This window comes from Lacerta agilis, chromosome 10 (assembly GCF_009819535.1).
Source record: "Lacerta agilis isolate rLacAgi1 chromosome 10, rLacAgi1.pri, whole genome shotgun sequence".
Classification (NCBI taxonomy): Eukaryota; Metazoa; Chordata; class Lepidosauria; order Squamata; family Lacertidae; genus Lacerta; species Lacerta agilis.
Window position 1 is genome coordinate 23,369,529 of NC_046321.1, and position 410,651 is coordinate 23,780,179.

Here is a 410,651-nt window from a genome sequence, read left to right on the forward strand (position 1 = left end):
TTATGCTGCCATAATAAAATGGTGCAAATAACTTCTGAGAGTTATGTTTTCCCATTGTGCAAAGGAGAAAAATGAATCTCTCTGTAGGTAGGGCATGGCCTGCAGGTCTGCAGGCGAAAGGGGGAAAGGCGCTACAGGCCAAATGCTTCCACACAGACAATCATTCTCTCAATTGCATGCTTTCTTATTATTTTATATTTGTTTTATGATGTTAGGAGATTTCAATTAGGGCTGGGGAACCTGTGGCCCTCCAGATGCTGTTGGACTACAGCTCCCATCATCCCTGATCCTTGGGGCTGATGGGATTTGTAGTCCAATAGCATCTTGAGGGCTACATGTTCCTCACCCCCTGGCTCTAAATTGTAAATGGATTCAACATTTGTACTGTGCAACCACTGATTAAATAGGGTTGAAAAGAAAAATGTAAAAGAAGGGGACTTTAAATGTTTTTTATACAAGCTCACATGAAATTGCCATGGGTCCAGAGATCTAGATCAGGGATTGTGGTGCTTGGTGATATCCATAACCACTTTGGATCAGCTCCTAAAACTAAAACAGCCACCTCCGTAAATGCAGTCGATTGCTGCAAGATGTTTACTTCTTTACGCATTTTGATACATCTTTCTTTCTTTCTTTCTTTCTTTCTTTCTTTCTTTCTTTCTTTCTTTCTTTCTTTCTTTCTTTCTTTCTCTCTCTTTCTCTCTCTCTCTCTCATTTAAAGGACAGTAGCAAGATACAGGAAGATCTCTCTGGGGCTGTATAGCTGGCTGGAGTGGATGATATTTTAGCAGAAGAACCAGATGTTACTTTGGAGCTTTGTGGCTTAGCATGGATATTTCATTTTATAAGAAGAAGCTATTTTTGTCATACCAAGAAAATGTAATGGCCCTAAACTTGGGAGATGGAGGGGGCGGCGGGAAGGCAGCTTCAATTTCTTTTTAATTCTGTATGTCTTGGCCTGTTGCATCAGGCTTGAAATACTGTAGGGTAGGATCCTCATATTGTTCCTCTCTATTGGCTGCCTTTTATTCTTCTGATGCTTTTCAAAGGGCGCATCTGTTAAAATAGGAGCCTTGTCCTAACGCAGCAACAATGAATGTAAGGATTATGTAGACGATAGCATATTAGTTCCTGTCACTGGATGATTCGAATATCCAGGTGTTTCCCTAACCTTTCCAAGGTTAGTTTTAAGTACTATAAAGCTACTTGGGACCACACAGCTAATATCTGGATAAGCTGCTCATTTCATGTCCAATTTATCAATGCATCCAGCGTATGCATTCTACATGTGGTAGGTTGCAGGAATAACTGAACAGATTTTCCCCCTTGCAGCTCACTCTTAATGATATTCCATGCAAACAAATGCCCATGTGCATTCATTTGCATTGGACCACCTACCCACAACCCACCCATCACATGTGAGCATGAGGTGGGAAAATGAGTCACTCAAGTTGGTTCCTGGCTTCTCTTGCTGCATTTGGACACCAAGGAAAACAAACGAGAAAGGAAGAACGAAGTACGAAGATAAAAGGAAGAGAGGAATAATAAGAGAGGAAAGGGGGAAAGGGGAAAGAGATAAAAGGACTTCTGATTTTCTGTCTGTCAGTTACATATTTTAAAAAATATTCAAAATAGGATGACACCCAGCTGTTCTACCTTCTGTTAACCAATACTTTCTTCATTCTTTGGACTCAGATATCTCAAATTCAATCATTTCCCTCAGATCATAGAATCATAGAGTTGGAAGAGACCACAAGGGCCATCCAGTCCAACCCCCTGCCAAGCAGGAAAGATTTCTCTCTTAAGGATAGAACTGCCCAGCTCCTTGGGCAAAATCATTCCCCGTTATTATTCGAATAAGCCTACAGACCCAGCCCTCCATCCAAATTAGTCCACTTAGAGGGTGTCACTCAGTGGCTATCAGGGACCACCATGTTGCGCCACAACATGCGCCATAATGAACAGGCTTCAATATTGGTGTTAGGTCACTTCACAGTGTGCTCCTTAGCCACCTCTAGGTATTAGCAAAAGAGAGAAGGGGACAAATGAGAACGGACGTGCACAGTCAAGCAGGGCAGGCTCTAGGTGTTGGGGGTCCCTTGTGAAGATCTCCTCATAGGGGTCACCTCCACTAGCAGGCTCATCTTCTCCTCTACCTCAAGTCTCTCTCGAAGGAAAAGGCAGGGCAGAAATAAATATAATGATAAAAGCTTGCCCTCTCTCTCATCTTGGACCTTATCTACACAAGCACTCAGAGAGGGAACAGGAACCATGCTGCTCCATCTCCTCGCTCCTGCCTCTGCTTACATGCTCAGAGAGGCCTGATGAGTAGCCAGCAGCAGCAGCAGCAGCAGCAGCAGCAGCAAGGAGCAGCAGAGCCAGGAAGTCCTATGGGTTGGCAGGAGGCCTCTTGGTATGACCTCAGCAGGCACCCAAGGATGCTGACAGCTGATACCAGCTCTGCAGCCAAGACTTGTGGATAGGGGCCAATGGCAGGGAGAAGCATGGCAGGCCAAATAAACGAGACGAGTATTACAATACACGCAGCCAGTCTACAGCTGGCTGGGCTTACTAAACCATTGTCTTGTATTTCCCTCATGCGCTCATGATGAGTGACCTTGATATGGCGTTCTTATAGAAGATAATTTTAACGGTTCTGTTTATTGCTGCTGATAAATGAAAGGATATGTCCCTTAGGCAACTCGTTTAATCTTCTGGGTTAATTGAAACATCTGGTTAAAAATGTGTTTCTGGACTCTTTATTGTAAGGATCCCCATTTCTAAAGAGTTTAAGGCTCCCTAAGGTTCAGATTATTGGGTTTATGGAATAAATCCCCAGTGCAAAGCAGACTTTTCCACTGACTCCTGACATGGCTCCTCATATTTATATCTGACATTTCATGCAAGCAGCCACCCCCTAATTATATTTGGACAGCATCTAGCTGAACAAGGCCCGGAGTTTGCAGTCTTATAGGCACTACCACAGTATAAATGCTGACCATCCTCGACACACAACTTTCCAGATTGTGCAACTTCCTACATAGGAAGGAGGATAATCCTTGATCCTGCACGCTATCATTTTCTTTTCAGGGGCTTTAGGAATAAGAACACCAGCAATTATCTTAGCAGCAAATACTATTAGTGGAAATGAAACTATGCAATACTTGGCTAAATCCAGCCACAGAGTTTGACTTGCTGACCTTCTGCTGCATCCAAATCTTGCGGGTGATTTAAGTTAAGCCGCTTACACTAGCAGCTTCTTCCTATGGTTACAATTTTCTCTATTTCCAGCGCATCATATGTGTCCGCTGTAGTCTTCCAGCCTGTTGGAAATATTAAGAGAAATGAATGGTTGCTCCTTCAGCCACCACGAGTAACTGAAGATTGGGGAGAAATTAGATTCAGTTTGCATTTAAAGGTGAACCTACCTAATTCATGCCGTCCTCCTTCTGGGGCAGTTTGTCCACCTTTGGTCCCCATCCTGCACTCAGCTCTCACCTTTGGCTCCTAGAAGCTGTCAGCATGCAACAGCAGCCACACCACAGGAAACAGCTACACCTGGCCAGCTAAACCAGGTGAAGGTACCCGATGGGTCTCAAACCCTCGGCAAGTTACATGGGTGTAACCAGGATTTACTGGGGGGCAGGCTTTATGTTAGGAGGAGCAGAACCAAGTTATCTGTGACACAATTGGTCAGTTAGTTAAGTATTTATATGTATTTACTTGATTTAGGGGAGGCAACCGCCAGAGCCGTCTTAAGGGGATCTGCCGCCCTGGCGCGGCTATCCCTCCGGCGCCCCCGCCATGCCGCCTCCCTCCCGCGCTTGCCGCCCCTTGGGAGGGGGTGGGCGAGCGGGGGGTGAGGGGCGTGGCGCTGGAGCGGCGCGGGGCTCTGCGCTGGAGCGGCGCGGGGCTCTGCGCGCCCTTCCAGCGCTTCCGGGATGGGAGGCGAGGGCGGCCGGCTTGCGCTCCCGCGCAGCTCGCGCTCCGCGCGCAGCTGGACGGCGCGGCGCTGCTGGGCAGCTCGCGCTGCATTGGGCGGGCGGCCGGCTGCGCGCGGGAGCGCGAGCCGGCCGCCCTCGCCTCCCAGAGCCCCAGCTGGAGTGCTGGAAGGTCGCGCAAAGCCCCGCGCCGCTCCAGCTGGGGCTCTGGGAGGCGAGGGCGGGCGGCTTACAGCCCGCCCGCCGGCGCGCGAGTGCCCGCCTGCCCGTGGGGGCGGGGGCGGGTTGGGGAGGAGGAGCCCGGTATGCCGGCGGGCTCGCGGGGGCGCCCCTGGGGCGCCCAGCGCCCTGGCGCACCGCGCCACCGGCTTCTATGGATGAGACGGCTCTGGCAACCGCACCCCCCTGCACCCCAGGGCTACCTGAATGGTAAGGACTCCCTCTGCATGTGAAGGCTCTGGCAAATGGAGTGGATGAGACCAATAGTGGGTCCAATGGTCAAGGAGGCAGTTTCTGCACATGCTGTACAGGGAAGTAAGGGGCAGATGGGGGTTCGTCAACCTGGGAAGGTAGCCCATCTAGGAGAAGGAAAACTCTGATCTGAAACCTCCACTGCCTTGCAAGATACCATCAGGCAAAGATAAGGCTAAGGAGTAAACCCTACACAAATCCAGATTGGAGTCCCTAGCATGGTTGGATGGCACCTTGTACATCTCCTTCTATCTGCTCCTGCAGCCAAGTTAGTGCCAAATGTATTGCTCTGCTTTCCTTTGGACCACATCAGTGAGGCCAAGAGGAGAGCCCAGGACCTCCATATAAGATGCCCAGTCACTTTGGTGCTGCTATTGTAGCAGTTTGACTTCATCCCTAGAGGTGCATTCCACTGTCTCCTGAGACAGATGGATGCCAACAAAGTAATTCACATCTAAGAGGCCACTGGTTCCCCACCCTGTGTGATAGACTGCTTTAGCTTGATTGTAAAGAGGCTACTGGTGCTGGTTATGGGCCACTTGGCCCGGGCCTCCGATTCCAAAGGGGGCCTCCTCGGTCAGCATATTCACAATCGCTCACCATTATTTAAATGTAAATACTTAAAATAATCCTTTTCCCTTTGTATTTTTAAAAAGCACTATTGTTTATCTATATTTTCCATTTTGTCTTTATATGCAGATACGGTTCAAACCTTGAAACCCCCAGGATAAAAAAGGGGGGGCCACATTATCTACCTGGCCTGGGCCTCTGCCTGGCTATGCAAGGGCCTGCCCATAGTTCCATACTATGGGCAGCGTTGGAGTGGTAGTGCATACTAGAATAAATCTAATCCTGATTGATATATCCCCAGATTAGCAGCTCAAATTCTACTATGTCCTGATAACTTTGCCATCACTTTAGAACCCAGTACAGTGGTACCTCAGGTTACAAACGCTTCAGGTTACAGACTCCGCTAACCCAGAAGTAGTACCTTGGGTTAAGAACTTTCCTTCAGGATGAGAACAGAAATTGTGCAGTAGCAGGAGGCCCCAGTAGCTAAAGTGGTACCTCAGGTTAAGAACAATTTCAGGTTAAAAACGGACCTCTGGAACGAATTAAGTTCTTAACCAGAGGTACCACTGTACGTGATAACTGGATGGAATCCATGTCATTCTGCAGCATTGTGGACTCATGATTACTGCAACTCAGATTAAGTTAGGTGCCAGTTTTGCTGCTTTCAATGGAAGTTGAATTAGGGTTGCCATATTGCAAAAAGTGAAAACCCAGTCACGAAAGTTGTTGAGCTACACTACAAAACCTACACACAGTTTACCGGCAGTATAAGGGCTATGTCTGGGAAATTCAGGACGTATGGCAACCCTAACTTGAATGCTTGTTTTACTTTTCCGGACCTGTTGAAATCAATGAGGCTCAGCACATCTAGCTTGGTCCCCAGGGCTACTATACAGTTTCAGATCTTTTCCTCATTGGGTAAAGATACTTAACTAATGGACTATCCGAGACCATTGACTCAGTGAAAGGAAAGCACAGCCTGGGTCTTGAAACTGCACTATATGAAAATGCAGGGATGTGGAAGAAAATCAAACAGAAAGAGGGGAAACCAGTAGGGTGGGGAGAACGGGCATTCCAAAGGTTTTGCAGGGAGTGCTTCCCCCTTTCATGAATGTGAAGCACAGCAGTGAACATGAAGGTACATTAAACACTTGAGGAGGAAACAGATGGATTTGCCTCGCCACAACCAGGCTGCCTTTATTTTTTTACAAAGTATGAATGTCAAAAGGAACTGCCAGGAACATTTGCATTGGGTTATACATTTACATGCACAACCTCACCTCCCCACACACCCACACCAGGATTCAAATAAAAATTTTAAAATCATGCTCAAGTAATGTTGGTAGTATAGCAACACACAAGAGTCTTTGGGGCTGATCTGCTTAGGGGTTGGTACACTCAATCTTTTAGAAGATGCTGATTTCTTTTTTTAATCCAATGTGGGCAGCACACCATGTGTTTTCCTGAGAAACACATTATGGTCCCTGTTCTTTTCATTTCTGCAGTGCCTACTTACTCTCAATTATCAGTACATTTTTCTCCTTCATTTTTCCTGTGATAAAACTTACTAGTCTACATGTGGGAGCATTAATTGGCTGGTGAGCTCTGAACAGTTTCCATAGTTACAAGACCCACTGTGTCTTGACTGACAGCCTAGGTGGATGAAATCACGGCTTATGTTTCCATATTTATCCGACGCCAGGAAGAAGCAATAGGAGATGGCCAACACCTCACCATCATGCCTTGTTTACATTTATTTATTGCCTTTAGAGTGCACGTTTCGTCAAAAGACCTCAGGGTAATAAATTAAAGTTGCTCCCCGCCCCCCCGTCCAATTTATCCTTGAAATAATTCTATGCAGTTGGTTAGACTGGGAGATAATGACTGGCCCAAGGCCACCCAATGAGGGGATTTGAACCTGCATTTCCACAGTCCTAGGCCAACACTCTGACCACTATACTATACTGGCATAGCTTCTAAAAGTATCAGATGACTGGGACTCACAACAACTGTGTTCCTGTCCAGTGTTCTGACCAGCAAGCCTGTTATGCCTTCTTTCGGGATATTCCATTCCATTTTCCCTCCTGCTTCTATCTTTCCATTTCTCTCCCCCCCTCCCCATCTTCACCCAACACCCAATGAACATACTTGGCTCTTACTGGGCTATTTGGGAGCTTATTGTCCTCCCTGGTGTTCCCTCCTCTCCCCCTCCCCCGTATTTTTCTATTTTGGCAAATCCTGCAGAAATGTTCTACTTTTGCAAAAGCACAGTGCAGCTTCTGTTTCTAACTTTCATGAATACTTCTCTTGAGAGTGCTTGACCTCCAGCAACCCACGCAGGCTTTTGGAGGGGCTATATCTGACGGTTGTTTTTCCTTATTGTTTATCTGGTTTCAATGCTTGTCACTTCTTTCCAATCACATAACAATCACTCATGAGAGATCTGTAAATGTTTGTCTCCTTTGCTGTATTCTTTACTGTACTTCAATTTGCATTTTTTTAAAAACCATCTGCAAATCTTGTGATTCTTTCAAAGCCCACCTGCATCTCAGTAGCCCTGTTTTAACTGCACCAGAGTTCATTATTAGTTTAGCATCATCACATAAGGTGCACACATTGTTTGCTCGCCTCCAGCAAAGGACATTCTTATGTTCTTGTTTTGTAAGAACAAGCACCTAGCTGTTGTCAATTTAGTATTCCAAGTATTTCAGATTTCTAAAAGTGATTCCCCCACAACTATATCATGACTTATGGAGGAGCTGGTGGCACATTAAAATTTGTGAAAATATCCATTAAACAAAACCATGCTAATCTTGACCCCCAAAACATTCTCTTGCACAAGCCTCTTTGAAATGAAGAGGAATTGTGCAAGATCATTTTTATTCTAGGACCAAGAAACGGCTCTGATGTGCAGAGGAAGAAATAGACCAGCTGGCTCCGCAGTTCAAACTCAAGCCAGATGCTAAGGATAAACAGAAAGGAAAGAGAAAAGCAGATACTGTGTCCTCAAATGAGCTACACCAATTTTTCCTTTGGTGTTTTTCAACTAGCTTCCATTTAATTTCAGTGGAGAAACTCCCTGATGCGTGATGCCCATTAGCTAGGAGGCGGAATGGGGGAGAAAACTGATTCAATTCAACTGAACAGCAAACTTACCTAATTTGCAACTTCTGAAACAATGTGGGAACCAAAACAAGGCATCCTCTGAAATCCACCTCTCTTTGAATTTTGCAGTGCAGTTCTGGGTGCATAATAAATCATACATTAGTGAAAACAACATGAAAATGTTTATATTAGGGGAAACTGAATGTAAACATGTGTATATTAAGGAGACATTTAAACTGAAATGCTGATGAATTTTAATCAGAACTTTTAAAAAATGGCAAGCTGATGTGGAAATGTAGAGAAGTTCAAGGAAAATGAGAAATTGGGAGAAACTGAAATTGGCAGATCTGCCCATCCTTAGCTGGAAGTTAGTGATATCGACAGGGTGTAGAGTTGATTTTTATGTTTTGTGTCATATTTGTATGCTGCTTTTTCCAACCACAAGGCTAAGCTCAGAGTGCCTTACTGCAATAACAAGGCAAGAAAAAAACAAATTTCCACCAATATAATCATATCATTAAAACACAGGCACTCCTGATTGGTTAGAATCAACCACATGACCAGCTGAGGGCACATAGACTCAGATAGACTTGCATAGTATTGCCACTCTCACTACTACCAGGTTCCTGGCAGGATAGGATTACCAGGGATGGGGCAAGACACTGCAGCAGCAGCAGCAGCAGCAACCCTGCAAAATAATGGCTATGACCCAAATGGTAAAAACCAAGGGTTTGTCCCCTTTGGAAGGCACATCATTCACCCCCAAAGTTTCTGCTGCTGAATATTTGGTGCAGCTGTAACTGGGCCCATGATTTTTTGTTGCTACAGCTTCTCACAGGATCTGCTTAATATGCGAAGAGTGGAGTTTATGACAAGCTACCCCTTTTTAAACCAGCAGGGGTATTGAAATGAAACATATGTGTGTTAGAAATTGACAGAATCCATATCTCTTTCTCGATTAATTAATCAGGAATGAAAGACTTCTGCCTTAAACCAACAACCTACAGACTCATAACCCCCACCCTGCCATTCCTCCTAAAAAACTGCAGCTGAGCTTTGCCTCATTTTAATTATTGGCACAAGGAAAGGTGAACTGTTGGATAATTAATTAATCACACCTGCGCTCATGAGTAGAAATAAATGTTTGGCATGAGTCACTCACAAACAGAGCTCAAAACAAGATGGTGAAGTGACTTGTTGGATCTAGTTGAGGACCCAGGAAGTTACTTCTGCTGTTCAGCTTTTGATCATACAGTCTATTGAAGTAAATAAACATGAGGTAATGTATTTGCCATCAGGCTGGCACAGCACTGGATCAAAATTGCATTGTAATCACATAGTCAAGGGCAGGCTCTTTCTTGGAATATCCATCATCCAAGAGAATCACATATTTCCAGTCACCCTTACTCTATGTTGATTACAAAGGTATGATCTGCAAGGGTCCTCCCCAATGTGCATAATTACTGGAGGTGATATGAGGCAGGATTAGCAATAAAACAAGAGGCGAGAGCTTAGAATAAAGGAATATGCAGTATATAACAAAACAGAAAGGGCAATGAATTACAAAGACAACATTCTGTATTAAGGAAGAAATTATTGGGTTAAATCTAAGGGTAGGAGAGAAAGGAGGACCCAGGTGCCAAACATGGAGAAGGCAAGTGTGGCGGAAAGTATATTCCTTTATTCTAATAAAAAATTCCTCCCGGTAGCACCTTAGAGGCCAACTAAGTTTGTTATTTCGTGTGCATGCACCCTGCTGCAGAATAACAGAACCTCAACCTCTGTAAATTGTGCTAAATTGTGTTTTACAGTCTAACCTTTTACAGTCTAACCTTTCTGGAGAGCCAATGCCATTGCTAATTTACTTTCAGGCATATTTGCTCATCCATGTTGCTGCTGTATAGTAAACTGATAAACTGGGTGGAGGCAATTGCTCAATGTTTGTACAGGGCAATCACCTGCACCCAGGTGTTACCCAAACATGATATTTCTGTATCTTGGCCAAAAGTATTTCGTGAGATAGCAGGGCACAAAATCAGCTCCAGGGTACCTTTGAATGGTGCTGAGTTGGCTGTATGATGGTACCTCCTTGGGATTTGCTTGTTAAAGAAAAATAATTCTGTGCCTTCGGGGAGACCGTAATGGTGAAAAACAGATGATACCATAGGAAATCAAATAGAAACAAGCAACTAAGCCATCTAATAACAGCTTTGGGGAAAACAAGGTTGTGCTCAAGGCCCCAATCCAAAAAGCTGCAAGTCAAAGCCCAAACTGTCAGTGATTCTGAGCATAGGTTATGTAACCCCTTTGTAGAACATTATGTAATTTCAGGTGTTTATCACTCTGTTGGATTCAGCCCAGGTGCCTTCAACAGAGGCTCAGACTTGCATTAAGAATGCTCTACGCATTGTGGGACTAAACATTTTGTCTTCATCTGCTCGGCATTTGTTCAGTGTTGACACTAAAGAGCAGTTCCTCCCTACAAAGGTTCTAAGCGAATTGGCAGTTGCATTTAATAAGTCATAACAAGGTGGGGGGGAAATGGAAGACCAGTTGTGGATTTGCTGTGCATTGGGGCTGCCAAAGACATCTTGCTGCCTGAAGCAATAACAGGAAATGACAGACACAGACAAGTCAAGGTGCACAGCACTGCAGTGAAGTATGTGAGACTTGTATGCGTACCCCTGCCACCATCCACCTTTCAGCATTTGTGTGTTTAAGCAAATGCTGAAGGCTATCAATGGCTACTAGCCACAAAGGCTGTGCTCTGCCCCAATGACCAGAGGCAGTAATGCTTCTGAATGCCAGTTGGTGGAAGTCACAAAAAGGAAAGGACAATTTGTGTTCACATCTTGCTTGAGGGTTTCCCGCAGTTGGCCATTGTGAGAACAGGATGCTGGACTAAGTACCCACTGGCCTGATCCATCAGAGCTCTTCCTATGTTCTTACATGTCTTTTCCCATAGTCAAATTCCTCTCACAGGGTTGCTATGAGAATAAAAAGGCTGTTGATGGCAAGTAAAAATATGTATATAAAGGAGAATTCCCTGGGTGCGAAAATCCAGGTTTGGGGCAAATGCACTTTGGTGAGAGAAACCCAGCAGAGATTTAAAATCACAAAACATGCAGCAAAGTACAGTGTTGAAATATAGGCTGTTAGGCCTTTAAAATATGCCCTTGTGAGTTCTAAAGTTCCCCTGTAGCATAGAAAAACACCACACGTTTGGTAAGTTTAAAAATGGTTTGCTCGTGTGCTTTTCCATACATCAGTCAGAAAACACAGGCTGTAAAACTTGGCTTAGTTACAGTTAGGTGACAGTTCCTAAATTGCTGGTATAGGAACTCAAGGGAGGCTTGTTAGAGCCATGTGGTCTGAGCTTGGAGCAACCAAGAACCTCTTCTCTCATTGAAGTCTACCACTCTCTGGTAGACTGAAAGTGAACAAAGGCCTTGATTACCTTCCTCCCAAGGTGAAGGAGAGCGACTTAGCTAAGCCTGGCAGGACAGCTGACTCTGTGGCATTCACCCCTTCATGCATTAATTAGACTTGGTATATGTGGAGAGGAAACAATGTACTTGAGCTCTGTGGAGGAAGGGTGAAATAAAGATGAAATTAGTGTTGTTCTGTTATTAAAGGTAAAGGTACCCCTGACCTAGGTCCAGTTGCGGATGACTCTGGGATTGCGGTGCTCATCTCACTCTATAGGCCGAGGGAGCTGGCATACAGCTTCCGGGTCATGTGGCGAGCATGACTAAGCTGCTTCTGGTGAACCAAAGCAGCACACAGAAATGCCATTTACCTTCCTGCCGGAGCGGTACCTATTTATCTACTTCCACTTGACGTGCTTTTGAACTGCTAGGTGGGCAGGAGCAGGGACAGAGCAACAGGAGCTCACCCTGTCGCGGGGATTCGAACCGCCGACCTTCTGATCAGCAAGCCCTAGGCTCTGTGGTTTAGCCCACAGCGCCACCCGCGTCCCTGTTCTATTATTATTACTACTACTAAATTATTACGGGTTGTTGTTGTTGTTGTTGTTGTAATATTCAGTGGAGGAGCTTATGTATTTCCCCTTTCCATCTTTACACAAGAGGTGGCAAATAGAGGCGGTATGATTCACTTGGGCTTTCCCTGTCACCACTTCTGTATAACATGTGAGGCCAGGCTGAGTCTGAGGTGAGGAGCAAACCCCTTCAAAAGTGGATGGAGCCAAACTGAGAAGAGCCAGCTGGGGAAATTGAAAAGGGTTGGAGTCCAAGGTTGGGATGAAAGAGAGACAGAAATAGAGAGGGAGGATGGGCAACAGCAACGGTGCTGAAAGCCAGCAAGAACATTTTGTGGCCACCTCCTCCTTGGGAAGTTTGCTAAAGCAGTGGAGAGTGGTGAAACTGCCAGGATAAGATTACTGTAAAAGCCAGTCCAGAAAGTTGACTGTTGATTGGTGGCGATGCTGAGGAACTGAATTGGAGCAGCAGAATCAATGGCTGATGCTATGCCAGAGTAGCGGCTGGGATGAAGTCTGACCAGTGGCGCCATACCGCCTGTTGCGGCAGAGATTGTGCCAACACAGAGTGACCCTTCATTCCTGGCTTTGTGTGTTTCTGAGGCAGTGTGTTGGTTCAGGTCATTAGGAAACCGGCAAGACTTCCTTAGTTACTGGTTTTGTAAGAGAACAATGAATCCTTCTAGGTCCAGTCCTGCCACCAGTGGTGGAGGAAGCCGCGCGGTCATCCGGGGCAGCAAACCCAGGGGCCCGGCAGCAGCGCTGCGTACAACGTACAGCGCACGCGCCATGCGTCATATGCAGTGGCACATGTGTTGTGCGTCGTACGCAGCAACGCATGTGTTGTGTGTACCATGCATGGGCATGCGCCACTGTGTACGGCGCACGGCACATATGTGTCGCACCACTCCATAGCGGCGCCGGCCAGCGGGCCCCGAGCAAGCTGCGGAGCGAGGCAGCCTCGCCCTGCAGTCTGCTCGCAAACCTGCTCGGTGGCCTGCAAGCAAGCTGCAGAGCGAGGCCACTCTGCCCCGCGGCCCGCCCGGGGTCCGCCCGCCAGCACCGCTATGCAGTGTGCAACGCGTGTGCCATGTGTGTGACATGCGTTGCAGCGTACGATGCACGGCGCATGCGTCAAACGTGGCAAATGCGTGCCGCACTGCTCCATAGCGGCGCTGGCGTGCGGGCAATGGCCGGGCCACGGGGCAGAGAGGCCTCGCTCCGTGGCTTGCTCGCAGGCCGCCGAGCAGGTTTGCAAGCAGGCTGTGGGCAAGGCTGCCTTGCTCCGCGGCTTGCTCGGGGCCTACCGGTGGGGCTCGGCTTGGGCGTGGCATGGCGTGGCAGGCAATCCAAGTGTCACCCCCTCCCCTGGAACCCGGGGCGCCCCACCCCCATCGCCCCCACTTCGCTACGCCACTGCCTGCCACTGAGGCAAATTTTCCACCACCAAGTGCTTTGATTGAGGACTATAGGATTAGAACGCTGGGCAAATAGAGCTTTCCTCGGGGGCTCAAATGTGGCAACAATTTCTAATAGTTTGTTTAGAGTACAGAGCTGAGCCAGACCAGTATAACCAGAGAATAGAGCTAGATCCACAGATTGCTGCTTTGTTTTTGTGCTGCAGCAAACCCCATTTGAAAAATATGTGTTATTTCCCACTACCATGTATCCTCTTGAGTAATGAAAAGTACAGGAAGTTATGCTTGGGTTTTACAGTGGATCTTTGTTAATTATGAATAAAGTAGAAATGCTGAGCTTGCAAAAGGAATGTGAATGATTTGCTCTCTGTCTCTTTCTGCCTAGTTTAGCCCTTGCTTACCGTAGGTTCGAGGAAGATGTTTCAATAAGGCCGCACAGAGTGAGCTATATCCAATGCCATAGCTCCACTAGTGCAACAGAGCTTCCTCTTCCTCTCTTGCCTCCTCCAGCCCTTTGCATGCCCTCGAAAGCTGCTCCAGAGGGTTAGGGGACCCTTCAGATTAGATTTTGGAGGTGTGTGAGGGGAGGGAAAGACCTGTTGCACCAACAGAACTTGTCTGGCACAGCATTGGATACAAACCAGTGTTTGCTCAGTTCAATCTAGGCAGAAATGGTTCGGGGGGGGGGGCTTTATGTGAAGGTTCAACTCTGTTTTGTTTCTCTTCGTGGCTCTTTTTGCCATCTTTTGCTGTCAGAGCACCATTGGTACCATTTTCTCCAAGATCCCGTTCCTTGAAATAGTAATATGATTTATCCTAGCCAATCAGAGAACACATGAATGTGCTCACAATGTGATTCTCTGTTGTGAATAAGATCTGGTTGCAAGGAAGATCAGCTTGTCTGAGAACACACAGCCAATTGAGAGAGAGGGCAATGCTTTCTGTATCAGCATTGCCCTCACTCTGAAGAGGCAGTCCCAGGGTGTGGTCTGATGGTAGACAAGGCCGCAGCCTTGCTGTAGCTAAGCAGATCTGGGTTGAGTCAATTACTGGATGGGTGGTCTCTTGGGAACCACATCTGTGCTACCTTGGGCTTCATGATGGAAGCAAGGCCAGAACAGAATAGTAAGTTTAAAAAACAAACCAGTTCCATATTATCTACATTGACTGGTAGCATCTTTCCCTAGACATACCTGGGATTGAAGTGGGCTCTTGGCACCAATGAACTCCGCACCCATAACCTTCCAAGGACCCTCAAGTTTTGTTTGTTTATTCACTCAATTTGCACTTCACTTTTTTGGTCTGGGCCAAACCCACAAGGTGGTTTACAATAAAAGCAACATGCAATTTTAAAAAAAATCACAATAGAAATACTAAAACAACTTTAAATTGCTGGGTTCCCCAGAAAGCCACTGCAGTAATCAGCTTGCAAACATTATAATCGTACTGCATGGAGGCCTTTCTGTTTTGTATTGACTCATGCAACACAACAGTTGGGTAAGCTGACTTCAGCCCTAGATACTTCAATGTTCAGGTAAAAATTTGTCATCCTTCTTTTTAAAGCATCTTAAATTGCACAGATCTGGCAGTTGAATGAATCATTCTTTTATCTCTTTTGATTTGGAGATTGGCAAGATAATGTATTTCACATGTTGCTGTTGGTGCTTTTAATCTAGTGTTGTAGAAAGTATTCCCAGCAATTTGAAACCCGGGTATTTTTCTGATGCTAGACCCATTGAAACAAATGGTATCTGTAACGTGCTTTATTACTATTTTATTCTTGGGTGAAGCTTTGCAGATGGAAAGCAAATAATTGAACACATTTGCCATCTGCAGAAGCTGATGAATTTTGCAAGCCAACTTGCTGTCAGTTTTCTTTGATGTGCAAAACAGCTCATTCACCACCCAGGGCAAACTAGGTAAGATAACTCACTAGCCATATGCTAATAATAAATAAATAAATAAATAAATAAATAATGCTATATTAATGCAGTGCAGTCTTGTATGTCTAATCACCAGTCAGCCACTCTGAGTTTAATTGAGCTTACTCCCAGGTAAGTGTGTATAGCGATGCAACTGTAATTTCTTATACCGGTACCTCAATGATTTAGAGGTGTTGTCTCATCTTGGGTACAAGTTAAATTTGGTTGTATTTAGTTTGGGTAGTTATCACAAGAAAACTCACTCTCTTGTCCAGCTTCCCAGCCTGGGGATGGATACATAAACATATGTCTTGCGAATGGAATAGGAGGTATAATACTTCTCAGCCTTTAAGTAAATCTTAGTGCTTACATTGCTGAATTCTTGGAAGTATTCTGTAAAGAGAGCAAATCCCTGTTTTGACTTGGTCTCGTTAAATGTTAAACCTTGATGAAAATGTTACAAGAGAATGTGATAACAAATACACTGTTGCATGCTGCTAACGACTGGATAGCTCCGTTGGTTAGAGCATGGTGCTGATAATACCAAGATTGCAGGTTCAATCCCCATATGGGACAGCTGCATATTCTTGCATTGCAAGGGGTTTGGACTAGATGGTTGCCAGGGGTCCCTTCCAACTCTGCAATTCTATGATTCTAAAGGGGCAGTCAACTTGGTGCCCTCCTGATGTCTTGGACCACAACTCCCGTTATCCTTGTCTTTCTTTTTCTTTTTTGAAAAGTTTTATTGAAAATTTTCACGATACAATAAAAAGAACCAACTAATCTACAAAGAATAATAACAAGAGAGAAACTAGAATAAAAGAAAAGAGCTCTGAAACTGCAAAATCCTCTCTGCCTGTCACATCTTATCTTTTATCCCTTGCGATTGACCGTACTGTTTGGAGCTGATGGGCACCACATTGGCTGCCACCCTGTTCTAAAGGATGTTATTGCAGCATTTAAACTTGCCACCTGTCAGGCGCCAGAGGATCCAACCCCCCATGGTCAATTGCCAGGAATGGATAAGACAAGGAAAGTTCTTACCAATGTTGTTTATTCAATATTCACAGAGAGAGGCTTAGAAATGCAGCCTCTTGGAGTAATGGTGTCGCTCTGAGTAAATCTCCCCTCCCCTTCTCTCCCACTTCCTCATTTGTCATCCCTTCTATGGGATGAGGGCCCTTTGATTCTGAGCCCTTTGCTCTCCTACTTTTAAGGCCCGTTGGGTTCTGGGAGAAGGGGGGTCTGGAATGCTTTCTGGTGAGAACGTGTCAGCCAGCTGTTCCAGCTTTGCCTCCTCCTCCTCCTCCTCCACCTCCTCTCCCATTATTTCCCAACCTTTCCCCTTATCTCCCTCAAACCCCTGTTGTAATTCTGAACTGCCTTCTTCTTCTCTGGAAGGGTCAGACTGGGGAGGCAGTCTCCACCATTCATCCTCTGCCCAGTCCCTGACACCACCAGAGCAATTGTCCCCTTCACCATTTCCTTGTGATCTTCAGTTCTGCAAGTACAGAAGTAGCCACTGTGATGCCCTCTAGAGCTGTTTGGAGTTGTAGTCCACAACACCTGGAGGACGCAAAGTTGACTACGCCTGTCCTAGCTTATGCCGCCCGCTCAAAAGTGCAAAGTTTCCAGTTAAGAGGAGGTTCTGGGTGTGCTGCACAGCTTTAGGATAGAATATCGTCTGTTCTTTATGGTGATGGTTGTTGTTGTTTAGTCATGTCCGACTCTTCGTGACCCCATGGACAAGAGCACGCCAGGCACGCCTGTATTCCACTGCCTCCCACAGTTTGGTCAAACTCATGTTAGTTGCTTCGAGAACACTGTCCAACCATCTCATCCTCACCAACATTTCAGTAATATAAATCCAATAAGATTACATTAACAACATCACACTTCCTGGCAACAGCAAAAAAAAATAGCAAGGGAGCTTGACAGTTTCAGCCGGGTCCTATGAGCCATGATGTTGCTCACAGTCCTGCAGCAGCTTCTTATAAGACTTCCATGGGTAAGGGATGGGGTAGCTGGAAACACCTCTGCCATGATAGAAGCAGGGGAGTTGGAAAGGACCCATTGTGTGTCACTTCTGGTTAGTGAGAGAGGGAGATGGGCAAGGCAGCAGGGAGCTTGAAGTGGTATGGGCACCGTGTCAGGAGTGTCAATTGGCACTGTCACCCTGCCTGCACAACAGCAGGCTCCCTGCTGCCTCACCCTTCTCCCTCTCAGTAACATGCAGCCTTGGAAATCCGGGTCTGTAATACAGCCCTGGCCATAACTGTGTCATTCTCATCATTTTCAAGCCAACAGATCTGGAGAATGAACTAGCTGATCCCTCTATCTCCTAGTTTTCGATGAGGAGGGGAAGGCAGGGAGATAGATATTTAGGGTATGGGATAACATTGTCATATGAAGGGCAGGGGGCCCTGCAGCATTCTGAAGTAGAATAGCACCACCTCCTCAGTGGGAAACAGGCAAGCGTGAGCCAGAGACACTCTCAAAGGCTGAAGGATGAAGGAGGCTATAAATGAGGGGAGGGGAGTGCAGATAAATGTGAAGGGCTAGATTAGTATTATTACATTTACTGGTAAGTAGTATTGGCTTGAAATAACCAGCCAAGTCTTTAGCTGTTGGGGGCCTGCCTGTATAATAAACTCCCTTAGCTGAGAGCATTTCTTATCGGGATGTCGTTAGGGCTTGCCGGTGCCTAATCTGAAAAGTGACAGCTCTCATGTGCTACACCCTTCAGAGATCCTTTCCCCCAGTCAATCATTCTGCCAGTTGGGGATGATGAATTACACAGGGTTTCTCTGATTAGTTCCCCTCCCCGATTAGCATTCAGTTGCACTTAGGGGATTAAGTTCTTTCTGCGATGGTTTTGCCACCTACACATATCATCCTAATGCAGCTCTTAGGATTTGTACTGATGCACGTGAACTACTTTGTACTGACATCTGCATTGCTGAATCAAGAAGAAACAAAGCCAGATTTACCCCTGATGTATTGATTCTGGTGACCTTCATCTCACAGGATTTCCGAAAGCCTCGGCTATTAAGAGAGCTACGGTACCTCAATCATCAGAAAAACATATATAGATCACTTCCAGGTGACCTGTTTCTTACGCGTTCCTCCTGATTTATTTGCACAAAGTTTTGGGGGTGGTATATGACACCAGTCATTTCTTGAGCATTCAGTTCTATTTGTTTTGTGGGAAGGTTATGCAATGTCACATTTTTGCAATTGTTATCCCGCACTTTCCAGTGTATTTTCCTTACCACAAAGAGTCTCCCTTTGGAGGTGGGAGGAAACATGTTTGGTGCCCCAGAGTGCCAAGTACACATCTCCAGGAAGCCAGAGAAAGATGCGTCAACACAATTTCTAGACCTAAATCTGCTTCCCCTTCAGCTTGGTCCTGGCCCCGTGTGCCTTCAGACCATCCTCTGAGACGGAGATCTCCTTAAATCATTGTGCCAAACTCTAATGCAAACAGAATACAGAAGGCTAAACAAAGTGACTCGTGGATCTTACTAGCTCAAGGCTTTTCTGCAGATTAGCCCGACAGACCCAAGGGACCAAATGTAATTTTCTTTGTTCTTCCTGCTCCCGCTAACCGTTTGCATTACATTCTGGCATTGGCTGCTTCAAGGCAATCTTGGCTCGGATGGTGGCAGGTGGCATTAAAAGGGTTCTGCACCAAGCAATATTGCCAAGATGGCTTGCTTTAAGTGGCTCGGATATCAAAGAGCTGCTTCTTCATTAGAGCACACATTTCGGTGATTAAATAATGGCCCAGTGCTTGATTAGCATGGTGCTGCTGCTCTATGTAACATCGTTCTAGCCTAAATGTAATTACTTTAAAAATAGCAGCAAGGAATCAGATCGTTATGGTGTTATAAATGAATAACACAGTGGTGGGAAGCCACCCAAACCACAGGCCCATGAAAAGAAAGAAGGGGGAGCAGTAAAGGCAAGAGATGCTACAAGATGCTTTTTATAGCTGTAGGCAGCAGCAAATTAGTCATGAACCATCAATAGGATATTGATGCAAAGACCAAAAGATACAGTCACAGGGAAAGGCAAATGAAAGGAAGAGGGATGCTTCTGCTAGGGAGAGAAACATGATTCCTGCTTTTAGATTCCAAATAATCTAAAGCTCTTTTAACAAATGGACCCAGTGCTTGTTTAGTGGGTATTCAATGGACGGAGCTGCCTCAAAGGTGTAAGGCAGAGGTTTGCAACCTTTTGGAGTCCACAACTCCCTTGATCAACTACATTCTTTCTGCAGCTCCCCTAGTGAGGAAATGTGCTCCAAGTCTCAGAAGCCCAGTTATGTCACCCCTTACCTGCACAGCCAGCAGCCCCTCACCCCTTTTTGAACACCCTCCCTTGTGGAGTGTTCCCTCAGCCTCCTCTCCTCCTTGGGAGTCCTCTGGGCAGCCGCCGCCCCTGGTCTCTGAGCCACCCCCTGCCCAAAGAGAAGTGCCTCCTCACACCACCACACCCAGGGGCCTGGGAAGAGGATGCCTCCAGCCTTAGCGGCCCAACGGAGACTGGACAAAGGTGAACGCAAGGCCAGCATCTTACTCACTTTGGGAGGCATCAGTGGCAGCAGCCATGCAAGCCTTTGGGAGGCAGAGACATGAGAGGGCATCAGAGGAGGGAGGGAAGGAAAGATGCCAGTGTTGCCTGAGGCACCCCTGACCATCATTCAAGGCACCCCAGGGAGCCACAGTGCTGAAAACCACTGGTGTATGGGGTCTTCAGCAAGGGACCATGCAATGGCAGCACCTCTCCACTAGGTGGACCAGGGACAGCCCTACCATTAGGTTGTTGTTGTTGTTCAGTCATTCAGTTGTGTCCCCATGGACCAGAACACACCAGGCACGCCTATCTTTCACTGCCTCCCGCAGTTTGGCAAAACTCATGCTAGTTGCTTCGAGAACACTGTCCAACCATCTCATCCTCTGTCGTCCCCTTCTCCTTGTGCCCTCCATCTTTCCCAGCATCAGGGGTTTTTCTAGGGAGTCTTCTCTTCTCATGAGGTGGCCAAAGTACTGGAGCCTCAACTTCAGGATCTGGTTAGAGAGACGCAATGCCCCTTCAAACTGGGTTGTTATTTTCATGGATTTATTCTGAGATACGCCATTGGTGCAATAACAGTATATTAGTGGTGAGTTCATACTGGACCATTCCAGGCTGCACATCCCCCCCCCCAGGAATGCCCCCCATGCCTGCTCACAATTTGCCTATTGAGTGAGTGGGCAGAATCTGCTTCCTCGACAGCAAGCTCAGCCCAGTGTTTGCGCCTACAAAGGTTTTATTTCCAACCCTGCCGAAACCCTCTAACTTTTCATACTACAAATGCATCTTGTCCCACGTTTCCTGTACTACAGTGTGGGAAGACCACTCACCCTTCTTGGTGGGTGCCATTGTGGGTCGGCATTCCCCTGCCCTCCATGCTTCAATGGGGGAAGTGCCCCTTGGGCTGCTTTCCGGGCAGCAAAGGAAGTCCTTCCGGGTGAAGGTAATGGTTGGCACAGACGATATCTCCCCATGGGCATATTTTCCATGCCACCCACTACCTCCACCTGGAGGGGCAGATTTAGGACTGTGTGAGCAGTGCGCCCGCACTGGGTGCTGAGTTGGGTGCTGAGTTGAGGGGTGCCTTCTTAAAGCCCAGTAAGCGAGTCACTGGGCTTTGGGAAGGCAGTGTGAGGCTCTGACAGGGTCTTAGGGTTCTTTCTCCCCCTGCCCTGCCCAAAGCCTAGTTGGTGCTTTCCCAGCTTTGGGAAGGAGGTGGGAGGGCTTTAGGACCCTGCCAGAGCCCTTACGCTTCCTTCCCAAAGCCAGACGCCTCCTTATCCACCTTTGGGAAGGCAGGCAGTGCAAGGGCTAGTGGGAGAGGCGCATAGTGGTTAAGAGCGGTAGAATCGTAATCTGGTGAACCGGGTTCGTGTCTCCACTCCTCCACATGCAGCTGCTGGGTGACCTTGGGCTAGGCACCAAGGGGCGGCAAGCGCGGGAGGGAGGCGGCGGAGAGGCGGCATGGCGGGGGCGCCGGAGGGATAGCCGCGCCAGGGCGGCAGATCCCCTTAAGACGGCTCTGATCTGACGCCACTACCTGCCATAGAGCCATGTCCAACAGCAGTTTTTCAACCCACACCAGAAGTCCAAGTTGTGTGTCACTCTGGCCTTTTTCTTAAATGCAGGCTTTCTTTGACCCCGGCATTCCCACCCAGCCAGCACCAGTACAAATGGCAGTTTCTTCCTGGCTACTGGCCAGGAATCAGGAGGTTTTTCAAGTGTATCATGCCCTTGTTCCACATAAAAGAGGATTGCCCTATAGCAGTGCATGTTTCAGTAAGTTCGCTCTTCCTGATCTACAGTTACAATAAAATTATGGGCCAGAATCCCAGTGGTTGTAAATCAGTGCAGCTGCCGAATCTGCAAGAGACCAAATAGTCCCAGCCTGGCTCACGGTCCTGTCCCCACCACGTCCAACACACAAGGCTGCTTCTTAGGTGCGGTATAGCTTTTGCTGTTAAGGCTGGAAGGTGCTCCACAAAAATGGCTGGTAGTAGTCAACAAGTGGTGATTTCAGCCCATCAAAAAAGGAACATGAGACTTGGGAGTGACCAATGGCACACTGGGATTTGGGCATGGACAAGCCTCATGAAGTTTCAACTTTTACACATGCTCAGTGTGAGCGCTTGAATTGCACTCATATTAAGGCTGTGTTGACCACTTTAAAAATCAATCAGCAGTCTTTCAACTGATGAATGATCTAATGTTTGTGCCCCCTTCTCTGCATTTTTTTACTTCAGAACATCCCCAATATGTTCCTGCATCAATTTAGTTCCCATGGCAGCACGTCACCAAGCTATCAACACTCTTTCATCAAGTGCAGGTATTGCCTCAAGGCAACCCACACAGATAGCCCTACTCTCAAGAACCTGATAGGAAATGGATAACATTTTCTCCTTTTTTGCAGTTTCTACCACCAACCATAACATGTAGGAATGTAAAAAAAAAACACCCATGGGCTTCAGGGTCCATGTTTCCTTTGCCCTTCTGCCAAGCAGGCTGCTGCAGTCTGCCAACTCTGCCCAAGGTTGCTGTGACTTAAAGGACAAAGTCAAACACTGTCATCTTGGGGTTACTCAAGACAACCTATTTAATCATAATTCACCCTGTTTTGTTGGCACAAAGCTTATGCAGAGGTTAGACTATGGACACTTCCAGATTACCTGTTTCTGTTTGCAGGGAGATTAAACCATGATGGTTGTTCAATGAGCATTCACTTTGATTTGTTCACCGGTTGCCTATGCAACTATATCCCCGTCACCTTCCTTATCTCAAAAAGTCCAATCTTTTGAGGAAGCTGGCTTGTTATGCAAGACCTCCCCAGTCAACTATAACTGTGCAACCTGCATTTTCTGGCATGCGACCGAATCCCACCAGAGAATAGCCACAGTCTGGGAGTGCCCTATATTTCGTCTCTGAAGATCATTCATCCTGCTTTGCTTGCACAAAGCTGATGTGAAGGTTAGACTATATCTGGCCTATATTGAGCATTATTCTAATTCATTTTTGGGGAGGTTATTCAGCAGTGAGTGTTCATCTTGATTTGCTGGTGTGGCGTTTACATATCTTCCTGTTAATCCTTCATCCACCCTACACTTTTCAGTGCTTCCCATCACATTTCTAACCATAAAAGGTCCATTCTGTTTTTTAAATACTGTAGATTTGATGCACCAGGGTAACCGAGTGCTTTGATACACTTTAACTGCACAAATCTAAAGTTTTGGAGCAAGCTTGAATCCCTGTTCTGTTACTTGCCACCTGCTACATAATTAGTCAAAGATCATCTGAATGGTGGCAAGTGCAGCAGAGAGCAGGCAAGTTTCTCCCTCACCCGGCAAGAGAGTAGTTCAGAATAATGTACCTGGGACCCTTTGCCAGAATCGGTGGTTTCAGATGTCCACTGTCTTAACACCTTCCAACAATTGCAAATGAAAAACAGGTATTCTTTCTTTCATTTAATGGATCTCTCCGGCACGGAGTAAACTGGGCTTCGTAATTTTCATCCTTTGCAAATAAGTAACGGCTAGCAGTTAATAATAACACAGTGGTGTGAAACATACCTTAGGAAACCCGAAACTGGCAAGAGCTTGACTCCAAAACTCAGCCCAGTTTTTTCCAAGAAGTTTATTATTATGGTCTGCAAAATGGAGCCAATTGTCGGCAAGGTCTCCAGCAAAATTGCTCTCAGAAAGGGCGGTGCCCTGCAGAGTCTGCTCATTTCTGGTGGAAAACATGGCAAGGAGAATGTTTTCAGTGGAGAGACTCCCATTTGAGCTTGAAACCCAATGTCAACTCAGGGAATCTGAACCCACAGAAAGCAAGCTCAGGAAACTGGCTCCACCATAATCCCTGCAAAAGAAAATTGCTGAGTGTCGCTCAGTTCCAGTTTGTCAAATGTCCTTGTTTTCCATCTACCTTCCTAAGTAGTTATGAAACATAAACTTTAATTACAACTGACCTATTTGAATAAATAATGCCATGAACATTTTACCATTTTCGAGGTGAAGTGCTGGACCCTCACATACATTTATCTATTTATTTCTTGTTTTCTTGTTTGCATTTATATCCCACCTCTCTCCTCAAGGAGCTTGAGGTACATGGTTATACTCCTCATCATTTAACTACCACAGAAACCCTGTGAGGTAGGTTAGGCTGAAAGTGAGTGGCCTGCAAGGTCACCAAGTGGGTTTCATGGCTGATTTGAACCCTAGTCTCCCAGGCCCAAGTCCAACACTCTAACTGCTGTACCACACAGGCTGTCTGCAGCCATCTCAGCATCTTTCCTACTGTCCTGGAACTGAACATAAAATTTCCGCCAACCGTAGGGCAGGTCCAAATTGGGGCCTTCTACTGGGTAAATGAGTCCCTCATTCTCGTGTCGGGCACCTGCTACAAAGTTCCTAATGGGTTAAGAGAGCAAGAGTCGTTTTTCTTTTCCTTTGTAAACCACCGTCTTTTCTCCGAAGACAATATCGGGCTATGGCTGATTATGTTTCTTGAGGTGAACCATATCTGTGCTTGTATGAAAGGAGCAGACAGGTCTGTGCATGCAGCGAAGCCATATGTCTGAGTGGCATCTTGGCCTTTCCGAGGAGACAAAGTTAGCACGTAGGCCCTCTGTTTGCCACACGTCAGACTTTGCATAGCATTGTGTGGCTTTTTTGTTGCTTTGACTAAGCTCTGACCTGCTGACGGCAGGCTTGCCAAACACGCTCTGGGGGAGCAAGGCAGTCTTGGCAGGGTGGGGTGTTTTGCTAATTCTGTACATGCGCACAGACGGTTCCCCAAAGCGTGCATTCTTGCATAACAACACATTGCAAGCAGACTTGGTGCCAGCTTGCCCAGTTGGTTCTTCTAATAAAAGACCCAAAGGCTATATAAGAGCATAAGAAGAGTCCTGCTGGATCAGGCCAATGGTCCATCTAGTCCAGGAACCTGTACTCAAAGTGGCCGTTCTCAAAGTGGCCAACCAGAGGCCCATGGGGAGCCCACAAGCAGGACCAGAATGCAACAGTACTTTCCTCACTTACGATTCCTGGCAACTGGTATCCAGAGGCATTAGGCCGTTGGCAGCAAAGGTAGAACAAATGAGATAAGAATCCCTGTTTTGGAATGACCAGGAAACAGCTTTAAACCCTCAGTCGGTCGTGAAACTCACTGGGTGCCCTCAGGGAAGTTGTCTGTCTCAGTCTGACTGACCTCAGATTCTAGTGAGGCAGAAGCTGTGCTCTGGGTTTCTTGGCGAAATGATAGAACAGATACATCTGTAAATAGTCTGAGTCCTGTCATGAGGCAAGACCATCCAGCAGGCAAAACTATGAAGGGCAGAACCAATTTCAGACACACACAAACCCAAACGCAAATTCCCTATGAAGAAAACTGTGTGATTTCTTTGCAGACATGCCCCAGTTTTTGGACTTTTGCTCTCCCAATATGCAGAGAAATTTCTTATTCAGGGGGAAAGGAATTGCTAGGCTGGAATGCTCCCACCCACCTCCATTCAGCATTTTTGCATGCAGTCCCATTCAGCATTTTTTGGAGTTAGTGGGTGGGCAGATGGGGATGAATTTCAAGCATAGGGGCAAAACTGATCAATGGTCCTCTTGGTGCCTTGTGGCCAACACACACACACACACACACACACACACACAGAGAGAGAGAGAGAGAGAGAGAGAGAGAGAGAGAGAGAGAGGCTGTTGCATTGTTCTGGGCATTCTGGGGAGAATTTTGTTCAAGGTAAATTATTTTGTTGCTTAACCACCATTTTAATGTCCTTGCTGCTATCTAACTATTTTGGAACTGTTTTTCAGTTTGGAAACTCATGGGGAAATGCATGGAAAAGTGTGGGACGAATGACTGATTAATGGGGAGGGCGTGTAAACACTCTGTGAGCAAATTGGGATGAATGCTCATTGTTATGTAACTGCCCCATAAACAAATAATAGCAAATGCTCGATATAGACAGGACATAGTCTAACTCCTGCATAAACATTTTACAAGCAGATCAGGATGAATGTGCAATGAACAGGTCATCTATAACTGCTCTGAGAAGTGAGCTAATATAGAGAGAGGTGTGTCTGTGTGTGTGTCAAATAAATATTCTAAACAAGCAAATATCATATGCATTTGAAGTAGCATCATGAACTAATATGATATTAATGAAATCCTATGTACAAATCTTTATTCTTTCTCCCAGCTACAAATGCTTATACTACAAGCTTATTATGGCTATGGTCTTTATTGAGCTTTAATTCTGATTTGTTTGTGGAGAGGTTATACGGCACTAAGCCTTCTTCCTGATTTTCTTGTGGGCTATTTGTTTGTCTTCCCATTCATTCCACACATTTTGTTGTGTTTCCTCATCACTTTCCTAACTGCAGAAATTCTGTTCTTTTTTTTCTTTTCTTTTCTTTTTTAAAGCGTTTGTTGTACTAGGGTGGCACAGCACTTTAACTGTGGAATCTTACATTCCCTGGTACATGCTTGAATCCCTCCTGGAAGACACTGAGAGTCTGGAGGAGTCCCTTCAGTGTGGAGATGAACATATCTGTGCAGGAGGGGGCATCCAAGACCCCAGAGCTGAAAGCTGAATCAGAACATTCCTGCTGTCAAATTGTGGGCAACGATAAAGGGAGCAAAAGTTCCACTGGTTGTGCACAGAGGTAGGGTATATTAGACAAACTGCAGACTGTAGATTCTTCGCAACAGTTTAAATGTGAAACAAGAAGAGTGGATGAAGGAACACTAGGAAGCTCAGGGGCAGTTGGAGACCCCTCACTTGGGACCAGCAAACCCTCAAATATATCAAGACCCCATGCCAGGCTTTTCTGACTTCTTTTGAGCAAGTTTGTGCTAGAGGCTCCAGGACAAATGGGCTCCACTCACTTTTGTTGATGATTATTTTTTGGGTTTTTTTCAAGGAGCTTGCATTTTATTGTCAACAGAACTCAAATCCATTAATTCCACAGCCATTAAGCATGCACTTTTACAATCCTTGCTGTACTTTTTCCGGCAAGACGATCAGGAGGCAGGGAAGCTTGTGTTAATTTTCTTTGCAAAGGCTGTCTGTCAAATCAGGCTATTCATGAGAATGAATATGTTGTGTATTGATTCAAGGGTTATCATATCTGTATTACTATTGTCTGTATTCACATTAGGGGAAAGTAACTGCCTTCCTGTTCCAGAAGGAACAGCTACTATTGGTTCATTCAAGTTGCTGCATTTGGATCCTCGGTCTTATTGGTTCCCACCAAAAGGCAGCTTTGTGATTGCTTGAGATTGTTCCCTCCAAAACATATCCTTTTTTAGCCAGTCTTTCTGTTCCTATAAATGTAGCATCTCTCTCCTCATTTCCCCAGTCTTGTTTGTCTGAATAATGGGTGTTACATGAAGAAGCTGTCTCCTGCCTGCTATGTCAAAGCTGAAATCACTTGCTGAATCACGATCCCCACGTTACAACAGAATATGAACCCGAAACTTTCAGGGCAAAATTAAAACATCGGGAGCATGTACTTCCTCTGTCAGTACAACCTTTGAAATGGTTTTGAAGAAATTTAGCTGCATTTCTGCGTAATTTTATCAGGGGCAGTCTTATTACAGTCTTTTTACATGTATTTTTTTTATAAGAGAACAACAGAACATCAAAAAACAAAAAACCAAGACATACAAACAAATGATGATGTTGTTGATTATTTTGATGTCAGTGGTTGTGATATGAGCTTGTTGTGGTGCAGCAGTGGTTAGGGTGCTGGACTAGGACCTGGGAACCAGGGTTGTAATCCCCACCGTGCCATGAAGCTCAGTGGGTAATCTAGGGACAATCAGAGTACCTTAACCTAACACACTTTTTATCTTGAGCATAAAAAGAGGAGAGGGTAAACCACATCCCCTATGCTGAGCTCCCTGGACAAAATGTAGGGCATTGCGGACCATTTTCATGCTCTGATTCTTGGGGGGCTCTTTGAGTTATAACAGTGGAATGAAAATACCTTGTGAAAGAAAGTGAAAGGCAAGGCAAATATAAGGATTTCTTTCTCGGGCTGAATTTATAATGAGAGAAGCCAATAGTTATGTTTAGACAAGAAATTAGACAGGGAAATTTTTTACCTCCCTGGGTTTCTTTTAGGCTCTTCTGTAAGTTCTGTAAATTAGCCATTCTCAATGCCGTCTTCTTTTGCCAGTATGAGCTGGGTCTTTGGCAACTTGCCTTTGGGTTTTGTTGGCGTTACATAATGGGCCTTTTAAAGTTCTCTGAGTACACCAGCAAATATCTGCCAGTGTTAACCAAGAAAAATAAATGAAATAGCTACTCAAACTGAAGTATGCACAACTTAGCTAATGCACAAAGTATTCTTCTTCTTTGGACAAATGTGCCATTTAGCATCCAAAAAGAGAAGATGGGGCCTGGTCAGTAACTATATAGTCCTGGTCCAACTGCATAGTAATTTTGTGTTCCTCCAGAGTTAAACAGCTTGGTAATTATATTTGATGGTTCCCAAAATATCATTTAACACGTGTCCTGGTTTGTAAGCCTAAAATAATTAGGAGTTTGCTTGGTGATTACATGGTACTTACCACATATATGTTCTGCCAATGCATGATAGTTATATACCCTGTTATTAAATGATCACCAATTTCGCAGGTCATAGAAAGGATTTCTAAACATATCCCTCCCTCTTATATCTATTGAGGCTTCATTGGAAAACCAGCGCACTCCTTCTCAGGATGATTTTTCTAAAGGGAAACTTCAGAGATTGCAAGTCCTTTAGGTGATCTCCAAGCAGGCTTGCTCTCCTGGAGACACCTTGGAGGGGAGAGACTCCATCAGGCAAGGCCTCCTTCCACCTGCCTTGCTCCACCCTCTAGTCTTTGCTTCTCAATTTGTATTGTATTATTTTATGTACTGTGGCTTGTGTTGTTTTATTGATTAGTTTAGAAATTGTTTATTGTAAACGTTGAGTGGATTTCTGTTTAACTTTTATATGTCGATATTATTTTATATTACTCTAATAATTGTTGAATGTTACTTTTTGGTGTAGGTTGCTTATTTTAAAGTTTTGTTTCATTATTACATTTTTGTATTGCATTAGATTGTTATAAGATGTACATTTTTTGTTTCTTCTGCTTGTAAACCGCCTTGAGTATCGTAAGATAGAAAGACGGTATACAAACAAAAAATTATTATTATCATCATTATTATTGGGCTTTGATTCGTAAAGAGAGAAAGGTTTCAATGGGCTACCCCAATTGCCGGCCTGTTTACTCCCAAGTATTCAAATTCTGTGGGGTTTATTTCCAAGAAAGAAGAGTTCACTTACTAGGCAGTAAATTCCATGCAATTTAGAGGGAATTTGACCATTTCATTTCTCATTTTTCCAGTTCAGTTCTCTACATTTCCTCAGCAGTCATATATACTGGTATATGACTGTGTGTGTGTGTGTGTGTGTGTGTACACACACACACCATATTTTTCCATGTATAAGATGATATTTCCTTCAAAAAAATTAAGTTTAAAATTGGGTGTCTTCTTATACATGGAATGTTGCAATTAAATATATACCGGTAAATAAATACATGCCACCATCCATATTCTTTCCCCCCAGCCTCCCCTCACTATTGGCCTCATGACAAACTCTGGTCTGGTACTCCTCCCCCAGCAGCTCCCACTCTGGAAAAATACAGTGTGTGTGTGTGTGTGTGTGTGTGTGTGTGTGTATAAAATGAAAATTTCTCAGCATTTGGGTGCAAATGTGTACTAATATACACTTTCTTTGTATGTCATTTTGACAAATATGCACATTTTGGTCAAATCCCCAGCGCAGTGCATTTTGCATGTTATTTTGCACAATATGTGCACACTTTCTACTAAATTGTGCATTTGCGTACATGTCACCTGTTTTAGCTTTTCCTAAAGCAGTGTACACCAGAGTAGTTTAGTTGACTAGGAAATTTAGGACATACTTCTAAATAGCCGTGTGCCATGATCCCAGTCATAGACATTTTGTCCACCTCACCTGCTGGCATCCCAAGGAGTGTACGTGTATGGAGGGCTTTAGCTCAGGGGTGGAGCACCTGTGGCACATGCAAAAGGTGCCAGGTTCAATCCCTGGTGTTGCCAAGTAGGCCTGTGTAGTGGACAATACTGAGTTAGATGGAACAATGGTCTGAATGAATGACCACAAAGCAGCTTCTGAGTAGAGAATGCTGGAGAGCCTGTAGCATTACTCATATGCAAGGAGCTTTCAAAATAAGGGGAGGGTTTTGTTTTGTTATTTTTACAGAGAAATGGATGGCAATGTGGAGTGAATCTGATGCCACAGATGCTGGTCCTTCCTTTGCCCATCAGCTTATTTCCTACTCAGCAGGTGCATTTTTTGAATGGCTAGCTGGGAGGGGGGAGGCAGGGGCTCAACCACAGAAGATATGCCAAGCCACAACAGACAGACCACATGTTGTGGCTTGCATTCTTTCTACAGTAATGATCATGATTGCCTTCTTTGAAACCCACATATTTTCATTAGTCCCGACTTTGAGGGAAACCACCTTTTTCCAGTTATTTCTCAGTTTGATAGATCGCTTTGGGCTCTTGTCTTTTTAGGGACATTAAGGAAGCCGATTAATCTTCCTTATTTATCCCATTAAGCCAGGCACAGGGGCTGCATTAGCCATTATGCTGAGTAAGCGGCAGCTCAGGACTCCAGCCAAATTAAAATGCCTTTTGTGGCATTTCGTTCTCCAGACATTTTTCCAAATGGGAGAGTAGTTTTCCTCCTTTTCACCATGATTCTAAGCAGGCTTATTGAGAAGTAAAGGTTGCAGCCCACTGGGTGTTACTCAGAGTAGATCAACCTACTTTGAGGAGGGCTACTGTTGGATGGAAGCCTAAGTTTGGCTGAGCACCAGTGAGACTTAGGGTAGAACCCTGTATGTGTCTTATTTCAATGGGTTCTTACTCCCAGTTAGGAATGGAAGGACTAGTCAATTTCAGTTTTATCAATCTCTCATTTTTCCAATCTTAAATCCTGCTCTCTACATTCCTGTAGGAAAAGTGGTGCAGCAATACAACAGCTGGCACATTTGCAAAGCTAAGCAGGGTCCTGCAAATACAGTTTGGTTGGAGAACTACAAAATCTGCAAAATTTAAATGAGAATGAATGGCTGTGTTTCAGTTGTCATAATTGTTCTGGAAAGTGCAGATTTGGGAGATTAGCACCGAAACTAATTTCTCCCCCATCGCTATTCCCAGGTACATGCAGGTAGAATTGTAGCCTTGACTGTCTAGTAAATGTGCTCAGGACTGTATCCCAAAATTCCCTAATGGAAAAAGTGTCTGAGCCTTTGACACTGACCAGTCAATGTACACTTGAACCTCTCTCAGTCCTGTATCTTCCTGTTGGGGTATTGCATACCAGTTGGATTTCTGCCTGGCATGCTGCTGCTATTCAGAGCAATATATTTTCTGTAACATTTGTGTATGAGTGACCCAGGAGAAATCACCACAGAAGTTGCAACCTGAAGTGATTATTCCAACACCCAGCCACTTTGAACCACATCTGCATAGCAGATCACAGCTACAACAACATTTTTCTGGCTCCGTTCTGTACAGTGCTGCAGAGAGAACTCCCACTTAGTCAATTCCATAACCTCACTGGAAACTGGAGGTGTGACCAGACATCCCTTATGGTCCTCTGAGGAGGAGAAATGAAGACAGTTCAACATCTGCTCCTCAGTGGAGGAACCATAATGGCTCAAGTGTGCAATTCAGCCCATCTAGCTGACCCAGAAACAAAATAGCATGTCAGCATTTGCAATACTGTAAATCACAGTTAACAGCTTGAAACAGTGTAAGAGATACTAAACATAAAGATCGGTCTATAGCTAAGTGATCCTCAGGATACCTATTGATACTCTGCTATTCATTTTTTTTGGCGGGGGCGGACGGCGGACAGCTTTCATCACCAAAAAGTAAAGTTTCTGGAATACTGTTATCTCAGCATTTTTTAAATAACATGCATACACGCAGACACATGCCCACAGATGGATTTTTTTAAATAAAAAAAAACCCACCATTGTGCGTAGTCAGCCAAGCCTTTAATAAATGTGGCAACTGTAGATTTCCACAGGTGCACAGCAGACAACAGTGGCTGATGATCCCTCTATTCTTATTTCGAATTGCTTGAGGTTATCCCCCTGCTCATTTAATCCTCAGTCATAGAACTGTAGAATTGCAAGGGACCTTGTGGGTCATCTAGTCCAACCCCCTACAATGCAGGAATCTCAACTAAAGTATCCATGACAGATGTGAGGTGGGTTTGGCTGAGAGGCAGTGACTGGCCCCGAGGTTACCCAGTGAGCTTCATGGTGGAGTTGGGATTTGAACCTGGTCTCCCAGGTCCCAATCCATCCCCCTGCCCTCACCCTGTCAACTGCCTGCTGCATAAAACTACGATGCAGAACCTGTGGCCCTCTATATGTAATTGGACACCAACTCCCATCAGCCCAACCCACATGGTGAATGGCCAGGGATGGTGGAAGTTGTAGTCCAACATGTGGAAGGCTATGAGCTCCCTGCTCAGTCTGTAGGATATAAATGCAATCAATTGTCTTCTGAACCAAAGAAGTGCAAAGTTTGGGGTTTTCATGTGAATCACATATGTTAGATACCAGTACTTAAGATGAGGCTATAACCCTTGCTCCACTGGAGGCGCCTTTGCTGAACCCAAACTGATTTTAGCACACCTTTTGAGGAGCAGGGGCATTGCAAAAACTGGAGTGAGCATGTTAGAGAACAGCTAAGGATCCCCCCCCCTTCTCCAGCATGCAGATTCTGGCATGTGTGAAAGCTGACAGCACAATAATCTAGCTGGGAGGTCTCATTTGCATTTCTAATCATGTGTGCTGCTAAGTAGGTCCCAGGGGTGTTCAGGAGTTTCCCACAAGGAAGTAGCCTTAGAATTACAGCCGCTGTTTCTCAAAGACTCACCTCTGAGTGGCTAGTGCTCTTTGTTCTGGTCTGTGCATGTGCTATTGCTAGTGAACTAAACCACCCACATACCAGATCGGCTGCAGTAGATAGCCCATTGGGGAGGGGACGACTTAATGACCCACCCACTCGCTCCCTGACTACACCTTTGGGGTCAGCAGAATCCTTTCTCTGGGTCTGAGGGCAGGTGCAAGAACACTGGGTGGTCTTTTTACCACCCTCTGACCACACAGAGTTAATATAGCTAGATTACATTCAGGAGATAGCATAGGGGCTGGAGTAATGGGCTTGGCAGGAAGAGATGCATATTGAAATCTCTGCTTGATCATAATGAAGCTCAGTGGGTGGCCTTAGGCAAATCCATAAGGCTCTGCTTAAACCTGCCTGAGAGCTCCTATAGATTGTGAAACTACCATAGAGATTGTATCATTAGCTTGCATTACCATTATATGGAATGCTCATCAGGAGATAAGATTCAGGATTAATAAAACCAACACATGCTATCCCATAGAGCTGTTATTAATATCCTATCCAATGAGGGAGGCAACACTATCTGTATCTATCAATCAATCAATCAATCAATCAACCGCCACATTTTTAAGTATACTACTATTGAACAGTTGCAGTTAATGTACTAGCTGTTTGACTAGGAAAAACTCAGAGAAAGGGGCAGATCTTAAACACACACACACCATTCCTGGATACTCTAATGGTTCAATCACATACCAGGAAAGTCAGGTTACTCTGCTGTAGTTGATGGCGAGGGTCTTGCGCAACAAACTTGCTTCCCCAAATGATCAGACTTTTTGTGATAATGACAGCAAAAGTGAAAGGCAGTGGAATCCATGGTGAAAGCACTTAGTGATGACACAGTCTAGTCTAACCTCCCAGCAAACAAATCAGAATAAATATGTTCATTATATAGCCAACATCACCCTACTTGCCCCGCAAACAAATAAAGATGAATGCTCAACAAACAGGCCATCTTGAAGTGACCATAGTCTAACCTCCTTGTCATCTTAGTGCAAGCAAATCAGGATGAATGCAAAATAAATCATGGAGTTGGAAGGGACCTCAACAGTCTGCTCAAAACGCCTGCTGATGCAGGGAATCCTCTCCTACAGTATCCCTGATTAAGTGATCAAAAATCTCTAATGAAGGAGAGTCTACCACCTTCTGGAGCAGTCTGTCTTGACTGCTGAACAGCTTATACCCACCATGTAATGCTAGGAATATACTGCATTGAGGTTTCTGAAGCTTTCCTGGGTCAGATCCCATTACATTCACTTAGACACACATGCATAGGAAGACGTGGAGTTAAATACATTCCTTTGTTTAATGTCAGCCTCCTTTGGCTGGAGCTGCTTCTATTTCTAATGGCTCTGGCTGTGCACGGCCACTGTTTGCTGTCCCAAGTAGAAGAAAACACCCAGATGTGTATTGTCCTGCTCTATTGCTTGACCTTCCTGGATTACAATGCCCCAGGGCTAGTTCACAGCCAAGTCTTCCTAAAAGTATCCAGCCAAGTTTCTTGTTAACTGGTCTTGACTCATGGAGCTAGTGAAAGCAGCACCTCTCTTGTAAGCAAGCAGAGTGGGTTGGGATTTCTAACCCAGAAACCACTGAGTCCTGCTATTGCTCTCCTGTAGCCTATAAACTGTTTGCTTCTTGGGTCACTCAGCAAGCGATCATATTAGATTACTTAATCCAGAAAAAATACATGTGGCTGTGGGATGTTACCACCAACGAGGGGCAGCCAATGCAGTGGTCTTCAGGTGTTGGATTACAGCTCCCATCATCCCTGACCATTGACCATGCTGATGTGTTCAACAACATCTGCAATCTGCTCCATTGGCTCTTCTTGCCAGAGGCATTCTACAGACTGTGTGCAGTCAGGCCTGCAGAGCACAGCATAGGCCATAGTTCTTACATGCACCTATAGATCATATCATTGCTGTACAATGTATAGCTTGCAGTTGAGTTTTGATCTACATCTGCATGTGGGTTACCACTGTGGGTTTTAACCTGTGATGGCTCATTCTTATGGGCAAGTCACCGCTTGAAGCTGTACTCCATGAGCAACAAATTTGCACATTTGACTCAGCCCCAAACATGAAATACACCTTGTGTGGAAGTCTCTTGCACAAGTCCCATTCATTTCAATAGTGCATGCACCAAAGAACCTCTCCATAGATTGTGGCCGGATTCATTTGTCCAAAGGGCAACACAAGGCCTCCCAAGACATTTTGTTGCCTGAGGCAAAAGAAAAGATGGTGTAGCACCCACCAATCCCAGATACAGAAGCTGCTTTGGCTGGCCATTGACTCTTACCTCAGTGCTGGTGATGGAACAGTATCCTCTGCTGCACCTGAGGAAGCAGGCTAGCTTAATAATAATAATAATAATAATAATAATAATAATAATAATAATAGTGCAGTAATACTGCTGTTGTTGATGATAATACTTTTTTATTCTTACAACTCTGTTAACCACTCTGGGAACATATATTTATGTTGAAGGTGTGCGATATAAATTTTGTAAGTAAGCAATAAAGAACACCTCAGCCGCGAGTCCATTCCACATTCAGTACAGTATGTGTCTCCTGGGGAAAAGTTACAAGGAGACGGGAGAGCATTGTGGCTCATTATGGTCCCTCATGAGAGCCAGTGTGGTGTAGTTGTTAAGAGCGGTAGACTTGTAATCTGGGGGACCGGGTTCGCGTCTCCGCTCCTCCACATGCAGCTGCTGGGTGACCTTGGGCTAGTCACACTTCTTTGAAGTCTCTCAGCCTCACTCACCTCACAGAGTGTTTGTTGTGGGGGAGGAAGGGAAAGGAGATTGTTAGATGCTTCAAGATTCCTTAAAGGGAGTGAAAGGTGGGATATCAAGTCCAAACTCTTCTTCTTCTTCTTCTTCTTCTTCTTCTTCTTCTTCTTCTTCTTCTTCTTGTCTTTTGAACCTCTCCAAGTCCTGGCAAGTGGCATCAGAGACTGACTCAGTGCTTTGTAGTTTGTTCCAGGACAGCATTTATTCTTTCAAAAAAGGCGGGGAGGGGCCCCTAAGCATCCCAGAACATGAAAGAACTGAAAGAGAGTAGTGGGGTGTTTCTGCCGAGCTTTGAAAGAATTGACGTATCAGGCCCCAATAGCCACCTGAAAACTGCAATGGGAGACTTGTTCGGCTTTGCTCAGGAAACAGGATTTATTTCTACAGAAACGTGGGCTGAAAGTAGAATGTGCAGTTTCCATATCACCTGTGCACATATTTCTTGCACACATGTCCAGCTGTGGGGAACTCTATGGGAAGATTCTTGAGGGGAAATCATTGTGAGACCACACAAGTAGAGTTACCACTGAGTTGGATTTTTGTTTTTTGTTTTTAATGCAGGATGCAACCATGAAGATGGCCATTCATCCAGCTGCACCGGAAGGAGAAATGAAACAGCAAGGCACCCTTCATGGACTGAGCTGGGAGAAGGGGTGGGGCAGAAATTCAGCTCAGTTCCCGTTTAAAGGTATACTTACTTAATTCACACTTTATGAAACAATATGAAGACCAAAACACAGCCATTGTTTGGATTCTCCAAATTTTGAACTCCAGTCAAGTAATGTGTACAAAAAAATGCATTTATAAGGGTAAAACATGCATGCAAACCTATCTATCGGTGAAAATAACACCAAAAATGCATTCTATCAGAGAAAAATGCTTGCATAAAAATTGCATATATTTTGAGAAGTCCCAACTAAAACGCTGGTGAATTTTCATGAGGACTTAAAAACAAATCATGAACTGATGTGGTTGGAAAAATGAGACCCTGAGGGAAACTGAAATGGACAGATTTGCCCATCGCTAGCTGAGACCAAACACACTTTGGCTTTTCATCTCTCTCAGAACTGTCTCCTCAGGCGTGATTCCACTTGGTAACAAATATGTAACATGATGTCAGGATGAATGGCATCCAAACTGGCTGGTCTTCCTCTCCCTGAACACTTCCTTTTATGCCATGTCTCTTCCATTGCAAGCCATTATTTTAACTTGTACACCACCTGCCCTAGACCCACATTCCTTTCAATAGGACACCAACCCATCTGGGAACTGCAGTTTTCTTGTCATGGCAAAGTGAGAGATACAGTATTCCCAGCTGTGGCTCAACTCAGGGCACCCAGAGCTCGTCTCCGGTTTTCATAATCCACTTCCTGCTTCCATAACACCGTGAACAGCTTTCTTCCTTTATGGGAGATGGGAACAGGGGACCTTACATAACCTTGATGAGGGAAGCAACTAGCCATGTTCCCTTGCCATAGCCATTGTTTTCAAGTTGATAATCCAGGAAATACATGTCTTCTCTATTTACTCAGAAAAGAATTAATGGCCCTCGGTTTTTTTGATGGCACCCTCCCACACCTCACTGTTGCAACGGAAAGCAGACACAGCCAGGCTGCTAGAGTACTTAGGCAGCACTCTATGACTTAAGCACTGTGTGCCATGTGCGGTGGTTGCTAATGAGACCTAATAATTCTCTCATTGTTATTCTAACACGGTGCAGCAGGACAAGTGAGCCTGTAAACAGAGATCCAGCAAAAATAAAAACCATTATAATCACAGCCTGGGTTGTAAATCACAGGCTAGGGTGTTCTGCTGTGGTTTGACTCCAAGCCAGGGAATAGTCAAATAATCAAACTGCAGATGGTAGGGCAGCAAATCGACTTACATTTAAACAGTGGCAAGGCTCCAAACGACAGGCGGGAAAATGCTTTGCACGATACAGGAATTCTCCCACCTCCCCACTTCTTGTTAACTAGGTCTATAAAATAACCAGACATGTTAACCAATAATAGTGTTATTCCCTGCAAGTGTGTGTGCCAACCCAGGTTCATGGGCTCGGCCGATCCTGTTACAAGCGCCGCTAAAGAGCTGCCATACTAATAATAATTAACATTTCATTTCCAGGCAACTGAAAGGGTTTCTTCCCTCCACCCTCTGGAAAGATGCATTCCTGGTGTGAGGAACATCCAGGTGGTTTGGCAGTTTTACAAAAGGTAAAGGCAGATTTCTAGCTTTGCCACATTGCTTGCTTGTTTGTTTGTTTGTATTATTTGAATGCATATCCCACCCATCCTCCCAAAGGAGCCCAGGGTGGCAAACGGATGCATGATTTTAAAACAAAGCAAAGCAAAAACATTATAAAACACTTAAAACATTCTAAAAACAATTACAGTGAAAAACATCCAAAAGCAGTTTCAGTTAAAAACATTCTAAAAGCAGTCAACAGTGATTTTGGGGTTGCCAGAAACAGTCACCAAATGTCTGGGTAAGCAGGAGTTTTTTCACATTTCTCTGGAAAGTTTATAATGATGGAGACAGGCACATTTCACTAGGGAAGGCATCACAACTGGAGAGCTATCACTGAAAAGGCCCTGTGACAGGTGAATGCCAACCTGGAAAAAGAATATTAGAATGCACAGTAGTTTTTTAAACCTCTAAAACCTCTAAAAGTTTAGAAAGAGAAGCATTATTTGGATTTCCATTATTTACCCTGTGGTTGCCAGGGCAACACAAGAATTGACTGCAGGCCCTCACAAAATGGGTGGTAGCTGAACTGGACCTAGGATTGTTTTAAAGACATTTTTCTTTAAAAGTTATCTACCTTTGTAATAACAGTTTAGCATAATTTAGTGCCCTTCTCTGATTTGGAACACTCGTCAGCCCTTTCTTAGAAGCTGGTAATTTGTGGACCTGTCCAAAGGTCACATAAGGCTGTTGGAGTAGACCAGGGGTCACAAACCTTTGGGGGCTTCTGGTCACCTTTTCAAACTGGAGGAGCAACAACCATACACACTCATTCTCCTCTCCCCCTGCCTCCCCCTAGCAATCGGGCTTGGAGGGAAACCCTTCTGTTGTGACAAGGGCAAAGCTGTTCAGATACACCAGCAAGAACTAACGTGGTAGTCCTACCAGTGCATCTGTACAGCACCAATTTCACTGCCGAAATTTCCAGGTACTCTGCAGCAATGCCAGCGTCAAGAGGGTGGCATCACCCAACCCTGCTATGCTGCTGTTGCTCTCCAGTCCGGTGTTCGAAATTAGCCAGGTGCCAGGTCATTTTGCACTTGGCTTTCAACCACTTGTGACCAAGTAAAGATGCCTGTGTGCCAGGATGGCGCCTGACATCTTCCCCATCTGGGGATCCTTGGATCTTGACTGTTTTCACACACTAGCCACACTCCCTGTAGAATTCTATTGGTTATATTTTATCTGCACAATCGGAATGAATTTCTGGAACCAAATGGCTTTTTCTGTGCAGCTGGAGCAGGAGCAAAAGCAGTCACCATGAAGAAAGAGGTCAGAACAGGCCAATATATATGTGGACTGTTCCTGGATCAAGTGACTTTTCTTCTTTAGGTTCTCAAAACTCTTAACCTAGCTCAAGGTTGTCATCTGAACTAGCTAGATGTCTAATGGAGAATCAATCACAGCCATCGTTTGAGAAAGAAGACTTTAGAGCCATCTTGCCCAAAAAGTTGTGTGAATAAAATCCTGTATAGGGAAGTTTGTTTAATGTTTTGTTGTGCTTTTTATATATGTTAGAAGCTGCTGGGAGTGACTGGGGCAACCCAGTAAGATGTGTGAGGTATAAATGGTAAAATTATCATTATGGAAGGGGACATCCCTATTTTCATCAGAGAAATATTGGAAGGTATGACATTGATGACATTAGTATGGATATTTCCTCCTTCAGGGAAAAGTACGTTTCTGTTTATTTCTCTGCCAATCAAAGGTAAATGAAATGGATGGATTGCCTTGGCTCTGTTGAGCATGCCTCTCCAAACTGTCATGTAAGGTGATAGGGGAGTTGTGAAACACAGGGATCAAACACATACATGCTTAGAACTGCCATAAAGGAATCTCTTTAAGCATTTTATACCTTCACTCCCTTCCCTTCCCTTCCCTTCCCCACCTCTCCCCAGCTCCCAGCAATATTTAGAGGCTTCCTGTCAGTCAATTTGTGGTTTAAAAGGAAGCAACCACCACCCCCCACTCCCAGTCATTCAACAAGCAAACATCATGTAAACACTTTCCCTTAAAGCTTTAACTAGTAAAAGCCTGAGGACCATACCAGCAATTTCTTCATTTTTGTTTAGAAGAGAGACAGAGAGAAACTTGTGTTTTTGATTTAGAGAAGCCAATGTAAAAAAAAAACCCACAAAAAATACTGACTCCCAGATTGAGCTGCAAATTATAATTCTTGAAACATGTTCTAAACAAAATATTCATTTTGCTAAAAAGCCAGGTTTTTGCTAAAATTCTGAAGAACTGATGTTAATTGTGTCACAACCTGTTTCTGGAAAGAGGTGCTGATAAACAGAAGTGAAAGAAAGAAAGAAAGAAAGAAAGAAAGAAAGAAAGAAAGAAAGAAAGAAAGAAAGAAAGAAAGAAAGAATCAGTCTATTTATTTACCCAGGCTTCGTCGACACAGACACTGAGGTATAAATAAAAAGAAAGGAATTACACCACATTCAATTTTAGCAAGTAGAGGGGTATGGTGTCTACTGGCTTGTCAATTACAATTTGATCCATATGCTCACACTTAGTTAACCTTATGGGGTTGTCCAGATTTGAAGTTGGGCAGGGGCAGAGTTTCTTGTGGAAGAAATTGGTAGAACATGGGATATATACATTAGATCGATGTTTACAGAAATGCATACGTTAGAAGAAACTGTGCATTAAAATGAATATATTAGTGAAAATAGCATGTAAAAAGTAAATTACATTGAGAAAATTTTGCTTGCAAAAATGTGTACATTAGTCAAAACTGCATATAAAAATGTGTTTATTTGGGAGAATGTCACACTAAAATGCATGAATGAATTTTATGAGCATTTTTTTTAAAAAAGCAAATGACTGCAGAATGCGGAAGAATGAATTTACGACTGGAAAAACTGGGAACAGAACTAAAATTGGCAGATGCTTCCATCCCTACATGTATGTGTGTGTGTAAATACATATGACTGGTTTCCAAGTTGCAACTTAACACATTCTGCCTATAATTACTTGGACTGAAGGCATTGTTGTTGTTGTTGTTCTGCAGGCCCAGGGCAACCAAGCAGAATGGTAGGGCAAATGATGCACACCACTCCAGGCCCTTTGGTGGCCAAAATGCATCTTTATTTCCCAAAGGTTCTAGTCCTGGTGTGATGTGAGCAAGGGAATCTTCTTTGGATTTCAGATCAGATGGAGAAGTAAGGTAAAAAAAATATTTAAAAAATCTTATCACTTGACAGTACCATACTGATACCTGAATTACCAAGTGGTAATCAGAATATTGTGGTAAATTACCACTTGGTAAATCCATTCTGCCAGAATCCACGGCCATCAGGGGTTTAGGGAAGCACTTATAGTTCATTCACTGGACAGCATTTCCCCCCCCCCATAAAGCACTGGGCTCTCCTGGCCCAAGTGTGGAAGCTGCTGTCTGGACAAGTCCTTATTCTTGCTTCTTTAAGAGGGACATTATGTTCCATACAAGATGGAAAACTCCCTGAGTTATTTTTTTTAAAAAAACAACAACCTCTCCAATATAACATTATACGGAAGCAAACTTTACACGGGAAAGCATCGCTTCTGAATTATTACACTGGCTTGTACACTTCCAGTATTTCCTCTCTGCTGGATTGAAACTGACACATGTTCTCCAGACTTTTTTTTTTTTTAAAGAACACCATTCTTTCAGCCTTAGATTTACGGTAAATCAGTGTTGCTTAGAGGAAACTAGCAGAAAAACCTCTGTTTCCTTTGATGCATTCCTAAGTCTCTTACTTGGAGAACAAAATTGGTCTGGTATGTGATTCAAGCCAGCTTCCTCTGGTTGCCAGCCAAAAGATAAAAGCAGCACAACCTTGCATCGTTGAGATGTTGTGCTTTATGTTACAATATGAAGGCCATTTTTCTTGCTATCCTGTGTACAGTCATTAGATCAAAATTAATTGGAATCTTTTATCAGGCACAAAAGTGAGGAAGAATCCCCGGCTTCCACGTTTCTGTTCTGTAGTGCCAAATCAAAGAGCATCAATGAGCTGTTGGACCTGGAAAGTCTTAGGGCCACTCATTGTCTCTCAGCCTATCCTACTGCCAGAAGGAATCTATGTGTAGGGCCCACATGTGGTGAGCCACTGAACTGCAGGTGGCAGCCTCAGTGGTTGCTGGTTTGAATTCCAATCCAGGTTTCATTTTATTTATATCCCACATTTTTAATGACTGCAATAGTAGCAAACAACAGTAGCAAACCATGCAATAAAGTGGTTTTTGATCTCCAAAGCCAGTTTTGAAATATTAGACTAAGCTGTCTGGTCTGGTCTGGTCTGGTCTGGTCTTGGAGCCCACTAGGCAAGGCTGGTCTTGTTCCAGCACCAAGGATAGCTCCTAGAAGAGAAGAAGAGTTTAGATTTGATATCCCGCTTTATCACTACCCTAAGGAGTCTTAAAGCGGCTAACATTCTCCTTTGCGGAGTCCCCCAAACCCCAGTCGACCCCTGGGTAATGACACAAGACAACGTGCTATGGGATTAAAATTGGCCACAACTTTATTAAGATTCAGATGTAGGGAGACCTTGGCTCAGGCATTGGGCGTTTATCCTTCCCAGCCCCCAGCCGGGGATCTGGGAAACTTCAGGGTTATCCAGAATGTCTGGGGATTGGGCTGGCTCTGGAGAACATATGTTCAAGCAGAGAGCCCGCGCCCCATTCGCCGTCACTGGAGGGGGAGGGCAATGACAACCTCTTGGCGTATGGTCAATGCGTCCCCCCTAGACCCCTTTAATGGGAACCCTGGTATCGCAGCCGCACTGGGGGCATGGGGTCACTGCCCCATGCCCCGCCCCATTTAGGAATATGACTAAAGGATTCCTCCCAAGGCCTGAAACTGCCAAAGTTGTGATGCTTTGCTACAGGAAAGGCGAAACCTGCCAATGCAGGGAAATTCCTTTCCGGCCCTTCAACAGTGGCCTTGACATAGCAGCACCTGCGTACCTGTGGAGAAGAGGTTAACCTGCAAAATTAAGAGTTAATTGAGGGAGTGGAGGGTGGGAGAAGCTTGGGAGCCCGACTGCCATTTCCCCAGGTAAGTTACGCCTTCTATTGTGTGGGCTGGATGGTCCCTCCCCTTACCTGGCCAACCCCCCTGGCAACACCTCCCCCAGGTGGGAATGGACACTGGCTGAGGTAGGTGGGGACCACAGGTATCCAGCCCGGGGAAGGCGACGCCAGCCTGAACTGGCAGGAGCCACTCTGGGGCCCAAGGGGGCTGTGCGCAACCACACAAAAGTCGCTCCCCATTTAATGTGGAGAACGGTCATTCCCTTCCTCCACCACAACAAACACTCTGTGAGGTGAGTGAGGCTGAAAGACTTCAAAGAAGTGTGACTAGCCCAAGGTCACCCGGCAGCTGCATGTGGAGGAGGGGAGACACGAACCTGGTTCACCAGATTACGAGACTACCACTCTTAACCACTACACCACACTGGCTCCTAGTGAGCCGCTTGCTCTGACAAAGGTTGGAAGTAGCCTACATTTTGCCCCTTTGGGGGAACTAGTCTCTTAAAGTGTTGGCCTGAAGACAAGCATCATCAAGGATCCAAGACAGGGAAACCTAGACATAATTGCTGAGGATCCACCTTATTATTGCCATTTCCCTCAAATTGTTAAAATTGCATGGTTGACCATGTGGAATAATTTCAAACAAATGACTTCAGGGATGCACCTAAGCAACTAGAAATTATGCCTTGGCCACAGAACAAATGTCAGTAACCCAAACCTACAAGAGAATAGAAGTTGGCTGGTTTTGTGTATTGACAACTTCCATATATAATGATGTGGGTTTGGATTCTAAAACAAGTTAACCGCTGCAACACGGTCTTCTGACAATACAAGAGATAGTTCAGAAAAAGTATATTTTAGGCACGTTCTTTAAGTAGATAGCAAAAAGAGAGAGGGGGGAGTCCTGTTGCATCAGACTTAACAGATTTATTGTGGCAAATGTTTCTGTGGCTTTCATCCAGGAAGGTTGATGCTGCAATAAATCTGATAAATCTTTACAGTAATACAATTTTCTTTCTGTGTTTGTTGTAATAGACTAACTCGGCTACATTTCTGGAATTTGTTGATTAAGTACATACTTACTCAGCAAGTGCAAGAAGCAAAGAATCCCAGTTATGGTGCCATGTCTTCTGTTTATCTCCCATGCGGAAGGCCTTCAATCTTCTGCTGTCATTGCAATTACAGATGAGTATGTTCTCTGAATATGATTTAGCTCCGTAACTTAGGCTGAAATGCCAACCCACATACCTGTGAGTAGACCTTGTTGAATTCAGTGGGATTTGCTTCTAAGCAGACATGGTTAGGATTGCAATCATATGCACATCCAAACATTCTCAGTAATTAGTGTGCTTCTCCTTAAGCCAGCAGACTTAAGGGAGGAACAACATTGCAGAGGCAGAGAAGGTGAAGTCATGTTGCATCTGCTGACATGGCATTGCATCTTACCCATTATGTCTTATGATGAATGCATACAGCATTATTTGAGTTTTCTCTTTTAAAAAAAAGAATTATTGATTTTAATATAAGCAAGAATAAACATAAGTAGTTATCCCTTTCTGCTACATCCTTGTTAAGAAAAATAAACATTTCTCCAAAGGTGGGCATGCATCGCTAGTGGGTGCCAGTTCTCTGTGTCATCAAAAGAAAAGGATGTGAATGGATCCTAAATTTGAATAACATCGTCCGAGTCCTGGGTGTTATTTAACACCTTTATGTGTTTAGTCAATTTCTCCATCAGGGCTGTCATCCAGACCTTTTGCCTCCTCTGTGTGAGATGAAGATGGTCCAAACCTTTCCAGTTCTGTGGAGCTGTCTGGCCACTACCAGTAGGAATGTTATGAGTCCTTTATGCTGTAAGTCAGGGGTAGGCAACCTAAGGCCCGGGGGCCAGATGCAGCCCAATCACCATCTAAATCTGGCCTGCAGACGGCCTGGGAATCAGCGTGTTTTTACATGAGTAGAATGTTTCCTTTTATTTAAAATGCATCTCTGGGTTATTTGTGGGGCATAGGAATTCGTTCATTTTTATTTGTTTTTTTTCCGGCCCACCACATGGTCTGAGGGACAGTGGACCATCCCATGGCTGAAAAAGGTTGCTGACCCCTGCTGTAAGTCATAGAATCATAGAATCTTAGAATTGGAAGGGACCCAAGGGTCATCTAGTTCAACCCCCTGCAATGCAGATATCTCAGCTAAAGCATCCATGACAGACAGCCATCTAACCTCTGCTTAAAAACCTCCAAGAAAGGAGAGTCCACAACCTCCCGAGGGAGACCGTTCCACTGTCAAACAGCTCTTACTGTCTGAAAGTTTTTCCATACGTTTAGTCAAAATCTCCTTCTGGTCCTCATGGGAAATGTTCAACATAGCTAACTGTGGTGAGCTTTGAATTGTTAGTTGTATTATTAGACTTACTGTATTTCTCTAAATATTATATTCCAAAATCCCTCTATTCTATCCCAAGTCCACTACATACGATACATAGTACCCCCTCCAACAGAGAGGAGGATGGATTGATCCGGTTACATCCCAGAGATGTAAGGTGCCATTTTAGGCAACAAGTTAAAGATACTTCCTTGATTTTTAATTGATGAATCAATTTTTCTCGATCGAGTTAATGGCAGTAACCAGCAATTCTGAATTTGATATATATTTAATACTAAACTTCTAAAACTTAAAAGAAGAAAATGGCGTGTGGCCATTTTACTTCAAGAGTAGCTGGAAATAGGCTCCTCCCCATCCTTTTCTGGGTGCTGCTTTCATTTATGTATTTCAGATGCCCCACAGGCACAGGAAATACCTGATGAGGAAGAGAAAACTCATCAGCACCAGCAGAGGAGCACCAGCAGCAAAGCAAACTACAAGAGGCCAGCCATGGGTAACTGAATGAGAGCAGCACCTCAGCTGCATTCACTGACAAGCATTGAAGAGAAGGAAGAGGTCACAAAGCTCAGCAGGGGGCAGATGGCGTGGCTGAGGGAATAGGAAATTTAGAAAAGCTTGCCAGAATCTAAAGGGTGAGGGGGCTAAGCAGTGAGATTTGGGAGCCCCAGGTTCGAGGCAGGTGGAAGGGCACACATGCATATAAATACATTTTTTTGTTCGAGATACCAAAATACTAATGAGTGCCTCTACTCTAGGAAGCCACTTTTGAAAATGTTGTTTGATAACTGGTTAAAAATCCCCACAAAAAAACTAAATTCTGCCTGTCTTTGAAAGCACTGTCTGCAATAACATCTAAAAAAAAAATATGTGGGGCAGGGGGTGTTGGGTGGGTTTCTCTTCTTCCAATTCACCCTGCTGCAACTACCAAAGCAAACTGAGATGACCTTTAAACAATCGTTTGCTTTTGCTCCACTGGATTCAAACAAAAGCTTTCTATTTCATATGCAAGTCTACGCAGCTGTAGATACTTCTATGGGGAAAGGTTAAGACATTTAGTGACCTTTGCAATGGATGACCTAATTGAAGAATCACCACAGCCTCTTTCCTCTCTCCCTCTCTTTCTCTCTTTTGGTTATTCCAGAGAAGGAACCAAAAGGCAGCCCAACTCGCAAAATGCTAGCTTTGTGGAAATTAACTGGGATGCACTGAGCAGCTCTGAACTATTTAACTAACAAAATCTAATCATTAATTAAAGTAATTGCACAATGTAAGCCTTGGGTGTGTTTATCGCAAAGCTGATCAACTTAAGGTAAGCACAATCTTGGTCAATCCATCTTTCTTTTTAGAGGATATTTGCCTTGGAAGAAACCAACAAAGTAATTTACAGGCACCCATCCTACCATTCTGCCTTCTGGGAATTGCATCTCTGTGGGCGATGGCCTAGGAATCTCAGTGGCCTCCCACACAAAAACTACCCAGCTTCTTTGGGGTGTGGGGTGAGAAAGGACATCATATTTCAAAAGGACTGTAGGTCTGTGGTAAAAGTGTAATGCCCAAATGCACACATACCCATTGGAAGCATAAACTGTTCAGTTGCATGGATTTGTCACCAGGTTCACAATTCAGTTCTGTGTTCCTGATAATAATCTGGTTGATCTACATCTAGGCTCAGTGTCAGGGACTGGCATTGTTGGGTAGCTACCAAGGGTCTCCAGAAGAGCCTATAGCTGACCCCAAATGGTGGTCACATCTGTTTAGGCCTGGAGTTGCTCTCATTGCCACCGTTTGTCTTCTCCAGGCAATGGCAGCCATTTTAATTTCCCCATAATGCAATTTAAGCCGCAACGGAGCATCATATTGGAGCAATGCTACATTGAAACCGCGAGGCATTGTGGCAAGATTAGCTGATGGGTACCTCTAATTGAAAGCCAATGCTACTCAGAATGGACAATATCGGGTGAGATGGACCCATAGTCTGACCCGATACAGCAGCTTCCTAAGTCCCTCCCATCACACAGCTATCCTACCTTGGGTATGTTTATTGCATTATAGAAAACCATTCCAAGAGTTAAATCAACCAACTGTGGTCCCCGTTTTGGATCAAAGTTCTGCTCTTTTACTGTATAAAATGTGAATTGTGAAGAGTGAAATCTTCTATGTATCCAGTATTTGTTGGCAGAAAGGACAGAAGTAGTGTAGTTATAGGTAAAAACTATTGCATGGGGAAGGACAGTAGTTCAGTGGTAGAGCAACTGCTTTCCATGCAAAAGGTATCCGTGGTATCTCTAGATAGGGCTAGAGATGTCAAGGCCTAGTGGGGGGAAAGAGATTGGAAAAATTGGTGGGAACAGGAGGGTTTCCCCCCAATTTTTCCTGACCTTTACAACTCTCGGTAGGATTGGGAAAGAATTCTTTCGGAAACTCTGGACAGACACTGCTAAGTCAGTGTAGCCAATACTGAGCTGTATGGACCAACAGTCTGACACAGTTTCCTGTGTTGACACAAAATTCTTAGATTTGCTGCTGTTTTCTTGTTTCTCAGGAAAATAAATATGTAAAAGCTAGTCTGGATTGAATGCAAATTCGATTTAAAAATGGCTCACTTCTCATGTCTGTACCCCATTAACAAATAATGCAAGCCAAACAAAGGGACATTCTAAATTGCACCAAGTCTTTCCGCAGTTTAGCAGGCGGTGTGACCGTAGCTCCCTTCCTCCATTTTGTCCCAAGGGTGGATCCCTCCAGAGCCCAAGTTCGTGGTATTTTCAATAATTTGACATTAACTCACTCTTTCTTTGTACCGAGTTTTCTGCAATTGCTATGTGCAGAGTTTCATTACTTTTTGTCTCCTGCCATTTGGAAAAAAGAATGTATGTGTGTGGCAAAGAGATTCTATTTTTGCACGCAGGAGAACGAGGCTTCCGGATGCTCGTCCGCCTCTCTTGTCAGCATTTAGGCAGGCAGCAGAGCGAAGTCTTGTCTTCCTGCTGTGTTAATAAGCACTGTCCCCTCCCAGACATAGCTATTGGTTTGTAGAGGCTCAGAGTCCCTGCTGCGTTAATAAGCAGTATCCCATTCTGCACAAAATACACTGAGTGCATTTTTGAATTTACATTCTGTAATTTTCTGTCGTCACCACAGCCAGAGACTCACACGGATCTCGCATGCTTGGCTTTAAGATGAGAGTGGTACGTGCTGCTAGAACACACAATGGGCTGCCTTTAAAAAAAAAAAAAATGAAGTGTGTCAGGCCAAATGTGATTAAAAGTTGCCAAGCCTAAATTAAAAATAAGGAATGTGGCCAAAAGAGACACAGGGGCTGTAAGGGAAAGGCTCGTTGGTTTTACAAGGCCCCATGCAACTTAAAATGAATGTAATAGATGTCAGATGCAGCTTTCAGATGTCAGAGCTGTCTGAAGGCAGTGAAACCCACCTTAAGTGAAGAGGCGTCCATTTTGGATACTTTTTGCAAGTCACTTTTATGACATAAAATCTGCAATCCTAAGCATTGTTAGTGGCAAGTAATTTCACCAAAATTAAGAGAACACATTTAAGACCAGGGTGCAAATGAGAGTCAGTATAGCACAGCAGCTTGGGTGTTTAGGGAGCCACGTAGCATAAACTATAGTCCTTGGCTATGTTATAGTTACTTTGGCTCTGTCCAACTTACATGACCTGGTTGTTCCAAGGATCAAGTAAGATAAGCTTTGAGTTCAGTGGAGGAAATTATGGGATGCAACTGAAGAGTTATTGCAGGCATAGGCAAACTCAGCCCTCCAGATGTTTTAGGACTACAACTCCCATCATCCCTGACCACTGGTCCTGTTAGCTAGGGATGATGAGAGTTGTAGTCCCAAAACATCTGGAAGGCCGAGTTTGCCTATGCCTGAGTTATTGGCTCTAGATTGCTCATTCACCCTTATCACTTTATGCAGTCATAGCTGTGAAACTGCCTCCTTCATTATGCCCTATCACAAACTTCAAAACTAAGGGCTCATCCAGACTTCTGCTTCTCCCACCACATTCCCCTGGGAAACCCGCTTTACTGCTGTATTGGAACAAACAGCAATCAAGTTTTCTGCGGCTTGTCATTTGCTCCAATTCAGCACTAAAGAGTGGGTTTCCCCAGGGGAAGAAGTGGGGCAAACAGAAGACAACTGGGACCCATGCTTTCTAGGCAAAGGACAAGCAGATGTGGGAACGGGTCATTTAAAGCCATTTTATAATCGCTTATGGAACTTCTGTTGAATTATGTGTTATTTATTTCTGAGCAAACATCCATAGGATTGGACCAGAAACTCTCTGGAAATACTTTTGTGCAAACCCGGAGCATGGTATTAAAAATGTGTGGTCCATCTTACCTGAAGCCCAAGCTAGAAGCTTTTCCAGAAGCTCAGCCCATTCTGTTTGAACTAAAATTGTAGGGCAAGTTACTACATATTATTTCTGTAGTTCCAGTCCTTTTTAAAAAAAATGTTACTGGCAAATCATTCTTTATAATATAGGGAAGAACCTAAACAAAGTACATTTTTGATGAAATTCTTCTATTTGGATTGTATATGAACAAGCACAAAAAAATGGCTTCTAGGATTCAGAGACCTGATAATGCTTGGCCTATCAAAGCAGACTGTGATGAATTTAATAAACTGGAGGTCCGTGTATATTTTTGTCTTCTCCCAGGCAACCTATCTGCAAGCTAAAAGCAGTATTTCTTAAATCAGGACACATCTGATCACAGCAGATGGTAAACAGTCATTTGCCTAATTAGCATTTGGAATACATAAGCATTCACATCCAGTATAAAAAGGGAAATACAAAGTATCATTCCTTCTTTGCCCATTCAGAGGATATTAGGATGTTCCTTGACTACAAAAGGGATAGATAAGGCTGCTCCTAAAATAATCAGTTTGGCTCTTGTTACTAGCACTGCTTGCCTTCAAATGAGGAACTGAAGGTCTCTTAAGTTTTTTTTATTTATTTATTTATTTTTTTAGTACTCTAATTCTTATTTTACTCTGCTGGTGGTGGTTTAGAATTTCATTCTGCTAAGCTGCTTTGAACTGCTCACTAGAAAGATGGGATATATAGCCCTTAAATAAAGATGAAAATATTGAATCTTTTAATATGCCAAATTGCTCATAGCTTTCAAGTTCCAACAATTACCCACATCATCTCCCAGTATAGCTAGAAGACAAAAGCTCTGACTCAACGCCACAGCTCCTTTTGTAAGGAAGTGTTGCAATCCTGTTTAAAATAGTCATTAAATAGATGCCCCAAAGCTGATTCTTTAAAAGGATGAGGAAATCAACACCATTCACATTTTATTGACTTTTTATTTAATAAAAAAGACAGTATCAGATTAAAAATACAAACACTTTGGGTGATTATCCAGCTTTTTCCCCTGCCTCGTAGAGTTAAAACCAAACAATGAGCAAAAGAAAAAACAACAAATTATTATTTTTAAAGGTAACATTTTGGCCAGAGCTGTAGAATAATGCTGCACCAATTAAATTACACCAAAATATATTATTATACCTTTGAAATGGCTTTCAGACCAATAAATTAAAAGAGACAAATTCAAATAAAAAGTCAACTTTGAAATACAAAAGAAGTCCCAAATTAAATAAGAAAAAAAAATACACAACGCTAATAATAATAATAACAATGTGCAGTCAAGTGTTCTGCTTCTTCTAGGAATGGTAACATGCCAGTAAGTCCCTACAGAACATTTTCCAGTTTGGCAGCAATCAGTCAATCATTCACATTTGTACACAAGACGGCAGGCCTGGGCAACAGCCTCGGGCAGACGTGAGGAACCCGTGGCCCTCTGAATGTTGGTGGACTCCAACTCCCACCAGCCCCAGACAGCATGGCCAATGGAAAGGGATGATTTGAGTTGTAATCCAGCAACATATGGAGGGCCACAGTTCTCCCTGTGGGCTAAGTAGAGCTCAGATGTACGGGTGATTCTTAGTTCTCTCCGGGGCAGTTGAGTTCCCTTTTCTTCACTACATACATCAATTAAACATTTAATTCAGCCAGATGGGCAGGCATTGTAAGTCAGTATTGTTCCACTGAAATCAAACTCCATTAGGTCAACTGAGATCAGTCACAGCTGCCAAGGGAGCAAGGCTTACACGCCTGGATTAAAACATGATCTTCATGCTAATACAAAGTTTTATCCAAATTACTGCGGTACTCTGTTTAAAAAAAAAAGGCACAGCAAATCTTTTAGACTTCTGCATCCTTCCAAGGCTGCAATTCTATGCTTAATTACTTGACTTGTTTACTTCTTAGTAAACATGATTTAGGAGTGGGCTGCACATCACACGTGGCTTGAATATTAAGAGTTGCAATTCCAAAGAAGGTATATTCCTTTGCTTCATACTGTGATATATATCAAATAGTAAACAGAGAATCCTAACTCAACCGCAGGGGATGGGTGGGTGAGGGGGAGAGATTCCATTCTTATGCCTAGAAGTCTGGGTATATGGATTTTATAAGGAATCAATGTCATTTTGACCAAGACTGGTTAATTAATTTGGTTCATTGCCTTGTAGAGAGATACAGCTGTTCTGAAGAATTAGGAAACCTTTTCAGGAAACTGGAACTAAATAATTCACCCATCTGAATGTGAAGTGAAAGTGTTCTTACACAACATATAGGCAGTTCAGGCATACTTATGAGAAATATAAAACAACATTTCCCACCAGCTCAGGTATTTTCTTGTCTTTTACTCTGGAATCTCTTCAGTTTGGCACTAGTTCCCTGAAACATTTGGAGCCCCAAGTTAAGAGTATGATAGTTTCTGCTTTCAGCTAAAGTCATGAAGTTGGCACTGGTTAAACACAGGAAAAGAATCTTGGACTATTTCCTGTAGTTATGCGTGCATGTTGACTTTGTTTTAAAGCTGCAAACAATTTGGTGTTGTAAGCTAATACAGTAATGCAACTCTGTTTGAACTAAGAGCTGCTTACTGGAATAACCGTGACCAGAATTGCCCAGGCCTGTCAAACACATAGTGCCTATTTAAAAAGAGGCTTACATTCACGTAATCCAGTAGACCCAAGTGGTACCTTTATGGGAGTTGAAGCCTTTAACTCAAGGGTGGCTAATCTGTGTCCCTCCATGATAACCCCCATCACCCTTGATTACTGACCATGCTGGCTGGGGCAGAGGGGAACTAGAGTCCAACAAAACTTGGAGAACCACAGGTTAGCTACCCCTGCTTTAGCTGCAATATTTAAATTAAACCCATTGGAAATAAATCTTTTGTCTTCTCTGATCTGACCCCACTGTCTATGAAACGTCAACCCAAATACATACAAATTCTTAAACTGAATCCCTCAAGTCTACTTTCCTATTACCTTCTTCCTACTCATAAACCATTCCCCCATTGCATTACATACGGACAAGGGCTCTGGAATTCTGTAAAACTCCTTGAAGTTTATAACTACAAAACTCAATGCATCCAACTAAAATTCTACCAGTTTATGGTATCATAAGTTTTGTTGATCTTTATAGTTCACCTAAGTTTGCACAGATGCACACGTGTCCCCCGCTCTTAGAATTCCTTATTCCTTTAGTGATGGGAGACTGTATTGTCTCATTTCCAGACTGCTGCTGAAAAATCTTCAATGAATTAAAGCTTGCCTGCATACTGTTTTATTCATTCTAGTTTCTCAGTAGCCATACATACATACACACAGGTATGTAGAGAGGCTACTGGCAAGAAGCTACTTCTCAGTGTGCTTGTCTGGTCTTTCCTTGGCATTTTATGTAGCCTTACAGTGATTATGCAGATTTCCAGAGCCCCTGATGGAATTTATTTCATATTATTCTTTTGCTTGGAAGAAATCTTCCTCACTCCCAACATTTCATCCTTTTACTACATTGCTATCTTTTCCTAGACTAACTTTTCTATAAATTCAAATAACTCCCACTCAAATTACTAATCACATTTCAGCAGGCGACACTATCAAATGATAACTGGCAGTGTCAATCATTGGTTGGGCAACTATGCATGCAGCTGGCAGCCCTCTTCTGCATGTGCATATTCCTTAGGGAATATAGATATTGACAAATCTACCAGCAAATGATTTCTTATACTTAACAATTGACTTTCTTTTTGGAAAAAAAAAGTTTTGTTTTACTTTTAGCGTTATAGCTTTTCCAGTGGTTAGTTACCTTCTCTAATATAAATATATGTACCCTTTTTCCAGTTTACATTTTGTCTAGCTTCAACTTACAGCCACTGCAATATGATCCTTTTCTGTCTGCCAGATTCCAGAGTTTCTGCTTCATACTTTATTGTAACTTCTTTGGATACTAGGTAGTATTTTGACTGAATGAGCTATAAGGTTGCATAATGAGCATGAGATGAATTTTTCCTCAACATAACTTTAAGTATTTCTGCTCAGTCTGTCTGCTCAACATCACTTCAATAACGCTACCACTGTCAGCAAATTGATACTGGGCCAACTCCATCATAAAGGTACCCAAAACCCTTTCCTTCCAGCCCTGCTATCTTCCCTCTGCTAGTTAAGCTTGTTACAGATCTCCAGAGCTTTCTTGTAGACCTGAGTGACATCATCCATGTCTGTAAGCAGAGAAAAACTGCTATCGCCTGTCCGATTCCGATAGCGCTTCAGATACTGTGGTCGTGAGCGATTTTGAAGTCCTTGGAAATCTTGGATCTGGAGGAAGTTTTCAGCAGACACACAGCTCCTTATCCTAAGCCTGTTCTCCTGCAAATCCACCAAGTCAAAAGAGTCACTGGATAGGATGCTGTCATCACTAATCACGCTGGAAGGGCGGCTATAACTTCGAGATAATCCATCTCCAGGCAGGACTGCTTCCTCCATGGCTTCCAGCATCGGTGTGTCGGGGCTGATCAAAGCAGAATCCGTGCTACTGGTGGAATACTTGCTACTATGTTTTAAAATACCTTTGCGCCTGTAGGAATGACTGTGAGACTCTATCCTTAACGTTTCAATAATGCCTGGGGACGTATCACTATTCCCTGCCTCCTCATTACAGTCCAAGAGTTCTGAAGATTCGCTCCGTTCTGGAGATGAGTAGTAGCCAGATTCTCTTTGCTGAGTCTTCTTAAGGATTCCTTTTTTTGGCATTAAGGAAGACTGCTTAGTGCTGTATTTACCCGTTACCTCCCCCTCCACAACGTTCTTACTGGACATCCCTGTCCTGCATAACTCCTGCTCCATTTTAAAAGTGGAGGGTAATACTGGATTGACTACTCCTTCTATATATCCTGCACTATGAGAGCGATGTTCACTGTTGCTCCTTTTCTTTAAGATGCCTTTTGGCCTCTTGGAGTTTGGCTTGCATGCATTTTCAACTCCTCCTTCCTGGATAGACTGTGCAATGTCGTTTTCCTTCTTTGATTTTTTCAGGGATCTCTGTCTCTCTAGTGTGACTTCAGATCCTTTTGGTTTGGAAAGGCACTTCATTTTGGTGTCAGTCTCTGGCTGCAAGCCACTGGAACGATGATGCCAATCTATGAACCGAGACAGCAGCGGGGACTCAGAGTCTTGCAGGGCATCACAGTCACAAACACTGCTCTTGTAGCCCCAGTTAACCCACCAGTGGTTGGCTATGTCTTCAATAGTTGCTCTGCGCTCAGGATTCACCATCAGCATCCACCTGATCAGGCCTCGAGCATCTACAGAAAAAGAAAACCAATTTCAACCATTCTACCACGACTTTTAAACTTTAATTCTAAATTGGTAGCATAGAAACAAGCATGACAAAGCACTGCAACAGGTTAGTGCTATAGCTATTCTGACAGCTATCTGCCTTCAGATATTCCCTAGCTGAAGACTCATGATACAAGATGCCACTGTGTTTTAGTAATCTGAGTAGCTTTCCATATTAGGGTTAGTCTCGTGAAATACACGGGCTATTGAATCACTATGGCCTAGTTCTCAGTGAGGTGATAAACTTGTGTCTGGGCTGCACCACTTCAGCCTGCTGGCGGGAGCTCACATGAATGAATCCAGACAGCCAAACAAACAAACAAGCAACACACAGAGAGAAAACTAAATGTCACAGAGAATGGTAAGCTATAATCCTTCTCCTTGACGTTTAGCTTTCTATAGGGGGGGGGGGTTCTTTTGTATGGAGAAACCCCAAACTGAAATCTGAAGTGGTATAACCCAAAGACAGATTTATCAACTGAGCGACAACCAGGTTAATGTGCATGGCAGATTCTCAGCACACCCATGTTCACACATGAGACAGGAATTTTTTCGTGTAATAGAAATGTTTGTTTACTATTATCCAAATGTTCTGGACAGGCAGAGCCTTCCTTATCTTCCTATTGCCATCTTCAGGCAAATTGAAAACTTCATCCTGTGCGAGCTGTGGTCTGCCCATTTCTTCGAGCTACTACCAACGCAGAAACCATGCGAGTAGATGTGTTGTGCACCACTATGCCCATAATAAAGGTGTAAATGGTAAAAGTATGTCGTGCAAACTGTCTAACGTTTATTTGTATAGGGTTTACACAAAACAAGATTTCCCTCCACATGGGGGGGGGAGTTTTCTCATGCTGCAATATTTGTGTGCTTTCAAACTCCCAAAACACACGAAATATTAAAGTGCTCAAACTGTCTTTTGCTAGAGGACATTAATATTATAGGAATTTTATTTCATGAGATAGTTTATAATGCGGCCTCAACATTCTTCCTACAAACTTGCTTGAGGATTCAAGCCCAGGGTTCTCCTCCAATTATTCTAAAGTTCAAATTATTCTAAAAGTTTATTGCAACAGAATCTAATTGTAACATAATAAATAATAAATAACAGAAAATGAACACCACATACAAAGATTTCTCATCCCTCCTCTATCTACCTCCCCTTTGTCTTTTATAATTCCCCCCTCTTCTAGATTGGGGTACCCCTTTCTGATTGCCTCTCCAACCTGCTATTGATAACCTTTTGCCCAGCATTTTGCTATTCCTGTCAGGCCTATAACCAGGCTTGCCCCCCTCCACACCACAAAATTTTCTATGCCCCCACCTAAATTTCCTACAAACAAAAAATGAAACCAACAGGAAAGCCTTTGTTCCCCCCTTCCTTTCTTAAAGGTCCTTCTGTCATGTTTTTTTTCTCTGAGAGGCAAAGCAAGCCAAGCCCCAAGGCACAAAAAAACAAGCTGGTGGGTGAGGGGCTACACCAATCAGAACCATGCGTTCTTCGAGTGGCTGTTCGCTCTTTCAAGTCTGAATACATCAGTATGTATGTATGGAGGGAGGAGAGGAGAGGAGGAGGAGAGAGAGAGAGAGTCAATTTTATTTCATTTTTTCAGCAAAGGACAGGACCCACAGGCTTCCCTTGAGCAAGGCATCTTGAGAACCTATTTTCCCCCATTTGGGATGGAGACTTGCAAGGAGAGGAAGAGGGAAATCTTTTGCTGCTGGAATGACTAGCAAAGCAATACATTCTGGGTTGTGTTCAATCCTACTTAAAAGAAGATCCACTGAAAATAATTGGTTCTGAACTAACAGCCATGTCTATTAAGTCCAATGGGTCTGTTTTGAGTAGGACTAGCACTGAATACCACCCACTTATGCAGGAATACATGGGTACTGATAATGATAATGAAATGGGTGGGGAGGGAAGGGAGAATTCTGGAAGCTTTTGTTGAAATGCAATGACCTCTGGGGGGGGGGTATTTATTAAGCCCTTTTCTGTTGCTGGCCTCTCTAACTTCAACTTATTCAGAGGCAGACTGAATAAGTTTCTATATAGAAATATATCTCAGATATATTTACTTTTCCAGGTTCAAATGCCATCTTTCTTCTGAATATGCAGGAGACAAATAACAGAAAATAATTATTGTCCTCAAACCTTATTTTGCTTGCACCCAATTACCACTGTGGGAAGCAGGAAGCTGGACCTGATGGACTTTTGACATGATCCAGAATAGTTGATCTTATAATCAAAACAATCCCTGCTCTCCCTTAAATAAAATATTTTTCTGTCTGGTTTCTTGAGTCCAGTTTATTCTTATTGTTGCTAACTTATGAACACAACTCATTGCTTCAAGAACCTCAGCAAACTCCACTGTTCTCAAGCTTGAAGATTTTTATTCTACAACCAGCAGAAAAATGAAGCAATTTACTCTTCTCTTCAGCCCAACTCTCAATTCAACCCATGATAAACACTGCAGATTATCGAGTCAAAGGATACCACTGTGATCAAATTGTCAGTCTAAAATTATTTAATTTGCCGCCGTGTCATCAGCCACCTCCTGTATACTACAAAGCTGGAGAACCTGTGGTCCTCCAGATGTTTGACTAAAACTCCCATAAATCCTTGGCTGCACTAGCTGGGGCTGTTGGGAGTGGGAAGTCCAACATCTGGAGGAGCACAGGTTCCCCTTCTCTAGAAGCCATGCAATTATTGTTATTGATGGTAGACATGGGACCAAATTCTTGGGAGAATGATTTGCTCCTCCAGGGCTATTCATGGTTTCCTTGGTATTTTTTTATGTATACTGCTGTGCAAAGTTACCAGGACTGATATGAATCACTACTGTGTATCATTTTACAGCTTGTCCGACCAATTCCATTTGCAAAAACAAAAAAGACTTTCTGCTGTCTTGGATGTAGCTGAAGAGAGGCGGGCAAAGTTTCCTGAAAGCAATAAAATCTACTAACATAGAATCCTCTATGTTTCCCACAACAGTCTTTTTAAAAAAATTATGCTGAAATTAAGAAGTAATTTGAGAACCACCTGCCCTTTGTCATTTATCTTACCGTTATCCTAAGAATTCCATAAACCAAGGACTAGAAAATAGGTAAAACAAATCATTATTATATCATTTTAATTCACTGTGCCAGATCTTTTTGATACCTGAGGGCTGTGTTGGCTCACGATATTCTCCGCTGCTGATCTGCCTGATTAGATTTTTGTGATCAAAGCCATCAAAGGGCATGGTTCCATAAACCAGGGTGTAAAGCAGTACACCGAGAGCCCAGCTGTCAACCTAAAGCAAAGAGACAAGAAACACAACAGACAATAAAGTGGTCACCTGAAGTCTATGACATTCAAAGAAGCATTGAACATCCAGCAATGCTTAATATCCTACAGATATGACAGGATAGCTACAAGAAAATCTGGCAGTCTGTACGCAAAACTAATGACAGCAGTATTTTAACAGTTCCTCACGCTAAAGATGAAGAACCTATTTGATTTATCAAGGCCAAGGCTGTGATCATTTAATCAAATTCCAAGCAGTCAAATGCCCCAGACATGTACCACATTGCAACGTTTTGTTGCAGGGAATCATGTGTGATAATATTTTCATTTCACTTCCTTTCTTCCTCATTCTGCTTACCTCTGGGCCTCGGTAGGGTCTTCCATTGACAATTTCTGGAGATGCGTACAGTGGGCTTCCACAGAAAGTCTGAAGGAATTTGTCTTTCTGATAAAGATTTGAAAGTCCAAAGTCTGCAATCTGTGAAGACAAATGCAACCAAGTCCTGTAGTGTAACTTGCCAAAATGTAAGATAGGGAGTGTGATTTATTGATCACACCAACCTGGGCATTGAGTACCAATCTGGGGGCCTGGCTAATTAATCACTTTTCACTTTGATAAAAGCTTTCTCCTCCATGTTCAATGTGTTTGCTCTGCCCTGTATTCCACTTATTCTAAATTCAGTTTTAACTAAGAGATTTTCTAAAATAAATTCCAAGTTTCCCACAGTTTTCAGTTCCTTCTGTTCATCTGCATCTTTTCCCAACTCTACATTACCAATCTGCACATACATTGGAAAAAACAACGCTGATGTGACTGTGTATCCAATTGCATGAATATTATTCTAATTCTTTTTTTTCCTTTTTCTTTTTACTGATGTGCACATGTGGTCCTGTGCATTGGTAAAACACAAAAAATACTGGCATGCCCATATGAACAGTCACATCAAGTTTGCTTTTCTGTGCTATTTATGAATGACTAAAATGAACATGAGTGTTGGTAAAAACCCCACCCCCAAAAAGCGTAATGCAAACTTCGATACCACTTTAAATACAGTATCTCAACAATACATATGTGAACTTTGGTAATGGTGGAAGAGAGACATGCAGCAAACTATGGATTCATGATGTGCTGTACAAAATTCAGGAATAAAAAACTGGAATGATGATGGCTATCTAATGCATCAGTTCTACTTCAAAAACACAACCAAGTAATATGGAACTCCGTATCTGGGGAGAAAAATCAGGAAAGCAAAAACAGAATTTCAGAAGCATCCCTAGTAAAAGCATATGAGAATTCACATGAGTTTATTTGCAAGATGTAAAGTTCTAGGCCTTAATCATTTAGAAAAGATTTGTCTTTCCTTTTGGGTGTGGTCTTTTTTCCTTCTCTAGGGCAGCAGAGGTTGGTACAGCCCAAGATTGGTTCCTGAATGAGGTGGACTTGTACTAAAGGACAGTTTTATTTTGTTTTGTCTTGGGTAAGATTAGCACATGGCTTTTGTTCCATACCCAGGTGTCAGGATCCAAGTGATCCCTACATTTCAAATAGCCAATGACCCCAAGGAATGTTGCCTTTCTTCTGCAGCATGTGGACTGACTCATTTGTTTGAGTGGCTTGCATTTTTTATGAAATGATTCCCTGAACCTAGAAGGAATTTCTGGATAATCATTACCTGCTGTTGACATGCTATTATCAGGATATTACCTAATCTGGAGAGGGTGGCTACATGGGTCAAGGTACTACTTTAAAGCAGAGAATTGCACTTGGTGGCCAGTGAGACCCTTTTCACTGCTGTGGTTCATTGCCCTGTGTTCCATTATATGCAGTGTCCATTACTGCCATTTTGACTTACATCACCTTTAAATACTATCTACAGTGTGTAATCCAGTTATACATCTATGTACCAGTTTGTTGGCTGTCACATCTATATTCATGGTATATCTGTGGTGTATCATCTCAAGTTCATTTGCAACAGGACTTTAAAAACAAACCTGGTATCTCAACCCATATTGTAGTAATCCTTTAGAGGCAAATGTAAGAGGAAAACTGTTCTGTAAAACCTTAACTGGACTAGAATCTCAGTAGAAGCAGCTGGTGTACAACTGCAGTCTGCAAATGCATTCTTGGGGCTCAGGTTAATTGTCTTAAATAAATTCCACTTTCTTATCAAATCACTCTGGTTGGCCGGCAGGAATTCAGTCCTGAGCTAAAGAACAGTGGTTTGGTCAATCTAAATTTAATCGTTTCAGCATTAGAGATTGTGGAGCAGTCAGTGGAACTGACTTTACTTGGAGGGCATGCCACAGCTCATGCTAATTCTGAGACTGCATGGCACACTCTGCTTAGGACAATCTGCCCCCTATCATAGTCTACGAAATGCATGAATATCTACATGCATATATAAATATGTATCATTTAGAACCCCCCCCCCCCAGCTCCTAACAGGTATCCATGTTTTCAATTCAGTCATTCAGGAAATAGTGTTTCTATCACGGCCAACTCCCATAATCACAGACTGATGTTTATCAGCTTTTCCCATTAGAGCTGTCATTTTCCCTCCCCCCAATATGGGGGAAAAAATCATAGTAGCCAAGATTCCTTCATGTTCCTGGCACTTAAATGGAGCCAAAGTATTAATTCAAAAAAGGTTTCCAAACAGGGAGGGGTCGCTGCAAAGCCAGACTTTGAATTCCCTTACCTTCGAGGAAATGACTGTTTCCACTACTTACAAAAAACATGATGAAATTTATTCATTCAATATGAATCCTGCACTCCCTTCAAGTATTTGGACTCAGTGAAAACTGACATTGCTCCTCTACTTCAGTTTGCACCAGCTAAGAAACTGGATCTTTTTCTATTGACTCACAGACTAGCAAACATAGTTGAATTATTGACAAACGTGTACCATGTTCACGAAACCCAAGATTTGTCTATGGAGTGCACAGTTCTAATCAAATAAAACAATACTGATAAACACACGGTCGGAGCCCTATTGATTTCATTACCAGGTTGATACATTTATCTTGCTTCCCCTTTTTCATTTTCCAACATCCCATTGTTTTTATTAAATCTGCATTTTTGTCTTCTGTGGTTATTTAGGAGAGAGAGGCGGTAACTTGGTCAGTTGTTTAATTTAGGAAAAGATTATCATCCTTTGCTCGCTAGCTTCCTAAGTGCCCATTGTATGTTATAGTAAATAACACTTTCAAGGTGCTGTGAGAACTTGTGGGAAACTGTTTAGAGCAAAAAAAAAAAGTGCAGCCTGCTTTGGTAAATTCTTGCTGACTTCAAGTTAATAAGAAGTGTAGAAGCGCATCATAACATAGGCAGCAGTCATTTTCCACGGCTGAAATTGAGATTAGGAAGAGATTCATACCACAGGATTTTGCAAAGTTTAGGAATTTGTATTCCGGTTCCTGGTAATGTGGGGACTTCCCTTGCATGTAAGCTGGCACTTCCTACAATTATAGAAGAACAATGACATACCCTGATGTCATTGTGCAGTGTAGGAGTGTGTCTACTAGTGAAAGCTCAACAGCAGCTGCAGCAAAGGGCTACAAAACTTTATTTCCAGAGAAGGTGATAAGATTTATGCTCTTTCCACCACTTCACAAAAGATAAACTGAAAACTAAATCCTTTGCAGGGACCACTTGCAAGTTTGATATTAAATATTTTCATTTGATACTAAATATTTTCATTTACATATCTGCTTCAGCGGGTAGGTTCATTCTATCCTAAACATTTCTAATATGCTTTGAAAATCACTGGATAAACTATCACTTAAAACAAGTGATCATGGTTAAATCTTTTACAAAGACAAAAGCAGCTCTACTAACTTGCAAAACAGTGCATTTCTAGTCTCCTAGAAATGTACACTTGCAAATGTTTTCGGAAATGAGGTCTTCCAGATTTTCTCAACTGCACATCAATAATTTACAATCCCAGATGAGTTTCCTTGCCAACAAATATTGTTTAGTGAAACAGCAGGGAGGGGTAAGTCCCTGCGATTAATGCAGAAACCACAAAAGCAAGATCTAAGCCTACAGTATCAAGGCTGATAGTGGAAGCTTGTTTGATGTCAAACATAGCAGACATGGCTCAGCGGTATGAGAAGATGGAAAGAAGAAGAAGAAAATGAAGCGTCATTTGAGAAAATCCAAATTCTGTCACTGTTATGGGCTCAGTATGACTTTTCAGAAGTAGTTCAAGTTCAGTGGTATGAACTTTCTTCTCCACCATCAGTTCTTCTATGTATGTTTCACTGGCATTGCCGTGAGCCACTGATCTCACAGATGATAAATGAACACATGCTTAGGACTGTGCTGTTAACTATAAATGCCCCAATTATGTTCTATGTTAGAAACAAATAATACACCAGGTGTTCTAAACATGCATCAAGGCTAAAGCGTGCATGACATGTAAAGAGCAGAACTTTCAATTGTTGTTATTTATTTATTTATTTATTTATTTCTCAACTTCTCTTCCACAAAAGTCAAGTTGGTTTATGTGGGGTTTCCTGGTGCTCCCCCTATCTAGGCACCAACCAAACCCAGATCTGCTTTGTGTCACCAAAGGTCACTGCTTTTCAAACCATGCCATGGAAAATTTGGTACCAATATAAGAAATGCTTGTATCATATGATTAAATACCATTTGAGTTTTAAATAGCTGAAGGTGAAACTTGGGAACAGCACTAATTTCCCAGAACAGCATCACACATCTTGTATAATAGCCATTTTTTTCCTGGCAGAAAGAATGAAAAGGTCATTCCCATGCTTTCGCTAAGGATTTTTGACATAGTCATGACATCACCGAAAGCAAATTTGAAAGCTATCATTGTGCCTGGAGTTCCAAGGCCATTTCCTAATGAAGGACATGTGCTTTGCTTGAGTTTATTTTGTTACAGGGTTTGCTTATTTGTTAGATGTGTTCAAAAGGATGTTCAGAGTGCTCTAGAGCAGGGGTAGCCAACTCCCAAGAGACTGTGATCTACTCACAGAGTTAAAAACTGGCGGTGATCTACCCCCTTTTGGGGGGTTCAGGTCAAAGTTTTTGAGCTTTTTTTAGGAAGGAGGAAGGCCCGTTTTTTAGGGGTTCAGGTCAAAGTTGTTGAGCTTTTTTAGGGGGGAGGAAAGCCCCTTTTCTTTGGGGTGCAGGGGAGCCAAAGTTGTTGAGCTTCTTTGATCTACCTATTGGATGTGCCTGCTCTAGAAGATGCACTTGATGCATTTTTATATTCCCAGCAGCCAGCAAGAATACCACCTGTAAAGTCAATTGTATTCTATGGCGATTCTCCTGTTTCTCCTGTTGATTGCTGTTACTCATCTTAAAGTGAAAGAGACCGTTCCCTTACTCCCAGTAATATAAAAAAAATTAATGCTGAAGTAGTCAGGAAAAAAATAGTCTCTGCATCTCGCTTTTGCAGACACTGAAAGGGTTTAGAAGTGGCTCCTGTGATTTTTTAAAAAAAGTTTTCAGACAATACACAGAGAACAGAAATGACCTTTACCTTAATATTACAGTTGTCATCAAGAAGAATATTTTCCAGTTTTAGATCCCTATGGACAACACCATTCTGAAACAAGAAAGTAAGGGGGGAAAGGTGAGGAGGGACAGAAAGGAGAATACTGGGTGGATTAAAAAAGCAAGCCATCGGGGTGGTCTTTGCATTTACACTTCAGTCATAACACTTGCAGTCTAGTAACTAGTGACAGGAGATGTATTAGTCACTTGCTGTGTGGTTAAGGGAAGAATGACTGGAATCTATCCTCCCACAAAGCCTGTAAAGCAGCAGGGGAACTCTTTTCGGAACTCAGTTCCAACCCCAGTTCTTCCCTCCTGCATTCTTCTCAGGCACCAGAAAACAATATATCTCAATACTGTAAGTTAGTCCATACAGAAAGTCTAGTTCTTTCAGCTTCTGGCTTTTAGGCAGGACGAGTTATATCCCTAAAAGTGTGCTCTGGCTTTCAGATATTAATGTCTCAATCTATTCCCACATCACAGTTTTTAAAGATTTGTTAAAGCACTCAGAAATCTGCTGTGGATTTCAAGATGTCATGCGGGATTGCTAGAACCTCCCCACTTTAAAAACAAACTCAAGGTATTTAAAAGGGAATAAATGGACATTTACAAAATAAGTTAATCCTTTGCTCACCTTGTGGCAGTAATGCACAGCAGAAACAATTTGCCGGAAGAAGTGTCTTGTCTCCCGTTCATTCAGCCTTCGTCTCTCACTGATATAATCATACAATTCCCCTTTGCTTGCATACTCCATGATGATCACAATTTTATCTTTGTTCTCAAACACTACAGATAAAAAACAACAACTGCATTTTTAATTTTTTTAGATTTAAGCATTGAACACACAAAACACACATAATCAGCCTTGAAAAGGGAGGGAGCATTGCTCTTCTCTGCTCCAGACCAGTTTATCCCATGCTGCTACCCTGGGGTGCCTTTCACTGCCCTTTGAACCTGGGTTTGGAAATAAGGGTTGCTTTACACTGATTTTGCTAGATTTTGCTAGAAAAATAGTGCAGTATTGTGGCAGCTTGAACTTCTGTGCTTGCACTCTCCCTTGCACAAAGCACACACACTTTCTTCAATCAATTATCCTTTTAGCTAGGAGAGAGGGAAGCAACAAAGCAATGTAGACCCAGTTACCAGGAAGACTGAAGAAACTGATTGTTATTCATCCAAGGCAACAATGCATTGATTCCAGAAGGTTTAGAGGAATATAGTGAACTATCTGTATAATATTTAATGTACTTCCAGTGTTTGAATGTGGTCTGGTACAGTCAAGTGCAGGGATTTCCAACTGAGAGCAGCAAACGAGTTATTTAACATAGGTCAACTACAAATTTAAACTACCTCATCTTTACTGGGTCATGCTGTTGCAACAGGGGAAAACCTAAGTACTGTATTACAAGCACAGGCATGTAGTCCATACATGCAAGACATTGATTGATTGCTGATGCATTCCTAGAGCGGAAAAAGGCAAATTTCAAAATAATGGGTTTTGTGGATAATACATAACACTTGAAAGGTACATTGTGGAAGATCACATAATTAACGGAGAATAATTAAAGACATTTCTTGAAAAGAACTTTTCATTTCTGAGCTTTTACATAATGTTTTAATCTAGCTTTCACTGTTTTCTGCAGCTCCCATTTTATTTATATGTGACTGATTATAGTGTTTCTCTGTTGGTTTACTAGCTTAAATTTATGTTAGCCACTCCAGCAGACTTTTGTCTGAAGGGGGGGGTATAAATTTCCCAATTCATCGGGTACATGGGAAACATTGCTCCGTGGCATAAAGAAAAGACTGTTTACTTCTTCAAAGATTTCTTATTGATTCATTCAATATACAGAGACATCTCCTTGAACCAAGGTTGCATTGGGCAGTTCTTCCATGCTAGAGTAATAATCCTAAAGTGATAGAATTAGTGATACAACCAGTACACAGCTTTATGACAACTGCAGAAAGGCTCAGCCATTGAACATTTAAAGGATGTGAAACAAAAAGTTCTCAACAATGAGCCTGTAGCTTCATGGGCTTTGGCGTATGTCTCTTCACACTTGTAGAAGACAAAGTATTGCATTTTTTTCTGCCCCATTACAATGTTCAGTAAAATTTTGCATGTGTGTGTGTGTGTTAGGAAGCAGACAGATAAACACTGGCTGCTGACTACAGGATTGTCTAACAGCTTGTGAAGCACTGATTCATTCCAGTGATTACATCCTCATTAACAATGAACTTTGGAAGCTATATGAGGTGACTGTGGACGGATTAGACTGCAGCATCAAAATTGATAGGCTAAAGTAATTTTATCACCCTACTCCAGTCCTTACTGACAAAAATGACTAAGGCACAGTTTTTAACAAAATTGCAAAAGCACAGAAAAAGTATATCACCTTCTAGAAGAGCGTATTAGCCACAATCTAGTCACTATACAGTACAGTAGTTCAGCTGACATTAACAGAACAGACTGAATGGATCGGATCGGGGCCACACGCTGAAATCTTTGTTGCCACTGAAGTTTACATTCTTTTTATTTTACTGGAGTGAATTAATTACTCCAAGATTCAAATGTTCCAATACTATATAAGAATATACTAGGCACTGCACATATATGCAAGTACAGTCATACCTCGGGCTGCGTTCGCTGCGGGTTGCGTTCGGCATGGGTTACGAATGCGCCGAACCTGGAAGTACCAGAATGGGTTACTTCCGGGTTCGGCACTTCACACTTGCACAGAAACACCAAATCGCGCCACGTGCGTGCACAGTTTCGGCACTTCAGGTTGCGAACGGGGCTCCGGAATGCATCCCGTTCACAACCAGAGGTACCACTGTACTATCTATGTTGACTGACAACAGCATTCCAAGATTTCTGGCAGAGCTGGCCCTGCTACCTGAAATACTTTAATTAGTGCTACCCCTGATTTAACTTTTTTTTTCAACATGCAAAGCGAGTGTTGTGTCACACAGCTATCGTCTCTCCTCAACAGACCTATGTAGGTACCTGGAGAAGGGCTTTCATCATGTTAAACATTTGTTCCATCAAATTTGAAATATCACTGCAGTGCTCATATAATGCCATACTGTAATTTATAACACTACACTGAGTGATGTTCTGGTATTCACCTAACACTTACATGCATTTGTTTAGATACAGTATTATTTATTACAAATAATTATGAGATAAATAAATGCTATGCCCTTTTGAGACCTAATATTTAAGCTGATGATAGACTAATTGCTTCAGTATAACTATTTGGAATGCTTATTTCCCTCTGTATTTTTACTACATTTGATTTATGACCTGCCATTCTAATGCAGGTAATTCTAAACCTGGGACAGCTTCTAAAGTAGTTCTGCACAGTTGCTGCCACCACCTTGCTCACAGAAACAAATTTAATGAGGAACGGCTGCTTGGCTTTCTCCCCCTTTTTCATTTGCTAAAATGGAAATGCCAGACAAAGTAAAACTGCCCTGGACCATTCCACAACTGGGAGTCAGCAACTATGATGCACAGCATGTTATTCAGAAAATGTGCTATGAACCTGCTCACCTGAAAGAGTCTGATCACACTTTTCCCCATAGGATCCTGCAAGTTCTGTCTAAAATCTCTATGAGACCCCTAGAGCAGCAGTAGGCAACCTAAGGCCCGGGGGCTGGATGTGGCCCAATCGCCTTCTCAATCCGGCCAGCGGATGGTCCAGGAATCAGCGTGTTTTTACATGAGTAGAAAGTGTCCTTTTCATCTCTGGATTATTTGTGGGGCCTGCCTGGTGTTTTTACATAATAATAATAATAAATTATTTATTATTTGTACCCCGCCCATCTGGCTGAGTTTCCTCAGCCACTCTGGGCGGCTCCCAAACAAGTGTTAAAACAATACAGCATTAAATATTAAAAACTTCCCTAAACAGGGCTGCCTTCAGATGTCTTTTAAAAATAGCATAACTGTTTATTTCCTTGATGTCTGATGGAAGGGTGTTCCACAGGGTGGGCGCCACTACCGAGAAGGCCCTCTGTCTGGTTCCCTGTAATCTCGCTTCTCGCAATGAGGGAACCGCCAGAAGACCCTCGGCGCTGGATCTCAGTGTCCGGGCTGAGCGATGGAGGTGGAGATGCTCCTTCAGATATACAGGACCGAGGCCGTTTAGGACTTTAAAGGTAAGCACCAACACTTTGAATTGTGCTCGGAAACATACTGGGAACCAATGTAGGTCTCTCAGGACCGGTGTTATGTGGTCCCAGCAGCCACTCCCAGTCACCAGTCTAGCTGCCGCATTCTGGATTAATTGCAGTTTCCAGGTCACTTTCAAAGGTAGCCTCACATAGAGTGCATTGCAGTAGTCCAAGCGGGAGATAACTAGAGCATGCAACACTTTGACGAGACAGTCTGTGGGCTCAGCCTGCGTACCAGATGGACCTGGACACAGAATTAACCTGCGCCTCCATGGACAGCTGTGAGTCCAAAATGACTCCCAGGCTGTGCATCAACCTCAATCTGTTTGCCACCACCATCCATCCTCCAACAGTCTCCAGGGACTTCACCACCTTCATTGGTTCTGATTTAAAAGAGAGGTAGAGCTGGGTGCCATCTGCATACTGATGAACACCCAGCCCAAACCCCCTGATGATCTCTCCCAGCAGCTTCATATAGATATTAAAAAGCATGGGGGAGAAGACGGAACCCTGAGGCACCCCACATGAGTAGAATGTGTGCTTTTATTTAAAATGCATCTCTGGGTTATTTGTGGGGCATAGGGATTTGTTCATTTTATTTATTTATTTCCAAAATATAGTCCGGCATACCACATGGTCTGAGAGATGGTGGACCAGCCCACGGCTGAAAAAGGTTGCTGACCCCTGATCCCAAGAGACTACTTCTCCTCTAGGGGGTTCACTACTGGACAAGATTGCATAGGAGGGTGTGCTATTAGGTCATGTCTGGAACATCTTCTCCCTAGAAATGTGGTTTTTTCCACTGGGGCTTAAGGCAGGAACCTTCAGCTCTGTATGCAGTTTCCCTGTGGAGTGTGTGTATGTACCTTTCAGTGGTTTCCAGTAGAAAGTTAGGTCTTTATACAACTAGAAGAAAGTGTTTATGTTCAAACAATCACTATATTAACTTCCTCCCCTTAATTCTAATAACAAATGTGTTTGTTTATTCTGATATTGGTATTTTTTTATTTTTAAAAAAGATCGTGTTTGTGGCCAGGTGGTTTTGACTTGGGATTGGAATGTAAAACTGGGGAAGAATTTCCATGCTCGTTAGCAAAGATGTGTCTGAACTGAAGTACATTTTGTAACATCTCAATCCATTATTCTCCATCACATCTCCTTGTACTATCATAACTCCTGGATGTATTTTGTCAGCTATATTTAGAAGGCTTGAAATGATGAGTTCAGCTTCTATTCAGAGCTCTAAACTTCGAAAGAAACCTTGCTAGTACACAGACTTCTCTTCTTGTTCAGAACTTTGGAATTTCACTGCATCCAATGAGGCATAATTTTCCTCTTAAAAACATACTTGCTCATGAAAAAGTAGAAACACTTGTGAGGCAAGCTGAAAATAGATTATCAAAGTTTATATGTGAAAAGGTAGAAACAGTATGTGTATACTGATGGGACAAGCACAGCCTAAGAAAAACAAATAAAAAAGCTATACATTATTTTGGCTACATCTTTTACGCACTGGCTAGGTTTTTTACAACTGTTTGTTTGTATACATTTAAAATGGGAGTAAAACTATTCCCACGTCCCACTTTATTTCTGTTTCTGGAATCCTAAATTGAGAATAAAAGCTGTAGTTGTACGGTATTTTTCTAAACCGACATCCACCTTGAGGACTGAATGCTTTCCGTTTACATGTAACCCCAGGATAAGAATTTTAGTTTGTTGTTTTAAGAGAGGCAGCCAATCTCTTCACATTGGAACCATCTGAATTCTCCTCGTGCCTTTGCTCTATATCAGAGCAATCTCCTAAATTAGTTCCAGTATGTTGACATTCCTTCCATCTGGTGTCTTTCCATAAAGTGGTATTTTTATTACCCTCCTTACAGCAGCAGACAGAAGTACCTTTGCAATGATACAAAGTGGTCTTTTATTAAAGGTCAGCCAATTCAGAGCAGCAAGTGAGTTGGTCTTTAATTTTAGGGACAGATGATAGAATAACCTTCTCATTCAATAAAATCATCTGAAAACTATTCAGTTTAAAGTTTTGTTGTTGTTGTTGTTTTAAAAATAATACATCTGAATAATGGGAAACCATTCACAAGATCTAAAATCGGTTGTATGCCATCTACTCAGATCTAAGTGAAAAGCATTTCTAGGCCTTTGCTTTAAATTACACACCACCGGAGTGATACCTATTTATCTACTTGCACTGGCATGCTTTCGAACTGCTAGGTTGGCAGGAGCAGGGACCGAGCAAAGGAAGTTCACCCTGTTGTGGGGATTCGAACAGCCAACCTTCTGACCGGCAAGCCCTAGGCTCTGTGGTTTAGACCACAGTGCCACCCGCATCTCTTTGCTTTAAATTACACTGACCAAAAAAAAACAACACCAAAAAAATTGTTAAGTAAGTGATTAAATTGCAGGAGTCTTAAATTAATGACACACAGACAAATATTTTCCCTGTTAACACATAGTATCCAAATCCAATAAAACATATTAAGTTTAAGCATAATTTTAAAGGGGAAATGATAATGGTGCTATTTAGCCAACCAAATCAGGCACAACACACAAACACACCTTTTTGTCCTATCATGGTCGTTGCCAGTTTACCCAATCATATAATCCAGTTTACTGGATATAAACTGGAAGCTATTAAAATTGCATTGCATGTAAAGTCCACCCCACTGAATCTGAGGATACTTGAGCTACAGTGTGGCTATTCTAATCCTTAATTGTGGCCAGAAAGGATATTCTCCTTACTTTGTGAGAATCAGAGACTGCCTCAACTAAATGAAGAATACTGGGTAATAAAAAGAATACCTTCTGAATTTTGTTATACTGCTTGTTTCAGAGATTCCTGAAGCAAGAGAAATATGTGAATGGGGCCTAGCTCTAGGAGGCCCATGCTGGGTCACAGTGTATAACATAAAAAGAGTATTTAGAAAAGAACACAAATTCTTTTGTGTTAGCTGTGTGTTGTGCTAGCTTTCCCCCCACTTTCATAGCCTGGCCTCCTTACAACAAGTGAGTATTATTTAGGTGTTAAAGTATATTGAATGCAAGGAAGTCAAGGACTATGGAGCGTGAGACTCTAGAGGTTAGTTTAGTTTATATTACTTCAATTCCTAATCACTAGCCTCTAGGAAAATCTATATTATAATCTTGGGTGTTATCAAATGTAAACAATGGAAATAATATAGTTAAAGCCAAAGGCTGAAATAAAAAGGATGTGGGTTAGATAACTGTAGTTAGATGGTGTTGCTAATGATAAAGTAACAAAATCAAACAATCGGCATTCTGCATTGAATACATTGAGGACAAATGTCAAAAGTTTCCGCATCTTTGTTGTTTTTATATGCACATTTTAGTCAGAGAAAAGACACTTCTGCATCAGACCATGGGCATTCAGAGTGGAATGGTATGTGTTTTTTTTTCATTTTTAAAATCTAGAATGGCAATAGAAAGAATTACGTTCAACATGTCATCCCCATGTAAATTAACAAGCCTGGTACTTTATATGTACCTTCCATTTATGCGAAGTAGTCTTCAGTCTGTTAAATGATCTACACCTCAGCCCCACGGAGTACCTGGACAACTGTTTCCACAGAGCAGCATTGTGTGACTTCTGCTCAGTTCCCTGGCAGTAATGCTGCTGGGTCCTGCCATGTTTCTCCTATTGCTATTTGACATCTATCTGAAGCCACTGGGTATGGTAATCATAGAATTTGGGGATCAGTGACATCAGTGCACTGCACTCAATGGAGGGCTACTCTTAAAGATGGTAAAGAAACTGCAGCTAGTCCAGAGTACCACCTCAGGATATGAATGAGTCCTCCAGTGCGGAGCCATCTTACACTGGTTTTACATTATCTGCACTGGCTGCCTATGTTACCATGCCCAATTTAAGGTGTTAATATTAGCATACCAAGCCCTGAAGGACTTAGGACCTAGGCATTTGATGGAGTGCCTCTCCCCATATCAACCTGCTCTGGTGGGGCAGGGTGTGTGCATGCTTCTTGCAGTACCACTGTTGCATGTTGCATGTTGTATTGGGACCAAAGACTGGGCATTTTATTATCATGCCCAGACTCTAGAATTTGCTCCCTGAGAATGAGTGGCAACACCATTGAGGGGCTTCCATTGCCTAATCAACAAGTTTCTTTTCATTCAGCACTTTGGAGATTCTGGTTGGCATGCTCCGGTGGTTCTAATTCCTTGCATTACGATATTGTTATCTTATGGCTTTTAGTTGTATTTTGTTTTAATGGTTGGTGTTGTTAGTATTATCATATTATAAACTGCTTTGGGACCATCTTAGCAAAAAGTTTTCAATAAGCTTTAGAAATGAAATAAATTAAATCGCAACAATTTCAATGGGTTAATTAGTATCCCAGCTTTCTTCCAGTGAGGATCCCAAGACAATGTACACAGAGCTCCTAGGCAGACATTGCTTATTCATATCCAGGCATTGATCTGATCCAGACTAGCTTAACTTTAGCAAGGTTGCTGCACAAAATGGTTTCACACCATGCTTTGAGACTTACAAATAACCGGTACTTCCAGATTTGGTCTTTGCCAAATCTGGCTTACACTCTTGCATTTACTCTTTTGCTCAAAGCATAAAAATTCAGATACAAAATTATGGGGGTATGCATTTCTGGCAATTTGGTTTTACGTCTTCCTGTACCAATAGAATACAGTGACACCTCTAGTTACGAATTCAATTCGTTCCAGAGGTCTGTCCTTAACCTGAAACTGTTCTTAAATAGAGGCATTCTTTCGCTAAAGGGGCCTCTTGCTGCCGGCACACGATTTCCGTTCTCATCCTGGGGCAAAGTACTCAACTCGAGGTAACTCTTCCAGAGTAGTGGAGTTTGTAACCTGAAGCGTTTGTAACCCTGAGGTGTTTGTAACTCAAGGTACCACTGTATCTCGTATGGCTGATTACAGTGGTACCAAATCCAGCAAAGTGTGGTTTATTTATCATGTGAACGTAGGAGCAGGCTCACAATACCGGGAATATTTATCAATCCACTACAAGGCCAGGACTTTAGATTTGAATTCATTTCTGCTGTACTATTTAGCACATATTAGCTTCTTTAAACATTTATTTTTCACACAGCCATCATACAATGGAACTAAGAAGGAAATTTCCAGGGTTGAAAGTATTCTAACTGCTAAGATGGCTGTGTAGGAATAAGGAACTTCAGGCTACATTTGTTTTCAGGTTTTAAACTTATATAAAGTGCTGCCAGATGGGACAGTTTTCTGAGGTTAGCATGTCCACAGAATAATGTTTCCGCTCAAAAAAATTCAACTCTTGAACATAGGGATTTCAGGGGGTAAAAGGTAAAAAGAGCTTTGCTTTTTAAGTTAAAATTTATGTTCTGAAAATCAGAACACTTCTGGAAAAGTAAGTTTAATCTACTTAGTCCTTAAAAATTACTTGAAAGCACTTCCCTTCCAGCTGCAGTCAAAAGGCTGCCAATTAGAGTCCTGTGGAGAGGATGGAATTTCTCCTGATTCCAAACTGCGGATCTGCCTCCTGCAGATAATCCAGGAGATAAATTCATTTTGATCAAGTTACAAAAAGAATTCTGAAACAAGAAAGCCTGTTTACATACATGTGGATTTTTGGCCACCATTGAAAACGATTGGTTTGTATTGACATTGAGTTGACAAATGCAGAGGTTAATCACCTTTAGCCAAACAAGGTCAAAAGGGTACCCAAACATGGATCCTGTTTAAGGAAAGCACATGTTTGAAATTTTGATACAAAAACCTTACAGCAAAAAATAGCGCTCACACCAGGAAATCTCGATACATCCATTAACCAGTAGTCTTCAATGTTACCAGACGCAGCACCAACCTTCAACCTATCCCATGCTGGGAGTTGAAGTCCAGTAGTACCTGAAAGGCCATAGATTCTTCAACTCCACCCAATGCCTTCTAAAACAAGGATGGGGAACCTTTGGCGTTCCAGGTGTTAATGAGTCCTGTCTGCCATCATCCCTGGCCATTGGTCATACTGCTTAGGACTGATGGGAGTGGGAGTCAAACAGCTGGAGTGTCAGTTTCTCCATTCCTGATGCAAAGGTTACATAAAACCTCTCTGCAGGATAAACTACTGGCTGATGAATCAATGCAAAAAGATTATAGTATTGTTTAAAATGTTTAAAGGAAATAATGCTGCTTAAGAATTCAAGAGGAGCTGAGGCTGCTATATTTTGAAAGTAATGAAATATACGACAAAACTCATTCACTGTGTAAGAAGAAAGCTGTACCTCTGCACTAAAGACAGCCATCTTTTTCTGCTCCTGGGATAATAATTAAAGTGGTGAGGAAAGGGTTTCTTCAACATGTGTTGTTTTATTTTTGCTTATCTTTAAATGTAAGCCATTTCCTATGTTGTTATGCACACCGCTGAAATCAATAAGATTGGCCATGCCCAACTCTGCATAGGTTCAGACTGTTCAGTAGTTTAACTGCATTGGAGAGACAAACAGTTGCAGTGCTGTGTGTGTGTATGTGTGTGTGTCTCTGTGTCTGTGTGTTTGGGTAGTTCCAGTCTACATTCAGAAAAATGTGCTCCATTTGCAACCCTTGTGCTAGCGCAGAAGTCCTCCCTTTCCCTGTTTAGAAATCCTATTAAGATTTTAATAAAAAAAAGTCAGATATTCATCTCCTTTCAACTAACAGAACATTTATTTGAACAACTCAATATGTGATACTGCAACATGATTCCAAGCAATTCCTTGTTTAAATCATTGGTATCAGCTGTCAGAATAGGGTTTCCATTAAAGCTGTATGAGTTTTAACTGATTTACTGAATAAGTAAAGCTTTAATTGCAGATTAAAATATGCCCCTTTCCCATTATTCATCAGTGTGGCTGAGACACAAAAGTATACCTCCACAGAGGCCCAAAGACATACCAATGTGCACCACATTTGATTAAAGAGAAACTTAATGATGAACTTTCTTCTCAATCTGCATCTAAAGCTAGCATATTATTTCACACTTAATGGTATTTCTAGTTAACAATGAATGACAGTTTTTGTTTATTAAATACTAGCAACCGCAACTCATTGCTCAAGTCTAAGACATCAAAAAAGCAATGCAGTTCTGAAAAGTTCAGTCTGCTATCCTGATTCAAAAGGATGCTCAGTTGTACCCAGACTTAGATGAAAACTTGTTCTGTGATCTCAGGAACCAATAGGAAAATTTTGGTTACAATATCATCATCACCATCATTTATTCATCATCATTTATGAAATTTATACACCACCCTTCATCTGAAGTTCACAAGGCAGTTTACAACATAAACACAAAATAAAAACTCAAAATCCATAACAATGATCTAGAGTGAGATCACCTCATTTACTTATGGGACAGTGAATACGTAATTAATGCCAGGTTTTGCATCACAGTTCCTCTGCCAACTATATAGTGACAAGATGCTTCCATGACAACTACCTATTACACTTTTGCCAGACTAACCTGACAAAATAGAAGTGCAGCAGTAATGGAATGGAATGCTTTTGAATGGAACGTCCTGGTGGCGGAGCTGGCAAAAAGATCCTATTAACCACCTCCTAAGGTAGAAAAGCAATATGAGCACTTGATTTTCTTCCTACAGGTTCCCAAACACCATAATGACTGGTATATATCGACAATATCAACATAGTGGGATGGAAAATATTTTTTACTACATTATTATTCGTGTACAATGAACTTTTATGATATTAAATAAATAAGCACATTTTCTTACAAGTAGGTAGGAAAAAAAGGTTTTAGAGGACCCCTGATGTAAAAGGATATAAGAAATATAGAACTGAATGAGTAAATGGTACAGATGATGAAAAGAATACCAGTCACTAACCTTCATATATAGTGATGATATGAGGATGGCTGAGAGATGACATGATCTCAATCTCCCGTCTGATGTGAACCATATCTTGTTCATCCTTAATTTTGTCCTTACGGATGGATTTTATTGCAACCTATAAATTCAGGAAATTGAGTATTACTCTTGGAACAAAGCAGATGAAAGTAATCCATTAGGGGACCCCAGAAAATGAATACAGATGTTAGATGCTGGCAAAATATGGAATGAGCAAAATAAAGTTTACAATACATGCCCTCAACCCTTTCCTTTTGTATCATGACAAATACAACCCACGTTTTAAGAGCTGGTAGCACTGGGTATGAGATCTTTATTTGCATAGCCATTCATTTCTACAGACTGCATTTTCAAAACACACACAGAGTAAGTGTAAGTTAGTGTTAGAATATAATGGGGACAAATTTAGGCCAAGCTAACTCTTGATGTAAACTTATCAACCTAAGTGTGTTAGAAGTACTAAGAGCACATTATGATTTGCAGTGCATTAACTCTAAATGATGATAAATGCAGAATAAAAAGTTAAAAAGACACGCTTTAAAATTAATTGTGCATTTTAACCAATGTGAAACTTTATTCTGTCTACAAGAGTGGGGAATTGCAATGCCATTTGTGAAAATGCCCTAAGTTGTCAGAAATAATGTTTTATAGAGCAGTTACAGCATTTGATGAAATTGTTTTATCACCTGTTTTGCTCCTAGGTTATTCAAAGCCATTTTCAAAACTGGCAATTAGTTTGCATAATACAGCTGAGTGGTAAGTGTTGGTCTGGAAAACTAACAAGATCTATTAAGGAAGATGAGCATGTATATCTATTGTTGGCTATCTTTAGAAGCTACAACTGGTGCAGGATATTGTGATCAGGGTGCCGACAACCACCCATATTTAGAGCAAATCACTACGTTATAACCCTTGGCTCTTGGTTTATCTTGGGCCCAATTCAAAGTGCTGGTTAACATATTTAAAATCTCCAATTCCCACATTCTCCAAAATGCTCTTCACCTTAATTTCTCTTTGGATTTCTGAATTTGATTCATCCAGTCATATTACCGAAGTAGAACTGGTATATCAGGAATTATTCATAGTTTCGTTTATCACAAGAAAAATCTCAGTGAGCATAACATTCAAATTGCTTTAAGTACAGTATGTTACAAGTACAAGAGCTGTTGTGTACATTGATTAAACACCACAAACATTAATGTGATTGTACAGATATTTATTAACACATGTTCCTGCAATGAGCAGGGTGTTGGAACACTCCTCCAGACATATGGGTGCATCAGTAAAATGCTGCATGAAATGTATATTAATGTAGTCTTGCATACGATCACATAAAAAATGTTTTGTTTGTTTGTTTGTTTTTATCAATGCTTTATCCAAGTGTACAAGCACATCAATAACACAGAATGGAGAAAAATGCAAGTGAACTAGAAGCTGGGGTAGACTCTGCATGCTCCAATTCCAAAATTAAGCTTGGACATTTTTCAAATTAAACCAGAATCAAGGAGCAGTGCCCCAGAGGGAGGAGTGAACTACAGGAACAACAAAGGATAGGGAAAATCCTATATTCCTAATTACTGTACAATCAAGCCTGGGTGCCTTGCAAATGCATGTGTATCCCTGGTTCTTACCCTGTCTCTATCATCACTCCCTCCCTCACTGTGAAAATTCAGACCGAAAGCTCCTTGTGGCAGGACCCTTATTTGCATAACATCTTGTACACTGATTATGCAGCGTAAGTAAAAATAAAATAGCAATATGACCTACCAACTCAAGATCGATTTCCATCATAATCTTTTGCCCTTAACAAGCAACTCTCCTCCAAGCTAAAATACCGGTAATTCTTTGCACTTATGATTCCAGAATGAACTGAAAAAAATTCTAGATGCCATCATTGCTCTCTGAACCCTACATTTCATGTTCTCTGCAGCACTAATGCAATCATTCAGTAACCATATCCTTCCTGCATCCTTCCTAAATCATGGGAGTAGATGTCTTTCCAAAAGGAACTGTGGGAACAGAGGAAACAATAGCCAAACTTGAATCACAAATTCACAGTCTAAAAGCCACATGGGAGTGTGTGTTCCCAGTGAAAGACAAGCATATAAATGGCTGCAGAGATCAAATCAGGCAACATGACGGAACATGAACCATCCAGATAGAGTATGAATGGTAGCAAATCATCATTAGATGTTGAGTACTGGCCTGCTACATCAATGAAGCTCAGAAATTCACTAATGTACTCCCTCCATGTTGTTTTAAAAGTGGCAGATATTAACAAAGCTTGCTACAATCCCCATCATTTGGCAAGCCTTACTTTTTAAAAGACACTTTAAGGCTGTATCTTTCCCCACTTTAACACTAAAGTTGATCATCACATTTTTGAAAAGAAAGTGGCAAAGATTGAGTACTTTTATTTATTCCCAGCATAAATACAGTTATCCATCTTTAGCAAGGTTTCCCCCCTTGCTTCATGAGGAACTAATAGAAAACTGCTAGCATTGCATTAGTACTAGAAGTGCTAAGAGGAAAGTTGAGAGAGGAGTTTTCATATGGAAAGGTCTCAAAGTTAAGCTATTTCTTTCTTTCTTAAAGCAAAGCTTTAAGGCTGAGCAGCCTTCTTTTTAGCAAGGCTGGATGCAATTTTAATCATCGTAAGAACGAGGAACAAATGCTTAAGAAATTCCAAAGGGTTGGAAGGCAGTTTCAGCTGGCAAACAAAGCTTGGCTTTTCTTTCTCTCATTTTGTTCCTCGGGAGAGGCTGCAAGTGCATATATGCTCTGCATGAAAGGAGGATGTGGGTGGCTTTTGGACCAGCACATGCATTCCTGGGAAAAATAAATATAGACATTGATAAAAAAGATGCTTAGTATTAAACAGCCCTGCATTTGGCTCTCGAAAAGAATTTTAAATGGACCTTGTTGTCAAACACATAAGGGAGCAAATTCTTCACCATCTAGGGTCAGTGGGGGAATCATACTATCCAGTGAATGCAAAACAGTGCATTTGGATCCAGGCCAAATAGGACCAGCTTATAGGAGAAAGCTGCATAAACTGGATACTCTACCAAACACACACACACAAAACCATCCCTCATTCTGAAAAGACATAATCAAAATGATAAGTCACATAACTGTTATATTTACAAATCCTTCCTTTTTTAATGCAGTTGTGTTGTCTATGGTCCTGATTGTCATTAAGAGTAAGACTCATCCTTCAATAGAACTAAGGCAATATAGTACTTATGTTTTATTTATTTATTGAAAATATAAACTAATCCGACTGCTGAGGATTTGATTCAACTATTTAAAATCACTTTTATTGAGATATGTAAGCATATTCACCTATAACTGTAAGGTTTGTAATGGCTTCAGCTACGCAAATAAAAATAATATTCGTAAGTGTCAGATTATTAAGGTGCTTTTAATAGTAATAGAGCACTACAAGATCCAAATGTGTTTTATTACAATATCAAAACATTAAGTAACTTTCTTGTAAGCACCATAAATACCACTAACAGAATTCTGTTTATGAATGAATTTTAACACAAATACTTTCAGAATAAAGAATCCTTTCAAAAGTATGTTTATACTTTAATACCAGAGATTTTGCAACCTTCCTTTGTTGACATCTCAGTGATGGGATTGATGCCAGGAGCTATGCATAATGGACGTGAATCGTGTAAACCTAAGTAGCTATTATTGTCTTTAAGGAAGACATCTTATGAAAGTGTTTGTTCATCAAGCAGATTCTTTCTTGGAGAAAAATTAATTTAGACTATTCATCACAACTTTTTACAAAGATTGAAGTGGCAAGAAATTGCTTTTGTTAGACCGCCCATACGATCTACTCAAGTCTGTATAAGAAAAGGTGCTGTTCTGCCCCTTTAGGAAGCACAGAATATTGCTTATGTTTTTATTTACCACTGCCACAAGAAATTCTGCCCTCTAGAAACTCAAACATTAATCAGAACAGAATCACCAATGTGAATACTTTTTGACTCAGTGAAGGACAAAAGCTTACAAGGTTCTATATCCCCCTGTGCACTGAATAGCAAAAAAAAACCAATCATAAAGTGGGAACTAATAAAGTTATTTTTTTTTTTACTTCGATTTGTTTTCATTTGAAATTGCAATTTAGAGATAACTGGATGGCCCTTGTGGTCTCTTCCAACTCTATGATTCTATGATCAGCACATTCTTAGAGCCTTTCTTGCATACTGTAGGACAGGGGTCCCCAAACTAAGGCCCGGGGACCGGATGTGGCCCAATCACCTTCGAAATGTGGCCCGCGGACAGTCCAGGAATCAGCGTGTTTTTACATGAGTAGAATGTGTCCTTTTATTTAAAATGCATCTCTGAGTTATTTGTGGGGCATAGGAATTCGTTCTTTTTTTTTTAAATTCCAAATTATAATCCGGCCCCCCACAAGGTCTGAGGGACAGTGGACCAGCCCCCTGCTGAAAAAGTTTGCTGACCCCTGCTGTAGGATAACCCGCTCACTCACACATACAACCGATCTCTAATGAAATCATGCAGTGAAGCTTTTTTAAGAAGTTTGGGCTGTGACAGTAATGACCAAGGAAAATCGGGAACCATTTAATTACGGTCTCAAATTTATTTGTCTAGTCAAATAACAAAATTTCCATTTAGCTTCATCTGGGCATGGAATTTACTATTTTTGTCATTTCACTAATGGTGGGAGGATCTATTTATTTCGAGAACAAACAGCTAATGCTAAACCACATGGTGGCGTCGCTACGAACATCTTATGAGCACAGGACAGGGAGGAGCCTGCTGCCGCAGTGCCATTGTCCCCTCCGTGCATGTTCATTTTACTGTGGCTCAAAGTCTGAAAGGGGATTTATGTCCCAACCTAACCTTGTTGTTGTTCAGTCGTGTCCGACTCTTCGTCGGACCTAACCTACATCACAGTATTAGATGCTTTCAAGCAGTTATCTGAACATGCTGTTACCTGTGAACAAGAGCCAGGGGTGTGAATGCAAGCCCCATCCCCAATATACCTATGCAAGCCACTCCTCTTGCTCAGTCCCAAACTTTCTCCAGGTTGGGTGGGGTAGATTTGCACTCACAGTTCCTTGAATGTGAATAGAACTCTACACAATCAGGGACCCTGGCCTGATAAAGGAGGGTCCCTAACTGTGCAAAGCTGTTCTGCTCATGTTCAAGCAAGCACAAGTGCAAGCCGCCACTCGACATGGGGGAGACTGGAGACAGTGCGCACACAGAGATGTTGGGAGGAGGGAAGAAGTTTAGGGTCTTGCCTGCGGGTCTTTGGGGCCCCCACAACTATGGTGTAGAAAGGAAGGCGAGAAGCGGGGTTGCCAAATTTTGGCACCACACAGGGTGCCATTGAAATCTGAGACACCAAGGTCTGCCACTGAATAGGGCTTACAAACATGCACCCTGCCTCCTGAACACAGATACAGCATATTTGCGTGTATGACAACCACAGGTCTTTTGATAACCTTATGTATATTGCCATGGAGAAAAATGGAATATAAACTGAAGCAACAATAATGACAGTGGTTACCTATCTGGGATGCTGTAATAGTGGGTCTTCTGCCTCAGCAGTGATTTGACTAGATTACATCTAAATCCCCCATCACTCCGCGATTCTGACAGGTGAAGGCATACTGATGCAATGCCTCCACATCATTTTGAATTTTTGGACTGAATGATTTCAATAAATTAACTGAGGTAGTTATACTGTTTTTTGTTTTGTCTGCTTGTTTTAAGTTTACAAAAGAAATGTTGGAAAATATGAATACATTTCACACGGCTACATTTTTGTTTATGGCTACAAATGTTTTGCAGAGTTATAAATATTTCATGGATTGCTCAAGGCGGTTCCAAAAGTTTATGCTCATTTAGTGCTATTGCAGTAAGAAACATTCCTCTCCTTTTAGACTTTCCATCTTACGGGCCAGGAGTAAACAGAATTTAACTTTGAAGACACTATAGTGAAAAAGAAAATGGTTTAACACCCTAACACCCTACACAATTTCCCCTATAGAAAGTTGTGGGTTTTAAGGCAATTTGTCTTGTTAATGAAAAAAAATAGTGGTGGGATCTAAAGGGAATTTCAACCTGTTTGTGCTGCAGTAAATTAGCCTAGAAGGGAGTGGGATGGGGAAATGTAAGAGGAAGAACATAATCCCTTGACGGAGGAAAGTATGCAACTGTCAGTGTGAAACATGTTAAAAATGCACCATACAAAGAACCTTAAAAAAACAAAACCAATTTGTCTCATAGCATAGCAGCTCCTTCACCATATATAGATATTACTACTTATATATGTATGTTTATTTATAATCCTCGATTCTCTCATTAATTTACACTGCAGAAGTATGGCCATCCTAGCACTGAATGCCAAGTTGTGTTGAACCACAAGTCACACAGGGCTGCCATACACCCAGAATTTCCCGAATATATGTCCAGATGGAATTTCCAAAAATAGGTAAAAGTGTCGGGGGGAACCCAGGTGTATGTCCAACCCATGTCCTTAAAAAAAATAGCTCAAAAACTTCTTTTTCCTTTTTGGAGTTTTTTTGCGAAAAAAAGCTCAACAACTTTGGCCAAAGTTCACTTTTTGAAATATGGCAACCCTACTTTAAGGACAAAAAGGTTTAAGGAGCTCTCCTTCAATAGGGAGGAGTAAAGATTTCAAGAGTTAAGGCCAGGATAGTTCTATCATCTGAAAATATTTACTGTTCAGACCATCTAAGTCAGATCATCTCCATGGCAATGCAACCTCAGCAAGAATCATGCCGCTAAAGTCAAATTAGTTATTTATAAGTGGCCCAATCCCATTGTTTAGAGTAATAATCAAGGAAGTTACTGTACAGTGCTTCACACCAAGCTATCAGTGAGGCAATTTGTAACCAAGATGATCCTGCTGATTTAAACCATGGGATCCTGTCTTTTAAAGACTTGATGTTCCTTTCTTTTTCAAGTTACATACTGCATATTTGCTTTTTTCATTACATTTTATATCTTCTATTTGATGAGGCCTACAACACTGAAGGGAAAGCACAGGTGAAACTGTAGAGGAAATTGTACAATTACTATGTTTTCATAAGTTTTAAAGTGTCTTTTTGTTGTTGAATAACTACAGATACATTTTGAGTGTTGGAGCTAAACTTGCAGTGCAATGATAACCATGTCTACTCAGAAGAAAGCTCTACTGAATTCAGTGGTTCTTACTCCCAGGTAAGCAGGGGTATGTTTGCAGCTTCCTAGCTAATTACACAAGTACAACTGGAAAAAGCTAGTCTGGGTTATTTTAAACCCCACAATTTCAAGGGGAACTAAATACAACTAACTTAGTCTTGTATCTGACCTAATAAAAATAAATAAAATAGATGTTTCCAAAGATTGTTTGTAGCCCATGGCATCAACAAGCAATGAAAAACTAATACAGTACAGTATAACGTACATGTGCCTGAGGAAAGTGATTCAGCCACCTTAGATTTCACTTGTATACCAGGTGACTAGATACAGTACTGTATATTATATTTTTCTTTTCCTTTCTTTTTTTTAAAAAAAGTAAAATCACTGCAGACAATACAGACACAACTACAAGAATCTGCTCCACTGTTTAGATTCCCAATACAGTACATGATTTTAAAAAGATCATTTCCTAAAACGAAAGCTGATTTACTGCTACCGTGACACTGCTTGCAAAGGAAAGAAAGCAAGCTGCCTTCTCAGACACCAAAAGGCCTGAATGCAGATGATAAATGTCAAATCAAAGTTTTATTTGCATTAACTGATACACTCTGAGCTTGTGCCGAGAACTAGGATGCTTCTGAGTGTATGCATTTCACTTTTGCACTGCCAATTTCTCTGGCTGTAAGTAACATTATCCTATCAACAGTGGTGACTCAGCAACAGAAGAGGAATTAGTGACTGAATAAGAGGGAGATTTGCCTCCCTGTTATACACAGACTCAAAAGCTATTCTGTGTAACTAACCAGGCACTCAGAACAGAGGATTTATGCTGCACTTACATAAGCCAAAGGATGGGAGGTACATTTGTAAACTCCCTTCCTACCCTCTGCCCTCACCCTTAGGTGGTAACAGGATTTGAGTACGTACTTCCTAAGCATTGCCCTGCTGCCAGAATTACATCCCCTCATTGTTTGGTACTTGCCATATTTTGCAGACAGGCCTCCCCCCCCCCCCCAGAACACACCCTCTAGGGAAAGGTTTAACTAACAAAAAATATTTAATTGCAAGCAATCCCAGAAAGCCAAGCTCTGCCTAAACGACTCCTAAGAAACAACTGTCTTTATTGTTTATTTTCGTAAAGTATCCAGCCCTTGAAAGATGGGAGTGGCTAAAGTGTTTTCTGTGTATTGCCAGCCTTATGGCTTGAAAGAGAAGGTATGATTGATTAGTTCTGAGTTGACATTATTAGTGCTGCTGCTCCAGGTGAGCTCAATCTGGAGTCATATTTATTGTGCTGTATAAGAAACACTGCCACTTCTTCCTGTATTACACCTGTGCTTTAGATAAATCAGAGGCACAAGTCAGTACAGCTCTCAAACCAGCATACTTCAAATAAATACTGTAATCTCAGGTTTTTTGGGGGGAAAGGAAGTGGTAGCAACTGAACACTTGCCTGAACAGGAGGGTGCAGGCATGTCACCTAGAACCAGGTGACCCCTTTGCAGATGGAAGCAGACCCATCTGCACTGATGGAGTGTGCATGTTTGCAATCTCAACATTCCCAGAAGGCGAACGAGTACACACGTCACCTTTAAAGTCTTGGTGGGAGGGACAGGGTAACATGTTGGAACATCTTTGTCACTTCTGTCCTGTTCCGAACATGCCCTGATCCTGAACACTGATTCCTGAACACTTTGCTGCTGAGTCTGTACTGTTGCTTGCCTGAATAAGGATCTCTTTTTTAGTTACAAATAAGAGGATCTGCTTGTGCGTTTTGGGGTGGGAACCTGGACAGTGGCCATCATTACATCTTGTGGGAATGAATTCTACTAATGCTTCCGTTCTGACAGGAGGTCAGTAGATGAGTGGGAGAGGTGCTTAATTCATCAACAGAGAAAGGAAAAAATTCAGGGGACAATTAAGAGTAAGGAATAAGCAGCCTCTCATACCAGTCAATTCTCCCAGCCTCCACCTTAGCACTGGGAGGGTTAACACAGGTTTAGGAACCCCACGTTTCCCTTGTAATATCCAGCTCTGCAACAATAATGTTCCTAATAAATGCTCTGTTCGGAACATAAACAGGTGTACTTCAGTCTTGCATGACCTGTGTCGCTCATTTTTTATGGAAGGCCCCATGGTCTACCAACATATTTTAAATTTGCAAAGTAAGCATGCATACTCAATATTTTTAACAGCTGATAGGGAATAGAGTTTGGGTCCTCTCAGGGATGGGATCCTGCTTTATGGAATTCCCCACCACCAGCACCCTCCCCCCTCCAAAAAAATACCCTGTTATGTGGCTGGCTGCATTGGTTCATGTTTTGAAGAAATGTTTGAATAATCACCTCTTTTCTCTAGCTTTTAATTGAATGTTTTATTGTATATGGTGCTGAAGTTTTTATAGTCTTTTCAAGTGTATTGTGCACAGCCTTGTTTCATTTTGTTTTATTTATTGGCTTATTTTTCTATATTAAGTTTTACATCTGCTGTACGCTGCCCCTCCTGATGTGGCAAAAGGGAGAAGGAGGTGGAGGTGTGGTGTGATTTGAGCAGCATGCACTAGCACATTTGCTTGATCCTAGTAAGCTATAGGCCGCTTAATGGTGGCCTAGCATTATGTGTGATCCAGGCCAATTATGTGTGATCCAGGTCCAGGATTTGGACCTTCCAGTTGCATCTCCATCTCCATCCCCATTGAACAAATGTAGGCTTCCCAGAATGTATACACACACCATACTTGTTCATGCTTTGCATCAGGCTGTCACCTTCCCCAGGTTTCATTAGCTATTGGCCATAGTTTGCTTTTAATCTGCACTATGTGACGGTTTTATTTCCTTGCTTGAGTAAACTGTTATACAAGCGTGACACTATAATGCAACTATCTGTTTCACAGTGTGGACTGATATACAGGAAGGGTAATCTTGTTTTAAGGGGTTGTACATGATTTTATTGGTCCCTGCCAACCTTATTATTTATATGAATGGTAGAAGGTCACATTGACAGAATCCAGAGCTCCTTCTCTAGTAGCTATTGGTGATAAGGGTGTAGGGGGGCGTGCGTGCAGGGCTGCTGAAATTCTATGTACTTTGCTTAGTGCCAAGCTGGTAGGAGCACAAATTCAATATAAGTATGCTGGAAACTGCTGGTATATTTCCTAAGCCTGTAGCCAACAGGAAAGGGTTAGAAGACATTGTAATAATTTGAAAATATCTAATAGTTTATGCAGAGTCTTCTCTTTTGCTGTTACAACACATCTCTGTCAGAGCATCCAAAAATTTAACTACCATGTGTGATCCTGGGAAGAAGGGAAGAAGTCACCTGAAGCAGACCAAGTAGAGGTTTGGAGGAACTATGAATAGATTAAAAAGAAAGAGAACAACTTCTCCTCAACCCTTTCCAACAAATTACATCTTTCAAAACAAATTCGCATTTGAATGAATACAATTCCTTTCAAAAAGGAGGTGGAGTTCAAAACTGGAATGGAATTGAAAACTGTTTCACAACTTTTATGAAGATGTAATTCTGACTTCAGCAAATGTTGACCAATACTGAGTGCAAGATCTGCTGAAAGGACAAAAGCTATAGTTATATTTAACTTCCTGCAAAATTGCCAAACAGATGTTTATGTTTGGCTTCCACACTCACTGGGGCCAAATGCAACATCAAACTAGGATTCCACAAAGTGTAGGTTCTTTCCATCCAAATAAGTTCTTAAGAAAGTAAAAGAAATGGCTGACATGTTTTATAACCTGGAAAGGGCTGGGAGATTGATCATGCCCACCCTGTTCTTTATGCCTTTTTCATTATTTAAATACATTTCTGGTTACACAATGATTGTTAATGATCAGCTTCCTAATACATCAGACATTTTTATTCTTTTTTTAAAAAAAGAAATGCTTTCTAAGTTTCACATGAGAGCCAAAAAATTAAAATTAAAATCTTTTGCAGTACACCTTCCTGCAAAAGTCAAAACATAATTTCCTGGGCAATTATATACTCTGACTTTTCACCCACTATATAACAATGAGCGTAATGAAGAAAGAAAGAACAAGTAAAGAAGCACTAGGAAGTACCGATAACTTTGTAGGATATATTGATAACTCAGACTGGCCTATATATTCTGAAAAATGAGGTAGAAATGTGGATTTTTTTTTTAGTAATAGCATTATGGAATGTCCTTTCAAGGGAGGAATGCTTAACACCAACTTTTCTGTCTTTTACATGCCAGGAAATAACCTTTCTAACTTACCCAAACTTTTAAAAACAGAAACACTTTTTAAAATTTCTGACTATCAATTGGCTTTTATCTGCTGCTCTTTTGTGTGCATTATTTACTCTTATTTTGCATGTTTTAATTCTCATTAACTGTCTGGAAATGATGGATTAAAATGTTTCGCATAGGAAAATAAATGAATAAAATGGTATCTTCCCCCTTCCTCTGACCTGCAGTCTGAAGTGCTAAACTGTACCACAGGGGTAGGGAACCCTGTGGTTCTCCAGAAGTTGTTATAGATTCCTACTCCCATTAGCCCCAGCCAATGACCAAAGATCAAGGACGATGAGTTGTAGTCAAGGGAGTTATAGCCAGTGACATCCTGGGGGGCCACAGGTTCCCCACCCCAGATCTACCATGTCAGTATTGTACCATCTTGTTCTACTGTGTAGACCAGGCCACATCAGGGAACCTATATCTGTACACTGTGAATGTCTACTGTTTTTAGTTTTAAAAGATTACTTTCTAAGAAGCATCCATATGTCTGAATCATCTATCATTTTGTTAAAGAAGAAATCGAAAGAACATTACGAGGGTCACCTTGAAAATACCAGAAGGCGTGAATGGCAGGAAGGGTACAGGGACAATCCACACCTACCTTTTGCAATAAATACCAAGGCCAAGCACTACTGGAGAAGGAGACTCAATATTCTGAGTCTTAAAATCTCTTTGCCAACCCCCCCCACACACACACACAAAAAAAGTTAGGCAGAACAACAGCAGCAACTCAGGCTTCCCACTTCACCCTGCCAATGACCTTAACACAGACTTGGATGTACCACCTTCCCCTGAGTGCAGAACAATTCCCTGCTCCGGCTACTCCAGCCAGAATTTCATTTCAGCAAATACCACAAATCATGTCATACTGTGTAGAACTATTTAAAAGTAGGTTGTGCAATGTGAACTGTTCACTGCATGGGAATGAACCGGAGTCTGCCTAAGCTAGCCTCTTTCATTCTTTGTTTTTGATTTAAATTATCCTGAAAATGTGGCTGCACTGTTGTTCGGAACTTTAAACAATTTCCCCTCTAATTGGAGATTCAGTCCAAATTGCAAAAGCAATCTAATGCTAAAATCAGCATCCTAACAAGAGAATAGTTTGGACATTTTTTCCACGTGTATTATCAGCTGTTTCCTAGAAATAGCAAGCCCCTGGCTCAGCTAAAACGAAACCAAATCCGCTATGTGTAATGGAATTATAACACACAATACTAAGGAACTAATAGAACCTGATAAAAACATATATTTTCATGCATCAACTTTTACATCCCTCTAACAAGCACATGGGATTAAGGCAAAAAAAAATTAATATAGACCATTTCCAATATAGTCTTATCACCTTAGGGTTTTGGATAGGAGGGATTAATAACTGATTTATTTCTACAGTGTCTTCTCTAATGTACACACCCGTTTAAAAGCATGTCATCTTCTGAATTAGCTTATATAACAGGATATAAAATGTCATAGCAGGTTTTGCTGGAATGATAATGAGAAGAATTTGTGTGCTCAATGAAACAAAGATGCTCATTTCTGTGCCAAATATTCATTTGATGGCAATACTTCAAATAAATTATTCCTTATAACAACTAGACTGTCATATCCTACAACCACATCCCGAGCAACCACCCAGCTGGGCTCAATAAAGCTATTTTCCAATGTGCTGTATACACACACACACACACACACACACACACCCATACTTCCCAGATGTTTTCTGTGTAAAACATTTGGTTTCAAATGCATAGCAATTCTTTCCAAAAAGCCATTACATTTGTTTAATGGACTCATACAGTTCAGCTAAAATATCCTGGAGCAGACATCTGACTGCATTTCTGCTCTATGAGCCCCATCTGCAAAAAGCACAAAGAGCAAATGAGAATGTTTTACATGATTTATGCTGCCTTTATGATCAGCCAGTTCATAAAGCACAAGCTTTGTTCAACAGACAATAACACAGACTGCTTTCAAGCGTGTCATTAAGTGGGTTTTTTTCTGTTTTAAGAAATACTTTCCATTCAAACAACGGGCCCAATTCTAAAGCAGTGGGATCATTGCAACTAGAATCAGAATTTTTACTTACTGCACCACCGAAAAAGTAATTTCCTGTTTTCTCTCCTGAGGATATCCAAGACAGATAAATTCATAATATCTATGGTGGCACATTTTTATTTTCACCAGAGGAAAGCTGGAGGAAGGAAACTTATAAACTACATAAGGAATTATTAGTGTTAATCTCATTACTCCTCACAATAACTCTGTGAGGTAAACTACTACTCTTATTTTACAGCTGAGTTACTGAAATGGGGTGAGCTCCTATTGCTCAGTCCCAGCTCCTGCCCACCTAGCAGTTCGAAAGCACGTCAAAAGTGCAAGTAGATAAATAGGTACCGCTCCGGCGGGAAGGTAAACAGTGTCTCCATGCGCTGCTCTGGTTTGCCAGAAGCGGCTTTGTCATGCTGGCCACATGACCCGGAAGCTGTACGCCGGCTCCCTCGGCTAGTAACGCAAGATGAGCGCTGCAACCCCAGAGTTGGACACGACTGGACCTAATGGTCAGGGGTCCCTTTACCTTTACCTTACTGAAATTTAAGGTTTATTCATTCCAGTGAACTTATTTGTTGTTGTTCAGTCGTTCAGTCGTGTCCGACTCTTCGTGACCCCATGGACCAGAGCACGCCAGGCATGCCTATCCTTCACTGCCTCTCGCAGTTTGGCCAAACTCATGTTAGTAGCTTCGAGAACACTGTCCAACCATCTCATCCTCTGTCGTCCCCTTCTCCTTGTGCCCTCCATCTTTCCCAACATCAGGGTCTTTTCTAGGGAGTCTTCTCTTCTCATGAGGTGGCCAAAGTACTGGAGCCTCAACTTCAGGATCTGTCCTTCTAGTGAGCATTCAGGGCTGATTTCTTTGAGAATGGATAGGTTTGATCTTCTTGCAGTCCATGGGACTCTCAAGAGTCTCCTCCAGCACCATAATTCAAAAGCATCAATTCTTCGGCGATCAGCCTTCTTGATGGTCCAGCTCTCACTTCCGTACATTACTACTGGGAAGACCATAGCTTTAACTATACGGACCTTTGTCAGCAAGGTGATGTCTTTGCTTTTTAAGATGCTGTCTAGGTTTTTCATTGCTTTTCTCCCAAGAAGCAGGCGTCTTCTAATTTCGTGACTGCTGTCACCATCTGCAGTGATCATGGAACCCAAGAAAGTGAAATCTCTCACTGCCTCCATTTCTTCCCCTTCTATTTGCCAGGAGGTGATGGGACCAGTGGCCATGATCTTAGTGAACTTATAGATGAGTTTTATTTTAACTCTGCTTCCTGAACCATGTCTGACACCAGTCCCATGTTTATTTTAATTATATATATATAGAAGATCTATGTGAAGAAATTCAAGTCCTTAATTATAACATCTTCCCCTCGAAAGCTTGAAAGAAATTACTAAACTAGTTCCACTATCATGGCTAAACCATGGTTTACTGCAAAAGGAACCATAGTCAAATATTGAGCTTGTGTATTCCAGCACTTCTTTTCCAGTGCTGCCCCAAAGGAAGAGTTTGGAAATGTTCACTTCCATTTTTTAAATTAATACTTAATTATTTTATGAGACTTGTTGTGTATTGATTCAAGGGTTATCATATATGATTACTATTGTCTGTATTCACATTAGGAGAAAGTAACTGCCTTCCTGTTCCAGAAGGAACAGTTACTATTGGTTCATTCAAGTTGCTGCATTTGGATCCTCAGTCTTATTGGTTCCCACCAAAAGGCAGCTTTGTGATTGCTTGAGATTCTTCCCTCCAAAATGTATTCTCTACGGTCCCTATAAATGTATCTCCCTCTCCTCAGTTCCCCAGTCTTGTTTGTCTGAATAAAGAGTGTTACGTGAAGAAGCTGTCTCCTGCCTGCTATGTCTGAGCTGATATCACTTGCTGAATCACGATCCCCACGCTACAACAAGACTTAGATACCATCCTTCTTCACAAGACTAAGGGATGGCTATGAAAAACAACTAACTTAAAACAGTCATCATCAAAATACAAAATCAATAAAATATAAAATAGCAACTTTTGCCAAGTTTCAGGAAAAAAGCCACACCAAAGTTTCCTAGCTAGCTTTTGTTATCATAAAAGAGCTAGCAAATATTTTCAGCATATTGTTATAGGTCCCTTACAAGTATCTTAAAACATTTTTGTGGTCAGGCAGCAATATTGTATTTTAGATGTATTTTATGACTGAACTATGAAGTAGCATTCAACTGTACACAAATTTCTACAACGTTCTTCCCCTGGTCACTTTTTCTTTTGACAAATATTTTCTGCTCTGAATTGTTAAAGTGATTATGAGATATTTCTGCTTTCCAAGAATTATGGAAATGCAAGCAGTGCCTGTTCTAAGAGAAATTCAAATGTCATTTGCATACAATTGCCAAGCTATAGACATTAAGCTTTGAAATGCAGAAACTGCACAGCACTCTCTGATTCTAGATCTCCAGTGCTGGATTTTGAGCTACAGTGGTACCCCGCTAGACGAATGCCTCGCAAGACGAAAAACTCGCTAGACGAAGGCATTCGTCTAGCGGAAGGCTGCCCCGCAAGACAAAAAAGTCTATGGGGCTGCCTCGCAAGACGAAAAATTTTCGTCTTTTTTTTTTTCGTTTTGCGGAGCGCGGCTGTCATTGCCGCTCCGCAAGACGAAAAACCCGCTAGACGAAAATTTTCGCAGAACGAATTATTTTCGTCTAGCGGGGCACCACTGTATTCAGATTTGCCCTCCAAATATGGGTCCCCTATTTCCTAAGCAGCACTCACATGTAAGGAATGTGTGTATGAGGTTGCAATATCCTATGAACTCGAGTGGGACTAAGTCTCATTGAACTCAATGGAGCTTTTTGGGTAGACATGTATAGAATTGCTCCATGAGTTACCTAAAGCTAGAGGAGGGATATATACCTTTGGAAAATATAAAATTGTGTTGAAAATTTAATCCAGCTAGTGACAGTAAATTAGCTCTGCACAAAAATATTTTGATCATATCTACAGCTGTGAAATTATGGAAGAAATTGCCTATTTTCTGCAAACTGATTCTATCTTCAGATGGCTTTCTAGTCCAATCTTGTGACATTCCAACCCCACCAAGAACCTATCCCATAGCTCCTTTTTTCAAATAAAAAGTAACCAATAAAAACCATATTTTATTCTTATCCTCCAAAAGCATTAGAACAAGATCTGAATTGTATCATATTTAGGGCTTGTACTCAATCCTGGACTAGTGAAAAATTTAAAAGCCAGACATCAAAGCCCATGTATGTGCTCATCCGCAGACAGCTGAGATATCACCAATATTAAATAACATTAACAAATGTAGAAGAGGTTCGTTGGTACACATGCTGGTTTCTTTATGTACTTTACTACAATTTGAACATCAAATAGCTTCATACTTAACTAGCCACATGGAGGTATTTTCTCCCACTTTAGACTGTAACTAAAGGTTACTGCAGGGTCTTTATATGTATTACACATCTGGAAGTTTTGGTATGGATCCAAGATTATCTGATCAGCATGGGCAGCCTCTATACTCGCATGGCATATCTCACCCAGCCCCCTAGTGTTCAGTGTCTAGGCTCTCCTAATTTATACAATGTACAGTGTTGTCTGTGCAGACATGGTGATAAATATGTGCTGCTTAAAAGCAGATATTTCACAAACTATAACTTACAGATGCTCTGGGCTTTCATGTGGGCAAGACAAATGAGAATCCTATGCCTGACTGAAAAAGCTGAGTTCAGAAAACAACAGCAAGAGAACACAAATGAAAACCTGGGTACATTTGAGGCTGAAATAAATTGGTCACCCAGTACTGCACAGATGCATTTATCTCACTTTGTAGTTCTTTCCACAGTAACTCAAGTATACAGCAATAGGACAGGGCTGTTTTGTTTTGTTTTGTTTTAAAAAAAATGTCCTGCCAAATGGACACACAAAATGTCGACATCTGTTAAAAAAAAAAAAGATGGTTAAAGGCAGCATTTGGTATCTATAATGGATAATTACAAGGAATCTGTGAGAAGAATTCTATGAACACTAAACAATCTTTAGCAGGAACTGTTTGTTCCAATCAGCTTTATCCAACATGTATGATACCAAAACATAATTTTATATATGCTTTCAGATATAATTTCCTCCATATGTCATACATAATATCCTAATCTTGAATTTAATGATACAAAAAACCCACACACATGGCTCAACACAAAATGCTTTTATGTTACATACTCCCTCTATTATGATTTTTCTCAAATGATGTTTTGAAGCTGTTAGTAATAACACATTACAATGCAATTATGCTTTTGGTTGAGAGCAACTTGGCAAACAATGAACTAAATTCCACTGCGAATTGTACTTCAGGCAGCCAAATATTAGCCAGAGTTCCTCACCCTAAAAGCCACAATTCAAAGACCAAAACCTATGTATCTGACCGCATCTGGCACCCACTATCCACAAACCCACCAGGCTCACCTTTCCTGTACACATACCACACTCAGCCACAAAGATTTCAGATATCTATATTCTTAGATCCACTACCCACCCACAGATAATCAGACACATACATCCCTCATCCTCAACCAAGCCTTCCAAAGCTATGGGTTTCAGTTCCCTTGAAACCTGCTACTGCCCATCCCATATTCCAACCTGTGCAAAGTATTGTTTTAATTAGGTGGCCAAAAAGGCCAACAGCCCACCAAGAGCCACCAGTCTCCCCCTTAACTCCAGAGCTTGCACTCTCTCTCCTTCTCTTATGTTATAATCACACACTCTCTGCCCATCATGGTGTCTGCACTGCTGTGACCTTATTTCAAGCAATTTCCCTTAAAAATTAGTGTTCAGGCAGGACGACAAGACCCACCAATACTCTAAGTAACCTTCTTTCCTTGAGAACAGAAACACCTAACCAATCAGGACAGAGTTATTTCCTGCAATTTGCATAAACGTAAACCCACAATCAATCTGTTGTAAACACTTCAAAATGTTCCTTCTAATGCTACTCTTGATTGGTATCCATTGGCCAATCAAAATTTGTTCAGGATGCTTTCATATTATTGTTGCTGCAGTTCTGGTCCAACAGAGAAGATCAGCCACCACACCACTTTGGAGACTGGGCGAAAGCAGGTGCAGAGAACCATGACAAGACTGCTGGCTTCTGTCAGTAGGGGATAGTGGAGTGGGGTAGCAGCATTCACCTGACCTCCCAACAGCTGAATCATTCCACATACAAGGAAGGAAAGAGGAAGGTCATGGGAAGGTTGACTCAGTGCAAACATACCAGCAGGAATGCCAGATTAGCCCCATCTTTACACCTGCACTATGCCAACCACCCTGCTATCTTCCTCGTACCCCTCTCCTTCCCAATAAACAGCGGCAACCCACCATGCCGTCCGCTACTTCCTTTCTTGCAAAACAGTCTGTCAGGGACTGGGTAGAGGAATAATGGTGGAGACTGCCTTCCCAGCCTGACCCTTCCAGAGGAGGAGGAGGAGGAGGAGGAGGAGGAGGAGGAGGAGGAGGAGAAGAAGAAGAAGAAGAAGAAGAAGAAGAAGAAGACAGTTCAGAATTACAACAGGGGGCGGAGGGAGGTCACAGCTCAGAGGCAGTCAAGGGGGAAAGCTGGGAAATAATGGGAGAGGAGGCGAAGGAAGAGGAAGCACCAGGAAGGTAACAGCTGACAGACACAGTGTCTTTAGAAAGCATTCCAGACTCCCCCCTCCCAGAACCCAGTGAGCCTTGAAAGTAGTAGAGCAAAGGGCTCAGAAGCAAAGGGCCCTCAGCGCCACCCGTAGAGGAGATGGTGACGAATGAGGAAGTGGGAGGAAAAAGGGGGTGGAGAGTCACACGGGACAATGCCATTATTCCAAGAGGCTGCATTCCAAGCTTCTCTCTGTAAATATTGAATAAAAAGCAGATGCTAAGAACTTTCCTTGTCTTATCCGTTCCTGGCAACCTGACACTGCTTCCTCTGCTGCTTGACACCACCTGCTGCTAGCTGCCCTGGCCCTCACCCTACAGCCCCAGTGGGCGGCCATCACTGGTTTTAATAGAATTTAACATTAGGGACACACTTTTTATGGTGACCTTGGAATCCTCCAATTCTGTCTCACCATGTATGATATATTATATATATATATATATATATATATATATATATATATATATATATATATTTGCAGCGGTGGCTGTCAGCATAGAGCAGACAAGTAAGAAAATCTCCCACTAACCTGGTAAAAAAACACAACACATTGATTAGGCTGTAATCCTTTATACGCTTACCTAGGAATAAGTCTCATTTATGCTTACCTCTGAGTAAACTTGCATAGCATTGCATTGTAAGTTGATGAAGACCTGAGATACATGAGAGACTGTGAACATGACTATGTGAGAAAAGGAGTTAGATCATGGAGTAACTCAGGACAGACATGAAACACTACATATGATCAATGTGCTGTTCCTTTGTAACTGGAATGCTGCATGTATTTCCAAAACCAATATATAGACTATGCTTTGTTCCTACTATGTAACTTCGTTGTTATTACAGCACCACCTTCATCAGCCCACACCCCTTTTTGATTGTGGTGACCAAGCATGTACCTCTGTCTGTTTCCACAGGCAGTAAGTTGCAACAGCATCACAGAGGTTCTCCACAAGCACCATTCCAGCTCTTCCTTTCTTTATGTATCTCATGTGCTTCACATTGAATATGTTTGCTTAACTTTGGTTATATCTTATTCAAGTCAGACTGCAGTATTAAAAAAGGTTTGTTTGACTGCATCTGAGCAACAAGATGGAACTCACACAAAACTTTCAGAATACACTCTACTTTGCAGACTTCTTCTGTCACCTCTTTATCCTAGTACTTACAGCCATTTGCATGTAACATCTCCCAACAAATGTTTGGAAAGTTGGCTGCCCTAGTACAGGGTCGTTGTGCTCTTTTATTTCTCTAGCTGTTGTATTATTGAGTAAACATGTTTAAATAACAAGTTGTTGCCAACAACAAACTAAATATAACTAATCTAAATTCCATCTAATAAGCTAAGGCTGGAAAAGTACTTCAGATTTCCAAAATAAAAAATCATTTTTTGGCAATAGCCCATTTCAGAGTTGAAAAAATATTTCAAACTCCTATATACTACTAATACTTATTTTTTTAAGAACTAGTACAATGTGGCATCTGGGGTTTTCCCAGGCCTGTTAAGTGTATATGTTGAGGGGGGGGAATAGAAGCTTCTAGTGCATTCAAGTTATAACACTAGATTTAAAAACACTTATTTGTAAGACAATGCAATTTAAAGCCCAGCACTATGAAAACATAATGGAGAATATGTCATTATGTAGGCTTCATATTAGCATAGCTTCATTGACACTGATGGAAATCCTTCAGATTCACACCAACTTCAGATCACAATCCATCTGTTAACCCTGCAGATCTCACAGTATCTGCCCCAGAAGCCAAAGAAAATTCAATGTCTCACATTTTATATGTCAATATCTGACTAATCAGTCAAGAAAACCTAACAGTATGCTCTATACCTAAATTGCATTTGGTTAAAATATATACTCAAGGAAGGTGTGTGTGTGTGTGTGTGTGTGTGTATGTATACACACACCGGTATATAACTTTGAGAGAGCAGAATATTAGAGTTGTTTCTAGGCTGCAAGGCTGTTGCCATATGGTTCCAAATATTTACATGCTGCTGTGTAGGAAAAGGTTACCTAACCCAGTAATTTGACAGCAAGCAAATGACATAGGTGGGAGTGTGACCTTGGGATTTCTAATACTTAGCTCCTCTTTATTTGACAATTTGCTGTGAAGTCATGATAGGAAATATGCCAGTCACTTTGCTTCAAGAACCCCCTCTGCTGGTCACAGTGCAGAGTCTATTCAGAGCTTTTTAATGATGCCATAAATGCTGATGACTAAGGAGAACAAAAACAGAGCAAAGGAAGCAAAGGAAAAGCTAAATGAACTCCTGTGCCTCTGCTGGCCCAGACCTTTTCCACAACATTCTCCCCTAACGTATAAAGTGAAAAACTGAAGTTCTACATTTTAAGAGCTTGGAGAAAAGGAAAAACTGTTCAAGAAGTCAATGTACATCTGGCATAGAGTCATAGCAACCAGTTATAATTCCTTGTAGTAGTAGACCCTACAGAAATATGTATGTGCTTTTAGAGGTGAGAAAAGAAAAGCACTTTGCCATATTTAATACAAGTAAACACTATCCTGAACTAGTCAGTATGTTGGAACAATGTAAACTTAAGCCTAGCATTTTAATCTTAAAATAAATAGAGTTTATAAATAACAATGCTGGTTTCCAAAGTTACATCTCTGTTTCAAAGCAAATTTAAAAAGAATCAAAAGCATTCTTTTAAAAATAAAAATTTAGACGGATGATGTTATTTTAAAGGCAAAACAACACACTATCTGGAAATGATACACTTGGCACTGTAAAAAAATCTATAACTTAACCTAGATGCATGTAATATGACTCAGTGCTTTAAAATATCATGCATTCAAAGTCAGCATTTGCATACATCTCTGCTTTGTTTAGCTGTCCTCTTAACAATTTAACAAAACGAAAGAATAATACATAACACAAGCTTATCTGCGTATAAAACCATTTAAATATGAATTTCATACTGTATTAGAACTTCTTTTTTCACTGACAAATCACACTGCTGAAAAGCTGCAGAGTCTGCCTGAAAGACTTCATAAAAGTATCAGTACTGTATAAGCATAGCTGACTCAAATACTGAACCAACCCACATGAGCTGGAACACAAGTCCACTAATAGATATTAAATGGCAATGTAGAAAATAGCAATCCTTCTAGCTTATTGCACAAGCAGTTCACATCTGCCCATGAGATCTCCTGTGACAGAAGAAAAAAAAAGTTGGGCTGGAGTTACAGTACAATGCCACACCGGCATGAGCCAAGTAGACTCTAAAGATCACTGAGGTAGAGTAGCAGCATCAATGTGTTTGTTTAAAGAGGTCAGTAAAGTTCAGGTCATAAAAACCAGCAATGAAGTGTTTTGGTTTAAAGGAACTCTAAGCTGAATAGCATTTTGTGTTTAGCTTACTGTACTAGAAAACACAATACATTCCAGTGAACTTTGTATGCCTACACTTTGAAAGAACAGTAAAAGGACTGATCAATTTGGGAGGGGGAGTGCCCATTTACAAACAATACTAAAAAAAAATCCTAACTGATCTGCACCTGACAGTTATGATTTAAGAGAGTTAGGATAAAGTTCTAGGTGCAAATACTTTGGGAGAAATCAGACTTCACAAACACACCTCGAATAACTCCTGAATCGCATAACGGCGTGGCGGGGAGATCTACATCAAGATCACACATTCACAAAGTTAGAAAAAGTTGAAGGGCGGGCGGGGGGGGGGAGAGAATTCAGATCCCAAGTTGTGAGGCCGGACACGCCATTAAGGGAAAAGCTCAGGAATGAGTGCAATGCACAGCAGCAGCCCCCCCCCCCCGCCCATGACATCTCTCCATCCGGAGCATCTCCCAACAGCCGCCGCCTTCCGCGAACCGCCGCCTTCCGCAGCCCTTACCACTCTGCCGGAAAACCTCTCGATGGCCCTCTTGACTTTGCCGTAGGTGCCTTTGCCCAGCGTCTCCTGCAGCTCGTAGCGATGCTTCAGGTTGTGCTTGTGGTGGTGCCGCTTGACCCCTTGCTGCTGCTGCTTCTTCAGCTCCGGAGGGGCTGCTGCTGCTGCTGCGCGGGGGGCGAGGGCGCTGCCGGCCGAGGCGGCGGCGGCAGCAGCGGCGGAGCCCTCCGAGGGGGGAGCCTCCCCGGCGGGCTCTTCCACCATGGCTGCTGGTGGTGGTGGTGGTGGTGGCGACGGCGGCTGTGCACTTGCTGCTGCGGCTGCTTGGTCGCCGGCCGGCTCCCCGGGAGCCCCAGCATCCGCCTGGCAGCCTTGCGGAAGAGGCACTTCTGCGCTGCCGCCATCCAGCTCAGCCCCATCCATCTCCTGCTGGCGCGGCGTGTGCGCCGGGGAGGCACTTCTAGCCGCGCGGGAGGAGCCTCGGCGACCCTCCCTTCAGGCGGAGACCGCCAGGGCCAGCCCCACAACCATGGCCCTTTTCTTCTTTCCCCCACCCCACCCCACCCCCACGAGGGGCGGGGAAGGGGAGAAGGCGGCGCCCCTCGGCTTTCCTCCTCACCCGCTGCGGCGGCGGCGACTAGAACGCATGGAGGCGGGAATTTGGAGAGGGAGGAGGCGCTCCGCTTCGCTATAGCGGGCAAAGGAAAGGACCCGTTCCTAGGTCTTCTTCCCTTCCGTCGAGGCCGGAGAGAGGGGCCCAAGCCTCCCGCCGGTGCTCTGCCCTTGAAGCATGAGGCTCCCGAGGCCTCTCCCCCACCCGCCGCCTTTAGGTGTCCTCCTCCTCCTCCTCGGGGCTACATTTGGCGGCCGGCGCTGGTATGGTGGGAGCGGCCGAGCGGAGCCCCCTGTCCGTGCTCCGCCTGCCAGCGAGGACGCCGCGGTTGGCTCGTCTCCACCTGGCTCGCCCCATGCCCTCCTCAGCCAGCCCCTCGGAGCTGGGGGTGTCTTCTCGCTGTGTCTGGGCTGGCAAGGGGCCGGGCTTGGCCCGGAGGAGGAGCCGTTCCCCGAGACTAGCGGATCTTCCGCCCGCTTTTCGCCTCAGAATTGGGCGGGATCTCAGGGCAGCCAACGCCGCCGCCAGAAAGTGGGGGGGGGGGGCGTCGGCTCGGGTGTTAGAGGTGCCAGATGGCCTTTATTGCGGTGCATTCCGCTTTATTCCACAGCGAGGCGGCTAATGGGCCTCCTTTCCTCCAGAGTAGGGAGCAGGCTGGACTCCCTTCGCGATGTGGAGCAACAGAAGTTGTGCATGCTTAGGAGCTCTCTTCGTGTGTGTGTGTGTGCGCGCGCGTGTGTCCCCATCGGTGTATTGCAATGCTCACGACCCGTTATTTTTTAGGATGGATACAAAATGCAAGGAGCAATTTGATGGTAGATTTAGGGGCAGCTATGTGTAAAAATAAGTAAAATCACGAGGATCTCGCCTTCTACATTTTCTTGTTTCCCTTGCCAGAAGAAAACATCAGGTCCGCTGTCTCTGGAATGGAGAGGCCATAAAGAGAGAATGTGCTACAAGTCCAAAAGGATCGTGCCACACTAGTGTACACAATTTTCGTGCCACACTAGTGTACACAATGTTCTAAAGCATCAGATGGATACAGTAAGCCCTCAACTTAGGGGCTACATCCCAGGGTTGGCATCTAAAGCCAAAATTGCATATAGTCAAAACATTGGGTGCAGTGGCAGGTGGGAGTGCCAAAATCATTTTCCCCAGAAAGATCAGCCTTCTCCAAGCTGGTACTTTCCAGATGTTTTGAACTACAACTCCCATCAGCCTCAGCTAGCAGCTGAGTCCCACTTTGTGTGTGGGTACCATTTTGGCTACATAAGCAATGTTACTCACAACCTGAGCACTGGAAACAGAGAAATGATATAACATGATAAAAACAATGGAAACATTCTGTGCTGGGAGATTCATGCAGATAAGATACAGAAATAGGAGCAGCTAACGTGCACACAAATCTTGGAAGTGGTGGCACTCTGGCAACAAGGTTGAAAATAGCTGAGTGGTAAATTAATCTTGTGCATTTTTACATGTGAACTTGAGATGTAAACTTTTGTTCAGATCTTTCTAAACACTCATTTTCCATGTTGCTTATGTAGCAAATCTACTATTTTAACTAATGGCTAACCTCTTGGCATTGGTGCTGGTCCAGAAAAAAAGCACAAGTGGATTCTTTTTTTCTTTTTTCTTTTTTGCAATGTCCCAGGGGATTGGTTGCCTAAATAATGCATGGAGCAGAATCAATGCACGGGAGCAGAGAGGGTGCTTGGCCCCTAGCTGCTTAGGGCCTAGCATCACCATATCTGCTGATTCTGCCCTGCAAATGTTTTCCCCCACCCCTCCTGATGGGCTTACTTCAAATCTTGTTTCAGGATATAACCACAAGCATGCTTTTATAAAGAAACTCTAATGTGTAGTTCCGCTCTCAGACAACAATAATGTCTTCTCAACCCCTCCTCCACCCCACTGTGCCAGCAAATAAGTACTTAAGTGGAAACATACTGCCCAGAATCCAAAGAACTGGCCGGCTAGTTTTGCATCCCCAAGGAAGCCTTGATTTTCAGTTTTGTGATCAAGCAGACACCTTCTTCCACATGGAAAACTGCTCTTCAAACTGGAGAGGAGAAAAGGGACTTCTCAAAGTAGCTTGTGATACAGCATGTGGGATATACTCTCCTTTTTTTAAAGCCTGAAATCTCGCTGCATCACGTACTTTAGGCCAAGCTGTTTGCATCCCAGAAAGCTTCCAGACTTTTGTTTTTTGGAGGTGGGTTTCAATCACACATGGGGAAATTCAGGCTGCACAGTTAAAGTTGATTTGTGGTCTTGCACAACAAATCTGCTTTCCCTACTCCAAAACAGAACTTATTCCGATAAGGAAGGCAATGGGGAAATGAAGTGGGAAGTGTGACATAACGATTGCTAGATGCAACTCCATATAACCTCCCTGTAAACAAATCGGAATGAATCCTTTGAAAAGAGCTGGTGTTGTCTAAGCTCCCTGCAAACTTTGTGCAAACAAATCAGGTTGAATGCTCAATGAATACTTCTGAAAGCAATTCCTGAAACTGGCTGTTGTTGCACTAGTGCAAAATCACAAACATATTGTAATGGTTTATATTGTCTCAAGTAGATGCACAGGTGCAAGTGTTTTGCATCCTGCTGCTATGGAAAGGCAGGCAGGTGAAGGAAGAATTATTTGTTGCTCATCAAACCGTAGTGGGGAAGGAAATGAACTCAACGTGTTTCTTTCTCTAGCTCCACCAGGTGGTGAGGAACATTTTGTGCCAAGCAAAAATCACACCATTACAAATATTCTAATATTTTGGTGGGCCATGTCCTTTCTCTTTATAATCTGGAAATTGTTTCATTCAACTCAGAAAAATTAGAATGTTTTTAAGGGAGACGTGTGTCCATTATAATGGAATAAGTAAGTAACACCAGTTGCAATGCTCAAAAAAGTGAACAGAGGAAATTTGTAATAAATAGTCTTGCAGGAGAGATTTGAAGTCCAGTTTAAGAATCGTAAGATGGGAGAGCAGCAGGGGCCTTGAAGTTGCCCATCCCCAGTTAGAACATGGACAGCAGAAAAATGCTATATAAAAACAGTATAGCTGATAATGGACAAAGAGTTCATAGATCCATCTTTGGATTGTCATTTATTATAATAAGCAATATCCTCTACACATTTGTATCATTTCTCATAGCTAGATATTGTAATTAAAAAAAAACCAAAACTGATTAAAAAAACTGATTGAGATACAAACCAGGAACAGAGAAAGTGTTTGGAAGATAGTTGATCCCCCCAAGAATAATAGAAGTGGGAAATTCAGTTTATTAAAGGAACTGGTACATAATTCCCTTGAGCACACAGCTATGACCTCATAGCTCTTAGCACATGTATGGAATCTGTGTGCTTGGTAAGGAAAAAGTAAGGCCAGGCCAATTAGGTCATGTTAAACCAAACAAATGAAGCTCAGTAATGCCTCGAAATGGGGCAATATTTAACTAGAAGAATAGTTGCTCACCTGTGGGCATTACAAAACTCTGCCTAAGGCAGGCGTGAGGGAACTTTTCTAGTATGAGGGCCTCACTGCTTCACAGGAACCTTCCAGGGGCCACAATCCCTACTGGTGGGGAGTGTGGGAGTAACACATGCTGCATTGCAGCCATGCAAAAATCAGATTCTACACACATCTCTCCATCCAACAGGCAAGAGGCAATATCTTCAATGGCACATTCAAAGTGCTGGTTTTGACCTATAAAGCTTTTTTTTATTTCAGGACCACAAGAACCTCTGGAAAACCTTTCCCGCATCCTACTGAGACCCATCTGCAGGTCCCCATGAAGCTCACTGAATGACCAGCCACAATCTCCTAGCCTAACCTAACTCACAGGGTTGTTGTGATGATAAAATTTGGGAGGGGGGAAGAAGAAGAAGAAGAAGAAGAGAAGAAGAGTTTGGATTTGATATCCCGCTTTTTACTACCCGAAGGAGTCTCAAAGCGGCTAACATTCTCCTTTCCCTTCCTCCCCCACAACAAACACTCTGTGAGGTGAGTGGGGCTGAGAGACTTCAGAGAAGTGTGACTAGCCCAAGGTCACCCAGCAGCTGCATGTGGAGGAGTGCAGACACGAACCCGGTTCCCCAGATTACGAGTCTGCCGCTCTTAACCACTACACCAAACTGGCTCCCAAACTGGGAATCACGCATGTGCCACCTTCAGCTAGGAAGAAAGGCCCGATAAAAAGGTAACAAATAAATAAAAATTGTGGCGGGTGTGTTACTATTTCTCGTTGTATTCCAAGATGAGAATGTAGAAACCCAGCAGCTTACTGTATGTTTTGGGTGGCCCCATTTTCCTTTTCAAAGGATAAGCACTCAACCATCTGCTTTTGTTTTTTGAAGGAATGATAGCTGTATTAAGTTGGGGAAGAGGCTGCCTGCAAGGTAGCTGTGGCCAGTGAGGCATTTGAATCGGATAGCCCTACCAAATTTGAATTAGACACGGTAGTAATTTTGCCCACAGGTTTTCTCAAACGTCTGTAGAGGCTAAGGACATGTTGTAGGAGGAGGTGGCTTCAGACATCAGGCCCGCTGGCAGACCATCTCAAAGTTAAAAAAAAAAGTCTGCAAGCAAGACATGAAGGCTGGCAGTACCAACCCCACCATGTGGGAATCCCTTGCAGACGACCACAATGCCTGGAGACAGACAGGTCATGAAGGAATGACCACTGGGAGGAGTACTGAGAAAATAAATGTTGTGGTGTTGCCTTCATCTGCCCCAGCAGCAACAAAACATGCCTCTCCCAAATCAGTTTCTACAGCCACAGCAGACGCTGCAACTCTCCAACGGTTAAACTTCACCCTCAAAGGTGCACTCCTTCATTATCTCCCAAGACAGATGGATGCCAACAACTTTCTCAAATGGAAAGTAAATTTGTGCCCTGGGGAGGTCATTTTGTGCTGTTAGTGCAATGGTTTGACTTCACCCCGGGGGCACACTCCATTGTCTCTCAAGGCAGACAGATGTCAACAAAAATTTGCTCGTTGTTGTAGCTCCACAACAAACCCAAAGAATATGTTCTCCCTTATGTGGGGTAAACCAATGCAGAAATGACGTTGTTTTTATGACGTTATGGCCATTACCATGTCAATGCAGCTATTAATGTCCATTCAACAGCTCTGAGAGCCAGTGTGGTGTAGTGGTTAAGAGTGGTAGACTCGTAATCTGGGGAACCGGGTTCGCGTCTCCACTCCTCCACATGCAGCTGCTGGGTGACCTTGGGCTAGTCACACTTCTCTGAAGTCTCTCAGCCCCACTCACCTCACAGAGTGTTTGTTGTGGGGGAGGAAGGGAAAGGAGAATGTTAGCCGCTTTGAGACTCCTTCGGGTAGTGAAAAGCGGGATATCAAATCCAAACTTCTTCTTCTACTGTTAGCAGGTTTGTGATAAGGAAAAATTCAACAGGTACAGCTTTCTCCTGCCACTACTTAAAGAAAAACAATGACAGTTTAATGTCTCCCTTGCTCCTACCACTATTAAAAGTACACAGCCTCCTTTGAGGGAAATGTTTTTTTAAAAAAAAAAAAACTGTCAACCTTACTAATAATAATATAAATTCTTTAAGCCACAGTGTGTATACATGATTCTTTAACAAAAATAATGAAGGGATGTAGAGCCGGGACAGAATGTTTACAGCAAAATGGCATCAAAAGTTCACTTTGAATTCACAAACGAATTCCAAGGAAATTGTTAATCACAGCATGCTTATGCTTTCTGCCCTGTCTCATAACTTTTAGGGTTTCATTCCACCGCAGACCATCATGGCCTGGGTAAGAAAGAGTTCTCCACTGGAATTTTGTATATTTATGTCTAGGTTGCAGGAGAAAACCTTTCTAATGCTGACCTAGTTACAATAACCCACCCATTGTCATTATGGAGGAATGGAAGAGTGGGTGGGGATGATGACTAACACTTCAATCAGGCAACTCCCCTCCCCTGCCAAACAGTTCAGTCTGCTAAAATTTAAAGCTCTCCCTTTCATCTCCTCTGCAGCAAAGTCATAGAGGAACAGTCTTCCGAAACCAAACCTTCCCCTTCAACTTTGCCCACTTGAAAAGCCGGACACAAAATCTTGCATTCAGTGTTAGTAATACTCAGAGTAGACCCACTGAAATCATGGACGTCACATGACTAAGTTTGGCCTATTAACTTCAGTTGGTGTCTTCCATGTAGGACTTACTTGCATTAAAAAAAACCCTTGTATCAAAAATGAGCATTGCTAAATCTAGGGGTGTCCACCTGGTGCTGACCTTTTCACTGATGGTTCCCTAGTTGCAGATTGCCCTCCCTAGTGAGGTGCGCCTGCTGTCTTCATCATTATTAACTTTTAGGAGGAATTTCAACACATTCCTGTTTACCCAGGCATTTAGTGCCTAAAGAATACTGTCCCTGTCAATCTCAAGATCATTGGATGGAAGTATGTTTTTAATTGCAATCACTTTTAGAATGTTTTTAACTGGAACTGCTTTTAGATCTTTTAGTTGTAATTGTTGTCAGATTGTTTTGATCCATTTTCGAATGTTTTTACTTTTTTAAAAAAATATCCCCCTAGACTCCCCTTTGGGAGAAAGGCGGGACATGAATGCAATTCAATAAATAAATATACATTATCTTGGACAAGTAGGTCAGCAGGAAGTGGGGTCAGGGCTCCGGCAAGCCAGTGAGCCACTTGAAGGTCTCTATAACCACTATGTAACCACATCGGCTGTGAAAATGAAAGTGGTGAAAGGAGACTAACTTCCTGTTTGGGTTACTGCCTCTTTTACTCTGTGCCTTTAACAAGGGCACTGTAAGCAGGAAGTTGTACGGCTGTAAGAGAAGCCTCGCTTCACCAGACCAAAAGCCTATCTAGTCCAGCATCTTATTCAAACACAGGGGTAGGCAACCTAAGGCCCGTGTGCAGCCCAATCATCTTCTCAATCCGGCCCACGGATGGATGGTCTGGGAATCAGCGTGTTTTTACATGAGTAGAATGTGTCCTTTTATTTAAAATGCATCTCTGGGTTATTTGTGGGGCATAGGAATTCGTTCATTTCCCCCCCCCAAAAAAAAATATAGTCCAGCCCACCACATGGTCTGAGGGATGGTGGACTGGCCCACGGCTGAAAAAGGTTGCTGACCCCTGTCTAACAGATGCCAACCAGATGCAGGAAGGAAAACCTGAGCACAATAGCACAGTCCTCACCTGTGGTTCCCAACAACTGGTATGCAGAGGCATACTGTCTCTGATGCTGCAGGTAGCACATACACCTGTATGCTAGTAGTCACAGATAGCCTCATCCTCTATGAATATAATGTATCTAATCTTCTTTTTAAAGCCAACCAGACTTGATGGCCACCACTACATCTTGTGTCAAAGGCAGGAGTTCAGCAAGGGGTAGCTTCAGCCATTGATGGAAAGGGTCACATAAAGTTAGCATAACTTTAAAATATAACCATTAGGAGAAGAAAAAGCAAGTGGCACTTAAAAGGCGTATGGCACAAACTTTCATGGAATACAGTTCACTTCATCAGATGCATTTTTTCCCTCAGGGATGCAGATGCTGTGGTCCTCCAGATGTTGTTGGTCTCAAACCTCCATCAGCCCCAGCCAGTATGACCAATGGCTAGGGGTGATGGGAGTTGTGGTCCAGCAACATCTAGAGGACCACAAATTCCCCACCTCTGAATTATCTTGTGGACCACTAAAGCGCATGCCATAAGTGAATTTGTTAGTCTTTAGGGTGCCACAAAACACTTTTGCTTTTCTTCAACAGACTAGCACAGCTTCCCAATGGAAGTCACCTTCAGAAAATTATGATGTTTTTCAGTTAGCTTACTATACTATAGAGTCAACAAGTGCTTATGAAAACTCTGGTTGTGTATGGAGAACTCTACATTCTCTAAGTCTGTATGTGTTTTCACATGTTTTTATATGGTTTTCTATTTTCCATGTTTTCCTGCAATCTTTGGATGAAAGGTATTTTAGAAATATAATGAATACCCTTAGGAAAACCCAAGAATTCTATTTTAAAATGCTGTTATAAATATTGCCACTGGATGGCAGACTTCAACTGTTTAATTCTCAAGTTATTTCTAAGGACAGCCAGCACAAAGTTTGGCAGACTTCAGACTTGTTGGATTCTTCCTGTTGTTGTTGTCTTCATCTTTTGAAGCTCACCAACTGGTGCCAAACAGTAGCTCAGGGAACAGACATAGCATTAAGGAGCAGTGAGAACATGCTCCATCCAGGGATTTGTTATAGAATAGGTCCATCTAGTTCAGTATTGCCTACACTGACTGGCAGCAGCTCTTCAGGGTTTCAGAAGTGTCCGCCAGCCCTAACTGGAGATGCCAGGAATTGAACCTGGGACCTTCTGCATGCAAAGCAGATGCTCTACCACTTTGCTACAGCCCTTCCCCAAGTTTAGGCCTAGAACTGTTTAGTACTAGAACTGAGCTCACAATCCTTTTCCACAAATATCCACCCCTGGTTTTATTCCAGACATTATTTGTTTCAAGAGCCTGTTTTAGTAGGGAGAGGAAGGAATATTTTATTACTGCTGCTGTTAAACAAAGGACATTGGAAAGCTTTGGCTGTTACTGCCACGATAACAAATGCCACGCCTGGGGAAAGGGCAGATGTGGCCCTCCAGGACTCTGTATCTGGCCCTCAGGACTCTTTGTAGACCACGTACCCTCCTGAGCCACACCCCTCACAACCGGTTATGCTTTGCACCGTCTTTTAAGTGCTTTTTCTGGGTGGCCGGGGGGGGGGGACATCTTAAACTCTTGGTTGCTTCAATGAAGAACTGAGGTGTGTGAATGTGAAGAAACAAGCTTATCGTACAAAGGTAAAATTCACATCTAGTTCTCCACGCTCTTTTACCACTGACATGTGGCCCACATAAAGGAACATGGCCATCAATTTCCCACCCACAATCTCCTGCACATCACCCAGAGATCTGACTTCTCCTCATCCCTGGCCTAACAGATTGAATTAACTGCAGTAACAAGAGAAATCCTATACAGGCTTGTCAGGTCCAGATTAGAAATGCAAACCGTTTTGCAAATAACTCTTGTCATTTAAACTGCTAGCATTGAGAAGGAACCCCATTGAAGAAGAGAAAAGAAGTACCCAAACTCTTGATTTTTTTCCCTTGTGACTTCCTTGTAGAAATAGCTGGGCATATGTCGGAAGGGATGAATTTCCTTCATAAGCATAAATCACCTAACGGTTGAGGTAATCACAAATGCAAGGTCAAATGAGCCAGTTGCTGTGGTAATGGCTAGTAGCTCTAGCTAGATCTATGTAATTAACGTATGTCAGCTAGTGTAGGTATCAGCGTTGCGGTTGAAGCCTTGAAAGAGATTGTATCTGTATCTGAAAAGCCTGCAAGCTGGGACTTGCTTTTCCTCATATGATTTCATCCAGAGCTGTTCGCTGTGTGTCTATTCCTTCTTGCAGCATTAAAATTTGGACCTTGATGACTTTACTCCCGTGTGGCGACTTTTACTGCGAGCACAACCTAGATCCGCACTTCCTCTGCATGTGTGTCTTCTCTCAGATTCCCAACATTCCTTTATGGTAATCTGCCACAAACAACAGTAAACTTTGTAAAAACTTCATTATCACTTATGCATATCTGGGAGCAAGTCTTCAATGCCTTCTATGTACAGCTTCCTTTTCCCTCCTCATCACTTTGCAGAACACACTCCCTTTTTGGACGCAATGCTGCTTCATGTTTACAGTGTATACGGGCTACCTTACTTCAAGGCTGTTGTTTTCTAAAATGTACTCCTGCTGTTTATCTTGACCAAGGCCAGCCCAAGACATTTTGCTGCCCGAGGCAAAGGATGATCCTTCTTCCTCCTGCATTCCATCTGCAGAAGCTGATCAGCCTGGCAGCTGAATCAGATTTCAGTACAGTACTCGGGACGGGACAGTGTCTTCTCCAATGTCAGAGGGCAACGGACTAGCTTAGTGTGGGGCAGGTGGTGGGGCACACACAGAACTTTGTCCACCACAAAGAGGAATAGCCAGGGGTATGTCACCCACAGCCCCTAACATTTCCTGCCTTAGCAGCTGCCTAATGGTCAGGCCGGCCCTGATCTTGACAGCTTAAGATAGGTAAGATTGCAGGCTGAACAAGATATATTCTCCCATTGCTTCCGTAGCATCCTTTCCATCATCAAAGTCTTGCTGTCAGTCTAGTCTTACAACAGCATATGTATTGCACTTTGACAGCCCAGGCTGAGATTCCCGCATAGCAGGGAAGCTTGCTGGGTGACCCCACCCTCAACCAAGTCGTTTTCAGTTTATCCAACTTCTCAGAACTTGTGGGTTCATGTACACCTGACTCAGCTCTTTGCACAGAGGTTGGGCTGAAAGTAGCAAATTGTGGAGCTTACTCGAGAAAATATGTGCATAAAATTGTGTCCTCAGTCAAGAAGTTATGCTTTTGAGCTTACCAAGATCAGCATCTAATGGAAGGAAAACGTAAAACACAACTGTGATTCATTTGTTTGCACACTTGCTGGCAGAGAAGAACCAGCAAAGTTATAAAGATCTGGACTCTGAAACTGTGCAGTCTCACAGGCTGAGCTTCCAATTCGGAATCCACCTTCCCTTTTCAGATGTGTGCACAAATTTGCCGAAAAGCCTTGAACAGCAGCCCAAAAAATGTTTTGAAAATTCCATTTCAGCTCTGGAATTCTTTCATGAGGGACATGGAGGGCATTGAACATCCCGTCTTCCCCTTCAGGGCTAAATAATGACAGGAAAGAGATGAATTGATGTGATGAGAAGGAGCAAAATGGGCTAGTGGAGGGAACTGAAAAACAAAGCACAGGCAAAATAGAAACATTTTCTATTGTGGTTATATAAACCACTTAGCTATTTCTGTTGACTATTGGAAACACTGGTAAGCAAAAGCTAGGCTGGAAGAATCTGAGCTGTGCCGATTCAGATGGAACTGGCCTGATCCACGGCTCTGGACTAATGGACAGACCGGAACGTACAATGTTCAGAAAGCACAAAAACCAGTGAACTGCAGTTCGCAGTCCAAAGAAAGCATTATCAAAATACATTTAGAAGTGCGCATTTGGAGAGGAAAATGCATTTAGGAATGTGTATTTAAATGTGAATTTTCATGCAGCTTTGAAAAGTTAGCAAAAATACTTAGGTCATACAAGGGATATGATTTATTGCTCGTTTTGGGTGTTCATCCCTCCCCCTTCCCGTGTCAGTCTCCAGCCCCCCCTTCTCCCAGTGCACACTCGTCAGCGTCCTGCCAGTCCCTGACCAATTGCTATGCCCGCCTTCCACAAATTTGCAGAAGCACTTTCGTATTGCATCCCAAAAAATGTTTGCGATACACATTAACAGAAATTCCAACTGTTTATTAGGCATTACAGATGCTGGGAAAAGTTAATTTCACAGTCAACTATACCATTGTTCAAGACTCATAAAAGGAAAAATCGGTGAAGAGCAGCTTAGGAAAGTAACAGCTGACCTCAATACTGTGGATCTTCCTTGGCTTTTAAGGCTTAGGGTCCCTTGGAGGCAGTTTCTGAATACACACATTGCTGGCAACATCAGATATGGCCAGACATCTTCTCTGTCTCCATCAACCCTGGTGCTGTACTGTTTCCAAAAGTAAGTGCTAACCTCTTTGTACGCGAAGAGGTCTTTATGTGCAGATCTTAAGAACGCTGCCAAAAACCCCAAAAGCCTGTTCCTAAAATTAGGTACCTTTCTAAACATACAATTTTTTTAAAAAAGTGAAAAACAAAAATGCAAACATTTTCTAACGGAAGTAAAACAAGGATCCAGTCCATGTTCAGTGGTTCTTAAAAATGAACAACAGTTTTTAATACTTCTCATTCTTTCAACATTTGCCCACACCCAAAGTTAATTTTTTTAATATATAAAAAATCAGGCTGAGGTTCAATTCTATTTCACCGAAGTCAACAATAAGATCAGGCACTTCGTGTGGATCTTAGCAATACATATTATACTTTGCTGCAGCACAGAGGACATGTTAAAAACAAATTGGGGTGTGTGTGTGTGTGGAAACAATTCTGCGTTCTCTACCCGCTCTTTTTGGCATGACAATCAAAATGGCACATTTTTATTTAGCTGGTTGGTTTCATCTCCCTGACTTAGCTCCCTGCAGAATGAATTAGGGTATCACAACTGAAAATAAATCCAGCCTTCAATCCAGAAATGGTCCCAACAAGACTGGTTGATGGCTAAATTCTATCCATTATTGCCATTTTTTATCCACCTTGGCACCAGAAGATGTGTGCTCTTTGGAATAGCAATACTGATTGTAAGACCTGCAAAGTAGCCTCAACCCAATTTCGGGGAGACCACATCCTGAATTGGATTGATTACACAATAACTTTTTTCTTCTTAACAGTGAGCAGAGCCCTGCACACTCTCAGCTGTATGCACAAGGCTCCTGCATGCACCAGCTGCTTTATTTGATTGGATGAAGCCGATCTGAATGTGCAACGCCAAGCACACTAGAGTCTACTTCCTTCATTCAAATACAGAGCCCCCATGTTTGTCAATGGATCAAGGCAACAGTTGTCATAATTTGGCTTCCTCCTCTTGTACTGTGGATTAAACAGCAGAAGCAAAACGATTTGTCCTAGCAACTGAAAGAAACAAAAAAAAAAATCATGGGGGCCTAACTAGAACGTGTTACGATTCTTATAACGGCACCAATAGATTTTAGTTTCAAACCCACCAACATTCCACTTCCCCCAACAACAGCAACAAAACTCTTTGGCCTATGAAAACTATTTTTGGTTTTGCAGTTCAATACTTACACATGCTCTACACTAGGTAGCTAAACCTTTTCATGTATCTTTTCTACTTTCACAAACAACCTGTCCAGGTCAATCTTTACATCCTCAAAGGAGCTCTTCAGCGACTGAACGTCATTCTCGTTGGTTTCTATTTTCACAGAGTAAGCAACCAGACTGTCAACTGCAGTCCTGAGCATTTTTAAGTCGGATTCAGCCTGGCTGAGAGAAGATCGCAGCTCATCAACATAACCTATCACAGAAGAGAGTTCCTCTAGATTATCTCTGGATTGCCCTGCGTCCATTTGAGGCTTTTCTTTATCCAGCAGAGCACGGACTTGTTTCTGGATGTTATCAAGTGCATCAGCATTGTTTGGGAAGTCGCTCACGCTCCTCCTTAGCTCCTCAACATCACTGTACATGGAGAGCTGAGATTCACTAAGGCTCCTTACGGTATCTGTCACTGAACGCACCTCTTCCTCTAAATTACCCTGGATGGAGCCTAGCTCTTCCTCTAAAGCAGCTAGCTTGCTGTCATACTTGGAGAGAAGAGATTCCATCCCTTCAGTGTGCTGTGCAGATGGTGACCTCAAAGCCTCAAGGTTCTCTTCTATAGACCTGAACCTGGATTCAAATCCTTCACTCTTCATTTGCAGAGTCGCTACGATGTCTCTGGGAAGAGCATCACCTTCTTGCGCATTGGCAGAAGTCTTGATGTGCACGAGATCTTCCCGGAGTCTCTCAAGCTCACCAGGGAGATGTCCAATAGCCTCTTCTGCTTTAAGAACTTTATCCTGTAGAGCTTGCAGTGAAATGTGCTCTGCATCGGCCACCTCTTTGAACTTTTCGTGCTCCTGCTTGAGATTGACAAGTTCTTTGACTTCGGACAACACATCCGATTCCATCCAATCTATCATACTTTTCAAGGACTCTATAGTCTTCTCTTTTGCTTTCATGGACGTTTGCATCTCGTCAACAACGCCTTTCAAAGCATGAAGTTCATGTTTGTACACCTCTGCTTCACCTAGGGAAGCCACCTTCTTTTTCACTTCATTGATTTCCTCTTGGCTCCGTTTCTGAACGTCTGTGAATTCAGCAATATTGTCGTTTATCGACCTAGTTAACTCAGTTAGCCTGTCTTCCACAGTGTTCTCCAGCGACGTGAAATCTCGCTCTCTGGCGTCTTTTACAACATGGATGCCGTCAGACAGGTCTTTCAGAATTTCATTTTGCAGTTTCTGAAGAACCTCACCAATGCGAGCGATCTCTCCCTCCCCTTGCCTAACAGCCTTTTCCGTGACTTCTTGCTTCTGCTGAGCATTTTTCAGCGTCAATTCGAAACCTCCAAATGCAGACTGAAGAGACTGCACCTAAAAGAGAAAAGCACATATAGATAACTCTAGACATGGCGCACGCATTGCAGGAAGTTCTACAAGGCTCACAGGAAGCCAGATAGGGGGAAATGAGCAGTGGAATGGAACAGAGTGAGCAGAGCAAGTGGACGAAAATTAATGTGAATTCAAGTGCACTTATCTGCTCAAACCTGTGTTGATGCACCCATGATTCAATAATTTAGACTGAGTAAGTTTCCAATTCAAATAATCATAGAATTGTAGAGTTGGAAGAGGCCTGAGGACCATCTGCAGTGCAGGAATAAGCAGCTGTCCCATAAGGTGATCGAGCCTGCGACCTTGGCATTATCAGCACCATGCTCCAACCAACTGAGCTACCCAAATGTGTCTTGTCTGGGGTGCTAATCCTTTCTAATCTTATACTCTGCAGTGCTTAGGTGCGGAACCAGAATCTAGCCTCAGAAATCGGATGTGGAGCCATATGTCCACGTTAGAGCACATGATTTACGTGCATAAAAGGCTTTAACTTCCTCCACTGACAGCAATTCTGAACAATAGCAGAAAAGGGACAGGAATCTTCTGCATTTAATGGCAAATCAGATCTATGCGGATGACTCTCCCCATGCATCTGTCTCTGCACATAAATTGGGTGCTAACGTATCGATCGGTGGTTCTCAAAGGGTGTGGTGCCCCACACTAGTGTGGCAAGAAAGGAGGTGTTCTGTGTTATAAATCAAGCACTTCTGGGGGCTATTTCTTTTCGTTTTCCAATATATTTCTTATCGATAAAAAAATTGGTGTGGCACGAGCAAATTTTTATTCTGAAAGTGTGGCGCAGAGAAAAAAGTTGGAGAAACCGCTGGTCTAGATTCTATGCTGGGAAGCACATTAAATACACACAGCAACTGGTTCACAATGCTTCTAAAATAATAATGATGCATCAACGACAGTCAGTAATACTCCTAGGCACCTCTCTCTTACTAGAGGCCGAAATGGCCTATGTGCCTGGAAGTGCCTTTCACCAGATCTGTCTGGTTCACCAGCTATGGCTGTTCCTTGACAGGGACAGCCTGACTGCTGTAGTCCATGCATTGGTACCCAGCGGCGTAGCGGGGGGGGGGCGTGCCGCCCCGGGCAGCGCCCTGGGGTGGGGGGCACCGCCCCCCCGCGATCGGCAGTGCCGAAAGCATCGCTCAGCGTGCGGTGGCTGGCTTGCTTGCTGGCTTAGCCAGCCGCCGGCGCCTGCTTTCCTTTTTTTAAAATTATTGAAGGGCTTTTCTCCCCGCTGCCGGGGAGGCCAGCGAGGAGGAGAGGTGTCACGCTTGTCACAAGGGTGACACCCCATCCTCACTGGCCTGCCCTGCCCCTCACGTCTGTGGGCACCGCCCAGCAGCCGGGAGAAAAGCCCTTTTTAAAATAAGAAAGCCAAGTCAAGCAGGCTGCTTGCCTTCACTTTGCTTTTTTTAAAAGGGCTTTTCTCCCCGCTGCTGGGGTGGCCAGCGAGGAGGAGGAGTGTCACCCCCCCCCATCCTCGTTGGCCCCCCTCGCCCCTGTGGGCGGCTCCACCTGGCAGTGGGGAGAAAAGCCCTTTAAAAAAAAGAAAAGCCAAGGCAAGTAGGCTGCTTGCCTTTGCTTTGCTTTCTTTAAAAGGGCTTTTTCCCCACTGCCAGGGCGGAGCCGCAGTGACGTTGTGTCTGACGTCACGATGCCCCGTCCCCAGGGGTGCCTCCGGTCGCCGCCCCAGGTACCGAGGAGGCTTCCTCCGCCCCTGTTGGTACCCTCAAGTCTGGATTACTGCAATGAGCTCTGGATGGGGCTGCCGTTGGGCTTGGTTCAGAAGCTCCAACTAGTGCAGAATGCAGCAGCCAGACTGCTGATGGGGGCACATGGCCGACATGTGAAACCACTGTTAAAACATCTCCACCGGCCTGCCCATCTACCACCAGTAAAACAGTAAAAAAGTGAATAGTAAAAAATAAAATAAAAAGCTGAGATCCAAACAATCCGACAATCCATGTTGGATTAATCTGCTGGGTTTCATACTTTCTCTGCAATTACGAGCACTTCTCACAAGAATCTGTGTGCGTAGCAAGGAATCGTGGTCCTTCCCTTAACAAGCAGCAATACAATAGAATAATGGCCCCACTAGGTGTCACTCCAGCAGAATGCAGACTTCCCTATCTAAATATTTGGAATGCCATGCTGGCACAAAACAAGGCATTAATTTAGGAGCATTATGGATGTTATCAGCCTTAGAAATGCAAATTTCTTCAGCCGCCCTTACTTTGTAGGAAGTAGATGTGGAGGACATTTTTTAATAAAACAAAAAACTAAACTATCCACTTTCACAGCCAGCATTTACTCCATGAGTTGGCAAAGTAAACTCTCTGACAAGGGCATGTCTAAATTCGTTCTTGGTAATAGTTAACTATAATACAGAGTTAAATGGTTTCTATTGAATGCTTTTAACTTTGCAGCAAAACACTTTTAGGAGCCCGACCCCAAGGACAACTGGAGCTACACCAACATAGGTATTCACACCATAAATTTAAAGCAATATGCTGCTACTTTTTTTCAGCCAGAACTCACCAGAACTGTTCCAGCACCTCTTAGTGGATCTCCTTTGTTGGATACCACCCCTTAGGTTTCTTTTAACCAGCCTTTGCCCACTTGGTGCCTTCCAGATGTTTGGACTACAATTCCCAACAGCCAGTGCAGCCATAGCCCAAAACATCTGGTGGACACCAGATTGGCAAAGGCTTCCCTTACCAAAAATATCATCTCACCCATTGCAGATGCATTCCTATCAGAAGGTCCAGTCTGTACAATGTATGAATCAACCCTTTAACGGGCCGACCCTTTGGAATTCCCTCCCGTGACGTCTCAGACAAGCGCTGCCCCTGTCATGTACATGATCAGCACTTACAAAATACCTTTCCTTTTAAGTCAGGACTGGAGAACCATTAGCCATCCAGAGGTTACCAAACTACAACTGCCATTGGTCCCAGCAAGCTTGGCCCATGGACAGAGATGACGGAAGTTGTAGTTCAGCAACCTCTGGAAGTCCAAATGTTCCCCACACCCTGATTCTTATCCTGGCCTGCCTCTATAAGGATTCCAATTGTTTTTATTATTGATGTTTTATTGTTAAGTGCTTAGGGATGGTTCATGGAAAACAATTCGTAAGTTAATGAAATAAAAATAAAAAATAAAACGGGTGCAAGGCAAAACTGAAGGAGGGGGCCTAGAAGTGGTCTAAGTCATACCAAGGATCTTGCACGAGGGGCCATCCTTAGTGCAAATGAGTAAGTGCAACAGTTATGCAAAATGGTGGAAAGGCGAAACTGCACTGCCTTGAGACTCCGTGCATGATACAAGTTTTGGAAGATGCTAAACTGGATGACTGGATGCACCCATTATCAGATTTAGGATGGGGATTTCACAGGCCCGAAAGTATACACGGTGCAAACAAAATCCACAGGACGATAGGAACTGGCTGCTGAGGCCTCAGTGCTTTCCCTCCCAGAATTCTCCTCACAAGGAATAAAAACACTCCCTGGCAAAAGCTGTTCCCAATCCAAGCTTTCCCCATGATCCCATTCAAAGGAACTTTTGGCACCTCCAACTGGGGCACCACAAGTGCCAGGCATTCTACTGAACCAAGTCGCCTTGCAAAGTTTGGAGGTCCACGGCCAACTTTCTCCTCCTCCTCCTCGCTTACATCTCCACCCCATCGCATTCACCAGAGGCCTCGGAGGGGGCGGAGAGACCATTGCAAGGCCTGCACTCAGCCCAGGGGTGCAGAGACACATAATTTGTGAGACTCTGTCTTGAATGATCTTTGGGGGGAAGAGACCTCCAGAGGATGACGTCGATCACTCCACTTATTCCAAAATACAGAGCTGGGCCCTGGACTTCTGACCCAAAGTCCAACCCCGACGGCACCCCGCACCCCCTTGCAACTTCGCAAATTTTTTTAAGAAAATGCAGAGCCGGAGAATTGCTATGGTGACCCTGCTCCCCCAATACCTTTTGCACAGCCCCTTCCAAGGCGCGGGCCAACTCCTCCCGCTGGCTCCCGAAGCCTTCTTGTCGGACGCTGATCAGGTTCACTTCCTCGGAGAGGCGATGGACAAAGTAGCCCGAGAAAGCAGCCGCGGCTATGAGAGCGAGGGACAAGAGGAAGTTGAAGACTTTGGCCAGGCTGCAGAAGGACGACGACGACGAGGAGGCTTTGCCCCCTCCAGCAGCCGACCCTCCTCCTTTGCTCCCCTTGGCGTGAGCCTGGTTTTGCTGCTGCTGCTGCTGCTGCTTCTTTGCCACGTCATCGGGGAGGTTTGAATGGGCTCCCTTGTCGCCGGGCGCGGAGCTGCCGCCCTTGCCGCTCCTTTGTTTAGCCGAAGACATGCTGCGCTCGATGCTGCTGGGCGCCGCGAGCCGCCGGACTTCGCCGATGATGATGGCGGTGGAACGTCGGTGCCTCTGGACGGCGCGGGCGAGAAAAGCAGGAGCGAGCGCGGCCTCGACACTGCCTCCCCCATTCAATCCGAGGCACGAAGGAAGGAGGGAAGGGAGGGAAGGAAGGAGGCAGGGCAGGGGCTTCGAGCGCGCTTCTTCCTGCCCGCCCCTCTCCCAGCACCGCCCCCCGAATTCCCTAAGGCGCCCGAGAAGGTGGGAGGCGTGGAGGCTGCCACGCTGCACACCAGGAGGGGAAAGAATCAGCAGGACCGCGGAGGAGGGCTGGGCTCGAAGGAGAAGCTTGGCTAGGGTCTCTAACCATCGCAGGAACGCGTTTCCAGGCGTGCTTGGTGCTGCTGCTGCTCCCCACCCCCGTTCAGTTCCGCGAGCCTTGGCAAAATGATAGAGTTGGAAGGGATCATGTCGAGGGTCATCTAGTCCAACCCCCTACAACCAGTGCCGGGTTTACATACGGGCTGCAGCCCAGGGCCTAGCGGGGCCTAGGCCTTTTGCCGAAGGTTTTTTTTGTTTTTGTTTTTAAGAAACAGGTGTTGTTGTTGTTCAGTCGTTCAGTCGTGTCCGACTCTTCGTGACTCCATGGACCAGAGCACGCCAGGCACGCCTATCCTTCACTGCCTCTTGCAGTTTGGCCAAACTCATGTTAGTAGCTTCGAGAACACTGTCCAACCATCTCATCCTCTGTCGTCCCCTTCTCCTTGTGCCCTCCATCTTTCCCAACATCAGGGTCTTTTCTAGGGAGTCTTCTCTTCTCATGAGGTGGCCAAAGTACTGGAGCCTCAACTTCAGGATCTGTCCTTCCAGTGAGCACTCAGGGCTGATTTCTTCGAGAATGGATAGGTTTGATCTTCTTGCAGTCCATGGGACTCTCAAGAGTCTCCTCCAGCACCATAATTCAAAAGCATCAATTCTTTGGCGATCAGCCTTCTTTATGGTCCAGCTCTCACTTCCGTACATTACTGCTGGGAAAACCATAGCTTTAACTATACGGACCTTTGTCAGCAAGGTGATGTCTTTGCTTTTTAAGATGCTGTCTAGGTTTGTCATTGCTTTTCTCCCAAGAAGCAGGCATCTTCTAATTTCGTGACTGCTGTCACCATCTGCAGTGATCATGGAACCCAAGAAAGTGAAATCTCTCTCTGCCTCCATTTCTTCCCCTTCTATTTGCCAGGAGGTGATGGGACCAGTGGCCATGATCTTAGTTTTTTTGATGTTGAGCTTCAGACCATATTTTGCGCTCTCCTCTTTCACCCTCATTAAAAGGTTCTTTAATTCCTCCTCACTTTCTGCCATCAAGGTAGTATCATCAGCATATCTGTGGTTGTTGATATTTTTTCCGGCAATCTTAATTCCGGTTTGGGATTCATCCAGTCCAGCCTTTCGCATGATGAATTCTGCATATAAGTTAAATAAGCAGGGAGACAATATATAGCCTTGTCGTACTCCTTTCCCAATTTTCAGGCCTTGTCGTACTCCTTTCCCAATTTCTCCTTTCCCAAAGAAACAGGTAGATTTTACTATATAGGTCCAGTTGGTTAGTAACATTAAGCACATGACAAATGAGTTAATGGCTGTTCTGACTTTGTATATGATGGGATGCTGCGGTTCACAAATTTTTTTTATCTGGGCCACACTGAAAATTTTATTGATGAAAAATAGATTGGAATACACCCCCAAAAAAAGATCCGAGCAGTACTTTATTTATAACATAGAACATGCTCTTATTTTGGAAAGATACCTATTCTCAAGAGTAGTGCACTTAAAGAAGAAGACAGTATTGGAAAATAGGAGAAGAAACATGGTGCTTCTGTGATACTGGAGTGTATTTGAAGTCTTGGGTAACTCTGATAACTTAGTTTGGCATCCTGTCTTCCAAGGAGGTGGAGTCATAAGCTCATGACAGAGTTGATTCTAACAAGCAGTAGGTTGGTCATAACAGTAAACATGTTGTTGATTGCATAATATAGTCTCTGTGCACATTTTTTACTAAACTAGTTTTTTTTAATAGTGGCAGAAACTATGCATTGAGAAATTTCCGTATGAAATGTATTTCCCTGCAACATAGTGCTAAGTTTAAATTTAACTCTGCATTCCAGAAGCAGGGCCTTTTCAAACTACATTTTGTTACCAAACAAGTATTTCATCCTTGGATCACACAAAAACATGTGACAGTTCTGTAATACTGAAATGCTTAGAGTGAAGAAACACATGAAGAAGTATTGTTGATAATAAAAAACCCAGTTCATTTAGTTTAGCATCCTGTTTCCATCAAAAATCGATCAGATTCCTCCAGCAAATCCACTCCTTTTTTAAAAAAAGAATTTATTAGATTTTCCAATTAAAAACCAATTACAGCCAATACATTATAATACATGGTTAAACACTCCTGGCTCCCCCCTCTCCCACCGAGGGGAGCAATACGCACCAAACCCCCCTCTCACAGAGGTAGCAAAAGTCATTTTACATTTAATCACATACTTTCCAAAGCACAGCACGCTGACCCTCCTCCCGGGTCAGTCAATTAAATTCCAATCTTTATTCCTTTACGATGACTTCCTCAGTCCCCCTCTTACTGATTTCTAAATTATTACATAGTTCCAGCTTTATTTACCTTTAAACTCTAATTTAAAATCCATCTCATCATTTTACCTGTTGAACATTTCTCTACCTCCGCCTCAAAATACTTCTGTAATTTCTCATTATGTTAACCAAAATTTTTCATATTGCTCATGCACCTCCCTCCCTTATGGTCCCAGAGTTTATCTTTCAAAACATTGTCCGTTATCGCAGTGTCCATATCCAATTGTCATAACCATAATAAAATACCATTTCGTTTTTAAGTTCTGATATTTTACCCTATACCCTCCCTTTCAAAGAACCCGGCCCACTCCAAATCCACTCCTAATGCTGCCAACAGCTGGTATTCAGTGATATGCCATCTCAACATTTAGCTATTGGGGCTAACTGGTGTGAAGGCACATGAAACCCCAAGCTTCAACTAAGTAGGTCAGATGGGAGACTGCTTTGGAAGCCCACACACACTGCCTTGTCCTGCATGATCAAATAAAGGCAGAATGCAAAAATAAGGGGGCGGGGTTAGATCTTCTATGTCAAATTCTTATTTTCCCATCCGGCTGATGTCCATCCCCAATAGGGCCGGCCCAAATGGGCCCCACCAAGGAAGAAGGTGTGAGAAGAGCTACATCAGAGTCTGCTGTATCGGGATCTGCTGCCCCAATGGATCCTGCCGCCTCAGGCAGTCACCTCAACCTTGTCTCATGGGTGGACTGGCCCTGATCCCCGGTCGAAAAACATGTTTTTATTTAGATAATTCCAAACCAGCTCACGATTATTTTATGTAGAGAATCCGAAAGCCTTTGCCAAACTGGCGCCCTCCGCCGCTCCTACGTCACTATGCTGCCCTGGCTGGGGCTGACGGGAGTTATGGTCCAAAACGTTTGGCGGGCACCAGATTGGCGAAGTCTGAGCGGTGATAAAAGCAATATTAAGAGAGTATCCACATAGGCAGCGGCTCCTTCTTGCTTGGCGCCGGCTTGGAAGCAGCAATGGCTCGCGATGCCCGGACGGAGCGCGGGATGGCGAAGAAGAGAGAGGTCTGCGTTGGCCACAATGCTGGCAGCAGCCCAAGACCCGCGGCTGGAAGCGGGCAGGGAAACCCACCAGCAGCCAAGGGAGAACTGAGGACACGGCTCTCCTTCCGTAAACACCGCTCAGTCCCCTCCCCTCTGCCGGGAAAGCAGCATTTCACCTTACGGGGGTGGGGGGAAAGAGTCCTGCTTTATGGACCCACTTTCCTCGTTCCCCACGATTTGAGTTATGGACCTTGCTTGATAATAGCCTGAAATCCATTGTTTCCCCACTTCTCTCTCTCATGTCATGCTTCCGTACCGACAGAGCTTTGCCATATACGGGATTAAATCTCTTTCCTCCCCCCCCTCTCCCCTGGGAAGTGGAAGCGTCCAGGCAGCTTGCTAATAGACACCCGAGGACTATGTATAACTAAGTGAAGCGGGAGGAGGGAGTTAAAGCCCCGGTGAGAACGGCTGAGTAGCAGCGGCAGGAGAAAAGGGGGTTTAAGGCTGACCCTGCCTGAAGCTCTCTTGGGGTGAGTGGCGGTTTTTTTTTGGGGGGGGGGAGACGGGAAGAAAGCAGGTCCCTTCCATCTCTTTCGCCTCTTTTCTCGCCTCCCCGGGGGAATTTATCTATAATTCGGTTCAACTACGCATTCTCTCCAACACTCCCCCCCCCCGCCGCCGCACTTCAGTTCCCAGTGTGATGGAATCTTGGCTTGCAAAGGGATATTCCAAAGCTGGTTTCAGCGCGGCTGGGAGGGGGAGTTCAAGGTGACTTATTTTCTGTTTCAAGATTAAAAGTAGCCATGCAGCTCGACACTATGACCGTCCTTTTGCAAGTGAGCCGCCCTGTTATTCAGTGCGCTTACACCTGAGTAATGGCGGTTAGAGCAGTAGGCTTTGCTTCGAGCGGTGGTGGTAAACAACCCCGCTGTCCTCTTGCAGAACCGGCGGCGGCGAGCGCTCGTGGCGTACGAGCCTTATTGTGGTTGCGTGTCTTAAATAAAATAAAAATAGGCCCCTAAAGTTTCTCCTCTCGTCTCTCCCTTCCCCCGCTTTTCTTGGGATGTATAATTAAGGAACCGGCAGGTTTTTGGTTTTTTTTTTTTTTAAAAAAAGAAAGGATTGCGTGTTTAACAAAGAAAACAAAACAGATGTTAGCAGAAGAGGCAACGGCGAAGGGGTTAGATTGGAGGTGTGTGTGTGTGTGTGTGTTTTAAATGCTTTCCTTGGAAACGCTGCTTTTGTTTTGGTCGGTCAGTGCCAAAGCACTCGTACCTCCGAGTAACTGCCAAAAATACATCTGTGGGGAGGGAATAACTGAAACAGATGGAGGAAGAGGAGGAGCTTCGGGCAGCTCGCCTAAATGGGGGCCAGCGAGAGCTGCTGTTGCTCGCGCAAATCTTGCTCAGCAAGGCAGGAGAAGGCTTTCAAATTGTGCAGTCTGATCCTATGCGTATTTATTCTGAACTAAACCTCCGCTCGGATGGCCGAGTTCAGCGATGGCCTTTTTTTCTTTTTACGTCCTGCATTTGCAGGCGTCTACAAACTTTCCTGCACCTCAGCATTCATGAGCCTGTCAAAAGATTAAGAATCGGGTTGATATCGGCTGGACTGATAGGAGGAGTGAAGATCCTGAATTGGGCGTACGGGTAACTACCCCAGATGAGTGGTTAGACCCAGGGTACACCACCACCACCCAGCCCCAGAAATGTGGTGGTGGTGGTGGTGGTGGTGGTGGTATTAACATTTGTATACTGCCCTTTACCTGTAGACCTCAGGGCAGTTCACAACATAAAATTACAATATAAAATACATAATTTCCGGATCAGAATCACTGTGTTCTGTTTAATAACACGAGAATGAACAACTGCTAGTTTGTGACTGCTGTGATGATAGAATAAAAATGTCTAAGCAGTTTACATAAAAGTAATAAAAGCACAATAACATTCAGTATGAAAAAGAAGTTAAAAACAATATATGCCTGTATGTCACAAATAAAGCTGAATACTGTACAAAAAAGAAAGAAAGAATTTATTGTCAGAGTCTAGGAAGCTTGGGTTAAGTTTTTTAAAGGCATTTAAAAGTCATTACTGGCTCCAATCTTAGTGTTGGAGAAATAAAAATGTTCTTTATTTCTCTGTACTGTGTATGGGTAAAATAAAGTGATATTGGGGGGGGGGGAGCCCTTTGCAATATGTCTTCCACAGCAGAACACTCAAAGGTCTCTTAAGCAGATTTGTGATTAGCTCAGCAAAGAGCAATGGGATGACGGGATGTGCTATTAGTGGATCTAAGCTGAATTAGCCAATGTGACAAACCCAAACTATGCTTACTGGATCACAAGGCTAGTAGGAATGGCAGGAGATGGGATGAGGCAGGCCTGGTTAACTGAGGAAACATATATGGCTAAACTCAAGTGGTAACTGGTAACAGCAATGAAGCAAAACCACAGAGGAGAATGAAAGTAATAAACTTCCTCATACCAAGTCAAACCACCTAGATCAGGGGTAGGCAACCTAAGGCCCGTGGGCCAGATGCGGCCCAATCACCTTCTCAATCCGGCCCACGGGTGGTTTGGGAATCAAGAGTGTTTTTACATGAGTAGAATGTGTCCTTTTATTTAAAATGCATCTCTGGGTTATTTGTGGGGCCTGCCTGGTGTTTTTACATGAGTAGAATGTGTGCTTTTATTTAAAATGCATCTCTGGGATATTTGTGGGGCATAGGAATTCGTTCATTTTTTCCCCTTCAAAATATAGTCCAGCCCACCACATGGTCTGAGGGACGGTGGACCGGCCCACGGCTGAAAAAGGTTGCTGACCCTGACCTAGATGGTCCATCTAGGTCAGTACAGTCGTACCTTGTGTTGCGTTCACTGCGGGTTGTGAATGGCGCGGGTTGCGAACACGGCAAACCTGGAAGTGTTTACTTCTGGATTTTGCCACACACGCAGAAGCCCTCCGCGCGGTCTGTGCATGCACAGAAGTGTTCTGCGCAGGTCGTGCATGCACAGAAGCGCAGTATCACGCTTCCACGCATGCGTGATATTGCTGCTTGGGTTACAGACTTTTGTAATGGCACCCCGGAACGGATCAGGTACGTAACGCGAGGTACCACTGTATTGTCTACGTCAGCTGACAGAATCTCTCCCACAGTTTTGGCAGGGGTCTTTCCCAACCTTACCTGGAGATGCCGGGGATTGAACCTGGGATATTTTGTGCAAGGGAAGCATGTGCTCTATTATGGCACTACAACTCTTCAGGAGACCCCTGAAGAAGTACAAAACAACTTTATACTGGGGTGGGGGTGGGGAGAGAAACTGCCAAAAAAAACGCCCAATGAAGATGGAGCATACTCAGTAACGTGACAATGGTGAATGTAATTTGGAAACATAAAATAGAAGATCATGGACAGCAGGGAGAGTGGAATGCATAGGGAAAGGCTGGCTGGTTGGAATCCTGAGGGTTCTTCTTAGAAGGGGAGACCACCAAGAACATTTTGCTGCTGGTCCCTTACTGATGACAGCCAGCAAAATCTTCTGCATTTTTATTTTTATTTTTGCTCGGTAGCGAATCCGACTGGGTTCAATGGGCTTTACTCCCATGTAAGCATGTTTTGCAAGTTGCTAACACCAGGAGAGAGAAATTCCAAACTGAAAATCTGCAACAAATGTTGCAACATTGCATTTACAGATTTTTCTTGCATAAGGTTTTCCTACTCTTACATTTGCAGAGAATTACTGTACAGCTACGGTATTTTATTTAAAATACATGTTTGTATTTTTTTTCTACTGGGCCCCCCAAGGCAGTGTTGGATAAATAATTTAGATGTGGAAAACAGTACCATGGGACAGGGAAGGAAGGGTTAAGCCTCCACTCCTCATGTACTACTCAGTTCAAAATAGACACTGCTTTCTTGGGGGGGGGGGGTCCAGGCGATCCAGTTTCTTATTACCCACACCTTGTCTCTTGCAGCCCTAAGAAAAAGTATGGGAAACCCCAGTAAGAACCTAAGCTTAGTAAACTGCATTAACTGGACAGAAGAACAAAGAATATAGGTTAAAAAATATACCAGGATCACCTATCTAAAAAACCTTGTAATATTATTCAGTGTAGAATAATCCTTTTCCCTGTACAGTCTTTTGCAAGGAGGCTACCAGTAATTTGTTTGTCAAATGAAGTCTCCCGAGTGCCACCAACCATTAGTGTGTCCCATTTTTAGAAAGACCCTTTCTGATGTTTACACGAATGTAGATCACCGATTTGAGTAGTAGACGTTTGAAGTGAAAATTGCACTTAATTATCAGTAGCTGTGGAATTATTGCAATATGGGATTAATGAGCCAAGGGCTGCTGCCCAATTTCCATTCACTGGAGGGCCAGATTAGGTGTGATGGTGGCAGGGCAATCACTTTAAATATGGGTCAGTTTAAAGTATGTATCACAAGTGTGTGTTGTGATGGTGGGGTATGATATAAAAAGTAAAAACTGGGTACAGTGGTACCTCTAGTTATGAACTTAATTTGTTCTGGAGGTCCGTCCTTAACCTAAAACTGTTCTTAACTAGACGCATGCTTTCGCTAATGGGGCCTCTTGCTGCCGCTGCACCGCTGGCACACAATTTCCATTCTCATCCTGGGGCAAAGTTCTCAACTTGAAGTAACTCTTCCAGGTTAGTTAGTTTGTAACCAGAAGCATTTGTAACCTGAGGTGTTTGTAACTTGAGGTACCACTGTACAGGTGAGCAACTGCAGAACCCTTCCACACCTACTGCTTACTTCCCGCTAGTCTGTGTCCCCTCGAGATGATCTATCCCGCTTTCCAGACCAGGCCCACTTGTATTTAACACTCTGGTTTATATGTACTTGGAGCAGACCTTTCTGTCGGGTCCTTCAAAGCCTTTGCACAGAGGCCCAGTGGAATTGAATGGATGCCACGCTGCAGTAGCTCTTGGGTGGGTTTTGCTTGAAATTGATTGGTTTTTGTCTGCACCAAACATGAAAGCATGGAGCACTGATTGTTAACGAAGTCATTGATTGAAGAGAGGGAAGAGTCGATTTGACTGGCAGTCCATTTACCCTAATGCCCATGATGAGCTGTTAATAACCAGGTCACACTAATAACAAGGCACAGATGCCAAAAATCAGCAAAGGAGTAAGACATCTGATATGGTCATCAAGTACCATGGACAATTGGCAGGTCATGGGAAGAACCATAGCTTGAAAGTACAACACCTGCTTTGATTGCAGAAGGTCCCAGATTTTAGCCCCAGAATCTCTAGACAGGCTCCTGACTAAGACCTGGGAGAGCCACTGTAAGTCTGTGTACTGAACTATATGGACCAGTGAGAGTTTTGCAAAGCATTATCTACCAACCTTCTGCTCCTTGAAGTGCACCTAAAGGAACTGCTTGGTACTCGCTAGAGCCACAGAGAGCTCTAAAGGTCTGCATTGCCATAACAAAGGCTCATAGACAGAGAACTTGTCTCCTGCCTGCCTGCCTGCCTGCCTGCCTGCTTCCCTTCCTTCCTCTCTGAGGAAAAGGGTTTCCACACCAACCTTATCCAGGTGGATCAGGGCATGCATAGCTTTATTATATGAAGCCCAGAAAATGCCCATTCCCAGGTATATCATGGCTCACTGTACTAGGTCTGCAGCCACTTAGATGGTGCCTAGCATCTTCACTGCAAAAGGCCTTCCCTCATAGCTCTAAGGAAGTTAGCTGTTGCTGTTTCTTTTACTGAAAGTACTTTCACATACCGGTAGTATGTGCTGCTGCTGAGGACCCAGGCTGCTATAGGAATAGATGGATGAATAGCATACAGAGGTACCCCAAACTGAATTTGTTCATGGAAATCTCAATGTTCGGGCTTAATGATCACAGAATCTGTCTCCTTATCTTCCCACGAAAACAAGGCAGCTCCTTCTCAGAAGGTGCACCACACAATTCAATTGCAGGCACTGATCATAAATCTCTTCTTTGTCTCCGTCTGCAGACCTGCTGGGCATCAGATTAATGCTCTCAAATGCGCCAAGTATCGAAAACATTGCCTCCAATGAATTGCATCGGATTCTGTTTGTGGAACAACTCTTGAGCAGGTAAAGGCTGAACTGCCAAGAATGGGCAACCTAGCCCAAATACATCTTCTAATGCAGACACACACCGTGGAGAAACACTATAACCTTACAGCTGTACCTCGGAAGTCGAACAGAATCCGTTCTGGGTGTCTGTTTGACTTCCAAAACGTTCGACTTTCAAAGTGCAGCTTCTGCTTGGCTGCAGGAAACTCCTGCAGCCAATCGGAAGCTGTGGAAGCCCCATCAGATGTTCCGCTTCCAAAAGAACGTTCGAAAACTGGAACAATCACTTCCGGTTTTCGATCGTTCGGGAGCCGGAACGTTCAACTCCCAAGGTGTTCGGGAGCCAAGGTACAACTGTACTATGGTTTGTTATGTTTCTCTTTCTACATTAAAAGTGGCTTATTTTTTAAAGTGTCCATGCACTAATGACAACCAGGCTTGTTTAGCATGGCCCAGATATTTCAACTGGTGTAAAACATCTGCCTCCAAACAGATTTTGCTGATGGCAAAGCGGTTGGAGCACATAACACCAATATTGTACAAGTTGCTCTGGTTGCCGGTACATTTCTGGGCACAGTTTAAGGTGCCCTTGCCTGAAGATCAGCTTTGGAGGCCCTTCACATACAACAGCCATTGAAGTGAGCATAAATGCCTTTTTAGCAGTGGAACCACAGCCGGGGGACACGTGGCCCCTTCACCGCAGGCCTGTGAGCCTGTAATGACATATTTCAGATTGCTTCCCCATCAAACTCTAAGCCAGGGGCGCAGGAAGTGAGGGGTGGAGGGGGCAGTTCACCCCAGGTTCCACTCTGGGAGGGGTGACAAGATGGCCCCTGCCTCCCCCCAGCTGTAGAGCAGTTGAGGGCACATGCTCGTGCAGCGCCCGTACAGGCTGCTGCTCTCATGTGGCGTCCGTACAGGATGCCGCTCGCGGTGCAAGAGGCAGCCCATACAGCCGCCATGTGCGAGCGGCATCACGTATGGACTGCGCATGTGCGGCATCCCGTACGGTCGCCGTGCAAGCTCCTCCCCCACTGCTCCAAGCTGGTTCTCTTGGTGTGAACTGATGTTGAAATGACACTAGATGTTTTAACTGGTTTTATTCTTCCAGCAGTTGTTTAATATTTTTGATACCTCTATGTTCGATTTAAGTATATTGTTGCTTTTCATGGAAGTTGTCATATGAGGACTTTGCTCCTAAAAGATGGCCTGAAACGATATGAAATAAATATATTGGAGAAATGTGAGTGGTGATTGCCATTTCGCTGTCCATTCGAAAGGAAGAACGTGATGATGGGCTAGTGAGGCTGTATTTAGGTTAAGAGCTTGTCCAGTATATCTGATTTTTTCTTCTTCAGCGGAAGCTAAACCATATCCAGTATGTGTCTATTAGCATGAATGAAAGAAACTCTTGGAGCTCTTGATCTTATGCCTCTCCTTTCTTTTATTTTGGCCATGAGTCTTGAGTCTATTTTTAGTCCATCTCTAGGTCCCTGATATATCCTTGTGTCAAATATGCACAGATTGCAAGTTTGCCCACTACAGTTTTCTGCCCAGTGCTAGCCTTAGCAGTCAGCTAGTATCTGGTGTCCAAGATGCTGTACAGATTGTTCTGATAGATCTCTTTTTAAAATCTTACTCAAATCTAAAGTGATACCTATGGGAATCCAAAGAGTGCTTTGCCAATAAGAAATTGTTTTTATATATGAAATTGCTTCATATATATGTTTTTAATCGTAGATGTTAAATTGCTTTGAGATGTCTCACAGGAAGTGATTTATTTATTTAAAAATCATTAGTTTATTTATAAAATTGGAGTTGGAAGGGACCACAAGGGTCATCTAGTCAACCCGCTGCAGTGCAGGGATCTTTTGCCCAATGTGGTGCTCAAACCCATGACCCTGAGACTAAGATGTGTTCTTTTTGTTTCTCTGTACAGTGATTTGTAGTTTTTTTTGGGGGGTGGGTTGTGTGCTCTAGGGTAGATGTGTGAAAACACAGGACACCTGACTTGCGGCTTTCTGCTCAGCATATTGCCACAGATCTTTGAAAGGAAAGCTACATTCTGTGTGTTCTGTGATGGTTTTTGTTTCAGAATATGGGATGTTCCTTAAAAGTAAGGGACACCTGGCAGATTTATTGACTGTAAACAAGACACCTAACTCTGGCACTTCATGCAAGTATATGTCTGCTGGCTGATTAGCTATAAAATAGCTTGAGTCATTTGCGCCATGTGAAAATCTAAATTCCATTTGGTTGCTTTTAATGGGATGATGACATATTTGCTTCCTGTCTTACACATGTTGACTCAGATGCATGCCTGGAAATCTTTTTCGTTGTTGAGCTACCTGAGCCACATTGAAAATGATTGCTGTTTCTTGGCACAGGAAGTGATTTCACCACATTAAATCCTGAGATGCAGAAGCTTCTCCCTACTATCTGTGTGAAGCTCTTTCCATCACTGGCTCCCCAAAAATGAGAGCAGGGGCCAAGTGAGCAGCTATGCTGGATAGTGGCTTGTTCAAATCTGTCCTTCTTTTGAACTTTGGCCACATTCACAACATACATTTAAAGCACTGTGATACCACGTTATACAGTCATGCCCCCCCCAAAAGAATTATGGGAGTTGCAGTATGTTGCAGAATTGTTAGGAGACCCCTATTCCCCTCCCAGAGCTATGGTTCCCTGGGAAGAGGGTTTGACTGGGAATTGTAGCTGTGAGGAGAACAGGGATCTCCTAGCAATCCTCAGCACCCTCCACAAACTACAGTTCCCAGTATTCTTTAGGGAAGCCATGGCTGCTTAAATGTATAGTGCTTTAAATGTATAGTGCGAATGAGCCTTTAGTTAGGTGGTCTTCCAAGTGGCCTATCAATTAATTGACTGGTCTTTTGACTGCTTATTATTTGATTGTGGTTAAACATTGTCAAATATTTCATGAAGCTGATAACATTGCTGTGTAGGTGGCAGCTTAAAAAAATGCGTTGTGGTGCCATTTGATAGCCAGAGTAGGAGTGAGAGCTACTTGCTTTCAGCACAGCAGCAGTGGGGGTGGGGAGAGACAAAGCCTCTCCTACTGGCCACCTGCTCTGAGTGCCAACATCTGCAAAGAGAAAAAGGAACAGAAACATCTCTCAGTCATTTTAAACAATAGAAAGCCTCAAGGTAACTTGACAGGATAAAATGCAAGACATAAGAGCAATGTCGGTAAACAAGGCAAAAGGCTCATTCAGTAACATGTTTTATAACGACAATTCCTACCCACCAGCGTTTGAAATTCTCCAGGCACATTTTGCACCTGGCTACTGGCTACCTGCGATCAAGTGAAGATGCCCGGGTGCCAGAATGGCGCCTGACATCTCCGTCATCTGGAGGGGCATTCCTGGAGATCCCTGGATCTTGACTATTTTCACACACTAGCAACACATCCTGTAGGATTTTATTAATGATATTTTATCTGCACAATCAGAATGAATTTCAGGAACCAAAAGGTTGTGTTGAAAAATAGGACTTTTTGGGCCGTCTGGCCCAAAAATGGCAACTAGGCATACCGTTTTGGCGACTGTAACCCTGGTTTAAGGAGCCATTTGGCACCTAGTTTATGTATCTGAGTTTCTAACCCACAACATAGGAAAACCAAAGTAGGAGGCCACATTAATTAGCCAAAAGGCCTGAGTAAACAAAAAGGACTTGGCCTGGTGCCTAAAGACTGGCAGGGATGGTGTCAGACATGTCTCCCTGAGAAGAACATTCCACATATGGAGCCAACCCTGAATAGGCCACCATCCACACCTCCTTTGGGTGAGGAACACAGAGAAGGGCTTCTGTTGAAGATTGCAGGGTTTGGGCTGGTTCATATGGAGAGAAGCAGTCCCTGAAGAATTGTGGTCCTCGGCCCTATAGGGCAGGGCTTCCCAAATGTGAGTCCCCAGCTGTTGTTGGACTACAATTGCCATCATCCCTGGTTAGCAGGATCAGTCATGATGAGAATTGTAGTCCAAAAGCAGCTGGAGACCAACATTTGGGAAACCCTGCTATAGCGATTTAACGGTCAAAGCCAACACTTTGAATTGAGCCCAGAAACGAATTAGTAACCAGTGCACTCAGGCTGGAGTCGATGTAATCTATTCAGGCCTTCTGGTCCCAGTCAGTAACCTATGACCAGCTAGCCATGGTTGCTGGGGGAGCCATGGACACATAACCTGTGGCCTTCCATATTTCATTGGACTAGAACTCCCATGATTCCTCACCATTGGCTATGCCGACTGGGACAACGCCTGGAGGGCCAGTTTCCCCATCCCCAGACTACCCTCTGCAGCATATGATCTGAGCATAGGACTGCAGCATTAATGGGTTCCTGAACCTAGGAAGCTGACTTATACAGAGTCAGGCCATTGGCCCATGCAGCACTTATTCTGCATCATTGGTCCTCCAGTGGTGGGTTAGGACTTGCTGTTAGGTCGTAGCCTGATCTAAGGTGGGTTGCAGTAGCAGCATTACTTTCCATATAAATATATGGTGGCAAATTAAGAAATGGGACCCCCAAAGAATTTTTTGGCTAAAGGTGCATCCTGGGTTTGAAAAAGTTGAAGACTGCTGGTCTAGACACTGGCGAGCAGCACCTCTCCATGATTTCAGGCAGGAGTCTTTCGCAGTCCTACCTGGAGGTGCCAAGGGATGAAACTGGGACCCTCTGCATGCCAAGGAGGTGCTTTGCCCCTTTGCCACAGTCCTTCCCTGATGACACTTTGATCTGTTAAATTCCTGTGAAGGGTTGAATTTAAGTTAACTCTCTTTCAAGTGTGACTATTATTTCACCATACACAAGCAGTCCAATGCCCAACCCTAACTTTGGCAAGCCATTGTGTTTGCCTTAGCCCTGCCTCTCCCCAGTCTGCAAAATAGATGGAATATTGGCGCACTTAATCGTTTCATTACAAAAATTGCAACAATAATGTACCGACCTTTGAATCCTTGTGTTACATATATGTTTAGTATTTAATCTGGTAATTTCCAGGGGGGTTCTGTTTTTTTTGTTTTTGCAGGAGAACTGCATCTATCTCCGCACAATTGTGAAAGTCACATTCTGTGGGCTGCTGGCCTAAGTAGGTTAGTCTGATGTTTTACTCAATGACAAAGAATTCCCTTCACACACACACACACCTTCAAAGTCCTCATTTAAAGCCCCCCTCCCCCACTCCAAAGGACTAATTGCTTCTTATCAAACAAAATATATTGGTGGGGAGAAAAAGCTTTGATTGCATAGTGAGCTATGACCTTGCCACATGGAGACAGCCGTTTTGTGCGCCTTTGTTTAAGAGCTTTTTCTAAAAACATCCAAGTGCTATACTGTATATATATGCTTGTGATGAAAACCAAAGGCCAAACAGGCTTAGTATGGCTTGATTCAGCTTCATACCAAAACTAAACCAATTAAATTCTATTTCAACAGTCAAGCATTGCTTGTTTTGTGCAATGACATCTGTGCGTAGTGACTTAGGGCACCATCCACTTGCGGCCCTGGTGTTTGTGGAAGGACTTTAGATCCAGTGAATGCCCTCTGCTAACGGAAAAAAGGGGAAAGGGGTTTTATTTGTCGCAGATTCCTCCTTCCTCTTCAGCTGCAATACTTTTTTCAAAAGAAGATTGATTTCAGAGGTTTGGGGGACCCCCTACAAACAGGGTGAAAGATGGCATGGGTGGCCTTGGAATGGGAAGCACATATTGACAAAATCCTCATACCTCTCCTTTGGGTAATGGCTCTGTCCATTGGATCAAAAGCACTTCTGTGAGTGCTGCAAGCAGGGGAGGAGGAAGGGGGGTGGCCCGCCCTGGGTGTCACCACTGAGGGGGGTGACAAAATGCCGGGCGGCACTCACTACAAGGCCTGCAGCACGCCCAAGCCACACATCTCTCCTGGGCGCACGCAGGCTCCATGCTGCCTAATTGGTCTGCCCATTGCCTCCCCTCAGCTCTAGGGCAGCTGAGTTGGAGGAGGCAGGCACACTCCGGAGGCCCCGTGGTGCACTCCACCCCTACGGGCAGCTCACCCTGCCCCTATGGGTGGCTCGCGCCACTCCAGGTTCCCGAGCAGGTTCCTCCGCCACTGGGTGCAAGAGCACCAACCTGGATTCTATCTTCTTATAATAATAATTTTTAAAAAACGGGTGCATTTTGTGTAAAAAAAAAAAAAAATCCACCTGAACAGGTCTAGATGACTTCAATATGCTCCCCCACCCCAGGTTCTGTGTACTGTATTGACAAGTGATCCCAAAATGCCTCTCAACGATGAGCAGAACGGTGACTGCGATTCTTCCCGATTCTCCGAAAGCACAGCTTCTTCTTCCAGCGACTCCGAATACTCAAGGCAGAGTTTCACCAGCGACTCTTCAAGCAAGCCCGGCTCTCCAGCTTGTAAGCTAGCATGAGCTACTGGTGCATATGGCAGGAAATTTGAGAACCACTACCTTGTGTGCAAAATTGGTGTTCACATTTGGTCTCTTCCCCCCCCCCCCACACACAAACACACAGTTTCAAGGGTTTCATCTGCTGCTGGCTTCGATGTACAAGAAATATCCAAGCTGTAGGCCGGTGTGGGGGAAGCAGTGGATCTCTGGATGTTGCTAGCCTTTATCTTCCATGAAAAGTCCATATTCTCCCATCTTTGTTGGAGTCAGTTGGAAATCACAAATGGGGAGAATGCCATTCCTCTTGGGAGCGGCTTGCAGGTTTCCCATAGGCAGTTGATTGGCTGCAATAACAGGATGCTGGACCAAATGGGCCACTGGCCTGATCCAGCAGGACTTTCCTTAGGTTCTTAACTCCCATCAGGTCCAGCTAGTGTGGCTAATGGTCAACAGTGATGGATGTTGTAGTCCTGCAACATCTAGAGAGCCCAAAATCTATATGTATTAGCTGAAATTCCGGCATTGCAGCAGAGGGTTGGACTAAATGACCCTCAGGGTCCCTCCCTGCTCTCCAGTTCTATGACTCCATGAAATTATCCACCTTTGCTCCAAGCAGTTAACTACCATTGTGGAAAGAGGCTGAAAGTTTCTATAAATTGTGTTTATGCATATTATTGGGTTCACCCTTTATCATCTCCACTTACAAAGGACCCATTCAAAAATATTAAAACCCTGAAGTGTTTTCATGTTAAGGGTTCATGTTAAACATGTTTTTCTTTCCTTTGTCCCAGCTACAAGCCCTCCCAAAGTGGTTACATTTGATGAAATGATGGCAGCAGCAAGGAACTTGTCAAACTTGACTCTGGCTCACGAAATTGCTGTAAATGAAAACTTTCATTTGGAGCGCACTGAACATCCACCAAACAGGCAAGCAAGAGGGGTTTAGTAATTTCACAGAAGGGGCTTTAGAAACCCAACCAAGGTTTTTTTTTACCATTTAGGGTTGGACAGGTATACTGAGATGTTTCAGTCTGGCCATGACAACAGGTAGATTAAAAAAAAAAATCCTTCCAGTAGCACCTTAGAGACCAACTAAGTTTGTTCTTGGTATGAGCTTTCGTGTGCATGCACACTTCTTCAGATACACTGAAACAGAAGTCACCAGACCCTTATATATAGTGAGAGAGTGGGGAGGGGTATTACTCAGAAGGAAATCAGTCCTTTCACGTCTATTTCTCTCACTATATATAAGGGTCTGGTGACTTCTGTTTCAGTGTATCTGAAGAAGTGTGCATGCACACGAAAGCTCATACCAAGAAAAAACTTAGTTGGTCTCTAAGGTGCTACTGGAAGGTTTTTTTTAATTTTTAATTTTGTTTTGACTATGGCAGACCAACATGGCTACCTACCTGTAGGTAGATTTTAATAAGGGCAAAATGCAGTAAAACAATAAATTCAGTTTTAAAGCAAGAAAAGACACTAGGGGCTTGTATGAATCACTGCTGCTTGGCAGCTAAAAAAAATTAAATCCACCAAGTGAAATTGAGGGAGATGTTTATATCCCCGTTTAATTAAGAAGAAAACCTAAATATGCATAGAAACTTTCCAGTATTGCATATCCGATTTTTTCTCTTTGGTAGACACAGGAACAGACTTTTCCTAGTTTTCAGTTCTAGCTGCAGTTGTTCTGGTGGGACAAATTATATAATCTGGCACACACTCCTTAGCATCAACCCAAATGCCTCTCCCTTAGGGATGTGAGGAGGCATCAATTTTCATTCAGGCCTGTGTTTATCACCTGCAGCGCTGTTTCCATTCTGCTGCAGCTCAGTTGCTAACAAAAAAACACTTATTTGTCTCTGTGTCTACTGTGGTGGAATTTTATGTAATTACATTATAAAAAAATTGATTGCTTATTGCTGTCATTTTGACTCTCATGGTTGTATCAACCACAGAAAAATGTGCATATATAGACTGATACAACGTATGCTTTATTCAGCACCATTCATTTCAGTGCAAATGTTAACTATTTACATTATTTTTTTGTTGCCTGCCACAGCTTGACTAGAAGGGTGAAACACATTGTGCACCAAGCATTCTGGGATTGTTTGGAGGAAGACTTGAATGAAGATCCTCCCAAATATGAACATGCCATCAAGCTATTTGAAGAAATTAAAGAGGTGAGTTAAGTCTTTCTTTCTTTCTTTCTTTCTTTCTTTCTTTCTTTCTTTCTTTCTTTCGTCAGCTTAGGTCCAGCTATATAATTTAATCAGCTCACACAAGACCTGCATTACCAAGGTGAGCCAGTTTAACTACAGCTGCTGCACCTTACTTGATTTGTGTGGGTTTTTTTTTAATATTTCAGATTCTTCTTTCTTTCCTGAACCCTGGGGCTAACAGGATGCGAAGCCAAATCTGTGAAGTTCTCGATGCCGACCTCATAAGGCAGCAGGCCAAGCACAATGCGGTTGACATCCAGGGTCTCGCAAACTATGTCATTAGCACCATGGGGAAGCTGTGTGCTCCAATAAGGGATCATGACGTCAACCAGTTAAAAGCTACTGGGAATATTGTCATATTGTTCAGGTTGGTGTAAGGTTTTCCTTTTTAACATGGTTCTTTAGCACCCGAAATCTCAAAGAACTGGCGAAAACTTGGATTTTTCAAATATGCTGTAAGGTTTCTGTGGTGGCTTCTCACGAGTAAAGAGTAAAGAGTCCGGATCCACTTATTTACAGGATTTATTGTACAACTATATACATTGCAGAGCTCAAAAGTCCGTGACCATGTACCAAGTAGTATGGGAAACAGCCCTATTAGAAAAACTAACCAGTAAGCTGAAACTGACACGGGGACAAACGGAAGAAGACACCTTCACCCCACTATGGTCCCCCTTCATCACACACACAGCCCAACAAGATAATGACAAAAATCTACCAACAGCATACAAATCAATATGGCTAACCTGACCAAAAACACACACACACCCCACTCACCCAGGAGGCCAAAGAACACCACAGCCAACCACAAAAGGAACAATCACGCCCCACGCCAACCCTGACCTCTCTCACCACCAAAGGAGCACAAGCGAACAGAGAACCTACACAGACAATGCTGACACCAAACTCTACACATATTAAGTGAAACAGAAACATCGTCACCCTACCCCACCCATCTCCCCATCCCACCCACCTCTCTCCCCCCTCTCTCCCTAATGTCTCAACAACAACAACCGATTTGGAAAAATGTTATATGGAAAAATACGAGAGAGACATTGCATTACCTCTGTAAACCAAGAAAATCTTTAAAAAATATATTAAAAAGAAGAGGTCCGTGACAGTCTTAGTCACTCTCAGATCCCAGAAGTGGCGCTTTTCAACAGCGCCCCCAACAAAAGAACTTGGGCACCCCAAGTCTCCTCCTCTCATCCCTGCGTTTCACCTCTCTATGCAATTGGGGCGACGGAACTGCCGTTGCCCCCTCCTCCACTGAGCCGCTTGGTCGGTGTTGGGAACCTGGAGCATCCCACAGCCGCTTCCCCACGGAGCTCTCTTCCTCCCTGTCGCTCCCGCAGGATGTCTCCCTGCTGCTCCGGTGATGTTGGAAACCAGCAGCCTTGCAGAGCCCTTCCACCACCCCGCTGGGCTCTGACGGTTCCCTGATATATATTGTTAGTGATCTGGACTGGGATCCAGGGTTTCCCAAACTTGGGTCTCCAGCTGTTTTTGGACTACATTTCCCATCATCACTGACCACCGGTCCTGCTAGCTATGGATGCTGGAAGTTGTAGTCAAAAAACAGCTGGAAACCCATGTTAAGGGCTGCCAGGAGGGTGCACCTAGGCCAGCAACCTTCTTGCATTTTGTTTTCCTTCATGCTGCTTGTTTGTTTTGATTCTAACATTTGCAGTTTTACTAGTCCCACATGCTGCTCCACCTAGAAGTGCTTTCCATGAAGCAATCGTTTAACAGAGGGCTTGCCAATGTGGCACCCATGGACGTCTTCCTCTGATGCTCTCAGATCCTCTGAGTGCCCCACTTGCCACCACCTTGGTCTTGAGAGTGGTTGCCTTTTTCTCCTTTGAAAAGTAGAGCTGAAGGAGGATGTTGCAGGAGTGATGCTTGTTCCTCCTTTCAGCTCTCCGTGCTCTTCAAGATCCAAATTACTGGCTCCAGCTTCTACACAGATTCCTTGTGTGGGGCACACAAAAATACATCTGGGCCAAAGGGGTTTTGCAGGCACCTGCAAAGCCCTGCCCATAGCGCTTTGCAAGCACTGATCACCCGCTGTTCCTCAAAGTGGGTCTGGTTTTGTATTAAGATGTTTGCTATCTTCCTGTGTCTATTGAAGCCATTGTAACATGGGAATTCAAGCAGTGATGTGAAGGGGAGTCCTTGGAACATTTTAGTGGGATTTTGCTGGCTTAACTGCAAATACACTATTTTAAGTAGGTTGTAGACCAGAATATTTTAATTGCATTGCTTGTGAGCATTTAGTAGAAGCTGTGTGTTATATTAACACAGAGATACTACAAATGCACAGAGTAAGTTCATGAATTGCCATAATAATAGTTTGGCTGTGCTGCAATTTATCTTTGATGCTCAAGCAGTGGGGCGGTTGCCCTTTGCAAACTAGACTACTGGGGAACTGAGATAAGCCTGTGTCTCTGCATATGCTGCGTTGTGGACAACGCAATCAAGTTTCCTATGGTCACATGGCTGCAAACTATTTTTGTTTGTTGTATTCTTACAGGCAAATATTCCATGTTCTGGATCTCATGACAATGGATATGGCTAATTTTACTATTCGGAGCCTTCGGCCTCATCTTCAGCGTAACTTGGTGGATTATGAAAGAGCGAAATTCCAAGATATACTTGAAGAAACGCCAAGTATGTCCTTTGTTTACATAGGCGGGTGTACAGCCAATGGTCTGGCAATGCACGCAATTGCCTGGGGCCTCTAGTTAAGAAGAGGCCCAAGGGGAGATTTACATTTTCCTTCCTCCTCAATGAACTGAAAGCTCCAACAGGAAGAAATCTGATCTTTTTAAGCCACCTTCTAAAACCTGTTCATGGTGCTATACCAGAGAAGCAACCTTTAAAAAATGCTTTGGGTCAGGAGTGTTATCCAAGTCTCCTTATTCAGTATATGAGAGACCTGCAAGCTATACAGTATTTGTGCAATCCTTGGACCCCAACCTACTGACACAACCGAAGACGGGAATTAACATGTTATATTCAGACAGTGTTTTTATCAGGGGACGCTGTGAGTGCTGCACCACTTTGTTGGAGCTGGGGGGAGCATTCAAGGAACATGTCGTGTGGAGACTCAAATATAATGCGGAACTTAATAGTTAGTAGGAAGTCATGAGAAAAGAATAAACTGTCATGTGAATGCAGTTGCTCTTCCAGAAGGCCCTGCCTTCCTCCTGCACAGTCTGTTGTGATGCTATATGTCTTGTTGCGCAGTCAGAATTTGTGCTGACAGTGGCTATGGCACAAGACGGGCAGCTTCCTTCTTGCAGTGAGTGCTACCTCCATTGCAATACACGCAGTGGCATTATAATACAATGCAGGCAGAATTGCAACTGGTCTGCTACGATGTGATTGATCTCCATCAAATAGCACTGTAGCTGTTCTGTGCCTTTCTGCAGTTCTCTACTTCCACCTCCTTTTTTTGCAAGCAGGGCCTTGGGGTTTGCCTTCCTCCACAGAGTGTGCCTCCCCCAGCTGTGCAATAATAAAACGTGTGCTAGTTTCTCTTTCTGTCTTGCAATGTTTAGGTGCCCTGGACTTGACCACAGAATGGATAAGGGAATCTATACAAGATGAATTGTCTTCTCTTTCCTGTGAAATATCATCGTGTACTGGTGCTAATGGGATGTCCAAAACAAATCTGAGCCCTACTTCGGTGCTAACAAACAGCTACTTGAAACTCTTGCAGTGGGATTACCAGAAAAAGCCTGTTCCTGAGGTAAAGTGTGACACTTGCTCTCTAAGACAGGGGCAGGAAACCTATGGGACCTGCAGGTGTTGGGGGACTACAACTCCCATCATCCCTGACCATTGGCCTTGTTAGCTGGGGCTGATGGGAATCCAACAATATCTGAAAGGCGCAGGATCCCCAGCCCTGACTTAAAAGCTTCCTCCTCACCCACCATGACCAATCCCAGAGCATAGTTTCCTATCTCCGTGTGAAGAAAGTAGCCTTGCAGCAAGTTTGTGGGAAGGAAGGAAGGCTTGTGGAAGGGAGGAAGGCTAAGTAGCCAAAGGAACTTTTATGTGCTGGAATGTGCAGTCCTACATTTAAAAATGAAGATGCAAAATAAAACTATTTAAAAGGCCAGAATGCACACCAGAAAAGTGGGAAGTTGTCACATGGATGGTTAGAGCTACAATTCAGAGTGCTTTCACCAATCAATCCATCTGACAAAGGGCACATTCATGCAATGAATGCCACTTCACCATGATGCCACTTCAAACAGTTACGCATCCCTCAAAGAATTCTGAGAGCTGCAGGTTGTTAAGGTTGCTGAGAGTTGTTAGAAGGCCTTTGTTCCCCTTACAGAGCTACAATTCCCAGAGGGGGAATAGGGGTCTCCTAACAATTCTCAGAACCTGTAAAAATTTCAGATCCCAGGTTTATTTAGAGAATGTCATGACTGTTTATAAAGTGGCATAACTTAAATGTATGGTGTGAATGTGGTCTAAATGAACTCCTTTGACAATAAATTGAACTCCTGGTAAAATACATATTTTTATATTCAGTCTCATTCGAAATTTGTGTTTTGTTGACGCTCTTTTCTAAACATCTTATTCCAGACATTAATGACAGATGAAGGTCGTCTTCGGGAGTTAACAGACAAACTGAATCAGTTGAAGGTTATAGCGTGTGTGTGTCTCATAACAAGCAACATGTTGGCTGCAGTTATTGAGTGCATTCCCGATTTTGTAGAGAAACAAAAGCGGATTTCATTTGTGCTACTTGAAGGAATGAATAAGAAGTAAGTATTTAGACTTGAGTGTTGGAACTTACTGAAAACCTATGTGAAAAGTAAATATAGGGGCAGGAATAAAAGGCAGTATCTGACAGAATTAACATGGTTTTCTCCTCACCCCCCCCCCTTTTGCAGGAGTTTTGATTTGAAAGAAGCTCTTAATGCAATAGGTATTCGTACGTGTAGTGAAATAAATGAGTCAGTGACTGAGAGAGGCTTCCCACCACTAAATAAGGAAATGCAAACAAATTTAGTAGGGCAGCTCTGCAACATCACTGAGGAAGACAATCCTATCAACTCCTTAATTGGTTAGTAACTTAACTCACTGGCTACAGGCATCTTAATGTTTTACGTGTATATGTCATTGTCGTGATTTGAAATAAAATTGTGATTTCCAGTCACTATTATCAAATACTGTAGCATGAAAAAGGCTGCCCTCATTGACCTGCTTCTCATGTAATGCTAAGCCATGGCTTAGTGTGAATGCTCAGGTTCCTAGAGAGACAGTGGCTGCTTTATTTCTCTTCTGGTCTTGCTGCTACTGCAGGGCTGTGAGCTAAACCATGGTTAGACTTATTGTCTCATCCGAATCAGGACTCATGGTTTGTCTTGACAAGCCAGGAGCTGTAGCTAAAAAGTTTGTTCTATGGCTTATGCCTTGTGGGTTTATCTGGCTTCGGATGACATGCTAAGCCAAACCAGGGCTTAGCTTGCAGTGGCAGGACTGGAGCAGAAACACACTGGCTATGATATCCCATCTAGGCTTAGGGCATTACATGTGAACTTAGCCACTGTGTGCAGTTTAAATGGTCCCGAATCAGTGTATGTAAGCCCCCATCTCTGCAATTGGGGAGGACAAGACTTCATACCTCTCTCTACACACCTTCATTTATGCCTGAACAGAACTTCCACACACTGAGCTGTGTGTGCAGAGGGATCTGTCCATGTGTTTGGTTGAAGGGTTTCTGACTGTAGATCAGGGGTAAATCTGTGTGGTGGGGTTTGCTACTATTACTCTTCAGCCTTGCCTGGTCACCTTACCAGTTCTACAGAGGAAAAAGGCAGTGGTTATATAATCTCCCTAACTACTCATTGGCTGATCTAGGCAACTGCACCCTGAACTTTCTTGTTCTCCCTGCCCTCTAAACCCCCCACCACCACCAAACCTAAATGCCACCCCTCCTGACTGGGGCAGAAGTGCAAGGGGTATGTTGAAAAGAGCAGAGGAAACAGCTTGCTGTAATAAAGACTGGCCTCCTGATTTCTGTCTCTGCCCCTTCAAGTCCTTGTAGGAAACATGTGAAACCACACTTCAGTGCAGGAATTGAACGCAGATTTAAATTTATCTTCACAGGAAATGCAGAAACCTTCCAAAGCCTACTGTACAGTAGCAAAACAAGTTGTAATCCCAACCTTAAAATGGTTGGTGAGATGTCCATAGCACTATATGTGGGTGTCTTGAGATAGTGACATCTATATGTATGTAGACCTCCTCAGCAACTTGATCACATGGAGTTTCCTGGGAAGTCTGTTCACATAGATGGACATAGGCTTCACTTGCTCAGTTTGTTGTCCACTCTTAGCACATGGGTTTGGGGGTGGAGCCTGTGCTGAGGCTGTGCTGCTTCTTTCTATGTATGCATGGATGGTTTTCGTGCAGTTAAATCATGAAGGGGCCTACTTCATTTATATTTAGAACATTATGCTGTCTGTCTTGAATGATACAAGCCAAAGTTCAGTTGCACTCAGGCTCAGTTTGTGGATGTCCCATGAGCCTTTTGTTGACCACTCTCAGAACAGGATGCTGGGCTAGATTCACTATTGGCCGATTCTTACTTTCTTAAATTCTAATTTTGTGATGTGTTTCCCCCCCCCCTAGATAAACGGATTCATTTGTACATGAGAAGCTTGCTTGCTTCTCCAGGCTTTCAAAAGTCTATGCCCACAATTCCAGGAGGCCTTGCCGTGATTCAGACTGAGATAGAGACCATTGGATCACAGTATGCCAACATTGTTAACCTGAATAAACAGGTGTATGGACCATTCTATGCGAGTATTTTCCGAAAACTGCTCTTCAGTGAATCAAGCAAAGCAGAGGCTGAACCTTCTACCAACTGAAATATTTGGGTCTCTTTTGTTCCTTCCTGGTCACAGTATTTATATTGTGATTTGTATTCTTCTCAATGTGCATGGCTTGCAACGATGACTGTTACAGAGAGATAAATCTGTGTGTCTAAGCGGGCTAGACCAGAGATACTATATATAAATAAAATGTCCCTTGAATCTGCAAAGTTACTAAAAAAAATTGTTAAAGAAATAATTCTGTTTATAATGGCAGATTGTAACATTTATTGCACTTGCTTACTGTAACTGTATTCTCTTGCAAACAGTTGTGACATGTTGGAGAAATGCTTGCTGATGTTTTAGTAACATGCTTATTCCAATGCCTTCAGAGCAATAAAACTGAAGTTAGTAGTTCAGATTTGATCTGAATTAAAATATTAAGCTCTTAACCCCAACCCCACCACTCTTTTTCCAAATTGGCTTGTTAACAAAATCCTATTTTCATTCCTCCATATCCCTCCTTTGGTTCTGTACTGGCAACTGTGGGGTGGAGTGGAAGGGGATGGTTCTCATCAGATTGCTCCTGAACTGCTGCCTGCTTCATGAGCAGTCTTCATAGCAGCCCAGTTCCAAATTGCTTAGAGGTATTAAAAACAAACAACCCCCCACATAGTCTAGCTGGCACGTGGAAGGGTAATAAGTGCACATTTTTCAAGCAAGCCACATGAATGTTTTGATGTAGTAGATTGCTTGAGAGCCTGCATTATTATATGCAAACTATATGTATATATTTGCATATCTCAAACTATTCAATATAGATAAGCGTCATTACTTTGGTTATCTAATCCTCCCTTTTATACCACAAATGAATCATGACTTGAACAAAATTACTTCTAGGAAGTACAATTTATAATACAGTACTAATTCACTGTGATCCTTTTCAATAACAAACTTATTAAGTATATAAACATTATATTGGGAGTCTCTAAATACTCCCAATTGATATTTTATATCCCTAAAGTGTGTTTTTTGGTAAGAATGAATCTTTATTCACTTTGGGAGTAAGGTTTAAAACCATTTGCCATACAATGTTTTTGATGTGTCTATCGCAGAGGACCTTGATATAAAAAAGCATTGTAGTTTTATTGACAATTATGATTTTTTTAAAATCAAAAAATGGAAACTTACGACTTTCTTTTTAAAATCTCTACCAAGTATATCTCAGTTATCTCAGACTAAGGCTGACTTCCTGCCTGAGGGTGGGGAGAGGCAGAATTATTTCTTTCCTTCCACAGGTTTTGATTTCCCTGTGGGATTAAGCAAAATGACAAAATGGCGAATGCGTATTCAGTTATCGTTCAGTTCAATGAATCCAGTGGCGCTAGTGATAGCCATATGTGACTCTACAGACTACTCTCTCAAACCACAATCCTGTTCAAGATGCCTTCGGAAGAGAGTGTTTCTTGCCCTGCACTTGCCTTGCACTAAGATAGCCTTCCCCAACCTGGTGCTCTCTTGATGTTGCAGGACTCCAGTTCCCTTAACCGCTGACCACTGGCTATGCTGCTGGGGCTGCTGTCAGTTGGAGCACAACTACATCTGGGAGGGCGCCAGGCTGAGGAATGCTGCTCTAAGATTTTATGTCCAATTACAAGGAATATGAATTTAATATATATTTTTCACTTTTTAAAATTGTTAGGCTGACTTGGAGAAACTCTGCTTTGTGGGAGCTATTGCAATATAACTATTTGTATCAAGAAGCCAATAGCACCCCAGATTATGATAAGGGAACTCTATACTTTCTTAAATTTGAAAGGAAAATATATTAAATAGTCTAAACTAATATGTGTGACTTAGATATGGCTATGTTATGTTATAAACATCCACAATAAACCTTATTGTAATCATTTTGTTGTGGTATATATCTTTTTCTGTTTTCTTAAGCACTCTGCAGGAGTCAAGTGGAGCCACAGTCCTTCCACAAGATTCTAATTTACTTGGGAAACAATAATATTTATTAGAAAAGAGAAAGCAAGCTTTTTGTGATTTTATAAATGACTTTAAAGGGGCATTTTATATAGCATGGTATGTCCATTCAGCAATATTTGAATGTTTCCTAGCTAATGTTCACAGCCTTTTGGATGTTGAAATTAATCAGTTAACTTGTTCCTCCTGCATGTTGTTTGCTGAAATAATCCAAATATGTTTACTTTTGTTAGCTTAACAAAAGCAAGATAGTGTATGTAACTGGTTTGTGAGATGGTTTTTTTGTGTGTTAATATTTCGTATTCATTAAAATTTGTTTGTGATTTAAATTGTTGTGGAGATTCCCTCTCATTTAAAGTAGTAAAACAAAAAAGATGCAACTGCAGAGAGCATTTATTCTTGGCTATTTTGCAGCCCAAGTTGGGAACAGGTCAACTGATGGCTAAATTAGTTCAGCTCTGCACAGACCCATGAGAAGCCACCATTGCTAACAAATTGAAAATCCAGGGAGATTTAGAACCAGGGAGGGCCATAGCTCTGCAACAGAGCATCTGATTTGCATGCAGATGGTAGCAGGTTCAATCCCTGGCATCTCCAGGTAGGGTTGTGAATGTCCCGTCTGAAATCCTAGGGATCTGCTCCAGTGTAAACAATGTAATAGAAGAAGTGTGCATGCACACGAAAGCTCATACCAAGAACAAACTCAGTTGGTCTCTAAGGTGCTACTGGAAAGATTTTTTTTTATTTTGTTTCAATGTAATAGATGGACCAATGGCAGCTTCTGATGTTCTTAATATGGATCGCCCACTGTGCTCCACTTTTGCCACTGTTCACAATGGTGTGAACAGCTGTGGGCAGGGCATATCAAATGAAGGAAATAGGCTGCCAATACAGTTCACAATCTCTCCTTTTGCCACTATTCATTATGGTGTGGGCAGGGCATATCAAGTTAAATAGCTGCATTTGTATCCCTATGAGCTGCCTATTGGGCACACTTAGAATCTTCATGTAAAAGCAATACATGTAAAATCTTCATGTAAAAGCAATAGCAATGGCAGTGTGAGCATATGTTTTTAATTAAAAATTACTCTTAACAATTAGCAAAAAGGGGCCACTACAAGCCATTAGTATGTACCTGTTGCCTTCATTGTTGTTGGGACTCAGGAATACTTAGCAGCAGCATGAAAACAAACTGCTGCCACCTAGACAGATGCAACAGGTTGTAGTAGGTCCAAGCTGCCAGTTGGATTGCCATCATATTGTTAGAAGCAGCATTATACTGCTAACCCAACCATTGGTAGTGAACCAACATTTAAGGAAGGAGGAGACACCCAGAATCGGTCCAAGTGACTTTGTGGACCTGCTAGCTGCATATGATCACAGTGGCAGTGCCTAGTTGAATCAGGTTACCTTAAAAAAATGCCTGGGTTAGTAGTTTATTTCTAAAGTCAGGTAGGTTCTGTTCTATGGATACCAATCCTTTCTTTTCTTGCTTTCTACACAGTGCGGTCTGTGACATCTGTATGTTAGAAATCCAACAGGCAAAACTCAGAAATGGGCAACTATACATACACCTATTGTACTTCTGCCTATCATATAATTCTCAGAACACATATAATCAATTAGGAAAGAAGTGACATGAACTTTAAGTATCCAATACTGTAGTGCAACCACAAAAGGAAGTTATATTTGTTGCATTTTACTCTATTGTGATGAACTGGGAAGATTAGCAGATTCCTTGATGGGGAATTTATACCAGCGGTTTGTGTTTCTATTGCTCCCATTCGAGCAATTCCACCAAAAAGCTTTTAGGTTGTATTCATCCATTTCGATGCTGATTTACCTTTACCTTTACTGTACACCTTTACCTTACACCTTTACCTTATACGCATTTACCTTTACCTTACACCGGAACGTATTCGAGAGACATAAGACGTGCCACAATTTCGTGTGTGTTAGGAAAAGGGGGACAGGAAGAAGCTTCCTCAGTTAAGGGATCGGTTTTGAGGAAAGCTGAGCTGTAAAGAGAAATTCTGGCGTTCATCATTAGGCGTTTCCACACTCGCTCCTGGCCAAGCAGCGCTTTAGGCAAAGACGGATCACTTCTGCGGCGGAACCTCTGCGCTGCGGGCCCAGTTGCATCTGGGGACATGTTTCACAGCCGTACTCGGTGCGCTCTGCATAGTGCAGGCCGGGCTTTCGTCGTCCTCCCCGTCCGTCCCCCTCGGACTGGCTGTTTCTTTCTGGCATGGAGACGCTAGCGGCGGAGCTGGGAGCTTCTACTCCGGAGCAAGCGGCGGCTCCCGTAAACACGGTGGAGGTGAGAAGAGAACGAAGCAGGGGAGAGAGGGGGGCGGCGCCTTGGCTGCCGAGGCTCCTCCTCGCTGTGGAAAAATAAGTACGACGCCTCTGTGCGGCTTCAGGGGGACGCGCGCCCTGGCTTCCGGCTACGGCTCTTTCGGGTCTTTGTTTGGCCTCCGAGGCAGAGGAAGGGAGCACATGCGCAGAGCTCCCCTTTCACTCGCCTGACACTCTCTTCCCCGTTTCTGGGATACAGCAAGAACAAATCGGTTGGCGGGTCCCAGGGTAGTGTTGGGATGGGGAACCTGTGGACGCCCAGATGCTGCTTTTTTTTTTTTTTTTAAGACTCCAGCTCCCATCTTCCCTGCCCGTTTGCCATGCTGGGTGGGGCTGATGGGAGTTGGAGTCCAATAGCCTCTGGGTGGTCACATGGTCCATATCCCTATTGTATCTGCGCATCAGATGAACTGGTGTTTCCCCCTTTCAATATACTGTAGTAGTGATTAGTAAGACTTGGTTACAGGTGGGTAGCCGTGCTGGTCTGCCATAGTCGAAACAAAATAGAAAATTCTTTCCAGTAGCACCTTAGAGACCAACTGAGTTTGTTCTTGGTATGAGCTTTCGTGTGCATGGACACTTCTTCAGATACCTTAATCAGATACCTTGGACTTCCTTAATCTTCTTTAAGCTATTTTGGCGAACTTGTTGGTGGGAGATGGGGCATTGTCCTTGCTGCTACTTACCTGTTAATCCGAGTGGCACAAGGCACTTCCATCTGCTCTTGTCACATGGACGCTGTCCGGATAATGTTTGCTATGCTAGCAAATAAAAATACACATTAAAAAAGGAAGAAACGTTACTGTAGCACACATAGACAAAAGCCTGAAAGCATTGCCATCTCTCTTTGTGATTCTGCTGTTCTGGATCTCCTATGGCCGATAGCTTCCTAGGTATTGAAGTTTGATGAGAAGTTTCAGGGGCTCTAGAAGAGAGGGGCTAAAGTGCAAGGACTGAACTGGTTTCTCTTTGGCTTAATGGGTTATTATGCAATTTAGCAGGAGGGCCATAGCTCAGTGGTAGAGCATCTGCTTTGCATGCAGAATGTCCCAGGTTTGATCCCCAGCATCTTTAAGTACAGCTGGGAGAGACCCTTGCCTGAAACCCTGGAGATGTGCTGCCAGTAATGTAAGCTATGTACATTGCCTTGAATTCCATGATGGAAGAGAAGACGACACAAATGGACATACTAAATAATTAAACCTCAGTCATCCACATCTGTGACTTAGAGTTATTGACTTTAAGAGCTTGCTTGATGATCTAAAAAGTGTTATTACAGTGGTACCTCTGGTTACGTACTTAATTTGTTCCGGAGGTCCGTTCTTAACCTGAAACTGTTCTTAACCTGAAGCACCACTTTAGCTAATGGGGACTCCCGCTGTGTCTGCGCCGCCAGAGCACGATTTCTGTTCTTATCCTGAAGCAAAATTCTTAACCTGAAGCATTATTTCTGGGTTAGCGGAGTATGTAACCTGAAGTGTATGTAACCCGAGGTACCACTGTACTGCTAATAAGATCAATATCACCCTACAAGTGAACTAAGCATTTTACATAGAAGAGTATATACCTGTTTAGCTTCTTGAAAATCGATTCCCCATCTTTTAAAAGTTGTTTTATGCTATACCTTTGTTTTCAGGAAAAATGGAGATTACTTCCAGCATTTCTGAAGGTTAGTATATTTGTGTAGCTGCCATTGGTGGCATTTACAGGTTTTAGTAAATTGAAAATGAAAATCTGAGATATTCTCATTGTTTTCATTAATGATAAGTACTGCAAGCACTGAATATAGCCGGTGTACATTTTCAGTCATGTAAGTGCCCTTCTTTTAGGAAGCATAAATTCATTCTTTGAGTTGGTTGGAAAATTGGTTTTCATGAGTGATGTTTAAAATTTGGATGGTAAATTTTATTTTGAGTGCTAATTAAATGATGTCTCTCTTTATGCATTTGGATGTTTTTGTTCTGGGCTTTTTTTTCTTTTTCTTTCTTTTTAATACCCCAGGTAATCTTCCTTTGTGATTATTTTAGGTGAAAGGTCTTGTAAAGCAGCACATAGATTCATTCAATTATTTCATCAATGTAGAGGTAAGCTTTTTTTTAAGCAACGTCAGAAAGAACAACACGTGTTATAAATTGCATGCCCTTCAGCAATGTGTAGACTTAGACTTCTTTTATTTCCAGATTAAGAAAATAATGAAAGCCAATGAGAAAATTACAAGTGATGCTGACCCAATGTGGTACTTAAAGTAAGTCTGACTTTGATTTTGGTGGTGGTGACAGAGAATGTGGGTGGACAACTGACATAGGAGCTTTGTGCTTGAATATCCTGATGTACTTTCTGAGTAGCCCTTAGTCCTTGGGTTAATCCATTTTAATTTAATAAAGCCCTTGAGGTAGTGGAAATCCTGTGTGGAGCAGCATAAATGTACAAAATGATCTGTGGTGTCAGGGATCCAACTGAATAGGATTCAATTGCAATATGGTCCATTATGTCCTTTTCTGAAGTTTGGTTTAGGTTACATTTATCTTTAGGCTTCATTCCTACTTACAAGTAGGCTGCCCTTTCTGCTTCATGGACATGCACACAACCCATCTTAAATGATACTCTTGCCTTACTGTTAACAGATGTGGGGAACCTTTGGCTCTCCAGATGTTGCTGAACTGTAGCTCCCATCATCCCAGGCCATTGGCCCTGCTTGCTGAGACGGATGAGAGTTGCAGTTCAGGGATATCTGGAGGGCCATTAATTCCTCAAATCTGCTGTTAAGAGGGTCCCCCCCCCCATCTTTTGGTTCTGTACTAAGAAAGATGTCAGCCCAGGAATCTTCCCATTTTTCCAGCAGAATCTGGTGAGCACTTGTATAGCTAAGGGGAAACTATCCCTTTATTTGCTCCCATTAAGATTATGGTTCTTATATATTTCTCATTGGTTTTTAGCAAACCAAAGGTTTAACAAAATGGAATGTGAGTTGCATGTTTGGGCAACTGGGTTGTATCCCATTTTTATGTTGGGTCTTACATTGCAGATACCTCAATATATATGTGGGTACTCCAGATGTTGAAGAAAGCTTTAATGTAACAAGACCTGTTTCTCCTCATGAGGTATTTGCATGTACTCATCCTTTTTGTACCTTTGTGTGAACCAGCTAATTGAGCTTCTTGTTGTAATTGATGACTATGAAAGAACTGTGACTGATTTTTGGTCATATTATGTCGCATATTATGTCATACTATTGTTGCATGGTGCATTTTTGTTACTCATATTTTGTATTCAGTTGTTAATTGTATATTGATGTCTGATGCACCTGCAAGATTAGGTTAGATTTTTCACTGCTGAAAATAGTCAGATCCTTGGAGAGAGAAGCTACCATGTCTCATCTGAGGGAGGACTTGCATGTGCTGTGTGTGTTACAATATATAGACTTGCTTCTTTGCAGTAACTTAAGAAAAAAATCTAGCAAATAAATTTTAGTCTCTGGGATTTTTAATGATCGAGGATTGGAAAAAGAACAAATATGGGGACTGCAAAGGAGTGTTGTGTTCCACCTGGAAAATATTTAACCGTGTGGCTCTTCTTTTTAAGTGTCGCTTGAGAGATATGACCTATTCTGCCCCAATTACAGTAGACATTGAGTACACTCGAGGTAGCCAGAGGATTATTCGCAATGCATTACCTGTTGGCAGGTAAGATACCAATATAAAGATAAATACTACTTTTGTGTGTTGGTTAGATTCTGTGTTAATTGCTGTGATAAAATGTGAGAGACTTGTTTTGCTTTTAATCAAAGAGGACAATCCAGCCTGTACTCTGAGCCTGCAAGGTAATTTTTACTTTGGTGTTCTTGCAGGATGCCAATAATGTTGCGCAGTTCCAATTGCGTTCTTACTGGAAAAACTCCAGCAGAATTTGCCAAGCTTAATGAATGCCCTTTAGATCCAGGTAACAACATTTTCTAATAGTGTTTGTTCCTTTTGAATGAGTTGTGATCCCTTTTACTATGTTACTCAATGGAGCCTTCTAAAACATGAGCCACTACAGATTATGGAATGAGAGATTTTCAGACTGTAGAGGGGTCTTCATGAAGTTTCTGCTTTGATTAGAGCAGTTTACTAAGGTTCCCACCCAGGGACAGGGAAGTACCGTTGGTAGCTGCAAGCCTTGTGACCTAGTTGCTGTACAGATTTCCCAAGTATTCCTGGAATCTTCCAAGACTTTATCTATGCCGCTTCTGGTTTCAGGAGGTCATGATAGCACAATGGAGAATTTCACTAGATAGCCATCTTAAGTTCATACTGAGGGAAGTAGGTCCATGCATTAAGGTGCCTTCTTCGGTTTACTGAAGCCATTGTATAGCATTGTATAGCAGTCTCTGCAATTACAAGTGGATTCAGAGATTTCCTCACTAAAAACTGCAGGCCAGTGTAGTTGACAAAGCAAAAATGTACATTTCAGAGGTTTGCAAAGTCCATTGTGTCGATTAATGTTTAAAACTAATGTCAATCGAGATTTTCCATTCTCCATTGGACAGGTGGCTACTTCATTGTCAAAGGTGTAGAGAAGGTAATTCTTATTCAAGAGCAGTTATCGAAAAACAGAATAATTGTGGAAGCTGACAGAAAAGGGACGGTTGGCGCATCAGTTACCAGGTAAAATAACTCCTTAGTAATGGCAGGCTGGTTTCCTGTGATACCATGGCTGGGATCAAAATAATTACTTTAGGCACAGCCAGGAGTCTGGACATGGCCTAGTATGATGCTATTTATGCCCTACTTTTCCTCAAAGGTGGCATACACAGCTTTCTCCCTTCTCCATTTATCCTCACAGTCCTCACAGCAACTACGCGAGGAAAGTTAGGCTGAGAGAACATGATTGGCCCAAGGTCACTCAGTGAAGTTTCATGGCTGAGCGGGGATTTGAACCTACACTTCCCTGGTCTTAGTCCAACACATTAACCACTGCACCACACAGATTCCCCACTTTTTTTCTTTGAAAAAAGTGGCACCCTGCTCAGTGCCATATAACAAACTGCTTTTGAACATTTCTTAACTGAAAAAGCGGCTTTCTATGTTTCATTGTGGTGGCGGGGTGAGTTTGAGAAACATGAGTTCAAAGTTCCACTGAGTGTACAGAACTAGTTGTACGCTCGTACAAAGATAATAGAAAGAGCCTTGTGTTTGAATATGTATTTTATGCACATTTGGTAACCATTTGTTAAACGTAATTCCAAATGTTTGCAACTTGGTCCTTAAAAATAACAGAGCAGAAGTTCAACCAAAGCTTTGTGGGTGGGGGGAACCATTCTAGTTAGTCTAAAATAAGTGGATCAGTAGAAAATGCAAAGTTTGCTGTATTTTAAGTGCTCCGAAAAATGCAACATGCCTGTGTTCTGAAAACACCGGCAGTTAGTCAGACAAAATTATTTATTTAATCCCTACAAACCAAGAATGAAATATGGTACAAAAGACAGAATAGATAACCGCTTACAGTAGGGGTGGAGAACAGATGGCCCTCCAGATGTTATTGGACTCCAGCTCCATTCAGCCCCAACCAGTATGGCCAGCAGCATCTGGAGGATGATAGGTTCCCCTTCCCTGGTTTACAGGTTTGCAATCAAAGAAGACATGAATTGGAAAGAGGTTGGCACAGTGATAAGATCCCAAGTTTTATGCACAAAAAAACTTTAGCAATCCTGTGTTCTGATGTACAAGATACTGTTTTTTTAAAAGCCATAATAAGTTTTCCCCCACGCTGTCAGGGTTTGTAGAATTAATGAGGTCATTCCTTTTCTTTTTACAAATGTGTAGTTCTACTCATGAAAAGAAGAGCAGAACTAATATAACTGTGAAGCAAGGAAGATTTTACCTTAAGCATAACACCCTGTCGGAAGATATTCCCATTGCAATAATCTTCAAGGTAATTTTTTTAAAAGAACAATCTCCATTATCAGTGCTTGGAGTACAATCCTGTACATGTCAGTGAGTTCAGTGGGGCTTTCTCACAGGTAAGTCTGTATAAGATTGCAACCTTAGAACAGTTTATAGAAGAACTCCAATACTTAGTATAAAGGGGGAAATAATAGAATCATAGAATTTTAGAGCTGAAAGCAGCCACAAGGGTCATTTAGTTTAGCCCCTGCAATGCAGAATTATTTTTGCCCAACATGGACCTCAAACCTACAACCCTGAGGTTAAGAGTCACATTTTTTTGTTCTTTGTCTATGTGCAAGTTTCTTTTAGATGTTTGCTCTACACCAGGGGTAGGCAACCTAAGGCCCGTGGGCCAGATGCGGCCCAATCGCCTTCTCAATCCAGCCCGCGGACGGTCCGGGAATCAGCGTGTTTTTACATGAGTAGAATGTGTCCTTTTATTTAAAATGCATCTCTGGGTTATTTGTGGGGCATAGGAATTAGTTCATTCCCCCCCCCCCCCAAATATAGTCTGGCCCACCACATGGTCTGAGGGATGGTAGGCTGGCCCACAGCTGGAAAAGGTTGCTGACCCCTGCTCTACACCGTAGGAAACTTTTATTTGCTAGTCTTGAAGTGTTGGGTTATACCTTGACATAATGTGATGCTCATCTTTGGCACAATTGGCATTACTTTTGTCTGGGTTTAATTAAGCCAAGAAAAATGGAAAAGGAGGAAAAGGCAGGGGTAGGGGAGATGGGGGGCGGAATAAAAGTGATTTGCAGGCAGGGATGTTTGAGGATTTCAATTTGCAGATTGGAACTTAATTGTGTGCAGATTGGAACTTAATTTTTCAGAGCTTTTACAATTCCTGAAATTTCCTATACAGTTCTTGGTTCAAAAATAGTATCAGAATGCCTTGAGAGAATGCGTACCTTGAGAGAATGCAGTTTTTCATGTGGATTTTTTTCTTTAAGATTTGATTGGAATCGTTCCCAGTGAGAGCACCAGCGATTGGCCAGAATGTTGGCTTGGTCATATTGGTTCTATATTTAGTTCATTTCCTATTTTATATAATGTATTCAGCTGCTGGAACAGGATTTTAGGGATTGTGCCAAATAATACCCTAAAAAGATCACAAAGCATTTGCCAGAAGAGGGCAGCACTTGCTCGTAACTTAACTGTGTTAATAATGCTGCGTGGATGTAACAGGGTGGAGTTTGTGAACAGGGTTGCTACCTTATCTATTTTAAGGTAGAACATCTACAATGGTTAAGGGTCTACTGCACGGGATGCTAATTTGTGTTGCTCCCAATCACATTATACTTTAAAATAATTCCTCCCATTTATAACATTTTTTAAAATTAGGAATGTACGGCATAGGGAAGTAATTTCTAACCCTTCTTCCTATTGCAACTGTAACCACACATCTGGTGGTACAAGTAGAATTATAAAAATGTTTCCATTGGCACCAAGTTGTGACTGCAAAAAAATTCTGCCAAAAGCAGGGCTGGCATTTGGTGCTGGATTTAAATCCAGCGCTGACAGCAAGCCCCACTCTTGACAGGGATTGGCTCCGATCAGGTACTCTTCACAGGAGCCAATCCTGTGGAGCTCTTCTTGGAGGCATTGGCAGAATTTAAAGGACACAAAATGTTCCCCATGCCTGTTTTAGAATGTCTGTAAACCACGAGGCTTGTAGAAGCAACACACACACACACCAACGTGATTTTATTTCTGCAGCACACTATAGTTGACTAGTGCGGGAGGAGTTTGGAATAAACATTTTTATTATTTTCCTGTACTTTTTTTTGTTTGATATGGTGAGGATCAGCTGGAGCCCTGAGTAAAAATCTAGGGCCAGTTTTGCCACCATTTTACATAGACTTCATGTGCACTTCTCCAAGACTTAACTAATGGAATAATCTCCAAAGCCTACCTGAGGCCGTTTCTCCCCTTACTTTAGAAAAAAGCATGAGTGCCTTCTTGAGGATTCTATAAGCAGGAATATATTATACCGGTGGCAATTAAAGCTTAATTTTAATTCTTTGGGGGATTAGTTCAATTGAGTTCACTTGGAAATGAATAAGTTTGTATCTAGTACAATCTGACTGAATAGTTGGGCTGCTGATTGGGTATACTGGGGAAATAAATGAATTAATGTTTATTTATAAATAAATTATCTTGTACAGCTTTTGAATGAATTAATTGATCAGTGGGCATACCAGGGAAACAAACAAACAAATAAACAAATTTATGTTTGTGAATAAATACATTTATATTTAATCTCTTTTGGAGATAATTACTTGGGTTGTTGATTGGTGGGTACATTGGGGTAATAAGCCAGCACTCATGAGCAGCAAATGCTACTCAGAACAACAGACAGCCCCAAAAATTACTTCCCTCAAACGACCTAAGCCGTTCTTTATATATGATGGAAGCCATCCAGAGTGGCTGTGGCAATCCAGTCAGATGGGTGGGGTATAAATAATAAAATCATCACCATCATCATTATTAGAAAAAAGCTGGCACCCCCCCCCAAAAGAACAGGGCAACTCCCATCCACATAATTCATCTGAGTAAACCCCAGAAGCAACCCCCAATAATGCCAGAACTAAGGAACCTGAATGCAATCAGTAATAAGGAGGCAGCGGTTCTGGAAATGCTGTTGTGAAGAGAGCAGCAGAGGAAATCAGTCAAGCACTGGCCGGAGGAGAATTACTCACAAACCCCTTGGGATAACTCCACAGTCTTCCAGGGGTCTGCAGCACACCGGTTGGGAACCGCTGATCTATATCTAGTACTGTTAGAAAGCTGTTATACTGGTGCACGTCTTCCAGTGTGGTGCTCAGCACATGCACTCCCACCCCAGGGTTCTTTTTTTATGGCCGCAAATCATTTTGAGTGGTACATAATGGAAATATAAATAATATAAATAGAGTTGCTTCGTAAGTTGCACGCCCTTGGAATGGCAAGCCACGTCTAAGCTATCACATTCACGTGCTGGAGGGAGCTGCAGTCTGCTGCCATTCCTTGTATATGCAACTGGTTCAAATGCAACTGAATACTCAGCATGTGCATGTGTGTACATACAGTGTAATATGCGGAATGGCCTTTAAAATGTGACATTCTGAAGCAAGGACTATAGTTTTGTAGCTAGGGGGTCTGTGGAGTCTGGGACCAAGGGACTGGAAGCTTTCATCTAAAGCAGGGATGGAAAACCTGCTTGGGAAGCCAGATGATATTGGACTCTCAGTTGCATGATCATTGACCATTGGCCATGCTGGTTATGGGGAGTCCAGAAACTTCAGGAGGACAAATAGGTTCCCCAGCTGTTCTCTAAAGCAGCTATAGCTGCCTGATGCCTCCTGCTCGTGTCTGTGTCTGTTATCTGGGGAAGGAGTTGCAAGGGAGAGGGCAAAGCTGTAGGCAGTACTATTTAAAGTCCTTCGTTGACATGCTCGGCTGGAGCATTAGGGACAACTTCTACTACCCTCAACTACTTGCTGCATGGCCAGGGGTGTTGTAGGTGGAGTTGTTAGCAGCAGTAAAATCAGCTAAAGCAAGGGGCTTACTTTGAACATCAGCTGTTTGGCGCACCACCACTGTCACTTAGCTGTGTGGGGTCTGGAACATCTTCAAGGCTCTGGGAGTATGCATTTCACAGCACTGCCATTTGCTGCCTTCTGAAATGCCCTACCTGTGTAATTTCCTATACAACATTTTGTAGGGGCCAATGGCAGCAGCGAATGCTTTCTAAAAGGAATAGGCCCAGTGATGACATTTAATTAGGTAGGAATTTAATGCAATTTAAAGAGAATGTGATTTGGAGGTGCATTGTCTGTTTACAGTGAGCCCAAGAGTACACTGCGTATTCGCTGGTGTATCTTTGTTATGCCTAGTTTAAACAGAAATATTAATTCACCCTTACAACTTCTGAGAAGCATATTGTAGCTCAGCCAAAAAAAGGTGTTATTGACTTTATTCCCTGTTTCTTGATATGGCAGAACTCCAGACAAATACGTGAAAGGAGAGGCTTTAGCATTATCTAGAACGTACAAAGGCCCGCACTGCTGGCTGCTGCCTTGGAACACTTTATTCACAGAGAGATTGGGGAGATTTTCCTTTCTAAACCTGTTAAACATTTTCTTAACGTATTAAGCCTCTTTTACAATATCAGCTATAACCTGGTGCTTAAGGATCTGTGGGGGGGAAAAAGATAAAATGGCTTTCAAGATGGCTTTCTGTGTGAAATCCTTTTCTTTGCCTTCCCTTTCCCTCTCCCCAACCCATGAGAGGCAACTTGTGAGGCAATTTACCAGTGCCTGCGATTGAGTGCACCTGCCTGGTGCTGAGGGGCCCTGGACAAAGTGCCCTCTAGTGGGTCCCCTCCTGTGCCAGTTATTGACAGGATTTTGTGACCTTCGCAAAAATTCTTTGGGCAGGCAGACATGTAGCCACTATTATGCCTTGCCGCCATTATAATGCAATGCAGGGGGTTTGGCCCTTGGGGCCCCTTCCAACTCCATGATTCTATAATTTCCGACAATATACCGGACTGACACTGTGTCATTGACACTGTGGGAAATTAAAACAATGGTTCCAAGTACCCTTATATGGGGCCCGATGGAACAGCATTGACTCTCAGCTTGAGGGAGCAGACCTCAGCACAGTGATGGTGGGACCTGCCATGGTGTTGAGACCCCAGCAGCTGCCTGAAGATGCCTTGTGCTGACATTGAGCTTGGTTGGGGAAATCTTACCAGAATGCATTTTGAGGCAATGGAAGAAATTGGGGGGGGGGTTTTAATTCAGCACGGTACAGGTGCAAGGCTGCCGATTGGCTGGCAGCATCCACATGATGTTCACGAGTTCCATGCACCTGCACAGCGCATGCTAACCCCCTGCACCTTCTCTACTTCAATAGCACCAAGTCACCCCTCCTTCAGGCAACAGTGCTCAGTAGCAAATGTTGGTAGCCTGTGAACCACCTAATTGAGCAGCTACTGCTGAAAAAGGGAGCTAATCATCACCAGCTATGCACAAAGTCGTTAGCAAGTTTGCATAACTTGAGAGAGAGGGTGTGTGTATAAAAAGATACCATTCATTCCTTTCCTGTAGCTCTTCAACAGGCTTCCCCTGTTGCATTTGTCCCATACAAATAGCAGAGCATTGCTTCATATTAAACTATATGAGGTTTCTTCTGCAAATGAGCTGCCAATAGCGTTACTCTGCTGCTTTCGTTTGTGTTTCCTGCTGCTGCGGTGGCTTTGGCTTATCAAGATTTCCATTCCATACTTTGAGTATGTGCTGCTGCCAGTGCCAGATGGCCCTGTTTCTGAGAGAAGTCTTAGAAGTAATACTGACTACAATGACAAAATTAGCATAAGCAAATGCCAGCAAGTTAGCACCAAGCCAACATTCTTTCTCTCCTTTTCTACCTTTTATTTTTCTTCCCTCTTCTAGGCTATGGGCGTCGAGAGTGACCAGGAGATTGTGCAGATGATTGGTACAGAGGAGCACGTGATGGCAGCATTTGGTCCCAGCTTGGAGGAGTGCCAAAAAGCTCAGATTTTCACACAGATGCAGGTGTGTGACATTTCGAGCATCCATCTAAGAAGAGAATAGCTTCTTAGTTTTGCCTGTTGTGAGCTGATGAAACGGCTCAGAGAATGCACTGGCCACAGTCCTCTGTCTGTCAAGCCCCTTTGCTTTCTGTAGATTGGAAAAAAATTATTTTCTAAGTAGGAAAGTCCATCTCTGAGAGCTGATCTGTGCATTACTCAGACTGAGGTGGAAGAGTTTTGAGCATGGCTAAAAGTGGACATAGGATGAACATTACGGTGCAAAAGACGGGGAAATGGTTTGGGAGTAAGCAGCATAATTGGCATGACCTCAAGAGATCATTTTATACATTTTGACTGTAGCTCTTCTTTCCTGTTTCATTCCTTCTCAGAGTCCAGTTCTTTATTAATAAAATGCTACTTTGGCTTGCATGATTAGCATAAGTGTTAAGCCTTTTCACTGGAGGACCACCGAGCAGAACATGGGGGTTTTGTTCATGGAAGGTTAAACCATACTAGGAAATAAAATTATTGTTAGTATTGTTAGTTGTGTACTTTTGGGCAGTATCCAAAGAGTAATTCCATTTGTGCAGGGACTTCTGGCTGTGCAACGGAACTTCCTCCTCTCCACATGCCCCCTAAACCAGTTTGAGGGGTTACCCCAGCCTTCTGGAGCAGATTTGGGGGAGGTGCTGGGGAATTACTAGGAGCGGAGAGGGAGAGGAATTTCTATGGTGCAAACAGAAATCCTTGTGCTAACAGGTCTACTTCGTTAGATACCAGCCCTAGATTGGCCTAGTCCATTTTCACTGTTCATCTTATTAAAGAAGCATCTTACTCTGCTGTCTTGTTTTACATTTTCAAAACTTAGGTTTTGGCATGCTGATTATCTTGTTAATACACAATCATCAGTTGTTAAAATGTAATATGTAATATGTAATTCCCTGAAAGCAGAGACTTCCAAGAAGAGTGTTTATGCTAACTTGGATTTGGATTTCACTTTACAGGCATTGAAGTATCTGGGAAATAAGGTCAGAAGGCAAAGAATGTGGGGAGGACCCAAAAAAACCAAGATGGAAGAAGCAAGAGAACTGCTGGCAACTACCATTCTTGCTCATGTTCCTGTACGACCGTGAATCTTAGATTTTGGGGCAAGGCCCAGGGGTGTGGGGGCTGAAATAGGATTCTTACCATACGAGACCTGAGTGGGTTGAACGTCCTCTGGCAGAGCACCTTCACTAATCCATGGTGAACTTGTGAGGGTGACTGTATCTTCACCTGTTGTTCATCATCAGGAAGAGCTGCTGCTTAGTTCTGTCGTTAGTTCTTTGTGTGTATTAGAGAAGGAGTCAGATATTTCCTGCTCCTCATCTAATGCTTGTGTTGATTAGTATTATTATTTTTGCATGCAGCAGTAGGGTATGGCAGCTCTGTATGTGATTCTCTGCACACTAACCTGTGATTACTGGTGTTGGGTTGAGGGAACACTATGTAAAATTCAGAAGTGGGTGCATATCTGTGTGTGCGCGTGTGTGCGTGCATGTGTGATCTAGCCATAAACTGACCTAGTGATCTTCTTAAGCGAGGTGCTATTGCTTGATCTCTGCTTTCTCTTCATGAAATGAGAACTATTGTGAAAGCCTAATAGGGCTTTTGGAAGGATGAATGCAATGAGAAAATGTTACCACACTGTTCTGAGTCTGGGGAATATTACAGAACTGCAAAATGAGTTTAACCTAAGCTGCATTTTTACGTAGTAGATTTTGGACAAATGACTAGCTGTTCCTTACTAGGAACTGTTTACAGTACTCCCCTTTTCTGTGTTCCAGGTAAAAGAGTTCAATTTCCGCTCAAAGTGCATTTATACAGCTGTGATGGTCCGCAGAGTGATTTTAGCTCAGGGGGACAACAAAGTGGATGACAGAGACTACTATGGAAACAAACGATTGGAGTTGGCAGGACAGGTAAGTCCATCCTGTTTTTTTATACAACATGCAAACATTGATATGGAGTTACCATTTTATTTATTTATTTATTTAGTTATTTATTTATTTAGTTATTTAGTTATTTATTTTTGTTGGTTGCTTTATCTTGCCCAAGTCAACCCAAATGATGCCACAGGTTCAGTGTGCAGCAAAAAATAATAATCATGTGTGTTGTGTTCCCCAGATGCTTTTGGTTCAGACACGCTTTAAGCTTGTCGTGGTGGGTTCTGTTGATTGTTGTTGTTGTTCAGTCGTGTCCGACTCTTCGTGACCCCATGGACCAGAGCACACCAGGCATGCCTATCCCCCACCGCCTCCCATGCCAGCCGCCTCAAGAACACTGTCCAACCATCTCATCCTCTGTCGTCCCCTTCTCCTTGTGCCCTCCATCTTTCCCAACATCAGTGTCTTTTCTAGGGAGTCTTCTCTTCTCATGAGGTGGCCAAAGTACTGGAGCCTCAACTTCAGGATCTGTCCTTCTAGTGAGCACTCAGGGCGGATTTCTTTGAGAATGGATAGGTTTGATCTTCTTGCAGTCCATGGGACTCTCAAGAGTCTCCTCCAGCACCATAATTCAAAAGCATCAATTCTTCGGCGATCAGCCTTCTTGATGGTCCAGCTCTCACTTCCGTACATTACTACTGTTGATTAGTGATTCTGAAATGATAAAGGTTCATAAATGCTGGCATATGCCAAATATGTTGAGAGTTGTGTAACGGTTTAAACTGTTTAGTCTAGCTTCCTAAAAATACATCTGAAAGCAGACTTCTATCCCTTATGTGTGTGTTTTTCTATTATTGACATTTGCTTGGCTGTATTTTGCAAATCGATAGAACACCTCACATTAAGCCTATTGCTCAGTGTTTTCAGCTAGAGTTTATTTCCAAATAGCCTATCTCACACACACACACACACACACACACTTACCTCTGGTAGTGTTTCTGAGCTAAAAATCCTGTTGCTTAAAAATTTGAATGAAAAAGACTGTTCCTGTATGAGGAGGAAAAGCATAGCAGTCCACACAATGTGAAGACATAAAAGGCATTGTGTCTATAAAAATGTGTGAAAACAATAGCAGCTAATTTCACACCCCATGGGACAAGGGAGTACGAAATGTGCTTTAGCTTTAGATAACAGTTGTTTCCGCTAGCCAAGCTGGTTTACAGAGCTTTCTCTTAGTCTTTCTGCCCACTAGAGGCTTGGCAGGCCAGGTGCCAGCAGAGGTGTTAGCGAAACCTACCGATTCCAAGCTTAATCTTTTCACCTACCTTTTCTCTTTCCTTAATGTGTTCATTATTTGCCGAGCATTTCCCTCGTCTTTGTCCTCAGGGTTTGTTTGGCATTTTTTCCCCTTTCTTTCTTTCTAATTCAGCTTGCTTTGTATGGGTGAGATATGGAACAGCACCAAAATCCGGCACCCTGGAAAGGAAGGGATTTTTACCCTGTGACAAAAGAAAACCGCCTTGACTTCAGAGATTGACTAATCCCAGCTGTTCTGATAATATAATTAAGGCTGCCTAATGTCTTTAATTTTGCAACCAGTTTGTGTGAAAAGGAGAATTTGGCACTCTAAAGCCTTAAACACTAAATGGCAATCTCAAGGCGCCTAATTAGAATTCTCTGACATTAAGCTAATTGGTGAAACTGTATTTCAGCAGCTTAACTACTTTATTAATTTTTTTCCTCAGGATTTTCAATGGAAATCAATTGATGAGCTGTCAGTTCCTCTCCCTTATGTTTCGCCGCCGCCACCCCTCAAATTTAATTTGCTCTTCAATGCTCCTGTCTGAAAGACCCTGGGTTCACTACAAAAATTAAATGAATATTATCACTTGCATTCCATCCCGTTCTCTCCTTAATCACTTACTCTTGACCTAAAAACGGGCTATTGTGAAACTTTGCTGTGCTCTTAGAGAAAGCCTGTGGGTGTACTGGAATTAGCCAAGGAATGCTTTAGGATAAAAAATGTCAAGAAGTTAGCGTATCCCCCTAACCTAACTTTATTACTTTGAACAGGAGGAGCCAGGAAATGGTGTTCAGTCATGACTTCTTCTGAAGTCAGTGTTGAAATTTTAAGTTACATATATGCTAATTATTTAATAATCTTTTATGCCATCCATGATACAGTCCTTTTCCTAGTACTTGTTTAAAATATAGAGAAAGATATGGGAAGGGCCATAACTCAGTAGTACTTTAAGCCGAAAGACCCCTATCTTGGTCAGTGTTGACGGTAGTGAGTTAGATGGATCATAAGGCAACTTCCGGTGGCTTACCTAGGCTCATCCAGGGAAGATTCATTCTGATAGCATTCACATACCACATTTTCCAGTGTATAAGACGACCCCCAACTTTTCCAGTTAAAATATAGAGTTCGAGATATACTCGACCGCAGATTCTCCACCCGGCGTATAAGACGACCCCCGACTTTTGAGAAGATTTTTCCTGGATTAAAAAGTAGTCTTATACGCCAGAATATACAGGAGGTACCCAAGCCTCAAAGTAACCAGAGCTCTGCAAGTAATGTGTGAACGTCCAGGGCATGCCATATTGGCCTCTCCCCAAAGTGCACTTCAGAATCTGACCATAAGAAGATCCCTTCTGTATCAGACCAAAGGCTGATCTAACTTCAGGATCCTGTTCTCACAGTGACTAAAGAATATTGGAAGCCTACAGGCAGGAAATGACAAGTGTGTTAGCACTCTCTCCATTTGTATTCCTGAGGCATGCTGCCTCTGAGACTGGAGATAATTCAGAGCCATCACGGCTAGCAGCCATTAAGAACCTTAACCTTGATGGATTTGCCTGAACCCCCTTTAAAGTCATCCAGTTTGTGGGCTATTAGTGCATCCTGGGGTAGCTAATTCTGTACTTTTTAACTGTGGGCTATATGAAGAATCGGGTATTTTTCTCTGTCCTGAATCTTCCAATGTTCAACTTCATTGGATGACCTCATGTTCTAGTATTAGGGGAAGTGCTGTAAAGCATCTGCATTGCACAGAGGTTCTGCAGATGAAATTGCATTAGTAGATGACCATTTACTTGCCACTGTGTGATCCTTTAGGAACTATCTCATGGGAAACTCAGTTTTGCGTGATGTCAAGGAAGATTGACTATCAAAGGGGGAAAGCTCTCAGCGCCCAGCGTTGGTCTTGAGTAGTTGTTGATATGTGCAATTGACACACAGACCCATCTACCATTGACCCATGATTGACCTCTGTGACAGTTCCCAACTAGATCATTATAGCTCACCTAAATTCAAGTTACTATTCCACATAATGTCAACTTTAGTCATCAGATGAATTCTCACAATTATGTTATGCAATGGAAGGCAAAGAAAGGTCTGTGCTTTTTGCAAATCAGCAGGGACATGATAATGATGAAAAGATGGCAAATACAGAGAGTGGAAATGTTCATTGGGAGAGTAGATTGAGTTACTGGCCCACGGCCAATGGGGGTGGGCACGGTAGTGCTAATGTGTCTTCGAAAATAGAGACAGTTTTAAATTGGTTTAATTCCATGCAGGAATTAAATAATGCAATAGACTCCAGAATGTCTTAACAGGGCCTGCTTGAATACCCAGTTTGTTTAGCAGTTAACAATGCTTTGTATACTGGGAACTTGTATTTTTGGCATTCGGTAGCTGCTGTATTTTTAGTCTTCCTGCCAGAGCTGCTGTAAAAACCAAGAGTTAGAATAGAATTGCCAAGTTCTAGAGCTTATACTTCTTTAGGGAATGCAGGAAAGGCTTTTCTTTGGAGCAGGGGTGGGTGGGGAGTGGGCCTTCAATCCATGTGCAGCTTGCAGTGCAAAATTATAGATGGATTAAGTTCCCACTAGAGTTCATTAGAAGAAGTTGGGTGAAATGTGAATGGGTTAATTGGAGAGAAAACCAAAAGATGAGTGTGATGTTAAAAATGATAGTAAAGTGAAAGAAATAGCTGGAAGGAAATAATTCAATAAAGAACAAATACAGATTTAAGAAACTAGAGAGGACCATCCTTTCCCCATACTGATAGTTCTTCAAGGAGTTACTCCAGGTTCAATTTTCATAACACATTTTTGCTACTGAGACATTTACAGCTTATCTATATGTTAGCAATTCTGAAAATGAAAAATGTGTTAGGGTAGTTCTTCTATAGTAATGTGACATATCTATTTAAAAAGCTCTACATTTAAAATTTAAAAGATGTCATTTGGTGAGCCAGCAGATGAGCAGTTAGGTTTATAGGGTCCAGGGTTTAAACAGGCTTATTCTGCTGTTTTTTATATCTGTTTGCTATAGTTACTTTTATAGTACTTTTCAATAGAACTTCTGTGTCGTTTACATAACAGTTTAGCCGTTTTATTTCAAGTGTTCTTAAGAACAGGCTGAAAGAGTTCTGACTTTGTCTTGTTGAAAATCAGATTACTACTTTACCCATGAACTAGAATCATTTGTTTATGTTGCAGTCATTTGGTCAGATCGTGAAAAGTGCCATTCTTATTTCAGGATGAGCAACGTAAAGGAATGGCCCTCCAATTAATGCATCTCCAGCGTGGCTTCCATCGCTAAATGCATTGCTTGCTTCCCGCTGTAAATCTCCTTTTTTCTGTTGCAGCTTCTTTCCCTTCTGTTTGAAGACTTGTTCAAAAAATTTAACTCTGAGTTGAAAAAGATCGCTGATCAAGTAATTCCCAAGCAGAGGGCTGCCCAGTTTGATGTAGTTAAGCACATGCGGCAAGATCAGATCACCAATGGCATGGTGAATGCCATCTCCACTGTAAGTGTTTAATTTGCTGTGGAAGGGGTAGGAGAACAGTGGGTAATCTCTGGCCCATGGGCCTGATTAGGCTGGACAGGGGGTCCTCATTTGGCCCATGAGAACATTTTCCCCAAACCAGGGGGACAGGCGGAAAGCTGAAGCTATTTTACCACTACAGTTAAGATTCATCCATGTTTTCAAATATGGATTGATCTGTTTTCATATACTATTTTACCACTTTTAAAAGTAGTTACAATCTCTACTGCATTTTGACAGATTTGTGTCATTCTTGACTTTTAGGGGAATTGGTCACTGAAGAGATTCAAGATGGATCGTCAGGGTGTGACTCAAGTATTGTCTCGCCTGTCCTATATTTCTGCTCTGGGGATGATGACAAGGATCTCTTCTCAGTTTGAAAAGACTAGGAAAGTGAGTGGTCCCCGATCTCTGCAGCCATCTCAGTGGGGCATGCTGTGCCCATCGGACACTCCTGAAGGAGAGGTAAGAACCATGAGCTTGATTTATTTTCCCCTATCACAGTTTGATACGCTGAAGCATTAGTTGAACTTGAACAATTGCACTAGTGGCCAAAATAGTTGAAACCTTTTGGAAAATGGGTATTTCTGAGGTTTGATGGCTCATAACACCAGTCTTCTTTAGAATAATTCCATTATGTAATACTGAAATATTGCATATCATTAGAAAGATTATGTAATGCAGAATATAATGCAACAAGCTGGGTTGGATTATCTTCATCCTATCAAAAGTTATAGCCAAATAAAATCAGCCATACACAGAAAACCACAATAAATGATATTTCGTAACTTCTCACCATTTCTGTCAGGACTTAGTATGAAAACCTTTTGCTGCAATTACAGCCCTAAAAATGGCATCCCATGGAGTGAACCAAGGATTTTAGTTTGTCAGGTGCTATCATGTGAAACTAAGATTGTATGATTGCTTCTATCAATTGTGCTTTATTCCTTGGTTGCTTCTGACTAACAAGTTTCTTTAATCGGTTCCAGATTTTCTGTTGGATTAAGGTCAAGGCTATTACGTCGCTTTCTAGATGACCAGTCAACTCCTTAAACTCTTGTTTGTCATTGGTCAGTTTTGAGTTGAGGAAATCCACTTCTCATTACATAAGGCAGTTGTGCTGTCTTTTTCTGGTTATTTGGCTATAAATAACATAATTTTATATGAATTAACTGTGTGTGTATTTTTTTCATTATTATTATTTTTCCTTTCAGGCCTGTGGCTTGGTTAAAAACCTAGCACTCATGACTCACATTACGACTGATATGGAAGATGGTCCTATAATTAAATTAGCTGGTAACCTGGGAGTAGAAGATGTAAACCTTTTGTGCGGAGAAGAACTTTCCTATCCAAATGTGTTCCTTGTTTTCCTTAACGGTATGGCACTTCTGAAATTTTCTGGGTTGTTTAGCCTAGAAGTATAGGTGGAAGATTAAAATTTTATTTTATTTTTTTGTCAAAATTTGTATACCACTTCATTGCAAATAAAACTTCTGTGTGGTTTACAAATGTTAGCACTGCAGCCTTCTGAGTCTTGAAGTCCTAGGAAAGAGTGAGATTGAACAGGACTGGCAGCAACATAGGCTGTTCACAACCACTGAGAGCCACAGTTGGCTCCTTCTGTCTGAAAGGTGGCAAAGTTGTGCAATAGCGGGTTAATGGAGAAGGAGGTGCTTAACATAATTGCTTTATTGAACAGGCAACATCCTCGGGGTCATCCGAGACCATCAGAAACTTGTCTACACATTTCGGCTAATGCGCAGAGCTGGTTATATCAACGAGTTTGTTTCAATCTCTACAAATCTTACTGACAGATGTGTGTATATTTCCTCCGATGGAGGACGATTGTGCAGGTAAGGAACTTGAAATACACCTTCCCTGAATGACTGCAACTGCAGTATCATATTCGTTCAGCTCATTCCCCAGGAACAGGTTTCGTACATACTCGACAAGGTGACTGCTAAACAACACTTTTTTGTCCAGAAGGTCCAGCATGAAGGATGCATGTTTAAGCAATAAAAGGCAGCACCAGTGTATTTGATATTCGACCAGTTTGGATGATGGTTCAAGGCTTTAAGCCAGAAACGAGCTCGCCTCCTCCGATCACATGCCAGCTTCATTTTGAAGATCTGGGCTTGGAATTATAGCAGAGTTCCTCATTTGGCCCAAACAGGGAAAATCTAGTTTAACAGCAGAGTTAACAAAGTTAACCAGTTGACTGCTACTAAGTCTAGTTCAGATGTAACAGGGAACTCTGGCTTAAGTCAAGATTTACAACCCTAAGCCATCAAGTACTGGAAGGAGGAGAGAAGTCCTAGTGCTCATTCCCAGCTTTGCAAACCATGGTTTATGAAGCCTTGAACAACTGTTTGAACTGGGCCACTGGGTGACTAAGAAGCTTTGCCGGTTTTTCTGTGGCTTTCCCCAACCCCCTTGTAATCCTTTTGCAGTGGTTCCGATATCCACTTCAACATTTAAAAGTGCTAATTAGCCTCTGAACTATTAGCGTGGACTCTTAGAGTAGAATTCCCAAGTATATTGCAGTTATTTACTGCACACTGCGAGAGCATCTTGTCCAAACAGAAACAGCCCTTGACGTTTCAATTGTGCATGCCATTCTTTGTATCGGTGTTTCTGTGTGGTGGTTGTGGTAGAAGCCTTTTAGAAAAATCACTCCTGCTTGAAAGCCATGCTGCCAAATAGCAAATAATTTTTTATACTTTTGTTCTCCAGCGTGGAGTTGGACTTAGGTAGGTGATATCAACGGAATGTTATACTGTATTCACTGATCAATATGTTATACCCCTCCTATTCCCTTGCTAATGTTTCTTAGTTATTGCATTAGCAGCTGCATTACATACAGCAGCATTTGTTTTGGTGTTCAGGTCTACTGTGTGGTATACTGTAATAAACTTGACTCGGCTTGTCCTTTTATATACAAGCTTAATAAATGTTGTTATACTGATTGACAAGCTTACATAATACTGTTCCTCTAGAAGGAACACTGTACAAGGACTTGGTATGATGAACTGAAACCTTCATCTGGAATTAAAATATGGTCCCTGATTAAGGAGCAGATTGAGAAAAGTAGGAGAGAGAAAAAACTGTTTGGTTGCACAGCTCCTGAGGCTCCTGAAGGATTTATCAACGCAACGTGTTGCTTAACTCTGTTCCTTTCTCCTAATGCAGGCCTTACATCATTGTAAAGAAGCAAAAACCTGCAGTTACAGCCAAGCATATGGAAGAACTTGCACAAGGTTATAGGTAAGCAATTGGGCAAGATGCAGTATGCTTGTTTCATTGTCTAGGTTTAGCTATGCAGAAATTAGGATAAATCACATTAGGTGATCCTGTAGCAATTGAAAAAGAAGATGCTTCTATCAGTTTGGACCAGGGATGGGGAATCTGTTCCTCCAAATATTTTTTGACTACTGCATCATCTCTGACCATTGGTCATGCTGGCTGAGGTTGATGGGACTTGGAGTCCAATGACATGCGGAGGGCCACAGGCTTCCCCTCCCTGGTGTAGAAAATGCTGAGCTAGTGAGACCAACGATTTGACCCTGCATCAGGCAGCCTCAAACCCCACTTTCATTTCATGCTAGTATACAAGCTAGTTTTCAGAAGAATTTAGTTCACAGTAGTAGTAACAGTTCAGTTTCTACACAAATTGGTCATTCACTTTTTTTAAATAGATGCGATAACACAGGTTTAATGTGGAATTTGTAAGTTATTTTTACACATTCATGCTCTGCCTTCAGGAATTTTGAAGACTTTTTACACGAAAGTTTGGTTGAATATTTGGATGTGAACGAGGAAAATGACTGCAACATTGCACTGTATGAACATACAATCACAAAGTAAGTGTTCTGCATTAAGAAATCTGTGTGGTAAAGCTGGTATTGGCTAGGAAGGAGTTCCTCATGTTGTGTTGAGTGGCTTACAGGAGTGAGAAAGCAGGGAATGATGAATATATATGCAGATATCTGAGATAAAGGATGTTTGATATTTATGAAAAATGCTCCTCAGGGATATTTATGTTGTCTTTCATTTGTATATCTGATGGAACTATGAATGCTATGAACAAGTGTGCTTCCCCATATAGATCAGTCATATTATTGTTATTATTTATTTAATTTGTATGCAGCCCTTCGTCCAAAGGTCCCAGGGCAGCATATCCCTTTACATTTTCCCACCATGGGAACCCTTGGAGTGGGTGAGGGATTTCTTGTACACCCTGGAGCTTCCAGCCTGTAAGGCATCACTAGATTACTGACTTGTAAAATGCAATAGAATGTTTTGTGTGATTTAGAATGCATGGTCAGATTCACACCATGAGGATACTGTTTTGTCACAGAGCTACAATTCCCAGGACACTTGACAAGCTGCTGTTCCCAGGATTCCCATGACCGCTAAAGTGGTATACTAGTGCTTCAGGTGTATGGAGTGGGTGCAGCCCTTATATTTGTCATTCTCTTCTTCGCTGTCTAACTGTGTGACTTTTCCATTATTTTCCTGGTTCATGAAAGCCCTGAAATACATATTTGAGCCTTCTTGTTTGTCAATACAGTCAAACCTTGGTTGAACGTAATCCGTTCCGGAAGACCATTTGACTTCCGAAACGTTTGACAACCAAGGCGCGGCTTCCGGTTGGTTGCAAGTGCTTTTTGAACTCAAGCAGAAGGCATGTCAGAAATTTGGGTTCCAAAAAACGTTCAAAAACCAGAGCATTTAATTCCAAGTTTTCAGCATTCGGTAGCCGAAACATACGATAACGGAGGCGTCTGGGAACCGAGGTTTGACTGTATGTGGGCTGCAAGCTTTAAGAAATCTAACTACTCATGATCTTTTTGTTTCTCTCCCCTTCCTCCCACTTCCGCTTAAAAGAGAGACAACACACCTGGAGATTGAACCTTTTACTCTTCTTGGCGTGTGTGCCGGCCTCATTCCTTACCCTCACCATAACCAGTCTCCAAGAAACACTTACCAGTGTGCTATGGGGAAGCAAGCTATGGGTAAGACCTGTGCTTCACATCTGAGTAGTTGCTTTTTTATGCAAGTTGTATAGTATTAAATTATTTTAAAACCATTGATGATAAGCCGATTTTTCCATAGTAGAATGTGAGATTCAAATTTATTTTTAAAGATGCTTAAAACAGCATTGCTAATATGAAAATTACTGTGCTTGCCTTTTCGGTGCTACTGGAGAGCTAGCAGTGAGTGTCTTTATGTCACCTTGCACTGCAGTGTTCTGTGCTCTATATATTTTTCTAAAATAAAAATAAAAACTGCACACAAAAACTGACAGAGAACATGGAGATTTTCTGTCAATCACTAATGTGTGTAACTTTTCAGTATTAATTGCTAGTTCTTTAACAACAAGATCTAGATATGGAAATGTAGTTACAATGAATTTTCCCTTTCTAGGAAAAGCTGGAATGCACTCATTATCAGTGGCTTCTTAGTGTGGTAACAAATAATATGAGCGTTACAATCTTAAGCACATTTACAGATTTGAGTTCAGTGGATGATACCTTTGAGTAAACACACATAATACCAAGCTATGGCTGTGGGAAAGCAGCAGATTCTCATATATGCTACAATGTTACATGTCAAATAGTAATGCATTGCTATCCTATCTCACAAATGTTTCGCCATCTTTTTTTGGCTGGCTAAACCTTTCCCCATTAGTTATTTATTACAGATACACATAAAGTAGTGTATAAGGTTCACAAAAACAAACAAACCCACCTGCCAGTAGTTCATATTAGAGTATGCTAGTTATGCAGTTCATAAGTCAATGCAGGAATACAATATGGCAATATTCCAAAAAAGATATTTTGTCTCAATCTAGCAATCACTATTATTTCGTTAAATGTGCATGGTAATTCCAGGGGTGCAAATCCACCTCCCCAGTCTGCAGAACCTGTGGACACAGAACTTGCTCTTTCCATTGAAATGAATGGGGCAATGCATGGGTGCGTTGTGTGCATGCTTACCCCTGTATCATATGTTTGTTCCTTTATGATAACGTCATTTTAGAACACACACACAAACTTTCAAGTCTTCAGTAAAATAAACTTAGCACTACATGGGCTTACCAAATTGCTTTGTATCATATAGCTTTAAACTGGGTCATTTACCCCCCCCCCAAAAAAAATCTTTGTGAATAAATCTCTCCCATCCCCACTCTTGGACACTGTCCTTGGAAAAATTATCTGGAGCAGTTTCGGTTGCAAGCAGTGCTAGAGAGTTGTGTTCCTGCCATCTCCTGTTCATTTATTGAGACTTACTCTTGAAAAGTTAACACTGAGTTTTGTTTAAAATATTTACTATTAATATTTTAATATTATGTATGTGTAATTTCTGAAAATCACATTTCCCTGAATAAATTCTAAAAGTGAATCGTGTTCCTTCTCTGTCACTTTTTCTGGCAGAAATAAAAAGTTGGAGGGAAAAACTTACATATATGCATACTTTTTATTTTATTTTTGCCTCTTTTTTTACTGTGATCCACCCCCACCGCCGCCCTGCCCCAGGGACTCTATTTTAGGACTATTAGCCTCAGAAGGTTTGGTTAGTTACCACACACAGTTAAGCAGGATCAGTGTGTACAGAAAGCCAATTCAGTATCTGTAGAGTTCTTTTGTAGTTTTCTGTGTGAAGGTCTTTTTTTCTCGTTTTGTTTTCAGTGTCATTTGCAATTCATTGTCTGTGTTTTCTGAGGTTGGTGTATTCAGCTGCTTTGACCCTGGGTCTTGCACATTTAGCTCCTTGGATACAATCCTCTGACGTTGCTGCTGACGCTGGGAAACACAAAAGCTGCTGAATATCTTTAGTAATTTTTTAAAGGCTTTGTTTCTGTATGCTATTGCAAAGCATCTGACTCTGAAGAAAGAGCAGGGAGACAAAACTGCATTTCTAAAGTTGGCATATTACAGATTTGTTTAGATTGTGTTTTTACATTGTGTGCGGAACGTTTGTGAAAAACCTATGGAATCTCCCTCCCACCAGGGAAAAAAACCCTATGTGATCATAGTTGCAATTCTCTCCTAGTCCTCCTAGATTTGCTGATGATGAACTTGTAAGTAATATCAGCATTGAGGAAATTTTGTGCTGAGTCTCATAAACTGATTGTTTTGAGTCTGTCTGGTGATTCATCACATCAGATACGTTTGCCCTTTAAAAAAACAAAAACCCAGCCCTCTCTATAGTCGTCTTTGCCCACCCCCTGCTGCCACTAACTGTCTTTGTATTGTCCTGGAGGAGATCCATGTTCAAGTCCATTTAGTCACTTCCTGGGCTGTCAAGAGCTTGGGATTATTGAGATAGCATTTTAGCTTCCTGCTGAGAAGAAAGGACCCATTGCTCAGCCTTGCCCCATTCTGATCACTGAAATGCTTTCATTGCTTTCAAAAAAGGCAAAAATTGCATCCTTGGGCTTAGCAGTCATTCAAGTGAGGGAAATGGGTGTGTCCCATAATATGCAGGTGTGCCTGGTGAACTAAGATGCTGTAGATGTACATATTTTGGAAAGTATAGTGTGCATATTCAATAGCGGAAAATATGGTTTTAGGTTATAGGCTTGGGTCAGCTGTTGCAAGACTATTTAAGCATTTTACTCATAATGCTTATATCCTGGTTTTCCTTCAAGAAGCTGATCTGAGGCTCCCAAGTGGTGTTGCGTCCAGGCACTGAGCAGGGTGACACCTTGCTAGGCTTCAACAATGTAATAGTACCATATTCCTCCAAGCAGTGTCTGGATGCATGATGACAGGGACTCTTGAATAGCTTCTATATGTGCAGCAGAACTTTAGAGGTGGTGGAGAAACTGCTCCAAATTCTGGAGGACCTCCAAGCCTGTTGTCTCACGTGGTATGCGTTGTTTCAGTAAAACAGAATTGGAGGAAGCATTAGTGCACATGTGGAAATGCTTGGATGTGCAAGGCTATTGGATCCCAGCTATAATATTAAAAGGAACTCGAAGAGATAAATTCATATAAATAATACATTCAGCAGCAGCAGCAGCAGCAGCAGGAATATATAGTTATTTATATCCCACCTTTTCCCCAGTCCAGGACTAAAGGTAGCTTACACAGATAAAACAGAACAAGCTAGAAACATAAGATGTCACAGCAAACTATGGTTTGTTGTTACAAGAACATGCTGCAGCCAGTGTTTGGAATTCACACACCGCCCTGCCCTTCCTCTCTGCTTTCTCACACAAAGAGAGGAAATGTTAACCTGCCATTTATGGTTTGTAATAAACTGCTGTTTCCTATTTTGTTTTACTACAGAAAACTAATTTGTGCAAACCATAGTTTAGCAAAGCAGGATATCAGATGTGGATTGTTAACTAACTATGGTTTACACAAATCAGTGTTTCTTGAATTGTGTTAAAAACACAAAACTGATACTTTACCATTCTTTTCCCTGTTTATGGAGGAGTGGGAAGAATGCATACTTCCAAAAGCTAAAATGGAATAGGTACCTAGACTTGTTAACTAGCATACTAGCTTCCCATGCAGCTGTCAAATGTGTTCATATTCAAGAAAGATACATGTTGCTATTTAAAATATTGGTGATAAATTGTTCTGCTTATTAAAAATATTTGAGGGTTAGATCCAAACTTTGTCATGCTTAGAATAAACCTATTGAAATCAATGGGAATGTGTCTGGATCCAGCTCTCTGTGCCTTGTTCATTAGTAAAGTTCCAAACATACAGGACAGGAAAGATTGGCCTTTTCAGGGAATGATGTTCATACACTGATTGCTGTCTAAAGGTTTTATGGAGCCTCAGGAATGCACTCACCATTCATGTCTCTGAAAAGGGAATCTTTTACAGGCACAGCTTTGGATTGCAGCCATTATGCCTTGCCCCATGGCTGTTCCACTGAAGTAGCTGTTGTATTTTGAACTAGGTTGCTGCAAGCCCAGTTCTTGTAAGAGAAATAGACTTTGTATTGGCTTTTGCAGCCTAGCTCTAGAGTAGGTAACACAAGGGCTGACAGGTGATAACTTGAGGTAAATGTTGCCAAAAGTGGACTGGTGCGCTCAGGCTTTCAGAGATACAGCCATGTTGTCCAAGCATTTCTTGATTTAGGTTTAGGTTTTATGATGTTACTGTTTTAAAAAGAGAGAAGAGGGAGAAAGAAAAGTCATGTATGGTAAAGTTTCATTTGGTTGGTGAGGTTGAAAGAAATACTGAGGCAATGGTGAAACCAAGGTTGTTTAAAAAAAAATAAAGTTGTTTAGATGGGTGGTAGTCTTATTATACATTTGCTGATTGGCACTATGACTATGAGTTTTATTCAACTAAGTTCTACTCGGCATAGATCCATTAGGGTCTGAATTAGACCCACTGTCTCCAATACTAGTCATACCTGAAGTGGGCCCAAACTGATATTAATGAACATGACTAATTTAAGTCCATTAATGTCCATGGGTCTACAAACATGAACTACAGTCCTTTTTAAACCGTGTATATATATTGCTGTTCATTTGATATGTGTGCCACTTTGGTACATTCTTCTATAAATGCTGCATACATAGACAGAGGAGGACAGATGAAATTTAGCTGAAGGTAGATTGAAGAAGTGCTATATGGAGCACCCTTTAGAGTCTCTTGTTTGAAAGCACTATCAGACAAATTATAGAGCCTGGGTACTTGCAGCCTTTTCTGATGACTTTTCCATACCGCTTACTACTAGTTGGTATTGTAAAAAAAAAAAAAAAAAAAAAGCGCGTTTTCAAGAATCATCCAAGCTATTTTGCTGATGATAATTGCCCAGCACGACTTAGGTCCAAGCTGTCTGAAAGACTGTATGTATTCCCTCATACAAGCCCATCTGGGTTTTGAGATCTTCAGGAGAGGCCCACATCTTGGTCCCACCACCCTCACAAGAATGCTTGGTGGGGATGAAGGACAGAGCCTTCTTAGTGGCTACTCCCAGACTCTGGAACATCCTCCCTGGAGAAGCTAGATTGGCTCCCTCCTTGCCCTTCTGTTGGCAGTCGAAGACCTTGTTCCAACAGGCTTTGGGAAACTGCATTTAATGAAAGGGCTGGTGCTGTGCTGTTCTTATTGCATTTATTTGTATGTTTGAAACATATGTTCTGTATGTTTATAGTTTTAATTCTATCAGTGTTTGCTTTTACAATTGTTTGCCTTTATTCATGTTTTTAGTAATTCTTGTTTTTATCTGTAGGCTACCTTGAGTCCTTACAGCAAAAAAGTCAGTGAATAAATGAAATAATAATAATAATAATAATAATAATAATAATAATAATAATAAATAATTTCTTTTTTAAAATTGCAGGTACCATTGGATACAATCAGAGAAACAGAATAGATACTCTTATGTATCTGTTGGCGTATCCCCAAAGACCGATGGTTAAAACGAAAACCATAGAACTCATAGATTTTGAGAAACTGCCGGCTGGACAGAATGCCACGGTTGCTGTGATGAGTTACAGTGGTTATGACATTGAAGATGCTCTTGTGTTAAACAAAGCTTCTTTAGACAGAGGTAAGAAGAACCTCATAATGCTCTGCCATTATCAGTGGATTGAGAGCTGTGTTTCTTTCTTCAGCTCAATTCATTCAACCATGGTAAATAAATTGAACTGCAGTTCAGTGGAGAGGGTAGCCATTGTGGTATCCTTCAGACATTTTGCTGAACTACAAATCCCATCATCTCTATTGGCCAAGCTGTCTGAGGCCGATGGGGGCTGGAGTCCAAAAAGTACTGGAGGGCAGAACATTGGCCACCCCATATTTAGGGTAATATTGCACTTGACAAGCCATGGTTTGTGACCTATCATGTGTTTTTAAACCCGTGGTTTGTAAAAGCTATGGTTTGGTGTGATTCCTGAACCAGAAAATCATAGTTATGGCCATTGCTCTGATTTCAGAAGCCCCTGCAAGATAAAACGGGGAATGCTAAGCTGATTGAAAACAAAAGCAAGCAGGCATCTCTGTACCCAATTGGCCTGTACCAAATTATGGTTTAGGGCTAGGCTATTGCCATAGTTTGACTTTTCCCATAACAATAAACCATCGTTTAGCATTACATTTAATTGCAGCCACTGTGTTACAGCAAACAAAATGGGGAAAGGCAGTATAAAATTGCCTAGCAAATCTCTATACTTAATCCTGAACCAGAGTACAGTACTTTTTGAAAAGGAAGCAAGCTCTCTAAACCAGTACTTTTTAATGCATACAATTGCAATGTCATATATCCTTTAGCAGAGTTGGCATCTGACCAAAAAGGAACATACTAAATTTTGCTGGAGGTTGGTGTGTGTGTGAATGTATCCTACTGTCTTCACTTTGATGAAGCTTGTCTGGATGATCTGGTTTTAGTGTTGTGCTAACAGTCATTTTCAAAGTGCCATCTCCCTTGAGACATGCCTAACATTTATTTTGCGTGGCCGCAAAACTTTCCTGCCAGCTTGTGCTGATACATCCTAGCACACTTTCCCCAGCCTTTGCACCCCTCCTTGCCAGTTGCCAGGCAGCCACACTAGTATTCCTAGACATGTATCTTTGGCATTAATGTCTGCACACTTAATTTATTCTTTTTTTCTAAAACAATGGCAGACATGATTTAAAGCAGAATGTTTTCCTTCTTGTAGACTGCTAACATTGGGGAGAAATCAAAGACTGCTCAGAATTACTTCGTATCACTGAATAATGTTGATACGTCAAGCATAACTTATAGCTATTTTTGGGTTTTCAATCCAAAGTTTATTCAAAGGCATTCTATTTCTGTTTAGAAATATGTATGCGTTTTAGTCAGTTAGGGCTAAGGAAGGAAACTCAGTGCATTTGTATGTTTAGCTCTAACTTCGATTTCTTACAAGCAAAAGTTATCAGTGTCATTGTCTGATATTTTTAGAAGGGGAAACTAGAGTGGATACTTCTTTTTTAAAAAAATAATAATACTTCGAGACCTTTATTAAAACTATGGAAAGTTTCTGGCCACCTTGAACTCACAGTTTTAACAAGAGTAGCCATATTAGCAATCTCTGGCACTTTAAAACTAACAATTTTATTGCATCGTAAGGTTTCGTTCACCAGGGCCCATCACATTTTCATAGTACTTGTTAGAGACGTTTTTAATTGTTTTACAATGTTTTAAATGTGTTATTTTGTTTCATTTTTAATTGTGTTGTTTTATGTTTGCTGCCCTCGGCTCTTCACGGAGAAAGAGCAGGGTATAAATTTAATAAATAAATAAATGCTGGCTTTTATAGCCTGCAGAGGTCCATGCCAAAATTGGTGCATTCTGATCCTATACCTGCAATTACACATAGGACCTAGATATACGAAAGCTGGGGGGGGGGGGTTGGAACCAGGAAAATGGGGCAGGAGACCTACTTCCCACGCCAATTTTTCCCATATATATTTTTCCAGGCCCTCTGTAGTAAGATCACAGCCCTACACTTTTAAAGGTGTTCAGGAAATTTATATTTTTAGTTGTATTATCTTATAAATCAGTGCTACACAAAGTGGTGGTCCACAAGCCATCAGCTGCCAAATCCCAGTGACTCCACCACAGCCCAGGTTGGGTGGGATGCTTCAGGGATAGGGTACCAGGCCCTGGCACCTGTTATAAGTAACTTTTCAGAGGGGCCATTTCTGTAGGTTTAGATTGTGAACTTGCAACGTAATATTCACTTATCTAACTCTCATGGTAGGAATTTTGATTAATTTGTTTGCTTTCTCTGAGGTTTCGGAAGGTGTCTCGTGTACAAGAATGCCAAGTGTACTCTGAAGCGTTACACAAATCAGACATTTGACAAGGTGATGGGACCCATGCTGGATGCAGCTACACACAAGCCAATCTGGCGCCATGAAATTCTAGATGCTGATGGTATTTGCTCTCCAGGTATACAGTGATGTTTTGTGTATTTTAAGAAACGCTACTTCCATCAAAGTAACAGAGTAAATATGAAGGGCTGAGGGATTAATAATAGTGGGGAAGCATTCAGTGTAACAGAGAATAGATGAAGTTATAATGCAGGGATTGTTGATGAAGTTGAGTTTTAAGATGGAGTATAGCTAAGCAAAGTGAAAACTTTGTGCCAGGCAAATATGTTCTTGTTTGCCCTGGCATTTGGTTCTTAATTGGTGGGGTCGGCCCACCTGTTCCTGATGTAGATCTTCCCATACCCCTTCTTCCCTGATGGGGAGGGGGCACCATTTTGGGGTCTGCCTCAGGTGCCAAAATGTCTTGGGCCAGTCCTATTAATTGGGATCAGATGATATGATGAAACCTTAGCCTGTATTGGTATTGATATTAGTATTAGTATTAGTATGGTGGTGTAGGCATTGTCATTAAAATGATCACTTTTAGTAAATAATACTATGTGTTCATCTTTTTGTGGGGTGGAACATCATTGTCCTTTTGTAATATTGTAGGATGAGCACTTTTAGTCATTGATGGGTTTTTTATGTTATTTAAAATTTTGTATTCTATGTTCTTTTACAACTCTGTCTTTTTGAAATATTTTATGTAATATTCAACAGATAAATGCAATACATAATAATGAAAAGCTTATTAGTGGCTTTTTAAAACTGTCCACTCTTAGATGATAAGACTCAATAGCCTGTTCACTGCCAAATTTCTTCTTTACTTGAAAACTTTTAAAAATACTTCATAATTTTGATCAACTTGATGCATTAGAAAAGCACAACCTGTTTTCTTCTTCCTACGCCCGTACAGGTGAAAAGGTAGAAAACAAGCAGGTGCTTGTGAACAAATCAATGCCAACGGTGACCCAGACGCCTCTGGAAGGCAGCAGCATCCCACAGCAACCACAATATAAAGATGTGCCCGTAACGTATGTCACACCATCATACTTTATTTCTAAAAGCCAAAGGGGGAAATGAAGAGTGGATAGTTTGTGTTTAGTTCTGGAAAAGTTGGAAATAAGGCTGAGCAACAGAAGGCAGGGAGACCAGGTCAGGAACTTCATTGGATAACGGCCAGTGAACTTAGTTTTCCAGGTTGTGCAGTGCAGAATAACTGTAGGCTAAAGTACGCATTGCATTAATCATGCTGTTAAAGTGCTTAAGCTGTCCACTTTTATTTTGAAAGAAAACTAGCTCCGTTCTGGAACGTGCTGTATACCTCAAATATATAGAATCACAGAATTGTAGAGTTGCATATTATTTGAAGAGAACATCCAAAACTCATGTAACAATAAATGCATAAGTTGTTCAGGTAAATGTCATTTCTATTATAATTTTCACTTATCATGGAAGGGCTGGGCTGCAACTTATTCTTTATTTATCTGATCTTCTTTTTTAATACTGTATTCAAGCGCAGTGGTATCATTTTTAAATCAGGGACAGAAAGGTGTAAACTTGCAACCTGGTGTCCCACAAACAACGTGGCTTTATTTCTGAGAAATGAAATATGTGTTTTTGTCTCCTAATCATTAGTTACAAAGGTGCAACTGATTCATACATTGAAAAAGTCATGATATCTTCAAATGCAGAGGATGCATTTTTGATCAAAATATTGCTAAGGCAAACGAGGCGCCCAGAAATTGGAGACAAATTTAGCAGTCGCCATGGGCAAAAAGGTATATACATTGTTATGTGTTGTTGTTTTTTAGTTTGCTGTCCTTGAAATAATGCAAGATGCATTGCTTATTTTATAGCATATGGAGGTATCTGCATAAAATTGGTATATAGCTATTCATAGGTACATATGCTCATGTTACTAAAAATGACTGGGAGCCTAATACTGTAAAACATAGAATATAACAATGTAACAGTGCTAACAAAGAATGGAAATTGCTCTGTTTTGAAATAACAATTCTGCACACAATTGGCCAAAATATTTCAGTCTCTCTCTCTCTCTCTGTGTGTGTGTGTGTGTGTGTGAATGCATATATCCAAGTGGAGATGGAATTGCAATCTTACTTATCACTGACCTGTTGAAACTTTAAAAGGGTTACTGGACTTTAAAGAACAACAGAGCTGAGTGCAACCACCATTGTGCTACCTTTTGGTTTACTTTATGGGTGCATGGCAAGCAGCAGTGGCAGGAGATTGAAGTAAAGCAATTGACTATCCCTTCATGATGTTCATGAGGCCTAGCCAGCTCTGCCTATGAGGATTAGGAGTGTTTCAGCACTTCCAATCTGCTGTCCGGATTGGGATGAAGCTGTACTTCATCCCACTCTGGTCACTGCAGGGCTACTTGGCTAAAAGATGGTACAACATGCAGAGTTCATTTGCAATGATGGACTGATGCAAACTGAATTTGGACTCCTTACTTATAATTCTCAATTTTGTAAAACTCACTATATATTTCAACTTTTTTAAAAGAATATTTAGCATACGAAAAAAACCTGCCTTTCAACAGCTTGGGCAATTGAATAAATTCTAATATTGGCAAGACCTTGATGGGGTTGCCTTTTTGACCATGCCTGGAATTCTATAAGCAGAAGCTACCAGCTATCCTTTTTGAAAGATAATGCATCTTTAATGCTGCGAAGCTCAGTGGGTTTCCTTCGACCAGTCACCATCTTTCTGCCTAACCTACCTCACAGAGCGATTGTGACAATAACATCTTGGAAGGCAGTGACCAGTATCAATGTGTGTCAACTTTAGCTTCGTGAAGGAATGGCAGGTTGTAAATGAAACAAACAAACAAATGATAAATAAATAACAAGTTAGGGATATTGTCACATAATTGCCTCATCTGCTTTCTGTTATCAGGCATCAAAACAAACCAAGGCCTCAGTGTCTACCTCTTCCCTTAGCAATTCTGCAGCAAAATAAGGTAGCAGACCTGCTTTTCAGAGAATCTAGGGGGAAACCAATAGGAACCCCCCAGGTGAAGTTTCTTGATAAGGACATCTCCTGCGTAAGGCATTCAGACTTATTAATTTCCCCAAGTGCCCTACAAAATATATGCATTGTTTTCAGTGCACTTGGAATTGTATGCTTGACTGCTTTGCATACCGTGCCTAATTATGTTAATCATAGAAAAACGTGGAGTTGGAGCTTGCTAGATTTCAGTCCACTTTCCAAGCCGCAGTTCTGCTGTTGGAAACAACTCCAACAAATGCCTGTCAAGGCTTTCTTCTTCAAATGTTTCAGTGCAGGAGATGCCATAGCATCCCTTGGAACTTTATTCCATTGCTTCATGACTGTTCCCCTTAACCCACCTCATAATGTCTAATCTATCTATCTATCTATCTATCTATCTATATTCTAACAATAGAAAGATACAGGTGTCCTTAGTATTGGTTCCTCTTTGTTTTATGAGACCCTTTTGAAAACATACCATTCACAATCTTCTCTTGCTGTGTGTAGCATGAGACAGTATTGAGTACATTCAGAGCCTCAGTCAGTGCCCCCTGGGAGCTGAGTGTATGCTGCGGGGTGCCCCAGTATCTTCTGCAGCACCCACATTTCTGCAGTTGACAAAACAGAGTGGAAATTGTATTTACTGAAAGGAGGAAGTTGGGGGAAATACAGCCCCAAAATCATTACTGTATTAAAAAAAAAATTAAAGAAAGCTGCTTCAATAATATTTCAGAATTCTGTATCTTCTGAAAGTTGGGGATAAGCAGATGTAAAACCACACTCTATTCAGTAATGATGCACTTTGTTGGTGCATCTCATTTTTACCCTTCTGTATTCTGGGCACAGTTGGGGATACTTGAAATTTTGCAAGGAACATCCTTGCATTCTTCTGGAGTGTCAAACAGAAAAACCTAAACCCATTTGAGATAATATTCATGTTGTTATTATCAGTAGCTTGACTTCCACCAGATATCTTTTGATTGAGTTCAAACAAGCAAAAGGAGTGATTTAGCAGCCATGCTTATTTTTTTTTTCAAATTCATGAAAACTGAAATCACTTATTGATTCCACAGAGGCCTGGGAGAACACAGAAGTTCTGACTTCTATATTCACCAGATCATTATATTTCCAGATTTCCTCTTGCTTCTGTAAAAGTCCCAGTGAAGGGGGAAAGTTAGGCTCCTTTGATGTGAAAAAAGCAATATATCACTTCTCTGAAAGAAGGTTTTGCAGTCTCTCATGTGAAAAAGGATTAACACCTCCAACAATGGTCCTGCAGATCACAGAACTAAGCAGCAATGCTGAGCAGTATTCCTGAAGTGGAAGAACTGTATTTAAGCAAGGCGGATTGAAATGGCAAACAGAAGCTGTTTTAATAGCTAAAGATCCCAGATAAAAGCTTAAACATTTCTTGAAGTATTTGCACTAAAATACCTCTAAAGACAAGGAAATGACTTCAAATTCATAAATGCTAACTTTAGGAAAACAAAGTTCTGTGGCCCTTAGTATTGAGATAGTGCGTGTTCACTGTAGTGCAGAATAACATTATTCACAATATCCAGTACCTCCTATAGCCTTTTTCTTCTCTGGTATTATTTAATTAGTGTACACTATTAAAAGCACAGTTCTGACAAACTCAGACACAGGACAGTAGACAAATTCCTTTAAAAATATATGGTGGCCTGAGGACCACATGAAGTATCTTTCTTAGTCTATTTTTGTTCTGCTTTTCAGCCAGCAGGCTTCCAAGGCAGCTTACATAAGCCAATCCAATTAACTGAGGAATCCTATGTATGTCTGCTCAGAAGTAAACCCCAGTGAATTCAATGGGACTTATTTCTAGGGAAGTATGTATAGGATTGCAGCCTAAAAGTGCAATGAACCTGCAATTAAAATGCTATTAAAGACAGAACTCAAGTTAATCCATTGGAAGAGAAATACATAATTCTGGTAGAACGAATTAAAATCGTACATGAAGCTCGAGTGAAGAGGCCTTGGACTGCTTTGTAAAAAAACAACAACCCAGCAATGAGTTAATTCAGCAAATATACAGAAGGAAATTTCGAGGGCCAGGGGTGGGGGGTGGGCAGGAAGCATTGCTAATAGTTTCTAAGCATAAGTGAATTCATTGTGTGTGTTTTTCTATTCTTGTCACTTTTGCCACACACAAGCGTCTTGTTTAACTCCATGCAGTTTTGGAGCTTTAGGATTCCTTGTGAAAATGGGAGTCAATCCATTAAGTACTAAATAATTTGGAGTAGTAGCCCACATGGTGCCTTTTAGACCTGGGTAGCCCACATGGTGCCTTCCAGATGTTGGGCTTCCACTCTCATTAGCCCTGCCCAGGAGTCGGAGTGATGGGAGTTGCAGTGCGACAACTGGGGAGCACCATGTGGATTAGCTCTGCTTGAAGAGAAACGGCCATTGATGCCTTGGTGGAACTCAAAAGTTAGGGGACAGGTTGTTTTAACCATAACATCTGGTTCCATTTTGTTGGATCTCTTAACACATCTCATCCCTTGGATCACAGCACTGAAAGCATTGCAAAATTGTATTGAATTAAAACGAAGCACAGAATTACCCCCTTCCCCCCTCCCTTCCACTTGAAGCATGTCCATACAAGACTCCCAACTTTCTAACTTTTTTTTTAACCACTGCTTAACTTGCTATTCTGAGTGTCAAGTAAGCATTTTAACTCAAATAACAAACAGGTAACCTTCTGACCCTTTTCAGTAAATCTCCCCCCCCCCATTTCCCCTCTCTCCGCCCTTCTCCCAAATTACGGTAGTTTAGCATTTTATGGCACAGAATAAAAATCTCCCAATTCTGTTTCCAAATAGTATATATCCTAAACACATTTTTCTGAAGCTCTCGAGTCATTCAGCTATGTGTATTTTGTAAAGTTCCTATGGTTATTGTTTTACAATAGCTGCTTCCAAGAGCATTGTAGGGGTTTCAGTTAATCAGCTCTTTGTGTGCTTCAGACTATGCAAATTTATCACACCAGACCATTCAGCAGCTCATGGGAAACCAGTGTACAAGCTGCATTGTCTTCTAGCTCCTCCTCTAATTTAAAATGGTTTTAATAAAGAAGCTGATCAAGTTTGCTTATGTATTATTTATCTGTTAATTTTAATTCTGGCCATCTCTGTGTCATATGAGAAGAACTAAGTGATACGATAGACCCACAAATGATTCTGCAATGGAACAAAACTAAAATTAATTGGTGCTGCTTTGCCCTTGCACACATCTAGGCAAATAGTGTCTGCTAACTAGAAGACCATGTAGCTTTGGCATTTGCAATAATTTATTTTGCTGTAGTGATAAACTGGATCCCCCAAATGCTTCCATTCAATTCTGAATTAACAGAGGATTTTTTGGGGGGTGGTGGGTGGGTTTAAATCACATTATCTGGGTCTCTTAATGCCAGGAATAGCATTGAATCAGTTCATTTATTTAAATCACCTCTATCCCACATGTTGAACATGTGGCTCATAGGTGAACTTTGAAAGTATACAGTTAAAAGCATTTTTGCACATTCTGAGATCTCCGCTTGAGCAGTATAGAACAGCAGAAACACAAGCATAATGTTACCTAGAACTGTGGTGGAAGATATAAAGCATAATAAAATTATTATTATTCTCGTTAGTGGCCCTCCACCTTCCCATTAGATGTCAAACAGATAAACAACTATATGCCTTTAGAAGACATCTGAAGGCAGCCCTGTATAGGGAAGTTTTTAATGTTTGATTTTTATTTTTTTTAGTGTGTTTTTATATTTTGCTGGAAGCCGCCCAGAGTGGCTAGGGTAACCAAGTTAGATGGATGGCATATAAATAATAAAATTGTTAATATTGTTATGTGTAATGGAAAATCCTAACTGTACTGGTATCTGAAACAAGTAAGGTTTTAATCTTGTGCTCAATATAGACCCAAGGCACTGTTTCTTATATGGCTGGTTCCATTTTTAATCTCTCCCAACAGTGGGGTTGCCACATGTCCTCTTTTTCCAGGACATGCCCTCTTTTTCAGAGGTAGAATTTGAGACAAATTGCATTTGTTTGCTTTGAATGGCCATCATAACGTCCTCTTTTTTGCTCTTTAAAATATGGCAATCCTACCCAACAGAAAGTAGCAGCACTGCAGCTGTTGCTTCTGATCCAACTGTGTCATAGTTTGCACTCTGTATACTATGGGGCTTTAAGCATGTTAGGATTATTTGCCTTATTTAGAACCTTAAGAGCTTTGTCATTATGAAAAGTATCTTATGCTTATGATTTTACTCCTGCTGACAGATTTTTTTCATAGCTGAGCACTATGGGTGTTTTTTTTAATTATGAAAGCAGCATATTCTGCTATAAATGACATGAATCATTGGATTTTGTACATGGAGGGAAAATACAAAACTTGTGCAGTGTATAGGCCTAACTGAAAGCTTCAGGATATCTGCCTAAGACTTTGGGCTTGAAAACTGGAACCTAATAGATACACAGCCCCATTCAATCTGCTCTGATATTTACGGGGCCCTTCACATGGACCCTGGACACATGGAAAGTGCTTCTTCATGAGCTGCAGGATGCCATATTAGTGGATCAGGGCCAATGTGCCCAGCACCCCCCGTGTGATCAGATCTCTCAAGCTCTGTGGGAGCATGAACAAAAGCAGCCAGGGTAAAAATTTAAGGTCTTTATGTCTTTTAGAGCAAAATCTGAGGCCACTAACTCTGTGACCAGTAAAGCCCAAACAAAAGGCCCAGATACTTTTGCAGAGTACTGTATTTTAAAATATATGTGGTGCTTTTGATTCTGTGCTACTCCCTGCTAAAATATTTTGAATGGGGCAAAATTATCAACAGTTGTCTGATTATGTGATGCCTAATATATATATATATATATATATATATATATATATATATATATATATATATATATATATATTTGTGCAAAACATCTACGCTATCTTGCATGCTTCTTACAAAAATTTACTTGATGTGTATTCCGCAGAAAATGGGGCATTCTTTATTTTACTTTTTACTATGCAGATGCTATAGAGAATACACAGATAAATGGTATCTGATCTATAACGAACATAGGTTGAAACATAAATTGACAATACCTTGCTATTATCCATTTCTAATAACCTTGAGGTATGAGCAAAAATAATACCAAAATATATTCTTAATTGCAGAATCCAATAATATAGCTATCATGGTGCTAAGTGTGAGAGTTCACAGCATTCAGGATCATTGTAAACTCTAGGAAGCTGCAATATACCTATTCAGCTCCGTAACTACACTGACTGGGAGCAGCTCTCTATAATTTCAAAAGAGTCATTCTCAATCCTATCTGAAACTGCCAGGGTTTGATCTAGAGACCTTCTGCATGCAAAGCAGATTCTCTACCACTGGGCTACAGCTCTTCCCTTTTGCACATACTCAACAACTCAAGCAAACCCACACAACTCCCATGTGATTGTATTTGAAACAGTACGGAATGGTTGAATCTCTTAGCATAGGAAGAAAACATCTATCTAGCTTGTCTGTCAAATGTTCATTCATTTGAGGATCTGTGTTTGGGGATGGATCTAAGCACGTCCAAATCACACAGATGAACTCCCATATGCCTGACTCAGCTTCTGGTCACCCTGCTGGGATAATATGTGAATTGTCCACATTAACCTGATTTGGAACTGTAATTTCTCTTCTAGAGGGGCTACGTTAGGGGCTGCCTTGTACACAATCCACTAGGATTGCCTCTTGGAAAGGAATTAAAATTTCGATTTGTGCTCTTGCTCCTCTTATCATGCAGGGCTGGGGATCCACAGGCCTGGGAGACAAACGCAGCCCTCCAGGCCTCTCTTGCGGCTGTCCCCACCCACCACTGACAAGTGACCCCTGGAGTTTGCCCAGATGGCAGGGTGCGCCACCCCCAAGTCCCCAAATAAGTTCCTACCCCTGTCGTAATGGTTTCGGTAGGGTGTGTGCAGGCGAACCACCTTTTGAGTTACGTCCTGTGCTAATCTTTACACAATGAGATCACTCATCTGTTAAGATGGTCAGGAAAGGTTCTTCTTTGGGGTGGGGGGCTCTCTTCTCCCCCACCTCTCGTGGGTACTTGTTGTTGCATGGGATCCACTTCCTTCTGGCGCAATCCTGTACAGGAGGGAGCATGCCCTCCGTGTGGGGGAAGATCCAAGAAACTGTCCCAGCCAATATATGTGCATCATGTGGCTTGCCAGCCACATGGGACTGCACCCAGGCAACTGTCTCTTTGGAGCGGAAATCTCCGATTGAGAGGCTGTGTGTGTGTGTGTGTGTGTGTGTGTGTAGGGGTTTTCTCAGCTGTGGTTCCTTGTCTTGCAGATCTGCTTTGTTTGTTTGCTAAATTCATACCCTGCTTTTCCTTGTAAAATGCCCAAGCTGACAAAGGACAAAATGCAGTTAAAATACGTGGTCTAGAAAAGGGACCAATGATTATAACAATAAACATAATAAAGAATAACACAGTAAAAACAATGTGAAAAGTAAGGACCATTTAAATAATAATAATAATAATCAGAAAATGTCAGCTAGCTAAAAACGTGTTAAACTTAAAAGACAGTGCAGCATGTATTAGAAGAAGTGAATATACACTGTATATGTTTATGAAATACTCTCTCCAAGAAGGCACACCTGGCTCCATCACTGTTTGTTTATAGGCACCAGGCAAAAACATTCTTCCTCACGCAGCCCTTTGGAGCTTCATTTTTTGCTTATCTTCTAGTTAGGTGGGTTTGAGATGGGTTGGGTGTATGTGTGCGTATTGTATTTTAGGTTCTTTTACCCATGTTTTTAATGTAGTTAATTTTTTTGGAGGGGGGTTACAAGTTGCTTTGAGTTTCACTTTTTAGGGGAGTGGGAAGTGGCTAATAAATACAATTAATAGTAATAACATTATCCATTATTACTATTATGAACAGCTCCACAGGTGGTAAATAGTTATAATCCTCTAAACCACCTACATTAGAGGATTGGTTATCTTAAGCGTGGTGAGTGGTGCATATTATAAAGGGAAAATAGGCAACTCACTGGTCATTTTATGGACAAGGGTAGCTTCTTTATAATATAGTTTGGCACCACGAAATGTAAGATAATGTTGAACTGCACACATTGCTCGGGACTGTACTTTTTTGTATGTTTTATATATACTGAGTTGTATCCAATGCTAGTTCTTGGACCAGACCCATTGAAATTAATAGTAACGTCAAACGGTGGTCCATTCATTGCCATAGTAAAACTTCATTTGAATATAATTCATTTCACTTATGGTTTAACTGTATCCTTTGCATTATATCTTTCTCACGTGGTTTTTTCTTATGTCTTCAGTTCTGTTTAGTATTTTCACCTCCTAAATAAATAAATATTTATTTTTAAACTCGGTGCAGCAGAGCAAGACAAATTAGCTCAATAGGTCAAACACCTGTTTAAATACTAATTAAAAAAAGGTTTCTACTTGTCACTAGAAAAGAACCCGAAGGCTAAGCAGACCTTGCTCAATAAGGAATTCTGAAGTCTGTGCATACCTAGTAGAAGGTCTTCTCTCAGGTTCCTGCCAAATGCACATCAGATGGTGCCAGGTGGGACAGAAAAAAAAGGGTGAAGTCCTTTCTGAAGGACCACATCACCCAAGCAGGTCGTTGATCTGTGGAAAGTCCAGTTCCACTCCAAACTTTAAAACGCTTAGTAAAAACAAGGCATTTTTATCAAGTGTATATCTGGTGATCTTCCATAAGCAAGTTCTATATTTTAGCGAGGTCAGGCTATTTGATGAAAAAGTGGTATTTTGAAATTATTGTTAGTTTTGGATTCAGTCATTGTGCTGGATTGTTAAGGTTTAAGCATGTTTTTACCGCTGGAGAGTTTTGTAAGCACTGTATGTAACTAAATGAAATGTATCTTCAAATAAGGAGGGCAACGTAATCCTATGCACGTATATGCAAAAGGAAGTACTGTTGATTTCAGTAGGGTTTACTCCCAAGTAATGTGTGCACAGGACAGCAGCCCCCCCTCACACAAAAAAAGTTTCTTGGAGATGTTGCCCTGCAGTCATCGTAGCCCCTTTAGAAGACTGCTTTGCGTTATTCTATTTTACTGGAAGAAATACTTATTGTGTGCCTCATAGAATGAAACTTAAAGCAAAGCAGCATGGCAGATGTGTCAACCGTTTCTGTTTCTTTCTAGAACTTAAGAAGGACAGAAAGCTTGATTTAAAATAGCTATGAACATTAAATTTAAGGTAATATGTAGACTGGCATTATTTTTTAAATAAATAAATAAATAAATAACTCTGATTAAAGACTATATATATATATATATATATGGGCTGAAAATAATTTTAAATAACTCCTAGCACTCGCAGAAGGAAAATGTTTTTGCAGATGTACAGTTGTACTTTGTCAGGTCTGTACAGAACGATGCTGCTTTAGTTAGTTAGCTAGCTAGCTAATTAGTTATATTTACAAACGAGAGTGTTAAAAGATTTTTCTCGGAATTAAGAACTTTTAACTTATTTTGGAAAGAAGAACTTTCAGAGTTGCCCGATGAGTTGTACGGGGTTCACTCCCACTCGCCCCATCTTCCAAATCTGTCTAAATATTTTGTTTTAACGTCTAATCTCATTATGCTCTCTTTGTGTTTAACTTGTATTAAAATCTGTCAGCTATGACTGGTCTCATAAGCACAGTCAGCGGACCAGAATAAGTTAATTATTTACTTGTGTCACTAGTACTCTTCATCTAATGAAATGCACAGCTGTGTTAGATCTGCAGTTGGACGTCTCGATTCCATTGTTATACAAGTCAGCAAAGGGTAGAAGCTGCTATGATGGAGAGGCCTCGGTTCTTTCTGCTGTTCTGCCTTTCTGTGTCGATTTCATGGATCTTTTATCATTCACTTTCACACAAAACAAACAACACAGCGCCTGTCTGCTATGGGAACCGTCTTGGCATATAAAAGGGTTTCCAGCGCCTGAAGTAATTTTAAGTTAGTGCAGATTTAATTTTTGGCTTACAGGTGCCCTTTCCTCCTCATGTAACCAAACACAATTTCCTAGTTTGGAGGAGGGGGAGGGATGTAAGTCTGGCCAAACCCACAATTTAAGTGGGTGTAAATTTTACGTTGTAATTCTTTTACATATTTTTCACACGTGAGAAAATTACTCAAATGATTTTTGTGGGTATGGTATTACCACCAAAAGATTGGTTTGGCGAGGATTTTTTTATGGGGTAGGAACCAGTAATAATGGTAAAAATCATGTTTTTTAAAAAAAATTGAAAAACACAAAATAAACTATAGAAATGCTTGATCTGCTTCTTTCATTGCACCGATCCTTCCACATACTGTTAACAGCTATCCCATGCACCTAGGCCCTGTTCTTATTTTGTTTCGTGTGTGTGTGTGTGTGTGTGTTTTTAATTGGGCAGTGGATGTTGTTGTTTTCTGACCAAGCCCTAATATCACAATCTCTTCTTGCCCTTCCCTGCAAGTGCCTGCTTGAGTAAGCCCTTGTTTAGAGAGTGTGTAAACATTGCTTAACCATCTCTAGTCCAAAACACTTTTCTCCAGTTATAAAATGTATTGCCCACTTTACTATACAAATCTACAAACTCTAAAGTATTTTAAAACATTTTACTGTGCCGCTCAGCTAGTTTTTTTGCCCACCTGTAATAAAGCCACCATACACAGTGAGAAAATTGGGTTTGCATAGATGTGGGAAAGAATAGATGATGCTTTGTTCTAAGTGTTTGTGGTTCGATTGTATGCATCCTTGTTTTTTTTTTATAAACACATACAGTTTTCAAGTTATTTAGACGCATGTATTCCAATATTGCTAATGTTTTCCCAACCTTCTGCAGGGCAGGGAGGGAAGTTCCTTGCACAAGCAGAAGTCCTTCCTTCCCTCGTGACAGGTCGACCAAAGTTGTACCCCACTCAATAAATAAAGACAAGGAACATTAAAGGATTCCCCCACTCAAAATTTAGTCAAAGCTTCTGCATTGGGCCTGAGTTTAGAAGGAACACATATTCTCGGGTCAGTATCTCAGATAAAAGCCTCTGCAAAATAGCTTGACTCTCAAAAAGTACAGAGTAGTCTGAATTGTTGGATGCCAAGTGGTGGTGTTAATCACTGCAAAATGATTTTTTTTAAAAAAATTACATCTTTCATTTATCCTAGTCAGTATTGTTAGCTACATTTCCATGAACACCTTTAGTAAGGAAGTCTGTTTTTGAGTGAACTAGTTTTAATTGGATAGGCTTTTTTTTAACTGGATAGGCTAAGATAGCATTTAACTCTTGCCCAGAAGCATCATTTTGGCTCTGCAAAATGAATTGCTTGCTTTTGTCATTTGAAAAACCTGTATATATTCTGTGTTTCAGGGGTTTGCGGCCTGATTATGCCTCAGGAGGACATGCCGTTTTGTGATTCAGGAATCTGTCCTGATATTATCATGAATCCCCACGGCTTCCCATCTCGTATGACGGTATGCATTATTAAAAAGCGCTACTTACCCTTTTGGGGTAAATATCTATTTACTGTTAATAAAAGAAAAATGCAAGCTTTCACACTGTGCATTATTCTTAATAGGGCAGAAGGTGGAATGGGAAAGTTGTGTATCTTGACAGGTAGCGCTCTCCAGTGCTGACAGACATTGGTCTGTGTGGGAATGACATGAGGTGGTTCAGGAGAACTGCTCGGCCGGGTGCCAGCTCAAGGCATTTTGCAGCCTGAGGTGGAGCAACAAATGCCCCCCCCCCCAGTCCCACAACTCAGGGTGCATAGTACCCAACACCAACCTAGTAATTTTGGTACCTGATGCTGAAAATTTCACAACCTCTTCTCCCCTTCCTTGACACAAATATGTGTGTGTGTGTGTGTGTGTGTGTGATTAAATAGCATAACAACATGCTGCCTTTTTAAAATATCCAAATTCAATCTACCTGAAACAGCTCACTTGTTCTGCCTAACATTGGCCATGATTACAGAATATAGGATCAACTTCAGGTTTCTGTCTGGGGTCTGAAAAGCTGCTTTAAGTATGTTCATGGGTTTGGGCCCACCCAGTGGGACATAATAATTGACTGATTATTTGAACGGCAGCCTCCCCTTCCACCTCACAGGCTGCTGCTGAAAGTCCCTTCAGTTTGCCATGCAACAAGAGACACAAGCCCAATATCCCCTTGGATGTGCGGGCCTAGTTGCCTGTTTTGTTTGGACTAGTATTTGCCCACAGGATTTTGTTTGTCCCCGTCAGTTCCTTCTCTTTGCACCTTAGACAGGTGTAGGGAGAAATCTCTAGAAGACTGCAATATTTGGAGAGGTCTTGCCAAACTTAAAATACAGTACTTACTTTTCTCTGCTTTCTGCTGCATAGGTGGGAAAACTAATTGAACTTCTGGCCGGTAAAGCTGGTGTCCTGGATGGCAGATTTCACTACGGAACTGCATTTGGCGGGAGTAAAGTGAAGGACGTGTGTGAAGATCTTGTGCGTCACGGGTATAACTACCTGGGGAAGGACTATGTAACATCTGGCATTACTGGGTAAGAATCTCCTGCAGCCGACTGCTATGCTGTGTACATGTTCCTGTTTCTAATATCTAATAGTGCCATGTGTGCATAACTTTAATGTGAATAGCTGCACATGGTTTTTTATTATTAAAAAAGAACCCTGCCACTAGAGCATCAAACAAAATTAAGAAACCAGCTTCTTCTTGCAGTGAGGTTTCCATTTTTTGTCACTTAAAATACAAAAAGGTCTAAGCAGTTTTGGCAGAGGTGCCGTGTGCTCTTGGAATATGATTAGCAGCCTTAAACCGAATGCAATAGCAAAATACGGCATTGAAGGCAGGTGCTTGTCCGTTGGGAGTTTTTGTGAGCAGCCTTTGCCGATTGTGGAGTCGGTCTGGCATAGTTGGCTGGTCTGTTAACTTCCTGCTGTGTTGATCAGACTGTCTTCAGAGATGTGGAGTTCAAAGGAATATGAGAAGGTTTAGGAAGCAAGACAAGGCCATATGGCCCAACGCGTCTGTGTTTTTAAAATGTATCTTAATCCTACCTTTCTATTTTCTACCACATCCTTCCCCCCCCCCCCCCACTCTAACACCAACATAATCTGGGCCACTAACCTGTTCCATCTGTCAATTCTTCCTCTGTCCTAAATCTGGTTTGCTACTCCAGTTAAGGATAGGGGGAAATACATTTATTTATCTTAATGAACTGCGGGTGTTTTGTATGAATCTCTTAATGGTATAATGCATTTACATTTTAAAATGTGCTGTAAGTCTCTTGGAGACGTTTCAGTTACAAGGCTAATAGATGAGGATGATCCTAGCTGAAAAACATTGGCAGTATGACTCCTTTAGGGAAATTATGCAGGGTGGAAAATGTTTTCTTTTGCCCCACAATGTGTTTTTTGAAATCCTCTAATTTGTCTACATTTGCTTTGGGTGCTTAAAACTGCTTCCCTTCTCCCACACTTTCGTTTTCGGTTCCAATAATTTTCTTGAAGGTCATGTAACAGCAACGGATTGCAATTGTACCTACCAAGAATTCAAGAGCAGCTCCACATGCCAGCTTATAGACTGACTTAAGAGGATGACTTACGGAAACTCTCCCAAGACCTGGAATCTTAATAGCTGGAGGAGCTCTCTTGAAGATATTTAACATTTTAGTTCTTCTTGGAGGTATCCACAGAGGTATCATCTTTCCCTGCCCCCATGAACTGCAGATCATTCCACTTCTTCCATACAAATCAATGAAACACATGCTGCTCCAGTGAGCTGTATGTAAAGCATTCTTTGATCACAGAGCAGTGAGTGAGAGAAAAAGAGGAGGCACTCGCCATACCCAAAATACCCCTTTTGTCAACAGAATCTAGGGCAGAGGAGGAAGCAGGTGTACCAACCCCTGTCGGGGCCTTTCCTGCTTCTGATGGTACCATGTTCCATTGTTCCTGCTTCCTTTCCTCCCATCTTCTGGCTCTCTCCCTCAAGTACCTGCATCAAAAGTCTTTGCCAGGAATTTCTACTGAAAGCTGGATTGGGTGGGGGGAAGAAGAGGGAGATTGGTTTGGCTGACTTGCTGTGTGTAGTGTGATGCCTGCTTGAAGTCCAGAGCTCCATGGCATTGAGACCCTGAAATAACAAGCTGTTTATATTTGCAGTGCACCAGCTCTAGGGTTCTTATGCACCATGATCTGTGTTGAATCCTTTAATGTTTTGCAAGATCAAGTGTCTGGCTGAAGCTTCTCAGGTCTTCAAGGGTTGGCTCTTGCAGTTCTCCATGGGTTATTTTTGAAGGGGGTGCAGAGAATGTGATTAATCGGAAGCCTGGAGGTTGGCGAAAATGCAGGACTTGGGGGAACTGGGGTTTATCCTGCTCACTCTCACAGTCCCGAATACCTGTTTCCCCTTTTGTAATCTTATTTATATAAACAATACTTTCTTAGCTTCTCTAAAAGAAACTTTCTTCTTCCTTCTCAGGGAGCCATTAGAAGCCTACATCTATTTTGGGCCAGTGTATTACCAGAAACTGAAGCACATGGTTTTGGATAAGATGCATGCAAGAGCTCGGGGGCCCAGAGCTGTCCTTACCAGGTATGGCAGAGACAGGATCACAAGCACAAATGCACAACACCACAAGGCAGCCTTCAGGTCTGCTCCATTTCTCAACAGCTATACCTGTGTAGAATCTTGCACAGAATGCAAAGGCTCTCCGCTTCAGCTATAGCTTGAAAAGATGTAAATGGGTCATTTTGAAGATCAGGTTGCTACTTAAAAAGAAAAATACACAATTAACATAGCAAGTGGAAAGACATTATTATATATCTTTTGGTTAGAAGTGGTAAGTGGTCTTGCAGCTAAATTGAAGCCTCTTTCCATTCTTCTACTTCTTCACACCCAGTCGCCCTTTATAAGCCGAATGAATGAGGACCAGGGAGCAATGCATGCCCCTTTTCTGCTGCATGTGCCTCCTCTTAGGCCAGCCTCATTCCTTTTGGATCATTGGGCCTTAAATTAGATCATGCGTATGAGCATTACATAGACCGGGGATAGCCAGTGTCATGACCTCCAGATGTTGCCGAACTACAACACCCATCATCTGTGACTATTGACTGTGCTGGTTGGGGTTCATGGGAATCCATCGACATCTGGAGGGTCCCATGTTGGCTAATCCTGCTCTAGACTCCTGTAGTAGAGATAGACATTCTTTTGATGCTGAACATTTAGCAGGATTCTGATGTGGTTTATTTTGGGGGTGGGGTGGGATTACCTGTTTCAGTGGGACAACATTCCCAAAAGTCTCTACCTGTTTGATTGAAAGGCAACCGACGGAAGGCCGCTCCCGTGATGGAGGCTTACGGCTGGGAGAAATGGAACGGGATTGCCTGATAGGCTATGGAGCTAGCATGCTGCTGCTGGAAAGACTTATGATTTCGAGCGACGCATTTGAAGTGGATGTGTGTGGCCAATGTGGATTGTTAGGCTACTCTGGCTGGTAAGCAGACAACTGAATTTTTAATGTTTCAATGTGGTTTACCCAGAAGCTTGCATATGTGTGTGGTCCCTGCTTTTACATTAAGTGAAAGCTTTCCCTCGACAAATGAATGTAATACAGTGCTTTGCACAAGTTGCATTTTGACCTGTGACACAGAGGATACTTGTAATGCCAAACTCGAAGGAAAGTAGCTCTTTACAAGACTTAAAAAATATATATACTAATAATTTATTCTTGGTATTAATGTGATGCCTGTGTTCTTCTTACAAAGCAAACCTCAAAGATTATTTATGTCCTTTTAGTCAGGGGTTTAGTGAAGTTTTTGTAGTGCCCACAGAGCTTCTGGATTATGTCTTTACAGGACAAAAATCATTTAAAAGGGAATTGGGCTCTCCCTTGCGTTTTTGGCAGAAGATTATCTTCTTTTCTGGAGATATTCCAACCATATATATATAAAGAGAAGCTACCCTCTAAACTTAGGCAAACAAAAAAGGTCCCTCGGCTGAGTGTAGGAATTGAGACAAAGATGTGATTGCATGTATCACCCATGTTACAAATAGCTGACTTATCACAGTGCTTTCAGAAGAGAGGAGACCAGCTGTGTCAATGTCCTTTTCTCATCTAAGATCCAAATTAGACCACACTGAAAAGGCTGGCAAAAGAACTTAGTGGGACTATACCTTTTGTTCATTGGCTTGGACTCGTGCAGAGCAAAAGCAGAGGGAAGGGATGTAACAGAGATTGTGAGGGAGACTTTTTTTTTCTCCCTGCAAATTTTGTTTGCAAAATCAAGTTGCCCACCCTGGCCTTACCTGTGTGCATGGCTTTTCCTGCTTAACCTAGAAAATTCTTGAAGCTTTTCTTCTTTCCCATGGCACAGATGGAAAAGGAATTATAGACTGTTATTTGCACAGGGCAAGACTCCTATTGGCTTGCACAGTCCTAAAAGCTTTATTCAGTTACTGTCCTTTTAATCTTTAAAAACAACAACAACAACCAACTGTCAATTGCAAACCACTTGCTAACCACTGGATGAATTGCTGTAGTGTAATAGAACGTCATGAGAATTTTATCTATTGCGGGGGAAGGCACCTGCAATAGAACATTGGTAAACACTGCTGCTTCTGTTAAGGATGTGAAAAGTCACTTCCTCTGGGAAGAAACCACTATATAAGGCCCAGAGAAAAGGACCACAGAGGTAGTGGTACTAAGCTGAAAGATCAAAAGGGAGGTAGAGAGATTAGAAGCTCAGAAGTGACTGAATGGGGAACAGATTGCTACACAGTGTACTCAAAACACTTAAGACCTGATAAACGGAGGCAGACACCTGAAGTATTACTAAGGTAATTGAAAGGGGAAAGGCTATGGGTTGTATCCAGTGCTGTGCAAGCAGACTTCTATTTGACCAACGGAACTTCTACTTCCCCAGAAATCTGCTCCAAAGCGCCTCCTGACTCCCTGAAGCAGAGTTTCGAGGGTGCATGGTGGGGGGTGGCTACAGGTGAAGTCCCATTACATGAGCAAAAGTCTTCCCCCATTTGCACAATGGCAACATTGGCCAGAACCCAAACTACCTTTTCCTTTAGGCAAAAAACACGTCAAACGATTGGTGGGCTTCCTTAAGGGACTGTATGCCACCACGCCCAGTTCCAACTCTGACAACCAGCTTTTCATGCCAAGACAAATTACACATATAAACCATCATCATGTGGCTTTTCAAGCACTGGGCATTTTGAATGTCATTTAGCTCTTTTCATAAAGCTTAAACCCTTAATTTAGACTCTCATATATATATTTTTCCTTTGGTATTTGGTGGATGTAGAAAACATAAAAGCTAGCATTATACATGGCATGTATTTATCTGTAAGCACAGAAAGGGGTGGGTTTTTTTTTTTCTTGCAGCAGAGCAGAGAAGATTCTGCATCCTCAATATGCATGCAGATACTTTGCCAGGAGTAGTATAGCAGCAAAAGGAAGAAATGAGAACTAGAGGTTTTTAGAGGTCAGAGGAAAGTAATTGAAGACTATAAAAAGATGCATGTAGCCATGGAAGGGTGTAGGAGTTTTGCTTCTTGAACATTTGAGTTTGCAATCTTAAGACTACTTTTCATACTTTCATAAGGATTAAAAACTAGATTTATTTTTTTAAAGCTGAGATTCACATGATGGTGTCCGTTGTTGGGTTCCATAAAAAATAAATGAATTCCTAAATGCTAAATATGCAGAAAATTACAATCCATAACTATGGCCACTTTCTACAGGAAAAGATTACATTTTTAAGGGAAATCTGAAGAATGACATTTGCAATTTCACAAAACTTGTTCAAATGCTGTGATTTGCCCTATATAAACACTGGAAAGGGATGCAGTTATGGTTTTCGAATGTATTTACTGGGTGGGGGGGCATAACCTGTAATTGGGTTTCTTATCCAGTTATTAGGTTCTTATTAGGTGATGATGTGTTCTGTCTGTCAATAGTGGGAGCCAAGCAGCCCTGTAATGAGCAACACAATAGAAACTAGGCAATTACAGCAGCTCCAGACCTCTGAAATGGTCTTGGCCAGCTTTAGTGAGGAATTGGTATATAAACAAGCTTATTGCACGACATGACTCTAAAAACTACATGGAAGACTGAAAAGGAAGGTGGCTATTTGAGTTAGACATATCGCCAAGAACCGTCAACCAGATAGCATTTCTAGTGCAACTTAACAATGGACAATTTTGTTGGCGCTAGGACTGGGCTCCTTCAAGGAGCGGGACAGCAGAGTAAAAACAATGCTATCCAGAATGTTTTTACTTTGTGCAATCATCAGCTATGCATTGCCTTAGTCCAGAATTTCAGGCACTCAGCAAGGACGTTAACACCAGCCTTCCCCAACCTGGTGCCCCCAGGTTGGACTGCAATTCCCGTAATCTCTGACCACTGGTCATGGTGGCAGGGGCTGATGGGAGTTGCAGTCTCAAACATCCAGAGGCCCCCAGGTTGTGGGAGGCTGCCTTGCCTTAAGCTGGAGTTTCTGAATGCTTATTTTGGAAAGCCATGCTGAGAGGGTTGGAATTGTTGACTATATGAATGCAGCTGCCAAGGCAGAAATTCCAGTAGAATGATGACGTGTTGAGCTAAGCAGTTTTTTTTATTTCACAGATCTGGAAGTATTTGGCTTTCTGGAAAGCCTTCAGCACAGCCTCTTGCTCCACATACCCTTTTGTAGCCAGACCTAAGGGAAATAAGCCTTCATTCTTCACCTGTTGTCTTCCCTGTGTGGAATTATAGATTACAAGCCCCTTGGGGCAAAGACCTGTCTCATCATTTGTAAAGCATCATGCACATAGATGGTGCTATATAATTCACAGTGAAGTAGGAAAGGGAATTGGATAAACAGTGTGGGCCCAAAAGAGTGCACACGACCTCTTGGCCTTTCTTTCCAGACGGTCGTAAGTGTATTCTTCTTGACTCTGCCATCTTTGCATGAAGAAGCCCTGCAGTCGGAGGCAGGGCACATAGAAAGGCAATCTTGGAGCCTGCTGTACCACTAGCAAACTTCTAGGAACACAGGAAGTTGCCTGATACCAGGTCAGACCATTGGTCCATCTAGCTCAGCATTATCCACTCACTGGCAGCAGCTCTTCAGAGTCTGTCCCAGCCCTGCTTCGTCTTGCTGGGGATTGAATCTGGGACCATCTGCTTGCAAGTCAAATGCTCTACTGCCGACCTGCGGCCCTTGCTCAAAGCAGTTAGGTCTGTGCATTACCCAGAAATGCAACCAAACTGTAGGATTTAAGTATACAAGAGATGGTTGCGGTTGATAATTTTTTATTATTTATATTTGTCTTAGAATCATAGAATTGTAGAGTTGGAAGGACCATGAGGGTAATCTAGTCCAACCCCATGCAATGCAGGAATCTTTTGCTCAACATGGGTCTCGAACCCATGACCTTAAGATTAAGAGTCTCATGCTCCCGACTGAGCTACTACCCATTGAGCAAACAAGATCTGTGGTCTCATATCTCCAAGCAACACTTTCTAGGATTAGTCTTCATGTTGCCATTTTCTCTTCCAACGTGCTATGTAACCTGTTTTGGATAGGCTCTAGGATGATGCCTCTGGGCATTTCAAAGGCAAGATAATGCCCAACTTAATGGTGTCCTTAGCTGCATCCGTGGCTATATATGATCAGCCCAGAGATCCAGGAAAACTCACATCCTGGGAGCTCTTTGGAAATTTACTAGCTCCCTTGCTTTTCTACCTGTGGTGGGGGAAACAGGACTCAGGGACACATGCCCTCTATTGCCTCTGCTTCAATGTGATGTCAAATGACTTGTGGGAGGAAGGTTTTAATCTCACAACACAGGTTGGGGAGTAAGATCCAAACGGCCCAAACCTTCTACTTTTTTATAATCATCCCTAAAAATGTATGTGCTTGGTTGTAATGAAACCATGAGCAACTGAATTAGTAGGCTCCCTTTTGCTTTTGGACAGGCATACTCGGGAAAACCTGTTAATTGTGGTGTGTGGGTAAACGTATTGTTGTCTTTCCTCTCAGCTCCAGCAAGCACAGGTCTGGCCATTCATTCAGCACACAAATTAGATTGAGGGGGCACCTCATTCTTCACCCCTAAATTGGAATACCACAATTAACATTTCTGTGCCTCTGACTGAGGGTTTCCTTGGTAATACAAGGCTGCAACAGAGGCTCGTACTGCAGTTAGGGGAGCACACCAGTTTACATTAAATATTTGCAGCAGGTGGGCCAGTAGTGGAAGTAGGGTGGGAGTGGAAGGGAACTCTTACAGAACGACCCTTCTTTGTAGACTGGAATTAGCTCATTATAAGACAACGCTGACCTATTTCATACTTAAAATGTAATTTGGAAAGAAGTATAAAATAATTACTCGAAAGCGGTACTTTCAAAGCCACCAGTTGCCAAAGTGATATTATAATCCAGTTCCAAAATTGCAACGCACATGTTCAGCATCAGCACCAGGTGTCATTGGGCAGCTGCTCAGGGTCCAGCACCCTGACAGGGATGGACTGTCGTGCCCGCCCCCCTTTTTCTGGTGCTCAAATGAGAGAAGGAGAAGAACAGAGTCACTGTTTAAATTTCCTACTATGTCCCTGAATGCTTCTATCATAGCAGTTCTCCCTGGGATTGTGGGAAAATTAAATAGAACTGCTGTTGAAGTGGGGGAAGAGTTGGGATCTTGGTTAGGTAAGATGCTATTCTGTTCCTTGGCTGCAAAGGCAGCCAGTCTGCCCTCTGTAGGGAAAGTAATGTAGTTTCCTTCTTCAGCAGTTCCATCTACCATAGGAACAATTTGCCTGGCTTTATTTTACATTAGGTTCAGCTCTGCAGTGCCAGTACACAGAGTTTAGCTCAGGGGTAGCCAGCATGTTGCCCTCCATAGTTTTGCTGGAATACAACTCCCATCATCCCTGACTATTGGCCTTGGAAGCAGGAGTTGATGGGAGCTGTCGTCCAGCCGCATCAGAAGGCACTACATTGGCTAACCCTGCCTTAGGTGACCACAAATGTATGACTTTGGACAGAGTAGTAATTCTTCATAAATAGCAGTGATTAAGAGAGCATGAGTCTTATGATTTGCCACCTTCATTGGGGCAGCTACCCCATTTAAATAGCAGTTTCTACTTCATTTCTGAGCACAATTTGAAGTGTTGCTGTTGTCTTTTTAAAAGCCCTGTGTAGCTTGGGACCCTCTGTACCTGGAGGAACACCTGTTCCCATATAAACCTGCCTGTGTTTTGAGGTCATCAGCAGACTCTCTCCTCCAAGTGCTTCACCATCATAGGTAAAGCAGGTAGCAACCAGGGACAAAGCCATTTTGGCAGTGATGCAAATACTCTCCCCTCTCTCCTAATTTAACATTTTGTAAATTAACCAATATAAAGGCTGGTTGGATTTTATTTTTCCCCCTGTATTTATTTTATTGCAAATAATTCTTAACCAACTTGGCAGAAATTTAGCCAAAAGGTGGTGAGAAAATACAATAAAGAAATTGATATATCTCTTTGTCTCTTTTACGTAAAAATATACAATGACCTTGGTGTTTCTCTCTTATCTTTCAGGTGCCATTACTGCAAGTCTTCCTGCCATGTGTCTTCCCTGCGCATACCATATGCCTGTAAACTGTTATTCCAAGAACTCCAGTCTATGAACATTATACCCAGATTAAAATTGGCCAAGTATAATGAATGAAAGTGTTGAGGAATAAAGGGACAAAACAGCAAGCGGAAATATAATCGGAAAGAGCTTAAGTGGCTTCAGAAGTGCTAAAACCGAATTGACCCCTAATTCTTTATTGTTTTCTCTCTTTGACTGCGGGACAATGCTGAGGAAGAACAGTTGGAAGCTGTTAGCGCAAAGACTCAGGCAGTGTTTATCTGTGGCACTAAGCTAGGTGCCCCCTTCCACCAAGGGACTGGGACTATGCAAACTCAGTTTCCACATCAAATGCTTAGTGGATTGCTTCCTTTGTCAACACGGTATTTAAATATGTGCATAAACTTAGAGTGGGAACACAGTATTGAAATCAATAGGATTTCAAGGAACAGTTTTGTAGAGTCTTAACTGGTACACAATTTGGGGTTAGTGTAACTGTTTTTGCACAGTGTTTGGGTTTTTTTTTAATGAATAAAAATATTTCAATTACATTTTTCAGGTGTTTTTTATGGCCTAACACGGTCTTGAGCTTTTGTGGTATAGCAATACTGACACCCTATTAAGAGTGTCAGGCGTAGGTTCAAATCAGAAGGGGAATAGTTTTACAGGGCTCTCCCAATCTAGTGCTTTAAAGAGGATATGTTGAAATAACTTATCACCTTGTTCTTGTCTGTTTTGTGATCTTATCATAGCTACTTGCTTGGAAATGCTGGACATTCAAGTCCTTCTGTGGCACATTCCAACACATTCATACCTATCAGTGGGTGTCTGTGACAGCCGCCTCCCATCACCCTGGGTCCTGTGCTTCCAGGGGAAAGAAGATCTGGCCACAGCAGAGTACGCACCCATATCTTGTACCCTCCCTTTCCCCTTTTAATAACTTGCTGGGGGAAATTCTCTCTGCTAGGCTGCCCTTTCTCCACCAGCCTGAACTCTTGCCTTGGGTCTCCCTTGAAGTCTCTCAAAGTAGCACAGTTTATGGTTTCCAGACATGAGGTTGTTTACAATAAGCTGAGGCCACACAGGTTTATGAAACAAGTCAATAGTATACAAAGATGGGGGGAAATACAGAGTTTCAAGGGAAAATGCAAATTCAGCAAATCCCCCAGTGGAGCAAAATAAAGTAGATTAAAGCACCAGCCACTTTCCCTGAACATAAACCATCCCTCACTTTACCAGACTCCTTTCTTCCAAACTTACAGAGCATTTTCTTCTTATGCTAGACCCACCTCCAGCCTGTCTACCTTTTCACTACCTGCTGCCTGCCAATCACATGCTCTGCCCCTTGAGCTGCAGGCTGCAGGAAATTAGTGGCTTTTAATTTTCCCCACTCTCGGACAAGAAATCTCTCATTTCTCACATACACAATGAAGTTCTACTGAGCCCCAAAGCAGATAAGGCTTCACACGTTAACTCTAAACTCCTCAAATCAAGGAAGAGATGTAGCAGACAACAAAGGTGCAAATTCCCATATGATTTGCATCAGTCCATAATACAAGGCCCATTCAAATAGTCCAGTAAGCTCTCATTCCTTCACAGTGCCAATTGAGCAGAACACCAGCATGAGGTTCCCCACACATTTATCATTACTCCCTTGTTATTGGCCCTATGCTTCTGAAAATGCTACTTTTCCAGAGACATCTGCATGATGTATGCCGTATTTGTAATTAACCACGGAGAGCGAAGCAAATTTCTTAGTTTTCCTGACCACACAAATTTAACTTTGAAGGTACTTGGACCCATTTGCCTATAATTTGGCAGGCTTTATCCAGTTTGTAGGGGCTACTATGCCTGCAGATTGCACATACTTCTGTCAAAGGGGGGGCAGGCAGGGAGAGCTGCGGCTATTTTTGATTCCCCATAATAGTGGGGGTGGCGGCAATGCAGCAGATTCAGGCCCTGAGCCTCCAAAGTGTTTCGTACCAGAGCAAGCTGCTTTCCAAAGTGCTGAACTGTGATCTGAATCTAGTCAAGTAGCTACTGCGTACCCTATCTGTGCTAGTGACATTAGGAAATATCTCTGTAAGGTCCTGGAAAACAAGTGTGGGTAAAAAGCTGAAGCTGAGGACATTCTAAGATATAATTTTCAGAAATGGTATCTGTTCTATCCATTTCGTTGTTGTTTAGTCATGTCCGACTCTTCGTGACCCCATGGAGCATGCCAGGCACTCCTGTCTTCCACTGCCTCCCACAGTTTGGTCAGACTCATGTTGGTAGCTTCGAGAACACTGTCCAACCATCTCATCCTCTGTCGTCCCCTTCTCCTTGTGCCCTCAATCTTTCCCAACATCAGGGTCTTTTCCAGAGAGTCTTCTCATGAGGTGGCCAAAGTATTGGAGCCTCAGCTTCAGGATCTGTCCTTCCAGTGAGCACTCAGGGCTGATTTCCTTAAGAATGGATAGGTTTGATCTTCTTGCAGAGCCTGCTAAAACAGGTAGAGCGATGTATATTAACTAGATAGGTGGTATCAGGATGAAGAGTTCAGATCCGTAAGGCACTGGGGAGCATTTTGAGACCAACAGGGTCCCTACAAAAGAGATCCGCTTCGGTGGAACTAGACTGTTGGCACTTAACTTCACAAAAGTCATTTGAAATGTTTTATATTTTTGTAAACCACTTTGAGGAGTGGTTTTTTTATTTTATTTTAACAATGAAGCATTATGTACATTTTGGTAAATAAATAAACAAACAAACAAACGTGAAAGAAGAATAGAACCAGAGCCAGAAAAGATCTTAAAGGCCATCCAGTCTAACTGTTTATTGATGCAAGAAAACCTGTACTATGGTATTGCTAATATGGCTGTCCAGGCTCTGCATTAAAACCTCTACCCAAGGAGAACCTATCACTTTCTGCAGCAATTTGTTCCGTTGTTGAGCAGCTTATACCATCAATAAGTTCCCCCCCCCCTAATGTTTAGTCTAAATCCTTTTTCTTTGTAATTTGAACCCACTGAGTAAGGGGCTACCCACTCTGGAGCAAAAGAAAACAAACTTGCTCCATTATCTATGTGGCAGCCCTTCCAAGTATTTGAAGATAGCTATGCTATCACCTCTTAATCATCTCTACTCCAAGCTAAATACACCCAACTCCTTCAACCTATTCTCATAAGAGCTGGACTTCAGAACCCTCCTCATTTGTTGACGTCACACTCCAGGCACAGAGATAAACCAGAGGAAGAGGTCCCTTAATAACACAAACATAATAACCAAGTTATGGACCAATAAATAAAATGAATGGTGAATTAATAAAATGTATATACAATAAAGGAATCAACTGTATAAAAGAATGTAATGCAAATACATATAAATCCAAAACACACAACTAATTCTCAACAAGCTACAACAGCCAGTATAAATTAGTAAAGTTAATATCCGTATATGAAACAAATTCCATGCATCAGTAGAGTTGAAATACAAATTTCATGCAGTAGTACAGTTAATATTGATGAAAACTCCAGAATGTATTTTTGTTTCAGTACTTCCTCAGAAACTACTGTAATAAATGGCAGCCAAGCTTGACTCTTCCCAAGATATCATTGAATACATAGCAATGTTAAATAAATAAAAAAAGATTAATTAACAAAAACCAGGAAGCTAACCTCCAGACACCTTCCAGTTTGTTGATATCCTCCTTAGAGCATCCAGATCTGAACTCCGGCTGAGGTCCGGCCAAAGCAGAACAGAGAAGTGCTATTACAACTGGCAAGCTGGACACTATTGATGATACAATCCAAAACTGCATTAGCCTTTTTAGCTGCCATATCACACTGCTGGCTCACGTTTCATTTGTGGTCAGTCTACTAAGAAAGTGTTTTGAAACTGTCAGGAGCTGGAGAGCATCTGATGCAGCAACAATAATAAACAGTTTAAAGTTATACCCAAATTAAAATAACTGCCAACCCCAACTAAACATTTAACTAGCCCCAGCCCGACAAAAACAAAAACAGAGGAACCAAAATTAGAACCGTTTTAAACATTGTAAAACATTTTAGCCAGTTGCCCCGACCCAAGAGTTGTTCCAGCAACGTCCCAGTGGTCTCCCAGGAGCCTCTTCTGGTTGTTCAGGATGAGTCTGGGACCCACCCCCTAGGCCAGGTGCAAATGGGCCTTGCAGCGGGGAACAGTCTTCCTTCCAGCACTCACGGCAGCAGCAATGTGTAAATGTTTTAAATAATCAGGTGCAAGCTCGGAAAAAATCATACAAAACAAATGACAACTCTTTAAAGAGACAGAAAGTTCAGAAACATGGTAAAACGCTGATAATTATTGAATGAGGATTAGAAGGCTAACATGAACCAACTGTCAGGCTAAACCAGCCTTTTACAGTGCAACTTTATTGAATTGAATAAGGTTTACCGGTACTGTACTTCTGAATAGGCATGTATAAGATTGCACTGGGCGAATTTGTCAGTTTCAGTTTCTCATTTTTCCAATCTTAAATACAGTACAGTTCTGCACTTTTCCAGCCTGGGGACTTTTTAAAGTCCTCATGAAAATTTTATCAGCATTTTAGGGCGAATCAGGGAGGTTCACCTATGACTCTGAACGGAATCGCCTTTCTCCCCCATCCCACCCTAACTGTTAATTATTTCCATGGTGTGGTTGGATTTCTGTCCAGTGACTTTTCTCAGATAGTTGATGAAGATGTGATGGCCTGAAGAATGCTTCAGGATCTTGCGGTATCAACACAATGAGCTGTGGTAGGCAAAATGTTGGCCACCAGAGTTTTTGTCCCCAGTCCAGCTTCTTTATCACTTTGTATTCCAGTGTCCAGGCAAAGCTGTTTACCAGAAATGTTATTCAATGTGAAGGTCACTAGGATGTTAGTCCAGCTGAGATGCTGAATGCAGTTTGTGTCCTGTCCTAGCCAAATCCTCATTTTGCTGTTGGAAGGAATGCCTACCTGTATAAATTATTTTCCAAAGTGGTGCCCTTAGTCTGCAAACAGACTTCTTTTACTAGCTTGAATTACTGCACTAGAATAAAGAGGCTGTTGGCATTCCTGAATTTAATGTACTATAAACATTGAGGAATTAAATGAGTTTATATATTTAAAAAAGAATAAGGGAGGGGCAGGGTTCAGACAGTAAAAGTCTGAACAGTCCTAACTCACTGCATGCAGGAACAGCAGGTATTATTTCATAGGTGGGTTATTTTTATTAAATGCAGTACTTCACAAGACTACGTCACAAATGAAACGTTGGTAAGGGGGGAAGCCATTAATGCAATGCTAATAATATATGCAAAAAATAGACCGAAGTTAAATATCATAAAAGCTATATTAAAAACACCACACAAAAGGTTGTTATTGGGGGGGGATATACAGTATAAAGCAAAAAAATAATAATAACAGAATATGGAAAAAGCATTTAAATAACTTGGTCCAATAATGAAATCTAAACTGATTTAATCTTAGGAGCATAGAGGGCTGCCTTTTAAGAAGTCAGACTGTTGGTTTATCTAGCTCAGTATTGCCTACACAGGATAGTTTCAGACAGGTGTCTTTCACAGCCTTACCTAGAGAGATGCTGGAGACTGAATATAGTACCTTCTGCATGCAGATTAGGTGCGCTGCCACTGAGCTATGGGTCTTCCCCTGTTGATAAAGGAAAGCAGTAACTGGAAAATGACTACCCCCAATTACCTTATGTTAACTGCTCATCAAATTATCCATTGATATTATTAGGAGCATCTGATCTTCTTGGTGATTATGAAGATTACCTGCTTTCCCCCCCAGTGTTACACAGTCTGCAAAAGTATTTTCGCTGAGCTTGGTGTGTAAGCCTTCCTCTACAGCAGCATTGTTGAGATGAGGTGTACTGGCTTTGTCAAGAATGCAAGGTATTTGATGTGTGGGTGAGGTTGAGATGAAAATAACTTGTGGGCTCTCTTTGCTTCCCTGCAGCACTGCAAGGCTGCCTGAACATATAGCAGATGGCACAAGACCTGACAACTGACTTAGAGGCATTTCCCCACACTTGAGGATGCAGAGTGGGTTCAGCTATGTTCTCATTTGGACACGGCGACCTGCCCATAGACACTGGGGACCCCGCTGGGAAATATCCCCCCCCCCAGTTGCCACTTCCATGTAACTTTAGCAGCAATTCCTCACCCCACCAATTAGTCATAACGGATGCTCTCAGTGATACTACTTCACTGCTGTATCATAGCGCAAAATGTATTGGCAGAAGCTGCCAAGCTCAGTATTATAGTGGCCATTGTTGTTGTTGTTGTTAAGTCGTTTAGTCGTGTCCGACTCTTCGTGACCCCATGGACCAGAGCACGCCAGGCACTCCTGTCTTCCACTGCCTCCCGCAGTTTGGTCAGTTGCCATAGATTGGGCAAATACCCTTAGAAAAGCAGAACAAAATTTAGAATATCAAAAAACGCATTTGTGGGCTGTGTGTGCTACCAGGTTGATTGAGAACTGAGACACATACACACCCCTTCCAGAAGTTATTTCCCTGTGCATTTGCATGGAGAGAGGAATGTGACCCTGTGAGCCTTGTCCCAACCAGAGGTGGGATTAGGAGGGCGCAACCTAAATCCACATTGCACTAGGCATGGATCCACGGGGCGCCGCAGGGGGCTCTGTAACTATTATGTAGAATGGAAGGTGAGAGGCAGAACATTGGTGTTGCACAGGGCGCTGCTGAAATTTGAGACCCCAAGTCCTCCACCGCACCCATATCCTTATTTACATTGCTTCTACCCTCCAACCCACCCACTGGATGGAAGGTCTGAAGGGGATGTGTTCATGCAAGTTCATCTGAATATGCACAGGCTCCTTCCTGTGGTCCTGCCAGGTCAGGATGCCCAACCTTGTAAAAGAGCCTACATGCATTCAGCCAAATGCATGTAGCCTGAGGTCCCTCTTTCAGTAGTCGGGGTGAGACCCCACCACCCAGTGTGCAAAGGCTGAAGCCACAGGGATGCCACATTGGGAGCACCATGCTTTCAGTTCCAGTTCCAGTCAGTAACTATCCCTCCAAAGAGCCAGTCAGTGCTTTGAAGCAGAGGAGGTTTGTCCATTAGGGTGAATGGGGTGCTGCACAACCTTCAGTCTGCCCTCAGCCAGTCCTCACCTGCCAGCTGCCTCATGTACAACCAGTCAGAAGATTGCTCTGCCTCCTTTTGGTTCTGGCTTCCCCTATTGGCTGATCTCCTTGGCTTTTACCCCACCAATCCAAATGGGCACCAGCCACTGCTGTTCTGAAGGACTGTGGAATGACTTCCAGAACTGCACTGAGAGCTTCAGCGGAGATCATGGCTAGCTACCAGCCAAGGATGTTGATTGGCAGGTCTGTTCTGTGCCACTCTGGTTCTGGTATCTGGTGCATGCATGAACACCCTGCTCTTCCTGGTCATCACCCAACACTCACTCTATCACATCACACTGGTTCTCCTAAAGCAGGAAGGTGGTGGTCTGCTTAGCTTGGTATGACTTCCTGTGCCTACAGCAGAAGTAGGCAACCTTTTTCCTGTTTGACCCATCTTGGCACTGGGTGGACCCTGAGCTGGTGCTGAGCAGGGCCAGAGAAAACACACCCTCTTAAGTATCTCAGGAAAGAAAGAGAGGGGAAAGAGTATGGGATGGTGGTAATTCAAACGCCTTCCATCCTCCTCTTCATCTGCATGAAATCTGCTTGAGGGCTGCATGAGTCCCCAGGGGGCATGGGCTGCCAACTCTTGGCGCACAAGGTCCATTGTAAAAGATGACCAATGTAAGGTTACATGAGATGTTTTGGGAACTTAGGAAAACTCCTCTCTAAAGCTATTTGGATATATTATCATTCATTAATGGCTCACTATTAAGCCCTGGCTCCAGGTCATTTTCTGCCTGTCCTGCTGGGGCATTGCCCAGCAATGCAGACATGTGCCCACCTAGCCAGGGTTCGACAACAGAGGGCACCTTGGGTGCCTTCTCCACCTGCCAAAGCTGCTCCCTTTGCCTCTATCAGCAGCTTCTGATACTTTCAAAGCATTAATCCAATAGGAGACTCCTGGAACAGTCTGACATTTATTTTTCTCCTTGATCGCAAGTGTTTTCTATCTTCTCCCTGTGATATCAGAGAGTTTGCTGCTGCTTTTTCTGTTTTAAACCACCTCATTGGAATTTATGATCCAGACATCCCCTCTGGCTTTTTCTTCCCTTCTCACTCCAGCTTCTCTATTTAACTTTGCCCCCCAGGACTTTGATCTGCAAATTTCCACCGGCCTTTCTTTCCTACTTTAAAAATATTGTAAAAGCATGTAGTGAATTTGCTCCAAACCGTTTTGAATCCCTCCAAAGGTTTCCATATGCTGCATTTGGGGCATGGGGTGTGATGGGGGAATGTGGGCAGTGTGTGTGTGTGTGTGTGTGTGTGTGTGTGTGTGTGTGTTTTCCTGCCTTAAAGAGAATATAGGGAGAGGAGAGGGAGGGAGGGGGGAGGAGAGTTTGGCTTCCTCCCTCCCTTTTTTAAACCATGTTGGCTCTGTCCATGGTCAAAGTAATTCAGCCGTAATCCCCTTTTCTCTTCCTCTCCTAGCCTTCCATTCATATTCTAATCACAGCTTTCCCTTCTCTCCAAACCAGCCACTTTATCAGAGCTCCAGTTTTGCTACTCGCTTGAGCCCTTCCCAGCACACAGAGAGCCGCCTTCAGAAGAAACGGGCAACTTTTCTCCCATCTTCCTTCCCCCACCAGTCTGCACGCATCTCTGCCTCCAAACAGGCCTGCAAGGAGGGGAAAAGTCTCTGGGAAATCTTCAGACCTCCGGAGGGATGGGATCAGGCATATTTCAATCCACAGCATCTATCTCTTCCCCTCCCGGGAACACACGCACTAACTTCTTCCTTACTCTAATAACCGAGAGAGAAGAAAAGAAGCGCGGCTTAGATTTATCCCAGTGATGATGGGATGACGGGTTTGTGCATTTTAGGGCCTCTTCACACGTTACACCATAGCAATACTCTAGTCTGGAAGCCTATTTCTGTGATGTTTGAGAAAACAAATCTGTAGCGTTCACATTTCGATGGGTATCTTTAAAAAGATTGTAAATGTGTGAACAGTTTACACCTAGCATGGACTCCTTAGTCCAGAAACAAACTGCGCTTCCAAGATGCTCTGAGCGATTTCCTAAGAAGAGGAGGTCTAACATACCCTTTACATGCCCCAAAATAGTGCCCTAGAGAGAGAGAGATCTAAGCCAATTTTGATCTCAGCCTGCAAGGAGCCAAAAGCTGGGTGGAGGATGTGGGAGCAGTGGAAGAAGAGGGGGCGTCTCTCTCTCTCTCTCTGGAACTTCAACCAAGACAAACGTTCCCTAATGGCAAGTGAGGAGGAGGGAGAGGCAGCCAGGGAAGGGGGGGGGGAGTGTCGGGCTTGCGTAGATCTGAAGCCCCCCTCGCTGGGGGAGCGCTTTTCTTATTCAAAACAGTGGCACAATGGGGTTCACATTGAGCCTTGCCACATCCCCATCTGACTAGCAGCCATTCATCAGGCTGGCCGGCCTATCAATGACATTTCTCCCATCAGGGCTCCTATAAAATGACGCTTTTTCCCATGAAACATCCGCAAACATTTTGACGGCTCTGGCGTTGCCCTGTTGGATTTACTAAGGATCTCTCCCTCTCCCCCTCTCTCTCTTCTCCTCCCTTCCTTCACTCACTCTTTCTCTTCCCCCTCTCCCTCCCCTTTCTAACCACCACCCCCCCACCCGAACCCCCACCACCCCACACACCAGCACACCTCCTTCTCCCTCTTTTCTTTCGCCGGCATCTCTGAGCAAAAACAGGGGAACTCCACAAAACTTCAAGACTTTGGGGGCTCCTGCACTGTCCATGGGAACAGCATGCATTGTGGGTTGCTGGAGGAACCTGACATGGATTCCACAGGTCAGTCCGAAGCCGTCGGGGCGGCAGGGAACAGACTCCGTCCGTCTTTTTTTGCGCCCAAAGTTTGGCAGGGATCAAGGGGAGAGAGGGATCCACAGGCAGGCGTGCGGCGCTGGCCTGGGGGCCATGGGATCCTCCTAGGTTAGCCGCTTCCGCTCGAGGGGATGCGCCTGGGTGTCGACCCTGAGGGCTGGGGAAGGTTCACTGGTTGTCACTGGAAGGGAGAGGGGGGCCCCGATCCGAGGCACGTGGACTCGAAAGACTTGCTCTCGAGGGAGGGTGCCTCGGCTTGCAGAAACCCCCCACCTCCCAAATCCAGGTGGGCAGGGTCGAGCTGGGGAGCCTCTCATTTGAAGGAATGCGAGCAGAATTGAATGAGCGGAATTGATGATTTATTTATTTTTGAGGGATTGGCGAAGTTAAACTTTGGGGTGCTGGAATGCAGCTTGCGAAGTAGGGGGGGGTTAGTTTGGGGGTGTTCGTCGCAATTCAAACGTCTTGGGGCGCAGAGCTTTGAGATCAGCTGGGGGGCGGGGAGGAGAGAGAGCTACTCCTGGCTAGGAGCTAGGCTGGGCCTGGGGACTAGGAGGCTGTTTCACAACGGGGGACGATGAGGCCCTTTTTGGTACTGAGCCCCTTCCCAAAGGCCTGGAATTCCGAGATTATAGTCCTCGCCTCCTGCCAAGTTCGGGGGCTATCGGCCTGGGACTGCTTTTTGGGATGGAAATTGCCTTAACTTTAATAATGATAATGATGACACCACCACCATCATCATCATTATTCTTACTTGTCGTTACTATTTCTGGTTTGGATTTCAAGTTTATAGGCCCTCTAAACTCCCACCATCATCTGCACATCCCAAACTCCTCTCTGTTTTCCCTTGCTGTGCATCTTCCTCCCAGGGGAATGTGCTTAGAATTTCACCCTTAACCTCTCCCCCGGCCCCTTTAATATCGACTGATGGTTCCTATCCAGTTTGAATTCTGTTTACACGGTAGGTGGGAGGGGGGGAATCCTCGTCCCCATCTGTTTTGGGTTCCCCCTGGGCTGCTCACGATCCGAGCAGTAGAGCTGGGGATCCCGCGCTTCACATGTGGGTCCTCTCGCTGGGGAGACACCTGTGACACGGCCGGGGCCTGTGAGGAGGGCGACGGGGGCTCCTTCGGGGCAGAGAGAGGGAAAGAGAAAGAGAGAGGTCCGAGGCTGCCCTGCGACTTACAGGCTGCAATCCTATGCAGTACACACTGACCTGGAAGCAGGCTCCATGGTCCTCGATAGGGCTTACTTCCGAGTAGACCTCACTAGGATCATGCGGCGCCCAAGAAGCCCTAGGAGCTCTGGAAACTGCAGGTGCCGCCTCGCCCGAGAGATGGAGCGGCCATCGCCCTCCTTCCTCTCTTGAACTTTAAAAAAAGTTGCATCGAGGGTGGCACTTTTCTACTGTGGTGTTAATTTTTGTAGTATTTTTATAGCATTTATTAGTCATTAATAAATTACTTATTCATTACTACAGCCGCTCTCCTTGGATTGCTAACTTTGGAGCGACTCCCTAGAAGTCACCACGGGACTGTCCTTCCACGAGGCCCTCGCAGTTTAGTTTTTAGGATTTGTTTTTTTATTATTTCTTTCCCTTTAAGCACTGAAGTTTAAAGTTGGGTCCAGCTGTGAACTTCTTTTGGGGAGGAAAAAAGAGGTCAATCAAAACAAAACAAAAAGGCGCTCGAGCGACGGATTCTCTTAGAAAACGCGCCTGCTTGGAAGAAGCCGAGTAGGCCGGAGGGACTCGTGGAAAATTCGCGGGTCAGGCCGATATCTCTTCCCGCCTCCAAGCACTACGGAGGCTAAGCCAGCAGCCAACATGCTCCCCAGAGACATGGGAGAAACAGTTTTAGGCCCCCCAGAACCCAGCCGGGATAGTGCGCGTGAGGAGGGGAGAAGCGAGGGACCCGGAGGGGCTGCTTGGCGAGCCCGGCCTCGGCCCTCTTGTTTTAGGGTTGGTGTCCCTAACAGCTCGGCTCTCTAACTTTAAAGAAAAAAAGGGGGGGGGGGAAGAAGGGTATAAGGTACAGCAGGGGTGCAGTTTTGTTTTAAAGCCTTTCCTATATTACTTCCGAGTAGACCTTTGAACGGACTGAGTGGGAGCGACGAAAGAAAAGTGTCCCCACTTAAGGGTTCCACTTTAACGTCGGAACAGGGAAGCTAGACCCTGGTGTTCTTAGGACCCTTTCGCGCGCGTTAAACAATGAACGCGACACTTGGAACCAGCGAGACTTTCGGGGAAACGGTTGCATTTTGCGGAAAACCCTGTTCCACGACGGGGCGCGCAGTGGTGCTCTTCGGAGCCATTACGGTAACTGAGCGGCGCCGAACTGCGCCTTTCTTGTAAGTCTCTCCAAAACCGACTGCTGGCCCGACTGCTCTAGTGTAAGGTAGCCTCAGGGCCGGGGGACTTGGCCGCGCTCCGGGCCTCGAGGTGGCGGCGGTGGCGGCATCGGCTCGTTCGGTGGCGGGGGACAGCCGACCGGCAAGCGAAGGCCCAGCCGTCCGCTGGCCTTGAAAGGCGCACCGGGCTGCGCCAACCCTCCCGGGCTGCGCGCCTGATGGAGGGCAGCGGGTTTGATTAAGATAATATTAATCAGAAACCACTTTCGCCTTGCTCAGCAGATGGCAGGGAAAGTGGAGCCTTTGGCGTTGCCTCATTCAGACACCTTCACCTCCTTTTCAGGGGACTTAATCCAATTAGGCTTTCCTCGGACTTTTCAGTTGTTATGTAAAGAATCCCCTTTTTGCGTTTGGGGAGAAATATGGCTTCATTGGAAGCGAAGGGGTGGCGGCGGCTGTGTGTGTTGGGAGGGGGGGGTGTAGTCTCGTTTTAATTTTTCCTCGCCATTCACCTCTTCTCCTTAATCGCTTAATGAGGAAATCAGCTGGAACGACGAACTGCCCAGCATTTCCTGGGTTGTGTAAAACTCTAGGAACCCGTTGCAAAAAAAACAACCCGTATGTGTGTGTGTGCTTGAAATAATAGAAAAGAATAATCTGTGTCTAGAAACGAAACCAGTTCTTCTGAAGCAACCCCTGCTCTAAACAAACCCATTCTCTTTTCAAGAGCATCTTCGGCAAGGTGCTAAGAGAGAGACCTTGAAACAGATTTAACCAAAATTTAGGTACAAAGTTGAAATCCATTGGGGAGAACATGCAACAGGTTGGTACTTGAAAGGAAGTTTGCCCAACTCGAATGGATTTGTGGAAACACAATGAAAAGCCTATGACACTAAATAAAATGGGCATATCTTGATTTTCATTTTTTTAAAAAAAAAATAGGAATGTAGAATCATAGAAATGTACAGTTGGAAGGAATCACGATAGATAGATGTACAAATTTAAAATATGGAAGTCGGGGGATGGGGAGAGTCGATCCACATGCCCAAGTAAATCCCTAAATTAAATCTCTACCAAAGAAATTGTTAGGGGAAGGGAGGGAGGGTCGTTTTCTGTTGAGCAGCAGGGAGCAGGGAGCTGAAGACTAATTGAAATAGGCCAGTGGCGGGACTGAGCCCGGCAGTCCAACTGGTGGTCGTCCTCTACGGTGCTTCTGAAGCCTGTTCCCAGGATCCAGAAGCAAAAAAAGGGAAAGTGTCATCAAGTTAATTCCAGTTATATCTCCTTCTGAGACACTGATTAGCCCAGGAACCTATTTTTAACACTTAAGCTCCGCTCTGGAAATATTTGCAAATTTGCAAACAAAGGCAAATTCCTCTGTGCATGCGTAGAGTGCTCCCTAGTACCTGCCATGTAACAAAATATTGACCTCAAACACCAGTGATTAAAAGTTAGGGCCTTTAGGAGGGGGTTCACCTTATGTGTCAGCAGCACCCATCTTTTTAGAGCAGAATTGCTAAATAAAATAAATCTTTTTTCCCCCCCAGTAGAAGGTCACATTGACTCTTGGCTAGCACTTGATAAGGGTGACATGCCTGTGGTGGGTGCAGCCACCCACAACTCTTGTGTGTGTGCGTGCACACACTCCCTCCCTGATCCATGCAGATCAGCTGAGGAAGGGGGTGCGATTCGCACCCCATCAGAGCGCTAGGTGCTATCCAACCCATCACTGTGCCTACTTCCTCCCCTCGTATCTTTTTGCAGTTGCTAAAAATGGGGCAAAAGGAATAAATTGCTTGGAGGCTGGATCAGGCCTCAGAACTGGGGAAGGATAGCCACCTCTATTTTGAAAGCATTAGCCACTCCTGCCCATGCAATGTCCAATGGGTATGATTCTGATAAACTTGGGGATAGCAGTTTAGCCCTTTTTAGCTGGTCCCTTTTTCTTTACCCTGTTTTCACCCAAGCACAATTTACAACACCTCCCCCTTTCCTCTCTTACTAAGGAACAGAGAAAGTCTGTGCAACAGGACAAACAGCCAGGTTGGTGGTGGTGATCATTCATTTATTGACTTTCTAACTGGGGGTGAGATGAAGGCATTATACGCCATTCAAAGGGATGCAGCGCTCCGATCCTCTTTGTTTTAATTTGACAATGGAACCAATGGAAAACGAAGGTTGCCTGTGTGTTTGTAGGGCAGGGGGTTGTTTATAGCCCTAATTAGTGAGCTGGTCGCCCTCCCCAAAGAGGGAGACGTGCTCATTAAACAAAGATCTTTGTCAGTCAGTCCACCAGATGTAGAAGGGGAGGACACCTTTTTCTCGATCCAGTCCTCTTATCAACCCTTCAACCTGTCAGGTAAGGGCCTAGTCCAGTTTCCAAATAGGTTACTCCGTGTCCAAATAAGGAGGAGATACAGCCCTAGCATTCTCCATCTTGGAAGATGCTGAAGTTGGCGACTAGTTCCCAGTTACTTGTTTCAATTTATTGCACAAATAAGTTGGTGGGAACCAAGTAGCCAACTTCAGCAGCATGTATAAAGGATGTTTTACAATGTCTGCAAGGAAAGAGAGGGCAGCTGTGGCTACAGGGGGTCGTGTATCCCAAAATCCTTGGCTATTGTGACAGTCCCAGGAATGGCAAAGAAGGCCATGGGCTTGGGGAGGCCTGTCCTTTTTTTACAGCACAGGGATGTGTCACTTGGGACTGAAGGGGCATACTATCTTATAACCCCCCCCCCCGACTGGTTTTGTTTGCAGTTGTTTTACGCAACATGTGCTTGAAACAATCATGGTGAATTAGCGGTGGGTTCATAATAGCCTGTCTGCATGTCATTCCGCATTGCTACCCTCAGCTGCTAACATGAAATACCAATCGAGTTTCATCCAGCATTTAATGGGTGACCTGTTTACTGAGCATTCTGACCGATTCGTTTGCAGGGAGGTTAGAAGTTGGCTAAAGCAAGTGTCCCCTTGCACTTTCGCAGCCCGATCCTGCAGGTGTGTTGCGCAAGACATCCCAATCAGCTAGAATTGCACAACCTGGATTTACCCTTCTGTGGTTGAAAAATACCAAGACTTTTGGAAGCGCCCAGTGAGCCAAAACCAAAATTGATCAAAAGGGAATTTTCTGAAACTATTGGGCAAAATGCTCCCAATTACCTTTGCCACCTACAGAATTTTGAGAGGTGATGAAGCCTACCAAGCTACCTTTCTGCAACCTGTTACATTTTAATGCAATCCCTGAGGAAGTAGGTGGGAGAGTTTTCTCTTTCATTGTGAAAGTACATCTCTTTCAGACCAGTTAATCTGCAAAATTATATTTAAAATCAATATTCCTCCTCTCCCTCTCCCTCATCTTAGCCTGGAAAATTTGTCAGCAATTCATGTGGGAGAACGAGGGCCATTTCAAAAGTGTGAAATACTTGAATAATGAGATTTTTAAAAATTATATTTGAACATTTCAATGGTGTTTCCCCACTATTTTCCACCTGACAGGCTATTAGATGTAAGTGAAAAGTGTATGCTCAGCCTTAGCAATTCTGAATTCCTGTTTACAGAAAGTGCTATATTTTAAAGCTGTAAATAAAAAGGGAGTTTGTGGTTGATGTTGTGGCCTTCTGATCTCAGATCAGTTATGAGTAGACTCGGGTCCATTTCCCCATTCCTTTCATTGCAAAGTTTAATAATTTAAGCTTCACAATGAGGGAAATGCCTGTCATTAAAGGAGTTGTAACTTCGCATTTTCTGATCAGTCCTCAAGAGTCGGTCATTATTTCTGCACCCCCAGTGTCCCTGATTCCATCTTGGCTCATTTAGGATTTTCTGTCACATGGTTTCACGTTAGTATTGTAGGGGTCATGTATGCGTGCAGAATGGCTAAATGGAGAAGAGTGTTTCTGTCAAGCCAGATGATGTTTTGTGTGTCCTTGAGGCCCGTATTCTGCTTTTTCACCAGTTTGACTGAGTAGGGGGTCAGCACCTGTTCTGTGGACCCTCCTGATTTGGTCTGAATGTTTGCCATTCATTCTGCCATCCACCGTGGCGCCAGCAAGACTCCACTACTGTGTGTGTCCTTGGAGGAGACAGTGGAGTGTGAATGTTTGTCTATGTTCTAAAAGGGGGTTGTGGGTGTATGAAGGAAAAGCACCATCTCTTTTTTTCTTTTCTTTTTTACCTTTTTCCACCTGCCAGAGCCTTAGGAGGGAGAAGTGAAAAATCTGTGTTGCATAGATTTAGCAACAAGTGTCTTGGAAAAAAAAAGTAGTGGAAGAAGCAAACAGGATATAATTGAGAGGAAAGACTTGGCTCTTAAATCATGGGCGATCCCTGACGCCTTTCAGAATATGCAGTGTGGATTGGCTTCCCAAAGAGATCTGGAAACAGAGATCGGTCCGATAGTCAGTTCCTGTTACTGCACGTGCTTTATGCCAAATTGCCAGTGCTGGGATTTGAAACCAGCCTATACGTTCTGCAGAATGAGGGACCCTCCAGAGTCCAAATGGGTGTTTTATTGCCGGTGTAATGATTCAACAAGTTTTTGGCACAATCTTAGCGCATTTGTGGTGGGTTCATTTTGCTTTATTGGTTGTTCTGTGACGCTGCCCCAATGTTATTACTGTCTGGAGGGGCCGTTGTCGAAGGCGGTAATGCCTCTGAATACCAGTTGCTGGAAACTGCAGGAGGAAGAGAGTCCTCTTGTGCTTGGGTCCTGCTTGAAGGTTTCACATTGGCATCTGTTTGGCCACTTTGAGAACCAGTTGCAGGACTAGACGGGCCATTTGCCTGATCCAGCAGGCTCTTCTTAGCACAACAAAAGCAAGGACGGGGTGTGTGTGTGTTGTTTAGGACATTTGTGATATGGAAACTTATAGGATTTCAGCAGGAAGATGCAGGATATGCATTGATTGGAAATGAAGCAGTCTGACCACCCCAAAACTATTGCAGGCACAAGTCACATTGAAAGCAAGATTATGTATTATTTTTATTTTTATTATTATTCATATTAATAAATGATTGCCCTCCCTGCTAGTATCATGAGTGCAAATCATCTGGAGGAGCTCTCAGTACCCTGAGCTGGTAGAATTCTGAGTTTTACTGATTCAAACTTCAGGGTATGTGTTTGTGGTGTAGATGTGATTTATTTTGAATACTCACTCACAGGAAGAAGCTTTCTGTAAATTAAAACAGGGCTGGGCATATGTCAGGCTTGTCAGATCTACTTTGTTTCTTGCTAGAAAACCTCCTCTCCCCAAGACCTACCAGTGTGAGCCAGGTGTAAAAGGCATGCACTTACAAATAAAGAACCTAGTTCTGAACCCTTATACTAGCTTTCACTACCAGAACTGAACGGAATTGAACACATAGTCCTTTCATGCAAAAGTCCACTCCTGGTTAGCTTTCTTTATCTCATCATCAGTCAAAACCTTTTGTGGAAGTCACCCAGAGATGTACCTGTAGATTCCAATCTACCTTAAAACACTATGAGAAAAGGTTTACCAAAAACCCCTTACTGATGTGACCCGCAGGGAGGTTCTTTTTAACATGGCAGAGCATTTTAAAAAATGACACCCATACCCACACACCTGTAGCTTGAATTGGTGCAATTCAGAATTCTACCCCCGCCTCCTGCATAATGTGTAGAAAGAATGCCAGAACTCATGCAACCTTTGACCTGGAAGCAATTCCCACTAATGGCAAATGTGTGGAAATTGTTACCATCACCAAGGACCACTTTTCACCTTATTGACAGGCAACAATGGTGTTTGCACCATGGTTTGAGCATCTATTTCTCTCTTTTGCACTTTCTGTGTAATGGGCACAATGGTGAAAGGAGTGGATTTCAGTTAGGTGGAGCTTACTCAATTCACCATTAGGATGATGTGCACATTCTTGCTTCAGTAATTAAATAAGAAGTGGAAAAGGAGGAAGTCGTTTGTCTTCTGTCATTTCTGGCTAGTGATGTATGAAACTGCAAAGGAAAATTGTTCTTGGTGGTAAACTCTTCATCAAAATAGGCTCCAAGTCTGAGGGCCCATCCAGACTTCAGCTTAATGTGAATCGTGAACCCCTTGTGTCTCCTTTAATTCCCCTTTGTACATGTGGCGTTCTCCTCCAACTCCTCCTATGCTTTCTCCTCCCTAAGACCAGAGATTCCCTATGCTCTGAAAAATCCAAATCTGAGAGCTACATCAATTGCATAGGGAATATCGGATTTTAGGGAGGACAAAGTGTGGGAACAACAGTAGATGAAGGAGATCGCCATATGGATGAGGGAAAATTAAAGGAAACACAAGGGCGAGCCCTGAGACTTAGTTCAGATTAAGCCCTGCTGTTTAGTTTCAGTGATGCCCAGTCCACAAAACTGATCTCTTTCCTACCAAGTGGTATGGTTAATTCACATACCCATTAACATTTTGGCAGGTTGGTATCTGCAGTGGCGTTGCAAGGGGGCGGTGTGCCTCGGGTGCCATGTCTGGAAGGCCGCATGTGGAGGACCCCACTACGTCCGTATGGCACTCAGGCGGCGCTGGCGGCAAACCGCTATGTACAACGCATGCACAGTGTTGCACGCATGTGCTGTACGTAGTGACGCCGCACATGCGCCGCACATAGTGGCGCCATGCCTGCGTCGTACATAACGGCGCAATGCGTGTGAAGCCAGCAGTTTGCCCTGCCCCGGGTGTCGGTTAGCCTTCGTTTGCCCCTGGGTATCCAAACTTACCTGGGGTGTCAGTATGTTCCTGATGACACAGTTCTCTGAGTTGTTCATCATTAAAATTTATTGAGCTCCACGTGGGCTCATTGACACTTCAGATTGTATTGGGCTTCCCCTTCCATCAGCCTCAGCCAGCACGATGTTGCGAGTTGTAGACCAAAAACATCTGGAGGGCAACAGGTTATCAATTCCTGATCTAGCAAAATATTGGCACAACTAACCAGCCTAGATTTGATTGAAACAATGATCCAGTTCATGCAACCACTTTGGGCCATCATCCATCTGTTCTGGCAGATCGTACAATTCCCAAAGTTCCCTGGGAAGAGGGATTGATTGTTAAACCGCTCTGGAAGCTGTAGCCCTGGAAGAGGAACAGGGGTCTCTTAACAACTCTCAACAAACTACAGTTCCCAAGATTCTCTGGGGGAAGCCATGACTGATTAAAGCGGTATTTTACTGCTTTAAATGTATAGTGCAGATGGGGCCCAATCTGCCCAATCTTCCCCAAGACCTCTGTACAGCTAGATCTCAGAGGGCTTAACAAATATTGACATGATAGGGGAGATGGAGAAGCATTATTCAAGTCTGATGTCCGTCCATAGTCAGAGTTCTACCTATACCCTGACCAAGTGAGAAAAGTTTGCAAGGAAGAGTAACTACTAGCAGGTTTTCATAGCCACAGACTTGCTCCTAGTAGTGACATCTCCATGGTGATTGCAGGGAGCCGTGTTTTTGGAGTGAGGTAGAGGGGTGCCCAGGGAAATAGCTGCTTGTAATTGTGGGAGGGAAGAAAGCAAAATATTATGAGTTTGCAGTTGTGCTTTAAGCAGCAATTGGAAGCAGGGGGCACCCGAAGAGAGGCCATGAGCCCACAACAAAGGGGGAAGGAGGGAGGTGGAGAGCAGGGATCCAATGGAGCATGCGTTGCCCTCCTTCCTCAGACAATGAGGGAGCCCCTGCAGCTTGCTGTGAAATAAAAACCATCCAGAAGAGAAGGGAAAGGAAACCCCGCAGAACAGCTCCCAACAAATCATTCTTAATCACTCATTAACAGTCCTGTCCAAACAAACTTGGGAGGGGACCAGCAGCATCCCTCCGGCCACCTCAGAGAGAGAGAGAGAGAGAGAGAGAGAGAGAGAGAGAGAGAGAGAGAGCAATATTCACCCAGGCCAAATTATTACTGGTGTAGCTCATTTCTTTTCATTCATTCTCATGGCCCTGGTTTGATGTTCCAAAGCTCCTTTCATGGGAGCACATTGGTTGCTCTGAAATGCTTAATGGGGTTCCCTTTGATCAGGGTAGCACTGAAAGAAGCCAGAAAAGAAAGAGCAGTGTAAGGCGGGGGACAACACACACACACACACACACACACACACACACACACAGAGGCCCTCAGGCAGCAATCCTGTACACACGGACCTGAGAGCAAACCCTTTCTAGGTAGACACACATAGGATGGGACTGCTACTTCTGCATTTAAAACAAGCCACGCTCATGACATTACTGGGACAAAGTTGGCCTTAATGGCGCCAGAGCTAAGCACTTCCTTTCAATACGATGTTTTGAAGTCAGTCAGGAACTCGGGAGGCAAAGAGAGCAGTAATCTTTTGCCCGTTTTTTGAGCTGCGTCCAGGCAGCGCCAAGGCCGGCCCATGTGCCTCTGTAGTGACAATTGTTTGCCTCTCTGAATCAAAGGGACTTAGAACCTGGCTAGTGGAAAGTGAATCCTTGACCTCCTTAAAACTCTTTATGGTACCCTGGATCCCGTTCAAATGTCACATGCTTCTTTCGGAGATGGTGCAAAGCAGCTATTGGGTGGCAAAGTGCTGAACAGGGTCACATCCATACTGTGTGTTTAAAGTGCTCTTGTACCACTTTAACAGGCATGGCTTTCACCCCCAGGAATTCTGGCAAGTTCACGAAGGGAGTTGAGAGACTCCTCACAGAGCTGCAATTCTCATTGTTGAAAATAAATGATGCTTCTGCTGAAAATGCTGGAGTTGGAAAGCAAGCATTTTGGGGAGGAAGCATCATCAGGTACTTCAGTAGCCATTCTGATACCGGTGTTTACAAAGTTGAGAAATGAACAGGTGAATGATGTGTTGTTGTTTTCATTTATAGTTTAGCAAAGGGGACCATAACTTAGTGATGGAGCATGTTTTGCATGTGAAACGTTCCATTCTCTAGCATCTCTTGTAGCAGGTGATATGTAACCTGTGGTCAGTCAGAGTAGACAATTCTGGGCTAGATGGATAATTAAAGCGTCCGATGGGGCATAAGGCAGCTTTCCTACATCGTCCTGCCTATATAGTAAGCAAAACTTCTATTCCCATGTCAAGTGGAACAAATCCTCTGTTTTTTTAGAACACATGCTTGCACCATCCGCACATGTACATTGAAAGAGGACCATACCACTTTGAAAAGTCATGGCTTCCCATGAAGAATCCTGGGAACTGTAGATTGTTAGGGGTTGTGAGCTGCCCATTCCTCTCACAGAGCCCCACAGTTCCCAGAGTTCTCTGGGAAGATTATTAAACCACTCTGAGAATTGCAGGTCTGGGAGGCGAATAAGGGCCTCCTAGCAACTCCCAGCACCAAAGAACAAAGTACAATTCCCAGGATTCTCTGGGGGAAGCTGTGACTGCTCAAAGTGGTTTGATGCTGCTTTAAATCTATAGTGCAGATAGGTCTGAGGCCTACACATTTGCATAGCCAACCAGTTGTATCATAACCTCCCATGTGCTTAGCAAACAAAACAAAACAAAATAAAACCCTCCTGACTCTTTGCAGGCATTAAAAATGGGGAAGGAGGTTATAGAGTCTCTGATGGAGAAGCAGTATACTTGTTTGAGACATTATATCACAGTATGCCAGTTGCTGGGAATTGCTAATGGGAAGATGCTGAGGTCCTGCTTGCGAGTTTCCCACAGGCACCTGGCTGGCCACTGTGAGAACAGGATACTGGACTAGATGGGCCATTGGCCTGATCCAGCAGGGCTTTTCTTATGGTTTGATGTCCATATTCCATACCTGTTTAGTGACTGACTGTGCTCAGCACTGTGGGTCATAAGTTGTGCAAGACTCCTTTAGAACGATTTAAACACAATATTCTTTTGACATATAAAGTAGAATATAATTGAGACAGCAGCATCATCACAGCTTACCTGAACAGGACTAGGCTGGGACAGGACCACAACAAGGCTAGGGCTGCATAGGTGCACCAGCAGAGTCATACTGGAGCCCCCACCAGTGCATCTGCACAACCTCACCCATGCTGCCATCCTACCCAGCACCAACCTTATTCAGGAAAGCTGCAGCTCAGTCAGTACTGGGAGGACAACTCTGCCCAAACTTGAAGTTTACAAGCTGGCTTTCAGTGTTTTGAAGGAACATAAGAAGCTGCCTTATACTAAGTCCAGACTATTTGTCCATCTAGTCCAGCAACTGCTGACCCAGCCAGCAGGAGATCTCTAGCGTCTTGGGCGGAGAGGGATCTTTCTCATTAACCTCTACCTAATCCTGTCCAATGGAAAGGCCTGGGACTGAACCAAGGCTCTTCATCATGCACAGCATATGCTCTGCTACTGAGCTATGGCCTCTCCCATTCACTCAACCACATATTTTAAACCTGAGTTGATTTTGTACCATGTCAGCCTTCCATGTCTTCACTGTGGGTCTTCTCTGTGGTGGCACCTCAGTTGTGGAATGCCCTTCCCTCTGAGGCCCACCTGGCCCTGATAATATCATTGTTTCCAGTGTCAGGTTGAAACCAAGCTGTTGATTCAGGCTTTGGGGTAATGTTGAGAATGTTGAACCTGAACTGTGATTTGCCTGATGTTTTAAGACTGCTGCTTTTTATTTGGGGGGGGGGTGTGTGCGTGCACCTGCAGACCATTGATTGAAGATAGTGGGTTAGAAATAGATAGATAGACAGACAGTCCAAATATGAATAGTTCAAGGTATGTTCAGATCACAGGCCAACCTACCCTCAGAGCTTTTGCTTTAGGCCATGAATATGTTCAACTATTCAAAAGGTTAGGAGGAATGTTCAATTTTATTTTATTTTGTGGACTGAATGTAAAAATAAGAGACAATCCAGTCCATCTGAACCAATAAAAGGAAAAGAAGATTGGTAGGGGAGGCTATTTACTAATGAAATGATGTGCCTTATTCACTATTCACAAGGTAAACGTGCATGCAGTGAGTACACTTGGAGGAATGTTTCCAACCACATGTAATTATGTACAGTTCAGTTTGGTCGTGTGTAGTGACTAGACAGAAAGTTAAGTGAATGCACAGAGGTTGGGGACAGGACTTGCTAACATGCACCCTCACATGCCCACATATGTACAGACACATACTTGACTTACAGGGCTTGTATGATTGCAATGATTACCTGCCTTTTTTGTCTGTGTTTTATTTGTTTTCTGGTTCTGTGTGTGTGATAGGTGCATTGCTTGTTGTTGAGTATGGGGTTCTAAGCATTGTCAGCTTTTCTTCTGTGAAATAGGCTTTTTTGGGGTGCCAACAGTTGCTTAGATTTCCACATGCACCCCCTGGAGAACTTCTTTATGTACCTGTTTGACACATTTAACACCATATGGCCTCAACCTAGAGGATAGTACAGTACCAGCACAGTTTTAGTGACTGAAAGCCTTCTGAGCATTCTATCCTCAGAGCTCAATACCTTCCACCTTGGAAACAACACGATTTTTTTACTGCTGCTGAAGGCAGAAGGCAAAATGTTTGCCATAAGAACTTAAAATTTCTGTTTTGTTAATCACTGCAATACATTTATTTCTACAATGTGTATAACGTTTTTCTACCAAAGTTCTCTGGGTGACTTACAGGGGTTAAAGCAACCAAACTTGCAGTGGGACGAACTAACCCACACAGCACCACAAATTAAGGAACAGAGGGAACCCGGCAGCAACAAACTTGAATGCAGAAGACTAAAAGCCACAGAGTTATAACTGTATGTAGCCATAATGTAATTTAAAAGGCCTGGGGAGATAACAAGGTTATATTGGGACTGGCCCAAGAAAAGATATTCAGTGCAGGTGCTAGAAGGGTCTTGCTGCACGAGGCATTTCACAGCTGAAGGGATGCCGACAAAAGGTCCATTCAATATGGAGCTAAAACAGGCCATCCACACAAAAGGGGGGCATCCTCAATTTTGGGGAAAGCCCCAAAGTTTGCAGAAGTTTTTTGGGGGGGATTTAGAGAGGGGAAAGCCCCATGGATGAATTAATCCTTAGAGAAGGTCACCAGTGAGGACTGAGCATGCTCAGTAAGCACGGAATACTTGTGGATTGTTGAGAAGAAGGAAAATGGAAAACTGGGTATGATGGAGAATGGGCCATCCTGAATAGGAAGATGCTTCCAAGTTCTTTAAAATTCCTTTTCCCCCTCTGCATCCCATATTACATAATCGCACCAGAACCAAAATAGCTTCTAAAAATAAGCAAGCATAGCCTGAACTTGTTCTTTCTGACCCAGGTTGACCCCGGCCAGCTAACAAATCCATCAGTTCAAGCTGCATATCTTTAACTTGTGCTAAATTCAGCTAATTTCATATCCAGCGATGAAGGTCTTGATCCTCTGGATCACAATCTGCTTCCAGTATGCACAAGCTGGCTCATCATTTCAAAGCTGTTGCAATGCACCCTCGGGAGGAGCCCTATTGATGAATAGCACTTCATGCAATATAGTACATTAAATTAAAAATATTTCCCCCATCCGTACAAACAGTGAAGTATTGTTAATTCTCTGACTGCTTCCCACTTGTCTTTCCATTCGTCTGTACCGAATTGTAACTGGAATGGAAGACATCAGCTTTGACACTGAAATCCGGAGCAGCTGAGTAAACTGCCTTTTAAAACGGTAGCTGGGATGAAAGCTGATATAATGGATGTTTTGTTATTTGATAGATAATAAGGGGTGGAGGCAGTGTAATTGGTGGTAATTACAGCAATTGAGGTTTATGGACTGCTTTCCAATATATGTGTATGCAAGGATAGCCAATGTTGCGCTACAACTTCCATCATCCTGGACCATCGGTCATGCAGGCTGGAGCTGATGGGAGTTGTAGTCTGGAGGGCTCCATATCAGCTACCCCTTCTCTAATGTTTTGTGTGTGGATACATAAGGGAGCATGAGCTTTCTGTTGTGGGAGATCTCACTAGTGTGAATCTGCCTGAATACCAATTGTTTCCCCCTTGGTAGAGAGGGAGAAAGGATTATGTAACATGTTTCCAGAATGCTTTGCCAGCAAGGCAGTTAAAAACAAAGTTGTTTAATACATTGTGCAACTCAGCAGGCGGGCACCTTGTTGGTGGTGCCTGGTTGTCGCTGACCCACGACAGGGCCTTTTCAGTGGTGGTTCCCAGTTGTGGAATACTTTTTAACTGTAACTGGTTTTAGCCGTATTTAAGTGTAATTGTTCTTAGAATGGTTTGTGAGTGTTTTAGTATGATACTGCTTTAGTTTTTGTTTTTAAATTGTGTATCTGTTTGCCTCCCTGGGGTACTTGGGTTGGATTGGTGCTGCCACACTAAAAGACTATTAGTTGTTCAGATGCAGGTCAGCACACAAGATGCAAAGTTCAGCAGTGTAGTTAATTCTTTATTCAAGAAAACGGCATACAGCTCAGCAATACCTCCTGACCGGACTTGCCCCTATTAAACAGCTGCCAGGACTGACGGTCCCCACCTTCCACTACACCTCCATCCCTGCTGGATGTTTCCCAACCAGCCTCAAACTATGTCAGGGCACCTGTAATCTCTGTGTGTCCTTGAGTCAAGGCGGAAGAGGAGCTTGTCACCACAGGAGAGGCAGACTCCTGGGATTCTCCCTCAGCCTCTTGCCCCTGCTCCTCTTCTTCAGCCTCTGTGTCTCAGCTGTTCCCTGTCACAGGCTCACCTTGCTCACTAGAGCCTGTTGCTTCTTCAGCATCCAGCCATTTCTCCCACCCTTCTCCCGCTGACCTCTCCTCATTGTCCCACCACCAATCACCGGGCTCTGAGCCTTCCTCCTCTGGGGCTTCCCTTGGGGGTTCCCCAGCTGGTACCTTCCACCAGTCCTCATCATCTAGCCTGTCCCTGACAAGGACCAGCTCCCTTACAGATGCCAAATGGGCAGTGTGTGGCACTCGGAGAAATGTAAGTTCTGCAAATCGAAATGATCAAGTCGTAACCTGCCTGAGGCAAAGGACAAACCCACTCCCATCCTACCTACAGAAGGCTGATCAGACTGGCAGCTGACTCTTGCTTCAACACTTGCGACAGGAGGACTGTGATGTCCAGAGCTGGCCTAAGGCATTTTGCCACCTGAGGTGAAGGACAATGTGGAGGCCCTCCTTCCAGAAGTTCACCAGACTGGCTGTCAAATTTTATTCCAGCACTAGACAGTATCCTCCACCCCACCTGAGAGAAACAAGCTAGCTGTGTTGTACCCTCGGCTCTGGCCTACAACACCTTGCTGCCACACCCCACACATCTTGGCCCCTGCTGCCTGGGGTGGTTGCCTCACTCTTCCCAAAGGTAGGGCCACTGCACTCAAGGGCTGCAGTCTATCTTAGGGGATATGGGGATGCTGCGTGGCACCCACAGACCTGTCCTCCAACAGAGATGAGGGGCTGAAGAGTATTAACTGAAAGAGCTTGCATGGTTGCTCGCCTCCACTGCCACATACACAGTAGCACCTGCCACCTGAGGCAGCCAGTTCACCTTGCCCAATGATAGCGTCGGTTCTGAACTCTGTTGGTGTCATCTCTAGGATTCATCTCTGCATGCTTGGAATTAATATTTATTTTGCAATATGAATGAGAACCTTGCTCAAGCACTTTCTAATTTAAGAACTCATCCATTGTTGTTGGGGGCTTTTTTGGAGGGGGGTTGCTGTCGTTTACCAGCACCACCTCTTACAATATCCCCCCCCCCCACTTAATTTTCTGGGATGGCACATAGCTGTGCAAAACTGTTAGCTGTTACATCCAGGTTTAAACTGGTAAACAATAGTTAGAGCAACAAGGATTCCCCCCCCCTTTTATGATTTGCTTGATTACCTTCTTCCTTAATTGCTTCCACCTATTGCTCATGCATGATGGACAGCTTGCTTAGGGATGGTCTGTTAGAAACAATCTTTTGGATTAACTTAGAATAAAAGCTTTGCACGTTTTAAAAAGGAACAGGAGTCCTGTCAATGGAAAGTTTTGGCTGACAGTTGAATGTCCGGGCTTTGCAAGCTCTGTCTCAGCACTACTGTCCTCACACTGACAGAGACAATAAGCAGGCATCTCATAATCTAAACCATATATATATATATATGATGGTAAGGACAACAAAATGCTTTCAGTGCTGGGTGGCAATGTGGGGAACTGAATTTCAATCACATGGGTGGCCCAGTCTGCTCACCTCTCGCTTCTCTTTGTTGGATCATTTCCACTATGAGCCTTGGTACACAGACCATCTATTGAGCAACTTTGTATTCAGCGGCAAGTATTATTCAAGACTAGATTCTTGTTTTGTTGCATCTAAAGGAAAAGAGTAAGAAGACTCCCCCTCCCCCCTTTTTATGTCCTCTAGGCTGTCTTCCACTTCCATCAGAGGAGAACTGAGCTCCACAGTTTTGAGACACGACAGTGCGGAGCCTTTTCGGAGGGTGGGCCAAAGGACCGGGGGTGGGGGCGGAGAAAATGAGAGAGAAAGAGACACCCATCATTACTTTTGCATGAATCCTTTTGTATCTATTAGCAGGAAAACATTGGGGGTCCAAGTTTTTCTTTACAATAAAATAACCAGATTAAAAACTCTGCAAGTGTAGCAGAAGCAGAACGCTCCCTGGAATCATTTTTATAGCCCACCCTAAGTCATATAGCTGGAACGCTCTCGCTAGAACTCAGGGACGTGTGGTGAAGCTGAATTTTGGAAGAGTCGGACAAAAGAAAGCACTTCTTCCCATAGCACATAGTTAAACGGTGCCAGCATTAGCTCCCACAAGAGGCAGTGATAGCCACCAACTGAGATGGCTTTTAAAAGAGGATAAGGCATATTCATGGAGGAGAAGGTTATCAGTGACTACTAACCCTGATGGCTGTGTTCAGCCTCCCAAGGTCAGAGGCAGCAGGTTTCTCAATACCAGTTGCTGGAAACCGCAGGAGGAAATAGTGCTCTTATGAGAAGCTCCTGCTTGTGAGTTTCCCATAGGCATCAGGTTGGCCACTGTGAGAATGGTGGGTGAGGTGAGCTTGATTAGATGGGCCATTGGCCTAATCCTGCAGGCTCTTCTTACCTTCTTATAAATAGCATCTATGTGGTTGGTGCTTTGTATCATGACCCTTTTGTGTGCAACGGCTCATTGTGCACATTGACCACTAGAGTAAAGAACTTCTTGCTATCTCCAAGCCATGTTTTGTGGTGTTGCATGATGAGAAGGTACATCAAAGTGCTGAATGCAGCCAGTTGCCTCAGGCAGCCTAAGCTGTACTGATTTATGTAGAACAGGGATGGGTTTTTTTCAGTCTGAGGGCCACGTTCCTTCATGGGAAGCCGCTTGGGGGCTGCCTACCAGTGATGGACAGGCCAGAGACAAAAACTGGGCGGTGAAATTTATGTGGCTCTTACCTTTGAATGGTAAGCAACATTGCAGCTACGCAAAAGTCAAAGACTTCTGCAGGCGTCCACACGTCTTTCCATCTTCCACCCAGGCAAGAAGTGCCAGGAGGCTTTGGTGTAGTTTGGGGAAAGGGAGCATGGACTGGAACAGGGTGTGACATGGAGATTCAGCTCTTGGGCCTGAGGTTCCCCACTGCTGCTGTAGAATTTACAGGGACCTGCTAACTTCCTGTAGGACTCCTGGGAACGGTGGCTTGTTAAGGATGCTGAGAGTTGTTAGGAGACCCCTATTTCCCTCAGAGAATTACAGTTCCCAGAGTGGTACAGTGCAACCTCGGTTGTCAAACACTTCGGATGTCGAATGTTTTGGCTTTCGAACGCCAATAACCCGGAAGTGAATGCTTCCATTTTCAAATGCACCTCGGAAGTCGAATGGCTTCCAAGGCGCGTTTTTTCATTTTTTCCAGTGGATTTTGCTGACCAGCAATTGCACCTCGGTTGTCGAACGTTTTGGAAGTCAAACAGTCTTCCAGAGTGGATTACGTTCAACAGCCAAGGTTCCACTATATAGCAATTAATCCTTTTTCACAGGGAACTCTGGGAATTGTACCTCTCTGAGGAGAATATGTGTCTCCTAACAATTCTCAGCATCCTAAACAAACCACAGCTCCCAGGATTCTTTGAAGGAAGACATCACTGTTTAAAGAGATATGATACTTCTTTAAATGGATGGTTTGAATGTGGCCTTTGTCTGAATTATGTCCCCATGCAACCACGGTGCCAGTTGGCTTTGTAACCAGGAACTGCGTAATGCGCACATCAGAGAAAAGAAAGACCACATGAACCTCTAGCGAACCCCTTGGCCTTGTTTACTGACAGTGATGGATAGTGTGTGCACCCAGCCCATTCACAATAACATTCTGGGATTGTTCCTGCTTCCTTAAAAGAGTTGATCTATTTTGCCTGTGGAGGAATCCTGTGCCTTTAACCAGATTTGGAGTGCTGCTCCATAATGTAATGTAATGTAATGTAACATGGCAATGTACAGAAGAAGGCAACAGGTGGCAGTTAACCCTGTAGCCTTGGCAACCATTACAATAATTAGCAGGGGATGGAAGAGTGAATAATGTGCTGGCTGGGGGGAAAGAAAGAAGAGGCAACAGAGCTAGAACCTAAGGAAGTTGGTTTCATATATGAGGCTGAGACTTCCTATGTGACGTCACCATGCCCTTAACAGAGAGAAATTCGTCAGGTGCAGTGCTTAAGCTCTGCAGCTGTCCATTCTGCCTTTACTGGGGCCCTTGTCCCAGTACCATATTGGATATGGTACTGCTGCTCATCAATATTATAAAAAGGGAGTTTTTGTAGTAGAGGGAGGGAACCTAAGCTATGAATTCTAGGGGAAATTGAACTTTTTGTAACTTCAATCCATGGCCTTTGGATGGAACCAGCTGATGAAGCCTTCCATCTTTTGGAGGATAGTATAGTTAGACTAGACATGGCAAAAATTTAGAGGTGGTCAAAAGCAAATGGGCAGCCATGACCTTCTAGGCTGTATACCTGGAAAGGGGGGAGATCTTCCATTTGATTGCCTAGTTGGTAGACAAAGTAGTATACAATCCAAAAAAATACAGACTTGCTCTGCTGATTCTCAGATTGAGTTTTGCCCTTTAAAAATGGCTGTATTTTCAAAAATGATAGTCAAAGCATCTTGTTCACGTCACTTCATCGGCAATTTGCTATGGCTTGTAATAAAGCCAAAAAAAGCAGTCTTCAGTTAGAATGGAGTGTTGTTCATATCTTTCCACCACCCAGGCTAGATTACTGCACCTTAATGTTGAATGACATGTGCATACTTCTCTCCGGCTAAATCCCACTGACATCACTAAGTATGCATAGGAATGGGGTACATCCCATTCCTGGCTGGAGCCTGCAGAAGTGTACTAGTCAAGGACAGCAGAAGGTCACAGATGGTCAGGACCATAGACAGCTCACTGTGGAGCTGCTTATGGTTACAAGTCAGGCTAGATACAAACCAAAAGAAGCTAAGAACTTACTACTCCAGCAGCTGTTCAAAGTGGACCAGATTTGAGGGAGCCCTGGGCAAGGGGGCCTCCATCCCCATCAGTTCCCACCTTGCCCCTGTCCAATATCAGCTGCATCAGAGCCCAGAGGCATACTGGTGAAATGGTGGCAGCTTCAGATGCAGTTACTTTGCCCAATGCTTCTCTTCACAGTGCTGGCCACCCAAAAACATATTTTAAAAATTTAAAGGGATGTTGGCAACTGGCACCAGCCACCATCAGGCCCAATGTCAGCATGCAGCACATTGAGACAAATGCTGGGCTCCACTGTGGCCCTGGCCATGGGAGTGCATGCCAGCTTTATTAGTAATAATCTGCTTTGTTTGTATCAAAGTGTTTTTGGTGTTGCTCAGGGTTGCTCCAGAATGGATCCATTAATTAGTCACACTGTATGTCCGTTTAGCCCAGTACCCTCTGCTGGAAGAGGATCTCCCATCACCTGCTTCTACAGTACCTTTTAACTGGGGAGACTAGTGGTTGCAACCTTCCACAGTCAAAGCTTGTGCTACCCTACTGAGTGACAATCCCTTCCTTAAAAAGAAACTCCCTTATACTATTGTTGTACTAGGAACTATGGTTTCTCCAAATCCCTGGTATGGGCAGTTTGAACGAGGATCAAACAAATTCATGAAGGGAATAGGCCTAGAGTGGCTGTTAGTCATGGTAGCTAAATAGGATTGCAGCCCCATAGCAGCAGTCCAGGATTGGAAGCAGTGTACTCCTAAATGCCAGGTGCTGGGAGTAAATAACTGGGAATAACCATTACTATCATGCCCTGCCCACAAACTGCCCAGAGGTGTCTGACTGGCTGGAATGGTGGACTCTCTAAACCAGGCTTCCTCAACCTCGGCCCTCCAGATGTTTTTGGCCTGCAACTCCCATGATCCCTAGCTAGCAGGACCAGTGGTCAGGGATGATGGGAATTGTAGTCTCAAAACATCTGAAGGGCCAAGGTTGAGGAAGCCTGCTCTAAACCTTGGGCTGATCTAGCAAAGCAGTGTTTATGTTCTAATGATGCAAGGTTAACTGGCCCATGGTTTTGCCTAGTCATGTAACTCTGTGTGTGCATGTGTATACATGCATGTACACAATCTTGTGAGAGAGTGTGTGTGTACATGTGTGAGTGAGATATCTCCCCCGCCTTTTTTTAACTGGATGGTTTTAATGAGAACACAACCCTCCTGCAATGAGGTGAGCGGAAGTAAACCGGATGGCATGCCTCTGTATGAAGATAGTAATTTTTTCATTTACTAGTGTCTGCATTTCTTGCTTCCTCCTGTCTGTTTTGGGAAGTTGCCAACCACTTTGCTATCTCCTGTCAGTGATGGATTGAGGCTGAAAATGGGTAAACAAAGCTTGCATTTTGCAAGCATAGGCACGTGTTGGGAACCGCCTTAGGCTGAGTTAGACAACTGGGTCCATCAAGCTCAGTATTGCCCACACTGACTATGGCAGCAGTTTTCTGGGACATTAAGCAGAGGACATTCCCAGTCCTGCCTGGGCATAGCTGTCAACTTTTCCCTTTTCTTGCGAGGAATCCTATTCATTTTTAAGGGAATTTCCCTTAAAATATGAAAAAGTTGACAGCTATGTGCCTGGGGCTGCCAAGGATTGAACGTGGAACTGTCTGCATACAAAACATGTGCTCTGCCACTGACCTTCCTGGCTGACTGTTTGTGAGACATGCCACCCCCAATTTACCCATATAAGCCTAATTAAAGATGGACATGAGGGATGGAGTTTCCCACTTCCCAACATTTTATCCCATGCATGTGGCTTGTTCCTTTTTCTGAGGTGGAATACAGGCTTCTGTTATGAGGTAAACTTGTAAGTGTCGTGTCTGGAGAGTTAGATCCCATTTTTCTAATAATACGGTGTCTTGATTCGAACCATGTACCTGTCAGAATTCTAACTTGCAGGCTAATATTGAAGCACCATAACAATTTCCAGAGAGAAATGTAGAAATTTTCTATTTTTAGACCCTTCTAGTAATGTTGTTTCATATATTACCAAATGGAAACAGTTCTGACAACTCCTTGAGAAGGGTTAGTTGCAAGTGGCTTTATACCAGTAATGGCATGTGCTGGAGTCTCTGTGTTTTATAATATATACACCAAATGAAATATACACCAGAGATTTTCCTTAAGAGAATTTGCATGGCACCCTTGCACCCCTCTTGATCATTGGTATAATAGCATTTAGTATATCTCAAATAAGTAGAAAAGGTGACCCAGTAATATCAGGTTCTGAGAGGGCAAAAAAGGACTAATATTCTGCTGAGTGACAAGTATTTATTATCTGCACAAATAAACAGTGTCATCTCAAACTGTAAAAATAGGGAATTTGTGACTCAAGATAGTTACATAGGCTACAAACATCTGAACCTAGTCCTGCAGTTTTTGTTCAGTTCCTCATTGTAATCTGGGGAAGCACTTTTGGACTCCTCAGTTCACCATTTGTGGCCCATATTGGAAAAGAGAGAAAGAGCCAGGGCTTTTTTTCCCCAGCCAGAACTCACTGGAACTCAGTTCCGGCACCTCTCAGGTTGGCACCGTTGCCATTATAAGAGAACAAGGGAGGTGTTCATGGTGAGTTCTGGTGCCATGAGTTTCTAGAAAAATGGCACTGGGAAGAGCAAACTATTGATACACATACACTTGTTTGGTTTGTAACTGATAACATTATTTATTGTATAATAATGAAAGAAAGGGTTTGTTGTTCATGGGAAACATCCTGCCTTTTTAAAAAAACAAAAATCCTTTGTTGTTTTGCAGAGAGTTGGATTGAAAGATGTCTCAGTGAAAGTGAAAACAAACGTTATTCCAGTCATACATCTCTGGGGAATGTTTCTAATGATGAAAGTAAGTATATGTCATTTTCAGTAGACTTGTATCCCCAGAAAGGACCCAAAAGCTGTAGTGTCCAGTTGCATCCATACATCTGATTGGGGCCATAGTTAGGATAAAATGACAGGTGTTGCTACCTAGAACACAGCATTATTCTATTTATACAGTTTATAGGCCAGAGCTCTTTTACACCATTAATCTAAGGCACCATAATGCCACGTTAAACAGTCATGGCTTCCACTCCAAAAAATTCGGGAGCTGTAGTTTATTAAGGGTACTGAGAATTGTTAGGAAACTCTTGTTCCCTACTCAGAACTACAGTGCCCAGAGTTCTCTGTGAAGAGGGATTGATTGTAAAACCACTCTGGCAATTGTTGCCCTGGGAGGGGAATAGGGATCACCTAACAATTCTTGGCATTCTTAACAAACAACAGCTTCCAGAATGCTTTGGGGGGAAACCCACGATTGTTTATAGTGGTATCATAGTGCTTTTCAGTGTGAAGTGTGAATGTGGCCAATGATATATACAACATGATGTGTATGTCTTTTGTCCTTTAGCTTAGTGTTGTGATGGTTTTCTTTCCTGATACCACAGTTCAGTACTTATTTACTCCTAAGTAATTCCAACTGAATTCTGTGGTGCTTACTCCCAAGTCATTGTACATAGCATAATAGCTTTAGTGGTGTGTGCACGAAGCTGAGATGAGGCAATATATTAAGAGAAAATGGACAAACTGTAATTTATTTAATTTTAAAAGGGCAAGGTCTTGAATCTGCTTTTTTGCAACTATCTCAAGAGCCAGTTCACATCTGCATGTGCAACATTTGATGACTTAATGCAGAATGTGAACACTCCAGTAAGAAGGATGGACTTTAAGGCAATTTGAAGGAGAATATGAGCATTTTGTCTGTGGCACTGTCTCTGCGATGGCTCTTATTCACCATCTGTGATGGCTCATAGAAGACACATGTTTCTTACAGTCATTATGGGTGGGGGCAGGTGAGACTTCCAGAATGGTCTTGGTAAAGTCTCAATGCAATCCTATGCATGTCTACTCAGAAGTAGACTGATTTCAGGGTGGCTTACTCCCTGGTATATGGCTATGTTACGTCTCCTAAGAGGGTGATAAGGTTATCAGTGATTACTAGCTACAATGACTATGTACTAGGAGGTAGTATGCTACTTGCTGGGAATCATGGTGGAAAGAATGCTGTTATACTCAAGCCTTCCTTCCCATAGGCATCTGATCAGTGAGAATAGGATGTTGGACTAGATGGGCCTTTGGCCTGATCCAGCAGAGCTCTTCTTGTGTTCTTCTGAAACGATATGACAGCTGAGGATTTTAAGGGTTTTTTTTTGGGGGGTGACAATGTTGCATTGGGCAACAATACTGCATCAAGCTTTGCTAATTCATAGAACTCACTGCCTCAGGATGTGGTAGGGGCCACTGGCTTAGATGGCTTTGAATGTGGAGGATAGTTAATGGAGAATAAGGCTCTCAGTTGCTACTAGCCGTTGTTGTTGTTGTTGTTGTTGTTGTTGTTGTTGTTAGTCAACCTCCATGCCCACAGACAGTGTACAAATGAATAGCAGCTGGGGAGCAACAATGGAAAGAGGGCAATGGTCTCCCCATCCTGCTTGTGTTTTAATACTTCTAGGTTTAATACTAGGTTTGTAGGTTTAGTACTTCTAGCATGTTGAAGTGGCCAGATCTGACTTGCTGGGCTTGTAAAGCAGATCATCCAAACCCTGTTGAGAAGCTCCTTGAACCCATTCTTCTGCTTTGTTTGGCTGGTGTCTAGCCATAGGCTGTTATGTGGCCACTGGATGCAGCCTACTGGCCAGCTTGGATGATGTCAAGACCTCTGTGAGGTAGTTTGATACACTCCACCTCATGTTTGTTAAGCTGATGTCAACCCACTGTCCTTTGTGATATCATTGGCTCAGCAGTCTTAGCTCACTGAGCCCGATTTTAAGGTGTCGGCCTCTGTGAAGATTTTCTGCTGGGTAATTCCAGTTTGATACGTGTTAATGACAAAGCCCCAGGCAAGTGAAACAGCCTTTCGGCCCTCGATGGCTGTAAATGGAAAAGGAAAGTTAGCCATGAGGGAAGGGGATCAGATGCACCAATCAGAACCAGGTAACACCACTGTTCTACCTCTGTAGCTCCTTCTCTCTTGCCACAGTACTTCTGTGAGGAAGGAAGGGCCAGTGTTTGTTCATCAAACCCATCCTTAGGGTTCATAGGCCTCAGGAGGAGGGGGACCGTTGCATCACAACCATCCTCTCAGCATATGAACCACACACTCTTTGGGTGGGCTCACCTCACCCATATATTAAATGGGAGAGGAATGGAACCCTCAGGTTACCTGTGAATGAAATAAAATACTATCTGAAGAATAATAATAAAAAAATAACCTGATATTTTCTCAGTGGTCCCATAGCCTTCTGACAAGGGGCTGAATCCATTACAATGGCTGCCTAATACCAAATCAGACTGATTGCCCTGTTAGCCCATTTTTGTCCACTCTGACTGGCAGCTCCATCAGGATTTTTCTGGGGATCCCCATCTTTGAAATAAATTCCATAGTGCCTGTCACACCTTTACAAGCTCAGTTCTGAGAGAGAAGGTGATGGTATCTTTCACTTACAGCTGTTGTTACCATCATATTAATTGATTAATTTCTAAATATAGGCCACCTGTCTCTCTACATTGTTCATTTCAAAGAACAGGCATGACAAGGCCCCTAGCTGAAGTGACTTACCTTCCAAAATAAGGGGAAACAATGGAGGAAGGGGGAAATGGAGGAAGGGGAAGCAGGAGATGAGTACGGTATGTGATTATCTTGAATACTTGTACTTTGGTTCAGTTACAATAAGGTGTAGGGAGTGACACTAAGCTCCAGGTCAGCCTTTGCTGGTACCCTCCAGGTGTTTTAGACTGCAATTCCTTTGGTTAGCAAAGCCACACAAATAACACAAATAGAATCCAGAGAGAAAAGTCTTGAAAACACTGTAATCTCCTAAAACAGTATAATTTTAGGAGAAGCAAACGGAGATGTTTTGTCTTTCTTACTTCAGGCCTTGTACATTGCAGGATGACATTTAAACCAAATGCACAGAGGAGAATCCCTCAGAACTATACAGCCAATCAGGGTACATGCTGCCTCAGTGCATCAAGGCAGAAACACTCAAGGAGGATGGAAAGTAGGGATGGTGAAGGGATGTGGCCAGGGAGAGTTCTGAGGGTGAGAAAAGAGAGCCCCAGGGGTGGCATTTGACTCCAGATCTGAGGCTCTGCAGCCCTGTGTTAAACAAATGACATGCTGATTCACACTGACTCCAGCTATACTATGCAACTTTGAGAGTTTATCCTGGGAAGCATGAGATTTTATGTACAGTGGTCAATCCTGCATTCCTCTTGTTGGTGCTTTAGTGATTTGACTGAAAGTCTCTTCTCTCGTATTGTTTTCTTGCAACAGATGAGGAGAAAGAGAATAACAGAGCATCCAAACCACATTCCACTCCAGCTACTCTGCAATGGTAAGATTTGTATTATTGTTTTTAAAGGATAAGATGTGAGCCTTTTTTATTTTCAGGCTACCTACATCGGTACTCAGAAAAAGCAAGTGCAACTGAAAGAATGATAAGAAAAGAAAAGAAAGGATAAATGAGGATGAATGTAATTGAAATCTTAGAGGAGGTATGGGAAACCTTTGGTCCTCCAAATGTTGCTGAACTAGAACTCCCATCATCCCTGACAATTGGCCATGCTTGCCGGCACTGATGGGAGTTGTAGTTCAGCAACACCTGGAAGGCTAAAGAGTCCCCACACCTGGCTTATGGTAAACACTAGTCCAAAAGCCAGACAATAACTTTTTCTCTCTCTCTCCATCAAGAACAGAACAGGAAATTCCTTACTCCACTCAGATACAACTAAAGCCATCTAAACCACATAAAAGCACTATCCACACCATGTTCATGGCAGCCTTCCCCAACCTGGTGCCCTCCAGATGTTTCAATTTTCAGCATTCACCAGCCCCAGCCAGCATAGCCATATTGGTTTGGGCTGATAGGAATTATAGTCAAAAACAACTGGCGATTGAGGAAGACTGGTCTGTGGTGAGCACAGCTCCTGCCTCTCTCTAATAGCCAGCAAAACCAACATAAGCCAGGAAACTCCTCATTTCTGAAGGCCAGGGCACCCAGAAAAGGCCCTCCAAAAATTTTTTTAATAAGTGAGCAGGGTAATATGGGCAAAAGTAGTCCTCTGAGACCCCACCCTCAAGCTGCACTAGCAGAGTGCTAGCATTTTCTACGCATTCAAACAGCACTTGCCTTTTTTGGGGGGGGGGGAGTTAAATTTGATTTCCCCCACTGACTAGTGCTTCCAGTTATCCCACACCCATACAGGAAAAACAGGCCTTCTGCATCAGTTTCTCCTGTAATTTGATGGAGTCTGGAGATAGCTTGTTAGCCAGGACATCACCCCTAATTAGATCATAGAGCTCTGCTCGCAAAAGAAAACAAGCAAATACTGACAGCAGTATTATTTGAAGCATTTTGTTAGCATCCACAGTCTTGGAAGTTAGTGGCCAGTCCCTAAACCCCTGGGATCCTTGGCTCTGTCAAAATGTGCCCATTGTTCACTATTGCATCCCAAATGTCTGAGAGGGGCAAAGCCTATATTATATAATCCAGTCGACTCTCCTCACCAATGCAACAGCCTCTTGCTATTTCCTCTTTCCTGTGGTCCCTGTTTGGTATGTTGCCACCAAACTCTACAACCTTCATTTAGGACCCATTTTGGTATAGTTTGTCCCTAGGTGCTCCATCCACAATCCTAGTTGCTCAATCCTGACAAGTCTGTTGTGTAGGGTTGATCACAAGTAGGGTTCTTGGGTTTGGCCCAGAACCTTTAGGCCTGAGGCGCCACCTTTGGGTCTTTGAGCCAGAGGTACAAAATATCTGGGCTGTAGGACCTACTATGGAGGAAGGAGGGAGGGAAGGAGGGAAGGAAGGAAAGAAAGAAGGTGAAAGGGTACTACTACATACCACACCAACTCCTTTTCCCTTCCTAATTTGCCACCATAGCTCCATGAATTCCCTTTCATTCTTCCAGGCAAATTGAATGCTACAATCTGCCTGGGAGCAGAGGATGTGTGGAACAGTGTGGAGGCAGAAGTTGCAAGGGGAAGATGAAAGGCAGAGTAGTGTCATGGTGGCAGCAGTAGTGTGGCTGCCTGCACTGGCGGAGAAAGAGGGGGGCGGGGGGAGCACACCACCCCCGGCCGTGCGATCCTGGTGGGGTGCCATCATGGCTGCCCCCCCTGCCCGTGCTGGGCACCATGTCCCCAGGACGCGCACCACACCCCCAGGACACACGCCAGCCACGCCCCTGCCTGCTCTCTGCCCCCCCCCCGGTGCCGGAGCATGAAGCTCCGCCGCTGGCTGCCTGTGCTCATGCTGCTTTTGTGACCAGCTGACATATGCCAGCAGCAGCTTGGGTGCTCTACCTGCTACATATTTCAGGAAGGTCGGTGAGCAGTGGCAACAGCAGCACGCTGGCATGCCCTGCTGTGCTGCATTTCAGGTTGTTTGGCCAATGCGGATGGGGCCCAGCTAACTGGGTCAGTGGAAGTGGGAGCAGGGGACTGTGGGGGTGGTGGTGGAGGTGTTAAGGAGAGGAGAAGGAAAGGAAATTGAAATTGTACATGTTTGCATGAATAGAAGCACGAGAGAGGGATGTGATATCTATACATATTGTTGATTTGCTTATGGTTTGGCTTTGAATTATCTTCATGGGTTGAGTGGATCTGAAGCATATGGTTCGGTCCGCTTCCTTGAGTGATGTTCTGGGCACGGTATTTTGAACTGGCTGCCATGGATTAAGTGGATCTGGAACTTTGTTCATTTTAAAAAAAAAATGTTTTGCATGGGTTTTTGTTTTCTGCAAGCATTCATTGGTTGTTTTGCAGCAGGACTTGCTTGTCTGAGTCACCCATTTTTATATTTGGCTTTATGGTGTTTGACACAGTTGGAATCCAGGATGTATTAAACTGGTCTGGATTGGCCTGAATACAATAAATGTATATTGTGATGACAAAAGAAATAGCTGCATATGTTGGACTAACAGAGTGTTTATCCTAGACACAAAGACCATTTGTGATTAAATTGTGAACACTTAAAATGATTGTGCAATATTTCTGCATCTTGATGTATTCTTATATTCTCCTAAAGTCAATGGCTTTTTTTCTTTAGCACTTCAAACTAAAGAGAAGGTGCAATAGAAATGTAAAGCAGTGAAGTAAGCCCCATTCTTCACCTTCATAATATGAGATGTCCGCTCACCTTTTATGGTGGGTGGCGTTGCAGCCAGGCATCCAGGCCCCTGCGGTGATCTGGCAGGGGGCGGAGATTGACACACTCCTCGTGCCGTCCCGGCTGCATCACCAGCGCTGGGCGGGATGATACCCAGAGGTGGTCCCGCTGTCCAGTAGGGGGCATGGCCACTGGAAATTTAAACCATGGTGCAGCCAGGGGACCTCCTCTCTCACCCTTCACCGGGCAAAGTAAAACCACTGTAAAACCAGTGAAGTAAGCCCCATTCTTCACCTTCATAATATGAGATATGCTGCAATGCTATAAGTAGCCTCAAAATCTTATTGCGAGAGCTCATATTGCTTTGTAAGGACATTCCTCTACTTCTTATAGGGATAATAGTCAAAGTTCATTATCTTTGCACAATACTGTAGGCTAGAGCTGAATCCAACTTATGATGATGCCCCCCCTTTTTAAAAAAAAGAAGAGGGGGCAAAAAATTGAAAGACATTGTGAAAGGTTGGATTTTTGATCATTAAAAAAGAGTTCAGGTATAATGGAACATTGTCCAGTGTCAAACTAATGACTCTCTGTGAAAGACAGAGAGGGGAAAAGGAAGAAAAGAGAGGGGAAATTCATCAAATATATGATGAAGAGAAATAATTAACACGGCCTTTCTATCCTGTCTTGGTCAGAGAAACTGACATGCCAATTAGCAGTTATAGCATACAAGCAAAGTCTCTGCGCTTTGAAAAGAGGTTTTGTTGAGGTCCATGAATTTGGGGAAAGATGCAGAGATGATATTCCCATTGAAAGAAAGGAAGCATGGCTGCGGCGCCCTTATTGAGTCTATTCATACCACCAAATATCTTATTGAAATAGTTTGCAGAGAGGAATTACCACCATAACTTGAAGATAAGGGAGAAAATTCCTAAAACAAGCTAGCAGGACATAAATTAGTGTCTTCAAGATAGGTTGCTGCTTAGTAGGTTTATGCTTAAACAGCTAACTTAGTGTTTAAAGAGAGGTGTTTATTTTTAAATCCAGGTCTGTTGAACTAATATCATAGTGTTAAGAGTATGGGGAGCGGTTACAGTGCATGCCTGGATCCCTTTCTACGGTAATTCCTGGAAGAGCCAGGCTAGCTTCCTGTTGAGGTAGTGGGCCTTTAAGGAAGCAAAGGAAGTGGCTCTATGCTAGATGGCAAATGGGTGGGCTCCCCACCCTTCAATTGGCTGGTAGTTAGAAAGACAAAGGCCAGAGTTGAAAGTTGTGTGTGTTTGTAAGCTAGAAGTTGGAGCAAGAAGCAGACTGGAACCTGTGAGGGGAGGGAAAGATATGCTTGATTTCTGCTCGCATCCAAGGCTGTGGCTGTGGGTGAAGCGAGACCCTTTATTTGGGGTGCTAATGCTGGGAACCAGCAGACCAGATCCAGATGTGTCCAATCCTCCACAAGCCTCGTTGAGGGGTCGGCAGGGCTGTGATTCTTTTCCAGGCATCTGACACCCGTACATGTTATCAGATGTGGGCATGGCTCACCAAAAAAACAGCTTTGCGGGCCACCTTTCAAGGCCAGGCAGAGGACTGTTTTATGATTAGTGATGAACTAACACCAGTGCTCCGCTGACTAGTGCAAGAATACGAGGGGCTGAATCCAGCTCCCCACTTCTTCCTTAAACAGATAATTGGTGCTGTCAGAACAGACAGCACCAACCTGCTTGAGTTGCAGGTTGAAGAGCTTCCTGCGTGCACAACTGGGTGCTGCTTTTAAATTATAAGAGATCAACATGTTTTGTTATTACCATGCAAACTGAAATATAACAAGGGCATTCTTGAGAGGCGACTGTGTTTCTTGTTTTCGCTGCAACAGACTTGCAGTGCAGTCCAGTGCATGCCTACTCAATGCTACCGAGTTCAGTGGCAATTTCCCACAGGGAGGTATGTACAGGATAGCAGCCTAAATCTTTTGCCACCTTAAAATACTAACAGGTTTGTTGTGGCATAAGCTTTTGTGCGAAGGTCTCATACAGAGTATGGCAGAACAATATTTTATTGCTTGGTTTGGTCTCTGCTTGCATTCCTTTCACTCAAGATACGGCATATCAGAAAATAGATATAAAGTGCTGAATGGCATTTTAACGTTCGACTGCCTTTAAATGTGTGCAAATGTTTTATTACAGCCTTTGGATCCTTAATTACTTAGTATTCTAGTGATGTAAGACATTTTGAAGTGTTACAGGAGTCTGACTGCAAGAATTTGTGGCACATTGCAGCATCACCGTTGATTTTCATCTATATTAGTATTAATTATATATTAATAGAATTGATGATGGTGTTGGTGTGCAAAGTATGTTGCATTTCAGTACAGAATAAATAGAACACATTTGGCGAAATTTTATGAATGAAAAAACAATGTCCCAGCATAGGGGTGGCCCTTCAGTCTGCAGATTTGGAAGTTGAAATACAGAGCAGCCAGCCTATTTGTAGTTTTGCATTGTTCGATCATTGTTTTTAAGGCTGGAGGAGAACTACGAAATCGCAGAAGGTGTCTGCATTCCCCGAAGCGCCCTTTATATGCACTATTTGGACTTCTGTGAGAAGAACGACACACAGCCAGTCAATGCTGCCAGCTTTGGAAAGGTGAGTGTCAACCAAACCAAACCTCAAGTGGGGTTTTGGGAATCTGAAATAATAATAGCCGGTGAAATATACAATCTCCTACATGTGGACTGCAATCCAAAGAGGATAACTGTCAGGAGAAAAACAGTAGAGGGAGGAGATTCCTTTTGAAGTTTTCGATGGGAGGAAGTGCCATGATTGGATTATTAGTAGCATCAGTTTTAAGAAACATTTTGGTGAGTGTGAGACTTAAAAGTAAAAAAGTAGCCGAGTGAATTTGACTAGTGTTAATGAATTGTGTCACCAGAAAGAGAGTGCATGTGATAGTCTTCTGTTCCAGATACAGTCACCTTGAATGACAGTGTTGGGCTCCATCTGCTCTATACACTTAAAGCAGTACCATACCAGTCATGGCTTCCCCCAGAGAATCATGGGAACTGTACTTTGTTAAGGGTGCTGCAAGTTGTGAGGAGACCCCTGTTCCTCTCACAGAGTTACAATTCTCAGAGTAGCTTAACAGTCAAACCCTCTTCCCAGGGAACTTTGGGAACTGTAACTCTGAGGGATGACTGTTTTTGTATTGTTTCAGAAAGTAAAAAAAATAAAAATGCCCAATTCGCCTTTAAATGCAAACTAAATTGAATTTCTTCCCAATCCTTGCTCACAAAGCACAACACTCATTCCACTTAACGCGTGCACATCACACCCGGATTCTACCTTATATTTATACAAACCATACCATACCTGCTGCCCATACAGGCAGCCCTGTTTAGGGAAGTTTTTAATGACTGATGTTTTAATGTATTTTAAATCTTTTGTTGGAAGCCGCCCATAGTGGCTGGGGAAACCCAGCCAGATGAGCGGGGTATAAATAATATTATTATTTATTATTCAATGTCACTCCTCCCTATTCCCACACAATCCTCCCCCCCCCCCCATCCACCAGTACAGCCAATCACCGAACAGTATCGGCACCTACTTCTTCCACCCCACAAAATATACTGCAAAAACATCTTCATAGCAGTGCCGCCGTTGCGTGAATCTTTTTCCTTTTTCCTTCCCCGTTCTTAATGTGAGAAAAACAGCCTATATCTATTGGTGCTGGGCTGTGACTAGCGCAAGTGTAGCTTTAAGAGAGACCCAGGATTATTATTTTTTTTAAAAAAAATCATCTGGAAGGTCACCAAAAGTGCATTTTGGTACACAGATAATTTTTTGCTAAAAACCCTCTTGATTTGCTGGGGCTCAAACACTGGAAGTTTAAAGGAACTTGTTGGGTTTTGTTTGTTTCTCGTACTTCCGAAAGCGAGTTAAAGTGAGCTGGGATGTTTCATTTTGCTTTAGGTCTGTTGAGGTAATATTCTGCTTTGGGAGTACGTCCTGAATCACAACATGTACCCCTCCCCGCCCACAAAAAAGCCCAGAAAATGCTTTTTTCCCCACAGCCCCTAGGAACCCCCATCCCCGTCTGCACAAACTGAAAGAGAGAGGGGTGGGATTAATGTGTAATTAAAGAGAATTTGGAAGGCTGAGATGTTGCGGAATGTTAGATCAGTAGCTGGAACAGCATGTGGTGTTCTTTAGGTAGGCTTCATTGAACCCGCACAAAAAAGAGAGGGAGAAAGAGAGGCAGCTTGCCTGTCTGCTCATTTATCAAATAGCTCGCCTGAACTTTCACAGCTCAACAAAAGTGTTTTTCTGTTTGCTGATTTTTTTTTCTTCGCTCCTGAAAATAAACCAGAAAGGCTAGTGAAATCCACGCTTCTGTAACATGTGTGGACTATTCTGGATAAGATTCATGAACCAATGCCAGGGTGGTTTCCTGTTATGAGAAAAAAAAATAAGTAGTAAAATCAGAGGGAGGGTGGAAATTGTATGTAAATGGTGTTGTGTGATTCCCCCCCCCCCATTTTTGCACAGCAGCTGTGATCCAAATGTACATCACAGAATTTGGGCTGTGGGCACTTTGCCGCCTTGATGGCATTTGCAACAGGAAGGGCAAAAAGTCAATGGAGGCAACAGATTATTTTAATCAGTTGCACGGATCTATAATTTAAAAATGAACTTAGTTTATGAAGCATCTATATTTATTTTTGTAATTTTAATTCTCTGTTTGAAACATGGGATGGATTCTTTTTCATGCTTAACACATCTTGGCAAAATAATACTTTCCACTATTGCTTGTGTGGCCCTTGTTTCAACTGCAGTCTTGCCATCAATGCTAGAACTTAATAGGGATAGATCTTCCTCCAGGTTGATGTTCTCAGTAAATTGACAAGTATGTCCTATTTAAAATTCTGCTCCATTATTTTCAGTAAATATGGATGGGTTGTTGAGCACGGGGGAATTTCAAAATGTGGGAAATAGAATCATTGCAGGCAAAATAACACAACAAGTATCTCCTCTGTAAGAAGTATCTGCAATCAAGCTAATTTGAATAATAATTACAGGCAATCTACTTGATTTGCATAGTATGAGAATGAAACTGGGATATATCAGAGGATGTATATGGGTGTTTTGCCCAAGTTGAAAAGATTGGTACCAGCCCTTGAATTTTTTTGCTATATGTACTTAATGTTTTTGCTCAGTGGTATCCATTTATCAAAACTATTGAAAAAGAATTAAGTCACATGAAATATTTAGCCCCCAACTAAATATTCCTCAAATGGGATTCTTTAAGTGCACCTTCCAAAGGTCTCATGCACTGTAACTAAACTTTTCCTTGTACGTCGCTGTCATGCCTGCTGCAAAAGAAATGAAAATTGACATTAAACGTGTTGGGTTCATTTGCCACACAGTTGTGTGAAATAATGTGTCAGATATTTTGAGGTTTGTAGCTTTAAATGATTCCACCCCCCAGTAAAATTAGTATCTAAAACCAAAATCATGCAGGCTTCAGCCTTACAAATCTTTAGCAGTTATTTATCCATCACATTTTCAAACCTATTTTTGCAACCACCTGGGACCACAAAAAGCAAATAAACAAAAGGGATACTCAGGATTCTAAGGATGCTTTTTAGCCAGAAGTGCTACTAAGGGCTGCCCAGCAACCCATAAGATAAAGGGGCACAGTACGAATCTGCCTGCAGATAATGACTGGTTCCTAGGTGGAACGGTGACTGCATGAAGCACCCTTCATACGCCCCATGCAAGAAAATTCATATTTGAAGTATTTTCTGTTCAGCCCACCTATATTGGCACTACAACGACAGGAGAAGCAACTGTCTGGATAGGCTCACCTTAACATGCTTCTGCATTTGCCTTAGATTTGAGATTTTCCTTGCAGCCCATTCACACAATATGCATTCTGGAGGTACACTGCTGGTATCCCGTGTATGTTTGTAGGGATGTATGAGGAAACTAATAATTGTCTTCCAAGATCAGACCAAAGGTCCATCACTCTGTCTTCCATACAACTAGCCACTGAGGTGCTCCCAAGTAGGCAGGGCTGGCATCAGCAGTTGGCATCCCTGGTTACCTGTTCAGGCCTGCGCTCCAGTGTGTGGCATTGGAGCCTGCTGGCCCTGTTTCTGCTCCTCCTCCTCCTTGCTATTGCTGTTCAGCTGCCTGTTTTTTCAGCAAAGGAACCTGCAGCAACTCTTAATAAACGGTGCATTCACTGCCCTACCTTTGAGGCATGTGCTCTTACATACACTGCCCCACACTGGAAGCAAGGGACAGGTGAAACTATACAGCTACCAGGTGTTAAAGACCCCACCTGCTAACCATGTTGGAGTGGTTAGTTGCTGATGCCGTTGTTTTATCTGTTTTAATTATTGATGCATTGTTTTATTGAACCTTGTTTGTTCTTTTAACTTTCTTGGTTATCCACCCTGGTTTTCTTTGGATGAAGCAGGGATGATATAAATGTATTTGCATAAATAAATAAACAAAATCAAAATATTTGTATACTCTTGTTGCGGGTCTGAGCCGAAGACTGTGTTTTTTTTAAGTTTCCAGCCTGTTTTACCTTTGCCCCCGAATAATCCATTGCTAAATTATGAGCAGAGGGCTTTATTTTTTAACTTGTTAACTCATGAATATTATTTGCAGATAATAAGGCAGCAGTTTCCACAGTTAACAACAAGAAGACTTGGAACCAGAGGCCAGTCAAAGTAAGCAATAATGTGTGTTTCATAATCACGGAAAGGCTAAGTATGGTCGTAGGTTATTCACTGGGAGCCTTTTTTGTAATATGGCTTTTGGTGTGTGTTGGAGGGAGAAACACCAAACAAAATTGACCTTTCTTAGGTCCAGTTAATGGCACTGGCTCTTTTGCCCGATATGCTTTGTTCTGTGGGATCAGCAGTGCTACTGAGAGTCTGATATACAACAGAGCAACGGAGCTCCTAAACTTCTATTAGTTAGTTGCATAGAACAGGTTGTTTTAGCAGCAACCAAAACTCTTTTCCTCTCCGAGGCTATTCAAGGTGTAGAAACACTGCCTTCTGCTGCAGTGGGTCACCTTGGACTCAGATTTGGGCAGAAAGAATGCCAGGGCTTTACAATTCGCAAAAGATAACAAGATGCTTGCTTTCTCTTCATCAGAACAAGAGTTCAGTGGCCATGTTGCCAGTTTGCGCATGGGTGTGTCTGGATGCTTCCAGATTGGGAGGGGCCTTAATACAGTACATGGGTTGTCCATATATGACAAACAGGTCATTGGCAGCAGGCTCATTAATTGGATTTTCCTGGTTTATCAGATTAAATTGGAGGGGGATAAAGACTGGGATTTTTATGCCAACAACATTGTGTGGGTGGGAGAGGAATGCAATTCAGTTTGCATTTAAAGGTAAACCTAACTTACTCACACTTTCTGAAACACTGTGCAAACCAAAACACAGCCAAGTCTTTGGAATTTGCATTTCTCCAAATTAGCAATGCACTTCTCCAGCTGAGTGATGTGTATAAAATGCATATACAGGGTTAAAGGGTCACATAAATATCCATATATTTGTGAAAATAGCATACAGAAATGCATAATATTAGGCAAAAGTTCTATACAAAAATGTGTATAGTAGGAAAAAATTACGCTAAAATGCTGGTGGCTTTTTATGAGGATTAAAAAACAAACCCACAAACTTTTGTGGAAATGTGGACTAAATTTAAGATAGGGGGGGGGGGGAACTGGGAGAAATCAAAATGGACATGATGCCCCTCCCTTGTACGGATGCTGTGAAAAATGTTAGCACATGAGAAGCACCCATCTCGCAACCTGGACAACTTATATGGATTTTTAAATTCCCCCAAGGCAGGAAGAAGGACAGCTGCATTTTCTCCCTCTCCTGTGATCCACCCTCTCCCTTGCCTGCTGGTTGGTACAACTGGAGTCCTCCCAGCAGACAAGGGAGTGGGCAGCATATGACAGGTGAGAGGAGTAGCAGGTAAGAGAAGCTGTGGCTCTCCCTGTATTGGATATTTAAAGCTATATTTCATATTTCATATTCTCAAGATTGTTATTAAACTGCCTTCCTTCCATCCAACCTCAGACATGGAGGGAAAGCTATGGCTTTGCAGTTTTCACTTTTCCATTCTCACTTGATGCTTGTTCTGGACTGGAGGTACGCTGAAATCAATACCAGCTCCGCCCTTGTGCTTTAGCAGCTGCCTGACATCCAGAGATAGAGGAGATCAAGTTTTTTCTAACGCTTCTCTCTCCAGGCCAGCCTGATGCATTGAGGCTGTTCCATACATTATGTCAAGGGAAATCTGGCTTTGCTGCCACAAGTAAGCTGAACATGCAGCTGCTGCCACTCACAGGTCCCTGATTTCTGCCCCCACTTGTTTGCCACAACCACACATTTCACCAGTAGGGTTTGCGCAAATGTTTGCTGGCAGCCCGAAAAGGAGTGGGGACCCAGGGCCTTTCCTGGAGGGCATCAGGAGGAAGCTCCAGGTGCACCGGGGCACAGTATTTAAGGACGATGCAAATTGCAGGGGTTTGAACTAGATGGCCCTTCCAACTCTGCGGTTAATGGGATGCGGGTGGTGCTGTGGTCTAAACCACTGAGCCTCTTGGGCTTGCAGATCAGAAGGTGGGCGGTTTGAATCCCTGCAACAGGGTGAGCTCCCGTTGCTCTGTCCCAGCTCCTGCCAACCTAGCAGTTCAAAAGCACACCAGTGCAAGTAGATAAATAGGTACCACTGTGGTGGGAAGATAAAAAGCGTTTCCATGCGCTCTGGTTTCCATCATGGTGTTCCGTTGCATCAGAAACAGTTTAGTTATGCTGGCCACATTACCCGGAAAGCTGTCTGTGGACAAACACTGGCTTCCTCAGCCTGAAAAGTGAGATGAGTGCCACAACCCCAGAGTCGCCTTTGACTGGACTTAACCGTCCAGGGGTCCTTTACCTTTTTCTTTGATTCTGTGATGTGGTGTGGACAAGGAGCACAAAAAGAAAAGAAACACTGTCCCTCTTGTTTAATGCGGTGCCCTGCTGCCATAGGGAAGGGATAGCCAATGTGTTGCTCTGCAGATGTTTCTGGACTTACCTTCCATAATCCATGATTATTGGTCACGTTGTCTGGAGCTGATGGGGAGGTTGAGTCTAACAACATCTGGAGGCCCCACTTTGGCTACCCCTGCCATAAGTGACTCTGTGAGACACTGCTAGAAGCCAGTCTCTCATGGATGTTCTTTATAACTGTCCTTTTGTAACTTAGGCTGTCCTAAGTAACTGTATAGACCATTTACCAGGAACTAAAGGGAGGTCTGTACATCTGTGGCTTGGTTTGCACTCAGCATCTGTACAGGAGGCTTCCTCAGGCAGAAGGCAAAAGCACTGGGCTCTTCCACATTTGGCAGCCCTTAGGATACTTTTTCTCCAGCTGGACTGGGCTGTGAGCTGCTTTGAACATTGCAATTACATTCCATTGCTGGATTTGCACTCGTGCATCAACTTGTAAATTGGCGTAAAATCTGCTTCGTTAGCAGTTTCTTTTTTAAAAACCATACTGAGTGAATAACTCCTTTCTGAGGGTCCCCACCCCTCCCCGCTAACAAATCTGTATTTCAACATTTCAGGTACCATTACTATGGGATTGCAGTAAAAGAAAGCTCCCAGTATTATGACGTGATGTATTCTAAGAAAGGAGCAGCCTGGGTCAATGAAACAGGGAAAAAAGAAGTCACCAAACAGACAGTGGCGTATTCACCACGATCCAAACTGGGGACGTTGCTGCCAGAGTTTCCAAATGTCAAAGATCTAAATCTGCCAGCCAGCTTGCCAGAGGAGAAGGTGACTCTAGTGAAATAGTCTCTGGCTTGCCTTCCCCCCCCCCACCCCCTTTTGCTCTTCTGTTGAGGAATGGTTGGTCTATTATATGGTGGGGACCACCCTTTGAAAAGAGTGGATTTAAGGTTGCTCTGACTTTATTTATGGGGGGGGGGGCTTAACTGCTCGCTGCACCAGAAACAAATACCCCCCCCCCATCTTAAAGTGTTTGTTTTCCAATGTGTATGTGGCAGGATGCTTGCCAATCTGTACATGATGTGGGAGATCTGTGGCTATGTCTCCCAACGTGGTTATTTGGTTACGAACCAACCATGGGGAGCGGAGGAGGTATGTAGCTCAAGGCCAAAGGGCAGGATATTAATCCCTTCTGCCTATGCCCTGACTTAAATTGCAACCCCATCATTTATCTCTCACATCATGTCTAGTTGGGCATGTCAGGGATTGTGTATATATATATATATATATATATATATATATATATATATATCATGTCTAGTTGGGCATGTCAGGGATTGTATATATATATATATATATATATATATATAATCCTTTTGATCATAAGGCTAGATAGATAGACAGACAGATAGATATAGCAGATAGACCATGATTCGTTTCTATTTGGAGGAGAAAGAGTCCCTTATTAATACATTTCCAGTGCTCATCCTGTCTGCAAACGGAAGCCCATTTTGCCAGGGCCAAAGTGGCAGAACCTCAGGCAGCTCCAAAGAGACAGTTTGCTCTGATGAGGTCCAGAGCCCAACCAGACCCTCTCAGGCTCTGCTCATGTGCTGGGGAACACAGAGTTTTGAATGGGCCACTCTTGTGACCTGGACCCTAGCCTAGTTTTCTGTCACTTCTCCATTAGTTTCTCACTGGCTATGTTCCATGTATTGGTCAGTATAATTGGGGGGAATCTAATGCAAGAGTCTTAGGCTTAGAGTTGTCTAGCTAAAGATCTCTAGCTCAAGGCGTTTCTCTGTGTGTGACTTGGGCCTTCTGTGTCCTCGGCCCTCCTGACTCAGCCAGACCCTCACTCTCTGTGTTACGGGGAAGGATCTTAGCTCAGTGGGAGAGCATCTGCTTAGCATGCACAAGGGCCCAGAATCCATCCCTGGACTTTCCAGGTAGGGTTGGAAATGTCTCGTTTCTGAAAAAGAGATAGCAGCTGCCAGTCAGTGTGGACAATACTGAGCTAGATGGAGCATCTCAGTATAAGGCAGCCACTTCCTGTGTTCCTAATGGCTGTCGTTGCCTGGAGTCATGGCCATGATGATCTTAGATTATTGCTATAAAAAGAATATCTTGTTAAAATATTGTTTCCCTCCCTTGCCAGGTGTCCACTTTTATTATGATGTACAGAACACACTGTCAGAGGATACTCGACACTGTAATAAGAGCCAACTTTGACGAGGTTTGTAGGAAAAAAAATAATTAAAAGTTTCATGGGCAACAGAGTAGCCATCTGTATTGTACTTGTAGATAGTGGGGAAGCCTCTGGTATTTATTGATTGGTTGAGCTGCTGTGATGGTTTAGAATGCTGAATTTCAAACACGGACCTGGTTACACATCATGGTAAGCCACAGTTTGTTTTGAGCCATGGTTTAATCATGAACATGCCTCCCACTGCTGCAAGGGCCTCCACACAGCTTCTCCCCCTCCCCATGTGGCTCCTACGTGGTTCAAATAAGCCATGATATGGCTTTATCATGTTGTCTGAAGCCATGCCATCACTTGTTTGCTTCAAACAAAAGCACAAGTGGTAAGCCAGAAATAAACCAAGGGACATTCACAATTAAACAATGGTTTAAGATAAACAGTGGCTTACTGTGATGTGAGGATGAGGCCATTCTCAACTACAGAATCTTCTCCTTTCCAGTCAACCCACCTAACCAATATCTGTGCACCAGTACCAACATATTTTCCTAGAGTAGGCTCTGCTTTTTAAAGGTGTGAGAGACTTGTAATCTGGGGAACCGGGTTCGCGTCCCCGCTCCTCCACATGCAGCTGCTGGGTAACCTTGGGCTATTCACGCTTCTCTGAAGTCTCTCAGCCCCACAAACCTCACAGAGTGTTTGTTGTGGGGGAGGAAGGGAAAGGAGAATGTTAGCCGCTTTGAGACTCCTTCGGGTAGTGATAAAGCGGGATATCAAATCCAAACTCTTCTTCTTCTTCATCATCATCATCACTGATGTCATTGAGGAAGAAGGAGAGGTGCAAGGGGACCACAAGGTTGATGCTGTGCAAACGCATTGAGGGGGGTCTAATCAGCTCCACTGGTGCATTTGCACTGCACTGACCTCTCTTGTCACCTTGCCCCTCTCCAAGTAAGGGCCACCACCCCGCCCTGCCGACCACTAGTGGATGTTGCTTGGTTATCTAGGCAATAAAAAAAATATTACCAGTTCCATTTCTTCCTTATGTCTTGGCACACCTCTAGGTTCAAAGTTTTCTTCTGCACTTTTGGCAAGGGATGCCACCTCACATGCTTCCTGTATTGGGTTCTTCCACAGTAGTAAACATTGTTGGAGTTTGTGATTCAATATTGTACAAAGCTATTTCCGGAGTCTTGATGCCAACGGTGCTGCAGGCGTTACCTGATAGGTGAGTATGTTCTGATAGGCCGGTCTGTATGTTCACCTGTGTTCATACACATGTCTTTGAGTCAAAGAATGTTGCACTTACACAAAGTTTAATAAAGAGGCTCGTCCCAGCCGCAGGGTCATTGCTGCTTGACGTTTTCCAGGAGGGGAAGGGGTGAGGTGGTAGGGTGCTGGATTGGTGGTGGGATACTGGATTGGCCCGCACCATGCTGACCCCCCGGCTGCATAGCTGCTCCCCTTTTTGGTAAGTGATCCTGCTACTGGGAAGCTGGCATTGCAGCTCCAGCCCACTGTGTGAGCAGCTTCTGGGGAAGGGAAACATACATTTATGAATAACATTGGCATTATTATAAAGAGCCACCCAAATGTATCTGATATGTTGCTTCAGACTGAGTTCAGAGGGGAAAGGTGAAAGTTGCATATAGAGGAACATAGGACAGAATAGCCTGGAAGAAACAACAAGCTTTATATTCTGTGCAGATTTCACAAGCAAGATAGTTACCGTATATCGCGGCGTATAAGACGACTTTTTAAGCCCGAAAAATCTTCTCTAAAGTCGGGGGTCGTCTTGTACGCCGGCAACATCATGCGACGTGACCCGGAGTTCCGCCCCGCCACTGGCTGCGTGCGCACGCCGACTCAGCGTGCCGTGCGTGCGCCGTCTAAGCCACCATGGAGCCTCTCCCCGGCGCTCCAGCCGCAACCGCTGCCTCAGCCGCCATGGAGCCCGGGCTGGGCGTGGGCGGCAAGCGCGGAGGCCTCCTGTGCGGTGACGGGGAGGTTCTCCCCGCTGCCCCAGGCGTCGCTGCCGCCGCCTCAGCAGCCGTGGAGGCCGTCCTGCGCTTCAGCGGCAAGCGCGGAGGCCTCCTTTGCGGCGACGGGGAGGTTCTCCCCGCTGCCCCAGGCGTCGCTGCCGCTGCCTCAGCAGCCATGGAGGCCGCTGTGCGCTTGGGCGGCAAGCGCGGAGATCTCCTGTGTGGCGCGGGGGACGCTCTCCCTGCCGCTCCAGCCGCCGCCGCTGCCGCCGCCTCAGCAGCCATGGAGGCCGCTGTGCGCTTGGGCGGCAAGCGCGGAGATCTCCTGTGTGGCGCGGGGGACGCTCTCCCTGCCGCTCCAGCCGCCGCCGCTGCCGCCGCCTCAGCAGCCATGGAGCCCGGGCTGGGTGAGTATACCCCAAACTCTGTTTTTTCACATTAAAAGTTGGGGGGTTGTCTTATACGCCGAGTCGCCTTATACGCCGCGATATACGATATATGTTTTAAATATTAAACACTTGCATGTTTGAACTACCCCGTTTCCTGTCTTTGACTATTCTGACAAACTACCGGTACTTGCCTTCCTTCCTTCAAGAATGAGTAGAGTTGATCGATGTTTTGTGTGCTTTTGTGTACACTTCAGATTGTTCTTGTTTTGCAACACATTCTGGGTACAAACCTATAAGTGCATATTCAGAAGGAGCAAGTCTCATTGAGTTCAGTGGGGCTCCCCCCACCCCATTAATTGTGTATGGGGCTGCAGCATCAATAACTTAAAAGGTCATTGGGGCAAAGGGTAGATTAGGTGAGCCATTAGTTTTTCATGGCTGCAGGCATGAATGCAGAGAAAGAGGTTCAGCATAGGTTTCTGAAGTGGTACTTTCCTTTTCAGCTTGACACAGGTGATACGCAAGTTTGCCAAACAACTGGACGAGTGGCTAAAAGTAGCTCTTCATGACTTGCCGGAAAACCTACGAAATATCAAGTTTGAGCGTATGTATTGTATAATTTCTTACTTTGGTCAGGAAAACAACATGGTGTTACGCGTTATTGGTAACAAACATAGAAAATACCCCCCCTTGAAGGGATTTAACAATTTAAAAAACCAACAATAAAAAAGCAAAAAGTTCATATATACTGGTAAAACAATTTTAAACATTTCATTTGGAAAACCATTTCAAATTTGACATAGGCTGGGGTAAAAAAAAAAAATCCACATAAAAGGCTTGTTGAAAAAGTAAAGTTTTCTGAAAGCGCCAAAAATGCAATAGAGATTGTGGCTATCTGATATGCAACAGGAGGAGGTTCCAAAGGGAAGGTTCTGCCATGCTAAGGGCTAAATTCCAGCATTGTATAGGATAGATCTGAAGGAGTCCCTTTCTTACAGAGTACAGTGATCACAATCCCTCCAACATTTCTCCGATGAAAATAGGGACGTCCCATTCTATACTTTACTGTTTATACCCCACACATTTTACTGAGTTGCCCCAGCCACTCTGGGCAGCTTCCAACATATATAAAAACATAATAAAACCTTAAACAAACTTCCCTATATAGGATTGCCTTCGGACAGCTCAGGGGTTGGATAACTCCATACCCTCCAACATTTCTCCATTGAAAATAGGGACGAAAGCACATCAAAGTGCAAGTAGATAAATAGGTACCGCTCCAGCGGGAAGGTAAACGGCGTTTCCGTGCGCTGCTCTGGTTCACCAGAAGCGGCTTTGTCATGCTGGCCACATGACCCGGAAGCTGTACGCCGGCTCCCTCGGCCAGTAACGCGAGATGAGCGCCGCAACCACAGAGTCGGACACGACTGGACCTAATGGTCAGGGGTCCCTTTACCTTTAAGGAAAAGTGGGACATTCCAGGATCAAATCAGAAACCAGGACGGCTTCTCTAAATCAGGGAAGTCCCAGGAAAATAGGGGCACTTGGAGGGTCTGTGATCAGTTGGGTATGTAAGGGGTTTGATAATCTTTTAGATATAACACTTGGCACAGCACTGAGTCAAAATTAACTGGTAATTCCTTTTGGCTATGTGAGCCAAGCTGAACTTTCTCTTCCGTGATGGCCTGGATGTAGTTTTAGCAAATGCGAACCATTAAGCAACTCTCCAGATTTTCAGCTGTTTGAATACTGCTCGAGGCCTTTGCTCAGAAAAGGTGGCAGAGTTAAAAATGGAGGCGATCAAATTACCCTATCTCCACGGGAAAGGGCACCACTCTCTTTTCAGGCATGCTTTGTAGATGCCTGCAGTGCACATCACCTATTGATAAAGTCTGCTTTATTTCATGGCTCTCAATTCTTCTCCTTTTATAAGTGCCAAATTCCACATCACAAAGTTAAAAAAGAGGGGGGAAGAATGAGAAGGAGATGAAAGGGGAAGGAAAACTAATTTGGGAAAAGGATTAGGCATTGATTAGCATGAAAAATTAAAATAACCTTTTGTCAAGGAGACTTGGGATATAAACTTTTCAATCATAATTTTTGTAATTTCATAATTTATTCAAATGTTATAGGGTTCAGTCCTTCTCTCAAAATTAATTGTGGTTTGCTATTAGCTTTACTAAAGCAGAACTGCATCAAGAGAGAATTATTTGGAACGTTTTCCCCCTGGTTAAGTCAGTACTAAGAATATGATGCATTCTACATTTGTTTTACAGATGTTATTTTTATTGTTGATTTTTTGTTGTGCGCTACCATGATATATATATATTTAATGTTGGTGGCATAGAAAATTTTGCAAGTAATAAATAAATAAACAAACAAATAAAATAACTTACTACAGAAAAAAAGTTTTTTTGTAACTCTAGGTCTGTGCAATTTATAAGTTTTGTTGTTGACCTAATTAAGCATTTAATTTTTTTATACAACAATATTGAGTTGTAGATTACTGCAGTGATTCGGTATAAAAATACTCTTAACATGTTTAGTTTATTCTGCAGAGCTTTGGATGCATCAACAAGTTCATAAACATCAAATATTTGTTTTCATTTTTTCTTAAAGGAAAACGAAAGACTAATATATGTAAATTACATTATTTGGATTTATTCCAGAAAATAAAGATGTAAATTAATATACCAGTAATAAGCAAACACACACCAGCAAATGATGTGGATTTTGCTTGCATAAATGGACCCAGATTTCAGGTGATACTGTAGATGTCCTACAGTTACTAGCCCCAAATCAGTCCCACTTATGTCCATTGAAATTAACAGGACAGGATGGTCACAGTTAATCCCGCAATCCTATACCTTGTTAACCTGAGGGTATGCCTCATTGTACTCAGCAGAACCAACTTCTGAGTAGATAGGATTGTGCTGTACCATGGATTTCGGTGGCAGGTTGGCCTTGATCCATAGAAAATTAATTCTGCTGATTTAGGATTCCAAAAACAGGACTTTTAGTAAAAAGTAAAAAAGTGCCACCCCAACTAAGATGCAAAAAAATATTATACATTTTGTTTGTTTGGTAACAAAAATAACCAGTCTGGCTTATTATAATAAATATCTTCTTCATTGGCAGTATCCAGAAGGTTTTCTCAAATTCTTCGGAGACAGACTTCCTTAAATCATCTTTGTCAGGTATTTTGTCTTTCTTTGTTACAAGTTCACTTTATCTGTGGTTTATTGATCCTTTGCTTTGGCAGCTGTATAAATACCAGGGCTGAGCCAAATTTTCTCAGAAAACATTTTTCTGACATAATTTTCTTTTATGAGCTGCTCTCCTCTCCTCTACTGGAGAAAATCAGACATCTCCAGGAGAATATTTGGTACAATGGCCTCTCCAATGTTGCCCTCCATGAACTCTGGACACAACTGTTCTAATATTGTTTAATGTATATCTCTAGCTTCATAGTAGAGTAGCCACTTAAAATTTTGGTAAAAATGCTGCCATCTTCTTAAACTGTTCATCAGTCTGGATAGCTCAGTTAGTTAGAGTGTGGTGCTGATAACACTAAGGTTGCAGGTTCGATCCCTGCGTGGACCAGCTGCATATATCTCGCATGCCGAGGGGTGGGACTAGATGATTCTCCGGGTCCCTTCCAACTCTACAATTCTATGATCAACCCAGAAAGACCTCTGATTATTAAGTGATTTAGGAATACAGCAAAGAATACCCTTATTGATATACTGCATCTGCCCACTGTGTGAAATCTTTAGTATTAACTGTAGGAGGAGGAGTAATAATAACAGCAGTAGCAGTAGTATCATCATACTAGCAGCATTGGTAGCAATGTTATTTCGATATACGCACATCCTTCTGTTTTCCTCAGCCACCTCTTGCACCTGCTATACCAACGGGGTATCAGTGTGGAGTTCAAGGCAGTGCCACTGAGTTGACCCCATACAGCCAGTCCATTTATTGAAGGCCTCATATCCAGCGGCGGAGCAAGCCGATCGGGCGCCTGGGGCGACGCACGTGCCCTGCGCCCAGGGGCGCGGGGCCAGCCGGGGCAGGACACTCCACGGGGCCTCCGAGGAGTCTGCCTTCCTCCTCCCACTCAGCCACCCTACAGCTGAGGGGGAGGCGGTGGGTGGACCATTTGGGGCAGCGCAGAGCCTATGGGCGCCCAAGCCACCACGTCACTCCCAGGAGAGACGTGTGGCTGAGGCACGCTGCAGGCCCCATGGTGAGTGCTGCCTGGCATTTTGTCATCCCTCTCAGTGGTGAGACCCGGGGTGTACCGCCCCCACCACACACACCCTTCCTCCACCCCTGCTGATATGATGATGGGCCATCCCAGTTCATTGCTAAAAAGAGAAGTGCCAGGAGACAAGCACTCTGTGTTTTCCCATCCCCTTCCCTAAAAGCTGCCCCCCTCCCTAGAGCATGAGAGCTACCGTATTTTCCGGCGTATAAGACGACTGGGCGTATAAGACAACCCCCAACTTTTCCAGTTAAAATATAGAGTTTGAGATAAACTCGACCGCAGATTCTCCACCCTGCGTATAAGATGACCCCCGACTTTTGAGAAGATTTTCCTGGATTAAAAAGTAGTCTTATACGCCAGAATATACAGTAGTTATGGTCATACAGTCATACCTCGTGTTACAGGCACTTCAGGTTGTGTGTTTTCGGGTTGCGTGCCGCGCCGAATCCGGAAGTACCAGAACGGGTTACTTCCAGGTTTCAGCGCATGCACAGAAGCGCTAAATCACGCTTTGTGCATGCGCACAACCGTTGAATTGCGACCCACGTGTGCGCAGACGCGGCACTGCGGGTTGCGAACATGCCTCCTGCATGGATCACGTTCACAACCCGAGCGAACTAGTCACTATTATTATTTCACATTGGGGGGGCTGCAAATGTGTTTGTGCAGCCTCAGTTTCATGTGGAAGGTGTATGGTAGGAGTAAGCCTACCAATAGGGCACTTGCAAGAACAGATCAAGGGTGGTGATTCTGACCCCAGTGTGTGTTCTTCAACTGATGTGGAAAAAGAAAGAGCATTTATTTGCTGTAGAGCAAACAACAATGTAGCGCAAACAAATGGAGGTAATCTGTTTAGGTGAGTGGGGATGGAGGGGAAATTCAATTCAGTTTGTATTTAAAGCCAAACCTATCAAATTCTCACTTTTCAAAACAATTTGCAAGTCAAAACACAGCTATCCTTCAAAAGACATACCCAAATTTTGTGATGCAATTCTTCAGCCAACCATTTTTTAGAAATATGCATAGATTAGGGGGAAGTGTGCATAAAAATGAAGATAATTCATGAAAGTAACATACAAAAATGCATTAAATTGGGGGAAATTGCTTGCAAAAATGTGTACATTGGTCCAAACTGCATATAAACACTTGTTTATTGGGAGAAATTCAGACTTAAATGCTGTTGAATTTTCATGCAGATTAAAAAAAAAATGCAAACTGTTGCAATGTGGAGAACTCAATTTAGGATTGTAAAAATGAGAAACGGATGGAACAGAAATGGACCGATCCTTCCATCCCTAGCAGTGAGTAGGTAGATGCCTGTTGTGACCCACAATGCTTCTAGATTAGAATCCATGAGAAAATCAATTTAGTGAGACTAGCCAAGGAAGCGTGTAAAGGGATAAAAGTCTATTTTTCAAGCTAATAAACCATGAGCTAATGAGTTGCTTGGACTGGATTATAGGCATCAAGAACCGTGATCCACAGTGCGGACATCACATTCCAAATGCTGGAAGACTGGAGGAATGTGGACCTTAACAGCATCACCAAACAAACTCTATACACCATGGAAGACTCGCGGGAGGAGCACAGGAAACTTATAATACAATGTAAGAATATAAAAACCCTCAACTCGGATGGGAGAGGGCAGCTCTGGACCTCATGGCAAATACAGAGCGTGCCAAAGTAGTTGCTCTTTGACATCAGCAAGACTCCTCTGTGCATCCTAATCTGTTGATTAAAAGCGCAAAAGACAACAAGTGGCTGGTAGTAGGAAAATCCTTGGGGAAAGAGCACCTGCTTAACCCTTTCCCTCCCTGCCATTTGTCCACACTCAAATTTCCTCCCTACTCTCAGCAGCTCTCCCACCTGCAGGGCAGAAAGAGAAGAGGAAGTGAGTCAATTACATAGGAGAGTCTAAAATGCTTTTATTCCTTCTGCCTCTTCTAATGCACTTGTTCAAATTTACGTAAACTAAGTACAGGAACCAGATGCGAGATAGTGTATTGGAAATGGAGCCAGGTGCAAAGTGGTGACTCAGGAGGTGGAGCCTTAAGTTTTCTGGAAAACCAAATTAAGCAAATTCAGAGTGAGAATACGATGCAGTAACTCCCACTCTGTGCAATAGGGCCTACTCCCAGGCTGGTGTATTTAGAATTGCAGCTTTAATCACATTTTATTTTCCTGCTGTGTTTTAAATGGATTTTTGCTCTTGTTGGTTTTGAGCCACTTCGATCCTCGATCCATTGCGAAAAGCAGCCTGAAACTTTTCATAAGCAAAGCCATCACAAATACATATGTTTAAAGTTTACCTCCCTGTGGCAAATCTGAAAGAGGGCATTCATCTTGTAGATAATATCCAGTAATCTCTTTGAAGTCATTAAGTATGACAGTTTTGTAGGTTTTGATAGGAAATAGCTTGCCTTTTATTTATGGCAAATAAATAAATGTCGCTAGCAGCAGTTACGTATTTGTGGAGCATTTACTGATGGGAAGGCTGTCAGCCGCTCTTGGGTTCCAATAGCATCTTGATGCATTTCTAAATCAATTTCATGCATGACCTTCTTTATCAAAAGGGTCAGAGCCTAGCTTTCGCTCTTGGAAGAAGGATGATCATTGCTGTGTCTCTGATTTACTTATAGGCAGGCACCGCTGGAAAAATGGGGGGGGGGGAGAGAGAGAGAGAAAGAGCGAGGGAGATCAAACGCAGCAAATGTTTTTTGCTTTTCCATGTTTTTAAAGAAAGAACAGCACATGTTTTTATAAAGTGAAGAAACTGTCAAAAAATGGTGCGGAAAGCAAGGAGAGTGTTAGAGATTTCCCCCTCCCCATTTTCCTTCAGTAAGAGGGCAACGGTAATTTATTATTTGGATTTGGGTTTTCTTTCTGCTAGTATATCAAGAGTTCGATCACCTTCTGGAAGAGCAGTCGCCCATTGAATCCTACGTGGAATGGCTGGATTCCATGGTGGACAGATGCGTCGTAAAGGTCAGTAGGAAAAAAGAATGGAGAAGGTAACACTCAGAGTGTGGAGCTCTGTGTCCAGCCATTTCCTTTCTGAAAACAAAGCTACAGCACATGGTTAGCTAGGAGAACGCTTAACCATGTATCCTTGTTCAGACGACATGCTAAGCCAGACCTTGGCTTAGGTTGGTACAGCAGTAAAGAAGGACCAGGGAGATGCAAAGCAGCTGTGAGCTCCTCTGTGAGAGCTTGCATATTCACACATTCTCACTAAGCCATAGTTTGGCTTATCGTCTTGTTCATATCAGCCTCTTATTATATTGCATTGTACTGGTGGGCCAAAAATGTTGCTCATGTGGGTGGGCTTGACTCTGAATAAGCTAATGATAAAAAGTGATTACTACCAGTAGTTGGCAGCTGTCAGGTGTTAATTTTTAGTTATTCTGCTAGAATAAAGCCCACCAAACAGCTGGAATGTAGCTACAGCTGTTGCATATCTCTCTGCGCACATGCTAATATTTGACCCTTTGCTTCCAGGACTGGTAAATATGGCAGCTTTCCCTTTCCTTGATGCAAGGTGTCCTGGTTGTTTGGCATGCAAATAGGTCTGAGATGAGTGTGGCAATTGGTGTAATGATTGTTGGTGTCATGGTGGCACTTCGGATATCCCCAACGCAGGGGAAAGCAGGGGTGTTCCTCCGTGTAGTTCCTAGAGGGAAGGGGCACTTGTGATGCTCTCTCCTGGATGAAAGATTGGAGGTCCCCCAAAGACAGGTTCTCTATTCCCTCTCTGCTTTATGCTAGCATCTCTCCCACCCACACCAGTGATTTATAACTATCCATATGCAATTACAATTGGACGTAGCTACCTAAGAAAGAAGATAGAAGAACACATGCAGTGCTGTCCTTGGCTGGCCGTAAGTAAGTACAGTGAAGATGCATCTGATCTGAATCACATCCATTTCTTTTTATTGGCAGGTAGCTGCTAAGAGACAAGGCTCTTTGAAGAAAGTCGCTCAGCAGTTCCTCTTGATGTGGTCTTGTTTTGGCACCAGGGTTATTCGGGACATGACGTTGCACAGTGCTCCCAGCTTTGGTACTTTCTCTTTATATCAACAGTAAAAAATATATATATTAAAGGAACAATTTAAAAATATTAATAAAAACAGGAAGTGGAATTAAGATTTTCAACATATGCAATCTAGCTGTTTTGAGCTTTCCAGAGCAAAAAGCTATTTTCCCCCACCTTCATAAGGATCACCACTTACCAAAATTTGGTCTGCTATCAAAACTGCTGCCACTCAAGTGGTTACCTGGTGATACATGTACCATGTTGCTCATGGAACCCTGAGATTTAGGCTACCATTGAATCATGCACCATACCCAATTTCTTTCTGCATTGCCACTCACAGTTCTACTCGAAAGAAGAGACAGAGGATGAAAATGGCAATACAGTGGTACCTCAGGTTTCATACGCTTCAGGTTACATACGCTTCAGGTTACAGACTCTGCTAACCCAGAAATAACGCTTCAGGTTAAGAACTTTGCTTCAGGATAAGAACAGAAATTGTGCTCTGGCAGCGCAGCGGCAGTGGGAGGCCCCATTAGCTAAAGTAGTGCTTCAGGTTAAGAACAGTTTCAGGTTAAGAATGGACCTCCAGAGTAAATGTCAAGGTACCAGTTCCCAGAGTTTTCATCTGTTTCATCACCCTTTCTTTTTCTGGTAGTTGGTTGGAAAAAAAGGCTTAGTGAGGCTAAAAGTAGATGTTTAACTGCTGTCAAAAGAACACAAGATGAGCCCTGCTGGATCAAGCCAGTGTCCTCTTCTCACATAAGGAACATAACACTCTACAAATCTGGAGAGATAGCTCTCTAATAGCAACTACTAGTTACCCTTGCAGTTCAACTGAGTGGGGAAGGAAGCAGATGGGAGAAAGCAAAGCAAAGCAAAACAAAATTCCACTTCCTCTAGTCTGATCCCAATTGTGTTTGGGCTTCCCTTTCATAAAGTGACCAATAGAAGGACTACATAGGACCAATGAGTTTCTAAATGCAACCATTAACTGTTTTATGCTCATGCTGTTTTGTCATCAGGATCTTTTCACCTTATTCACCTGATGTTTGATGACTACGTATTGTACCTGTTAGAATCACTCCATTGCCAGGAAAGAGCCAATGAGCTCATGAGGGCAATGAAAGGAGAAGGAGGAACAGGTAAGCTGCTTCATTTGTCCTTAAGAACATAAGAGGAACCTGCTGAATGCTGCTGCCATTGGACCCTCTAGTTCTGTATCCTGTTCTCCCAGTGGCCAACCAGATTCCTGTGGGAAGCCTGCAAGCTGGGCTCTTTGCACACCTGCAGTTACCCGCAACTGTTATTCAGAGGCATACTGCCTCTGATGGAGGAGGTAAAGAAAAGTCATCAAGGCTAGTAGCCATTGAAAGCCTTAGAATCATAGAGTTGGAAGAGACCACAAGGGCCATCCAGTCCAACCCCCTGCCAAGCAGGAAACACCATCAAAGCATTCCTGACAGATGGCTGTCAAGCCTCCGCTTGTCCTCCATGAATTTGTCCAGTCATTTTTTAAGCCACCCAAGTTGGTGGCCATCCCTGCCTCCTGTGGGAGTGAGTTCCATAGTTTATGTGCTGCATGAAGAAGTACTTCCTGTTATCTGTCCTGGATCCTCCATCATTCAACTTCGTTGGTTATCTACGAGTTCTAGAGTTAAGAGAGAGGGAGAGAAACTTTCCCCTTTCCACTATCTCCATGCCAGGCATAATTTTTTAAACTTCTATCATGTCACCTCTTACTTGCCTTTTCTTTGACCTAAGGTAAAGGGTAAAGGGACCCCTGACCATCAGGTCCAGTCGTGTCCGACTCTGGGGTTACGGCACTCATCTCACTCTATAGGCCGAGGGAGCTGGCGTTTGTCCACAGACAGCTTCTGGGTCATGTGGCCAGCATGACAAAGCCACTTCTGGCAAACCAGAGCAGCGCACGGAAATGCCGTTTACCTTCCCGCTGGAGCGGTCCCTATTTATCTGCTTGCACTTTGACGTGCTTTCGAACTGCTAGGTGGGCAGGACTCTGTGGTTTAACCCACAGTGCCACCTTTGACCTAAAAAGTCCCAAATGCTAAACCTTTACTCACAGGGGAGTCGCTCCATCCCCTTTAACCTTTTAGGCTGCCCTATTCTGAACCTTCTCCAAATCTACTATACCCTTTTTGAGGTGGGGCAACTTGCATCACTATTAAGCACAAAGATAAACTAAGTGGTCCATTGGGGAAGGGCTGTAAGTCATTGGCAGAGCATGTGTTTTGAATGTAGAAGGTCTCAGGTCCATCTCATGTTAGGGCTGGGAATGTCTCCAGCCTGAAACTCAGGAGGCGGAGGCTGTTACCAGTCAGTGTCCACAATCCTGAGCGGGACAAATGATCTGACTGAGTAAAAGGAAAGGTTTCTGTGTTCCTAAATGCATCTCCTCACCACTATTCCAGTGGGATGAGGGAAGCCACAACTAGGAAACCTACTTTCATTTGGGATGCACATGCCCCAAAGTTATTCTTCATTCATTCATAAGAATACCACCTACTTATTTTTAAAAATTGCATTGTTGTAGTAAAAAAAACTACAATAGTAGTCATTGGTGTCAGATCTTACAATATACAGTAGTCAGTGCTTGGCAAGGTGGGCCGTACCTTTGAACCCAACAGTAGTGGATCCTGAGTAAATCCCTATTATTAGTAGTACAAGTAGTAGTAGTAGTAGTAGTAGTAGTAGTAGTAGTACAATGTAGTACTAGTAGTAGTACAATTGAATTTTGAAGTCCATTGTCAAGGTACTCAGAGCTTAAGATTTTCCCTCTGTAAAGAGAAGTGGTGAGCCAGGCAGCTGTTCGGGAAGGCCATAATCCTAAATGTATGTGGACAGGCCATGCTTGGTCCGTGATCAGACACTCCACACAGGCTTTGAGGAAATTTTCTTTTATTATGACTTCACAGGTTCTTGGGCTGATCTCTGGGGCAAACTAAGGGTCTGCTTTAGAATCCGCTGGAAGAAGAATAGTAATCTAGACATTGTTATTGAAGTTTAACATCTTTTTTACAGAAAGGAAATAAAAAAGGAAAGGCAGCGTGGTATTTCAGCGTCTGTTTCTCTCCCCCCCCCTTCTTTGCAGTGGAAGTACGAGAAGAGATAATACTGGCAGAGCCAGTTCCTCCAAGTCCTTCCCCAGTGCCTTTCTCTCCAGCTAAATCTGCCACCTCAGTGGACGTCCCATCTGCACCCTCGCCTGTAAGCAACCAGTCTCCGGAGTATGTTGGCATAGCAACGACAACAGGTTGGTAAGGCTGGAAAGGTGTCTGATTGGTAGTTCACTTTTCAGGGAAAAAGTAACCTTCAAAACCTGAAAAGGCGTGGTTGTGTGTTTGCTGCTCATTTACAGCGAATGAAGAAGATGGATCTTTCTTATGATGTCCAATCAGGACAGGGCAGTGCTCAAATTACAGGAAGGACAGGGGGAACTACATTATTTTTTGGGGGGTGCCCTTAGCTACTGTCTTTGAAGGCCATGCGATGGGGACACGATTTTGACTCAAGTCTCCCCCGTAATCATTTGAGTACTGGAACAGTACTCAGGGCTGTTGTACCTCTTGTAGGGAAGGCCCACACCTCAGTAGTGGAGCACGTGCTTTATGTTTCATAAAGTCCCATATGCAATCACTCCTGGCATCACCACTTAATGGGTTTTTAGGTAGCAGCACTGAGAAAGCCTTCTGCCCAGAGCAGGCTTCCTCAACCTCGGCCCTCCAGATGTTTTGAGACTACAATTCCCATCAACTTTGACCACTGGTCCTGCTGGCTAGGGATCATGGGAGTTGTAGGCCAAAAACATCTGGAGGGCCGAGGTTGAGGAAGCCTGGCCCAGAGATTAGCCAATGCCGATCAGTTGGACCATTGATCTGACGGAGTCTGAGAGAGCATCAACATGGAAAAGAAATGGGCTGCATAGACACCATACATTTCAAGCACATGGCTTCTTCAAAGAATCTTGTAATTAGCCCCCTCATAGAGCTGCAATTTTCAGTACCTGTAACAAACTTAAAATCCCCAGGATTCTTTAGGGGAAGACATGTGATTTAATTGTTTGACATATACACAGTCTTGCTGAAAGAACATATATATGAATCACTCTGAATGCATGCGAGTATTATATAATTGTCAGCATTATTAAGATTGGTTCCGGTAAATTTAAAACCGAATACCTTTGTATAACTTGGAAGCTAACCAGATTTTATTCCTAACAGATTGCTATTCCCTTCTTTCAGCTTCCATTAAGACATTGCTGCTTATTGGTAGCATTATCATTATACATGTTAACTCTAAAGCCCGGCAAAGTACAATTTCTGTAGACAATCAGTGACACACACAAAAAGGCAATTAAATCCTTGAGTTTTACATGACAGCACACTCCCTAAAGGCAAGCCGTCACCAAATTGCTCCGTTGTAAAACATCTGGCAAGACCCAGCAACCTTTTCCCCTAAATCTTTTTGTTGAACTTCTACATTTTGAAAAGGGATAATTAGGCCTTAATTCTTTTTTAAATTACAAAGCCTCGATTAATGATTGCTTAGACAACATCAATTTTGGAACAAAAGCAATGGCTATATGGTGTTCTCTCGCCCTGCTTTCTAAAGTCCCGGGATTACTCATTTGCCAGGTTCATTGTCCTTTGATGGGCCTGAACCCCTTTATAGAAATCATAAAACTTCGTCAATGGATAAGTAATAATTTTGCTGCCTACTTATCAGTGTGTCTTCTTGTAATAGGCAGAATTGGGCTCAATATACATTACAGGTTGTGATCCTAGAAGCACACCTGGAAGTAAGTTCTACTAAAATCATTTCCAGATAAAGGTCATTTCTTGTAAAGGTGCTTAAGATTTGTATGTCAGTCACGAAGTGAAATCACTCCTCAAAAGGCATTGGGGGAGATGTTCAATTCAGTCCGTATTTTAAAGGCGAATCTACCTATTCTGCGCTTTCTGAAACAATGCATGAACCGAAACCTTCCACCTTTTCGAAATTTGCACCTTTCTGAATTTTGAAGTGCAGTTATCCAGCCAAGTAATGTGTACAAAAATGCATATACTAGCACAAACTGTGCGTATTAGTGAAAATTATATACACAAGTGCATTCCATTAGGGAAAATTGCTTCACACAAATGTCTACACTATGGGAAATGGCAAACAAAAAAGTGTGAATAAGAAAAATTCATACTAAAATGCTGATGAATTTTTAAAATTAGAAAAATGTGCAACTGGGAGAAACAGGAATTTGTATATTCATCCATCCCTACTCATGAGGGGCAACAGGTAATTGGCTCCACCTCCTAAGGCACTGTTTTGTGTCTGGTTGCATATCCCAAGATACTAGCTTGCACCTAGATCCCAGTTGGTTGACCCCACACACCTGGCATCTGCCATATCAGTAGTGCTTGCATATTTTAATGGAGGTTCACAAAATACATGAATGCTAACTGGATCTTTCTATTTTACGCAGGGGCCATGCAGTCTTATACATGGTCTCTCACATACACTGTAACAACAGCTGCTGGGTCACCTGCTGAAAACTCGCAACAACTGCCTTGTATGAGAAACCCTCATGTGCCTCCTTCATCTGTTACACACAGAATACCTGTTTATCCGCACAGAGAAGAACACGGGTAGGTCGCTTAGCATCATGTTCATCCACTGCATTTTTCAGCACAGCCAGTGCATAGAGTAAAATTGAGCAGCCATGCTTGAATTCCCAGGTTTGTTTCCTGGTGCAGCAGATACAAATATGTATGGAGGGGGAAAGAAAGCTATCTCTTTTGAAACAGTAATATCTGTATTATCAGATCTAACAAATGTTCACCTTAAATTAGACTGTATGTTTATAGGGACAGATTTGTTGCATGTCTGTGTGTATTGTGGAGGGCCTAATCAATATTATAATAATAATTATTATCACCATCAATAATCACTTTCTGATATATCATTGCTCTTGTCAAAGTTCCATTTATTCCAGTATCTTGCTTTCTACAGTAGTCAAATACCTACAGGAACCCTGTAAGCAGGGGATGAAGGCAATAGCCCACTCCTGCTGTTGATACCCTGCAAATAGTATGCAAGCGCAGAAGAACTTGATGGTGGGTTATGCCCCTTTTCCATTAGTGGATGAGGTAGTGATTTGGAGACTGGGGCCTCCAGTTGTGGTTGGACTACAATGACCATTATCCCTGACCTTTGGCTGTGCTGGTGGTGGAGGCTGATGAGAGTTTGAATCCAACAACATTTTGAGGGCCAAAGGTTCCTCAGCCTTAACCTAAGTAATAAAAAATGTCCAAAGGGCATTTGCTTCCAGGTTTCAGCCATGTTGTAAGGAGTACCATGAGTATTTGCAGGGCCAGGCCCTGAGCGCAGTGAGGAGTTGCAGAACCAGGCCCTTGCTGTGTTTGTCTTGGGGGAGTTGGGTATGGCCTGGCAGTTGTGGCCAGATCAGGAGATGTGCAGCATCTGGAGGAGCATTTTCCCCTGGTTCTTTTCCACAGCAATGCGGCTTATACCCTGCTGTTGCCAGTTCCCGCTTTCGCTCCTGATCCGATCCAGTTCCTGATCCTGCTTCAGCACTCATGTCCTCGCTCCAGTTCCTTCTCCTTTTCCAGTTCCTTCTCCTGCATTCCAGCCTCATCGAGTTTCCATCCTCCATTGAACTGCTGCCATTGTTACCATCCATACCTTGGTCCTGGCGTGTCGGGTCTGAACTGCTGCCGCCCGCAACCCAGACCGTGACACATGTGGTGCTGAAGCTGGCAAAGCCCTAGTCCTAGTGGAGTAAAAGTGATAGCAATGGATATGTTTTGAACTTGGAGAAGAAAATATAAAAGATGGTTAAGAGAAAGGGAAGGGAGGAAATAGCTTAAACACAAAACAACCACAAAGCTACACTATGCTCTGGTGTAAAAATGCAGTGCAGGTATCTTGCAGCCAACCCTAACCATGTCTATTCATGGCAGCAAGAACTACTGAATCCAATAAGACTTACTTCCAGGTCAATGTGGATAGGATTACAGCCTTAGTAGCACATGAGGCTTTTTAAAATATATAATGCTAAGGATCTTCTGTTTCTTTTTAGGTACACAGGGAGCTATAACTACGGCAGCTATGGAAACCAGCACCCCCACCCAATGCAGAGCCAGTATCCATCCCTTCCCCACGACACCACTATTTCCGCACCCCTCCATTACTCTGCTTATCACAGAAGCTCTACGCAGGTCAGTTCCTTGGTCCGAGTGCTGATCCTTTCATTATTGCTTAGGATTTCACAAACAAATAGACCGAGATTCAATATGATGGCTTTTATTTTTTACAGGGGAGACAGTACAGAATTCCCCATTTTTGTTTATTTGAGATTTTTATCCCGCTTTCAAAAACAGGAATTCCCAAGGCAGCTTACGACTGTAGCGTTTCTACATTTCCAAATCAGTTAACTCTCCTTTTGTTGAGATAAAACATCACATTCAGTTCAATAGGGCATGCGCAAGAGATTGTGTACCCTTTATCCTCTTACTCCCATCTGTAGGTAGGGACGGAGGATAATTTTCTACATTTTGTCTGCATTTTTAGGAACGTAAGTAAACCCCTGCTAAATCCCCTGCCAAAGGTCCATCTAGTCCTGCATCCTGTTCTCAAAGTGCCAATTGGAAGCATTCGGGCAAAACCTGAGCACAGCAGTGCTCTTTCCACTTGCGATTCCCAGCAGTTGGTATTCAGAAGCATCAGTGGAGGGAGAATTTTTAAGTGAACCAATCTAATTCACACCACCTGGACTCATAAGCAAGCGATCAAAGGAGGTTGGGCCATGACAACATCAGGTCCTGCTCCACACAGATTGTGTCTTCCCCACTGAAGAGCCAACTTCAAATTTTATATTGTTTGTTTTATTTTAGTACTTTAACATTGTTAAATGCCTTGGGTGAAAGGCAGTATATAGATGCAACAAATACGTCTTGTTAAGGCTGCTGTTAAATGCACCCAGGAGGAGATCCAGGTAGCGGTCCTGACACCCAGGACAAAAAGATCCAGTGAAGCTGAAAAGGCTGTACTATATGTAACCCATGTACACATCAATCCATAAGGATAGAAGAGAGGAAGGAGGCTAAACTTTGAGATCCTAGGCAAGGAGAGAGACCCATCTTACCTGTGAATCCTAAAAGACCCACTGCTCAGGATGCAGAGAAACTATTGTGAAGGAACAAAATAAAATAAAAATCCTTCCAGTAGCACCTTAGAGACCAACCAAGTTTGTTATTGGTATGATCTTTCGTGTGCATGCACACTTCTTCAGATAGTGAAGGAGTTTTGTTGGGGCTCAAGATTTAATTTTGCAGGTGTTTAATTTTTGCTCTTATTGATATTATGTTTTTAATCTTTATTGCTAGGACTAATTATGAATTATGTGGGGTTGTTTAATCTCATTGCATATTGATATGTTTCATGTATTGTTTATGGCTACTTAAATTTTGTATTATTTTTGTAAGTCTTCTGATGTTGCGAGATGCCTTAAACATGGCTTAACTATCGAAAGATAGCAAACATCATCATGATCCAACATCATCCTGAGGTCACCAGCAGAATTTTCATTCATTTTGATGGGTGTGGGTTAGAGCCTATACTATTTTAAAAGCAGTTTGAATGCTTTTCAGTGGTTCCAACAAGGGATGGAGAAGCAATAGACAGAAATATGTTTATATGCACCTATCCATTTAAGATTTATCCTGTCTGTCCTGATTTTGCAGTGCAATTTTAAATGTAGTTAATAGACCTTTATTCTGAAGGTGGCTGGATGCACGTTATAACACCACAACAAGACCGAGATGTTGAGAGTACATGTTGATGTACATTACAAGGGTAATAGCACGCTTTCCAAAGTATGAGTAAAATCAGCATAAAGTTAGAGCTGCATTCAGAAGGAAAATATTTTGCTGTTTGAACAGAGACACCTTTCACCTCTTTGCATAATCAGCCGGCAAGCTGAAGGACAAGAATAAAGGGATTATTATTCAGTCTGACACTGAAGGGAACTCAGGCTTCATTGGGTGGAGGAGACACTTAAAATAGTATTTTCTGAAATAATAACGGAAAGAAACAGAGCTAATTTTAATTTGGGGCGTAGGGGGAAAAAGAGCCTTAACAATAATCAGCTTAAAGTCACCCCAACTTAAAGGGGTTAGTGTTTCTTGTCAGGTCTCAACAGCGTAGTGGTGGCAAGAGAGTTGACCCAGAAAATGGTAATTTCCTGTGAAGGGCTCTCCAACAAATGTCGCCTTTATATCTGGCAAAGATCACTAGGCCCCAGTGTTTTGAGATCAGCATGCTTAAGCACTCTTCATTAAACCGGATGCAAAGTGTGAAAGGTGATTCAGGCAGCATGGGCCGGCATCCGCGCAGATGGCGAAGCTTTGGACACTCCAACAAGGCTGAATAGATGCTTCATTGGTTGAGCTAATAGTCAGGCAGGGGCCAAGGCGGACTTTAAAAATATTGTCTCTCAATGGTCTCTTCACTGGAAGGAAAAAGAAGTCACTGACTCATTTGCAATTAGTTGACCCACCATTACAAATCTTTCCATGTTGGGGATTCAGCCATCACAGATTTTATTGTAAAAATAGTCGATATTTGGGAGTCCGTATTATTTTTGAGCAATTATTCTTTTTTATATTCATGACACATTCATAAACACAGCTGCATCTGGGGGTATTTGGCCACACAGAGAAGCAACACACTGTATTCCTGTCGTTGCCCCCCCCCTTGTTTTTGCAGTCATTTATTAGCCCTTCCTTTCTGGTCAGGCATGCTCACATTGGAATGTTAATGAAAAGTGGAAAGGCAGATCGTCACGCCACACCAACAACGCATTAGGAAGTCTGTTCTTCTCTGTGCCAATTGGCACTGCCAACGAGACGAATGAAAGGTGGCCCATGACTGGCCTAGGGCTTCATAGACTTAGGCTGCAGTCCTAACCATATCTACTCAGGAGTAAGTCCTATGGAACTCAGCGGGACTACTCCCAGGTAATTGAGGTTAGGATTGCAATGAACTTGATGGGTCTTACGGGTAAATGGGGTTAGAATTGCATCTTAGACTGGAGTCACGTCTGAAACTGTGGTGCCAGGTGTCCTGCCTGCCAGAGGGCTGAGTGCACTCCATCTGGTGAGCTCAGGAGTAAATTTGTGGTGCCTGCCTGTGAGCATCTATAGAGTGTCTTGCCTTTGATGCTTAACAACCAGACCCAGACTCTTCCCCATTCAGTGGTTCCCCCTCATTCAGTTCCAATTGTGTGATCACAGAGAGCATGGGCATGCCCCTTGCCTTTATTCCTGTAGCCTTTCACACATGTTCAAACTGAATTCCTTCAGAGGGGAGCCTGACCTACTCGTTCTGGCTTCCTGTGCAATATGAAACCCTGTACAATTGGGGGTTCTAAATCGCATGGGGAGCCGGCACAGGTTAAGTAGAGATTTATTGTATATTAATATATTATTATTCTAGTATATTAGTCTAAAATGCCTTAGGCTAGCTTTGTTGTACCTGATTTTTGTTAAACAAATACCCAGTGCAAGGGCTGTTGGTTGACAAGAATCAGCTACACTACTGTTGAACATCAGGAAGAACTTTCTGGCAGTAAAAGCTGCTTGACAGTGGAATGGTCTCCCTCAGGGGCATTTCTAGCCCCTTGGCTGCCCGGGGCAGGAAACTAAGAGGCACCCCTGGGGGCGGGGCACAGCGTGACACCCCCACCCTCACTGGCAGCCCCTGCCGCTCTGCCCCGACAGTGCCGAAGATAGCCTTAAAAAAATAAAGCCCGGGGGGCGGGGCCACCACCCAAAGTGTCAACCCCAGCAGGGCACTGCCCGGGACGGGACGCCCCCGCCCCCTTGCTACGCCCCTGGTCTCCCTCGGAAGGTGGTGAACTCTCCTTTCTTGGAGGTTTTGAAGCAGAGGCTGGATGGCCATGCGTTGTGGATGCTTTAGCTAAGATTCTTGCATTGCAGGGGGTTTGACTAGATGACCCTTGGTGTACCTTCCAACTCTACAATTCTATGATCCTACCATGAACTATATGAAAATGGACACCGTGCTGACAAAATCTGTGAAATCCCTCTTTGAGGCTTGTCATTAAAAGGGCTTGCATTTTCTTTCCCCCCGAAACGTGTGTGTGCCTAACATTTTTACAATGTCATTTCATCTAGTACCCCTTCAACAGCCCGTCGTCCCGCATGGAGCCGTGCTTGATGGGCAGCACCCCAAGACTGCATCCAACCCCAGTAACTGCTCGCTGGCCGGAAGTGCCCTCCGCAAATGCTTGCTACACAAGCCCACCCATGCACTCCACAAGATACGGAAATTCCAGTGACATCTATACGCCGTTGACCACACGGAGGAATTCCGAATATGAGCACATGCAACACTTTCCTGGCTTTGCCTATATCAATGGGGAAGCCACTACAGGATGGGCAAAATGAAAATGACTTGGTAAATAGTATCAGCCTTACATATTTAATAAAGACAGACACACAAAAACTTTTCAATGCCTGGCTTGTAGGTTAACAGAACTCCTACATGGGCCTTTTTAATGGCTATGAAGATTGAAAAGATCCTGGACACAAAAGTATAAGTAAAGTAGAAAGGTAAAGGACACCCTGGATTGTTGAGTCAAGTCATATTCAACTATGAGGTGTGGCGCTCATCTCTTTCTGGCTGAGGAAGCCAATGTTTGTCCACAGAGAGCTTTCCAGGTCATGTGGCCAGCATGACTAAACCGCTTCTGTTGCACGAAACGCCGTTTACCATCCCACCACTGTGGTACCTTTATATCTACTTGCGCTAGTATGCTCTCGAACTGCTAAGTTGTCAGGAGCTGGGACAAAGTAATGGGCACTCACGCTGTCACACAGATTCGAACTGCCGATCTTACAATCAGCAAGCCCGAGAGGCTCAGCGGTTTAGATCACAGTGCCACCCGCATCCCTCTGTGGGAGTATAAATGTGGTAGTGTGGTGGGTTTTACTGCTGCTATAAAGCATGGTTATTTTGGTGTTTTCTACAGGTGTCATGCAATTGGCCTACATTAGTTACAGCCTCCCTAACCATCGAAAGTTGCCGTATCTGAACTGAGTTCCTGCTCCGTAAACATAGCTGTTGCAATTTGCTTGCTTCACAAGGGCCAAAGCTCCTCAGAGAATGCCAGAGGTGCAACGGACTTGAAAACGATCCAATCTAACTCTCAGAAATAAATATACAAAGTCCTCCGCTCATTAACCCACATCTGCCCCAAATTACGATAAATCTTCCTCCCATTTTCCTGCTTGTGAGTCCCAATTTATAGTCGCAGCTGTATGGAGCCTGCATTTCTATAATCGCACCACAGGAGTGTAGAAATGGATATTGAGTGGAGAAATAGGTATCCTGGGGAAAAATTCATTGATTTTAAAAATACGTTTCTAGCCCTTGAGAAATGGGCAGGCCTTGGGGTGTTGGGGAAATGACAGTGAGATCTCAGAGGTAGGAGAAGTGGATTTCCCAGGGCCAGAAATGAACACTTTGGTGCCTTGTACATCACACTTAGGAGTGTCAGCTGGGAAGCTCCTAGTTGCAACCTTTAGTACTGAGTCATTGCCAATTTACCCTAAAGCAGGCATGTCCAAAGTCCATTTCGGGGGCCCAATCCGGCATGCCAGTTGATTTAATCTGGCCCCTGTGGCAGTTTATTTCCTGTTGAGTTTAAGAAAGCTCAACAACTTCAATCCTAGAAAAAGGTCAACAACTTTGGTCGGCCCTTTGGTCAGCCCTCACGCATGTTCACTTCATCAAATCTGGCCCTCTTTGAAAAAAAGTTTGGACACCCCTGCGAGAGAGGTAGTTGAGGAATTAAATGCAACATAGGCGTGTGGGAGAGGGGTGTTTATATTCTGCTCCCACCCATCATTCCCCACCTACCCTGCAAAACACTTCCCTGTTGTTTTCCTTCCAGGGAGCGCTAAGGCTAGGAATAGCCTGCCTTTCCAAGCCTTGTAAGGACTATTGATAATATATGGCAAGTGTCTGAGTGCTTGATGTACAATATATACAGTACTTGCTAAATATTAGTAGCCTCAGAATAAATTATGCAAATTGAGAAACTATGCGAATACAATTAATTTGCATAAGGGACTCAGATTGAACAGTATTATTTTCTTTGCACAGGTTTTGGTATTATTGTTGTTGTTATTATTATTAGTGCAGCATACACACAGCCCTAATTATTGTTGTTGTTATTATTAGTGCAGCATACACACAGCCCTAATTATTGTGGCCTCAAGCAGAGTGCAAATACGAAAAGCAAGATGTGTGCTACACAAGGGTCCTGGTATGTTCATAGAATGAAGCAAACCAAATAGAGCCAAGCTGTGACGTGAAGGGGAATGCAAAGCCATGCCCTGCACCACTAGCCAATGCGACCTGGTTCGTTCAAACACCCCAAAGCAGCTTTCTGAGCAGCAAGGAGATATCCTACTTAAGCACTCTTTGGCAGTCTCTTGATTTAGTCACATCCTAAGTGTGCCATGTTTTAGTCCGCCATTCTAATCTTATTCACAAAATTTACATGGTCTTTAAGGAAAAGTGCTGGGGTGAGAAATCTAGTCCATATTTTTAACTAATGGCAGACGGATCCAAATTATTGCCTCCATTCTTTAACTTACCGGTATAGCTGTGGGTTAAACCACAGAGCCTAGGGCTTGCTGATCAGAAGGTCGGCGTTTCGAAACCCCGCAAAGGGGTGAGCTCCCGTTGTTCGGTCCCAGCTCCTGCCCACCTAGCAATTCGAAAGCACGTCAAAGTGCAAGTAGATAAATAGGTACCACTCCAGCAGGAAGGTAAACGGCGTTTCCGTGCGCTGCTCTGGTTTGCCAGAAGCGTCTTAGTCACGCTGGCTACATGACCCAGAAGCTGTACGCTGGCTCCCTCGGCCAATAAAGTGAGATGAGCGCCGCAACCCCAGAGTCGGACACGACTGGACCTAATGGTCAGGGGTCCCTTTACCTTTATAGCTCCTTAAAGATGCTTTTTTGGGGCTTCTTATGTTGTCCTCGGTTTCCTCTTTGACGCTTCTTAAAACGGCATGTAGCAGTGCTCCAGTTTACATGTAACTTTGTATCCATGACACATCTTTCTATTGATCAAATAAATGTTTGTTTGCAAAGAGGAAGGCAATAGAGTACTGGGTGAATTGCTGACTTGTTGGCCGTGTTTCCTTGCTGTGTTATCACCATAAAGGTAATGGGCCCATAATGACAAGCAACACCTTGCTACCTTCCATGTGTCAAGAGCTCATTGGTACCAACATACCTTCCCCCCAGTTGGCAGTTCCACAATTCTGGTGGGCAAGTAGAATTGGCCAAGTGGCTCATTCCCAGGTGAGGTCCTTCCACACATTCACATCCTTGGGAATATCCCAAAGATTGAGCTTCTCTTAAGTTCCCACACACATCTCTATTCCTGCCTTCCCTAGGAGTTGTCTGTGAACCGGTCCAGAGGTTTAGGAGAGAGTAAGATGTTGGAACTTTGGAAGGGTCTCGTGGACTGAACATCTTGGTCTAGATGCACCCAGCAGGGTAGCAGCTGGGAAGAGGGAAAGCCTATACAAGCTCCTTTGGGGCACACCTCTCTGTGGGAGGGACAAGTATTTTTGCAGCCAGCCTAATAATGACACACAGGAAACCTCATGATCAGTATTGTCAAACTGCACAAATGCGTGAGAGTTGTAATGCAACACATACACACCTAAACAAATCCTCTACTTACCTACAGCTTGGAATGAACTTAATTCCCAGCTCTTTTGCCAGGACAGTTAGATACACTTGTACAGAACAAGTTGTGCCTTTGAACCTATGCTGTGTTATGTATGTGTGTGCGGGAAATTATTGTATTTTGGGGGGGTTTCCCGTTGGTATTTTTTGTCAGATTCATAGCTCTTTGTCAAAAAAAATTTGTTCGCTTGTAGAAAATTATTAACATAGGGGGTTTTTTTTGCTTCTGTATTATATATATAAAAAAGAAAAAGCAGCAAGCAATTATGGTGGACTTATTACCCTATGGGTAAGATATAATTACATGGAAATATGACATCAGGCATTTTAATAATTGTTTTGTAAATAAAATATTTGATAGCACTCAACAGTGGTGATAACTGTGTTTATGGTTAAAATGGAAATGTGTTATTTGTTACCCAAGGTATATGAAGGATTTTCACACTTAAATAATAAAAACAGTCCTCAAAAAATGAAATCAAGGTTCTTAGCTTGATTAATAGGAAAAAGTTTGAGTTGCCAGCTGGTGATGTGCAACTTACATCACAATGTAGTTTTCACAATATAGATCAATTCCCAAATTGTGTTGCAGGGGAGAGCAGGTAAACTGATGGGCAGAAATTACCCTAAATTAGGCTTGGATCTTAGATATGGTAATTTAAGGACTTAAGATTTACAGAAAGAGGGTGGCATCCAACTAAGATGTATCATTAGTGCAAAGATTAATGCCCAAAGGAACTTCCCCCCTGCACTTTCGCTAATTATGAAGAGTTGAGGCGACCCCCAGGAACAGATTTAGGGGATACATGGACAGGGGAAAGAGAGAGGGAAGTTTCACTGCACAAGTGTAAATCCTTTATATGACAGGATGAGTTACTCATGCTATGTTAGATACAACCCATTGTTTCCCATTCGCCTTTCCTCTCAAGCTCTCTGAGTGCCTCATCCCACCCTGATCAGGGAAGGACCCGGCTGATGGACAAATCTGCTAATTTTGGTTTCCCTCAGTTTCTCATTTTTCCAATCCTAGTACAGTTGTACCTTGGTTTTTGAACAGCTTAGTTCTCGAACATTTTGGCTCCTGAACGCCGCAAACCTGGAAGTGACTGTTCAGGTTTCCGAACTATTTTTGGAAGCTGAAAGTCTTCCGATTGGCTGCAGGAGCTTCCTAAAGCCAATCAGAAGCCGTGCTTTGGTTTCCAAATGTTTTGGAAGTCGAACGGATTCAGGAACATATTCCATTTGACCTCCAAGGTACAACTGTACCAGTTCTCCACATTTTCCCAGCAATTTGCAACTTTTAATATTTATGTAAACCCACCAACATTTTAGTGAAGTGCAAATTTTGGAGGACAATTGGGCCATATCCAACTTGTGTCTTTCTCAGCGTTGAAATTAATCATTCAAGAAATGCAAATTAGATCGTTCCTTAATACTTCTTTTACATTACTGGACTAACAGCACATTGTACCTTTAGGTAAATATATACAGGTTAGCTAACCCCCTCCTTCACCAGCTCACTGTAAGAAATTCTTTTGTCAAAGATGACCGCGCCCTAATCGGTAGCTAGGCAAGAAGCCCCACCATGCACAGCGCTCCGCCGGAGGGCCCTCCTAGGAGGGTTTGCAAAGATCCTCGGGAAATGTAGTCTTCTCTGAAGAGCCGCCTCGGCGTAGCGCTCCCAGAGGTAAACAGAATCCAGCCAATAGCGAGTGGGCCGTCCGCCCACTCGGCCTCCTGCCAGCCAATCGGGGGGCCAACACTGCTCCGTGGGGCGGGGCTTTCTGCTGCTGCTTTTCCTCCCACCGCGCGTGGCGTAATCTGAGGTGAAAGGTAGAAGGGTCAGGGGAGGCGGCCACGGAGGCTGTTGCCGTTGAAGCTGCCGCGCGCCGGCAGAGGAGGAGGAGGAGGAGGCGGCGGCGGCAGCGGCAGCGGAGCAGAAGAGTCGGGAGGGGCTGCCTGGCTGCGCCCTGCTTCAGGGATGGCGTTGGAAGCGGCGCTGGCGGCGGTCGGTGGGCGCGGCGGCGGGGCCGAGCGGGACCTGAGCCGCTTCAATGAGCAGGTAACGACGAGGCAGCCGGCTGGGCTCGCCCCGCCTCGGAGCGCCTTTCCTTGCTCATGGCCCCTCAGGAGAACGCCCACCCTTCTCTCGCCGGGAGGCCCTCCGGGGGACCCTCGAAGCGGCGTCGCGCCGGGCGGTCCGTTGGAATGCGGAGGGAGGGGCGGGACCCTCGTCCTCGCGCTGCGCCCGAAGCCGCCTCCCGCTGCTGCTCCTTCCCCGTGGACTGCTACTGGCAGAGCACCGGCGGGAGGCCCAGTTCTTGGGTTTCCGAAGCTATTCGGAGCCTTCCCCGTAACAGCTCTTCTGGCCATGGGGCGCTGTGAAGCGCATTTAGGCTGCATTTGGCACATGCTTCCTACCAGAATCGGGTCCTCGGTGCCCTCTTCGTGGTTCTGAGCAGATATTTGCCAAATCTATCCAGTCTGATCAACCCAGATTAAATCTTGTAGCATTTACCCCAGTATTTTAATATTTTGCTGGAAGCCGCCCAGAGTGGCTGGGGAAACCCAGCCAGATGGGCGGGGTATAAATAATATACTGTATTATTATATAGGAGAAGGGGACGACAGAGGATGAGATGGTTGGACAGTGTTCTCGAAGCTACTAACATGAGTTTGGCCAAACTGCGAGAGGCAGTGAAGGATAGGCGTGCCTGGCGTGCTCTGGTCCATGGGGTCACGAAGAGTCGGATACGACTGAACGACTGAACAACAACAAAAAATTATTATTATTATTATTATTATTATTATTATTATTATTATCTGCAGTTCTGTGCAGACTTAGCATTTCTTTCCCTGTGGAAAGCATTATTTGTCTAATCTACTGCGTTTAGTATTGTAGGTAATCCTAATTATATTTGCCCCCCATCCCCTGTCACCACCATCAGCAGCCTGCATTTTCTCTTATATTTATTTAAATAGGTTCTTTTTATGTTTTCCAATCATCTTCAGATCTGAACTTGGCCCCAACAGAATGCACACCTTCCTAATAGATGCTGTTGTTATTATTTCTTTTTCCTTTTTTTTTTAGTATAATGGTCTCTTCCCTTTCTTAAATAGCTGTATAATAATGCAAAGATCTGTAACAAGTTCAAAGAGTGTGTTGTAGGGTATGTATTATAGCATGAGGAGGTTTGGAAACAAGGAATGCTTTAAAAAAAACCAAGGTATATTAAAATAATGTCTATCATCCTACAGTGTTGTGGCTACTAAAAGCTCCCTCCCCCCAATTTGTAGTATTTCCTGTTAGATTATTATTATGTAGTATTTCCTGTTAGCTAGATTAGGCAGCTGCCCCCCCCCCTCCCCTTGTGCTGTGGATTGATCCATTAAGCATCCATGCTGCTTTGAGTTGAATGCTCTAAGGAAGGTTACCTTTGAAGCTTCAGTTGGCCTACCAAGCTGGTTGCTTAGTTACTGGAGTGCCAGCTATAGCACACTGTTCCACTGATCTACATTGCTTTCTAGTGTACAGTATTGCAAAGGTAATTAAAATGTCTGATCTAAAGCAGACTGATTGAAATATTTATTTCTTGATAGGTGTGTATTATATTCAAAGTGTATTATATCTGGGTTCAGATTTCAGGCTGCAGCCCATACCAGGAGATTTAGATACATGTTTAGTAGTTTTACATGTTTATATGGAGGTCAAATTGTCAGGTTCCTTATGCACTAACGTTTAAAAGCTATTGATGAACCAACACTTTTACTGTGGAATATTTTAGTAGGCATATCTAGTTTTAGTTTTGATTTAACTACTGTGGCTTATTGCCAATTATCAACCATTTCTCACTGAGCTTGTTGCTCTTTTTATTTGTGGATTAAAATATTTATGTCCTGCCCTAACTGTCAAAAACATGTGAGGTGGATTGGGACCAACTGTGCTTCTCACTCAGGGCGAGGTGTTCCATGATTTTGGTGCAGCTGCCAAGAAGGCCCTCTCTCTTGTTGTAGTCCAGCTGTGCATTCATCCTGAGCAGGGCACTAAAGGGCCTCTCCCTCTGATCTTGGGGAGCAAGCAGGATAGGAGGAAGTGATTCTTAAAATATCCTTCTAAGTCAGAGGCCTCCAGTCTTTTTAGACCAGGGGGCACATTTGGAATTTTGGGAGGGGGGTATATGTCACAAAAAAATGGCTGCCGAAGGGGTGTGGCATAATGGTTTCAACGTAAGAGAAGCTGAGCCAGTGCAAACAGGAACTGAGCAGGACACGCAAACAGTCTCCCATAAATTTCCCAGGGACTTGTTCTTTTTCTTTTCTTTCTTTAATAAATTTCAGTAGCACCCTTCATCCAAGGATCACAGAGGAGGTGGAGGTTTACAATATAAAAACATAAAAAATAATTCCTCCCACACACTTTAAAAAGTCATACATAGATTGTTTAATTAGCCAAAAGCCTGGGAGAAGAGGAATTAACTGGTGCCCCCTGTCCTAAGCCATTTAGGGCTTTAAAGATAATAGCTGGATCGGTTTAATGTGATTAAAGGCCATCTTAGCAAGTGCTGTAGTCTTGGCAAGCATCACTTGGCAAGCTAATAAATTGAGTATCTGATAATAATACTATTAGAGTGCAAACCTAAACACATATACAGTGGTACCTCAGGTTACAGACACTTCAGGTTACAGACTCCGCTAACCCAGAAATAGTACCTTGGGTTAAGAACTTTGCTTCAGGATGAGAACAGAAATTGCGCGGCGCGGCAGTGGCGGCAGGAGGCCCCATTAGCTAAAGTGGTATCTCAGATTAAGAACAGTTTCAGGTTAAGAATGGACCTCCAGAATGAATTAAATTCTAAGCCCGAGGTACCACTGTACTAGGAAGTAAGTCCCACTGAGCTCAGTGGAACTAATTTCTGAGTAAATGTGCTTAGGGTTTCACTGTTGACACCCTAAGGTTAGCCTCTGAGGGGATGATAAAACATTTTCTGGCAAAATAAGAAAGCTTGTATGAGGACTATTAAAATATTTTGAAGAATGGATTTTTTTTTCCAGAATAGGTCCACCTTCAAATTTGAAGCATCAGATGAAGAGAAAAGAAAGGTAAGAAACACAGAAACAGGCATGCAGGGGTGTTTCTTCATGGTACACTGAGTTATAGCATTCTTATGAACTACAGGTAGTCTGCTTTTTCTTTCCCTGCTTTGCGTCTGTTAACAGATTAGAGAACTTAGTTCAAAACTAAAAAAAATGAATTTCAAATAGGTGCAAATGTAGGCAGGAAAAACCAGCTGCACAAATATAAGGTGGGGAACACCTGTATTGCCAGTAATACATGTGAAAAGGATCTAAGGATCTTAGTAGACCACAAGCTTAACCTGAGCCAAAAGTGTGATACAGAAGCGGAAGCAGCTAGTGCTACAGTGGCATTGTTCCATTGGCAGGCGTTATGTTCCCTTAGATTAGAAGATGTCAGTGTGGAAACAGCCTCCCCCCCTTTTTGTTTGTGTATATATAGGTTTTTGGTATCATAATTTGTAAACACAAAGTTGCTGAAATTCATAACAATATTCATTGTTGGGCATTAGTAATTTTGGGCTTTTTAAAAGTCACACCTTCCAAATTGCAATGAATCCAGAAAATAAGCATTAATATGTATAGAAGGACTTATTTTTGCATGTGAAATTATACAGATAACTATATTATCACGTTTTATGTACTCTGATTGCAGCAGTAGTAAATTTGTTCCTTCCGATCAACAATATAACAGTTGAAAGCTGTGGGGAAATGGGCAAGAAGGTAAAATATTTTCCCTCTTAAAATAGGAAGAGACATAGTTGCCACATCTTTAAAGAATTAACATTTCATATCAGTTGTCCCAATGCATACATCTGTAGTTAATGTGAATTGATCATTTTATTTTACTTTAGAAGATGTATTCACACAACTATTTGGATTTAAGAGATGATGAGTTATGTTTGTGACAGTACACTTTGTTTGGGAAAAGGCTTCATGGGTCATGATAGTGACTCCGCCTTTTCACCTTATTTGTGGTGAAGTTTAACATAATGTTACAGACAAGTAGCTTTCTAATTTGTTACAATGGTAATTTGCTAGTTCATAAATAGAGATGTCCGTATCCACTCTGTGACCGCCAAGGATTTTTTAAATTGTGCCTTGGGTTGCCTGTTCACCATAGTCTCTCTTTAGGGCAGGGATGTGAAAATCTGTGGTCCTCCAGATTATCATCATCATCATCATTATTTTATACCCCGCCCATTTGGTTGGGTTTCCCCAGATGTTGGCTGGTCTAGAACGCCCAACATGGCCACTTGTCAGGGATGATGGGTGCATCTGGAGGGCAACTGGTTTTTCATCTTTACTTCAGCACATCTAGATTATGGGTCACATGGAGACACACCATAGTATACCTAAAGTCAGTGGAAGATGCAGGTGAATTAGTGAATAATATTCATCTGCAAATTTCACATAAGCACTAGTACTGTTGGTTGATAGGAGGAGCCTTTTGGCACTGCTAGTGTATGTATAATTACTGCCTAATGCATTAGAGACCTTTTTGTTGTTCCTCGGAGTCTGCTGTTCTTCCTTCTCTCTCCCCACTCCTCGCCCCAGTAGATGAGTCATCAGTTGCAATGCAATCAGGGGTTTCACTGGAGAACATGCTTTAAAAAACCCCCACATATTACAAGCTGTCTTCTAACTGTAATAAGTACATATTAGATTCTTAAAAGATAGGTGAACTCTGATTGTCTAGGCCTGATTGCTTTTGCCTTAAGGTGGGGAAATGAAAGTAATTGGGAAAATAAACACTAAAAACAGGAACTGAGTGTAAAGAGATGACTTGTGGCTCCTTGAGAATGCTGGCAGTCTGGAACAATATGGATGCAAGGCGTATAATTCACTGACTCACTAAATGAACTTAATCTGCAACTTAATAGGGGTGGCTCAAATTCTGTTCTTTTAAATCCTTAATTGCTGGCTGCTCTAGTCACTAAGTTATTCAGCATAATTCATTTTCTCCATGACTCAAACTTTTGTCCTTGTTGTCTTCACCATTATCATACTATGTTGACAAAAGAACCCCTAAACAATGCAGATAAGAAAAAAAGTGCAAATATTTTTTCCCAACCCCAAATTGTGTTTTGCTAACCATAGGTAGCACGGTACCGTGGGTGGTGCTGTGGTCTAAACCACTGAGCCTAGGCCTTGCTGATCAGAAGGCCGGAGGTTCAAATCCCCGCAACGGGGTGAGCTCCCGTTGTTTGGTCCCAGCTCCTACCCACCTAGCAGCTTGAAAGCACGTCAAATTGCAAATAGATAAATAGGTACCGCTCCAGCGGGAAGGTAAATGGCGTTTCCGTGCGCTGCTCTAGTTCGCCAGAAGCGGCTTAGTCATGCTGGCTACATGACCCAGAAGCTGTCTGCGGACAAACGCTGGCTCCCTCGGCCTATAGAGCGAGATGAGCGCCGCAACCCGAGTCATCTGCGACTGGACCTAATGATCAGGGGTACCTTTTTCCTTTAACCATACATAGCAGAAACAAATTATCTGTGCAGGGCTCCACACGATGTGACTTGCCCTCTTACCGTGTCTTGTTCCATTCTCATGCTCTCAATACTCCCCCCCCCTCCAATTTATCCACCCCAGGAGCACAGCATGCAAAAATATTTGACAGTGGACACTAATATTAGCTTCTAAATCACTAGCATGCAGCTTAAATCCACCTTTCTTGCTTGTCATAGTAGATTAATGAATTTCTCTCTCTCTCTTCAACATACCTTAGGCCAGTCTTAGCTGGGTGTTGGCTGTTATTTTAGATCACAATTTCCCACCATCCCTGGTCATTCACCACGTTGTCTGTGGTTGATGGGAATTGGAGGTCACCATGTTGGGTACCCTCTGCACACCTGCTTTGGCAGCAGCTGCTATCCATATTGTGTGTAGCTGGGCAATTCCAGAAATATCTAGAATCCTCCTGCACCATAGAGGCTTACGTGTTTCGTGGTATAAACTTTCACTCTGTCAGATATATTAGGTGATATTTGTGTAGGTGTGGCTTGTTAAGGACAATTGCTAGCTACAGTTTGCATGGCACAACAACTTGCTGGTCTGTGTTTGGCACAATAGGATGTTTTGCCTCCATTCCCCACCCTCCCAGGCCAACTTGGGTTCAACTTAAATAGTGCTTGCTATTCTCAGGGGCTACTTTTAGGTCAGATTTTAACAAGCCTCTTTATCCTGCATAGGCAACAGTAGGAATGCTATTAGCCCATACAAGAGTGGTGTGAGAATTATAGAGTAACTAGAGAGAGATTGCAGCTTATTTATGGACTACTTTATTCCCAGAGTTCTCATTGACTTGATTATAGTCATTCTGACCAATGAAAGGCTGCAGAACTCAATTGAATTCAATAAATTAAGAACATGCCTATCTCATGGGCCCCCTAGGGAGGGCTTAATTAAAATCAACTGAGAATTTAAAATTGAGAAGACCCTGGGTCAAAAGACATAATGAACTACAAAATCTTAAGGCCAGGCCAGGAGAAGGAAGCATGACATGATGCCAATTATTATTTGTTTGGGAGGCTAGGAACATCGTGTACTTTAGTAAATAATCCCCAAGGAGACTAAAATACTAGGGGCTGCCAGTGGCCCTGTGTAGTGTGGTATGTGACACTCTTTTCTGGCTGGGCAATTTGGTAGGGTGTTTTTTGTTTTGCTTCCCTGCTCTTTGTGCTTCCTAAGTGTTTCTAAAGCAAAAACAAAAACAAAAAACCCCACCGTGTAGAATTGTCAGTGGAAGCTTCCACAAAACAGTCTTTTTTGTATTGTTTGGTCTCTACATCGATAAAAACAAAATGGCTGCAAGGTTCAGTAAGATCTTTGCAATTCCAGAATGGCTAGATGAAGTATTTTACTTTGGTATATGTGGGAAACTGCATTTGGACAACCCCATGGGGGTTCTGCATTCCTGCATGCCTTTATCTGATCTGTTTACGGTAATGGATTTGGAGTTGATAGCAGAATGCTCTCTGGCCGACACAGTACTCGCTGGTTTTAGAGTGATACTTGTTGCTTTATTTCTAATGTCTTGTTAAGCATTTACGAACCTAACACAAATCAGTGTCTGAGTTAGTGCACCAAGCAAATAATATAAAGTTCAGCTGCATAGGTTGAAGAGAGAATTTTCTCATGTCTCAGAAATTGTATTTGTTGTACAGAGTACACACTATGCTTACATTTGTTAGCAACCTGGCACTGTTACTTGAAAATGACACAAGCCACTATACAGCTTTGTATGGTCATCAGCCCTTGAACTTGGCCATGATTTGTACATAAATGCTGTTGGTTTGTGCCGTATAGTTTGTGAGAGCTGTACCCTAAGAGGCAGTCTAAAAATGGTAATTTTAAAATAAACTACTTGATTTGATAACCACTTTATAATCTGGTGGTATATAAATTTTGTTAAATAAATAAAATATTTTGTTTGTTTTTTTAACCTAAGTTAAAGGTTGCATCAGTAGTAGTAGTAGAGTAGTTACTGTAATCCAAAGTGCCTACAGCTATATGCATGGGTGCAACTTGCTTTTTACTTTAAAAAAACTGAGTTCCTGTGATTACATCCTCCTATCCAGAAGCATCCTATTCTTTCTGTGGCACAACTGAAGATGTTCCTGTATTTTGATGGTTTAGATCAGAGCCAGCAATTAATATGCTAGTGAAAAGCCAAGTTGTACCACTCTTATTTGAATCCATTTGTTGACCAAATCAAACATAATCTAGTTCTGAATTGTGCAGCCTTCCTTTGAAATAATTTCACAAACTATGAGTCACACAGCACACGATAAGCTGAAGCTAAAATATTTTTAATAGCATTGATACTGTATGATAAATCAGAGGTGGGGATGGGTTATGGGTGTGTTACATTGCAGGGCAGAATGGTAAAATCTCATTCCTTTTTTCCTGTATGTTCAGCAACTATGTGAAGGAATATTGCTTTTACTGGACAAAGATATAAAAACATCCTGTAAAGTCATTTGCCTGGAGGCTCTCCGCATACTCTCAAGAGACAAAAAAGTATTGGTTCCTGTAACAACAAAGAAAAATATGCAGATCTTGATGAAGCTGGCAAAGCTGGACACTATGGAGGATTCTTTGGAAGATGTGACAGATTTCCCTGTCATAGTGGAAGCTTTAAAATGCCTTTGCAACATTGTTTTTAATAGTCCGGCCGCACAGAAACTCAGTCTGGAACTGAACCTGGCAGCTATGCTTTGCAATCTCCTGAAAAAATGCAAGGATCAACAATTTGTCGAAGACATTAAGTGCTTTGATTTGCGTCTTCTCTTCCTCCTCTCCCTTCTGCACACAGATATCAGGTCACAGTTGCGTTATGATCTCCAGGGATTGCCACTGTTGACTCAGGCCTTGGAAAGTGCATTTAGCATAAGATGGACAGATAAATACATCACAGCTGAAGACCAAGAAATGTCACCTTTGTCACTGCAAGAGACAGATTGTGCTGTTGAAGCACTGAAAGCTCTCTTTAATGTAACTCTTGACAGCTGGAATGTACACAGTGAGGTAAGATTTGAGTTTGACATATCTTGCCCAGGGTTATTTCTCTGCCAGAGGATTGCAGCTGAGACTACAATTTTACATCCTTGTCATTGCAACAGTTGATTGGGAATAGCATCCCATACGCAATGCAGGATGCAGCATAAATTTCAAAAGCAGACTAATTTGTTTATCTGAAATTGAATTTTCCAGTTTCTGGAGTCCAAGCTCAAGTGTCCAGGACAATAGGACCTATGATTTAGCTAAGTGTTGCATAATGGTGCCCTCATTATATGGCACAGACTATTCTGTCCATATTACTTGATCTATTGTTTGGATGCAGTTTGGCTGACTAGAAAGGCCCCACCACCACCAAGCAGAAAAGTACTTCTTATTGGGAGGTGTGGACACACCAGAAGAAACACGAGTATCTTAATCTCCAGTGTGTTGGCCTGCAGACAGTGCCAAAGAGAAGTACTACTCCTGTTTGAGAGTGTGAAAGAAAACACACCTTTTACTGTCAAGTTGTAATTGTAAGTGGACATTTCCATAAGGTATTCAGCATGGCTCATTATGAAAGAAACCTTGTCTTACATTTCTAATAATCTAGAAGTAAATGATACACTAACTACAAATGGTAAAGAATTGCAAGGTGGTGTAGATATAATTCAGGATGGAAAGATGAAATCTATAAGGGAGAAAATTCAAATTGGCCTTGATTTTCTCTCCCCCCTCCCCTTTTTTGTAGTAATTTTCAAAATTAGAATTTGGGCAAGAGTTTCAAAGGAGAGTTTTGTTGTACTGTACTGATGGGAGAAAAGAATAATGAAGCTAGTAGTTCTGTGCCTATTCTTCACATTTCCACTACGCACAGTACCGGTAATTCTAGTGAAACCTTAAGTGATTAAGTACAGTGGAGTTGTTATGGCAATACTATGACCTAATGAACTTTGCTCTTTGTAGGGTAAAACGAATGAAAGTAACGTACTACTGTATTTCTTCCTGTGGGCACAGTATTGCTTCTTGCATGTTCTGCCCCATCTTGTTTTGGCCCTTAGTAAGGAGAAGAGCATGGAAGCTATGGGGAAGGGCAAGACTGAACGGTGGATGATCCTACTATGTATGTAAGAAGGCAGTGTTGCTGTGGTGGGGAAATTGTTGGTTTTAACACCAGATTTGAAGAACTGTAAAGAAGAGCCAATTCAGTTGTGGAGAAATAATACCTGGCAAGAATGGCATGATTTTGCATGAATAATAATAAAAGCCTTACTTCTATTACTTATTTCAAAGACTGAGAAAACACGTGAACATAAGAAGCAAAGTTCACACACCCATAAGGGTTTTGTACCGTGCCAGCCCTTTTATTTTAATTTAATTCCTGTTCTAATTAGGACTCTTAGAAGTCCCCATTTGCAGCCTTGATAATTAAATATGTTTCTCTTCATAATTTGTATGTCCACAGAACGATTCTCATGAATTTCGTTACATGACTGCCATTCTGCGCCACTGCTTATTAACTCTGGGTCCTACTGAAGACAAAACTGAAGAGTTGCACAGGTTAGTGAAATTGCAGGTCCATTTATTTTAGGGATAAATGCTTCTTGTTTGGCTAGGTCAGGGTTAGGGAACCGGTGGCCCTACTGGCCATTGGTCATTGTGGCACAGGCATCTAGCAAAACCTGGAAGGCCGCATGTTCCCCATCCTTGGGGTAAGTGCTTGTCTGCTTGATCTAATACATCTTTGCCTGCAGCACTCTGTTAACCTTTGGGTTGTTTTTTTAAAAGTGAAATCAAATACTTGTAAAATATTTTTCTTTTTCTTTGAATAAGTGAAACATTAGGGTTGGTGCGGAATTGTTGGAATAAGACTTTTGCCAGTTGCCTCAAATGCAATACTGTTCAATGGCAGTAGTTTGCTTAGCACTTGGAGATGTTGCAAATCAAGCGACTTACCTAACAAGTGTGTACATGTGTGCAGAGAAGTGAAGTGGATTACCTCTGCTGGAGCAAGGATGTATGCTGAAAGCCCAGAAAGGTTGATGATTTGTTTTTTTTCTTGGCACTGGATACTTATTGTCTAAGCCAGGATTAATTTCCATCCTTCCTGAAGCACTGATAGTGGTGAATCTAAGTAAAAGTGTGCATCTTAAGATACAGTGTTGTGTTGGAGGATATTTGAAAGATTTTTCCTCTGTTGTACATATTAAATGGAAGATTAAATTTTGATTCAAAAACTCTGGAAATATAAGACTGTGTTGTGTGGCCCTGTACCTGCCATTGCAGATTTCCTTTGTACACCGGACCAGCACATGGCTTCCAATGGTGGACTCTCCTTCATTAGAGGTTTTTAAGCAGAGGCTGGATAGCCATCTGTCATGGGTGCTTTAGTTAAGATTCCTGCATTGCAGGGCGTTAGACTAGATGACCCTCTGTGTCCTTTCCAATTCTATGATTCTGCAGCCTTGACAAAATGTTGGAAGGGCTCACCTGAGTGGATTGGCCTTAAGGATAGATAGGTTTGCGGGGGGGGGGGGGGGTGTCAGGCTGCTGCTTAAGGCACAGTCTGGTAAGAATCCTGGTTCTGGGGTCAACACCCATAGCCAGCACAGTCAAGTAATTTGTGTATGGGCACACAAGCATGCCCCTTAATACTTTGGTCCTCAAGCTCTGAGCCTGTATATGTATGTATGGTACTTCAAGTAAAAGTCAGAATCTGCTGTAAATAAGAACATAAGAGCCTGCTGGGCCGGTCCAGTGGCCCACCTAGTCCAACATCCTGTTCTCTAAGTGACCAACTAGATGACTGTAGGAAACCCACAAGCAGGATTCCAGCAGAAGAGCACTCCCCCACCCCGCTTCCCACCCCAACCCCATGGTTTCCAGCAGCTGATATAAATAAACAGTGGCCTTCTGTACCAGGTACCATTGAGATACCTAGAACCTAATTAATTGCTCACTTGTTTCCCTTCTTCCCTGCCAATATCTCAAAACATTTGTGGGTTGGCCTTGGCATTAAGAGCATAACCTGAAGCAAAGCCTGCCAGAGGTGAGTTTCTTTATCTTGCTAACGCCTAGCTCTGCCTGATCCCTTATGTTAGGCATTTAACAGTTGCAGCCACACTACCATGTTAGTAGCGTTCTGTGATCAACCCTGCTCCATTATTTCTGACTCCAGGCCCAGTTCTGCAGTCTTCCCTGGCTCATCATAACCTAGCCTTTCTACCCTGCACTCTGTAGTTAACAATTCCGTTCCTCGTTCTCAATAGCCCTATTCAGGCATTCTTAATGTCGCTTAAATGAACACATGAGGAGCATAGAGCATGCATGAATGTGCTTAACTGTTCTCCCTCTGCATGCTCAAGGGCAACTTCAGCAGTAGGGGGGCTTCCCTTCTGCAAAAAGTTGCCATTCAACACATGGAGATAGGAATGATGGACCAGAGCTAACAAACTTGTGCACTCTTTCCTTCTCACGTATTCATTTAAGCCCCATTTATGTACACCTGAATAGGGCTAATATATTGTTGTTTTGTGCTGTTCCCTTACCTGCTCATATCTACCTTAAGACCTGTTCAGGCATTACTTTGCTCTTCCCCTACATGGTGAGTTCAGGGACAGTCCTTAAACTCATGCACTGCATCTCTGCTCCTTGTTCCTGTGCATATAGAGGGTGATGCCCATACCATCACTTGAACACTTGGTCTCTTCTTGACCTGGACATCTCACACACACACACGCACACACACCGGCTGACAGTGAATGGGGAACAGAGAATGAACACAACCTCAAGGTTCACCTTGCTTGAAGGTGAGGATGGGGAGTAACATCTGAACAGGCCGTGGGATAACAAACCCTTTAGGTTTCTCTCCTGTTTGGTACCTTCGAGTGGTTGGTGCTGTAGTAGTAGTGTGTAGCCGTTTTAAGATTTATATTTGGCTCTCACATGACTTGACATTTCTGCATTTGGACCTACCTTGGCTAAAAAGGCCAGGTGTTTCTCTGCTTGTTCTGTTATGTCCCTGTTCTATATCATCCTAAAACATGTAGACCTGTTAATATATCCTGGAGGAGGCAGTGTTCTTTCTTTTTGCCAGTGCTCTTTCTTTTTGATCAAAATCACTGTGCTTCGTGCTTGCTAAGCTCAAGCTGTCAGGAAGGCTCATGACTATAGAAGAACTAGACCACTACATGCCCTTGCCAGGTGTTTCCATGAGATTTGGTGAGGGGATTCTCTTTGCTCTTTGAAAATTTCATGGCAGAAATAACATTAAGCCTAGTTCTGATGTGATGACACACCTGCCTTTTTTATTTAGGAAGTGTAAGTAGTACTTATTCCACACTTTTGTTCAAGAGCAAAAGTTTTATCAACTGAAGTTTTATGCTTGTTTCTGATGTATTTTTGAATGATCTGTTAATTGTTAGTATTGGAGTAAATGTAAAGGGACCCCAGACCATTGGGTCCGGTCACAGACGACTCTGGGGTTGCAGTGCTCATCTCGCTTTACTGGCCGAGGGAGACAGCGTACAGCTTACGGGTCATATGGCCAGCATGACTAAGCTGCTTCTGGCGAACCAGAGCAGCGCATGGAAACGCCGTTTACCTTCCTGCCCGAGCAGTACCTATTTATCTTCTTGCACTTTGACGTGCTTTAGAACTGCTAGGTTGGCAGTAGCAGGGACCGAGCAACGGGTATTGGAATACATAACCATAAAAAGTTACTATGACTCTATTACTGATAGTTTATTTTAGTAAAGTGCTTTGAGCACAAAAATTGTTTGTACTTTAGTATTTTTATTTTGCTTTCTATGTATTCCTTTGAAGGCCTATAAGGCAGAAAAGCAATCTAAAAACCTAAAAATATTTTGCGGTGGGTATCTTTGCAATCATGGAGAATTGCAAACTTTATAATGAACACACAGATATTTGACTCATTGTGGTTAGCATGCAAGTGATCAGCCTTGTCAACCCAATGAATTATATAAGGTGGATGGAGGCTTATTTGTGGTATAGTCCTGTGCTTGAACAAAAATGTTAATGTGGGCAGAGGGGTGAGAGAGCACAGAACTGCTTCACTCTCTTTGCATGGAAGATTTAGGTCTCTTAACAGAAGGTGTATCAAAGTCACCAAAGAGAACGGTTGGTTTTATCATAGAAATTTATTAGTGGTTATAACAATTTGATTTTTTGTTTACAAATGTTTCCCCCTATTCATCCACCCCAAATAGCTCCAGAGGATTGGGGATCACATGTGAGGAGAGCAGGGAAGTTCTATTGCACTCACAGACTGTGTTCCACATATACACAATGATTTACTCAGATACAACCCAGAACATTTTCACTGTCCAGTAACCCAATCCAAACCCTTGATTATGCAGTCCTCAACTACTTATGAGTGCAATTGTGAAATTAAAAATTTATACCCATGTAAGAAACTAAAGAACCGCTTGAAGTAGAAAACTGATATTTATTTCAGAACAGTGTGTGTGCATGACATAGAAAACAAATAGCCATTCTATTTTATTGGCCTAGCCTGAAAATTCAACATTTGCAAAAAGGAGGACAATTCATTCCATTTTATCATAAGTTGAATGCTTGACCTTTAAAAGTAGCAGGGGATGGAGAAGTCTACCTGAGACCCTGGAGAGCTTCTTAGGCATATACTTTTTGCTGTATTCATTCCTCTACATTGAAAAGCGAGTTCTAATTCTTTGTGCTTGTTAGATGGACATGGATTTAGTTTTAAGAGACCTTGAATGCAAACCCGAATATGTATTTTTGGAAACTTGGATATATATGTTTAAATTACATTTACATTTAGAAATCATTTTAAGGGGGGGAAATGAGGGACAAACGACTTTTAAAAACACTTCTATAAATTGGTTGCCTTTAAATTATAGAATACTTATTCCTCCCTGTTTCTAACAGGATGCATATGAAAAGCTTATATATGTTATAGTGGTGCTATCCATCTTGTCACTTAAAATATTTGAAGGCGCTCTTTAAATTATTGTACGCATTAAAGTAAATGCCATGTTTGCCAGCTAACAAGATTTTAATCAAGGCTTTCAGTGGTGCTAAACAGTTGTTTGCTTTCACATTTGCATATCAGGAGGGGGCTGAGAGCGTGAGTAGGTGGATGTCATGTCCCAGTGATTAATGATCTCTAAGAAGCTGAGAGAGGGGATAATATACGCAGCATTTCTACCCCCTGGAGGAAGAATGCAAACACCATTGTGGAGATCTGTGCACAGTCACTGACTTCCCGGTAGCTGGAGAATTTCATACACTTCTTGGCCACAAATAAAACTGTCAGGCGGAGTGACAAAGATCAGAAAGCCAAGCTTTGGTGATTGAAAAGAATAGCTCGAGCACAGTGATCCAGAAAATTAATTTCGTAGGTGTTTGGGAACACCGTTCTTATTAAGAAACCAGTAAAAAGGGGCCTTCTGTGGAGACTATCCAAGCTGCCAGTCCCTGTCCCCACCCCATTCGATTTTGCTGTTTCTTGCCAATTCAGTTTTACTGAAAGAAGTTACCTTGCAAAATGTGAGGTAGCTGCAGCAAAACCCAGCCTTCCATCTTGTGTTCTGCATCTCACTTTCTCTTTGTGCTGCTTCCAGAAAGTAAAAAAGGAGACTGAGCTATACAGTACTGTGGTCATAGGGATGGTGAAGGATGTTGTGCAAAAAAGAACTTCTGATAACTACTAAGTAAAATGTTTGCACAAAGTGAGATAAGAGAGAAGAATTATTGACTGAAGCTATTTGCTGACTTAGATACACTAGAAATGAGTAGAACTTGCCTGTATGGTCTGTATGAGTCAGAATAAAAGTGAATGTATGTTTGCTCTTTGCCTGTGCTAATGTTGTGGCTTAAATGCTTTCTAGGTACATGATGCAAATGTATATATATTATATCCCCAAAGCAGTTTGTGAACTTCTAAATTCAATGCCAAGAAGAGATGTCTAGCCTACAGTGTTTTATCTTTCAGCCATCAAAATTGTAACATACTGTACTAATCTTTGGAAGTATGATTTTAAGATTAGCTAGCTACACAGGTAGTTTGGGTGGGGTGTGTGTGGAGAATGTAGGTTTTGAAAAACAAAGCTTATCAAAATTGCTTAAGAAAGCCTTTTGCAGTGCTTTTCAAGCTAACAACTTCCTGGAATGGAAATAAACCACAAAATGAGGAATACAAATGAGCTAGCCTAAATTGCAGTTCCACTACATGATATCTAGTGGTGTGTATTAGAATTTGTTGTTGTTTAGTCGTTTAGTCATGTCCGACTCTTCGTGACCCCATGGACCAGAGCACGCCAGGCACTCCTGTCTTCCACTGCCTCCTGCAGTTTGGTCAGGCTCATGTTGGTAGCTTCGAGAATACTGTCCAACCATCTCATCCTCTGTCGTCCCCTTCTCCTTGTGCCCTCCATCTTTCCCAACATCAGGGTCTTTTCCAGGGAGTCCTCTCTTCTCATGAGGTAGCCAAAGTATTGGAGCCTCAGCTTCAGGATCTGTCCTTCCAGTGAGCACTTGGAGCTGATTTCCTTAAGAATGGATAGGTTTGAGCTTCTTGCAGTCCATGGGACTCAAGAGTCTCCAAAAGCACCATAATTCAAAAGCATCAATTCTTCAGCGCTCACCCTTTTTTATGGTCCAGCTCTCACTTCCATACATTACTACTGGGAAAACCTTAGCTTTAACAATACAGACCTTTGTCAGCAAGGTGATGTCTCTGCTTTTTAAGATGCTATCTAGGTTTGTCATTGCTTTTCGGAACTTTTAATTGGCTTAATACGTAGAAACCCTAAAGTGCTGGGTCATAAAATTTATATACAAGAGGAAAAGGAATGCAAATTATACACCAACAAGACAAAACCACTTATCAAAATGCAATATAAATCCTAACACAACTGCCAGTGCTGTGTAAGCATTGTAAAGGTTTTTCTTCTTTTTTGCAAAAAACAAACCCAGAACAAATTGGTATAAATTGCTATTCCCAGTGCATTTCAAGAAGCATCTCTTATCTAGGGAACTGAAGCCTGCTAACAACCTCCATGCTGCTGTTTACCAAAGCAGCTACTTCCTTTGCCTCCAAGCTATTGCTGTCATAATAACGTAGGGTGACTTCTGCTGAAGCAACTCAAAGGCCTATCTAATCCAACATCCTGTTCTCACAGTGGCCAACCAGAAGCCTGAATGGGTGGTAGGGTTATATGTATGACATCACTGGTGCACAAATTCTAATGCAAACTGCTCGCTTGTGTTCTTTTCCCCAGACTTCTCACTACTTTCCCATAAGACTTCTCTCTCTACTGCCAGTTGCATGTAGGATTGCTAGTTCTTGAAGTAAAAAAAATCTGGCACCTAGGCAGGGCCCACCTAGGGGAGTGTGATCCTTTTGTGGCTTCACAACAGTCCTTGCTGCCCTAGGGCTTGGCAAGATCTGGATTTAATTTTTTTTTAATCACTTCATCTCAGGAAAGCCTCTATTTCATTTGAGTCCCTGACCACCAAGTAGTACTATCTGTGCATGCTGTTGGGCCCCTGCACAGACCACAACGCAATCCAGGCTATATATGTGGCACAATGAGAAGGCAAAACATACTCACAGAACATATGCTTCAAATGGGCCAAACCCCAGACTACATGTGACATCACATGTGTTCATTACATGGCCAAAGACTTCAGTGTGTGTGAAAGAAACACAACAGATGTTTTTTGTGTGTGCCCATTCATGGGAAGCTCTCACACCAGGAAGTAGCTTTTGGTCTCTTCAAACAAGCCTTTAAAGTAGAGATCTTTCCCAGTCTGCATCTGTATTGGAATTATTTGTAGACGTTTTATTGTTTGGGCGTTTGCCACTCTGGGGCTCCTTTGAGAGGAAGTGTGGCATATAAATCTAATAAGCAAATTTTAAAAAGGCTAAGAACTTGCTGCTGCTTAAAAATGCTAAGAATCTTATGAAGATGAATTCTGTACCTCCTTCTGCACTTTGTGCTTCCATTCCATCGAAGTATACCTGCAATCTTGTTCTTATTTAAACTTTGGAATTTACCTTTTCCTTTATTTGATAATCTCCCCAAAGTCTACCAAATCCCTGAAAATTCTTTGGAATCTAAGATGAAATCTTAGAATGGGATGTACTATGTGTTATACCAGTACAGCATTATAATCTGCTGTTATGCTAGTATTACATACAGGTTCTTCAACACAAATGCTTGGCATTCAGATGTGATATTTGCTGGCACAGTGTGAAGAAAATAGTGTCATGATTGAGAATGTTTTAAAAATCTGTTTCAGCAACGCAATCAACCTTTTAAGCAACGTTCCAGTTTCTTGTCTGGATGTCCTTATCAGTCCATCGACACAAGAGGATCCCGAGGACACAGATATCAAATACAATGGCATGAATATGGATGCAATTCAGGTGCTATTGAAGTTTATGGAGAAGAGAATTGACAAGGTTAGATTGTTTTATATAAGAGCTAAAATCATTGTTTTTATACATTAATTAGATGTGACAAATGCCATCTTTTAAAGCAGCTGTGCATGGAAAAGCCACCTCTGGAAAGTGAGTTTGATTTGGAAAAAAGCATTAAGCATTCCCCTCACTTCCTGGTCACTTCACCAGTCACATTCATGGCCTTTTGTCACTTGAATAAAAGCACACATTGTTACGAACCTGTTATATTGTTTGCAGTATAATGTCTTGTTGGGCCTTAAAAGCTGACGCAAGCTATCTCTTAATAAAAAAAAATGGGCCTGAATCAGAAATCCCCAAGTTTTTACTTATTCTTAACCATCTAATATTTTCAAGGTTGGAAGATGGCCTCGGGGAAATGCAACGTCAGGTAGTTGGGTCTACCTAGGTTTTTTATTTTAAAAAATTGTATTACATATTCAGTGTTTGCCTACAAACCAAATCACATACAAGTGTGTAGAAAGATGAGTGTGATTGATATCAATATTTTGATTAGATACTAGGGGGGCATAAAAACAAATATTTATGCCATATATATTTGGGGGATCCTCTGTGCAGAGCAAACAAAACAGCACGTGCGCACACAAACATACAGCTATTTCTCACTGAGGCACTGCTTTTAATATCAAACCCACAAATGAAACATAGACTGATTAATTTTATTAAAGTAAAAGCTATTTGTTGCTTCCCACAATCAGCGGAGGTCCTCGTGTGTGTGCAAACAACTATTGAAAGGCAGACTGCTAGTGCTGTCTAATGCATGGAAGGCAGTGTTGGGAACAAATGAGCTTCTTTGTGCATGGTGTTCCATAATTGGGGGGCTACCACAGAAGAGGCCTGTTACCTTGTTGCAACCGTACAAGCATCTCTTGGTGGAGACACACAGGATGTCTTCAGAGGATGATCTCAGGGTCTAGGTAGGCTTATACAGGAGAAAGGAACCCTTAAGGTATTGGTGTCTTCAACCATGCAGGTCAAAGCCAGCACTTCAGATTGGCAGCTAATGTAGTTTAGACTGCCTAGTCCCAGTCCATGTTTTGGCTGCTACATTCTGCAGTAGCTTTGATTTCTGAACCTTCTTCAGAGACAGCCCAATGTACAATGTATACATCATGATCAGGAATATTTGAAAAGCATCTGCATGTCTGAAAACATGTCATAAACACGCCTGGGAACATTAGCCAATCACAGCTCTGGAGGCATTCATTTGTGAATTTTCAGGTATGGAAATGCTCTTTAAATGGTATGGAAAAGACACAAGGGACCTGCTGTGGAAACTTGGTGACCTGTTTTGAGAAACACTAGAGCAGGAATATGGAGTATGGTAGAAAATCCCAGTGTTCTTGGAAGAAAAATGATGTGTCTTGTGATTTCTTATTCTAGGGGAGCAGCTATCGGGAAGGTCTCACTCCAGTTCTCAGTTTGCTAACAAGATGCTGCCGATCTCACCGGAACATAAGAAAGTTTATTAAAGCTCAGGTGAGATACCACAGAGATGAGGGTAACAAAGGAATACAAACACTTGGCAGGAAGGCTATTTTAAATATTAAGGGATCTTGTTTATATTTTCACAAGGTATATAATACCTTTATCTTGCTTTATAGCCCTGGAAAGCCCTTATGAGTTGCTTGCAAAATTATTGCTTGCAAAAAAAACTAGCACTCAAATGGGGGAACCGTTGGCCCTTGAGATGGAGTTGGAATCTAGCAACCATCATCCCTGCCCATTGGCCAGGCTGACTGAGACTGACAGGAGTTGAACACCAGCAGCTTCCTGGGGGGGGGGGGAGGTTTCCCATCCCTGGAGTACAGGAACAAAAGCAGCATGGTGCCCATATGGAACCAAGATTATTATGGCAGCATTTCTTGCTCTTATCCTTTTCCCTTGGTCTCCTACCTGGCAATGTCTGCCACTGGTGACCTCTGAGGCAAGGGAGTGGGTCTGAGCAGCTGGGTCTCTTCCCTGTATTCTCTTACTAGTAGCTGCTCAGCAGCAACAAAGGAATGGGGCTAAGACCTCATTGTAGAGCTAGGCAGAGTGTTAAAGCAGAATTGATACAAATACTTTTGAATAAGAAAGTGTGGTGAACACTTTCCTTTGGAAATTAATTGCTCTTATTACTTGTTTTTGTCTTTAGGTGTTGCCTCCCTTGAGAGATGTATCTAATCGCCCCGAAGTTGGCACAACACTGAGAAACAAACTAGTGCGACTCATGACTCACGTTGACCTAGGAGTGAAGCAAATCGCTGCAGAATTCCTTTTTGTTCTTTGTAAGGAGAGAGGTACAGGCTGGTTCTTATAATGAATGTGGGTGGTTATTACAGACTTCTGAACAATTGCTTGCCTGGTTATCTCTTGACAAATAAAATTTGCTTCTGAACAATCACAAATGAAAGTTTTTTAAACTGCCTACTTGGAATATGGGCAGGTGGGACAATAAACCCAGTGGGTTTATTTTGCATGTCTGAATTAGAGGCAACTATTTGACTCCCCCCCCCCCCAATTAACAGTGTTGTCACTTCACCAGTATGGACAGTTGTACTATATAGTTATACATAAACATCTTGCATTTTACCTAAGAAATTGGAAATACAAGTATTTAGTTACCACAAGAAGTGTAAAATTCTAAAATCAAGGTTTAAATTAGGTTATTTTAGGTGACAATCTTTTCCTTAAGCCCTGCATGCTGCTTTTCTTAGTTGAATAACTTTTTTGTTGTTGTTGCTTTTTCTCAACTCTTAATTTCTGTAGGAAAAGCAGAAGACATGCCAACTTCACTGGCATCTTAAAAAGAGAACTGTTCCATGCCACATCAGACAGGGATCATTCAGACAATCTGAAGACTTTGTTTATGTTTGAATGTGACTTAAATTTAACAAACTTAAATCCATAGCTTAAAGATGTCCCCAAGTTAGCTCTTGTCTCTCTGTCACTTTTCAGTTGACAGCTTACTGAAATACACTGGCTATGGCAATGCAGCTGGGCTACTGGCAGCAAGGGGCCTGTTAGCAGGAGGAAGAGGGGAAACCTGGTACTCGGATGACGAAGATACAGACACTGAAGAATACAAATCTGCAAAGCCAAAGTATGGTACTGCTTGGATCTCTCACCTTAACCCCCCTCCCCTCCAGTGTATTAAGCTTAGACCAGTGGTGGCAAGCTTTGTATCCTCCAGATGTTTGGACTACAACTTGTATGACCTTTGCTGATGAGAGTTGTAGTCTACAGCCTCTGCAGGAGTACCATGTTGGCCACCCCTGGTCTAGTCTCTAACGTCGAAGATTTGATCTTTAATTTTTTGGACCTCTGTTTTATCACAAAAGGCTGAATTGTGGACTAAAACTTTGATTAGCTTCAAGTGACCTTGATTGCAATGGGTGCCCAAGGCACTCATAGAATTGCCTGCCTAGTGAGCTTATTACTAAGGGTTCTTTGGTAGATAAGCCAAACTAGATAAGCCAATGTAGATGTGAAAGTTGGAACTACTCACAGGTTTTCGTGCCATTAAGCATTTAGGTATGTTCATGTGTCTTAGATGTCAGCTATCAAGTCAATAAAGAATATAAGCTTTATGAAGGAGTATTGGTTATATTTGGTTTTTTTAAAGCTGCCTCATGGGAAAAAAATCTTATTTTTTCTTATATTCTCTTTCCCCCTCCCTCCCTGCCCCCCAACCACAAAGCATTAATCTTATTACAGGTCATTTAGAAGAACCAATGCCCAACCCAATGGATGAAATGACTGAAGAACAAAAAGAATATGAAGCAATGAAACTTGTCAATATGTTTGATAAGCTTTCTAGGTAATGTAACTAACTTGCTTTTCATTTCTGAGGGAGAAATTATTTGGCTCTATAGATTGGGCTTGAGACTAAAATGGCCTGGGTAGCCCTGACAGCTTATTTCTGAGATAGATGGAGTCTTTTATTAATTTTCCTGGATCTGTCAGTGGTTTTTAACACCATGAGCCATAGTATCTTATTGGACACACTCGGTGAGTTGGAAGCGGAAGACACAGTTTTGCAGTGGTTCTTCAAGCCAGGCCAGTTCTAGAGGATAGCATTGAGAGGCTTCTGTTTGACCCTGTGGAAGTTAATCCATGGGTTTCCTCATGGTTCCATTCCATCTCCAGTGCTGTTTGACATCTGTATGAAGCTGTTTAATGAGGTTACCTGGAGATTTGGAGGCTAGTTGGCATCCTTATGTTTCGAGACACAACGGAGGAGTGTGCCTTTGGGGGTGAGATTCAGCTGTTGGAAGGTTGCAGCACCTAGTGTGGCTGTAGAGACTGATATGGGAAAGACATGGTTTTTTTGCAGCTGGGGCAGATGAAGACATCCATCTGTGCTGCTGCAAATGCACAAACCCAAATATTCCTCAATAGTCATATATGAGCATGAAGTTTTCCAAATAATTGGATAAATGTTTTATATTCTTTTGGGCGTAGACACATTTTCTTCATAATTTAGATGTTATGAAGAACATCAAGGTTGTTTGACTTGGAGAGTTTTAGTAGGATTCCTTTTAAATGATGGAAAGTGTAAATACTCAAATAGTAGCAGTAGAAAGCTTTGCACAGTATTCCAGAAGAGTGCTAGATATCTAATGTTTAAGAATCAGGCATGTTTAAATCATGTTTCTGATTATGACTATCACTAACTAAATCTGTTTTTCCTAATCTGTCAAACACTGGCATTCCCAAAATGGCCCCAGTTTTATAAAATGTAAAATATAGCTAAATTAAACAACTAGTCTGCAATTCTTTGTGTTTGCACATCATGCATGCCTGGATGTTTTTAGTATTAATTAAAATGCTTATTAAATACTTTTTCCTGCAGTTATAAATTGGTGGCACAGTCATGAATTAATAGTCTGAATTAAAATGACAGAGTGCTTTTTCCAAGCCAGTGTTGTATTAATAGCAGGAATGCTTTTGCTGATGAAACAGTCCCAATTACCATAGTTTGGGTTTTGTTGTACATTGAGACGAAGTCAACAAAACAAGTACGCAACAGAACTGGCCTAAGTAGCAGCCTTACTCATTAAAAATACAGAATTAATCAAGGCAGTGACTGAAGAAAGCAGAGCTTCCATAGGTTTTTCCTCGCCTTTTCTAATTGTGGAACAAAATATTGTACATAAAAGGATCGGCACTATTATGTAGCACTCAATTATAGGGAGGTGAATAGGTCCCCAATACACTATTTTATCAAAGGAACAGGCCGGTGTTTGCAATGCGGTTGTTTCATTACAGAGAACCGCCATTAGTTCCATGTGTTAACACTGACCTGTTGTGCACAGGGCGGGCAAGAAAGAAAGACCCTTGAGTCGTTATCAAGCTAAATGGCAAGCAGGAGGCAGAAGCAAAGATTGTGTAGTTGAATCTGAAGGGATTAATGGGATATCTGCTAACAGAGAAGGAGAATGCATCATTTTAAGGTTTTCATTATATCATGTTTTCTAAGAATAGTCGAATATAATCCTTTTTTATTTGTAAAAAAAAAATCCCCCAAACTTACTTGGTAGTTCTCAGTCAAGGGTCAGTCAAACATGTTTATAAAATATATTAATACATTTGTCTCTCTTTGGAAAAAAATTATGAAAAGTGCTTCAGAAGTCATAATTCTGCCTTGCAAAATGTTTGGTTGTGGTGGTTTCCCCTTCGCTTCATTTTGAAAATTAAAATATTCTCTGTGTGAAATTGAAATAGTTTTCTTAGAGGGATGGACTATGGGCCGTACTTCATATTTTAGAGGACAGAGCTAAAATTTCAACCCCGTGGTGGTCAGGTTTTTGGAATGTGGCAAGTATTTCTGTATTACGGAAGTATTGCAAAGGAATGAAGTGCACTATTCTCTTAATTTGCCTGTAATCTTCCTGCACCTGCATTACTCAGAACATGTGTTGCTGTGCTATTGGGTTTGTGGCTATATTTTATAATAAGTTGCTACTCTTCCTGTTTCCCTGACATCACTCACTTACTGTGCACTCAGTTATATATGTTTAATTGGAAATGAGCTCCGTTAAGCTCAATGGAACTTACAGCCAGGTAAGTATAGGGGTTGCAGCCTTACTTGGTGGAAGTTGTTTGGCTCAAAGTACCCTATTTCATATCTCTCTCATATCTTGGTGATTTCATTCTTTGTATAACCAATTTTGACACTGTGATGGGCCTCTCCTAAATAAACCAGTTTTGAAACACCTGAGAGATATCTGTGAAGAGCGATACATACTTTTAAAAAAAATCATCTCTGAAAATTTGATGGGGGTGGGGTTTTTTTTAGGATCAAAATGTTGCCCTCCTTGGCCTTACAGCTTTTTCCATAATCTACATATAATAAACAAGATTATAATCAGATGTGAGGCAATGAAAGGCTTAAATAAATCTTTGCTAATACTGTTTGATTGGCTTAATCAATAATTAATCATCTTTACATGAGGCTGTAGCTTGTGGAGTAGATATAATTGGATTAGCTGTGAGAGGCCTTCAGAGCTTTGAAGAGATTAAAATGGCTGTCAATCCTGTAATTAAACAGCTGCAAACAAAAGCAACAGTTTAAAAAAGAAAAAGGAGGGGCGGCAGAGAGAGAGAGAAAGCTGACTGAATCTAAATGAATCCACAAGTCCTTAAGCACCACTAGAGGCTGACTGTGTAGCCCAGATCTCTCTTCCTGACTGACTACTTTCACTCAGTGAAATGAATATGTATGCAGTTGTGGTTTTGAAGCAGAAGGGGTAGCTGCTCCCCACATGACAGGTGGGACATCGACAGCCATGTTAGCAGGATTTAAGAATTAACAAAGGCAGTTTCTTTATTTTCCTATTTTTACTTAAACAGAGAACCTGTTCTTTGTCCTTAGCCCATTAGTGGTTGACTTCTCTTTTTTTCATATTGGTCTTAATTGGCTCCATGAATGTGGCTTGCCTGAATTAGGTCTTTATTAGTGTTGTGCTCCTGTTTCCCCCTGCCCACCAATCAATTTTGTGTGAAGCTCTGTTCACTCTTTCATTGTAAGGATTTGAGCTCCCTCAAAAATGAGAATGACTTAATATCTGGATTTTTTTTCCAATTAGTGTTGGCTTTTTCATTTAGATAATTATTCCTTATCTAATGAAAACATGCAGTTCAGTATATACATAACTGGTCTATTTGCTAATGCTTTTATATACTTCTAAATATACATAGTAAAATTATGACAAATTGTTAATAAATATAAAACATTGTGTTATTACCTAATTATACTTCAGAGCAAGAGAGGGTACTTCTTTTCATTCCTTTCCTTCTTTTAAATAAACAAATGATCTACCCCTTGAGATTTTTAATCCTTTTTTGTACGTTGTGTTACTAAATTCAAACTCCTTAAAATTTCCAAACATTTTCTTTTCTTTCGCCATTTCAGTTAATTTTACTAATGTCATTTGTTCCCAGAGTTTCCTTACTAAATCCATTCTATTAGGTTTCTGGCTATTTTTCCTGGGTTTTAGCATTGTTATGATATACAGTGCTTGGATCTGATGGTTTGGTTTTATTTAGTTTTATTTTACTTACATAATTCAACAAAAACAAGAGAGGGTTCAATGAGATTTCACAGCAAAAAAATTTTTAAGAGTTTTGGTGACCATGGACCAGAAAAATATGCATCAGAAGACATTTTGAATTCTCTTTTTAATAAGGTCTGCTTTTTCAATAGCTACCTAGGGGGGAAATGAGGAGAAGAGATGGCAAATGTTGGCACTGTGGTAGAGATAAAAGTGATTTCATCCACCTATGGTGGAAGTTTGGAAAACCTATAGTTTTGTTGTAGACCTACAGTTAATCTGACCCACAGAGTTACTGAATTAATCTTGAACTATGAAAACAGAAAAATCACACTTGAGTAGCTGAGCATTACACTTAAAAGTATGTTGTGGAGGCACGTTGCCCGTGAGGTGAATAGGCTAGTTCTCTCTGCTCTTTTTTTGTAATAAAAAAAAACTTTTCTTGTTTGCAGGGACAAGGTTATAACACCAATGGGAGTGCGACCAGATGGCTCAATGACGCCTTTGGAAGAAGTAGTCTGTCAGTATCAGACCAATGAGCAAGAGAGTTCAGACTCTGACTAGAATATCAGCTGCTTTTCTTTCTCACCCACCTTCCCTTCACCCACAGCATCTTTTATTATCTAAATATTAGACCCTTCAGTGTTGCAGCAAATGTTTTATCCATCAAAATGGATTGAATTATAAATTTTGTGGTGTAACTATACTAGTATTTCTAAGGCCTCGATTTATATAGCAACAAAACACCCCATTTATTAACTTAAAAGCTAATTGTATTTCAGTGGGATGAAAAGTGTAGTGTGAAATTTAAAAATAAATAAATGTTAATATTTATCTGATACCCCCCTTTTTTAGATGCTTTACACCAGCCCTCTGTCAAAAGGCAGGAAATAGATTGCCTAATTACATGAATAAATGTTAAATAAATGTTAGGAAAAATGTTAAATAAAAGTTTACACAGTAAAATTGTCACTGGCTTAGGAGCAAGCTACCCAAACGGTGCAGCTTTTTTAATCTCCAGTCTGTGTGTGCGCGCGCGCCTGGCTGTCATAATTAAACAGTCTCTGAAGGATGGCCGAGTCTTATTAAAGCATTCAGATTTAGATCAACTGAATATCTATTTTGTTAGAACACTTTCATTTGCCCCCAGATCCAGATTAGATAATGGGCTTGAATCCTGACTGCAGAGGGGCTCTCTACATGGCCTAGCTCAGGCATGGCCAAATTTGGCCCTCCAGCTATTTTGGGACTACAATTCCCATCATCCCTGACCACTGGTCCTGTTAGCTAGTGATGATGGGAGTTGTAGTCCCAAAACAGCTGGAGGGCCAAGTTTGGCCATGCCTGGCCTAGGTGAATAATTCTGTAAAAAAACAACAACACCCCCTGGTCTTGGGATAGTGGCTGGACTGAAAACATGGGTTGACAAGGCTTGATAAGAGGCTTAAACTAAAGAGTTGGGAAAATGCCGTGTTAAACATTCCTTTTTTGCTGCTCGGATATCTTTATAAAGAATTATGTATGAAAATAGTCTCTAATGTATGAAGCAATGGAAATGGAGGGCAGATTGTGTTGAATTATGTTGCTTATGTGGAAAGAACCTAACTATAATAAATGCTCAGTGGAGGATGTGTTGCATTCTATCAATAAAACTTTATATAAATTAAATATGTACCATTGTGAATTTTTAGAACTGAAATTCCCATGTCATTTTGCCACTCCTCCTTTCCTCCTTAATCTACCAAGAAGTGTTTGCTAACTTCAATGGGGTTTCCACTGTAGAACTTCCTAGTGGATTGTGTCCTTGCTCAATTCATTTCCCTGTCTGTAATAAGTTTCGGTTCAATACATTGAGGCAAGACTTAACACAGTTAATTTCATGAATTTGCAGCCACTAGTTTCATGCTGAAGCCTCTTCAGCCAAACAGGCTTCATTCACCCCATCATACCATTCTCCAGAGATCATCTTGACACTCCCATCCCAATGTTTCTTTTAAAGAAATGTCTTTAAATTACTACAATCACAACTGTCTAAATCGCTTGATGGGATAATTCATGGTTCCAGTCACTGGGCTGTACCCAAAACTAGTTCTACAGACCCATGACTGACTTTGGTCTATTAAGTTCAGTGGATCTGCTGAGAATTGAACTTTGATGGATACAGCTCATTGTGTTTGTTCTTCACCCAACCACATATAGTATTGTTTGTATCTTTATTTAGGAATAAGTTGGTAAAATTTTAAAGTTGATAAAGTGATTGCTGTCCAATAGCTGTTGCTTTGCATGGTTTGAGCACAAATAAGTCATTATCTATTCTATGGGCTGGTTATATACCAAGTAGCCACTATGCAGTCATCACTGGGAGTATGCAGCCTGCTATGGTGGTCATGTGCCGTTGTCATTTGTGTGGAACAGTGCCATGTTGTGGAGAATGTACATGGTGTTTAAGGACCTGGGATAGTTCAGTCGGTACAGCATGGGAAGTTTAATCTCGGGTTTGAACCCCTCACTGGGCAAAAGATTCCAGCGTTACTAGGGGTTGGACTAGATTACCTTCATGGGTTGTTTTTTTTTTGCAACTCTATGCTTAGCCATGATTTCCAGGGCAGACTGGAAAGAGGCCCCTGTACCAATTTTACCAATCCATGGTGAATCCATCACGTTCCTTCATCAGACCTATTCACAGTAGTCAACTACTAGTACAGTCACTGCCTTTATTGGCTCACATATTTCCCTTTGCACTTCTTACCCTAGCTCTATCAGATTTAATATTGTAGATGATGACTGTCTCAGGGGCGAAGGGCATGGAGTGAGTTAAGTTGTTGGTAGTTCTGCATTAAGATTCTCCAACATACTTGAGGTTTTCCTGTTCTAAATCTCTCTTTAAACAGTCTACAGGTGGGGTAACATGAATAAAAGCTTTCCTCTTGTAAAGAGAGCTATAGTGATTGCTCTAAAATGTCACAGTGTGTTTTTTGGGGGGGTGGGGACAGCGATCTTGCAGAAGAAGTCTGTTGAAAAGAGAGTAGAAATGAAGCAAGGGAAATGAAATCAGCCTTTGCTTCTTGATACTGGTCTGGTCTCCTTGGTATTCTTTGCAAAACAACTGTGAACTCAAGGGATCCTATTATAATAAGTGTATAAATTTTGTCTCTGATGTAAAAGCACATGTGTATGTATTATTTTACGCAACTACATATGTTGCACGATTCTGTGATTTGCATGGTGCAGATGCTGAGTGCAGAATTCAGAAGCTTGACAGCCTTTAAAAAAACTTTTTAGCATTTGATGCTAGAATGAAAGTTAAGGACCCAAAAGTGGGCTAAATACTGAAGCTGGAGGTCAGTGGTTTCCAGTGGTCCAGGCATATGCCTTCACTGTCTCCTGCAGCTCTATGCTGCTCCCCTTGACAGTCAGATAAGGGGTGTGTGTGTGTGTGTGTGTGTGTGTGTGGTAACAATGCTCCTTTTTCTCCAGCAGGAACAGAAACTACTGAGGCTTTGCTTGAATGTTAAGAGAAAAAAAGAGATAGCAAAACTATTCTAGAAGGTGATGAACCTGCCTCAATTCCCCAATACTGCATGGACATCATTATTACGATGTTATGCAGTCACACCAACACAGGCAAATCTGAGCTTTGGTGGAGCATCACAAACAGGATGGCACTTTCTAATATGTGGACCTGATGGAAATCATTGTTTTTTCCTCAGTTTTTCAACAACTGTGGATATTGAGTTTTTAAAATTAAAAAAACTCTTTAAAACTTTAAAAACATTTTTTTAAAAAAACAACTGGGTAGGATTCACCTATCAAATCCTGTCAGCTAGAGGCCTGCACAATGGCTTCTGCTTGTACAATGAGGATTTCCCCCAAAACTGGCTCTGGGTGAGCCAGGAGAACACCAGAACAATCTTGCTTGAAAGAAATGTTTGTAATGGAGTAATGTTGAATTCTATCCATTATATTAATAATGCAAAGAATCTGCCATTTTAAAAACCACATTTTAATGTGAGACCATTTTCCTTTTTACTTAAAATGGATTTTGTATATGTAGACCTGCCAAAAGTTTTTTATGAGTTCTATTTAATCACTACCCAATTATCATTTTTTAAATTGATGGCCATGAGCTACCTCGCTAAAATAGTAAATATCCACAATGGTTTTAAGGTACAACATTCCTCCCCTTCCAGTAGAGCAAACATTACCATATTAATCCACCTCTTGCATCTTATTCAGAAAGAGCAAAGTAAACTGTAGTGTATGCAGAATTCTAAATGAGAATTCCATCGGATTCTCTTAGCACAAAACAGCTAATGAAATCCTGGACTTTAATAAGGCAGGCTGTAAAAAGACTTCTGCTCAAACTGTGGAAAAACAGACTTTACAAATCTTCAATGAATAACAAGTTAAACAAGCCAATGTGTAAGACGTGAGTCTTTTCTAATGCACCTGTGAAAGATACACATTTTATTTTATTACATTACATTACATCTGTATACCACCCTTCATCCAAATATCACAGGGCAGTTCATAACATAAAAATACAAAATGAGAACACATTAAAACAAAAACAAATCAATAACCCCCCTTCCACAAACACATTTAAAAATGCATAGAATGTTAATCAGCCAAAGGCCTGGTTATAGAGAAACAATTTCACCTGGTGCCTAAAGATGTATAATGACGGCGCCAGGTGGGCCTCTCTGGAGAGAGCATTCCACAAATGAGCAGGTATGTCAGCATCTCCCTAGAATCGTGTTAATGGAAAATATTTGCTAATATTTGCTTTGGGATTCTTAGAAAAATAAACTGATTTGTGCCAGCCAGGTATGCAGCCTTTAGATCAGCAAGTTCTTAAATTCTTCTGAAATTAATTTGACTTTTACACCGCTGTCACATCACACTGAAATTACCGTGATAGGAAGGCATGTCTAGCAAAATTCACAAATGCTGAAAAGCAGACCCTCCAAGTGCCCCTAATTTCTAGGGACATCCATGATTTAGAGAAGCCGTCCCAGTTTCTGATTTGATCCCAGGATGTGCCGCTTTTCATTAGGACGTCCCTATTTTCATTGGAGAAATGTTGGAGGGTATGGAGTTATCCAACCCCTGAGCTGTCCGAAGACAATCCTGTATGGGGAAGTTTGTTTAACATTTAATTTTTTATGTTTTTATATGTTGCAAGCTGCCCAGAGTGGCTGGGGCAACTCAGTAAGATGTGTGGGGTATAAATAGTAAAATTATCATTATGGAATGAGACGTCTCTATTTTCAGTGGAGAAACATTGGAGGGTATGTAAAAAAAGTAAAGGAGCAGAACAGACCAACTGATCTCAAGCTTAGGTTCTCCTTATAACATATAAAAATCATTGAAGCGCCATTCTATGGAAGAAGCATTGACCTAATTAAAAGTATACAGATTAAAATGTATTCCTCTACTAATTTAAAAGGCAAAAGTATTATTGTTTGTCTTAATTTAAAATCCGCTAGAAAAGCATGGTTGTCGAATAATGATTTCAACGGTTCCATATGATAACTGCAACAGGTTGTAAAATCAACAGGCTATGCCCTACGTAGTACTTCAGCATTCATGCCCATGAATTTGTAGGTGTGTCCTCTAAGATGTATCCAGTCCCATCACAGATGGATGTGCCAACCATCTAATACTTACCTGAAAGTAAACTGCACTAAATAAAGTTTCTGAATAAATATGTGTGGGATCATACTGTTATCTTCTAATGCTGGAGTCCCCCTAACACACCCAGGCAAACACCCTTCCCTGCACCTGTGAAAGTCCCCTGCACCACCACCACCACCAACAACAACAACAGCAACAACAATGTTAGGGTTCTTGACATTTTGCTGTTGTTTGGGAGGAGTTTGTGTGATTTGGAGGTGTTCCCTGCTTTTTGCCTGTTTTAATTTTAATTTTTTTTTTTTAGGGCTTGCCTGTTTTGAGGGAGATTCTGAGCATTATCCTTTTTTTTGTCTATGACATTATTATTATTTGAAAAATTCATCCTTCCTTCTTCCCAGAGAAGCCCAGTTTGTTAGATTTTGAAAATATTACCCCCAAAACAGGGGTCAGCAAGCTTTTTCAGCAGGGGGCCAGTCCACTGTCCCTCACACCTTGTGGGGGGCTGGACTATACTTTGGAAAAAAAATATGAACGAATTCCTGTGCTCCACAAATAACCCTGAGATGCATTTTAAATAAAAGGACACATTCTACTCATGTAAAAACACGCCGATTCCCGGACTGTCCGCAGGCCGGATTTAGAAGGCGATTGGGCCGCATCCAGACCCTGGTCCTTAGTTTGGGGACCCCTGTCCAAAAAGATTGGGGATTGTTTGAGAGAAGCTGGGGCGAGAGAGTGCTGAAAATGGAAGAATAGCAGCAGTGCAGCATCAGAAACTTGCACTTACAAACATTTTAACAAACCATCCCTAAAAGGCAAAACCAGGGACAATTTACCAGCAACAACTTCTAGAAATGTCAACCGTAAATAGGGACAGTTGGGATGAATGCTTTCCTTCCAGATTTGTAGACATCTTTAAGGGCAATTAGTACTTTCTTTTACAAAACACAAATGCTGTTCTTTTATTTATTGTTACTGAGCCATCTTTAACTCCCAACTGGAGAAGAAAGGTTTGCTCATTCCAAATTGCTATATGCATGCATTATACAAGATGGAATTGGTGAGAACAGCGCCAAACAAACCCACATCTTCCTGGGCACACATCACACTGTTGTGTGTTTTGTACAAATTAGCATATTATGAAGCCTGATTGTTGCTTTCTTTCTTATTCTTCAGAGAACTAATATCTGACAAGCTTTTCTCAAGCTCTGAACTCTTCCACACTTTTGCTTGATTACGGCCAAGTGACCCATATTTTAAAAAGCATTTACAAAAAAATTAATAGCTCTTGCTTTTGTTCTCCTGGCTTTCCCAGTGAAAAGCTAAAATGTTTTTAAATTGTCACTTTTTGACGGAGGTAATGGCTGTAATATATTTAGTCTCTTTCTCCTTGTTGTGCTTAGAATGACTATGCTAATAAAGGGCACAGCTGTAGATTCTTTATGGCTTGCTTTTGGGGGGGGGTGATGGAGGACATTGGGGGGGGAGAGAAACCTCAAGCCCAGAATGACTGTGTGTGTGTCAACAAATGCAGCTGGGAAAGAAAAAAAGAAGCCCCTTGGAGGCCTCTGCAACTTAAAGTCCAAGATAAATGATGTTCTCATTTAAAAAAAGAAAAGGAAAATGGAGGTTGGAATTCAATAAAAGGGAGGCTGAAAAAGAAGAAGAGAATTGCCTAAAACTAAAGCCTTTCTCCCTGTCCAGACAGCTTACAAGAGAAATGAGCAAAAATGAGCACAAAAAGAGGGGAGAGGCTCGAAAAAAGGGAAAACAAAGACTTATCTTGCAAAATATATTGCACTACCAAATTATCTGCAGTTCATTGTCCCTTGTGGCTAGTGAGAATACAGTTAGATGGGGACGCAGTAGCCAACTTTTAGAACCTTATCTGTTGGCTAGGCGAGAAATAGACTTTATTTTTTGGTATCAAGGTCAACAGAAGCCAGTATTTCTGTGCACTATGAAATAAGGTTTATTGTAACTGTAAAAGTGAGCTATGGTGTCAATTCAAACATGTATTGAAGAAACAAAATAAAAAAATCCTTCCAGTAGCACCTTAGAGACCAACTAAGTTTGTTCTTGGTATGATTTTTTTATTTTGTTTTGACTATGGCAGACCAACATGGCTACCTACCTGTAACATGTATTGAAGAGTTTCTGAAAATATGCAGCTCAAACATGGTTTTGCTTGATGCCAATTGGGGACTAATCCAGATTATACATTTAAAGCACACCCAACACACATTTATTTCCCCCTAAGAATCCCGAGAACTGTAGCTTAAGGAGGATGAGAATTGTAGCTCTCTAGGGAGAAAACTGATGTTGATCTGCCCATAGTGTGCATGAGGGAACTTAAATTGAATTTGAGTTTTAAAATGAATTATTTGAAATGCCTATTTTGGGGAAACACTTTCCACTACGAGTCACCTTTTGGGAATCACTATTTATATCTACCATGTTCTAGCACTTTGAATTGGGCCCAGAACCTAATCAGCAGCCAGTACAGTTGGGACAGAATTGGTGTTACCGGCTTGCCCCAGTGAGTGACCTGGCTGCTGAATTCTGCACCAATTTAAATTTCCAAACCGTATTCAGAGTCTTGCCAGGGGAAAAGGTGAGGTATAAAATTATTATGATGATTAGGCAGTCCCATGTATAATGAATTGTAATAATCTAATCTAGAGGTTACCAGAGCATACCTGTAGACAACAGAAGTTGGGCTATCTCTGCCCAGTTAGGGGTGCAGCTGGACCACCAATTGAAGCTGATGGAAGGCATTCCCTGCCACTGAGGCCACCTGAGCCTCATGGGACAGCAATGGATCCATGAGTACCCCCAAGCTACATACCTGCTCCTTCAGAGGGAGTGTAACCTTATCAAGAGCAGATCACCTCCCATCCATTCATTTTAGGGAACCACCAACTAACAGTTTCTCACTCTTATAGGGATTGAGCCCCCCCCCCCCGAGATTCATATTTCTTTTGTGAAATGGTTAATTTATCCATAAGCAGGATATCTCATACTTGCGAAATCCAGTCTTCAAAAGTATTTGCATTTGAAAATTTCCAATTTGTTGCAATCGCGGAGGATGAGGTCGCTATTGGTTATGTTCTTAATCTGAAGAGTAAAATAATACGGTAGAGCTAATTCTGCCAGTAGTGATTATCCCATCATTTGATTGTACAGTATGTATATTGATAAATATTGATGTCAATATGGACCCTGTGTGGGTCTGTAATATATACATTTGTATTCCAAGCAAGCAATTTACATAGTTTCATTTCAACTGGTTAGGCCAACAACTGCTCACAAGAAGAAGTGTATCTGATATCAGTGCCTTGTTCTTATTCATGCTTCCGCCTTCTTTGCAAAATCTCCTTGGTTTTGTTTTGTTTAAACCCCCAGGGAGACTGTTTTTTAAGAAGCTACTCAGGCTGACACTCCCCCATTTTCATTTTGAAAGGTCAGGCTGAGAGTTGGCAGTTGTATAGGAGCCTGTCCTCTGTAAAGAAAGTCTTAACTAGCCAGGCAGGGACTTAACCCAGCCATCTAAAAACTAACATTGTCACTAGGATATGGAGAAACCATGGTGAAGAACTAGCAACAGCCCGACCACGGCAGAGTGAGCAGTCGGCATCTGCTTGGCGGGCCTTTATCATGTCGTGTTGTTTGTACGATTCAAAACGCGCAAGACGATTGTTGAGATGATGTAGACAAATTGACTCAAATTAGTTTAGCATGGGCCAAGCAAAGTTTAAACGAGCTGAGTCCAGACACATAGCAACAAGTCCGCTGCACTTTTGGAAGGGAGCATATTGGAATTGCTAATTTAAGAGCAAGAGAGAAGATCATTGGGAATGCAATGAGGGCTGCCGCTTTTTTGCTTTTAAATATAATAATAATTACAATGGAGTCTTCGTTTAAAATATTATCCATCTTACAGCTTTATCTCTAGCAGTAAATTAATTTGTAGGAGTACTTATGTGCTTGAACAGTTTTATCTCGGGAGTGTTATTTGATGGCAAACAAATTCACAAAGAACTACTCACACCAAAAAAAAAAAAAAAAGATTAAAAGGATTTTGAGGGGATTTTTTGTTCCTTGCTTTCAATCAAACTTTCCCAAATCCTGCAGCATAATACTTTAGTGCCCTATGCCATCCATGGACCACCAGGGGTGAGCATCTTATAGTATTTACAGTAATCTAATTACACCAGGTCTTCAATTCACAGCCTGCTTTGGTATACAGGCTTTCAACTTCCAGTCAGGGTTTCAATTTTTTTAATCTTTTAAAATAACAGGGTAACAGACAGAAGGGGAGTGAACTGGAAAAAGAATGGACACAGTCCTGCAGAAGTTAGTTGTGACTAATCCAATTCCATTGATTTCATGACTGATGTTTATTGAATTTTGCCTAATGTGTGAAATGCCATATTACCACTTTTCTGTTCAAAAAAATGACACTTTTTATTAATGTTGCTTGGCCCTTAGACATTTATTAACTTCTAAGAAGATATTCCACAGGTGAGAAAAAGTGAGAAATGTGTCCTCCTGAAATCAATGGGACTTAGATAAGCTTTGGCTGGATCTTTCCCAAACTGTCAAATGGAAAAATCCATGTTGGCACTGTACTTCTAATTATGTGTCTGCATGGCTACGGCAGGAGAACATGATGTTGAAATATTCTAACTGAATTAAAGAGTACAATTTTATTTTCTTTATTCTTTATTGTTACTGATACCCACTTATCCCCCCCCCCATTATATATAGGCTGGGAGAGATGAATGGAAGCCATGAATGGAAAATTGGCTCCTTCAGTTTTCACCAATTCCTCCTTCCTGCTGCAGCCCCCCACGCCACATTCTACACCTTTCCAGAGGTTCCCTCAATCCAATTGAATAGTTTTTTCACGGTGCAATGAAGGCAGGAAAACCCTACCATGCAAGTGGAGTTTAATTTGCACATGTTTGGGTCCAGTCCTTAGAGCTCGACCCAAACAAAGCTGTATGTGTTGCAGTCCAAGCCTATTCACATTTACCCAGAAGTAAATTTAACAAGACTAATTCCCAAGGAATATGACTGTAGCATTAGATCCATATAAAACCATTGAAGTAAAATATGCAGATACACCATTTAAGTCTCTTGAATAGGACAGTTATCTTCCTCTAGATTGCACGCAGTGTTCCAAACTACAAATTCCACACCCAGCAACAGCATCAAAAACCTAATGGGGGCACCTGGCATGCAATAAACACGCCAGATTTATGGGTTTATATGTTTTTTGCACATGTGGTCCTCTATGCATCCAGAGCCATGTCTGCATGTATATTTCTAGTGAATGCACACACAGATGTACTTTGGATATATATGTATATATACAGTAGGGAACATACAAGGAAGATTTCCCCATCCTATCTACCTGAAATACTTAACTAGATATGCCTGTGATTGAATTTGTGACCTTCTGTATTCAAAACATGTGTTTTATGTGTTTATTTTAGCAAGATTTATATATCGCTTTGTATCCAAAAAAAGTCGTAAGTGGTTTACATAACAGTATTTTAAAGCAGAAATAAAAACAGACTTCTTCAAAATAGCTTCAAGTAGTGGCACCAATGTGTGCTTCTCTTTCCCTCTCTCTTCTGGATACCTTAATCTCAGCAAATTCACTTTGAACCACTGTAAATGGGCATGTAGTTTTGCATATTGGAGGGAAGAACTGTAGAGACCTTTTACAGGTGCTACTGGAAGGATTTTTTAATTTTTTTTATTTTGTAGACACCTTGTCAGCTCCACAAGAGAGCCCTGCCCCTTATGAAATGGTTTGCTGGCATTGTTGCTGTCCCCTCTGCTGACAAGTGACCTTCTGCGCCAACTATGCTGGAAGAGGCCTGTGTGGACATTGGAGGAGTGTCTTTCTGTTTAGGTATTGAGATTTAACACCTGCCAAGGGGGTCCAGCAGAGGAAGGGCAAGGAGCCCAAAGGAAAAACAGACAAGATCCGGAACAAACATGAAGGCATTGTTCCAGCTCCATCTATACAAACTTTGATCAAAGAGATACCCTTACTTTTATTGTAGATTGTAAAAAACAAAAGCCAATCCTTCAAGAAGCTACAAAAACTACCTACAAATTGGATGTGCCATTACTGCCATCTAGCTGTACAAGGAAATGCTTCTTCCTTGAGGATAGTGTATTTATTTGCTTTTTAGCTATTCTAACCTGTCTCTCCAAATGAGCCCAAGGAGGCTTACAATAAATGAAACTAGTGTCATCTGAGACCACAAACCAGCAAACTAATGCAGCACAGAGTGAAAAACCAAAACAGCAACAACAGCAAAATCCAAAAACAAGAGAACTCCCAAAGATGGATTCCTCATTCCTCATAAGCCCACGACGGGGGAGTTTAGTATGCCCTTCTAAAACCAAAAAGGAAGTGCACTGATGCAACTCCTGTCAAAATTTTGTGAGATGGCACCATTGCTAAGCTATATCAGGTCAAACTATCCATTTAGCCTAGTTTCATCTACTCTGTCTGAGAGTCCAAATACAGCATCCGTGAGCCACATTGTTTAATTATTCTTTCCCCCTTACTAATCCCACCTGTCTTCCAAGGAACATAAGGTGGCATACATCATTCTGTCTCTCCACACCCATTTAAATCTCACAAATGCCCCATTTTGAAGGTTAGGCTGAGAGATGGTCACTCGATGGTCAAATAGGGATTTGAGCCTAGGTCTCCTGGACTGACGCTCTAACTGCTACACCACATTGGCACCCAGGTGCATCTTAGACGCTCACTGGCAAGGAATAAGAGAGGCTGCCATGCCATACTGCTCAGGCTCTGGTAATATAACGATGTGGTTCCCTTGGGATCCATTTTTACATTCTCCTCGGTCAATTAAGGATAATCACATCCACTGGAATTGTGCAAAAAGAGGAAGAAGCTAAATCTGGTCAACCTCCATTGAAAGCTATGCAGGTAATTTTGTCTTGCTGTGTGCTAAAGGAATTCCACTGAGCCCAGGACAATGTGGGGCTCAACGAACCCTTCACCCAGCCACAAACTATGAGGGCTCATTTCTATCATTTAATCACTATGTTATTAATCCAAAGCAACTATATGATTTAAATTCAAGTACATTGGTTTAAATATTTTGTGGATTGGCCTTATTGGATCTGCTTTTGTATTATTAATATTGTTAACTCATTTGACTTATTATTATTTTTTATTAAAGATTTTCTTGGTTTACAAAATGTCGCTCGCATTTTTCCATGTAACATTTTACAGATCAATATTGGTTATTGAGACATTAGGCAGAGAAGGGGGAAGGAGGTGGGTGGGGTGGGGAGGCGATGTTTCTATTTTCCTTAGTGTATGTAGGATTTGGTGTCAGCATCGGTTGTGTTGAACTTATTTAAAAAGCAGTTGCTTAGCTGGACAGAACACACTGTTCCATAGAATGCTGTTGCAAGAGCTCCACCTGCTGTCATTTTTAAAACCATTGCTTCTCAGCAAACATGTTAACAAAAGTGATGCTGGCAGATTCTTTCTAATTTGAGCTGGAGACAGAACAATAACATGTTTTCAGGGAGCTGAAGGGTGGTATGATAAAGGCATTATGGTTTATACACTCACTTTTCATTCTTCAAACAGGTGTTGTATTATAGTTTTTGTAGTGTTCTGATAACTCAGGTTCTTGTCAATAGCAAGAAAACACAGATGAGCCAAAATGAACAAGAAAGCAAAACAGCCCAGGCCAAGGCACCAATTTACTTATTTCCCCCTGGCTGGCTGTTGAACAACAAATAAGGCATGTGGACGGGTGCATAGGCACTGGCAATGCTCTCCTTGCTGGGATAGCAGGGCAAAATGAGACATACTCTATCTTCTATGAGGCTAACTACAGTATGAGGCTCGAAGGAGGGTCTCCAGAGTGGAGCAACTGTTCTGATTGTCAGAACCAATGGTTGCTAAAGTGCAGAGAGGCTTTTGGGAATGTGATGCTTCAATCTGAAGGAATCTGAAAGGTGTCATGGGTTTTGAAGATGCTCAAACTCAGGACGGCATGGAGAAAACTGCTAAGAGGAAGGCACGCTTCGCAAACCCTCACCATGATCAATTCCCACCCAGAAACCTATGTCCCCACTGTGGAAGGACGTGTGGATCCAGAATTGGCCTCCACTGTCACTTACGGACTCATGGAAGACAATCTTACTCGGCTACAAGTGATAGAAGAAGAAGAAGAAGAAGAAGTCTGTCTGAAATACAGGTATCTTGCATCTGCATAAGTAAACAGCTTTCCTTTCTATGTGCTTGCCTTTCTAATCGGACAATTGGAGGTTGGGATCATTTTGCCCTTCTAAAATAAAATCCATTGCATACTTATAATTTTTGCAGTACAGAGAGGGGATTGTGGTTCTGGCCTGTCATTCAAGGGACCAAAAATAGAATCACTGTATCCTTTAATTTTACTAGAATAGATGTGTTGATTCTGCTAGCATCTAAACTTGCTGCACTAAGAGCAGCAACATGCCGAGAACCCATCTAAAATTTGGCACTGAAAGATCTGTTAGCCAAGATTTGGCTTTTAGTTAACTGATGATGAACCAATTAAATGCACATATGAATAAAACTCTATGATGATGCGTCCAGAATCCTCTTTCCCACAATGGCCAACCAGATGCCTCCATGAAGTCCACAAGCAGGTCATGAATGAAGGCAAGGCCTCCATTGTTTGCCTTCCCCCCACCGTATGCTTCACCAGCGATTGCCTAAGAGAGATTTACTGCCTTTCACTCAGAGCAATGTATGCTGTTTTGCTGCATTTTTTTACTTTTACTTTTTTTTTCCTGCTCAGATTTTTTTAAAAATAGTAATCTGCCAATCTTTAGGGCTGTTTTTGTTTTGTTCCTTACTTTGGGCTGTGTCCAACACTATACGCCACTTTATCTACACTGCTTAGAAACACTCATGATGAAGCAGAATATAAATGCCTTAAAATATAAACAAACACTAAAGGAGCAAAGTTCCATTTCTGTAATGGGATTTCCCCTTCCTCCCCATCCCCAAGCATTCCTAAAATCAGCACCAGATGATCCTCCAGCCCTCTGTGGCAGATTTTGAGGGTGCACAGGAGGCTGTAGGGGGCGAGGGAAGTTCAAACAGAAGTGCGGAATACAATCATTTTTTCTGCTGCATCAATTTTTTTAATGCAAAAGTGACTAGCAACAATTTGGAAAGAAACAAATGGATTATTATAAAAATAATGCACTGAGTCAAAGAAGAAATAATGAAATAAAAAAATGGAACAGCATAAAAAGTTATGAATATTAAGAGACAGGGTCTAAAGTGTTCAGTTACTCAGACCAAAGGCCCAAAGGAAAAATATGTTTAATTATGCGTCAAAATGCCCAACAAGGGGCCATCTGAGCTTCTCAAAGAAAAGTACTAAAATCTGGGTGTCACAACGAAAATATATCTGTCCCGCACTTTCACTTTAGTGGAGTGTTGTTGTTGTTGGCATCCACCTGTCTCACTTCCAGGGGTGAAGTCAAACCTCTGTGTTAGCAGAACCAAAGTACAAGCCCTTGGGTACAAGCCTCGACAGTGTGTATAGGAGGTCCTGGGCTGCCCAGACAACAAGGAAAGCAGAGCAATGTGTTTGACACCAGCTTGGCTGCAGGAGTTGCCAGAAGGTGTACAAGGCACCATCCAATAGTCTTAGGGACTCCACTCCAGATTTGTGTAGGGTTTACTCCTTAGCCTTTTCTTCTCCCAAAGATATCTCAAAAAACAGCAGGGGTTTAGGATCACAGTTTTCCTTCTCTTAGATGGGCTACCTTCTCAGGTTGACAAGCCTCATTTGCCCCTCACTTTCCAGTACAGCACATGCAGAAACCACCTTCTTGACAATATTTGGTCGTGTCCACTCCATCTACCAGAGCCTGTCTTCACATGCAGTGGAAATCCGTAACTCACTGAGGGTTTGAGACCCATCAACCATGGGCATAGCCAGCATTTTTGTTGGGGGGGGGCAGGACCGACATGATTGGTCAGTTAAGTATTTCTATTGTTTTACTTGATCTATGGGGGCAGCTGCCCCCTGCCCCTCCCCCACCTATGCCCATGCCAACGGCTAACCTCACCTGGTTTAGCCAGCCAGTAAAAGCTGTTTCCAAGGTTTGGCTGCTGTTACATGCTGACAACTGGTGGACAAACTACCCCAGAAGGCGCATGACATGTCCCACACCAGAGATACTAACACCCCATACACATACTCTGACTAGCAGTGGCTTTTCAGGATCACAGGCAGACAACAGGCTTTCCCATCACCTGCCCTCTGATCCTTTTAACAGGAGATGCCAGGGATTGAACTTGGGACCTTCTGTATGCAAAGTATGCCACTGAGCCATGGTTCCCTGCAACCATGTAACTGGACAACCTTCAAACATAGCTTTCCCGTTACCTAGCTCACATATGTTATTCTGATATCTGAGGACACATTATCAATTGACATGTCTCTGGCTTTCTAGAGAGGCTTGTGAATGAAAATTATGGTTGAGATTATGGATTTTTTTTTCTCCAGGGCCAGCAACGTTTTACTTTTGTGGTATCTGAATATGGCAAAGTGTACACCTGTCTATGCTGCTGTGTACATGATGCAAGATATACAATTGCCATTTCATCAGTCTCTGAAATGAGTAATTGCTCATGCATCCTGGGAGAAAGAAATCAGCAGCCGCTGAGCACAAACAAGGCACCACAATAATTAGCCATTTGAAGCCTGGGACAGGCTGCCAACTCCACTTCCATTCTTGGGACCTTGCACACATATTGTTGTGGATTTTGGCATGGCTGCTGGAATTCCTGCGCTCATGACTCAGATAGGTTGCATCTGCATAGAAACCGTTGGGTCGAGCCAACCTTTCGGGATCTGATCTCTGACTATGCCTAGGGCATAGTCTCCTTATTTCCAAACCCAACTGACAGCTGCTGGCAAGAACCCCATGCATGTGAGCGGGTAGCAGCAATGCCACCTCTTTCTCTTGTTTGTTTTTTTCAGTGACAGGTGTTGCTTCCCCTGTGGTAACCCCTTCCGGCAGAAAAGGCTTTGCCTCTCTTGCACTTCTGCCTGAAAGGCACAGGGTCACTATCTTGAGGAAAGAAATTTTGATAACTGTAATAATTAGGCAGGCAAATGCCGACTTTTGGACACATAAACCCGTTCTTAGCGACGGGAAAATTGGGAGCGGGGGAAAGTGTGTGTGTGAACATAAAACGTATACAGTATACCTATATCTATATTATATGGCTGCTGTCCCTTTCATCCCTCCTCTTACTCGGTTCCACAGTATCAGCGGTCGCTGAGGAGGCGCTGGCCGGGCCGGTGGGGGAGCGAAGCGCCCGTGTAGACGGGCCTGGGCCTAGGCTGAAGCGCCTGCGCGCCCCTCCGAGCGGCGGGGGGCGCTGGGGGCCGGCCCGGGGCGGGTTCTCCGGGCGGAGACAGGGCGAGGTGCGTAGGTCGCCACGTCGGCAGGCGCCGAAGGAGCAGCTTCCACAGCAACGCGAGGGGAGCCCGAGTTCGGTCCGCGGTGGGGGAAGAAGCTGCTGCTGCCGCCGCCGGCGCCGGAGAGGAGAGGGGCGAGCGGAAGATCCCTCTGCCAGGCGGAGCCGCGAGCGGGCAGGACGGAGCGGCGGAGGTGAGCCCAAGACGCGGCCTAGTCAGCCGCGGAGAGAGGGAGGCGAGGAGGACTGGGCAAAAGCATCTCTCCCCCCCCCTCTATGGGAGAAAAGAGGGGTGCGGAGACTGTCTCCCGTGCGACCCCCCCTCCACCTCGCCCTACCCTTAAGGGGTCTCCTGTCGCCCTCCACCCGTGGACTCGGGAAGGGGGGGGACAAGGCAGGAGGGAAATGGGGGACATTGAATGACACCCCCGAAGGGTGCCATTCGTAACTGAATGGCAGGGTGTAGACAGATGGCCAGAGGGAACCAGTTTTGAATAAGGACGCCCGCAGACGCCGCCTCTTTTCCTCTGCTCCCAAAACTACAGCTTTTTGGGGTACGCGAGGAAAACGGGGGGCGGGGGCGGGGCAGTCTGGAAAATAAAAGAATGGCCGTTTCGTTCCAAAATAAACAAATGCAGTTGAGCTTTTGCCTTGGAACGGTTGTTCTTCTTTCCTGCTCTGGAAAATGGTTTACAGGGCAGCCCCCGGCCCTCCAAAACCGTGTTTTCTCCTAATTAAGTCCCGCTGTGTTCGGTGGAGCTGACTCCCAGGTAAGCGTGCACGGAATAGCAGCAGCCTTAAAAGCTGACCTCCTAAAATGGCCAGATGTAGGTCGTCGTGGAGCAGGAGAACTTGTGATGCGTTTGTGTGAGAGGGGAATCTGTGCAAGTATCAGAAGCTCCCAATCTTGTCTTTGCATATAGACGTTTGCCATATATGATATCCACCAGCCTTCCCTAGAGAGCCTGTTTGTGCAGTTCTGTTTACAGCTTGAATGGAGCGCTGGGGGGAGGGGGATTTGAGGAAAGACATTAATTCACAGTAGAATTTGCTTCTGAGTGCAGATGGCATGAGAATCTGTAAATGGAGGAGGGGGTGGTGGTGTGTTGGTTGTGGCAGGGGGAGAGAAGGTGGGGGTTTCCTGCCAGTGCTGTTCTGGCAGGAGACTTTGAGCACCTTCTCTATTAGAAAGGAGCACCGTGTTCAACGTGGAAGAGCCCTTTAGAGGGCGGGCAAAAGAATCCAGGCAGCAGCACGTCAACAGCTGCATGGTTCCAGGTTACATCTCTCTCTCTCCTGCCACGTCACAACTGTGATATAGATCCATGATTTTTTCCTTGCGTCTTCAGGGTTCCCATTTACAGCTCTCTGCAGTAGAAAGTAGTAATGCTCCCAATCTGCCATTTGCAAGCCTGTTCTCAGCTTGTTTTTCTGCTTCTTTCTCTCCCAAGACTCCTTTGACTTGGTGTACATAATGCTATTCCTGAAAGTTTCTGCTCCATAAACCTTTAGTGCTAGATGCCTGGCCAGGCTTATTAAACTGTCTGACCATTCATGCAAGGCTCTATTTGTGTGAGTCCCAGACCTAGAGAAGATTGATAGGGGATATGATCTTCAAATATCTGAAGAGCTCTCCCATAGACTGGAAAGCAAAGATTTGACCTGCCTTCAGGTACAGCATAGCACAAGCTCTAATTGGCTTAAGTTACTGGAAGGTAGATTTTGGTGGAACATTAGAGGAAACTTAATGATGTTAAGAGTAGTTTCACAATGAAACCAATTACTCAGAAATGTGATGGACTCCCTTTCTTTGGAACTCTTCAAGCCGTCTAGACAGTCATTTGCTGAGGATTCTCTGATGGTGGATTTCCCTGCATGAAGCAGGTATTTGGACTAGATAGCCTACAATACCACATCTTACTCTATGATTATCTCACCATCTGGATAATGCCCTTAGAATCATAGAACTGTAGAGTCGGATTGTACCCTGAGGGTCAGCTAACCCAACCCCTGCAATGCAATAATCTCAACACACAATCCCTCATCCAATTTGAAACCATACTGGACACTGCTTAGTTAGCAAGTGTGCTAGCAGTTATATGTCTGCACCACTAGGAGATGCTTACTTCAGCTTTTGCTGTTCTAAACCCAGAATAGACAAGCTTTATTCTCCAGAAGGGGGTGGGATATAGAGCGGCTGGAAGTACATTCTGTTGCTCAACACCCCACACAGTGCTTTATTATAAAGTCTTGAGTAACTATTAGCCAAAGGGTTTCTTTGGGGGAAAGTGAGTAGAACTATGGAAATTTTTAATAATACATGTAATTTGTTTGGGTGGAACTCAGTGGAGAATTGAGGTGGTGGTGATTTGGCCAGCAGATTCCCCAGTTAGCAATAATAGCTAAACCACATTCTTCTAGACTGTTGCTATTTTCAGGTGGGATTCAGTCACATAACTGCACATTCAGGTTGCACAATTATAGTTGATTTGACTTTCTTGCCCAACAATCCCACTTATTCGACTTCTTGTGATAAGGAAAATGATGGGAAAAGCACAATTATTTTTTCCCCTCATTTGCTTTTCTTCCATTCCTTCTTTTCTGGGACAGTATAAAGTACATCATACACTTCAGTAGTTATACAACCTTCCTTTTCTCTTGATTTTCCTGGCATGTGGGGAGGCTGATTACTATTAACTGAACTGCCTGTGCTTCCCCATAGTTAAGCAGCTTGATAGATGCCCACAGAGATAGAGTGTAGGAACTTGTTTATTAAAGCAGTACATTTTAAATTATGGCTAAATGGAAAACTTGCTCTGGGGCATCCTGAATTGCCTTTCTTAGATGTTCAAAGCTTTGCATTAATTATAGTTCTTTAAGAACCACATAAATAACTTGCGTTTCTCCAGGCCATTGTGTGTTGCAGCTGAGATTTAATTGACATTCTGAGAAGTCTATTGTACAGTATATAAATGTTAATAAGCATGCTACTTTCCTAGGTTTTCATATAGGAAACCACAGTAGGACTTTTGAATACAGGAACAGTTGGTAAGTCTTGGTTTTTATATATATTTAGATTTAAGTAATTGTAGGTGTACCATAAGTAGACACTGAGAAATCTAAATGGGGGCAGAGGGGATCAAGAAAGTATTTGCCAATGACAGAAAAGCATTGGAGACAGGGGTGATTCTGACCTTGCTTCTCCATTTGCTAACACCAGCCCCCAAAACATGGCCTGCTGCAAGGGTTGCAAATGTGCACTTCTCTCAACTGTTGGATAATATCCCATCAGTATAGGAAACTGCAAAGGCAGAAGAGTAAAGCTGTGTGGGAAGTCCAGGGAGGAAAGCAATGGCAAGGAATGTTCATAAAGGTGCAAATCCATTCCAATCTTTGACATAGAATTAATGTTATGTATTTTCATGTAGAATGTGGTTTGTATTCAACTGAATATTTGCAGGGAGGCAGTTTGCAGTGCAGTGGTAGTAAATCAATCCTGATTTCTTAATTTATTTCAGAATACTCTACTAATTAACCTGGTCAAAATAGTTTGTTATGCATGTTGTTGTGTTCACCTTACCTGTAAATATGAAGAAAAGTACCCTACTGCAGACATTTAAGATACTGAAAAATCTCTCATAAAACAATAATCTGGCCAGCTTGCTCACTTGTTTTACATGGTTGTTGTATAAACCATATACTGTGGATGGGGAAAGGAACTGAGGATGGCTTGCCTCAAGTTGCCTCTGGTGTAGGGATGAGGCTCTTCAGATGTTGCTGGACTACAACTCCCAACTCCCATCATTGGCTAAACTGGCTAGGCTCACAGGAGAGTGGATTCTAACATCTGGACGGCTACAGATTCCCTATCCCAGACCTCTTGTCATGGCAGAGGCAAGATTTGAACCAGGAACTCTCTGGCTCACAGCTTGGACTCTTAGCCTATACACTATACAAACTGAGGACCTATTTATGCTTTTTTACAATATTGATGAAGGACGCGGTGGTGCTGTGGGTTAAACCACAGAGCCTATGGCTTGCCGATCAGAAGGTCGGCGGTTCGAATCCCCGCAACGGGGCGAGCTCCCGTTGATCGGTCCCTGCTCCTGCCAACCTAGCAGTTCAAAGCATGTCAAAGTGCAAGTAGATAAATAGGTACCACTCCAGCGGGAAGGCAAACAGCGTTTCCGTGTGCTGCTCTGGTTCACCAGAAGCGGCTTAGTCATGCTGGCCACATGACCTGGAAGCTGTACGCCGGCTCCCTCGGCAAGTAAAGCAAGATGAGTGCCGCAACCCCAGAGTCATCTGCGACTGGACCTAATGGTCAGGGGTCCCTTTACCTTTACCTTTACTATATTGATATTGGGGAAATTGTTTTCAGTAAAATAACTGAGAGACAGATTTTGTATGGGATACCACTTCATATCAGTAATGCCTTTAAATCTGCTTTTATACTATCACACATGATGGATGGACACACATCTACATACGGTGAAAGTCCCAGTAGATGGCAGACTTCCCTGGCAAAATGGGCATATGCCCATTTGTTGCATACGGTGATGTGTAGATAGGCAACATGCAGCTTTCCACGCAGGAAGGGCCATGAAGGACACATTTGCAGCAGCTCCAAAATGCTTATATTTTAAGCTTTTGGTGCAACCTTCCACCTTGTGCCTATACACTGATAGAAACTTGGATGATTGCAGGAGCCTTGACTCTTTTAGTATATGGTTCATTTGGCACCCCCAGAATAAGTATGAATCTACAAAATTTGTGTGTGTTTACAATTTAGTGTCTGTCATTTCCGTTGAAATCTGAAGTTGCATAATAACAGAAAGGGCACACATATTTATGTGTATCATCCATTAAAATGCTTGTCTTCCTCCTTTGGGTGGTTCTCAAAGATGTGGATACTTGTTTGTTAAATGTACAGTATATGATTTAAAGATTAGCCAGTGAAGTGTTTCCTCACTAGAAAAAGCACTGTCCAGCCTCCAGAATGTGTTGGACTTTTTTTATAAGGACACACCAACCTTTCTTTTACTTCTGGGAATTTCTCACTGGATACATGCTGTTTTTGTTTTTGTTGATTTGACCAGTGTTTATAAGACTGCTGTTTAACAATAAAGGAGGAAAGGAGAGAACTTGTGCTTGTCACCTTGAAGCTACACAGCAAGGCGTTAAACAGGTATGTACGTTATATGTGGTGTAATATATTTATATTTAATACTGCTTGTTTAATTCTAGTGCTGCATAATGCTTCTTAAACAAGTGTAGTATACTTGACACTTATCTACGTGTTAGCTGCTTAATTTTGGTAATTTAATTATTTTTGTCCTGCATTTCTTTTAAAAGCCTAAAACGGAATGTTCAGTTCTGCTTAAATGATAACAATTTGTCATTGACTTTGGGAAGTGAATTACAGATACGATGATAATACTGCTACTAATAATAATAAACCCTGTTATTCATCACTGAATATGTACACTTCTAAAATGTGTGCTACTTCCAAAATAGCAACTTTCAAAGAAGCTTTTTAATAGTACTGTATTCTAAAGACAAGAAGTAGAGATTAATGCTATATCCAATTAAAACTGTAGGAGATATGTGGCTGGAATCTGGCCAGTACAGTAGTGTTAATACAACATCACTTGGCAAAACTGTATCTGATATCATTGACCCTAATTAAGGACTGGGAAATTAATAAGGCAACATGTCCTGCATGACATTATTGAACTGTTAGATGGTATTTTCTTGGCTGCCTTCCTTTTAAATGTTTCCAACTGGTGACCTTGTATGGTATGAGGGGGAGGCGTCTGAAACCTTTATTTTAAACTTACTTAACTGGAATTAAGACCTACTGACTTCCGCAGAACTTGTCTTAGCAGATATATTTAGCATCATGGTATAGTTCTGATCTCTCTCTCCGAGATTTAACTATGTTTCACATTAAAATAACAAGCAGCCATTTAAAAACTAGATAACTTAAAATGTGTCCCTTTCAATTAATTAAACCAACAAAATTTATATACCACTTAATTGCAAATAAAACCTGCAATAATATTTATTTGTTAAAATTGTCAATAAAAATCAAAGTTAAAATCAAGTTGTTGTTTTTAAAAAAATCAAAATATGACTAAAACCCTCAATTAAAAATGTACATTATAAGTTAAAATTACAGATTAAAATACATGCCTGGGTAGGCTCACCTAACAAAAAGGTTTTTAGCAGGTTCTGAAAGGAATACAGCACCTGCCTAATGTCAGTGGGAAGGAGATTTTAGAGTGTGGGAGTTGACATGCCAAAATATTTTTTCCTTACAAGTGCAGAATGTATATTATTCCACAGATCAGAGTGGTTGAATGGGCATGTATGGGGTAAGGTCATCCTTTGAGTAAACTGCTACTAAGCTGTTAACCCCTTGAACTTGGTCCAGTAACAAATCTGCATCTGGCACAGAGATCTGAGCAGGAATGTTATATATTCACAGGATCTCACTTACATCAGCAGTTGATAAATATTTGCACTTGAGGATGAGCTTGTCCTCGTGATTTTAATATTACTGTAATAGCCCATCAAAGTCCAAAAGTCAGTTCATTCATTAGTTCAGCATTTTTTAAAGGGTTGCAATGTAATCTACTACAATGGCACACCACTAAATCAACTTCTTTTGTTTTTGCATTTTCTAATTGTTCAATATCCATGCAACCTCAACTCTTCACTATTTATTGAAAAACTATATAAATGGTTGAAATTAAGAACTGTGAGGTTCTGCTAGCGTCCAGGAGTCCATAACTTTTGCTGGGCTTGGTAACATTCATTTGTATTTGGTTGCCAGCAAGACTGCCTCCTGTGTCCCTTTTGCACCCGCTGCCTTCGGAGTGGGCTTTACAGGGGAAGAGTGGCAGGAGCTGTGTGTATAGGAAACCCTTTCCCTCAAACCCATGACCCTGAATATATGTTCAAGCACAGGGCAGCCTATTACCTATTTGGAAAACATGCACTTTGCCTCCAGTGGCTGCCAATGTGTTTTGTTCTGGGGTGTTTTTTGTTTTGTTTTGAAAGCTTGCCATTGCCAGGGTGGAGTTTACCAGATGTTTTCAATTGCTGACTGTTCAAATCAAAGAACATTCAAATCTGAAGAAGTGTGCATGCACACGACAGCTCATACCAAGAACAAACTTAGTTGGTCTCTAAGGTGCTACTGGAAGGATTTTTTTTATTTTATTTTGTTTTGTTCAAATCAAATTTTTTGTTGCCCCAATAACCATATTTGAGGGTGCCTGCCAATGTGGCTACCCATTGGATTTTCTTGCTGAAGAGAATCCTGTTTTCAGCATAATTCTTACATCATTTTTGTTAAGTCGTAGGGAAACATTTATTTATTTATTTATTTAAAAGCAATTCTAAACAGTTTAAAATTTCAAATCTCCAAGTGAACAAAAATACACAAAAAAGTAAAATAGTATCATAAATGCAAAACTCTAGTTAGGGCCCAATATTATTGGTCAGGGAAAGACTAAGCAAGATTTTTTATCATTACAAGATGCCTGAAGCAACTGGTGGAAGATGTTTCATGTATGGTAGAAACTTTCTCCGTGAACTAAAAAAATCAGCTTCCTGAACAGGAGATCTTGAATAGGGTGCCAATATCTGGGTTTGAGATAGACTTGTCTGAATGAATATTGCCTAATCTGTAGTAAGGCCAATTTGTGAAGTATAATTCGTGACAGAAAAGTACTGTCGCTAGAAAGTGAGACAAAGTTGCCTGTTCCTCAAGTATGGAACTATTCTTGCAGTTTTGTGCTCTTTGAATTGCTGCCTGTGTTAGCTTTTTTTAAAATATTGTTTCAGTATACAGGTATCATGTATTATTCTTTATTCCATTCAGTGATGTTTTTGTTTGTTTTTTAAACCAATGCAAGCTGGGTTGGCAGGTTTGTGCTTAACTTAGCACAATGTGAAAACTGCCATTGCTGGCTCTTGCACATCAGATGGCAGCACTCATGTAATGTCATTATATTGGACTGGCATGTAACAAGTATTAGGATTAGGCTGTACATGTTATTTCCTATTTTAATGGGAAGTGAGTGAAAGATTGACTTTTTAAAAAACTTGTGCCAATATTGTAAACGAGAACTCTGTTGTTGTTTTTCTCCCACAGGCAATAATGAACCAAACAGACAAAAATGAACAAGATGTTCCTGCATATCTTAATGAGGAGCCACCAGAAGGTAAATTTCAATAACAAGTTTACCATGGTTCTGTCAGCTTCAAGGTTTCGGCTACAACCCTGTTTGTCCTTGTGTTTCCTGGGTGTAAGTGCCATTGAATCCAGTGAGACTTACTTCTGAGTAAACTTGTAAAAAAGAAGAAATATTCGTATGTTACAGTACTGAAGGATTTCATCAAGCCTACCGGTACTTCAGAAAATGATTGCTCTTAGTGCTGAGGAGCTGAGCAATGCAATGTGGGGGCTGAAATGTAGTCCCATCTATTCATTCACTATCAATCAGTTATTTACTAAATTGTGAATAAGTTTCCCTCTTATGAACTTATTTCAATTTCAAGACTACAGCTGACTGCAAAGAAAATCGCTTTAAAAATATTTTTTTATCAGTTTAAAATTGTGTTTGCCCATGCCCACACAATGTGCTTCATAGCTGAGGAGGCATTGGGTTTTTAACAACCAGGTCCAACTCTTAGCATCTTACCTTCCCTGGCATATGCTTTTTGGTAAATTCTGCAAACCTTTGTTTCCCAAAACACTGCTGATTCCTCCCTATGTATGGATGGTGTTGTTTTGGCTGCTTAAGGATCCACATTCAGAGAATGAGTTGCTGTTAGCATATAGGACAGCACAGAAGCTGCACATGCTTATATGCCAATAAATCCTGTTTTATTTCTTGCATACCTTGGCCTATTGGTTTTGCTTATGTTCCTGAATTTCTATTTTAGACTGCATATGTCTTGCTATTACCAGCTTATTGGTTTAAATGAAATTCAGGAACTTATTTATTGCATAGTTTGTCTTATCCAATAGGCATGAGTTTCACAGTGGTCAATTCCATTTTATTTCATGGACTTGTGTGCTTCATAGCATGTGGTTCAGAAATTCAGATAACTTAAGACACTTTTCACATAGAGAAGTAATCTTATAAAAACTGAAATTCACAGGCTTCTGAAATGAGAGATCACCTCACTGATCTGTCAACCACTGTTAGGCTTTCTCATGTCTCCTCTGCAGTATTTAGATACACAATCAGGTTTAAGTGGTTGTTAATACTGGAATGTGCAGTTCTTGAACATACTTTGACTTTAGTCACTCTCAGTAGCTACAGTTGAGTAATGCCTAACATCATCATCATCATCATTATCATCATCATATAACAAGGGTGTGGAAAGAAGTATCTCTCATTTCTGAGTCATTATTTTAGAGCTTACCATCATAGTGTTGGCATGATGGCAGCTGTGTTCTCTGTACTACATGGACAAGCAGCCATCAGCATGGGAGCTGACAGTAAAAGTGAGACTTGTGGGTGCTCTGGAGAGCCATTAATCTACAAAACCTTATGTCTGGAAGCACCCTATTCTTCTTCTGCTCTGAACCTGTTTAAGTCTGGTAAAACAAGAAAAAAATTGTTTTAATTCAGAGCTATTCAGAAGCAAGTCCCATTGAGTTCAGTGGAATTTACTCCCAAGTAAGTGTGTACAGGATTCTAGCCTATTCTTTTCTAACATGGCATGCGGAGTTTGGCGCTTAGGGGGTGTATCCAACATTAACCATACACAGGGTAGATCTTTTAAGGCAGGCATGGTCAAACGTGGCCCTCCAGCTGTTTTGGGACTACAATTCCCATCATCCCTGACCACTGGTCCTGTTAGCTAGGGATGATGGGAGTTGTAGTCCCAAAACAGCTAGAGGGCCAAGTTTGGCCATCCCTGTTTTAAGGGTTGGATATATGAGCTACTTCCCAGTGGGGAACTGGCATGCACATCTGGAAGAAGCCTGGAAATGACATTGAAGCATTAAAAATAAGGAAACATCCTGGCTCCAATATCTGAGGGAATGTTCCTTCCTTACTATATTTTGAAAGGCAGGTCAAAACCTTTCTTTTCTAAAGAGAATTATGAAAATGGTCAAACCCTAGTTCGTCTCAGAGCATACACAATATGCAAGCAAATCATAACCAAAGGTTGCAGGATTCCTTAGAGAGGAAATCAAGGATGAGGTCATTTGTAAAAGTAGGTTTGGGTTAGACAGAATCTTCCATGTGCTCCTGAAAGGTTCTGAGACTCTGGAAATTGGTGTTATTTTTTGCCCAAAATAAGCACTGCTCCAATTTCTTTATTTGTGATGAGACTGAAATCAAGAGACAACAGCTTGATAAAGGAAAAAGTGGTGTAAGTTTTACAATTACACAAAAAAGGTAAAAAAAAAAAAAATGAAAATGTTATCCTCTTTTTTAAAAAAAAAAAACTTGCATTGGCAATGGCTTCTTCCAAACAGCCATCCCATAGAATGCTTATATTCCATGTGGTATATGTCATGTTAGAAGGATCTGCAATTGTTTTTCTTAAAAACATTAAAATATGATTTGAACATTTTACTATCTCTCTCCTTCTCAGATTCATTAAAAGATCATCCACAGCAGCAGCCTGGCATGCTTTCTCGTGTGACTGGTGGCCTCTTCAGCATAACGAAGGGAGCTGTTGGTGCCACAATTGGTGGTGTAGCATGGATAGGAGGGAAAAGCCTAGAAATGACCAAAACAGCAGTAACAGCCGTGCCTTCTATGGGAGTAGGATTGGTAAAAGGAAGTGTTTCTGCTGTGACAGGTGGTGTTACAGCTGTAGGATCTGCTATCTCAAGCAAAGTGCCTTTAACAGGGAAGAAGAAGGATAAGTCTGACTAAAAGAAAGAGAAACTGAGGCCAAGTAAGTTGCTTCTGTGGTTGTGGAATCTGCAGAAATGGACTGCTACAAAGCCACAGGTCTTAAGACTCCTCTAAAGAGCTGTGTGAATGACTTTCACCTGAAAGGGACAAGAGCAGCGTGATACCCCAGTGTCTGGAATTTCATTTAAAACGATAGATTTCTTCAAGCACTCATCTGTGAAATGTTAACACTTGATGAACATGGAATCAAGTACATGGATCTGAAGGGGTGGCTCACATATGAATATTAATTCACTGTAGATCTTTTTTGCAGTCTTGAACTAAAAATGTGAAAATAAAAATGGAGGGAATGACCTAGCAAAAGGTAAAGCACTTTGAAGTCCTGTTGGTCCCAGTGGGAGGGGCTAAAGCCTGTGCTTACCTGCCCCTTTAGCATCAGTGCTTTAAATGTTGGCTAGATCATGCCCTTAGTTGGTAACTTCTACAGTACCATAAATATATTGATGTTCTAGCTGCAAGCCTATGGTGTCTGTATTTTTTTTTATAAAGAATCATTGAACTGCTTAAAGGGTCTTCATATATCTTTGCTTTTTGAAACTATTTTTATACACTCTATAAACTCTGAATGGTGACTGCATTCACTCTGTGTGTGCATGTGTGTGTGTGTGCGCCTCTATATATATGTAGTCGTGTGGTATATCAATCTAATCATTCATGCCTTACAGTGAAAAACAATCTATTTTTCCTTAGTGACTGGAAGGATTTTGTAATGTCACTCATTTCAATGCAGTCTGTAAAAGAAGCTTTACTTTTTTAACACTGTTGATACTGACTGAAGAGAAGACTGCTAAATCTCAGGTGTAACTTGCCGGTTTCCAAACCCCCACCTCAAAATGAAAACTCCTTTGTGCTGTTAGTTTGTTTAAACTGAAGTGTATGTCCAAGTTTACAGTCCATACATTACTGGATAACTTCTAGCTTAGAATAAAAACACTTTTTTGTGGCTTCTAGTCCAACAATACAAATGATTCTAAAACCTGCTTCTTTAACACTGCCATGAATTCAACAACAGCTGCTGCTGTGCACCATTTGTTTCAGTGTTGCAGATGAAAAAGAGTAGTCTGTGCAGCAACCATGGTTGATGGGTTAGACAATACCATTTTCACTATGAAAACATAGACCTTCCTAGAATTTGCACCTCAGTAGGTAGTTTTGCTGAAAAGGGGGGCGGGACAAAATAGCACCAAAGACTGGCAATGATAAAATCCAAGTGATTAAAAATAACTAGGTGACTTGCATAGAAATTAATTTAACACATACATTTTCAAGGTTTCCTGAGCAACATGTAGATTTATCATTTGCTCTCTTGCTCCTAATTCATAATCCATTAACTCCAAAGTAGCCCTCAAATTAGTGGACTGTAATGTGGGTTAATGGGGTTCATGCCTTGCAAATTTCATTTGGAAACTCCTCAGCATGTTCTTGTTGACTTTGTAGTGTTTTTGGTAGTATAAAGATGGCAGAAGTATGCATGAATATTCTGTATGCTGCATTTCCTAAAATGTATGTGTTAAAATGGAGGAAAAGCTAAGCACCTGAGCTTGATTGATTCTAATTCTAAACAGTGGGTTAATGTTTTTCATTTTTGCTTTGTTTTGCTGACAGCCAAAAGCCATTGTTTGTCAAAAATCACTTATTCTAGTTTCTAGAATTTTGTGCATTAAACAGTCTGATATAAATGATCCGGCTGTTGCCATCTGTACTGTATGCCAAGGGAAAGGAAATTAGCTTACGTGGTAGAACATGCTCTGCCTGCAGATTTAACCCTGATTTCTCTAGCTAAAAAAAGAAATTATGTAGCAAAGCTGGGAAACATCTGTACTCAAGACCATGGGGGGAGCTGTTGCCAGTCAGAGAAGACAATGCTGGATCAATGGTAAGGCAGCTTCATACAGTATTTTACTTAAAATATTTCTATACATCAAACTTTTGTAAAGGGTGAGAGAGCATAATTTTTCAAACCCAGAATGTGATACATCAAACCATCCCAACATTTAAGGATTTTATCACTGCTACTCTCTGAATAAGTGTTTTTCGGGGAGCTGAATTAAGACAGCAAAAGAGTGTAAGAAGGCCATGGCTATATGAGAGCTTGAAAGGAGCTCTTCATCAGGGATACCTTGACTAGCATGATTGCAGATATTGACAAATATCAGTTTACTGCTCCATGCTGTTCAACCACTAACAAAGATTCCTAAAAGCATTTATTAAAGCAGAAACATCCAATTCCTTTTTGTTAAGGATCTTTGTAAAAAAAAATCTGACTTGTCTTCCAGGTGTTTGACTTTTAAATGGTTTGTATGTGGATATTATTTTTAGAATGATTAGCCAAGACTGAAACAAAGGGATAGAATATAGAAATATTTAGACTTATAAAGCTGTAGAAATTAATTGCCGTTCAAGGTGGCAACCCTCCACTGAGGGTCTTAAACTGTAAATGAGGTATTGTGATCACAGTGTTGTCTAGTTACATATGCTTAGTCCTACTGGGGATAAAAGAAATGTAACGTGCAGGATGATGTGGCTGATTTTAAAAGCATCCTTGCTGATCCAAGCTTACTTAGTTCTCTCTGGTACTGAGCACCTGCCACAACAACTAGTGCCCCTGCTTATTTTGTGTGCTTAATTATAAAAGCTTTCCAAAAAAAGTGAAAACCCAGGCTGGTTGATGGATAAAACTCCCAGCACTCTTAAGGAGTGTGGAATCTTAATAATAGGATGTGAAAATTATGCAACTGTGACACTACAGGGCTATTTCCTCAAGGCATTGTTTTGAAAGGTTTTATTTGTCAACTTAGTGAAAACTGATACAGAATGACCTTGTGGGTTTATCTTTCTTTGTGTTCACAGCAGCATCATTCAAGTTAAGTTTCTGATAAGATGGTGTCCAATTTGGTGGAGAAACTTGCAATCCCATTACTCACTGAGTTCCATGTTTAAAAAAATTCATTAAAACTGAAAGAAATAGGGTATGAATAAAAATCCATTTTGAGTATCAATCACACTCAGTGTTCTCCAAGTATAAAAAGTCACCCAACCTCTTTCATCCCAAACTCCCATGTGGCATTCTTAAATACATTCCAGAAATTAATCTTCAATGTTTAAAGGAGCAACTGGATTAAATATTGGCCTCTCCTTTTTTTCTTGTATCTTTCCGTAAGTAACTTCAAAATCCTTTTTTGTCCCATTCAGGTATTCTAGAGTTCTGCCTTTTAGACTGTATCCTATAGCATCTAATTTTTTAATCCTATATTGCACTATTTCCGCTGACAGTTCTAACACTGCAGGTGTTTGTTTAATTTGTTCCACAGAAATTCCCACCTTCAATAGCCCCTCCATTCTTTCTTCCAGAACTGGAACTGAGTAGTAGAGAAGGGCAGGGCATTTTATTATTAGCTCTTTTAATTCTTGATCACTGCATTTGAAGATGTTCTTGGAGAACAGCAGGCTGTTCTGCATGCTACTAGGGTTAAGTTGAAAAACAAAGCCCTTCAGCTTGGACAGCAGACTCAAAACTTCAAAGTCAGTGAATTTGTTCTTCTGGAAAAAACCCAAATTTTCTTCAACAGTGGCTGAAGAATTTAACAAAATAAATGGGTTTTGACTCAGTAATTTCAGCATCCAGTTCTTCATATTCTCCTGTGAACCTCCTAGCCTTATATAGTTACTTTGTAGGGTTTCTATCATATGCTTGTTCTTTGCAACAGGGTTATAAAAAATATTGGATGCGCTTGTTAGGAGCCGGCTGATAACCGTATTTTTCAGTCCCAGATCTTTGAAGAACCTAATGTTGGCTTTCTGGTTTTCATAGTTTTTAACTATAAAAAAAGAGTCTGGGAACCGTTTTATTAATTCAACTAACTGTTTTTCATTTTGGCAGACTGATAACCACAATTCTCTCTGATAATGGATATCTGTAGGGCTACAAAGAATTGCCTCAGGACAGCGCTCAAAAATATATGCCACAGAACTCTTGTCAGCTCCCATTTCTTGCAAAATCTTAGTTGTTTCCTTGACGTGCGTCACCTCTTTTGAGAGCACCCATGGCTTTAGCCTACGGATCTTCTTGATATCCACAGATAACTCATAGAGGCTTTGTACAGTGGCCCTGTTCTCTCCAGCAGCAATGTCAGATGTATATCTAAAATGCAGTAAAAAGTTTCTGTTTTGTCTTTGATTCCATAAGGCTGAAAGAGCTGGCAACAGCAGGCGAGGCTGAGATCGCATAAATAGATTTTGAGCAACGTGGGTCATTTCAGTTTGTGATTTAGCACTACGTCTGAGAAGGCCTAAAAGAATGAAAGCATTTGAGATAATATTAATGCTGTGCCTGTTCAACTTTTTTGCGGGGGTGGGGGGGTGGAGAACAAGAAAACAATATTTTCCCCACTTAGGGGATTTCTGCTCCTGTTTAACAACAATCTTTCCAGGCTGTAATTATGCTCTACTCTGTGGCAGTTGCATTCAAATACTCATATTTAAATAATGGGCATGCTGGTGAAGTATTTTGCACCTTCTGTCTCAGCCAGATATAAACGATAAAGACTGTTAATCAGTAACAGAATTTATGTTAGTAGGTCAACAGAAACTTGCAACGCAAGAGGCTGGGTGCCTGTTGCTACACCTCCTGAAACCTAATAGGGGGTAAAATAAAACCGCATGCTTTAACTGCCGGAGGAATTGATCAAGAGGACCAAGGAATGGATGGGAAAGCCCAACAACCTGCTACACCTGTATTGTTAAGGTACGTGCACCAGTCACCTTCACACAACCATGACAGTTAAATCTATTTGTTTTCATTTTTAAAAGGTTCCGTTTCACAACCTTACTCTCTCCTATTTTGCGAGGCCTCTATCTTTTCACCATCACAGAAGCAGGTAGAACTTCAGGAGACCTACACTATGCTTGTGGCAAAACTTTAAGAGCTTCGGTCCCTTGAAGTACTGAAAAACCCTCCCCACAGAGGCTCCCCTATTGTACAACTTTCGTTATATGCTGAAGACGCACCTCTTTTTTTATACTGATAGGAGCTTTGGGGGGGGGTCAGTCTGGATGATGCCCCGAGTCCCTTCTAATCCTTGAGATCCTGGATCTCTGCAAGCTTGCCAAACCAGTTCCTTTAAGGTAAAGATTTTGGCTAGCCATTTAAGCACCGCAATCAGGACAACCAAATAAGTTACCCTGCTTGGAAATTGGGGTGGCGTGTATCAATATATTTAGGACACATTCTAGTTGTGACTGGTATTTCTTTTAAACTGATTTTTAAATAAAAGATGGGAGGAATGCTAGAATCGGGTAGTAAAGACCACTTCTTGTTTATTTTATTATTTTAAGGCTGGTATAAGTAGGGCCGGATTTAGGTTTGATGAGGCCCTAAGTTAATGGGGCCCTTTATATGTCCAGCTGTCCTTTGTCAACAACAAATTGTCGCTGTTTTTTTGTGTTGAATATATGCTATATGGTAATTTATGGACCTAATATATAAAGCCATTTGCACATAACAAAATATGTATTTTATCAAAGTAACTGTTGAACTGAAATGCAATTAAGAAGAAGCATATTAATAGTGAAATAATTATTAATCTCAAACTTAACATGATTGGGGGCCCATTACTTACATCATAGGAGCCTACACAACACAAAACACTGTTGCTGTATGTACGTTATATTTTTTTGTTGTTTTTTTTTTGTCTTATATTTTGGAAATGTACATCCAGTTTTGTTTTGTTTTGTTTTGCAATTTTTTTGGGGGGGGCAATAGAGTGGGGCCCTAAGCTATAGCTTGTTTAGCTGACACGTAAATCTGGCACTGCAGTGGTGGCCAAGTGCGTGTCAGTTACCGGACTGTCCCATCCAGTGAGAGATACTTACAGTACTAGGTCGGAGCTCAACCCACACACCGCCCTTGCTGGATGACCGTCTGTTTCCCTTCCGTAAAGCTGCTGCGGCCGGGCTTTGCTGCTGCCTCCGCCATTCCCTCGAGACCAGGCCTCGGCGATCCCTTGGGCGCTTGACCTTGCACTGCCCCGTCCCGGATCCCCATCATCAGTGCAGACTGCAGACCCCGCGCGCGCGGCAGCTCCTCCGGGCCCGAAGCGCGACGCGAGGTCCGGAAGCGCAGCAAAGCGCCGTCTACGTTTCTTCCACCAAGGAAGAGGCGGCAGTAACAGCCACCCGGGCAAGCTTCTTGGCCATACCATTCATTGTGCGAGGCAGAGGGAGGGGTGTAATGCTGGCGGAACGAACCATTTCCATTTTTGCAACTCGGGTTGGTGGCTGTGACAAGCCAGAGGAGTGATTTTAAACGGATTTGTTGATGTGGGGGTTTTTGTTTTTTTAAAAAAAAGGAAAAATAAGCACAAGAAGAACACACTGTTCCCTGCAACCACCCCTTTTCCATAATAACCACACAGGACAGAAACTTTTATTTGCAAAAGAGTGGGAGAAACTGAGATAGTTATTCACAGCATACATTTTTAAAGCACGTTTCTACCACTTTTAATACTCATGGCTTTCCCCCAAAGAGTCCTGGGAACTGTAGTGTGTACATAATGCCCAGCACCCTCAAAAAGCTACTGTTCCCAGGACTCTTCCGGGAGAGCTTTTTCAAGTGAGCATTGGCATGGGCTAACAATTATTCAGCTGCAAGTTTTGAAATTTGAAATGGTGTAAAGCGGACAATGGCTTCACTTGGACTGGTTAAGATGAAACTCCCTTCATCTGATTGTCAAAGTGTGCATGCACACGAAAGCTCATACCAATGACAAATGTAGTTGGTTTCTAAGGTGCCACTGGAAGGATTTTTTTTACTGTATTTTGTTTCAACCAGCACAAACAGAAGACATTCCTTCCTGAAACCATGAAGCATGCAGTTTAGTATGCAAACTAAACATAAAGGTAAATGTTAATATAATTGCCTAATTTTTTAAGAAGTAGGAAAGGTTCTTTTTACATAATTTTAGGCCAAATCAGTAATGTAGTAGTCAAAATATTACAGGTATAGGTTCTAATTATTACAAAAGCAACTTGCAGGAAACTGCATCACGTGGAAATCTTAAAAAGAAACAAAACTTTTCAGGTGTGGAAATATGTCATTAAAAGCACACTCAGGCAACACTAACACCACCTTGCACTTAATGTCATAACAAGTACCATATGATTAGCAAATTACAGGGTTTGTTGTACTCCTAGCTTTCAAAGACATTAGATGCTTTGGATTTCTTTCTTGCTTCGTGGTACACAGTGTTCTGCCAAGCCTTAGTACAGTACTTAGTGCAAAGAGAACTAGTGTGGGCAGGGCCGGATTTAGGTTTGACGAGGCCCTAAGCTACTGAAGGTAATGGGGTCCTTTATATGTCCAGCTGTCCTTTGTCAACAACAAATTGTCACTGTTTTATGTGTTGAATATCTGCTATATGGTAATTTATGGACCTAATGGGTATCTAAAGCCATTTGCACGTAACAAAATATGTATTTTATCAAAGTAATTGTTGAAGTGAAATACAATTAAGAAGGAGGATATTAATAGTGAAATACAATTAAGAAGATGGATATTAATTGTGAAATAATTATTAAACTCTAACTCTATGTAGGTTTTATTTTATTGGTTTTTTATCTTATATGTTGGAAATGTACATCCAGGGTTCTTTTCTTTTAATTTTTTTTTGAGGCGCCCAAGAGAGTGGGGCCCTAAACTGTAGCTTGTTTAGCTTATATACATAAATCTGGCACTGTGGTACAACTATGCTTCTTCAGGAGTTCTTTATCCACCCAACCTTATATAAAGTGGGGAAAATTCAGCTCTTTAAATTGATGGCCATTTGCAAAGGCAAAAAAGGTGCCTATTACATAATATTTAAAGCTTTTACTTTGTGGTCACTTTTGCAAAGTTGCAAGCAATCATTGACTGGCAAGACGCTGCTCGTTTGATTTTTTCATGGAAAACTGAGAATCATTACCTTCACACACCCAACTCATTACTATTGTAGTGATTACTGCACCCCTCTCAACGAAATACATGATTCCGACATGAGAAAATTATTCTTGCAGTGATAAGCTTCATTTCTGAGGAAAGTTGCTTATTAATAGCCGAAATTTACTAGGTACTTCCTCAATGAGAGCTAGTGAAATAGTGAGGACTGGTGAAGCGGAGGAGGAATGAAGGAAGGGTGCAATTCCAGGATCTTTTTTCAGAGCAGGGGTAATGATATCGTCCGCTGGGCACCATGATAATCTACACATCCTCTGCTTCAGCAAGTGAATGAGACTTTCACATTTTCCTATTATTTCCAATAGATTAGCATACAGGAAGTCAGGGAAATAATCAAGGAAAGGTTGGATATATTTTCTCCCTTTTCTTTGATGGGATTCCTACTAAGGGTTGCATTTCAGCTGCCTGAAGATCTTTTGTTAAATTTCAGTGGAGTTTTGTGAGTTGAATTTATCCTATTAGTGCCTGTTCAATGACTGTCAGCAGACCTTAATGAATTGGGTGTTTTTCTATGTACTGCTGCTTTTCTTCCAGGGGTGGGAAGGTGCATGTATGTGCGTATATATGGCTCAACACAGCTGCCTACATTTTTAGATTCTCTGTTATGTATTAAGTTTGGCTGCAGTTCTCATTCAGGGCCACCAGTATGCAAATGAAGGATTGAGAGCTGTGTTCACTGATTGGTTAGTTAGTTGGAATTTGTTACTGTTACAATTTACTTAGTATTATATAAGGCAGCCGGCTACACTGTTGTGTCAGACACAAGGAACAGTTCTAATTGCTGTTCTAAGAGCTGAAGAGCTGTGTCCTTCGTCCATCTTTCCCACAATTTAACATTCTCCTTAGGGGTGTGGCTATGACAGGCATCAAAAGGGGTAGAACTGCCAAGAGCTAGTGGTCGTGGATAGTAGCAGAAATATGGAACTCACATTGTTGTTTTAACAAATACATTTCATTATCAAAAGTTTTTTTAAAGGCTTCTGTGTGGTAAGAAATGACAGGGTATGGGCATATTTTGGTGCAAAGTGGATGAAAATGCAGGATAGCCTTGACTAATCTAATGTTGTCTGTCTAATCTAATCTAATGTTGTTAGCATAGGAGATACTTCCTGTTTCTGTCTAGCTTGTTTAGAGCAAGATTTATCAAATATATACTTTTTCATTTATGAGGTTAGGCTTTGGAGAGGGAATGAGCAATTTATCCCATCAAACTGGCTTTCTCCTGTCCTATTATGGAAGCTGTGAGGGGAGAAAGTAGGACAATGGTTCCACTCTTGCAACCACATTACTGTTATTTTATTGTAATTGTTTTTGTTGTACTATTGTCTCCCTTTCTCTGTGGTGTGTGAGAGTGAGGGAAAGCCATTAGATGCTCGGGAAACCAAGGCAGTGTAAACCGTACAGCTTCCAAACAGGGGCCATCAATCATATTCCCACATGATAGTAATCTGCATGGTAGAAATAAGTACCAAAACCCGCCTTCCCATCTGTCTCTCCTCATTTGCCTCAGCATCTGTCAGTGCTGCAGGTCCTTGGCAGCCAGGGACTGGCCTAGAGGGGCTCTCAGAGATGACATAATCTGGGTTATCGAGTAATGTGAGAGTGTATGCTTTTTGTAAAAAAATATGCCATCGAAGGTCTTGAAACTATCTTTTGAGAAAGGTCTGCAAAAGTCCATTTCCAATCCACAATTACCAACACTCAGCTGCATCCTCATATTGGTGGGTGAACCTTTAAGTGAACTGGCACTGGTAAATAACGTACAAGCAGAGGTGGTGGCGGGGGTTGCCCTATGGAAGAGGTTCTGGGTTTTTATTTGGCTGAAGAGCGTGGCGAACTATTATTTGAATTAAAATGCAGCGCATGACGCGGACCTAACAGTACCAGGGCGGAAGCACAGCTGCGAGGTGACAGGAAGGCCGCTGCCGCCTCACACACTTCATTTACATAACGACTTCTTAAAGGTTTTCACTGCCTCTTGCCGCCCGCTCGCTCCAGGGCGGCCCCGTCGCCATCTGCGCGAGCGGAAGGACCCGAACAGCGCGCGCGCCCACGCCTCACCCATGTGTTGCAAACACGAGCCGCGCACGGGCCGGCCCAGGCCGCTGCAAAAAAAAAGCAGGGAGGGAGGGAGTAGTCTCACCAGTGCGCGCACCCCGTGCGTACGTGCACGCGCGTATATATAACCCAGCGGCTACGGCGCCCGCGCGCATTTACACGGCTCGCCACGCGCTTAGCAAAACCTCCACCGAAGCCCCGTGCTCATCCGGGACATTCGAGTCCGCCCTGAGGGCGTGGCCAGGAGGCCTGTTAGCCACGCCCCCTGGCCTCATTTTATTTGTTTGTTAGATTCTTCGCCCGTCGACTGAAGGCAGCTCGCGGCTGGAGCTTCCCCGTTTCAGACGAGCTCGTCCCTCTGTGTGTGTGTTGACAGTGCTTTAAAGCAAGCCGTTAAGTTTTGTTACTTTGGTTCTCTCAGCCCTGCTCCCTCCCTCCGCCCTTCAGAAACCCGTAAACACATTTTAGAAACGTGAGGCGGCCGGAGATCACGTGCCGCGCGGGCAGCCAATGGGGAGGAGGGGGCGGCGCTTGCCGGCTCCTGTAGTGCAGGGTTGCTGCGTAGAGTCACAGGGCGGGCGGCGAGGAGAGAGGCGGCCGGTTCGTGGCTGTGTGTGTGAGAGAGAGGAAAAGAACAACAACCCAGGAGGGAGTCGTCTCGCGGCACTAACCGCCGTCCGTTCAGCTCGAGCCGGGTCTGCGTCGAACTCCGTGGAGCTCCTCGAAACCACCTAACTACTAACTGCGTGGAGCGGGCGCGGGGCTGAGGAAAGAAGGGGTAATGCGTTTCCCGCTGGAGGCCATCGCCACTGCCGCCGGAGCTGCTGCCGCCTCCACAGCCGCAGCTGCCGCCTCCACCGGGTCCTAGAGCCGCTGCTGCCTACGGCCCCCCGCTCCCCTGCTCCTTCTTCTGTATAACCCCCCCTGAGGGTGTTTCCCCTCAGTGGCGGGACCCCGGTTCGGTATGAGCCGCGACGCCGATTTCATTTATTCCTGAACAGCCGGCAGCTCTTTCCTCCGACTTCTCTCCCCCACCCCCCGCCCCGCCTCAACACCCACCGGCCTCCGCCACCAGGAGAATCTGTGAGGGGAGTAACCGGGCGCCCCTCGGAAGATGGGGGTGAACGCGGTGCACTGGTTCCGCAAGGGGCTCCGGCTCCACGACAATCCGGCGCTGAGGGAAGTCATCCAAGGCGCCGACACGGTGCGCTGCGTCTACATCCTGGACCCATGGTTCGCGGGCTCCTCCAACGTGGGGATCAACCGGTGGAGGTCAGTGAACTGAATGAGTGGGTGCGAGGATGCGGTTTTTTTTTTATTTAGCCAGTCGGTTTTTTATAAATCCCCATTCAGAAGGTTCCCGGTTGCGGGTAGGAAAAAAGGAGGGGGGAGGAAATGGGAGAGGTTTGGGCGTCGTCTGCGCACGCGCGTTGGCTGCTGGTTATACAACGCCGATTCAGGTACTATGTAACGCCAATGAAATCAATCTTGACGTCCTGGCACTGGGAGCTAATGAAAGGACGGCACACTTCGGCCACCCGCTTATGTTCTCACGCATAACTTGATTTTTAAAGCTTGCCATTTCCCCTGGGAACGGATTGCTTCGTTAACTACTTAAGCAACTGCGCTTATCTCACTGCATGTAAAAGAGTGCTGATTTAAAGCGATGAATAAATTCTAGCCCATGTTGGTGGTGTCAAAAGGATTTTTGGGTACTCAGACACGTTGTATAGTTCAATACTTATAAAAACAGAGCTGGACCAATTAAAAAACAAAGCAAAACCCACTTCATCTTCCAGACGAACAGGGTAACAAATATTTTGAAAGGCTCCAAAAGTTATGCCCATTACATGTTTGTCACTGTCCCCTTTAAATATGTGATCTTGAGTCTTAGCTTTCACTTTACTGCCCTTGCTGTGCAACAGAGGCTATGCCATCCTGGGTTATATATGTGTGGTCATGATGCTCACCTTCCTCTTGCTAGCCATGACCTACTCCTAATTATGCCCTTTCCAGCCTCTTCCTGATGCTGCTGGCAGCACTGAGGCAGTTGCACTTGCAGTTCCTTCTGTTGCTGTGCAAAGCAAGACATAACCTCACTTGGATATTTCGCAAGCAGTATTATGCTCATTTTCCAACCACAGACATTGTGGGGCTAAGAGGCCTACTAAAAGTTTCTTCGAATCAATAAAACATTGGAGAAAATTGTGTACTGTATATTTGTATGTAACTGTTCCAAATGGTACTGAAAAATTAGGCAATGAGAGCTGTATCTGACTTTTTTTTGGTGAGTTCAAACTTAATAGGATAGTTCTTGTCACACAAACACTGTTCAAAGCTGGTGCCTGGTCAGTAGCAAAGGTAGACAAATGATATGGACCACTTTGACATTTGTGGAACACAATAAAGATGAAGAGGATTATCAGTTGCTGTAAGGAGTGTACATGTCTTTCAAATGAAGCTTCTTAGTCAGTTGCATTCTGAACTAATTAAACCAGTTTATTGTGAACTGCTAGATACTCGCATGTGTTCCATGGCTAATTCACAGATAACTAGAAAACTTGGTACATAATGCTGGGCAACTTTTACTTTAGAACTGGAGTGGGGGCAGGAGGCTATTCTAGTCTTCTAGTTTATATTATGCTACTTACTATGCAGTATGGTTGGTACCAATTTCTTGGTCATGGTAGATAGTAAATATTTCTGCTATGGCCTCTTTTGGGTCTGGATTTAAGCTCCTAAAGGTACATTGTCATCTGTTCACCATTTTAAAAATTGTGATTTTAGAAGTCAAAAATAGGGTATTGAATGAATACGAGGTAAAATATATCAACAATGTATAGTAGGCACAAGGAAATACTAGTGGAGATGCCTAAAACTATACATATGCTGAGCATTCTATGAGTTGTAAGGAAAATGCATAGTACTGTACACTTGTGAATGAATTTTATCTATTGCTGTCATACTGATGCCAGATGCCTCACGTGGTGTTACTGACCTCATTTCTCTTCCCCATTCCTGGTGCATTTGTTATAGTTCTCATAATGTAAAAGCTTTAAAGCTGAGTCTGAGTTTCTTTGTGTAATGTTTTAAATGCACCATATTTCTTAGCTAACAAGTTGTTCAAGACAAAAGTGGCTCAGAATATTTGTGACAGATCCTGTGTACTTCATTCTGTAATGTGTTGTAGTAGTAAGACTTCTGTGAATCTTGCTTTGAATTAAGTGGCTAGCTTTCATTTGATGCTATTGTGGGAGCCAAAGGTTTTAGAATTTCTCAAGTTTTGCATTAAATTAACATTGAGATAATATATTAATTTAAAACGCTACTTTGAGACATATATGAAGTGAGTCATACATGGCAATAAGTATTTCAAAAAAGAAACCAATATTAATTGTTTTAAAACTTTTTTTTGGTCTTGGGAGTTGGTTTGGTTTAAAATGGCGTGTTGAATATGTGTCAGTTTTTATTATTTCTTGTCACTCCTTGAGTTGTTCTTAGATTTTCTTGGTTAACGTATGGTAAACTTCCTTTTGTAAATTTATTACATGTTCAGCAATACTTCCTATGCATTATCTTTTCTTACATTGTAAATTAATTTTCAATTTCGTTGTTCTGTATGGGACAATGACAATAAAGATTATCGTATCGTAATTGCCAGGGGTAGTAGATGAAGGCAACATGAAGCATTCTCTTTTTTGTTCTTGAACTCTGGTAAAATGCAATACCAATTATTGGTTAAACAATTAGCCACAACAAAAGGACTTCATAGGTCAGGGATTATCAGTTATTTTTTAAAAGATTAGATCTAGGCCAGAAGTGTACTTAATTCTTAAAAGAAAATATTATTGTATTGACTTGTTAAAATGCTTAGGGGGCAGGATAGACATATATCATGGGTCCTGTCAGGAAACCCTCCTCACCAAGGCAGGTAGCGTCCCGGGATCGTTTGGAGTACAGGGACCCTCCTCCGCTGTTCACTAGTTCGTCCTCCCCCTCCTCCGCCAGAAGTGACCATTCCTCCAGTGGGGAGGGGGAGTTAGAGGCAGGAAGGCAGTGCAGGGGCTCTGAAAGGATCGCAGAGCCTGAACGCCGAGGGGATAGCGGGGAACGGGGTCAGGTTCCCACGCTCCGAGGTCGCAGGCAGGAAGGACGTGGAAGGGGGAGGCAGGGGTTCGGAATCCCGCACCTTTTTTGCTGGACAAAGAACCGGAAGGGTTCGTTCCTGGAATCTTTGGAGGGATGAGATGGACGTTTGAACTTTTCCTCCACTGTATATAGTTTGCACAAGAAAGAACTTAGTTTAGAAGTTCTGCGTTTGGCATTTTTACTCATGAGCAACCACTGAATGACCTTACAGGTCCATTTCTGTCATTAGTCCCAGGGGCCTTCAATGTCTTATTCTTTAGTTAGCTAGCTTACAAGACTTAATATTTTTTCAGGTTCTAATAAAGGTATTGCCTGAAAGTGGATATTTGATTTTTTTTCTTTAACCAACAAAGCTTCACATGCTTTTATTGTCTCTTTGATTTGTCACTGTATACCCGAGGTAAGCATTACCATCATCAAAACTGAGTGCCTTGTGAATGTTGCCTTGGGTCCTGCAATTGAGGAAAGTTGGAGTATAAATAAATAAAAGTTAACTGGTAGTGGCATTCATAATTTGAGTTAAGGAAATTCATTGTGACAGAGTAACTGGAGCAAGTAGATGGAACAGCCTTTCTTCAACATGCTGCCCTCCAAATGTTTTGGATTCAGGTTTCATCATCCCAGACAATGTGTCATGATGATCGAGGCTGATGGGAGTTGGAATTTGAAACATTTGGAGGGCACCAGGTTGGGAAAGCTTCAATAGAACACTGTACTTCTGTCTCAGCTAGCCACATATTCAGTGACTTGCCCATTTGTAAAATGAAAGGGGGGGAGCATTTGCAGTGGGTGCTGTAAATACAGTGGTACCTCGGGTTACGTACTTAATTGGTTCCAGGTCACTGTACGTAACCCGAAAAATTCGGTTTGCGCATGTGCAAACAAAAACCCCCGCTTCTGCACATGCACAGACCGCGAAAACACGTCTGCACATGCGCAAATCACACGTGCTTCGGGTTGCGCTTCCAGGTTAGCGGAGTTCGTAACACGAAAAGTACGTAACCCGAGGTACGACTGTATGAGTTAAGAATGAGAACTGAAAGGTTTCACTATATAAATACAATATATTGCAACTTTGTGTAGTAGCAAACAAACATACCGTAACTGCTACTGCTGTATTACTTAAATTAGTCTTCTTGGAAGTGTGTGTATGCCTTGTTCTGGGCAGTATAATCATTTGTAGACATTTTAAAATTACAGTGGAAACTTGGGTTACGTACCGTCCTCACAAACACATCAGGTAACGAGCTCTGCTAACCCGGAAGTACCGGTAGATGCTTCTGGTAGCGAACTTTGCCCTGGGATGCGAGTGGAAGTCACAGCGTGGCTGCAGCAGGAAGGCCCCATTAGCGAAAGCGCACCTCAGGTTAACGGTTTCGGCTTAAGAACTGATTACTGTAAATAAATAAATGTTAACATTGATGTGTAATTTTATTTTTTGCATTTGGAACAAGAATCTTTCAAACATGTTTTAATTGATTTACCTCTGCAAGAGTCATGTTGTGTTTTAACCCATGTTTTCTGAAATGGGTGCATAATTCTGGTGTAGAGCAGGGAGTATATTCACTATGTTTTGATGACAATAGGTTAAATGAGTGGCTTCCCTGCTCCCCCTGAAATTCCCCTTGTAAGGCAAATAGGATCCAGTTCCTGGAATCCTCAGAGGAAAGAGTGCTGTTGTGCTCAGGTCCTACTTGCAGGCTTCCATATGCATCAGGATGGCCACTGTGAGAACAGGATGCTGGACTAGGTGGATCACTGGCCTGATCCAGCAGGGCTGTTCTTACGTTCTTGTGTAAATATAGTGGGTATAAGAGGAATCTGGTGGAATGGGGATAATCAGTGTCCTTACGGGGCTCTCCTGATTACATAGAGCAAAGAAATGTGTCTTAAGGGTGGTGTAGCAGTATGTGTCAAGGAGGGCATAGAAACCAATCTAGAAAAGGTGCAGACTCCTCCACAGAAGCAGGGTTTGAAAAATAATGTCATTACTGGAGACATATTATCATGCTCCTCCCCCCAATCAAGTTAAACTTGAAATAGAGAAATAAATCAGAGGGATCCAAAGTGTTAATAGTGGGTGACATTGCTGTTTCTTAAAACAGTTGGCTAGGGAATGAATGGGGCGTGGAGCTGGAATTATGTTGACCAGGACCTAGAGCAAGATGTAAGTGTTGCTAAACTAAGGGGAACAGTGACCACAGTGATAAGAAGTTCAAGATACATGTAACTGGGAAATTGCCAAGAGAAATCCAAGGTTCTGCATACGCTGTATCTTTAAAGCACATTCTTTCCCTCAAAGAATTCTGGGCACTGTAATGAGGAGTTGATGGGAGTTGTAACTCTGTGAGGGCTGAGCTACAGCGCCCAGAATTTTTTGAGAGAAAGAATGTGTTTTGAACATTTTTTAAAACTATAGTGTGTACACAGTCCAAAACAGTCACATTTGACTTTGAGAAGTAAACTTATTTTAAAAATGAGTATGACAGGGAGAGTTAAGAGAATCACATCTCTCTTAAAAGCTTGGAGGATATTTAAAGCCATGGCAATAGAAGGTCAACTAGAACGTACGCTACAGATTCAGGGGCAAGAAGGCATTCCCCCAGAAAATTGAATAGGAGAACAAGAAAGCAAAAAGAAGCAAAAAATTATGCAAAAGAGGGAAGCAGAGGGAAGGAATTGAGTATATTGTTAGATACATTAACAGCACAATCCTACATGTGTCTGCTCAAAAGTAAGTCCCATTGAAACTAGCCATAGGGTTGAAGCCTAAAACAATCAATAAAAACTGATATGCTTGAATATGTTGGAAACAGAAACTATCTAAGACATGTTTGGATCCTGATAAGAGATGGAAAGGTGTGCTAGGGAAAGATGGAGAGCTTGGAGAGAGAGTTCTAGTAGTAACTGACAGATCACTGGGACAAGAAATCCACTTGAGTTTTTAAGGAACCCAAATGTAAAATTGCTGATCTTCTTACAATAATATATAACTTGTCCCTAACATTAGCTTCTATACCAGAGGGCAGGAAAGTAGCTAATTGTATATCCAGGAAGTTACCAGCTAATTATAACAACCTTTCTGTATAAATTTGTAGAAAGCACTATCAAATTATCAAGCAAGCTTCTGCCCTTCTAATATTTGTTGAGAGAATCAACTGAAAGGATAGGGAAGATCAAAATGATCAGGAGGCTGGAGTATAGTCCCCAAGAGAAAATGTCACACTGGCCTGGTTTCCATGACATGGTAAACCAGACAGACTTCCTGGAGTTGTATGGGCTCCTGGAGAGAAGCTGTAAACTGCATTGCTCCTCCCCAGTCTTGAATAGTCCCATGGTGAGCTAAGCAAAAGTTTGACTTAGCTAGTCATTTGAATCCAGTGCTGTGGTTAAGCACTCTCCTCACTAGCCATGAATTGTAGCCTGTATTGCATGTGGACAAGGCTGTTTTGGGAGGGAAGAATTATTCAGTGTGGCTCTATATTTGCGTACTGGCCCAGTGTAACAACACACTATAGTTTGAATATGAATGAGCTGACATGAACTGCAGGCCCACTTACCAACCTCTTTCCCTTTTTACTCCACGAGAAATGATATAAAGCTCATATTACTGGTTAGCAACATATTGTTTGTTGCTGTACCCAAACTGGCAAGTTGTTGTTTGTTCACACTGCAAATTGCTAAGAAGCCAGAATACCAAACTAGGATTGAAGTCTTGTCTGTGTGATTTGCTTCCTACATTTTTATCTCTAGTGTTTTAACCCTTATCTTAAATGGTATTACTTTCAGCACTCTTAAAATTGTCTACAAGTAAAACACATAACTGTTTAAATATGGAACAGTATTCATTAACCACAGATTTAATAGGTATAAGCTTTTTACTTAGAAGTATGTATGTTCACCTGTGGAATTGCCTGTTGTTTTGCCTTCTCTGCATTTATTTATTTATTTATTTATTTATTTATTCCTTCATATATTCATATTTACACCACTTGATTGAAAAAAAACATTGAAGTGGTTTAGAAAAATATAAAACAAATTTGAGAAAAAATCATAACCATATTGAGTTACCCTGTTTCTGTCTGGTGGCACTGGTTTACTTTACTTCCATATTGATTGGGCATCAGCAAAGAAGCCATTATGTGCTTCAGATTATAGTAACTGAAGAAATCCCTAAAATTCTAAGAAATTCTCATTGTGAGTCACTCTCAAGGCTTGGGCAAATTTTCATTTCTCCCCCATTTATTAGACTTATTAGTCACTTGCCACCCAAAGGTCTCTAAGCGACTTACAGCAAAAAAAGATATACAATACACAATACCATAAGAAGGAAATCATATAATACATCAATATTTTGTATAACATAACATATGGGGGGTCGGGTGGGTAGCAAACTGCATTAACAATACTCAAATAACAAACAAAGCAATACTCTGACCCATTAATTAGCAAATAAACAAAACCTCAAGTTTCCGCAGTCCAAAAATCATTCACATAAAAATAACACCTCCCTCCCCATTTTAACCTCTCCACTCAATGCCATCTGTTAGAAATCAGTGGTGGGTGGGTCCAGTGTCTTCCAGGGATGGTCTGGCATCTGTCCTCTCCCTTCATGTGGAGAACAGTAGAAAGCAAAGCAGGAAGATGGTAATGAGAATTTAACCTGCTTTGCAGTTGACCCGGCTACTGCTCCTCTCCTGTTGTTGATGAGGGAGTAGTGGGTGATTGTAATCATAACCACTATATAACTACAGGATATGGAGGTCAGAAGAACAGTGCATACAAGCACTACTTCCAGCTTGGGCAAGAGGGGACAGACAGTCATGGTGCTGTTGCACTTGTAAACTATTCTCCTGGTACTCAAGCTCCTGGTACCCTTCAAGAAACAGATTGTGGCAGGTAGAATGTAGGTAGGTGGTTTTCTCTCTCTCTTGGTAATAAACTAAGGTGCTGCCTTTTAGAAACTATTTTGTCTCTTAAGTTGGGATTTAATTTTAAATAAATTGGAGTTCTTGTTATTATGTACACCAATAAGAAACAGACCAAGAACTCAGGCCAATATAGCATTCAATAGCCAAATATAAATGACAAAAACAGAAATACATGTCATACATTTGTTATAATAAACTTTAAGTTATAATACAGTTGTTATAATAAACTAAGTTTATTCTCACTATTGAATGCTATATTGGCCTGAGTTCTTGGTCTGTTTCTTATTGGGATTTAATTTTCTATTTGACTTTATTTCTGGACCAAAAATGCAAATAAATGTTTAGTAGTTGATCAACAAAAGAGTGAAAGAAGCCTGTTAAAATCAAAAGGAATTATTTTAGAGCATCATACTTTATCAACCTTAAACATGGTGAATGCTGATGAGGTTTTGAAACTACAAGACTGACATTCTGAAGCATATTAAAGCACTTCATAGGACAGCTTGATACTGCTGTCTGGGATATCACTTTTAAAAGAAAAAAATAGCTTCTGTGTAAGATGATAAAATGAACAAAAACAGTAGCATCGTTAGTCCTTTATGTGTCTGAATACTTCAGCTAAGACACCATAGACCAGTATAGTTGTATAACTAACTGAATGAGTCATCTGTTAAAGAAGCAAGTGTTTTGAGAACTAAATAATGTCAAGCAGTATATAAAGATTTGGTTATGCCAGAGAAGACCAGTTTGTTCAGTTATGTATAAATACAGCACAGTTTGTACACTGATAGTGACACAATAGGCTTTCCTTGCAATGAGCACGTGTGTACCTGCTATATTCAATGTGATATATAGATGATGGAAGAGACTGTCCTAGAAACCTTTACCTCTTTATCTGGCATAAATTCTGTTTCTGATTGTGGCGGTTCGCTCAACCTGCACAGGTCCCCCAGACGTTTAACGGTCCGTTGATACCTGCACTCACCACTTTATTACTTAACCGCTGCCACCAACCAGTTTGTCTGGTATTTACTTCACTCAGTTCAGTCAAGGAGAATATTGGAACAAAACTGTTTTATTTGAAGTTTAGTACATACGCATGTTGTTTCTGAATAAACAGTACTTTCTTGGTTGTGTTCTTGTTAACAACAGTGCCCAACGATTTCTCCCACCCCTGTTCCTACTCCTTCCCTTGCAACCCTTCTACCAGGCACTCAATACCCACAACAAGCCCCCTAGCTAAAGACCAACAACAAGCCTAAAGACTAAAGAACCAAAGACCCAACGACCAAAGAACTAAGAACCCCAGCCCCAAAGAACCCAAGACCTAAAGATCCCCTTTCCTTCCCCGGGAGGGGTTTATATAGCCCACATAACTCCGCCCCCTCAAGGTTCTTACTGGTTTTCCCCTTTTAACACCTTCTATGCCAATCCGAAGTTTGGTGAACGCCACACTGATAAGCACATGTAAATGTTTCTGCACAACACTTTTTCTTCCATGAGTTCTTTTTACTGTTAGTTCTCATTGCAATGGACATTCTTAAATAGCTTTTTAATTTTCATTAATGGGAATCCAAACATGGAAGATTTTAACTTTAGTTTTTGTGTTTGCTTTTAATTGCATGACTAGAGTAAATGTTCTCACTAGTTTAATTCTCTTGTTAATTGAAGCAATATCAGTACTGCTTTTCAGGATCATGGATTCTTCCAAGGCAATTTATACTTAAAATAAAAAGTGACGACAATAATGCAACATTGTTAACTACAGAATTGAAATCAATACAATGTTGATATTACTAAATAAAAACAAACCAACACCAGATGATATAACCATATTTATTACAGCTACCCCCCTCACTCTTAGCATAGGATACCAGCTTAACCAATTGGAAATGTAAAGTTTGTAGGATCTGTCTAAAAGAAATCTGAACAGCTGTCAGAGAAGGAAGTTCTATAAATGGGACTGCCACCAAAAATCCTATCTTACATGTCTGCCAGGCTAATTGTACCTACAGCCTCCAAGGCTGATCTTAAGACCTAGGCAGCTTCCTACAGTATGTGTAGGTGATCCTTCAAGTATCCCAGTCCCAAACCATTAAGGGTTTCAAAGGTCATAATGAGCACTTTGAATTGGACCTAAAGATGAACTGGCAGCCCTTGCAACTGTTAAACTATTGTAGTTATATGCTCTGAGCACCTCATCTGACCAACATATGGGCAACGGCATTTTCCCCTAGATGAAGTTTCTGAAGTATCTCCAGAGGCAGCCCCACATGGAGTGCTTTGCAGTAGTCAGTCTGGATTTAACCAGGATATCACTTAACTGAGTCAAGATCTGTTTCATCTAAGTAGGGCTGCAGCTGGTACACCAGCTGAACTTGGTAAAGGCACTCCTTGTCACTGCCACCATCTGTGCTATAAATGCCCATTATGCTTACTCACCTAAATTCTATGTTATAATTACATTCTATCTAGTGATGTTTCATATTTTCCCAGGTTCAAAAAATAGTGTTTTGTCAGAACTGAAATATGTAATATTATTGAAACCAGATGCTAACTACAGAAATTTATGTAGATAGTGTACAAAAATGAGTGTTTCTTACACACACACAAGTGATTTTGTGACACTGCCTTAGAGAAGTTGAGAAAATTTTGGTGGAAGCGGATTTGCTACCTCATCTGTTGAGTAGAAAATTGTATCAGATCCAAAAGAAGTAATTAATAGGTAATAAAATTAACATTTTAAGACTTTGTTGAAAAATTCTAATGAGAAGCATTAAAAACATCTTAATTAGCAAGGTGAGCCTCCCCCCCATTTTTTCCAAAATCGAAAAAAGATGTGAAATTCCATGTTAGTCATACATTTCAATAGGTCAGCATTAGTATGGCTTAAGTGGGTATTGCCTGCTCTCTTTATATCAGGAATGTTCAGAGTCCATTTCAGGGGCCTAATCTGGCCTGCTGTTCGGTTTAATCTGACCCCTGTGGCAGTTTATTTCCTGGGGTAAAATCCTAAAAAAACCCAACAACTTCAATCCTAAAAAAAGGTCAACAACATTGGTCGGCCCTCACGGCCCTTCACTTCATCAAATCTGGCCCTCTTTGAAAAAAGTTTGGACACCACTGCTTTATATATGTTGACTTTCAATATTCAGGTTTAACTTCTGAGCATCCATACTTCTGAGCAAAGTTTCTGAGTCCTAGAACTTTCATGATAGAAAATCTGAACTATAGTTTTATTGGGCACTTTGATCCATTATGCCATAAGAATGGAAGAACTGTTTTAGTCTGTACTGTAGCACTTTGGTCACTAGCCCTACATACAGGTAGATATTATTCTGACTGCTGCCTATAAATGGTAAAAATTACTATTTGTGATACTAGTTTTGATCACATGCATTTGGAAGAATGGAGGAAAACTAGATTGGTAGACTTCCTTACACTGTACTATATCCTTTCATATTATGGAAATATTTCTTACACCTTTCATAGCACAGTTGTAATTTTAAAATAAGTGTTTTTGAAATTTGAATATTGTGCGTTCAAAGATGTAATTTTTCTGCAAATTGTGGCAGATAGTTCAGCTATGGTACCCTTTTTCTGTTTCAGCGAATGTCTGATTTATTTCTGGCTGGTAATGCAGTGTGATCTCTTCAAAACATTGCAGTGATTAACTTGAAATTCTAGTTATGAAACTGTGTTGTAGCATGATCCTTAAAGTAGGTCATTGTGACGGGAGTAGTCCAAACAGGCTGCTGGTTGCTAGAGCAACGACCTATTTAAGAAGCCCTTTCTGTTGATTCATATTGAAACAATCCTTTAGAAATCATATAAGGAAATGAATTAAGAGCTAACACAGATGGAGAGAAATATTAAGAGTTTGTTATACTGGGTTGTCTTTCTCTTCCCCACTCCCTTTCCCCAATCTGTTGGGGACTTTGAAGATTAAATTGTATATGTTCTCTTCTCAAGAGGTTCTCTTTCCATTTAGGCCTCCTTTGCACACTTAGATTGATTATCATTTTTCTTAAAGCATGCATAGTATTGTTTCATTTAATTCTAACTTGATAAACTGGTATTATAAATCATTCAATGTGTCTATATATTGAGTTTTCATGCAAAGTACTTAGGCATTTTAAATAGAACAATGTAATTCTGATTATGTGCAAGGAAATAGTTGAATATGTTACGTTAATAGCTTGCATTTTCCTCTGGGAAAGTGAAAATGGCATTTTAACTTTAAAACAATTCTGAAAGAAGTAGCTGAGGCTGAGAGATTATTTGTTTGTATTTGTACGTAGTTAGTGAGGAGATTTGATTCTGAATTTCACACATCCAAACTCTAGTCACTGCACTACACTGTAAGTGTATGCATGGATGTACACACAGAGTAACAAAAACTGATACATACGTACAGTATTTGAAAATCCTTGGTTGATCAGCAGAGGAATGTTTTGATCAGCTTTCAATGTAACATTTGTCTACTCTGTGAAAGTTGAAAAGGTAGGTGCGAGAGAAGGGTAGGAAATACTTCTAGAATCCCAGAAGGGATTGTCAGTGGTGGCAGCGTCTTTCATCTGCATTAGGTGAACAGGAAAGCTAATAAGGTAGTTGTGCATTTGTTCTTTGCTTATTTTGCCCTCTAGATTCACGAACAAAGAATCAGTGTGATCTGAAATTGAGAATCACATCAAGATGGAGTGGGGGATCAAATCCTTACAGCCAATAAGTTCACTTGTGGACCTTGGGCCAATCACTGTCTCACAGCCTAACCTGTCTCACATGATTGTAGTGAGGATAATATGGAGGGAGGAACCAGTACCCTGCACATCTTCAAAATCTGCTCCTGTGTATTGGGGACCTTCTGGAGCAGATTTTTTTGGGGGGTGTGGGGAGGAGGAGAGAGTCCTGTTGCATGAACAGAACTTTACTGCCACAGCATTAGATACAGCTGTCTGTGTGCTGCATCTTGAAGCATGTGCTTCTTGGAAGAAGAGGCAGGATATAAAAATTGCAATTGAATAACAAGTGCATAAAGAATATCAGTTGAGCTTGTGCAAATAATATTTTTTCATAGCACAAGATGTCTAAGAACTATAGGATATGGATAGTAGCTTTCACCATTCAAAAATCAGAGCTTATAATGGAAGTTTTGGGGGGGGCAAATGGGGCTGGGAATGAGAGTCTAGGATCCAGCAGCTATGGGCATCTCTGCCCCTGCTCTACAAAAGAACCACTTTTTGAGGTTGGCACTGTTTATTTGAAATGAGGTAATTTTGATCAGACTTGGGTGACAATTTTAGAACTGTTCTTTAAAATTGTTAATTTACATTTTAATAAATTCATAAAGTTGTATGGTTGCTATACAGATTATAGGTCACTTTTGATATTTACAGACCATCACTACTGTTGAATAAGAACAACTTCCACTTGACTGAAGTACAGTACTATGTTTGCAGATAAGATAGGTGTTACATAAATATCCCCTATAGCTTCATCTCTGATTATAAGGCTAAGAGCACTAAGGTCATAATGTCAGACGTGTAGTGTACATACTTGAAGTCCTCTAAAAATGAATTGTTGTTGAATTGTGGCTGTTCAACTGGTTGCCAGTCTGCTACTGGGCCAAGTTCAAGGTGTTGCTATTATTATACAGAACCCTTAATAACTTGGGACCAGTTTACCTACGAGATTGATTGCCTTACCCCACATGAGCCCACTTAACTGCTTCGATCAGCGGAATTGGCACTAGTATAGGTGCCACAAAATACCCATTCCACATTTGTAAGAACTCAGTTGTTTAGTGTGGCAGCACCTGCACTTTGGAACTCCCTGCTTATTGATACCTACCAGGCATTTTCTTTGTATTCTTTTTGGCACCTCCTAAAAACATTCTTGTTTAGGCAAGGCTACTGAGATGCTTAGAAATGCTGGTGTGAATCTGTTTTTAGTATTTTAGTGTTTTGTTTGTTTTAAAGAATTTATTTTATCTTTTATTTATCTTTTTGTAAACCATGGTGAGTTTTTTTGTTTTGTTTTTTACAATCAAGCTGTTTATCACTTTTATGAAACAAAAAAATACTCATTGCAAACGGGAATGTTTTCTAGCAGTTTTTTCTCTCTTTGCCACTCAGCTGAGTGCAATCCTTTAAAACAATCGTTGAAGTATAAGTCTGTCTTAAATATCAGTGCGCATCTGTGTTTCTGAAATATGAGAAACATACCCATCAAACTATAGGAATATTGCAGAAGACCTGTAGTATTAAGCAATACAGGCAATTGACTTAATGTTGCTATTCTATAATTACAATTGTTCTAAGTGATAATTCATTTTAATAAAGGAATTTAATTATACAACAATGAACTATGAAACATTTCTAGGAATGCTACCATAAATATGAGATGAATTAGAAAAAAGCTTAAAGGTGAAGACTTCTACATTTCGTAACAAAACTGCTGATCTCAGCCCCCTTCCCCTGGGCTTTGGCTATCTCATGCTTAATTGAAAGTGAAAAATAGGTTAGCAACTTTTTAATGCTTAAATTAAAATTGTTTCAGGAGAAAAATGCATTTTTAGAGAGAGCTTTTATATCAGTGTATATCTAAATTAATTCCAGTTGATCTTGCTATTATATCTCTACTGAAGCATTATGTGTTGATCTGGTCCATAAAAATTAATGCTGTGATAAATCTGTTATCATTAAGGTGCCACAGGGCTCTTTGTTTTTGCTACAAAAGACTAACCTGGCTACCATTCTGGAATTTCTTAAAATGTAGGATTACTCTCGCGCCATTCAAGAAAATGAAGCTAACTGTATTAGGCACATTTAGCAGCACATAAAATCCAGTAGTTTCCCATGAATTGTTGTACCTGAAGATGTGAAATTATAATTAATGTAACAAAGTACCTGAATTTGCTTTGATGAAGAAAGTAAAGGTGTTTGACAGCTAATAGATTCTGTGGAAAACATTCTGAGCAAAACATTTAAATCCTGTCTGAGCTTAATCGTCTTAAGAGTTCCAAAAGTGCATATTGGTCCTGCTATTATTCCATTACAGATATCACCAGAGTAATACATCTTCTGTGAATTTGCTGACATCTTTGGCAACACTATAAACTGCTCTGTGATCCTCAGATGGACAATATTTAAATTTAATTAATAATAGTAATAATCTTGACTATTGATTTGTTTGGCAAATCATCTGCACAGTGAGACTATGCACTGAGAAGATGTGAGCAATTGAGTGTTCCCCATCCTATTGCCCATCTACATGCTGTTGGTCTGGAAATAATAATCCCTGACCATAAGCTATACTAGCCAAGACTGATGCAGTGCAGCAGTATCTAGGGGGTACAAAGTTGGGGAAGGCTGCTAAAATGTGAGTTTTTCTTTTAACATCAGTTTTTAAACTATTAGAACATTTACATGAACCCTTCAATGTGTGCATAATTGTGACAGTTTAGTCACAACTGTTCCTTCATGCAGAATATCTTGTTAACTTCAGGGAGGCTTTTAAGAAAATAAATGGTTTTTTCCTTATATCTTCCTTACAGGTTTTTGCTTCAGTGTCTTGAAGATTTGGATGCCAACTTACGAAAGTTAAATTCTCGTTTATTTGTGATTCGAGGGCAGCCTGCAGATGTGTTTCCCAGGCTCTTTAAGGTAAAAGCCGATGCTTTTCTGCAGTGCTGCTTCTGTGCAAATTCTATACATTTATCAAGTTGTTTCAACATAACGCAACGTATTCACATTGATTTGGAGAGCTCTTGAAGCTCACAGGAACATGAACAGATCCAGTTACTCTGGATCAGTTTTCTTTTATTTGAGTGCTATTGCAAAATTTGAAAAGCAGTATACACACACAACAAGTTCAGGTGTGTAACTTTTCTAAGATATAAATAAAAATGTTGAAAATTAAACATTTTCATTGTGATGCAATCAACCAATCATTTTATTTATTGCATTAGCCATATGGCCATAGCACATAGTAAAAGACCAGGCAGTGGCCTGGTGTGATTATACAAAGAATACTACAGATACAGTTAAAACATTGGATGTAAAATCATGCTGGATATTACAGATAAAATAGAGATCAATAGCAGGGCATGACGTCAGTGTCCATGTCAGGAAGATACATAGGACTAAGGCTAAGGCAAGTTAGCCGAAAAGGTGGTCCTGAGTTTCAGGGCCTGTAATATATAGATGGCCACTCCACGTGAAATCAAGGGGTTGGCATCCGCCAGCAAGTCAACATCCCTGGTGATAGTCGGCGGGATTAGAGGGAAAAGCCTAGGTCTTATTGAGACATGTATTGGGCAGTAGAGGAAAAAGTAAATAAAGTCCTCTATCTTTCCTTTGTTGCATGGGCAGAGTCGAAGATCCAGAGGAGTATTGGAAAATACACCCTGTAAGAATGCTGTGGGGATGGCATGAAATCGAGCTAGTGTAAAGCCCCTTCTTAGCGTAGGATTTATCAGATCACTCAAATAGTGGGCCAGAGATCTAACTACCTTCACGCGGGGGAACCATTGTGATGCAATACTGTCACAATACACTATACACAAACATTAAGATGTTTGTAGCTACAAACAAAAAGCTGCTTAGGGTATGTTTTGGTAACAGTTGTATCTGCTCATTCCTTTCTCTTTTGTTCTTCCTTCCTACAAAGCTGTCAAAAATTGGTAGATATTTTTCAAGTGAAACAAAGGTAGAGTGTGTGCAAACAGACTTAAGAAAGAGGAAAAACCTGCTTTCATATATTAATGATCATGTTAATCTGGATTATGCATCTGATCAGTTAATCCAGGGGTCCCCAAACTAAGGCCTGGGGGGGGGGGTGGATGCTGCCCAATTACCTTCTAAATGCGGCCTGGGACGGTCTGGGAATCAGCGTGTTTTTACATGAGTAGAATGTGTCCTTTTATTAAAAATGCATCTCTGGGTTATTTGTGGGGCCTGGCTGGTGTTTTTACATGAGTAGAATGTGTGCTTTTATTAAAAATGCATTTGCTTAAATCTTTCATGGCAGAACTCTTGGCTCACATATTTTGTGCAGCCAACTACAGTTGCAGAAATTCGGAATATTTTGGGCTGTCCATATGCTACTATATACAGTTGGCCCCTTGTGTTTTTGGTTTGACTGTATTAATGTTCATATATGGTTTGACTGTATTAATGTTCATCCCTATTTCTCCATGATATGAAACAGCTATCCTTTTAACCCTTTTTCAAAACTGCAGGAATGGAACATTACAAAACTTTCTATTGAGTATGACTCTGAGCCATTTGGGAAGGAGAGAGATGCAGCAATTAAGAAGTTGGCTAGTGAAGCAGGAGTGGAAGTCATTGTACGAATTTCACATACTTTATATGACCTAGATAAGTAAGTTAATGGTTTTGTGAATTTAAAATGAGAAAGATAAGCTTACTGTTAACATAATATGTAATATATATAAGTTTTAGCAATGATGTGAAAAAAATTCATTACCATATTTTCCATGAATATTTTCCTATTTATGGATGTATTGCTTCATAAATATTGTAACATAATGATTTGGTTCCATACCAGTCAAATTTTGCATTATACTTACCAGTGTTTTCCAAGTGTGGAAAGTGTGTTCTATTTATTTATCGCATCTTGGAATACTCAATATTCACAAAAAATAATAATTTCCAGCTGAGGAGGAAAAAAAGCTGCCCAAAAAGCTGCCCTTTGAAAGCAGTTCATGGACACCAAACTTCTCTCTTTTGAGAAGCACTCCTAGGCAGCTCTCCTCCCTCCTGTTTGAGCCCGAAGTTTTGTGATGCTACCAAAAGACAGATTTTCCTTCCCTCTCAATCACCTGATAGGGAGAGGAGCAAAGAAGGTACTTCTTTATGGGAAACTTCAGCTGCTGGGCGGGGGGGGGGGGGAGAAGACCCTTGGACTCTGTACTTTCACCAGTCAGCTGACCTCATGAGAGGCATCAGCCGATGAATAGGTGGGCATGGTCTGGGGGAAATGGCATTGCAGGCCAAAATTGGCTCTTCATTCCAGATGAAAGCTGCAGTGTATAGCTTTCACTAGTTTTCTTGTCACCTTTTTATAAATATTTCTTGTCTAAATTATTTCTATCATTAATTCATAGGTTAGTTATTTGCCTGGGTGGTAATGCTTACACTTGCAGTCTAATATAACTACAGTGGTTGTCTTTTTAGGCTTTTCTGTGGACATTTGATAAGGAATGTAAGCTCTGTAATTGCAATATAACGTGACTGTTATTTGTAGATATAAGAGAATTCATGTCACAGGTAAGAAAAATATGCAGTTTCCTACAGTGTTTTGTAACAACATTACCTTAAATTAAGTTTTTCTTCCATGTTTTTAGGATTATAGAATTAAATGGAGGACAGCCACCCCTTACCTATAAGAGATTCCAGACTCTAATAAGTAGAATGGAGCCATTGGAGATGCCTGTAGAAACTATTACTGCAGAAGTAATGTCAAAGTGTACCACTCCAGTTTCTGATGACCATGATGAAAAATATGGTGTTCCATCTTTGGAAGAACTAGGTAATCCAAGAAACTTCATTAATATTTTTCCCACACTACAAAAATAAATGTCAATATTTTTAATGGCCCTTCTGTTCTGCTGTCTGTGTTTATTCATAGAAAATTGACAATCAGGGCTGCACACAAAAAAGTCTGTCCCTGGATTTCCCTCAACCTGTGACCAAAGGGATGATAAATCCCTGACACTAGGATACAATAGCTAACTTGAAGAATAATTATGAGCAAATTCTGTTGGTTAGTTAGTATCACATGTTGATAGAAATATCCTTAAATTAATTCACAGTTTGAATGTCAAGAGAAGCATTTTTCCTAATATACTTAATTTATTCTGCCAGTACCATATTCAAGGTGGAGTGTCTAAAGCTAATAACTTTTACAAAAAGAATGAATAATCACTCTTCAGAGGACAGTAACACTTTATTGACATACAACCATTGACTTAAGAAAACTTTGATTATAACAGAAAATAGACCTGGTTTGTTTGACAAGAAATCTCTAGTATCCTATAAGACTTTGTAGGGGATCACAAACCTTTTATTTCCGTTAAATGCAAACATTTGGTCAAAGGATATAAATCTAGATGCATGGGCATTAGCGACCAATTATAAATTCTGTATTCAGCAATCATAGAATTGAGGTGGAAGGGATCCTGAGGGTCATCTAGGCCAACCCACTGCTATGCAGTGCATCCATAACAGATGGCCACCCAACCTCTGCTTAAAAACCTCCAGTGAAAGAGAGTCCACCACCTTCCAAGGGAGTCTGTTCCACTGTCAAACAGCTCTTAGTACTACTACTACTTTTATTAATGCTATATCCACATGGATCTAAGCATTTTCCCCCATAGCAGGGTTACTTCTGAGATGATGAATTTAAAAATAATGTTATTAATCACCTTCCACATCCCTCTTAAGGAGATGTGCAAAATATAATAAACAGCAGAAACAATTAAAAATAACAAGAAAATGTGTTTTAACAGAAACCTAGTCAAAATACTTGAAGTTGATTGCTATCGTTTATCCTTAAAAATTTTAAGGGAAGCTGTTTTATTACTAAATGAAAACAACTCTGTTATTCACTTGCTAGACATTATTGCATTACAGCAAACATTTCAGAAACAGCAATAACATTTTGGGCTGTGTTCAGTGGTGCCCTTCTATTTTCAGAAGCCCATTTCATCCAACAGAGACCTCTAATAGTGGTGGTGGGGGGGTGATTTTTGTATATTTCTGCACCCTGTAAACCAGCTTTGGAGAGCTAAGAGACCCTTGGGCAGTGTGTTGAAAAACAGCTGAAGGGAGATGGGGAATCACCTTCATTCCCCACATCAGCAGAGACTTGTATTCAGAGAGTCCTACCTTGGTTGACAAACGCCTTGGGCCTCAAACATTTTGGCTTCCAAAGGCCACAAACACTGAAGTGAGTGTTCTGGTTTGTGAATGTTCTTTGGAACCCAAACATCCGACATGGCTTCTGATTGGCTGCAGGAGCTTCCTGCAGCCAATCAGAAGCCATGCCTTGGTTTCCGAACATGTTGGAAGTCAAATGGACTTCCGGAACAGATTCCATTTGACATCCGTGCTACCACTATATCTGCAAATGGAAGGAATCATTCCATATGTTAAAGGGTACTTATGGATATAGCCACTTGTCTGTTAATTAAGAAAGGAAATAGAAGATCTTTATGAATTTGGTGGGTATATATATAGCACTTTTGAAACTATGCGCATCTTTGGAATCTTTTTGGAACCTAGAAGCTTGTAGTATTTGGATATTTCCCCCTCTGTTATCCTTGATTATTAGCATTGACATTGTCAGGGTACTGCCCTTGCCTCAGAGCAGAGTGGTGTCAGGGCTTTCTGGGTACCGAGAGCCCCCGCCCCACCTTTTCAGCCACTCTTCCTCTTCTAGTGGGGAAGGCAGCGGTCCCTCTAGTGGGGAGGGAGAGCCTGACCAGGGAAGTGTGGACCAGGGCTCTGCCAGGGTAGGAGAGCCATCACACTGAGCAGGCACAGGGGGAGATGCACCTCTTCTGTCTCCCCACTTGCGCAGAGGGGGGAGGTGCAGGGATGGTAGGAGGGGGTTCCGCATCCCGCGGCTTTTATGCTGGGCAAAGAACCGGAAGGAGTCATTCCCGGACTCTGGCGAAGGATGAGACAGACGTGAACTTTTATGCTCTGCACTGTAAATATCTGCACAATAAAGAACTGAGAAAAGAAGTGACGGAGTCCGCTTGAGCAACAACTGAGAACCTTACAGACATGCTAGCAAACAATTTCTCACTTGGGAAAATGACATTCTTGACATAATTGTTTGGCTGCTATATTTATAATTATTTTATCTTGCAGGTTTTGATACGGATGGATTGCCTTCTGCTGTTTGGCCAGGTGGAGAAACAGAAGCTCTTACAAGATTGGAAAGACATTTGGAAAGAAAGGTACATTCACTAGCCTTAACAGACATCAGTTAATTGTGGTTAGTCTTGTACAGAGCTAAAAAGGTACTGACTGTAGCATCTGAGGATTTCTATGCTACCTTTCAAAACACAATATCGTCCCATGAAGGCTTAAAGTTTGGTACAAAAACTTACTAAAATAACATCAAAATTTTAAATATTAAAACACAAAGAGCAGCATAGAACAAAGTAGGCCAACAGACAAACAATTTAAATTGTACCCAGAAAGATGAACTGAAATAAAAAGCTCTTTCATACCTACCTAAAAAGCAGATGGGGAGGAATGAAATGTATCTCCTTTGTAAAGGTGATCTTCCAAATATTCTTGTTAACTCTCCTAAAGAAACATAATTCAGCTACTTGTTTATGCCTTTATTAACTGGCTCAAGCATATGGCCCTTGAGGGAGGAGTCAGTATTGTATTGTCGCTGTATTTTCACATAGAGCTCACCTTTTCTCAGTACCTATTGATTGGAGAGCAGTTGTTGCATTAGAATTCACAGGTAAACAAATTGAAGCTGGTAAACGTCAGTGGTTCCAGATTCTGAAATCTAGGCATGCCATGTTGCCAAGTTTCCTTTTTTAAAAAAGTGATTTTAAGGGGGGGGAACCCGAATGAAAAATGTACATAATCTTTTCATTTCCCTTAAGGCTTGGGTAGCGAACTTTGAACGACCACGAATGAATGCAAATTCTCTTCTTGCAAGTCCCACGGGACTTAGTCCTTACCTACGATTTGGCTGTTTGTCCTGCCGCCTGTTTTACTTCAAGTTAACAGACTTATACAAAAAGGTATGGACCAGCAGACTTGAACTGTCAAATACTCATTTAATAATAAAATGAAACTTGTTTTTAAAAAATGAATAATTAATTGTGCTATCATTTCAGGTAAAAAAGAACAGCTCCCCTCCTCTTTCTCTCTATGGCCAGTTGTTGTGGCGTGAATTCTTCTATACAGCAGCCACTAATAATCCACGCTTTGATAAAATGGAAGGCAATCCCATATGTGTGCAGATTCCATGGGACAGGAATCCTGAGGCTTTGGCAAAATGGGCAGAGGGCAGGACAGGATTCCCTTGGATTGATGCTATTATGACCCAGCTACGTCAGGAAGGTTGGATCCACCACTTGGCCAGGCATGCTGTAGCATGCTTCTTGAGTCGAGGCGATCTGTGGATTAGTTGGGAAGAAGGAATGAAGGTACACTTCTTTGTTCCTTAATTGATGGTGATTTTTCTTTTGTATTGGCATTTTAAGATTTCAGTTTGATATTTTAGTTATGCAGATATTTTTAAATTTCAGGCAGCTTTTGCTACACAACCTATTTATACAGAATATGTTGTATCTAGTGCTGTATCATTGGTTTTTCTGTTCATCAAGTTATATATAATGGTATTGGGCCATGGTATTTGTCTCATCCTTTGAATAAATACTCTGAGAAGGCAGTCCTAAACACACGTACTAGGAAGTAAATCCCACTGATGATGGAATTTACTTCTGAGTAAACATGCTTAGGATTATACTGTAACGGTAGATATTACTAGGCCGTTAGAGTGGAATTTATAGCCCCTTAAAAAACAGTGAACACTATGTGCTACTTGTTATATAACTTAAGAAAGGCTAGCTAAATAGCATCATCTAGTGGAGAACAGGCATTATTACATGCCACGCTCAAAGCTTCCTATGTGAATTTTCCTTTTCTTTTACACTGCTCCCTCCCTCAAACACAAATGCACAGCTCTAAAGCTGTTGAGAATAATACCATGAACTGTCTGATCCTGTGGACTGTCTTCACAGGTGCAACAGTATGAGCAGTTACTTGTCCCAGTGCTTCTAAATCAAGTTAAGATTCTAGCGAAGGGGCAGCATCTCCCACTACTGCCTTGCTTTCAAGGAACTGAACAAACCTATTATGTTCACATTTGTTCAGCACAGTATGTATATTATATCTAAGCCAGGTGAGCAGGCAACAGTGTCCAGGCCAGCAGAACAGCCTAGGATCCCTTAGATCTCCTTTTGCAGTGGTGCCCATCTTAAGATCTCCTTAGTTTTGTTTCTCATTTTTAGTCTAAGTTTATGTATATGAGCCACTTTGTGTTTCTGGTGCAGATGAACTCACCTAGATAAAATTATGATTGCTGATTAAGCACAGTTTGGAATTCTGTTGGGCTCTGCTGTGTGTATCCTCATATGCCTTGCCTCAATAGGGATTTGGAACAAGAATTTACAATATACCTTCCTCTGCATTATGTCAAGAGTAGGAGTTTTATGTAACTCGTCATAGTCATTTTAACAGCCTTGACTCTGATGGCTTTGTTCTAATGCTTCAAAACTGTACAGCATTGAAAAAGTATTTCTGAAAAACTGTTTGGGCTAATAGAGTGTTTGTTTTGAAGGTATTTGAAGAATTGCTCCTGGATGCTGACTGGAGTGTGAATGCAGGCAGTTGGATGTGGCTGTCCTGTAGCTCCTTCTTCCAGCAATTTTTCCATTGCTATTGCCCTGTGGGCTTTGGCAGAAGAACAGACCCTAATGGGGACTATATCAGGTTAAGTACCATTGCCAATTATTAGTAAAATTAAAGGGTTAAACAAGCTGTTCCATAAAGGACTCTGACTTAAACTTTTTCTTCTTTTCTTTATAAGACGCTATCTGCCTGTACTCAGAGGCTTTCCTGCAAAGTACATCTATGATCCTTGGAATGCCCCCGAGGGTGTCCAGAAGGTTGCAAAATGTGTAATAGGAGTGAATTACCCTAAACCAATGGTAAATCATGCTGAGGCAAGTCGCTTGAATATTGAAAGGATGAAACAAATCTACCAGCAACTATCACGATACAGAGGATTAGGTATGGTAAAACGTTTTGATTTAGAGAAGTTCATTTCTTTCTGTACTTGACTGCTTCTCATTTTGCCTGGGCAAAATGAGTGTAACTAGGTGATTGAAATGATTGGCAAATGAAAGACTGTTTCTCTTGTGCAGTTCATTCGTGTCAACTGTTTTATGTTGAACTGTTGTGTTAAAATTTGTGAACCACTCTATATAGGGTTGTATCCAGCTAAGGTATACTCTGAGTAGACCCATTGAAAGCAATGGAATTACATAAATCAATTGATTTGGTGAGCGTATTCTTAGGATGACTTGATCGGATGCAAATCGGAATTTTTCAATGATCCATTGGATTAGCTTTTTTGAAAACAAGGAGTTGGATCCATTTGTTAGTCATAGTAAGTGTCTAACTTAGTTGGATACAGCCCATTGCATTCTTCTGTCTAGAAAGAGAGAATGAACATCCATATGAAAGGAGAATTTGCTGCTTTTACATACTGTCCAGATACTGATCTTGGTGCTGCCTTTGTGCCCCCCCCCCCCCGTTCCTGCATTTTTAAAATCTTTGTATTCAAATTCAGACTTTGTTCTCATACCTGGATTCATATGTTTAACAATACTGCCAATCCATGTAATTTCCTTCTATGATCTGTTTCCTAATTTTCGTTTTGGATGAAATACAGGAAGCCCACCAGCAGAATTGGAAAAGATAGTGACTAAACAAAAATGCATGTTCTTCATTCTGATGCTAATGTATTTTGTTTTGATTAGGTCTGCTTGCATCAGTGCCTTCTAATGGGAATGGGAATGGAAATAGTGGCCTAATGGGATATTCACCAGGGGAAACCCTTCCTAGTTGTACCAATGCCAGTGGTAAGTTCTACCTACTCTTAATAAAAGTAGGCTGGGAAATAGAAAGCTGTAAAATCTACTTAAGACTCCAATGACATTGTATTGTTTAGCAAACCTATCTTACCAGCTTTCTGAAACTAGAACTTCAACAGCATATGGCCATTGTTATTCATTCAGTTAATAGGTAAAGTGGACATCTACATACAGACTACAGATGGGAAAGGGTTTAATTCACTCCACAGCTTTTGAGGGAGCATCATGCCTCTGATTTCAGCACCTGGACTGGAACACAATTAGCCAGTAGTCAAATTACTGCATTTTCCACAAATACATGTGTACTGAAAGCAGTTTAAATAAGTAACTTCCAATAAAGTACATAACCATAAAAGGTTAAAAGTACTCCAACACAACACTAACAGTCTAAAAAACAAACAAACAGAAAGGCGAAATGCAATGCTTTCATTTTATTGGTACAGCATCCATTATACAGATACCCAGTTGCAGGTAGGGGTCCTTTCCACTACAAAAGGGGAACTCTTCAACTTTCTTAGTGTTTACATTGGAGTATGTAATATGTATATGTTAATATTGATAGGATATATATTAATATTATAAAATGCAGTTGTGATGACTAAATATTTAAAATTCTTTTCAAAATAATATGCAGATGTAGTTCTACAATACAGTATTTAGAAATTGGGATTAAGGCCTTTTCTATCTTGGTTACTTTGAACCAAGAGGAAAGTACTTGCAAGTCGTTGTTTGCATGTACTTAGATTCCTGTCCAAGTTCAGTTAACATGCGAAAGTAGAGATTGCACGTGGATTTGGTTAAGAAAATGGGCTATGTAACTAGCACACAAATACACATAAGCAGCTCAGGCAGTTTAGTATTTCACATGTTGAAGAGGTTCTCCTAGCTTTCAGATTATAATCTTTAAAACCATACAAAAATAGTTTGGGGGACTGACCAGAAAGTCTAATTTCTTGAATGGCAAAAGAATAAATCCTTTTTCAGGCATGATCATAAATGAATTGACAGTCTAGCCAGAAATTAATTTTATTGTGACTGTGCAAGTGTCTGCATTGCACTGGGACAGAGATACCATCAAAACAAATTAACTATTGATAGGAAGCTTGTACCTTCGCAGAAATGAGTAGAGCTAACCATGCAGATTTGTGTACTTCTAGGATCTCAAATGGGAACAAATGAAGTCCATACAGGAAATGTTCAAACATGTACATTAGGAGAATCTCATACAGGAACGAGTGGAATTCAGCAGCAAGGTAAGACACCATTGCTTCAGTTTTGCATTAAATTCCTCAGAAGTCTTACTTATTCCAATACTTTGGATTATAGCAATTGAACAGGTGGAATGAGGGGTTTCCTGCCATGCCGCCTGTAATTATGTATACCTGTCTCTATAGGACAGGTTCCTTTTAAACCTTAAGTGAATGTATCTGAGCAAAAGTTTCTGGCCCTCTCCAAGAAGAACCAAAATAAAGTCAAGAGAACTTCATGCTGAAGCATCAGAGTTTGTAAATCAAAGAAAAGTTTATCTCCCATCCACCCCTACAAAGCTTCAGATGCTTTTAGTACCAATTCCCTGGCTACCTTCTGTGTAAGTGTGTTGTTGAGGATCAAGGTGCAAGAGGAAAAAATCTAGAAAATAAATGGGACTTCCTCAAGTGGGATTTCCATTGCATTGGCAGCAATCATACAGGTTGTCATTTAGAGAGAGCTAAGTATGCTTGAATAATTGAGCACTGAATTCTCACTGGCTTCAGAGAAAGTGAGATCTGTCAGTATTTATCCATCCATATGCTGGAATTCTGCCATTTTCAGCTATGCAAGTTAACCACAGATCCCAGCTGGCACACATGGCACACTTGGGACTTCAAAAGGCACACATGGGACTTCAAAATTTTAGCCTCTTAGGTATGCACACAGCCAAAAGCTATTCCTTGGGGCCAAGGGCATGGGCTGCAACATGACCTGCAACAAGACTAATCTTTAGATTTCCCTATGTATTCCCCAAGCCTAGACAACTACCTTTTAAGATCTACGTAGCTTACACATTTGACAGCCCAGTTGGTGACACTTATATTAAAATGTATTATAATTGTATAAAGAATTTCTAGAACTTTGATCAGAAATATTTATTGCAGATCTTTTACACATTTCAAAAATATTTTAATGTGTTTTTAGCAGGTTACCTTCAAGGGAGTGGTATTTTGCATTACGCTCATGGGGAAGGCCAGAAAACACACTTAATTCAGCAAGGTAAGTTCTCTAAACATGTGTGATGACATTATCTGAAACTCAAATAGATTCTTAAAGTAGGTCTTTGGTTTCAATCTGCAGGAAGAGCATCTCTTGTTGCTGGAGTGTGCACTGGGAAACGTCCAAATCCAGAAGAGGAAACTCAGAGCATTGGTCCCAAAGTCCAGCGACAAAGCAGTGATTAATTGGGTAAAAATAAGAACTCTGAAGGAAGTTATTAATGATAGAAAACCACATGCTGATGTCAGAAGGAAAAACTAAACATGCCTCCTGAATGGTTAAGAACATAGCTTCCATTAGAGGAGTGGACCAAATATCATTGAACCTAACATCCTGCGTGGCAGTGGCCAAGAGTCCTGACATTCAGTTTATGCTTTTAGCAGTTGCATGGGAATACCATATGACTTGTATTGCCAGTTCTGCTCCATTTAGCTTAACTTGCCCCCACCCCTTAAAATTGTGCATTAGCTTTACCTATTTTTTGAGCTTGCTGAGTGATGATAACCATCCACTTCAGTCATCAGGTATTTGTGTAACTTTCTTTGAGCGTGGAAGAGGGAAGGATTTTGTTTTATTTGACTCCACTCATTCTTATGCAGGGGTCAGCAAACTTTTTCAGCAGGGGGCCGGTCCACTGTCCCTCAGACCTTGTGGGGGGGCTGGACTATATTTTGGAAAAAGAAAGAAAGAATGAATTCCTGTGCCCCACAAATAACCCAGAGATGCATTTTAAATAAAATGACACATTCTACTCATGTAAAAACACACTGCCAGATCTGGCCCCTGGGCCTTAGTTTGCCTACCCATGCTCTTATGCATAGTTTTTATACTGAGAAAGTGGAAGTTTCCTTTCATTTACTACCGTTACATTATACAGTTGTCCTTCCTGCAACTTGTTTTTTTCTTTCCCAAGCTGCAGCAGGTCTAAGATACTGTCCTGTTGGTAGCTTTGAATCTGCACCCCCACAAATTTTCATGTTCTGCTCTCCCCCTTTAGAGATAATATCCAAATGCATACCCAGTGTAAACACTGCACATAGATTTATCTAGGTTGGTTGCAGTTTTTTCCTGTAGTTCTTGCACGTCTTTATGTTGCTGCAAATGTGCATCAGTAGGCCTATGAAGTGTGCATTTAGAATAAGTAGCCATGCCTGCTCTGAAGCATATTTTGTACTGAAGCAGTTACTCTGTTCTAGCCTGTTTAGAATAGCCGGGGCCATATATTTTCTTCTGCAACTGTGGAGCAGGTTTTGGAGCAGTTAACAGAAAATTATTCTGCACAACAAATTACTTAAACGTCCACATAGTTGGGAAATCTCACCTATCTTGCTATGACGACCATATCAAGAACCCTAAATATTCATATAACTGCTGAGTATTATCAGCTGACATAGAAGGGTTGAACAGTTTATTTTGCTGTATTTATCTCTGTATGCCTGAAATATTTATTGTAAGTATGAAGAATAGTTCCAGCAATTATGTTTTGATGTGTCACCTCAGTTCTGAGTTCTGTTCAAAATATTGTGGCATTGTGATCTGAAATATGCCATATCGGTATTATGGATAAACATATTGTCAGACTTAACGTAACATTGTGCTTCCATCAAATTCAATCCTTTTTGCCACTCTACACATGCCTTTGCCTCAATCGGCAGCTTCTTGACTAATTTACAAGATATAAAAACAGTCATCTATTTGCTTAGCACTATTTATATTCTGTTCAAGTTTTATTGACTCCCTCCTTCATTTTACACTTTGAGGCACACCAAAGGTGGTAGGGCTATAGCTCAGTGGGAGAGCGTCTACTTTGTATACAGCAGGTCCCTAGCTCAATCTGGCATTTCCAGGTAGAGCTAGGAGAGAAACCGTGAAAAGCGACTGCCAGTCTGTAAGCAATACTGAGCAAGATGACCAAGTGCTCCAAGTATAATGCAGCTTTCTGTGTTCCTAAGATCTAGACTTACAGGCCAAGATCTTATGGCTAACTTTTTCATATTATTTCTCTAATAGGCCTCTAGAAAAACTTTACTTTTGTGAGTTACTGAAAGTTTAACATGGCATTTTGTGGATCATGTAAAATTTGGTAGCTTACACAAGTACTGAAGATTTGAAAAAAGACCAGTCTGCTCTTCTTAAAAACACGAAAAATGCATTCTGTAGCTGCCCATTACATTTGGAAATATTTTTCACCTACTCAGCTTTCACAGCAAATATTTGGCTGCGGTCCATCACACACTTACCTGGGAGTACATCCAGTTCAACTCAGGGGGGCTTATTTCTGAGCAGACATGCATGCAGTTTCATTGTTAGTTTGCAATGCATGCATGTCTATGGACAGTTGTCTTTTGCCTCTTTTTCTTAACTGTTATTTTTTTGACAGGGCTGTTTACAATATAAAACACAAAAATACGTAGCATAATAATAATAAACATAAACAAATAATAATAATAATAATAATAATAATAATAATAATAATAATAATAATACTACACATAATTATCCCCCCCCCCCCAATTTAAAAGGCCACAGATCATTTAATTAGCCAAAGGCCTGGGAGAAGAGGAATGTTTTTGCTTGGAGCCTAAAGATATGTAACAAAAAAGTGCCGGGGAAGCCTCCCTAGGGAGAGCGTTCGATAAGTGGGGAGCCACCTCATAAAGGGCTCATTCTTGTGTTGCCACCTCCAGACCTCTTGTGTAGGAGGCAGATGTAGAAGGGCCTCAGGTGTAGGCTCTGTGTCAGGTCATATGGGGAGAGGCAGTCCTTGAGGTATTCTGGTCTTGAGCTGTTTATGACTTTATAGGTCAAAACCAGTGCTTTGAATTGGGCCCAGAAACTAATTGGCAGCCACTGCCTCCTTCAAGCCATCAGTGACCACTCTCTCTCACAAGGAGGCATTGATCACGTCTCTGGCCCAGCAAGCTGTCCCATCCCTGCTAGTTTTTATCAGCCAAGAGGGGCAAGGGTCCAGAACACAGGTGCTCACCATGACTGATCCAAGCACCTTGCCCACAATTCATTGAACATAACAGGATTAGACAGTGTTCTGGACATCACTTGTGTTCTGAAATTCCCATATTACCATTCTTTTTTGTTTGGACTTCCACTGCTAGCAAGAAGCTACACATTGTAGTGTTATGGCACCTTACATGCAGCACAACTTACGCAAGTGATGAACCAGTCATTAAATTAAACTATGAACAGACAATGTATGCAAAAAATGCGATTCATTACATATAAAAACATATATTAACAAATATTAAAATGTATGCAAGGTATGGTAACAAACTTCAGAAAGAGAAAACATATAATATTTATTGAGAATTAATTCCTAATGGACTGATTCATTTTTGTCTTGCAGCTTTGCTGAAAGAGAAGGATCCACACCCTAAAATTTCAGGGCAAAATTATTTCACTTCCTATTGGAATTAAAAGTTTTTGTGAGAGTACTTATATTAAAATGTGCATTTTCATACATTTATTTTCACACAGTCTGAATGGTTGTAAACAAGTATGTTTTTTAATGCATTGTTTCTAACTGGTATTTCTATGGTTTTTAAACTTTTAATGACTCGCAAAGGGGGAAAAAAGATTTGTAAATAGAGCATTTGGTGATGAATTTGGAAACTTACTGTAAATATAAGCATTCATGATTAGTGATAGACTCATCAATATATTTTTGATATTTCATGTATGGCTTTCAGAAAAGGCTTTAATTGGATGGATATAAAACGGAAAGTGTCCAGACAATGATGACCTTGATCATTTTTAGATTTAATATTTTTAGATTTGGGGCAGGACTTTTGACCCCTTTATGAACCAAACTGTCTTTTCAAAATGGTCAGCTCTTATATGTCTGTGTATAAAATACAATAGAGATGTTACTCTATGAAAATACAGCTGTATATATGTCTAATATGCCAATATTTTGTTAAACTATGATGTCATGCCTGATGTTCTGTCCTTGTATTTCCCACTGCCTTGTTCAGTCACAGTGAGGATGCCCTTGTTAATAAAAATGTATATACAGGTTGTTTCATTTAAGTCTTGTTTTTGAGCAGATTTTGTATTGGTCTAGTCAATAGAGTTTTTAAGAAGTGCTAGCATACAAGTTTTGAATTTCTTATACCTTGTGTTTATAGAATTTTATAGCTTCAAATAGCATTTGGAGAGTTTAATCACCCTCACTAGCTATTGTCCTAGGCACCCACAGCCAAGGAAGGTACATATCTGATAGCTAATTCTTTATTGACAAAAGTGTGTACTTAAAGCAACTCTCACAGTGCTCCAGAAGTCCAGTTACTGAACTTAAGTATGGAACATGTTTACTTCTGATATTTTGCCTCTTATCAGGGTTGTAGTTCCTGTTATTTCTTTCACAATGAGTCCCTCTGCGTCGCTTTTCTGCATTCAGCTGGAAGCAAATTTATCCCTGGTTCCATATGGCATTTGTGGCAATGCTATCTTCTACATTACTATCCTGCAGTGCCAGTACTTGCTCTGGTTTTTAGTAGTATATATGTGCTTTAGCACACAAAGAATTTAAACAAGATATAAAAATAAAAAGGACAAACATTGCCTGTTTAATTCCTGGGAACAGGTAACATATTAAAGGAAATAAAATAGTAGCAATGCAGGCAGGGACATCTTAATCATTATCTGTAGTGGCGCACAGCACCACAGTGCTGGGCTCCCAGGGGCGCCGAGCGGGCTCTTTTGCTGCGGTCTCTGCGTGAGTTCTGGGCCAAGCGAGGCGCTGAGGCGGCTGCCCAGCTCTTCCCTGCGCACCTGGGATTGGCATAGGGCTGTCAAGGGGCCCACCCAGCGGCTTCATTGGGCTGAGAGGCGTTCTTCGGCTTCCAGTGAGGCTCCGAATCCCTGCCCTGCCATGAAAGGTGGAGACGGAGGTGGCTGCGGGTGGGGGGGGGGAGGCAAGGACTGCGTCCCTCCCAGCCCCACATTTCCTTTTGCTGCCTCCTGGGCAGCGATCGCACCCCTTGCTGCACTGTGCATGCTATGCCTATGGGCTCCATGTGCGTGCCCCGCTCTATGGGTGCCGCCAAGAGGCTTCCTCCGCCGCTGCACCTGCCCCCCCCCCCGCGCTTGGCAAGATGGAGTTTTAATAGTTGGGTATGTGGTGTGGTGGGATTTCTGTTGAGTGCGGCTGATAAGGGTCCCCTGCTCCCCCCACCATGAAATTAAAAGGGGTGGGGGAGCCATTTCTATGATGTGGGCTGGATGGAGCATCGGTAGTTTGTGCGTCGCCAGCCATCTGTCTTCACCCTTCACCCCTTGCCTACCACTTTTATATTCGGTATTTCTGATCTTGTAATGCAGCCTTGCAATTTCATTTTGCAAAGATCACCTTCCTGGGGCAGGTGATAATTAAAAGCAATATAAAGGTATAATTTCTGCAGCAATGATAATCCTATGTAAATACACCTGAGAGTAAGTCCCGTTGTATACAGAGTCAGATTTACCATGAATAGTGCTGCAGGAAGGCATAGGATATGGGAGGGGATGTCTGTCTCTCTTCTCTCACTGCTACCTCTCTCCCCACACCTCCAGTTTTATCTATTGATGCTAGTTGAAAGCTGGTGCAAAACATGCCAGTGTAAAGGGACAAAAAGGCATGTGGATGGTGGGAAGTGGAATTATTATTATTATTATTATTATTATTATTATTATTATTATTATTATTATTATTATTATTTGAATTTATATACCGCCATATACCCCAAGGTCTTGGGGCGCTTCACTGAATAAAATCAAAATATAAAACCACAAAATACATAATCAAAATAAAAACAACCCTAATAACCCTCCACTCTCCAAAACCACATTTTAAAAGGGCATAGGATCATCACAATATTTAAAGTAAAAAAATTAAAGCCACTAGTTGGAAAGACCATGATCTCAGAAATGTCTGCAGCAATATTTATTGGCAACCAAATTGGCTGGGTGCCTTTCTGATACAGTTAATGTGTAAGCTCCCTAAAAACAACTTTCGGTTCCCCTCCCATATCCTATGCTTAAGACGGCCCTGAATGCAGGTTGAAATGCTGCTGGTTAGTTCTATAGTAGGGAACAGGGAACTAGGCCTAAATCTTGTATGCCATTCCCAAGTAGCTGATTTTTTAAATTTAAATGCGACAGCAGTGCAGCGAAGTGCAACCATAAAATAATAGAGCAAACATCATAGAAAGGTGGAGCTTTTCTATGCCAACTGCTTCACAGTTCCACTCCTGCATGCAAGGTGAGTTAATACCACTTTCCCAGTTCCCACATGAGAGGTTGGCACTGCAATTGCAATTAAAGTTAGAAAAAACACTGCAGCCCAGGTCTTGAAACATGGAGGACTCCCAGGAAAACACTTGAATGCAGTAGTTTTGCAACCATTTGGTCTGGATTCTCTAGAAAACCAGAATAAACTACTTAACACCAGTTCTAGAGAAATGGTTCATATGAAAGCATTCTTTATGGTTTATTACTATCCATATAAATCTCTGGAAATAATAAAAATCCAATGAATTTATTTGTTAATCTGAATGGTGAAAGAGTAACCAAGCTTTTGTGGAGTTCTTTTTTTTTTTTTTTTTAATCAAACCTCTATTCTTGTCAATTTGACCTATAGAGGGTGCTCCAAGAGCTCAAGTATGTTTTTTTTCTTCTTCACCTCATACATCTCTGGGATAGCCAGCACTTTTGTAAACAGTATACAAACAATATGCCCAGCCAGTGCTCCATAATCTAGATTCAGAGAGTAACTTCAGTTCATCTCTTGTGAAGAGGGAAAGAGTGCATTTGATGGTCAGTAGCTACCGGTACCTTTTGGAAAGGAATGTAAAAGCCTGCTTTCATCTTTAATATAAATAAGGATGAGTGCCACAGAAGTAAACACTTTATTTCTGAGAACCGCAAGTCCCCCCATCTGTCTTGCAGTGTGGGGAAGTGTTTTTTAAACCATTCTTAAATTATAAGCCAGAAAGTGTTTTCTGTTCTGCACAGTAGTAGTTTATTCTACTGAAAGGGCCCTTGTGCATCCCTATAAGTAATTGCACACCGTACATGCAATTGGATCAACACTTACATCCTGGACCTGCTAACTGGATAGAGAGTTGACATTTTTTCTTACCACCTGGAGAGAAATCCCTTATTGTAATGAGAACAGTTCTTTATAATTTGTTTTAATACATTTTTGCTCCACTCTTCAGCCAGAAAGGGATCTCAAGTGACTTACAAAGAAAAAAGCAAGCTGCCTTTGGCCCTCCTTGCCCTCAGCCTTACAGTTAAATTAGCAGACACAACACAAAAGGGGAAAAGATGGGGAGGGAGGAGGAAAAAAGCAATCTTTGGCACCAGGTCTTAAAAGTTACCGTTCTTAGAATGTTCAGTTGGGATGGGGACAGTAAATAAAACAGATCCATTGTTAATTGTGTGGAAAGTGTCAGTTAACTGTTGCTCTTCAAATAGCAGCTTTTGACAGCTTCCCCCCACCGACTTTTGTTCTTTCTAATGTCTAGACACTTTTTCTCTCCTCCCTCAGGTCTCATTTGTTCCCAGCATTCTATGCCCCTCCCTGCTATCTACACACTTGAATGAACAGTCAAGATGCATCTCTTTGAAAGTCTGTAGCATCCTGCTAAATGCTAATCCTGAAGCGGAAATCAAAGGAAGTGGTGAAGTTCTCCCCTTTTGACAAGACCTTACAAGTGACCAATTTAGCAAGCAGTTTCATAACACGCATGCTGTAGTCCCATTTTGTAGGTAACAATTTCAGGTTACGGACTTGAAAGTGGAATAGAAGCTGGACCCTGGTGTTCATGCATGCAGGTTTTGTACAACATCCACCCACTGTTCCCTTGAAAATACAGTCCCATATTTCCTATTTAATTGAGATTTACAATTGACACAGAATATCTGAAGTCAAACCAAAACAGCAAATACTGATTAAATGTTGGAGGGAAAATATGGAATGGCCTTTTGATGAAGGCAACACATGGTCACTTAAAACCCCCCACTGCATGCATGAATCTGAATACTCACACACTCTTAAAGCAATAGCAGCTCCCAACCTAAAACAAAAACCAGTGTCCTGCCTTTTTATGCCCCTCCAGGTGTGCTAGCAGTATGCTGATCTGGTTCCTATTGTGCTACCAGGTCCTGTATTCCCCAATTGCATTATTCGTTGCTCACTGTGCACAAGGAGAAGAAAATCAAAGGGCTGGATCAAGAGTACACAGATGCTTTTCTTTGGTGCTGGGAGAAGGTGCTTCATCATATTGATTATGGAAGGTAAGAAGAGATGAGCAATGTTTTGCAATGGCCGCTTAAAACAGGTGAAGCCTGGGATGATGGCAGCACACAGTGGGGAGTTTGTGAAATTTCCAAGTGTTCCCAATTACACTAGCAGAGTCTTAAAATAGTACAGTGATTGGTTCAGCATTTAGCTTTGATACTGATTTGCTACAGCATGCCTGCAGATTCCTTATTGAAGTCATGCTTAGAAGGTGAACCATGGTCAATGCCATAATCACATAATTTTTGTGGAAGCCGCCCAGAGTGGCTGGGGAAATCCAGCCAGATGGGCGGGGTACAAATAATAATAATAATAATAATAATAATAATAATAATAATAATAATAATAAATACAAAATAATTTAGGTTTGGGAAGTACAAAACGATGAAAGCCTTAGTCTGGTCTTCCTTCTGTGCATCTGGTGCAGTAAGTAGTGGTGGTGGTGGTTAAAGATAGTAATTGAAATATTCAGCTAACTTCTGTTGGATTTAGTTTAATGTACCAAAAAGCAGAAGACTGTAATATTTGCCTTTGCAAAATTAAAGGCTGGAATAATTGACTTACCTGGAAGTGTGAGCCCTATCGAACTCAGTGGGACTTACTTTTGATCAGACATGTCTTGGGTTGCACTGTCCGGCAGCTGTTGGCAACCCAATTCATTTATGCAGGACAGAGAATGCAAGACTCTCAGCAGCTACACGCAGTAAGCATCCCTCCTTCCATCATTATCTCTAATATGTGCTAATGACTCTATAGCTAGATAGAGGAGACTGAGTAATTCTGATAGGCCCCTCTGGCCAAGTAAGACTCTTAAGATTTTCATAATTAAAATCTGTACAGATTTCATTAATTGAAGAAAATGAATAGACTTCCCCTGTAATTAACTCCTTCACTCAAAAGGCTAAAAAAGAAAAAACAAACAACAACAAAAGCAGTTGCGGTCATGTGGTATCAAAGTTGAGCATAAGATAACGGTGTGCTTATTCACTCTCATCAGTCCCCTCTAATTAGGACCACAATCTCACTTATTGTTCAAAGTCTTAGCTGCGAATGGTATTCGAAAGATGTTTTACATTAACTCACATCAGCCCAGGTCCAGCTCATATGGACTTCAGGTTGACACAGGGGCCATGGCAGTAGATTTTATTTTTATTTAAATTATCTATTTCCAATATTTGCTTTGAATACAGAATCCAGCACCCTTGATCATTGGCTATACCAGCTGAGGATAATGGAGGTTGTAGTCCAACAAATTTGAGTTGCCCAAGACCAAGGAAGGCCGTTCTATGACATACTTATTTGGCAATGCCCATGCCAATGAAAGTGAACAGTAGATAACAGAGAGACTCAGAGAGGTTGCTGCAGAGAAGGGGAGTGAATGAAAATGGCCAGCAGGGTTGTTGGAGGGTCACAGGTTTCCCATCCATGTTTGCAGCAAGCAAAGGGGGCAGGAATCAAAATTACCCCAACAATTTGGGGGAGAGCAGCAGTGGCACATCCTAGTCCTTTCTCTGCTGTTGTCTACTCTCCACTTCCTCACTTCCAAGAGGGAACCCTCCAAGTTGGCACTGCTGTCCCAGTGTAGGCAATATGGTTTCTCTAGAGGAGGCCGTAGTTCAGTGGTGCAACATTTTCCTTGCATGCAGGAGGTCCCTGATTCAGTCCCTAGCATCTCCACGTGGAGTGGGGAATGTCCCTTTTCCTGAAACCCTGGGCAGCTGCTGCCAATCAATGTTGATCATACTGAGCTAGATGGACCAATAGTCAATAACTTGATTTAAGGCAGCACCCTATGGGTTCTTCTTTTAAGAGCAATGCTCAGACTTGCAGCCATATCATTTGTTTCATTTACTTGAGGCTCTCAGATCAGCGAGGAAGTTCTCTTTTTATGATCAATTATTAATCAAAGCAGTCTGTATTTCACTGAAGACACACAACTTTCTGCAGCAAGATACCGTCGCCCTGATCCAGGGAAATTAGGCTTTCGCACACATATTGGAGAACTGCATGCAGTGATCAGATACTTACCTGAATATGGAAGTCGTGGAGGAGAATTTCCTCCCTCCTCCCTCTAGCAGCCACCCCACTCCACCCTTTACTGCTCAGGAGGTCCCTCTGACTCCTTGGGGTAGGGGTATGAATTCTAATGCATGTCCAGCCATGTAGATCAGTGAAAGGTGCATAGGTGACCTCCATATTTGGGTTGGCACTCCATTTACTCTTTATTACTTACTTGATAATAGGCGGCAAACAGAAGCACAATGGCTAATTACTGCTTAATTTCTACCTCCTCCCACCCAGAGGTCCTGTGCCTTTAAGAAGTCTAACAGGCAGAAATAGAACAGGTGAAGCTTTTCCAATCACTGCTTTTTCATGTCAGGAAACTTAATGTGCTTCCTGTCTCATAGTGCTAGAATGATGCTGTGGTGGGAGAATGGAAAGGAGGTGAAATTTCAGTGATCTGCAATTGCCAGTCAGGAAAATGGGTGACTCCATCCCTTTTCATTTAGTAAAGATGGGATCTAGCTGTTTGCGGGACTTGATAAACACTAGCAGCTCTTATAGCACTAACCGCAGGCAGCACTTTGGAAAGGCAAGAGATACTGTATAGTGATGCTGGCAAAAAAAGAAAAAAGAAGAAGAGAAATTGGGGTCACGAATGAAAAATACAAAAGATGAAAGTGAAAAGGAAGCACTGCTCACAGAAATGACTAACGCAAATGAAAGTGGTATATTATAAAGAACATCTATTTTAAAAATATTAAAAAGGAAACTGATGCAAAGTCATACAATGTTCCAGAAACACAAGGGAAAGAAAAATTGTAACACTAACAGGAGACAAAAAGCGAAAGAGATGTTTTCAGAGTTAGTAGATGCAGCAAACCTTTCCTTTCCTTTTTTACTCCTCTTATTCCTTAGAAAAATACCAATTTAGGTCACAGAGTCTGTAATGCACTTTCTCCTATGGGTTAAGAGGAGAGGATCATCACTGAGGTCCACCTGGCCTTTGTCCTTTGTGTTATTTCAGATGAGACAACATAGCTCAATATGAGCACATGCACAAACCTATAAGTGATCTGTTCGCCTCCTTCTCAGTCCACCTCAGGCATGTATCGTGTGTAGAGCCGGCCCTACCGTGAGGCAGAATGAGGCCTTGGGCAGGAAATACTATGGGGCAGAAAGTAGACAAGAGTTAATGCAACCATAAATGCAGCCTCAGCTGCAGTGGAGACCATCGTCTCATTGCCACCATCAAAGTAAGATTAAACTGACAGTCTGGCCAGCATTTGTAACTACATGGGATAGGAAGGGGTGTTGGAAGCACAATAGCAAGGACCATTAAGAAAGTAACTTAAGGAGTTAATTCTGTTATTGTTCTGTATGGCAGCCGATTCTAATTGGCTGGAGATTTCAGTCACCTGGGAGTTCGCTGTGAGGAAGACTGTTATTTGATAGTTGGAACTGGAGGGAAAGAGAGTTCTGAAGCAGTTTTCCTCCTTTATGTAGGCTTGACCTCTAGTTTACTTTTCCTCAAGTTTCTGTTCAGTTTATGAACATAAAGTATTAGTAATATTTGTTTCTTTTTTGTCTCTGGACTGCCAGTTTTATTCCAGTCACCCTACTAAGTGGGAGAACCAACTTGTCCTTCACCTCAGACAGCAAAAGGCCTTTGCCGGGCCTACAACTGGGAGGGCTGCTTTGTGAGTGGGGTTGTTTCCTGTGTGGGAGAACATGGCTCTGAGCAAACTGAACTGCTGGTTGGCTAACAAAGCAACTTCCGCCAATGTTTGTGGGCTGACTTGCCCTCCAAGGCCAATAGTCGCCACGGCAGGCCCTGACTGGACTCGGAGTCCTCAGAGGATGAAGCACACCACAGACCACCGGCCAAGGCCCTTGAGGAGCAGGCAGGACTCCTTTAAGGGAGATCCCTGCTGAAGAAGGCTTGGGGTTGTCTGGGGAAGAGGTGGGCTCATCCCCCAGCCCTCCAGAACAGGAGCGGCAAAAGGACCAGGCTGCAGAACGATGGCCTAGCATGTGCGGCTCGTGAGTAAGCAATCTCTGAAACACCTTTGCTACCAGTAGCTAGGTTTGGGGTTTGCTATAGGAGGCCAGAGGTTTCCCTCTTGAGTTTTCCTGCTGTTGAAAATGACACAGTCTTCTGGAACCTCGCTGCTTATTTCAGCTCACCTCTCTTTGCTGAGCTGTACCTTGCTTGAACTCCTCGTTACATGGATTTTGGCCTGACCTTGCATCTGGATCAAGTTTTTGACCAAGACAGTATTTCTGTGCTTAACCTTGGTTTGTTTGGCCTGGACTGTACCTGCTGCCCTACCTATCTCTGGGAGCATTTTGGTAAGAGGCTTCCCTCCACCTCCTGAGATTGGGACCCTAGCACTTGAAGTCACCCACAAAAGTTTGATTTTGTGACACAAATTGGTGAGTACAATAAATAAATAAATCTACAGCTATATGTGTGTGTATTTGGTCCTATACTTCAGGGATGGGGAACCAGTGGCCTTCCTGGGAGATGGAGTCCAGCAACGTATGGAGGGCCACAGGCTCCCCATTCCTCCCTATAAATGTTCTGGGAAGATTTAAAGCTGTATAAATAATTGCTTGACTCCTTCTTGGTCTACACAAATGTCCTATTTGTCCAGTCTAATTAGTGTCAGCTTCTACAGGTGTATAGCATCTGGAACATATCCAATTAAACGAGGGGACTTTTTACAAAAGAAAACAAACCAGGGCAGTAAATTCTGAGAAGAGTGACTGAGAGCAGAGGCTGAGAAAAGGTTAGCTGAGTTTCCTGTTAAAAAGCTCCTAATTGGCACGAACCCTGTTTGCTCTGAGGCAAATCCTTGAACAGGAGTGTGGTGGTCCTGTAACTGGGTTGTATGCTTGGGGAAAAGCACTTGGGTTGTTGTTTTTTGTTTGTTTGTTTTGACACCGGATGGGCTCTTAAACAAATTGATGAACTGTAATCCTTTACTTCGCTAGTTTGTAAAAGCAGTTTACTAAACTACTAGCTTTTGTCTCTCTCTCCTGAAATACACCTTTTGTGTCAGCTTTTGCCATATGTTTTCTGCACAGTTTGTCTGTGAAAAGTGGTGGACCAATAACTTCAACCTATGCAGTTTTGAATTATTAGGGTGGCATGATTGTAGTACTTGTTATATTTGTGTTATATGCCAAGGCATTTCTTCTAATAAATATAATATTATTGCTTAATAATAAGTTACATACTTAATTAAATACTTTTATATACTGCTTAGTTATTTGCATTTCTAAGTGGTGTGTCCATAAAGCCAATCCACAGAAAATGGGGCAATAAAATGATAAAAAATATCATTAAAAACTATTCCTTCAGTGATAGTTTTGATTTTCTGCACCTGAGTGGCTCATTCTGGCTGCATTAACCTATTTCCCCCCTTGCTGCTTCCCTGGCCTATGAGTACATTCCTACATACAGCACTATCTCTGCTATACAGGAGCACTTCATCAAAAGTAGAAGCTCTGGTGAATAAGCAGTAGTTAGAGGGACCTGTCCAAATACTTAAGACTTGTACTTAGGTATGGGTGAACCTGTCAATTTTGGTTTCATCCAGTTTCTATTTTTTCAGTTTTAAGTTCAGTTCTGCACATTTCTGCAACAGTGTACATTAAAAAAAAAAGTTCTCGTGAAAATTCACCAGCATTTTAGTGCAGATTTCTCCCAATGTACACGTTTTTGTGTGTAGTTTCCCCTAATATAATGCATTTTTATATTATTTTCACTAATGTATTTTTATGCGTTAAAACATTTTATACATTATTTGCTTGAAGAACTGAATTGCAAAATTTGCAGAAGTGCGAGTTTCAAAGGATACCTGTGTTTTAGTTTGCAGATTGTTTCGGAAAGCATGAATTGGGTAGATTCACATTAGAATTCAAGCGGAACTGAATTTCTCCCCTACTTGTACTATATCCATCTGCCTGCTTCTAGTGGCCCACACACTGCAACCACCTGCAAAAACCTAAGCTGGACGAGTACAGCTCAGTTGGTGAGCTGATAATGCCAAGGTTGCAGGTTCGATCCCTGTGTATTCTTGCATTGCAGGGGGTTTCATTAATTGTATCCTTTCGCATCTTCATATACTTCAAACTCTTCTAAAGCAGATTTTCATGGCACAAAATTGCCTGATTATTTTGCACACTGCTCTGTCCCTTCCCAATCAGGTTATAGTGAAAATACAGAGAAAAGATAATGCCTTTGCAATACCAACTTCCTAAACATAATAAGTTCCATAAAGGGCTTAGGTATTAATATAAAACCTTATTTTAAAACTCTTAAATTCTAAGCCATTTAAAAGTGGTGGCAACTTAATTCCTTTTAATCTTAATGCTCTTCTGAATGTAATGTTTAACCGGTGTCTGTGTGTGTGTGTGTGTGTGGTATGTATGCATATGCAAAGCAAATACTCCAAGATAAAAAAACCCCACCAGGAATCAGCCAAATAGATCCATTTTCTGTTTTATAGTGTTAAAATAGGCCCCTGCAGATACTGTTGTACTCCACTTCCCATCAGACCCAGTCAGCAAGGCTGGGGATGATGGGAGCTGAAATTTAACCACGTCTGGAGGGCTGCTGTTTTCCATCCCTGCATTAAGTGTTTGCGTCACTGGAGTAATCCACTCTTCTTAGTGAGAATGCATGTTTTCAAGCTATTATTTTATAGAGGACTCATGAGCTTGTGGCTCTCTGGGGCTGGTAGGAGTTGCAGTTCAACTGCACCAGGAGGACCACAGGTTCCCCATCCATGCCAATGCCAATAGAGGCTGCTCCATTGGAGTAAATGGGGTGCCCCTTCCACCTCAGTCTTGATTCTTTCAAACCCACCTGCCTTCTTGCTTACAACTGGTGCAGGGAGTGGCATTGGCTCCCAGCTTCCTCCTACTTAGGCTTAGTATTACTCTTTTAGAACTCAGCAGAAAGGAGGATGGCTGCAAAATGAGAACTAGTTGTGTCTGCCTGTCATGGGCTCTAGCTCCATCTGCTGTTAGTCACCACTGGCTAACTACCCCTCTCTGTGAATACCATGCAAATGTGGATTGAAATGCAGCCAGGGAAATGTTTTAAGTTGCTAATGTGAACATACTCTTGGAGTGACGTTTGTAGGAGGTGGCAGATTAAATGAGTCAAGGTTTGTTGAAATTTATGTTTTCACTGTTCCTCCTTTGGCATGTTCCTTTAAAGTGCCTGGAAAAGTTCTTACTATCAGGCGAGCTTATCTGATGTAGCTTTTGCTTGTCGCCCATGGTTAAGCTTCAGTGGAAGCTAATCAAGATCAGAAAGGTTAAGTGCTGTGCTCTGTTCCTACGGAATTCTGTTTATGAGATGAGGCAACTCTGTGGTTTTTTACAAGACCCAACAGGTCACATATATCACCACCCCAATCGGCAAGAACCCAGCCAGCCCCAATGAAGACAGAATTCCAATGAGCTTCCTCTCTGAACCAATGCTGAGTGTGACATGTCAAGAAAAGCTTCTTATTCTGTGCCTCCCAATGGATGCTTTAGTTTAGTTGATATTCCTGCACTGCAGGGAGTTGGACTAGATGACCCTCAGGATCCTTTCCAACTCTACAAGTCTATGATGAACAGCTGGTGTCAAGGGTCAGCATGGCTGGGCAACTGCCTGCAACCCAGCAGGGGCCACCAGCAAGTCCTCTGGACTGGCTGCAGTGAGGCTGTAGGCTCCCTGAGGGTGGTTGGGTGGGGTCCATAGAGGATGACTTGGCAAGGGCCCTAAAAAACCTGAGTTCAACTTACACTGCCAGCTGAGACTATGCACCTTAAGCCTCCTGAATAAGAATGATGGGGGATCAAGAGGAAGAAGCCAAGCTATTGCATGCAGTTGCCCCGTTGTGCAAAAAAATAAAAAATAAAAGCCAAAAACAAAACCAACAACACCAAAAACTCATTCATTCCATTTTGACTGCCTTTAGGGTATGTCTAGCTGAAAGCTTCCTGTGCTCCTTTTTGGAGCCTTAACACAGGAAGGGCAGAAGGTGTATTCTCGGGGTTATTTGCAGAATATCAACAAGACATGCTGATTCCCAACTGTACAGCAGTTGTAGCAACAGCAAAGACTAAATCTCCCCCACTAAATTAAACTGCTGAAATGAAAGCTTAGCTGGGCGGAGGGGAAACCAGGACTGGATTTTTTTGTGTAAGGAGTGTGAGCTGGTTTCTAGTACTAAAACATATCTATGTGGTGAGCATAGGGGGGAATGCCTTTTAAACTTAGGCTACCTCTTACGAGAAGCCTAGAGGTCTGCCTATCCTTAGCATGGGAGGGGGATGAAACAGATCAGCAAAACCAGGTGCTCTGCAAGTACTGGATTAATGACAAAGACAATCTAGTCTATGTAAATTATGTTGCCCCACAGGTACAATATACATTAATTGCTCTCCCCCTTTAGCCTCTGGACCAGCCCTTTTCCTTGGAAGGTTTTCTCAAAGGGAATGTGGCTCTTGAGCTGGAAAAGATGGACTACCACTGCAGGAACAGAGGACAGGAAGGACCTCTAGCTGTCTGAGACCCTGGGAAGCTGCTGCCATTCATGGTAGGCACCCATGGGCTAGATAGACCAATGCCCTGACCTGGAATAAGACGGCTTCCCTTGTTCCTAAGTTCTTCCAATCCAGTCACACAGAAATTAATGGGATATGTGCAAGACTGCCCAATAGATAAATGGAGCCTCTTCACCTTGGCCTTTGATACCTGATATATAGGATCCATTCTACACATTTACTGTAAAAAAACAACAACAGATATTTATATTGAATCTTTATATTGGTGTAAGTTGTCCCTTGGACCTTATGGTAAAGGGCGGGTAAGAAATCCAATAAATGATATTAGTGATAATCAATAAAGTTCATTAGACTAGATTGACAGATGGACTGTTCTTAAATTCCAACTACATTTTCACTATTGCAATAAAATCTATGTAATTAATGTGAATATTCACAATGTGTTAGGCCCCTTCACATGTCTACAGGAAGATACATACATAGAAAAAACAACAATCCCAGCACCATCAGACAAACATTAAAATTCTGTATTTTTTCCAACATGGGGTAATGTCAATGTTGATGGAAGGGATGGTGGAATGGGAAATGATCCTCACTGTAAATGCAACTGTTTTTCCTAGAGGCTCATTAATGAGAATGGGAAATAGCTCAAGTCCATGAGGCCCCAGTCCACTCCCAGTTACATAAAACAACAACAAATAGCCCTTGAGCTGGTCGTCCGTCCCCCCCCCATTCAGCTATAGCTTCCAACATTTCTGGCTGGCACGTTCCCCAATCTCTAGACTTGCCCAGTTCTGGAAATTCTCTGAAGCGATGCCATATGCAACTGAGTTCCACTCTGTGGTTGCTTGAAGCAGGACCTTTAGTGTGGTGGCACCCCTCTAGGTGAAATATTTGACATGCACCAATGATTTTTAGTCTTTGGCATATGTTGAAAGCTTATTTGTTTACACAGCCTTCCCAGAACCATCTCTCTCTCTCTCTCTCTCTCTCTCTCTCTCGCTCTCTCTCTCTGTGTGTGTGTGGGGGGGGGGGCTAAGCAGATTTTTGATATCGTGCTTTATGTTGCCTTACTAATATTTATATTGTGTGCTTTGCAAATTTTGTACGTTGCTTGGTGTTTCCCTAAATATAAATGTTTGGAAATAATTCAAATATAAATACCCTTTAGTATTGGCAGGATGGGAAAGCACATGTGGGGTTTTCTACCTCGAGACTGGTTCATTGCACAAGGGATGAGCAATTTTGTCCTTGTCCATTTCTAATTTTTCCAGTCTTAAATTCAGTTCATGTTTCCACATCAGTTTGCAAAGTTTGAAAAATTAACTTCCTGTGAAAATTCACCAGTATTTTCACCTGAATTTCTCCCAACATACACCTTTGCATGCAATTTTGCCTAATATACACATTTTTGCAGAGCAGTTTCCTTTAATATTTACTTCATATGCATTTCTGCACTCATCATTAGGCTGGAGAACTGCATTGCAAAATTCTGAGATGTGTGAATTTGAAAGCGTAACTCGGTTTCGGTTCTTGTATTGTTTGGAAAAGTGTGAATTAGGTAAGTTTGTACTTAAATGCAAACTGAAGCGAATTTCTCTTCCATCTTGGAAGAGAATTGGTATGTGTTGGATGTGTGCACTTGGTATGTGTGCGTCATTTCCTACTCCACCTCAGACAGCCAAATGTATTGGGCTGGCCCTCTATTGAGCTCATCATGTCAATTGGGCTCAGCTGAAAGCTAAGTGATCCACCCTTACACATAGGTCATAATCTTTGTCACAGGATGTTCATAAGCCAAATGAGGACCAGGGCCATAGAAGGAGTTAATATGTGCATGTAAAATGTACCTGGTCTACAGACAATAAAAGTCAGATACAACCTTTTTGGATCAGTGGGCACACTTTAAAGTTTTAGAGGGTGCTGTGGGCACCAGTTACAAAAGAAAAAGAAGCTGCTATGCTGTGGTGGGGGTGGGGGAGCATATCATAACACAAAATTAGAGAACCTTCCCCCAGAGCCTCATCTTTACCATAGGAAGTCAGCTATGTCCTGCTGGTTCTGATTTTGGACATCATACAATATTGATTTTGTACAAATTGATGCTGTTGCTCTTTAATAGCAACAAGGAGTATTACTCAGTACCAAGAAAAATATTCAAGGTGACAGCCCCACACTCACTCTCATGCTGCAGAAATTGCTTAGAGATTACAATGTGCCCCATAACTTTCTTTCCACAAGGCCTAGAAACTTACTTAGTTTAAAATGAAGCTTAGAGTTTGGGGCACCTGCCCAGAGGCACCAGTGAAAGCTTTTGCTGGCATCAGGTTTGCAACCCCTGAGATACAATATAGGGTTATGACAATCACAGCGGAGAAAAACATGCGCACAGATGGTGGAATTTGTTATACTCTTTATTTTGAAAAGCACAATCAAAAATAGTTTTTAAAAGGCTCAGAACTTATCTCCCCTTTAACATGAGTGGCCTAGTTTTGATGGTTACAGTGAGGAACTTGGCTATAAGTTCTGTAGTTTTAGGGTTGGATTTTTCCATTAAAATTGAAATGTCTGTAACAAATTATGCTTGTAAAACACCCTTCTGCAAGAGAAACCACAAAGCATGGTTTGCCTAAAACCCTAGAACAATATCTGTAATTAGTAACAATTGAAACCATAATCATCTATTTCTTTAGAACATTTTTGATGTCTCAACACAAGGCCACGATTGCAAATGGTGGCTGAGCAATGGCTGAGGGCATAATTATGGCTCTTCCTCTGCCAGTTTTAATTAGGACAGATTAAAATATCTAGCCGATGCAGATCTTAATAAATCATTTATAAGCACACATGTGAGATAATTGCATGAAACTGGTCACAGGCATCTTTTAGGGAAAGATAGGCATACTAAAGATGGAAAATTGAGTCCAGTAAAATTCTCATTTTAGGGTTATTCCAAATAGTGCCTGCATTCAGATGTAATGCTTTATTTTTTATGTAACTAAGATTAGCCTATCCCTGGGTTCATTAGCTCCACCTTCCCCTCTTTCCCTTCAGCATAGCCACAAAGAGGAGTCTGTCTGCATAATCATAGAACTGTAGAGTTGGAAGGGAACCCAAGGGTCATCTAGGCCAACCCACTGCAATGCAGGAATCCCAGCTAAAGAATCCCTGACATATGGCCATCCAACCTCTGCTTGAAAACATCCAATAAAAGAGAGTCCACCACTTTCCAAGGTAGTCTGATCCACTGTTATGGTCAGAAAGTTCTCCCCAATTTTTGATGCTTTCACTTCAATTTTTGATGCATTATACATTGACATTTTGTCTGCATCTGACAAACTGGGATTAACTATGGCTTAATCTGCCTAGACTAGAGGTATCTATGCATACAAACTAGCATATGCAAAAAAATTTCCATGGGCCTGTTCCCAACTAGTTTAGTTGTCTACTTAAGCAATGCACCTGGCTGTACTCACATTTTCATATGTACAAAAATCATAACGTGATGCAGCACTGGGACAGGACTCTACCCACACAACCTGTTATTCTCTCCCTGTTACTATGAGAAAACTAGCCAGGAAATGAGCAACAGGGGACTCAGCTAGATTGGCAAAATAAAAGTGCTTTTTATGCATTGCTTATGCATTTTCTAACACTATGGCGCCAGTTGGCGCTGTGGAGTTCCGTTTTTGCCAACCTGATTTCTCATACAGAATTTAAAACACATTTAACTGAAATGCTTCTTTGATGTGTCTAGATCCAGCCTGGGACTTTGCTGCAGTGAACTACTGAAAAAAAGCTACAGTTTCAGGCTTTGTCATTCTGGTGCTGTTGGAGGGCAAGCAAAATGAAAGAACTCTTGTCTCTGTAGTTCTGGAATTCACTGGTTATTTAGTGTAGTGTAATCAGTCTGTAGTGTAAATTAAAGGATTTTCCTGTCTTCACCTGCTTGTGTTGGTTGTCCATGGCCCCCAGGAACACCTTAGCCAGCTGTGAATATAAATAGTCTGACTTTGCCTCCCAGCTCCCCTCAGAGTAGTTCTTACCCTTAGGAAGGGCACGCCTCCATTTTGTAATCTTAACAAAATGGAGCTGTGTCTTTCCTAAGGGCAGGAAGCCTTTGTTAATAGAATCCTTGGTATGTCAGGGAAATGCATGGGGAGGCAGTAAAGCCAGCTCTCCTTCTACTTCATTGGTTTCCAAACTCTGTTTTTTGAGCCCAGGCATTCCTGAATCATGGCAGACATCCTTTCTGGAGGGACAGCTTGCTTGCCACTGCCTGTCTCCCCCTGCAGTGCATAGCTCAAGGGGCTTATCATCTCTGGGTGTGATCCTAGCTCATGCAAGGCAACAGGGGAGTCTAATAAGCCTGGCCAGAGCGCCATGTTAATTGCACGCACCCTAGAATATGCCTGCCCCCCAGTACTCTGACACATGCAAGTGTTCCTTGGAACACAAACCAAGAGAATCCCTGAAAGAATAAAGTTTGGACACTATGGATCTATTGCAGGTTAAACTGCACAGAAGAATGAGAATGTGAAGTGAACCCTGATATCCCCACCTGTGCCCACAGCTAAGGTCTGATATCCTGGTTGTTTCCGAATAGCAAGGCAGCTTCCCCATTTCAGATTTTGGGGACCTGCATATCTGTTTTGGGGCTAATCTATGCTGAGTTCTAACATCTGTATGGAGGATGGCTTGAAGGGCAGTAAAGCCCACACTTGTCCTCCTTACCTGCATTAACGTGTGAGTCCAGTGCAATTTGGGGTATATGCTGCAGTTCTGCAAAAAGTTGAATTGGGCTATCTAGTCCCCTAGTTTAAAACTGCCTGGATGGACCTGAGCATGCAGAATGTCCCAGGTTCAATCCCTGGCATTTCCAGTTGAAAAGATCAGGTAGCAGATAAGGTGGAAGACCCAGTGTTTGAGACCCTGGAGAGCAGCTGCTAGTCAGAGCAGAGAATACAGGGAGAGACACTGGCAAGGATCTGTTACAACACTGCTTTTTATGTTGCCTTCCCCCAAAAGGAGTAAAACAACAACAACAACAACAACAATGCATGGCCTTTCTTGATTGCCAGCCAATGCAATCGACCTCCGCTGGCTTTCAGGGAGTTGCTGTAGCATGAGCAAAGACAGGCTTAGCAGCTGCTCTTCACGAACCTGATTTGGTTTGAAGTTTGCTGGTTGCTAACCGTTATCTTATTTGACAGTTTCAGTATCTAGAACATGATTTACTTACTGTTCCTTTGTCACATGAAGGTGGATTATTTCAAACTAAGGGATGGGAAGAAATTTATTTGAGTTCACATTTAAAGGTGACTTTATCAAATCCACACTTTCCGAAGCAACATGAGAATTGAAACAGCCATCCTTCAGAATCCACACTTTTCTAAATGTTGCAATGCAGTTCTTCAACCAAATAATGTTTACCAAAAATTCGTGTATTAGGGAAAAGTGCACATACAAATGAATATATTAGAGAAAATAAACACAAAAAATCAATTGCTCGCAAAAATTAGTTTGATTTATAGATTTAAAATTTAGTTAAAACTGCATGCAAAAATCTGTTTGTTAGGAGAAATTTGCACTAAATGCCAACTTTCATGAGGATTTTGTTCAAAAAAATCTGCAGACTTCTTCAGAAACATGGAGAAGTGAATTTAAGACTGGAAAATGAGAAAATGGGAGAACCAAAATTGACAGAGCCTTCTAGTCTTCCTGGTGTAAACCCTCCTTCCTCTCTACCCCAAAATGTCATCCTGGAGATTGGCATTAAAGAAGATTTTGCAAAGTGCTCAACACAGAATAGGATCATGGACTACCTGCATTCCACAAGACTGATAATTTGGCCCTGAGCTAAAGTCTACTAGCCAATTGGAAGAGAGCCTAAGACTAACCAACACTTGACTAAGCTATATGAACTAAAGCAGCTGAAGGGACAGCTCAGAATTAAAATAATAATAATTATTATTCTTATGAAAGCTTCCAGGAGCAGTAAAGCCCTTTAGCTAAAAAGCTCGATGCTAAGCATTGAGACACCTTTAGGAAAATATAGATGAGCACACTGGAAATTTATGGTGACTTTGTAACACTATATTTTCTTAATAAGGGAACAGGTGGAGCAGGAATGGCAAGGTTGCAGGAGCAAGCACACAGGCAGTCTGTGTTACTCCCAAAGCAGCAGCAGTCAAGCGTTCTGCCAAGCAAACTAGCTCACTGCTAGCCAAACCCAAGCTGCTGCTGTCCAGCTTTTCCAAACAAGCATCAGTAAGCTTAAGATTGGGTTTACAGAGCCAAGTCTGAATGCAGACACAAGACCACAGAAGGCAACACAAAGGAAAGCATAAAAACAAATGGGGGAAGACAGTACACCTGGGGACATCAAAAGTCTCTGGGAGCCCCTCCAAACGTCCTTTTTATTGTGTGTCCATATTGATGGTGCTTGTTATGCTATTGGAGTGGTCATTTGCAACCCCACTTTCAGCACTATTTATACCTGCAAGATTTTTGGTGTTGGTCATGCTGATTCATTTCAGGATATGAACCAAACTCTCCTATCCCTAGCTATGAGGTCCTCCATCCAGCACCATTTGGTCTTAGGTTGTAATTTTATGAAAAGTATTATTCAAACATGGTGCAAATGAGTCCCGTGCAGTTATGCACAAAGACTGATCCCTACTGATTGTCTTTTCATCATTCAGTATAATCGGTACCTTACATATTCAGAGATAATCTTGTCCTATCTAATATTGCACAAGTATTTTACACATGAAAACAGTATTACTGCTCTAACACTAATAATGAATCCAATTTACATTTTGCATTATTATTTTTTTAAAAACCTCCAGTTATAATTTCCAAAGCAGTTCAGTTAAAATGCTTATTGACTAAAATAGAAATCAGAATTAAAATATTTGTGCAGTAGATGTAGCAGTAACAGAGGACAGAAGAATCTTCTGCTATATATATATATATTTGGGGGGGAATGTGTTCTCCACACATTGGAAGTTTCCCATAGGCATCTAAGACACTGTAAGACACCTCTAAGTAACCAAATTTTGCATGATGGTTGACTTATTGGTCTTTGTAGAATTGACATTGAACCACTATCTCTCAGTTTCAGCCCTCTTCATTGGAATGATAGCATGGGCCTACCCTAAAGAGCTTGTTGTGAGGGCTATTTACAATGTATGAGAAGCGTTTCAAGCACGTTGGAAAAAGTGTTCTAAGGAAACTTGCCAGAACATTTCCCAGACAATGTAGCCTCCTTCTGCTTGTTGTTGTTGTTTTTATGGTTCTTATTTGGGAATGCTATGAAAACTCTGGGATGTTAGAGAGAATCAAGCAACAAAACTGTTAAGCGGAAACTTCACTCTGCTCCCTACATTAAAATTGATGCTTTGGTTAACTTTCACAAGCTGGTGTGGCAGCTGATTAATGAATAAGAGAGAGTGGCTGCTGGTGTCACAGTGGCTGGCTCCATTACTGCTTCTGCTCAAGCTGTGTCCTTGGGTTCTAAACATAAGCTGTATTGAGTGTTAACTTTGCTAAATGATTTTATTTCTTTGCACATGTTGAAAGCTTATTGCCCATTATCTTCTTAGATGGAGATCCTGCAGTAACTTGATTTGGGGCTTTATAATACCGCAAGAAGTGCAGGAAACTAATAATAACCACCAACAGGGATCAGTCAGAGAGTAGCCTAATAGGATGGATGAGAGAGCTCATTGTTAGCAGTAACTGCCTCCCTTCCTCCCAACTGAAATGTTGCATTGGTATATCTGATTAGGAATGGCAAAGAGACTGTGGATTTGTGGTTTTCCACAGGTATGTCTCCAGACTGGATGGTTCTAGTAAAGATCAGTTATGTTTAAGGAAGGTGATTACTATTGTGAAATGTGCAGCATTTACAGGGCCAGCCCAATATATTTTACTGCTTGAAGCAAATGGCAAAATGGTGTCAATTCCTCCCCCCAATTCCTTATACTGGAGTGACAGTTGAATCTGACTTCAGCAGTGGTGATAGGGTAACATCTCCCACCACACCTAGAGCAGCTAGCTATCTTAGGAGGCTTGGAGCGGGTCATGCCTTTGTCCTCTGTCTAAAACCATCAATTGCTGCCTGACTCTGCCTAATGGTAGAGCTGGCCCTAAGCATTTAGATGAAAGCTTTATCTTGTTCTGCTGTGGCTTGAGGCCCTCAGGGTGTGAGTGGGTGTCATAATGAATACCAGAGCTGCTTCAAAGCCAGGCCATTCAGGACCTTGAGCAGTTCCTGGGCAGTCCTGCAAGCTGAATTTGGGAAGAAATTGTCTCAGCTTAGAGTCATCTGAAGCCTTTGAAAGGCTGATGGGATTTGAACTTCCAGGGCTCTCCCCTTCAGACCTCTCCTTCTGGCCCTTGGGACTCTCCCCAGGCCACACCCATCACTGCCTTTGCTTTACACCATCCTAGAGTGTTTGTGCTAGGCTGGAATGTGTCCTCTGATGTCTCCTGCTTGCCTGAATGGAGGATGAAGAGGGGTGTACATGATGGTGTGTAGAAATGAGTGTACTGTGCAATGGTAACATTGGTTCTTACTGCTCTGCCCACTTTTGCCTCTTGGCCCTGGAAGGTTGCCCAGAAAGGAATGGAATCCACAGAATGAGAAGGGTTCTCTCCCCTGATGTAGAATTGGGGACATATTGTAACCATAACTGCCCCTCATCTTACACCTCATCTGCAATGCTTTTCTGCCCTGTTTCAGTTTGTTCTAGGCAATCCCCCCCAAGGTCCTGGTACAGAGGACATCCTCTTACCTCTCTTCTCCTCCCCAATTACCCTTGAGGATTAGAGTTGGGTGGGGAGGAAAAGGAAGGAGGGTTGTGGTAGCAGAAGGTGGAAGTAGGCCAACCATAACTAAAGGCAGATCAGGCCAAATGTAGAGAAGAGGGGAATGTAGGTATATTATGGTCATCTTACACCTGCCCCAATTTCCTTCTTCTATGAAACTGTTACACAGGGATCCTGTCTTCCCTTAGGTTAGACTGGATGTTTCCCCTAATCCAGTCCAATACATAATTGCTCACTGTTGTAAGACTGTAAAAAACATCTTTACCTAACTATTATAGTGGATATTTTCAGTGCTTAAACATATGTGAGTACAGCTACTTTTCTCTTGATCTTGTCTCCTGAGTAATTCTGAACCCCCCCCCCCGGAATTATCAGTGAAAAAGGGCCAGATTAGACAATACAAATTAGTGTACCCAGCTCCTCTAAGCCCACCCAAAATGTTCCCCCTAGCTCTGCCATTCATGCATGTATAAATGGGGGTGGAACATCTGAATGTTGTATACATGTGTACAGTTCAACACCTATAGGTGAAAAGCAGGTGTTTTATTTAGTACATTAAAGCAACCAGACATATGAATGGTGGAAATATGTTATGCTGCAGGGTGAGAACTCAATACAAGGCAGTGCCCTGATTTTTATCCCCCAAGCTTTGTGGCTGTGTGATACATGGGTGTGTGCAACAAATGCCATGGAAACCTAACATGGCGAGTTGTCATACCTGTACAGTGGGCCACAGCACTCCAACTGTGTGATCGTCACTTAAGCAATTTGCTCAATATAGTATACTGTACTGAAAAAAGAAGTTGCACATGCTAATGAAGAAACATCTATGAGGAAAGCTTGTGGGAAAGATTAGTATTGTGATTCTCTCTGATCTCCATTCCTTTGAAGTGAAGGTCTAGTTTGTTCAATAGATTCAAGTACTCCCCACTGGGGAACTGGATGTATGCTATGGGAGACTCTTCCTGTTGCAATATGTATGTTCCTAATTGCTTGCAGCATTGTGCAAGATGGAACCAGATTTTTTTTCTTCTTGTGAGCAAAAATGGTTCATTTCAGTTGTGAAGGTGCCATGCGTATGTCATCTGCTCTCAGCTGCTGTGAATATTCTGAATAGGACTGTGGAGCAAAAGTAGTTTCAGGCTCTATCGCTTTAAAAGCAGGTCTTGCTCTTGCTAGTGGGCATCAATCATAGTTGAACTGCATGAATACCTTTGTTCCCCCCCCCCCCCAGCTCCTTCAGAATAGTGGTGCGGAATTTCCAGCACATAGGTCTAATTAGGCCCACCAGGCTGTTTTGGTCAAGCCACGCCCACCTGCCCTACGCATGATGACATATATTTGCAAGCTCTGGTTATCAGTTGATCACTGGAGCTTATGTCTGCAGTGCCATGCAAGCCCTGACAATCAGCTTGCAGGGCACAGGGCAAGGTGCTTTGTAAACCTCCTTAGCTGCCTGAGACAAAGGACAAGGTGGCACCCCCCTCTCTTTCAGATTTTTTGACAGTTGATTCTTACTTTAATTCTGATGATGGGGCATCTTCTCCAACCCCACTTGAGGGCTGCTTTACAGGGTTCAGGGCAGGCTATGTGGCACACACAGAAAGCTCCAGTACCTTCCTGCAATTCACTGTTCTTTTGCACTTGCCCCATGACTTGGCAGCCTCATTCTGCCTAATGGCACCTAATGGCTGCCTAATGGCAGGGTTTTCCTGGTGCACCTCAGACTCAAAGATGGAAGGTGCAAGTGGTTCAATGTCCCATCCTTAAAACATGCCATCAGTAACTAGAATTGCCTCTAATTCCCTCTTCACCCACCTCTAGTTTCATGGTAGACCTCAGCAGCATGACTAAAAATCCTTGGGAATTCTGTCAGTGAATGTAGCTGTGGGACTATTGCTTTGCCTGTCATGTATATATATTAGGAGAAAAGCACACAAATATTTGTATAAATGCAGACTTTTAAAATTATTAAAAAACAAACCAACCAGCAAGTGTTGGTAGAAACTGGGGGCAGGGTGAACTGAACTTAAGAGTGGAAAAACGAGAAACTGAAGCGTTCATCTCTTGTTGCAGCAAATAACAAAGGACTGATCATCTTGAAAATGATAGAATTTTCAGGAATAAATGAAGCAAGAAGTATTAAATAACAATTAGGTTCAGTGCTCAGAGAACACCTTCTCCACCCAATCTTTTAAATCTACAGTTTCTTTTTTTGTGGGTGTGTGTGGGTGTGGGTGTGTGTAACATTTACAGTATGGAACAAGAGCTTTTGGGCAAAAGGAATTGCCACTGTCACACAGGTGGTGGGTGCCAAGAGACATGGAGCCAAAGCAGGGAGGTATCAGAATTCTTGAGGGAACTCCAAGGTTTGCAGAAGTAGAAAATTTTTGTTGAAACACCGAGAAGCTGAAAAAAATGTGAGCGGGCACAGCCCAATGAGGACTGAACATGCTTAGTAGCAACAGAATATTGTCAGTAATCAGACACTGAGTCAGAAGCTGCAGGGGCACCAGATGGGGAGTCATTTCAGGGCACAGAGGTGATTGCTAATGATAGAGAGAGCATTGTACCTGAAGCTGTTAGGCAGAAGCTCCTAGAGGAAACTCCCAGGCCTATAGGGACAGAGACTGGGTGCCTTCCACCACATATCAACAGTCCAGTGGTGCAAAGAGTGCACTGGGAGGAAGCCTATGGAACAGAGGAGGGGGACCCCATTTTCAGGCTAGAGAGCTGGCCCTTTAGGGCTCTGAAGGTCTCTACAAAGAGGTGGAGACTGAAGGAAGGCATCTGGAGACAGAGGCTTAAAAGGCCTCATCCTATGGTACTTCCGACCTTTGCTAGAGCAAGTTTCTCACTTACAGCTAACCATCGTCCGGCAAGCTCTGACCCTGCCTCACCTTGTCCTTTGTGAAATCAGACCAGAACATGACAGATGCTGAATGTCAATTGGAAAAGAAAAATGGAAACTGAAGATATGGGAATATAATAGCCTGCTGGAGGAAGGCATGGCTGGAACCATGAAGAGGAGCAATCCTGACTTCCGGCGGCTGAGACTTCCGGCGGCTGACGCCATTGCGGGTGGTCGTGGGCTGCTTCGGCTGCGAAGCACCCAGTCCATCCCGGGGGTTAGGAGCCCCGCTACCGCAAAGCGGGGCTCCGGTTGGGGTGCGGGAAGAGCGTCCCGCTCCCTGGGCTCCCCGGCTGTGCCCGTTGTGGCTCCGAACCCTTCCCCCGCTCCCCCTGTAAAGGGGGAGTGGGGGTGAAGGGACGACGGAGCCGGGCCATAGGGGACATGCCCCAACCGGGATGTAAATGCGGCGACAAAGCCTGTGATGAGCGTCTAAGTTCTACCTGTCTTTAGTGAGTGTAAAGAACCCAGAGGCGGTGAGTAATTGATTGACTCTTTGTATCTCTGGAACGATCTGGGGGAAAGAAGAAAGGCAGCCCGCCTCCCTCCCTTCGGCGGATGAAAGGAATTAACCCTTTAAGTGACTGCTGCCACAATAATTGATAGAAAGTATCTGGAAATTGAAAACTGAGACTGTTGAGATTTCCCTTCGGGGGTTAACTGGGGAAAAAATATCTCCATTTGAAGTTTTGGTCTTTATACTCCGGCATCGGAGAAATGGCGGCGACTTGGACTTTCGTGGGAAAAAGTTGAAACAAAGGAAGGAAGAGACAGGAACTGAAACTTGATACCCATCCTCCCCCCCAAGATGCTGGACTTTGCGCTCGCGCTGGCATTGAATTCTGATTTGGAGGATGAGGAAATGCTCAGTGTCTTTCAACTGGAACTGCTTAATCGAAAACTACAAGCCTTGAGTGGAATTATAAATGGAAAGAACTTATTTTCCACAGAAGAGGCTTTTCAAAAGTTCTACACAATGGAAACAAACTTTTGCAAAGAGCTGGGAGAGGTGTTTGAAGGATGGTCTGAGATGGCTGGGCAACTCCGAATGGAAGGGGGGCCGGTTTCTGGGGGTGGCAGCCCTGGAACGGGAAGATTTACAATATCCAGACTCCGAGGTGGCAGCTCGGGGGCAAGGGACATAGAATTAAGATTTCTACAAGAAGAAGAAGTATGGCACAAAGAAACGGAGAAACCCAGAATAGAGGGGATGAATATCCTGAAGCTCGATGCAAGGTTTGTTGGGAATGCAGCCTGGTTCTGTGGACATCCAGAAGAAGATAATTGGAGATCCGGTCCTGGTGAAAGACAGAAAAAGACAATGGACAGAGGGGGAGTGGGTTGAAGTATTAAATGTATAATCTGAATGGTCTGCCACGGTATCCGAAATCGGAGTGTGAAGTCTGTTAATTACAAGTTTATTTTAAATAAGTAAGGAGATATTGAATTTTAATTTAAAAGCAGCATGATAAAGGATAGAAGAATTAAGTTTAGCTATAAGAATATTTGGTCAAGATTTAGGTTATAATGCAAAGACTAAGACAATTGTGTTTTTTCTTTTTAAGTAAAGTTAAATTTTTTATAGAGAAAAGTTGTTAAGGAAATAGTATATTGATTTAAAACCGAAGGTGTATAGGCGGGGGAAGTCAAACGTCAAGATTCAGAACTAGAATTTTTTTTTTGTAAGGTATATAGATAAGAAGAAGAATCCTGACATTATGTTTATTTGTATTTGTTTTGGTATTTGTAGGTGTGGGGTTGGGTTTTTGTTATATTATGAAAATGTCAATAAATTCTGTTAAAAAAAAAAAAAAAAGAAGAGGAGCAATCCTATTATGAGTTTATCCTGTAACATATTGTTGCAGGTCACACTTGTAGAACAGGATCCTTGGGGGGTTTGCACCAGTCTTCATGTAATTTTGGTCAGCAGGTAACAACTGTTAGATATAAACAAGCTTTTTTTAAAAATGCTTAAATCTCCACCTTTATGACTCCTTTCTTGTTGTTACTAATGACAGTTTCCCTCTTAATTATTGTTTACTGTGATCTTATGTTTGTTTCATTGTGCATACTTCCATTTTGACAGCCACCTTAAATCCTGTGAATGGCTGGGTAAAAATAGCCCTTTCACAAGACTGCCATTTCAACCCAGCAAGAGAGAGACCCTGAGCATCAGTGTGGCTGGTGTGGTGGCTGTGTGCACTATGTTGCTACTCCAGTCCCAATGAACTTAATAGATGCTTCTGATGAGGATGTGGAAGTGGATTCCCCTGGGACCCCGGGTGGCATGTAAACAATAGAACCTATTCTGGTGGTGAAAGCCATTCCTGCAAATTTCAGTCTTGCTACATTGAACAGCGGTGAGCTCCCGCTGAAAAGCCTTTATTAAAACACTATCACTGAAGCATGGTTTGCAGGCTTTTATTTCAAATACAGCTCATTGGGGAGCCGTAGGGCTGCAAAGGAGAAAGTATATCCCCTCTCCCACTAGGAAACACTCTGCCACTTTACTAGTCCTCTGTACTGCTAAGCCTTTAGGCATCTGCTGACTTGAAGGATATTTAAGTTACAAGAACTGGAAGTGGCAGCTTGGTGGATCATATTTCTCTTAAGTACACGAATCTCTGTTTAAGTCACCAGCTGTGCAAAGTGAATAAACCACAGTCCATTCCCATACTCTAAATAGTTTGTCTGCTACTGGTATGTGAGGGTGGTGTGGTGTTTGGGATTGCCTGAGGGGTTTTTCAAAGGGACAGAATCTACCACTGCGTATAGCCTGTTCAACACACCCCTCAATTTCTCCTTTGTTAAGGTGTCATACTTAACCTTCAAGCTATTCTCTGAGATCAGGACGTTCAAGAGCAATTTGGGGCGGGGTGAGGGGGCTGGCGCCTTCTCAAAAGAAAACTCTGTTGGAAAAAAATATATATGGGTGTGTTCATGGAATGTAGCCTACTGCATGCACATTCCTCTTGGATCCTGATCCAGACTTATTAAGGATTGTGACAGAATGCAAGAAGCTGACTGAGCAACTGTAATAACTCTGATCAGCTGCCTAATGTGTGAGATTACCTTCTGTGCTCATGAACTACAAACACACCTCGTTTTAACTAGGGCTGGAATTTAATAATAACAACAATTAATTGCTTAATTGTGTGGATTTTAACTGACCATTCTGTTGAGTAAATATGTCCATCTGGGTAAAAGCAGTATTATTTTGCTTTGAAAATTTAACAAAGAAAAGGATGGGGGAAGAGGGGGGAAAAATTAAAGACAGTAAAATAAAAGAAAGAAAAATAATATATGTTAATAGTAAAAATGAAAATAAAAACACCACCCTACTATTCGATCCATAAAAAAAATCCTAAAGCAAGAGGTATTCCCTCTTGTGCAAAAGAGAAATGAGTGCTCTTCTTTTAAGATGGTGCTTCTTATCAAGCTTATTTTTATCAGCACTTGTATCAAGGACATAAGTAGTTGCCTTATGTGGATTAGGTGCACTGGTCGATCTAGTTCAGTATTTTTCACACTTACTGACAATGGCTTTCCAGAGTCTCAGGCAGGGGGCTATGTGATAGATAGATAAAATCTGCTGCTTCAATTGCGGTTAGTTGTTGCAATGTTTTATAACTAACCTAGTCAATTATTATTCTATTAAATATTGCAGCTCTCATTTTATCTACCACCAGCTCCTACACACCGGCCATGATACTATGGCTACCAACTCAAATTATCTTCCACTTAGTCCTTGTAGCAGATATGACAGATGTGTAGCCTGACTTATGAGCTATTGTGCCACCTTATGCATGTTTAGGAGGGTTAGGATGTCAGCAGTGTCAATGCACTGGTGCAGAATGCCATGTAGTCACAGCAGCACAGGGCAGCGTGCTACAACAATAGCAGTAGCCCCTGTTGCTGGAAATACAGTAATGGCCTTGCACAAAGCAGTTGTATGATGCGGAATTGGACACAGAGGTATGTGGCATTTGGGATTATCCATAAATTACATTGATTTATACTTAATGAATTCTGCTGCATTGAGAAGCCTGGAATAAATATATTTTATTGAATCAGCTCCAGGTTAAAAGGAAGGTAGCATTTCCCCACTTCTCACCTATACTAGACTAGGTACCTCCAGCAATGTGGCCGAGTGCAGGGACCAATGAAGAAATACATTCTATTTGCACCACTAGGGAGGCCACATTTAGAAACTGCAGATTGTCTCCTCCACTCTTTTTCATTTAACCCTGAGAAGGAAGGAGGAAATTAGAAAGGAGGTTTGGGGTTCCTCAGTGTAGCCTGTATGTGCACCCATACATTGCCAAAAAACAGAAAATGCACCACTAAGAAAGGGGACATTAAGAGGGCATGTAGTTGCAAAAAAATTGCATTTGCTGATTTATATGTATATATGCAAATTTAGAAATACTTGCTATCCTGTAAAACAGGAGTGAGGAACTTCTGGCCCACCAGGGGTTCAAATTTAACCTGTAAAGTTGATTCCCCCAAAATATCCTGCCCTCCCCAACACTTGAAATCAAATGTGATGTCCGGTTGCAGGCTAGTTAGAGATGTGGCTGCCAATGCTCAATTGGAGCCTTCAAGTGTGCTCCTGATTATGCACTGGCAAATCAAAGCAGGCTTTGATTTTACCAACCAGTGCTGGAGTAATAGTGCCAGCAAGTTTCCTAAGGGTGACATCAGGTGACTGACAAATTGGCTTCTTTGCTTACCTGTGAAATTTGGCCCATGAGGTTGGGATCCAATAAGAATCTGGTGCATAGAGCCAAAAAGGTTCCCTCACTCTGATTTAAATAGAAATGCAATTGATCATCTCACCTAGAGGGAAGACTGGGACCAGGTGAGCTGCACCTTCTCAGTCTGCTGTCCATGTGCTAGTTGTAGAGGGGCAGCTTCAAAGCTCCTGCTGCTCTCCCTTCTTATGGTTATCTTGAAACCACACTTGGACCAGGAAACCCTTTGGACAGAGAACACATTCAAATGGACGACAGTCTCTAACAGTCTCTGTCAATTAAGATGCATGGCACCCTAGCGGCCAAGGAAAGATATATTGAAATATGGAGTCATTCTTATCCCAAGCGTAGGCCCTTTCTACTTTGCCATAGCAAGTGGAGAGGCCACAAGGAGTACAGCAGATTACTCCAAGGCAACATTCACACTATACAGAGTCCCCTGTGAAGAGCGATTGATTGTTAAACCACTCTGGGAATTGCAGTTTTGTGAGAGGAGTAGGGTTCTCCTAACAACTCTCAGCACTCTTAAGAAATGACAGCTCCCAGAATCATTTGGAGATAAGACATGAATGTTTAAAGAGGTATCATAGTGCTTTAAATGCATGGTGTGAATGTGGTCTTCTTAATCTCTTACACTAAGCAGAATGAGTCTGTGGACCTGTTTTATGCCCCTAGTTTCACAAGAGGGCCATTTTGAGGAAAGGATGAAGGCTCTTGGGCCAATTCCATACACATGTCACCCAGGGGACTACTAGCAAGTCCCAATGCCAAGGGCACCAGTCCTTCCACACATTTTCCTTGGCAGAGAGCCAGATCAACGCCATTTATTACATGAGGCAAAAGACAAGATGGCGCCCTGTGCTCATTCCATGTACAGAAGCTGACTAGAATTGTAGGTAAATCTTGTGTCAGCCCTGACAGTGGAATAACATTTTCAAGGGCACCTGTGAGCAGCAGGCTAGTTTAGGAGGTTTATGGCCAGGGTTCAAGAGGAGTTGGTAGGGTGTTGGTGTTGACCTTTAAAGCCCTGCATGGCTTTGGCCCTGTATACCTGAAGGAGCGTCTCCACCCCTATTGTTCAGCCTGGATACTGAGGTCCAACTCCGAAGGCCTTCTGGCGGTTCCTTCACTGCGAGAAGTGAAACTACAGGGAACCAGACAGAAGGTTGTTTTGGTAGTCATACGCACCCTGTGGAATGCCTTCCTGGCAGATGTAAAAGTTTTTAAAACTGCATAATTTTTTGTAGACTTCTGTTTCAGGAAGCTTTTAACGCTTGATGTTATTGTTGTGGTGGTTGTTTTTCCCGTATTTTTGTTGGAATCTGCCCAGATTGGCTGGGGCAACCCAGTCAGATAGGTGGGGTATAAGGAATAAATAAATAATAGTTGTTGTTGTTGTTGTTGTTGTTATGCTGCATCCCAGCACATGAGATGTGAGGTGATTGCCTCACTCTGCCTAATGGTTGGACCAGACTTGCCTGGGCAGATGCATTTAAAAGTTAAGTCATGTGATCTTACTGTAGTTAATCACTGTGGTTTGTATTGATGGTAATGAGCATAAGGTGAATGTTTATAAATGACTAAAAAGTGTTTCCACAAGAGTTATGAAAATATAACACCTTTGGTTAATAAAATCAGATATCAATCAGAGGCTAGAGAAATTGGGGGGATAATAACTCTTGCATCAAAAGAGATATATGTTGGGCTTGTTCCATAGTATAAAATATGCTGACCTCTTACTGTTTTGTTTACAGTGATTTAGTTATTCTTGGGTGGAGAAGGGAGCTAACCTTTGGCTGAGTTCATTTTTACTCCCCTTTTAAGGGTGGGCCTCCACTCACAATCCGTTTCTCATTGCCCTGACCAAATAATGATACATAAGGGGGGGAAATAGTGTCAGTGTTATGTTCTTCCTGGTATGGTTTGTGGAAGCTGCGTCTGTTTGCTTTCCAGATGGATGGATTGACTTTGCAATGCCTGGCTCACTTCTTTCTGACACGGAGCAAAATAAACTTTAGGAAATAATGTTGAGGTCAGCTACATCCTAGTTCTGCTCAGGCAGTTTGGGAGTGTCTAATATAGATGGAATCCACCATCATCAATAAAATAGCAACAACATCAGACTAGGAACCCAAAGTGTTTTTCCACCCCAGGAAACAGAGGCCCTCAAACATTTCTACTTTCTGACTTGTTATTTTGACCTTATTTGTTCCTGTTACGCAACAAAAGCTCCAGTATCCACACTGGACTCTTGCTGTTAGAGTCAACAAAAGCCTTTCCATCAGTTCCAGTTGCTCCAGTATGTTGATTGTAATATCTAGTGTGTTCATTATTCATCTGCTAATTGTAATTTTAAAAATTTGGTTATTGGACTCCCATTTTGGAATCCAACCCGTTAGTAAGGGCTTTTGAAAAGCTCAGTGGCATTTCCTATTTGTGTGAACCTCCTGTCAGTTTCTTCTTTATCTACATATGCTGTGTGAAATCTAATCTATGTCGCTTCAGGTGAAATCTAATCTGAATTTCTGCAGGGAAATTATTGCATGTTATAATTAATATTTGCTCAGACATTTCCCCCTGGCAGATCAGTATGCTTGGGACAGGCATGACTAATTGCTGTCCCATAGAGGGAGACAAAATCTGCTACTTGTTTTCTTTATTTAATACATTCTTTAAAAAAATAAACAGTAACAGAAAAAGGAGCAAAGATGGACAAGAAAATGAAAGATGGACAAGAAAATGAATGCTGATGGTAACCATTGAGAGGATAGCACATAAATCAATAACGTAAAATACAAAGCAGAGTAGGAACCTGAACTGTCTCAAATCATAATCATTTCCAAATAAAACTATATTTTAAAGGGATCTGCTGACTCCCTGTCTCTGAAAACAAATACATTTCTATTTCACCCTTCAAAAATATTACCCCCGAAGATGCAGGGTATCCGTCATGGTCTACACTGTTTGCATCTGAGCACTACCCTCTTGTCCTGCCACTGGTCATGCCTTTACTTTCTGCAACCTCTTCTTAGTTCTGGACCTGGTCTCCTGAAGGTGCTGCAACCACTCCCACTGGTGAATTACCCGGTAGCTAATCCAGGGCTGCCTCCAGGTTTGAGAAGGCCCTTGGCAAAGTGCCATCTTCTGATGCCCTTTTTATGTCAGTGCCCCTCCTCCTATGTGGGTGAGCTTACCTGTGGCAGTGGAAGGCTGCTGTAAATGGTTACCTGTACTACTTTCTCTCCCTTCTTGGAACTGCCTCTAAGTGTGTTGCTTGCTGTGCTTCCTCTGGCTGTTTGAGTGTATCTCATTCTCTTGTGGGACTTCCCTGCCCAGCCTCTTCTAGGCTGTTTGGCTCACCACTGCAGCTGACTGTTGAGCTGACAGCATGAGCAGGGAGCTGCTGAACCATCTATTTCTCTCTCTCTCTCTCTCTCTCTCACCTTTATCAGTGTGGCTGGTGTTTTACAAAGTACAGGATGGCACCCAAGGTGCTTACAATCTAAAATCTTGAGTAAATGTAGGGTTACAGTGGGTCTTGGTGGCACTGTAAGATCTTTTGCTGTTTAAATAGTGGGCTTTATAGGCAACCCCCCCCCCCCAAGTGGTCATGCAAGTGTCCTTCCTTTCCAAATAGTCACTGTAATACACTGAAATTGCTGAGTCTCTTCCCAGCCGTGTGGAAGCACCCAGAGTAGTAGATGCTATTGTTTTTAATGCCATTCCCCATTTGGGGCTTCTTGGCTCTGAAACGGTTACATTGTGTACACTGAGATGCTCTGTGTTAAATCTGATAACCCAGCAGGGCCTGAGGTTTGACATCCTGGCTTAAAGGATAAATGATATAAGGCTGGGGGAAACCTGCAGCCCTCTAGAGGTTGGGACTTCAACTCCCATCAGCCCCAACTAGCAGGGGCAACAGTCAAGGATGGTGGGATTTGGAGCCAGCATCTGGAAGGCTACAGCTTCTGCATCCCAGTGCCAAGATATTTCTGGGAAGTGCTTCATTTTCAGTTAAATGTACAGTTTCCCCACAGTGAACTGCTTCCTCCAAGGCAGCTCACGATTAAACATAAACTATCAATACACAGCATCATAATCATGACTGGGATGTGCGTATATTACAGCTAGGGCTTGTGTTTTGAGTTGGCGTTAGATAATCTTGGACTGGTTAGGAAAGGCTCGAGCAAATCCATTACTCTGCACCACGCAGAGGCTCTTTTTCTTCACCCTCC

The 410,651-nt window shown here is 42.4% G+C and overlaps 9 protein-coding genes, 1 long non-coding RNA gene and 1 other non-coding gene across 22 annotated transcripts; 6 read left to right on the forward strand and 5 right to left on the reverse strand.

Annotated features, from left to right (window-relative positions):
* Positions 1-50,783: 50,783 nt before the first annotated feature.
* Positions 50,784-99,583, reverse strand: NUAK1 (NUAK family kinase 1). The gene is made up of 7 exons (XM_033162621.1): positions 99,164-99,583; positions 76,053-76,173; positions 64,634-64,785; positions 63,986-64,051; positions 58,834-58,953; positions 58,350-58,482; positions 50,784-55,152 (listed from the first exon to the last, which is right to left on the reverse strand). Exons 1-7 carry the CDS (start codon positions 99,581-99,583, stop codon positions 54,008-54,010), a joined length of 2,157 nt encoding a protein of 718 aa, XP_033018512.1. The 3' UTR covers positions 50,784-54,007.
* Positions 99,584-108,113: 8,530 nt separating this feature from the next.
* TRNAA-UGC lies at positions 108,114-108,185 on the reverse strand. Its single transcript has one exon. It is a non-coding gene; the product is annotated as a tRNA-Ala (tRNA).
* A 2,960-nt stretch (positions 108,186-111,145) lies between these two features.
* CKAP4 (cytoskeleton associated protein 4) lies at positions 111,146-118,468 on the reverse strand. The gene is made up of 2 exons (XM_033162136.1): positions 117,964-118,468; positions 111,146-113,952 (listed from the first exon to the last, which is right to left on the reverse strand). The coding sequence occupies exons 1-2, from the start codon at positions 118,339-118,341 to the stop codon at positions 112,627-112,629; spliced, it is 1,704 nt and encodes a 567-aa protein (XP_033018027.1). The 5' UTR covers positions 118,342-118,468; the 3' UTR covers positions 111,146-112,626.
* Positions 118,469-122,473: 4,005 nt separating this feature from the next.
* TCP11L2 (t-complex 11 like 2) lies at positions 122,474-145,867 on the forward strand. 4 transcript variants are annotated; one of them, XM_033161745.1, is made up of 12 exons: positions 122,474-122,536; positions 128,000-128,102; positions 133,130-133,189; positions 134,327-134,498; positions 135,283-135,418; positions 136,551-136,671; positions 136,857-137,077; positions 139,244-139,380; positions 140,274-140,464; positions 141,313-141,494; positions 141,624-141,796; positions 143,368-143,606. In XM_033161745.1, the coding sequence occupies exons 4-12, from the start codon at positions 134,360-134,362 to the stop codon at positions 143,604-143,606; spliced, it is 1,539 nt and encodes a 512-aa protein (XP_033017636.1). In that variant the 5' UTR covers positions 122,474-122,536; positions 128,000-128,102; positions 133,130-133,189; positions 134,327-134,359. The 4 variants fall into 4 exon arrangements, with proteins under 4 accessions (XP_033017636.1, XP_033017638.1, XP_033017637.1 ...); XM_033161747.1 differs by having other exon boundaries at positions 122,475-122,536; positions 133,130-133,193; positions 143,368-145,867; XM_033161746.1 differs by lacking the exon at positions 128,000-128,102 and having other exon boundaries at positions 122,502-122,536; positions 133,130-133,193.
* Positions 145,868-147,757: 1,890 nt separating this feature from the next.
* On the forward strand, positions 147,758-202,726 carry POLR3B (RNA polymerase III subunit B). Its single transcript, XM_033161547.1, has 28 exons — positions 147,758-147,858; positions 149,533-149,565; positions 149,924-149,980; positions 150,077-150,141; positions 150,922-150,997; positions 151,479-151,579; positions 151,744-151,835; positions 152,425-152,542; positions 153,701-153,809; positions 159,268-159,390; positions 160,373-160,489; positions 161,195-161,329; positions 165,949-166,110; positions 166,393-166,593; positions 167,343-167,505; positions 167,828-167,981; positions 169,318-169,392; positions 169,890-169,988; positions 171,016-171,143; positions 176,449-176,658; positions 178,864-179,022; positions 179,860-179,977; positions 180,582-180,724; positions 192,376-192,479; positions 193,371-193,537; positions 195,478-195,591; positions 196,319-196,492; positions 202,577-202,726. Exons 1-28 carry the CDS (start codon positions 147,787-147,789, stop codon positions 202,704-202,706), a joined length of 3,399 nt encoding a protein of 1,132 aa, XP_033017438.1. The 5' UTR covers positions 147,758-147,786; the 3' UTR covers positions 202,707-202,726.
* Positions 161,992-163,663, reverse strand: LOC117053629. Its single transcript, XR_004427424.1, has 3 exons — positions 163,624-163,663; positions 162,619-162,769; positions 161,992-162,007 (listed from the first exon to the last, which is right to left on the reverse strand). It is a non-coding gene; the product is annotated as an uncharacterized LOC117053629 (long non-coding RNA).
* Positions 202,727-212,380: 9,654 nt separating the features above from the next.
* On the forward strand, positions 212,381-275,978 carry RFX4 (regulatory factor X4). Of its 4 annotated transcripts, none has more exons than XM_033162237.1 (18): positions 212,381-212,549; positions 236,122-236,208; positions 239,677-239,737; positions 245,032-245,155; positions 249,188-249,249; positions 252,159-252,372; positions 253,703-253,780; positions 254,809-254,972; positions 256,619-256,719; positions 259,254-259,312; positions 261,845-261,989; positions 263,273-263,367; positions 264,322-264,439; positions 265,438-265,557; positions 267,525-267,686; positions 269,910-270,072; positions 271,527-271,665; positions 275,644-275,978. In XM_033162237.1, exons 1-18 carry the CDS (start codon positions 212,507-212,509, stop codon positions 275,914-275,916), a joined length of 2,208 nt encoding a protein of 735 aa, XP_033018128.1. In that variant the 5' UTR covers positions 212,381-212,506; the 3' UTR covers positions 275,917-275,978. The 4 variants fall into 4 exon arrangements, with proteins under 4 accessions (XP_033018128.1, XP_033018130.1, XP_033018131.1 ...); XM_033162239.1 differs by having other exon boundaries at positions 269,958-270,072; XM_033162240.1 differs by lacking the exon at positions 212,381-212,549 and adding an exon at positions 229,169-229,190.
* Positions 275,979-281,166: 5,188 nt separating this feature from the next.
* RIC8B (RIC8 guanine nucleotide exchange factor B) lies at positions 281,167-307,672 on the forward strand. Of its 2 annotated transcripts, none has more exons than XM_033163503.1 (10): positions 281,167-281,302; positions 284,293-284,340; positions 289,235-289,843; positions 291,279-291,373; positions 299,120-299,282; positions 300,684-300,779; positions 301,438-301,582; positions 302,241-302,385; positions 302,983-303,102; positions 307,291-307,672. In XM_033163503.1, exons 1-10 carry the CDS (start codon positions 281,222-281,224, stop codon positions 307,400-307,402), a joined length of 1,614 nt encoding a protein of 537 aa, XP_033019394.1. In that variant the 5' UTR covers positions 281,167-281,221; the 3' UTR covers positions 307,403-307,672. The 2 variants fall into 2 exon arrangements, with proteins under 2 accessions (XP_033019394.1, XP_033019395.1); XM_033163504.1 differs by having other exon boundaries at positions 281,193-281,302; positions 284,298-284,340.
* A 16,265-nt stretch (positions 307,673-323,937) lies between these two features.
* Positions 323,938-335,903, forward strand: TMEM263 (transmembrane protein 263). 2 transcript variants are annotated; one of them, XM_033161524.1, is made up of 5 exons: positions 323,939-324,178; positions 326,984-327,032; positions 329,084-329,172; positions 332,149-332,218; positions 334,614-335,903. In XM_033161524.1, exons 4-5 carry the CDS (start codon positions 332,155-332,157, stop codon positions 334,898-334,900), a joined length of 351 nt encoding a protein of 116 aa, XP_033017415.1. In that variant the 5' UTR covers positions 323,939-324,178; positions 326,984-327,032; positions 329,084-329,172; positions 332,149-332,154; the 3' UTR covers positions 334,901-335,903. The 2 variants fall into 2 exon arrangements, with proteins under 2 accessions (XP_033017417.1, XP_033017415.1); XM_033161526.1 differs by lacking the exon at positions 329,084-329,172 and having other exon boundaries at positions 323,938-324,178.
* Positions 335,904-337,694: 1,791 nt separating this feature from the next.
* On the reverse strand, positions 337,695-341,080 carry MTERF2 (mitochondrial transcription termination factor 2). The gene is made up of 2 exons (XM_033161523.1): positions 340,819-341,080; positions 337,695-339,231 (listed from the first exon to the last, which is right to left on the reverse strand). Exon 2 carries the CDS (start codon positions 339,194-339,196, stop codon positions 338,030-338,032), a length of 1,167 nt encoding a protein of 388 aa, XP_033017414.1. The 5' UTR covers positions 339,197-339,231; positions 340,819-341,080; the 3' UTR covers positions 337,695-338,029.
* A 4,522-nt stretch (positions 341,081-345,602) lies between these two features.
* On the forward strand, positions 345,603-377,087 carry CRY1 (cryptochrome circadian regulator 1). Of its 4 annotated transcripts, none has more exons than XM_033161396.1 (14): positions 345,605-346,262; positions 361,626-361,734; positions 363,312-363,454; positions 364,440-364,624; positions 366,973-367,061; positions 367,731-367,871; positions 367,968-368,279; positions 369,476-369,627; positions 369,725-369,927; positions 370,680-370,781; positions 371,951-372,046; positions 372,969-373,043; positions 373,125-373,232; positions 376,405-377,087. In XM_033161396.1, the coding sequence occupies exons 1-13, from the start codon at positions 346,105-346,107 to the stop codon at positions 373,226-373,228; spliced, it is 1,869 nt and encodes a 622-aa protein (XP_033017287.1). In that variant the 5' UTR covers positions 345,605-346,104; the 3' UTR covers positions 373,229-373,232; positions 376,405-377,087. The 4 variants fall into 4 exon arrangements, with proteins under 4 accessions (XP_033017291.1, XP_033017290.1, XP_033017287.1 ...); XM_033161397.1 differs by having other exon boundaries at positions 372,972-373,043; XM_033161400.1 differs by lacking the exon at positions 373,125-373,232 and having other exon boundaries at positions 345,603-346,262; positions 372,972-373,043.
* Positions 377,088-410,651: the final 33,564 nt, after the last annotated feature.

What these genes read in the sequence shown, in the direction of transcription:
- NUAK1 (XM_033162621.1), bottom strand. Translation starts at nt 99,583, where the DNA reads ATGGATGGGGCTGAGCTGGATGGCGGCAGCGCAGAAGTGCCTCTTCCG. An exon ending in CTGTGCATTACTGCCACAAG is followed by an intron (nt 64,052 to 64,633) that starts GTGAGCAAAGGA and finishes TTCTTGTTTCAG; the next exon opens with AATGGTGTTGTCCATAGGGA. An exon ending in ATGACAACTGTAATATTAAG is followed by an intron (nt 58,954 to 63,985) that starts GTAAAGGTCATT and finishes TTGTCTTCACAG; the next exon opens with ATTGCAGACTTTGGACTTTC.
- CKAP4 (XM_033162136.1), bottom strand. Translation starts at nt 118,341, where the DNA reads ATGTCTTCGGCTAAACAAAGGAGCGGCAAGGGCGGCAGCTCCGCGCCC. An exon ending in TGGAAGGGGCTGTGCAAAAG is followed by an intron (nt 113,953 to 117,963) that starts GTATTGGGGGAG and finishes TTTCTCTTTTAG; the next exon opens with GTGCAGTCTCTTCAGTCTGC.
- TCP11L2 (XM_033161745.1), top strand. Translation starts at nt 134,360, where the DNA reads ATGCCTCTCAACGATGAGCAGAACGGTGACTGCGATTCTTCCCGATTC. An exon ending in AATATTGTCATATTGTTCAG is followed by an intron (nt 137,078 to 139,243) that starts GTTGGTGTAAGG and finishes GTATTCTTACAG; the next exon opens with GCAAATATTCCATGTTCTGG. An exon ending in TATACTTGAAGAAACGCCAA is followed by an intron (nt 139,381 to 140,273) that starts GTATGTCCTTTG and finishes TGCAATGTTTAG; the next exon opens with GTGCCCTGGACTTGACCACA.
- POLR3B (XM_033161547.1), top strand. Translation starts at nt 147,787, where the DNA reads ATGGAGACGCTAGCGGCGGAGCTGGGAGCTTCTACTCCGGAGCAAGCG. An exon ending in TACTTCCAGCATTTCTGAAG is followed by an intron (nt 149,566 to 149,923) that starts GTTAGTATATTT and finishes TGATTATTTTAG; the next exon opens with GTGAAAGGTCTTGTAAAGCA. An exon ending in GATTGGAGTTGGCAGGACAG is followed by an intron (nt 161,330 to 165,948) that starts GTAAGTCCATCC and finishes TTTCTGTTGCAG; the next exon opens with CTTCTTTCCCTTCTGTTTGA.
- RFX4 (XM_033162237.1), top strand. Translation starts at nt 212,507, where the DNA reads ATGCATTGTGGGTTGCTGGAGGAACCTGACATGGATTCCACAG. An exon ending in ACTCCAGCTACTCTGCAATG is followed by an intron (nt 239,738 to 245,031) that starts GTAAGATTTGTA and finishes ATTGTTTTTAAG; the next exon opens with GCTGGAGGAGAACTACGAAA. An exon ending in CCTTAAATCATCTTTGTCAG is followed by an intron (nt 259,313 to 261,844) that starts GTATTTTGTCTT and finishes ACTGGATTATAG; the next exon opens with GCATCAAGAACCGTGATCCA.
- RIC8B (XM_033163503.1), top strand. Translation starts at nt 281,222, where the DNA reads ATGGCGTTGGAAGCGGCGCTGGCGGCGGTCGGTGGGCGCGGCGGCGGG. An exon ending in TGAGCCGCTTCAATGAGCAG is followed by an intron (nt 281,303 to 284,292) that starts GTAACGACGAGG and finishes TTTTTTTTCCAG; the next exon opens with AATAGGTCCACCTTCAAATT. An exon ending in TACAAATCTGCAAAGCCAAA is followed by an intron (nt 302,386 to 302,982) that starts GTATGGTACTGC and finishes CCAACCACAAAG; the next exon opens with CATTAATCTTATTACAGGTC.
- TMEM263 (XM_033161526.1), top strand. Translation starts at nt 332,155, where the DNA reads ATGAACCAAACAGACAAAAATGAACAAGATGTTCCTGCATATCTTAAT. An exon ending in TAATGAGGAGCCACCAGAAG is followed by an intron (nt 332,219 to 334,613) that starts GTAAATTTCAAT and finishes TCTCCTTCTCAG; the next exon opens with ATTCATTAAAAGATCATCCA.
- MTERF2 (XM_033161523.1), bottom strand. Translation starts at nt 339,196, where the DNA reads ATGACCCACGTTGCTCAAAATCTATTTATGCGATCTCAGCCTCGCCTG.
- CRY1 (XM_033161396.1), top strand. Translation starts at nt 346,105, where the DNA reads ATGGGGGTGAACGCGGTGCACTGGTTCCGCAAGGGGCTCCGGCTCCAC. An exon ending in TCCATCTTTGGAAGAACTAG is followed by an intron (nt 364,625 to 366,972) that starts GTAATCCAAGAA and finishes TTTATCTTGCAG; the next exon opens with GTTTTGATACGGATGGATTG. An exon ending in TAGTTGTACCAATGCCAGTG is followed by an intron (nt 370,782 to 371,950) that starts GTAAGTTCTACC and finishes GTGTACTTCTAG; the next exon opens with GATCTCAAATGGGAACAAAT.